General features: G+C 52.2%; 2 protein-coding genes across 6 annotated transcripts; one reads left to right on the top strand and one right to left on the bottom strand.

The window, feature by feature from the left end:
• The first annotated feature begins 18,496 nt into the window (after positions 1–18,496).
• ggt6 (gamma-glutamyltransferase 6) lies at positions 18,497–54,732 on the top strand. Its single transcript, XM_072517545.1, is given in 5 exon segments — positions 18,497–18,791; positions 52,427–52,582; positions 52,740–53,384; positions 54,096–54,222; positions 54,402–54,732. Coding segments are annotated over 5 exon segments (1,554 nt in total).
• Positions 54,733–245,864: 191,132 nt separating this feature from the next.
• tmem8b (transmembrane protein 8B) lies at positions 245,865–539,998 on the bottom strand. 5 transcript variants are annotated; one of them, XM_072515646.1, is made up of 13 exons: positions 539,755–539,998; positions 395,945–396,134; positions 393,195–393,402; positions 384,469–384,602; positions 376,113–376,381; positions 310,808–311,205; positions 276,179–276,275; positions 275,602–275,725; positions 258,132–258,274; positions 256,759–256,937; positions 253,775–253,921; positions 247,656–247,772; positions 245,865–246,522 (listed from the first exon to the last, which is right to left on the bottom strand). In XM_072515646.1, exons 1-13 carry the CDS (start codon positions 539,837–539,839, stop codon positions 246,169–246,171), a joined length of 2,445 nt encoding a protein of 814 aa, XP_072371747.1. In that variant the 5' UTR covers positions 539,840–539,998; the 3' UTR covers positions 245,865–246,168. The 5 variants fall into 5 exon arrangements, with proteins under 5 accessions (XP_072371747.1, XP_072371748.1, XP_072371749.1 ...); XM_072515647.1 differs by lacking the exon at positions 393,195–393,402; XM_072515648.1 differs by lacking the exons at positions 376,113–376,381; positions 393,195–393,402.
• Between the last annotated feature and the right edge of the window lie 36,718 nt (positions 539,999–576,716).

The raw sequence follows: 576,716 nt of genomic DNA, 5'->3' as shown, positions 1-576,716 counted from the left end.
TTCAAGATGATATGCTGTTTGAAATGGACCTTGCACCCCCCCCCCTCCAGGTGTGAAATTCCATGCAACAATTCACACAGACACACTCCGGCGAAGTGGCCAACTTACAGTATCAGATATCAAGTGACTTGTGGCAGCCATTTCTTGATCAGAGTTTTTTTAACAGGCCATCTTTAAACAGTTGAATATGTCTGAGGATGGCTGGTGATGTTATAGGTAGATCTCACTCAGTCACAGTTTCCTGTCGTCATGACATAGAAGGCAGTGAATTGAGTTCTACCCAACTTCCTTTGCACTGTTTAAAAATTTCCTGACTTTTAACTTTGTTTCCCTGGTGCCTGAGCAGTTCACGGGAAGAGCTCAATGATAGCCCGGGTTGCCACATGGGCCTTGTTGTACCGGGTCTCCGCATTGGTCACCAGATTCCGTATTGGCGTCATCAGCGAGGTCCTCAGCCTGGTGAGCGCAAGGCGACATGCGTGCCATCCACTACCCCTTGGACCTGGGGTATCTCGGTGATGGCGGAGAATTCTGCTCCCAGGCATCTTGTTGGGCTTCATCCATGCCAAAATTTATATAGTACTCGGCAACCAGAGCATCTGTGACTTTGGGATGCACTTGTGGGCTGTAGCTTGTGAGATGCCACACAAGTTCCCGCTCCACCCTGGAATGACCCTGAGGTGCAGAAGTTCAGGGCTGTGGTGACCTTGGCGATCACTGGGAGCTGGTGTCCTCCTCTTCCACGTGGTGCCAAGTCCGTGAGGACATGGCACAGGTGACGGGCCATGCCCTTGTTGAGGCAGTGCCTCCTGCGGCACATGCCGTCCGTCATACCAGCGATACCTGCACACCTTGGGCCGTCACGGGCTTCCCCCTCTGGGTCCCTCCCTGGCCTGATGGGTGACCGGGGCCTCAAGGTGTGGGGCGGGGCTCTGCACGTGGGCCGCTGCCTCGAGCCTCTTTTGATGCTGCTGCCTCTGCCTTCTCGGGCGTCTGGCCTGCCAGCAGCACCACGAGGGCACTTTCCGCGCGGTCCAAGATATCGTCCACTCCGTGTAATATCTGTAAGGAATTGGGAGAGGGTTTGAGACTGACAACCAGCGGTATCTTCCACCTGGGACCGTCCAGTCGCCCCATTGCTCCCACTTACTACGTGGCACACCTACCCGCAGTAATCTACTTGGGATGTGTGACTGCTCAGTTAATTACCATTGCCAATTCCCAATTAGCAATAGCCTTCAGCCGCACAGCCAGAGGCCTGCGCAGTCAACGGGAGGTATGGGTGGTTGGTCGGGCAGGGGCAGGGGTTGCCCCCGGAAGGGCATAACAAAGAACAAAGAACAAAGAAATGTACAGCACAGGAACAGGCCCTTCGGCCCTCCAAGCCCGTGCCGACCATGCTGCCCGACTAAACTACAATCTTCTACACTTCCTGGGTCCGTATCCTTCTATTCCCATCCTATTCATATATTTGTCAAGATGCCCCTTAAATGTCCCTATCGTCCCTGCTTCCACCACCTCCTCTGGTAGCGAGTTCCAGGCACCCACTACCCTCTGCGTAAAAAACTTGCCTCGTACATCTACTCTAAACCTTGCCCCTCTCACCTTAAACCTATGCCCCCTAGTAATTGACCCCTCTACCCTGGAGAAAAGCCTCTGACTATCCACTCTGTCTATGCCCCTCATAATTTTATATACCTCTATCAGGTCTCCCCTCAACCTCCTTCGTTCCAGTGAGAACAAACCGAGTTTATTCAATCGCTCCTCATAGCTAATGCCCTCCATACCAGGCAACATTCTGGTAAATCTCTTCTGCACCCTCTCGAAAGCCTCCACATCCTTCTGGTAGTGTGGCGACCAGAATTGAACACTATACTCCAAGTGTGGCCTAACTAAGGTTCTATACAGCTGCAACATGACTTGCCAATTTTTATACTCAATGCCGCGGCCAATGAAGGCAAGCATGCCGTATGCCTTCTTGACTACCTTCTCCACCTGTGTTGCCCCTTTCAATGACCTGTGGACCTGTACTCCTAGATCTCTTTGACTTTCAATACTCTTGAGGGTTCTACCATTCACTGTATATTCCCTACCTGCATTAGACCTTCCAAAATGCATTACCTCACATTTGTCCGGATTAAACTCCATCTGCCATCTCTCCGCCCAAGTCTCCAGACAATCTAAATCCTGCTGTATCCTCAGACAGTCCTCATCGCTATCCGCAATTCCACCAACCTTTGTGTCGTCTGCAAACTTACTAATCAGACCAGTTACATTTTCCTCCAAATCATTTATATATACTACAAAGAGCAAAGGTCCCAGCACTGATCCCTGTGGAACACCACTGGTCACAGCCCTCCAATTAGAAAAGCATCCCTCCATTGCTACTCTCTGCCTTCTATGGCCTAGCCAGTTCTGTATCCACCTTGCCAGCTCACCCCTGATCCCGTGTGACTTCACCTTTTGTACTAGTCTACCATGAGGGACCTTGTCAAAGGCCTTACTGAAGTCCAGATAGACAACATCTACTGCCCTACCTGCATCAATCATCTTAGTGACCTCCTCGAAAAACTCTATCAAGTTAGTGAGACACGACCTCCCCTTCACAAAACCGTGCTGCCTCTCACTAATACGTCCATTTGCTTCCAAATGGGAGTAGATCCTGTCTCGAAGAATTCTCTCCAGTAATTTCCCTACCACTGAAGTAAGGCTCACCGGCCTGTAGTTCCTGGGATTATCCTTGCTACCCTTCTTAAACAGAGGAACAACATTGGCTATTCTCCAGTCCTCCGGGACATCCCCTGAAGACAGCGAGGATCCAAAGATTTCTGTCAAGGCCTCAGCAATTTCCTCTCCAGCCTCCTTCAGTATTCTGGGGTGGATCCCATCAGGCCCTGGGGACTTATCTACCTTAATATTTTTTAAGACACCCAACACCTCGTCTTTTTGGATCACAATGTGACCCAGGCTATCTACACCCCCTTCTCCAGACTCAACATCTACCAATTCCTTCTCTTTGGTGAATACTGATGCAAAGTATTCATTTAGTACCTTGCCCATTTCCTCTGGCTCCACACATAGATTCCCTTGCCTATCCTTCAGTAGGCCAACCCTTTCCCTGGCTACCCTCTTGCTTTTTATGTACGTGTAAAAAGCCTTGGGATTTTCCTTAACCCTATTTGCCAATGACTTTTCGTGACCCCTTCTAGCCCTCCTGACTCCTTGCTTAAGTTCCTTCCTACTTTCCTTATATTCCACGCGGGCTTCGTCTGTTCCCAACCTTTTAGCCCTGACAAATGCCTCCTTTTTCTTTTTGACGAGGCCTACAATATCACTCGTCATCCAAGGTTCCCGAAAATTGCCGTATTTATCTTTCTTCCTCACAGGAACATGCCGGTCCTGTATTCCTTTCAACTGCCACTTGAAAGCCTCCCACATGTCAGATGTTGATTTGCCCTCAAACATCCGCCCCCAATCTATGTTCTTCAGTTCCCGCCTGATATTGTTATAATTAGCCTTCCCCCAATTTAGCACATTCATCCTCGGACCACTCTTATCCTTGTCCACCAGTACTTTAAAACTTACTGAATTGTGCTCACTGTTACTGAAATGCTCCCCTACTGAAACATCTACCACCTGGCCGGGCTCATTCCCCAATACCAGGTCCAGTACCGCCCCTTCCCTAGTTGGACTGTCTACATATTGTTTTAAGAAGCCCTCCTGGATGCTCCTTACAAACTCCGCCCCGTCTAAGCCCCTGGCACTAAGTGAGTCCCAGTCAATATTGGGCAAGTTGAAGTCTCCCATCACCACAACCCTGTTGTTTTTACTCTTTTCCAAAATCTGTCTACCTATCTGCTCCTCTATCTCCCGCTGGCTGTTGGGAGGCCTGTAGTATACCCCCAACATTGTGACTGCACCCTTCTTATTCCTGATCTCTACCCATATAGCCTCACTGCCCTCTGAGGTGTCCTCTCGCAGTACAGCTGTGATATTCTCCCGAACAAGTAGCGCAACTCCACCTCCCCTTTTACATCCCCCTCTATCCCGCCTGAAACATCTAAATCCTGGAACGTTTAGCTGCCAATCCTGCCCTTCCCTCAACCAGGTCTCTGTAATGGCAACAACATCATAGCTCCAAGTACTAATCCAAGCTCTAAGTTCATCTGCCTTACCCGTAATGCTCCTTGCATTAAAACATATGCACTTCAGGCCACCAGACCCGCTGTGTTTAGCAACTTCTCCCCGTCTGCTCTGAATCAGAGCCACACTGTCCCTATTCCCTAGTTCTCCCTCAATGCTCTCACCTTCTGACCTATTGCTCCCGTGCCCACCCCCCTGCCATACTAGTTTAAATTGGCATGGCGGACCCTCGCTCCCGTCTCCTCCTTAAACCCAGTGCAGGCCATGGGCGGCCACCCCCCCTACCATGCAACCACCCCCGACCCACCCCCAATGGCAGCCCACCCCAATCAAGGCTAACCCCTCCGAGCACAGAGCCAGCAACCCCAGCGCCCCCCCCGGGCTCTTTGCCTGTGAGCGAAGATGTCAACTCACCTCTTCAGGTCCATGCAGCAACCCTTCCGCCAGCAAAAAGGAGTACTAATCGGCACCCGCGTGACCACTTGCTGGGGAGGCCGTTAGATCACGGGGGGGGGGGGGGCATTAGATAGGGTGTGGCTCCCGTTAATTGTATGGAGATTGGGCTGAAGTGGTGATTATTGGTATCTTGTCACACTCAGGCTGGATCCCGATTTCGGGAAGAGGAACGGGCCAGTTCCATCCCAAACGGATCAGCGCCTGGCACTGTTCTCAGTTTTGGCCTTTCCCATGATTTAACAGCCTCGTCACGCTCTCCATTTTAGCGCTACGCAGCCGTTAAATCACGTCCATTCCCTCCGCCTCCACCCCTCAGAATCTTAAAGGTTTTGGTCAAGTGACCTCTTTGCCTTCTAAACTCCAGTGGATACAAACCTACCCTCTCCAACCATTCCTCATCAGACAGCCTGCCTACCCCTGGTATTAGTCCAGTGAACCTTTTCTGAATTACTTCTTTTTTATTTCATAAACATTTTATTGAGGTATTTCTGGTTTTACAACAACAACAAAATAAACAATGTACATGAATCTAAAAACATAGTGCAAAAGCCGTCTCCCTACCTTACAGGTCCCACCTTTATTAACCCCCTACTCTAAGCTAAACTAACCCTCCCCCCCCCCCCCACCCCTTCTGCTGACGACTAATTTTCCGCAAAGAAATGGACGAACGGCTGCCGCCTCCGGGCGAACCCTAACATTGACCCTCTCAAGGCGAACTTACTTTTCTCCAGACAGAGAAATCTAGCCATGTCCGATAGCCAGGTCTCCGACTTTGGGGGCTTTGAGTCCCTCCAAGCTAATAGTATCCGTCTCCGGGCTACCAGGGAAGCAAAGACCAGAACGTCTGCCTCTTTCTCCTCCTGGATTCCCGGGTCTTCCGACACCTCGAAAATCGCCACCTCTGGACTCAGTGCCACCCTTGTTTTTAACACCGTGGACATGACATCTGCTAACCCCTGCCAAAATCCCCGAAGTTTCGGACATGCCCAGAACAAGTGGACATGGTTCGCTGGTCCTCCCGCACACTTTGCACACCTGTCTTCCACCCCAAAGAATCTGCTCATCCGGGTCACTGTCATGTGAGCCCGATGCACAACCTTAAATTGTATCAGGCTGAGCCTGGCACATGTTGCGGACGCGTTGACTCTACTCAACGTGTCCGCCCATAGACCATCCTCTGTCTCTCCTCCCAGCTCCACCTCCCACTTGCGCTTCAGCTCCTCGGTCTGCGTCTCCTCTGACCCCATAAGTTCCTTGTAAATGTCCGAGACGCTCCCTTCTCCTACCCACCCTCTGGAAACTACCCTGTCCTGAATCCCCCTTAGCGGTAGGAGCGGGAAGGTTGACACCTGTTTATATAGGAAGTCCCGCACCTGCAGATACCTGAATTTGTTTCCCCTCGCCAACTCAAACTACTCCTCCAGCGCCCTCATACTCGGAAAGCTCCCCTCTACAAACATATCCCCCATCCTCTCAATCCCTGCCATATCCGGAATCCCCCATCCATACCTCCCGGGGCAAACCGGTGATTATTACAGATTGGGGAGCAGACCGATGCTCCCTCTGCTCCCACATGTCTCCTCCATTGCCCCCAGACTGTCAGGGCCGCCACCACCACGGGGCTGGTGGAGTACCGTGCCGGTGGGAACGGCAGAGGCACAGTTACCAACGCCCCCAAACTGGTGCATCAAGCCGCCTCCATACGCTCCCATGCCGACCCTCCCCCCACCACCCACTTCCTGATCATGGCTATATTCGCCGCCCAGTAATAGTTACTAAAATTTGGCAGCGACAGCCCGCCCTCTCCCCGACTCCGCTCAAGCTTTACCTTCCTTACCCGCGGGGTCTTGCCCGCCCAAACAAAGCCAGAGATCACTTTGTTGACCTGTTTAAAAAAGGACCGCGGAATAAAGATGGGGAGACATTGAAACACGAACAGGAATCTCGGGAGGACCGTCACCTTCACCGTCTGCACCCTCCCAGCTAATGACAACGGAAGCGTGTCCCATCTCCGAAAATTGTCCTTCATTTGGTCTACTAGTCGGGCCAGATTTAATTTATGCAGCCGGTCCCATTCCCGCGCCACTTGAATGCCTAGATACCTAAAACTTCCCCCTATTAATCTAAACGGCAGCTCCCCCAATCGCCTCTCGTGTCCCCTCGCCTGGACCGCAAACATTTCACTTTCCCCCATATTTAGCTTATACCCCGAAAACCGGCCAAATTTCTTGGGTTCTCCCGGAGTGGTTTTCCACTTCTAGATCGGGTCCCACCAGAGTCACCAAAATGTTGCCCTTATTAGCCTTAGTTTTATTAGCTCTAATTCTGTCACCTTTGCTCACGAGTCGCCAGGTATCTTTCTGATACCGCCACGTGGTTCAAGCCCAAGTAATGATTAATAATGCAGCACACCGCTTAGTAAAGGTTAAATCAATGATCATTTATTATATACAGCAATAAATACTTATACAATAATCCTACTTCTCGACTACTACATACCACTAAAGGCTAATACTTAACTTTGGAGATGGCCCTCCAGGTCAGGGAAACAAATGGTCTATCGAATTGGGCCTGAGCCTGCGGGATTCAAAGCTGGTACAAGTCGATAGTCAGGAGCGCCTATCTGGTAGCGATCGCTGGAGTAAGACTTACTGTTTTCTTTGTCGAAGGGTCTTGAAGGTTGCGAGCAGGAAGAGAAGGGTCGATCTGAACTTGGCCCCTATTCTTATAGTCCCCAGGGGCTTCCCACCTCTCGAGGCGGACCTTGACCCTGGTTCCAAGTGATTGGACTTGGTCCCAATCACTTGGTTCAATATGCTCCAATAATGGGGCGATTCCTTGATCGGGGGGTGGTCGTTTACCTTCCCTTGCGTCAGCCCCTGCTGGCACCGAGAGGTCTGGATCGGCTTTATGTTGCTAATGTGTAGCAATTGTTCCCGGGGATGGCTGCTTACTATGCAGATGGCTGGGTTGTTATGATGTTGATGGCTGCAGGTATCGGTCTGGGCCGACTTCCCCAGAGGCAAATACACTGTTTTACCTGCAGCTATCCGTTTGAGTCCTGTTGGCTGATTTTCCCATCAGCCTCTTTCGTTTGCCATTTTAGATCGGGGTTTGACCATTCTAATCGGGAATCAGCCACTTTAGGTGGCTACAGTTCCCATCTCCATCATTTACTTTCCCTATCCCCTGGCTGCTTCCCTCTTTTTAAGCTGCTGTGCAAGCGTTCTGCTGGCCTTCTCTCCATGCTCCTCGATCGCCCCCCTTGCCTTTCTCAGGTGCTTCACCGCCCTCCCTGTGATTAACAAGCCGAACTCCGCCTGTAGCCTCCGCCGTTACCTTAAAAGCCCTGCCTCTGGCGTCTCCGCATACCTCCTATCAATCTGTAGTATCTCCTTTACCAGCCGGTCAGTCTCTGTCCTGTCTACCTTCTCCCTGTGGGCCCGTATCGAGATCAGCTCCCCTCTAACCACCGCCATCAGTGCTTCCCACACCATCGCTGCTGAAATTTCCCCCGTGTCGTTGACCTGCAGGTAGTTCTGAATACATTTCCTCAGCCGCTCGCACACCCCTTCGTCAGCCAAATGTCCCACGTCTAACCTCCAGTGCGGGCGCTGGTTACTGTCTTTACTAACCTGCAGGTCCACCCAGTGTGGAGCATGGTCTGAGATTGTAATCGGCAAGTACCCGTGTCCACCACCCCAGCCAGCAAGGCCCTGCTCAAAGTAAAGAAATTAATCCGGGAGTACACTTTATGCACGTGTGAGTAGAAGGAGAACTCCTTCATCCTCGGCTGCCCAAATCTCCATACCCCCCCCCCATCTGCTCCATAAACCCTCTTAGTTCCTTTGCCATTGCTGGCACCCTGCCCGTTTTTGAGCTTGACCGGTCCAAGCCAGGGTCAATAACTGTGTTGAAGTCCCCTCCCATGACCAACCTGTGCGAGTCCAGGTCCGGTATCTTCCCCAGCATCCTCTTTATAAACTCCACATCGTCCCAATTTGGGGCATACACATTTACTAATACCACCTGCACCCCCTCTAGCTTCGCACTGACCATAATGTACCGACCTCCCACGTCCGAGACTATTCTACCCGCCTCAAACACCACCCGCTTATTGATCAGGATCGCAACCCCTCTAGTCTTTGAATCCAGTTCCGAGTGAAACACCTGATTGACCCAGCCTTTCCTCAACCTAATCTGGTCAGTTACTCTAAGGTGCGTCTTCTGCAACATTACCACACCCGCCTTCAGTCCCATCAGATGCGCGTACACACGTGCCCTCTAGACCGGCCCATTTAGCCCTCGTACATTCCAGGCGATCAGCCTAGTTGGGGGGCTCATTGCCCTCCCCCTTCCGCCGATCAGCCATCACATTTTTTGGGCTAGTCTCCAGCCCGTGCTCCGCGCCTCCACCGTCCCGCCCCCAGACAGCCTCCGCCCACGACCTCCTCTCTGTCCCTTAGCACGAGTCAGTCCCTCGTCAGCAGAGCATTTCCCCCCCTCCCCCCTAGTAACAACACAATATGACTCAACCCCTTTAATAAACCTAACATATGCACCCCCCCCACTGCGCTTCCGTGAGCTAGCCCGCCCAGCTAGCTTGGTGGCCCCCATCCCTGGCGCCGGATAGTCTCCCACCTATTGTTCCCTCCCCACCCTCTCCCCCCCCCGCTCATACATACATATTCCAATGACAAATGATCCCAAAACAATTACCCTACAGAAAAAACAGGAAGAAAAAAAAAACCCGCTAACAAAGATCAAGTAAGAGATCCAAGATCTAAACAAGCACACCTCCATCCCCCAACAGTGCAAATGTAAACCTAACTCACTCAGCTCTGCCACTGGTCCTAAATCAATACAGAAGGCATTACAGACAGCTTCCACAAAACGAAAAACGAGAAACTTTTTTTTAAAAACATGGAACGTTGCAGCAAAGTTCAAAAGCTCTCAGTCCACCACCAGTCCTTTCCTTTTCGCGAAGTCCAGCGCGTCCTCAGGCGACTCGAAATAAAAGTGCTGTTCCTCGTATGTGATCCAGAGACAGGCCGGATACAACAGTCCGAACTTCACCTTTTTCTTAAAAAGGGTCGGCCTGATCTGGTTGAAGCAGCTCTTCTCCTGGCCACCTCCGCACTCAGGTCCTGATAGATCCGCAGGATACTGTTGTCCCATTTACAGCTCCGTGTCTGCTTGGCCCACTGTAGAATGCGCTCCTTATCCAAATACCTGTGGAATCTCACCACCATTGCCCTCGGGGGGTCTCCCATTCGCGGCTCTGTGAGCTCTGTCCACCTCCAAGGGTCGGGAGAATGCCCCATCCCCCAGCTTCTCGAACATGCCCGCAATGTATGCCCCAGCGACCGCTCCTTCGGACCCCTCCGGGAGCCCAACGATTCTCAGGTTCTGCCGGCGGGACCTATTCTCTAGGTCCTCCACCTTCTCCAGGAGCTTCTTCTGCTGGTCTCTCAGCATCCCCACCTCCAACTCCGCCGCAGTTTGATGTTCCTCCTGCTCAGCCAGCGCCTTCTTCACCTTCTGGATCGCCCGATCTTGGGCGTCCAATCTGAGCTCCAGCCGCTCAATTGACTCTTTTATCGGGTCCAAGCAGTCCCGTTTCTGCTTAGCAAAGCCTTCCTGAATAACTTGCGTCAGCTGGTCCGTTGACCACTGGGTCGACAAACCAGAGGTCCGGTCCTCCGCCATGCTGTCTCCCGCTGCAGCTTCAGCCCAAGCCTTCTCTGTCCTTTTGTTTCTGCTTTTACGAGCACTTCTAGTCCTCCTCTCCATGCACCGATGTGGGAATTCAGTACACAATTGCCTCTGTCTTCAGTTTTACGGTAGAAACTCGGGGAAAAGGTTCAAAAGTCCGACCCGAGCGGGAGCCACCAAATGTGCGACTTACTCCTTCATAGCCGGCACCGGAAGTCCTGAATTACTTCCACTGCATTTACCTCCTGAAATGTGGAGATCAATACTCCAGAAGTGGCATCACCAATGCCCTGTACAACTGAAGCATAATCTCCCTATTTTTGTAATCAATTCCCCTCATGGTAAACAATAGCATTCTATTTACTTTCCTAAATACTCGCTGCACCGACATACTAACCTTTTGTGAATCCTGTACTAGGACACCCAGATCCCTCTGCACCCCGTGGTCTGCAATCTCTCACCTAATAGATAAAATGCTTTTTTATTCTTCCTGCCAAAATGGACAATTTCATATGTGTCCACATTATACTCTTTGCCTCACTTCTCACTTAATCTATTTATGTCCCATTGTGGACTCCATACGTCCTCTTCACAATTTACTTTCCTACCTATCTTTCTATTATCAGCACTATTTGGCAACCATACCTTCAGTCCCTTCATTCAAGTCACTAATGTGAAAAGGTGATGCCCCAGCACTGATCTCTGTAACATACCACTCATCACATCTGGCCAACTAGAAAAAGACCCAGATATGGCAACTTTCGGTTTCCTGTTAGCTAATCAATCTTCTAACCATGCCAATATGTTACCCCCAAACCATGAGCTTTTACTTTCTGCAATAACCTTTGATGTGGCACCTTATCAAATGTCTCCTGGAAATCTAAGCATTGTACATCCAACGGTTCCCATAGAATCCCTGCAGTGCAGAAGGTGGTCATTCAACCCATTGCGTCTGCACCGACCCTCTGAAAGAGCACCCTACCGAGGTCCATTCCCCACCCTACCCCCATAACCCTGTAACCACGCCTAACCTGCACATCTTCGGACTGTGGGAGGAAACTGGAGCACCCGGAGGAAACCCACGCTGACACTGGGAGAATGTGCAGACTCCGCACGGTGTGGAGCACATGTGATTCTTTCACAGAACTCCAATAAAGTGAGGAAACATGATTTCCCTTTCACAAAACCATGGTGACTCTGCCTGATTGCCCTGAATTTTTCCAAGTGCTCTGCCATAACATCTTTAATAATGGCTTCTAACAACAAGGCGGCACGGTTGCCCAATGGTTAGCACTGTTGCTTCACCGCGCCAGGGTCCCGGGTACGATTCCGTCACTGTCTGTGCAGAGTCTGCACGTTCTCCCCGTGTCTGCGTGGGTTTCCTCCGGGCGCTCCGGTTTCCTCCCACAAGTCCCGAAAGACGTGCTGTTAGATGAATTGGACATTCTGAATTCTCCCTCGGTGTACCCGAACGGGCACCGGAATGTGGCGACGAGGGGATTTTCACAGTAACGTTATTGCAGTGTTAATGTAAGCCTGCTTGTGACAATAATAAAGATTATTATTATTTTCCCGATGACAGATGCTGGGCTAACCGGCCTGTAGTTTCCTGTATTCTGTTCCCTTCTCTTTTTGAATAAACGAGCTATATTCGCTGTCGTCCAACCCAATGGAACCTTTCCCTAATCTGGGGAACTTTGGAAAATTAAAACCAATACATCAACTATCTCACTAGCCCTTTCTTTCAAGACCCTAAGGCGAAGTCTCCCTAGACCAGGGGATTTATCATCCCATTTGCTCAGTGCCACTTCCCTGGTGATTGTAATTTTCCTGAGTTCCTCCCTTCTAATTTCTGATTTACTACTATTCCTGGGATGTACTTGGGCCCTTGATGCACCATCAATTACGACGAGACGATGAGTCGAGAGTAATCAAAGTTTTATTACACAGAGATGTGTGGGCCTCCTACAGCTGCTGCTGAAATGGCTGCAGCTCGGAGAGCACACACAGTTATACTCCGCCTACTGGGCGGAGCCAGCAGGCAGGGATCTACCCCCGTACCTGTAGTATAGGGGCCTTACCGTAATACCCTCGTATGCAGTGCAGTATATACAATATAATACAACAGTGGTGATTACCACAGCCCTCTGTCGTGAAGACCGATGCAATGTGCCACTTTATCGCCTGACCTTTAGAAATTCCCCAGAAGCACTTTCTATCAGACCAACGCTCGCTTTGTAGCATTTGCAGCAATGTTTTCCCGCCCCTTCCAACTTGGTTTGGCCAAACGAAGAGGAATGCCGATATTTTGGCAAGGGAATTGAGTGATTTTAATTCCAAGACTGAAGGCGATTTAGAGTAGGTGGTCAAAGTTAAATAGCAACTGAACCACCTGATATCAAACCCTTGCCAACACAGTTGGACGTGATTAGAGTTTATTTGGTGAAGGTGAAAAGTTTGAAAGTGCAGATGAACAGGGTTTGTACAATTGGAGTGTTTGCTTTTGTACTGTTGGCCCAGAACGAAAGGCGAAAAATTAAACTGATAGGTAAAGAATAGATGTTGGTCTGTCCCAGGAATACAGCTTTCGTTTAAGTGCATTAGAGGCAACTGATTCCTGAGGTGCAGGGGTTACCTTAGGAGGAGGCCCCTGAGGGGAGGTGATTGGGTGGTTGCTCAGAGGATGGTTCCCCACGTGGAGGAGTCTAGAATTAGGGGTCGTGGTTTAAAAATTAGGGGCTGCCCATTTAAGGCAGAGTTGAGGAGAAATTTCATCTGAAGGTCATTAGATTCTTGATAAGGGGGTGAAAGGTTACCGGGGATTGGCGGGAGGTTACAATGGCATCAGCCATGTTCTGATTGAATGGTGGAGGAGGTTCGAGGGGCCTACTCCCAATTCTTGCGTTCTTCATGTAATAACAGCACTGTCCACAGCACAGTAAAGGCTGCTAATCACGATAGTCTTTAAGAAAAGGAGGAAATTATTCTGGCGAGTCTTTGAATTTTGGCCTGTTATCCACACTTTCATCTGGGACCAGCAAGGAATGAAGAGGAACCTTCGCTTGGTTTCCCTATTAAACTTGAATTTTGCTTTCATTTTGTCTGAACTTCATTTCTTTGTCCCGCGGGGCACAGTCCGGAAGAACATTTTCTTCAACTCCAATTTCCTTGCACTGTCTCCCACCCGTAACTCTTTCTGGAGCTCAGAGCTGTGTGACTCCTTGACGTGCAGGTGAGGTGGCTTGGCCGTGCTAAACTGCCTCATAGTGTGCAGGTTAATTGGGGTTACAGGGATAATGTGGGGGAGTGGGCCTAGGTACGGCGCGCTTTCAGAGGGTCGGTGCAGACTTGATGGGCCGAATGGCCTCCTTCTGCCCTGTAAGGATTCCATGGACACTGTACCTCTTTGTCCTTGTACAACCTGTAGCCATTTAAACCCCGAGCTTAGTGTTGCCTGATGTTTCTGGATTTCCCTTTACCGCGTTCAGACTTGGCGGCTTGAACACCCAGGCCCTGATCGAACAGAAAGAAACGGTAAGATGTAAATGCAAATCCTATCAAGTTTTGTGAACAAATGTCTCCAAACCCCTTGGCTCTTGCACCGGCCTCAAGATAGCATCATTGAGATTATACTGTCTCTCCGCGTGCATTATCATTTCTTTGTACAGATTTTATCCATGGAATATGATAGCAGGATTGTTATATTCCAAGACCAACAATCCAGAGGCCTGGACGAATGATCTTTGAGTTCAAATTCCATCACGGTAGCTGTGGAATTTAAATTCAGTTCAGTCGATAGATCTGGAATAAATAGTTAGCATCAGTAATCGTGACCATCTGACTATTTGATTGTCCTGAAATTCCATCTGGGTTCACTCCTCATCTCCTTCAGGATGTGATTGTACAACGAGGCCTGGGGCGTGAATCCCGCCCCCGCCGGTTGCCGAATTCTCCGGCACCGGATATTCGGCGGGGGCGGGAATCGCGCCGCGCCGGTTGGCGGCCTCCCCCCCCAGCGATTCTCCGGCCCGGATGGGCCGAAGTCCCGCTGCTGGAATGCCTGTCCTGCCAGCGTGGATTAAACCACCTCTCTTACCGGCGGGACAAGGTGGCGCGGGCGGGCTCCGGGGTCCTGGGGGGGTGCGGGGAGATCTGGCCCCGGGGGGTTCCCCCACGGTGGCCTGGCCCGCGATCGGGGCCCACCGATCCGCGGGCGGGCCTGTGTCGTGGGGGGCACTCTTTTCCTTCCGCCTTTGCCACGGTCTCCACCATGGCGGAGGCGGAAGAGACCCCCTCCACTGCGCATGCGCGGGGATGCCGTGAGCGACCGCTGACACTCCCGTGCATGCGCTGCCCGGCAAAGTCATTTCCGCTCCAGCTGGTTGGGGCACCAAAGGCCTTTCCCTCCAGCTGGCGGGGCGGAAATCAGTCCGGCGCGGGCCTAGCCCCTCAAGGTTAGGGCTCGGCCGCTCAAGATGCAGAGGATTCCGCACCTTTGGGGCGGCGCGATGTCAGACTGATTCGCGCCGTTTTTGGCGCCGGTTGGCGGACTTCAAGCCGATTGCGGAGAATTCCACCCCTGATCTTTCACCTAGGCTGATTTCACAACCGTGGGCAATAAATGCGAGCCTAGGACGGGTCAAATATTTACCTTCTGCGAAATATCATCAAGCTGGCGGAAGGTTCAGTCAACCGCCAGTCTCTGGGTTCAAGTTAATTTTATGTCAATGACTTGGCCTCTGTCTGTCCTGTTATTTAGTTATCTCATTGGCTATATTTGCGGGGGATTACTGCCCCACAGTTCGGCAACATGTTTGTCAAAGGTGCTCATATTTTCCAAAAGACAAGATCACAGGTGAACCCTCGATTAAACTTGTGGCTACTGCATTGTAGTTGATAAACCTGGTTTCCTGATACTTGGTGTTTTGTTATGCTCTTGTCGTAGCATAAGCTGCTTCCTTTATGTGCACTCTGACAAAGGAAGGTTCAGACTTGGAGATAGCTTTAACATGTTTATTAAACTATTAACAATTCTCCTACTTGGATTCGACGCTACTGTTAATCCTCTATAGCTACTCAGACTGACGAACCAGTCTGCTACAATCCACGTGGTGGGTGTGATGTTCAATCAACCCTGTGTCTGTACTCACTGAGTGTCTCCACTGGAAAGAGGCTGAACATGTGTGATGTGTCCTTTTATATGGGTTGGTGTGATGCCCTCCTGTGGTGGTGTCACCTCTGTGTGTATCGTGACTGCCCATTGGTCGTGTCCTATCTTACTGACCTATTGGGTGACTGTGTGTCATGTCTCTGGTGTTCCCTCTAGTGTCTAGCGAGGTGTAGTGTATGTACATTAACCCTTTGTGTACTTACACCACACTTGGGGCTCGATTTACACCGGGAGCTGAGCTATTATTGACCATTCCTGCTCAGCTTGGAAACCACATACTGGATGAAAGGCCCCATGTCAAACAATGAATCTATTGAGGTTCAGTGCAGCGGAAGGGTTTCAAGGCTTCAATTAAATTTTATTTTGCATAATGGCTGTAAGCAATTTGAACTTGGGCTCTCCTGATTTAAGACATTATCTTGATTAGATTGCTGCCATGTCCATGAAATAAACACCTCTATTAGATTCCAGCCTGTGTGTGCTCCCAGGTATCGACTATACTGTATAAAAAAAGCACCGAAACCATTCAATTAGATTTCAGCCTCGAAGAGCAAAACACCCAACCTCCTTAACGTCAGATCTTTGCTGTTCAGTGTAAGGCCATTGATACCCTTGCCTGAGTTAGAAGCATCTGGGTTCACCTTTCACCACAAAGATTTGAGTTTATAATCTCAGCTGTCACTCCCACCTCAGTGGAGTGCGGAGGGAGCATTACTCTGTCAGAGGTGCTTTCTTTCAGCTAAGTCGATAAACTGAGCCCCCCCCTACACTCTCAGGTGGACATACGAGACCCCATGGCACCATCGCGAAGAAGATCAGGGACGTTTTCCCAGCTTTCTGGCCACTATTTATCCCTCACCCGAAATATATCTTGTTTCTAAACATGTGCTCATTCATCTCAGTGGGATCTTGCTGTGCACAAATTGGCAACAGTGAGGACATTTAGAAAATATTTCATTGGCCAGGGAATGTTCTAACACCATGAAAGACACTGGCCGCGATTCACCGTCCGTGTCCTGCCGGAATCGGAATGGGGCATGACCGGTGTATGTTTAGAATCATAGAATTTATAGTGCAGAAAGAGGCCATTCGGCCCATCGAGTCTGCACTGGCCCTTGGAAAGAGCACCCCACTCAAGCACACGCTTCCTCCACCCCATCCCCTCAACCCAGTAACCCCAATTAACCTTTTTTAGACATTAAGGGCAATTTAGCATGGCCAATCCACCTAACCTGCACATCTTTGGACTGTGGGAGGAAACCGGAGCACCCGGAGGAAACCCACGCAGACATGGGGAGGATGTGCAGACTCCGCACAGACAGTGACCCAAGCTGGAATCGAACCTGGGACCCTGGCGCTGTGAAGCAACTGTGCTAACCACCATGCTACCGTGCTGCCCACGGTAGCATTGATACACTTCCGGGCCCCTGTCGGGCGTTACGCCTCTCGCAATCCGGACCCTGCCCACAATAGGAGGGATCCAGTCTGGTGCAGAATTTAAAAACTCACTTGGCCGTGCTTGTCATAATATACACCAGTGTATCATGGTGCAGACACACACTGATGGACACACAGTGGGACCAATCAACACACACAACACCGCAGCCAATCACCAGTTAGAGCACACGCACTATAAAGACAGGGGGCATCAGAGTTCCCGCTCATTCGGGATGCAGCCTCCTACAAGGACAGAGCTTACAGCTTACAGCACAGATCTTCACCATGTGCTGAGTGCATAGACTGGTTAGGACAGGCATAGGTCTTTAGTTTAATCTGACATCGTGTTAACCCACAGTGAAAGTATGTTCAACAGTTTCTGACTTAATAAAATAGTGTTGCACTATTTTAAATGTTGGTGGCCTGGATGTGTTCCATGGATCCCGAGCACCCAACACATCAGTGCTGATGCCGGATCAAACGGCCACCCGGCAACTATCGGCCTTGCCGAGGATGACACAGCCGGGTGCCGTTTGACACTGGTCCCCACAATCGGGGACCAGGCGTAACGGCAGCTCGAGGGGGGGGTCTCCCAGCTGATCGGAGGCCCCTGGGTGGCCGGCCTCCAGGCACGGTGGCACTCTGGCATTTCTGGTGCCATCTGGGCACTCTGGCAGTGTCACCCAGATGCCACCCTAGAACTGCCAGGGTGGCACTGCCAAGATGCCAAGCTGACATGCCCGCGCCAAGGATCGTGCCCGGGCTGCCTTGGCCGTATGAGGTGGGGGAAGGTGGGGGTGTGAAAGGGTGATAGGGGTGTTAGGTAGTGGGGTAAGCGTTGGGATCGACCCACCCAGAACGGACTTTTTTTTTAGTTAAATCATACCCACTATATGAATTAAGTTTCTTTTTCTCTTCTTTTCTTTTCTTTTTCGACCTCTTCCGTACAGCGGGATTATTGTTGTCTTTGTCCCAGGAACCATTGATGTTGTACTGGCAACATAGAGACTTAGCATACAATGCAGTGTGACGGTGGCGCCTCTGAGGGACGTCTGGAACCTTTTACCAAGAGCGATGCGATAGTCATGGATGGTGCCAGGAAGTGGGAATGTCAATCCCGGCCATGAAACCCAACAGCAAGGTTAAAGCACCGATGGGTGAAAATTGCAGCCTGAAATTAGAACAGATAAAAACACGTAAACCGGTTCCAGGCTCGTTTCACACTTTCCTGTTTGACAAAAATAGCTTTTAGTGCAGTGAGCTGTGGCGACCTGGAACGCGCTGTCTGAGAGGGCGGCGGGAAGCAGATTCAATCATCTGTGAAAGGGGGATTCAAGCCGCGATCCAGTTCAGGAGGGAATTAAATGGGAAACATTTGAAAAATGAAAATCGCTCCTTGTCACGAGTCGGCTTTAAATGAAGTTACTGTGAAAAGCCCCTAGTCGCCACATTCCGGCGCCTGTTCGGGGAGGCTGGCACGGGAGCAGCACTATGGGGAAGGAATGTGAAAGGAGGCAGTGGGACTACTCTTTCAGAGGACTGGCGCAGGCTCAGTGGGCATAATGATCATCCCCTATGACATCTGATTCGATATTTATTTCTAGGACCTCTGCACGCTCGATGCTTTCCTGTCAGAAGCGGGAGTCTTGCATTCGTATCACCGCATCCGTGATGCTGCGTGGCATTGGCCGTTATTTTGGCTTCCATGTTTTGACGTATGGCAACCTCGAGGCTCCTGGGAAAGGCCACAGGGCCAAAGATGGAAGGACCCACCAGGGAGAAGGACACCATCACCATGGCAACAACGTACCTCCTGCCCACCACCACGAACCCGGAGTTTACCATCACGTGGCTGTCATTACTGATTCAGGTCAGTGGGGAGAGTCCGCACCTTCCACTCTAAAGCAGGGTCTCCACAACTTTCGTTCTTGTCCATGCTCGGTGACGCTGGCTCCCAAGGCCCCTACAGTCAACGTGTCAGAAAGACCAAAGCCCAGGTACCTGAAAAAGGCCAGCCTCTCTGCCAGCTGAAATTAGTCAGCGGACAAGCTTACTTTGGGGTGGTGAGCTCTTGTTGCAATCCCCACTTTGCCGGCTTCACATCCTCCTTTACAGATCATCTCTGGTTAATAGATCGCTGGCAGGGAGTTACAAAGTCAGTAATTCCATCAAGTGCTCTTGATTAAAGTAATTGAGCAGGCGGAAACTTGAGTAATTAATCCGCAGAACCGTGAAATTGAATTGCTTCCAGTCTTAAATGCTCTGGCAGTTCACTTTAAAGTCTCTCCTTCAGCGTTAGTTTTGCTGAGAGTGTACATTGATTTGACTTGAGGTGACATGAGAAGCTAAAATGTGACGAGATTTGTTTCATGTGCTTGAAAATATTTAATATGTAGATCAATAATGTGCAGAACAGCATCTGTATGGCTGCATAATGTATATTTGTATGAATGAGGTTAAAAGGGTTAAATCCTGAGTACAGATTGCATCGGCTAGTGTGGAGCTCTCCTTGAGAATAGCTGATTACTGGGTGATGTGATTGAGACCGTTTCAAAGATTAAGGGAATTAATAAGATTATCAAGATGGGGTTGGAAAGCTGGGCCTAGAAATGCGTAGACTTGGGAAAGATGTTAGCAACGAGGAGAGGTTGGATAAATTTGGTTCGTTCTTACTGGAATGGTGGAGGTTGAGGGGCGACTTGATAGAAGTCTACAAGATTATGAGGGGCATGGACAGACTGGATAGTCAGAGGCTTTTTCCCAGGGTGGAAGAGTCAATTACGAGGGGACATAGGTTTAAGGTGCGATGGGTGTAATTGATAATATGGAAAGATGTGTCATTTGAAACATGGAAGTCTGGCAATATCTGGTCTGAGAGAAACATGAGAGGATACAGGGAAAAATCCCACAAAGGGTTAACAGCAGCTGCAAAGAGCAGGATTGTAAAATGCAGATATCCTTGGTCAAGCAGGCTTAGCAAACACACAGGATTTTGAATGAAGCCAAAAACAATGGCTCACACCTTCATTGAAAGTAACTATCTTAGTAAGCATCTGGAAAAGCATGGATGAGGTTCAGTTGAGCTAGATGATAAACATAAACCTTTAACGTTATAATCAAGTGGATTTTTAGCATACAGCTAAAAGCAACGTTTCACACCTTCGTTTAAATTAACTATCTTAGTAAGCAGCTGAAGTAAGCAAATGAATACTTAGTTGTTTTAGAATGTTTAGGTCAAAGATACTTTTTACAATCAAAGTGAAAAAAGTTACTTTACAATAAAGTCATAAAAACTTATTAACTGTTAGAAAGAGAATATAAACCCAGAGACCAGAGCAGGAACTACCAGAACCAGAACTCAAGAGAAACAGAGAGGTGGAGAAGCAGAGAAGGAACAAGCAGCTCAGAGTCAGATTACAGTCAGCTCGGACATGGGAAAGGGCAAAGCAGCTGAGCTAAAATAGAAAGACTAGAATTTAAAGAGTAGGGAGAGTCAGCTCAGAGTCAGCTCAGAAACAAACAGCAGAGCCAGCTCTCACAGCTCGGTACAGGGGAAAGATAGGACACAGCAACCGAGCTAACTAGTGAATACATCTAAAGAAGACCAGACTTTAAAGAAGATTGATTATCAAGATGGGCCTGAAGGTCCCTTCAACCAACCAGAAGGATCCAGAAGCAAGATCTTTTCCCTTTCTGTAAAGAAAGTATTTGCAGCTTTTAAAAGAAAAAATATAATAATAAAATAAACTTAATTTAACCTGAAATAGTGGTTATTCCAAAGTCTACTTTACTTACTTAGCAATGCGGGACCCAGGATCGATGCTACTAAGTGGTAAGTAGATGAAATCTTCGGTGATGGTATGGGTTATACCGGGGGATAACTTGAAAACATAGTTTGACCTGAATAGCACCCACCAAAGCCTGCATCGGAGTCAGGGAGTGAGAATCCCTGTTCACCATTTAGAATATCAGCCCTTTTTGGTACAGGGGGACTTCTTCGAATAATTTTCTACATGGCACCCGTCGTGTTAACACAGTGTTAATTACGCCCAGCCGGTTGTTTTGCTTTCTCCATGGCATCCAGTGTGGAGCCTAGAATATTAGAAGTTTCTGGGTAAAGCGAGGCTAGAATATTGGAAGTTTCTAGCTGAGCAGAATGGGGGCTAGCGTGGGGGCTAGAATATTAGAAGTTTCTAGTTCCCAAGAAACGGTTGGAATATGAGAAGTTTCTAACCAGCACAAAGGCTAGAATATTAGAAGTTTCTAGTCAATGTGTGAGTCAGACTTTACCTGCCGAGTTTAGTCTGGAAAGTCATGTGTGATTGACTTTTGTAAGGATATTCTGTGGATCGAGGGGACTGAAGCTCAGGTTGGGTGTAAAACCAGCAGACTAGAAGATGCTGACCCTGAGATAAAGTCTGCAAGACATCTTGGTGACAGCACTAAAAATCTTGCATCCATTACTGGTAAAAAGAGGCCAAAAAATAAATCATCCTTAGAGTAAGGCAGATTGTGAGGTTACATCCTAGAGAAATGGGGGACGCCTAGAATCTTTGGAGACCAATAACCACTCGACCCTTAACTAAAACGGGAAGATAGTACCTTAGTCAGCCTTGGATAGGGCCCAGAAAGGGTACTTATCCTTAATTTCAGATTGCAACTGAAAGGGACAACCAGGAACAGAAATTAGAATTCCGAAAAATGGCAATTAGAATAATCCTCTTGCTCTGAAACACGGTCAAGAGAGTTGAAGCAATGAAACAGAGTGGAAAAGATTAGCAGAGGAAAAAAACTCCTGCATGAGTGCGACTTATCAGCACGGAGGGGTCTCGATTTTTGTAAAGAGTAACTAAAACCCTACTGAATAGAGGTCCAAGATCTCAGTGGATAAATGAGTGTGTGTTTAATAAGCATTTGTGAAACCCTACAAAGTAGAGATCCAAAATCTGAGTGGATGAATGCATGTCTAATAAGGATTTGTGAATTTCCTTTGGTGTTTGTATTTTTAAAAATATTGTATTTTGCAAAACCGAGTTTCACATTAATTAGAAGTTATAAATGGCAGGTAGAAATGTGATTAGTATTATGAGGTAAATCAGTATGTTCAGAACTGAATTGGTCTCAGAATAAACGTATACAGAGTTTGTACTGGACAGCAGTCAGCTGCTAGCAGGCTTTGAAACTGATGCGTTGAAATTGACACTGCATAGCTCCGCAGGGTCCTAGTGCCCGATGATCTCAAGAATGTCACTAGCAAAAAGCATAATGATGTTTAGAATGTTAAATACATTCTAAAGCTTTGGAGAATAAAGATATTGGACCAGAAATTAGATTAGGAGAATTACTTGCAGTATAAGGAAATGAGAATCTGATGGCAGGAAAAGATTTGATAAAAATAGATGCAGGTAGTAAAATTAAGATATTAAAACCAATTGATAACACAGAGGGAAGTGTGGGTGAAGCTACCAACTAAAACTGCAGGGAAAGTAATCAGTGAAGCTGTAAAATGTAAAGATAAGGTTGTTCAGAATTTGGGTAAACATATAGTTGACTGAGAGAAGCAAATGGTGTCTGGAGCAAAATAAATTGTATCACAATTAAAACACATGACCCGATTGGTGGGAAGACAGTGAATTAAAACCCATTAGCAGCATTGATTGGACAGATGATGAAGTTACAATGTCATGTTTGGAACTTACCTTCATAAAAATCCGGTAGTAATCAAAATAAAGTAATTAGTAAATGCAGTGGCAATATCAGGAATGTATCAGGGTAAGGTTTCGACCAGATTGGATCACTGAGTGAGCAAAAGAGGAGGAGTTTGAGTTTCTTCGAATCTCACTCAGGGGTGCAAAGACAGAAGGAGGAGGCTTAACAAGCTTTAATTGTTTGAAGAACATAAAGGATAAGGAAAATAAACCAGTTCAAAAAAAAAGGAAAGAAATGGTAGCAAACTAAATCCGGAAATCCTGGAGAGAGCACTTCTGGAGTGTTCAAACGAAGATAGAAAGTACAAATTAAAGAATAGGGCCCTCTCCCCCCTTGACCTGTTCATTTGATTTTTCAGATGGAAAAAATAAATAACAGACAAACCAGTTCACAAGAAGGAAGAGAACTGCACTCCAGAGAAGAATGTTTTAGACAGGATTGGGGGGAAACTAATGATACAATTGGCTACATATTTGAGGGAATTAAATGACAAGAGCCCGGAGGAAAACTTTACGGGTTAGAAACAAATCAAAATATCAAATTATTACTGAACAGTGAAACCTCCGGTCAGACATCTCTAACTGGACATCAGCTGATGGATGATCTGCGGTCTCCACGGGGTATATACTACGCGTGGAGTTATTAAGGGTCTCGGCAGACAGCAGCGACTGACGAGGAACCCCAACATCATAAATGACAATAGTTTAAGAATTTTTGTAGCTTGATGCTACAAATTATGTAGCATCAAGGTGGAGGTGTTGAGTTTGGGTAGGGTGCTCTTTCCAAGAGCCGGTGCAGACTCAAAGGGCCGAATGGCCTCCTTCTGCACTGTAAATTCAATGATAATCTATGATTAATCTAGGACAAAGGTTCGGCACAACATCGTGGGCCGAAGGGCCTGTTCTGTGCTGTATTTTCTATGTTCTATGTTCTATGATGCCATGGCGGGAACATTATTACCAATGCAGCAAACAATATTGCATTGACGAGCTGTAAACATTATTAAGGAAGAAATGTCATGTAAATTGGCAGAGACTGTTATGTTATGATAATGGGGGTATGTGTGCCGTTCAAGAACTTGATCAGCATTTCTAAGCTGTGTGAATGTTTTAATAGAGGGGGAATAGTGGTAGTTTAGTGTGTTTTCTTGATTTAACTGCATAGAACATCACGAATAATATTGATGTTGTTTACACGCCATATTTAGTACGTAATGACTATGGTCCCAAAGCTACAAAGGGATGTGTCGATATTGTACTTTATTTTTAATATTGAAATTGTGATAACAGTTGCAAATATGTAAAGTTGTAACACATAGTCTATTTGTGTGGTTAGGTAATGAGTAATGTATTAAGATAAGACTTAATTTTTTTTTTACTGTGTATTTAACAATAGGGAGAATTTATTTAGAAAAAGAAAAAGTGACAGTTCGATGTGATTTTGCGAATACTGTTGGCATATTATGTTGCAAATGTTGTAATGGAAAATATACACTTTCATGTTGTAAGGGAAATGATAGCAGATGAAAGGGATTTGAAGGAGGTTCGTCAGAAAGATAGTCTCTCATGTACACCAGGGGCTTGCAGACATACATGTTTCAGGACAATGTTAGACATTAATGTGGAGAAGTCAGGGATAGAAGCAGGATCAATTGAGCCTTTTAAATTAATGAAGCAAGGGAATCAAAGGGTGGTACATGATATCATAATTTACCATTCCAATGAGAAACGGAAAGCAATTTGGATGACGGAAAAATGGGACACTTAACAGCCAGTGATGGGCAAAAGATCTTTTTGGTTATTGCTGGACTGAGTTGTGTGCTGTTTCTAAGGGACGTGAGGAAGTTTCTACTGTGCTGCTACCCCAAGGAAGTAAAATACTTTGGAGGTAGTGGAACACACGGATATAGCTATTGTGTTACCTTCCTGAGCGGCTGCGGCTATGGTTCACGGTAATTGGACTTGAGGAAAGAACGAAAACAGACACTGGCCTGTGATATGGATACATTTACGAATTGATTTTGGTGCACAATTTAAAATCACAAAATATGTACATACAAATGAGAAAGCTCGGGGATATATGTTAGTTAGTACAATTAGATGGGGGAATAATTGACGAAATGATATAGTTATGTTTCGAATGTCAAGACGGGGTGTAATTGATAATATGGAAAGATGTGTAATTTGAAACATGGATGTCTGGCAATATCTGGTCTGAGAGAAACATGAGAGTATACAGGGAAAGATCCCACAAGGAGTTAACAGCAGCCGCAAAGAGCAGGATTGTAAAATCCAGATAACCTTGGTCAAGCAGGCTTAGCAAACACACAGGATTTTGAATGAAGCCAAAAACAATGACTCACACCTTCATTGAAAGTAACTATCTTGGTAAGCATCTGGAAATGCATGGATGAGAGTTTCAGTTGAGCTAGATGATAAACATAAACCTTTGAAGTTATAACCAAGTGGATTTTTAGCATACAGCTAAAAGCAATGTTTCACACCTTTGTTGAAATTAATTATCTTAGCAAGCAGCTGGAAAGGAAAGGATGAGGTTCAGTTGAATTTGGTGACAATTCTAGGTGTGAAATTTTGCTAATACCAGGTAAATTAAAGAAAACTGGAGACTATCAGTCTGCGAGAAACATAATTCAAAGCCAGAATCAAAGTTACAATTATGAGCTGAGGACACAATTGGAAAATAAAACTATAGAAATGACAGGAACCAAACCAAAATTCACACCTCTTGAAACCAAAGCATTTTTGAACATCACAAAGGAACTTTGAACATCACAAAGGAAACAATGTAATCAGAGACCTGAGAGGTGAGGTCATGTCAAAATGAATACCCAGTTGTATTAGAATGTTTCGATCAAAGATACTTTTTACAATCAAAGTGAAAAAAGTTACTTTACAATAAAGTCAGAAAAACTCAATAACGGTGAGAAAGAGAATATAAACCCAGAGACCAGAGCAGGAACTACCAGAACCAGAACTCAAAGAGAAGCAGAGAGGCGGAGGAGCAGAGACGGAACAAGCAGCTCAGAGTCAGATTACAGTCAGCTCGGACATGGGAAAGGGACAGGGCAAAGCAGCCGAGCTAAAATAGCTAATACATCTAAGGAAGACTAGAATTTAAAAAGTAGGCAGAGTCAGCTCAGAGTCAGCTCAGAAACAGCCAGCAGAGTCAGCTCTCACAGCTCGGTACATGGGAAAGATAGGACACAGCAACCGAGCTAACCAGCGAATACATCTAAAGAAGACCAGACTTTAAAGAAGATTGATTGTCAAGGTTGGCCTGAAGGTTCCTTCAACCAACCAGAAGGACCAGAAGCAAGATCTTTTTCCTTTCTGTAAAGAAAGTATTTGCAGCTTTTAAATGAAAAAATAATAATAAAATAAATCGATGCTACCATCGAAATCTTCGGTGAAGGTATGGGTTATACCGGGGGATAACCTGAAAACATAGTTTGACCTGAATAGCACCCACTGAAGCCTGCATCGGAGTCAGGGAATGAGAATCCCTGTTCACCATTTAGAATATCAGTCCTTTTTGGTATGGGGACTTCTTAGAATAGTGGTGAGTTTTCAACAACAGGGGCAAGGTTTAGAGGAGATGTGTGAGGGCAGTTATTTTGCACAGAGGGTAGTGGGTGCCTGGAACTCGCTGCCGGAGGAGGTGGTGGAAGCAGGTATGATAGCGATGTTTAAAGAGGCATCTTGACAAATACGCGAATAGGATGGGGATATAGGGATACCGACCCCGGAAGTGTAGAAAATTTTAGTTTTGATGGGCAGCATGGTCGTCACAGGCTTGGAGGGCCAAAGGGCCTGTTCCTGTGCTGTACTTTTCTTTGTTCTTTGTTCTTATTTGCTTGAGGTGTTTAGAATGTAGTATGCCTATCCACATGATAAGATTCCCTTTCCTGTTGAGTTCACCGGGTTTAAGGAAGACCAAAAGATACGAGTGTATCTTGCATTGCACCTGCATGAAGCAAGGGTTTGGCCCAACTGGGGCATTGTGTCCAGTTCTGGTCATCAAACTTTCGGAAGAATGTGAAGGCTTTCCTGAGGGTGCAGAAAAGATTTACAAGAATGGTTTCAGAGATGAGGAACTTCAGTGACATGGACAGATTAGAGAAACTGAAATGAATGAAAATTGCTTATTGTCACAAGTAGGCTTCAAATGAAGTTACCGTGAAAAGCCCCTAGTTGCCACATTCCGGCGCTTGTTCGGGGAGGCTGGTACGGGAATTGAACCGTGCTGCTGGCCTGCCTTGGTCTGCTTTAAAAGCCAGCTATTTAGCCCAGTGAGCTAAACCAGAAACTGAGGCTGTTCCCCTGGGAGGAGAGGTCTGTGGAAAGATTTGATAGAGGTGCTAAAGATCCTGAAGGACCTGGACAAGAGTAGAAATGATTCCCATTGGTGGAAGGATCGCCAACTCGAGGACAGTGATTGGCAAAAGAAGCAGGGGTGACATGAGGCAGCGAGTGGTTAGAATCTGAAACAAAGACAGGAGATACTGGACAATCCCAGCAGGTTTGACGGCATCTGTGCAGAGAAAAGGGAACTAAGGTTTCGCGCCTGGGAGACTCAAAGCTGGAGAGACTTGGAAATAGGGTCAGATTTATACTGTTGTTTGGGGGGGGTGGGGGGCATGCAACAGTGAGGCTGAATAGAGGGCCAGCGATGGGCAGCACGGTAGCACACGTGGTTAGCACTGTGGCTTCACAGCGCCAGGGCCCCAGGTTCGATTCCCCGCTGGGTCACTGTCTGTGCGGAGTCTGCACGTTCTCCCCGTGTGTGCGTGGGTTTCCTCCGGGTGGTTAGGAGAGGTTATTGGGTTACAGGCTAGGGTGGAAGTGAGGGCTTAAGTGGGTCAGTGCAGACTCGATGGGCCGAATGGCCTCCTTCTGCACTGTATGTTCTATGATAGGTGGAGATTGACAAAGATGTTGAGGACAGAAAGACAAAAGGAATGTAAATGTGGGTGATCAAAGTAAGAAGTCTTACAACACCAGGTTAAAATCCAACAGGTTTGTTTCAAATAACTAGCTTTCGCAGCAGTTGCTAGCGACAGGAAGGTCTGGGTCCTGCTTGCGGATGGACCGAGGCTGTCACCCAGTCTGTGTTTAGTCTCCCCAATGTAGAGTAGACCGCACTGGGATCAGCAAATGCAATGGACCAGAGTGAAGGAGGTGCACGTGAAATGCTGCCTCACTTGAAAAGAGTGTTCAGGCCCTGGGATGGTGCAGAGGTAGTGGGCCAGGTCTTACACCCTCCATTGCATGGGAACGTGCCGTGGGAAGAGGGTGAGGTGTTGGGGGTGATGGAGGAGTGGACAAGGGGACCCCAGGGGGAATGGTCCCTGCAAAATGCTGACAAGGGGAGCGAGGGGAAGATGTGTTTGGTGATAACATCATGCTCGAGTTGGTGGAACTGCGGAGGTCGATCCTTTGAATGTGGAGCATGGTGGATTTAAAAGTGGGGACAAGTCTTCTGGGAGGAACGGAGGGTAAGGGGTAAGAGCAGAGGCTTGGGAGATGCGTCGGACACGATTGAGAGCCCTGTCAACCACAGTAGGTGGGAAACCACGATTTAGGAAGAATGAAGACATGTCCGCAGCATCTTTTTCGGAAGTGGCGTCATCCGGACAGATGCGCTGGCGGCGAAGGAACTGGGAGAATGAGATGGAGTCCTTCCGGGATGTGGGGTGTGAAGTAATCGAGGTAGCTCTGGGAGTTGGTGGGTTTGTAATGGTAGTACTACAATGGTTGTAATACTAGTGGTTGTAATACAAGTGGACATTCTATCCGCAGAAATTAAGATAGCAAGGTCAAGGAACGGAAGTCTCAAAAATGTACCATGGGAAGGTTTTTTAAAATTCGTTCATGAGATGTTGGCGTCTCTTTATGAGGGGCATAGACAGAGTGGATAGTCAGATGCTTTTCCCCGGGGTAGAGGGGTCAATTACTAGGGGGCATAGGTTTAAGGTGAGAGGGGCAAGGTTTAGAGTAGATGTACGAGGCAAGTTTTTTACGCAGAGGGTAGTGGGTGCCTGGAACTCGCTACCGGAGGAGGTGGTGGAAGCAGGGACGATAGTGACATTTAAGGGGCAGCTTGACAAATACATGAATAGGATGGGAATAGAGGGATACGGACCCAGGAAGTGTAGAAGATTGTAGTTTAGTCGGGCAGCATGGTCGGCACGGGCTTGGAGGGCCGAAAGGCCTGTTCCTGTGCTGTACATTTCTTTGTTCTTTGTTCTTTGTTGAGACCCCTTGGGGATGAGCGACCATAACATGATAGAATTTTTTATCAAGATGGAGAGTGAAGTAGTTGATTCGGAGACTAGGGTGCTGAATCATGATAAAGGGAACTATGAGGATATGAGGCATGAGTTGGCCTTGATAGATTAGGGATAGTTACTTAAAGGGATGACAGTGGATAGACAATGTCAAACATTCAAGGAACGCATGGAGGAACTACAGCAACTGTTCATTCCTGTCTAGCACAAAAGAAAAAGGGGTACGAGGGCCAATCCATGGCTTACAAAGGAAATTAGAAATAGTATCCGGTACAAGGAAGAAGCATACAGATTGGCCAAAAAAAATAATGGGTCTGAGGATTGGGAGCAGTTTAGAATTCAGCAAAGAAGGACGAAGGGATTGATTAAGAAGGGGAAAGTACAGTACAAAAGGAAGCTTGCAGGGAACATAAAGATTGACAGTAAGAGTTTCTACAGATATGTGAAGAGAAAGAGATTGGTAAAGAGAAATGTAGGCCCACTGCAGTCAGAAACGGGGGAATGAATAATAAGGGACAAAGAAATGGCTGAGCAATTGAATATATATTTTGGTAAACATAAAAGGGGCTTTTCACAATAACTTCATTTGAAGCCTACTTGTGACAATAAACGATTTTCATTTTCATTTCATTTCATTTTCATTCATTTCTGTCTTCACAAATGAGGACACAAATCAGATCCCAGAAATGTTGAAGAATGAAAGGTTTAGTGAGAGGGGAGAACTGAGGGAGATCAACATTAGTAGAGAAATGGTGCTGGGAAAACTGATGGGATTGAAGGCGGATAAATCCCCAGGGCCTGAGAATCTGCATCCCAGAGTGCTTAAGGAGGTGGCTCTGGAAATAGTGGATGCATTGGTGGTCATCTTCCGGGATTCTATAGACTCTGGAACTGTCCCTGCAGATTGGAGGGTATCTCACGTCACTCCGATATTCAAAAAGGGAGGTAGAGAGAAAGCAGGGAATTATAGACCAGTAAGCCTAACATCGGTAGTGGGGAAAATTCTTGAATCAATTATCAAGGACTTTATAGCGGAACATTTAGAAAGCAGTGGCAGGATCAGTCAGAGTCAGCATGGATTTATGAAGGGAAAATCATGCTTGATAAATCTGTTGGAATTCTTTGAAGAGGGAACCAGTACAGTCGACAAGGGGGAGCCAGTCGATGTGCTATATTTGGACTTTCAGAAGGCGTTTGACAAAGTCCCACATAAGAGATTATTGTGCAAAATTAAAGCGCATGGGATTGGGGAAATGTATTGAGGTGGATAGAAAACTGGTTGGCAGAGAGGAAACAAAGAGTAGAGATTAATGGGTCCTTTTCAAATTGGCAGGCAGTAACTCGTGGGTTGCCACAGGGATCGGTGCTGGGACCCAGCTATTCACAATATATATTAATGATTTGGATGAGGGAACAAAATGTAACATCTCAAAGTTTGCAGATGATACCAAATTAGGTGGGAGGGTGAATTATCACGAGGATGCAGGGATCCTACAGCAAGATCTGGACAGGTTGGGCGAGTGGGCAAACCAATGGCAGATGCAGTATAATTTGAATAAGTGTGAGGTTATTCATTTTGGAATGAAAAACAGGAAGGCAGATTACTACCTGAATGTAAATTGGGAGAGAGGAGTGTGCAGCGGGATCTGGGTGTCCTTGTGCACCATTCGCTGAAGGTAAGCATGCAGGTGCAGCAGGCGGTAAAGAAGACTAATGGTATGTTGGCCTTCATTGCGAGAGGTTTCGAGTATAGAAGCAGGGATGTGTTGCTGCAATTGTACAGGGCCTTGGTGAGGCCACACTTGGAGTATTGTGTGCAGTTTTGGTCTCCTTCTCCAAGGAAGGATGTTCTTGCTCTCGAGGCAGTGCAGCAAAGATTTACCAGACTGATTCCAGGGATGGCGGGACTGTCATATGAGGAGAGATTGACTAGGTTGGGATTGTTCTCGCTGGTGTTCAGAAGAATGAGGGGGGATCTCATAGAGATTATAAAATTCTAACAGGACTAGACAGGGCAGATGCAGGGAAGATGTTACCAAGATGGGTGTGTCCAGAACCAGGGGTCACAGCCTGAGGATTCAGGGTAAACCATTTCGGACAGAGATAAGGAGACATTTCTTCACACAAAGAGTGGTGAGCCTGTGGAATTCATTACCACAGGAAGTAGTTGATGCTAAAACATTGAATATATTCAGGAGGCGGCTGGATATAGCACTTGGGGAGAATGGGATCAAAGGCTATGGGGAGAAAGCAGGATTAGGCTATTGAGTTGGATGATCAGCCATGATCGTGATGAATGGCGGAGCAGGCTCGAAGGGCCAAAAGGCCTCCTCCTGCTCCTATCTTCTATGTATCGATGTATCTATGTATTCACATTCGGTCGTGCCCTTACCCTTTTTGGAAATCAGTGAGATTGAAGCCTAAGCCAGCGTGGCCGGCAGGGCTCCCTTCAACAGCGAATCATTGAACATCTGCGGGGCCAATGTTGCCGCAAACCTTTTGGGAAAATTCACCGAGAACCCACCCAGTCCGGGTGCACACCTAACTGCATGAAATGAATGCATTCCACCATCTCATCCAGCCTTAGAGGTGCTTCCCGTGTCTTCTCCCACAACTGGTATATCCAGTCCTTCGAGGAACTGTTTCATCTCAGAGTCCCCCTTCGGGGGCTTAAGGTGTGCCGTCCCCGGTAGAAATCGCGAAGGCCTCGTTGACCTCGTTCGGGGCCATGGCTATCGTTCCGTTCCCATCCTTTACCTGTGTTATTTCCCTTGATGCAACCTGTTTCCTTATTTGGTGTGCCATCAGGCGGCTGGCCTTGTCTCCATACTTGGAGAAGCCCCCCCCCCCCACTCCCCCTCCCCCCCCCCACCCCCCGCCCCCGTGACTGGCGGAGCTGATAGGCTGCTTTCCCGGTGGAGAGCAGGTCGAATTCCATTTGTAGTTTTTTTTTTCTCTGCCAGTAACGCCATGATCAAGCCCGTGGAGTCCCGCCGATCCATCTCCACTATGGAGTCGATCAGCTGCTGCTTGCCCCCCCTCCCCCCCCCCATTCTTTCCTGTCCTTAAGCACCCTTGATGCGACCATCAGTTCACTCGAGACAGAGAGTTGAAGTGAACAGAGCCTTTAATCAACTAGAACAGTGCTTGCCTGCGACTGCTCTGCACTGAGAGCCGCCTACAGGGCAACTGCTCTATATACCTCCCCTCAAGGGGGCGGAGTCTGGGCCGGAGCACACAAGGGTACCAACATGACTTAAGCGGTGTAATACAGTACAATGGTCCAGAGGTGGAGCCCACATGGGCAACAGCATAGTACAATGTAATATAGTGGTGAATGGTTACCATAATGCGTTCACCACATTCACCCCCTGTTAAAAAATTGAAGTCCAGCGGGGGTGAAGGGCTCACAGGTTCAGTCTGTCCTGCGGCCTGATCGTGAGCTGCGATCGGCGGAGCTCTGGTTTCACAGCGGGCACGGATGTCAAACTCGTCGATGCGGGCACAGGTGTGGACTCCGGGAGCGTGTCTTCAGGAGCTTCATTCCTGTAGGTCGGCAATGGGGGGCGGGGGCATAGGAGGGGGTATGGAGGCCATGTAGGGGCGGGGGCGCTGTTCGGTGTAGGTTGGGGGGGGGTAGGTGATGGTAGGGGATCCTGCGGGTGCCAGGTCCCGGAGGGAGACTGTATCTTGTCAGCCATCGGGGTGCGCTACATATGCATACTGGGGGTTGGTGTGAAGGAGCTGGACCCTCTCGACCAGGGGGTCGGACTTATGGCTCGTCACGTGTTCCTGAGTAGCACGGGCCCTGGTGTCTTCAGCCAGGACGGAAGCGAGACCCCGGAGGTGGATTTCCGTGTCTGGGTGAACGAAGATCTCCATGCTGCCGGAGTCAAACAGGCAAGGCGTTTCGTGCCCATTGATCCGGACGGTCATCATGGAGTTCCTGAGGTGCTTTGGGTGTGACTGGTCGAGGGTGACCGCGCCGAGTTGCGGGTAGCCGGCGTGGTCGGAGGTGGTGGAGTGGTCCCAAGGTGGCTGCCCCCGTCAATCGCATGTGTCGGGCGGTGATGAAGATGGCGGCCAAGATGGCGGCCCCCGTGAGTCGCACGTGTCGGCGGCGGTCAAGATGGCGGCCAAGATGGCGGCCCCCGTCAATCGCACGTGTCGGGCGGCGGTGAAGATGGCGGCCCCCGTGAGTCGCACGTGTTGTGTAGAGTCGAAGATGGCTCCCCCACGGACAACACGAGGCGGGTGATGCGCCCGGAGGGGGCGGAGCCGGCAGGCACGCAGCCACACTGTGGGGTCTGCAGGCCTGTGAGTCTGAGGGTCGGGCCTGTGATTTGGAGGACTTGGACCTGGCCAGGCAAGCTTTGGCGAAGTATCCTTTCTTGCCACAGTCGCTGCAGTTCGCGTTCCGAGCCGGGCAACGCTGCCTGGGGTGCTGGCTCTGGCCGCAAAAGTAGCAGGGCAGCCCCCCGGGTTGGGCGGGCAGCCGCGCGGCACAGGCCTGGGGTACTCTCTGGTTGGGGGTCCACGAGGGGATCGCGTGGTCGGAGGGGAAAGCGTGAGGCTTTGGAACGCTACTTCTAGGGAGGTGGCTAGTTTTACCGTCTCTTCTAGGTCGAGGGCGTCCTTCTCGAGCAGGGGCTGTCTGACGTAGTTGGACCGGACCCCAGCCACGTAGGCGTCCCGGACGGCGAGTGCCAAGTGCTGTGAGGCCGTGACGTCCTTGTAGTTGCAGCTTCGCGCGAGGACTTTGAGGTCGCGTAGGTACTCCTCCAGCGATTCCCCGGGGCATTGGCGGCGAGTGGTGAGGAGATGCCGCGCGTACACTTCGTTAACCGGCCTCACGTAGAGGCGCTTCAGCATCGCGAGGGCGTCTGCGTATGTGGTCGCTTCCTCGAGTTGCACGGAGATTCGATGGCTCACCCGGGTATGGAGGAGGCTCAGCTTCTGTTTGTCGGTGACGGAGGGCGAGGAGGAGGCGGCGAGGAAGGCCTCGAAACATTGGAGCCACTGTGAAAAAATCCCTTTGGCTTCCGCGGCCTGTGAGTCAAGTTCCAGTCGGTCAGGTTTGAGGGCTGCTTCCATCGCGATGTTGTAGTTGATTAAATTCACACGAGACAGAGAGTTGAAGTGAACAGTGGCTTTAATCAACTAGAACAGTGCCTGCCTGCGACTGCTCTGCACTGAGAGCTGCCTGCAGGACAGCTGCTCTATATACCTCCCCTCAAGGGGGCGGAGCCAGGGACGGAGCCCACAAGGGCACCAACATGATACAAGCGGTGTAATACAGTACAATGGTCCATAGGTGGAGCCCACATAGGTAACAGCATAGTCCAATGTAATACAGTGGTGAATGGTTACCATAATACGTTCACCACAACCATATAGGCTATTATTTCCCCCCTGATCACCGCCTTTAGTTCCTCCTCTACTCAGTTTTAAATCAAGCACCTCTCAACCTCTATCCGTGACCTCTCGTTCTGGATTGCCCCACAAGGGGGAACATTTGGTCTACGTTTACTTTATCAATCCCTTTTAGTATTTTATACACCTTGATCAGATCCCCTCTCATCCTTCTAAACTCCAGCGAGTATGAACCCAAACTGTTTAATCTCTCCTCATACGTCAGCCCTTTCATCCCTGGAATCAATCTGGTGAACCTCCTCTGAACTGCCTCCAGTGCCACCACATCCTTCCTCAAATAAGGAGACCAAAACTGGGCACAATTCTCCAGATGTGGTCTCACCTACACCCTATACAATTGCAACAAAACTTCTCTACTTTTATGCTCCAGTCCATTTGCAATAAACACAAACATTCCATTTGCTTTTATTACGTGCTTACCTGCATACCGACTTTCTGCGATTCATGATTGGATTAGATTGGATTGGATTTGGATTGGTTTATTGTCATGTGTATCGAGGTACAGTGAAAAGTATTTTCCTGCGAGGAACTCAAACAGATCAATCCATACATGAAATGAAACATAATAGGGCACCACATGGGACACACCATAATACATAGGCATCGGCATGGGGTGAAGCATTCAGGAGTGTAATATTAATCAGATCAGTCTGTAAGAGGGTCATTTAGGAGTCTGGTGACAGTGGGGAAGAAGCTGTTTTAGAGTCTGTACGTGTGTGTTCCCAGACTTTTGTATCTCCTGCCCAATGGAAGAAGGTGGAAGAGTGAGTAAGCTGGGTGGGAGGGGTCTTTGATTATGGGCAGCACGGTAGCACAAGTGGCCAGCAATGTGGCTTCACAGCACCAGGGTCCCAGGTTCGATTCCCCACTGGGTCACAGTCTTTGCGGAGTCTGCACATCCTCCCCGTGTCTGCGTGGGTTTCCTCCGGGTGCCCCAGTTTCCTTCCACAGTCCAGACGTGGAGGTTAGGTGGATTGGCCATAATAAATTGCCCTTAATGACCAAAACAGTTAGATGGGGTTACTGGGTTACAGGCTAGGGTGGAAGTGAGGGCTTAAGTGGGTCGGTGCAGACTCAATGGACAAATGGCCTCCTTCTGCACTGTATGTTCTATGTAAGGTGGCAGGGGCATGGGAACCGATGCAGGAAGTTGGAAGGTAGTAAAACAGGGACAGAAACAAAAGGCAGTAAGGGGGAAAGTGTAAGGCAGAGAAGCCATAGTCAAAAATCAAAAAGAGCGACAGTACAAGGTACAGTGACTGAGGGGAGCTCAGTGAATAGGTCCAGGAATACTAAAAGAAATAAAACGGGAAGTGAAAACATTAATGGTAAGCGACGCGGCAGGTTGTTACAGGAAGATATGGGTTCGACGACAAGGAAAATTAGGAGAAAGTTTAAGAGGAAATATAACTTAGGAGAGGTTACTGATCGAGGTGTTAAGATTCAGAACAGAGGTAAAAAAGCCAACATAAGTGTACTTTACCTGAATGCTCGTAGTATTCAGAATAAGGTAAATGAGTTGATGGCGCAAATCATCATGAATGACTATGATTTAGTGGCCATGACTGAAACATTGTTAAAGGATGGTCACGACTGGGAGTTAAATATCCGAGGGTATCAAACTTTTCGGAAGGACAGAGTGGATGGTAAGGGAGGTGGTGTAGCTCTGTTATTTAAGGATGACATCCGGGCAACAGTAAGGGATGACATCGGTGCTGTGGAGGATAAGGTTGAATCCATTTGGGTGGAAATCAGGAATAGTAAGGCGAAAAAGTCACTGATAGGAGTAATCTATAGGCCACCAAATAGTAACATTATGGTGGGGCAGGCAATAAACAAAGAAATAACAGATGCATGTAGTAATGGTACAGCAGTTATCATGGAGGATTTTAATCTACATGTTGATTGGTTTAACCAGGTCGGTCAAGGCAGCCTTGAGGAGGAGTTTATAGAATGTATCCGCGATAGTTTCATAGAACAGTATGTAATGGAACCTACGAGGGAACAAGTGGACCTAGAACTGGTCCTGTGTAATGAGACAGGATTGATGCAGGATCTCATAGTTAGGGATCCTCTCGGAAGGAGCGATCACAATATGGTGGAATTTAAAATACAGATGGAGGGTGAGAAGGTAAAATCAAGCACTAGTGTTTTGTGCTTAAACAAAGGAGATTACAATGGGATGAGAGAAGAACTAGCTAAGGTAGACTGGGAGCAAAGACTTTATAGTGAAACAGTTGAGGAACAGTGGAGAACCTTCCAAGTGATTTTTCACAGTGCTCAGCAAAGGTTTATACCAACAAAATGGAAGGACGGTAAAAAGAGGGAAAATCGACCGTGGATATCTAAGGAAATAAGGGAGAGTATCAAATTGAAGGAAAAAAATACAAAGTAGCAAAGATCAGTGGGAGACTAGAGGACTGGGAAATCTTTAGGGGGCAACAGAAAGCTACTAAAAAAGCTACAAAGAAGAGTAAGATAGATTATGAGAGTAAACTTGCTCAGAATATAAAAACAGATCGTAAAAGTTTCTACAAATACATAAAACAAAAAAGAGTGACTAAGGTAAATATTGGTCCTTTAGAGGATGAGAAGGGAGATTTAATAATGGGAGATGAGGAAATGGCTGAGGAACTGAACAGGTTTTTGGGTCGGTCTTCACAGTGGAAGACACAAATAACATGCCAGTGACTGACTCCAAACTTTGGTGTTGGTTCAATACGCTTTATTGAACTTGTTAAGCAGTGCACACAGTTCGCTGTGGGTTTGACACTCTACTAATCTAAGCATGATTACTGTAACTAACTAGACCAGACTAGCTCTCAGCCACATGTAGAAGGTGCTAACTGATATATACACCCTGACTGTCACTACAGTTGTCACCAGTGGAAAGAGGCCGAGTGTTGATGCCTCATGTGTTTTATAGTGGGAGACCACCTTCTAGTGTTCTGCCTGGTGATTGGTTGTGTTCTGTCCTGTGTGTTGATTGGCTGTACTGGGTGTCTGTCACTGCCTGTCCGTATCTCATTAAGTGCATGAGTGCATCATGGCAAACCTCAGTAGCAATTAAGAAAAGAAAAGTTTGCATTGAAACAACTCCTTTCAGTAAGTCCCAAAGCATTTTATAGACCGCAAAGTGTAGGCACCTTCGCAATGTAGGCAACTAGTTTGTGCACAGCAAGCTCCCACAAACAACGGAAAGACAGTGAGCAGAGAGTCTGCTCTTTCGTGATGCTCGTTGAGAGCTGAATGGTGTCCAGCGCATCAATATTGGAACTTCCCTGATCATCTTCGAAATAGTGCCCGAGTGATGCACGATCAATTGGACAAAGACGAGTGTTGAATACAACTGAGGCTTTATTGCTCTAAGATGTGTGGCCTACCACAGCAGCTGGCGAAATGGCTGTTGCACGGAGTGAAGAATGTGAAAATAATTAGTTTAAATATATTAGTTACAGTAGTGTAGATGTAGGCCGGTCTAATTCTAGTGATTTCACAGACAAAGGATTTCAGAAAGCATGGCAAGGAAGGGGGAGGGGTGTCTGGTAGAGGAGGGGAAAAGGATGCTGGGTAACAAGAGGCCAGGGTTAAGGAATGAGAAGTAAGCCAATTAGGATGTATGGCCAGGTCAGGAGGGGTATAGGATGACCTATGGGAATCGTCTATGTGAAACTTGATGCCATTTGAATGTATTTGCAGAGATCCCTTCGTCTCGGACCTCATTCGTTTCCAAGGGGTCCAGGAGACTGGTTCTGTGTTCTGTGTCCCTTTGAAGCGAGTCAGACTTGCAAGTTGGTTAAAAATAAATAATACTATGCCTACAAATCCATCTCGAATTTTATTGAGGCCAGACTGACAGGTAAAGAATTCAACATTTGTCATTTGGTGCCGGAACCCGGGATTTCACCAGACGGTTACCGACCAACCGCGAAATCAGAATTAGACTGATTTTGGATAAGGAAAGTGGAAAAGGGCCCACAATGTGTAACTGGGAAATGACTGTGCATTGATTTTCCCCTCTTCTTATGGTCTGATTTGTCTGGTCACTCACGGTTGGTACGGAAAGATCATCTCGACGAAATCAAAGGTCAGTCTGGGGATTTGAAAATTTAACTGATAGGATTTCATAATTGATGGTTCATTTTTGGGTTAGTTTTGGAATTGATGGGACATTGAAATTGTTGGTTTAATTCCATATGTGTGTCGTTTTGGGATTGATGAGACATTGGAATTGATGGTTTAATTCCATATGTGTGTAGTTTTGGAATTGATGGGACATCGGATGATGGTTTAATTCCAGGTGTGTGTGTTTAGGAATTGATTTAATTCCACGTGTGAGTGTTTTGGAAACTAAAGTTGATTAAGCTAAAATTGTATCCTTGGACTGTAGTGGCGAAAAAATGCAGTCTTGAGGACTAGTTTGAGATTATGGGGAATTGCTTGGATAACACGAATGATCCAGGCACGCCATTGCAAATATTATGTGATATTTATCCAGATAAACCGAGAGATTTTAGGAAAATGTCAACAACCTTAAGGAACAAATTGGGTGACGAATGGCCACTAGGGGACACTAAAGACCTGGACATCATTAAGAAAATTCAGGGAAAAATCTGGAAAAAGAGCCAAAGTATGAAAGCAAATGAATTAATTGGAGGAGACAATATTGTCAAGAGGAAAGGGATAAGATCATGTTATCAAGTTGGCAAGAAAATGTCCTTAAATGGGAATTCCAATTAGTGAAGGGGGGAACCAGAAAACTCTGGAGATCTTGAAAAAGGAGTGTGCATTCAAAAAACGTGCAAGTAAAGAGAGGGTGGACTCGAGTTTTAAAAATGAGCTACGTAGTTCAATGGCTGGCCTTGCATTGACAGAAGCAGATGAGGACCTAGAAAATTGGACCATGTCAGCTAGAGCCCCGACTGCACCAGTAGCATTGTCTGCACTAATTCCGGAACCACCAGGGTATCATAATTTATATCCAGTCACTGCTCCCCAGATTCAAATCATGCCAGCCTCTCCAGCCCCTTCGGTTGATAGCTTGGGTCCTATTTCAGCATCTTCACTGTCTGTTAGAGAAGGGGAGCTCTGTTCAACAAGCCCAGTTAGCTCTAGGACCCAATCTCGGACAATGAGAGAGGGGCCTGATCCTATCCAGAATCAATCACGCGTACCACCTGCATCCCTTCAGACCGATATGGTAGGACAGAAAAGTACGAGAACAAAGAAAGAGGATGGGAATGGTTCTGAGGAGCTGGAGCTCCCCCTAGTGGCAGGGAAGGACGTTGAAGTCTTTGAAGAGCCAGAGGAATCCGCTAGAGCGCCCCCTAGTGAGACTCTGAGACAGTTGCCGATTAGGAAAATACCAAACCCTGATGCTGTAACGGCCGCCGCCCAGCCCACGGTAGACATTTATTTCCCGTGGAGACCCAGTGAGATGATGGCTATTCTGGCTGCAATCCCAGACAGGAAGAAATCTCCTGTTGTTTTCGTGGATTATCTGAGAACTACCATCTCAGTTTATCAAGCTGATTCTAGGGACCTCTGGGCCCTAGTCCAGCAGATTTTAACCCCAGCAGAGTACCGCAATCATCTCAATCACTTGAATTATGCTAGCCACGCCGCACTCCAGCAAGCCCATGCTTTGGACGATGATAGACGGGCACAAATTCTGAATGCGTCGAATGTCACATTTCAAAAGCCCATAAACATTTCTGCTATCTTAGACCTCAAACCTAAAAAGACTGAAGGGCCAGAGGAATTTCTGGAACATTTTAATGAAATCTACCGTGGGCAGTCAGGCGACTTGCCATACCAAAATGGTCAGAATTGCCCTCAATATTGTGCTATGTTAATGCATTGCCTACCACCTTCCATGGCTGCTGCCGTGAAATGTAATAACATGAATTGGACAGAGAACGACCCTTCCCAGATGGCCAGGGCAGTCAGATTGTATTGGAAGGAGGGTGTAGGCCAGGAAGGAGGCTCAGTTACAAAGATTAAGACTGAGTATGTAATGAAAAAGGATGACCTGAGACCCCAACCAGCGGCAGATACGGTGGCTTACCAGCTGGAGCCCCAATATTGTGACCTTGGGTGGGTGGATCAACATGGGGTAGGATATCAAACCCACCCAAAGGGACCCTCAGCTCCTCTTTATGGCCCACCGTATGTACCAACAGCTTTACAGCCACCGCCCCCTCTGAGGGGCCATTGGTCTTCTGGGAAAAGAGGACGGGGCAGATATAGAGGGAACAATGCATGTTTTAATTGCGGCCGTGCAGATCACTGGCAACAGGAATGCCCCTTTAAAAGACGGGCAGCAGAAGGAGACAACCCGACCCAAAGGAGGGGGTACCCACCAAGGGGAGGGCAGACGAGATACACTGACTTCTCCCAGGCAAACCCTTTCCCAACACAGGAAAGACTAGCTAATTTAGTCATAAGGACTCTCCAATCGGACAGGGAACCTATTATTTCTCTGCAGATAGGAGATCAACACTGCCCATTTGTAATCGACACTGGAGCAGCCATGTCTTCGGTACAATCAGAACTTCGACTACCACTATCCGACCACACGCAACATTTGTCGGGGTTCTAAGGACAGGTGTGTGAGTATTCTATTTCTGAACCTGTGACAGTCACTCACGAGAATAAGTCTGCGGATCATCAGTTTGTAGTGACTACTGGATTGGACTGTAACTTGTTGGCTCGAGATTTACTGTGTATCTTCCAGCTACAGCTAGAGTGCGGAGACGAAGGGGTAACGGTTCAGTCATGGAGGATGAGACAACAGTGCTATATTTCTATCACACCCCTGTGGTGGACGTTGGACACTGAACATTCACTGCATCACGTTACCCTGGCCTATGACAGAACCGGACAAAACAGGGAGTTGGAGGACAAATACCGGCCGTTAATTGGGACCGAATGGCCAGTCAAGGTTACAGCCACAGTCACGGGAAAAGAAGGTACAGCCGATTTTGTTACAATACCACCACATTTATGGCCACAGTCAGCTTCTGTAGGCCCTCATATTACACGTCAGGTCCACGACCAGTACCATGCCAGGGATCTGGGGCCTATGGTAAGGAGGGCAGTGGATCATTCAGATCCACCAGAGTACGCACTTCAAGTCACGCCAGACGGCACTTCCATAAAATATTTTGAGGTCCCTGAAACGATTAACACTCGACTTCAGCATCACCGGGGACTTGACGCTTTGGAATATGTCAATCCACAGGTCTGGGCGGAATACCCATCACAAGTGGGAAAGACAAATGTTACACCCATTAAGGTAACGATGAAAATGTTTGAAAATCACTTATTGTCACAAGTAGCCTTCAAATGAAGTTACTGTGAAAAGCCCCTAGTCGCCACATTCCGGTGCCTGTTCGGGGAGGCTGTTACGGGAATTGAACCATGCTGCCTTGGTCTGCTTTCAAAGCCAGCGATTTAGCCCTGTGCTAAACAGCCCCATGATTACGGACCATGTAAAGCTGTCTTCCATTCGGCAATACCCCCTGAAACCCCAAGCTGCCCCGTCTATAGACAAATTAATCCGAGAGCTGTTGCAGCAGGGTATTTTGGTCCCTTGCCAATCAGAATGTAACACCCCCATACTTGCTGTGCCTAAACCAGCCAAACCAGACCAGTACCGATTAGTATAGGATTTACGTTCAATCAATGCCATCGCACAGCCGTTACATGCTCTCGTCCCTAATCCTGCCCACATACTGGCTCAAATTCCATCTCAAGCCTGGGTCTTCGCCATAATTGACCTTCAGCACGCCTTCTTTGCCCTTCCACTCGCATCTGAAAGCCAATATTTGTTTGCCTTCACTTACAATGGTCATCAGTATACCTGGACCCGACTGCCACAGGGGTTCGTCAACTCACCTACACTCTTCTCCAGATGTCTGCAGACCCAACTCCAGGCCTTGACATTGGAGCATGGTTCTACTCTAGTGCAGTATGTAGATGACATATTGGTTGCGAGTCCTGACGAGCCCAGTAACAGGGATGATGTGATCCAGTTATTAAACAACCTATCCTCGTTGGTTTTGTGAGGGCCACGAAGAATCCAGCATGAGTTTTAAGGATACAAAGTAGTAACATTTATTTACAATAACATATATATATAACAGCAGCAGCAACTTCCCTTGCTGCACACTCCTTCCTGCTGGTTCCTGAACTGGCCAGCTTTATTTATACTAGGGGTTTGCTAATGGTTTCTCCGCCCCCCCCTCATTGGGGAAGCTCATACTCCTACAGGATTGTGGGATTGTCATTAGTCCCCAGCCAATGGTAAGTAGGCAGGTTATAACATCCCTCCCCCCCAAAGTCAAAGGAATCCACCAAAGACCCTGGCGAAGGAGGGCGTCGGACTCGTTTGGCCGCAGGCCGGACACCATTTACACGCGGCGCTGGATCAGGCGGCGTGTAACGAGACGGAGACCGGCGCTTCCGTGATGAACGGCGCAACGGTTGTACATCCACGGCCCATGGACCCGAGGATTCCCCCAATGATGCATCCTGTGTCTCCATCTCGGTATGCCGTTCTTCTTCGTGAACCTCGCAAACTCCTCACTCGTGAATGGAGTGCCGTTATCCGTGACCAGCACCTCGGGGAGGCCATGCGTACTAAAAGACAAACGCATCTTTTCCATTGTTGCGCAGGACGTTGTCCCCTGCATCTTATGCACCTCTAGCCATTTAGACTGGGCGTCAATTAATAGAAGGAACATGGATCCTTGAAAAGGGCCTGCGAAATCTGCATGCAAGTGTGCCCAACACCACCCTGGCCATTCCCAGTGATGTTGGGGCGCGGCCGGCGGAAGCTTCTGATGCTCCTGGCAAATGGAGCAGTTTTGGGCCACCTTCTCAATGTCGGTGTCGAGGCCTGGCCACCAGACATAACTCCGGGCCAACATTTTCATTTTGGTCACACCTGGATGCCCATTGTGCAAGTCTGTTAGTATCAGCTCCTGGCCTTTTTCCGGGACAATCACACGCGTCCCCCACAAGAGGATGCCGTCTTCCACGCTGAATTCTGACAGCTTGGAGGAAAATGCCCGCAACTCGCCTGGGAGCTGTCTATGCTGCCCACCATACAGGACTATGTGCCGAACCTTTGACAGGACTGGCTCCGTCTGGGTCCACTCACGGATCTGTGATGCCGTGACAGGCAAGGTGTCCATAAAATTTAGGGTTGCAACCACCTCACCGGCCGTGGGGGTCGACATGGGGCCAGTCGATAAAGGCAATTGGCTCAGTGCGTCGGCATTTGCTATCTGCGTACCTGGTTTGTGCTCCAGAGAATACTCGTATGCAGCAAGCAACAAAGCTCAGCGCTGGATCCGTGCAGAAGCAATGGCCGGTATTGGCTTATCCTCTCTGAAAAGTCCCAGCAGAGGCTTACGATCAGCCCCGAACAGGCACCGGAATGTGGCGACTAGGGGCTTTTCACAGTAACTTCATTTGAAGCCTACTTGTGACAATAAGCGATTTTCATTTTTCATTTCAAATGGCGGCCATACACGTACTGGTGGAAGCGTTTCACCGCAAAAACCACTGCCAGGCCCTCCTTCTCGATCTGCGCGTACTTTTTCTCCGCTGCAGTCAATGTGCGGGAGGCGAAAGCTATCGGTCGCTCGGCCCCGTTCTCCATCTTGTGGGACAGGACGGCCCCAATACCATACGGGGATGCATCACATGTGTCGAGCAAAGGCTTTCCAGGTTCATAGTGGGTTAGTAACCCAGACAACGACAATTGTTGTTTTACCCGCCGGAAAGCGGTTTCTTGCGGCTGACCCCAAACCCAGGTGTGATTTTTCTTTAGCAGAAGGTGTAAGGGGGCCAGTGTAGTTGCCAGATTGGGGAGGAACTTCCCGTAATAGTTTACGAGACCGAGAAAAGAACGAAGATGCGAAGTGTCAGTCGGGGCGGGGGCCTGTTGAATCGCACGCACCTTCTCTGCGACGGGGTGCAAACCTTCGGGGTCCACCCGATAACCTAGGTAGACTACTTCCTTTGCCTGAAATACGCACTTTGTGCGACGTAAACGGACTCCAGCCTCCGAAAGGCGTCTAAGGACAGCCTCCAGATTTTCCAAATGTTCCTACTCCAACGTCCCTGTCATGAAAACGTCATCTAAGTAGACAGCGACACGTGGTAAACCTCTCAAAATGCCCTCCATAACACGTTGAAAAATTGCACAGGCAGAGGATACTCCAAAGGGCAACCGTACATATTCATACAGGCCCCGGTGTGTATTAATCGTTACATATGGTCGGGAGGCAGGGTCCAGCTCCAACTGCAGGTAGGCGTGACTCATATCTAATTTTGTGAACGAGAGTCCACCTGCAAGCTTCGCATAGAGATCCTCTATGCGAGGCATTGGATATCAGTCGAGACGGGAAGCCGTATTCACTGTAAGTTTATAGTTGCCACACAAGCGAACTGTGGCATCTGGCTTCATTACAGGTACAATTGGTGCTGCCCAGTCAGCAAAACGGACGGGCCTGATAATATCCAAACTCTCCAACGAGTGAGCTCCCCTTCTACCTTCTCGAGCAAGGCGTAAGGCACCGGGCGCGCCCGGAAATAGCACGGCGTGGCTCCTGGTTCGACTTGGATACAGGCTACGGCCCCTTTTATTTTCCCCAAACCAGGCTGGAATACATCTGGCTATCATCCTAGCACCTCAGTCAACCCTTCAGAAACTGTTTGGAGGATGTGCTGCCATTGCAACTGCAAATGGCGCAACCAGTCCCGACCCAACAGGCTGGGCCCATGGCCGCGCACCACGATAAGTGGGAAACGCCCCTCCTGGCATCCATAAACAACAGGGGTCATTGTAGTTCCTGCAATGTCCAGTAGTTCCCCCGTGTAGGTGGCCAACCTGGCCTGTGAGTCGGTTAATGTAAGGGTCTGTATACCCTGCTTGATGCGGTTGAATGTCCTCTGGGCGATCACGGAGACCGCTGCGCCAGTGTCCAACTCCATCTCAAGCGGGTGACCACTGACCCGTACTGTCACCTTAATGGGGGCCACACGGGGAGCTGCCACACAATGCAACTGCAGGCAGTCGTCCTCCGTCTCCACGTCCTCAGGAATAGTCACCGCAGGTTCATCCACATGGAAGGTACAGCCTCTGGGCTGGCCCCAGTTATGGCCCCTGGGCTGGTCCCAGTTTTGGTCGGAACGAAGGCGCCTCTGGCACCCCCAGGACCGCCGTCCGCGACGGGGTCGGCACCTACAAGTCTGACACGGACATGGCTCCTCATCCAGTGGTTCTGGAGAAGGCTCCCTTCGGGGAGGAATGTCCGATGGCCACTGGCGTCAGTCCGGACGTTGCCTCGCCCAACGTACCGCAGGAGTGTGGGGAGACGTTTTCGGATGGAAGGGGTTGCGCCCCAAGGCATGCACTTCCATTCCCTGTAGCTCCTGCACTCCTCGTTCTGCGCTCTCTCGGGACAATACTATTTGAATGGCCTGTTGAAAAGTCAATGTTGGCTCAGCTAACAACTTTCTCTGGGTGGCCGCATTGTTAATACCGCAAACCAAACGGTCGCGTAACATTTCTGACAAGGTCTCACCATAGTCACAATATTCCGCAGTCCTGCGTAGCCTGGATAGAAAGTCGGCAAGGGATTCTCCAGGGGTCCTCTCAGCGGTATTAAACCGGTAACGCTGGACTATCGTGGACGGGGTTGGGTTAAAATGTTGCCCCACTATATTCACAAGTTCATCAAACGTTTTGGTGTCTGGCGCAGCTGGGTACGTAAGGCTCCTAATCACCCCAAACGTATGCGGGCCGCAGGCGGTGAGCAATATGACCACCTGGCGCTCGTTTTCGGTGATATTGTTTGCCCGTAAATAGTAACGCATCCGTTGAGAGTACTGGTTCCAGCTTTCCAGCGCAGCATCAAAAACATCCAAACGTCCGTACAGAGGCATGGTATAATAGAAAACAACTTCCAACCTGTATCCAACAAAAATCCAGGGAGGTGGCTTCAGCAGTGTAGACAGCTATTCACTTTAACCTTCGTCGCCAGTTTTGTGAGGGCCACGAAGAATCCAGCACGAGTTTTAAGGATACAAAGTAATAACATTTATTTACAATAACATATATATATATTTTTTTAAAAAAATATATATATTTTATTCAAATTTTTTCGGCCAAACAAAACAGTACAAAACTTTTTTCCCTTTTACAACAATAAAACAATATAAATAATAGTGACCGTTTTTAACAAATAAATAAATAATATATAAACTAAATGGCAACTGCCATAACAAAATATTAAGGATGTTTCCCGGGATGGAACATTTAAGTGAAGGTTGGATAGGCTTAAGTTGTTTTCTCTGGAGCAGAGAAGACTGAGGGGTGACCTGATTGAGGTGGACAAGGTTATGAGGGGCGTTGACAGGATAGGGAGCATCTGTCCCTAAAACTAGGCGCCGTAAATGTAATACACTCCCTAATAAATTAAATTGGGGTTTCGAAAGAAACTTCTTTCCTCGGGGTCTTTAAAAATTTAGTTACGGGATGTGGGCATCGTTGATTGGGCCACCATTTATTGCCCATCCCTAGTTGCCCTCCAGAAGGTGGGGGTGAGTTACCTTCTTGAACCGCTGCAGTTCTTGAGGTGTAGGTACGCCCACTGTGCTGTTAGGGAGGGAGTTCCAGGATGTTGCCCCAGCGACAGTGAAGGAACAGCCGATATATTTCCAAGTCAGGGTGGCGAGTGACTTGGAGGGGATCCTCCAGGGGGTGGGGTTCCCAGGTATCTGCTGCACTTGTCCTTCTAGATGGGAGTGGTTGCGGGTTTGGAGGTGCTGCCGAAGGAGCCTTGGTGAGTTCCTGCAGTGCATCTTGTAGATGGTGCACACGGCTGCCACTGTGCGTTGGTGGTGGAGGGTTTGAATGTTTCTGGAAGGGGGAGCAATCAAATGAGCTGCTTTGTCCTAGATGGACTCGAGCTTCTTGAGTGTTGTTGGAGCTGCACTCATCCAGGCAAGTGGAGAGTATTCCATCACACTCCTGACTTTTGCCTTGTAGATGGTGGACAGGCTTTGGGGGGTCAGGAGGTGAGTTACTCGCCGTAAGATTCCGAGTCTTTGACCTGCCCTGGTACCCACAGTATTAATATGGCGAGTCCAGTTCAGTTTCTGATCAATGGTAACCCCCGGGATGTTGTTTGTGGGGGATTCAGCGATGGTAATGCCATTGAATGTCAAGGGGCGATGGTTAGATCCTCTCTTGTAGGAGATGATCATTGGCTGGGATATTGAACTTGCTGCCGCATGCAGTAGTTGAGGTAAGTAACATTGATGCATTTTAATGGTTCGAAAACACGAGGGAGATAGGATAGGGGGGATATGTTGAAAGGGTGTGCTGGAGAGGAGTTGGAGGAAATTTGTGTTGGATCAAATGACTTCTGTCAGGAACGTGAAACGGTCCTTCTTCAAGACAAGAAACAGAAAAGCTACCGTGTCTCCTGTCAGCAGCTGGATTCTGACGTGTGGACAGGGACAACTCAGCTTTGCACCCACAGGCGGCCCTGTCTCAAGTGAGCGAGTGACAGTGTTTCAATGGCCACGAGGAGCCGCTCCCCTCCACACCAGGGCCCTGCCCACCCCTTTTCCCGAGCTCCCTGAACCAGTCCCTCCCCCTGCTAGCCCCTCCTTGTGCCGAGGGTGACACAGCCCCCTGGCTGGCAACCCGTGGGCCCCGGCCACAGGGAGACCGAGCGGGCCGTCCTGCAGGAGCTGGTGTGGACCAGCCGCGGGGTTCACAGCTTTGCATCTTGATCAGGAACTGCGCCGACTCCCTGTATAGCCTAAAGTGACTGCCGTTGTCGCGGGGGGGGGGGGGGGGGGGGGGGGCTGAGGGATGGGAGTGGTCTCTGTTAGTGGTTCCGCCTCCATCACAGAGGCCCCGCCCTGAATCCGGTTGTGCAGTTCCACACCAGTTCTGCATGTGGGAAAATAGACACTGCACTTAGGCCAACTCTCGAGGTGCCCTGGAACCTCTGGAAATTAAAGATTAATTTAATGGACAACGCTACGAGCAAAATTGGCAGAGAAATCATAATTTAAAAAAAAATCATTTTCTTCTAATACCTTAATTTATGAATTGCAAAAGTATTGGAGATGTGTATAAAGGCTGTTTCACTCGGGGCAGAGCAGTGGGGAGGCAGGAGGTTGTGTAATGAAACCTGTAGGAATACGTCCAACCCTTGGTATTGTCCACAGCCTTACGAGAGCCAAGAAATCAGCAAAAATCATAGGATTTGCAGTGCAGAAGGAGGCCATTCAGCCCATCGAGGCCGCACCGGCCCTTGGAAAAAGCACCCCACTTAAGCCCACACCTCCAACCTATCCCCGTAACCCAGTAACCCCACCTAACCTAACGTTTTTGGACACCTAAGGGCAATGTTAGCACAGCCAATCCACCTCCCTATCCGTGCCCCCGAGAGATATATGTGCCCTGCTGGACCTCGTTGTTCAGTGTTTGTGACATGCAGTTGCACACTTGTATCTTGGGTCAGCAGGCTGTGGGTTCAAGGCCCACTCCAGCTCATAATCTAGGCTGACACTCGCTAAGGGATTGCTGCTTTGTTGAGGATTAAACCAAAGGTCCTTGTGTGTGTTCAGTTAAATGCTGTAGCTCTCGCAGCACTATTTGAGGAAGAGAATGGAGTTCTCCAGGTTTGCTCATCAATACTTAATGCCGACCCTTAAGAGTTGAAGGGAAAGCAACGCTTGTATTTTTAAAGAACTTTATCATTCAGATCAAAATGCCTCTGCGCTTTGCAGAGTGAATAGCTTGAGGGAAGCGGCAGTTGTCTTGTAGGCTGCTATGGCATTTATTCTCCATCAGCAGTGCCTCACAAACAAAATGTGAATGGTTGAGTAGTTTAAGCAGGGTCATACTCCACTGTGGAGAGTGATGAAGCATAGCTCAAAATCTCTGGTGGTTTAATGAAAAATGAAATGAAAGTTGCTTACTGTCACAAGTAGGCTTCAAATGAAGGTACTGTGAAAAGCCCCTAGTCGCCACATTCCGGCGCCTGTTCGGGGAGGCTGGTACGGGAATTGAACCGTACTGCTGCTGGCCTGCCTTGGTCTGCTTTCAAAGCCAGCTCTTTAGCCCTGTGCTAAACCAGCCCCTTAACGCAGTGTTTTTCAACCTTTTTTCCCCGGGACCCACTTTTACCAACCATCCGATCTTCGAGACCCACCATTTTCACTTACCCTAAAACAAAGGAGCAAAATGAGGCCATTCAGCCCATCGAGCTTGCTGTGCCATTCAATCATGGCTGGTCAGCCAACCTCATCCTGCTCCCCCCCCCCCCCCCATATCCTTTGATCCCCTTTGCCCAAAGTGCGATATCTAACTGTTTCTTGAAAACATGCAATGTTTTCGATTCAACTGCTTCCTGTGGTGACGAATTCCACAGGCCGACCACTCTCTGGGTGAAGAAATTTCCCCTCACTTCTGTCCTCAATGATCTACCCTGTATCCTCAGACTGTGACCCCTGGTTCTGGACACCCCCCCACCATCAGGAACATCCTTCCTGCACCTATCCTGTCCAGTCCGGTTAGAAGTTTATCGGTTTCTATGAGATCCCCCCTCATTCTTCTGAAATTCAGCGAATGCAATCCAAACCGATTCAATCTCTCCTCGTACGTCAGTCCCGCCATCCCTGGAATCAGTCTGGTAAACCTTCGCTGCACTCCCTCTAGAGCAAAAACATCCTTCCTCAGATATGGAGAACAAAACTGCACACAATTAATGTGACAGGTGAGCCTGCTTGGTCCTCACGATCTCATTTGGCTTTTCATTCAATGCTACATTTCTGCTAAGGATTTAAGCTGATGATTTACGTTCTTGCTGCATCCTTTGCAAAAATCAAGAGGTTTGTCCTCGGAACTCGCCATGCTTAGTCTTCAAATGCCTTTGAAGCTTTGAGGGTTTACACTTTCATTTGCCAGAACTCCCCTCCACATAACACACAAGGGCTTTGCATCCTGATTTGCATTGGTACAATTAACAAAACCATACCTCAAGAACAGCTCACACTGGCCCTGTCCAAGGCCAGGTGGACTGAAGCCTTGTAAACGTAGTTAACCGCTAAATGCCCCATTGGCAATCTAGGCTCCAGTTGCTCCCCAACAGGGCATATTAAATATGGCGGAGGGGGTTAGATGGTCACAGCAGGAAATTCACATGGACTTGGAGGATGTGGCGAAGTCCACACCAGCTCCTGCAGGACGGCCCGCTCGGTCTCCCTGAGGCCGGGGCCCACGGGTTGCCGGGCAGGGGGCTGTGCACCCTCGGCATAAGGAGGGGCTAGCTGGGGGGGGGGGGGGGGGGACTGGTTCAGGGAGCCCGGGAAAAGGGGTGGGCGGGGCCCCGGTGTGGAGGGGAGCGGCTCCTCGTGGCCATTAAAACACTGTCACTCGCTCACTTGAGACAGAGCCGCCTGTGGGTGCAAAGCTGAGTTGTCCTTGTCCACGTCAGAATCCAGTTGCTGACAGGCGACACAGTGATGGGGCCGGTTTAGCACAGTGGGCTAAACATGTGACTTGTAATGCAGAATAATGCCAGCAGCATGGTTCAATTCCCGCACCGGCCTCCCCGAACAGGCGCCGGAATGTGGCGACTAGGGGCTTTTCATAGTAACTTCATTGAAGCCTACTTGTGACAATGAGCGATTATTATTATTAGCTTTTCTGTTTCTTGTCTTGAAGAAGTACTGTCCAACATTCCTGACAGCAGTCTGCCTGCAGCCTGTTTCTTTTCAGCAGGTAATCCCTCATCACTTTGTTCATCTTGTCCTGGCCGTGACCATCTTCATCTCTGCCTCCCGACAGGGAGGTCGCTGGAAACTCCTCATTCCCACTATTCAGAGCCATGATGCTGCTGCCGCCGGGACTTTTAAGAACGCTGGCCGCGGCCGTTGGGCGCTTCTCCCGCGATTGGTAACGCCGCGACCGATCGCTCCGCGACCTTCCCGGCACCTGCCCACAAACTATGACCCGCGGTTTGAGAAACGCTGGCTTAAAGCACGAGAAAAATGTGCACAAAAAGCTGTCAAACTGTCCTTCAAACACTTCAAACACAAGTGTTTCACCGATCCCACCCTTAGCCGGCCTGTCCTAATTGTGGCTCTCAATACCGCTAAAGTCACCACTTGGGACAACTAGGAATGGGCAACAAATACATCGCTGCCATCATAAGAAGGGCATTCAGACCTGAAAAGCTGGATTGAGGTTCTCCAGGAAAGGAAGACCTCCATAGAACATTGTCCTCGGATTGTGTTATGAAATCAATGTACAGTCTATATTTCCCTTTATCCTTGGCTCGTAGCAGATCATTTGCTTCAGTTCAGATGAAATTGAAGGTCAAGGAAAGCCCAGCTGATCCACCAAGTCTTCCTCACATCATGATGATTGGAGCACCGTGCCTGAACACTGAACTCCAGATGATCCTCACCCTCTGGGTGAAAAACAGTTTCCTCCTACACCCCCTCTAATCATTCTACCAATCACCCCTGGCAATTGATCTTTCGGCTAGGGGAACCTGGGGAACGTACTGAAGCAACGGATCTGCGGGCCAAAGGTAAGGGAAGTGTGGACTGCACGAGGAATGGGTCATGAACTCTTATCTTCTGTCTTGGAGGTGGGACCTTGCCCACTGCGATTGTCAGTACCACGGATGACTTTGTTGTATGTATGTGCAGCACGGTGGTCAGCACTGTTGTTTCACAGCGCCAGGGTCCCAAGTTCGATTCCCGGTTCCGTGTCTGTGTGGGTTTCCTCCGGGTGCTCCGGTTTCCTCCCACAAGTCCCGAAAGACGTGCTTGTTAGGTGAATTGGACGTTCTGAATTCTCCCTCCGTGTACCTGAACAGGCGCCGGAATGTGGCGACTAGGGGCTTTTCACAGTAACTTTGTTGCAGTGTTAATGTAAGCCTACTTGTGACAATAAAGATTATTATTATTATGTGGTCAGTTTGTGCCTTTTTGTATTTTTGATTCAGGTGGCGTCCTGTCAGCTGTGTTTTACAAGACCTTGGGAATGACAAAGGCACTTAGTACTTTCCCTCTGGAGTCTCTGAATCTGAGCTACGGTGTCCCATCAACACTTCAGGGCCTTCAGCTGTTGCACCATGAGGATGGCAGCCTGGGCTGGGCTAGTTTAGCACAGGGCTAAATCGCTGGCTTTGAAAGCAGACCAAGGCAGGCCAGCAGCACGGTTCAATTCCCGTACCGGCCTCCCCGAACAGGCGCCGGAATGTGGCGACTAGGGGCTTTCCCCAGTAACTTCATTTGAAGCCTACTTGTGACAACAAGTGATTTTCATTTCTTCATTTCAACGACCGATGAAGCTGGCCCGAGAAGGCTTCTCCATCGATCACATCCTGGCAGGAGCTGTGAGAGAGGCGGCAGCACACAGGGTCGGCTTGTGCCCACTCCTCTGCGACTAGGCCCAGGGGCCAAAAGGAGAGGGTGCCAACACCACCAACAGGAAGCTGGCTGATGTTCACGAGAAAGCCAGCCTGGATATGGAGGGAGCTTCCTTTCCGGAATCTCTTGCTTGGAAATTAGCTGGAGACCTGCCAGAGAAAGGCCGGCAGGCATTCATGGAGGCTGTCACAAGGTTGCGGGCCACCCTGGTTGAGCCTTTGGTGACTGAACTTGACCATTTCTCCCTGTACATCGCACCACCTCCTGCCTCTGGTGACGTTCTGACTCAGATCATTAAACGGGCCAAACAACCCGGCCTCTCCCTGGCCAGTGTTTCCAGCGTCGAAAATGCGTCCACCGCTTACCGGGATATTCTGAATGCGGCCCAGCAGGTCTACCGGAGCCTGTCCAGTTTCCTGGGACAGAAACAAAGCAGGGACAGACACTCCATGAAGGTTGCTCTGGCCGGCAGTCAGCTCACAATAGTTGACGATTCTGGCAATGTTTTCGTGACGGTCGGGTCTCTGAACACCAGGGGCGTCATTCTCCGACCCTCCCAGCGGGTCGGAGAATGGCCGTTGGCCGCCGTGAATCCCGCCCCCGCCGGTTGCCGAAGTCTCCGGTACCGGAGATTGGGCGGGGGCGGGAATCGGGCCGTGTCGGTTGGCGGGCACCCCGCTCAATTCTCCTGCCCGGATGGGCCGAAGTCCCGCCGGGAAATTGCCTGCCCCGCCGGCGTAAATTAAAGTAGCTATTTACCGGCGGGACAAGGCAGCGTGGGCGGGCTCCGGGGTCCTGGGGGGGGGGGCGCGGGGCGATCTGACCCCGGGGGGTGCCCCCACGGTGGCCTGGCCCGCGATCGGGGCCCACCGATCCGCGGGCGGGCCTGTGCCGTGGGGGCACTCTTTCCCTTCCGCCTCCGCTACGGTCTCCACCATGGCGGAGGCGGAAGAGACTCTCCCCACTGCGCATGCGCGGGAAACTGCCGGCGGCCGCTGACGCTCCCGCGCATGCGCCGCCCGGGGATGTCATTTCCGCGCCAGCTGGCGGGGCAACAAACGCCGTTTCCGCCAGCTGGCGGGGCGGAAATCCCTCCGGAGCCGGCCTAGCCCCTCAATGTTGGGGCTCGGCCCCCAAAGATGCGGAGCATTCCGCACCTTTGGGGCGGCGCGATGCCCGACTGATTGGCGCCGTTTTGGGCGCCAGTCGGCGGACATCACGCCGTTGGGGGAGAATTTCGCCCCTCATTCTGGGCAAAGGTTCCTCCTTCCACAGGCATTCTCCTGAGTGATTTCACCAAGAGGGAAACCTCCAGGATTCGTTATTGGGCCTGCTCAGCAGTGCTGAGAGCGGCAGCTGGGGCTGACCTTGAAATGAAAATCGCTTATTGTCACAAGTAGGCTTCAAACAAAGTTACTGTGAAAAGCCCCTAGTCGCCACATTCCGGCGCCTGTTCGGGGAGGCTGGTACGGGAATTGAACCGTGCTGCTGGCCTGCCTTGGTCTGCTTTCAAAGCCAGCGATTTAGCCCTGTGCTAAACCAGCCTCGGGTGGCCATCGCGAGTACAGGGGAAACCACCGCCCCCTTTACTGCCGCTCAAGTAGTTTTGAACAAACTTTATTTTGAGAGGTCGGTCAGGGAGGCAGTCTCTGGTCCCCACTTATACCTGAAACTTGGAGAGGGAGGAAGCCTGCACAAGCTCGTTTCTGGCCTGCCGAGAGATTCCAAAATGTATAACCTCCTGTTACGGGAAGAGCCGGAGTTGGAGCTGGTCAGTGGAGCAGCAGGAGGCGTGACCACCACAGTGGTCGAATCCCACCTGGGCCACATACGTGGTTTTGGACAGCCGCAAACATACTCTTATGCCGATGGTTATTAATACTGTGGAAGGCTACCTGTGCTATTCAGAATGAGCAGCCAGTGTCTGCTTCCCTGTTCCCCCTCCCATCCAATGTTTCCAAAATGATTTGCGGAGTTTTTATTTCCACTGCTTTCCCTGAAATCTATTACTGGGTGTCATCCATTCCTCAGTGGGCAACCCCTCTGACTTCGGAGCTGTGGTTTCATGTCTGATCGACATCAATTCAGACGAGATGCTGAGAAGCAGCGAACCGATGCTTCAGTAAGCTAAATATGTGCCGACCTGTAGCTCCTCCCACACTGCAGGGCTGACCCAGGTCAACAGGCTTTATACCCCCACCGCTGGGCGCAGCCACAGGCGGAGCCAACAGCAGCACCAATAATAACATTCCAACAGTACAACAGCAACAACCAATAACAGAACAGCAATAACAATAAGTATATACAACAGTGGAGATAACAATACTAATAGAACAGTAGAACATATATACAACAGCCTTACGTAGCCATACGTGGCTCACCACAATGTCACTCTCCAGAGAGTTGAGCGCACGCTCTCGACTCTCATCCCAATACTGGGAGTGGGGGTGGCCACGATTCGATGAGCAGGAGAGGAGGAAATCTCCCCTGCGTCTGACCAACACTTGCCCCTTATTACAGATTATCTGGTAGTTATCCCTGATGCCAGTGGTGTCTTGCTGTGCACAACGTGGCTGCCACAATTCCTACACGACAGCAGTAACTCCGCTCCAAAAGCGTTTTGTTGATTGTAATGCACTTTGGAATGTCGTAAGGTTATGAAATGCGCGATAGAAATGTAAATCTGCCTATTAATTTATGCATCATTCCCTCTGTAGAAGGAAACTGGGATAAAAGCTACTGATGTTGCTAATCGCAAGATCTCATGCAATGATTCTGCGTTAACTAAATATGTATCTTGTTAATAAAAAAGATAAACAAATGCTGGAAGTATGAAACAACAACGAACGGGCACTGCGCGGCTATCATTAATTTGGGCCCAGGATATCCGGCCCCAACATCAAACTGCCTCTTCGCTGGAATGCTGGCCGGCCTCCCATCTCTGACTGCTTCTCTATTATTCTGGGCAGGTTGTGATGATTTGATTGCATTACATTAAGCTGGGAGTCACTCCTCTTGACGATGCATTCATTGAGCCTTGCTCTGCCGAACTTGGAAGATCAGATTCTCTGGGACCATGCTGGACTTGTAATTATGTCCTGATTGGGGGCTGGTTGGGACTGGTTTAGCACAATAGGCTAAACAGCTGGCTTGTAATGCAGAACAATACCAGCAGCGTGGGTTCAATTCCCGTACCAGCCTCCCCGAACAGGTGCCGGAATGTGGCGATTAAGAGCTTTTCACAGTAACTTCATTGAAGCCGATTTGTGACAGTAAACGATTATTATTGTTGGATTTCGATCAGCTCCATTGATCAGGGCTGCTTTCCCATCCCCTCTGGAAGGCTGCATTGATGGGATTGCATTAAAGGCTGTGTAGAGGCGCCTCTGGTCAAAGTTTCCCCTGGAAACTTTTTGGCAGACGATGTTGCACTAATGTCTCTGTTGTCCTCGAGTTTCGAATGTGGTGACCTGGAATACGAATTGATTTGTGTTGGGTGCACTGCAGCGTTATTGAACAGGAGCCCAGATAGCTGCTTTTCGCCTTTACCAGGAACACACCCATATAACATCCGCAAATTAATCACTTTAGCAAACTGCCGAAGCTCCTTGTCGAAACAATTATAATCACACTTGTCCTTTTACATTTTAAAAGGATTGAATTTTGAAGATCAGCGGGCAGTGTCTCCTCGGAGATGTGTGTGTGGAGCCAGATTCCCATTGCATTCACAGCATTATTGACAGTGTCTCAGCTGTGGCTCAGTTCCTACCACTCTCTCACCTCTGAGTCAGAAACACTGCAGAGACTTGAGCACAAGGATCAGGCTGACGCTCCCAATGCAGTCCTCTTTGAATGAGATTTTAAACCAAGACCATTCTGCCCCCGTAGTTGATGAGAAAGATCCCACACCATTTTGAATGATTGTTGGGGAGTTGTCCCTGGTGTCGCAACGAACGTTTATTTAACCAATGTCAGTTTCAAAAAACAGGTGATCAGTCATTTATCTCATTGCTCTTTGTAGAAGCTTGCAAAATGGTTGTTGACGATCTAACATTACAACAGTGACTGCACTTCAAGAAGTACTTTGTTCCCCTATGCCGTCTTCATCTCTGTGAAAACAGAATATCCAACCTCGCACATGTTAACCATCGTGAACGGCAGCAGCAACAAAATGCGTGTTGTACCCAGCACTGGATATCTCTGAGAGGTGCCACACCAGAATTCTGACAGCCTAATGGACTTTGGACATGTTTGTAATGTGGTATCACAGGTCAGGTACAGCACCACCGTCTTTTCGTTTGGAGTCAGCTATAAATTAATAACTGACTCAAAAGGAATTTTCACCCTCCACTTCTCTTTCAAAATCTGAAATTTCTCCTCATTTGCCAGTACTTCCCTGCACATAACGCACATGGGCTTTGCACCCTTATTTGCATTGGCACAATTGACTAAACCATAACTCAAGAACTCACCTTTGTTTCTGAGTTAAGTTTCTTCTTTGTAGGCTGTTAACCAGAGGTCTTGGTGCTCTGTACAGAGCTAACACTCACACTGCTCTGTCCTGCCCTGGACTCTCCTGTACAACTCTCTCCAGTTACTTGTAAGAAAACAATTCATCTTCAGTCCTCTTGCTTTACTTAGAACATAGAACATAGAAAAATACAGCACAGAACAGGCCCTTCGGCCCACGATGTTGTGCCGAACCTTTGTCCTAGATTAATCATAGATTATCATCGAATTTACAGTGCAGGAGGAGGCCATTCGGCCCATTGAGTCTGCACCGGCTCTTGGAAAGAGCACCCTACCCAAGGTCAGCACCTCCACCCAACACTAAGGGCAATTTTGGACACTAAGGGCAATTTATCATGGCCAATCCACCTAACCTGCACATCTTTGGACTGTGTGAGGAAACCAGAGCACTCGGAGGAAACCCACGCACACACGGGGAGGATGTGCAGACTCCGCACAGACAGTGACCCAAGCCGGAATTGAACCTGGGACCCTGGAGCTGTGAAGCAATTGTGCTATCCGCAATGCTACCGTGCTGCCCTTAAGAACAAATTAATCTACTCTATATCATTTTACTGTAATCCATGTACCTATCCAATAGCTGCTTGAAGGTCCCTAATGTTTCCGACTCAACTACTTCCACAGGCAGTGCATTCCATGCCCCTACTACTCTCTGGGTAAAGAACCTACCTCTGACATCCCCCCTATATCTTCCACCATTCACCTTAAATTTGTGTCCCCTTGTAATGGTTTGTTCCAACTGGAGAAAAAGTCTCTGACTGTCTACTCTATCTATTCCCCTGATCATCTTATAAACCTCTATCAAGTCGCCCCTCATCCTTCTCCGTTCTAATGAGAAAAGGCCTAGCACCCTCAACCTTTCCTCATAAGACCTACTCTCCATTCCAGGCAACATCCTGGTAAATCTCCTTTGCTCCTTTTCCAAAGCTTCCACATCCTTCCTAAAATGAGGCGACCAGAACTGTACACAGTACTCCAAATGTGGCCTTACCAAAGTTTTGTACAGCTGCATCATCACCTCACGGCTCTTAAATTCAATCCCTCTGTTAATGAACGCGAGCACACCATAGGCCTTCTTCACAGCTCTATCCACTTGAGTGGCAACTTTCAAAGATGTATGAACATAGACCCCAAGATCTCTCTGCTTCTCCACATTGCCAAGAACTCTACCGTTAACCCTGTATTCCGCATTCATATTTGTCCTTCCAAAATGGACACCCTCACACTTTTCAGGGTTAAACTCCGTCTGCCACTTCTCAGCCCAGCTCTGCATCCTATCTATGTCTCTTTGCAGCTGACAGCAGCCCTCCTCACTATCCACAACTCCACCAATCTTCGTATCGTCTGCAAATTTACTAACCCACCCTTCAACTCCCTCATCCAAGTCATTAATGAAAATCACAAACAGCAGAGGACCCAGAACTGATCCCTGCGGTACGCCACTGGTAACTGGGATCCAGGCTTAATATTTGCCATCCGCCACCACTCTCTGACTTCTATCGGTTAGCCAGTTCGTTATCCAACTGGCCAAATTTCCCACTATCCCATGCCTCCTTACTTTCTGAAGAAGCCTACCATGGGGAACCTTATCAAATGCCTTACTAAAATCCATGTACACTACATCCACTGCTTTACCTTCATCCACATGCTTGGTCACCTCCTCAAAGAATTCAATAAGACTTGTAAGGCAAGACCTACCCCTCACAAATCTGTGCTGACTATCCCTAATCAAGCAGTGTCTTTCCAGATGCTCAGAAATCCTATCCTTCAGTACCCTTTCCATTACTTTGCCTACCACCGAAGTAAGACTAACTGGCCTGTAATTCCCAGGGTTATCCCTAGTCCCTTTTTTGAACAGGGGCACGACATTCGCCACTCTCCAATCCCCTGGTACCACCCCTGTTGACAGTGAGGACGAAAAGATCTTTGCCAACGGCTCTGCAATTTCATCTCTTGCTTCCCATAGAATCCTTGGATATATCCCGTCAGGCCCAGGGGATTTGTCTATCCTCAAGTTTTTTCAAAATTCCCAACACATCTTCCTTCCTAACAAGTATTTCCTCGAGCTTACCAGTCTGTTTCACACTGTCCTCTCCAACAATATCGCCCCTCTCATTTGTAAATAGAGAAGAAAAGTACTCGTTCAAGACCTCTCCTATCTCTTCAGACTCAATACACAATCTCCCGCTACTGTCCTTGATCGGACCTACCCTCGCTCTAGTCATTCTCATATTTCTCACATATGTGTAAAAGGCCTTGGGGTTTTCCTTGATCCTACCCGCCAAAGATTGTTCATGCCCTCTCTTAGCTCTCCTAATCCCTTTCTTCAGTTCCCTCCTGGCTATCTTGTATCCCTCCAATGCCCTGTTTGAACCTTGTTTCCTCAGCCTTACATAAGTCTCCTTTTTCCTCTTAACAAGACATTCAACCTCTTTTGTCAACCATGGTTCCCTCACTTGACCATCTCTTCCCTGCCTGACAGGGTCATACATATCAAGGACACGTAGTACCTGTTCCTTGAACAAGTTCCACATTTCACTTGTGTCCTTCCCTGCCAGCCTATGTTCCCAACTTATGCACTTCAATTCTTGTCTGACAACATCGTATTTACCCTTCCCCCAATTGTAAACCTTGCCCTGTTGCACGCACCTATCCATTACTAAAGTGAAAGTCACAGAATTGTGGTCACTATCTCCAAAATGCTCCCCCACTAACAAATCTATCACTTGCCCTGGTTCATTACCAAGTACCAAATCCAATATTGCCCCTCCTCTGGTCGGACAATCTGCTGATTTAGCACACTGGGCTACATCGCTGGCTTTTAAAGCAGACCAAGGCAGGCCAGCAGCACGGTTCAATTCCCGTACCAGCCTCCCCAAACAGGCGCTGGAATGTGGCGACTAGGGGCATTTCACAGTAACTTCATTTGAAGCCTACTAGTGACAACAAGTGATTTTCATTCATTTCATTTCACACTGTGTTAGAAAAGCTTCCTCGACACACTGCACAAACACCACCCCATCCAAACTATTTGTTCTAAAGAGTTTGCACTCAATGTTTGGGAAGTTAAAGTCACCCATGACTACTACCCTGTGACTTCTGCACCTTTCCAAAATCTTTTTCCCAATCTGTTCCTCCACATCTCTGCTACTATAAGGGGGCCTATAGAAAACTCCTAACAAGGTGACTGCTCATTTCCTATTTCTGACTTCAACCCATACTACCTCAGTCGGCAGATACTCCTCGAACTGCCTTTCTGCAGCTGTTATACTATCTCTAATTAACAATGCCAACCCCCCCCCCCCCCCACCTCTTTTACCACCCTCCCTAATCTAACTTGCTAGCAGTTAGAAATGGAAGTCGCTCTCCTCTGTGATTTGGCGTCAAAAGCACATACACCGAGTGCAGTTGACATTAAGTGTACGTGCAGGGCGTTTAACCTGCTCACTATTGCCGCTTTTAGCCGGAACACTGCACACAGCCTCACTTCATCTCATTTAAAGAGTGGCAGTGGCCGCCATTCTTAATAAAAATACAAGTAGAGGCCGTTGGGCGTGTCTCCCGCCATCGAGAATAATTGGAACGCCATGACCGATCGCACCGTAACCCTCCTGACACCCACCTGTGGGTTGCGGCCCTGCTCTATTCCATAAACAATGAATGCCAAAATTCTATTTGCCTTCCTTATTACTGCTCACTAACCTTTTGTGATTCGTGCAAGAGGACACCCAGATCCCTCTGCACCAAAGCATTTTGAAGTTTCCCACTTTCTATCTCCCTTTTTAACAAAAGCGTTACATTAGCCTTTTTCCAATCCACTAGAACCTTTCCAGAATCCAGGGAATTTGGGAATATTATTGGGAATATTATTGGGAATATTAGAGGCTGTTTAGCACAGGGCTAAATCGCTGGCTTTGAAAGCAGACCAAGGCAGGCCAGCAGCATGGTTCAATTCCTGTAACAGCCTCCCCGAACAGGCGCCGGAATGTGGCGACTAGGGGCTTTTCACAGTAACTTCATTTGAAGCCTACTTGTGACAATAAGCGATTTTCATTCCATTTTCATTTCATTATAACCAATGCCTCCATTATCTCTACTGCCACTTCCTTTAAGATGCCAGGGTACAGGTCATCAGGACCTGGGGACTTGTCTGCCTTTTATGCCAATAGTTTGCTCAGTACTTTTCCCGAGCGATGGGCTTGATTTAAGTTCCTCCTTTTTAACAACCTCTGCATTACCTGTTACTATTGGGATAGTTCTAGTGTCCTCCACCATGATTTAGTTTCTCTGCTATTTCTGTGTTCCCCATTATTAACTCCCCAGTCTTATTCTCCAAGGGACCAACGTTGACTTTAGCTACCCTCTTCCTTTTTATCTTTTGTTATCCATTTTAGAATCTTTTGTCATCCATTTTTATAATTTGCACTAGACTTATTTCATAATTTACCTTTCCTCATGTTATTACTTTTGTAGTAACCCTCTGTTGGTCTTTAAAAGTTTCCCAATCCTCTAACCTGCTACTGACCGTTGCAATATGGCGTGCCTTAGTTATTCTTAACCTCTTAGTGACAGATGCATTCCCCCTCTTACAATCTTTCTTCCTCCCTGGAATAAATCTTATTTTGAAGGAATTGAATATCTCCTTGAGTATCTACCACTGTTCACCAACTATTGTACCTTTCAGTTTTCCTGTCCAATCCACGAAGGCCAAATCTGTCCTCATGACTATGTAATTACCTTGGTTTAACACCAGAACACTAATGTGGGACTCAAGCTTATTGTTCTCAAACTGAATTTAAAATTCAAGCATGCAATGATCACTCTTCCCGAGAGGATCCTTTTCTACAAGATCATTAATTAATTCAATCTGATTACACAATACTAAATCCAAAACAGCCTGCTCCCTTGTTGGTTCGACAGCATAATATATTACCCACGATTGTTGTCATATCTTTCTCATATGCCCCCAGTATTTCCTGGTTTATAATGCATCTTACTGTGGAACTAATATTCAGGGGACCTATAGATTACTACCACCAGGGACCTCGTCCCCTTCCTATTTATTTTCTTTTCTACCCAGACTGATTCTACATCTTGATCTCCAGTGCCTGTATCATTTCTCTCTACAGCATTGATCCCTTCCTTCACCAGCAAAGCTACATTACCCCTTTTTCTTTTCTGTCGATCCTGAACAAATCACTGAGTACCCAAGAACAAAGAACAAAGAACAAAGAACTGTACAGCACAGGAACAGGCCCTTCGGCCCTCCAAGCCCGTGCCGACCATACTGCCCGACTAAACTACAATCTTCTACCCTTCCTGGGTCCGTATCTCTCTATTCCCATCCTATTCATGTATTTGTCAAGATGCCCCTTAAATGTCCCTATCGTCCCTGCTTCCACTACCTCCTCCGGTAGCGAGTTCCAGGTACCCACTACCCTCTGCGTAAAAAATTTGCCTCGTACATCTACTCTAAACCTTGCCCCTCTCACCTTAAACCTATGCCCCCTAGTAATTGACCCCTCTACCCTGGGGAAAAGCCTCTGACTATCCACTCTGTCTATGCCCCTCATAATTTTGTATACCTCTATCAGGTCGCCCCTCAACCTCCTTCGTTCCAGTGAGAACAAACCGAGTTTATTCAACCGCTCCTCATAGCTTATGCCCTCCATACCAGGCAACATTCTGGTAAATCTCTTCTGCACCCTCTCTAAAGCCTCCACATCCTTCTGGTAGTGTGGCGACCAGAATTGAACACTATACTCCAAGTGTGGCCTAACTAAGGTTCTATACAGCTGCAACATGACTTGCCAATTCTTATACTCAATGCCCCGGCCAATGAAGGCCAGCATGCCGTATGCCTTCTTGACTACCTTCTCCACCTGTGTTGCCCCTTTCAATGACCTGTGGACCTGTACTCCTAGATCTCTTTGACTTTCAATACTCTTGAGGGTTCTACCATTCACTGTATATTCCCTACCTGCATTAGACCTTCCAAAATGCATTACCTCACATTTGTCCGGATTAAACTCCATCTGCCATCTCTCCGCCCAAGTCTCCAGACAATCTAAATCCTGCTGTATCCTCAGACAGTCCTCATCGCTATCCGCAATTCCACCAACCTTTGTGTCGTCTGCAAACTTACTAATCAGACCAGTTACATTTTCCTCCAAATCATTTATATATACTACAAAGAGCAAAGGTCCCAGCACTGATCCCTGTGGAACACCACTGGTCACAGCCCTCCAATTAGAAAAGCATCCCTCCATTGCTACCCTCTGCCTTCTATGGCCTAGCCAGTTCTGTATCCACCTTGCCAGTTCACCCCTGATCCCGTGTGACTTCACCTTTTGTACTAGTCTACCATGAGGGGCCTTGTCAAAGGCCTTACTGAAGTCCATATAGACAACATCTACTGCCCTACCTGCATCAATCATCTTAGTGACCTCCTCGAAAAACTCTATCAAGTTAGTGAGACACGACCTCCCCTTCACAAAACCGTGCTGCCTCTCACTAATACGTCCATTTGCTTCCAAATGGGAGTAGATCCTGTCTCTAAGAATTCTCTCCAGTAATTTCCCTACCACTGACGTAAGGCTCACCGGCCTGTAGTTCCCGGGATTATCCTTGCTACCCTTCTTAAACAGAGGAACAACATTGGCTATTCTCCAGTCCTCCGGGACATCCCCTGAAGACAGCGAGGATCCAAAGATTTCTGTCAAGACCTCAGCAATTTCCTCTCCAGCCTCCTTCAGTATTCTGGGGTAGATCCCATCAGGCCCTGGGGACTTATCTACCTTAATATTTTTTAAGACACCCAACACCTCGTCTTTTTGGATCACAATGTGACCCAGGCTATCTACACCCCCTTCTCCAGACTCAACATCTACCAATTCCTTCTCTTTGGTGAATACTGATGCAAAGTATTCATTTAGTACCTCGCCCATTTCCTCTGACTCCACACATAGATTCCCTTGCCTATCCTTCAGTGGGCCAACCCTTTCCCTGGCTACCCTCTTGCTTTTTATGTACGTGTAAAAAGCCTTGGGATTTTCCTTAACCCTATTTGCTAATGACTTTTCGTGACCCCTTCTAGCCCTCCTGACTCCTTGCTTAAGTTCCTTCCTACTTTCCTTATATGCCACACAGGCTTCGTCTGTTCCCAGCCTTTTAGCCCTGACAAATGCCTCCTTTTTCTTTTTGACGAGGCCTACAATATCACTCGTCATCCAAGGTTCCCGAAAATTGCCATATTTATCTTTCTTCCTCACAGGAACATGCCGGTCCTGTATTCCTTTCAACTGACACTTGAAAGCCTCCCACATGTCAGATGTTGATTTGCCCTCAAACATCCGCCCCCAATCTATGTTCTTCAGTTCCCGCCTAATATTGTTATAATTAGCCTTCCCCCAATTTAGCACATTCATCCTCGGACCACTCTTATCCTTGTCCACCAGTACTTTAAAACTTACTGAATTGTGGTCACTGTTACCGAAATGCTCCCCTACTGAAACATCTACCACCTGGCCGGGCTCATTCCCCAATACCAGGTCCAGTACCGCTTCTTCCCTAGTTGGACTGTTTACATATTGTTTTAAGAAGCCCTCCTGGATGCTCCTTACAAACTCCGCCCCGTCTAAGCCCCTGGCACTAAGTGAGTCCCAGTCAATATTGGGGAAGTTGAAGTCTCCCATCACCACAACCCTGTTGTTTTTACTCTTTTCCAAAATCTGTCTACCTATCTGCTCCTCTATCTCCCGCTGGCTGTTGGGAGGCCTGTAGTATACCCCCAACATTGTGACTGCACCCTTCTTATTCCTGATCTCTACCCATACAGCCTCACTGCCCTCTGAGGTGTCCTCTCGCAGTATAGCTGTGATATTCTCCCGAACAAGTAGCGCAACTCCACCTCCCCTTTTACATCCCCCTCTATCCCGCCTGAAACATCTAAATCCTGGAACGTTTAGCTGCCAATCCTGCCCTTCCCTCAACCAGGTCTCTATACCCTTTGGATATTCACCTCCCAGACCTGGTCTCCTTGCAACCATGTCTCAGTAATCACTACCAAATCATTCCCCATTGTCTCTATTTTCGCTGTTAACTCGCTAATTTTATTCTAAATGCTGTATGCATTCAGAAACAAAGCCTTTAAGTTTGACCTATTATTAATTTCCCCTACTCTTGTATGATTCCCTGATGTAATATCATGTTTACACACTGTCCCTTCCTCTCATTATCTGGTAACAATTGGCCTCATCATTAACCTGCACTCCTACCTTCTCCTTACATTTTAAGTTTCTAAATTTCTATGTAACTGAACCCCCCCCCCCCGCTCCCCCCCCCCCCCCCCACTATTTTCACATCTTATACCGTCAGGGCTTCTTATATCAGCAGGGCTTCCACCTTCTTTTCTATTCTTCCTGCCTCTTTGAAATGCTATGTACCCTAGAATATTTATTTCACAGTCTTCGTTACCTGGCAACCATGTTGTGAATGCTTTGTTCATTTGGGTAAAGACTTTTAAAACGGCATTCTATGCGTGAACTTTATTTGCCGATCAGTGATAGTTACTTATTACCCTCTGTATCTGGCCCCTCATAATTTTGTAAACCACAACTGAATCTCGCTTTAGCCTCCACTGTTCTGAAGTAAATAACCCCAGCTATCCAATCTTTCCTCACAGTTAAAATTCTCTGTTATTGGCAATATCCTCGTAAATCTCTCTATCCTCACTTGTGTAATCATGCCCTTTCAGTCCCAATACAATGTCCAGCTGTGGTCGAACTCGTGTTTTATACTGTTCTGGCATAACTTGGAGTACTGTGATCAGTTTTGGGCCCTGTATCTGAGGAAGGATGTGTTGGCCTTGGAAAGGGTCCAGAGGAGGTTCACAAGAATGATCCCTGGAATGAAGAGCTTGTCGTATGAGGAACGGTTGAGGGCTCTGGGTCTGTACTCGTTGGAGTTTAGAAGGATGAGGGGGGATCTTATTGAAACTTACAGGATACTGCGAGGCCTGGATAGAGTGGACGTGGAGAGGATGTTTCTATTTGTAGGAAGAACTAGAAGCAGAGGACACCATCTCAGGCTAAAGGGACGATCCTTTAAAACAGAGATGAGGAGGAATTTCTTCAGCCAGAGGGGGGTGAATCTGTGGAACTCTTTGCCGCAGAAGGCTGTGGAGGCCAAATCACTGAGTGTCTTTAAGACAGAGATAGATAGGTTCTTGATTAATAAGGGGACCAGGGGTTATGGGGAGAAGGCAGGAGAATGGTGATGAGAAAAATATCAGCCATGATTGAATGGTGGAGCAGACTCTTATGGTCTAACTCCTGCTCTTATACTCTGTTCTTCGGCCAATAAAGGATATTATCCCATAAGCCTCCTTGAGCACCTTATCTACCTATCCTGTTATTTCCTGGAATTGATGGACACGCACTCTCTTCCTTTACATTTCTCTGTATCCTACAATTTTTAGTGTTAATCCTTGCCTTCTAGGTTGAATTTAATTTGACACTTTTCTGTCCACCTTGTGCGGTCGTGCGTTCGACAGCCTCCTTTCTGATTGTCAACCACACGTCCAGTTTATGTATCATCTTATAAACTTCTTAAAACCTGTCCCCTAACTGCATGTATATGTCAATGGGTTAGACTATGAATAGCAAGGATCGTAGTACTGAGGTCTATGAAATCACACTGGAATTAGCCATCCAGTCACAGAAGTACTTGCCGACTATTAGCCTTTGCTTCCTGCCGCTGAAGCAATTTTGGATGAAACTTGTCTGCGGATCCCAAGGGCTGCTAACTTGCTGACCGGTCTTGTCTGTGGAACCTTGTCAAAAGGCTGGCTTGAAGTCCAGGTGGACTACATCAACTGAAAATGAAGTATGTGCAGGGCGAAGAGCACTTGGTGAATTGTTCATTCAGAGCAAACTGATTGGTCTCCTGCTGTGTAACTGTTCGAGACTCTGAACATCAACTCCCCTTGTCGTATCCTCGGCCTTTCCTTGACAAATCCATAAGCAGCTGAAGGACCAGAGTGAGTGAATTGAAAAGCTAAATCATGTACAGAATCAGGCGGAAAGAAAGACTGCATTAAAAGCGAAAGAGGCAAAGGAATCTTTTAACATCAATTTTTAATTCTGCATTTTTAAAACCTCCACGTGTCTGTTAGTTAATATTCGGTGCTGCAGAGGTTGCAATTAACAGTTATCACGTGTTAAAGCCCCACTTAGCTTGGAATGGACTCAAAACCATTTCCACATGAATAACACTGAACACTTCACCATTATTTTGGTGGGCTACTATAGGCCATGGTGTTGGACATACAGCATTTATAAAACCTGGTATTGAAACAACGCTAAATAATTTAATGCTTCTATTATCTCCAACCTTCACTCATGACTGAAGCTGAGCAGAATATGTACTTCAACCCTCACTCACTCACTGTAGTAAGTTATAAATTAGTTAGGAGGAACATTTTCTGAAAGTGTGACTGCTGGAAGTGCACAGTCTATCGGCATGTCGAAAGGGAAAAGAATGGTTAGCACTGTTGCCTCCAGCCGACCTGAGTTTACTCAGTTTCACCCTTATTAAAATTAAATTCTTGTGTTCTAATTTAAGGGGCAGCTAGAAATGTGAACGAGGGGTGAAAGGTACAGAAGGGAATGGTGTTGAGATTAAGTAAGGTTGGAGGAGGCTCTGGCATGCTCTGCTTTTATAGAATCAGAATTTACAGTGCAGTAGGAGGCCATTCGGCCCATCGAGTCTGCACCGGCTCTTGGAAAGAGCACACCTCCACCCTACCTCCGTAACCCCGCAACCACATCTAACCTAAGGGCAATTTAGCACGGCCCATCCACTTGATCTGCACATCTTTGGACTGTGGGAGGAAACCGGAGCACCCAGAGGAAACCCACGCAGACACGGGGAGAACCTTCAGGGTCCGCACAGACTGTGACCCAAGCCGGGAATCGAACCTGGGACCCTGGAGCTGTGAAGCCATAGTGCTAACCACTGTGCTACCGTGCAGTAGTTTATGACTAACAATATTTACAATGGTAAACTGGTTGAAAATGAAATGAAAATCGCTTATTGTCACAAGTGTGAAAAGCCCCTTGTCGCCACATTCCAGCACCTGTTCAGGGAGGCTGGTACGGGAATTGAACCGTGCTGCTGCCTGCCTTGGTCTGCTTTAAAAGCCAGCGATTTAGCCCAGTGAGCTAAACCAGCCCCTAACTGGGGTTACTGTGTTTCGTTCATTACCCTTTTTTTAATCATAGAATTTACAGTGCAGAAAGAGGCCATTCGGCCCATCGAGTCCATGGAAAGAGCACCCTACCCAAGGTCAACACCTCCACCCTATCCCCATAACCCAGCAACCCCACCCAACACTAAGGGCAATTTTGGACACTAAGGGCAATTTATCATAGCCAATCCACCTAACCTGCACATCTTTGGACTGTGGGAGGAAACCGGAGCACCCGGAGGAAACCCACGCACACACGGGGAGGATGTGCAGATTCCGCACAGACAGTGACCCAAGCCGGAATCGAACCTGGGACCCTGGAGCTGTGAAGCAATTGTGCTATCCACAATGCTACCGTGCTGCCCTCTTGAATCTGCTCTAATCACAATGTAGTTAGGAGTCAGTTTAGCTCAGTGGGCTGGACAGCTGGTTTGTGATGCAGGGCGAGACCAATAGCGTGGGTTCAATTCCCATACCGGCAGAGGTTATTCATGAAGGCCCTGCCATCTTAACCTCGCCTGAGCTGGGGTGACCCTCAGGTTAAATCGCCACCAGTCAGCTCTCCCCCTTGTAGGGAAAAAAATCAAAGGGAAAAAGCAGATTATGGTCCTCTGAGGCCATGCTGTCTTTTTTACTTCCAATTCTGTTTTGGGGAGTGACCTTGATCAGACGCTGAAACTGATGGTAGATAGAGTGGGGACAGAGGGGATAGTTACCCTGAGGCACTATGTAGGTTGAATGTAGTAACAGGTTCAGTTCCCATCGCAACAACTGGGGAAATTAATATTAAAAATCAGTAAGAGTAACACTATAATAAATTGTAAAAACCCACCTGGCCTGGGCTGAGAAGTAGCAAGTAACATTTGTCCCAGGCAAGGACCATCTCCATTATGTCCACAGATCCCTGAAGGTAGTAGGGCAGGTTGACAAGGTGTTTCAGAAGGCGTAAGGAATCTTTTCAGTTATTAGCTGATGTCTAGAATCTAAGAGAGGTTATGCTGGAAGTAGGTAAAATATTAGTTAGACTGCAGCTAGAGTACAGTGTGCTGCTCTGGTCACCTCATCACACAAAGGATGTAATTGCGTTAGAGAAGGCCGCAGAGGAGATCTACCAGGATGTTGTCAGGACTGGGGAATTGTGGCAATGAGGAGAGATTGGATAGGCTGGGGCTGTTCTACTTGGAACAGAGGAGGCTCAGGGCAGATTTGGGGCTAGTTTAGCACACTGGGCTAAATCGTTGGCTTTGAAAGCAGACTAAGGCAGGACAGCAGCACGGTTCAATTCCCGTACCAGCCTCCCCGAACAGGTGCCGGAACGTGGCGACTAGGAGCTTTTCACAATAACTTCATTTGAAGCCTCCTTGTGACAATAAGCGATTTTCATTTCATTTCGTTGTTTTTTTTTATTTGATTGAGATGTAGAATATTGTGATGGGCCGAGATCGAGAGGATGGGAAGGGTCTATTTACTACAGCAGAGAGGTAAGTGACTAGGGGGCAGAGATTTAAAGTTATTGGCAGATAGAGGGGGGGGGGGGGATGAGCGAAAGGGTACTGCTGTGTCTCCAGCCGACACTCAACCTCAGAAACCCAGAGCTCAACTTGGTCGAACTGGTGGCACTGCCCGCACATGGTCATCCAGACTGCCCTGAGCGTCCCTGAATTCCCACATGCTGCAGGCGATGCAACGCACAGTGCTGCGCTCCCCCACCATAACTTTAGTTAAAAGACTCTTATCTTACATGTGTGGCCAGTAGAAATTTATGTCAGATTGTTTTTAAAAGCTTGAACATTTACCTTACCTAGATGCCATTTTAAAGTGGAGAAAATAACTTAATAAGGTTTAGATAAAGGATCTGGATCGGCGAAGGCTGGGAGGGCCGAAGGGCCTGTTCCTGTGCTGTAATTTTCTTTCTTCTTTGTTGTTCTTTGTTACCCACAACCCATCAGTCAGAAAACAACTTACCCACGACCTACCAGTCAGCTCGCTGCCTTCAGATGTGGGGAGGAGAGGTGGGTAGGACTCTCTCCAGACTCTCCATTACTCCTCCCCGCTACTCCTCCCCGTCCCACTACTCCGCCCTGCTAATCCTCCCACTACTCCGCCCCGCTACTCCACCACCCAACTCCGCCCCGCTACTCCGCCCCGCTACTCCTCCCACTACTCCGCCTCGCTACACGGCCCCGCTACTCCGCCCTGCTAATCCGCCCCGCTACTCCTCGCGCTACTCCGCCCCGCTACTCCGCCCTGCTACTCCTCCCACTACTCCGCCCCGCTACTCGGCCCTGCTAGTCCGCCCCGCTACTCCTCCCACTACTCCGCCCTGCTGATCCGCCCCGCTACTCCGCCCCGCTACTCGGCCCCGCTACCCGGCCCCGCTACTCCTCCCTGCTACTCCGCCCCACTACTCCGCCCCGCTACTCCTCCCGCTACTCCTGCCGCTACTCCTCCCGCTACTCCACCCGCTACTCCTCCCGCTACTCCCTCCCGCTACTCCTCCCGCTACTCCTCCCACTACTCCGCCCCGCTACTCCTCCCGCTACTCGGCCCCGCTACTCGGCCCCGCTACTCCTCCTGCTACTCCTCCCGCTACTCCGCCCCGCTACTCCGCCCCGCTACTCCTCCCGCTACTCCTCCAGCTACTCCGCCCCGCTACTCCTCCCGCTACTCGGCCCCGCTACTCAGCCCCGCTACTCCTCCCGCTACTCCTCCCGCTACTCCGCCCCGCTACTCCTCCCGCTACTCCTCCCACTACTACTCCCACTACTCCGCCCCGCTACTCCTCCCGCTACTCCTCCCGCTACTCCGCCCCGCTTCTCCTCCCACTACTCCTCCCGCTTCTCCTCCCGCTACTCCGCCCTGCTACTCCTCCCGCTACTCCTCCCGCTACTCCTCCCGCTACTCCTCCCGCTACTCCTCCCACTACTCCTCCCGCTTCTCCTCCCGCTACTCCGCCCCGCTACTCCTCCCGCTACTCCGCCCCGCTACTCCTCCCGCTACTCCTCCCGCTACTCCTCCCGCTACTCCTCCCACTACTCCTCCCCGCTACTCCTCCCGCTACTCCTCCCACTACTCCGCCCCGCTTCTCCTCCCACTACTCCTCCCGCTTCTCCTCCCGCTACTCCGCCACGCTACTCCTCCCTGCTACTCCGCCCCGCTACTCCGCCCCGCTACTCCTCCCGCTACTCCTCCCGCTACTCCTCCCGCTACTCCTCCCGCTTCTCCTCCCGCTACTCCGCCCCGCTACTCCTCCCACTACTCCTCCCGCTACTCCTCCCGCTACTCCTCCCGCTACTCCTCCCGCTACTCCCTGCCGCTACTCCTCCCGCTCCCTCCTCCCGCTGCTCCTCCCACTACACCTCCCTCTACTCCTCCCACTACTCCTCCCCACTACTCCGCCCCGCTACTCCACCCGCTACTCCTCCCGCTACTCCGCCCTGCTACTCCTCCCGCTACTCCTCCCGCTACTCCTCCCGCTACTCCTCCCGCTACTCCTCCCGCTACTCCTCCCGCTACTCCTCCCACTACTCCTCCCGCTTCTCCTCCCGCTACTCCGCCCCGCTACTCCTCCCGCTACTCCGCCCCGCTACTCCTCCCGCTACTCCTCCCGCTACTCCTCCCGCTACTCCTCCCACTACTCCTCCCCGCTACTCCTCCCGCTACTCCTCCCACTACTCCGCCCCGCTTCTCCTCCCACTACTCCTCCCGCTTCTCCTCCCGCTACTCCGCCACGCTACTCCTCCCTGCTACTCCGCCCCGCTACTCCGCCCCGCTACTCCTCCCGCTACTCCTCCCGCTACTCCTCCCGCTACTCCTCCCGCTTCTCCTCCCGCTACTCCGCCCCGCTACTCCTCCCACTACTCCTCCCGCTACTCCTCCCGCTACTCCTCCCGCTACTCCTCCCGCTACTCCCTGCCGCTACTCCTCCCGCTCCCTCCTCCCGCTGCTCCTCCCACTACACCTCCCTCTACTCCTCCCACTACTCCTCCCCACTACTCCGCCCCGCTACTCCTCCCGCTACTCCTCCCGCTACTCCGCCCCGCTACTCCTCCCGCTACTCCTCCCGCTACTTCGCCCCGCTACTCCTCCCGCTACTTCTCCCGCTACTCCGCCCCGCTCCTCCTCCCGCTACTCGGCCCTGCTACTCCGCCCCGCTACTGCTCCTGCTACTCCTCCCGCTACTCCGCCCCGCTACTCCTCCCGCTACTCCGCCCCGCTACTCCTCCCGCTACTCCTCCCGCTACTCCGTCCCGCTACTCCTCCCGCTATTCCTCCCGCTACTCCGCCCCGCTACTCCTCCCGCTACTCCGCCCCGCTACTCCGCCCCGCTACTCCTCCCGCTACTCTGCACCGCTACTCCTCCCGCTACTCCTCCCGCTACTCCGCCCCGCTACTCCTCCCGCTACTCCTCCCGCTACTCCGCCCCGCTACTCCTCCCGCTACTCGCCCCCGCTACTCCTCCCTCCTCCCGCTACTCCGCCCCGCTACTCCTCCCGCTACTCCGCCCCGCTACTCCTCCCGCTACTCATCCCGCTACTCCTCCCGCTACTCCGCCCCGCTACTCCTCCCGCTACTCCTCCCGCTACTCCGCCCCGCTACTCCTCCCGCTACTCGGCCCCGCTACTCAGCCCCGCTACTCCTCCCGCTACTCCTCCCGCTACTCCGCCCCGCTACTCCTCCCGCTACTCCTCCCACTACTACTCCCACTACTCCGCCCCGCTACTCCTCCCGCTACTCCTCCCACTACTCCGCCCCGCTTCTCCTCCCACTACTCCTCCCGCTTCTCCTCCCGCTACTCCGCCCTGCTACTCCTCCCGCTACTCTTCCCGCTACTCCTCCCGCTTCTCCTCCCCGCTACTCCTCCTGCTACTCCTCCCACTACTCCTCCCGCTTCTCCTCCCGCTACTCCGCCCCGCTACTCCTCCCACTACTCCGCCCCGCTTCTCCTCCCACTACTCCTCCCGCTTCTCCTCCCGCTACTCCGCCCCGCTACTCCTCCCTGCTACTCCGCCCCGCTACTCCGCCCCGCTACTCCTCCCGCTACTCCTCCCGCTACTCCGCCCCGCTTCTCCTCCTGCTTCTCCTCCCGCTACTCTTCCCGCTACTCCTCCCGCTTCTCCTCCCCGCTACTCCTCCCGCTACTCCTCCCACTACTCCTCCCGCTTCTCCTCCCGCTACTCCGCCCCGCTACTCCTCCCACTACTCCTCCCGCTACTCCTCCCGCTACTCCTCCCGCTACTCCTCCCGCTACTCCACCCGCTACTCCTCCCGCTACTCCCTCCCGCTACTCCTCCCGCTACTCCTCCCGCTACTCCTCCCGCTCCCTCCTCCCGCTGCTCCTCCCACTACTCCTCCCTCTACTCCTCCCACTACTCCTCCCCACTACTCCGCCCCGCTACTCCTCCCGCTACTCCTCCCGCTGCTCCGCCCCGCTACTCCTCCCGCTACTCCTCCCGCTACTCCGCCCCGCTACTCCTCCCGCTACTCCTCCCGCTACTCCGCCCCGCTACTCCTCCCGCTACTCGGCCCCGCTACTCCGCCCCGCTACTGCTCCTGCTACTCCTCCCGCTACTCCGCCCCGCTACTCGTCCCGCTACTCCGCCCCGCTACTCCTCCCGCTACTCCTCCCGCTACTCCGTCCCGTTACTCCTCCCGTTATTCCTCCCGCTACTCCGCCCCGCTACTCCTCCCGCTACTCCGCCCCGCTACTCCGCCCCGCTACTCCTCCTGCTACTCCGCACCGCTACTCCTCCCGCTACTCCTCCCGCTACTCCGCCCCGCTACTCCTCCCGCTACTCCTCCCACTACTACTCCCACTACTCCGCCCCGCTACTCCTCCCGCTACTCCTCCCACTACTCCGCCCCGCTTCTCCTCCCACTACTCCTCCCGCTTCTCCTCCCGCTACTCCGCCCTGCTACTCCTCCCACTACTCCTCCCACTACTCCTCCCCGCTACTCCTCCCGCTACTCCTCCCACTACTCCGCCCCGCTTCTCCTCCCACTACTCCTCCCGCTTCTCCTCCCGCTACTCTGCGCCGCTACTCCTCCCTGCTACTCCGCCCCGCTACTCCGCCCCGCTACTCCTCCCGCTACTCCTCCCGCTACTCCGCCCCGCTACTCCTCCCGCTTCTCCTCCCACTACTCCACCCGATTCTCCTCCCCGCTACTCCTCCCGCTACTCCTCCCACTACTCCTCCCGCTTCTCCTCCCGCTACTCCGCCCCGCTACTCCACCCCGCTACTCCTCCCGCTACTCCTCCCGCTACTCCTCCCGCTACTCCCTGCCGCTACTCCCTGCCGCTACTCCTCCCGCTACTCCACCCGCTACTCCTCCCGCTACTCCCTCCCGCTACTCCTCCCGCTACTCCTCCCGCTACTCCTCCCGCTCCCTCCTCCCGCTACTCCTCCCACTACTCCTCCCTCTACTCCTCCCACTACTCCTCCCCACTACTCCTCCCCACTACTCCTCCCCACTACTCCTCCCTCTACTCCTCCCGCTACTCCTCCCGCTACTCCGCCCCGCTACAGCTCCCGCTACTCGTCCCGCTACTCCTCCCCACTACTCCTCCCTCTACTCCCCCCACTACTCCCCCCACTACTCCTCCCTCTACTCCTCCCACTACTCCTCCCCACTACTCCTCCCTCTACTCCTCCCACTACTCCTCCCCACCACTCCTCCCTCTACTCCCCCCACTACTCCCCCCACTACTCCTCCCACTACTCCTCCCTCTACTCCTCCCTCTACTCCTCCCGCTACTCCTCCCGCTACTCCTCCCTCTACTCCTCCCCAATACTCCTCCCCACTACTCCCCCCACTACTCCTCCCACTGCTCCTCCCTCTACTCCTCCCGCTACTCCTCCCGCTACTCCTCCCACTACTCCTCCCCACTACTCTTCCCTCTACTCCTCCCACTACTCCTCCCGCTACTCCTCCCGCTACTCCTCCCGCTACTCCCCCCGCTACTCCCCTCGCTACTCCGCCCGCTACTCCTCCCGCTACTCCCCCCACTACTCCCCCCACTACTCCTCCCACTACTCCTCCCCACTACTCCCCCCACTACTCCCCCCACTACTCCTCCCAACTACTCCTCCCACTACTCCTCCCACTACTCCTCCCACTACTCCTCCCCACTCCTCCTCCCGCTACTCCTCCCACTACTCCTCCCCACTCCTCCTCCCGCTACTCCTCCCGCTATTCCTCCCGCTACTCCTCCCGCTACTCCTCCCCACTACTCCTCCCTCTACTCCTACCTCTATTCCTCCCTCTACTCCTACCACTACTCCTCCCACTACTCCTCCCTCTACTCCTCCCTCTACTCCTCCCTCTACTCCTCCCGCTACTCCTCCCGCTACTCCTCCCGCTACTCCTCCCGCTACTCCTCCCGCCAGTCCCCCCGCTACTCCCCCCGCTACTCCCCCCGCTACTCCCCCGCTACTCCTCCCGCTACTCCTCCCGCTACTCCTCCCGCTGCTCCTCCCGCTACTACTCCCGCTACTCCTCCCGCTACTCCTCCCGCTACTCCTCCCGCTACTCCTCCCGCTACTCCTCCCCACTACTCCTCCCGCTACTCCTCCCGCTACTCCTCCCCGCTACTCCTCCCCGCTACTCCTCCCCGCTACTCCTCCCCGCTACTCCTCCCCGCTACTCCTCCCACTACTCCTCCCACTACTCCTCCCACTACTCCTCCCTCTACTCCTCCCCACTACTCCTCCCGCTACACCTCCCGCTACTCCTCCCGCTACACCTCCCGCTACTCCTCCCGCTACTCCTCCCGCTACTCCTCCCGCTACTCCTCCCACTACTCCTCCCTCTACTCCTCCCGCTACTCCTCCCGCTACTCCTCCCTCTACTCCCCCCGCTACTCCCCCCGCTACTCCCCCCGCTACTCCCCCCGCTACTCCTCCCGCTACTCCTCCCGCTACTCCTCCCGCTACTCCTCCCCGCTACTCCCCCCGCTACTCCCCCCGCGACTCCCCCCCCGCTACTCCCCCCCGCTACTCCGCCCCGCTACTCCTCCCACTACTCCTCCCACTACTCCTCCCACTACTCCTCCCTCTACTCCTCCCGCTACTCCTCCCGCTACTCCTCCCGCTACTCCCCCCACTACTCCCCCCACTACTCCCCCCTCTACTCCCCCGGCTACTCCCCCCGCTACTCCCCCGCTACTCCCCCCGCTACTCCCCCCGCTACTCCCCCCACTACTCCCCCCACTACTCCCCCCTCTACTCCTCCCACTACTCCACCCACTACTCCTCCCTCTACTCCTCCCGCTACTCCTCCCGCTACTCCTCCCACTACTCCCCCCACTACTCCCCCCACTACTCCTCCCTCTACTCCTCCCACCACTCCTCCCTCTACTCCTCCCGCTACTCCTCCCGCTACTCCCCCCACTACTCCCCCCACTACTCCTCCCTCTACTCCTCCCACTACTCCTCCCCATACTCCTCCCCGCTACTCCCCCCGCTACTCCTCCCCGCTACTCCGCCCCGCTACTCCTCCCACTACTTCTCGCCACTACTCCTCCCACTACTCCTCCCACTACTCCTCCCCGCTACTCCTCCCCGCTACTCCTCCCACTACTCCTCCCTCTACTCCTCCCCACTACTCCTCCCACTACTCCTCCCACTACTCCTCCCTCTACTCCTCCCACTACTCCTCCCACTACTCCTCCCACTACACCTCCCTCTACTCCTCCCGCTACTCCTCCCACTACTCCCCCCACTACTCCTCCCACTACTCCTCCCACTACTCCTCCCTCTACTCCTCCCGCTACTCCTCCCGCTACTCCTCCCACTACTCCTCCCTCTACTCCTCCCACTACTCCTCCCTCTACTCCTCCCTCTACTCCTCCCGCTACTCCTCCCGCTACTCCTCCCGCTACTCCTCCCACTACTCCTCCCACTACTCCTCCCTCTACTCCTCCCGCTACTCCTCCCACTACTCCTCCCACTACTCCTCCCTCTACTCCTCCCGCTACTCCTCCCTCTACTCCTCCCACTACTCCTCCCTATACTCCTCCCGCTACTCCTCCCGCTACTCCTCCCACTACTCCTCCCACTACTCCTCCCACTACTCCTCCCTCTACTCCTCCCACGACTCCTCCCGCTACTCCTTCCGCTACTCCTCCCGCTACTCCCCCCGCTACTCCTCCCGCTACTCCTCCCGCTACTCCTCCCACTACTCCTCCCACTACACCCCCCACTACTCCTCTCACTACTCCTCCCACTACTCCTCCCACTACTCCTCCCACTACTCCTCCCACTACTCCTCCCACTACTCCACTACTCCCCCCACTACTCCTCCCACTACTCCTCCCACTACTCCTCTCACTACTCCTCCCACTACTCCTCCCACTACACCCCCCACTACTCCTCCCACTACTCCTGCCACTACTCCTCCCACTACTCCTCCACTACTCCCCCCACTACTCCTCTCACTATTCCTCCCACTACTCCTCCCACTACACCCCCCACTACTCCTCCCACTACTCCTCTCACTACTCCTCCCACTACTCCTCCCACTACACCCCCCACTACTCCTCTCACTACTCCTCCCACTGTTCCTCCCACTACTCCTCCACTACTCCCCCCACTACTCCTCCCACTACTCCTCCCACTACTCCTCCCACTACACCCCCCACTACTCCTCTCACTACTCCTCTCACTACTCCTCCCACTACTCCTCCCACTACTCCTCTCACTACTCCTCCCACTACTCCTCCCACTACTCCTCTCACTACTCCTCCCACTACACCTCCCACTACTCCTCCCACTACACCCCCCACTACTCCTCTCACTACTCCTCCCACTACTCCTCCCTCTACTCCTCTCCCTACTCCTTCCGCTTCTCCTCCCGCTACTCCTCCCACTACTCCTCCCGCTACTCCTCCCACTTCTCCTCCCACTACTCCTCCCACTACTCCTCCCACTATTCCTCCCTCTACTCCTCCCACTACTCCTCCCACTACTCCTCCCGCTACTCCTCTCGCTACTCCTCCCACTTCTCCTCCCACTACTCCTCCCACTACTCCTCCCTCTACTCCTCCCACTACTCCTCCCTCTACTCCTCCCACTACTCCTCCCACTACTCCTCTCACTACTCCTCCCACTACTCCTCCCACTACTCCTCTCACTACTCCTCCCACTACTCCTCCCACTTCTCCTCTCACTACTCCTCCCACTACTCCTCCCTCTACTCCTCCCACTACTCCTCCCACTGCTCCTCCCGCTACTCCTCTCACTACTCCTCCCTCTACTCCTCCCACTACTCCTCCCACTACTCCTCACCACTACTCCTCCAAATACTCCTCCCGCTACTACTCACGCTACTCCTCCCGCTACTCCTCCCGCTACTCCTCCCACTACTCCTCCCACTACTCCTCCCTCTACTCCTCCCGCTACTCCTCCCGCTACTCATCCCGCTACTCCTCCCACTACTCCTCCTTCTACTCCTCCCGCTACTCCTCCCACTACTCCTCCCACTACTCCTCCCTCTACTCCTCCCGCTACTCCTCCCGCTACTCCTCTCGCTACTCCTCCCGCTACTCCTCCCGCTACTCCTCCCGCTACTCCTCCCACTACTCCTCCCACTACTCCTCCCTCTACTCCTCCCGCTACTCCGCCCGCTACTCCTCTCGCTACTCCTCCCGCTACTCCTCCCGCTACTCCTCCCACTACTCCTCCCGCTACTCCTCCCGCTACTCCTCCCACTACTCCTCCCACTACTCCTCCCTCTACTCCTCTCACTACTCCTCCCACTACTCCTCCCGCTACTCCTCCCGCTACTCCGCCCCGCTACTCCTCCCGCTACTCCTCCCACTACTACTCCCACTACTCCGCCCCGCTACTCCTCCCGCTACTCCTCCCACTACTCCGCCCCGCTTCTCCTCCCACTACTCCTCCCGCTTCTCCTCCCGCTACTCCGCCCTGCTACTCCTCCCGCTACTCTTCCCGCTACTCCTCCCGTTTCTCCTCCCCGCTACTCCTCCTGCTACTCCTCCCACTACTCCTCCCGCTTCTCCTCCCGCTACTCCGCCCCGCTTCTCCTCCCACTACTCCTCCCGCTTCTCCTCCCGCTACTCCGCCCCGCTACTCCTCCCTGCTACTCCGCCCCGCTACTCCGCCCCGCTACTCCTCCCGCTACTCCTCCCGCTACTCCGCCCCGCTACTCATCCTGCTTCTCCTCCCGCTACTCTTCCCGCTACTCCTCCCGCTTCTCCTCCCCGCTACTCCTCCCGCTACTCCTCCCACTACTCCTCCCGCTTCTCCTCCCGCTACTCCTCCCACTACTCCTCCCGCTACTCCTCCCGCTACTCCTCCCGCTACTCCTCCCGCTACTCCTCCCGCTACTCCCTGCCGCTACTCCTCCCGCTACTCCACCCGCTACTCCTCCCGCTACTCCCTCCCGCTACTCCTCCCGTTACTCCTCCCGCTACTCCTCCCGCTCCCTCCTCCCGCTGCTCCTCCCACTACTCCTCCCTCTACTCCTCCCACTACTCCTCCCCACTACTCCGCCCCGCTACTCCTCCCGCTACTCCTCCCGCTACTCCGCCCCGCTACTACTCCCGCTACTCCTCCCGCTACTCCGCCCCGCTACTCCTCCCGCTACTCCTCCCGCTACTCCGCCCCGCTACTCCTCCCGCTACTCGGCCCCGCTACTCCGCCCCGCTACTGCTCCTGCTACTCCTCCCGCTACTCCGCCCCGCTACTCCTCCCGCTACTCCGCCCCGCTACTCCTCCCGCTACTCCTCCCGCTACTCCGTCCCGCTACTCCTCCCGCTATTCCTCCCGCTACTCCGCCCCGCTACTCCTCCCGCTACTCCGCCCCGCTACTCCGCCCCGCTACTCCTCCCGCTACTCCGCACCGCTACTCCTCCCGCTACTCCTCCCGCTACTCCGCCCCGCTACTCCTCCCGCTACTCCTCCCACTACTACTCCCACTACTCCGCCCCGCTACTCCTCCCGCTACTCCTCCCACTACTCCGCCCCGCTTCTCCTCCCACTACTCCTCCCGCTTCTCCTCCCGCTACTCCGCCCTGCTACTCCTCCCACTACTCCTCCCGCTACTCCTCCCGCTACTCCTCCCACTACTCCTCCCGCTTCTACTCCCGCTACTCCGCCCCGCTACTCCTCCCTGCTACTCCGCCCAGCTACTCCGCCCCGCTACTCCTCCCGCTACTCCTCCCGCTACTCCGCCCCGCTACTCCTTCCGCTACTCCTCCCACTACTCCTCCCGCTACTCCTCCCACTACTCCTCCCCGCTACTCCTCCCGCTACTCCTCCCACTACTCCGCCCCGCTTCTCCTCCCACTACTCCTCCCGCTTCTCCTCCCGCTTCTCTGCGCCGCTACTCCTCCCTGCTACTCCGCCCCGCTACTCCGCCCCGCTACTCCTCCCGCTACTCCTCCCGCTACTCCGCCCCGCTACTCCTCCCGCTTCTCCTCCCGCTACTCTACCCGCTACTCCTCCCGATTCTCCTCCCCGCTACTCCTCCCGCTACTCCTCCCACTACTCCTCCCGCCTCTCCTCCCGCTACTCCGCCCCGCTACTCCACCCCGCTACTCCTCCCGCTACTCCTCCCGCTACTCCTCCCGCTACTCCCTGCCGCTACTCCCTGCCGCTACTCCTCCCGCTACTCCACCCGCTACTCCTCCCGCTACTCCCTCCCGCTACTCCTCCCGCTACTCCTCCCGCTACTCCTCCCGCTCCCTCCTCCCGCTACTCCTCCGACTACTCCTCCCTCTACTCCTCCCCACTACTCCTCCCCACTACTCCTCCCCACTACTCCTCCCTCTACTCCTCCCGCTACTCCTCCCGCTACTCCGCCCCGCTACACCTCCCGCTACTCGTCCCACTACTCCTCCCCACTACTCCTCCCTCTACTCCCCCCACTACTCCCCCCACTACTCCTCCCTCTACTCCTCCCACTACTCCTCCCCACTACTCCTCCCACTACTCCTCCCCACTACTCCTCCCTCTACTCCTCCCACTACTCCTCCCCACCACTCCTCCCTCTACTCCCCCCACTACTCCCCCAACTACTCCTCCCACTACTGCTCCCGCTACTCCTCCCGCTACTCCTCCCGCTACTCCTCCCGCTACTCCTCCCTCTACTCCTCCCCAATACTCCTCCCCACTACTCCCCCCACTACTCCTCCCACTGCTCCTCCCTCTACTCCTCCCGCTACTCCTCCCGCTACTCCTCCCACTACTCCTCCCCACTACTCTTCCCTCTACTCCTCCCGCTACTCCTCCCGCTACTCCTCCCGCTACTCCTCCCGCTACTCCCCCCGCGACTCCCCTCTCTACTCCGCCCGCTACTCCTCCCGCTACTCCCCCCACTACTCCCCCCACTACTCCTCCCACTACTCCTCCCCACTACTCCCCCCACTACTCCCCCCACTACTCCTCCCCACTACTCCTCCCACTACTCCTCCCACTACTCCTCCCCACTCCTCCTCCCGCTACGCCTCCCGCTACTCCTCCCGCTACTCCTCCCGCTACTCCTCCCCACTACTCCTCCCTCTACTCCTCCCTCTACTCCTCCCTCTACTCCTACCACTACTCCTCCCACTACTCCTCCCTCTACTCCTCCCTCTACTCCTCCCTCTACTCCTCCCGCTACTCCTCCCGCTACTCCTCCCGCTACTCCTCCCGCTACTCCTCCCGCCAGTCCCCCCGCTACTCCCCCCGCTACTCCCCCGCTACTCCTCCCGCTACTCCTCCCGCTACTCCTCCCCACTGCTCCTCCCGCTACTCCTCCCGCTACTCCTCCCGCTACTCCTCCCGCTACTCCTCCCGCTACTCCTCCCGCTACTCCTCCCCGCTACTTCTCCCCGCTACTCCTCCCCGCTACTCCTCCCCGCTACTCCTCCCCGCTACTCCTCCCACTACTCCTCCCACTACTCCTCCCACTACTCCTCCCACTACTCCTCCCTCTACTCCTCCCCACTACTCCTCCCGCTACTCCTCCCGCTACTCCTCCCGCTACACCTCCCGCTACTCCTCCCGCTACTCCTCCCGCTACTGCTCCCGCTTCTCCTCCCACTACTCCTCCCTCTACTCCTCCCGCTACTCCTCCCGCTACTCCTCCCGCTACTCCCCCCGCTACTCCCCCCGCTACTCCCCCCGCTACTCCTCCCGCTACTCCTCCCCGCTACTCCCCCCGCTACTCCCCCCCGCGACTCCCCCCCCGCTACTCCCCCCCGCTACTCCGCCCCGCTACTCCTCCCGCTACTCCTCCCACTACTCCTCCCACTACTCCTCCCACTACTCCTCCCTCTACTCCTCCCGCTACTCCTCCCGCTACTCCTCCCGCTACTCCTCCCGCTACTCCCCCCACTACTCCCCCCACTACTCCCCCCTCTACTCCCCCCGCTACTCCCCCCGCTACTCCCCCCGCTACTCCCCCCGCTACTCCCCCCGCTACTCCCCCGCTACTCCCCCCGCTACTCCCCCCGCTACTCCCCCCACTACTCCCCCCACTACTCCCCCCTCTACTCCTCCCACTACTCCACCCACTACTCCTCCCACTACTCCTCCCTCTACTCCTCCCACTACTCCTCCCACTACTCCACCCACTACTCCTCCCTCTACTCCTCCCACTACTCCTCCCACTACTCCCCCCACTACTCCCCCCACTACTCCTCCCACTACTCCTCCCACTACTCCTCCCTCTACTCCTCCCGCTACTCCTCCCCGCTACTCCTCCCGCTACTCCCCCCGCTACTCCCCCCGCTACTCCTCCCGCTACTCCTCCCGCTACTCCTCCCGCTACTCCTCCCACTACTCCTCCCTCTACTCCTCCCCACTACTCCTCCCACTACTCCTCCCACTACTCCTCCCTCTACTCCTCCCACTACTCCTCCCACTACTCCTCCCTCTACTCCTCCCGCTACTCCTCCCGCTACTCCCCCCACTACTCCTCCCACTACTCCTCCCACTACTCCTCCCTCTACTCCTCCCGCTACTCCTCCCGCTACTCCTCCCGCTACTCCTCCCACTACTCCTCCCTCTACTCCTCCCACTACTCCTCCCACTACTCCTCCCTCTACTCCTCCCTGTACTCCTCCCACTACTCCTCCCACTACTCCTCCCTCTACTCCTCCCGCTACTCCTCCCACTACTCCTCCCACTACTCCTCCCACTACTCCTCCCTCTACTCCTCCCACTACTCCTCCCTCTACTCCTCTCACTACTCCTCCCACTACTCCTCCCACTACTCCTCTCACTACTCCTCCCACTACACCTCCCACTACTCCTCCCACTACACCCCCCACTACTCCTCTCACTACTCCTCCCACTACTCCTCCCACTACTCCTCCCACTACTCCTCCCACTACTCCACTACTCCCCCCACTACTCCTCCCACTACTCCTCCCACTACTCCTCTCACTACTCCTCCCACTACTCCTCCCACTACACCCCCCACTACTCCTCCCACTACTCCTGCCACTACTCCTCCCACTACTCCTCCACTACTCCTCCCACTACTCCTCTCACTACTCCTCCCACTACTCCTCCCACTACACCCCCCACTACTCCTCTCACTACTCCTCCCACTACTCCTCCCACTACTCCTCCACTACTCCCCCCACTACTCCTCCCACTACTCCTCCCACTACTCCTCCCACTACACCCCCCACTACTCCTCTCTCTACTCCTCTCACTACTCCTCCCACTACTCCTCCCACTACTCCTCTCACTACTCCTCCCACTACTCCTCCCACTACTCCTCTCACTACTCCTCCCACTACACCTCCCACTACTCCTCCCACTACACCCCCCACTACTCCTCTCACTACTCCTCCCACTACTCCTCCCTCTACTCCTCCCACTACTCCTCCCGCTACTCCTCCCTCTACTCCTCCCTCTACTCCTCCCGCTACTCCTCCCGCTACTCCTCCCGCTACTCCTCCCGCTACTCCTCCCGCTACTCCTCCCGCTACTCCTCCCACTACTCCTCCCACTACTCCTCCCCACTACTCCCCCCACTACTCCTCCCACTACTCCTCCCGCTACTCCTCCCACTACTCCTCCCACTACTCCTCCCACTACACCTCCCGCTACTTCTCCCGCTACTCCTACCCACTACTCCTCCCACTACTCCTCCGACTACTCCTCCCACTACTCCCCCCACTACTCCCCCCACTACTCCTCCCTCTACTCCTCCCGCTACTCCTCCCGCTACTCCTCCCACTACTCCTCCCACTACTCCTCCCACTACTCCTCCCACTACTCCTCCCGCTACTCCTCCCACTACTCCTCCCGCTACTCCTCCCGCTACTCCTCCCGCTACTCCTCCCGCTACTCCTCCCGCTACTCCCCCCACTACTCCTCCCACTACTCCTCCCACTACTCCTCCCGCTACTCCTCCCGCTACTCCTCCCACTACTCCTCCCACTACTCCTCCCTCTACTCCTCCCACTACTCCTTCCACTACTCCTCCCTCTACTCCTCCCTCTATTCCTCCCACTTCTCCTCCCACTACTCCTCCCTCTACTCCTCCCACTACTCCCCCCACTACTCCTCCCACTACTCCTCCCACTACTCCTCCTACTACTCCTCCCCGCTACTCCTCCCACTACTCCTCCCGCTACTCCTCCCGCTACTCCTCCCGCTACTCCTCCCCGCTACTCCTCCCGCTACTCCTCCCGCTACTCCTCCCGCTACTCCTCCCACTACTCCTCCCGCTACTCCTCCCACTACTCCTCCCACTACTCCTCCCACTACTCCTCCCCGCTACTCCTCCCACTACTCCTCCCCGCTACTCCTCCCACTACTCCTCCCACTACTCCTCCCACTACTCCTCCCCGCTACTCCTCCCACTACTCCTCCCGCTACTCCTCCCACTGCTCCTCCCACTACTCCCCCCACTACTCCTCCCACTACTCCTCCCACTACTCCTCCCCGCTACTCCTCCCTCTACTCCTCCCACTACTCCTCCACGCTACTCCTCCCGCTACTCCTCCCGCTACTCCTCTCACTACTCCTCCCTCTACTCCTCCCACTACTCCTCCCGCTACTCCTCCCGCTATTCCTCTCACTACTCCTCCGTCTACTCCTCCCACTACTCCTCCCCGCTACTCCCCCCACTACTCCTCCCTCTACTCCTCCCACTACTCCTCCCTCTCCTCCTCCCACTACTCCTCCCACTCCTCCTCCCACTACTCCTCCCTCTACTCCTCCCACTACTCCTCCCTCTACTCCTCCCGCTACTCCTCCCACTACTCCTCCCACTACTCCTCCCGCTACTCCTCCCGCTACTCCTCCCGCTACTCCTCCCGCTACTCCTCCCGCTACTCCCCCCACTACTCCTCCCACTACTCCTCCCACTACTCCTCCCGCTACTCCTCCCACTACTCCTCCCACTACTCCTCCCACTACTCCTCCCTCTACTCCTCCCACTACTCCTCCCACTACTCCTCCCTCTACTCCTCCCTCTACTCCTCCCACTACTCCTCCCACTACTCCTCCCTCTACTCCTCCCACTACTCCCCCCACTACTCCTCCCACTACTCCTCCCACTACTCCTCCCACTACTCCTCCCCGCTACTCCTCCCACTACTCCTCCCCGCTACTCCTCCCGCTACTCCTCTCGCTACTCCTCTCACTACTCCTCCCTCTACTCCTCCCACTACTCCTCCCCGCTACTCCTCCCACTACTCCTCCCACTACTCCTCCCTCTACTCCTCCCACTACTCCTCCCGCTACTCCTCCCGCTATTCCTCCCGCTATTCCTCTCACTACTCCTCCCTCTACTCCTCCCACTACTCCTCCCCGCTACTCCTCCCACTACTCCTCCCACTACTCCTCCCTCTACTCCTCCCGCTACTCCTCCCGCTACTCCTCCCACTACTCCTCCCACTACTCCTCCCTCTACTCCTCCCACTACTCCTCCCACTACTCCTCCCACTACTCCTCCCTCTACTCCTCCCACTACTCCTCCCACTACTCCTCCCACTACTCCTCCCTCTACTCCTCCCACTACTCCTCCCTCTACTCCTCCCACTACTCCTCCCCACTACTCCTCCCTCTACTCCTCCCTCTACTCCTCCCACTACTCCTCCCTCTACTCCTCCCACTACTCCTCCCACTACTCCTCCCTCTACTCCTCCCTCTACTCCTCCCACTACTCCTCCCTCTACTCCTCCCGCTACACCCTCCCGCTACTCCCCCCACTACTCCCCCCACTACTCCTCCCCACTACTCCTCCCTCTACTCCTCCCTCTACTCCTCCCTCTACTCCTCCCTCTACTCCTCCCACTACTCCCCCCACTACTCCCCCCACTACTCCTCCCTCTACTCCTCCCTCTACTCCTCCCACTACTCCCCCCACTACTCCTCCCCACTACTCCTCCCTCTACTCCTCCCTCTACTCCTCCCTCTACTCCTCCCACTACTCCTCCCTCTACTCCTCCCTCTACTCCTCCCACTACTCCTCCCTCTACTCTTCCCACTACTCCTCCCTCTACTCCTCCCACTACTCCTCCCTCTACTCCTCCCTCTACTCCTCCCGCTACTCCTCCCGCTACTCCTCCCACTACTCCTCCCTCTACTCTTCCCACTACTCCTCCCTCTACTCCTCCCTCTCCTCCTCCCACTACTCCTCCCGCTACTCCTCCCACTACTCCTCCCTCTACTCCTCCCGCTACTCCTCCCGCTACTCCTCCCGCTACTCCTCCCGCTACTCCTCCCACTACTCCTCCCTCTACTCCTCCCACTACTCCTCCCACTACTCCTCCCACTACTCCTCCCGCTACTCCTCCCACTACTCCTCCCGCTACTCCCCCCACTACTCTCCCCACTACTCCTCCCGCTACTCCTCCCACTACTCCTCCCTCTACTCCTCCCACTACTCCTCCCACTACTCCTCCCACTACTCGTCCCGCTACTCCTCCCACTACACCCCCCACTACTCCTCCCACTACTCCGCCACTTCTCCTCCCTCTACTCCTCCCCACTACTCCTCGCACTACTCCTCCCGCTACTCCTCCCGCTACTCCTCCCGCTATTCCCCCCACTACTCTCCCCACTACTCCTCCCTCTACTCCTCCCTCTACTCCTCCCACTACTCCTCCCACTACTCCTCCCACTACTCCTCCCGCTACTCCTCCCACTACTCCTCCCGCTACTCCCCCCACTACTCTCCCCACTACTCCTCCCGCTACTCCTCCCACTACTCCTCCCTCTACTCCTCCCACTACTCCTCCCACTACTCCTCCCACTACTCGTCCCGCTACTCCTCCCACTACACCCCCCGCTACTCCTCCCGCTACTCCTCCCACTACTCCTCCCACTACTCTTCCCACTACTCCTCCCTCTACTCCTCCCTCTACTCCTCCCACTACTCCTCCCACTACTCCTCCCACTACTCCTCCCTCTACTCCTCCCTCTACTCCTCCCGCTACTCCTCCCACTACTCCTCCCTCTACTCCTCCCTCTACTCCTCCCACTACTCCTCCCACTACTCCTCCCACTACTCCTCCCACTACTCCTCCCACTACTCTTCCCACTACTCCTCCCTCTACTCCTCCCACTACTCCTCCCACTACTCCTCCCACTACTCGTCCCTCTACTCCTCCCACTACACCCCCCACTACTCCTCCCGCTACTCCTCCCACTACTCCTCCCACTCCTCTTCCCACTACTCCTCCCTCTACTCCTCCCTCTACTCCTCCCATACTCCTCCCACTACTCCTCCCTCTACTCCTCCCACTACTCCTCCCGCTACTCCTCCCACTACTCCTCCCACTACTCCTCCCTCTACTCCTCCCACTACTCCTCCCTCTACTCCTCCCTCTACTCCTCCCACTACTCCTCCCACTACTCCTCCCACTACTCCTCCCACTACTCCTCCCGCTACTCCTCCCACTACTCCTCCCTCTACTCCTCCCACTACTCCTCCCTCTACTCCTCCCTCTACTCCTCCCACTACTCCTCCCACCACTCCTCCCACTACTCCTCCCACTACTCCTCCCGCTACTCCCCCCACTACTCCTCCCACTACTCCTCCCCACTACTCCTCCCACTACTCCCCCCACTACTCCTCCCACTACTCCTCCCGCTACTCCTCCCACTACTCCTCCCTCTACTCCTCCCACTACTCCTCCCTCTACTCCTCCCTCTACTCCTCCCACTACTCCTCCCACCACTCCTCCCACTACTCCTCCCACTACTCCCCCCACTACTCCCCCCACTACTCCTCCCACTACTCCTCCCCACTACTCCTCCCCGCTACTCCTCAGCGGGATTCTCTGTCCCGCGGTGCCCGCCACAACAGTGGGATTCTTCGTCCCGCGGTGCCCGCCGCAGCGAGATTCTCCGTCCCGCGGTGCCCACCACAACAGTGGGATTCTCCGTCCCGCGGTGCCCGCCGCAGCGGGATTCGCCGTCCCGCGGTCCCCGCCGCAGCCAGATTCTCCGTCCCGCGGTGCGCGCCCGCCGCAGCCAGATTCTCCGTCCCGCGGTCCCCGCCGCAGCCAGATTCTCCGTCCCGCGGTGCGCGCCCGCCGCAGCCAGATTCTCCGTCCCGCGGTCCCCGCCGCAGCGGGATTCTCCGTCCCGCAGTGTCCGTCGCAGCGGGATTCTCTGTCCCGCGGTGCCCGCCGCAGCGGGATTCTCCGTCCCGCAGTGTCCGTCGCAGCGGGATTCTCCGTCCCGCAGTGTCCGTCGCAGCGGGATTCTCCGTCCCGCAGTGTCCGTCGCAGCGGGATTCTCCGTCCCGCGGTGCGGAGCGCACCCGCCACAGCGAGATTCTCCGTCCCGCTGCGGCGGGCACCGCGGGACGGATAACCCCGCTGCGGGGGCGCACCGCACCGTGGGACGGAGAATCCCGCTGTGGCAGGTGCGCACCGCACCGTGGGACGGAGAATCCCGCTGCGGCGGGCACCATGGGACGGAGAACCCCGCTGCGGTATCTCTGTAAAACAGCAAGAACAACATTGAAAAGCAACAGCTGAAAATCAGCACATGTTCACTCGAGAGAATGCCCCACTTCTTGCAGATTGTGATACCCACAGGCCAATTCTGTCGTGAATTTAATAATCAACTTTATTGTCACAAGTCGGCTTACATTAACACTGCAATGAAGTTACTGTGAAAAGCCCCTAGTCGCCACATTCCGGCGCCTGTTCGGGTACACAGAGAGAGAATTCGGAATGTCCAATTCACCTAACAACCGCGTCTTTCGGGACTTGTGGGAGGAAACCGGAGCACCCGGAGGAAACCCACGCAGACACGGGGAGAACGTGCACACTCCGCGCAGACAGTGACCCAAGCCGGGAATCGAACCTGGGACCCTGGCTCTGTGAAGCTACAGTGCTAACCACTGTGCTGCTGTGCTGCCCTATTGCAGCGTCTTCTTCTGAGTGAGACATTAAACCAAGCTCCCGACTGCCTGGTCCAAGGCGGATGCTAAAGATCCCGTGGCACTTTCCAAAGGAATTCCGTTAGTGTCCTGCCAAGGTTCCCGCTAAGTCACCTGAGTGTGTGGCCACGCGGCAATCAGAAAGTTACAGGTGCCATTCGGCCCATCGAGTCTGCACCGACCCACTTAAACCCTCACTCCCATCCTATCTCCGTAACCCCAATAACCCATCCTAACCGTTTTGATCACTAAGGGCAATTTATCATGGCCAATCCACCCAACCTGCACAGCTTTGGACTGTGGGAGGAAACCGGAGCACCCGGAGGAAACCCACGCAGGCACGGGGAGAACGTGCAGACTCCGCACAGACAGTGACCCAAGCCGGGAATCGAACCCGGGTCCCTGGCGCTATGAAGCCACAGTGCTAACCACTGTGCTGCCGTGCTGCCCTGTATTTACCCAGAAATAGTTACCCAGAAAAAGATGGAAACATAGAAAACGGGAGCAGGAGGAGGCCATTCGGCCCTTCGAGCCTGCTTCGCCATTCAGCATGAACATGGCCGATTATCCAACTGGGTAACCTGTTCCCACGTTCCCCCCATCCTTTGATCGCTTTAGCCACAAGTGCGATATCTAAATCCCTGGAACATCAGGGACGCAATTCAGCGATCCCGTTGCGTCCGGAGCAGGTCCGGGCAAAACGGGAAATCACACAAGAGCCCCAAACTGAGCTCCACGCTGGGTGTCACCCGACCCGTTCCACCCGCTGCAATCTGTGTCTCGCCCTCACTGGGCGAGATCAGGATCTGCATATTTAAATTAGCTTAATTCACCCGAGCTCACCCATTCAACAATCGCCCCTGTGAGATCTCACTGGGGCGCCTTTAACTACTGATCCCCACAAACGTGGACCAGGCGTAACGGCGTCTCGGGGAGTCCCGCAGATCATTGGAGACGCCGGGTGGTTGGGGGCAGGGCAGTGTGGTGCCCCGGCACTCCCCCTGGCACCTGGACACCTTGGCACTGCTGGCCTGGCAACCTGTCAATGCCACTCTGGCACTACCAGGGTGCGGGCTGGCAATGCCAGGTTGCTTGGGTGCTAGGTTCTGGCAATGCCAGGTTGCTTGGGTGCTAGGTTGGCACTGCCATGCTTTGCTCCACGGTGGGCCTTGCCAATTAGAGGAGGAAGTGAAGGGGGGTTCACAGGGGCCTCAGGATGAGGGGGTGGGGGGGTTGATAAAGAGGGGGGGGAGATCGGGGCTGCCGATCAAAATGACGCCCCCTATCTGCGAACAGCCATTCCTGCTGGCGAGATCAACAAAACGGACCAACAGCAGCTTCAACTGCTTCCTGTGGTAGCGAATTCCACAGGCCGACCACTCTCTGGGTGAAGAAATTTCTCCTCATCTCTGTCCTAAATGGTCCACCCCGTATCCGCAGACTGTGACCCCTGGTTCTGGACACACCCACCATCGGGAACATCCTTCCTGCATCTACCCTGTCTAGTCCTGTTAGAAGTTTATAGGTTTCTTTGATGGTGAACTGCAGCAAATACAATCCTAACCGACTCAATCTCTCCCCAGCCGTCAGTCCCACCATCCCAGGAATCAGTCTGGTGAACCTTCGCTGCGCTCCCTCTAGAGCAAGAACATCCTTCCTCAGATGAAGAGACCAAAGCTGCACACAGCTGTGGCCTTACCAAGGCCCTGTATCTTTGCAGCAAGACAGCCATGCCCCTGAACTCGAATCCTCTCGCTATGAAGGCCAACTTACCATTAGCCTTCTTTACCGCCTGATGCATCTGCAGCTTACCTCCAGCGACTGGTGCACGAGGGCACCCAGGCTCACATTTATCCACATTAGGTGCATTTGCCAAACATTTTCCCACTCACTCAACTTGGCCAAGTCACAGAGAAGCATCTCTACGTGCTCCTCGCAGCTCGGCCTCCCACCCAGCTATGCGCCATTTGCAAATTTGGCAATATTACATTTAGTCCCCCCATCGAATTCATTAATATATATTGTGGATAGCTAGGGTCCTAGCACTGGTCCCTGCAGAACCTGGTTAACACTGTTACTTCACAGCGCCAGGATCCCAGGTTCGATTCCCGGCTTGGGTCACTGTCTGTGCGGAGTCTGCACGTTCTCCCCGTGTCTGCGTGGGTTTCCTCCAGGTGCTCCGGTTTCCACCCACAAGTCCCGAAAGACGTGCTGTTAGGTAATTTGGACATTCTGATTTCTCCCTCTGTGTACCCGAACAGGCGCCGGAGTTAGGGTTAGGGTTAGTGCCGGAGTGTGGCGACTAGGGGATTTTCACAGTAACTTCATTGCAAGGGTGAGAAGGTAAAATCAAACGCTAGTGTTTTGTGCTTAAACAAAGGAGATTACAATGGGATGAGAGTAGAGCTAGCTAAGGTAGACTGGGAGCAAGGACTTTATGGTGAAACAGTTGAGGAACAGTGGAGAACCTTCCAAGCGATTTTTCACAGAGCTCAGCAAAGGTTTATACCAACAAAAAGGAAGGACAGTAAAAAGAGGGAAAATTGACGGTGGATATCTAAGGAAATAAGGGAGAGTATCAAATTGAAGGAAAAAGCATACAAATTGGCAAAGATTAGTGGGAGACTAGAGGACTGGGAAATCTTTAGGGGGCAACAGAAAGCTACTAAAAAAGCTATAAAGAAGAGTAAGTTAGATTATGAGAGTAAACATGCTCAGAATATAAAAACAGATAGTAAAAGTTTCTACAAATATATAAAACAAAAAAAGAGTGGCTAAGGTAAATATTGGCCCTTTAGTGGATGAGAAGGGAGATTTAATAATGGGAGATGAGGAAATGGCTGAGGAACTGAACAGGTTTTTTGGGTCAGTCTTCACAGTAGAAGACACAAATAACATGCCAGTGACTGATGGAAATGAGGCTATGACAGGTGAGGACCTTGAGATGATTGTTATCACTAAGGAGGTAGCGATGAGCAAGCTAATGGGACAAAAGGTAGACAAGTCTCCAGGCCCTGATGGAATGCATCCCAGAGTGCTAAAAGAGCTGGCTAGGGAAATTGCAAATGCATTAGTGATGATTTACCAAAATTCACTGGACTCTGGGGTGGTCCCGGCAGATTGGAAAGTAGCAAACGTGACTCCACAAAAGGAGGTAGGCAGAAAGCAGGTAATTATAGGCCAGTTAGCTTAACTTCGGTAGTAGGGAAGATGCTGGAATCTATCATCAAGGAAGAAATAGCGAGAAATCTGGATGGAAATTGTCCCATTGGGCAGACACAGCATGGGTTCATAAGGGGCAGGTCGTGCCAATCTAATTTAGTGGAATTTTTTGAGGACATTACCAGTGCGGTAGATAACAGGGAGCCAATGGATGTGGTATATCTGGATTTCCAGAAAGCTTTTGACAAGGTGTCGCACAAAAGGTTGCTGCATAAGATAAAGATGCATGGCATTAAGGGTAAAGTAGTAGCATGGATAGAGGATTGGTTAATTAATAGAAAGTAAAGAGTGGGGATTAATGGGTGTTTCTCTGGTTGGCAATCAGTAGCTAGTGGCGTCCCTCAGGGATCAGTGTTGGGTCCACAATTGTTCATAATTTACTTAGATGATTTGGAGTTGGAGACCAAGGGCAATGTGTCCAAGTCTGCAGACGACACTAAGATGAGTGGTAAAGCAAAAAGTGCAGAGGATACCAGAAGTCTGCAGATGGATTTGGATAGGCTAAGTGAATGAGCTAGGGTCTGGCAGATGGAACACAATGTTGACAAATGTGAGGTTATCCATTTTGGTAGGAATAACGGCAAAAGGGATTATTATTTAAATGATAAAATATTAAAACATGCTGCTGTGCAGAGAGACTTGGGTGTGCTAGTGCATGAGTCGCAAAACGTTGGTTTACAGGTGCGACAGGTGATTAAGAAGGCGAATGGAGTTTTGTCCTTCATTGCTAGAGGGATGGAGTTTAAGACTAGGGAGGTTCTGCTGCAATTGTATAAGGTGTTAGTGAGGCCACACCTGGAGTATTGTGTTCAGTTTTGGTCTCCTTACTTGAGAAAGGACGCACTGGCACTGGAGGGTGTGCAGAGGAGATTCACTAGGTTAATCCCAGAGCTGAAGGGGTTGGATTACGAGGAGAGGTTGAGTAGACTGGGACTGTACTCGTTGGAATTTAGAAGGATGAGGGGGGATTTTACAGAAACATATAAGATTATGAAGGGAATAGATAGGATAGATGCGGGCAGGTTGTTTCCACTGGCGGGTGAAAGCAGAACTTGGGGGCATAGCCTCAAAATAAGGGGAAGTAGATTTTGGACTGAGTTTAGGAGGAACTTCTTCACCCAAAGGGTTGTGAATCTATGGAATTCCTTGCCCAGTGAAGCAGTAGAGGCTCCTGCATTAAATGTTTTTAAGATAAAGATAGATAGTTTTTTGAAGAATAAAGGGATTAAGGGTTATGGTGTTCGGGCCGGAAAGCGGAGCTGAGTCCACAAAAGATCAGCCATGATCTCATTGAATGGCGGAGCAGGCTCGAGGGGCCAGATGGCCTACTCCTGTTCCTAGTTCTTATGTTCTTATTTATTTAGATTCCAGAAGACCTTTGGCAAGGTGCCGCATAGGAGACTGTTAAATAAGTTGTTAAGGGTAAGATCCTGACATGGATAGAGGATTGGCTGACTGGCAGAAGGCAGAGAGGGGGGATAAAGGGGTCTTTTTCAGGATGGCAGCCGGTGACTAGTGGTGTGCCTCAGGGGTCTGTGCTGGGACCACAACTTTTCACAATATACATTAATGATCTGGAAGAAGGAACTGAAGGCACTGTTGCTAAGTTTGCAGATGATACAAAGATCTGTAGAGGGGACATGTAGTATTGAGGAAGCAGGCGGGCTGCAGAAGGATTTGGACAGGCTAGGAGAGTGGGTAAAGAAGTGGCAGATGGAATACAATGTGGAAAAGTGTGAGGTTGTGCACTTTGGAAGGAGAAATGGAGGCATAGACTATTTTCTAAATGGGGAAATACTTAGGAAATCAGAAGCACAAAGGGACTTGGGAGTCCTTGTTCACGATTCTCGTAAGGTTAACGTGCAGGTTCAGTTGGCAGTTTGGAAGGCAAATGCAATGTTAGCATTCAAGCACAACAGCACTTGTACTTCCTCAGGAAACTGAGGAAATTCGGCATGTCCGCATTAACCCTTACCAACTTTTACAGATGCACCGCAGAAAGCATCCTATCGGGCTGCATCACAGCCTGGTATGGCAACTGCTCGGCCCAGGACCGCAAGAAACTACAGAGAGTCGTGAACACCGCCCAGTCCATCACACAAACCTGCCTCCCATCCATTGACTCCATCTACACCTCCCGCTGCCTGGGGAAAGCGGGCAGCATAATCAAACCCGGCTGCCTCCCTCTTCCAACTTCTTCCATCGGGCAGGAGATACAAAAGTCTGAGAACATGCACAAACAGACTCAAAAACAGCTTCCTCACTGTTACCAGACTGTTAAACGATCCTCTTATGAACTGACCTGATTAATACTACACTCCTGTATGCTTCACCCGATGCCGGTGTTTATGTATTTATATTGTGGACCTTTTATGTATTTTCTTTTTCTTTTCTTTTCTTCCCGTGTACTTAATGATCTGTTTGAGCTGCTCGCAGAAAAATACTTTTCACTGTACCTCGGTACACGTGACAATAAACAAATTCAAATTCATTTCGAGAGGGCTAGAATACAAGACTGGGGATGTACGTCTGATGCTGTATAAAGCTCTGGTCAGACCCCATTTGGAGTATTGTGAGCAGTTTTGGGCCCCATATCTAGGGAAGGATGTGCTGGCCTTGGAAAGAGTCCAGAGGAGGTTCACAAGAATGATCCCTGGAATTAAGAGCTTGTCGTATGAGGAACGGTTGAGGACTCTGGGTCTGTACTCGTTGGAGTTTAGAAGGATGAGGGGGGATCTTATTGAAACTTACAGGATACTGCGAGGCCTGGATAGAGTGGACGTGGAGAGGATATTTCTACGAGTAGGAAAAATTAGAACCAGAGGGCACAATCTTAAACTAAAGGGGCAGCACGGTTGCATAGTGGTTAGCATTGTGGCTTCATAGCGCCAGGGTCCCAGGTTCGATTCCCGGCTGGGTCACTGTCTGTGCAGAGTCTGCACATTCTCCCCGTGTCTGCGTGGGTTTCCACCGGGTGCTCCGTTTTCCTCCCACAAGTCCCGAAAAATGTGCTGTTGGTAATTTGGACATTCTGAATTCTCCCTCTGTGTACCCGAATAGGTGCCGGAATGTGGCGACTAGGGGATTTTCACAGTAATTTCATTGAAGTGAAAGCCTACTTGTGACAATAAAGATTATATTTAAAAATAAAGGGATGATCCTTTAAAACAGAGATGAGGAGGAAAAGGGGCTGGTTTAGCACAGGGCTAAATCGCTGGCTTTTAAAGCAGACCAAGGCAGGCCAGCAGCGCGGGTTCAATTCCCGTACCAGCCTCCCCGAACAGGCGGCGGAATGTGGCGACTAGGGGCTTTTCACAGTAACTTCATTTGAAACCTACTTCACAAAAGTGATTTTCATTTCATCTCGTCAGTCAGAGGGTGGTAAATCTGTGGAACTCTTTGCCGCAGAAGGCTGTGGAGGCCAAATCACTGAGTGTCTTTAAGACAGAGATAGATAGGTTCTTGATCAATAAGGGGATCAGGGGTTATGGGGAGAAGGCAGGAGAATGGGGATGAGAAAATATCGGCCATGATTGAATGGCAGAGCGGACTCGATGGGCCGAGTGGCCTAATTCTGCTGCTATGTCTTATGGTCTTATGTCCTGAAGCACCCTGATGTTATCTGTGAGGGTATCTCAACTTGGAACACCGGTCCGTGGGGGTGTATAGTTTATTTGGTTTTGGTGTGTGGAAACGAGTGAAACCTCAGTGAGAATAAGCAGCTCGATCATCGTGGAGCAATTATTAAAGACTATTTATTGAAGAAAAGACAAATACACAAGGAGATCTATTCTACTCTCACACAATTAAGATGTATGAATTACTAAACACACGGTTTACATTGAACGTACCCCTTGTTACACAATATAACTGTGATACCAGAACTGTGTCAGACTTCCCCTGTTCCCCAAACAACCTCCAAATGGATTAACCATCGATAGTTACTGGGGAGGCAGTGGGATAGTGGTATTGTCATTGGACAGTAAACCAGAGACCCAGCTTCATGCTCTGGGGTTCCACGTTCGAATCCCACCTCTGCAGATGGTGAAATTTGAATACAATAAAAATGACCATTGTCTTTGTGTAAAAACCCATCTGGTTCACTGATGTCCTTACTAAGTCTGGACTTCTGACCTGCAGCAATGTGCTTGACTCTTAAGTGCCCCCTCAAGGGCAATTAGGGGTGGGTAATTAATGCTGCGACATCCACGTCCCATGCATGAACTTTTAAAAAAGTAATTTAAAACTCCAATCTAGGAACCATATTTTCCCTGGTCCAGCAAAGATTTTTTTAAACTGCTCTCTGATGGTTTTCTGCACTGCCTTGGCTCCAATATAAACATTTTTGCTGTAAGCTGGGCTTTGTGGCTGGAAACCGGTCACTCCACTTTCTGAGACTGCTAAATGGTAATTGCCTCTCCTGGTTTCTCAGGGTCTGGGTAATTATACCTTTGATGTTCTTTGATTATGCCTTCCGTGTATTCAGTTGTCTGCCCCCATCAACGTCCTTGAATATACAGTAAGGAGCAGCACGGTGGCACAGTGACTAGTACTGCTGACACACTCAGGATCTGAGTTCAATTCCAACCTTGCACAACTGTGTGGTGTCTGCACGTTCTCCCCGTGTCTGCATTGGTTATGTCCAGGTGCTCTGGTTTCCTCCCACAGTCCAAAGGTGTGCAGGTTAGATGTATTGGCCATGCTAAATTGCCCTTTAGTGTCGAACGATTCGGTGGGGTTACTGGTTTACAGACATGAGGCAGATGAGTGGGCCTAGGTAAGGTGCTCTTTCGTGCTCTTAAGTGCCGACTCGATGGGTTGAATGGCCTCCTTCTGCACTGTATGAATTCTATGATTAACAGATGTGTAGGTGCGTGGCACAGTGGCGCAGTGGATAGCACTGCTGCCTCACGGCACCGAGGTCTCAGGTTCAATCCCGGCACCGGGTCACTGTCTGTGTGGAGTTTATACATTCCCCCCGTGTCTGCATGGGTGTAATGACCTCCAATTGGCATTATTGGTTGGCCAATTGGAGTATGAGCTCCCTCAATGATAGCTCATTGAGGGGCCCATATCAGCACCTGTGTAAGCTTTGTGAACCAGTCTTAAGTTGACTGGAATGCGAGCAGCACTGTTTGGAGCTGCTCTTGGGTATAGTTATTGCAAATAAATACTGGTGTAGTGACAGTACCCCTGCCTCCTGTGGATTATTACAGTGGCGACGAGGTAAACAAAGAACCTTGCGGAGACCAGCTGCCACACTCGGAGGGTAAGCCTTGCTCTTTCAAAAATGCCTCTTTTTGGGAAGTTAGATGCATTCGACCCGACTATTGAGGACTGGTCCCAGTATGTGGAGAGAATGTGTTACTTCTTCCAGGCCAATGAGATAATGAAAGACGAAAGAAAACTGGTTATCCTGCTGTCAGCGTGCGGACCCTCAGCCTTCGCCATTATACGTAGTCTAACTTATCCCGATACGCCGGACACGTTACCTTTCCAAGAATTAACGAAATTGGTGGAAGAGCACTATGACCCAAAACCACCCCTCATTTTGCGTAGGTACAGATTCTACACAACAAAGTGAGTAGTCAGTCTGACAGAGAGTCAGTCACAAATTTCTTGACCCGCCTGAGAAGGCTGGCGGAAAAATGTGAGTTCGGCCCGACGCTAAATGAAATGCTTCGGGACCGGTTAGTGTGTGGCATAAATGACCTCACAATACAGAAGGGCCTGTTGGCGGAAACGCAACTAGACTGCAGGCGGGCGTTCCAGCTCGCACTGTCCCTAGAAAAGGCAGCAAGTGGGGCGCAGGAACTACAGGGCACGTCAATGGAGGTAGATACCTGGGACAGGGATTACCACAATGGGTCCAGCTACCAGATAGCCGCCCTCAGGAAAAGCCTGAGGAACAGAGGGCCAAAGGAAAACCCCAGAACTGCCCCCAAGTCTGCTAGGACTAACTGGAGACAGAGGGAACTACCGGCTGAGGCTCCCCCAACAGAGAAGGACCGTTTCTGGTATAGACGGAGTGGGGTAACAGCGACAGAAACCCTAAAAGGAGGTGACAAAAGAGGAATAGCAGGTGGGGACACAGGGAAGTACACAACCTAGATACCCCATCCTCCTCCGAAGGGGAACAGTTATATAATATTGCGACGAAAAAAGCAGAACCTATTAAGATTACCCCACGGTGAACGGTCGGCCGACAATAATGGAAATAGACACGGGTGCGGCCGTATCAGTAATGGGAGTGGCAGCATTTAAAAAAATCAAAGATGGACTCCAGCCACTAACCCTAACAAAAACATCGACAAAACTTAAAACCTACACTGGGGAACCCCTGGAAATTCTAGGCACGACTCAGGTACCCGTGGAATATGACAAACAATTTCTCAGATTACCATTGACGATAGTAGAGGGCTCCGGACCGAACTTAATAGGACGGAACTGGCTGAAAGACCTAAAATTAGATTGGATGAAAATTTTCCAAAGTGGAAGCGGGAGTACTCCAAAAATACCCGGAGGTCTTCCAAGAAGGTTTGGGGGAAATTATAGGCACCAAAGCAACTTTGCACACGGACCCAGAAGCCCTTCTGAAATGTTGTAAGGCCAGGTCGGTCCCTTTTGCATTAAGGAAGGAAGTAGATGTCGAAATAGAAAGGTTACGGCGCGACGGCATTATCAGACCAGTACAGTTCTCGGAATGGGCAGCGCCGGTGGTACCAATTTTGAAGCCAGACGGCTCGATACGTCTCTGTGGAGATTTCAAACAGACGGTAAACAAATACGCACTGCTGGACAAATACCCGATCCCGAAAATAGACGACCAAATTGGCAGGTGGGCTTTTGTTCACGAAACTGGATATGAGTCACGCCTACCTGCAGTTAAAACTGGACAAGGACACCCAGAAGTTCGCTACGATCAACACCCTGAAGGGACTTTTTCGTTATACTAGGCTACCCTTCGGAGTGCCATCAGCCTGCGCTATATTCCAGCGTACGATGGAAAATATTCTGCAGGGACTACCACAGGTGGCGATTTATTTGGACGATGTCTTAATCACGGGTAGGACAAAGAGGGACCACTTAAGGAACCTGGAGGAAGTGCTCAGGCGTTTCGCAAAGGCAGGCGTACGGCTGAAAAGAGAAAAATGTGTTTTTCTGGCCCCACAAGTGACGTACCTGGGATATAAAGTAGACGAGTCGGGCTTACACCCATTGGAAGACCGAGTAAGGGCAATAAAATAAGCCCCAGCTCCCACCACGGACCAGGAGCTACGATCATTTCTAGGGTTGGTAACCTATTATGGCAAATTTATTGAAAATAGGGCGTCCATCCTAGAACGCCTCCACCAGCTACTAAAAAAGGGACAAGAACAAAGAAATGTACAGCTCAGGAACAGGCCCTTCGGCCCTCCAAGCCCGTGCCAACCATGCTGCCCGACTAAACTAAAATCTTCGACACTTCCTGGGTCCGTATCCCTCTATTCCCATCCTATTCATGTATTTGTCAAGATGCCCCTTAAATGTCACCATCGTCCCTGCTTCCACCACCTCCTCTGGCAGCGAGTTCCAGGCACCCACTACCCTCTGCGTAAAAAACTTGCCTCGTACATCTACTCTAAACCTTGCCCCTCGCACCTTAAACCTATGCCCCCTAGTAATTGACCCCTCTACCCTGGGGAAAAGCCTCTGACTATCCACTCTGTCTATGCCCCTCATAATTTTGGAGACCTCTATCAGGTCGCCCCTCAACCTCCTTCGTTCCAGTGAGAACAAACCGAGTTTATTCAACCGCTCCTCATAGCTAATGCCCTCCATACCAGGCAACATTCTGGTCAATCTCTTCTGCACCCTCTCTAAAGCCACCTCATCCTTCTGGTAGTGTGGCGACCAGAATTGAACACTATACTCCAAGTGTGGCCTAACTAAGGTTCTATACAGCTGCAACATAACTTGCCAATTCTTCTACTCAATGCCCCGGCCAATGAAGGCAAGCATGCTGTATGCCTTCTTGACTACCTTCTCCACCTGTGTTGCCCCTTTCAGTGACCTGTGGACCTGTACTTCTAGATCTCTCTGACTTTCAATACTCTTGAGGGTTCTACCATTCACTGTATATTCCCTACCTGCTTTAGACCTTCCAAAATGCGTTACCTCACATTTGTCCAGATTAAACTCCATCTGCCATCTCTCCGCCCAAGTCTCCAAACAATCTAAATCCTGCTGTATCCTCTGACAGTCCTCATCACTCATCGCTATGGAAATGGTCCGCCCGCCAAAACCGAGCATTTAGGGACATTAAGGAACAGCTGTCATCCGAAAATGTCCTCGAGCATTATGACCCAAGGAAGGAGTTGGTGGTCACGTGTGACGCATCACCTTACGGGGTAGGAGCCGTCTTAGCCCATAGAGGAAGGAATGGGGAAGAACGGCCAATAGCCTATGCTTCCAGGACCTTAGTGATGGCTGAGAGAAAGTTTGCCCAAATCGAGAAGGAAGGACTGGCGGTGATATTTGCAGTAAAAAAATTTCACCAGTATCTGTACGGGCGGAAAATCACCATAATGACGGACCATAAGCCGTTATTAGGGTTATTAAAAGAAGACAAGTCAATACCCCCGATTGCATCAGCTAGAATCCAACGCTGGGCGTTGCTACTGGCACCGTATAGATACGTTCTGGAGCACAGACCGGGAACGCGAGTAGCAAATGCAGATGCTTTGAGCAGACTTCCCCTCCCAGACACCCCGCCGCTAATACCGAAAGTAGAGGAGACAGTAATGACTCTAAATTTTTTGGACACCCTACCAGTGGACGCACAACACATTCGGTTGTGGACGCAAAAAGACCCAGTTTTAGCCAAGATGAAGCATTTACTGCTAACAGGGGAACTGGAGAGACCAGTGGAGCCCCAGATGCACCCATACTGGAGCAGAAGGGACCAAATAACCGTAGAAGACGGTATCCTATTATGGGGAACCCGGGTAATAGTCCCAGCTCAGGGCCGTCGGGCAATCTTAACCGAGTTACATCACGGACACCCAGGTGTCTAAAATGAAGATGCCAGCTCGAGGCTATGTTTGGTGGCCAGGATTGGACACAGACATAGCAGCCTTGGTACGTCGGTGCCAGGAGTGCCAACAGGGGCAAAGAGTGCCACCAGCTGCGCCATTGCACCTGTGGGAATGGCCAGGCAGACCGTGGACCCGCCTGCATATTGACCACGCCGGCCCTTTCATGGGCTCAATGTTTTTGGTGATCGTGGACGCCCACTCCAAATGGTTGGACGTCCACCGGGTAAACGCAGCAAGCACAGCATCGACAATTGAAAATCTCAGGGCCTCGTTTGCAACACATGGACTTCCGGAGGTATTGGTGTCGGACAACGGAACGGCATTCACAAGTGGGGAATTTAGAAAATTCCTAAAGGGAAACGGAGTCCGCCACATCAAAATGGCCCCTTACCATCCAGCGTCCAACGGCCCGGCAGAGAGAGCGGTCCAGACACTAAAAGCGGGACTCAAGAAGCAGCCGGCAGCGTCAATGGACACAAAGCTCTCCCGCTGGCTGTTTGATTACAGGACCACACCGCATTCCACAACGGGCATACCGCCAGCTGAACTCTTAATGGGAAGGCGGCTGCGAACGAGGCTGAGTCTCCTTTTCCCAAATTCAACGGGGAAAGTGGAGAAACAGCAGGAGGTCCAACGCAGGGGGCATGATAATAGTGGTAGCAGAGACATTTCCAGGTGGGGGTACCGGTTTGGGTCAAGAATTATGGGAATGGACCAACGTGGGTCAAAGGCACGGTAGAGTCCCAAACAGGGCCCATATCATATAAAGTTTCGATAGGAGGATAGGTGCTGAAGAAACACCGAGACCAAATAAGGGCAACGGAACCACACCTGGAGGCAGTCGAAGTAGGACCGCCTCAAGCTGGGATAGCTCAGATGGGAAAGATACCCACACCCCAGCCCCGAGCAATTTCTCCAGACCCCGTCATCCAGTCGTCAGAGTCGGAGATGGACACGTTCGACGAGGCCGCCGCGACACCTCTCCCCAAGGAGGAGGAAGAACAACTTCCAAGGAGGTCGTCAAGGAAAAGATGGGCACCTATAAGGTACACCCCACCCACGTCGGAGAACGACCCGGCGGACGACACAGAGGTGACAGACCCGGACAGGAGGAGCAGGAAGAAGCCCAGAGGAATGCCAGCTGGCAGGAATTCCTCGGACCTTGGGGGGGGGGGGTGTAATGACCTCCAATTGGCATTATTGGTTGGCCAATTGGAGTATGAGCTCCCTCAATGATAGCTCATTGAGGGGCCCATATCAGCACCTGTGTAGGCTTTGTGAACCAGTCTTAAGTTGACTGGAATGCGAGCAGCACTGTTTGGAGCTGCTCTTGGATATAGTTATTGCAAATAAATACTGGTGTAGTGACAGTACCCCTGCCTCCTGTGGATTATTACAATGGGTCAGCCCCAAACCGAACGTTGTGTAGGGTCGGTGGATTGGCCACGCTAAATTGCCCCTTAATTGAAAAAATGTAATAAAAAGGATTTGTATATCTCAGGGCTCTTCCCAATTGTCTATAATCTGTTCCTCCTCCATAACTATTCACACTTGATTATCTAAACACGTTACAGGAAGAGACTCAGACCCATTGAGGCACTTTGAATCCTGTCCATTGCTGTCTCCAGACAGAATCATGACATGATCCCCTTTTTAAAAATGAAATGTCTTAATTTGAGAGACGTTTGATTTCTCAACCCTTTTCCTTATAGTTCCAGCTGACTAAATATTCCAACATTCAAAAGCATTAACAGAGAAAAATGCTCCAGATAGTTTCCCATTGTTACCAAAAGTTTATTTTATACTTGGCATGTACTCCGCAATGACGTTTTCTCTCCCAACCTCAGGAAACATTATGAAATTACACGGTTCCAAGCAAACTTCATCGGAATAACCAAATGATCGGATCTTGACATTTCTCCAGAAATTTCGAAGCGGTTCTGGTCTGTATTTGTGATTGTCTATGCTGGGTTCCTGGCAACATAAACCTCGGAATGTTGCAACACCAGTACCAGATTTAAAGTCTCTATTCTGGTGCTGGGTTGCAGGAAGTCCCACATGGCCTCTCGTTTGGCATCTCGTGGTGCCATTTGTCAAACTGTGTGCTCCAGATGTGAAAGTCTGGACCTGAGCAAATACGCTTTTCACTCCGTTCATCACAAGATTGGTTTTGTCGAAATGGTCAAACATTTCCTTCATGTAACGTGGGTGCTCTTCCCACTTCCCACTGACTCATCACTGTATCTGGCAGTGATTCCGGCCTTGAATCAAAGAACAAAGAACAAACAGAACAGGAACAGGCCCTTCGGCCCTCCAAGCCTGCGCCGACCATGGTACTTGCTTAACTAAAACCGTCTGCACTTACGGAGTCCGTATCCTTCCATTCTCACCCTATTCATATATTTGTCTAGATGTCCCTTAAATGCCGCTATTGTACCTGCTCCCACCACCTCCCCAGGCAGCGTGTTCCATATATTTACTACCGTCTTGTGTAAAAAAACTTGCCTCGCACATCTGTTCTAAACTTTTCCCCACGCACATTAAACCCATGTCCCCTAGTACTTGACTCTCCTACCCGAGGAAAGAGCATCTTGTAGACCCACTATCAGGTCGTCTCTCAACCTCCATCGTTCCAGTGAGAACAGACTGAGTTTATCTAACCCCTCCTCATAGCTAATGACTTCCATACCAGGCAACATCCTAGTAAACTGCTTCTGCACCCTCTCCAAAGCATCCACATCCTTCTGGTGGTGTGGCGACCAGAATTGGACACAATATTCGGCTTGTGAGCCTTTGAACAGTTGCAGGGGATGCTCTTCCTCCTGAACACCTTAAGTTTGGATTGGCAAGTCCTCGGTGAGGGTCACACAAACGGTGATCACCTTTACCTTCTCTGTCACAGCTACTTGCACATAGCCCTTCATTCAGCTAGCCTGTTTTCTTAACAGCTCAAAGGTTCTCTTTTTACGCCTCTGGTACCAGCTCCTCTGCCCCTAATGTAGCTTTCTTCACTATCTGTTAGTCTCCAGACCTTTCCTCTGATAAGGAAGCATAGACTTCACTAGCTTTACCCACAAGTTTAGCCTATAAGAGTCGGGTCCAACAATCTTGTGACAATCTCAATTGTTCAGCCATTTTCTCAAAAGCACAAAAATATGTCCCGGCATCTCTTGCGTCAAATTTCGGGAGAGCTTGTAGACACAAAGTGCGAAGTTGGATGTCTCTCGCTCTCTTTCCTTCCGTGCAGCTTTCTCCATTTCCCTTTCGAACTCCCTCTCTCCCCTTTCTCGTTGAAACACTCTCTCCCTCTCCTTTTCCTGCATCTCTAACTTCTTCATTTCTCCGTCTCTTTGTCATTGAAGCTTCGCTAATTCAAAATCCCCACTTCTGCAATTCTTTGGGCCTGCTGGCCTGTCCCGTATCTTTAACTCTGTGGCTACTCCTGCGATGATCTCAGCTTTCTTAGCCCCCGTAGATAAGGCTACTTCCAATTTATCTGCCAGTTACGTCAATTTGGTCTTTGCCACACTTCTCAAACTTGCTGCGGTTACGTTGTCTACGTCCAGATAAGGCGGAGCTCGATCAAGAGTCATTTTCTGCAACTTTCCTACTTTAATATAACACGTTCTTTTTTTTAAAATTTAGAGTACCCAATTCATTTTTTCCAATTAAGGGGCAAATTAGCGTGGCCAATCCACCTACCCTGCACATCTTTGGGTTGTGGGGGCGAAACTCACGCAAACACTGGGAGAATGTGCAAACTCCACACTGACAGTGACCCAGAGCCAGGATCGAACCTGGGACCTCCGGGCCGTGAGGCAGCAGTGCTAGCCACTGCGCCACCGTGCGGCCCTCAATGTAACACGTTCTTACTCGGCTCCACTTTATCACACACTCATTACGTTCAAAAGTCACAAATTCACTACGCCCAAGGAATTAAGACTGTTTAAGACCCCGGGCATGAGCTGATGTTATTTGCGAGGGTATCCCAACTTGGAACACCAGTTCGTCAGGGGGCATAGTTTTGCTTTGGTGTGCGAAGACAAATGGAATCCCAGTGAGAATCAACAGCCCAGTCGTCGAGTTACAATTACTAAAGACTATTTATTAAAATGAAGAAAAGACAAACACACAAACTGGACGGCTCTAGCCTCACTCAATTTAAGATATACGAATTACTAAACACACACATTCACGTCGAGAGGGCTAGAATACAAGACCAGGGATGTATTTCTGAGGCTGTATAAGGCTCTGGTCGGACCCCATTTGGAGTATTGAGAGCAGTTTTGGGCCCTGTATCTAAGGAAGGATGTGCTGGCCTTGGAAAGGGTCCAGAGGAGGTTCATAAGAATGATCCCTGGAATGAAGAGCTTGTCGTATGAGGAACGATTGAGGACTCTGGGTCTGTACTCGTTGGAGTTTAGAAAGATGAGAGGTGATCTTATTGAAACTTACAGGATACTATGAGGCCTGGATAGAGTGGACGTGGAGAGGGTGTTTCCATTTGTAGGAAAAACTAGAACCAGAGTGCACCATCTTAGATTCCCGTACCAGCCTCCCCGAACGGGCGCCGGAATATGGCGACTAGGGGCTTTTCACAGTAACTTCATTTGAAGACTACTTGTGACAATAAGCGATTTTCATTTCATTTCATAAAGGGACAATCCTTTAAAACAGAGATGAGGAGGAATTTCTTCAGCCAGAGGGTGGTGAATCTGTGGAACTCTTTGCCGCAGATGGTTGTGGAGGCCAAATCACTGAGTGTCATAGAATCATAGAATCATAGAAGTTTACAGCATGGAAACAGGCCCTTCGGCCCAACCAGTCCATGCCGCCCAGTTTTTAACCATTAAGCTAGTCCCAGTTGCCCGCACTTGGCCCATAACCCTCTATACCCATCTTACCCATGTAACTATCTAAATGCTTTTTGAAAGACACAATTGTACCCGCCTCTACTACTACCTCTGGCAGCCCATTCCAGACACTCACTACCCTCTGAGTGAAGAAATTGCCCCTCTGGGCCCTTCTGAATCTCTCCCCTCTCACCTTAAACCTATGCCCTCTAGTTTTAGACTCCCCTACCTTTGGGAAAAGATGTTGACTATCTACCTTATCTATGCCCCTCATTATTTTATAGACCTCTATAAGATCACCGCTAAGCCTCCTACGCTCCAGGGAAAAAAGTCCCAGTCTATCCAGCCTCTCCTTATAACTCAAACCATCAAGTCCCGGCAACATCCTAGTAAATCTTTTCTGCGCTCTTTCTAGTTTAATAATATCCTTTCTATAATAGGGTGACCAGAACTGCACACAGTATTCCAAGTGTGGCCGTACCAATGTCTTGTACAACTTCAACAAGACGTCCCAACTCCTATATTCAATGTTCTGACCAATGAAACCAAGCATGCCGAATGCCTTCTTCACCACCCTGTCCACCTGCGACTCCACCTTCAAGGAGCTATGAACCTGTACTCCTAGATCTCTTTGTTCTATAACTCTCCCCAACGCCATACCATTAACTGAGTAGGTCCTGGCCTGATTCGATCTGCCAAAATGCATCACCTCACATTTATCTAAATTAAACTCCATCTGCCATTCGTCGGCCCACTGGCCTAATTGATCAAGATCCCGTTGCAATCCTAGATAACCTTCTTCACTATCCACTGTGCCACCAATCTTGGTGTCATCTACAAACTTACTAACCATGCCTCCTAAATTCTCATCCAAATCATTAATATAAATCACAAATAACAGTGGACCCAGCACCGATCCCTGAGGCACACCACTGGTCACAGGCCTCCAGTTTGAAAAACAACCCTCTACAACCACCCTCTGCCTTCTGTCGTCCAGCCAATTTTGAATCCAATTGGCAACCTCACCCTGGATCCCGTGAGCTTTAACCTTCTGCAACAACCTACCATGCGGTACCTTGTCAAAGGCTTTGCTAAAGTCCATGTAGACAACGTCTACTGCACTGCCCTCATCTACCTTCTTGGTCACCCCCTAAAAAAACTCAATCAAATTTGTGAGACATGATTTTCCACGCACAAAGCCATGCTGACTGCCCCGAATCAGTCCTTGCCTCTCTAAATGCTTGTAGATCCTGTCTCTCAGAATACCTTCTAGCAACTTACCTACTACAGACGTTAGGCTCACCGGTCTGTAGTTCCCAGGCTTTTCCCTGCTGCCCTTCTTAAACAAGGGCACAACATTCGCCACTCTCCAATCTTCAGGCACCTCACCTGTGGCTGCCGATGATTCAAATATCTCGGTTAGGGGACCCGCAATTTCCTCCCTAGCCTCCCACAACATCCTGGGATACATTTCATCAGGTCCCGGGGATTTATCTACCTTGATGCGCTTTAAGACTTCCAGCACCTCCTCCTCTGTAATATGCACACTTCTCAAGACATCACTATTTATTTCCCTTAGTTTCTTAACATCCATGCCTTTCTCCACCGTGAATACCGATGAGAAATATTCATTCAGGATCTCACCCAACTCTTGTGGCTCTGCACATAGATGTCCTTGTTGATCCTTAAGAGGCCCGACTCTGTCCCGAGTTACTCTTTTCCCCTTTATGTATCTGTAGAATCTCTTTGGATTCTCCCTTGCATTATTTGCCAAAGCAATTTCATGTCCCCTTTTTGCCCTCCTGATTTCCCTCTTAACTCTATTACGACAATCTCTATACTCTTCAAGGGATCTACTTGATCCCAGTTGCTTATGTACGTCATATGCCTCCTTCTTCTTTTTGACCAGAGTCTCAATATCTCGAGTCATCCAGGGTTCCCTACTTCTACCAGCCTTGCCCTTCACTCTAAAGGGAATGTGCTTACCCTGCACCCTGGTTAACACATTTTTAAAAGCCTCCCATTTACCAGCCGTCCCTTTGTCTGCCAATAGTCTCCCCCAATCTACCTCTGCAAGTTCCTGTCTGATACCATCAAAATTGGCCTTGCCCCAATTAAGAATTTTAACTCTTGGGCCAGACCTATCATTCTCCATAGCTATCTTAAATCTAATGGAATTATGGTCACTTGTCCCAAAGTGATCCCTCACTAGCACTTCTGTCACTTGCCCTTCCTTATTTCCCAAGACGAGGTCAGGTTTTGCCCCCTCTCTAGTCGGTCCATCCACATACTGAATGAGAAATTCCTCCTGAATACACTCAACAAATTTCCCTCCATCCAAGCCCCTAATGCTATGGCTGTCCCAGTCAATGTTGGGAAAGTTAAAGTCCCCTACTACTACCACCCTATTATTCTTGCAGCTATCTGTAATCTCCTTACATATTTGCTCCTCAATTTCCCGCTGACTATTTGGGGGCCTGTAGTACAGTCCTACCAAGGTGATCTCTCCCTTCTTATTTTTCAGTTCCACCCATATAGACTCAGTGGGCGAACCCTCGGATATATCCCCTCTAAGTACTGCCGTGATGTTCTCCCTAATCAAAAACGTCACTCCCCCTCCTCTCTTACCTCCTGTTCTATCCTTTCTATAGCATCTGTACCCCGGAACATTGAGCTGCCAGTCCTGCCCCTCCCTTAGCCATGTTTCAGTCATAGCTATAATATCCCAGCCCCATGTGCCCGTCCATGCCCTGAGTTCATCCGCTTTGCCCGTCAGGCCCCTTGCATTGAAATAAATGCAGTTTAATGTAGACCTTCCTTGCTCTCTGCCCTGCTTTCTCTGGTCATGCTTTACACACTCTCCCTTCCTGCCTTTTATTTCTGTCCCCACTGACTTCCTACATCGGTTCCCATCCCCCTGGCACATTAGTTTAAACCCTCCCCAACTGCACTAGCAAACACCCCCCCGAGAACATTGGTTCCAGTCCCACCCAGATGCAGACCGTCCGATTTGTACAGGTCCCACCTCCCCCAGAATCTGTCCCAATGTCCCAGGAATTTGAAACCCTCCCTCTTGCACCATCTATCAAGCCACGTATTCATCCTAGCTATCCTGTCATTCCTACTCTGACTATCACGTGGCACTGGTAGCAATCCTGAGATTACTACCTTTGAGGTCCTACTTTTTAGTTTAACTCCTAACTCCCTAAATTCAGCTTGTAGGACCTCATCCTGTTTTTTACCTATATCGTTGGTGCCTATATGCACCACGACAGCTGGCTGTTCACCCTCCCCCTCCAGAATGCCCTGCAGCCGCTCCGAGACATCCTTGACCTTTGCACCAGGGAGGCAACATACCAACCTGGATTCTCGTTTGCGTCCGCAGAAACGCCTGTCTATTCCCCTTACAATTGAATCCCCTATCACTATAGCTCTGCCACTCTTTTTCCCGCCCTTCTGTGCAGCAGAGCCAGCCACGGTGCCATGAACCTGGCTGCTGCCACCTTCCCCTGGTGAGCCATCTCCCCCAACAGTTTCCAAAACGGTAAATCTGTTTTGGAGGGAGATGACCGCAGGGGATCCCTGCACTGCCTTCCTACTCTTCCTCTGTCTGTTGGTCACCCTTTCCCTATCTGCCTCAGTAATTTTAATCTGCGGTGTGACCAACTCACTGAATGTGCTTTCCACAACTTCCTCAGCATCGCGGATGCTCCAAAGTGAGTCCATCCGCAGCTCCAGAGCCGTCAAGCGGTCTAACAGGAGCTGCAGTTGGACACACTTCTTGCAGATGAAGGAGTCAGGGACACCAGAAGGGTCCCTGACTTGCCACATCTCACAAGAGGAGCATGACACGGGTCTGAGCTCTCCTGCCATGACTTAAACCTGAAGTTAAATTTCAACTACACTACACAGCTAAGAGAAAGTCAAAGAGAGAGAAATCACTTACCAGTTACAAGCCAATCACTTACCTGCTGGCTGTGATGTAATTGCTCCAGAGACTCCCTCACAGCTCTGCTTCTCTGCACCTCCTTCAGGTGAGCACCAAATTCCCTTAACTAGTTAATTAATTTACTTAATTAATTTGATTTTTTTTTTTTTTTTGTCACTCCCCTCTTACCCGAACTCAGACTTACCCAAACTCAGATACACTCTGTTTGCCTTCAGCACTCTGTTTCTATAGGCACTTCAGCCACACCCTTTGTATCCTTCCTGATTTACAGTCAGCCAATAGGCCTGCTCCCAAAACTGATCTCTCTCCCGAACAGCTGACCTGCAAGGTAAGGAAGTGGTTAAGCAGTACTTACCTCACCCACGGCGCGCCCTTTTAAACTGTCCCCTCTGCCTCGCAGCTCCCGCGCTTTTTGAAACTCCCGCGCTGATTCCAAGGTCCTGGCTCCCTCTCTCTCCCGAACAGCTGACCTCACCCACGGCGCGCCCTTTTAAACTGTCCCCTCTGCCTCGCAGCTCCCGCACTTTTTGAAACTCCCGCGCTGTTTCCAAGGTCCCGGCTCCCTCTCTCTCCCGAACAGCTGACCTGCAAGGTAAGGAAGTGGTTAAGCAGTACTTACCTCACCCACGGCGCGCCCTTTTAAACTGTCCCCTCTGCCTCGCAGCTCCCGCGCTTTTTGAAACTCCCGCGCTGTTTCCAAGGTCCCGGCTCCCTCTCTCTCCCGAACAGCTGACCTGCAAGGTAAGGAAGTGGTTAAGCAGTCTCTTTAAGACAGAGATGGGTTCTTGATTAATAAGAGGATATGGGGTTTTGGGGAGAAGGCAGGAGAATGGGGATGAGAAAATATCAGCCTTGATTGAATGGCGGAGCAGACTCGATGGGCTGAGTGGCCTAATTCTGCTTCTATGTCTTATGGTCTTATATCTATGACAACAAAACTCTGTAAGACTGTGCCTGATCCCGAAACAACTTCCAAATGGAATAACCATCTGTAGTTACCACACAACACAGGGATGGTACTCAAATCTGGGAACTGTCTTTTTCCTGGTCCAGCGAAGATATTTAAAAACTGCTGTTACGAAGGTTTTCTGCACTGCCTTGGCTCAAAGACTTAGAAGCTTGTTTTCTGTAAACATGGCCTCAGGCTTGGTGGCTGGAATCTGGCCTGTCCACTTTCTGAGACTGCTGGATGGTGACTGCCTCTCCTGCCTTCTCCGGGTTGGACAATATACCTTTGTTTTTCTTTGATTATGCCTTCCGTGTATTCGGCTGTCTGCCCCTATCAGCCTCCTTGACTCTATACAATAACATATGTACATCATATGAACCTTCCCAATCGTCTATAAGCTGTTTCTCTTCCATGAGCCATTCGTACTTGATCATCAAAATTGCCGCATAGCAATTGAGGCCTTTGGAATACTGCCTACTGCGGTCTCCTGGCAGATTCATGACACAAGGTAGGGGCCATACACAACCAGCCCATACTTGCAAAATTCAAAACACACTGTCCTCTCTGAGGTGTGATTCTGCGATCAGACAACATTTGCTAAATAAGCCTCAGTGTGCTTTGAATTACGCTGACAACTGCTTTAAGATTGTCAGTTGGGCTGGCTGTGTGCTGCATGTGTGTGTATTGGAAGCTACACGTATTAATACACAGGGTCCTGTCCTGTGCAGACAGAAAGAACATGTCCACACATTGCGCCTGTTTCAGCTGAACAAAATGAGTGACAGCCATTCTCTGGTTCATACCTCAGGGTAATGCCTTGACCAATCAGGGTCAAGCAGTCTGGTTTAAATTTCAAACAAAGCTTGGCAGTTAACTGTCGATCACCATCAGCTTGTGCATTCTCCATGACAACACCTCCACCAATCAGAGTCCACTTGCCAACCGATTAGCATTCTCTTCTCATCCAGTATGAATTGCATTGCTCTGATATTGCAAAGTGTACTGATGAGTGCACGACAAAAAGCTTCTACCTGTCTTTTCTTTTTTCAGAAATTCTCTAGTTCTGCACTACCGAACGACTATCCCTTAATTCCCTCAGAGACCAAAAACCTTTTGGTTCAAACATGGACAAAAGAGCTGAATGCCAAAGGTGAGGTGAGGGTGACTGCCCTTGACATCAAGACAGCATTTGACCGAGTGTGGCATCAAGGAGGCCGAGCTAAACTGGAGTCAATGGGGATCAGGGGGAAAACTCTCCACTGGTTGGAGTCATACCCGGCACAAGGAAAATGGTTGTGGTGGTTGGAGGTCAATCATCTCAGCTCTAGGACATCAACGCAGGAGTTCCTCAGGGTGGTGTCCTAGGCCCATCCATCTTCAGCTGCTCCATCAATGACCTGCTTCCATCACAAGGTCAGAAATGGGGATGTTTGCGGGCGACTGCACAATGTTCAGCACCATTCGCGACTCCTCAGATAATGAAGCAGTCCCTGTCCAAATGCAGCAAGACCTGGACAATATCCAGGCTTGGGCTGACAAGCAGCAAATAACATTTGTGCCACACAAGTGCCAGGCAATGACCTGTAAGACCAATAAGAGAGGATCTAACCATCGCCCCTTGACATTCAATGTCATCACCATCACTGAATCCCCCACAATCAACATCCTGGGGGTTACCATTGATCAGAAACAGAACTGGACCCAGCCACACTAATACTGTGGCTGCCAGAGCAGGTCAAAGGCTAGGAATCCTACGGTGAGTAACTCACCTCCTGACCCCCCAAAGCCTGTCCACCATCTACAAGGCACAAGTCAGGAGTGGAATGGAATACTCTCCACTTGCCTGGATGAGTGCAGCGCCACCTCAGCAGTGCCTCATATCATAATTGCACAATGTATTATTTCTGTACATTCACCAGCCATCTCGCTGGCCTGAGCATTCCGATTTCGGGCAGTCGTGCCATTGTCCCTTACCCAGGAAATGCTAAATCTGATTTCGTACAAGCCAATAGCTAATGCACCTTGACTGAGTCCAGTGAATCTCAGGGCTTCACTCTGGAAATTTGGTGAGTGAAGGAGTTCGGTGCCGTCAGGGAGGAGGTATAGGATCGGATGAAGGCCTTTAAAAGTCTGAAGGCGTTTGGTAGGGTAGAGGAACCAGGAACCAGGAATATAATCTAGTCACCGGTAAATCGCGATGAAATATAGGGAAGGCTCGTTTCCTTGGTGAGCGGCTGGAATGTGGAGGCCACTATCGCACGGAGAGGTTGAGGCAGTGGGCAGAGAGGCTCTGCGGAAGCTGGATAAACATGAGGAAGGGAGGAATACATTCACCTGCAGATGGGGGTTGGGGGAGGAGGCGCATGAAACACACAAAACCATCACAAAACAGTTGGCGTAATGAGAGAAAGGAGCTAACGTTTCGAGTCTGGATGACTCTTTGTCAAAGCTGGAGGACCGGAAATGGGGTCAGATTTATACTGTTGTTGGGGGGGGGGGGGGGGGGGGGGGGCTGGGTAGGGGGCCAGCGATAGGTGGAGATTGACAGGACAGAAAGACAAAAAGGAATGTAAATGGGGGTGATTAAGGCTAAGAAGGGGCTGATAGTGGCACAGAAAGAGATTAGAATGTGCGAATGGCAGAACAAAGGTGAGCAGCGTGTCAAAGGGCAACAGGGGACAGGGAACAGACGGGGTGGGGAGGGGGGCAACGGTGATTTGAAGCAGCAGGACACTTAACATTGTCTGCTGCTCGTTAGAATTTTCTTTACGAACTTATATCTATTGCGGCAGATTTACATCTTATGGAAACATCCTGATCATGTCGAAGGGAAACCAGACATCTGGGACCTGACCGAAAGCAGATAAATTGCCCGTGAGAAGGTTGTGGTGAGCGACCTTCTTGAACGCCTGTGGTGTAGGTACACCCACTGTGCTGTTAGGGAGGGAGTTCCAGGATTTTGACCCAGCCACAGTGACAAATAAACCAATCAGATAAAGTATGGTCAAAATAAATAACAGTGTAGTAAATAAAAATAATAATCTTTGCTAGTGTCACAAGCAGGCTTACATTAACACTGCAATGAAGGTACCTTGAAAATCCCCTCGTCGCCACATTCCGCCGCCTGTTCGGGTACACAGAGGGAGAATTCAGAATGTCCAATTCACCTAACAAGCAAGTCTTTCGGGGACTGTGGGAGGAAACCGGAGCACCCGGAGGAAACCCCACGTAGACACGGGTTGGACGCATCACCAACGCTTCAGATTTCCTCGCTCGTTGCTCGTCTTTGAACACCAAAATACAGAAGTTGCTCAAAGTGCTTCCTCATTTTCCGGTGAAACCCACGTGAGGTACAATCAAACTTATGCCAAAGAACAACAAATGAGAAGTCCATATATATATGAGGCAGCAGAGGTATTTATATAATGGCTGAGAAAACCAAGGGGAAAACCACAGCATTGGTTGAGAATAGATGTTGCATCAGCCTCCAATACAGTGCTCCGGAAGTTCAGCAGACTGTGTAACTCTTGAGGCAACAGTTTCTATTCCAGTGCCCCCATCAAACACTCCCAGAGCTGGTGCAGCATAGCTTTGGATACAGAATAAAACTTTCTCCTCATGATCCCTGTTCTTATGTTCTTTCTGGGCGGCACGGTAGCACAGAGGGTAGCACTTTTGCTTCACAGCTCCAGGGTCCCAGGTTCGATTCCCGGCTTGAGTCACTGTCTGTGCGGAGGATGCACGTTCTCCCTGTGTCTGCGTGGGTTTCCTCCGGGTGCTCCAGTTTCCTCCCGCAAGCCCCCGAAAGGTGTGCTGTTGGGTGAATTGGACATTCTGAATCTTCACTCTGGTACCCGAACAGGCGCCGGAATGTGGCGACTAGGGGCTTTTCACAGTAACTTCATTGCAGTGTTAATGTAAGCCCACTTGTGACAATAAAGATTATTATTATTATTATTATAGAATGGGCAGGAAAGTGGTGTTGAGACCAAGAGGAGATCAGTTATAATCGTATTGAATGGCGGAGCGGGATCGAGGGGCTGAATGGCCCAGTCCTGTCTCCCGTTGTGGTGTTAGGCACTTATGTCCCATCAAACACTCGTGGAGTTGGAGCAGCACAACTTGGATACAGAAGAAAACTTCCTCATCACTGTCCCAACAAACACTCCCACATCAGCTGCGGTACAGCACGGATTAGAAGCCGGGAAAGGCATCTTCAGTTCTGCCCAACAATGTCCCTCAGCAGGACCCCATACCAGGAGTGCACAATGTATTATTTCTGTACATTCACCAGCCATCTCGCTGGCCTGAGCATTCCGATTTTGGGCAGTCGTGCCATTGTCCCTTACCCAGGAAATGCTAAATCTGATTTCGTACAAGCCAATAGCTAATGCACCTTGACTGAGTCCAGTGAATCTCAGGGCTTCACTCTGGAAATTTGGTAAGTGAAGGAGTCCCCCCCCCCCACCCAAAGCCTGTCCGCCATCTACAAGGCACAAGTCAGGAGTGTGATGGAATACTCCCCACTTGCCAGCTCCAACAACACTCAAGACGCTCAACACCATCCAGGACCAAGCAGCCCCGCTTGATTGCTCCTCCTTCCACAAACATTCAAACCCTCCATTACCGACGCACAGTGGCAGCCGTGTACACCATCGACAAGGTGCACTGCAGGAACTCACCAGGGTTCCTTAGAAATCACCTTTGAAAACCACGGCCACTCCCATCTAGAAGGACAAGAGCAGCAGATACCTGGGAACCCCACCCCCTGGAGGTTCCCCTCCAAGTCACTCACTACCCTGACTGGGAAATATATCGGCCCTTCTTTCACTGTCACAGGGGCAAAATGTTGGAACTCCCTCTCTAACAGCATAATGGGTGTACCTACACCTCAAGGGCTGCAGCGGTTCAAGAAGGCAGCTCACCCCCACCTTCTGAAGGGCAACTAGGGATGGGCAATAAATGCTGGGCCTAACCAGCGCCGCCCACATCCCGCAAATGAATTAAAAGAAAACGAGGTGACTGGTTGGTGAGCGTTAAGTTCTTTCTCTCTAAACTGGGGAAGTATTTTAAGCTAGTACTGGGGAGATATAAGTATTGCATTAAATCATAGATTAACTAGTTAAACCTCTTAAATATAACTACAATCACTGAATGATATTCCAAACCTTGAAACCTAATTAGTTAAGTAAGGTGATGTGTTGCAGCTGTAGTGTGTGGGAGCTGCTGGACAATGGTGTGATCCATGGCAACCACATCTGAAATAGCATCTTGAGAAACTGCAGCTCAGAATTGACGAGCTTTATTCACTGCGATGCATCAGGGAGGGGGGTTCATAGTCAGGGATAAAAGGGAGTGACTCCAACTGAGGCGGAACTGGGGATCCAGACACCGTCAATGGAGGAGTCTCAGCCCTCATACGTGCCTAACAGGATTGATGTTCCAGCAGCTTTTGTGGACAAGAGCAGGGACAGCAGAGAGTATCGAATACTCCCGAGGATGTGATTCTCAAAGGCTGAGTTACCTGCCCAGTGCCAGGGTTAAGGACATTTCCTCAGGGCTCGAGGGGAACTTATAAGTGGGTGGAGAAGCGTACAGTTGCCATGGTCCACATCGGTGCCAATAACGTCCGTGGGACGAGGAAAGAGATTCTGCTGAGGAGGTATGACCACCTGTGGCCCAGGCAGCAGAAGCACAGAGATTGGATAGATACCTGAGCCACCAGCAAATTGGCACAGGGCAAATCAGATCAGAGAGTTGAATGTGTGGCTCAAAGGCTGATGTGGGAGAAATGAGTTTTGATTGATGCGGCATTGGCACCAGCACTGGGAAAGCAGAGAGCTGTATCATTGGGTCAGCCTTCCCCTAAACCACACGAGCAGCAGTGTCCTGATCAATCAGATAACTGGGGCTGTAGAAAGGCTTTAAATGATTCAGCGGGCGCGATCTATTGGCCACGCCATGCCCGACCGGCAGGGTAACGCGGCCGGTTGATGCCGGGTGAGGCCTCCCGCGGGTTTCCTGGCCACCACGGCGCCTCACGGGATCTACCCAAGTCCCGCAAGGCAGTAGGTCCCGAATCCTGCCCACAATGGGCAGGACCAGGCCGCGCACGCTGAAGTCGGAAGTAAGCGTACTTATCCATGATCTACTGGGATCTACCGCCGGCCTACCCAGGGAGGCCTCAGCCGGGGACCGTTCAGTACTGATCCACGTGGACCCGGCGGAACGTCGCCCGGGGGGGGTGGGGGGTGGGGGGGTTCTACCATCGGAGGCCTGTGGGTGGCCAGAGATAGTGCAGGATGCCCCCCCCCCGGTCGTCCCCCTGGAACAAGGGCATCTTGGCACTGCCCAGTTGGCACTGCCATCCTGGCATTGCCAAGGTGCCTGGGTGGCACCGCAAAGCCAGAAGGAGCATTGCCAGGGTGGCAATGCCAGGAGTCAGGGCCTGAGAGGAGGCCATGCCCATGAAGGGAGGATGGTGGGGGTTATGAAGGGTGAGGGGCTTCAGGGCAGGAACTTGGGAATTAGGAGCGGCAGTCGGCAATTCAGCCCTTCGCGTCTGCTCCACCATTCAATCCGATCATGGCTGATCTCTTCCTGGTCTCAAATCCACCTCCCCACCTGTTGCCAATATCCCTTTAACCCATTTTTAATCAGAAATGTATCTATCTCCTTCTTGAAACCATTCAATGACACAGACTCCACCGCACTGTGGGACAGCGAGTTCCACAAATTCACCATCCTCTGCGAGAAGTAGTTTCTCCTCATCTCGGTTCTAAATCTACCGCCTCTCAACCTCTATCCGTGACCTCTCGTTCTAGATTGCCCCACAAGGGGGAACATTTGGTCTACGTTTACTTTATCAATCCCGCTTAGTATTTTATACACCTCGATCAGATCCCTTCTCACCCTTTCCCCCCTCCCCCCTTCTGTTCCAGCCTCTCAGGGTCTGTGTAACTCTCAGGGTGACTGTGAGGCACTGTCACCGGGTCACAGTCGAAGGCTGAGAGCGGAACGCTGGTGCTTCTCACTCTATGCCATAGTCTGACTCCTGCCTGTCCGCTGAGTGCTCGCTCACCGCATCACCTGCGCGTGGTGTGCCTGGGCAGTGGAGGGTTCTGGGAGGTGGGAGGAAAGAGGCATCCGGGACCTCCCCGTCCGGGGAGCTGGGACAGGGGATTGGTCCATGGCTCACATTGTGGATGAAAGTGCCAGAGGCGTCATTTACCTCGAGTGAAACATGTTTCAATGCGAACTATGTGTGTCCCCAACTGCCCCAAACCCCAGATGCTGCTGCCCCACTCTCCCTGCCCTCCCCTGTCCCCCCCTGCCCCCCTGCCACCACCACCACCGCCGACCCCCCCACCATCGCACCTTTTCAAACACCATTGACCAGAATCTGAACTGGGCTAGCGGTATAAATACTGTGGTTACCAGAGCAGGTCAGAGGCTGGGAATCCTGTGGCGAATAACTCACCTCCTGACCCCCCATATCTGCCCCTGATGTAGCATAAGCTGCATCCTTGATGTGCACTCTGACAAAGGAAGGTTCAGACTTGGAGATAGCTTTAACACGTTTATTAAACTATCAACAATTCCCCTATTTGGATTTGACGCTACTGTTAATCCTCTATAGCTACTCAGACTGACGAACCAGTCTGCTACAATCCATGTGGTGGGACTGTTATTCAATCAACCCTGTCTCTGTACTCACTGAGAGTCTCCACTGGAAAGAGGCAGAGCATGTGTGATGTGTCCTTTTATATGGGTTGGTGTAATGCCCTCCTGTGGTAGTGTCACCTCTGTGTGTATCGTGACTGCTCATTGGTTGTGTCCTATCTTACTGACCTATTGGTTGACTGCCTGTGTGTCATGTCTCTGGTGTTCCCTCTAGTGTCTAGCTAGGTGTAGTGTATGTACATTAACCCTTTGTGTACTTACAGTGATGTATATCACCACATCCCCCCTTTTTTCATGTTACATATTTTCTGTACAGTGTTGAAGAAAATTGAACAAACTAGGTAGATGAGTGATACTCTGTACAAGTTATGATAACAATGATCATTAAACAATAAGTCCAAACCATATGCATGAGTCCAAAGTTTATTAATTATTATGGTCGAGTGGCTTTCTTGTTTGGTTGGTGAGTTGGTGATGTTGATGGTGGCATCGCATTGTAAACACCATCAGTGTCCCTGTGCTGAAGGAACCAAGAAGTGGTCAAATCACTTCGTTGTCACTTGATTGGACTCTTTTTTTTTTTTCTTTCGATGCTTGTGGTGGTAATTCTTGGGGGCATCTGGCCTGAAAGCCAGGTTGCCTGTTGGTAGTGCAGCAAACGTGAATTGGTAAGATGCATCATCCTGCCACGGCATGTCATTGTACTGAGCTGAGCAGTAACAGTGTCCCTCATTTGCAGAGTTGTACCATGTCGTACCAGTCGTAGTTCCATCGGTGTTGTTTTTGTCGTGCTTGTTGTCGACGTTGTTGCCTTTGGTACGCTTCTTGCTGCTGTCTTTAATGTTGTTGTGGTTGGTTTAGTTGCCGTGTTTGCTGCGCTCAAGAACCTCACTGTGGATAATACGAGTCCTTCACACAGTTACTCGTGTCAGCGTGCTTTGTGGCATCTGCTGTTTCCTTGAGCGTGCCGTCACTGAGTTTGCGGCGCTCCCCGTCTGGAGTCATGTCCGGCTTACTTGAATCAGCTTTGGCTTGTCGATGCTCCCCGTCTGGAGTCTGGTCTGTTTTACCTGAGTCAGTTTTGGCTTGTCGATGCTCCCAGTCTGGAGTCCGGTCTGTTTCACCTGAATCAGCTTTGGTTTCTTGATGCTCCCCGTCCGGAGTCATTTTAAGTTCACTTGAATCGTCTGAAGTTTTGTGATGCTCCCCGTCCGGGGTCAAAACAGTTAGGAATGCATTTGCTTGCGGAGAGGCTCGAGCGAGTGAGGTTTGAAGTAACGTGGTGTCACCGGAGTCACCAGTAGTCTCACTGTGATTGTCGAGTGCCTCTGTACATTCTAGCTGAGGTCTGTCACGTTGCACATCTGGTATGGGAAGTGGGATGCTGTCGTCACTTGTCTCACATCCAGTGGGTGGAGCCTCAGTGTCTTCTTGTCGTTCACTTGAGCTGGGTAGACTGTCAGAGTCTTCTTCTGGTGGCTCAAATAATCTGGGTGGACTGTCATAGTCTGCTTGCTGTACACTTGGAGCCTGGCAGACTGTCACAGTCTTTCTGTTGTTCACTTGAGCGTGGCAGACTTGCATTGTCTGCTGCTGGTTGCTCAGAAGAGGTTGCGACACCCTCATGGTCTTGTTCATGCAAGGACTGCGCTTTGGAGTCTTGCATTGCTTCTATCGTGGAGTCTGTCCACGAGCTCGCTGCGGAGGCTTGTGTCACTCGAGTCACTTCTTGTTCATGCAAGGGCTGCGCTGTGGAGTCTTGTGTTGCTTCTATCGTGGAGTCTGTCCACGAGCTCGCTGTGGAGGCTTGTGTCACTCGAGTCACTTCTTGTGTGGAGATGTGCAGTTGTCTCGCTGTGGAGTCTTTCATCGCTTTCTGTGTAGAGGCTGGGACCCTTTGTGGTGCGTGGACCACTCTCTGTGTGGAGTCGGGGACTCTTCGCGGTGTGTGGACCACTCTCTGTGTGGCAGCAGGCCCCTCTCTGTGGGCTTGTACCACTCCCTGTCTCTTGGTGTCAGGCCGCAGCATCATCCTGCATTCACGAGTTGGGATGTCGTATATGCTGGGCTGAAGATCCTCAAATCTGAAGAATTTGTCGTCGGGGTCGGCAGTGTGCAACACATCTAGTTGCGGTTTGGATTTGGAACTGGGGTAGCCTCCTAAGGTGAAAAGTTCGTCTGAGTCGTTGTCTTCCAAGACCATACCATCACGTTTTGTGTCGGAGCTGGCATTGGGCTCGCGATGTCCAAAGAAGAATTCAAGGTCTGAGTCAGTCTTCAAGGACTGTACCATCTCTTTGGGCGGTGCTAACTGCTTGTTGCAGGGTTCTGCGGAGGTTACTTTCAGCTACTGGTCGAATTTCAGGCATTGTGCTGTCGTTCCTGGTGAAAGAATCTGGTTTTGAGGCTTTAAATTTTTTTTCCGTGTCTTGGGACATTTCCCCTTTAAGTGGGCGTGGTCCGGGGCCTCTGACATCATGATGCTTGTGGCGCTTCTCGCGCATACGCCAACGGACCTTCCCGTTCTGTGCGCTCTTCGCGCAACTGCACATGTGCAGCACCTTTTCCAAGATGCCTGCAATTCAAAACTGCCGTTCGTTGCTGCAAGCCTGCCTCGAGGTGAGTTTTGGCGCCTCTTTTACCTTTTCTTCTTGTATGTTTCTCGCAGAATTCTTGGAATTTGTCCAGGACTGCCTGGAAATCACTCTTGCTTTGCCCCTTTGAGTATTCGAAGGTCTGGAAGATTTCAGCTGCTTCTGGGCCCGCGATGGTAAGTAGAAGCTTTATTTTCTCTGCATCCGCCACGCCATCTAGGTCGGACGCTACCAGGTAGATCTCGAATCTCTGCCTGAGCCAACGCCAGTTTTCATTGAGATTGCCTTGGTACCTGAGGTGCTGTGGGACCGGAATCTCGAACATCATCTTGCCTGGCTGTTGTTGCTGGTTGTCACTGTTTTGTTGAGTTGAGCTATATGGATTTAAACAGTTGCTCACTGGTACCATGTTTTGTTATGCCCTTGTCGTAGCTTAAGCTGCTTCCTTGATGTGCACTCTGACAAAGGAAGGTTCAGACTTGGAGCTAGCTTTAACACATTTATTACTGTTAACAATTCTCCTACTTGGATTCGACGCTGCTGTTAATCCTTCTATAGCTACAGTAAGAAGTCTTACAACATCAGGTTAAAGTCCAACAGGTTTGTTTCGATGTCACTAGCTTTCGGAGCGCTGCTCCTTCCTCAGGTGAGCAGCGCTCCGAAAGCTAGTGACATCGAAACAAACCTGTTGGACTGTAACCTGGTGTTGTAAGACTTCTTACTGTGCTCACCCCAGTCCAACGCCAGCATCTCCACAGATGAGAAATGAGCATTTTATGTTGTTTTTACATTTATAACTCTGGTTCACAATTAAGGGGCGAAATTCTCCGTTATCGGCGGAAAGTCCGCCGATCGGCGCAAAAACCGGCGCAAATCCCACTTGCGTCACGTCAGAAAAATGGGTCGATAGTCTCCGGCCCGAAATGGGCTAGCAGCGACGTAACGGGATCCGCGCTTGCGCAGTGGTTCACGCCGTGCAGCGTCATACGCGCTGCACGGCGTGACGGCTCATAAGGCCGCGCTGCTCCCCCCCACCCGACCGGAACACCCGACCGCAACACCCGACTGGATGGCTGGCCGTCGCTCAGCCCCGAGGTTCGAGTCACGCGATGTGGAGGCGCTCCTGGACGCGGTGGAGCAGAGGAGGGACGCCCTGTATCCCGGGCACGGCCGCAGAGTTGCCCCACGCCACAGCCGGCGTCTGTGGAGGGAAGTGGCAGAGGCCGTCACCGCTGTGGCCCTGACACCACGGACAGGCACCCAGTGCCACAAGAAGGTGAACGACCTCGTCAGAGCAGGCAGGGTGAGCCTCCCCCATATCCCCCCTCCCCCATATCCCCCCTCCCCCATATCCCCCATATCCCCCTCCCCATATCCCCCATATCCCCCCTCCCCCATATCCCCCATATCCCCCCTCCCCCATAACCCCCCTCCCCCATATCCCCCCTCACCCATATCCCCCATATCCCCCCTCCCCATATCCCCCCTCCCCCATATCCCCCCTCCCCCATATCCTCCCCTCCCCCATATCCCCCATATCCCCCCCCATATCCCACCTCCCCCATATCCCCCATATCCCCCCTCCCCCATATCCCCCATATCCCCTCTCCCCCATATCCCCCCTCCCCCATATCCCCCTCCCCCATATCCCCCTCCCCATATTCCGCATATCCCCCCTCCCCCATATCCCCCCTCCCCATATCCCCCATATCCCCCCTCCCCCATATCCCCCCTCCCCCATATCCCCCCTCCCCCATATCCCCCCTCCCCCATATCCCCCCTCCCCCATATCCCCCCTCCCCATATCCCCATATCCCCCTCCACCATATCCCCCATATCCCCCATATCCTCCCTCCCCCATATCCCCCATATCCCCCCCATATCCCCCCTCCCCCATATCCCCTATATCCCCCATACCCCCGTCCCCCATATCCCCCATATCCCCCCTCCCCCATATCCCCCTCCCCATATCCCCCCTCCCCTATCCCCCCTCCCCCATATCACCCATATCCCCCTCCCCCATATCCACCCTCCCCCATATCCCCCATATCCCCCCTCCCCCATATCCCCCCTCCCCCATATCCCCTCTCCCCATATCCTCCTCCCCATATCCCCCCTCCCCATATCCCCCCTCCCCATATCCCCCCTCCCCCATATCCCCCCTCCCCATATCCCCCCTCCCCCATATCCCCCCTCCCCCATATCCCCCTCCCCCATATCCCCCCATATCCCCCCTCCCCATATCCCCTATATCCCCCACATTCCCCCTCCCCCATATCCCCCTCCCCCATATCCCCCATATCCCCCTCCCACATATCCCCCCTCCCCCATATCCCCCCTCCCCATATCCCCCCTCCCCATATCCCCCTCCCCATATCCCCCCTCCCCCATATCCCCCCTTCCCCCATATCCCCCTCTACCATATCCCCCCTCCCCATATCCCCCCTCCCCCATATCCCCCATATCCCCCTCCCCCATATCCCCCATATCCCCCCACCATATACCCCTCCCCATATCCCCCATATCCCCCTCCCCATATCCCCCATATCCCCCCTCCCCCATATCCCCCTCCCCCATATCCCCCCTCCCCATATCCCCCATATCCCCCCTCCCCCATATCCCCCATATCCCCCCTCCCCCATATCCCCCCTCCCCCATATCCCCCATATCCCCCCTCCCCCATATCCCTCCTCCCCCATATCCCCCATATCCCCCCTCCCCCATATCCCCCCTCCCCATATCTCCCATATCCCCCCTCCCCCATATCCCCCATATCCCCCCTCCCCCATATCCCCATATCCCCCTCCCCCATATCCCCCTCCCCCATATCCCCCCTCCCCCATATCCCCCCCATATCCCCCCTCCCCCATATCCCCCTCCCCCATATCCCCCCTCCCCATATCCCCCATATCCCCCCTCCCCCATATCCCCCATATCCCCCCTCCCCCATATCCCCCCTCCCCCATATCCCCCATATCCCCCCTCCCCCATATCCCTCCTCCCCCATATCCCCCATATCCCCCCTCCCCCATATCCCCCCTCCCCCATATCCCCCATATCCCCCCTCCCCCATATCCCCCATATCCCCCCTCCCCCATATCCCCATATCCCCCTCCCCCATATCCCCCTCCCCCATATCCCCCCTCCCCCATATCCCCCCCATATCCCCCTCCCCCATATCCCCCATATCCCCAAGTGTATCCAGCCCTAACCTTAACCTCTGCAATGCACGTGCAACCGATGGCGTGCATTCATATACCTGCCTAACAGTGTTGCCTTTTACCCCTGCCACCACCCCCCCCCCCCACAGGAGAAGCGCGCACACAACAATAGGGAGCATGTGAGGACTGGAGGAGGGCCCGCTGATGAGAGGCCACTGGCCGTACACGAGGAAAGGGCCCTGGAACTGGCTGGCGGACCTGAGGACCGGGAGGTTGCTGATGCAGAGGTCGGGGGCGTACTAGCGAGTGAGCCACCGACAGCCCATCCCCATATCCCCCCTCCCCTATATCCCCCTCCCCCGTATCATCTGATCACTGCCTGATGTCTAACCATGCATGCTTCATTGTGTATCGCAGGACCAAACGTCCAGGCACCCATCCCCGCAGATGCACACCGCCCGCAGGATGCCCCTCGGAGACCACAGGAGACGGAGAGACCCGCACCCTCCAGCATGCGACGCCCGCAGGATGCCCCTCGGAGACCACAGGAGACGGAGAGACCCGCACCCTCCAGCATGCGACGCCCGCAGGATGCCCCTCGGAGACCACAGGAGACGGAGAGACCCGCACCCTCCAGCATGCGATGCCCGCAGGATGCCCCTCGGAGACCACAGGAGACGGAGAGACCCGCACCCTCCAGCATGCGACGCCCGCAGGATGCCCCTCGGAGACCACGGGAGACGGAGAGACCCGGACCCTCCAGCATGCGACGCCCGCAGGATGCCCCTCGGAGACCACGGGAGACGGAGAGACCCGGACCCTCCAGCATGCGACGCCCGCAGGATGCCCCTCGCACACCACGGGAGACGGAGAGACCTGGAGCAACAGGGAGATGACACCCCCCGTCACGTGCGGGAGCGACCACCCAGCGATGAGGGGGGCAGCCACAGGCCCCCGTCACATCCGAGCCAGGACACCACTACCCAGGACACCCCTACCCGGGACAGCACTACCCAGGAAGACGAAATACCGGACAGTGACTCAGAGTGGATGGGTGGAGACGAACCCCCACCCCAAAGTGCCATCGACTCAGAGTGGGACGAAGAGCACGACACAACGCCACTGCTGTCACCAACACCCTCCACCATCGCAGAAACACTCACCACGGTTGGGCACTTTAGTGATGAGGCGTCTGATACACTCACTGGTGCGCACAACACAGCCGTCCCGGTACAGCAGGTGGAGGTAGGAGCAGCAGAGGGACCGGGCGGTCGGAGGGCAGCCCAGGCCAAGCGAACATCTGCCGCCCAGATGGATCCCGGGTTCCTGCAGTTACCACACCCACACATAGATCCGATGCAACCACCGACCCGGAGACGAGCGAAGAGGGTGACGGGCGGCTTGCGGCGGCTGCGGTCGCAGGTGGAGGAGTCCACTCGCGTCCAGGAGCTGGGAGTGGTCCCGGTCATGCGTGCCACCCAGGCTGACACCGCACGGGTGGCGTCCGCGGTGGAGGCAATGGTTGCGACGGTGTCAGACATGGGGAAAGGTTTGCGAGGCCTGGGGCCTTCCGTGCAGGCGGCGTCTGTGGCCCAGGAAATGGCTGCCCTCTCACAGGAGGCCATGAGCCAGTGCCAGCGCCAGATGGCAGAGGCGCTCAACGCTATAGCCCAGTCTCAGCAGGCCATGGCCCAGTCTCAGCAGCCCATGGCCCAGTCTCTGCAGGCCATGGCCCAGTCTCAGCAGGCCATCGCTGAGGGCATCGGCGCCAGTGGCCATGTGCGAGCCGGCGTCGCGTACACTGCCTGGGTGACGGGCGCAGACATGCAGGATCATCATGCGGTGGTCGCAGACCACCTGTACGTTCATCGAATAGGTCCCCTTCCGATTAGTGAACACGGCCCTGTTATCTGCAGGTGGCCGCACGGCGACGTGCATCCCATCGATCGCGCCCTGGACCATGGGGAACCCGGCCACGGCAGAGAAGCCCACGGCCCGGGCATCTTGGCTGGCCCGGTCCACGGGGAAGCGGATGTAGCGGTGCGCCATGGCATAAAGGGCATCTGTCACTGCCCGGATGCACCGATGCACCGATGTCTGCGATATGCCGGACAGGTCCCCACTCGGTGCCTGGAATGACCCCGTTGCATAAAAGTTCAGGGCCACCGTAACCTTGACGGACACGGGGAGAGGGTGTCCCCTGCCAGTGCCACGCGGTGACAGGTGTGCCAGCAGGTGGCAGATGTGTTCCACGGTTTCCCGGCTCATCCGGAGTCTCCTCCTGCATTCCCGGTCTGTGAGGTCCTGGTATGAGTGCCGGGGCCGGTACACACGGGGCGCCCTCGGGTGCCTCCGTTGCCGTGGGGCCGCGACGTCCTCCTCCCCCTCCTCGTCCTGTCGGTCAGGTGTCCCTCCAGCCTGTGCGGCTGCCGCCTGCCCCCCTGCGGCAGCCTGCGCCGCCTCTCTGGCACGCTCCTCCTCCTCCTCATCCAGGGCAACATAGACATGAGCGGCTGCCACCACGGCGGCCTACATCGCTGGATGATCTGAAAACATGACGGCCTGGTGGGGGGGAGGGTAACGACGACATGTCATCATTGCCCATATCCCCTCCTCCCCCCAGCCAGGTGGCATGGACCGCATGGGTCCAACTGTTGGAGGCTGGCACCTGGCCAGGTGGACCAACTCACTTGCCCTCCCATCACCCTCCTCGGCACAGACCCCCCCAACCTCCACCCCGGCACGGACCCAACCCCAACCTCCACCCCGGCATGGACCCCCCCCCCCAATCTCCACCCCAGCACAGACCCCCCCCAACCCCCAACCTCCACCCCGGCACGGACCCCCCCATCCAACCTCCACCCCAGCACGGACCCCCCCCAACCCCCAACCTCCACCCCAGCACGGACCCCCCCAACCCCCAACCTTCACCCCAGCACGGACCCCCCCCAACCCCCAACCTCCACCCCGGCACGGACCCCCCCCCCCAACCTCCACCCCAGCACGGACCCCCCCAACCCCCAACCTCCACCCCGGCACGGACCCCCCCCCCAACCTCCACCCCAGCACGGACCCCCCCCCAACCCCCAACCTCCACCCCGGCACGGACCCCCCCCCCCCAACCTCCACCCCAGCACGGACCCCCCCCAACCCCCAACCTCCACCCCAGCACGGACCCCCCCAACCCCCAACCTCCACCCCGGCACGGACCCCCCCCCAACCTCCACCCCGGCACGGACCCCCCCCCCCCAACCTCCACCCCGGCACGGACCCCCCCCCAACCTCCACCCCAGCACGGACCCCCCCCAACCCCCAACCTCCACCCCGGCACGGACCCCCCCCATCCTCCACCCCAGCACGGACCCCCCCCCAACCCCCAACCTCCACCCCAGCACGGACCCCCCCCCCCCAACCTCCACCCCAGCACGGACCCCCCCCAACCCCCAACCTCCACCCCGGCACGGACCCCCCCCCAACCTCCACCCCAGCACGGACCCACCCCCAACCTCCACCCCGGCACGGGCCCCCCCCAACCTCCACCCCAGCACGGACCCCCCCAACCCCCAACCTCCACCCCAGCACGGACCCCCCCCAACCCCCAACCTCCACCCCGGCACGGACCCCCCCCCCAACCTCCACCCCGGCACGGACCCCCTCCCGGCACTCCCCCGGAGCCCAGCCTACTGTAACCACCCCCCCCCCCGCCGCGCACACACACACACAAGCCGAGACACACCTCTCCTCACGCAATCTGCGGCCACGCCATTTCCTGCCCAGAGCCACCCCCCAGGCCGTCACTCACCTCCACGCTGGTCGGCGTGAGCCTGGAGCACCGGGTCACGCCGATGAAAAGGAGGTTTGATTCACGTCGACGTGAACGGTCATCACGTCGACGGGACTTCGGCCCATCCGGAAGGGAGAATATCGGCAGGCAGAAAATCGGCTGCCTTGCGCAGACCCGTGACATTCTCCGCGGCAGCGGCGCCATTAATGCCCCGCCGACTTTTCTCCCTTCGAAGACTTCGGCGGGGGCGGGATTCACGGCGGCCAATGGGCATTCTCCGACCCTCTGGGGGGTCGGAGAATGACGCCCATGATGTCAACAATAGGGCCTGATGGGAAAATAAGATGTCAAGCTACAGTGAGCAAGTTGCTGTAACTATGTACAGGACTGACCTTCGGGGAGGAACGGGATGTACAATAACAGGATGCAGGTGCAAGCAGGGGGCCTCATTCTGATCTTTTAATTGACGGTCCAAGGATATACCAGGAGCTAACAGAAACCACTAAGCAAGGGGGAAGACAAAATGAACATAACAAGTCCAAGAAGTAAGGAATCACTGATAAGGAAACTGCTCTTTTCGTATATAACAAGTGATGCTGTATGAATTCTTTGCCAATGTTGATGGGCTGCACCCCCTCTTGCAAGATCGATTGAAATAAACACTTCTTCAGAATTTGGCGAAGTGTAAATTATTATTAAGTGAGCGGTGTTTCTCACACACATCACTTCTATAGCTACTCAGATGATCTAACCAGTCTGCTACAATCCATGTAGTGGGAGTGATGTTCAATCAACCCTGTGTCTGTACACACTGAGAGTGTCCACTGGAAAGAGGCTGAGCATGTGTGATGTGTCCTTTTATATGGGTTGGTGTAATGCCCTCCTGTGGTAGCGTCACCTCTGTGTGTATCGTGACTGCCCATTGGTCGTGTCCTATCTTACTGACCCATTGGTTGACTGCCTGTGTGTCATGTCTCTGGTGTTCCCTCTAGTGTCTAGCTAGGTGTAGTGTATGTACATTAACCTTTTGTGTACTTACAGTGAGGTGTATCACCACAAGGAGTGCAATGGAATACTCTCCCCTTGCCTGGATGAGCGCAGCTCCAACAACACTGAAGAAGCTCGACACCATCCAGGACAAAGCAGTCCATTTTATTTGCACCCCTTCCGCAAACATTCAATCCCCCCATCACCGACGCACAATATCAGCCGTGTGCATCATCTACAAGATGCCCTGCAGTAACTCACCAAGGTTCCTTAGACAGCACCTTCCAAACCCACAACCACTACCATCTAGAAGGCCAAGAGCAGCAGATACCTGGGAACACCACCACTTTCAAGTTCCCTTCCAAGCCATTGACCACCCTGGTTTGGAAATATATCGGCCGTACCGTCACTGGGGCAAAATCCTGGAACTCCCTCCCTCACAGCACTGAGGGTGTACCTACACCACACGGACTGCAGCGGTTCCTGAAGGCAGCTCAGCACCAGCTTCTCAAGGAGAATTAGAAACATACAATAAATGCCTCGTCGCCACACTCCGGCGCCAGTTCGGGGACACGGAGGGAGAATTCAGAATGTCCAAATCACCTAACAGCACGTCTTTCGGCACTTGTGGGAGGAAACCGGAGCACCCGGAGGAAACCCACGCAGGCACAGGGGAGAACGTGCAGACTCCGCACAGACAGTGACCCAAAGAGAAAATGCTGGAAAATCTCAGCAGGTCTGGCAGCATCTGTAGGGAGAGAAAAGAGCGAACGTTTCGAGTCCAGGTGACCCTTTGTCAAAGGGCAGAGAAAGTGGGAAATATTTATACTGGGGAGTGCGAATGAAAGAAGAGCCATAGCCACAGAAACTCAGGGAAACGGGGTGCTAATGGCCACAGAAAGCAAGGGAACAGAGTGCTAATGGCCACAGAAACCAAGGGGACAGAGTGCTAATGACCACAGAAACCAAGGGAACAGAGTGCTAATGGCAGTCCCCAGAGAGGACAAAAGGTGAGAAAGGCCAAATTGCAGAGAAACTAACATCAGAGGGTAAACTGTGACAGATGTAGATGTGGGAGGCGTCTGTGGGAGGGATGTGGGATGTGGGAGGGAACCAAATCCAACGTGACCTCGCCTCTTGTTGGCCTGTCAACATATTGTGTCAGGAAACCCTCCTGCACACACTGTACAAAAAACGACCCATCTAATGTACTCGAACTATATCTTTTCCAGTCAATATTTGGAAAGTTAAAGTCTCCCATAATAACTACCCTGTTACTTTCGCTCTTATCCAGGATCATCCTCGCCATCCTTTCCTCTACATCCCTAGAACTATTTGGAGGCCTATAGAAGACTCCCAACAGTGTGACCTCTCCTTTCCTGTTTCTAACCTCAGCCCACACTACCTCAGAAGAAGAGTCCCCATCTAGCATCCTCTCCACCACCGTAATACTGTTCTTGACTAGCAGCACCACACCTCCCCCTCTTTTGCCTCCTTCTCTGAGTTTACTAAAACACCTAAACCCTGGAACCTGCAACAACCATTCCTGTCCCTGCTCTATCCATGTCTCCAAAATGGCCACAACATCGAAGTCCCAGGTACCAACCCATGCTGCCAGTTCCCCTACCTTATTTCGTATACTCCTGGCATTGAAGTAGACACACTTCACACCACCTACCTGAACACTGGCCCCCTCCTGCGAAGTCAAATCTGTGCCCCTGACCTCTATACTCTCAATCTCCCGTACCCTAAAACTACAATCCAGGTTCCCATGCCCCTGTGGGCAGGGGAGCAGGGTCTTGTGTTAAAATGGCAAGCAACAGGAAGGTCAGGGTCCTGAGTGAGCACAGACCGAAGGTGCTCAGCAAAGCGATCACCCAGTCTGCGTTTGGTCTCTCCGATATAGAGGAGACCACAATGAGAGCAGCGAATGCAGTAGACCAAATTGGAAGAGATGCAAGTGAACACGGGAGGGTTTAAACTAGTATGGCAGGGGGGTGGGCACGGGAGCAATAGGTCAGAAGGTGAGAGCATTGAGGGAGAACTAGGGAATAGGGACAGTGTGGCTCTGAGGCAGAGCAGACGGGGAGAAATTGCTGAACACAGCGGGTCTGGTGGCCTGAAGTGCATATGTTTTAATGCAAGGAGCATTACGGGTAAGGCAGATGAACTTAGAGCTTGGATTACTACTTGGAACTATGATGTTGTTGCCATTACAGAGACCTGGTTGAGGGAAGGGCAGGATTGGCAGCTAAACGTTCCAGGATTTAGATGTTTCAGGCGGGATAGAGGGGGATGTAAAAGGGGAGGCGGAGTTGCGCTACTTGTTCGGGAGAATATCACAGCTATACTGCGAGAGGACACCTCAGAGGGCAGTGAGGCTATATGGGTAGAGATCAGGAATAAGAAGGGTGCAGTCACAATGTTGGGGGTATACTACAGGCCACCCAACAGCCAGCGGGAGATAGAGGAGCAGATAGGTAGACAGATTTTGGAAAAGAGTAAAAACAACAGGGTTGTGGTGATGGGAGACTTCAACTTCCCCAATATTGACTGGGACTCACTTAGTGCCAGGGGCTTAGACGGGGCGGAGTTTGTAAGGAGCATCCAGGAGGGCTTCTTAAAACAATATGTAAACAGTCCAACTAGGGAAGGGGCGGTACTGGACCTGGTATTGGGGAATGAGCCCGGCCAGGTGGTGGATGTTTCAGTAGGGGAGCATTTCGGTAACAGTGACCACAATTCAGTAAGTTTTAAAGTACTGGTGGACAAGGATAAGAGTGGTCCAAGGATGAATGTGCTAAATTGGGGGAAGGCTAATTATAACAATATTAGGCGGGAACTGAAGAACATAGATTGGGGGCGGATGTTTGAGGGCAAATCAACATCTGACATGTGGGAGGCTTTCAAGTGTCAGTTGAAAGGAATACAGGACCGGCATGTTCCTGTGAGGAAGAAAGATAAATACGGCAATTTTCGGGAACCTTGGATGACGAGTGATATTGTAGGCCTCGTCAAAAAGAAAAAGGAGGCATTTGTCAGGGCTAAAAGGCTGGGAACAGACGAAGCCTGTGTGGCATATAAGGAAAGTAGGAAGGAACTTAAGCAAGGAGTCAGGAGGGCTAGAAGGGGTCCCGAAAAGTCATTGGCAAATAGGGTTAAGGAAAATCCCAAGGCTTTTTACACGTACATAAAAAGAAAGAGGGTAGCCAGGGAAAGGGTTGGCCCACTGAAGGATAGGCAAGGGAATCTATGTGTGGCGCCAGAGGAAATGGGTGAGGTACTAAATGAATACTTTGCATCAGTATTCACCAAAGAGAAGGAATTGGTAGATGTTGAGTCTGGAGAAGGGGGTGTAGATAGCCTGGGTCACATTGTGATCCAAAAAGACGAGGTGTTGGGTGTCTTAAAAAATATTAAGGTAGATAAGTCCCCAGGGCCTGATGGGATCTACCCCAGAATACTGAAGGAGGCTGGAGAGGAAATTGCTGAGGCCTTGACAGAAATCTTTGGATCCTCGCTGTCTTCAGGGGATGTCCCGGAGGACTGGAGAATAGCCAATGTTGTTCCTCTGTTTAAGAAGGGTAGCAAGGATAATCCCGGGAACTACAGGCCGGTGAGCCTTACTTCAGTGGTAGGGAAATTACTGGAGAGAATTCTTAGAGACAGGATCTACTCCCATTTGGAAGCAAATGGATGTATTAGTGAGAGGCAGCACGGTTTTGTGAAGGGGAGGTCGTGTCTCACTAACTTGATAGAGTTTTTCGAGGAGGTCACTAAGATGATTGATGCAGGTAGGGCAGTAGATGTTGTCTATATGGACTTCAGTAAGGCCTTTGACAAGGTCCCTCATGGTAGACTAGTACAAAAGGTGAAGTCACACGGGATCAGGGGTGAACTGGCAAGGTGGATACAGAACTGGCTAGGCCATAGAAGGCAGAGGGTAACAATGGAGGGATGCTTTTCTAATTGGAGGGCTGTGACCAGTGGTGTTCCACAGGGATCAGTGCTGGGACCTTTGCTCTTTGTAGTATATATAAATGATTTGGAGGAAAATGTAACTGGTCTGATTAGTAAGTTTGCAGACGACACAAAGGTTGGTGGAATTGCGGATAGCGATGAGGACTGTCTGAGGATACAGAAGGATTTAGATTGTCTGGAGACTTGGGCAAGGATGGCAGATGGAGTTTAATCCGGACAAATGTGAGGTAATGCATTTTGGAAGGTCTAATGCAGGTAGGGAATATACAGTGAATGGTAGAACCCTCAAGTGTATTGAAAGTCAAAGAGATCTAGGAGTACAGGTCCACAGGTCATTGAAAGGGGCAACACAGGTGGAGAAGGTAGTCAAGAAGGCATACGGCATGCTTGCCTTCATTGGCCGGGGCATTGAGTATAAGAATTGGCAAGTCATGTTGCAGCTGTATAGAACCTTAGTTAGGCCACACTTGGAGTATAGTGTTCAATTCTGGTCTCCACACTACCAGAAGGATGTGGAGGCTTTAGAGAGGGTGCAGAAGAGATTTACCAGAATGTTGCCTGGTATGGAGGGCATAAGCTATGAGGAGCGATTGAATAAACTCGGTTTGTTCTCACTGGAACGAAGGAGGTTGAGGGGAGACCTGATAGAGGTCTACAAAATTATGAGGGGCATAGACAGAGTGGATAGTCAGAGGCTTTTCCCCAGGGTAGAGGGGTCAATTACTAGGGGGCATAGGTTTAAGGTGAGAGGGGCAAGGTTTAGAGTAGATGTACGAGGCAGGTTTTTTACGCAGAGGGTAGTGGGTACCTGGAACTCGCTACCGGAGGATGTGGTGGAAGCAGGGACGATAGGGACATTTAAGGGGCATCTTGACAAATATATGAATAGGATGGGAATAGAAGGATACGGACCCAGGAAGTGTAGAAGATTGTAGTTTAGACGGCAGTATGGTCGGCGCGGGCTTGGAGGGCCGAAGGGCCTGTTCCTGTGCTGTACTTTTCTTTGTTCTTTGTTTGTTCTTTGAAACGCTGCTTAACCTGGAATGAGTGTTTTGGGCCTGGGATGTTAAGCATGGAAGAGGTAAAGGGGCAGGTGTTACAGCTTCTGCGATTGCATGGGAAGGTGCCGTGGGTGATGGGAGAGGTGTTGGGTGTGGTGGAGGAGTGTCTAGATTGTCTCAGAGGGAACGGTCTCTGCGGAATGCTGACAGAGGGAGTGAAGGGAAGATGTGTTTGGTGGTGGCATCACGCTGGAGTTGCGGAGAGAAGAGCAATACTTCTTCAGGGTAGGCATTCCTGGAATAGAAGCGGCAGTGAGTTAAACACTGGATAAAAGGACACTTTTATCCAGTGACCCAAGCCAGGAATCGAATCCGGGACCCTGGCGCTGTGAAGCAACAGTGCTAACCACTGTGCTACCATCTACCCATTTTAGATTTGGGTGGGTGAGCCTGAACAGTGGCCTCCCTCCCCTCTTGCTGCTGGAGTCCTTCCACCTTCACATCCCTCTTCCCCGCGACAGGCCAATTCCCAGGGCCCAAAAAGCGTTCAATCAGGCACCGCTCAGAAGGCTACTGAATAAGATAAGAGCCCATGGTGTTGAGGGTAGTATATTAGCATGGATAGAGGATTGACTAACTATGGCCAACTTCCAGAAGATAGAGTTGGGATGAGAAACGACAACCTGTAACTAGTGGAGTGTCACAAGGGTTAATGCTGGGACCACAGCTATTCACGATATATATCAATGACTTGGATGAGGGAAGTGAATGTACACTTGCCAAGTTTGCAGATGACACTGGAAGGCAAATGGTGCAGACGACACAGAGTCTACAGAGAGATATAGACAGGTTAGGTGAGCGGGCAAAAACCTGGCAAATGGAAATTTGAAGTTCTGCAATTTTACAAAGAATAAATCTTAGAATCATAGACCAGAGAATCCCGACAGTGCAGAAGGAGGCCATTCGGCCCAACAAGTCTGCACCGACCCTCCAAAAGAGCACCCCACCTAGGCCCATTCCCCCAGAACGTTTTGGACACCAAGGAGCAATTTATCACGGCTAATCGACCTAACCTGCACATCTTTTGGACGGTGGGAGGAAACCGGAGCACCCGGAGGAAACCCACGCAGACACGGGGAGAAAAAGTGAAAACTCCACACAGACAGTGACCCAAGGTTGGAATTGAACCCGGATCCCTGGAGCTCTGAGGTAGCAGTGCTAACCACTGTGCCACCGTGCCAGCTGAATATTATTTAAATGGAGAGAGACTGCAGAAAGCTGCAGCACGGAGGGATTTGGGGAGTCCTCATGCATAAATCACAGAAAGCCAGCAAGCAAGTTCAGCGGGAAATTGGGAAGGCAAATGGAATATTGGCTTTTATTTCAAAGGGAATGGATTATAAAAATAGGGAAGTGCTGCTAAAACTATACAAGGCACTAGTTAGACCACACCAAGAATACCAGGAACAGTTTTGGCCTCCTTGGGTGGGATTCTCCGACCCCCCACTGGGTCGGAGAATCGCGGGGGAGCGGCGTGAATCCCGCCCCTGCCGTCCTCCGAATTCTCCGACCCCCCAAAGTCACCGCGGCGTGAATCGCGCCGCCTGCCTCGGAGAATGGCGGGGACTGGCGCAACGCAATGGGGCCCGGGGCCACCCGAATTCCCCGGGCTGCGATGTACCAAAGTCCCACCCGTTTAACGAGGGTCCCGCCGGCGTAAATCAAGGTAGGTCCCTACCGGCGGGGCCCAGCTCCGTGGGCGGCCTCCGGAGTCCTCGGGGGGGGCGGGGGGGGGCGGGGCGATCTGGCCTCGGGGGGTGCCCCCACGGTGACCTGGCCCGTGGTCGGGGCCCACCGATCCGCGGGCGGGCCTGTGCCGTGGCGGCACTCTATTCCCACGGGCTGGCCGTGTAGCCCTCCGCAATGGCCGGTGCGAAGGGGGACCCCCCTGCGCATGCGCGGGGATGACGTCAGCAGACGCTGACGCTCCCGCGCATGCGCGGACCCACGCCGGCCGGCAGAGTCCCTTTGGCCCCGGCTGGCGCGGTGCAAACCATTCCGGCGCCGTCCCAGCCCCTGAAGGTGCGGAGGATTCCGACGCCGGAGTGGTTCCCGCCACTCCACTGCGCCGTTTCTGCCCGCCCCGCCAATTCCCGGAAAATCCCGCCCCTTATCTATGGAAAGATATCCCGGCATTGGGGGCAGCCCAGAGAAGGTTCACTCGGTCGATCCCGGGTATGGAGGGATTTTCTATTGAGAAGAGGTTGAGTAGGTTGGGTCTGTACTCATTGGAGTTTAGAAGAGTGAGAGGCGACCTTATTGAGACATATCGGATTCTCAGGGGGTTTGACAGGGTCGATGCTGAGAGGTTGTTTCCCTTGTGGGAGAGTCGAGGCCCAGAGGGCACAATCTCAGAGTAAGGGGGTCGCCCATTTCAGACAGAGATGAGGAGGAATTTCTTCTCTCAGAGGGGAGTGAATCTGTGGGATTCTTTACCGCAGAGAGCTGTCGAGGCCGGGTCGTTAAGTGTGTTCAAGGCTGAGACAGACAGATTTTTAATCAGTGAGGGGATCGAGGGTTATGGGGATAAGGCGGGAAAGTGGAGTTGAGGATTATATCAGATCAGTCATGATCTCATTGAATGGAGGAGCAGACCCGATGGGCCGAGTGGCCGACTTCTGCTCCTATGTCTCACGGTCTTAGTGAATCACAGAATCGTATAGAATTTACAGTGCAGAAGGAGGCGATTTGGCCCATCGAGTCTGAGCCTACCTAAGCCCACGTCTCCACCCCATCCCCGTAACACAGTAACCCCACCTAACCTTTTTAGACACTAAGGGCAATTTACCATGGCCAATCCACCTAACCTGCACATCTTTGGACTGTGGGAGGAAACCGGAGCACCCGGAGGAAACCCACGCACACACGGGGAGGATGTGCAGACTCCGCACAGACAGTGACCCAAGCCGGGAATTGAACCTGGGACCCTGGAGCTGTGAAGCAACAGTGCTAACCACTGTGTTACCGTGCCGCCCTTAAATGGGAAGGACCTATTTGCTTTAGCAGAGAGGTTAGTGAATGGGGCATCGATTTCAAGTGATTGGGAGAAAGTTTAGCGGGGAGATGAGGAAGCATTTTTCACCCAGAGGGTTGTGTGGGTCTGGAACTCACTGTCTGAAAGGGTGGTGGGGGATGAGACCCTCGATTCATTTAAAGGTGCCCGAACCTGCAGAGCCTCGGACCAATACTGGGCAGTGGGGTGAGGCTGGGTGGCTCGTTTGTCGGCCAACGCAGACCCGATGGGCCGAGTGGCCTCCTGTGCCATGGATACCATGTTATCTTCAATCTCTTCAGTGAAGCCACCCACCCAGTCTCTCTGATACCATCCCAGTCAATTTCCGCTACTCCTTCTCCAAGTACTTGTCTTTCTCAAAGTGCGACGGACACAACCCACCAGCTGAGGGCTGACCAGCAATTTTCTTGGTGAAACAAGGGCCTCGGCATTTGGAGAGACAATGAACACGTGCCCAAGGCTGTGCATTTTCAAGCTGATACGTAGAATGTACAGCCCAGAACCAGATCCCACCTTCTCCTGATGTCCATACCTGTAAGCTTTGTGGTGGGAGGAATGAGAGCATAACGAGAGGGTAGCTCCTCCTCATCCCCCACCCCTCCCCCACCCCCATCCCTCCCCCACTCACCCCCATTCCTCTCACCCCGGCATATTCCCAACCCCCTCCCCACCCACCCACCCCCATTCCCCCCACCCTGCCCATCCCCAATCGGCCCCACCCACCCAGCCCCATTCATTCCCTTCCCCACCACCCACCCCATTCCCCTCCCGCCCACCACCCACCCCCATTCCCCTCCCCACCCACCCACCCCCATTCCCCCCACCCTGCCCATCCCCAATCGGCCCCACCCACCCAGCCCCATTCATTCCCTTCCCCACCACCCACCCCCATTCCCCTCCCCACCACCCACCCCCATTCCCCTCCCCCACCACCCACCCCCATTCCCCTCCCCCCACCCACCTCCATTCCCCTCCCCCCACCCCCATTCCCCTCCCCCACCACCCACCCCCATTCCCCTCCCCCCACCACCCACCCCCATTCCCCTCCCCACCCACCCACCCCCATTCCCCCCACTCTGCCCATCCCCAATCGGCCCCACCCACCCAGCCCCATTCATTCCCTTCCCCACCACCCACCCCCATTCCCCTCCCCCACCACCCACCCCCATTCCCTTCCCCCACCACCCACCCCATTCCCCTCCCCCCAGCACCTACCCCCGTTCCCCTCCCCCACCACCCATTCCCCTCCCCCCACCACCCACCCCCATTCCCCTCCCCCACCACCCACCCCCATTCCCCTCCCCCACCACCCACCCCCATTCTCCTCCCCCCACCACCCACCCCCATTCCCCTCCCCCCACCACCCACCCCCATTCCCCTCCCCCCACCACCCACCTCCATTCCCCTCACACCCACCCATCCATCCCACCTCCAGCTCAGTAAAATGTATTGCAGAAAGACGATAATTTTTTGCGCCCGCCCGGGACCATTGCAACAACGGTGAGCGAAGGCCAGGATTTAGGGTTGCGTTTGTCTGCTGTCGCTCATTTGTTGCTCATTATGCATTTCTGAAGAGAATGCTGGATTATAAAGTGCTGAGTTCTTTCTTCATCCACATCCAGTTAGCATCTTTTCACCAGGACTTCCTCATTCACAATGTGTCAATGAATACTCAGAAAAACCAAACAGCCAAGAAGAAGCAGAAAAGTAGATCAGACTTCTATTTTTAATGCAGCAAGGATTTTCAGCTGCATTAACTCTCCGAGTACCGGTGCACCTCTGGATCCTTCTGTCCGGTGACCGATTTCCCAGCCAATCCCTCTTCCAATCTCACTTAATGTCACGCTTTCACTCCCACCCTTTGTCCCTATTCTCCCCAAATTTTGTTTTTATTTGGCCATTATGATAAAACCAGTGTTTATCGCCCTGATGGCAATTGGATAAGATGGAAACCCCAAATGGTCATTTCCTTATAATCCCCTTCATTTAGTTTTGAGCTCTGGACGATGATGGAATCTCCACCTACGTGTCCATCTTTGGCCGGGAGTTCGCCACCCCTCCCCCTCCCCCGCTCGATCAGACCCTTTCAAAGTCTTCAGAATTTTATTCCACCTGGACCCCTGGCTCCTTATCATCTCTAGAAGGCGGCACGGTAGCACAGTGGTTAGCACTGTTGCTTCACAGCTCCAGGGTCCCAGGTTCGATACCCGGGTCAGCTCACTATCTGTGCGGAGTCTGCACGTTCTCCCCGTGTCTGCGTGGGTTTCCTCCAGGTGCTCCGGTTTCCACCCACGAATCCCGAAAGACGTGCTATTAGGTAATTTGGACATTCTGAATTCTCCCTCCGTGTACCCGAACAGGCGCCGGAGTGTGGCGACTAGGGGCTTTTCACAGTAACTTAATTGCAGTGTTAATGTAAACCTACCTGTGACAATAAAGATTATTATTAAAAATTAAAAAGATCTTTCCATTGGCACGTCAGCATCCCAATATCTCTACTCAGCGGACTCATTCTAAGTTTGTCGCACAATGTTCTCCGATATTGTCATTATACCTGCTGTCGCTGTCTTTATTTGACAAACAAACCACTACCTTGCAAAGGATGAACGCCAACTGTCCAACACCACCTTCTGTCTCCACCTGAACCATGGAACATTTGGAAAGAAGGTGAACAGTTGTCCAAGGCAATGCATTTCCAAGCTGTTACAGAGAAGGTACAGTCCGGAACGGGATCCCACTTTTCTGTGATGTCCGTATCCACACATATTGCAGCTTGAGGAATGAGACTGGGGAACAGCTGTGAAATCTCACACTTCATTGTACAAACCCCTTGTAATCACAAAACCAGGAGACTCATGTGTCAAAAATTGTTCTGCTTGCAAACTAGCTAACAGACTCATCGCACCTGGGAATGTCCAGGTCCAGTCCAAAAGAGAACCATTTGCAATTGATAAGCTCACCTTTCACAATATACAGAAGTGATCTGGAAGAAGGAACTGAAGGCACTGTTGCTAAGTTTGCAGATGATACAAAGGTCTGTAGCGGGACAGGTAGTATTGAGGAAGCAGGCGGGCTGCAGAAGGATTTGGACAGGCTAGGAGAGTGGGTAAAGAAGTGGCAGATGGAATGCAATGTGGAAAAGTGTGAGGTTGTGCACTTTGGAAGGAGGAATTTAGGCATAGACTATTTTCTAAATGGGGAAATGCTTAGGAAATCTGAAGCACAAAGGGACTTGGGAATCCTTGTTCACGATTCTCTTAAGGTTAACGTGCAGGTTCAGTCGGCAGTTAAGAAAGCAAATGCAATGTTAGCATTCATGTCAAGAGGGCTAGAATACAAGACCAGGGATGTACTTCTGAGGCTGTATAAGGCTCTGGTCAGACTCCATTTGGAGTATTGTGAGCAGTTTTGGGCTCCGTATCTAAGGAAGGATGTGCTGGCCTTGGAAAGGGTCCAGAGGAGGTTCACAAGAATGATCCCTGGAATGAAGAGCTTGTCGTATGAGGAACGGTTGAGGACTCTGAGTCTGTACTCGTTGGGAGTTTAGAAGGATGAGGGGGGATCTTATTGAAACTTACAGGATACTGCGAGGCCTGGATAGAGTGGACGTGGAGAGGATGTTTCCACTTGAAGGAAAAACTAGAACCAGAGGACACCATCTCAGACTAAAGGGACGATCCTTTAAAACAGAGATGAGGAGGAAGATCTTCAGCCAGAGGGTGGTGAATCTGTGGAACTCTTTGTCGCAGAAGGCTGTGGAGGCCAAATCATTGAGTGTCTTGAAGATACAGATAGATAGGTTCTTGATTAATAAGGGGATCAGGGGTTTATGGGGAGAAGGCAGGAGAATGGGGATGAGAAAATATCAGCCATGGTTGAATGGCGGAGCAGACTCGATGGGCCGAGTGGTCTTATGGTCTTATGGAGTCAGTGGGTCTGCCCAGACAATGGCTTCCCAGCATCAGACCCTCAGCGAGGATGGTGACTCTCGACAATACATGACTGGGACATCAACAGTCCTGAAATCAAAGGCAGATCCAGACACTGGATGAATATCCCTCTTGAGGTCACTGTGGGAATAAAGGGAGCACGTGACTCTGACTATTCTGAAATCGCTGCATGCCTTTGATCTGGGAAATCCTCAAACTGCTGTTTGAGCCACAACTGGAAAGGACACCATCCACCTGCTGGAATAAGCAGTCGGTTAACGCCTCTCAACTCTATGAAGCCACATTCAATCCATAGAGTCCCTACAGCGCAGAGGAAGCCATTCAGCCCATCGGTCTGCACCAACCCTCCGAGAGAGCACTCTACTGAGTCCACTTCCCCACCCTATCATCGTAATCCCGCACATTGATCACAGCCAATCCACCTAACCTAGAACATAGAACATTACAGCGCAGTACAGGCCCTTCGGCCCTCGATGTGGCGCCGACCTGTGAAACCACTCTAAAGCCCATCTACACTATTCCCTTATCGTCCATATGTCTATCCAATGACCATTTGAATGCCCTTAGTGTTGGCGAGTCCACTACTGTTGCAGGCAGGGCATTCCACGCCCTTACTACTCTCTGAGTAAAGAATCTACCTCTGACATCCGTCCTATATCTATCTCCCCTCAATTTAAAGCTATGTCCCCTCGTGCTAGACATCACCATCCGAGGAAGAAGACTCTCACTGTCCACCCTATCTAATCCTCTGATCATCTTGTATGCCTCAATTAAGTCACCTCTTAACCTTCTTCTCTCCAACGAAAACAGCTTCAAGTCCCTCAGCCTTTCCTCATAAGATCTTCCCTCCATACCAGGCAACATTCTGGTAAGTCTCCTCTGCACCCTTTCCAATGCTTCCACATCCTTCCTATAATGCGGCGACCAGAATTGCACGCAATACTCCAAATGCGGCCGCACCAGAGTTTTGTACAGCTGCAACATGACCTCATGGCTCCGAAACTCAATCCCTCTACCAATAAAAGCTAACACACTGTACGCCTTCTTAACAACCCTCTCAACCTGGGTGGCAACTTTCAGGGATCTATGTACATGGACACCGAGATCTCTCTGCTCATCCACACTGCCAAGAATCTTACCATTAGCCCAGTACTCTGTCTTCCTGTTATTCCTTCCAAAATGAATCACCTCACACTTTTCTGCATTAAACTCCATTTGCCACCTCTCAGCCCAGCGCTGCAGCTTATCTATGTCCCTCTGTAACTTGTAACATCCGTCCGCACTGTCCACAACTCCACCGACTTTAGTGTCATCTGCAAATTTACTCACCCATCTTTCTACGCCCTCCTCCAGGTCATTTATAAAAATGACAAACAGCAGTGGCCCCAAAACAGATCCTTGTGGTACACCGCTAGTAACTGGACTCCAGTCTGAACATTTCCCATCAAACACCATCCTTTGTCTTCTTCCAGCTAGCCAATTTCTGATCCAAACTGCTAAATCACCCTGAATCCCATGCCTCCGTATTTTCTGTAGTAGCCTACCGTGGGGAACCTGCACATCTTTGGACTGTGGGAAGAAACGGAGCACCCGGAAGAAACCCACGCAGACACGGGGAGAATGTGCAAACTCCACACAGCCACCCAAGGGCAAATTGAACCCAGGTCCCTGGCCCTATGAGGCAGCAGTGCTAACCACTGTGCCACCCATTGATTTTTAAAATCTCTGACCAAGGCCTGCCAGGTGACCCAAGAACAGAAAGCCCATCCTGTGCAATATTGCTCATTTCAATGATTTCTGTATTGTCTCCAACCAGAAACTCATTGGAGCTGAACATCACCATAAAAGAAGCACTGCGAATTAGGACTCTGCAAATCTACTGAGCTAATATTCATTTCTGTGGTTCTTGTCCTGTAAACCCACTTTCTACCCCCACCTCCCAACCCTTACTCCATGTGTGCACACATATGCATGTGTGTGGCTGAGTGGGATGCTGGGGACGTTTCTTCTTCAGGTTTTTTGCATGCGAGATAAACTAACCCTTTGAGTTCATCATAATGTGAGTTTTATTTCAATTTGATCATGGGATCGGGGCGTCACTGGCCAGGCCAGTATTTACTGCCCATCCCTAATTGCCCTTGAGGGGGGCAGTTCAGAGTCAACGACATTGCTGTGGGTCTGGAGTCACATGTAGGCCAGACCAGGTAAGGACAGCAGATTCCCTTCCCTAAAAGGCATTGCTGTCCTTGTGGGTTGCTATTGTTGCTCTCTTTGGTCTTGTCTCTTAATTTGGCTCTGTTTAATTACGTTTGCTCAAAGAGTCGGCAGGTATCTTTCGACACCGCCACAAGGTTCAGAACCGAATACTGATCAAAGACGCGATCCACCATTTAGTAAGTTCAAAAGCAATGCTCATTTATTTACACACCGTCAAATCTACTCATGTATAAAACTCTACAAACTAAACTAACACTACTGCTAAAAGCCTATACTTAGCTTCGGGTGCCCACTCAGTCAGAGGAACAATGGCCGTTGCTCGGTTCTGAGGCTGCTGGGTTGAGCTGTTTACAGGATAGCAACTAGGAGCGTCGATCTCATAGCGTTCGTTGACTTGGAACTTACTTGGTCTGGCGTAGCTGCTAGGCTGGTCTCTCTTCGCTGAGAGCCAAGGCCAAAGAAGAAAGATTCTCTCTTGGGGAATACTTTTTATACCTGAAAGGGCTTCGCGCGCTTTGGGGCGGGCCTTGAACTTGGCCTCAATGAATTGGGCCTTTCCCAATCATTCTTATCGATCTTCCTCCAGTAGACGGGTGGGTTCCCTAGTTGCTGGGCGTGTCCTGGGTGGCCGTTGGTTTGCTTTGTTTGAGTCTCCTCTAGCGCCGGGGTGTCTGCCTTAACATTGTTTATCTAAATGTTTCCCTTTTGTCCCCGGAGATGGCTCATTAGTATGTAGATGGCTTAGCAGTTTCTGCCCTGCCTGAGAGCCAAGGGTCTAATCAACAGACAGACCTTGCACCTGCTTGTTTTTCAGTATTGTCCAATTTTCCCTGCGTTCTTTGCAAGTGTCTATTTTGTAATCGGGACGAGGCCATGCCAGACGGCTACACTGTGGATAATTGCTAAATCGACTCACATAAACCGAGGGATTGGGAAACCATGTTGCCACATTCCTCAAAAAAAAAATTCAGAACACCTTTTCCTTACGTACATGTAGTAAGAGGGAATGGGTATGCTTTTCCTGTCTCTCTCCTCTGTCCCTAACAATTATGTTCTCTGAGCAGAGTCCACTTGCCAACCATTCAGTGCTCTCTTCCCATGCAGTATAAATTGTTGTTCCCTTTACTGTTGGTTTATCTTGCTTGGCTGTCCTGATGAAGGCAGGACCGAAAACTTCAACCACACTGTTCAACAATATTCAAGTTCCCGACTACTAAACAACTATTGGAGTTAACTTTATGTGAGTCATGGCTTCCCATAAGGAACCAATATTAAGTTAAAGTTGGAGTTAGGTTCCGTCAGACTTCTCTCTCTCGCTTGCAAAAGAGCAACGTATAAGTTGAAATACTGCACCGTACATATGCAGCGCTGCGCATTCCCAGCTGAAATAGCTTGCAAAATAAATCCTGCAAAACTTCACGTTGGATAACACTCACCAGTCTCTCTCTCTCTCTCGATCTTCTGATGCAGTCCCTCGTGTTTGGGGATGATTTGCTTCCACTCCAGCTTGATGGCTTGGGGAGATGTTTTATCTCTTCAGGGTTGCTGTGAGGACCTCCCTGGAGCATCCCAGTGAAGTGGCTTTGAGCGATTTAAAGCCCCAACGTTGGGCATGTTATCCTCGGGAAAAACCTGGCTGTTGCAACGCTGGAGGGGGGAGGGGGGCGCAGTCCTGGAACTCTAGCAATATCGACTACTCATTTTCGAGCTTCAATATAGAACCATAGAACTCACCCGTGCAGAAGGAGGCCATTCAGCCCATTTGTTTCACTGCTAAGCAGATGGTTTTTCTTGCCGACTCTGCAGCAGCAGCAGGCGCATGACCACTGCTCACTGGGTGCTTCTCGCTCATGTTTGAAAGTGCTTTGAAAGTCTCACCACAGCAAAGCTCCAAAATTCAATCAAAAAGAGTGAGACTGAGATAAGCATAGCGCAGAGGAAGAGCAGGCTGAGGGAAGTCTCAGGGCTCAGCGGGACCGGAGGTCGGGACTGCGTTTGCTTCAATGCAAGAAGAAAAACAGGTTAAACAGATGAACCCTGGATTACTGTATGGAACCACAATGCAATGGCAAATACGGAGACATGGTTTAGGGAGGGACAGGACTGGCAGCTTAACATTCCGGGATATCGTTGTTTTAGACGGGACAGGAGTTGAAACCAAAGAGGTGGGGGAGTGGCATTGCTGATTCGGGAGCAGATCACAGCTGTGTTGAGGGAGGACACTTGGAGGGATCTTATACTGAGGCATTATGGGTGGAGCTCAGGAATAAGAAGGGTGAAATCACAATGTTGGGAGTGTATTAAAGACCTCCCAACAGCCCGCAGGAGGCAGAGGGTCCGTTCTGTAGTCAGATACTGAAAGGGTGTGAAAAAAGCAGGGTGCTTGTGATGGGCGACTTTAACTGCCGCCATATTGACTGGGAATCCCTTACAGCCAGGGGCTCGGATGGAGAACAATTTGTTTGATGTGTCCAGGAGGGCTTTTTGATACAGTAGTTGAAAATCCAACCAGGGAGGGAGCCATGTTAGACTTGGTATTGGGGAATGAGCCAGCCATGTTTCAGTGGGGGAGCATTTTGGGCTCAGTGACCATAATTCCATAAGATTTTGAGTAGAATGAATAAGGACAAGAGTGGCCCGTGGGTGAGGGAGCTTAATTGGGTATGGGCTAATTACATCCAAATTAGACAGGAACTGGGGAATGTGGATTGGGAGCGGCTATTTAAGGGCAAATCCACATCTAACATATGGGAGGCTTTTAAAGGCCAGTTGATTGAAGTGCAGGACAGGCAATTCCCCGCAAAAATGAAGAATAGAAATGGCAGGATTTGGGAACCATGGATGACAAGGGAAATTGTAAGAATCAGTAAGAATCAGACCACAATCAGTAAGAATAAACAACAACACCTCCTCCACAATAGTCCTCAACACCGGCGCCCCGCAAGGCTGCGTACTTAGCCCCCTACTCTACTCTCTGTACACACACGACTGCGTGGCAAAACTTGGTTCCAACTCCATCGACAAGTTTGCTGACAGTACGACCATAGTGGGCCGGATCTCGAATAACGATGAGTCCGAATACAGGAGGGAGATAGAGAACCTAGTGGAGTGGTGTAGCGACAACAATCTCTCCCTCAATGCCAGCAAAACTAAAGAGCTGGTCATTGACTCCAGGAAGCAAAGTACTGTACACACCCCTGTCAGCATCAATGGGGCCGAGGTGGAGATGGTCAGCAGTTTCAAATTCCTGGGGGTGCACATCTCCAACAATCTGTCCTGGTCCACTCACGTTGACGCTACCACCAAGAAAGCACAACAGCGCCTATACTTCCTCAGGAAACTAAGGAAATTCGGCATGTCCACATTAACCCTTACCAACTTTTACAGATGCACCATAGAAAGCATCCTATCTGGCTGCATCACAGCCTGGTATGGCAACTGCCTGGCCCAGGACTGCAAGAAACTTCAGAGAGTCGTGAACACCACCCAGTCCATCACAGGAACCTGCCTCCCATCTAGCTAAGATTAGCAAACACAGAAATCATGTATATTGGAACCTGTAAGAAACCAGACAGCTCAAAAACCAGCAGCCTGTCCTGAGAGTGTTTGATGGGGACAGTGGAGAGTGGAGAGGGAGCTTTACTCTGTATCTAACCCCGTGCTGTCCCTATCCTGGGAGTGTTTGATGGGGACACTGTAGAGGGAGCTTTACTCTGTATCTAAGCCCGTGCTGTACCTGTGCTGGGAGTGTTTGATGGGGGACAGTGCAGAGGGAGCTTTACTCTATATCTAACCCTGTGCTGTCCCTGTCCTGGGAGTGTTTGATGGGGACAGTGTAGAGGGAGCTTTACTCTGTATCTCACCCCATGCTGTACCTGTCCTGGAAGTGTTTGATGGGGACAGTGTAGAGGGAGCTTTACTCTGTATGTAACCCCATGCTGTACCTGTCCTGGGAGTGTTTGATGGGGACAGTGTAGAGGGAGCTTTACTCTGTATCTAACCCCGTGCTGTACCTGTCCTGGGAGTGTTTGATGGGGACAGTGTGGAGGGAGCTATACTCTGTATCTATCCCCATGCTGCACCTGTCCTGGGAGTGTTTGATGGGGACAGTGTGGAGGGAGCTTTACTCTGTATCTATCCCCATGCTGTACCTGTCCTGGGAGTGTTTGATGGGAACAGTGTAAAGGGAGCTTTACTCTGTATCTAACCACGTGCTGTACCTGTCCTGGGAGTGTTTGTTGGGGACAGTGTGGAGGGAGCTTTACTCTGAATCTATCCCCATGCTGTACCTGTCCTGGGAGTGTTTGATGGGGACAGTGTAGAGGGAGCTTTACTCTGTATCTAACCCCGTGCTGTACCTGTCCTGGGAGTGTTTGATGGGGATAGTGTCGAGGGAGCTTTACTCTGTATCTAAGCCCGTGCTGTACCTGTGCTGGGAGTGTTTGATGGGGGACAGTGCAGAGGGAGCTTTACTCTATATCTAACCCTGTGCTGTCCCTGTCCTGGGAGTGTTTGATGGGGACAGTGTAGAGGGAGCTTTACTCTGTATCTCACCCCATGCTGTACCTGTCCTGGAAGTGTTTGATGGGGACAGTGTAGAGGGAGCTTTACTCTGTATGTAACCCCATGCTGTACCTGTCCTGGGAGTGTTTGATGGGGACAGTGTAGAGGGAGCTTTACTCTGTATCTAACCCCGTGCTGTACCTGTCCTGGGAGTGTTTGATGGGGACAGTGTGGAGGGAGCTATACTCTGTATCTATCCCCATGCTGTACCTGTCCTGGGAGTGTTTGATGGGGACAGTGTGGAGGGATCTTTACTCTGTATCTATCCCCATGCTGTACCTGTCCTGGGAGTGTTTGATGGGGACAGTGTAGAGGGAGCTTTACTCTGTATCTAACCACGTGCTGTACCTGTCCTGGGAGTGTTTGTTGGGGACAGTGTGGAGGGAGCTTTACTCTGTATCTATCCCCATGCTGTACCTGTCCTGGGAGTGTTTGATGGGGACAGTGTAGAGGGAGCTTTACTCTGTATCTAACCCCGTGCTGTACCTGTCCTGGGAGTGTTTGATGGGGATAGTGTCGAGGGAGCTTTACTCTGTATCTAAGCCCGTGCTGTACCTGTGCTGGGAGTGTTTGATGGGGGACAGTGCAGAGGGAGCTTTACTCTATATCTAACCCTGTGCTGTCCCTGTCCTGGGAGTGTTTGATGGGGACAGTGTAGAGGGAGCTTTACTCTGTATCTCACCCCATGCTGTACCTGTCCTGGAAGTGTTTGATGGGGACAGTGTAGAGGGAGCTTTACTCTGTATGTAACCCCATGCTGTACCTGTCCTGGGAGTGTTTGATGGGGACAGTGTAGAGGGAGCTTTACTCTGTATCTAACCCCGTGCTGTACCTGTCCTGGGAGTGTTTGATGGGGACAGTGTGGAGGGAGCTATACTCTGTATCTATCCCCATGCTGTACCTGTCCTGGGAGTGTTTGATGGGGACAGTGTGGAGGGAGCTTTACTCTGTATCTATCCCCATGCTGTACCTGTCCTGGGAGTGTTTGATGGGGACAGTGTAGAGGGAGCTTTACTCTGTATCTAACCACGTGCTGTACCTGTCCTGGGAGTGTTTGTTGGGGACAGTGTGGAGGGAGCTTTACTCTGTATCTATCCCCATGCTGTACCTGTCCTGGGAGTGTTTGATGGGGACAGTGTAGAGGGAGCTTTACTCTGTATCTAACCCCGTGCTGTACCTGTCCTGGGAGTGTTTGATGGGGACAGTGTAGAGGGAGCTTTACTCTGTATCTAACTCCGTGCTGTACCTGCCCTGGGAGTGTTTGATGGGGACAGTGTAGAAACATAGGAGCAGGAGTGGGCCATTCAATCCATCGAGCCGTCTGTCATTCAAAGAGGACATGGCTGATCATTTATCTCTGCACCATTTTCTTCACTGTCCACATATCCCTGAATGACATTAGCGTGCAGAATTGTATTGATTGCTGTCTTGGACCTGTTCAATGACGGAGCTTCCACAGCCGCTGGGGGAGAGAAATCCAAGGTTTTGGCACTTTCTGAGTGAAGAAATTCCTCATCTCAGTCTTAAATGACCTGCCCCTTATTCTGAGACTGTCCCTGTTTCTAGACCAGTGATGGCAGTGAGTGGGCCGTTTGAGTGGCCGTCCATCATGTCCATTAGACCATAAGACATAGGAGCAGAGATTAGGCCATTCATTTAGTCTGCTCCGCCATTCGATCATGGCTGATGTTTCTCATCCTCATTCTCCTGCCTTCTCGCCATAACCCCTGATCCCCTTATTAATCATGAACCTATCTATCTCTCTCTTAAAGACACTCAATGATTTGGCCTCCACAGCCTTCTGCGGCAAAGAGTTCCACAGATTCACCTCCCTCTGGCTGAAGAAATTCCTCCTCATCTCTGTTTTAAACGATCGTCCCTTTAGTCTGAGATTGTGTCCTCTGCTTCTAGTTTTTCCTACAAGTGGAAACATTCTCTCCACGTCCACTCTATCCAGGCCTCGCAGTATCCTGTAAGTCTCAGTAAGATCCCCCCTCATCCTTCTAAACTCCAACGAGTACAGACCCAGAGTCCTCAACCGTTCCTCACACAACAAGCTCTTAATTCCAGGCATCATTCTGTGAACCTCCTCTGGACCCTTTCCAAGGCCAACACATCCTTCCTTCGATACAGGGCCCAAAACTGCTCACAATACTCCAAATGGAGTCTGACCAGCCTCTTGTATTCTAGCCCTCTCGACATGAATGCTAACAATGCCTTCCCAACTGCTGACTGAACCTGCTCATTAACCTTAAGAGAATCGTGAACAAGGACTCCCAAGTCCCTTTGTGCTTCTGATTTCCTCAGCCTTGCCCCATTTATAAAATAGTCTATGCCTCTATTCCTCCTTCCAAAGTGCATAACCTCCCACTTTTCCACATTGTATTCCATCTGCCACTTCTTTACCCACTCTCCTAGCCTGTCCAAATCCTTCTGCAGCCCGTCTGCTTCCTCAATACTACCTGTCCCTCTACAGACCTTTGTATCATCTGCAAACTTAGCAACAGTGCCTTCAGTACCTTCTTCCAGATCATTAATGTATATTGTGAAAAGTTGTGGTCCCAGCACAGACCCCTAGGCACACCACTAGTCACCGGCTGCCATCCTGAAAAATACCCCTTATCCCCACTCTCTGCCTTCTGCCAGTCAGCCAATCCTCTATCCATGCCAGCATCTTACCCTAAACACATGGGCTCTTATTTAACAGTCTCCTATGTGGCACCTTGTCAAAGGCCGCCTGGAAATCTAAATAAATCACGTCGACTGGTTCTCCTTTGTCTAACTTCCTTGTTACCTCCTCAAAGAACTCTAACAGATTTGTCAGACATGACCTCCCTTTGACGAAGCCGTGCTGACTCAGTCCTATTTTACCATGCACTTCCAAGTACTCTGCGATCTCATCTTTAATAATCGACTCTAAAACCTTACCAATGACCGAAGTCAGGCTAACCGGCCTATAATTTCCCATCTTCTGCCTCCCTCCCTTCTTAAACAGAGGTGTTACATTAGCCACCTTCCAGTCCTCTGCGACCCTTCCTGCCTCCAGTGATTCCTGAAAGATCACCACCTCCACAACTTCCTCAGCTATCTCTTTTAGAACCCTGGGGTGTAGTCCATCCAGTCCAGGTGATTTATCCACCTTCAAATATTTCACTTTACCCAGAACGTTCTCCTTCGTAATGGTCACTGCACTCACCTCTGCCCTCTGATTCTCCTGGAGCTCTGGCATCCCACTGGTGTCTTCCACCGTGAAGACTGATGGTCCAATGTCTATTTTTGCCTCTCTCTTACCTTTTATATAATTGAACAAAAACTTCTTTTATATTACTAGCTAGCTTGCACTCATACTTCATCTTCTCCCCCCTTATTGCTTTTTTCATTGTCCTCTGCTCGCTTTTGAAGGCTTCCCAATCCAAGCGGGTGGTGCAGATCAAGGAGAAATGGGAAGGGGAGTTGGGAGGGGAGATCAATTGGGGAGTATGGAGTGAGGCCCTGTGTAGGGTAAACGGGACCTACTTCTGTGCAAGGATGAGCCTGATACAGTTTAAGGTGGTGCACAGATGAGTGTGAGAGGTGTGGGCAGGGGCCAGCGAATCACGCGCACATGTTTTGGGGTTGCGAAAAAATGGGAAGATTCTGGGCGGGAGTGTTCGCGGTCTTAGCCAGGATAGTGGGGGAGGAGGTGGACCTGATCCTTTTGTGGTGATATTTGGGGTCTCAGAGAAGCCGGACCTCATGGAGGGGAGGAAGTCCGATGTTCTGGCCTTCACCTCTCTGATTTTACGGCGGCAAACCTTGCTGGAGTGGCGGTCGGCATCGCCACTGGGGAGACCGGCTTGGTTTGGTGACCAGCACGACTTCCTGCGATTAGAGAAGATAATATGTGAGTTAAGTGGCTCTGCAGAGGGGTTTGGGAAAAGGTGGGAGATGTTTGTGACCGTGTTCGAGGAGCAGTTCGTCGCAGGGGGTGGCGGAGGGTGAAAAGTGGAGAAATCTGTGCAGACTGTGCAGCTGATTGCTGGGAAGTATGTTCCCGGGGTGTTAATATGTTGTAACCTTTTTTGATACATGTTTGTAATAAAATACATTTTTTAAAAAAGGGCCAATAAAGCACCCCAGACCCTGCGTGCCCACCGAACACAGAAGGTCTCGGTGGTGTCCATGCTGCCGCCCTCTCCAGGAACTCCCGGACTTTTTTATTTGCCCTCCAAGATATCTGTGCTCCTCTCATCCTGGCCTCTTAAAGATCCCTGATTTAAATGCCTTCAGCTGGCAAGGACCGAAGCTTCCCCCTTAAGCCTCTCCACCTCTCTCATTTAAGGAACTTCTTAAAACCTAAACCGTTAACCAAGATTTTGGCCGTCTTCCCTAACATTGCTTTCTGCAGCTCTTGTGTCAAATTGTTTGTTCCTGTTGTCATGTGAGAGTATCTTTAAGAAATGGGGGTTTATAAAATAGCTGTAGTGGATGTACCTTTAAGGAATGGGTGTTTATCAGTGATGTCAGAGTGTGGGTGGAGCTGGGCTGTCTGTCTGCTTTTACTTTCGCTTTGGGCTCGCAGCTACAGGGTGTGTTTAGTTTAGTTTTAGATTTGGAGAAGCTACAGTCACAGCGAGATGTGTACGAATCTCTGCAAGCTAAAGAATGTTCATTTGGTGATTTCAAAGTGGTAACTGTTCTCAGCAGTGAGGTTAAACCTGATGTCTTTCTGTACAAAGGGTTCTTTTTGTCTTATGGATGTTGCAAGGAAAGATTAGGACTTACTTATAGAGTACTATATTTGGGGGATTTATTGGTGTTGATAGTTGTTAAGATGTTTACTGTGGGTTTATAAAGTGTTAACTGGTTTCATAAATAAAGTGTCTTAATTTAAAAGTCCTGGTGGATCTCTGTTGCATCACACCTGCAGAGTAGGGTGTGCTCCCCATAATAATAATAATAATAATAATATAATAATAATAATAATAATAACCACAATCTATTCAAAGTTGTGGGTCAGGTGAACTCCATGATACACTTTGGGGTTCTCTAAACCCTGGTCCATGACACTGTGAAGTGCTTCGAGATGTTACTATGTGGATGGCGCTACACAAGTGTCAGCTATTGTTGTTTTTCTAGCCCAGGGAGGGGAGCAGAGACCAATTACGGCGCTCTTTCCCTCAGCCCGTGGCTGAGAGCAGCACAGAGCTAGGACTTTGCTGCTCTCGTTAGTCACCGGTTAAGCAGTCGCGTGAGAGGTGGGGATGGGAAGCGACTCAATATCACATTAATGAAAAACGACATGCATGCTGTCTTCTGAATCAGCCACTGTCTTTATTAACAGGCCTATAAATTGATTTAACTGTTGTGCGTTCTTTGTGAACGTTTACAGAAGCCAGGTAAAGCTGGATGACTGGAATAACTCCAGCACATGTCGGGTCCGCTCTGCTTTGCGCCAATATTCCCCTAAAAAAGGTCCAGCGGATCGGCGTTTCCTGGCAGACCAGCACAGACTATCAAAGTTAACATTGACAAAACCTTCCCATACACAGGTAACTTGCAGCAGGGGCGTATCCAGCAGTAGTGTGAAGTGTGCAATCTCCGGTGCGTCCATTGCTGTTTTGTCCACAAGTCGGAAAATGGAGAGCCAGAAGTGTCACCCAGTGGCACAAAAGGCGTCACTGTCTCTTCTGGTTGCTGATAACCCCGGGCCAGCACATCAGCAGACCCAAGTGATGGCAGCCTGCCGCACCCTCAGCAGCACTGTGGCAGTCCTGGTGCACTCAGATAAGACAACCCCATTTGAACGGTCTTGGGAGTGCAATTCAGTTCAAGTCAGGAGGCAAAAGCAATTTGGATGCCTTTGTAAAAACATAAAAACGTGGAAGTCTAACACAGGTGGAAATGCAGCTGCTGAACGGCCTCTGTGCTGGCATGGGCACTGCCAGCTGCCATCACAACTGATGTCTGTGCTCCTGTCTTGCCATGCTGACCCCACCACAGGTCGGCAGGTTCTTCTCGCACTCGCTTGCATTCAGCCAGTCGGTCGGTCGGGCATGGAAGAATTTGATCTGCCCACCCCCAACTCTCGCGGCAATCTCCTTACACCGTCACCTGCTCAATGATAGTCTCCCCTTCCATCGTCTCGGTGTCAATCACCTCCACGGGCACCACGATCTCGGTCACCTCACCCACCTCCTGCTCGGCAGCGCCGTGGACATCCTTGACGTGCTGCCTCAGTTCACCAGCCCGCATGAACCACATGTCACAAATGGTGCAGTGGTTGGGTTTCTCACCCGTGTGAACTGCCAGGTGATTCTTGAACTGGTCCCAGCTGGGGAAGACACTGGAGCAAACCTGGGAATGGAAACAACAACTGGAGTCAGCAGTGTGACCTCCACCCCGGAAAGGATACTCACCCATCAGGCTTCACCTCATCAACACTGGGAGCCTGGCCCGGACACCCATTGGAATGTCAAGGGGGAACGCGATCAGGGCGCTTTGCGTTGCAAAAGTAGCCCTAATCTAATCTCCGGCACAATACTGTCTTTCCTCCTGCTGCAACCTCACGCAATGATGAAAGGCCCAATTTTGCCACACATGCTACTGGCAGAGCTGATCTATATGGATGTTGCAGGTGAGAATGTGTTGGCTGTGATTTTCTAATCCCCTCTCAACATGCAATTATAACACTCACTCAGCACACTTCATCCTGCATGACAAATCCTTCCACGTCCTCGGATTCGCCATATCCTGCATCCATAGCCCTTCCGAGACCACTACGTTTCTCTGGTTCCCCGTCATCCTGATCTCTGATTTCAATTGCTCCAGCATTGCAGCCAGGCCTTCAGTTGCCTGGGCCCTAAGCTCCATAATGCCCGACCCTCAACCTCTCCTATCTCACTCTTCCCGGAAGATGCTCCTCAAAAACCTCTGACCAAGCTTTTGGTCCTCTTTCCGACATCTCCTTACTTGCAAAACATTTTATAGTTTCCTAGAATTTACAGTGCAGAAGGAGGCCATTCGGCCCATTGGGTCTGCACCGGCCCTTGGCAAGAGCACCCAACCCAAGCCCACACCTCCACCCTATCCCCGTAACCCAGTAACCCCAACCAACAGCTGGGACTGTTGGCCTTCGAGGAGATTTAATATTGGGGTTCAACATTTTGAAGGGTTGGATCGAGGAAATAAGGGGAAATTGTTTCCGCTGGCAACAGGCTCAGCAAGATCTTTTTACTTTTCTGGAAAGACAGTGATTGCATCTTTTAAAAAGAAGAAAATATATATAATAATAAAATAACTTAAAAGTTTTAACCTGAAACAGTTGTTATTACAAAAGTGTACTTTACTTACTTAACAATGCGGGACCCAGGATCGGTGGTAAGTAGATGAAATCTTCGGTGAAGGTATGGATTATACTGGGGGATAACTTGAAAACATAGTTTGACCTGAATAGCACCCACTGAAGCCTGTATCGGAGTCAGGGAGTGAGAATCCCTGATCACCATTAAGAATGTCGGCCCTTTTTGGTATAGGAGGACTTCTAAGAATAGTGGTGAGTTTTCAAAAACAGTGCCCCGCACCGTGGGACGGAGAATCTCGCTGTGGGCGCACCGCACCGCGGGACGGAGAATCCCGCTGCGGGCCCCGCACCGTGGGACGGAGAATCCCGGTGTGGGCCCCGCACCGTGGGACGGAGAACCCCCTGCGGGCCCCGCACCGTGGGACAGAGAATCCCGCTGCGGGCCCCGCACCGTGGGATGGAGAATCCCGCTATGGGCCCCGCACCGCACCGTGGGACGGAGAAACCCGCTATGGGCCCCGCACCGTGGGACGGAGAATCCCGCTGCGGGCCCCGCACCGCGGGACGGAGAATCCTGCTGTGGGCCCCGCACCGCGGGACGGAGAATCCCGCTGTGGGCCCCGCACCGCGGGACGGAGAATCCCGCTGTGGGCCCCGCACCGTGGGACGGAGAATCCCGCTATGGGCCCCGTACCGTGGGACGGAGAATCCCGCTGCGGGCCCCGTACCGTGGGACGGAGAATCCCGCTGCGGGCCCCGCACCGTGGGACGGAGAATCCCGCTGTGGGCCCCGCACCGTGGGACAGAGAATCCCGCTGTGGGCCCCGCACCGTGGGACGGAGAATCCCGCTGCGGCGGGGGCGTTCCGCACCGAGGGACGGAGAATCCCGCTGTGGGCCCCGCACCGTGGGACGGAGAATCCCGCTGCGACGGGGGCGCACCGCATCGCGGGACGGAGAATCCTGCTGCGGGCCCCGCACCGTGGGACGGAGAATCCCGCTGCGGGCCCCGCACCGTGGGACGGAGAATCCCGCTGCGGGCCCCGCACCGTGGGACGGAGAATCCCGCTGCGGGCCCCGCACCGCGGGACGGAGAATCCCGCTGTGGGCCCCGCACCGCACCGTGGGACGGAGAATCCCGCTGTGGGCCCCGCACCGTGGGACGGAGAAGCCCGCTGTGGGCCCCGCACCGCACCGTGGGACGGAGAATCCCGCTGTTGGCACCGCACCGCGGGACGGAGAATCCCGCTGCGGGCCCCGCACCGCGGGACGGAGAATCCCGCTGCGGGCCCCGCACCGTGGGACGGAGAATCCCGCTGTGGGCCCTGCACCGCACCGTGGGACTGAGAATCCCGCTGCGGGCACCGCACCGTGGGACGGAGAATCCCGCTGCGGGCCCCGCACCGTGGGACGGAGAATCCCGCTCTGGGCCCCGCACCGCGGGACGGAGAATCCCGCTGTGGGCACCGCACCGTGGGACGGAGAATCCCGCTGCGGGCGCCGCACCATGGGACGGAGAATCCCGCTGTGGGCCCCGCACCGTGCGACGGAGAATCCCGCTGTGGGTCCTGCACCGCGGGACGGAGAATCCCGCTGTGGGTCCTGCACCGTGGGACGGAGAATCCCGCTGTGGGCCCTGCACCGCGGGACGGAGAATCCCGCTGTGGGTCCTGCACCGCGGGACGGAGAATCCTGGTGTTGGCCCTGCACCGCGGGACGGAGAATCTCGCTGTGGGCCCCGCACCGTGGGACGGAGAATCCCGCTGCGGCGGGGGCGTTCCGCACCGAGGGACGGAGAATCCCGCTGTGGGCCCCGCACCGTGGGACGGAGAATCCCGCTGCGACGGGGGCGCACCGCACCGCGGGACGGAGAATCCTGCTGCGGGCCCCGCACCGTGGGACGGAGAATCCCGCTGCGGGCCCCGCACCGTGGGACGGAGAATCCCGCTGCGGGCCCCGCACCGCGGGACGGAGAATCCCGCTGTGGGCCCCGCACCGCACCGTGGGACGGAGAATCCCGCTGTGGGCCCCGCACCGTGGGACGGAGAATCCCGCTGTGGGCCCCGCACCGCACCGTGGGACGGAGAATCCCGCTGTTGGCACCGCACCGCGGGACGAAGAATCCCGCTGCGGGCCCCGCACCGCGGGACGGAGAATCCCGCTGCGGGCCCCGCACCGTGGGACAGAGAATCCCGCTGTGGGCCCCGCACCGCACCGTGGGACTGAGAATCCCGCTGCGGGCACCGCACCGTGGGACGGAGAATCCCGCTGCGGGCCCCGCACCGTGGGATGGAGAATCCCGCTCTGGGCCCCGCACCGCGGGACGGAGAATCCCGCTGTGGGCACCGCACCATGGGACGGAGAATCCCGCTGTGGGCCCCGCACCGTGGGACGGAGAATCCCGCTGTGGGTCCTGCACCGCGGGACGGAGAATCCCGCTGTGGGTCCTGCACCGTGGGACGGAGAATCCCGCTGTGGGTCCTGCACCGCGGGACGGAGAATCCCGCTGTAGGTCCTGCACCGTGGGACGGAGAATCCCGCTGTGGGCCCCACACCGCGGGTCGGAGAATCCCGCTGTGGGTCCTGCACCGTGGGACGGAGAATCCCGCTGTGGGTCCTGCACCGTGGGACGGAGAATCCCGCTGTGGGTCCTGCACCGCGGGACGGAGAATCCCGCTGTGGGTCCTGCACCGCGGGACGGAGAATCCCGCTGTGGGTCCTGCACCGAGGGACGGAGAATCCCGCTGTGGGTCCTGCACCGCGGGACGGAGAATCCCGCTGTGGGTCCTGCACCGTGGGACGGAGAATCCTGGGGCGAAATTCTCCGTTATCGGCGGAAACTCCGCCGATCGGCGCAAAAAACGGCGCAAATCCCACTTGCGTCACGTCATAAAAATGGGCCGATAGTCTGCGGCCCGAAATGGGCTAGCAGCGACGTAACGGGATCCGCGCTTGCGCAGTGGTTCACGCCGTGCAGCGTCATACGCGCTGCACGGCGTGACGGCTCATAAGGCCGCGCAGCTCCCCCCCACCCGACCGGAACAGCCGACCGCAACACCCGACTTGATGGCTGGCCGTCGCTCAGCCCCGAGGTTCGAGTCACGCGATGTGGAGGCGCTCCTGGATGCGGTGGAGCAGAGGAAGGACGCCCTGTATCCCGGGCACGGCCGCAGAGTTGCCCCACGCCACAGCCGGCGTCTGTGGAGGGAGGTGGCAGAGGCCGTCACCGCTGTGGCCCTGACACCACGGACAGGCACCCAGTGCCACAAGAAGGTGAACGACCTCGTCAGAGCAGGCAGGGTGAGCGTCCCCCATATCCCCCATATCCCCTCTCCCCCAAATCCCCCCCTCCCCCATATCCCCCATATCCCCCCTCCCCCATATCCCCCATATTCCCCCCTCCCCCATATCCCCCATATCCCCCATATCCCCCCTCCCCCATATCCCCACCTCCCCCATATCCCCCCTCCCACATATCCCCCCTCCCCCATATCCCCCATATCCCCCCTCCCCCATATTCCCCATATCCCCCCCTCCCCCATATCCCCCCTCCCCATATCCCCCATATCCCCCCTCCCCCATATCCCCCATATCCCCCCTCCCCCATATCCCCCCTCCCACATATCCCCCATATTCCCCCCTCCCCCATATCCCCCATATCCCCCCTCCCCCATATCCCCCATATCCCCCCTCCCCCATATCCCCCCTCCCCCATATCCCCCCTCCCACATATCCCCCCTCCCCCATATCCCCCCTCCCCCATATTCCCCATATCCCCCCCTCCCCCATATCCCCCCTCCCCCATATCCCCCATATCCCCCCTCCCCCATATCCCCCATATCCCCCCTCCCCCATATCCCCCCTCCCACATATCCCCCATATTCCCCCCTCCCCATATCCCCCCTCCCCCATATCCCCCATATCCCCCCTCCCCCATATCCCCCATATCCCCCTCCCCCATATCCCCCATATCCCCCCTCCCCCATATCCCCCCTCCCCCATATCCCCCATATCCCCAAGTGAACCCAGCCCTAACCTTAACCTCTGCAATGCACGCGCAACCGATGGCGTGCATTCATATACCTGCCTAACACTGTTGCCTTTTACCCCTGCCACCACCCCCCCCCCCCCAGGAGAAGCGCGCACACAACAATAGGGAGCATGTGAGGACTGGAGGAGGGCCCGCTGATGAGAGGCCACTGACCATACACGAGGAAAGGGCCCTGGAACTGGCTGGCGGACCTGACGACCGGGAGGTTGCTGATGCAGAGGTCGGGGCCCCACGAGCAAGTGAGCCACCAACAGCCCGTCCCCATATCCCCCCTCCCCTATATCCCCCTCTCCCGTATCACCTGATCACTGCCTGATGTCTAACCATGCATGCTTCATTGTGTATCGCAGGACCAAACGTCCAGGCACCCATCCCCACAGATGCAGACCGCCCGCAGGATGCCCCTCGGAGACCACGGGAGACGGAGAGACCCGAACCCTCCAGCATGCGACGCCCGCAAGATGCCCCTCGGAGACCACGGGAGACGGAGAGACCCGAACCCTCCAGCATGCGACGCCCGCAGGATGCCCCTCGGAGACCACGGGAGACGGAGAGACCCGAACCCTCCAGCATGCGACGCCCGCAGGATGCCCCTCGGAGACCACGGGAGACGGAGAGACCCGAACCCTCCAGCATGCGACGCCCGCAGGATGCCCCTCGGAGACCACGGGAGACGGAGAGACCTGGAGCAACAGGGAGACGACACCCCCGTCACGTGCGGGAGCGACCACCCAGCGATGAGGGGGGCAGCCACAGGCCCCCGTCACATCCGAGCCAGGACACCACTACCCAGGACACCACTATCCAGGACACCCCTACCCGGGACACCACTATCCAGGACACCCCTACCCGGGACACCACTACCCAGGACACCCCTACCCGGGACAGCACTACCCGGGACACCCCTACCCGGGAAGACGAAATACCGGACAGTGACTCAGAGTGGATGGGTGGAGACGAACCCCCACCCCAAAGTGCCATGGACTCAGAGTGGGACGAAGAGCACGACACAACGCCACTGCTGTCACCAACACCCTCCACCATCGCAGAAACACTCACCACGGTTGGGCACTTTAGTGATGAGGCGTCTGGTACACTCACTGGTGCGCACAACACAGCCGTCCCGGTACTGCAGGTGGAGGTAGGAGCAGCAGAGGGACCGGGCGGTCGGAGGGCAGCCCAGGCCAAGCGAACATCTGCCGCCCAGATGGATCCCGGGTTCCTGCAGTTACCACACCCACACATAGATCCGATGCAACCACCGACACGGAGACGAGCGAATAGGGTGACGGGTGGCTTGCGGCGGCTGCGGTCGCAGGTGGAGGAGTCCACCCGCGTCCAGGAGCTGGGAGTGGTCCCGGTCATGCGTGCCACCCAGGCTGACACCGCACGGGTGGCGTCCGCGGTGGAGGCAATGGGTGCGACGGTGTCAGACATGGGGAACGGTTTGCGAGGCCTGGGGCCTTCCGTGCAGGCGGCGTCTGTGGCCCAGGAAATGGCTGCCCTCTCACAGGAGGCCATGAGCCAGTGCCAGCGCCAGATGGCAGAGGCGCTCAACGCCATAGCCCAGTCTCAGCAGGCCATGGCCCAGTCTCAGCAGGCCATAGCCCAGTCTCTGCAGGCCATGGCCCAGTCTCTGCAGGCCATGGCCCAGTCTCAGCAGGCCATCGCTGAGGGCATCGGCGCCAGTGGCCATGTGCGAGCTGGCGTCGCACTGTCGCAGACAGGGTTCGACAACCCCCTGGGCTCCATGGCTGCAAACCTGCAGACCCCTGTCGATACCAGCACGGGCCTCCAGGACTGGCAGCGCCAGATGTCGGGGGCGCGTCGGATGGCCAGTCCGTTCGCATCCCCCACCCATGTAGAGGCCTGGGGGCCATCGGGCACCCCGAGGGAGGAGGAGGTGGTGTGGTCCGTCCCGGCTCCCTCTGTAGGGGAGGTCCCGGTACACCGCGACACCTCGGACTCCCCCCCTTCCGTCCCAGGTGCATCGGGTGGGCAACGGGCAGGACAGGCTGGCAGCTCGCCATCCCAGTCGCCCGGGCCGCAGCCTGGCCCATCTAGGCCAGGACGCCCCAGGAAACGGCCGCCAAAGGGATCCAGTGTCAGAGGGCAGGAATCACAGGAGTCCACCTCCAGTTCTGCTGTACCGTCTGGGGAACCACGTAGACGTAGTCAAAGGGCCCGTAAGGCCAAACAATTAGACACTGAGTAAGTTGGCACGGGTGCAGGGCACAGATGAGTTTTAGGCGCTAGGGCACGTGCATGAACTCCTTTGGTTATTAAAGTCAATGTTACACCTACCGAAGCTGCCTTTGTGCTCTGTCCAAAGTGTGCGGGGGTGTCATGTACGTTGAGCGCAAGTGTGTGTGTGAGGGGTGGTCTTACCTCAGCCCCAGGTGAGTCTGCCCCCTTCCCCCTGGGCCGCCATCAACATCCCCCGGGCAGAGGACGGGACCGTGCGCTGCAGTGTCACAGCCGCATGCAGGGATGGTCCGGGTGGATGGTGGTACTGTGGCCATGGGTCAGACATAGTCCAACGATGTAGAGCCAGGAGCTCATCGGAGGCGGGCTGTCATCATTCTCCATGGCCTGCGATAGACACGCGTCCACCCGCAACTGGGTGAGCCCGGCCCGTTGTGCCGCCGGTGGATCGGCAATTGGGAGTGGGGGGGTGGTGTGCATGCGGGTGGGGTGTGTGGGGTTGGGGAGGGGGGTGATGGTGCTGGGTGGATGGATGGGTGGGGGGTGTGGGTGGTCGGCTGTTGTCATGGTGTGCGGTCTGTGGCCATACTACCCGATTCCCACGCCCATCTAGTCAGTGAAGCGGGCGTCTATTAGTCTGTCCCGTGCCCGCTGGGCCAGCCGGTAACGGTGGACAGCCACCCGTCTGTGTCTACCCCGTCTGCCCTGACCATTGCCCCCATCCCCCTCATCTGGGGAGGACTGGGCCTCTTCCTGCTGCTCCTCCACTCCGCCCTCCTCTGCCTGCGGCACATCGCCCCTCTGCTGGGCTATGTTGTTCAGAACGCAGCACACCACAATGATGCGGCCGACCCTATCTGACCGATACTGGAGGGCGCCCCCAGAGAGGTCCAGGCACCTGAAACGCATCTTCAGCACACCAAAGCACCTCTCGATCACTCCCCTTGTCGCTACATGGGCATCATTGTAGCGGTTCTCCGCCTCATTGCGTGGCCTCCGTATAGGCGTCATCAGCCACGATCGCAATGGGTAGCCCCTGTCGCCCAGCAACCAGCCCCTCAGCCGGGGATGGCGTCCCTCGTACATGCCGGGGATGGATGACCGCGACAACACGAATGAGTCGTGTACACTGCCTGGGTAACGGGCGCAGACGTGCAGGATCATCATGCGGTGGTCGCAGACCACCTGTACGTTCATCGAATAGGTCCCCTTCCTATTAGTGAACACGGCCCTGTTATCTGCAGGTGGCCGCACGGCGACGTGCATCCCATCGATCGCGCCCTGGACCATGGGGAACCCGGCAATGGCAGAGAAGCCCACGGCCCGGGCATCTTGGCTGGCCCGGTCCACGGGGAAGCGGATGTAGCGGTGCGCCATGGCATAAAGGGCATCTGTCACTGCCCGGATGCACCGATGCACCGATGTCTGCGATATGCCGGACAGGTCCCCACTCGGTGCCTGGAATGACCCCGTTGCATAAAAGTTCAGGGCCACCGTAACCTTGACGGACACGGGGAGAGGGTGTCCCCCGCCAGTGCCACGCGGTGACAGGTGTGCCAGCAGGTGGCAGATGTGCGCCATGGTTTCCCGGCTCATCCGGAGTCTCCTTCTGCATTCCCGGTCCGTGAGGTCCTGGTATGACTGCCGGGGCCGGTACACACGGGGCGCCCTCGGGTGCCTCCGTTGCCGTGGGGCCGCGACGTCCTCCTCCCCCTCCTCGTCCTGTCGGTCAGGTGTCCCTCCAGCCTGGGCGGCTGCCGCCTGCCCCTCTGCGGCAGCCTGCGCCGCCTCTCTGGCACGCTCCTCCTCCTCCTCCTCCTCCTCCTCCTCCTCATCCAGGGCAACATAGACATGAGCGGCTGCCACCACGGCGGCCAACATCGCTGGATGATCTGAAAACATGACGACCTGGTGGGGGGGAGGGGAACGACGACATGTCATCATTGCCCATATCCCCTCCTCCCCCCAGCCAGGTGGCATGGACCGCATGGGTCCAACTGTTGGAGGCTGGCACCTGGCCAGGTGGACCAACTCATTTGCCCTCCCATCACCCACCCCGGCACGGACCCCCCCCCGCCCCAACCTCCACCCCAGCACGGACCCCCCCCCAACCTCCACCCCGGCACGGACCCCCTCCACAACCCCCAACCTCCACCCCGGCACGGACCCCCTCCCCAACCCCCAACCTCCACCCCAGCACGGACCCCCCCCAACCTCCACCCCGGCACGGAACCCCTCCCCAACCCCCAACCTCCACCCCGGCACGGACCCCCCCCCCAACCTCCACCCCGGCACGGACCCCCTCCCCATCCTCCACCCCGGCACGGACCCCCTCCCCAACCCCCAACCTCCACCCCGGCACGGACCCCCTCCACAACCCCCAACCTCCACCCCGGCACGGACCCCCTCCCCAACCCCCAACCTCCACCCCAGCACGGACCCCCCCCAACCTCCACCCCGGCACGGAACCCCTCCCCAACCCCCAACCTCCACCCCAGCACGGACCCCCCCCCCCCTCCAACCTCCACCCCGGCACGGACCCCCTCCCCAACCCCCAACCTCCACCCCGGCACGGACCCCCTCCACAACCCCCAACCTCCACCCCGGCACGGACCCCCTCCCCAACCCCCAACCTCCACCCCGCACGGACCCCCTCCCCAACCCCCAACCTCCACCCCGGCACGGACCCCCTCCACAACCCCCAACCTCCACCCCGGCACGGACCCCCTCCACAACCCCCAACCTCCACCCCGGCACAGACCCCCTCCCCAACCCCCAACCTCCACCCCGGCACGGACCCCCTCCACAACCCCCAACCTCCACCCCGGCACGGACCCCCTCCCCAACCCCCAACCTCCACCCTGGCACGGACCCCCTCCCCAACCCCCAACCTCCACCCCGGCACGGACCCCCTCCACAACCCCCAACCTCCACCCCGGCACGGACCCCCTCCACAACCCCCAACCTCCACCCCGGCACGGACCCCCTCCCCAACCCCCAACCTCCACCCCGGCACGGACCCCCTCCACAACCCCCAACCTCCACCCCGGCACGGACCCCCTCCCCAACCCCCAACCTCCACCCCGGCACGGACCCCCTCCCCAACCCCCAACCTCTACCCCGGCACGGACCCCCTCCACAACCCCCAACCTCCACCCCGGCACGGACCCCCTCCCGGCACTCCCCCGGAGCCCAGCCTACTCTAACCACCCCCCCCCCCCCCGCCGCACACACACACAAGCCGAGACACACCTCTCCTCAGGCAATCAGTCTGCGGCCACGCCATTTCCTGCCCAGAGCCAACCCCCCAGGCCGTCACTCACCTCCTCGCTGGTCGGCGTGAGCCTGGAGCACCGGGTCACGCCGATGAAAAGGAGGTTTGATTGACGTCGACGTGAACGGTCATCACGTCGACGGGACTTCGGCCCATCCGGAAGGGAGAATATCGGCAGGCCGAAAATCGGCTGCCTTGCGCAGACCCGTGACATTCTCCGCGGCAGCGGCGCCATTAACGCCCCGCCGACTTTTCTACCTTCGGAGACTTCGGCGGGGGCGGGGGCGGGATTCACGGCGGCCAACGGCCATTCTCCGACCCTGGGGTCGGAGAATGACGCCCCTGGTGTGGGCCCTGCACCGCGGGACGGAGAATCCCGCTGTGGGCCCCGCACCGCGGGACGGAGAATCCCGCTGCGGGTCCTGCACCGTGGGACGGAGAATCCTGGTGTGGGCCCTGCACTGTGGGACGGAGAATCCCGCTGCGGGTCCCGCACCGCGGGACGGAGAATCCCGCTGCGGGTCCCGCACTGCGGGACGGAGAATACCGCTGCGGGCCCCGCACCGCGGGACGGAGAATCCCGCTGCGGGCCCTGCACCGCGGGACGGAGAATCCCTCTGCGGGCCCCGCACCGCGGGACGGAGAATCCTGCTGTGGGCCCTGCACCGCGGGACGGAGAATCCCGCTGCGGGCCCCGCACCGCGGGACGGAGAATCCCGCTGTGGGCCCCGCACCGCACCGTGGGACGGAGAATCCCGCTGCGGGCCCTGCACCGCACCGTGGGACGGAGAATCCCGCTGTGGGCCCTGCACCGCACCGCGGGATGGAGAATCCCGCTGTGGGCCCTGCACCGCACCGCGGGACGGAGAATCCCGCTGTGGGCCCCGCACCGCACCATGGGACGGAGAATCCCGCTGTGGGCCCCGCACCGTGGGACGGAGAATCCCGCTGTGGGCCCCGCACCGCGGGACGGAGAATCCCGCTGTGGGCCCCGCACGGCACCGTGGGACGGAGAATCCCGCTGCGGGCCCTGCACCGCACCGTGGGACGGAGAATCCCGCTGTGGGCACCGCACCGCGGGATGGAGAATCCCGCTGTGGGCCCTGCACCGCACCGTGGGACGGAGAATCCCGCTGTGGGCCCCGCACCGTGGGATGGAGAATCCCGCTGTGGGCCCTGCACCGCACCGTGGGACGGAGAATCCCGCTGTGGGCCCTGCACCGCGGGACGGAGAATCCCGCTGTGGGCCCCGCACCGCACCGCGGGACGGAGAATCCCGCTGTGGGCCCCGCACTGCACCGTGGGACGGAGAATCCCGCTGTGGGCCCCGCACCGTGGGACGGAGAATCCCGCTGTGGGCCCTGCACCGCACCGTGGGACGGAGAATCCCGCTGTGGGCCCTGCACCGCACCGTGGGACGGAGAATCCCGCTGTGGGCCCTGCACCGCACCGTGGGACGGAGAATCCCGCTGTGGGCCCCGCACCGCACCGTGGGATGGAGAATCACGCTGTGGGCCCTGCACCGCGGGACGGAGAATCCCGCTGTGGGCCCCGCACCGCACCGCGGGACGGAGAATCCCGCTGTGGGCCCCGCACTGCACCGTTGGACGGAGAATCCCGCTGTGGGCCCCGCACCGTGGGACGGAGAATCCCGCTGTGGGCCCTGCACCGCACCGTGGGACGGAGAATCCCGCTGTGGGCCCCGCACCGCACCATGGGACGGAGAATCCCGCTGCGGGCCCCGCACCGCGGGACGGAGAATCCCGCTGTGGGCCCCGCACCGCACCGTGGGACGGAGAATCCCGCTGTGGGCCCCGCACCGCACCGCGGGACGGAGAATCCCGCTGTGGGTCCTGCACCGTGGGACGGAGAATCCCGCTGTGGGTCCCGCACCGTGGGACGGAGAATCCCGCTGCGGGCCCCGCACCGCGGGACGGAGAATCCCGCTGTGGGCACCGCACCGCACCGTGGGACGGAGAATCCCGCTGTGGGCCCCGCACCGCACCGTGGGATGGAGAATCCCGCTGTGGGCCCTGCACCGCGGGACGGAGAATCCCGCTGTGGGCCCCGCACCGCACCGCGGGACGGAGAATCTCGCTGTGGGTCCCGCACCGTGGGACGGAGAATCCCGCTGCGGGCCCCGCACCGCGGGACGGAGAATCCCGCTGTGAGCACCGCACCGCACCGTGGGATGGAGAATCCCGCTGTGGGCCCTGCACCGTGGGATGGAGAATCCCGCTGTGGGCCCCGCACCGCACCGTGGGACGGAGAATCCCGCTGCGGGCCCCGCACCGTGGGACGGAGAATCCCGCTGTGGGCCCCGCACCGCACCGTGGGATGGAGAATCCCGCTGTGGGCCCTGCACCGCGGGACGGAGAATCCCGCTGTGGGCCCCGCACCGCACCGCGGGACGGAGAATCCCGCTGTGGGCCCCGCACCGTGGGACGGAGAATCCCGCTGTGGGCCCTGCACCGCACCGTGGGACGGAGAATCCCGCTGTGGGCCCCGCACCGCACCGTGGGACGGAGAATCCCGCTGCGGGCCCCGCACCGCGGGACGGAGAATCCCGCTGTGGGCCCCGCACCGCACCGTGGGACGGAGAATCCCGCTGTGGGCCCCGCACCGCACCGCGGGACGGAGAATCCCGCTGTGGGTCCTGCACCGTGGGACGGAGAATCCCGCTGTGGGTCCCGCACCGTGGGACGGAGAATCCCGCTGCGGGCCCCGCACCGCGGGACGGAGAATCCCGCTGTGGGCACCGCACCGCACCGTGGGACGGAGAATCCCGCTGTGGGCACCGCACCGTGGGACGGAGAATCCCGCTGTGGGCACCGCACCATGGGACGGAGAATCCCGCTGTGGGCACCGCACCATGGGACGGAGAATCCCGCTGTGGGTCCTGCACCGTGGGACGGAGAATCCCGCTTTGGGCCCCGCACCGTGGGACGGAGAATCCCGCTTTGGGCCCCGCACCGTGGGACGGAGAATCCCGCTGTGGGCCCCGCACCGCGGGACGGATTATCCCGCTGTGGGCCCCGCACCGCGGGACGGAGAATCCCGCTGCGGGCCCCGCACCGCGGGGCGGAGAATCCCGCACCGCGGGACGGAGAATCCCGCCATGGGCCCTGCACCGCGGGACGGAGATTCCCGCTATGGGCCCCGCACCGCGGGACGGAGAATCCCGCCATGGGCCCTGCACCACGGGACGGAGATTTCCGCTATGGGCCCTGCACCGCGGGATGGAGAATCCCGCTGCGGCGTCCCCGCACCGCAGGACGGAGAATCCCGCTGTGGGCCCCGCACCGCGGGACGGAGAATCCCGCTGCGGGCACCGCACCATGGGACGGAGAATCCCGCTGCGGGCCCCGCACCGTGGGACAGAGAATCCCGCTTTGGGCCCCGCACCGCGGGACGGAGAATCCCGCTGTGGGTCCTGCACCGTGGGACGGAGAATCCCGCTTTGGGCCCCGCACCGTGGGACGGAGAATCCCGCTTTGGGCCCCGCACCGTGGGACGGAGAATCCCGCTGTGGGCCCCGCACCGCGGGACGGAGAATCCCGCTGCGGGCCCCGCACCGTGGGACGGAGAATCCCGCTTTGGGCCCCGCACCGTGGGACGGAGAATCCCGCTTTGGGCCCCGCACCGTGGGACGGAGAATCCCGCTGTGGGCCCCGCACCGCGGGACGGAGAATCCCGCTGCGGGCCCCGCACCGTGGGACGGAGAATCCCGCTGTGGGCCCCGCACAGCGGGATGGAGAATCCCGCTATGGGCCCCGCACCGCAGGATGGAGAATCCTGCTGCGGGCCCCGCACCGTGGGACGGAGAATCCCGCTGCGGCGGCCCCGCACCGCGGGACGGATTATCCCGCTGTGGGCCCCGCACCGCGGGACGGAGAATCCCGCTGCGGGCCCCGCACCGCGGGACGGAGAATCCCGCTGCGGGCCCCGCACCGCGGGACGGAGAATCCCGCCATGGGCCCTGCACCGCGGGACGGAGATTCGCGCTGTGGGCCCTGCACCTCGGGACGGAGAATCCCGCTGCGGCGTCCCCGCACCGCAGGACGGAGAATCCCGCTGCGGGCCCCGCACCGCGGGACGGAGAATCCCGCTGTGGGCCCCGCACCACGGGGCGGAGAATTCCGCTATGGGCCCTGCACCGCGGGATGGAGAATCCCGCTGCGGCGTCCCCGCACCGCAGGACGGAGAATCCCGCTGTGGGCCCCGCACCGCGGGACGGAGAATCCCGCTGCGGGCACCGCACCATGGGACGGAGAATCCCGCTGTGGGCACCGCACCGTGGGACGGAGAATCCCGCTGCGGGCCCCGCACCGTGGGACAGAGAATCCCGCTTTGGGCCCCGCACCGCGGGACGGAGAATCCCGCTGTGGGTCCTGCACCGTGGGACGGAGAATCCCGCTTTGGGCCCCGCACCGTGGGACGGAGAATCCCGCTTTGGGCCCCGCACCGTGGGACGGAGAATCCCGCTGTGGGCCCCGCACCGCGGGACGGAGAATCCCGCTGCGGGCCCCGCACCGTGGGACGGAGAATCCCGCTGTGGGCCCCGCACAGCGGGATGGAGAATCCCGCTATGGGCCCCGCACCGCAGGACGGAGAATCCTGCTGCGGGCCCCGCACCGTGGGACGGAGAATCCCGCTGCGGCGGCCCCGCACCGCGGGACGGATTATCCCGCTGTGGGCCCCGCACCGCGGGACGGAGAATCCCGCTGCGGGCCCCGCACCGCGGGACGGAGAATCCCGCTGCGGGTCGCGCACCGCGGGACGGAGAATCCCGCCATGGGCCCTGCACCGCGGGACGGAGATTCGCGCTGTGGGCCCTGCACCTCGGGACGGAGAATCCCGCTGCGGCGTCCCCGCACCGCAGGACGGAGAATCCCGCTGTGGGCCCCGCACCGTGGGACGGAGAATCCCGCCATGGGCCCCGCACCACGGGGCGGAGAATCCCGCTGTGGGCACCGCACCGCGGGACGGAGAATCCCGCTGTGGGCCCCGCACCGCGGGACGGAGAATCCCGCTGTTGGCCCTGCACCGCGGGACGGAGAATCCCGCTGTGGGCACCGCACCGTGGGACAGAGAATCCCGCTGCGGGCCCCGCACCGCGGGACGGAGAATCCCGCTGTGGGCCCCGCACCACGGGGCGGAGAATCCCGCTGTGGGCCCCGCACCGTGGGACGGAGAATCCCGCTGTGGGCCCTGCACCGCGGGACGGAGAATCCCGCTGCGGGCCCCGCACCGCGGGATGGAGAATCCCGCTGTGCGCCCCGCACCACGGGGCGGAGAATCCCGCTGTGGGCACCGCACCGCGGGACGGAGAATCCCGCTGCGGGCCCCGCACCGCGGGACGGAGAATCCCGCTGCGGGTCCCGCACAGCGGGACGGAGAATCCCGCTGTGGGCCCCGCACCGTGGGACGGAGAATCCCGCTGCGGGCCCCGCACCGTGGGACAGAGAATCCCGCTTTGGGCCCCGCACCGCGGGACGGAGAATCCCGCTGTGGGTCCTGCACCGTGGGACGGAGAATCCCGCTTTGGGCCCCGCACCGTGGGACGGAGAATCCCGCTTTGGGCCCCGCACCGTGGGACGGAGAATCCCGCTGTGGGCCCCGCACCGCGGGACGGAGAATCCCGCTGCGGGCCCCGCACCGTGGGACGGAGAATCCCGCTGTGGGCCCCGCACAGCGGGATGGAGAATCCCGCTATGGGCCCCGCACCGCAGGACGGAGAATCCTGCTGCGGGCCCCGCACCGTGGGACGGAGAATCCCGCTGCGGCGGCCCCGCACCGCGGGACGGATTATCCCGCTGTGGGCCCCGCACCGCGGGACGGAGAATCCCGCTGCGGGCCCCGCACCGCGGGACGGAGAATCCCGCTGCGGGTCGCGCACCGCGGGACGGAGAATCCCGCCATGGGCCCTGCACCGCGGGACGAAGATTCGCGCTGTGGGCCCTGCACCTCGGGACGGAGAATCCCGCTGCGGCGTCCCCGCACCGCAGGACGGAGAATCCCGCTGTGGGCCCCGCACCGTGGGACGGAGAATCCCGCCATGGGCCCCGCACCACGGGGCGGAGAATCCCGCTGTGGGCACCGCACCGCGGGACGGAGAATCCCGCTGTGGGCCCCGCACCGCGGGACGGAGAATCCCGCTGTGGGCCCTGCACCGCGGGACGGAGAATCCCGCTGTGGGCACCGCACCGTGGGACAGAGAATCCCGCTGCGGGCCCCGCACCGCGGGACGGAGAATCCCGCTGTGGGCCCCGCACCACGGGGCGGAGAATCCCGCTGTGGGCCCCGCACCGTGGGACGGAGAATCCCGCTGTGGGCCCTGCACCGCGGGACGGAGAATCCCGCTGCGGGCCCCGCACCGCGGGATGGAGAATCCCGCTGTGGGCCCCGCACCGCGGGACGGAGAATCCCGCTGTGGGCCCCGCACCGTGGGACGGAGAATCCCGCTGTGGGCCCTGCACCGCGGGACGGAGAATCCCGCTGCGGGCCCCGCACCGCGGGATGGAGAATCCCGCTGTGCGCCCCGCACCACGGGGCGGAGAATCCCGCTGTGGGCACCGCACCGCGGGACGGAGAATCCCGCTGCGGGCCCCGCACCGCGGGACGGAGAATCCCGCTGCGGGTCCCGCACAGCGGGACGGAGAATCCCGCTGTGGGCCCCGCACCGTGGGACGGAGAATCCCGCTGCGGGCCCCGCACCGCGGGACGGAGAATCCCGCTATGGGCCCCGCACCGTGGGACGGAGAATCCCGCTGCTTGGGATCCCGCACCCAGGCCCCCAAACTCCTTAAAGGGGACTCGCATCACTTCCACGTCCCTCCCACCCCCCGTTTCGGATACCTCCCATTCCTCCCGGTCCTAGCAGTCCTCCCGGACCTCCCGGTCCTCCTAGTCCTCCTGGACCTCCCAGTCCTCCCTGTCCTCCCAGTCCTCCCGGACCTCCCAGTCCTCCCGCTCCTCCCAGTCCCCCTGGACTTCCCAGTTCTTCCCGTCCCCCACCCGACCTCCCGGTCCTCTCATCCCGCCCCCCCCCCCCCCCCCCCCTGCGGGCCTCCCGGACCTCCAGGTCCTCCCAGTCCTCCAGGTCCACCCAGTCCTCCCGGACCTCCCAGTCCTCCCGGACCTCCCAGTCATCCCAGTGGAGATTTAGCAGTTTGGATCAGAAATTGGCTAGCTGGAAGAAGACAAAGGGTGGTGGTTGATGGGAAGTGTTCAGACTAGAGTCCAGTTACTAGTGGTGTACCACAAGGATCTGTTTTGGGGCCACTGCTGTTTGTCATTTTTATAAATGACCTGGAGGAGGGCGTAGAAGGATGTGTGAATAAATTTGCAGATGACACTAAAGTCGGTGGAGTTGTGGACAGTGCGGAAGGATGTTACAAGTTACAGAGGGACATAGATAAGCTGCAGCGCTGGGCTGAGAGGTGGCAAATAGAGTTTAATGCAGAAAAGTGTGAGGTGATTCATTTTGGAAGGAATAACAGGAAGACAGAGTACTGGGCTCATGGTAAGATTCTTGGTAGTGTGGATGAGCAGAGAGATCTCGATGTCCATGTACATAGATCCCTGAAAGTTGCCACCCAGGTTGAGAGGGTTGTTAAGAAGGCGTACAGTGTGTTAGCTTTTATTGGTAGAGGGATTGAGTTTCGGAGCCATGAGGTCATGTTGCAGCTGTACAAAACTCTGGTGCGGCCGCATTTGGAGTATTGCGTACAGTTCTGGTCGCCGCATTATAGGAAGGATGTGGAAGCATTGGAAAGGGCGCAGAGGAGATTTACCAGAATGTTGCCTGGTATGGAGGGAAGATCTTATGAGGAAAGGCTGAGGGACTTGAGGCTGTTTTCGTTAGAGAGAAGAAGGTTAAGAGGTGACTTAATTAAGGCATACAAGATGATCAGAGGATTAGATAGGGTGGACAGTGAGAGCCTTTTTCCTCGGATGGTGATGTCTAGCACGAGGGGACATAGCTTTAAATTGAGGGGAGATAGATATGACAGCTGTCAGAGGTAGGTTCTTTACTCAGAGAGTAGTAAGGGCGTGGAATGCCCCGCCTGCAACAGTAGCGGACTCGCCAACACAAAGGGCATTCAAATGGTCATTGGATAGACATATGGACGATAAGGGAATAGTGTAGATGGGCTTTCGAGTGGTTTCACAGGTCGGCGCAACATCGAGGGCCTAAGGGCCTGTACTGCGCTGTAATGTTCTATGTTCTATCTAGTCCTCCCGGACCTCCCAGTCCTCCCGGACCTCCCAGTCCTCCCGGACCTCCCAGTCCTCCCGGACCTCCCAGTCCTTCAGGTCCTCCCCGTCCTCCCGGACCTCCCAGTCCTCCCGGACGTCCCAGTCCTCCAGGTCCTCCCAGTCCTCCAGGTCCTCCCCGTCCTCCCGGACCTCCCAGTCCTCCCAGACCTCCCAGTCCTCCCGGACCTCCCAGTCCTCCAGGTCCTCCCCGTCCTCCCGGACCTCCCAGTCCTCCCGGACCTCCCAGTCCTCCAGGTCCTCCCAGTCCTCCAGGTCCTCCCAGCCCTCCAGGACCTCCCAGTCCTCCAGGTCCTCCCAGTCCTCCAGGTCCTCCCAGTCCTCCCAGTCCTCCCGGACCTCCGTTGCCCTGCCATAGGCTCGGCCGTCTTTTGGCCGATCGAGTGGTCCGCAGTCGATGCCACCGCAGGGGGCCTCGTTTCGACGGCAGACGAATCAGCCTGGCGGTGGCCCTCGACCTCCGCAGCAGGTTGAACAGAAACAGGAGTACAGGGCGGCACAGTGGTTAGCACCGCTGCTTCACAGCGCCAGGGACCCAGGTTCAATTCAATGCTTGTCCAGGTCCGGAATCTTTCCCAACACCCGCCTCATAAAGGCCACTTTGTCCCAATTCGGGGCATAAACATTTACCGGGACCACTGGCATTCCCTCCAACTTCCCCCTGACCATCACATACCTACACCTGGATCGGCCGCAATGCTCCCCAGCTCAAACGCCACCCTCTTATTGACCAACACCGCCACCTCCTCGTCTTCATATCCAGCCGTGAGTGGATTACCTGACCCACCCATCCCCTTCCTCAACCTCGCCTGATGCCCTCGGTTCAGGTGCATCTCCGGAAAATCCACAACGTCCACCTTCAGACTCCCCAAATGTGTGAACAGGCGTGACTGTCTCACCTGCCCATTCAACCATGTTCCAAGTGACCAGCCTGGTGGGCGGGCCCCCTACTCCCCTCCCCTGCCGATCAAACAGCCGCCAGCCTGCGTCCTGCACCCCTCCAGGCCCCCCCTCGGATATCGGCTGCCATCTCTCCCTTCCCAACTGCGCTATACCACCCACACCCATGTCAGCAACTCTCCCCCCCCCCCCCCCACTCTCATACAAAAAAACAGCCCCATCTCCCCTCCAACGCCTTTCTCCAGACAATCCCCCACTTTTGTCCCATTAACTAGAGAACCCAGCTAGCATGGTGACCTCCGCCCAAGCCCTCTGACTTTCCTTCACCCCACCAGTCCCCCCCCCCTCCCCCCAGAGCTCCCAACCACCCACAAGCAAAGAGAAACAAAAGGCTCACTTCCCACTGCTGCTCCCCCATCGAACCCACCCCACATTGTCCAGCCCGTACACTTTACAATGAACATAAAGTTCCTCTCCAACGTTCAATGTCCTCACATTCGTCCCAGTCCAGGGGCGGGATTCTCCGACTCCCCCGCCCCCCCCGGCCGGGTTGGAGAGTCGCCGGGGGGGGCGGCACGAATCCCGCTGCCGACTTCTCCGGCGGCGGGGTTTTGGCGGGGACGGGAATTGCGCCACGCCGGTCGGGGGCCGCTGCCTATGGCGATTCTCCGGCCCGCGATGGGCCGAGTGGCCGCCCGTTTGCGGCCGACGTAAATCGCAACAGGTCCTTGCCGGCGGGACCTGGCTCCGCGGGCGGCCTGCTGAGTCCTCCGGGGGGCGGGGGGGGGGGGGGGATCTGGCCCTGGGGGGGGCGCCCCACAGTGGCCTGGCCCACGATCGGGGCTCACCGATCCGCAGGCGGGCCTGTGCTGTGGGGGGCACTCTTTCCCTGCGCTATGCCCGTTGTCAACCTCAGCCGTGGCTGCTGCGGAGAAGAACCCCCTGCGCACCCACTGGGATGACGCCAGCACACGCTGGCTCTCCCACGCATGCGCCAACTCGTGCCGGCAGGCGGAGGCCCTTCGGAGGATTCTGCGTCTTCGGGGTGGCCCAACGCCGGTGGGGTTCACGCCACTCCTCGGCGCTGGAGTGGCCCGCACTGCCGGCTCGCGGAGAATCCCGCCCCAGTCTCTCATAAAGTCCATCACCTCCTCCGGCCGGTCAAAATAAAACTCCTGCTTCTGGCATGTCACCCACAAGCGGGCAGGGTACAAAACCTCGAACTTCACCCCCTTCTTAAAGAGGGCAGCCTTTATCCTCTTCACCAACTCCTCACCCAGCTCCTCGTGGACCTGCAGCTCACTCTCGTCTCAGGTGCACCTCCAGGACTGCCTCGCCCATTTCAGAATTTGTCCAAAAATCGATGCAGTCACGACCCCATTGCCCTCGGTAGCTGCCCCACCTGCAGCCTCCTCCTCAGTGCCCTGTGCATCCTATCCACCTCGAGGGGCCTCCCCCATCAGCCTCTCCAGCATACCCGCCATTTACTTGCTGGCCTCTGCTCCCTCGATGCCCTCGGGCATCCCGACCATCCTCAGGTTCTGTCTCCTGGAGCGATTCTGAAGGTCATCCATTTCTCTCGCAACCTCTTCTGGCTGTCCAACACGATCCCCAACTCTGTCTCCAACAAGCATACAAAGTGGCGGGGATTAGTGGGAAGCCAGAGGATTGGGAATCATTTAAAAGCGAGCGGAGGGCAACTAAAAAAGCAATAAGGGGGAGAAGATGAAATATGAGTGTAAGTTAGCTCGCAATATAAAGGAAGATAGGAAGAGTTTTTTCAAAGTATAAAAAGTAAGAGAGAGGCAAAAATAGACATTGGACCACTGGAAAATGATGCTGGAGAAGTAATAATAGGAAACAAAGAAATGGCCGAGGAACTGAATATTTACTTTGCATCGGTCTTCATGGTGGAAGACACCAGTGGGATGCCAGAGCTCCAGGAGAACCAGGGGGCAGAGGTGAGTGCAGTGACCATCACTAAGGAGAAGGTTCTGGGGAAACTGAAAGGTCTGAAGGTGGATAAATCACCTGGACCGGATGGACTACACCCCAGGGTTCTAAAAGAGATAGCTGAGGAAATTGTGGAGGCATTAGTGATCTTTCAGGAATCACTGGAAGCAGGAAGGGTCCCAGAGGACTGGAAAGTGGTTAATGTAACACCGCTGTTGAAGAAGGGAGGGAGGCAGAAGACGGAAATTATAGACAGGTTAGCCTGACTCTGGTCATTGGTAAGATTTTAGAGTCCGTTATTAAAGATGAGATTGTGGATTACTTGGAAGTGCATGGTAAAATAGGACGGAGTCAGCACTGCTTTGTCAAAGGGAGGTCATGTCTGACAAATCTGTTAGAGTTCTTTGAGGAGGTAACAAGGAAGTTAAACAAAGGAGAGCCACTGGAAGTGATTTACTTAGAATTCCAGAAGGCTTTTGACAAGGTGCCACATAGGAGACTGTTAAATAAGTTAAGAGCCCATGGCATTAAGGGTAAGATCCTGGCATGGATAGAGGATTGGCTGACTGGCAGAAGGCAGAGAGTGGGGATAAGGGGTCTTTTTAAGGATGTGACTAGTGGTGTGCCTCAGGGGTCTGTGCTGGGACCACAACTTTTCACAATATACATTAATATACATTAACGATCTAGAAGAAGGAACTGAAGGCGCTGTTGCTAAGTTTGCAGATGACACAAAGATCTGTAGAGGGACAGGTAGTATTGAGGAAGCAAGGGGGCTGCAGAAGGATTTGGACAGGCTAGGAGAGTGGGCAATGAAGTGGCAGATGGAATACAATGTGGAAAAGTGTGAGGTTATCACTTTGGAAGGAGAAATGGAGGCACAGACTATTTTCTAAATGGGGAAAGCACAAAGGGACTTGGGAGTCCTTGTTCATGATTCTCGTAAGGTTAACGTGCAGGTTCAGTCGGCAGTTAGGAAGGTAAATGCAATGTTAGCATTCATGTCGAGAGGGCTAGAGTACAAGACCAGGGATGTACTTCTGAGGCTGTATAAGGCTCTGGTCAGACCCCATTTGGAGTATTGTGAACAGTTGTGGGCCCCCGTATCTAAGGAAGGATGTGCTGGCCTTGGAAAGGGTCCAGAGGAGGTTCACAAGAATGATCCCTGGAATGAAGAACTTGTCGTATGAGGAACGGTTGAGGACTCTGGGTCTGTACTCGGAGTTTAGAAGGATGAGGGGGGATCTTATTGAAACTTACAGGATACTGAGAGGCCTGGATAGAGTGGACGTGGAGAGGATGTTTCCACTTGTTGGAAAAACTAGAACCAGAGGACACAATCTCGGACTAAAGGGACGATCCTTCAAAACAGAGATGAGGAGGAATTTCTTCAGCCAGAGGGTGGTGAATCTGTGGAACTCTTTGCCGCAGAAGGCTGTGGAGGCCAATTCACTGAGTGTCTTTAAGGCAGAGATAGATAGGTTCTTGATTAATAAGGAGATCAGGGGTTATGGGGAGAAGGCAGGAGAATGGGGATGAGAAAAATATCAGCCATGATTGAATGGCGGAGCAGACTCGATGGGCCGAGTGGCCTAATTCTGCTCCTCTGTCTTGTGGTCTTATGGACGAAGGCCATCCATTCCTCTTGCTCCCCCACCATCTCCTCCACGTTCTGAATGTAGTCCCTGAGCCTCCAATCCCTGCCCCACTTTCTCAATCGCAGCTCTGAGCGGCTCCACCATCTTAACCTGTGGCACACCACGAAAACTGTCCTGCTCCAGCCGCTCGCTCTTTCTGGTGGCACTTCTCGTCCTCTGATCCATACACCAGCCTCACCAGAGGAATATTGCACTCACACACCTTTTGCCCTCAAAAGGCCACCCTTACGGGTGGGGAAGGACCAAAAAATTCCACCTTGAGCGGGAGGCGCCAAATGTGCGACCGCTCACTCCATGGTCACCACCGGAAGTCGCCTTTGTGGGTATTGATTGTTGAAAACCTCTGAGACTCATTATCCAACTCTAGATGCAGGTAGGTGTGACTGAGGTCCAATTTTGAATAGGTGAGACCCCCCCCCCCCCCCACCCCAACCACAGCTTGACGGACTGGTTTTCAATTTGGAGAATTGAATACCAAATGACCTGGGAAGCCTGATTTATTGTCAGCTTATCGTCCCCACAAATCCTTATTGTCAGGTCCCCTGGGCTAGTGCGCGGTGAATTCCAGTCTCACCTGACCTGGAGTCACAATACAAGTGGTTTTAGATCTTATTTGAACATGCCTGAGGACCTTGGCTGAACCCAAATGAACTGTAGCCACCAGGTTTGTAAGTGTGACGAACAAATAACCTTTTATTATTTGACAGCAATAGAACTAAACGTAACTGACTACCTAATACCCCTTATCCAAACCCCTCCTTTCTAAATCGCCCCACTCTACACACACGCAGACACACTCACAGACAACATAGAAGGACAGGGTGGTGAAAAGGGAAGAAAAAATGATAATAAAGTAAAAAGGATAAAAGATCTCTGATGCACTGTGATGGTTTTCAGTGAAAGTCTTTCGGGAGTTCAAGATTTCCCTTTGATGCTTCTTCCTTCTAAGCTTGAGAGGGTTTCCTCTGGCAAGGCTGTCTGCTTTCTTTGTAGATTCAAGATCATTCCAACTATATAGTGAAGATGTGCCAGGCACTCACTAGTTTTAGAACAATGAAGAAATCCTTTACTTCAGCAGAGTGAGACAGAGAATCTTCTTCATTGGCGGTCTAATCACTCTCAGAAGCATCCCGCAGGAACCAATCACTGACTGTTGTCAGCCAGAACACGGTCCCTGGCCAGCCTACAGGTTACCGGCCAATCAAATTGGCTTCCTCCAAAACTGGTTCCGTAGATTCTCACGGTGTCGACGAGTCTCTTTTCTCTTCTCCAAAAACAAATCATGGGACACACTGTCCTGACTAGCAGGCTGCCTCAGCTTACACCCACTGCTCCCCTCTGAAGGAGTACAGAGATTCAGCACCCACCAGACAACCTCTCTCTTACTTTGTGGGTTAGAGGATAGTGCAATATAAACAAGAACTCTACATCTAACATGCACCCTCTTCATTTTGCTTCTATTGCCCTTTGGGCATGATTTGAGCAGCAGGTTTTGGTGAAATCGATTTTAAGTATAAGCTGTATTGATGGGATTTTGTATGTTTGTAATCTCCTGTCTTTCTTTGCAAGGTTCAGCGCAGTAAAGATCTGTAGCGCTTTAATTTGAATAAGCATTTGACAATAACAGCTGGCAGGAACAATTAAAGCGGACATTGGGTGAAATTGTCTGCAGTAAGGCAGTGATATTAACGATAATGTTTCCATCGAGATTTAATTTCCTCCAACCTGCTCAACTCATCAGTCTGGATCTCAGTCGTAAAAAGGTTTCGGACAACTTGTTTAGTCGACGGCGGAAAGGTCAGCACTTACCTGGCGATGGCATGAGCTTTGTGCACTTAAGACCATGGAGACCATTCTGCTCCTCGAGCCCATTCTGATCTGTACCTGAACTCTACCCACCTGCCTTTGCTCCATGATCCCTTGATCTCCCTAACCAACAACTATCCAGTGCTCTAAATCTTGAAAGTGTTACCTGACCCTTCAGGATCCTCCCTTTTGGGGGCGAGGGTTCCAAATTTTGACTACCTTTTTGTGAAAATGTGCTTCCTAATTTTAACCCTAAATGTCTGAGCTGGAATTATAATGTTCTGGGTTGTTCCAATAGCAGAAATATTCCTCTCTATCATACATCGTAGAAATGACAGTGGAGAAGGAGGCTATTCGCCCCATCGAGCACCCTAGTTAAGCTCACACACCCTGTCCCCGTAACCCAGTAACCCCACCTAACCTTGCTGGGCACTCAGAGGCAATTGATCATGGCCAATCCACCTAACCCGCACATCTTTGGACTGTGGGAGGAAACCGGAGCACCCGGAGGAAACCCACGCACACACGGGGAGAACGTGCAGACTCCGGACAGACAGTGACCCAGCGGGGAATCGAACCTGGGACCCTGTCTGCCCTTTCAACCATCTTCACTATTTTAAACTCCTCAATTAGAACTCCCCTCAACCTGAACTCAAGCCAAGGTTATGCAATCTGTCATAATTCAACCCTGTAAATGCTGGTATTATGGTGAATATGTACTACACCCCTCCAATACCAGCGTACCAGGAGAGACTAAATCGGATAGAATTATATTCATTAGATTTCGAAGAGTGAGAGGGGATCTCATAGACACTTGCAAAATTCTAACAGGACACATACAGACACACACAGACATACAGGCACATAGTGACACACAGACACACACACATAGTCACACAGACACACGCACACTACACACAGACACAGTCACACAGACACACAGACACACACACACAGACGCACACAGATACATAGACACGGCTACACAGACACACACACAGACGCACAGGCGCACACACACAGACACGCACACACTCAGACACACACACACAGATGCACACACACAGACAGACACACACAGACACACACACAGATACACAGACACAGTTACACAGCCACACACGCACACACAGACACACACACACACTGAGACACACAGACACACACAGGCTCACACACAGACTCTAACACACACAGATACACAGACACAGTTACACAGACACACACAGACACGCACACACAGACACACACACAGGCGCACACACAGACACACACACAGATACACACACAGTTACACAGACACACACACACAGATACACAGACACAGTTACACAGACACGCACACACAGACACACACACACAGGCACACACACAGACATACACACACTCAGACACACACACACACAGATACACAGACACAGTTACACACACACACACAGGCGCACACACAGACACACACACAGACACACACACAGATACACACACAGTTACACAGACACACACACACAGACACACACAGATACACAGACACAGTTACACAGACACACACACACACAGACACATGCACACTCAGACACGCACACACAGACACACACACACAGACGCACACACAGACACACACACAGACACACACACAGATACACACACAGTTACACAGACACACACAGATACACAGACACAGTTACACAGACACACACACACAGACACACACAGACACATGCACACTCAGACACGCACACACAGACACACACACACAGACGCACACACAGACACACACACAGATACACACACAGTTACACAGACGCACATACACTCAGACATACACAGACAGACAGACAGACACACACACACAGACACACACAGATACACAGACACAATTACACAGACACACACACACAGATACACAGACACAGTGACACAGACACACACACACAGACACACACACACTCAGACACGCACACACAGACACACACACACAAACATACACAGACACACACACAGAGGGCAAAGGGTGGTGAAAAAGGATAGAAAGTATGAATAAAAATACAAGGATAAAGGACCGTTGATGCACTGGGATGACTTCTGGTCAATGTCTTTCTGAAGTCCAGCTTTTGTTTTGATACTTCTTCCTTCTGGACTCGAGATGGTTTTCTCTGCAGACTCAGCATCATTCCACCTTCACAGTAAAGGATGTGCCAGGCACTCACTGCTTTCTGAACAATAGAGCAGTCCTTTCACTTGCAAGCAGAAGAGAGAGAGCGCGTTCCGTTCACTTTTGTTCACTTCCGAGGCCTAGGCTCTCCTGCCCAATGTTCTCAGAAATCATCACGCAGGAACCAATCTCTGACCCTTGTCAGGCAGAACACTGTGCCTGGCAAACCCACTATTTGCCAGCCAACCAATTGACCCGATTCCCTCCAAACCTGATTCCTAAGATCAACTCAGTGCCAAGGAATGTGAAACCTAGGGACACAGTGTCCTGACTAGCAGGCTGCTTCAACCTTGAGTCTTCTGCTTAAAGGCAGATTCTGACTATGGGTCCACGGACCAAATCAACAAAATAACATAAAAGAAATGGGAAAAAAGGAAATTAACAGGAAGGTCTCTTACAATTGACACATATCTTGGCTTTTTCACCCTTAGTCTGGCCCAAGTCTTTGTGGAAGACCTCTTCATATGGGACGGTGGCACAGTGGTTAGCACTGCTGCCTCACAGCTCCAGGGACCCGGGTTCAATTCCGGTCTCAGGCGACTGTGCGGAGTCTGCACGTTCTCCCCGTGTCTGCGTGGGTTTCCTCCGGGTGCTCCGGTTTCCTCCCGCAGTCCAAAGATGTGTAGGTTAGGGTGGATTGATCAGGATAAATTGTCCCTTAGTGCCCAAAAGGTTAAGCAGTGTTAGTGGGTTGCAGGATAGGGTTGTGGTGTGGGCTTATGTGGGATGCCAACGGATGTTTTGAAGATTTCCAGCCAATTAAACCTAATATTCTGTAACCAGTCTCTTCCCAGCAGGCTGGGTCGATGTCGTTCTATGACAAGCAAAGGCAGATTGGCCTCCTGCTCTCTGTAGGCCACTGGGGTCTTGGCTGTTCCGAGGATCTTCAAAATTTCCCCGGTGCATGTTAAAGTCTGGCTGTAGTACTCTTTGAATTTAAAGGCTGCATTCCTGTCCGAAGATATTGGAAACTCTGTTCCCTCACTGCAATCACCGAAGCCCCAGTGTTTTCTTCCATTTTAAGGGGGTTTACCATTTGCCCGAAAGGCAATTTCAATCGCCGCCGTCTTATTCAGTTGGACTGCATTCAGCTGATGCATGGCATGCTCTTCTGCCAAGCTCTTCTCCACTATGGCGCTGTGAATTGCTGCTGTTGTTTTATTTGCATTGGCGAACTTTGTCTCACGTGACAATGTACCTGAATGTGCCCCCTTTGGCTACAACCAAAGCACAAGAACTCACTGACATGGCAGGTCTCCCGTAGGTGGTCCCCCGCGCAACATTTGAAGCCCTGATTCCTTCCCAGTCCTTGGGTTTCCGTCTTGCCCTGAGCACTGTGTTTGACTCTGAGCTGAGTCTGTTGATCCCGCTGCAGAACTCGCGGCCGTACTGCCCCATACCTGGTTAACCTCCCCTTCAGCCACGCTCTGCAGCTCAATGGCTCCTTTTCCAGCACACTCCATCGCCTGAGCTATCTCAATCCCTTTTTCCAATCAACGGCGCCGGGGAGTTGGCGGGGGCAGGATTCGTGCCGCGCCGGTCGGCGGCCGCTGGCGATTCTCCGGCCCACGATGGGCCGAGTGGCCGCCTGTTTTCGGCCGGTCCCGCTGGCGCAAATTACAACAGGTACTTACGGGCAGGACCTGGCTCCGCGGGCGGCCTCCGGGGTCCTCGGGGGGGCGCGGGGGGATCTGGCCCCGGGAGGTGCCCCCACGGTGGCCACAGACCGAGATGAACCCCCTTGTGCATGCGCTAGCTGGCGGAGGCCCTTCGGCGCCGGCCTAGCCCCTGAAGGTGCGGAGGATCCCGCACCTTCGGGGCGGCCCGACGCCGGAGTGGTTCACGCCACTCCTTCGCGCTGGAGTTGCCCGCTCCGCCCCGCCGATTCCCGCCCCACATCTTTCGGGACTCGTGGAAGGAAACTGGAGCACCCGGGGGAAACCCGCGCAGACACAGGGAGAACGTGCAGACTCCACACAGACAGTGACCCAAGCCGGGAATCGAACCAGGGTCCCTGGCACTGTGAGTGCTAACCACTGTGCTACCGTGCCGCCCTTACTTTCTCAACTGTTTCTTTCTTCCCCCCTCGATTCACGTTGACTGTTGGCTGCAATCAAAAACTTTGTCCTCATCGCCAATGTGGTGGCCCGAGACACACTGGAGGCTTCCAGGAGTAAATAAAGGGGGTTATTGGTGAAAGACAAAAGCAGTTAGATAACAGGCACAGACCATTGTACAACCGGTATTTACACTTCACGCTCCCTGGTCCACACTGCCCGAGATCCTGATCCCAAGGCCCCGCACAAACTCCCTATTGACCGGTCACTCCCGCGCAATTGGCCCCAAGCCAGTCACATGGTTAGTGGAGCCCGGCCCCCTTAAAGGGGCCAGGCTCCCACAGTCCCACTAGCTCACTCTGCGTTCCTTGGAGAGCCTGGGTAACGATAGTGAACATTTTGCACTGTTACTGATGAGTTGACTGGAGGCTCATTAGCCAGAGCAGAGCAGAAGCAGAAAGTATACCTCAGACTGGATTCAGTTTCGAGGGAACAGAAGGGGCGAAATTCTCCGTTCTCGGCGCAAAGTCCGCCGATCGGTGCAAAAAACGGCGCAAATCTGACTTGCGTCACGCCGGAAAAATGGTTCAAAAGTCTCCGGCCCGAAATGGACTAGCAGCGACGTGACGGGATCCGCGCTTGCGCAGTGGTTCACGCCATGCAGCGTCATACGCGCCGCACGGCGTGTTGGCTCATAAGGCCGCGCTGCTCCCCCCACCCGACCGGAACACCCGACTGGATGACTGGCCGCCGCTCAGCCCCGAGGTTCGAGTCACGGGATGTGGAGGCGCTCCTGGACGCAGTGGAGCAGAGGAGCGACGTCCTGTATCCCGGGCACGGCCGCAGTGTTGCCCCACGCCACAGCCGGCGTCTGTGGAGGGAGGTGGCAGAGGCCGTCACCGCTGTGGCCCTGACACCACGGACAGGCACCCAGTGCCACAAGAAGGTGAACGACCTCGTCAGAGCAGGCAGGGTGAGCCTCCCCCATATCCCCCATATCACCCCTCCCCATATCCCCCCTCCCCATATCCCCCCTCCCCCATATCACCTCTCCCCCATACCCCCCATATCCCCCTCCCCCATATCCCCCTCCCCATATCTCTCCTCCCCATATCCCCCTCCTCCATATCCCCCCTCTCCCATATCCCCCTTCCCCCATATCCCCCCTCCCACATATCTCCCTCCCCCATATCTACCATATCCCCCCTCACCCATACCCCACTCCCCCATATCCCCCCTCCCCCGTATCCCCCCTCCCCCATAACCCCCCTCCCCCATATCCCCTATATCTCCCCTTCCCCCATATCCCCCTCCCCCATATCCCCCCTCCCCCATATCCCCCCTCCCCCATATCCCCCCTCCCCATATCCCTATATCTCCCCTTCCCCCATATCACCCCACCCCCATATCCCCCTCCCCCATATCCCCCCTCCCCCATATCCCCCCTCCCCCATATCCCCCCTCCCCCATATCCCCCTCCCCCATATACCCCCTCCCCCATATCCCCCTCCCCATATCCCCCCTCCCCCATACCCCACATATCCTCCCTCCCCCATATCCCCCCTCCCCATATCCCCCTCCCCCATATCCCCCCTCCCCCATATCCCCCTCCCCCATATTCCCCTCCCCATATCCCCCCTCCCCCATATCCCTCCCTCCCCCATATCCCCCCTCCCCCATATCCCCCCTCCCCCATATCCCCCCTCCCGATATCCCCCCTCCCCATATCCCCCTCCCCATATCCCCCTCCCCCATATCCCCCCTCCCCCATATCCCCCCTCCCCCATATCCCCCCTCCCCATATCCCCTCCCCTATATCCCCCTCCCCCATATGCCCCCTCCCCCATATCCCCCCTCCCCCATATCCCCCTCCCCATATCCCCCCTCCCCCATATCCGCCTCCCCCATATCCCCCTCCCCCATATCCCCCCTCCCCCATATCCCCCCTCCCCATATCCCCCCTCCCCCATATCCCCCCTCCCCATATCCCCCCTCCCCATATCCCCCCTCCCCCATATCCCCCCTCCCCATATCCCCCCTCCCCATATCCCCCTCCCCATATCCCCCCTCCCCCATATCCCCCATATCCACCTGCCCATATTCTCCCTCCCCATATCTCCCCTCCCCCATATCCCCCTCCCCCATATCCCCCTCCTCCATATCCCCCCTCCCCATATCCCCCATATCGCCCCTCCTCCATATCCCCCATCCCCCATATCCCCCCTCCCCCATATCCCCCTCCCCCATATCCCCCTCCTCCATATCCCCCCTCTCCCATATCCCCCCTCCCCCATATCCCCCAATATCCCTATATGCCCTATATGACATGGCGCACCGCTACATCCGCTTCCCTGTGGACCGGGCCAGCCAAGCTGCCCGGGCCATGGGCTTCTCTGCCGTGGCCGGGTTCCCCATGGTCCAGGGCGCGATCGATGGGATGCACGTCGCCGTGCGGCCACCTGCAGATAACAGGGCCGTGTTCACCAATAGGAAGGGGACCTATTCGATGAACATACAGAGACAGAGACAGAGAGACCGGGACCCTCCAGCATGCGACGCCCGCAGGATGCCCCTCGGAGGCGACGGGAGACAGAGAGACCCGGACCCTCCAGCATGCGACGCCCGCAGGATGCCCCTCGGAGGCCACGGGAGACAGAGACACCCGGACCCTCCAGCATGCCACGCCCGCAGAATGCCCCTCGCACACCACGGGAGACATAGAGACCTGGAGCAACAGGGAGACGACAGCCCCATCACGTGCGGGAGCGACGACGCAGTCGTGTGCCACCCAGCGACGAGGGGGGCAGCCACAGGCCCCCGTCACATCCGAGCCAGGACACCACTACCCAGGACACCACTACCCAGGACACCACTACCCAGCACACCACTACCCAGGACACCCCTACCCGGGACAGCACTACCCAGGACACCCCTACCCGGGATAGCACTACCCAGGACACCCCTACCCGGGACAGCACTACCCAGGAAGACAAAATACCGGACAGTGACTCAGAGTGGATGGGTGGAGACGAACCCCCACCCCAAAGTGCCATGGACTCAGAGTGGGACGAAGAGCACGACACAACGCCACTGCTGTCACCAACACCCTCCACCATCGCAGAAACACTCACCTCGGTTGGGCACTTTAGTGATGAGGCGTCTGGTACAATCACTGGTGCGCACAACACAGCCGTCCCGGTACAGCAGGTGGAGGTAGGAGCAGCAGAGGGACCGGGCGGTCGGAGGGCAGCCCAGGCCAAGCGAACATCTGCCGCCCAGATGGATCCCGGGTTCCTGCAGTTACCACACCCACACATAGATCCGATGCAACCACCGACCCGGAGACGAGCGAAGAGGGTGACGGGTGGCTTGCGGTGGCTGCAGTCGCAGGTGGAGGAGTCCACCCGCGTCCAGGGGCTGGAAGTGGTGCTGGTCATGCGTGCCACCCAGGCTGACACCGCACGAGTGGCGTCCGCGGTGGAGGCAATGGGTGCGACGGTGTCAGGCATAGGGAACGGTTTGCGAGGCCTGGGGCTTTCCGTGCAGGCGGCGTCTGTAGCCCAGGACATGGCTGCCCTCTCACAGGAGGCCATGAGCCAGTGCCAGCGCCAGATGGCAGAGGCGCTCAACACCATGGCCCAGTCTCAGCAGGCCATAGCCCAGTCTCAGCAGGCCATGGCCCAGTCTCAGCAGGCCATCGCTGAGGGCATCGGTGCCAGTGGCCATGTGCGAGCCGGCGTTGCACAGTCACAGACAGGGTTTGCCAACCCCCTGGGCTCCATGGCTGCAAGCCTGCAGACCCCTGTCGATACCAGCACGGGCCTCCAGGACTGGCAGCGCCAGATGCTGGGGGGGCGTCGGATGGCCAGTCCGTTCGCATCCCCCACCCATGTAGAGGCCTGGGGGCCATCGGGCACCCCGAGGGAGGAGGAGGTGGTGTGGTCCGTCCCGGGTCCCCCTGTAGGGGAGGTCCGGGAACACCGCGACACCTCGGACTCCCCCCCTTCCGTCCCAGGTGCATCGGGTGGGCAACGGGCAGGACAGGCTGGCAGCTCGCCATCCCAGTCGCCCGGGCCGCAGCCTGGCCCATCTAGGCCAGGACGCCACAGGAAACGGCCGCCAAAGGGATCCAGTGTCAGAGGGCAGGAATCACAGGAGTCCACCTCCAGTTCTGCTGTACCGTCTGGGGAACCACGTAGACGTAGTCAAAGGGCCCGTAAAGGCCAAACAATTAGACACTGAGTAAGTTGGCACAGGTGCAGGGCACAGATGAGTTTTTGGGGCTAGGGCACGTGCATGAACTCGTTTGGTTATTAAAGTCAATGTTACACCTACAGAAGCTGCCTTTGTGCTCTGTCCAAAGCGTGCGGGGGTGTCATGTACGTTGAGCGCAAGTGTGTGTGTGAGGGGTGGTCTTACCTCAGCCCCAGGTGAGTCTGCCCCCTACCCCGTGGGCCGCCATCAACATCCCCCCGGGCAGAGGACGGGACCGTGCGCTGCAGTGTCACAGCCGCATGCAGGGATGGTCCGGGTGGATGGTGGTACTGTGGCCATGGGTCAGACATAGTCCAATGATGTGGAGCCAGGAGCTCACCGCAGGGCGGGTTGTCATCATCCTCCATGGCCTGCAATAGACACGCGTCCACCCGCAACTGTGTGAGCCCGGCCCGTTGTGCCGCAGGTGGATCGGCAATGGGAGGGGGTGGTGTGCATGCGGGTGGGGTGGGTGGGGTTGGGGAGGGGGGGGAGGGTGCTGGGTGGGTGGATGGGTGGGGGGTGTGGGTGGTCGGTTGTTGCCATGGTGTGCGGTCTGTGGCCATACTACCCGATTCCCACGCCCATCTAGTCAGTGAAGCGGGCGGCTATCAGTCGGTCCCATGCCCGCTGGGCCAGCCGGTAACGGTGGACAGCCACCCGCCTGTGTCTAGCCCGTCTGCCCTGACCATTGCCCCCATCCCCCTCATCTGGGGAGGACTGCGCCTCTTCCTGCTGCTCCTCCACTCCGCCCTCCTCTGCCTGCGGCACATCGCCCCTCTGCTGGGCTATGTTGTGCAGGACGCAGCACACCACAATGATGCGGCCGACCCTATCTGACCGATACTGGAATGCGCCCCCAGAGGGGTCCAGGCACCTGAAATGCATCTTCAGCACGCCAAAGCACCTCTCTATCACTCCCCTTGTCGCTACATGGGCATCATTGTAGCGGTTCTCCGCCTCATTGCGTGGCCTCCGTACAGGCGTCATCAGCTACAATCGCAATGGGTAGCCCCTGTCGCCCAGCAACCAGCCCCTCAGCCGGGGATGGCGTCCCTCGTACATGCCGTGGATGGATGACCGCGACAACACGTATGAGTCGTGTACACTGCCTGGGTAACGGGCGCAGACTTGCAGGATCATCATGCGGTGGTCGCAGACCACCTGTACGTTCATCGAATAGGTCCCCTTCCTATTAGTGAACACGGCCCTGTTATCTGCAGGTGGCCGCACGGCGACGTGCATCCCATCGATCGCGCCCTGGACCATGGGGAACCCGGCCACGGCAGAGAAGCCCATGGCCCGGGCAGCTTGGCTGGCCCGGTCCACAGGGAAGCGGATGTAGCGGTGCGCCATGTCATATAGGGCATCTGTCACTGCCCGGATGCACCGATGCACCGATGTCTGCGATATGCCGGACAGGTCCCCACTCGGTGCCTGGAATGACCCCGTTGCATAAAAGTTCAGGGCAACCGTAACCTTGACGGACACGGGGAGAGGGTGTCCCCCGCCAGTGCCAGGCGGTGACAGGTGTGCCAGCAGGTGGCAGATGTGTGCCACGGTTTCCCGCCTCATCCGGAGTCTCCTCCTGCATTCCCGGTCCGTGAGGTCCTGGTATGACTGCCGGGGCCGGTACACACGGGGCGCCCTCGGGTGCCTCCGTTGCCGTGGGGCCGCAACGTCCTCCTCCCCCTCCTCGTCCTGTCGGGCGGGTGTCCCTCCAGCCTGGGCGGCTGCCGCTTTCCCTCTGCGGCAGGCTGCGCCGCCTCTCTGGCACGCTCCTCCTCCTCCTCCTCATCCAGGGCAACATGGACATTAGCGGCTGCCGCCACGGCGGCCAACATCGCTGGATGATCGGAAAACATGATGGCCTGGTGGGGGGGGTGGGGGGGGGGGGGTGGGGGGGGGGGGGGGGGGGAACGACGACATGTCATCATTGCCCATATCCCCTCCTTCCCCCCAGCCAGGTGGCATGGACCGCATGGGTCCAACTGTTGGAGGCTGGCACCTGGCCAGGTGGACCAACTCACTTGCCCCCCCATCCTCCTCCCCGGCACGGACCCCCCCCATCCCCCTCCCCGGCACGGCCCCCCCCCATCCCCCTCCCCGGCATGGACCCCAATCTCCTCCTCGGCACGGACCCCCCCCCCCATCCCCCTCCCCGGCACGGACCCCCCCATCCTCCTCCCTGGCACGGACCCCAACCTCCTCCCCGGCACGGACCCCCCCCATCCCCCGGCACGGACCCCCCATCCCTCTCCCCGGCACGGACCCCCATCCCCCTCCACGGCACGGACCCCCCACCCACCCCCCCCCCGGCACGGACCCCCCATCCCCCTCCCCGGCACGGACTTCCCCCACATCCCCCTCCCCGGCACGGACCCCAACCTCCTCCCCGGCACGGATCCCCCCATCCTCCTCCCTGGCACGGACCCCAACCTCCTCCCCGGCACAGACCCCCCCCCCCATCCCCCTCCCCGGCACGGACCCCCCATCCCCCTCCCAGGCACGGACCCCCCCCATCCCCCTCCCCGGCACGGACCCCAACCTCCTCCCCGGCACGGACCCCCCATCCTCCTCCCCGGCACGGACCCCCCTCCCGGCACTCCCCCGGAGCCCAGCCCACTCTAACCATCCCCCCCCCCCGCCGCACACACACACACACAACCCGAGACACACCTCTCCCCACACATTCAGACTGCGGCCACGCCATCGCCTGCCCAGCAGCCATCCCCCCAGGCCGTCACTCACCTCCACGCTGGTCGGCGTGAACCTGGAGCACAGGGTCACGCCGATGAAAAGGAGGTTTGATTTACGTCGACGTGAACGGTCATCACGTCGACGGGACTTCGGCCCATCCGGAAGGGAGAATATCGGCAGGCCCAAAATCGGCTGCCTTGCGCAGGCCCGTGACATTCTCCACAGCAGCGGCGCCATTAACGCCCCGCCGACTTTTCTCCCTTCGGAGACTTCGGCAATCGGCGGGGGCGGGATTCACGGCGGCCAACGGCCATTCTCCGACCCGCTGGGGGGTCGGAGAATGACGCCCACCATGTGCCGCACAACGAAAGACGTATCTCAGTCCCGTGGCTCAAGACGCCTCCAAGATAAAAGGGAACCCGATATCTTTCTTTGGACAGACAGCGGTGTTGCAGGACGAGGCTCAAAGCGTAACTGAACTAATTGGCACTGCTTGTGCCAATGTAAGGCTGAGCTGAGAATAATGAACGGTGCCCCAAACCCAATTGTTAAATAATTTAATACATTGCATTCGCTTCTTGTGCTGCAAGAATGATAAAAAATATAACGGTGCATAAAACATTTCCTGCTCGCATCCCTCCACCCGTTGGCTAGTTTATCAAATAAATAAATATTTTTGTGTGCAGCCATGTAACCAGGAGGCAACTGTTAAATAATTAATCAATTCCAAAAGTCTCATATGCTACAGAAAACTATCAAACACGTTGCACGGCGCTGTCTGAAATATTTCATTCCAGAGATTAGTCCCCACGCCTATTTCAATGTATAAATAAATAATGAACAGGGGTACGATTATAGGAAACGATCAGGAAATAATTAACACCTGCATTAATGAAATTCACACTACACTCACTCCTTAGTTACAACCGTGACCACACTTCGAAAGTACCTCATTGGCTGTAAAGTGCTTTGGGGAACCTGAGGGCAGAAAAGGTGCTACAGAAATGAAATTCTTCCTTTTGCCTGTTCCAAAGTAACAAGTGGAATTGCATACTCAATGTCAATGGCTGTTTTAACATCAATATAAAAAACGATAATTAATAAATCAATTGTGCTTGATGTAAAGATTTTTCCAACTTTAATAATATCATTGATATAAATAATGAATTGATGCATTGTCCATTCTCCATCTCAAGATAATTGATGATTTCTCTCAATGTTTTCTACAAATTCAGTCTCCATGTGATTAATGGATTCAACAAATCGAGCCTCCAAAGTATTAAGAAATGCTCCCAGCGCCCCATCCAGATAAGTGAATTCCCCCAATCCAATCATTAAATGATTAGTGAATTCTGCCAATCCGATCCCTGAATTAGTGAATTTTCCCATCCAATCACTAAATTAGTGAATTCCCCCAATCCAATCATTAAATGGGGCGAAATTCTCCCCAAACGGCGCGATGTCCGCCGACTGGCGCCGAAAACGCATCTTTGGGGGCCGAGCCCCAACATTGAGGGGCTAGGCCGACGCCGGAGGGATTTCCGCCCCGCCAGTTGGCGGAAACGGCCTTTGTTGCCCCGCCAGCTGGCGCAGAAATGACATGTCGGGGCGGCGCATGCGCGGGAGCGTCAGCGGCCGCTGACAGTATCCCGCGCATGCGCAGTGGGGAGAGTCTCTTCCGCTTCCGCCATGGTGGAGACCGTTGGGCAGGCGGAAGGGAAAGAGTGCCCCCACGGCACAGGCCCGCCTGCGGATCGGTGGGCCCCGATCGCGGGCCAGGCCACCGTGGGGGCACCCCCTGGGGTCAGATCGCCCCGAGCCCCCCCCCAGGACCCCGGAGCCCACCCAAGTCGCCTTGTCCCGCCGGTAAATAGGTACTCTATTAGTAAATAGGTACTTTATGCCGGCGGGACAGGCAATTTATCGGCGGGACTTTGGCCCATCCGGGCCGGAGAATCCAGCGGGGGGGCCCGCCAACCGGCGCGGCCCGATTCCCACCCCCGCCGAATATCCGGTCCCGGAGACTTCGGCAACCGGCGGGGGCGGGATTCACGGCGGCCACCGGCCATTCTCCGACCCGCTGGGGGGTCGGAGAATGACGCCCATGATTAGTGAATTCTCCCAATCCAATCATTAAATTAGTGAATTCTCCCAATCCAATCATCAAATTATTAATGAATTCTCTCAATCCATTCACTAAATTAGGAACTTCTCTCAATCCAATCATTAAATGAGTAGGGAATTTTCTCAATCCAATCATTAAACGATTGAAGTAATTGAAACAACAGCTTCTCCGCCACAATAGCCCCCAATACCGGGTCCCCGCAAGGCTGCGTACTTAGCCCCTTCTATACTCCCTATACACATACGACTGTGTAGCAAACTTTGGCTCCAATTACAAGTTTGCTGACCTCACGACCTTGGTGGGCGGTTCTCGAATCACAATGAGTCAGGAGGGAGATAGAGAACCTAATGGAGTAGTGTAACAACAACAATCTCTCCCCCCCATGTCAGCAAAACTAAAGAGCTGGGGCGGGATTCTCCCCTACCTGGTGGGGCGGGGGGGTCCCGGCGGGATGGAGTGGCGTGAACCACTCCGGCGTCGGGCCGCCCCAAAGGTGTGGATTCCTCCGCACCTTTAGGGGGGCAAGCTCTCACCTTTAGGGGCATCGCGGAGGCTGATGGACGACGCGGAGGGGAAAGAGTGCCCCCACGGCACAGGCCCGCCCGCGGATCGGTGGGCCCCAATCGTGGGCCAGGCCAGCATGGGGGAACCCCCTGGGGCCAGATCGCCCCAGCCCCCCCCCCCATTTCTCCGCACCTTTAGAGGCCAAGCCTCACCTTGGGCGAAATTCTCCGACCCCCCGACCTTTTGGCGGCCCGACACCGGAGTGGTTCCCGCCACTCCATCCCGCCGGTCCCCTCCCACCCCCGCCGGGTATGCGAGAATCCCGCCCCATTAATGAATCCTGCCAATCCAATCATTAAACAGATAGTGAATTCTCCCAATCCAATTATTAAATGGGGCGGGATTCTCCGTGTATCGGCGCGATGGCCCGAACCTGGCTCCAAAAACGGCGTGAATCACTCCGGCGTCGGGCCCTCTGAAATGTCGTGAATTCTCCGGCCGGGAATGGGCTACTAGCGGCGTGACGCCATTCGCGACGGCATTACCCGTCACGGACACGCGCGCGTCAGTGACGTCACGCGCCATCACTGCACAAAAGTCATCTCCCCCAGAGACCCGCCAAGCTGGCCAGCCGCCGCGCAGCGCCAAGTGAGATGCCCCAATGCCTGCCCCCCTTTCCCCCCTTCCCCCATCCTCCCCACCCCATAGCCCCCCTTCTCCCATATGCCCCCTTCATCCATATCCCCCCTTCCCCCATATACCCCCTTCCCCCATATACCCCCTTCCCCCATATCCCCTTACCCATATCCCCCACATCCCCCCTTCCACCATATCCCCCCTTCCCCCATATCCCCCCTTCACCCACACCCCCCTTCCCCCATAACCACCATGTCCCTGTTCCCCCATATCCCCACTTCCCTCATATCCCCCTTCCCCATAACCCCTTCCCCCACAACCCCTTCCTTCCTCATATGCCCCCTTCCCCCAAATCCCCCTTCCCCATATCCCCCTTCCCCCATAACCCCCTTCCCCCATATCCCCCCTCCCCATATGCCCCCTTCCCCCGTATCCCCCTTCCCCACATCCCCCCTTCCCCATATCCCCCCTTCCTCCGTATCCCCCTTCACCCACATCCCCCTTCCTCCATATCCCCCATATCCCCCTTCCCTCATATCCCCCTTCCCCCATAACCCCTTCCCCCATATCCCCCTTCCCCCATATCCCCCATACTCCCTTCCCCATATCCCCCATACCCCCTTCCCCATATCCCCCTTCCCCATATGCCCCCTTCCCCATATGCCCCCTTCCCCCATATCCCCCCTTCCCCATATCCCCCTTCCCCCATAACCCCCTTCCCCCATATCCCCCTCCCCATATGCCCCCTTCCCCCATATCCCCTTCCCCATATCTCCCTTCCCCATATCCCCCTTCCCCCATATCCCCCATACCCCTTCCCCCATATCCCCCTTCCCCCATATCCCCCATACCCCCTTCCACATATCTCCCATACCCCCTTCCCCCATATCCCCCTTCCCCCATATCCCCCCCAGACCCCCCTTCCCCCATATTCCCCTTCCCCCATATCCACCCTTCCCCCTTCCCCCATATCCCCCCATACCACCCTTCCCCCATATCCACCCTTTTCCCATATCCCCCCTTCCCCATATCCCCCTTACCCCATATCCCCTTCCCCATATCCCCCCATACCCTCATAACCCCTTCCCCCATATCCCCCTTCCCCCATATCCCCCCTTCCCCATATCCCCCCATACCACCCTTCACCCATATCCACCCTTCCTCCATATCTCCCCTTCCCCATATCCCCTCTTCCCCATACCCCACTTCCCCCATATCCCCATACCCCCTTCCCTCATATCCCCCTTCCCCAATATCCACCCTTCCCCCATATCCCTCTTCCACCATATCCACCCTTCCCCCATATCCCCCGTCCCCATATCCCCCCTTACCCCATACGCCCCATATCCCCATTCCCCCATATCCCCCCTTCCCCCATATGCCCCTTCCCCCATATCCCCCCTTCCCCCATATCCTCCCATACCCTCCCTTCCCCCATATCCCCTTCCCCCACATCTCTCTTCCCCTATGCCCCCTTCTCCCATATCCCCCAATACCCCCTTCCCCCATATCCCTTTCCCCCATATCACCCATATCCCCTTCCCCCATATCCCCCCTTCCCCAATACCCCTCCTTTCCCCATATCCCACCATGGGGGATGGGGGATATGGGGGAAGGGGGGATATGGGAAGGGGGGATATGTGGGAAGCTGGATATGGGTGGTGGGGGGATTTGGGGAGAGGCGGGATATGGGGGAAGGGGGGCAAACCCGGCCCATCAGGCATACGATGCCCCCAGGACGTTCCAGGGCGGCCACGAGCCAGGGACAGACCCGGAGCACCAGGCGGACGCTGCCCTCAGGACGTTCCAGGGCGGCCAAGAGCCGGAGCACCAGGCGGACACCGCGCCCATCGAATGCGAGTGCGGCAACGCCGGCGGGCAACACCCAGCGACGGGGAGGGCAGCCACAGGAACAGGCCCCCGTCGCAGCCGACCCAGGACACTGACGCACAGGACACTGACACACAGGACACTGACACACAGGACACTGACACACAGGACACTGACACACAGGACACTGACGCACAGGACACTGACACACAGGACACTGACACACAGGACACTGACGCACAGGACACTGACACACAGGACACTGACGCACAGGACGCTGACACACAGGACACTGACACACAGGACACTGACGCACAGGACACTGACACACAGGACACTGACGTACTGGACACTAACACACAGGACACTGACACACAGGACACTGACACACAGGACACTGACGCACAGGACACTGACGCACAGGACACTGACGCACAGGACACTAACGCACAGGACACTGACACACAGGACACTGACGCACAGGACACTGACGCACTGGACACTGACGCACAGGACACTAACGCACAGGACACTGACGCACAGGACACTAACGCACAGGACACTGACACACAGGACACTGACACACAGGACACTGACGCACTGGACACTGACGCACAGGACACTGACGCACAGGACACTGACACACAGGACACTGACACACAGGACACTGACGCACAGGACACTGACACACAGGACACTGACGTACTGGACACTGACGCACAGGACACTGACACACAGGACACTGACGCCCAGGACACTGACGCACAGGACACTGACGCACTGGACACTGACGCACAGGACACTGACACACAGGACACTAACGCACAGGATACCGACACACAGGACACTGACGCACTGGACACTGACGCACTGGACACTGACACACAGGACACTGACGCACTGGACACTGACACACAGGACACTGACGCACAGGATACCGACACACAGGACACTGACGCACAGGACACTAACGCACAGGACACTGACGCACAGGACACTAACGCACAGGACACTGGCGCACTGGACACTGACGCACTGGACACTGATGCACAGGACACTGACGCACAGGACACTGACACACAGGACACTGACGCACAGGACACTGACACACAGGACACTGACGCACAGGACACTGACACACAGGACACTGACACACAGGACACAGGTAGGGGAGAATCCCGTCCATGGTCCTTAACTGTGCGACCTGTCAACGCTTCCAGCCAGCGCAGAGTAAGGAGACGCTTCAGCAGCATGAAATCGAAACCTCTCCGTGGTCCAAGGTTGGCATCGACCTCTTTCATACAAATAGTCGTGACTACGTGTTAATCATTGATTACTTTTCCAACTACCCTGAAGTCGTGAAGCTCTCAGACCTCACATCTCGGACCGTCAGCAAGGCCTGTAAGGAGACGTTCTCCAGGCATGGTATCCCACTCACTGTCACGAGTGACAATGGCCCGTGCTTCAGCAGCCATGAATGGTCTCTGTTTGCCCAGTCGTATCAGTTCAAACATGTCACTTCCAGCCCACACTGTCCGCAGTCAAACGGAAAAGTTGAAAAAGGGGTGCACATAGTGAAGCAGCTGATCTGCAAGGCCGCCGATTCTGTGTCGGACATTCACCTTGCGCTGCTTGCGTACAGGGCGATCACACTGTCCACTGGCATGTCGCCGGTTCAACTCCTGCGAACGACACTTCCAGCCATACACTTGCCCAACCTGGATCACCTCCCGGTGCTGCAGAAGGTGCAGCAACTCCGAGACCGGCAAGAACAGGGCTACGATGCTCATGCCACCGATTTGCCCGCGTTATCCCCGTCCGACACTGTTCGGGTCCAGATCCCTGATGGAGGCTGGTCAGCTCCAGCTGTCGATGCTCGACAGGCTGCCCCCCCCGCTCGTATGTTGTGCGTCTGGCTGATGGTTCTGTTGTGCGACGAAACAGACGGGCACTGCGCAAAGTTGCCTGATCGCAACCACATTCTTCTCCGTTTCCTTCTGTTGTTTTGCCACCTCCTGATACCTCGACTCACGAGGCCACCAGTCAGGCTTCAATCCCGCCCATAAAGGCGCTGTCGTCCCCACCACCACCTCTCCAGCGGTCGACCAGGATCAGACGCAAGCCCCAGAGACTGGACTTATGAACATTTGTTCTGTTTGCTATCTTCTGTGTTCTCGCATGAGACAGCTGTTTTCACATGTACATATGTTCACATCCACTGCATGTATATATGTTAATATTGGCCTATTCTTGTAAATACATCCACATATGTCATCCAAACATAAAAAAGGGGAGATGTCATGATATGCAGACACACACATAATGATATACAGACAAGCAGCTAATGGACACAGAGAACAGGACATGACCAATAAGCAGGCAGGACACTCAGGGGTGGTATCAATGACACGAGGCACTCACACCCACCTCTTGCCACTGATGAACATCCAGAGAGTCAGTCAAGGGTGTTGTTACCATCTCACACCCCCACCACGTGGCTAAGAGCTAGTCTGGTTCAGTCAGACAGAGTAACCCCACTTAAGTTAGCAGAGAGTCAAACTCACAGAGAACTGTGCTAACTGTGCTATTAGTTCAATAACCTGATTGAACTAACTTCAAGGTCTGGAGTATCTTTCTGATCTAAGCTGCATCCTGTTGCAGCCAGTGTTAGGCCAGTGCACCTAACACGAGAGAGGGTGGTACTGTGGCCATGTGTCAGATATTGTCCAACGATGCAGAGCCCAGAGCTCATCACAGAGCGGGTTGTCATCATCCTCCATGGCCTGCAATAGACACGCTTCCACCGGCCCCCGTGAGAGCCCGGCCGTTGTGCCGCAGGTGGATCTGCAATGGAGGGGTGGTGTGCAAGCGGGTGGGGTGCGGGTGGTTGGTGTTGGGTGGGTGGGGCGAGGGTGGTTGGTGTTGGGTGGGTGGAGTGAGGGTGGTAGGCTGGTGCCGTGGTGTGCAGTCTGTGCCCATACCCGGCGATTCCCACGCCCCCCCTAGTCTGTGAAGCGGGCGGCTATCAGCCTGTCCCGTGCCCGCTGGCCCAGCTGGTAACGGTGGGCAGCCTCCCATCCATGTCCAGCCCGTCTGTCCTGACCATTGCCCCCATCCTCCTCATCTGGGGAGGTCTGCGCCTCGTCTTGCTGCCTCCTCTGCCTGCAGCACATCGCCCCTCTGCTGGGCTATACTGTGCAGGACGCAGCACATCACAACGATGCGGCCGACCCTATCTGCCTGGTACTGGAGGCCCCTCCAGAGCGGTCCAGGCACCAGAAGCGCTTCTTCAGCAGCCCAAAGCACCTCTCTATCACACCCCTGGTCGCTGCATGGGCATCGTTGTAGCGGTTCTCCACGTCAGTCAGTGGCCTACGTATAGGCGTCGTCAGCCACAACCGCAACGGGTAACACTTGTCGCCCAGCAACCAGCCCCTCAGCCAGTGGGGGGATGGGTGGGGGGGGTGGATGAAAGATTGCGCCAATACGAATGAGTCGTGTACACTGCCTGGGTGACGGGCACAGACGTGCAGGATCCTCATGCGGTGGTCACAGACCACCTGTACGTTCATCGAATAGGTCCCCTTCCTATTGGTGAACACGGCCCTGTTATCCGCAGGTGGCCGCACGGCGACGTGCATCCCATCGATCGCGCCCTGGACCAGGGACATACTGGCCACGGCAGCGAAGCCCACGGCCCGGGCATCTTGGCTGGCCCGGTCCACGGGGAAGCGGATGTAGCGGTGCGCCATGGCATATAGGGCATCTGTCACTGCCCGGATGCACCGGTGCACCGATGTCTGCGATATGCCGGACAGGTCCCCACTCGGTGCCTGGAATGACCCCGTTGCATAAAAGTTCAGGGCCACCGTAACCTTGACAGCCACGGGGAGAGGGTGTCCTCCCCCAGTGCCACGTGGTGCCAGGTGTGCCAGCAGGTGGCAGATGTGTGCCACGGTTTCCCGGCTCATCCGGCGTCCCCTCCTGCATGCCCGGTCCGTGAGGCCCTGGTGTGCCGAGCTGGGCCGGTACACACGGGGCCTCATCGGGCGTCTGTGTTGCCGTGGCACCACCACCTCCTCCTCATCATCCTGTCGTGCGGGCAGCCCTCCAGCCTGGGCACCTGCCACCTGCCTCTGCGGCAGCCTCCGCTGCCTCCCTGGCACGCTCCTGTTCCAGCTCCCCCAGGCAACATGCAGAAGTGCGGCTCCCGCCACGGCGGCCAACGTCGCTGGGTGATGCCCAAATATAACGGCCTGCAGGGGGTGGGGGGTGAGGGTTGGGGGATAGATGACATGTCAACATTGCCCATTACCCCCCCCTCCTCCCCGCTGCCAGGTGCCATGGGCTGCATGGTGGCGACAGTTGCAAGCTGGCACCTGGCCAGGCGGACCCCCCCCCACCCCCCCCGGCATGCACCCCCCCGACCCCCCCCCCCCTCCCCGGCACGCAGCCTCCACCAACCCACCCCCCCCCCCTCCCCGGCACACACTCTCCCCACACCCCCCCCGTCCCCGTCCCCGGCACGCACCCTCCCCAAACCCCAGCCCCCCCCCCTCCCCGGCACACACTCTCCCCACACACCCCCGTCCCCGGCCCCGGCACGCACCCTCCCCAAACCCCAGCCCCTCCTCCCCGGCACACACTCTCCCCACACACCCCCGTCCCCGTCCCCGGCACGCACACTCCCCAAACTCCAGCCCCTCCCCGGCACGCACACTCCCCAAACTCCAGCCCCTCCCCGGCACGCACACTCCCCAAACTCCAGCCCCTCCCTGGCACGCACCCTCCCCAACGCCCCCCTCTCCTCCCCGACACGCACCCTCCCCTACCCCCCCCCCCCCCCCCCCGTCCCCGGCACGCACCCTCCCCAAACCCCAGCCCCTCCCTGGCACGCACCCTCCCCAACGCCCCCCCTCTCCTCCCCGACACGCACCCTCCCCTACCCTCCCTCAACTCCCTGTCATGCACCCTCCCCTACCCCCCCTCTACTCCCCGACACGCACCCTCCCCAACGCCCCCCTCTCCTCCCCGACACGCACCCTCCCCTACCCCCCCCCCTCTATTCCCCGACAGGCACCCTCCCAAACCGCCCCCCCCCTGTCCCCGGCAGGCATCCTCCCCACCCCCCACCCCCCCGGCACGCACCCCCCCAACCCCCCCCTCTTCCCCAGCCCCTCCCCCCTCAGCCCCCCCCCCTCAGGCCCCCTCCCTCTGAGCGCCCCCTCCCCCCCCGGCACACGCACTCCAACGGCTCCTGCGACACCCCCCACCACCTGCAGCCGTGCCGTCACTTCTCCGGCAGCCTCCCCAGTCCGACCCCGACCTCCGCGCTGGCCAGCATCAACCATCACGACTGGTTGACGCCGTTAAATAGGTGGTTTGATTTACGCCAGTGTGACCCGTGGTCACGTCGGTGGGACTTCGGCCCATCCGGCCCAGAGAATTGGGGCGGCCCCGGGGCCCGTTGAGTCGCGCCGGTCCTCGACGTTCTCCGAGGCGGGCGGCACGATTCACGGCAATGGGATTTGTGGGGGGCTGGAGAATATCGTGGGGCGGCCGGGCGGGTTTAACGCCGGGCCCCGGTGATTCTCCGACATGCCGCCAGGTCGTAGAATCGCCAGTGGGTGGCATGAATCCCGCCCCCCCTGGCTGCCGAATTCTCCGGCGCCGGGGTTTTGGCGGGGGCAGGAATCGCGGCGCACCGGTCGGCTGCTGGCAGCGGCCCGCCTGCCGATTCTCCGGCCCGCGATGGACCGAAGTCCCGCTGCTGTCATGCCAGTCCCGCCGGCGTGAATTAAACCACCTCCCTTACCGGCGGGACCAGGCGGCGCGGGCGGGTTCCGGTGTCCTGGGGGGGGGGGGTGCGGGGCGATGTGGCCCCGGGGGGCGCCCCCACGGTGGCCTGGCCCGCAATCGGGGCCCACCGATCCGCGGACGGGCCTGTGCCGTGGGGGCGCTCTTTCCCCTCCGCGGAGGTGACCCCCACCCCCCGCTGTGCATGCGTAGGTGACCCCCCCCCGCGCATGCGCAGACGTCCGCCGGCCGGCGGAATCCCTTCGGCCCTGGCTGGCGTAGCGCCAAAGGCCTTCCACGCCAGCCGCGGGACGGCAACCACTCCGGCGCGGGCATAGCCCCTAAAGGTGTGGGTTCCTCCGCACCTTTAGGGGCCAAGCTCTCACCTTTAGTGGCTTGGCCCGCGCTGGAGTGGTTTCCGCTCCACCGGCTGGCATGGAAGACCTTTGGCGCCATGCCAGCCAGGGCCGAAGGGATTCCGCCGGCCGGCAGGAGTCCGAGCATGCGCGGGAGCATCAGTGGTTGCTGACGTCATCCCCGCGCATGCGCGGGGGGTTCACCTACGCATTGGCCATCGTGGAGACCTACACGGCCGACGCGTAGTAAAAGAGTGCCCCCACGGCACAGGCCCGCCCGCGGATCGGTGGGCCCCGATTGCGGGCCAGGCCACCGTGGGGGCACCCCCCGGGGCCAGATCGCCCCGCGCCCCCCCCAGGAACCCGGAGCCCGCTCGCGCCGGCTGGTCACGCCGGTAAGGGAGGTGTTTAATTCACGCCTGCGGGACAGGGATTCCAGCAGCGGGGCTTCTGCCCATCGCTGGCTGGAGAATTGCCGGGAGGGGGCCGCCGACCGGCGCGGCGTGATTCCCGCCCCAGCCGAATCTCCCTTGCCGGAGAATTCGGCGGCCGGCGGGGGCGGGATTCACGAGAATCCCGCTCCAGGTTCTTACCGGCGGGACCTGGCTGCGCGGGCGGCCTGCAGGGGGGCGCGGGGGCATCTGGCCCCGGCGGGTGCCCCCACAGTGGCCTGGTCCGCGATCGGGGCCCACCAATCCACGGGCAGGCCTGTGCTGTGGGGGCATTCTTTCCCTCCGCACTGGCCGCTGTCAAGCTCCGCCATGGCCGGTGCGGGGAACAAGCCCCCTGCACATACGCTGGGATAACGGCATCACACGCTGGCGCTCCCGCGCATGCACAAACTTGTGCCGGCTGGCGGAGGCCCTTCGGCGCTGGTTGGCGTGCCGCCATGCCGGTTGCCGAATTCTCTGGCACTGGATATTCGGCGGGGGAATCGCGCCGCGCCGGTTGGCGAGCATCCCCCTGGCGATTCTCCGGCCCACGATGGGCCGAAGCCCCGCTGCTGGAATCCCTGTCCCGCCGGCAAGACTCATACCACCTCTCTTCCTGGCGGGACTAGGCGGCGCGGGCGGGCTCCGGGGTCCTGGGGGGGCGCGCGCGGGGTGATCTGGCCCCGGGGGGTGCCCTCACGGTGGCCTGGCCAGCGATCGGGGCCCACCGATCTGCAGGCCTGGCCTGTGCCGTGGGGGCACTCTATTCCTCCGCGTCGGCTGCTGTGGAACTCCGCGATGGCCGACACGGCAATTAGCCTCCCTGCGCATGCGCTGGGATGACGCCAGTACACGCTGGCGCTCCCGCGCATGCGGCAACTCGCGCCGGCCGGCGGAGGCCCTTCGGCGCCAGTTGCCGTGGCGCCAAGCCCTTTCCGCGCCAGCTGGCATGGCGCAAACCACTCCAGCGCCGGCCTACCCCCTGAAGGTGCAGAGGAAGGCTGGCCCGATGCCGGAGTGGTTCACGCCACTCCGTCCCGCCGGAATTGCCTGCCCCGCCGGTTTTCGCAGAATCCCGCCCATGATTAGAGAATTCGCCCTATCAATCACTACAATTGTTGAATTCTCCCAATCCAATCACTAAATTTGTGGGGCGAAATTCTCCGGAAACGGCGCAACGTCCGCCGACCGGCGCCCAAAACGCCGGGAATGCTCCGCATCTTTGGGGGCCGGGCCCCAACATTGAGGAGCTAGGCCGACGCCGGAGGGATTTCCGCCCCGCCAGCTGGCGGAAACGGCCTTTGGTGCCCCGCCAGCTGGCGCGGAAATGACATCTCCGGGCGGCGCATGCGCGGGAGCGTCAGCGGCTGCTGTCGGCATTCCCGCGCATGCGCAGTGGAGGGAGTCTCTTCCGCCTCCGCCATGGTGGAGACCGTGGCGGAGGCGGAAGGGAAAGAGTGCCCCCACGGCACAGGCCCGCCCGCGGATCGGTGGGCCCCGATCGCGGGCCAGGCCACCGTGGGGGCACCCCCCTCGGGGCCAGATCGCCCCGCGCCCCCCCCAGGACCCCGGAGCCCGCCCGCGCCGCCTTGTCCCGCCGGTAAGGTAGGTGGTTTAATTTACGCCGACGGGACAGGCATTTTAGCGGCGGGACTTCGGCCCATTCGGGCCGGAGAATCGAGCGGGGGGGCCCGCCAACCGGCGCGATGCGATTCCCGCCCCCGCTGAATATCCGGTGCCGGCGACTTCGGCAACTGGCGGGGGCGGGATTCACGCCAGCCCCCGGCGATTCTCCGACCCGGCGGGGGGTCGGAGAATCTCGCCCCAGTGAACTTTCCCAATCCAATCATAAACAATTAGTGCATTCTCCCAATCAAATCATTAAATTATTAGTGAATTCTCTCAATCCAATCACAAAATGTTTAACGAATTCTCCCAACCCAGCTGTGAATAATTAACAAATTCATCAACTCCAGCCTCTGAATAATTAATAAAGTTTCCAAATCCAGTCTACGAATGATTATTTTGCCCAAAATGTCCTCCATGACCCAATGACAAATGAATTCTTAAAATTTGATCTCTCAGGAATTAATGAATTAATCAAACCCACAGTTTCTAAATGATTAATGAATTCTCCCAATCTAGTCTGTAAATTATTAATTTCCTCCTCATTCCTATTTATAGCCTGCAATTGAAATTCTTTACCCCCCCACCCCCCAGTCTGTGAATAAAGAATATTTTTTGCCAATCCATATATTGTCCTGACTCAGCTGTGAACAATAATCTTTCTCTACGCACTCGGTGAGTGTTATCAAAGACTCAGTTGGCAGTGTTCTTACACCTACGATCCTTCAGTCTTTGTGCTCCAGCACTGAAGGGGTGCTGCGTTGTTGGAGGGGCTGTCATACAGACATCTTCCTCAGGTGGGCCTGAAAGCTCCCATGGGACTATGTTGAGGAAGAGTAAGTGAGCTTGCCCTGGTGTCCTGGCCAATCGGCATTACAGAAACAGATTATCTGGTCATTATCTCACTACTGTTTGTGGAATCTTGCTGTGCAAACATGTATCTGCCGCATTTCCTACATCAAAACAGTGATTACACTCTGAAGAAAAACATTTCACTTATTGTAAAGTTGGTGTGTCCTGTGGCTATGGGAGACACTGGGCGAAATTCTCCGGTATCGGCGCGATGTCTGCCGACTGGCGCCCAAAGTGGCGCAAATCAGTCGGGCATCGCGCCGCCCCAAAGGTGTGGAATACTCCGCATCTTTGGGGGCCGAGCCCCAACCTTGAGGGGCTAGGCCGGCGCCGGACGAATTTCCGCCCCGCCAGCTGGCGGAAAAGGCCTTTGGTGCCCTGCCAGCTGGCGCGGAAATGACATCTCCGGGCGGCGTATGCGCGGGAGCGTTAGCGGCCGCTGACGGCATTCCCGCGCATGCGCAATGGAGGGAGTCTCTTCCGCCTCAGCCATGGTGGAGAACGTGGCGAAGGCGGAAGGGAAAGAGTGCCCCCACGGCACAGGCCCGCCCGCGGATCAGTGGGCCCTGATCGCGGGCCAGGCCACCGTGGGGGCACCCCCCGGGGCCAGATCGCCCCGCGCCCCCCCCAGGACCCCGGAGCCCGCCCGCGCCACCTTGTCCCGCCGGTAAGAGAAGTGGTTTAATCTACGCCGGCGGGACAGGTATTTTAGCAGCGGGACTTCTGCCCATCCGGGCCGGAGAATCGCGGGGGGGGGCCCGCCAACCGGCACGGCGCGATTCCTGCCCCCGCCGAATATCCGGTGCCGGAGAATTCGGCAATGGGCGGGGGTCGGAGAATCTCGCCCACTATTTAAATGCCAGTCTTTTTTTGATCAAATTCCTGCATCAGTATATTTTTTATAAACCTCTATTGAATCTCCTCTGTTGGAGTGCAAATAGCCCCCGTAACCGTGAAACATATAGAAGATAGGGGCAGGAGGAGGCCATTCGGCCCTTCGAGCCTGCTCCACCATTCGTCACGATTCTGGATGACCATCCAACTCAATAGCCTAATCCTGCTTTCTCCCCATAGCCTTTGATCCCCTTCGACCCAAGTGCTATATGCAGCCGTCTCTTGAATATATTCAATGTTTTAGCCTAAACTACTTCCTGTGGTAATGAATTCCACAGGCTCACCACTCTTTGGGTGAAGAAATGTCTTCTCAACTCTGTCCGAAATGGTCTACTCCTCAAAGCAGCCTATGGCCACCTGATGCTCTGGTAATTTCACATGATTGAGATTGATGAATTTTTAGACACTAAGGGAATTTGGAGACAGGGAAAGAAACTGGAGGCAAGATAAATTATCAGCAATGATATTATTTAATGGTGGAGTAGAATTAAGGGGTTTTATGACCAATTCCTGCTTCTATGTCTTATAACCTTGGGCGGGATTCTCCGACCCCCTGCCGGGTCGGAGAATCGCCGGGGGGTTGGCATGAATCCCGCCCCTGCCGGCTGTCGAATTCTCCGGCCCCCCAAAACTCCCGCTGACGTGAATCGCGCCGCCCGCCTCGGAGAATGGCGAGGACCGGCGCGACGCTATGGGCCCCGGGCCGCCCGACTTCCCCGGCCCACGAAGGGCCGAGTGGCCGCCTAGTTTAAGCTGGTCCCGCCGCCGTAAATTAGAGCTGGTTACTTACCAGCGGGACCTGGCTTTGCGGGCAGCCTCCGGGGTACTCGGGGGGGGGGGGGGGGGGGGGTGGCGGCGATGGGGATCTGGCCCCGGGGAGCGCACCCACGGTGGCTTGGCCTGCGATCGGGGCCCACCGATCCGCGGGCGGGCCTGTGCCATGGGGGCACTCTATTCCTCCGCGCCAGCCGCTGTAACAGTCCGTGATGGCCGGCGCGGAGATGAACCCCCCCCTGCGCATGCGCTGGGATGATGCCAGCACATGCTGGTGCTCCCGCGCATGTGCCAACTTACGCCGGCTGGCGGAGGCCCTTCGACACCGGTTGGCGTGGCGCCCCCTTCCGCGCCGACCTATATAGTTTTAATAATAATAGCAGAAAATGCTGGGGAATCTCAGCAGCTCTGACCGTTTCTCTCTCCGCAGATGCTGCTAGACCTTCTGCATTTCTCCAGCATTCCCTGGGCGGGATTCCCTGTCCCGCCAGCCTCGTTTTCCGGCGCTCCCCCCCCCCCGCCCCGCCGGCAGCGGGATTCTCTGTTTCCGCAGCCGGCCAATGGAGTTCCCCATCGTGGCCACCCCGCGTGCCGTCGGGAAACCCGCAGGCGAGTGTGCGCTGCTGGCGAAGCGGAGGTTCCCCCGACGGAGAATCCTGCAGTCTGCTTTACGGGCTGTGGACATCACTGGCATTTATTGCCCATCCCTAATTACCCCTTGAGAAGGTGAAAGGAGCTTTGACATTACTCCTGTAATGATGTTATAGGAATATGAAGATACTCAAAACTACATCCAGCAATCTGCCACCTAACCATGTTTTGCCCAATTTTATTCCATAAAAGTTACAGCACTGAAACTCCAATTGATCAACTCCAACATTCATAATCTGGACAACCCACCCCCACTCTCCCTTTATGTAAACCCAGCAGGTTGTCCTTCTCTTCCTGGCTGCCTCCTGTTTTAATCTAGCTTTCCCTGAAGTGCATCTTTTCTAATCACTGCAGCTACTCCACAGGGTGGAACATGTTCCACCCTCTAACCATTGCCTTTACCAAGAGCCTCCTCCTGAATTCCCTATTGGCTCTCGGAGGCTCTCGTACATTTAGGGCCCTTACGTTTGGACACTCCATAAAGAGGGAGTGTCTCTTCCACCCCATCGGAGAAATGGAAGTAACGTTACAGGTTAATGAGTAAAAATTCAATGTATTCCTTTTATAGATTTCATAGAATTTTTTAAAAAATAGATTTCATAGAATTTACAGTGCAGAAGGAGGCCATTCAGCCCATCGAGTCTGCACCGGCTCTTGGAAAGAGCAACCTATCCAAGGTCCACACCTCCACCCTATCCCCATTACCCAGCAACCCCACCCAACACTATGGGCAATTTTGGACACTAAGGGCAATTTAGCACGGCCAATCCACCTAACCTGCGCAACTTTGGACTGTGGGAGGAGAACGGAGCACCCGGAGGAAACCCACGCACACACGGGGAGGATGTGCAGGCTCCGCACAGACAGCGACCCAAGCCGGGAATCGAACCTGGGACCCTGGAGCAGTGAAGCAATTGTGCTGCCCACAAGGCTACCGTGCTGCCCAAAGTATCAATGTGGGCTGACCTGACTGTGCTGGAGAGAGACCCAGGAATGCTGTGTGATGATTTGGGTGCGTCTCTATGCAGGTGTTCTGCATCGCTAAACAACACTGAGGCATCACATCATCAGCTCTCGCGCACCTGTAAAATGTTGTTTCATTGTAGGGGATTGAAGTGGTCCAACACCGCAGCCCAACACCCCCTTCACCAGGGATTAAGGATTCACAATAAATGCCGACCTTGACAGCAACGCCCACATCCCATCAATGAATAAATTCAATTTGGTTAAATTAATTGCTATGCTGGATTGGGTGAAGATGTTCTGAGAACTCTTCTGCCAACGCACAGTATTCAGCACTCTCCCTTTCCCCCAGCCTCCACAGTAAGACAGTCCCTGCATTATCTCGCCACCGCAGTGGAAAGACAAACTCTGCCAAATGAGATTCCAAGAGCTTTCACCAATTTCCTTATCAAAAAAACTCATGTGGTTTTTTTCAGATTCAAGTAGGCCACTTGATTCAGCGAATACTCCCTTATCGACCAATAAACATTTCACTTTGCATCCATAAATATTCAACGTTTAAATCCAAGCACTTAAAGGAATAAAATGTGTTACCTCTTCACCTCTAAAATGTAAATTCTCATGGATTTCTGAATTTTGAAAGTCTTCATTTATTGGAGGAGCAGGGAATCTGAAGGCCCCAGTTCCTTTTCAGAATCCACAATTCCATTGATGCAGCGCCAGTCTTGACCACAGGACACCTTAAAGTGCCCGACAGCCAAGAACATAAGAACGAGGAGCAGGAGTGGGCCATCGGGCCCTTCGAGCCTGCTCCGCCATTCAATGAGATCATGGCTGATCTTTTGTGGGAGGGGCTATAAATAGCACACATTTAAGTCAATTTCCAATGATTGATTTTATCGGCATTAGCTACTCTGAGAGACGTACATTTTTCTTTGTCAATTCAGAAAAGGTCAACGGTCTGCTGAAATGGTTAATGTTTCCTGCAGGGGGGCAGAGAACTTGGAATGATGCCATTTACGTTTTTTCACGTAATCTAAATACTTATTCGTATTCAATTACTTTTATTCGTAAAGGCACTTTCTTTCTTTTAAACTGATCGTAATTTTCACATGTTTCAGTTCATTAGAGAAATCTAAACAAAAATCACTGAAGTTATATTCTCTGATTCACAATGGCAGACAATAAAAAATACAACCCACTTAGCACTTCATGCTTTGACTAAAATTAATTGGTTAAACAAAACACACAGATTCTCACAGCTCACAAATATCACAGTTAACCGGTAGCCTTATCTCACGGCTACAGACAAATCTGAATTCCCTTTTTCTATAGGAACCCATCTGCTACGCTCTTAATCTTCTATTTACTTTTACTCCCCTGTTTTTTGTTTCGAGAGAGAGTCAGCTTCATTAGATTCCTATGCCGGACATATAGGTTTTCCTATCTCAATTCCATTGCTTTATGATTGTTTCTCTGCATTTTCTTACTCATTTTGACTCCCTTATCTGTCCTCTTTAAGGAGTTCACCTTCTTTCTCGCTCCGGATATCTTTACCGAGGCTTCAGGATGACCTGTGAGGGGGCGTTGAGTTTATTGCTCCTCGTTCCTTCTGCAAAATACTTTAGAACATACATAAAACAATAACAACGACCGCGGAAATCATTTACAAATACTACAGGGAGCGCACACCGGTGTTTGTCCTTTTGCGAATCTCAAAGTCTTTTTCTTTTAAATTTTAAAGGCACCTTTTTTCTTCCCATGCAGCTATCATTAATTTATTAATTAAGGTAACTCATCCTAGCATGAGTCACTGGCCAGTAATTAAGGCTGCCAAGCAGCAGACCCCCCTTTCAGCTGGGGTCGCGCTATGGCTCTCCCTTTCAGCTGTGAGAGTCCTGTTTAGAGAATCTAATGAAACCCGTTAAATTAGGGAAACTGCAACGGCTACGCCAATTTGTCGTGGAAAACATAATAAAGACAAATTCCTTGAGGTTCGATTTAAGGAAATTTATTTACACAAATATATTTGCGGAGAGAGAGTGTTCCAGCTGCAAAGCAAGGGCACTCTGAGATTCGATTGAAGACAGCATATTTTTATAGTCTCAAATAACAGCTTGAAATAAACAGGCATGTTTATATTAAATAGACCTTGTAAGATGAAATATGTAGTACGTATGTTCTTGCCCTTGGCTAAAAACAACTCGAGTACACATTTTGGTATCTTTCAGAGGACAATGTGTTTTCATAATAAGGCTGAGACCAGAATATTAAGCAGTATTTCATTTATGTTACCTGACCTACTTATTTTCATTCAAAAGCAGTGTTGAACTATAGTCAAGCATTTCCCCGCATGCTTCTAAGTTGGCAACTCATTAATTTCCCTTCCACAGCGGTGGTCGTGGGTTTGGAAGGTACTATTTAAGGAGCTTTGGTGAGTTATTGCAGTGCATCTTGTAGATGGCACACACGGCTCTACTGTTCATTGGTGGCGGAGGGAGTGAATCAAGCGGGCAGCACGGTAGCATGCTGGTTAGCACAATTGCTCCACAGCTCCAGGGTCCCAGGTTCGATTCCCGGCTTGGGTCACTGTCTGTGCGGAGTCTGCACGTTCTCCCCGTGTGTTCGTGGGTTTCCTCCGGGTGCTCCGGTTTCCTCCCACAGTCCAAAGATGTGCAGGTTAGGTGGATTGGCCATGATAAATTGCCCTTAGTGTCCAAAATTGCCCTTAGTGTTGGGTGGGGATGCTGGGTTATGGGGATAGGGTGGAGGTCTTGGGTAGGGTGCTCTTTCAAAGAGCCGGTGCAGACTCGATGGGCCGAATGGCCTCCTTCTGCACTGTAAATTCTATGATTCTATGATTCATCAAGCTTCTTGAGTGTTGTTGGAGCCACACTCATTCAGGCAAATGGGGAATATTCCATCACATTCCTGACTTGTGCACTGCAGATGCTGGACAATCTTTCAGTACTCAGGAGGTGAGTTATTCACCGCAGGATTCCGAGCCTCTGACCTGTTCTTGTAGTCACAGTACTTATATGGCTAGTCCAGTTCAGTTTCTGGTTAATGGTAACCGCCAGGATATTGCTTGTGGGGGATTCAGCGAAGGCAATTTAATTGAATGTCAAGGGGCAATGGTCCCGCTCTTGTTGGAGATGGTCATTGCCTGGCACTTGTCAGCCCCAAGCCTGGATGTTGTCCAGGTCCTACTGCATTTGGACATGGACTGCTTCATTATCTGAGGAGTTGCGAATGGTGCTGAGCATTGTGCAGTCGTCCGCAAAGATCCCCACTTCTGACCTAATGATGGAAAGAAGGTGATTGATGAAGCAGCTGAAGATGGTTGGGTCTAGGACACTACCCTGAGGAACTCCTGCAGTGATGCCTTGGAACTTCCACACCCGTCTTCCGCTGTGCCAGGTATGACTCCAACCAGTGAAGATTTTCTGTGTTCCTGCATTTATCAGTGCAGGGAGATCGATTCATTCCAGAAGTAATAATATAAGAAATAGGGCTTGGTTATTATATAAACAAACTTTATTAAAACAAAAGAAAAGAAAACAACATTTAAACTTTGGAACTTCAACCCGAACAACAACAAATTACATGTAGTTTCTTAACCTTAACAACTAGCTCCCATTAAACAGGACTTTAACAGAACATGCAGCTCTCATGCCACTTACACAGGGAGACAAAAGCAATAGTTGCATTTACGAAGCAATTTCTCTCCTGTCAGGTACATTGGTTCGGAACCCTTTTCCAAAGCCTGCCTCAGTGGCAACTTGGTCGATTTCCAAAGCCTTCTCTTCCACCTATTCAAATTCTCTCAGCCCACGCCGGTTCAGAGAATCGCCGGACCAGGCGTGATTCGCGCGACGCTGCCCCGACGCCGGTCCACCGATTCTCCGGCGACTGGAGAATCGGCGGGCTATTGGTGCCCGCGCGGTACTGGTTGGGAGGCGCTCTACGCAGCCCCCCCCTCCCCGGCTATTCTCCGCCCGGAATGGGCCGAGTGGCCGCCAAGAAAGTCCGAGTCTTGCCGGCGCCATTCACATGTGGTCTTACGTGGCAGGACCTCCTGTATGGGGTGGCCTGGTTGGGGGGGGGGGGCGGGGGGTCCGACCCCGGGGGAGGCCTCCATTGTGGCCTGGCCCGCGATCGGGCCTACCAATCGTTGGGCCGGCCTCTACTGGTGGGGGCCTCTTTTACTTCACGCCGGCCCCTGTAGCCCTACGCCATGTTGCGTTGGGGCCGGCGTGGAGAAGTAAGCCACCGCGCATGCGCGCATTGGCGCCGGTCGCAGCGCAGACCTGCGGCGCCCGTTTGATGCCGGTATCGACAGCTGGAGCGGCGTGGGTCACTCCAGTGCCGTGCCGGCCCCCTGTAGGGCAGAGGATCGCTGCACTCAGCAGTCTGATGACGCCGTCGTTAAACTCTCCAGGTTGTACGATGGCGTCAACACTCTGCCGTCAGAAGGGAGAATTCCTCCCAGGATTCTCTCTCTCTCTCTCCTCTCTCTCTCTCTCTCTCTCCCCTCTCTCTCTCTCTCTGTCGCTCTCTCTCTCTCAGCCCCGCCCAGCCCCTCAAACAAAGGTTCTCTGGGGTTTCCAGACTTGAACCTATCATCATTATCTTGGCTGTTTGATGGCCCACTCCTGTGTATACAAAAGAACAGAGCCATGCTATTGTTAGGCAACTAACCTCCCATTGATGGACAAAGAGGCCATCAGACCCTGTACTGGGCTAATGGCTGGTCAGACAGGAGTGTCCCGAAGAACAATGGATCTGGGCGTTTCCTGTGTATTCCTACTAACAAAATTAAGTCTGACTGGGACAATGTAACTCGGCCAGAAGTGGGCGTATCCCTCTGACTCCGTGCGAGCAGCTTTTCTTCCCCCTCAGTCTGTTTAACCTCTAAATTGACTGCGACATCTGGATGCAAGTTCCTAATATCCCCCTCATGTAACACCAGTGTCTTTAGTCGTTTCTTGATATCACGTGGAGTGTATTGAATTGGCTGAAGACTGGTATCTATGACGATGTGGAGGCCAAGATGAATCATCCACTTGGCACCTCCGGTTGAATATTGTCGCAAATGGTTCACGTTTATCTTTTGCACAGATGTGCTGGATTCTTCCATCATTGAGGAGGGATATTTATAGAGCCTCCTCCTCCAGTGAGTTATTTAGTTGCCCACCACCGTTCAAGGCTAAATGTGACTAGACTGTAGAGCTCCGACTTGATTGGTTGGCTCTGGAATCACTCAGCTTTGCCGATTGCTTGCAGCTTCTGCTCTCGCAGCCCTGTGTTGTATCTTCAACATCTTCACCCCTCACTTTTCGATGAGCCTGGTGCAGCTCTGGACATCCCCTCCTGCACTCTTCAATACAAGACGGAATACTTCGGCAACACCTCTCTTTTCAGCAATAGCCTTGAGATCTTTGGAATTCAACTAAGTGGACAGATTGGGCCTCAGTTGCTCCTCTCAGTAGAAGGGCAGCACCTCCATCAGGACAGCGCTCCCTCAACACTGCAAAGAGTGCCAGCCTAGATTTATTGCGCTCAATAAATTTAAGGCCTGTTCCTGTGCTGTAGTTTTCTTTGCCCTTCCCGGAAGGGTAGGCGGTTGTTGTTCGGCACGGTAGCACACTGGTTAGCACTGTTGCTTCACAGCTCCAGGCTCCCAGGTTCGATTCCCGGCTTGGGTCACTGTCTGTGCGGAGTCTGCACGTTCTCCCTGTGTCTGCGTGGTGATGCACTATCAGTTATGACGAGCCGAGAGTGGAGGGTAATCGAGGCTTTATTAAGCAGAGATGTGGAGCCTCCCGCAGCTGCTGCCGAAATGGCTGCCGCTCGGTGAGCACACACATTTATACTCCGCCTACTGGGCGGAGCCAGCAGGCAGGGATCTACCCCCGCACCTGTAGTACAGGAGCCTTGCTGTATTACCTCTTGTATGTGATATATACAACAGTGGTGACTACCGCACATGGGTTTCCTCCGGGTGCTCCGGTTTCCTCCCACAGTCCACAGATGTGCAGGTTTGGTGGATTGGCCATTATTACCTGCCCCTTAGTGTCCAAAAAAGGTTAGGTGGGGTTATTGGGTTATGGGGGTAGGGTCCGTGTCTGGGCTTAAGTAGGGTGCTCTTTCCAAGGGCCGGTGCCGACTCGCTGGGCCCAATGACGTCCCGCTGCACTCTAAATTCTATGATTCACAAGGGCAGCATGGTCGGTGCAGGCTTGGCCGGCCGTAGGGCCTGTTCCTGTGCTGACCTGCACAGGAACAGGCCCTTCGGCCCGCCCAGACCTGCAGTGGGGCAGGAATTCAGCAGCTGGTGATACAGTTAAAATTGCATATTTCTTTTAGACATCATCTACTTATGATAATCTATCTTTTGATCTCTAGCAGCTATACATTAGAAATTCTGAACAATGCATCTGAAATTACTGTGTCGAGCTTTAAAATAGAGCATTACAAAGAATGCTAGAACCTTACAGCATAGAAGGATTCTATTTGACCCATTGTTTCACGCTGGCTCTTTGAAACATCGTCAAATTACTCCTACTCCTTTTCTCATCCTCATTTCCCTGCAGCCTCTTCCATCGCGATTATTTCCCTCGCAGACACGGGGGGGGAATGTGCAAACTCCTCACGGACAGTGACCCGGGGCCGGGATCAAACCGGGTCCTCGGCAGTTGCTCCCGATACCTTCTAAGAAAACCCTGTATAATTTTGTCCATCAAATCTTCCCTTGACCTTCTGAATTGAAAAGAACAGTCCCAACATCGCCAAAAAAACTGAATTAAAACTAATGTGCGCAAATTAGCTCTCAATTTCCACACAAAAAACTATAAAAACTAGGAGGAGGAGGCCATTCAGCCCATCCGAGGCTGCTCCACCATCCAATAAAATTCTGCCTGATGTCATTGTGGCCGTTGAGCAGGTGGACAATATTGTGTCTGGTTGATGGTGCGACCTCCAACCAGCAGGTAGCGGCACAGATCCACCATGCGGTCTCGAGACATCGGTCATGTGACAAGGCACTCTCATCAGAAGGTTGTAAGGCGTACATGAGGACAGTCGCACATAAGGGTAGTTCCAGGAGAATCTAAAGAAATCCTGTAATAACTTTATCTGTATAAGATTTGTATAGTACCTAGCCACGTTTACATTAATAAATCAACCAGGTTGATAGGGTTGTGAAGAAGGCCTATGGAGTGTTGGCCTTTATTGGTAGAGGGATTGAGTTCCGGAGTCAGGAGGTCATGTTGCAGCTGTACAAAACTCTGGTACGGCCGCATTTGGAGTATTGCGTACAGTTCTGGTCACCGCATTATAGGAAGGACGTGGAGGCTTTGGAGGGGGTGCAGAGGAGATTTACCAGGATGTTGCCTGGTATGGAGGGAAAATCTTATGAGGAAAGGCTGATGGACTTGAGGTTGTTTTCGTTGGAGAGCAGAAGATTAAGAGGAGACTTAATAGAGGCATACAAAATGATCAGGGGGTTAGATAGGGTGGACAGTGAGAGCCTTCTCCCGCGGATGGAAATGGCTAGCACGAGGGGACATAGCTTTAAACTGAGGGGTAATAGATATAGGACAGAGGTCAGAGGTAGGTTCTTTACGCAAAGTGTAGTGAGGCCGTGGAATGCCCTACCTGCAACAGTAGTGAACTCGCCAACATTGAGGGCATTTAAAAGTTTATTGGATAAACATATGGATGATAATGGCATAGTGTAGGTTAGATGGCTTTTGTTTTGATGCAACATCGTGGGCCGAAGGGCCTGTACTGCGCTGTATCGTTCTATGTTCTATGTTCTATGTTCTGGCTAAGTCACCACCAGTTCTGTAGAATCATTGCTAGACAAGGTCACAGAACACAACATGGTACCAGGAGTGCTGAAGATTTGAAGGTAATATCTGAACTGAAAGACAAAGTTAATTCGGCTGAAGAACCGACCTGGTGAACTATGACCATTGGTGACTCAAACCAATAGACGACACTGAGGTTCGAGATGGAAGGTTTTAAGGGACCCCACCAGCTTCAATTCTCGGGTAACGTAGAAAGAAATTGGCATGCTGTTAAGCTGCAATTTGGATTCGATATTGTAGCCCTAGGACTGCAGGCACAGCCTGACGAGAGGCTGTTTGCTTTGCCACTCACGGTAGCAGGTCCTCAAGCAATAGAACTATACCATACCTTCGCCTGTGTCAGCTAAGAGGAGAACAAGAGCTATGAGGAGGTGATCAAGCGCTTTGATCAGTACTGCTCTCTGAAAAAAGACAAAGCATGTCAATGTGACACATTTAGTACGCGTACCCAGAAAGAAAGGCTTCAATCAGAAATCCATATTAATATGTGTCATGTGAGTGAGGTGGCTGCACAGCAAATCAGTACACTCACTCTGAAACATTTTGGGGCCAACATGGAAGAGGACGCCAGCACCATCAGCACTGTGACGCAGGTCAAACAGAAAAGTGGTCTCAGAGCGGGCGGCCATTTTAAGCAGTTGTCCGGAGCCTCCATCTTGAGCCAGAAATGTGACAACTGATATGTCCCAAGGATATTGATGATGAGTACGAGGATATTGATGATGAGCACGAGGATATTAATGATGAGTACGAGGATATTTATGGTGAGTACGAGGATATTCATGGTGAGTACGAGGATATTGATGGTGAGTACAAGGATATTGATGATGAGTAGGAGGCTATTGATGGTGAGTACAAGGATATAGGGGCTGGTGTAGCACAGTGGGCTAAACAACTGGCTGGTAATGCAGAACAAGGCAGAAGCGCGGGTTCAATTCCCGTACCGGCCTCCCCGAACAGGCGCCGGAATGTGGTGACTAGGGGCTTTTCACAGTAATTTCACTGAAGCCTACTTGTGACAATAAGTGATCATTATTATTATTGATGATGAGTACGAGGATATATTCATGATGAGTACGAGGATATTCATGATGCGTACGAAGATATTGATGATGAGTACGAGGATATTAACTCCGATGATGAAGACTACGAGGACACATACGATGAAGTGGAGATGCCGGCGTTGGACTGGGGTGAGCACAGTACGAAGTCTTACAACACCAGGTTAAAGTCCAACAGGTTTGTTTCGATGTCACTAGCTTTCGGAGCGCTGCTCCTTCCTCAGGTGAATGAAGAGGTCTGTTCCAGAAACACATATATAGACAAATTCAAAGATGCCAAACAATGCTTGGAATGCGAGCATTAGCAGGTGATTAAATCTTTACAGATCCAGAGATGGGGTAACCCCAGGTTAAAGAGGTGTGAATTGTACCAAGCCAGGACAGTTAGTAGGATTTCGCAGGCCAGATGGTGGGGGATGAATGTAATGCGACATGAATCCCAGGTCCCGGTTGAGGCCGCACTCATGTGTGCGGAACTTGGCTATAGGTTTCTGCTCGGCGATTCTGCGTTGTCGCGGGTCCTGAAGGCCGCCTTGGAGAACGCTTACCCGGAGATCAGAGGCTGAATGCCCTTGACTGCTGAAGTGTTCCCCGACTGGAAGGGAACATTCCTGCCTGGTGATTGTTGCGCGATGTCCGTTCATTCGTTGTCGCAGCGCCTGCATGGTCTCGCCAATGTACCACGCTTCGGGACATCCTTCGGGACATACGATGAAGACGTTGAAGAAAAAGACAACTCTGAGAGTGAATCAGCGGAGGGCGATGATAAAGTGCTCATAAGATGGCTTCGAGGGCATGATGAGGTAAAAGCACTGGACATTGTTCCAATTTCGAAGAATCTTGCTCCAGAGGCACTTGGTGAATTGTTTCAGGCCTCTGAAGTGGTTCCGTTAATCGGCTCGCTGATCCTCGAGGCTACTCTACCGGAAGATGAGAAGGAGCTCCTGAAACTCCACAGATCACATATATATATACTAAAGCAAGACTAGGGTGACCCACCGACTGGATCGTCAGGGCCACAGAGTGTTTGCATCATCAATTTCAGTGATGAGGGGCTATTGATCTTTGCTCCAACAAGTCAAGAAGGGACAGCACCGGATGTTATAGAAGTGACTTCCACCCAGGCATCAGAGAGCGAGGAGCTCCAACCTCCAGATAAGGGCGCAGAATTGGGCGTGGCCACACAATCCCTTGCAGACATGCCGGCGCCACGGGTCTCAACTGAGGATCCGCACACTTCTATCCACAGGGTGCAGACCAGCGCCGAAGCAGGGGTTGCCAAACCCAAACGTTTGCCAGATGATGGTTAAAACAAAAACGAGGGAGAGGAGAGGAGTGGGGGAGCTAGCTCACCCCACTGACAAAAACAAAAGAAAAGATGTTGATGTTGGGATTGACAATTCAGAGACAGAGGAGACTGAAAACATACAACGAAGCAGCAAACAGTGCCGTGGAAGGAAACAGAAAAAGGATAAGCTGGTGACGCACGTGTGCCCATCACGCACACATACCTTCAAGAGGCCGGCACGCAAACCAGTCTTCAAAAAGGCTGGCACCAGCCCACGTGACCACAGGGCCGACCTTGTGAGGGAGACACAAGGAGTTGTGCACAAGGAACAGACATCGTACACATGTCATGTCCATGGACACCCAAGTTAAGTCTGTTTACATTATTTATGCATACAAAATGTATAAAGTAAAAATAGTAATCATGTTTGTACACAATCATCAATATCTCCGAAGGAAGGGGGATGTGGCGTTATGCCTGGAGACAATATTGTACATAGTTGATGGAGCGACCTCCAACCAGCAGGTGGCAGTATAGATTTACCATGTGGTCTCGCGACATCGGTCATGTGACATCGGACTCTCAGGAGAAGGTTGTAAAGCGTACATGAGGACAGTCACACATAGGGGTAAGGAAACTGTAAAAACTTGGTCTGTATAAGATTCGTATCATACCTAACCACGTGCACATTAATAAACCATCATTCTAGCTAAGTCACCAGCAGTTCTGTAGAATCATTGCTGGACAAGATAACAGAGCACAAGCCGTAACTCCACTTTCCTGTGTTTTTCCTCTAAGATTAGCTAAGAAATTTTACATTGGACTTTAGTGAGACGACATCTGTTTTTCATTCTTTCATTGGATGTGGGCGTTCGTTACCCATCGCTTGAACTGAGTACTTTGCTCGACTCTTCATCAGGAATCAACCACGTTGCTGTGGGCCTGGAGTCACGTGTAGGCCAGATCGGCAAGGGCAGCAGATTTCCTTCCCTAAAGGATGTTAGTGAACCTTCGGGCTTTTATGACAATCGGTGATCACCATGACTGAGACTAGTTTTCAACTGGAGATTTATTAATTGAATTTGAATTCCACCAGTTGCCATGGTGGGTGGAATAGCTTATATGGGACGCAGCCAGCTGCGGGTGATTCTTTCCCTTTGCTTTTTGGTGCTCCGAACGCCCCCAATAGGGGCAGGCTAGCTTATTAACGCTGACATAAAGGTTCAGCCAGTGTGGGGCTGAGCAGAAAGGAGAGAGGACCCGGTGAGGTGTAGGTAATATTGTTGTTGAATAAAATGACTTTTGAGAAACTCGTAGGACTCCCCTCACTGGCGACGAGGGTGAAAGTTTAGTAAAGTTTCTTAAAAGTCTTTTTATTCAGCAAACGACATTATCTCCACGAAGCCTGATACACCTCATCGGGTCAGTGCCACACTGGCTGAACTTTTACATCAGTGCTAATAAGCTACCCCGCCAATAGTGCAGCATCATTGAGCACAGGGAAGCAATCATCCTCAGCTAGATGTATCCCATGCAAGTTATTACAGTGGGGATTTGAACCCATGTCCCCAGAGCATTAGACTGGACCTCTGGATTGGTAGTCCAGTGACGTTACCACAAGACCATCCATAACCCAGATTGCCTCGTCAATCAAAGGTCTGCCGAACTCAATCTTGAATATATTCAATGACCAGCCTACACTGCTCCCCGAGGAAGAGGATTCCGAAGACTAATGGCGCTCTGAGAAAACAAATTCTTCCTGGTCTCCATCTTAAATGGGAGGCGACTTATTTTGAAACTGTTCTGGATTCTTCCACGAGGGGGAACCGTCCTCTCAACATCAATGCTGTCAAGCTCCCTGAGAATCCGAAGCTGTGGCGAGATTTTATGTCGATCTGGTGAGGATATTTATACTCCTTTATAACTGTAGGTAAAGCAGCTCTCTGGGAATACTTGAGGCTGCTTGAGATTATTGACATTAAGAGAAACTGTGTTAAGTGGAAATATATTCTATTGAGTAATCCCTTGATCTTTGAAGCAGAGATTGTATTACTGCGATTTTTCAGTTGCTCTTTATTGCTGCACTTCATACTTTGCTCATTCGCGGAAACCAGTGAGCAGACGTTTTATGCTGAAGTCTCTGTCATGGGGAATTCTCCCCGACGATCTCAGGTTTGGTCAAGATGGTTGAATAGAGCTTAACTTGGTGTGCGATAGTGTTCAATGGGGAGACGTGTGAGGTGATTCATTTTGCTATTAGGGGAGTCAATGGACCATCAGTTTAAAATTGCTCTTAGACATCCTCAGTTTTACAAAGACAGCAGAAAGTAAGGGGTACAAATCTTTTTTTTTAAATTTAGAGTACCCAATTCATTTTTTCCAATTAAAGGGCAATTTAGCGTGGCTAATCCACCTAGCCTGCACATCTTTGGGTTGTGGGGGCGAAACTCACACAAACACGGGGAGCATGTGCAAACCCCACACAGACAGTGACCCAGAGCCGGGATCGAACCTGGGCCCTCGGCGCCCTGGGGCAGCAGGGCTATCCCACTGTGCCACCGTGCTGCCCAGGAGTACAATTCTTAACGGGCGCAGGAGTAGAGAGACCTGCGTGTTGATATGCATAGATTATTGAAGATGGCAGGGCAGGTGCAGAGAGCAGTTAATAAAGCAGATATTATTCTGGGCTTTCATAGAATTTACAGTGCAGAAGGAGGCCATTCGGCCCATCGAGTCTGCACCGGCTCTTGGAAAGAGCACCCGACCCAAGGTCCACACCTCCACCCTATCCCCATAACCCAGTAACCCCACCCACCACTAAGGGCAATTTTGGACACTAAGGGCAATTTATCATGGCCAATCCACCTAACCTGCACATCTTTGGACTGTGGGAGGAAACCGGAGCACCCGGAGGAAACCCACGCACACACGGGGAGGATGTGCAGACTCCGCACAGACAGTGACCCAAGCCGGAATCGAACCTGGGACCCTGGAGCTGTAAAGCAATTGTGCTATCCACAATGCTACCGTGCTGTCCCCTGTTAATTTATTCATAGGGACACAGTACAAGAGCAAGGAGGTTATTCTGAACTTATACAAGACACTAGTTAGACCTCAGCTGGAATATTGCGCACAGTTCTGGGTGCCACGCTATAGGAGGGATGTGAACACATTGGAGAGAGAGCAGGAGAGGTTCACAAGACTGGTTCCAGGGATGAGAAATTTCAGTGATGAGGATGGATTGGAGAGGTTGGGACTGTTCCCATTGGAGAGAAGAGGGCTCAAAGGAGATTTCTTTTATAAGTTTTTCCAATTAAGGGGCAATTTAGCGTGGCCAATCCACCTACCCGGCATATCTTTGGGTTGTGGGGGTGAGACCCACGCAAACACGGGAAGAATGTGCAAACTCCACACGGGCAGTGACCCGGGGCCGGAATCGTACCCGGGACCTCGGCGCCGTGGGGCAGCAGTGCCAACCACTGCGCCACCGTGCTGCCCTGGGCTCAGAAAAGATTTGACGGAGATGCTCATAATCATGAGGGGGCTGGACAGAGTAGACGGGGAGAAACTGCTCCCGCTCGTAAAAGGAACGCGAACGAGAGGGCGCAGAGATTGAAAGTGATTTGTGAAAGAAGCAATTGTGATGTGAGGAATAACTTCATCACCAGGCGAGTGGTCGGGGTCTGGAATGCACGGCCTGGAACGCCGTGGTACGCAGAGGGTAGTGGGTGCCTGGAACTCACTACCGGAGGAGGTAGTGGAAGCAGGGACGATAGGGACATTTAAGGGGCATCTTGACAAATATATGAATAGGATGGGAATAGAAGGATACGGACCCAGGAAGTGTAGAAGATTGTAGTTTAGTCGGGCAGTATGGTCGGCACGGGCTTGGAGGGCCGAAGGGCCTGTTCCTGTGTTGTACATTTCTTTGTTCTTTGTTCTTTGTTTGGAAGTGTGGTGGAGGCAGGTTCAATCGGGGTGGTCAAGATGGCGTTAGACGATTATTTGAATAGAAACATTGTGCAGGGGGGTAAGGGGAAACGGTAAGGGAAAGGCACTAAGTCAGGATGCTCGTTTGGAGAGCCGGTGCTGACACGATGGGCCGAATGGCCGCCTTCCGCACCCTAACAATTCCGTAATTCAGTGTAAAATGGATATTACTGAATCAACAGCCTGTTCCACATCTCTCTCTGTTGAATTCAATAGAAATAGACATTGAGAGTGATGCAAAAAGGGGTTGCCGACTCCTCCAATCAAACAAAGCGAAAATCTATCCTTGTTTCTGACAGCTGGGGAGTCAATGGGCCATCAGATTCAGATGTCTCTTGGCCTGCTCCAAGTTTAGTCATTCCACCATTGGTGGCTCTCTGCTCAGCTACCTGGGCCTGTAGCTCTGGCACCCCCTCGTGAAAACACTTGGCCTCCTTCTCCTCATTTAAAAGTGTTCCTTAAAACCGACACCCTCGGCCCCCGACATATAGCGCGGTTCCAGATTTTATTTTATAAAGCTCCCTTTCCGTGAAGTGCTTTATTCTGTTATTATAATGGCGCTGCATGATTGCACATTGCTGTTCGTGAAGGGTGTGAAGAAGAGAAATCTCTATAGGCAGACGGTCTTTGGAGTATCCAGTCGGAGAGTTTGGAATATCCGATGGCTAAGGTTGGAATATCGATGAGAGAGTTTGGAGCAGAGACCTATTCTTCTGTCACGGAAAGATTGGCTTGGCCCCCTTCGAAAAACCACATTATTCCTCTCCTCTCCAAGCTGTATTCAAACCTGTTCGCTCCCACCTTGATAAAGCTTCTCAAGCACTTAAATTTGATCCTCTCACAATTACGTATTTTGTTGGGATGCTTTTAACAGCCTTTTCATTCCCTTGTTACCTCAACTGTGATCATGTTATGATCACTGATACTTAAAGCCTCACTGGCCAATAGGTTGTAGAGTTACCCTGGAGTTAAATCGGGGACACAAGCGGGGGACGTTAAGGCTTCTGAGGTGAGGTGCAAAAACATGCCGTAAGAGTTCTGGATGAGCAGATATATTCTTCTGGATCCCACATGGGATTCTGGACTTGTCTCGATATTGGTTCCTCCCCATTTGCGAGACCAGCTGTTCCGTCCCATCATGGACTTACCTTGCATCCATGGTCTTGTCCTGCCTTTGGAGCACGATCTTCATTCTCCTCTTGTCCTACTAGATGGGAGTGACTATGGGTTAGGGAGGTGCTGTCAAAGGAGCCTTGGTGAGTTACTGCAGTGCATCTTGTAGATGGTACACACGGCTGCCACTGTTCATTGGTGGTGGAGGGTTTGAATGTTTGTGGAAGGGGGAGCAATCAAGCGGGGCTGCTTTGTCCTGGATGGTGTCGAGCTTCTTGAGTGTTGTTGGAGCTGCACTCATCCAGGCAAGTGGAGAGTATTCCATCACACTCCTGACTTGTGCCTTGTCGATGGTGGACAGGCTTTGGGGGTCAGGAGGTGAGTTAGTCGCCATAGGATTCCTAGCCTCTGACCTGCTCTTGTAGTGACAGTATTTATACGGCTAGTCCAGTTCAGTTTCTGATCCATGGTAACCCCTAGGATGTTGATAGTGGAGATACTTGTGACTTGTCAGCCCAAGCCTGGATATTGTCCAGGCCTTGCTGCATTTGGACAGGGACTGCTTCATTATCTGAAGAGCCGTGAATGGTGCTGAACATTGTGCAGTCATCAGCGACAACCCCACTTCTGACCTTATGATGGATAGACGGTCATTGATGAAGCAGCTGAAGATGGTTGGGCCTCGGACACCACCCTGAGGAACCCCTGCAGCGATGTCTTGGAACTGAGATGATTGACCTCCAACAACATACAAACATAGAAAATAAGAGCAGGAGGAGACCATTCGGCCCTTCGAGCCTGCTCCGCCGTTCATTATGATCATGGCTGATCAACTCAGTAACCTTTTTCCATTTTCCTCCTACATTCTTTGATCCCTTGAGCCCCAAGTGCGATATCTAACTCCTTCTTGAACACATACAATGTTTTGGCCTCAACTGCTTTCTGTGGTAACAATTCCACAGGCTGTGGATGAAGAAATTTCTCATCATCTGTGTCCTAAATGGTTTAAAGCAATTCGCATACCGCTGGAACCGGTCCACATCAGACACCATTTCCCTGGCCCTACACTCATCCCTAGAGCATCTCGAAAACAAGGACTCCTACATTAGACTCTTATTTATTGACTACAGCTCCGCCTTCAACACCATAATCCCAGCCAAGCTCATATCAAAGCTCCAAAACCTAGGACTTGTCTCCCCACTCTGCAACTGGATCCTCGATTTTCTGACCAACAGACCACAATCAGTAAGAATGAACAACAACACCTCCTCCACAATAGTCCTCAACACCGGCGCCCCGCAAGGCTGCGTACTTAGCCCCCTACTCTACTCCCTGTACACACACGGCTGCGTGGCAAAACTTGGTCCCAACTCCATCTACAAGTTTGCTGACGATACGACCATAGTGGGCCGGATCTCGAATAACGATGAGTCTGAATACAGGAGGGAGATTGAGAACCTAGTGGAGTGGTGTAGCGACAACAATCTCTCCCTCATGGCCAGCAAAACTAAAAAGCTGGTAATTGACTCAGGAAGCAAAGTACTGTACACACCCCTGTCAGCATCAACGGGGCCGAGGTGGAGATGGTTAGCAGTTTCAAATTCCATGGGGTGCAAATCTCCAAAAATCTGTCCTGGTCCACCCACGTCGACGCTACCACCAAGAAAGCACAACAGCGCCTATACTTCCTCAGGAAACGAAGGAAATTCGGCATGTCTACATTGACTCTTACCAACTTTTACAGATGCACCATCGAAAGCATCCTATCAGGCTGCATCACAGCCTGGTATGGCGACTGCTCGGCCCAAGACCGCAAGAAACTTCAGAGAGTCGTGAACACCGCCCAGTCCATCACACAAACCTGCCTCCCATCCATTGACTCCACCTACACTTCCCACTGCCTGGGGAAAGCGGGCAGTATAATCAAAGATCCCTCCCACCCGGCTTACCCACTCTTCCAACTTCTTCCATCAGGCAGGAGATACAGAAGTCTGAGAACACGCACGAACAAACTCAAAAACAGCTTCTTCCCCACTGTCACCAGACTCCTAAATGACCCTCTTGTGGACAGATTTCATTAACACTACACCCTGTATGCTTCATCCGATGCCAGTGCTTTTGTAGTTACATTGTATATGTTGTGTTGCCCTATTATGTATTTTCTTCATTCCCTTTTCTTCTCATGTACTTAATGATCTGTTGAGCTGCTCGCAGAAAAATACTTTTCACTGTACCTCGGTACACGTGACAATAAACAAATCCAATCCAATCCAAACCCCCGTTTCCTTCGTCTGTCACCCCTGGTTCTGGACACCCCCACCATTGGGAGCATCACCGTTGCATCTAACACAACTAGCCCTGTTAGAACTTTATAGGTTTCTATGAGATCACCCCTTATTCATAGGTCCCAGGTTCGATTCCCGGCTTGGGTCACTGTCTGTGCAGAGTCTGCACCTTCTCCCCGTCTCTGCGTGGGTTTCCTCCGGGTGCTCCGGTTTCCTCCCACAAGTCCCGGAAGATGTGCTTGTCGGGTGAATTGGACATTCTGAATTCTGCCTCTGTGCACCCGAACAGGTGCCGGAACGTGGGGACTAGGGGCCTTTCACAGTAACTTCACTGCAGTGTTAATGTAAGCCTACTTGTGACAATAATAAAGATTATTATTATTCAAATACCACCATTGCACCTGGTGCAACTTACATTTTCCATTTTGACACTTTTTCAAAATTGTCTATAAGATTCATCAGCGATGATCTGTCCTCAACAAATCCTCTGTTCACACTCTCTAATCAGGGGTGTAAATTCCTGGCCAATCTGTTTTGGCGGTGTAAACTGTAATTATAATAATCTTTTTTGACACAAGTAGGCTTACATTCACACTGCAATGACGTTACTGTGAAAAGCCCCTAGTCGCCACATTCCGGCGCCTGTTCGGGTACACAGAGGGAGAATTCAGAATGTCCAATTCACCTAACAAGCACGTCTTTTGGGACTTGTGGGAGGAAACCGGAGCACCCGGAGGAAACCCACGCAGACACGGGGAGAACGTGCAGACTCCGCAGAGACAGTGACCCAAGCTTGGAATGAAACCTGGGACCCTGGCGCTGTGAAGCAACAGTGCTAACCACTGTGCTACCATGCTGCCCATATGGGATTAATGCCCATGTGGGATAAATATTGTCCAGAGACATAGAACTTTCAGTTCTTCTTCAAACAGAGCCACATGCTCTTTAACAATTCAGACCAACATCTTATCTGAAAGACTGCACAACAGCAAAACACCAAAGATGTACAGTGTACATCACAAGTGTGTCTTTTCTATTAATTCACGGGATGTGGGCTTCACTGGCTAGGCCAGCATTTATTGTCTATCCCTAATTACCCTTCAGAAGGTGATAGTGAGTTGCCAACTTGAACCGCTGCAGTCCCTGAGGTGTAGGTACATCCACTGTGCTGTTAGGGAGGGAGTTCCAGGATTTTGCCCCTGTGACAGTGAAGGAACGGCGATATATTTCCAAGTCAGGGTGGTGAGTGACTTGGAGGGGAACCTCCAGGTGGTGGGGTTCCCAGGTATCTGCTGCTCTTGTCCTTCTAGATGGCAGTGGCCGTGGGTTTGGAAGGTGCTGTCTGAGGAACCTTGGTGAGTTACTGCAGTGCATCTTGTAGATGGTGCACACGGCTGTCGGTGGGGAGGGAGGAATGTTTAAGGCAATATATGGCACAACCCCACATAATAACAATGCACAGCATCAGTATACACCAGTGCACTAGATCACAGTGTCCTACACCACACACTCCGAGCAGCATTCTTCCCCTGTTGAGCTGGTGAGATGACATTGATCACATCAGACACACAGCTCCATTTAAGAAAGAAATATTCAGAAACAAGTCAAGTGAGATTCGGAACAACAAGGAGATTTCAGGAGATGATAAGGCTTGATCGCCCTGTCAAAATCGGGAAAAGGTTTTTTAATCCAATTCCTTTGTTGTTTCAATCTACAGAATCACGGCAGTTTTGTCCCTGGCAATTACTGTCTGCGTGTCGCACTTTACCTCTTCACTCCAACACTGATGGTGGATCTTCAATGAAGCAAAGAAGATCCCATCCCACCCACAGCGATCCCATCCCACCCACAGCGATCCCATCCCACCCACAGCGATCCCATCCCACCCACAGCGATCCCATCCCACCCACAGCGATCCCACCCCACCCACAGCGATCCCATCCCACCCACCGCGATTACATCCCACCCACAGCGATCCCATCCCACCCACAGCGATCCCATCCCACCCACAGCGATTACATCCCACCCACAGCGATCCCATCCCACCCACAGCGATCCCATCCCACCCACAGCGATCCCATCCCACCCACAGTGATCCCATCCCACCCATAGCGATCCCATCCCACCCACAGCGATCCCATCCCACCCACAGCAATCCCATCCCACCCACAGCGATCCCATCCCACCCACAGTGATCCCATCCCACCCACAGCGATCCCATCCCACCCACAGCGATCCCATCCCACCCACAGCGATCCCATCCCACCCACAGCGATCCCATCCCACCCACAGCGATCCCATCCCACCCACAGCGATCCCACCCCACCCACAGCGATCCCATCCCACCCACCGCGATTACATCCCACCCACAGCGATCCCATCCCACCCACAGCGATCCCATCCCACCCACAGCGATTACATCCCACCCACAGCGATCCCATCCCACCCACAGCGATCCCATCCCACCCACAGCGATCCCATCCCACCCACAGTGATCCCATCCCACCCATAGCGATCCCATCCCACCCACAGCGATCCCATCCCACCCACAGCAATCCCATCCCACCCACAGCGATCCCATCCCACCCACAGTGATCCCATCCCACCCACAGCGATCCCATCCCACCCACAGCGATCCCATCCCACCCACAGTGATCCCATCCCACCCACAGTGATACAATCACACCCACAGTGATCCCATCCCACCCACAGCGATCCCATCCCACCCATAGCGATCCCATCCCACCCACAGTGATCCCATCCCACCCACAGTGATCCCATCCCACCCACAGCGATCCCATCTGTAGACCCTTAAAATGGCTAACTCCCGATTTAGAATGGCGAATGGCAAAGGCTGATGGGAAAGTCAGCCAACAGGACAAAAACGAGCAGCTGCAGGTTGGCTGTGTATTTACCTCTGGAAAGGCCAGACAAGATCGATACCAGCAACCATCAGCATAACAAAACACCAGCCATCTGCATATTAATGAGCAATCCCGGGGAACAATGAGCAACATTTAGACACACAAAGCCAACCCAGACTCTTTGGCGCCAACAGGAGCCAACACAAAGGGAGGTGAACGACCACCTCAGGACCGCCCATCGATCAGGGAACCGCTCCAGCATTGGAGAAAATCGAACCTAGTGATTGGGACAAAGTCCAATCACTTGGGACCAGGTACAGGGTCCGCCCCGAAAGACGGGAAGCCCCTGGGGACTATAAGAATTAAGCCCAAGTTCAAATCGTTCTTCTTGACCGGGTCACTCAGCAACGCGAACCAACCCTTGACAGTGACCGGTTCAGCCGCCGCCGATATCCAGTAAGTCTTACTTCAACGCTGCTACGAGATAGGCGCTCCCAGCTACCAATCTGTACCAACTTCGAATCCCGCAGGCTCAGAACGCGAACGAAAGGCCATTCGTTTCCCTGACCTGGTGGGCCAGTTCCAAGTTAAGTATAGGCCTGTTAGCTGCAGAAGTAGCTTAGACGTAGAATTTGTACATGAGTAGCGATTACTGTGTGTAATAAATGTGCTTTGATTTAAATCTTACTAAGCGGTGTATTGGATTATTGATCATTACTCGGACTTGAACCACGTGGCGGTATCATAAGGATATCTGGCGACTCAAGGGCAAAGGTGATAAAACAGAGAAATTAAACTAAGGCAAAGTTAGCAACATTATTTGGCGATATCCTGACGGGACCCGATCTAGAAGTGGAAAACCACTCCGGGAGAACCCAGAATTTGAATTAGAGATCCAATTGGAAACAGAGAACCACAAGTGTTCAAGCAGTTCTGATCAATACTCACAATTCGGAAGTGTGTGTATGCATGCGTAACTAACAGGGCGATAAGGTAAAACTGATAGATTTTTTGTTGCGTCAAAACTGTCAGAAGTTTGTATATCTGAAAGTAGCGAAAGCCGTACCCGTATTTACAGCACCGCCTTAATACCCCCGTCCCAAATTTTAAAGAAGCATTTGGATAGTAAAGATGGCAATGCAGCGCCGAATGAACCCTGAGGAATTTGCGGTCGCAGCGACCAGCAGCAGTAGAGTGGGACAATGTCCCATTTGGGAGGAAGAGATCAGGAAATATCTCAAAGGGAAAGGATGGCCCCTTTGGAATGAATTCTGTGACAACGAGGAATCAGGTCCCGGGAGTATAGGACATACTTGGTGGGAGAACCTGAGCGAGATCCACAAAAAGAGCTTAAGGAAAGCTCGCAAGCCGATGGCAATCGTGTCCCGCTTGGCACAATTGCGAGGCACAGAGGAGGTCGTTAGGACGCTCCGGAAAGAAGTAGAAGGCATACATCGAATGAGTAAGGTCGATGTAAGCGAGGTAGAAAAGGAGAATGTAGACTTGAGAAGGAAATTGGCAGCAAAAGATGGAGAGGTGGATGATGCCAAAAGGGCACACCAGTCTTGTCTGGCGCACCTAAGCAGCTTCCAGTCTCAATACGAAAAGGCCCATCAGGACACGCAACGTGCAGTCCTGGTACGTGAGGAAACGGAAAAACAGGTAGAGGCATTACAGAAACAGTGTAGTGACCTCAAGGCAGCATTAAGAGCACTCCATGCTGCCACCACAGAACAAAGACAAAGCACGCTAGATCACGCAAAGTGCCGGAAGCAGATTGCAGAGCTGCAACCGCTGCTTTCTGTTCAAAAAGGTTTCCAGGAAACTTTTGGAGAAAAATTAGATCAGGAAGACGGCCCTGATTGGGAAGAATTGAATGAAACAGCGCAGTGATATGTTCAGGGAACATGTGCTCAGGGAAAGCCACAAAAGAGAAAAGCGCCCCAACCCCCCACACAGCAGATAGTTCAAGCTCCAATGAACCCTGTCACCACCCACCGCACAGCCACATCGGACGATGCAGAATTTCTATATTCCACCCCCTTAACAGTGACCCAATTACGGGACGCGTGCGATAAGATCACACCGTTCCTCCCCACCTCAGACCCCCACCATTTCTTTGCCACAGATAAGCATCAGGCGACCATGTACGGCCTGGATGAGCGAGAGCATGTAAAGCTCACCATTTTAAGTTTAGACCCGTTGGTAGCAGCCCTTCCCGACCCACAGAATGTAGGAGGAGGCACCCTTGCAGAAATGCATACCGCGATCCTGGATGCGATCGGGTATAACTGGGTAACCCCGTAGATGGCCTCAACACATGCAGGCAAAGGAAATCCGAGCACCCCACAGCGTTTGCTGGACGCCTGTGGATTCACTTTGCAGCAGTCTTTGGAGACTTAGACCGTGCCCATTTGTCCCCAGACAACATGGCCAAATGGACCCGCACCCTTATCTCCCATGCCACAGAAACAGGACAGAAAGCCTGCGCGAGTTATGATCCCTCAGAGGAGGCCCATAACGAGAAGTGGGTAGTGAAAAGATTGTCCCGAGCTTGGGAGCAATCTATACAAAGTAAACCCGCAGTCAAGAATCCCGAGGAAAAGCAGGCCGGAGCAGATATGCAGGCAGTAAAAACACACCAGAACCCCGCATGGGTGAATGAGGGAAAGAACAGCCCCCCACCCAAGTCACAGGAGTATTACAACTGCGGACAGTTGGGACACTTCGCTAGGGAATGCAATGCCCCTAAAAAGCCACAGAGAGCCCAGCAGACGGGCACTCTGATTAAGAAAAAGACAGAGCCTATTCATAGCGTTAGCGCCCGTTCAGATCAGACAGACTTGACCGGAACGGACTGACGGTGTACGGGCTCCCCCAGTTGGGTCTGCGACACCCTTTGGGATAGGTCAGGACGACCCGTAGTCGCAGCGAAAATTCGGGGACAGCACATCGAATTTCTCTGGGACACGGGAGGGTCACGCACCACAATAAATTCCTCCACCCTGTTTCAAAAAGACACGTGGCCCACTACAACCACCATCACCCTCAGCGGCTTTACAGGCCACTCACAGCAGGGACACATCACAGCCCCTGTACCCATTCAAATCGATACCATCACCACCAAGCACCCCGTAGTTTTAGTGGACCTGCCCCACACAGCAGAACACATTCTGGGAATCGATTTCATGAATTCCCATAATCTTTCATTCGATCCAGTCAACCAGTGTGTCTTGAAGATGGCACAATCCGCAAGAGCCCCCGCAACGCTCAACATAGGAGAGTACCCGAACATAATTAGCGCCGTAGGCGAATTTTGGTTCAACCCGACCACGCTTAGTACGGACAAGCAGGTTAGGGCAGTTCTGCAAAAGAACAGGGCAGCATTCGCGACCCACAAGCACGACTGTGGACGGATGACTGGCTCCGTACAAGTAACAGGACCTGACCCTAGACCCCAAAAACAGTATGGATTTCCCCAAGAGGCAGAGGGAGAAATCTCCAAGGTAATAGAAAGCTTATTAGAGCAGGGCGTACTTAGATCAGTAGCCTCCACTAATAATGCCCCGATTTGGCCAGTGAGAAAGCCCGATGGATCATGGCGACTGACCATCGATTACCGGGAACTCAACAAAATCACCCCCGCAGCAGCCCCCACAGTAGCAAGAAGTCCCGGGACCATGCTCAAGCAGGGACTCAATTCCCGATTCTTTACGGTTTTGGACGTCAGTAATGGATTCTGGTCCATTCCATTGGCAAAGGCGTGCCAGTACAAATTTGCCTTCACCTTTAAAGCACAGCAGTACACGTGGACATGCCTGCCACAAGGATTCGACAACTCCCCCTCCATTTTCCACCGACAGCTGGCAAATGGTTTAGCCAAATTCTCTCGCCCCGAATGTCTGGTTCAGTACATAGACGACCTACTACTGCAGACAGACACCAAGGAAGAGCACATCGAGCTTCTGTCCGAACTACTGGAACTCTTACACTCAATCGGTTGTAAAGTCAACCCCAAAAAGGCCCAGATTTTGGAAGAAAAGGTGATATATTTGGGAACAATTATCACGCATGGTAAACGCGAGATTGAGCATAAAAGAATTGACTCGGTCGCTAAATTGCCCCTTCCCCAGAATGTTTCAGCCCTCCGGTCGTTTTTAGGACTGGTTGGCGACTGCCGAAACCACATTGACGGTTTTGCCAGCAAGGCAGCGCCCCTCTCAGACCTCATAAAGAAAGGAGCCCCCTGAGAATGGCTTCCGCAGCATACGGATGCTGTGGACTCTTTAAAACAGGCACTCATAGCAGCCCCCGCACTACAAGTTCCAGACCCGCTTTCCCCTTATGCTATAGAGGTAGCAACCACAGACCGCACCCTTTCAGCCGTGCTCCTCCAGGAACGGCACGACCAGTTAAGGCCCGTAGCTTACGCCTCCAGACTTTTAGATGCTGTGGAGCAGGGATTTTCAGCCTGTGAGAGGCACCTGCTCGCAGTATTCTGGGCAGTCCAGTACTTTTCATATATTACCGGACTGAACCCCATCACAATTCTCACCGAACACACCCCCACCCAACTTTTACTGGACGGTACAGTCAGTCAAATAAGAGCAGCCAGATGGACCCTTCTCTTGCAGGGACGGGACATCACTGTTAAAAGGACAAAGACACACACCTATTTAGCCGACTATTTACAGTACCCTGGAACCCCCCATGAATGTGAGATTATCTCTCCACACCACAACACAGGCCCCTTTATTGCGAAAACACCCCCCAGACAGATAGGTAGTTCAACCCAGAGCCCCCAGCACACGGACATGTGTGAACCCATTAGGATTTATGTGGATGGATCTTCCACAGTCTTGGATGGGAAGCGCATAAAAGGTTGTGGTATCTATGTCGAGGACGCGCAGGGACGCGCCCTCGAGGAAATATTGTCAAAACTTCCAGGCCACTTAGGCGCGCAGGCAGCAGAGCTCATGGCCATTGCGTATATAGTGGACCACCCAGATTCCTTCCCCAGCCCAGCAGACATATACTCGGACAGCCTCTATGTCTGCAACAGCCTCACGGAATTCCTGCCCCTGTGGAAAGCAAGAGGATTTGTTTCCGCAGACGGAAAACTCCTCCCCTCAGCCCCATTGCTCCATCATATTTTACAGAGAGCCCAGAACAGGACTTTTGGGATAATCAAAGTTCGCAGTCACCATCGCTCCTCCCCCCCTGGAAATGTAAAAGCCGACGCACTGGCTAAGGCAGGTTCCAGGCATGGATACCTTTGGACACCCCCCGAAAGCGCACCAGTGAGTGCAGTTCAGGTCTCACAGACAAAAATCGAGGATCTAGTGGAGGCCCAGAAGCAGGACAGCAATCTCACGGAGATTGTAAAAGGAAAATATCCAGCACCCTATGAGAGGTTTAGAAATGCACTGACCACGCATGACGGTGTGGTGTTAAAAGACACCCTTTATGTGGTTCCTGAACAGGACAGGAATCAACTGATTTGTTTGTTCCATGACAGTCATGGGCATCAGGGAATCGATCCCACTACAGCCCATCTCAAGCAGCTTTGTTGGTGGCCGAATTCAAAGGATGATGTAAACCATTACACCGAGAATGGTCTTATCTGTGCCCAGAATAACCCGGACAGATATGCCAAAAATGCTCAACTCAGCCACACCCGACCCGTTAATGGCCCCTGGACTAACCTCCAGATCGATTTTATAGGACCATTGCCCCCTTGCAGGAATGGCTATAAATATGTACTTGTGGTAAGTGACACATTTACAAAATGGGTGGAAGCATTCCCAGCCCGCACCAACACCGCGAAAACCACAGCCAGGATTTTGACCCACCACATCTTTACAAGATGGGGACTCCCCCGCAGCATTGAATCCGACCAAGGTTCCCATTTTACGGGACGTGTCATGCAGAACGTCCTCACGATATTTGGCATCACCCAAAAATTCCACATAGCATACCACTCACAGTCGAGTGGTATCGTGGAGCGCATGAATCGGACCCTAAAATCCACCCTCAGAAAAATGGTCCAACAGAACAACACCACTTGGGACTCAGTCCTCCTTTTTGCGCTGAAATTGGGCACCAGGAAGAAACAGAGCAAGGCTTGTTTCGACAAGACAGTGCATGCGACTGAGTACAGTATAGGACAGCAAGTGATGCTCTCTGTATATAACCCCAGCACATTCCTGTCACCAAAATACTCGGGTCCGTACTCCATTGCGGATAAAGTAAGCCCTTCCGTGTATAAACTAAAGTACCCCAACGGTAAGACTGCGTGGTTCCATATCAACCAGCTGAAGACATACGGAACACAGTCTAACCACTCACACCACGTCATGCTCGACGCAGCACACCACGCCCCGCCCACTGCCAACGTAACCCTACCATCCCCCAACACGTCCAGCCCAGCCACGGACTCGACCTCGACTCCACCCCCGAAATATACACTCCGCCCCGGAACGCCCACAGACTGCAGCAGCAGAGACAGCGACTGTGACTCGGATAGCCACAGCACGCCTCCCTACTATCCCCATGCAACCGGACCCACACCCAGCGATTCCGACTACGATCCAAGTGATCCCTTCATGATCACTTTCCTAAACAAACCCCACCACCGACCACCGAACTACACTGACGACCCCGATTCTGTCCCCACACAACTAGACACCAACTATTGGCACCGAGATAACTCTTTCCGACTCGTCCGCAACGACGCGAGCGACCCCACCTCACACCACGCAGCCCTTTCAGCCCTGATACACTCAAGAGTGCGGCACCCGGGAGAAGAGGACGACCTTGGGTCTGACTCCCAAACCGAGATCCCCTTTGCGACCCTGTTCGCAACCGAGAACTGAGGTGTCCAGATGATGTTTTAAAGGAACCGCTTGGGAGAAGTGGTGTCCTTCCTGATGGAACCTGCCGAATGTTTTATGTTGTTTGTAAGTTTGTTAAATGTTGTTTGTCAAACCGAAATTTTTTTACGGCCCCACGCCTTTTCGGCCGAAACCTCTGAGGACTTGCCCACAAAGACTCACTATTGCCAGACGCTAGTTCAGCGGAACTAACTTGTCTGCAGACCTTTTAAGGTACCAGACGCCCGTTCGTAACTGCCCTTCTGGTTCGAAGGTAGAACCACTACGGCAGCCCCACCACGATGACTACATTTTTTGCCCGTTCTTGTCGGTTGCTCAGGCAGTGGAGAAACGGCTTGGGACCCGCCCTGCCTGGGAACCCCCCCCCTCTGGTCAACTACGCTTGGGTAGGAGAGACATGGCATTGGAAACCGTCCTACCCGGGGACCCCATCCAACTCTTACCCGTCGCGGCCCATACGCACCTCATTTTGTAAATTTTAGTTCAAAACGTTTTGTTTTGTTTCAGGTAACCCTTAGGTTGCCAACCACATGCTATTTACATCCTGAAACATTTGGATGGTAAATTGCGCAGTCTGCGAGACGGCTCGCACTGGTTCATTATTTGAAAGTGTGTCGTGTCCTAAAATTCGGTTTTTGGAGAAAAGAAAATGAGGGAGTCACACATAGTGACCAATTATAAAGGGAGTAATTGGCACTAAAGGACAGACAGACTATCGTACGAGATGTTAAACAAAGATAGTTACAGACACTATGCTTGTTTCCACAGAACTCCAGAAGCTCCAGGACCGGAGAAGAGAAGAAAGGAAAGAGACGAGCCATGAGGACTTCCTCCACGTGGATCAGCATCATACTAATGGACATTTGGTTGCGCGTGAACGCGAAACCCATGACTTCAAGCCCCCCCAGCCGTTAATGTTTCACTTCCCCGCAGTACCCAGAGCCCAGTCACCAGCGACACCGCACCATCTTGGTGTGCCAGGTTTATAACCTGGTTCTGTCCTATGTAATAGGAACCTTACTGGTATTGGCGATACTCTGCTGCATCGTGCAGACTATGCGTCTACGGAAATGGAGAAGGAGAGCCTACCGCGCTCGAACCCCGGTATATAGGATCAGATCCCCTATTTTCGGATACGACCAGACCCCCGACCCCCGACCCCCGCGATCTATAATAAAGTGCATTCACTTGCGTTTTATTGTAAATAAAGAAATGTAAAGAACTGTTCATGAGCAGATTGTACAATCCTGAGCTTGGCTGCCAAACCAGGAAAGACTGTGTATGAAATGCTATGATTTTGTTTGTATGGTTGAGGAAGTTAGGATAATGAAATGTTTAAGTGAGTGTAGTGTATTAAGAATAGTTAGAGGTTCCCAGTTTATTGTTTTGTAATGCATGTCCCTGTTTGACATAGCGCCCTTAGAATTGTTAGTTAAAAATCTTTTGCATAGCTATGGTCAGTGCAGAGGCCATGAAGGAAGTGCCCCCCCCAGGCCAGGGAATGGAAAGCAACATAGTTATGTAATCCTTCACGCTTCGCGTTAGGATCACAAGGAGGGATGGTAGCCACTTAAAATGGCTAACCCCCGATTTAAAATGGCGAATGGCAAAGGCTGATGGGAAAGTCAGCCAACAGGACAAAAATGAGCAGCTGCAGGTTGACTGTGTATTTACCTCTGGAAAGGCCAGACAAGATCGATACCAGCAACCATCAGCATAACAAAACACCAGCCATCTGCATATTAATGAGCAATCCCCGGGAACAATAAGCAACATTTAGACACATAAAGCCAAACCAGACTCTTCGGCGCCAGCAGAAGCCAACACAAAAGGAGGTGAACGACCACCTCAGGACCGCCCATCGATTAGGGAATCGCTCCAGCATTGGAGAAAATCGAACCAAGTGATGGGGACAAAGTCCAATCACTTGGAACCAGGTGCAGGGTCCGCCCCGAAAGGCGGGAATCCCCTGGAGACCATAAGAATTAAGCCCAAGTTTGCCTCGTTCTTCTTGACCGGGTCACTCAGCAACACGAGCCAACCCTTGACAGTGACCGGTTCAGCCGCCGCCGATATCCAGTAAGTCTTACTTCAACGCTCGCTACGAGATAGGCGCCCCTCGCTACCAATCTGTACCAACTTCGAATCCCGCAGGCTCAGAACCCGAACGAAAGGCCATTTGTTTCCCTGACCTGGTGGGCCAGTTCCAAGTTAAGTATAGGCCTGTTAGTTGTAGAAGTAGCTTAGACGTAGAATTTGTACATGAGTAGCGATTACTGTGTGTAATAAATGTGCTTTGATTTAACTCTTACTAAGCGGTGTGTTGGATTATTGATCATTACTCGGACTTGAACCACGTGGTGGTATCAGAAAGATACCTGGCGACTCAAGAGCAAAGGTGACCGAGCAAAGGTAGACAGAGTGGATAGTCAGAGGCTTTTCCCCAGGGTAGAGGGGTAAATTACTAGGGGGCATAGGTTTAAGGTGAGAGGGGCAAGGTTTAGAGTAGATGTACGAGGCAAATTTTTTACGCAGAGGGTAGTGGGTGCCTGGAACTCGCTACCGGAGGAGGTGGTGGAAGCAGGGACGATAGGGACATTTAAGGGGCACCTTGACAAATATATGAATAGGATGGGAATAGAGGGATATGGACCCAGGAAGTGTAGAAGATTGTAGTTTAGTCGGGCAGCATGGTCGGCACGGGCTTGGAGGGCCGAAGGGCCTGTTCCTGTGCTGTACATTTCTTTGTTCTTTGTTGTTTGTTGTGATAAAACAGAGCAATTAAACTCTGGCAAAGTTAGCAACACATCCCACCCACAGCGATCCCATCCAACCCACAGCGATCCCATCCCAACCACAGCGATCCCATCCCACCCACAGCCCCAAAGTGATCGCATCCCACCCAAAGCGATCCCATCCCATCCACAGCGATCCCATCCCATCCACAGCGATCCCATCCCACCAACAGCGATCCCATCCCACCCACAGCCCCCAAAGCGATCCCATCCCACCCACAGCGATCCCATCCCAACCACAGCGATTCCATCCCACCCACAGCGATCCCATCCCAACCACAGCGATCCCATCCCACCCACAGTGATCCCATCCCACCCACAGCGATCCCATCCCACCCACAGCACCCAAAGCGATCCCATCCCACCCACAGCGATCCCATCACACCCACAGCGATCCCATCCCACCCACAGCCCCCAAAGCGATCCCATCCCACCCACAGCGATCCCATCCCACCCACAGCCCCCAAAGCGATCCCATCCCACCCACAGCGATCCCATCCCACCTACAGCGATCCCATCCCACCCACAGAGATCCCATCCCACCCACCGCGATCCCATCCCACCCACAGTGATCCCATCCCACCCACAGCGATCCCATCCCACCCACAGTGATCCCATCCCACCCACAGAAATCCCATCCCACCCACAGCCCCCATAGCGATCCCACCCCACCCACAGTAATCCCATCCCACTCACAATGATCCCATCCCACCCACAGTGATCCCACCCCACCCACAGCGATCCCATCCCACCCACAGTGATCCCATCCCACCCACAGCCCCCATAGCGATCCCACCCCACCCACAGTAATCCCATCCCACTCACAATGATCCCATCCCACCCACAGCGATCCCATCCCACTCACAGTGATCCCTTTCCACCCACAGCAATCCCATCCCACCCACAGTGATCCCATCCCACCCACAGTGATCCCATCCCACCCACAGCGATCCCATCCCACCCACAGCAATCCCATCCCACCCACAGTGATCCCATCCCACCCACAGTGATCCCATCCCACCCACAGCGATCCCATCCCACCCACAGTGATCCCATTCCACCCACAGCAATCCCATCCCACCCACAGTGATCCCATCCCACCCACAGTGATCCCATCCCACCCACAGCGATCCCATCCCACCCACAGCCCCCACAGCAATCCCACCCCACCCATTGCCCCCAGAACGACCGCCGATATAAATTTGTGACAAGTAAGCTCCTCACTTGGAACACGGCCTTGTGACTTGTTGCCCTGTCAAACTGTACTGACCACCCAAACTCTGTAGCCCACCATTCGACCTGGTTGGCCACATCGTCACTTAGTCAAAGTCTTGCCTTTATACAGGAAGTCGTCCCAGTCTCATTCCGTAGCATAAATTGTCCTGATTATTTGAAATTTGGTCGTCTTGACTTCCGGTGACGGCGGGCGGGAGGCGGCCGCACAATGGAGGGCTCCCGTTCGGGAAGTCATTTTCGGGGCTTTAAGCCCGGTCCCAGGGTCCGCGGAGGCGGCAGAAGCAGGGAGAAGGCACGGAGGAGGCACAGTGAAGACACAGGAGGGGAAAAAAAACTAAAGAAAAATGTCGAGGGTGAGCAAAAAAACGGCCGAAAAAACCCCAGCTGGAGGTCCGTCGGGGAGTGGAAAGGTCACCGCGGGGTCACCAGGAAAAATGGAGGCTGGAGCACCAGGGAAGGCCGCACTGCTTACGGCTGAAGAAATAACCAAGGTGATGGCTGCGGAATTTGAAAAGCAGTTGGCGCAGATTGAGAAATGTATGGAGACGGTGAGGAAGGAGATGAGGGAGGTTTCGAGTGTGCTGGTGGAGGAGGCGGTTTCCCCGGTGAGGACGGAGGTGGCGAGCGCAGTGGCGGAGGTGCGAGAGCAAGGGGAGGCGCTGAAGGAAGTGGAGGAGACGTTATTGCAGCACGGTGATCAACTTGCCTCGATGGGGAAGGAGATGCGGAAGGTGATGGATACTAACAAGGATCTGCGAGGAAAAATGGAAGACCTGGAAAACAGATCCAGGCGACAGAATTTGAGGATTGTGGGGCTGCCCGAAGGAGTTGAAGGACCGAAGCCGACTGAGTATTTTGCCGCGATTCTGGCAAAACTATTGGGGGAGGGGGAGGACCCCTCCCGATATGAACTGGATCGGGCTCTTCGGTCGTGGAGGCCTGTACCAAAGGCGAGTGAGTCGCCAAGGGCAGTGACTCTGTGCTTCCGTAGGTACAGTGTGAAGGAGAAGGTCCTGAACGGGAGTGAGGTGGGGGGAGGGGCTGCGGCCATCGGAGCCCGGCAGAACAGGGTCCAAGTGGTCTAGACGGGGTGGAAAGTTGGGGGGGAAGGAACCGAGGGTGGGGGAGGAGTTTTACAAGAGGCAGTGGACGGGAGGAGCTGGAGACCTGGGGGGGGGTGGGGGGGGGGGGGGGAGCTGTGTAAGATTAAGGGTGACTACAAGTAATCCCTGATTCCTTTTTGTCATCTGTTTAGGTAAACATGCGGGTTGAGGTTTGGGGGTTGGTGGGCGGATGGGATCGTTGTTATTATGGGGACTGACATATCTTGCTGATTATTGTTTATTGTTGATGGATGTAAATGTGGGAGAAAATGTGAAAATGGAGGAGAATTTAAAAAATAATAATAATAAATTTGGTCGTCTTGTATTTGTCCCGTTTTGTGCAAGGTGAAAAACGTCAGCATCATGTTTCTCTTTTCAAAAATAAGCTTTTCTTTCCTCTCCTGGTCAACATGGATTCTCGACCGTCCCCCCAATTTACTTGGAGAGTCAACAAGCCCACCTCAATTCACGCCCCCCCCCCCCCCCCCCCCTCCCTCGCCCCCGCAGCTCTGTCTCTGGCTGGGCAATGGTTTCACCAGTCCTGTGTAGGGCTGTATAGTCCAGCTGGCCAAATTCCTGGAGGTTTCATAATATGGCCTCGCAACAGTCTGGTTGCGGAGTCTGCGCGTTCTCCCCGTGTCTGCGTGGGTTTCCTCCGGGTGCTCCGGTTTCCTCCCACAAGTCCCGAAAGGTGCGCTGTTAGGAAATTTGGACATTCTGGATTCTCCCTCCCTGTACCCAAACAGGCGCCAGAATGTGGCGACCAGGGGCTTTTCACAGTAACTTCACTGCAGCGTTAATGTAAGCCGACTTGTGACAATTAGGATTATTTTTTTAAAAATTAAAACAAGTTAGAACAATATCGAACATAGAACATTCAGTGCAGAAGGAGGCCATTCGGCCCATTGAGTCTGCACCGACCCACTTAAGCCCTCACTTCCACCCTATCCCCGTAACCCAATTACCCATCCTGACCGTTTTTGGGCACTAAGGGCAATTTATCACGGCCAATCCACCTAACCGGCACATCTTTGGACTGTGGGAGGAAACCGGAGCACCCGGAGGAAACCCACGCAGACACGGGGAGGACGTGCAGACTCCGCACAGACAGTGACCCAGCCGGGAATCGAACCTGCGACCCTGGAGCTGTGAAGCCACAGTGCTAACCACTTGTGCTACCATGCTGCCCAAAGTTTATTTGCATAATATGATAAAAGCAGAACATAAGGTCTCGAAGCTGGAGTCGGACATTCAGCCCCTCCAGCCTGCTCCGCCATTCAATACAATCATGGCTGATCTCAACTCTTATATCTTACATATCTCAATTAGATCCCCTCTCATTCTTCGAAACTCCAGCGAGCACAGGCCTCAACTGCTCAATCTCTCTTCATAAGACAAGTCCTTCATCGTTGAAATCAATCTCGTGAACCTCCTCTGAAATTAAATGAAAATGAAATGAAATGAAAATCGCTTATTGTCACGAGTCGGCTTCAATGAAGTTACTGTGAAAAGCCCCTAGTCGCCACATTCCGGCGCCTGTTCGGGGAGGCTGGTACGGGAATCAAACCGTGCTGCTGGCCTGCCTTGGTCTGCTTTAAAAGCCAGCGATTTAGCCCGGTGTGCTAAACCAACCCCTGGATCGTCTCTTTAATGCATTTAGATCCTTCTTCAAGTCAGGGGACCCAAACTGTTCGCAGTACTCCGGATGCGCTCTCACCAATACCCTATACAATACAACAGCACTTCCCCACTTTAATACTCTAATCCATTAGCAATGAATGTCAAAATTCCATTTGCCTTCCTTATTACCTGCTGCATCTGCATACTAACTTTCTGTGATTCATGCACAAGGACACCCAGATCCCTCTGCACCAAAGCATTTTGAATTTTCTCTCCATTAAGATGATAAGTTGCTTTTTTATTCTTCTAACCAAAACTTATCCACATTAAATTCCATCTGCCAAATTTTGATCCACTCACCCAACCTACCCATATTGACTGGCCTGATTAATAAGTTTGCAGATAACACAAACGTTGGTGGAATTGCGGATAGTGATGAGGACAGAGGATACAGCAGGATATGGTCGGTTGGAGACTTGGGCGGCGAGATGGCAGGTGGAGTTTAATCTGGACTATTGTGAGGTAATGCATTTTGGAAGGTCTAATACAGGTAGGGAATATACAGTGAATGGCAGAACCCTTCAGAGTATTGACAAGCAGCGGGATCTGGGTGTACAGGTCCACAGGCCACTGAAAGAGGCAAGGTAGATGGAGAAGATAGTCAAGAAGGCATGCCTTCATCAGCCAGGGCGTTGAGTATAAAAATTGTCAAGTCATGCTGCAGTTGTATAGAATCTTAGTTAGGCCACACTTGGAATATGAGGCGGGATTCTCCGCCCCGCCACATTTCTGCCCCAACCGGCCGGCGGGAGTCTCCGTAACACCGGCCGGCCAATGGGGTTTCCCATTGTGGGGCAGCCCCACGCCGTCGGGAAAACCCCCGGGCTGCCGGCATAACGGAGAATCCCGCCGGCAGAGAATCCAGGCCATCGTGTTCAATTCTGGCCACCACACCACCAGCAGGAGGTGGACATTTTGGAGCCGGTGCAAAAGAGGTTTACCAGGATGTTGCCTGGTCTCGAGGGTGTTAGCTATGAGGAGAGGTTGGATAAACTTGGTGTGTTCTCTCTGGAACGACGGAGGTTGATGGGCGACCTGATAAATGTCTACAAGATTATGAGGGGCATAGACAGAGTGGACAGGGCAGCACGGTAGCATTGTGGATAGCACAATTGCTTCACAGCTCCAGGGTCCCAGGTTCGATTCCCGGCTTGAGTCACTGTCTGTGCGGAGTCTGCACATCCTCCCCGTGTGTGCGTGGGTTTCCTCTGGGTGCTCCGGTTTCCTCCCAGTCTAAAGATGTGCAGGTTAGGTGGTCTGGCCATGATAAATTGCCCTTAGTGTCCATAAATTGCCCTTAGTGTTGGGTGGGGTTACTGGGATATGGGGATAGGGTGGGTGGTGTTGACCTTGGGTAGGGTGCTCTTTCCAAGAGCCGGTGCAGACTCGATGGGTCGAATGGCCTCCTTCTGCACTGTAAATTCTATGAGTGGATAGTCAGAAGCTTTTCCCCAGGGTAGAGGGGTCAATTAGTAGGGGACATAGGTTTAAGGTGCGAGGGGCAAGGTTTAGAGATGTGCGAGGGATGTTTTTTACACAGAGGGTACTGGGTGCCTGGAACTCGCTGCCGGAGTTGGTCAGCATGGTCGGGGCAGGTTTGGAGGGCCGAAGGGCCTGTTCCTGGGCTGTACTGCTCTTTGTTCTTTGCTCATATCCATTTGTAAATGCCTTACTTTCCCATTGCAACTTGGTTTCCCGCCTATTTTATACGTGTCTCCTCCAATCTTGCTCCAATTTGACTAGTCGTCTATCCCTGTATCCAAGTCATCAATATAAATTGTAAATAGTTGTGGGCCGAGGACTGAACCCTGTGCCACCCAGAAAAAGACCCATTGATCAGCACTCCCTTCTTTCTGTTGATTAGCCAATCCTTTCTCCAAGCTAATAAATCGCTCCCAACCCGGTGAAGGCTTACCCGGGTGAACAGTGGATCTCCCCCCTAGTCCCCATCCAACGGGAACATCTTCTCCTTAGATACCTTAACTAAACATAGAATATAGAACATACAGTGCAGAAGGAGGCCAATCGGCCCATCGAGTCTGCACGGACCCACTTAAGCCCTCACTTTCACCCTATCCCTGTAACCCAATTACCCCTCCTAACCTTTTTGGACACTAAGGGCAATTTAGCACGGCCAACCCACCGAACCTGCACTTTGGACTGTGGGAGGAAACCGGAACACTTCTCTGGCCGAGCTTTGTGAAGCTCAAAGCCCCTCATCCCTGGAACCGTCCTGGAAAATCCCCTCTCGAGGATCCTCGAGTCCTTCCTAAAGTGTGGCGAGGAGAACAGGGCACCGTGCTGGAAGTGGAAACCTTCACTGTGTCCACCCTGTCAAACTGAGATCCTAAAGGCCTCCCTCAGGCTGTCCCCTCAGCCTTCTCGTTTCGAGAATAACGAGCTCCAGCTTGTAGAATCCTTCCTGGTCATCACGCCCTCTCCGTCCTGCGATCGTTGATAGTGGTATATTCCCCTCGGCCATGTGTTACACTGCCAGCAGGTTGTTAAACGGGAGCCTCACACTTTTACAAAAAAATTGTGAATTCAAAAAGCTTTGTCTTTTCTTATGCAATTTTATTGAGACAATTTCATTGAGACAATTTGGGGTGGGGGGGCTCCCCCCCTCCAGCCTTGCATTCCTGAACAAATAGTTCTCGAGGGGCTCAGGGCAGGAAGTGAAAAGACAACAGGTGTTTCCTTTGGCGGAATGGAAAGTTCTGGTACGGCCCAGTCTGGTGTGCTCTCCCCTGATTTGCTTCATTTACAGAGCACCTGTACACGTTTTCCTCTCCCTTTTCCCTGCGACGTTCCTCCCGTTTGTCCGTCAGGAGAGAGAATGTTTATCGTTGAACCGCGGGGGTCCCGGTTGAGAAACATCAGCTGCTGCAAATGCTGTTGACAGACACCAGCCCCGGATCGACCAGTCCCATTTCCTCGTGCTCATTGACACACAGCCGGTATCCGCACCCCCTCTTCCTCGGTAGAGGGGCTGCTCCGCCTCCCCCCCCCGGCCCTCCCTCCGGCCTGGAGGTGGGGGGCAGGAGGAAGCCCACGCTGCCAGCGATCAGCATGTGCCAGATGCTGTGGATGTAGAAGTAGTTCTCCTCGGTCTCCACGAAGGCGTAAAGGGCCACGGCCGATGTGGCAATGACAGTACCAGGGAAGAGGTAGAAAACCCACCGCTTCCATGTGGGAGGGTAGCAGTGACGTCTTCGAATCGTGCGTACAGTCTGCAAGGGAAAGGAGAACGGAACGTTAAACCTGTTTTGCAGGTAGAGAGAGTGTTATTGTGAGCCCAATAGAGCTCGAGACATTCAGAGGGACAAATGGCTGGGTTCTCTGTCTTATGGCCAAAAAGTCGGCGCCACCCCCACACCGATGCTCCGCCCGGAAGGGGGCTCGCAGCCGAGCCACGACCTGCCAATACGGACAGCAGAATGGCCGGGTCCGAGGCCGCGCAGTACAACGTGGCGTCGGCCGCGAGCGGACCCGGCCGACAAAAACTGCTCCTCCTGTAAGCCCCCCACGCCACGCCCGGACTCCCCTCCACCAGTCCTCGGCCCCCTCGGCCCAGGAAGGCTGCCAAAAGCAGGGAGATGGCGCAGAGAGGGTTGACTGGATCGGAATCAGCGATTCACGATCACCGTCACGTGGAGGGGCTGGGGAGGCCGCCTCACAGCTGGGAAGATTGAGGTTGGATAGAACCTGAATCCTCTAATTTCACAACCTCGGTGTCCGAAAACCCTTCACACCCAAAGACTGCCTCCTGAATCCTAGTCGCTATTGTAACGTAGCGAAGACAGCAGCCAATTTGCACGGGGCAAGCTCCCACCAGCAGCAATGCGATGATGATCAGCTCATCCGTATTTGAGTGAAGTTGGCTGCGTGAGGAATATTGACCGACACCTTGGGGACTCTCCGAGTCATCTTTAAATAGTTCCACCGCATCTTTGATGTCTATCTGAGAGGCTATTTCTTCAGTCAGAGGGTGGTGAACCTTGGGAATTCTCAACCCAGGAGAGGTGTGGAGGCTCCGTCAATGAGATGGTCACGTATGAGGTCCTCAAATCTTCAAATATTAAAGTTATCCAGGGAAATGGGGACAGTGCGGGAAAACAGTGCTGCGGTAGAAGATCAGCCATAATTTGGTTGAATGGCAGAGCAGGCTCGATGGGCCGAATGGCCTATTTTTGTTCTTACATTTCTATATAACGAACTGAGGAGTACATTGTCAGCCAATGCACCCGCACTGTCCAGTCTTATGTTACCGACCTTCCCCACAAACACAGATTTGTCTTTCATTGACTGAAACGGTTGTGGCCAAAGCGGCGGTCACAACAAGGGACAACGTTACCCTCCTCACCCAAGCAATACCCATGATGCCAAGTGCAAAGAGACTGGGCCCCAGGAGATTCCACAGTCCGTGTCGGTCCAGCTGTAAGGCCATCGACAGCAACATGGCTCCCAGCAGGTACAAGATCTGTCAAAGTGCAAAGATCAAGGGTTAGCAATTATTAACATCACTGCGTGCATCATAACCCCCCGTCAGTGAGGGTCAGCCATGTTACCTCAGAGCCTTGCTCTCATGTCCACATGTCCATCCTCGGCCTGCTCCAATGCTCCAGTGAAGCCCAACGCAAGCCGGAGACGCAGCACATCAACTTCTGCCTCCAGCCCGCGGGGCCCAACACTACGCCAGGCCGTCTCTCTTTTGTTCCCAAGGTTGCTACACCTCGTTGCAAAATCTGACGTGTTCGCCCTCCCGTTAGTTCTGTCGATGAGCCAATCGGACTTGAAACGTTAACTCTGTTTCTCTCCCCTTACAGATGCTGCCAGACCTGCTGAGCGTCCCCCGCTTCCTCTGTTCATCTTCCAGGTTCCAGCAACCCCCAGCACTTTCATTATTTTAATTATCTACATTTTTCTTTCCCTTTGACTTTACTATCGATGCTTTTTAATCAGAAGGAATCTCCTCATATTTTATCGGTTAGATCAAGTAACCAATTGTGATGATGGATAGACTATCATCTGCATAGAATATGAGTAGATCATCATCTGTACGTGTATTATAAGTTGTATGTTTTAGTGTATTAATTCTAGCATCCGACCAGCAGGTGGTGTGAGTGTGCAGGCACGTTGTCGGATGCACCATGTGTTCCAGGAGAAGGTGTTAGTAAGGAGTTGATAGCAGTCACATATTAGAGTAGCTCTGTAGTATTAAGATAGTGTTAAGGCCATTATTTCCGACTGTATTACTCTTAGTAATCCTTTATAGTAGTGTTAGTAACAAATAGCTTTGTTGTGCAACAAAGTCTAATGTTCTTTGTTAACACTACCAAATCAGGATTCAACATCAGCATAGTCAAAGAACATTGCACCAATCACTTTGAAGCGTAGTGGATGCAAAGGGCTTCGGAACCAAAGATGGCAGAACACGGAATTCGGGTCAAGAAAAACATAACAACACAGAAGGGGGTCATCCAGCCATGAGAGTCCTGACAGGTTCTTTGCTAAAGCAGTTCACCATGTCCCACTCTCCTGCCCTTTGCCTGGAACCCTGTAAATTCTCTCCAGATAACGATGCAGTTGCCTTTTGAAACCTGAAACAGAACCTTCCTGCACCATTCCTTGTGGCACACAGACAGAATCAAGTACGATTTAATGGTATGTCGGGACAGGTTCGAGGGGCTGAATGGCCTCCTCCTGTTCCTATGTTCTAATGGAAAGCCATTTCTATGAATCATTGTGAACTGGGGATAACTTTCGCTCACAACCCATTCCAGCCTGCCGCATTCCGCGCAGGACATGTCCAACATGTCCGCAAGAGCTCCCACTCCACCCACTCTTCTCCAGATACCCGGCAAGCTAATGCCCCTGAGAGGCGGCTGCTCCTTGTTGGGCGGTAGGTTGGCACAGTGGTTAGCACGGCTGCCTCACAGCTCCTGGGACCCGGGTTCAATTCAGGCCTTGGGGGACTGTGTGTGCGGAGTCTGCACGTTCTCCCCGTGTCTGCGTGGGTTTCCCCCGGGTGCTCCGGTTTCCTCCCACAGCCCAAAGACGTGCAGGTTGGGTGGGGCTATGGGGTTACAGGGACAGAGTGGGGAGGTGAGCCGAGGTAGGGTGCTCTTTCAGAGGGTCAGTGGTGACTCGATGGGCTGAATAGCCTTCTTTTCTGCACTGTAGGGCTGCTATGAAACAGTTGGCCGTGAACCAGTGCTCTGGGCTGATAGGGTGCAGAGTTAGAACCAGTTAATCTCCACAATTCCCCAGTGTACCATCAGAAAACTCAAACACCTTGGCTCTGGCCTAGGGAAATCTCCAGGATGAGGTGAAAAGAAAGCAACAGCTGCATTTATATAGCACCTTTCACGAGTTCGGCACATCCTGAGGTGTTTTACGACCCAATGAAATGTAACTTGAACACAGAGAGATCCCATAAATGGGAAGGCGACGAAAGACCGTCTGTTTTTACTAATGCTATTTGAGGGATGGCCAGGAGCCCAGGGAGGGCTCCCCCCACCCTGTCCTTCTTCCAATCGCGGTGGTGGGATCTTGACTCTAACTGAAAGGACAAACATGGCTTGCTTTATTGGATTTGTGTGTGGGTTGTCCTCCACAAAGAGGGCACTGAGACACCACGCCAGGCAAAGGTGCTTTGAAGTCTGTAAAGCCTTTGAATGAATGTCACAAGCCCATCTCACCTACATCCTGAGCTGGACAGGCTCCACCCCAACTACAGCCATGAAATAATTAGAGTGTCCACTAGATGGTGCCTGGGAGCAGCAATGAATTGATCCATTTAATTCTTCCAAAAATACTTTTGAACAGATTATTAATTATTGATGAGATCATGAAAGGAATAGAATTCATATATTCATATTCAGAGCGTTTGGAAAATTATTTTTAAGACAGATCTAGAGTATAGTGGATTACAAGGAAGTCAAGTTAAGTATTTATGTCTAAATAAACTCAATTTTTAAATGTTATTCTTTCACAGAATGTGAGCGTCGCTGGTTCGGCCCAGCATTTATTGCCCATCCCTAGTTGCCCTTCAGAAGGTGGGGGTGAGCTGCCTTCTTGATCCGTTGCAGATCACGTGGTGTAGGTACACCCACGGTGCTGTTAGGGAGGGAGTTCCAGGATTTTGCCCCAGCGACAGTGAAGGAACGGCGATATATTTGCAAGTCAGGGTGGTGAGTGACTTGGAGGGGAACCTCCAGGGGTGGGATTCTCTGGTATCTGCTGCTCTTGTCCTTCTAGGTAGTGGGCGTCAAATGTTTGGAAGGTGCTGCCGAAGGAGCATTGGTTAATTCCTGCAGTGCATCTTGTAGATGGCACACACGGCTGCCACTGTGCATTTCACAGAATTTCATAGAATGTACAGTGCAGAAGGAGGCCATTCGGCCCATCGAGTCTGCACTGGCTCTTGGAAAGAGCACCCTACCCAAGGTTAACACCTCCACCCTATCCCCATAACCCAGTAACCCCACCCAACACTAAGGGCAATTTTGGACACTAAGGGGCAATTTATCATGGCCAATCCACCTAACCCGCACATCTTTGGCCTGTGGGAGGAAACCGGAGCACCCGGAGGAAACCCATGCACACACGGGGAGGATGTGCAGGCTCCGCACAGGCAGCGACCCAAGCCGGAATCGAAGCTGGGACCCGGGAGCTGTGAAGCAATTGTGCTATCCACAATGCTACCGTGCATTGTGAGTGAGTGGATGTGGAAGGTGGAGGAAGGGGTGCCAATCAAGAGGGGCTGCTTTGTCCTGGTGGTAATAAATAGCTGGTGTCACGTCCAGCCCCTTTACAATGCTCCCTCAAAGAAATATGAAACAGCATAGGAGAAGACAAAGTGGTATAGTACCTCCAATGTGAGCACTCCCCTGTCAGCTACAGCACGGGGTTAGATACAGAGTCAGATCTCCCTCTACACTGTCCCCCTCAAACACTCCCAGGACAAGTACAGCACGGGGTTAGATACAGAGTAAAGCTCCCTCTACACTGTCCACATCAAACACTCCCAGGACAGGTACAGCATGGGGTTAGATACAGAGTAAAGCTCCCTCTACACTGTCCACATCAAACACTGCCAGGACAGGTACAGCATGGGGTTAGATACAGAGTAAAGCTCCCTCTACACTGTTCCCCTCAAACACTCCCAGGACAGGTACAGCACGGGGTTAGATACAGAGTAAAGCTCCCTCTGCACTGTCCACATCAAACACTCCCAGGACAGGTACAGCACGGGGTTAGATACAGAGTAAAGCTCCCTCTACACTGTCCCCATCAAACACTCCCAGGACAGGTACAGCATGGGGTTAGATACAGAGTAAAGCTCCCTCTACACTGTCCCCTCAAACACTCCCAGGACAGGTACAGCACGGGGTTAGATACAGAGTAAAGCTCCCTCTACACTGTCCCCTCAAACATTCCCAGGACAGGTACAGCACGGGGTTAGATACAGCGTAAAGCTCCCTCTACACTGTCCCCCCTCAAACACTCCCAGGACAGGTACAACATTGGCGGTGGGTGGGGGGGGAGGCCTCGATTGGTCACGCATTCTCCCACACACACACTCTCGCAGTGAGCGAGGGAGTGAGCATGCAGCCAGTCAGTCAGACTGAGTCATACTGGGAATACATTCCTGCTGGTTCTGTGTCACCTGATGTGCAGTGATGTCAGCAGAGTGTTTGTGTGGGCTTTGGCCACCTCAATTGTATTGAGCAACACCCTAATAAGCCTCTCATCGTGTTTTACAAGAATCCAGAGTGCGGGCAGCTCCACACATTATGGAAATAAGGCTCCCCAAAGCGAAACGGTTGAACAATCCTGGCCTCCACCGTCCCATCAAACACTCCCAATGTGAATTATGTAGATTTAAGATGCTTACAGGCTCGAAGCAGATCATTCGGCCCATCAGTTCTGTGCTAGTTTTTTGCTGGACAGTTTCATGGTGAGTATGATAGTTTCATGGTTACCGTTACTAATTGTAGCATTATTTCAACATTCCTAATTAATTAATGGAATGTAATTTCCCTCAAATACCATGATGGTATTCAAACTCATATCTCCAGGTCTTGACCTGTGGATTACTCCCCCAGGAACAGAACCACGCTGCCACCATATCCAATTATTCTGCCGACTGATCTGTCTGGGCTATCAGTTTCGTGTTCACTCAGGGAATGCCCTAACTCGGTTCATATAGAAACATGGAGCCAGGAAGCTGAGGAAGCTGAGGATTTGCCCGCAGCGGTGCAGATGGATAAGGCTTGGTGACCAAACCATCCAATCTATTCACCGTTAGAAGCTGCTTTAAGTGTCACATCCTTGACATACAATGACGGAAGAATGGACACTCCAACATCATTCAACCCCAAGTCTAGTTTGCAGGGGTGCCTTGTGTAGAGGTTATCTTATTGGGCTAGTAATCTAAAATCGCTGGACCAAAACCACAGAGAATAGTCCTTTGGTAGCACAGAACCTGAGAATTACTGTAATGAAGAGACAGACAGCAATGTGGCCGATTCCTAATTGCCCCTGAGGTGTCCAAGTGAGTCAGTCAGCTGTGGCAACTAGTGATGAACAGTAAATGGCGCCCGTGCCTGCCACACTCACACCTTGAGAATGAGTTTTTAAAAGCCACATAGTTCTGACGCAATCATTGTGTCAAACCCTGGGCCACGAGGGGTGGGCAATGCACAGGGTGATTGGCAACAGAGCCAGCGGTGACTATGTGAGAACGCGCCACACAGTGAAGCGGTTAGGGTCTGGAATGCACAGTCCGGGAGTGTGGAGGAGGCAGAGTCAATCGGGGTTTCCAGAACAGAATTGTTTTTGGAATGGGTGTCCTAGTGTTCACAAAGACCACAGAAGCTAAGTTCATTAACAAATCTAACCTTTAAAAACACTACTTAAATTAAGCTTGATCACTTACTCCTACAGTAAACAATAATTATAGTAATCTACATTCTACGAACACTAGTCTCTGCACTCTAACTGTACTCTAGGTCTCTCCTTTCCACTCTCACGAAAGTTTGAGAGTCAGTGCTTTATATAGTACTGCATCTAGCTCCATCTAGTGGTTAACTGTAACATGGCATTAACCTCTTTGTATACTGAACATGTCTATAATGTCACACGGGCTACCTTGTACCATCCTGGTAATGCGTCAACTAGTCCCAAACCAGACTCTTAACTGCCCCGTGGAGTAGCTCAGGAAGCCCCTGAGACCCCCATCGAGAAGATGGCCCACAACCACATTGCCTGGGAAAGTAAGGATCAGGGATCAATTCTGGCTCTGGCCCGGCTCCCACATTCCGAGAATGAACTTTTGTTCAGAAAGGTAGTCCTCCGTTTCGTTCTGTTTGGAGTGAGGGAGTGTGGCCTCTGGAGGGTTATAGGGCAGCAATGAATGGTCCCCCATCTGCCGCCGTTACAAACTTCAATTCGTCAGAGCCCAGAGCAAAGACTAACCTGCTTGATGATTGGCTGCAATCTCGCCATGGCAATGACCGTGACCCAGACGGACATGAGTGACCCCAGAAAGTCGCAGAACTGCAGCACATCATATTCCATGATGCAGAACACCACCATTCCAGGCTGATCACAAGCGTGGTAAAACTGCAGGGTTTACAACAAGCAACTGTTAGTCCACACAAAGAGGATGGAAGATGTTTCCCCTGGTTGGGGAATCCAGAACTAGTGGAGCACAGTTTCAAAATAAGGGGTCTGCCATTTTTTATTACATTTTTATTTTTAATTTTTTAGAGTGTCCAATTCAGTTTTTTCAATGAAGGGGCCAATTTAGCGCGGCCAATCCACCTGAACTGCACATTTTGGGTTGTGGGGGCGAAACCCACGCAAACTCGGGGAGAATGTGCAAACCCCACACGGACAGTGACCCGGGGCCGGGATCGAACCTGGGACCTCGGCGCCGTGAGGCGGCAGTGCCAACCCACTGCGCCACCGTGCTGCCCCCAGGGGTCTGCCCATTTAATACTGAGATGAGTGGCATTTGTTTCTCTCAGACCAAAGAAAAATAAAGAGGGAGAAGGTAAACTGTGAGGGTAAACAATCAAAGAGTTCTTTAAATATATAAAGAGGAAGAGAGAGGCCTAAGTGAACATAGGCCTCCTCAGAGAATGAGACGAGGGAAATAATAATGGGGAACCAGGAAATGGCAGAGGAGTTCAATGAATACTTTGCATCAGTCTTCACGGTGGAAGACATTCCAAAAATACTAAATAATCGAGGGATAGAAGCAGGGGAAGGAAATTAATACAATAATAATCACTGGGGGAAATTTCTGGGGGAAATAAGTCCCATTTTTAGGATGGCAACTAGTGGAGTGCCACGGAGATCAGTGCTGGGGCCATAATTCTTTACAATATATATCAATGACGTGGACGAGGGAAGTGAATGCACTATTGCCAAGTTTGTGGATGGCACCAAAATAGGTGGGGAGGCAATTGGTTAGGATAACACAGTCGACAGAGGGGTATAAACAGGTTGGGTGAGTGGGCAAAAAATTGGCATTTGGAATATAATGTAGGAAAATGTGAAGTTCTGCACTTTGGTAGGAAGAATAAAGGAGCTGAATATTATTTAAATGGAGAGAGACTGCAGAAAGCTGCAGCACGGAGAGGTTTGGGGGTCCTCGTCCATCAACCACAAAATGTTAGCATGGGGAGCCGGGGGCATAGTGGTATTGTCAGTAGACTTGTAATCCAACAACCCAGGGCCATGCCCTGGCGCACGCGTTTGAATCCCAGGTGGAAAAATTTGAATTCGATAAAAATCCGGAATTAGAAGTCTAATGACGACCATGAAACCATCGTGGATTGTTGTAAAAACCCATCTGGTTCACTCATGCCCTTTAGGGAGGGAAATCTGCCGTCCTTACCCGGTCTGGCCTACATGTGACTCCAGACCCTCAGCAATGTGGTTGGCTCTTAAATGCCTCTGAAATGGCCGAGCGAGACACTCAGTTCAAGGGCAATTAGGGATGGGAAATAAATGCTGACCTTTGACGCCCACATGCCGTGACAGAATAATTTTTTTAAATTCAGCGGGTAATTAGGAAGGCAAATGGAATGTTGGCCTTTATTTCAAAGGGAATGGATTATAAAAATAGGGAGGTCCTGCTAAAACTATACAAGGCACTAGTTAGACCACACCAAGAATACTGGGAACAGATTTGGTCCCCTTATCTATGGAAAGATATCCCGGCATTGGAGGAAGTCCCGAGAAGGTTCACTCGGTCGATCCCGGGTATGGAGGGATTTTCTATTGAGGAGAGGTTGAGTAGGTTGGGTCTGTACTCATTGGAGTTTAGAAGAATGAGAGGCGACCTTATTGAGACATATCGGATTCTCAGGGGGTTTGACAGGGTCGATGCTGAGAGGTTGTTTCCCCTTGTGGGAGAGTCTAGGCCCAGCGGGCACAATCTCAGAGTAAGGGGGTCGCCCATTTCAGACAGAGATGAGGAGGAATTTCTTCTCTCAGAGGGGAGTGAATCTGTGGGATTCTTTCCCGCAGAGAGCTGTCGAGGCCGGGTCGTTAAGTGTGTTCAAGGCTGAGAGAGACAGATTTTTAATCAGTGAGGGAATCGAGGGTTATGGGGATAAGGCGGGAAAGTGGAGCTGAGGATTATATCGGATCAGCCATGATCTCATTGAATGGAGGAGCAGCGCTCATGGGTCGAATGGCCTCATTCTGCTCCTATGTCTGACAGTCTTATGTTTAGCCTTTGGACAACGTGTGAGTTGGGTCACTGGATATGTTCAAGGCTGCGTTAGACAGATTTTTGATGAACAAGGAAATGAAGGGTTGTGCAACAGGAAGGGGGGCGTTGAGGCCACAGTCGGGTCTGCCATGATGGGCCTATTGAATGGCACAGCAGGTTGATGGGCCGAATGGCCTACTCCTGCTCCTGTTCCTTATGACTTCCTGATGAAAGGGGGGGAAGGAGAGACAGAGAGAGAGATAGAAGATACGTGTAGACTGATAGAGAATTTTACAAGGTGTGCGCAGAGAAAGAAAGAAAAGCAAAGAAAAAAGAGGAAGGCCAGGAGTCAGAGGGAGGAGCTGAGGGTCAGAGGGAGAGGTCAAAGTGTCCTGCAGGTCAGGGGTCTGGGATTCCAGGTATGGAGCAGGTTGTGGCAAGTTAGTTGGAGATTAGGGTTGGTTTCTGAGCGCGTTAGTTCGTTGGGTAGTGTCGCAAAGGGTACCTAAGGCAGGGGTGAGGTCTCTCCTCTGTATCGTGTGGGGAATTTGCTCTGTTTCCCCCCCCCCCCCTCCCCCAACGTCAGTGACCCAGGGGCAAACAGTCACCTTCCCATACAGCCCCTCTCGGCCAAGCGAGCAGAGGCCAAAGGTCAGACAGTCACGGTTACCGTTCAGCTCTGCGCACAAAGGCCCACGCGGTGGACCGTGGATGGACAAAGGGAGGCACTGACCGTGGAGAAAAACATGGTGAAGATGTAGACGGAGGCCTCCAGGAGGTATTCGCTGCGTATTGCTATGGCAACGGGCGGAACGAACATGAGGTTGCTGAGGCAGAGCAAGAGGATGGAGAGGAGTTGAAAGCCATATGAGTAAGCCTCCAGGTTGTCAGTGCAGCCCCATCCATTCCAACCTATAACAGGAGAAACCAGTCAGAATCACAGGAGATCAACCTTCCCATTGTACCCATGTTGGCCCTTTGACAGAGCGATCCAATCAGAGACACTCCGCCACTCTACCCCCAAAGCCCCCGACCATTGATGTTCATTTGAAATGAAATGAAAATCGCTTATTGTCACAAGTAGGCTTCAAATGAAGTTACTGTGAAAAGCCCCTAGTCGCCCCATTCCGGCGCCTGTTCGGGGAGGCTGGTACGGGAATTGAACCCGCGCTGCTGGCCTTGGTCTGCTTTACAAGCCAGCTGTTCAGCCCATTGAGCTAAACCAGCCCCTATTTGTAAGTATTTTGTTCCTGAAGCTCAGAACTCAACACCCAGCGGGTTTCCCAAAGGATTGGGGTGGCTTCAATTGGGAATTCTCATTGACAATCGGGGCGCGGCCGTGGAACACGCGGCCGGGGGGGGGGGCCGTAGAATCTTGCCCAAGATTTCCTCCTCACTGATCTTCACTCTGTTCTCCCACCAGCAACCCCCCCCCCCCCCCCCCCCCCACCGACCCCTCCACCCCTCTTTCACCTGTTGCACCTTGGTCCAGCCCTAACTTATCATAGATCATAGAATTTACAGTGCAGAAGGAGGCCATTCGGCCCATCGAGTCTGCACTGGCTCTTGGAAAGAGCACCCTACCCAAGATCAACATCTCCACCCTATCCCCATAACCCAGTAACCCCACCCAACACTAAGGGCAATTTTGGACACGAAGGGCAATTTATCATGGCCAATCCACCTAACCTGCACATCTTTGGACTGTGGGGGGAAACCGGAGCACCCGGAGGAAACCCACGCAGACACGGGGAGAACGTGCAGACTCCGCACAGACAGTGACCCAAGCCGGGAATCGAACCTGGGACCCTGGAGCTGCGAAGCAATTGTGCTATCCACAATGCTACCGTGCTGACCATTCTGGGCAGAACGTGTCCCAGTTCTGATGAAAGGTCATCGACCTCAAACGTTGACTCTTGTTTCTCTCCCCGCAGATTGTGCCAGGCAGGCCAGCCGGGTTTAATCCGGAGTTTTCCCGTTTTTAATCCCAGGTTTGCCGCGCCCGCCGTGTTTTGTTTTTGGACCAGGACCCCGCCTGCCCCGGCCCTGGTCAAAGACCGGAGCCAACCCGAGAGTGTGGTATCCCCTGAGCTGTCATTGGCCTACCTGCTTTGCATTCGCAGGCGGCGTATAAGTAGTTGTTGGTGCGCAGGAGTTTGCACTGCCCGTAAGTTCCACACTCGTTTATACACGGTGTTAGGTAGGTCCTCAGGTACACCTCTGCTGTCACATTTCTGCACACTTCGTACCTGTGAACGTCAGAGAACATTCCCATCACAAAAGCCATGAACAGGCCACTGGGTCACACAAACTGCGGGGCATCCATACCTCCACCTCAAGCAAGGCACAAATGTGAGGTTATCCATTTTGGTAGGAATAACAGCAAAAGGGATTATTATTTAAATGATTAAATATTAAAACATGCTGCTGTGCAGAGAGACCTGGGTGTGCTAGTGCATGAGTCGCAAAAAGTTGGTTTATAGGTGCAACAGGTGATTAAGAAGGCAAATGGAATTTTGTCCTTCATTGCTGGAGGGATGGAGTTTAGGACTAGGGAGGTTATGCTGCAATTGTATAAGGTGTTAGTGAGGCCACACCTGGAGTATTGTGTTCAGTTTTGGTCTCCTTACCTGAGAAAAGACATACTGGCACTGGAGGGTGTGCAGAGGAGATTCACTAGGTTAATCCCAGAGCTGAGGGAGTTGGATTACGATGGGGGTTGAGTAGACTGGGACTGTACTCGTTCGAATTTAGAAGGATGCGGGGGGGACCTTATAGAAACATATAAAATGATGAAGGGAATAGATAGGATAGATGCGGGCAGGTTCTGGCGGGTGAAAGCAGAACTAGGGGGCATAGCCTCAAAATAAGAGGAAGTAGATTTAGGACTGAGTTTAGGAGGAACTTCTTCACCCAAAGGGTTGTGAATCTATGGAATTCCTTGCCCAGTGAAGCAGTAGAGGCTCCTTCATTAAATGTTTTTAAGATAAAGATAGATAGTTTTTTGAAGAATAAAGGGATTATGGGTTATGGTGTTCGGGCCGGAAAGCGGAGCTGAGTCCACAAAAGATCAGCCATGATCTCATTGAATGGTGGAGCAGGCTCGAGGGGCCAGATGGCCTACTCCTGCTCCTAGTTCTTACTCTCTCTCAAAGCTGTCCCTGTCCCCAGTTTCATTTCATCCTTCGCATCATTCGACATCTCAACAAGAATCTTTTCCTGTTTCTTACAGATGGTAAGGGACGCAAGCTTCAACAACTCATCAACACCACTGCCCATCCCAGGCCCTCCACCTGTCCCAATCCCTCGTACCCCATTTCTCCCAATATCAACACCACTGCCCATCCCAGGCCCTCCACCTGTCCCAATCTCTCGTACCCCTTTTCTCCCAATATCAACACCACTGCCCATCCCAGGCTCTCCACCAGTCCCAATCCCTCGTACCCCATTTCTCCCAACCCCAGCCCTTGCCGCGTGTTCACCATACCCTCTGACCTTCCCCTCTCTGAGGCTGAGGGTGCTGTTCTCAGCAAAGGACTCAGCTTTGTACCCTTACGTCCCACCTCAATGAATTCCGGGCTCGACATGATGTTGCCTTCGTCTCCGTGCCCACTTCTTTGGGCAAGAGTCCTCCCCCCGTTCCACTGATCCTTTCACGTGCCTCCAACATTCTGCCTCCAAGTGGACCCGCCCCCCCCCCCGCCGGCACGATTACCTGCCCTTGATCTTTTCATTGAGAACTGTCGACGGGATATTGGCCGTCTTAATATTTCGGCTCCCCCCTCACCCATTCCAACCTCTCTCCTTCCGAACTTTCTGCTCTTCACTCCGTCAGGTCTTACCCTGACTTTGTCATCAAACCTGCCGACAAAGGGGGTGCTGTTGTCATCTGGCGCACTGGCCTCTACCTCGCAGAGGCTGAGCACCAACTCTCAGATACTTCCTCCTACCTCCCCCTGGACCATGACCAGAACACTGAACATCAAGCCATTATCTCCAACACCGTTAGCGACCTTATTTCCTCCGGATGCCTTCCCTCTACAGCTTCCAACCTCATAGTCTCCCAACCCCGGACAGCCCGCTTTTACCTACTTCCCAAAATCCACAAAAAGGACTGTCCCAGCAGGCCCATTGTGTCAGCATGCTCTTGGCCCCACCGAACTGATTTCCTCGAATCTTGACTCCATCCTCACTCCTCTGCTCCATTCCCTCCCCACATCCGGGATTCCTCTGATGCCCTGCGTCATATTGACAACTTCCAGTTCGCGGGCCCTAACCGCATTCTATTTACCATGGATGTGCAATCCCTCTACACCTCCATCCCACACTCGGATGGCCTGAGAGCTCTTCGCTTCTTTCTCGAAAAGAGGCCTGGACAATTCCCATCTCCTCCGCCTGGCTGAACTCGTTCTATCTCTCAGCAACTTCTCCGTTAACTCATCTCACTTTCTCCAAATCAAAGGTGTAGCAATGGTTACCTGTATGGGTCCTAGCCATGCTTGCGTTTTTATGGGGTATGTGGGACATTCCTTGATCCAGGCCTATCCGGGCCCCCTCCCACAACTCCTTTACCGATACACTGATGACTATTTTGGTGCCGTGTCATGCTCCCGTCCGGACCTGGAAAAATTCATCAACTTCACTTCCGGTTTCCACCCCTCCATCACTTTCACCTGGTCCATCTCAGACACTTCCCTTCCCTTCCTTGATCTTTCTGTCTCCATTTCCAGCAATAAACTATCCACTAATATCCACTACAAGCCCACTGACTCCCACAGCTATCTGGACTACAGCTCTTCGCACCCTACACCCTGTAAGGACTCCATCCCTTTCTCTCAGCTCCTTCGCCGCCGTCGCATTTGTTCCGATGATGCCACTTTCCAAAATGGTGCTTTGAAAATGTGTTCCTTCTTCCTCAACCGTGATTTCCCACCTACAGTTGTGGACAGGGCCCTCAACAGTGTGCGGTCCATCTCCCGCGCCACTACCCTCGCCCCCTCCACTCCCTCCCAGAACAGGGATAGAGTCCCCCTGGTTCTCACATTTCATCCCACCAGCCTCCGTATGCAAATCCTCCGCCATTTTCGCCAACTCCAGCGTGATGCCACCACCAACACATCTTCCCTTCACTCCCTCTGTCAGCATTCCGCAGAGTGTTCCCTCCGAGATAATCTAGTCCACTCCTCCACCATACCCAGTACCTCTCCCAGCACCCACGGCACCTTCCCATGCAATCGCAGAAGCTGTAACACCTGCCCCTTTACCTCTTCCATGCTTAACATCCCAGGCCCAAAACACTCATTCCAGGTTAAGCAGCGTTTCACTTGCACCTCTTCCAATTTGGTCTACAGCATTCGCTGCTCCCAATGTGGTCTCCCCTATATCGGAGAGACCAAACGCAGACTGGGTGATCGCTTTGCTGAGCATCTTCAGTCTGTGCTCATTCAGGACCCTGACCTTCCCGTTGCTTGCGTGTTTAACACAAGACCCTGCTCCCAGGCCCACATGTCTGTCCTTGGCCTGCTGCAATGTTCCAGTGAAGCTCAACGCAAACTGGAGGAACAACATCTCACCTTCCGGTTAGGCTGCTACAGCCTTCCGGCCTGAACATCGAATTCAACAACATCAGATGATCAGCTCTACCCCATCTCAACCCATTTGTTTTCATCTCATTTTAACTGTCTTTTACCATTTCTTTCTTTCTTAATATACATTTAATTCCCCCCCCCCCCCCGATCTTATCCACCTTTCCTTCACCTTTCTCCTCTTTGCTTCCCCCTTCCCCTCTCCCCACATCTACAGTTTACCCTCTGATGTTAGTTTCCCTGCTGTTTGACCTTTCACATCTTTTATTCTCTCTGGGGACTGCCATTAGCACTCTGTTCCCTTGGTTTCTGTGGCCATTAGCACTCTTTCCCTTGGTTTCTGTGGCCATTAGCACCCGGTTTCCCTGGGTTTCTGTGGCTATGACTCATCTTTCATTCTCACTCCACAGTGTAAATATTTCCCACTTTCTCTGTCTGTTAGCTTTGACAAAGGGTCACCTGGACTCGAAACGTTCGCTCTTTTCTCTCCCGACAGATGCTGCCAGACTTGCTGAGATTTTCCAGCATTTTCTCTTTCGTTTCAGATTCCAGCATCCGCAGTAATTTGCTTTTATCCAAAAGATCAGCCATGATCTCAGTGAATGGCGGAGCAGGCTCGAGGGGCCAGATGGCCCACTCCTGCTCCTAGTTCTTATGTTCTTAAGGTGGGCCGAATGGTCTCCTTCTGTGCTGTGGCCATTCTATCATTCTACTAGGACAGCTGGCAGTGAGTTATGAAGTCGACGGACTTTGACACAGTCAGTGACGACCGTGACCTCTGGAGGCTGGCTGTTTGTGAGGGAATTGGGAGCAGAAACAGGGAGTTCAGCTGGCTGAGAGGAGGCCCAGAGAAAACAGAGGCCAGCGAACCCTCCCCGTCCCATCCCCCTGCCTTCCTCTGCAGCGAGTGTGGCAGAGACCAGGCCCCACCAGACCAGGGCTGTGGAGCCACACCAGGCCCCACCAGACCAGGGCTGCGGAGCCACACCAGGCCCCACCAGGCCAGGGCAAAGGAGCCGCACCAGGCCTCACCAGACCAGGGCAAAGGAGCCACACCAGGCCCCACCAGACCAGGGCTGCGGAGCCACACCAGGCCCCACCAGACCGGGGCTGCGGAGCCACACCAGGCCCCACCAGACCAGGGCTGTGGAGCCACACCAGGCCCCACCAGACCGGGGCTGCAGAGCCACACCAGGCCCCACCAGACCAGGGCTGTGGAGCCACACCAGGCCCCACCAGACCAGGGCTGTGGAGCCACACCAGGCCCCACCAGACCGGGGCTGCTGGGCCACACCAGGCCCCACCAGACCGGGGCTGTGGAGCCGCACCAGGCCCCACCAGACCAGGGCTGCGGAGCCACACCAGGCCCCACCAGACCAGGGCTGTGGAGCCACACCAGGCCCCACCAGACCAGGGCAAAGGAGCCGCACCAGGCCCCACCAGACCGGGGCTGCGGAGCCGCACCAGGCCCCACCAGACCGGGGCTGCGGAGCCGCACCAGGCCCCACCAGACCAGGGCAAAGGAGCCGCACCAGGCCCCACCAGACCTGGGCTGTGGAGCCGCACCAGGCCCCACCAGACCGGGGCTGCGGAGCCACACCAGGCCCCACCAGACCAGGGCTGTGGAGCCGCACCAGGCCCCACCAGGCCGGGGCTGCGGAGCCGCACCAGGCGTTATTTAAGACAGAGTTGACCAACACGGCGCAAGCCCGACACCTGACGTGACTCATTGCTGTCAAAGAAACTGCTAAAACTCCAGAGAACGCTGCCCTAACACCCCTGCCACGCGACTGCCATTTTCTGTTAGTCCTGGGCACAGTTTCTGTTACACTAAAGACCGTGGCTTCCTGTGACGTCTCCATCACATGACCACAGCCTCCTTTACATCCTGTCACATGACCGTGGCTTCCTGTTCCACCTGTCACATGACCACAGCTGCCCATTACAACCCATCACCTAATCTAGGATGGTCTGTGAGTCTGAACTGAATCAGTCTCCAGAGAGTTGAGCACATACGCCTGGATTTTTGCCAAGTCGCAATGGCTCAGGAACCTTTTCAAAACCATAGAATCCCTACCGGGCAGAAGTCCATTCGGCCCATCAAGTCTGTGCCGGCCCTTGGAAGGAGCACCCCATCTCCACCCTATCCCTGCATCCCAGTCACCCCACCTAATGTTTTTGAACACCAAGGGGCAATTTAGCATGGCCAATCCACCTAACCTGCACATCTTTGGACCGTGGGAGGAAGCCGGAGCACCCGGAGGAAACCCACGCACACACGGGGAGGATGTGCAGACTCCGCACAGACAGTGACCCAGCGGGGAATCGAACCCGGGTCCCTGACACTGTGAGGCAGCAGTGCTAACCACTGTGCCGCCATGCCGTCCATAAAAATGGGTGGATCCTGATTCTGGGATTCCAGAGCCTGTCTGATTTTCCGGAATGCCTTTCAAAGGAGCGGGCTACTTCCCGCCATAAGCCCACATCTGGCATGTCCGGTATGGCTGGGCTCCATTGCAGAGACAGATGTATGAATATACAAACATAATCCATGGGCATGTCCTACTACCCCCCCCCCCCTTTAAAGTATCCATAGCAAAAACAATTAACCCTTGAATCCACTTAACCTAGTGTAACTAAACATGGCCAAATTGACAGTAGAGATCAGTGAGCTGAGCTGTCAATCAATGTTTACCCTGGGGTGTATATGCTTCATCAATTGTAATCGCTGTCGGAGCTCTCGGGGAGGCGAGGGCATGGGGTGGCATGGGTGGGGCCTCTGGAGTGTGGGAAAGGGGAGGGCTGGAGGGCCTTTCTGTTTTCATCCCAACTGGGACGAAGTCCCACAGCACTGAGGTGGGCCTTTTCAACATCCTGCCGCCTCTACCTGCTGCTCCTGTGGTTTCCTCCAAACCTGTCCCCGGGTCAGCAGGCCCAAATGCAGCCTGTACCCATCTGCCCCCCCCCCCCCCCCCCCCGGCAATGAAGATCCCTTCTGGGTACTTTCTCCCGCGGTAAGTGGGCTGAGCCAAGGATTTTCCTGACTCCCACTACGCGCCTCGTCGATGAAAATTCAGGGTATAATCGCGGCTGGAACTTGCCACTACTGTCCTCAGTTTCTCCCTCAAACTCTCTCCCCCGCTCCAAAATTCTCTTGGTGGTTTAATCGAAATTCTCAAAGTTCAGACTGGTGGATTTTGGTGGGACGAGGATCTCGAGGGATGTGGCGCAATGGCGGGGGAACGGGTTTGAAGTAAGGATCAACCGTTCTCACTCATCTGCTTCAGTCCCGATGACCCCCAGAAAAGTCTGTTCCCTCAACTGGATTCGAAAGATCCCATCGCACCCCTTTGAGAATTTGATGGTTCTATCTGGGTGTCCCTCCCAGTATTTATCCTTCACAACGAAACATGATCTGACCATCATCTTGTTTGTGGGAGCTTGCTGTGCACAAATCGATGGCTCCGGCACCCGCCGTGACCACACTTCAAGACGTACGCCATTGGCTGCATTGCTCTTTGGGACCTCTTGGCTCCAGCTGATTGCTTTGGCCAGCGAGCGAGGGGTTACGGACAAAAACCCCGCACCTTATTGAGCGACATCACCGCTGCTAATTTTGCTTTGAGTCTTTCAGGGAGGCAGCAGGAGCTCAGATTCTGCAAACATCCTTTTTATTCCGTGTTCCTTGTAAATCAGTGCCGTATCCAGATTAAACTGCTTGGGTTTAACCATAATCCCTCTGATAAACAGGCGTCCAATTACTTTCAAATCAAATTGTCTTTAATAATAATCCCCAAAGTGCAGCTGCAGTTTAGCCTGCCCGGTACGCCGACATCAGCGAGATATGGGAATGTACAAATCAAATTCTCCAGAACTGGGAGATAAACATCTCCACAGCAGATAAACCAGAGCGGGACGCAGAGAAGATTCTGGAACATGCCAGCGGACTGAATGTTTGAAGATAATCATCTACATTCTACAAGATTGGGACGGGGGTGGAGAGGAGCAACAGGAGAGGTTATTTGTGGCGGCACACTGACCCCGGTGATACAGGGGAGGTTTGGTGAGGTGGAACACTCACCCCGATGATACAGGGGAGGTTTGGTGAGGCGGTACACTGACCCCGGTGATACAGGGGAGGTTTGGTGAGGTGGAACACTCACCCCGATGATACAGGGGAGGTTTGGTGCGGTGGTACACTGACCCCGGTGATACAGGAGAGGTTTGGTGTGGTGGTACACTGACCCCGGTGATACAGGAGAGGTTTAGTGAGGTGGTACACTGACCCCGGTGATACAGGAGAGTTTTAGTGAGATGGTACACTGACCCCGGTGATACAGGGGAGGTTTGGTGAGGTGGTACACTCACCCCGGTGATACAGGGGAGGTTTGGTGCGGTGGTACACTGACACCGATGATACAGGAGAGGTTTGGTGAGGCGGTACACTCACCCCGATGATACAGGAGAGGTTTGGTGAGGCGGTACACTCACCCCGGTGATACAGGGGAGGTTTGGTGAGGCGGTACACTCACCCCGATGATACAGGGGAGGTTTGGTGAGGTGGTACACTCATCCCGGTGATACAGGGGAGGTTTGGTGAGGCGGTACACTGACCCCGATGATACAGGAGAGGTTTGGTGAGGCGGTACACTGACCCCGATGATACAGGAGAGGTTTGGTGAGGCGGTACACTCACCCCGGTGATACAGGGGAGGTTTGGTAAGGTGGTACACTCACCCCGGTGATACAGGCGGGTTTGGTGAGGTGGTACACTGACCCCGATGATACATGAGAGGTTTGGTGAGGCGGTACACTCACCCCGATGATACAGGGGAGGTTTGGTGAGGTGGTACACTCACCCCGATGATACAGGAGAGGTTTGGTGTGGTGGTACACTGACCCCGATGATACAGGAGAGGTTTGGTGAGGTGGTACACTCACCCCGGTGATTCAGGGGAGGTTTGGTGAGGTGGTACACTGACCCCGGTGATACAGGAGAGGTTTGGTGAGGCGGTACACTGACCCCGATGATACAGGGGAGGTTTGGTGAGGTGGTACACTCACCCCGATGATACAGGAGAGGTTTGGTGTGGTGGTACACTGACCCCGGTGATACAGGAGAGGTTTAGTGAGGTGGTACACTGACCCCGGTGATACAGGAGAGTTTTAGTGAGATGGTACACTGACCCCGGTGATACAGGGGAGGTTTGGTGAGGTGGTACACTCACCCCGGTGATACAGGGGAGGTTTGGTGCGGTGGTACACTGACCCCGATGATACAGGAGAGGTTTGGTGAGGCGGTACACTCACCCCGATGATACAGGAGAGGTTTGGTGAGGCGGTACACTCACCCCGGTGATACAGGGGAGGTTTGGTGAGGCGGTACACTCACCCCGATGATACAGGGGAGGTTTGGTGAGGTGGTACACTCATCCCGGTGATACAGGGGAGGTTTGGTGAGGTGGTACACTGACCCCGATGATACAGGAGAGGTTTGGTGAGGCGGTACACTGACCCCGATGATACAGGAGAGGTTTGGTGAGGCGGTACACTCACCCCGGTGATACAGGGGAGGTTTGGTAAGGTGGTACACTCACCCCGGTGATACAGGGGAGGTTTGGTGAGGTGGTACACTGACCCTGATGATACAGGACAGGTTTGGTGAGGCGGTACACTGACCCTGATGATACAGGAGAGGATGGCAGAAAATGCCCTGTGCACATGTGGGACGAGCAGACCACGGAACAGGCAGTCCGTGACAAACTTAGTAGACGTCGTAGCAATAAACAGTAATAGTCTCAATTTTATAACCCACCTAACAGAAGAACATTAAACAAGGAACTGCTGTGTGTGCATTGAAAGCGAAACGAGAGAAGCATATGAGGGAGAAGGGAGTGGGTTACGATGATAGACTGAATCGAGGAAAGGCGGGACGGGGTTCGGGTGGGGCATAAACACCAGCATGGACTGGTTGGAGCGAGTGGCTTCTTTCTGTGTCGCATGTCCTGCGTAATCCAAATGTGGGCCGGGTTGGTTTCAGGCGGGAAGCTTTTAAAATCTCCCACTAGAACCCAAGCCACTTGAGACTGGGATGAAGAGGAATGTCTTCATCCAGAGGGCGGTGAATCTTTGGGATCCTCTCCCTCAGAGTGCTGTGGAGTCTCAGTCAGCGATCATGTCCAAGATGGGAATCAATAGATTTCTAGATGTTAAAGACATCAAGGGATAGGCGGATAGCATGGGAAAAATGCCATTGAGATAGGAGATCAGCTGTGAGCTAGTTGATTGGAGGAATGGGTCGAGGGGCCGAATGGCCTACCCCTGCTCCTATCTCCTTTGTTCCTAACCCACAGACCACCAAGGTGGAATCAAAGAAAGGCAGCCAATCAGCTTGCAGGAGGCAGGGTGGCCATTTAACATAAAATGATTCAGAAATAAGGGCAGCAGTGGGCCATTTGATCCATCTATCCTGATCCTCCTTTCAATAAAATTCGTAGCTGATCTGATTGTGGCCTTAACTCCACCTCCCTGCCTGACCCCTATAACCCTGACCCAGCCCCCACTGCTCTCTGCGGAAGGGAGTCCCAGGCTAACGACACTCTGAGAGAAGAACTCCCTCCCCATCTCCGCCTGAAATGCAAAGCCCCCTCAATTTGAAACCACACTGCTGAGATCTAGATTCCTCCATGAGGGGATACATCGTCTCCGCATTGTCCTTTCACAATCTCCGATGTTTCAATAAAAACGCCTCTCATCCTTCTGAACTCTAATGAGTATTGACCCAGCCTGTCCCCATTCGACAAACCGCTCCACCCCTGGGATTAGCCGAGTGAACCTTCTCTGAGTTGCTTCCTGCGCACGTTTGTCCCTCCGTCGGTGAGGTGTCCCAAACTGTCCACAGTGCTCTTGGCGTGGTCGCAGGGCATCCCTACTTTCACACTGCACCCCCTTACAATAAAGGACAAGTTCCATTTGCCTTCCTGGTCACTTGCTGTATCTGTGTGTTAATCTTTTGTGACTTATTTACAAGGACACCCAGATTCACCTGCAGCACAGCATTCTGCAGTCCCTCTTCATTGGAACAATATTCTGCTTTTCTATTCTCCCTCCCAAAGTGGACACTTCTTGTCCACTCATTTGACTCGTCGACATCTGTTCGCAGACTCTTTGCATCCTCCCCACAACTTACTTTCCTCCCCATCGTCGTAACATCGGCAAACGTTGCTGCAGTTCAGTCGGCCCGTGCATCCGGGCGATCAGGTTAAACTATTGCCGGCCTGATTTTCTGGGTGTCAGGGAACCTGGCCTCTCACGGGAAGAAACAGCTAAATGCCCCTACGGCCCCTCTCATACAGCCCCCCCCCCCCCCCCCCCCCTGCCTCCCCCTCAATCCCTCCTCCCCCACGCCTGGTGTCAGGAATTTGACGCTGCTCTGCTCCTATGATCCAAGGATATCAATCAATTGGACCGGCGCCCTGAGCTCGTGAAGGATCCGGGCTCCCGAAGCCTCCCGACCAAACTTCCGCACCACTCCCGCCCGCAGCTTGGAAAATCTGCCCTGTCAATTGATCAGAGTGAGTCTCTGCGCTGGGAAACGCACAGTCCCCGGGGCATGATGAAGTGTTTCTGGAGCATCTCAAACTGTATCAGCCTTTATCGAGGATGAAGGGACAATTAAGCGAAGGCAGAAAGGCTGAAAAGAGCGGAGTTTTCTCCCATAGCGACGTACGGGCGGACACGGCCTCGGTTAAACATCACATCAAAAGATGTTTAGAATCCCAGCTTTGCTCACAATCAAAGGTTAAAGCAGATTGGCAAAAAAAGCACCGAGAATATCCATGACGTAATTTGACTTTTCTTTAATATTATGAAGGGGGTTGAAAGGGTTGATGTAACGTCTGCAGGGGACCGGAATTCTGGGTGATCAATAATCACTAATTAATCTGTGGTGTTGGGTGTTCTAACACACAGAAGAGCCAACACAGTTGCATATGGTACAACACTTGTTTATTTAAACTCACTATTTACAACTTGGTCTTTGCACTCTGCACGTGGGGGGCTCCCTGCTTGTGGTGTTTCAACAGCTCTTTCATGCTTCCTTCTCCCCAGACCTACTGACCTCCAGGTGTCGTGCTCGTGCTTTTTATGTGGTTGGTGTTCTTGTCTGTGATTGGTTGTGGTGTTGTGTACTCTGATTTGCCTGTTAGTGTGTCCATCATGATGTGTGTGTTTGAATATCATGACATCCCCCCTTTTTACAAAGATATGTGCCTACGTGGTAATAAATATGATCGTGACGTGAGTGCATCTAAGAGTGTGTGTGTGTCGTGTGCAGCATGTGTCTATGACGGAACTATGTACATGGGGCGATGTCGAGTGCGTCACATGAATCCAGTTGTACCATAACATAACAGAAATGCGAACGAGAGAAGAAGAAAAAAAAATTTTGAACAGTTGTCCAGTCAGACGACATCTGGAACGATAAACAACAACAGGTTATCATGTAAAATTGTCCAACTTATTAAACATATGAACTGTATTATAAGTCCATTCTAATGGGTTTGCGACGAATTCGGGTTGACCGCCTTAAGGGTGGATCAAGAACCACCGGCTGCTGTGCAGGCATGGCCATGGGTGGCGATGGAAAGGGCGTGATGTGCGGCAGCTCCACAAAGTCATCCTCGGAAGCCTGTTGAGGATCTGGCGTGTTGTGTGGCTGTGAACGTGGAAGTCGGCGAAGGGCGCGCCGATTGCGGCGACGCACGGAACCATCCGGCATGCGAACCAGGAACGAGCGGGGAGCCACTTGTCGGAGGACTTCGGCCGGTGCTGACCAGCCACCATACGGTTGATGGACGCGTACTTTGTCTCCGGAGGACAGGGGGGGCAGGTCCGTCGCTCGTGTGTCGTACCGACCTTTCTGGCGATCACGCTGCAGTTGCATGTCCCGAAGAACCGCCTCATGGTCTGTTGTCGGTGCCAGGACGGAAGGTACCGTCGTCCTGAGGGAGCGACCCATTAGTAGCTGCGCTGGCGAGAGGCCCGTGGATAACGGGGCCGATCGATAGGCCAGCAAGGCAAGGTTAAAGTCCGATCCGGCATCAGCCGCCTTGCACAGGAGCCGCTTTGCGATGTGGACACCCTTTTCAGCCTTCCCGTTCGATTGTGGATGCAGAGGGCTGGATGTCACATGAGTGAAACCATATGCTGCGGCAAAGGACGACCATTCACGGCTGGCAAAACAAGGTCCATTGTCTGACATGACAGTCCTTGGAATGCCATGGCGAGCAAACGTTTCCTTGCAGGCCCCAATGACTGCGGACGACGTCAGATCATGGAGAGGCATGACTTCCGGGTAGTTTGAGAAGTAGTCTATAATAACAATGTAATCTCTGCCGAGCGCGTGAAATAGGTCAACACCCACCTTCGCCCAGGGGGACGTCACCATCTCGTGTGGTAGAAGTGTTTCCGGAGGTTGCGCCGGCTGAAACCTCTGACAGGTTGTGCAGTTGAGCACCATGTTGGCTATGTCTTCATTAATACCCGGCCAATATACCGCCGCCCGGGCCCTTCGTCTGCATTTTTCGACACCCAAGTGGCCTTCGTGTAGTTGACGAAGAATCATCTGGCGCACACTGTGTGGAATGACGATCCTATGCGATTTCATAAGGACCCCGTCTATATTGGTGAGATCATCTCGCACATTGTAAAACTGGGGGCACTGCCCTTTTAGCCACCCTTCCGTCATGTGGCGCATCACTCGCTGCAGCAGAGGGTCAGTCGCCGTCTCTGCGCGTATGTGGGCCAGACAAGGATCATCAGCTGGCATATTTGCTGCTGTCAGAGTCACGTGTGCCTCAATTTGACGCACGAACCCCTCCGCATCTGGTGGTGTGCTCACTGCTCGGGAAAGAGTGTCCGCCACTATGAGTTCCTTCCCCGGAGTGTAGATCAGTTCAAAATCGTACCTCCTGAGTTTGAGTAAGATGCGCTGGAGGCGAGGAGTCATGTCGTTCAGGTCTTTGTTAATGATGTTGACCAGGGGGCGGTGGTCAGTTTCGACCGTGAATCGTGGCAGGCCATACACATAGTCGTGGAACTTGTCCAGTCCAGTTAACAAGCCCAGGCATTCTTTTTCGATTTGCGCGTAGCGCTGTTCGGTAGGGGTCATGGCTCGTGAGGCATACGCAACCGGGGCCCATGATGACGTGCTGTCTTTTTGCAGGAGTACCGCTCCAATACCAGATTGGCTGGCGTCTGTTGAGATCTTTGTAGGGCGAGTCGCGTCAAAGAAGGCCAGCACTGGTGCCGTGACCAGTTTGTGCTTGAGCTCCTCCCATTCCTGCTGATGCGACTGGTGCCAGTTGAATTCCGTCGATTTTTTTACGAGATGGCGCATGTTTGTTGTATGAGAAGCCAGGTTGGGAATGAACTTCCCAAGGAAGTTGACCATGCCCAGGAATCTTAAGACAGCCTTCTTGTCAGCCGGTCGTGGCATGGCTGTGATGGCGCTAACCTTGTCTGCATCGGGACGGACCCCGGACCTTGAGATGTGGTCCCCGAGGAATTTCAGCTCCGTCTGGCCGAAAGCACACTTCGCACGGTTGAGACGCAGGCCATTTTGCCGTATGCGGGTGAAGACACGTCGAAGACGATGCATGTGTTCCTGCGGAGTGGTGGACCAAATGATGATATCGTCCACATATACACGTACCCCTTCGATGCCTTCCATCATCTGCTCCATAATGCGGTGGAATACTTCAGATGCCGAAATGATGCCGAATGGCATCCGGTTGTAGCAGAATCTGCCAAAAGGGGTGTTGAATGTGCATAGTCTTCGGCTGGCCGGGTCCAGTTGGATCTGCCAGAATCCTTTGGACGCATCCAATTTAGTGAATATGTTGGCTCGCGCCATCTCGCTGGTGAGGTCTTCTCGTTTTGGGATGGGATAGTGTTCCCGCATGATGTTGTTGTTCAGATCTTTTGGATCTATACATATACGGAGCTCGCCAGAGGGCTTCTTTACACAGACCATGGAGCTGACCCATGGCGTGGGCTCCGTGACCTTGGATAGGACCCCTTGGTCCTGAAGAATCTGCAGTTGTGCCTTGAGGCGGTCTTTGAGAGGCGCAGGAACCCTGCGAGGTGCGTGAACGACAGGGATGGCGTCCGGTCTGAGTCGAATCTTGTACGTGTGTGGCAATGTCCCCATGCCTTCAAAAACCTCCTGGTTGTGAGCGAGGAGGGAATGGAGATTCGCGTGGAACTCAGCATCCGGGAAGTCGGATATCTCATCTGGAGAGAGAGACATGATGCGCTGTACCAGGTGAAGGACCTTACACGCTTGTGCGCCCAGTAACGAGTCCTTTGATGAGCCCACAACTTCGAAGGGGAGTGTGGCCGTGTACCCCTTGTGAGTCACCTGTAGCTGGCAAGATCCTACGGACGGGATAACGTTCCCGTTATAGTCAACCATCTTAAGCCGGGATGGTGTGATGAGTGGTTTGACCTTCATGGCCTGGACTGCAGAGTAAGCAATCAGGTTGGCGGATGCGCCGGTGTCCAGACGGAAGGCGACGCGCGATCGGTTGACCGTCAGGGTGGCACACCACTCATCGTCTGGATTGATGGCATTGACCTTGTTGACATCAATGACGGCAACTCTGAAGTCATCCTGGTCATCTGCATCACTTAACTGGAAGTCTTGATGCGTGGGCTGGACGGTCCTGACTCGTGTGCGAGGTTGTCGAGGATGCGCCGGATCCATGGGTTGAGCCGCACGACAGCGGGCTGCGTAGTGGCCTATCATGGCACATCTGTTGCACTGTTGGTATTTTGCAGGACATTGCCCTTTTAAGTGTAGACCTCCACACTTGCTGCACGTCATGACGTCACGGCGTTCGTTGCGCCACTGCGCATGCGCAGTGCGATCTTGCGGTGGGCGCGCCTGCGCAGTGCGTCCCTCGTTGTGGCCGTTATTCTTGGCGCGCACCTGCGCGGGAGACCGCGAAAAGCGCGGGAAGCGGCCGCTGTCGTCCGGGCCGTGGGGCGGGAAGAAATCGACGGCCTGGATGCGTTCAACGTCGTGGGCGGCCTGGCTTGCCGATTCGACGGCTGGGGACCCCCTCCGTGCCAACTCGGACGCCTGAAATCGGGCAAAACGGCAGGTCGCATTTTCATGGAGGACACAGGCTTCCACAGCAGACGCTAAGGTGAGGCTCTTTATTTTAAGAAGCTGCTGGCGTAGGCCACTGGAGGCAACGCCAAAAACAATCTGGTCCCTGATCATGGACTCTGTGGTGGTGCCGTAACCGCAGGACTGCGCTAGAATCCGGAGGTGCGTCAAAAAGGGTTGAAAAAGCTCCTCCTTACCTTGCAGGCGTTGCTGAAAGATGTATCTTTCGAAAGTTTCGTTTACTTCAGTTTGAAAGTGCTGGTCCATTTTGAGGATGACCGTGTCATATTTGGCCTGGTTTTCGCCTTCCTCGAACACCAGTGAATTAAAGACATCATTTGGGTGGGGGCCTGCGTAGAAGAGGAGCATTGCAATCTTCGAATCATCCGAGACATTCTGTTTTTCGGTGGCACGGATGTACAGGTCAAATCGCTGCCTGTAGAGCTTCCAGTTGGTGCCTAGGTTCCCCGTGACTTGCATCGGCTGCGGTTTGCCGGTGTGGTCCATGTCCAGAATGGCAGGTTGGTAGGCAGGTATCGATCCACTCCTGTACCATGTGGTGTTGGGTGTTCTAACACACAGAAGAGCCAACACAGTTGCATATGGTACAACACTTGTTTATTTAAACTCACTATTTACAACTTGGTCTTTGCACTCTGCACGTGGGGGGCTCCCTGCTTGTGGTGTTTCAACAGCTCTTTCATGCTTCCTTCTCCCCAGACCTACTGACCTCCAGGTGTCGTGCTCGTGCTTTTTATGTGGTTGGTGTTCTTGTCTGTGATTGGTTGTGGTGTTGTGTACTCTGATTTGCCTGTTAGTGTGTCCATCATGATGTGTGTGTTTGAATATCATGACATAATCCACTTGGGAATCCAGGAGAAACCTCAGGCGGGATTCTCCGATCCCGCGCCGGGTCGGAGGATCGGGGGGGGGGGGGGGCGGGGGGGGGGGGGGGCGTGAATCCCACGGCACCACTCCGCCAATTCTCCAGCATGTCCGGCGCGGCGCCAGTCGGAGACGTGGCCCCCCCCCCCCCCGGCGATTCTCCGCGCTCAACGGGCTGAATGCCCGCCGTGTCCCGCCGGCGTCTTCCGCGTGTGGTCCTCCCCGGCGGGACCTCGCCGTTCTGGCTGCGGGGACCGTCCTGGTGGGGGGGGGGGGCAGGTGGATCCGACTCCGGGGGGGGGGGCGTCTCCACGGTGGCCAGGCCCGTGATCGGGGCCAACTTGTCGGCGGGCGGGCTAATTGCGGGGGGAGGGGGGCCTACGTTCCTCCGTGTGAGGCCCCTGCAGGGCTCCGCCATATTGCCCGAGGCCTGGGGCGGAGACGGCAGCCCACGCGGGCTGTGCTGGCGCCCGGATCGGCAGCTGCCTCTGCGTGAGGCGCTCCAGTGCCGTGCGCAGGACCGCTGCCCCTAGGGGCCAGATGACGCCGTCGTAAAATGCTCCGGCGTTTACGACGGCGTCAACACTTAGCCCCATTATCGGCGACTCCCGCTCCGCTTTACTCAGGGGTTGGGGGGAACGTGGTGGAATGGTTGAGGTGAATAGAATAGATACATTTTCGGGGAAGCTTGATAAAGACATGATGGAGGAAGAGACCAAAGTCAAACGTGAGAGAGGAAGATGGGGTGGCAAGAGGCTCATGTTGATTCTAAACACCAGTACAGATCAGCTGGGTCCAATGGAATGTTTCTGTGCTGTAACATAGGGAACAAACAGCCTCTATCTTCCCCCACCACATAATTCACAATCTTTGTTTCGAATTATTCGCTCGTGTGAACTGAAAACTCTCCCGTTTGAACACGGAACCTTACCCATTGTCGGCGGAGCAGAGGGAACGTAGGGTGATGTACCAGTTTCCTGTCTGAGGGTAAGGCAGGCGCAATCTGGTAACATTCGAAGTGGAATTGACCAACAAGAGGAACCCCGCAGAGGTTTCTGGAACAGAAGATAAGATGGAATTGTGTCAGTGAGTTGAGTGCTCTTACTTCATCCCCTGTATGACTGAGCTACCTGCACTCCAAGGAGGGTAGAGAGATAGGGAGAGGTGCAGAGAGGGAATCCCTGGACGTGGGGCCCACGACAGCTGGAGTCGCACTTCTGGTGGGGCCACGGGTTTAGAACCTTTCCCTCTGCCTGGAATCTCTCCTGGGTGTGAATGGATTGGAAATCTCGGAGAGGAAGGCATGTGGACTGTAACACGGGCTGCCGGTTGGCCAGCTCACTGGCGATGAGGATTCTTCATTCAGAGGCCCCTTGTTCCTCTGGGCTCCCGGGTCATTGCGATCGGAGGCCACATTCAAACCCTGAGCATTAAATGGAACAAAGCAAGCGCCAGAATGTGAGATTTGTCAGCCGGGATAGCAATGAGTGTCGGGATTTCTCCTTTACCTGATTCACAACTGATTGAAGTGTTGTCCGATGGTGTCAGAGGCATCCCGTGATTCAGGCAGCCAACCACCGTCACGTTCTCGCCTTTCACTGAGGACTGTAAATCAGAGAAAAGGTTGGCAGGTTGATGATTAAAATGAAGATTCTCTGGGCCGAGACTTCCGAGGAGATTGACGGATTGCCACTCCATTCCTATTTACTGGAGCTACACATTTCCCGCCTGGACTTCTGAAGAGAGCCTCTTCAGAAATGTGGAGCAGCCCTTCCTTCGGAGTGCAGCAGTGTCAGGGGAAGCCCAGTCACACCCTCTTGTTACAGCACTATCTCCTGTAGACCAGTCAGCTTAAATGTAACAAAACTAGTTTGAGAAGCTGCAGAGAGAGGGTAAGCGTGTGAAGTAAGTGTGTAAGGTAAGTGTTCTGAGGTAAGTGTGTAAGGTAAGTGTGTAAGGTAAGTGTGTACGGTCAGCGTTCTCAGGTAAGTGAGTAAGGTAAGCGTGTTAGGTAAGTGTGTAAGGTAAGTGTGCAAGGTAAGTGTGTACGGTAAGTGGGTAAGGTAAGTGGGTAAGGTAAGTGTGCAAGGTAAGTGTGTAAGGTACGTGTGTATGGTAAGTGGGTAAGGTAAGTGGGTACGGTAAGTGTGTAAGATAAGTGTGTAATGTAAATCTGTACCTAAGTGTGTAAGGTAAGTGTGTAAAGGAAGTGTGTAAGGCAAGTGTGTATGGTAAGTGTGCAAGGTAAGTGCGCAATGTAAGTGTGTACAGTAAGTGTGTAAGGTAAGTGGGTACGGTAAGTGTGTAAGATAAGTGTGTAATGCAAATCTGTACCTAAGTGTGTACGGTAAGTGTGTAAGGTAAGTGTGTAAGGTAAGTGGGTAAGGGGGTAGAGTGGGTCAGGTGGGGGCTGGAGGAATCGGTTTGATGGGGTGTATGGAGGATCAAGTGGTTTGGTTGGCCAGTTGGGGACTGGGGTCTAGTCGAGGGGTGGTCATTGGTGTGATGCGCTGTTCAGGGTTGGGGGGTATTTGGGAGGTACTTGGGGTGTGGGGGGGTTTCGGCGGGCGGAGCGGGCGAGTATCGTCATGGGGTCGGAGGGTAGTTGGGTGGTCGAGGGGAGTTAGTCGGGGGGGTGTTCAATTTGGGGTTTAGTAGGGAGTCTGGGGTGTCAGTATTGTCCTCACCCAGGAGTTAGAAGTGGTTTAATTTTTGTAACGTTTCCAGAGTGACCATTCTGAACAGTCCAAAGGCTCCGACGTTAACGCAGAGTTCCAGAAGGTTCCAGAAGGTTCCAGACTCAGGGTAATTAGTTCAATGGAAGCTGAAACTTCACAGATTCTCAGCATTGTTACAGAAGGAGGCCATTCAGCCCATCATATCTGCACTGGCTCTCCAAATCAGCATCATGACTTAGTGCCACTCCTCTGTCTTTGCCCCATGGGGAGAAAGCAGGATTAGGCTATTGAGTTGGATGATCAGCCATGATCGTGATGAATGGCGGAGCAGGCTCGAAGGGTCAAAAGGCCTCCTCCTGCTCCTATCTTCTATGTGTCTATGTATCTATGTGTCTATGTATCTATGTATCTATGTGTCTATGTGTCTATGTATCTATGTGTCTATGTATCTATGTGTCTATGTATCTATGTATCTATGTATCTATGTGTCTATGTGTCTATATATCTATGTGTCTATGTGTCTATGTATCTATGTGTCTATGTGTCTATGTATCTATGTGTCTATGTGTCTATGTATCTATGTGTCTATGTATCTATGTATCTATGTGTCTATGTGTCTATGTATCTATGTGTCTATGTATCTATGTGTCTATGTGTCTATGTATCTATGTGTCTATGTGTCTATGTGTCTATGTATCTATGTATCTATGTGTCTATGTATCTATGTGTCTATGTGTCTATGTGTCTATGTATCTATGTATCTATGTGTCTATGTATCTATGTGTCTATGTATCTATGTATCTATGACTCCTGCTCATTGTTTCAATTCAAATAATTATCTAATGCCCTCTTGAATTCCTGGATTAAACTTGCCTCCACCTCACTTCCAGGCAGAGAATACCAGACCCCAACATCCACTTGCTTCTTTTGTAAATCACTTTCAATCTGTGCCCTCTCATTCTCGATCCTTTAATGATCAGGAACAGTGGGCGAAATTCTCCGGAAACGGCGCGATGTCCGCTGACTGGCGCCCAAAACGGCGAAATCAGACGGGCATTGCGCTGCCCCAAAGGTGAGGAATGCTCCGCATCTTTGGGGGCCGGGCCCCAACCTTGAGGGGCTAGGTCGGCGCCGGACGAATTTCCGCCCCACCAACTGGCGGAAAAGGCCTTTGGTGCCCCGCCAGCTGGCGCGGAAATGACATCTCCGGGCGGCGCATGCGCGGGAGCGTCAGCGGCCGCTCACGGCATCTCCGCGCATGTGCAGTGGAGAGTGTCTCTTCCGCCTCCGCCATGGTGGAGACCGTGGCGGAGGCGGAAGGGAAAGAGTGCCCCCACGGCACAGGCCCGCCCGCGGATCGGTGGGCCCCGATCGCGGGCCAGGCCACCGTGGGGGCACCCCCCGGGGCCAGATCGCCCCGCGCCCCCCTCCCAGGACCCCGGAGCCCGCCCGCGCCGCCTTGTCCCGCCGGTAAGGTAGGTGGTTTAATTTACGCCGGTGGGACAGGTATTTTTGCGGCGGGACCTCGGCCCATCCGGGCCGGAGAATCGCGCGGGGGGGCCCGCCAACCGGCGCGGCGCGATTCCCGCCCCCGCCGAATCTCAGGTGCCGGAGACTTCGGCAACCGGCGGGGGCGGGATTCATGCCAGCCCCCAGCGATTCTCCGACCTGGCGGGGGGGTCGGAGAATTTCGCCCAGTTTCTCCCGGACCTGACACCAATAGTTGCTGGGATACCGCACAGGAACCCCAATATTTAATTTAATTTGTAGGACTGTGAGGAAAGGATACTTCACTCAAGGCGTGATTCCACGCACCAATAGGGATGTGGTATATTTAAAAAAACTTTATTACTAACATAGTATTACTAACTTCAATATCATAAAGACAATAGCTTACAATTGCCAGTTAAATAATTCTTAACAATACAATGAAACAACAACTGTTAACTGTTTTCTTTATTTCCACTCAAACAACATCTATCTCAGGTCAAAGTCCACTTTTATATATTGTTAGCAGACGCAGGAACATAGAACATAGAACATAGAACATAGAAAATACAGCACAGAACAGGCCCTTCGGCCCACGATGTTGTGCCGAACTTTTGTCCTAGATTAAGAACAAATCAATCTACACCCCAGCATTCTACCGTAATCCATGTACCTATCCAATAGCCGCTTGAAAACCCTAATGTTTCCGACTCAACTACTTCCACAGGCAGTGCATTCCATGCCCCCACTACTCTCTGGGTAAAGAACCTACCTCTGACATCCCCCCCTATATCTTCCACCATTCACCTTAAATTTATGTCCCCTTGTAATGGTTTGTTCTACCCGGGGAAAAAGTCTCTGACTGTCTACTCTATCTATTCCCCTGATCATCTTATAAACCTCTATCAACTCTCCCCTCAAGCATCTCCGTTCTAATGAGAAAAGGCCTAGCACCCTCAACCTTTCCTCGTAAGTCCTACTCTCCATTCCAGGCAACATCCTGGTAAATCTCCTTTGCACCTTTTCCAAAGCTTCCACATCCTTCCTAAAATGAGGCGACCAGAACTGTACACAGTACTCCAAATGTGGCCTTGCCAAGATTTTGCACAGCTGCATCATCACCTCACGGCTCTTAAATTCAAACCCTCTGCTAATGAACGCTAGCACACCATAGGTCTTCTTCACAGCTCTATCCACTTGAGTGGCAACTTTCAAAGATCTATGAAAATAGTCCCCAAGATCTCTCTGCTCCTCCACACTGCCAAGAACCCTACCGTTAACCCTGTATTCCATATTCATATTTGTCCTTCCAAAATGTACAACCTCACACTTTTCAGGGTTAAACTCTATCTGCCACTTCTCAGCCCAGCTCTGCATCCTATCTATGTCTCTTTGCAGCCGACAACAGCCCTCCTCACCATCCACAACTCCACCAATCTAAAAATCGTCTTGCTTAATAAAGATGACTTGGATATCCTGCTTTGATAAAGAGATATCCTTCAGGATCTACCTTGCAGACCCTTGCCTGTCTCAAATTACTGTATAACCTGCCAGCCTTTGAGAAACCGCTCTGTCCCATTCACGGGCAAATCTTTAACTCCCTGTTTTCAGAGAAGCTGTTTGTCTGTCCCCATCCCAATCTTACACTGAATTTCAAAACTGAAAACTCGACACCTGACTGCTTCGGCTGCAGGCTCCTCCCATTAACTACATCATTGATTAGTAAGTTCGCAGGCGTCACAAAAATTGGTGGAGTTGCGGATAGTGAAGAGGATTGTCAGAGGTTACAGCAGGATATAAACTGGTTGGAGTCTAGGGCAGAGAAATGACAGATGCAGTTTAATCCGGACAAGTGTGAAGTAATGCACTTTGGCAGGTCCAAAGCATGTAGGAATTACACAGTAAATGGTAGAACTCTTGCGAGTATTGACAGGCAGAGAGATCTGGGCATGCATGTCCACCGATCACAGAAAGTGGCAATGCATGTGGATAAGGTGGTCAAGAAGGCATACGGCATGCTGGCCTTCATCGGTCGGGGCATTGGATATAAAAATTGGCAAGTCATGTTGCAGCTGTACAGGACCTTAGTTAGGCCTCATTTGGAGTATTATGTACAATTCTGGTCGCCACACTACCAGAAGGATGTGGATGCTTTGGAGAGGGTGCAGAAGCGGTTTACTAGGATGTTGCCTGGTAGGGAGGGCATTAGCTATGAACAGAGATTAGATAAACTCGGTCTGTTCTCACTGGAACGACGGAGGTTGAGAGGCGACCTGATAGAGGTCTACAAGATTATGAGTGGCATGGACAGAGTGGATAGTCAGATGCTCTTTCCTAGGGTAGGAGAGTCAAGTACTCGGGGGCATAAGTTTAAAATGCGTGGGGAAAAGTTTAGAACTGATGTGCGAGGCAAGTTTTTTACACAGACGGTGGTAAATATATGGACCGTGCTGCCTGGGGAGGTGGTGGGAGCAGGTACAATAGTGGCATTCAAGGGACATCAAGACAAATTTAAGAATAGGGTGGGAATGGAAGGAAATGAAAAATGAAAATCGCTTATTGTCACAAGTAGGCTTCAAATGAAGTTACTGTGAAAAGCCCCTAGTCGCCACATTCCGGCACCTGTTCGGGGAGGCTGGTACGGGAATTGAACCATGCTGCTGGCTTGCCTTGGTCTGCTTTCAAACCAGCGATTTAGCACTGTGCTAAACCAGCCCCTGGATACAGACTCCGTAAGTGCAGATGGTTTTAGTTTAGGCAGGTACCATGGTCAGCGTGGGCTAGGAGGGCCGAAGGGCCTGTTCCTGTGCTGTATTGTTCTTCGTTCTTTTTGTTTATCACCTTACTAAACTAAACCCAATGTCTCTAATTATCTACTCCCATGGAACCCTCTTTACATGAACAAAACTCCATTAGTCCAACTTTTACGATGCATTAATTGCACCTCTGTCTCCAAAGTGCCTTTCAAAGTGGGATTTTTAAAAACATTACTGGAGCTGTCACACACTAACCCAGGCATTTAACCCTTACTGCATCAGTTACATATATTACAATATATCTAAAATTCCTATATTCATCACAGATCTTCCCACCAAAATGCATCATCTCACACTTCTCCGCATTGAACTTTCATCAGCCACCTCTCTACCCACTCCACCAACTTGTCTAAGTCCCTTTGTTGTATCTGGACTTTGAGAAGGCTTTTGATAAAGTCCACCGTAAGGGGTTAGTGAGCAAAATTGAAGCACACGGGAGAGGGAATAATGTACTGGCATGGATCGGGAATTAGTTGACAGACTGGAAACGGAGAGTGGGAATAAATCAGTCATTTTCCGAGTGGCAGTCAGTGACTAGTGGGGTAGTGATTGGGCCACAGTTGTTCACAATTTATATAAATGACCTGGTTGAGGGAACCAAATGTAACATTTCCACGGTGGCTCAGTGCTTAGCACTGCTGCCTCACAGCGCCAGAGACCGGAGCACCCGGAGGAAACCCACGCAGACATGGGGAGGACGTGCAGACTCCGCACAGACAGCGACCCAAGCCGGAATCGAACCTGGGACCCTGGAGCTGTGAAGCAATTGTGCTATCCACAATGCTACTGTGCTGGATTGACCATGCTTAATTGCCCCTTAGTGTCCAAAAGATGTGTAGATTAGATGGGGTTATGGAGATAGGGTGGGAGATGGACCTCGGTGGGATGCTTTATTGGGGGGTAGGTGCAGGTTTGATGGGCCAAATGGCCTTCCTCTGCACTGTAGGGATTCTATAGATTCCATGGATGTTTGCTGACGAAACAAAACTGGGCAGAATTGTGAGTTGTGAGGAGGACACAGGGAAACTTCAAGGTGATTTAGTCAAGCTGAGTGAAGGGACAAACACCTGGCAGTTCAGTAAAACACGGATAAAGGTGAAGTTATCCACTTTGGTGTGTAAAAGAGAAAGGAAGAGTGTTATTTAAATGGTGATATATTGGAAAGTGTGGATGTACAAAAGGGATCTGGGTGTCAATGAAAGTGGCGAGGCAGTTGCAACAAGCCAATAGGAAGGCAAAAGGTAGCTTGGTCTTCATTGCAAAAGGATTTGAGTTCAGAAGTAGGGATGTCTGATTGCAGTTACACTGGGCCTTGGTGAGACCTGGAGTATTGCGTGCAGTTTGGGAAGCCCTACCCAACAAAGCATATACTTGCCATCGAGGGAGTGCAGCGGAGGTTCACTAGGCTGATACCGGGGTTGGCGGGACTGTCGTAATAGGAGAGATTGGTTCACCTGGGTCTGTCTTCATTAGAGTTTAGAAGGATGAGGAGAAGATCTGATTGAAACATATAGGGCAGGATTCTCCTGCAACTGGCCAGATGGCCCGTGCCGGCGCCAAGAGCAGTGTGAACCACTCCAGCGTCGGGCCAACCAGAAGGTGTGGAATCCTCTGCACTTCCAGGGGCTAGGCCACTGCCGGAGGGGTTGGCGCCGCACAAACCGATGGCGAAGGGCCGGCGCGAGTTGGCACATGCGCAGAACCGCCGGCGTGTTTCCTGCGCATGCGCAGGGGGGTTCTTCTCCGCGCCGGCCATGGCGGAGCCCGACAGAGGCCGGCGCAGAAGGAAAGAGTGCCCCCACGGCACAGGCCCACCCGCAGATCGGTGGGCCCCGATTGCGGGCCAGGCCACCGTGGGAGCCCCCCAGGGCCTCTTCCCCCCGGGCCCCCCCGAGGACTCACCTAGCCGGCCTACAAGCCAGGTCCCGCCGTGATGTACCATGTCTATTTCACGCTGGCGGGACTGGCCAGGAAACGACGGCCGCTCGGCCCATTGGTGCCCGGAGAATTGCTGGGGGGGGGGGGGGGGGGGGCGCTGCCGACCGCCCCCGACTGGCGCAGCGTAAACCCCGCCCCCGCCCGAAAACTGGCGCCAGAGAATACGGCAGCCGGCGTCGGAGCAGCGGGGCGGGATTCGCGCCGCCCCCGGGGGATTCTCCGACCCGTGGGGGGAGAGAGAGAGGGTCGGGTCGGAGAATCCCGCCCATAAAGTTGTAACAGGGCTGGACAGACTGGATGCTGGGAGGATATTTTTCCCTGGGTGGGGGGTCCAGAACCAGGGGCCACAGTCTCAGGATATGTGTTAAACCATTTAGGACTGAGGGAAAATGTCTCCACTCAGAGTATAGTGAACCGATGGCATTCTCTACCACAGGTGGTTCTGATGGACAAGTCACTGAATGCATTCAAGAAAGAGGTGGATAATTCTTTAGGGTATGGGGAGAAAGTGGGAATATGGCATTGAGATCGAGGATCAGCCATGATCATAATGAATGACAGAGCAGGTTCGAAGGGCCGAATGGCCTCCTCCTGCTGCTATTTACTATGTTTCTATTTTTTAAAGTTCTACACTATCCTATTCTTCCAAGTTTTGTGTCATCCGCAAACTTTGAAATTGTGCCCTACACGACAAGATCTGTTTATTAATATATATCAGGAAAAGCAAGGGTCCCAATAACGACCCCTGGGGAACCCCACTACAAACCTTCCTCCATCCTGACCATTGCTCTGCTTCCTATTATTCAGCTAATTTTGTATCCATGTTGCTACTGACCTTTTTATTCTATGAGCCATAACTTTTCTCACAAGTCTGTTGTGTGGCACTGTATCGAATGCCTTATGAAAGTCCATATACACCACATCAACAACATTGCCCTCATCAACCCGTTCTGTTACTTCCTCAAAAACCTCCACCAAATTAGGTAAACACAATTTCCCCTTTAGAAATCCATGCTAACTCTTCCGAATCAACTCATACTTTTCCATATGACTACTAATTCTAACCCCGGAAGGCTGCGTACTTAGCCCCCTATTATACTCCCTATACACACACGACTGTGTGGCAAAATTTGGCTCCAACTGATGACTCGTCCGTAGTGGATCGGATCTCGAACAACTATGAGTCAGAATACAGGCGGGAGATTGAGAACCTAGTGGAGCGGTGTAATGACAACAATCTCTCCTTCAGTGTCAGCAAAGCTAAAGAGCTGGTCATTGACTTCAGGGAGCAAAGTATCGTACCCACCCCTGTCTGCATCAATGGTGCCGAAGTGGAGATGGTTGACAGCTTCAAATTCCTAGGTGTGCACATCTCCAACAATCTGTCCTGGTCCACCCACATCAACACTACGACCGAGAAAGCACAACAGAGCCTATACTTCCTCAGGAAACTAAGGAAATTTGGCATGTCCACATTAACCCTTACCAACTTTTACAGATGCACCATAGAAAGCATCCTATCAGGCTGCATCACAGCCTGGTATGGCAACTGCTCGGCCCAGGCCCGCAAGAAACTTCAGAGAGTCGTGAACACCGCCCAGTCCATCACACAAATCTGCCTCCCATCCATTGACTCCATCTACACCTCCCGCTGCCTGGGGAAAGTGGGCAGCATAATCAAAGACCCCTCCCACCCGGGTTATTCTCTCTTCTAACCTCTTCCATCGGGTAGGAGATACAAAAGCCTGAGAACACGCAAGAACAGACTCAAAAACAGCTTCTTCCCTGCTGTTACCAGACTCCTGAATGACCCTCTTATGGACTGAGCTGACTTCTTCACTCATCTTCTCTACTGAGTAGTTCTCCGGATGCTTCACCCAATGTCTATGTCTATGTATTTACATTGTGTATTTATCGTATATTCTATGTTTTTTCATCTATGGAACGATCTATCTGGACTGTACACAGAACAATACTGTTCACTGTACCTCAGTACACGTGACAATAAATCTAATCTAATCAAAAGCCGCTCCAGAGAAATGCAAGTAACAGCTAAGGGACCACTGTAAGCACTCGGAAGGGCACAACGATGGCAATGCTGTGTGTATTACCAAGGCAAGAAGCCAAGGCCAGCACAGGCTCATACCATGCAAGTATGTCCACTTCCATTCGACGCGCCAATGCAATTAAACTGCATCATTACAACTAAGGTTGCCCCAACGATGTTGAACATAGAACATACAGTGCAGAAAGAGGCCATTCGGCCCATCGAGTCTGCACTGACCCACTTTAAGCCCTCACTTCCCCCCTATCCCCATAACCCAGTAACCCCTCCTAACCACAGCATTGTGGATAGCAGAATTGCTTCACAGCTCCAGAGTCCTAGGTTCGATTCCTGCTTGGGTCACTGTCTGTGCGGAGTCTGCACATCCTTCCCGTGTGTGCGTGGGTTTCCTCCAGGTGCTCCGGTTTCCTCCCACGGTCCAAAGATGTGCAGGTTAGGTGGATTGGCCATGTTAAATTGCCCTTAGTGTCCAAAATTGCCCTTAGTGTTGGGTGGGGTTACTGGGTTATGGGGATAGGGTGGAGGTGTTGACCTTGGGTAGGGTGCTCTAAAAAAAAAACAGGGCAGCACGGTAGCATAGTGGATAGCACAATTGCTTCACAGCTCCAGGGTCCCAGGTTCGATTCCCGGCTTGGGTCACTGTCTGTGCGGAGTCTGCATGTCCTCCCCGTGTGTGCGTGGGTTTCCTCCGGGTGCTCCGGTTTCCTCCCACAGTCCAAAGATGTGCAGGTTAGGTGGATTGGCCATGTTAAATTGTCCTTAGTGTCCAAAATTGCCCTTAGTGTTGGGTGGGGTTACTGGGTTATGGGGATAGGGTGGCGGTGTGGGCTTGGGTAGGGTGCTCTTTCCAAGAGCCGGTGCAGACTCGATGGGCCGAATGGCCTCCTTCTGCAACCTTTTTTGGACACTAAGGACAATTTATCATGACCAATCCACCTAACCTGCACATCTTTGGACTGTGGGAGGAAACCGGAGCACCCGGAGCAAACCCACGCAGACACGTGGAGAACGTGAAGACTCCGCACAGACAGTGACCCAGCGGGGAATCGAACCCGGGACCCTGGCACTGTGAAGCCACAGTGCTATCCACTGTGCTACCGTGCTGTTCATGGGCATCCATTAGAAATGGAGGCAGACACAGGGGCTGCTGTTTCCATCAGTGGAGAACAAGCAATCAAAACATTTATTCTCTCCAGATTGGCATCCTACTTTGATTTAGAAGACACCAGAGCTAGATTAGCCATCTACGTGGGGGAACCTTTACGGATTATGGGAACCATGATGACCCAGTGACATCAGCCACGCTAAAATATTTCAGGGCACGACCAGTTCCATATGCGTTGCTCGAGAAAGGAGAGACTGATCTTGGACGTATGGAAGGTTTTGGAATAATAAAACCTGTGCAATTCGCGGAGTGGGCCACACCCGCCGTTCCCGTCCTCAAACCCGATAAATCAGTCTGCCTCTGTGGGGATTATAAACTCACAGTCAACCAGGTCTCAAAATTGGACAGATACCCCATGCTACGTATAGAGGACATATACGCCAAACTAGCAGGTGGCCAGACTTTCAAAAAACTAGACCGGAGCCACGCCCACCGCCAGCTTGAACTAGACGAAACTTTCCATAAATACGTTTGGATTAACACCCATAAGGATCTCTGCCCGGATACAATGATGGGTCTTGTTATTGGATACGAATATTCCTTATGGCATCGCCCTGAACTACGAATAATCAATGCTGGGGCCTTGAGTTGTCTCTCGCTGCCATCAACTCCAGCTTCTTTTCCTGCATTAGAAGAGGTCACAATGACCTTGAAGTTCTTTGAAACTCTGCTGGTATCGGCGAAACAAATAAAAGTTTGGACACAAAAGGACCCGTTGTTGTCAAAACTAAAACACGTGAATCTGAGTGGTGGGATACGAGGACAGCGCTCTGATGACTTGAAGCCACATCTCACAAAGCGAGAGGAATTTGGTGTCGAGAAGGTATAATCCTGTGGGCATCCCAGGTGATTGTTCCCCACCCAGGCCGGCGAACAATTTTAATGCAGCTATTTAACAGCCATTCTGGGGTTTCTCAAAGGAAGCTGCTCACCAGGAGATACATTTGGTGGCTCAAGCTCGACATAGACACCGCAAACTTGGCAAAACAATGTAACTTATTCCAGGAAAGCCCTACACCCATGGGAGTGCCGGGGCAGATCACAGGGGCGGGTGTTGTAGACTTTGCCGGGGTACATGGAGTTACATCACATGGCCTCTACCACCTCCTCTGTCACGATTGAGAAATTCCAGCAGAGTTTTTGTGTCCAAGGCATCGTGGAAGTTAGCCTCCGACAACGGCACTGCTTTCACTGGTCCGGAGTTCGAGGCCTTCATGAAATCAAATGGCATCAAGCGCATTTCATCCATCGTCCAACGATTTGTCAGAGCGGGCAGTGCGGGCCTTCGAGAATAGCGTGAAGGAGCAACCGATCACATCTATAGAAACTGGGTTGGCACGATTCATATTTAATTACAGAACCACTCCCCAAATCACGACAGGAGTCGTTCTGATGGAATTGCTGACATGACGACGGCTTCGCACCAGGTTAAACTTGCCGTTTCCCAATTTGGCAGAAAATGTGGAGTCCCAACAGCAAAAAACACCGTAAGATCTGAGAGAGTGTTTTAAGTGGGCAGCACGGTAGCATTGTGGATAGCACAATTTCTTCACAGCTCCAGGGTTCCAGGTTCGATTCCGGCTTGGGTCACTGTCTGTGCGGAGTCTGCACATCCTCCCCGTGTGTGCGTGGGTTTCCTCCGGGTGCTCCGGTTTCCTCCCACAGCCCAAAGATGTGCAGGTTAGGTGGATTGGCCATGATAAATTGCCCTTAGTGTCCAAAATTGCCCTTAGTGTTGGGTAGGGTTACTGGGTTATGGGGATAGGGTGGAAGTGTTGACCTTGGGTAGGGTGCTCTTTCCAAGAGCCGGTGCAGACTCAATGGGCCGAATGGCCTCCTTCTGCACTGTAAATTCTATGAAGACCGGTGACGCAGTCCAGAATTTCGGTGGTGGCTCCCGTTGGGCCCCAGGAGTCATATTTGAAAAAAATGGGGCCTGAACCCTACAAGGTTAAGATCCAATGAAAATCTCGCAGGAAGCACTTGGACCACTTCAGAAGTAGAGAGCCTGCCCCCATTGAGGCCTCACCTCTGACCCCAGTGGTGGCCATACCTGGCTCAGGGTTACCGTCCGTCGAAGATCGATGCCCATCTCCCCCGATTGTGAGGGCTCAGTTCAGATCTGGAGGCCGAGGGATTGGGGGTTCGATCAAAAGCTAATAACGAAGAAGAACGTCGGTGATCCTTATAGTTTCCCTGCGGAAGCAAAGATGGCCTATCCACTTCACACATCCCGATCTGACTCCGCCTGCCACAGGCACAAGGCCGAGCACGGAGAAGCAGAGGAGACCTCCTCGTCATGGAAGCATTGAGGGTGAAACAAACTTGAGGGGGAGGGAAGGTGGCGGATGATCATCGATAGTCGTGGAATATGATTGGATTTGATTTATTGTCACATGTACCGAGGTACAGTGAAACGTATTGTTCTGTGTACAGTCCAGACAGATCATTCCGTACATGAAAAAAATACATAATAGGGCAAACATAAAATACACAATGTAAATACACAGAGACAGGCATCGGGTGAAGCACACAGCAGTGTAGTACTACTCAGCAGAGAAGATATGTGAAGAGATCAGTTCAGTCCATAAGAGGGTCGTTTAGGAGTCTGGTAACAGCGGGGAAGAAACTATTTTTGAGTCTGTTCGTGCGTGTTCTCAGACTTTTGTATCTCCTGCCCGATGGAAGAAGTTGGAAGAGTGAATAAGCCGGGTGGGAAGGGGCTTTGATTATGCTGCCCGCTTTCCATAAGACCATAAGACATAGGAGATGGTGGAGGCAGGCAAGAAAGCAACATTTAAGATGTAGCTTGCTGGACACATAAACGGGCGGGTAATGGAGGGATACAGATGGTTTGGGCAATATGTAAGACCATAAGACCATAAGACATAGGAGCGGAAGTAAGGCCATTCGGCCCATCGAGTCCACTCCACCATTCAATCATGGCTGATTTCAACTCCATTTACCCGCTCTCTCTCCATAGCCCTTGATTCCTCGAGAAATCAAGAATTTATCAACTTCTGTCTTAAAGACACCCAACGTCCCGGCCTCCACTGCCCTCTGTGGCAATGAATTCCACAGACCCACCACTCTCTGGCTGAAGAAATTTCTCCTCATCTCTGTTCTAAAGTGACTCCCTTTTATTCTAAGGCTGTGCCCCCGGGTCCTAGTCTCCCCTGCTAATGGAAACAACTTCCCTACATCCACCCTATCTAAGCCATTCATTATCTTGAAAGTTTCTATGAGATCTCCCCTCAACCTCTTAAACTCCAATGAATATAATCCCAGGATCCTCAGACGTTCATCGTATGTTAGGCCTATCATTCCTGGGATCATCTGTGTGAATCTCCGCTGGACCCGCTCCAGTGCCAGTATGTCTTTCCTGAGGTGTGGGGCCCAAAATTGCTCACAGTATTCTAAATGGGGCCTAACTAATGCTTGAAAAAGCTTCAGAAGTACATCCCTGCTTTTATATTCCAAGCCTCTTGAGATAAATGACAACATTGCATTTGCTTTCTTAATTACAGACTCAACCTGCAAGTTTACCTTTAGAGAATTCTTGACTAGGACTCCCAAGTCCCTTTGCACTTCAGCATTATGAATTTTGTCACCGTTTAGAAAATAGTCCATGCCTCTATTCTTTTTTCCAAAGTGCACTTGCCCACGTTGAATTTCATCAGCCATTTCTTGGACCACTCTCCTAAACTGTCTAAATCTTTCTGCAGCCTCCCCACCTCCTCCATACTACCTGCCCCTCCACCTATCTTTGTATCATCGGCAAACTTAGCCAGAATGCCCCCAGTCCCGTCATCTAGATTGTTAATATATAAAGAGAACAGCTGTGGCTCCAACACTGAACCCTGCGGGACACCACTCGTCACCGGTTGCCATTCCAAAAAAGAACCTTTTATCCCAACTCTCTGCTTTCTGCCTGATGTCAATCGTCAATCCATGTTAGTACTTTGCCTCGAATACCATGGGCCCTTATTTTACTCAGCAGTCTCCCATGAGGCACCTTATCAAAGGCCTTTTGGAAGTCAAGATAGATAACATCCATTGGCTCTCCTTGGTCTCACCTATTTGTTATTTCTTCAAAGAACTCTAACAGGTTTGTCAGGCACGATCTCCCCTTACTAAATCCATGCTGACCTGTCCTAATCCGACCCTGCACTTCCAAGAATTTAGAAATCTCATTCTTAACAATGGATTCTAGAATCTTGCCAACAACCGAGGTTAGGCTAATTGGCCTATCATTTTCCATCTTTTTCCTTGTTCCCTTCTTGAACAGGGGGGTTACCCAGCGATTTTCCAATCCTCTGGGACTTTCCCTGACTCCAGTGACTTTTGAAAGATCATAACTAACGCCTCCACTATTTCTTCAGCTATCTCCTTTAGAACTCTAGGATGTAGCCCATCTGGGCCCGGAGATTTATCAATTTTTAGACCTCTTAGTTTCTCTAGCACTTTCTCCTTTGTGATGGCTACCATATTCAACTCTGCCCCCTGACTCTCCTGAATTGTTGGGATATTACTTATGTCTTCTACTGTGAAGACTGATGCAAAGTGCTTATTTAGTTCCTCAGCTATTTCCTTGTCTCCCATCACTAGATTACCAGTGTCATTTTGGAGCGGCCCAATGTCTACTTTTGCCTCCCGTTTGTTTTTAATGTATTTAAATAAACTTTTACTATCATTCCTAATGTTACTGGCTAGCCTACCTTCATAATTGATCCTCCCTTTCCTTATTTCTCTCTTTGTTATCCTCTGTTTGTTTTTGTAGCCTTCCCAATCTTCTGACTTCCCACTACTCTTTGCCACATTATAGGCTTTCTCTTTTGCTTTGATGCATTCCCTAACTTCCTTTGTCAGCCATGGCTGCCTAATCCCCCCTCTGATAACCTTTCTTTTCTTTGGGATGAACCTCTGTACTGTGTCCTCAATTACTCCCAGAAACTCCTGCCATTGCTGTTCTACTGTCTTTCCCACTATGCTCTGCTCCCAGTCGATTTTCGTCAGTTCCTCCCTCATGCCCCTGTAGTTACCTTTATTTAACTGTAACACCTTTACATCTGATTCTACCTTCTTTCTTTCAAATTGGAGATTGAATTCTACCATATTATGATCACTGCCTCCTACTTTAAGATCTTTAATCAAGTCTGGCTCATTTCCCCAGGTAGCGGGAGGTGTAGATGGAGTCAATGGATGGGAGGCAGGTTCATGTGATGGACTGGGCGGTGTTCACGACTCTCTGAAGTTTCTTGCGGTCCTGGGCCGAGCAGTTGCCATACCAGGCTGTGATGCAGCCAGATAGGATGCTTTCTATGGTGCATCTGTAAAAGTTGGTAAGAGTCAATGTGGACATGCCGAATTTCCTTAGTTTCCAGAAGTATAGGCGATGTTGTGCTTTCTTGGTCATCGCGTGGACGAGGGTGGACCAGGACCGATTGTTGGTGATGTGCACACGTAGGAATTTGAAGCTGTCAACCACCTCCACTATAGCACCATTGATGCAGACAGGGGTGTGTGAATATGAGTTCCCCTATTGAGTGGGCGGAGACTCTCCCAATAGGAACTATTCAGCAGGAGTTTAAAAGTTGCAGCCCAGACCTGGACCGGCATTCCCGATAGTCCGTGGGCTGAGATACAAACATTGTACACCTCGGCTGCAGCACTTTTCTTTAACCAGAAAAACTGGAGTCTATATGAAGTCTGGCCTTGAAGGAGTTATTACAGCGATGGAATACTCTCCACTTGAAATGAAATGAAAATCACTTATTGTCACAAGTAGGCTTCAAATGAAGTTACTGTGAAAAGCCCCTCGTCGCCACATTCCAGCGCCTGTTCGGGGAGGCTGGTGCGGGAATTGGACCGTGCTGCTGGCCTGCCTTCAAAGCCAGCGATTTAGCCCTGTGCTAAACAGCCCCTAACTTGCCTGGATGAGTGCAGCTCCAACAACACTCAAGAAGCTCAACACCATCCAGGTCAGCTGACGTGTTTGGCACCCCATCCATAAACATTTACTCCCTCCACCACCGACGAACAGCCGTGTGTACCATCTACAAGATGCACTGCATTAACTCCAAGGTTCCTGAGGCAGCACCTTCCAAACCCACGCCCACTACCCAGAAGGACAAGAGCAGCAGACACCTGGGAACCCCACCCCCTGGAGGCTCCCCTCCAAGTCACTCACCACCCTGACGTGGAAATATATCGGCCGTTCCCTCACTGTCGCTGGGGCAACACCCTGAAACTCCCTCCCTAACAGCACTCAAGGCGTACCTACACCACATGGGTTGCTTCAGTTCAAGAAGGCAGCTCACCACCACCTTCTCGCGGGTAATTAAGGATGGGAAATAAATGTCCACATTCCAAGAACATTTCTTTAAAAATCAGTCTGGGCACCTGGACTACAAAGTCAATGATGTCACCCCTCTGCCACTCTCTCCCTCCTTCGGTTCTGCGTTGTTCCTTATTTTTCTCCCATTTAAAAATACTTGGTTGGGTTCAAATGGATGACAAAACATTCAGCTGCCTTAAAACCCATCTGCCACAATTCCACCTCCTCACTGAATCTGCCAGCGTCTCTCATGCTTCCGAAACCACAACCGATGTGTTAGCAGCAAGATTAGATATTTGGCTTTTTATTCTGTTAATCCAAGTCAATAATAAATATTATGAATAGTTGAGACCCCAGCTCAGATCCTCGCAGGACAAGACTGGCCAATTCCTTCCAAATCGAGTTTTTCATAAATAAAGGGTGTATTTCTATAGGGCGAAGGTAAGAATTATATATACATATTTATGTATAGTGCTACATGTAGCTGTACAGTTATGGTTAAAAGTCTGGGATAGGGTGTATATCTGACTGCTGCAGTCATGTTTTTTAAAATCCTGGGCGAAGTTCTCCGGTATCGGCGCGATGTCTGCCGACCGGCGCCAAAAATGGCGCAAATCAGTCGGGCATCGCGCCGCCCCAAAGGTGCGGAATCCTCCGCACCTTGGGGGGCCCAGCCCTAACCTTGAGGGGCTAGGCCCGCGCCGGACTGATTTCCGCCCCGCCAGCTGGCGGAAGTGCCCCGCCAGCTGGCGCAGAAATGACATTGCCGGGCAGCGCATGCGCGGGAGCGTTAGCGGCCGCTCACGGCATCCCCGCGCATGCGCAGTGGAGGGAGTCTCTTCCGCCACCGCCATGGTGGAGACCATGGCGGAGGCGGAAGGGAAAGAGTGCCCACACGGCTCAGGCCCGCTGCGGATCGGTGGGCCCCGATCGCGGGCCAGGCCAACGTGGGGCCCCCCACCCCGGGGCCATATCGCCCCGCGCCCCACCCCAGGACCCAGGAGCCCACCCGCGCCGCCTTGTCCCGCCGGTAAGAGAGGTGGTTTAATCCACGCCGGCGAGACAGGTATCCTAGCAGCGGGACTTCGGCCCATTCGGGCCGGAGAATCGCGGGGGGGGGGGGCCCGCCAACCGGCGCGGCGCGATTCCCGCCCCCGCCGAATCTCCGGTGCCGGAGAATTCGGAAACCGGCGGGGGCCGGATTCACGCCAACCCCCGGCGATTCTCCGACCCGGCAGTTAGACTTTGGGGCTACTTGGGCGGGATTCTCCGATCCCCCACCGGGTCGGAGAATTGCCGGGTGTTGGCGTGAATCCCGCCGAACACTCCGGCCCCCCAAAAATCGCCCCCGTATGAATCGCGCCGCCCGCCTCGGAGAATGGCGCGACGCAATGGGCCCCGGGGACGCCCGAGTTCTCCGGGCCCCGATGGGCCGAAGTTCCGCCCCTATAACGAGAGTCCCGCCGGCGTAAATCAAGGTTGGTCCCTACCGGCAGGACCCAGCTCCGTGGGTGGCCTCGGGGGTCCTCGGGGGGGGGGGCGGGCGTGGGGCGATCTTCAGGGCTCGGAGTCACGTTGGGGGTTTTAATTATTTTGTTTATCTTTAAACACAATGCCGTGAAAGTCAAGTGTCTCAATTAATTAAAGTAAACAATCTCCTCTGGGGAATCGAGAACAATGGGACACCATTTTACGATGGAAGACAGGCCATTCTGCGGTGGCGTCGGGAAGCACGCGCATATCTGAAAACCTCTCTCCTCCCAAGAAACGGCTGAGTCTGGGATTCAATTTAAAACATCAAACATGAGATTGGTAGATTTTTAGTGGATAGAGGTTTGAAAGGTCAGGGAGCTAAGGTGGGTAGGGGGGATTAGGATACAGACAAGCCCATGGTCTCACTGAGCAGGCCAAGGGTTTGAATGGCCTCCTCGTTAATATTCTAGCCATTGGCCATTGAAAGCACAATGTAGGGGGAATGCCAGAAGGTGTGCGATATGTACGAAAGTGTTTTGTCAATTGGTGCAGTCAGAATGTTCACTGTCGACCTCTCAATCCACATTAAGGGAACCGGTTCGATTAACACCCTTGTCGCTTGGCATTGCCTGTTTGGAGTGAGGCTGAATGGTTGGCGTCCTTTGTTTACAACCCCGTGCAGCCTGGATCTCAGAGGATGAGGCAATGTTCTGGCAGCGATCCACTTACTCAAATAGGCACCGCCATCCCTCGGGCTATTTCAGTCCAACATTAATGCACACAACATGTTAGGAGAAAGCGACACGCAGACTTCAGGCTAAACTTATCATGGCAGGCCCGAAGTTATAAATTAATTAGAGCCATCCCAGATCAGTCTGTAATGGACTCGCTGAACGTTTAGTCTGCATTCTGATTATTTTACATGAATTGAGCAAGAAATGAGCTGGAGCGGTTTGAAACATACATTCCGCCCAGAATACTTCAGCTCAGCGAGCTCAGCCCCATCACTGGAAATAACACAGGAACAGGACGAGGCCCTTCAGCCCTTCCAGCCTACCCCACTGTTCAACTCAGCCAAAGCTGATCAGCACCATTTACCCATTTAGAGCTTTTACCCTAAACCACGTTCGCAGCTGAAGATGAAACCCAATCCTTAACTACCCAGAAACTATACGATAAAAGCAAATTATTGCGGATTCTCGGTGGGAAGAACAGTGGTTAGCACTGTTGCTTCACAGCGCCAGGGTCCCGGGTTCGATTCCCGGCTTGGATCACTGTCTGTGCGGAGTCTGCACGTTCTCCCCGTGGGTTTCCTCCGGGTGCTCCGGTTTCCTCCCACAAGTCCCGAAAGACGTGCTGTTAGGTGAATTGGACATTCTGAGTTCTCCCTCTGTCCCCGAACAGGCGCTGGAATGTGGCGACTAGGGGCTTTTCACAGGAACGTCATTGCAGTGTTAATGTAAGACTACTGGTGACACCAATGAAGATAATTATTATCCGAAACAGAAGCAGAAAATTCTGGACAACCTCAGCAGGTCTGTCAGCACCTGTGGAGAGAGAAGGGGGCGAACGTTTTGAGTCTGGCAGGGTCATCCAGATCGAAATGTTAACAGAGGCTGTCAGACCTGCTGAGATTGTCCAGCATTTTCTGTTTTTGTACCTAGGGACTAACAGGCCGGGATTCTCCGCGCCCGCGCTGAGACGGAGAATCGTCGGGGGGGGGCACAAACCCCGGCACGCCGCTCCGACGCCAGGCCGCCAATTCTCCGGCAACTGGAGAATTGGCGGCAATCATGCCGCTGTGGTCGCCGCGGCGCCAGTCGGGGGCCGTTGAAAGCAGCCCGCGCGGCGATTCTCCGCGCTCGACGGGCCGAGTCCCGCCACATCGTTCGCGTATGGTCCTACCCGGCGGTACCTCGGAATCCTGGTTGCGGGGGCCGTCCTGGTGGGGGTGGGGGGCCTCCACGGTGGCAAGGCCCGCGATCGGGGGCAACCGATCGGCGGGCGCGCTCATTCCGGGGCGGGGGGGGGGGGCCTATGTTCCTCCGCGCCGGGCCCCTGTCGTGCTCCGCCATATTGCCCGGGGGGGCGGCGCGGAGATGGCCGTAGCGCGCATGCATGGACCCCCGCCGGCCGTGTAGGGTCAGTTTTCGGTGCCGGAGTAGTGCACCGCTCTCCGGCGCCATACTAGCCCCCGAGGAAGCGGAGAATGACTGGGCCTGGAGGCCCGTTGACGCCGGCGTCGCTCGCGCCGGGATTTCAGAGAATCCCGGCCATGATATCTGTGATTCGCAAGTATCAATATCATTATTTGTCAGTGTCAGTCAGTCTCTTGTTGTCACACTTGAAACTGTCTTCCGGTTGCGGCTATGCGGGGCTAAGTCGCACGTTCGGCAGCTCCTGCTAAAAACGGACTTTTGGGCTCTCTTTAGGGCCCGTAAAGGCGCTTGTTCAACGTTTCCCGGTGTGGGAAGGGGACAGCAACATTTCCCCGATCGTGTATGGAGTGGACCAGGAGCGGGGCGATTAAAAAAAGTGCCACTGAAGCAAAGGAAGGTGCGAGGGAGGAGGTCCAAGCTGGCGGCGGGCGGAGACCAGGCAGGGTGGAGGCAGTGGGCGCAAGAGCAGCAGGAGCTTCTCCAGCGCGGTTTTAAGGAACCGAAAGCAGAGCTGCTGGAGCCGATGAAGGCTTCAATCGATGAGCTGCTGGAGACCCAGACGGCCCAAGGGGCAGCGATCCGGGAGGTCCGGCAGAAGGTCTCGGAGAATGAGGACGAGATCCTGGGCCTGGCGGTGAAGGTGGAGGCGCACGAGGCGCTCCACAAGAAATGGCAGGCGAGGTTCGAGGAGATGGAGAACCGGTCGAGGCGGAAAAACCTGCGGATCCTGGGTCTCCCGGAGGGCTCTGACGTGGGGGCCTACGTGGTCACCGCGCTGAATTCGCTGATGGGAGCGGGGGCCTTTCAGGGGCCCTTGGAGCTGGAGGGGGCCCACCGAGTGCAGGCGAGGAGGCCCAGGCCCAGCGAGCCGCCGTGTGCGGTGCTGATGCGGTCCCACCGGTTTGCTGATCGGGAGTGTGTGTTAAGGTGGGCCAAGAAGGAGCGGAGCAGCAGGTGGGAGAACGCGGAAGTCCAGATCTACCAGGATTGGAGCGCGGAGGTGGCGAAGAAGAGGGTCGGTTACAACCGGGAGAAGGCAGTGCTGCACAGGAAGGGGGTGAAGTTCGGTATGCTGCAACCGGCGTGTCTGTGGGTCACCTATAAAGATCGACACACTATTACGAGTCCCCGGAGGAGGCGTGGGCCTTTGTTCAGGTCTAAATACTGGACTCAGACAAAGGGTCGGGGATGAGGGGTCGCGGTGGAGGGATGGTTGGGGATTGTTGGGGTGGGTTTCGAGGGGGGGTTCTTTGTTTTTTGGGGGTTGATTGGGCATTATTTTAATTAGGTCCGCCGGGCGGGCTCGTGGGGAGGGGGGTAGGTCAACTGCTTGGGGGGTTGATCTCGGTAGGGGAGATGGGGCCCCGCGGGGGACGGGGGCCTGAGTTGGGGGCAGTAGGACCGGGCCAGGAAAGGGAGCTCCGCCAGAGGAGGCGGGGCCGGGTGAGTGGAAAGCGCGGGCTTTTTCCCGCGTTTAGGGCTGAAGGGGCGGGGCCGGAGCTGGGAAGCGCGGGCTTTTTCTCCCGCGCTGGGAGTGGAATGGATGAGATCCCACTGGTGGACGGGGGGGGGGGTGGAGGCAAGTTCCACACTGTGTGGGGGGGGTCGATGGAGCGGCGGGAGTGGCCGGGGTCAGCAGGTGTCAGCTGACTTACGGGAGCGCAATGGGGGGAGCAATGCAGCTAGAGGGGGACCTAGCTGGGGCGGGTTGCTGCTGGAATGGCCAAGGGGGAGCTGGAGTTGGTAGAGGAGGTCGGAGCGGGGGCCTGTCGCTGTGGGAACGGGTTGTGCGGGGGGCACGGGCACGTGGCTGGCCTAGGAAGGGATATGGCTAGTCGGCGGGGGAGAGGGGTGAGTAGCCCCATGACCCGGCTGATAACCTGGAATGTAAGGGGACTGAATGGGCCAGTCAAGCGGGCCCGGGTGTTCGTGCACCTGAAGGGGCTGAAGGCGGATGTGGCCATGCTTCAGGAGACGCACCTGAGGGTGGTGGATCAGGTAAGATTGAGAAAGGGGTGGGTAGGGCAGGTGTTTCATTCGGGTTTGGATGCAAAAATCTTGGTAGGGAAGAGAGTGTCGTTCGAGGCGTCGAGCATTGTGGCAGACAGTGGCGGTAGGTATGTGATGGTAAGTGGCAAGCTGCAGGGGGAGCGGGTGGTGCTGGTCAATGTATATGCCCCGAATTGGGACGATGCGGGGTTCATGCGATGTATGCTGGGCCGGATTCCGGACCTGGAGACAGGGGGCCTGATAATGGGGGGGGGGGGGGATTTCAACACGGTGCTGTACACGGCACTAAATCGCTCTTGGTCTAGGACGGGCAGGAGGCCGGCGGCGGCCAAGGTGCTGAGGGGGTTCATGGACCAGATGGAGGGGTGGACCCATGGAGGTTTGCGAGGTCGGGGGCCAGGGAATTTTCATTCTTCTCCCATGTTCACGAGGCTTACTCCCGGATTGACTTTTTTGTCATGAGCAGGGCGCTTATTCCGAGGGTGGAGGATACGGAGTACTTGGCGATAGCCATTTCTGATCACGCTCCGCACTGGGTGGACCTCGAGTTGGGGGAGGAGAGGGACCAGCGCCCGCTGTGGCGCCTAGAGGTGGGGTTGCAAGCGGACGAGGAGGTGAGCGGGCGGGACCGGAAGTGTATAGAGAGGTACCTGGAGGCTAATGACAATGGGGAGGTGCAAGTAGGGGTGGTCTGGGAGGCGCTGAAGGTGATCGTCAGAGGAGAGCTGATCTCCATTAGGGCACATAAGGAGAGGGGGGAGAGGAGAGAGAGGGAGAGGTTGGTGGAGGAGATGGTGAGGGTGGATAGGAGGGACGCGGAGGTCCTGGAGGAGGGATTGCTTAGGGAGCGGCGTAGCCTCCAGGCTGAGTTCGATTTGTTGACCACCAGGAAGGCAGAGGCACAATGGAGGAAGACGCAGGGGGCGGTATATGAATATGGAGAAAAGGCGAGCAGTATGCTGGCGCACCAGCTTCGGAAGCGAGAGGCAGCTAGGGAGATCGGGGGAGTTAGGGATGGAGGAGGGAAGTGCGGTGGGTATCAATGGGGTCTTCAGGGACTTCTACGAGGAACTGTACCGGTCTGAGCCCCCACTGGAAGAGGGAGGGATGGGTTGCTTCCTGGACCGGCTGAGGTTTCCGAGGGTGGAGGAGGGGCAGGTGGCGGGGTTGGGGGCGCCGGTTGGGTTGGAGGAGTCGGTCAAAGGGATAGGGAACATGCAGGCGGGGAAGGCACCGGGGCCGGTTGGGTTCCCGGTTGAATTTTATAAGAAGTATGCGGACCTGCTGGGCCCGCTGTTGGTAAGGACCTTCAACGAGGCAAGGGAACGGGGGGCTCTGCCCCCGACAATGTCTAGAGCGCTGATTTCCCTGATCCTGAAGCGGGACAAGGATCCCCTACAGTGTGGGTCATACAGGCCAATCTCACTCTTAAATGTAGACAAAATGCTGGCAAAGATTTTGGCCATGAGGATAGAGGACTGTGTGCCGCAGGTCATACATGAGGATCAAACGGGGTTCGTGAAAGGGAGGCAGTTGAATACCAATGTACGGAGGCTCTTACATAGAACATAGAACGATACAGCGCAGTACAGCCCCTTCGACCCACGATGTTGCACCGAAACAAAAGCCATCTAACCTACACTATGCCATTATCATCCATATGCTTATCCATTAAACTTTTAAATGCCCTCAATGTTGGCGAGTTCACTACTGTTGCAGGTAGGGCATTCCACGGCCTCACCACTCTTTGCGTAAAGAACCTACCTCTGACCTCTGTCCTATATCTATTACCCCTCAGTTTAAAGTTATGTCCCCTCGTGCCAGCCATTTCCATCCGCGGGAGAAGGCTCTCACTGTCCACCCTATCTAACCCCCTGATCATTTTGTATGCTGTAATGTTATAATGATGCCGGCGATGGAAGGGGAGGCGGAGATAGTGGCGGCGATGGATGCGGAGAAGGCCTTTGATAGGGTGGAGTGGGGGAACCTGTGGGAGGTGTTGGAAAGGTTCGGGTTCGGGGAGGGGTTTGTCAGGTGGGTGAGGCTGCTGTATGAGGCCCCGGTGGCGAGTGTGGCCACGAACAGAAGGAGGTCAGAGTATTTCCGGCTACACCGGGGGACGAGGCAGGGGTGTCCCCTGTCCCCCCTGCTCTTTGCACTGGCGATTGAACGCCTGGCCATGGCGTTGAGGGAGTCAAGGAACTGGAGGGGGCTGGTGCGGGGTGGGGAGGAGCTTTGGGTGTCACTCTATGCGGATGATTTGCTGCTATATGTGGCGGACCCGGTGGGGGGAATGCCGGAGGTGATGAGGATCCTTAGGGAGTTTGGAGATTTCTCCGGGTACAAGCTTAATATGGGGAAGAGCGAGTTGTTCGTAGTGCACCTGGGGGTCCAGGAGAGGGGGATTGGTGAGCTCCCACTAAAAAGGGCGGAGAGGAGTTTCAGGTATATGTGAGAAAATATGAGAATGACTAGAGCGAGGGTAGGTCCGATCAAGGACAGTAGCGGGAGATTGTGTATTGAGTCTGAAGAGATAGGAGAGGTCTTGAATGAGTATTTTTCTTCTGTATTTACAAATGAGAGGGGCGATATTGTTGGAGAGGACAGTGTGAAACAGATTGGTAAGCTCGAGGAAATACTTGTCAGGAAGGAAGATGTGTTGGGCATTTTGAAAAACTTGAGGATAGACAAGTCCCCCGGGCCTGACGGGATATATCCAAGGATTCTATGGGAAGCAAGAGATGAAATTGCAGAGCCGTTGGCAATGATCTTTTTGTCCTCACTGTCAACAGGGGTGGTACCAGAGGATTGGAGAGTGGCGAATGTCGTGCCCCTGTTCAAAAAAGGAACTAGGGATAACCCTGGGAATTACAGGCCAGTTAGTCTTACTTCGGTGGTCGGCAAAGTAATGGAAAGGGTACTGAAGGATAGGATTTCTGAGCATCTGGAAAGACACTGCATGATTAGGGGGTGTCAGCACGGATTTGTGAGGGGTAGGTCTTGCCTTACAAATCTTATTGAATTCTTTGAGGAGGTGACCAAGCATGTGGATGAAGGTAAAGCAGTGGATGTAGTGTACATGGATTTTAGTAAGGCATTTGATAAAGTTCCCCATGGTAGGCTTATGCAGAAAGTAAGGAGGCATGGGATAGTGGGAAATTTGGCCAGTTGGATAACGAACTGGCTAACCGATAGAAGTCAGAGAGTGGTGGTGGATGGCAAATATTCAGCCTGGATCCCAGTTACCAGTGGCGTACCGCAGGGATCAGTTCTGGGTCCTCTGCTGTTTGTGATTTTCATTAATGACTTGGATGAGGGAGTTGAAGGGTGGGTCAGTAAATTTGCAGACGATACGAAGATTGGTGGAGTTGTGGATAGTAAGGAGGGCTGTTGTCGGCTGCAAAGAGACATAGATAGGATGCAGAGATGGGCTGAGAAGTGGCAGATGGAGTTTAACCCTGAAAAGTGTGAGGTTGTCCATTTTGGAAGGACAAATATGAATGCGGAATACAGGGTTAACGGTAGAGTTCTTGGCAATGTGGAGGAGCAGAGAGATCTTGGGGTCTATGTTCATACATCTTTGAAAGTTGCCACTCAAGTGGATAGAGCTGTGAAGAAGGCCTATGGTGTGCTCGCGTTCATTAACAGAGGGATTGAATTTAAGAGCCGTGAGGTGATGATGCAGCTGTACAAAACTTTGGTAAGGCCACATTTGGAGTACTGTGTACAGTTCTGGTCGCCTCATTTTAGGAAGGATGTGGAAGCTCTGGAAAAGGTGCAAAGAAGATTTACCAGGATGTTGCCTGGAATGGAGAGTAGGTCTTACGAGGAAAGGTTGAGGGTGCTAGGCCTTTTCTCATTAGAACGGAGAAGGATGAGGGGCGACTTGATAGAGGTTTATAAGATGATCAGGGGAATAGATAGAGTAGACAGTCAGAGACTTTTTCCCCGGGTGGAACACACCATTACAAGGGGACATAAATTTAAGGTGAAAGGTGGAAGATATAGGAGGGATATCAGAGGTAGGTTCTTTACCCAGAGAGTAGTGGGGGCATGGAATGCACTGCCTGTGGAAGTAGTTGAGTCGGAAACATTAGGGACCTACAAGCAGCTATTGGATAGGTACATGGATGACGGTAAAATGATATAGTGTAGATTTATTTGTTCTTAAGGGCAGCACGGTAGCATTGTGGATAGCGCAATTGCTTCACAGCTCCATGGTCCCAGGTTCGATTCCGGCTTGGGTCATTGTCTGTGCGGAGTCTGCACGTCCTCCCCGTGTCTGCGTGGGTTTCCTCCGGGTGCTCCGGTTTCCTCCCACAGTCCAAAGATGTGCGGGTTAGGTGAATTGGCCAATGATAAATTGCCCTTAATGTCCAAATTGCCCTTGGTGTTGGGTGGAGGTGTTGAGTTTGGGTATGGTGCTCTTTCCAAGAGCCGGTGCAGACTCAAAGGGCCGAATGGCCTCCTTCTGCACTGTAAATTCAATGATAATCTATGATTAATCTCGGACAAAGGTTCGGCACAACATCGTGGGCCGAAGGGCCTGTTCTGTGCTGTATTTTCTATGTTCTATGTTCTATGTACCTGGGGGTCCAGGTGGCTAGGAGCTGGGGGTCCGTACATAAGCTTAACTTCACGAGGCTGGTGGAGCAGATGGAGGAGGAGTTTAAGAGGTGGGATGTGCTGCCACTCTCCCTGGCGGGTAGAGTGCAGTCAGTTAAAATGGCGGTGCTCACGAGGTTTTGTTCCTGTTCCAATGCCTCCCCATCCTGATCCCGAAGGCCTTCTTCAGGCGGGTTAACAGGAGCGTTATGGGGTTTGTGTGGGCGCAGAAGACCCCGAGGATGAGAAGGGTGTTCCTGGAGCGGTGCAGGGATTGGGGGGGTTGGCGCTGCCTAACCTCTGTAGGTATTATTGGGCCGCCAACGTGGCGATGGTGCGTAAGTGGGTGATGCAGGGGGATGAGGCAGCATGGAAGAGGCTGGAGATGGCGTCCTGTGTGGGCACGAGCCTGGAGGCGCTGGTGATGGCGCCGCTGCCGCTTCCTCCAATGAGGTATACCACGAGCCCGGTGGTGGCAGCTACCCTCAAAATTTGGGGGCAATGGAGACGTCACAGGGGGAGGTGGGGCCTCGGTGTGGTCCCCGATTCGGGGGAACCACCGGTTTGTCCCGGGGAGGATGGACGGAGGGTTTCTGAGCTGGCACAGGGTAGGTATTAGAAGGATGGGGGACCTGTTTGTGGGCGGGAAGTTTGCGAGCCTGGGTGAGCTGGAGGAGAGGTTTGGGCTCCCCCCGGGGAACACCTTCAGATATATGCAGGTAAGGGCGTTTGTTCGGCGGCAGGTGGTGGAGTTCCCACTGTTGCCGCCAGGACAGGGTCCTGTCGGGGGGGTGGGTTGGAGAGGGGAGGATCTCGGCAACATATCAGGTGATGCAGGAGGAGGAGGAGGCCTCGGTGGAGGAGCTGAAGGGTAAGTGGGAGGAGGAGTTGGGTGAGGAGATTGACGAGGGGATGTGGGCGGATGCCCTGGGGAGGGTGAACTCTTCCTCTTCGTGCGCGAGGCTCAGCCTCATACAATTTAAGGTGCTGCACAGGGCACACATGACCGGGGCAAGGATGAGACGGTTCTTTGGGGGTGAGGACAGGTGTGTTAGGTGCTCAGGGTGCCCAGCAAACCACACCCACATATTCTGAGCGTGCCCAGCGCTGGAGGAATTTTGGAAGGGTGTAGCGAGGACAGTGTCGAGGGTGGTAGGTTCTAGGGTCAAGCTGGGCTGGGGGCTCCCAATATTTGGGGTGGCAGAGGAGCCGGGAGTGCAGGAGGCAAACGAGGCCGGAATTCTGGCCTCGCTTTTCTTGAGTGAGTGTGTATATTTGCCTCTGTGTTGATGAAGGCTGTTAATTTATTATTTATGTATATGGGGGGGGGGGGGGGGTCTTTTCTTTGTGTATTTTGTTGTTGATATTTTGTGAAAATTTGAATAAAAATTATTTTTTTTAAAAACACTTGAAACTGTAACAAGCAGTAAACGTGAGAAAGGTTTTATTGTTCTCTGACCCTGCTGCAAACCTGCAGCAAACAGTAATTAAATTCTGATTGACCAATCTCCACCTTTCACCCGCAAACAATGCCTGACACAGTTTGACTGGAGGACGGGGCCAGGCTATGAGTTAAACTTCACAACAGTGACCAGAATGTCAGAGTAGATCAGCTGATGTCTATACAAACACGAGAGAGATAGAGAGAACGAGCATGGGAGAAAGAGACACAGAACAATGAGAGACAAGGCCAGATAGAGAGCGAGCTAAAGAAACAGAGACAATGAAAGGAAGAAGGGGCAGATAAGTGTGAGAGATAAGAGAAACAGGGAGTGTGAAAGAGGGCGTTAGATAGAGAGAGACAGAGAGGCACGCAGCAACACAGCAAGTTACACTTGGTTAAAGAGAAGGACACAGAGATAGGCACAAAGAGAGGGAGAAGCAGAGACAAATAGAGAGACAGAGCAAGAGAGAGACAGAGTGAGAGAGGCAGAGAGAGATAGTGAAAAGAGACAGCGAAGATGCAGAGAGGGAGAGAGTGAGAAAGACAGAGGTGGAAAGAGGCAGAGTGTAGGAAGGAATGAGAGAGACAGAGTGAGGGTGGGGTTACTGGGTTACGGGGATAGTATGGAGATGTGGGCTTAAGTAGGGTGCTCTTTCCAAGAGCCGGTACAGAGTCAATGGACCAAATGGCCTCCTTCTGTACTGTAAATTCTATGAATTTATGAGAGAGTAACACAGGGAGACAGAAGGTGGAAGTAAAAGTAAGCCACGTGTGAGTGATGTGGATCTCATCATGATTCAATTAATAATTCATCAGCTAATTCTCTGTTCGAGAAGGCACGCCTTATTTACTGGGTAGTGGCGGGCCTTCACAGACGTCCTGCCCCCTTGCTCCCACCCCCCGACCAAGAGGTGCCGCCCAATCAGAGGCCGTCAGCTCTTCATTGCTCAGCAGTGCCACTGTGGAGGAGGTGGCTGATACTGGTAATGCACCCACCCATTGCTGTGGATCCCATCTGTTGCTAACTTTTGGTTGGTTCAATTGCTCTGTTTTATAACCTGTGCTCTCGAGTCGCCAGGTATCTTTAGGATACCGCCACGAGGTTCAAGTCCAAGTAATGATCAATAACTCAATGCACCGATTAGTAAGATTCAAATCAAAGCACATTTATTATACACAGTAATCGCTACTCATGCACAAATTCTATGTCTAAGCTACTTCTACAACCAACAGGCCTTTACTTAACTTCGGACTGGCCACCAGGTCAGGGGAACAAATGGCCTTTCGTTTGGGTTCTGAGTCTGCGGGATTCGAAGTTGGTACGGATTGGTAGCTAGGAGCGCCTATCTCGTAGCGAGCGTTGACTTAAGACTTATGGTCTCTCGGCGGCAGTTGAACCGGTCACGGTCAAGGGTTGGTTCGCGTTGCTGGGTGACCCGGTCAAGAAGAGCGATTTGAACTTGGGGGCTTAACTTTTATGGTCCCCAGGGGCTTCCCGCCTTTCGGGGCGGACCCTGTACCTGGTTCGAGGTGATTGGACTTTGTTCCAATCGCTTGGTTCGATTTCTCCATTACTGGAGCGGTTCCCTGATCGATGGGCGGTCTTGAGGTGCCCGTTAACCTCTTTTGTGTTGGCTCCTGCTGGCGCCGGGGAGTCTGGCTTAGCTTTGTTTGTCCCAAATGTTGCGATTGTTCCCGGGGATCGGGCATTAGTATGTAGATGGCTGCTATATTATTATGCCGATGGCTGCTGGTATCGATGCTGTCTGGGCTTTTGCAGAGTTTAATACACAGTAAACTTGCACCTGCTGGTTTCTGCCCGTGTTGGCTGAATTTCCCTTCAGCCTTTGCTGTTCTCCATTTTAAATCGGGACTTGGCCAACCCAGGTGGCTACACTTCTGCCACCCTCCCGTCTGGTTAAATGCACCCCACTCCCCATCAAAACCCTCACAGGGGAGAGCATAAATTACACCCAGAGAGAGAGAGAGAGAAAGAGTGAGAAAAAGAGAGAGGCAGAGAGAGAGAGAGAGTGAAAGAGAGAAAGAATGTGCCATGACTCTCCACTTGCCTGGATGAGTGCAGCTCCAACAACACTCAAGAAGCTCGACACCATCCAGGACAAAGCAGCCCCGCCTGATTGCTCCTCCTTCCACAAACATTCACTCCCTCCACCACCGACAAATAGTAGCAGCCGTGTGTGTGCCATCTACAGGATGCACTGCAGGAACTCACCAAGGTTCCTTAGGCAGCACCTTCCAAACCCACGGCCACTACCATCTAGAAGGACAAGAGCAGCAGATACCTGGGAACCCCACCACCTGGAGGTTCCCCTCCAAGTCACTCGCCACCCGGACTGGGAAATATATCGCCGTTCCTTCACTGTCGCTGGGTCAACATCCTGGTACCCCCTCCCTAACAGCACAGTGGGTGTACCTGCACCTCATGGACTGCAGCGGTTCAAGAAGGCAGCTCACCATCACCTTCTGAAGGGCAATTAGGGATGGGCAACTCACGCTGGCCTCATTAATTAATAAAATTCTAGAGAGTAGTAGATTCAGGTACAGCATTAAGAGAATAAAATCAAGACATACCCAGCATGGGCAGGAGTAAACCATTCAGCCTCACGCGCCTGCTCCGTCATGAAATACAATTATTGCCGATCCTCTACCTCAACACCATTTTCCCACCCATTCCCCTGAGAGACCAAATATTTGTTTATCTCAACCTTAACTGTATTACTTTTCTCCATTACCAAGCCGGGGCTCAGAGTGTGGACAGGGGCGAACCCCTAATCCAGCTCCTTGCCTGCTCCAAAAACCAATTCAAATGCAAACTGAATCCAATTCATGGTCCCCACAAGAGAGACATACCAGATCTGAGCCAAAAGGTGCTGGTTTGGCACAGGGCTCAATCGCTGACTTTGAAAGCAGTCCAAGGCAGGCCAGCAGCACGGTTCAATTCCCGCACCAGCCTCCCCGAACAGGCGCCGGAATGTGGCGACTAGGTTTTTTTTAAAAGTAACTTCAGTTGACGCCTACTTGTGACAATAAGCGATTTTCATTTTCAAAAGGCAGAGCAGATACCAAGCTTCAATGGTGGAGAATGTGGGGTCGAGAATTCATTTCATAGAATTTACAGTGCAGAAGTAGGCCATTCGGCCCATCGAGTCTGCACCGGCTCTTGGAAAGAGCACCCTACCCAACCCCACACCCCCACCCTATCCCCATAACCCAGTAACCCCACCCAACACTAAGGGCAATTTTGGACACTAAAGGGAATTTATCATGGCCAATCCACCTAACCTGCACATCTTTGGACTGTGGGAGGAAACCGGAGCACCCGGAGGAAACCCACGCAGACACGGGGAGGATGTGCAGACTCCGCACAGACAGTGACCCAAGCCGGAATCGAACCTGGGACCCTTGAGCTGTGAAGCAATTGTGCTATCCACAATGCTACCGTGCTGCCCACAAAATGAAAATCACTTATTGTCAGAAGTAGGCTTCAAATGAAGTTACTGTGAAAAGCCCCTAGTCACCACATTTCAGCGCCTGTTCGGGGAGGCTGGTCCGGGAATTGAACCGTGCTGCTGGCCTGCCTTGGTTTGCTTTCAAAGCCAGCGAGTTAGCCCTGTGTAATAGACTGTTTTTTTTTCCCGAAAGGTTCACAACTCTGTGAACGAAGAAACTTCTCCCTGTCTCAGTCCTTAATCCTTCATTATAAGACTCTGCCCCTGATCTAGATTCTAGATTCCCTGGCCAGGCGATGCGGTCTCCCAGTGTCCACTTTACCAAGCCCCTTCAGAACCTTAAATGTTTCAATGAGGTTGCGTCTCATTCTCCTGAACTCCCGAGAATATAAAACCCAATTCTCTTTGCCTCTCATCTTGGGAAAACGCGTTCGTCTCGTGTTGTGTTGTGTAATTTGGAATAACACAAGCTGCCGCTTGATGCAGTTTTGAGTAAAAGATGCTCCAGACTTTGAAGTGAGTTCAATGTGTTTTATTGAACTATTAGCACAGTTCTCAATGAGTTCGACTCTCTGCTAATCTAAATGTAGTAACTCAGTCTAACTGAGCCAGCCTTGCTCTAAGCCACGTGCTGGGGGGTGATGCGGAGGATACACCCTGTCTCACTCTGTAGATGTTGGTCTGTGGAAAGAGGCAGGGTGTGAGTGCCTCATCCCTTTTATAGTGAATACCACCCCTGAGTGTCCTGACTGCTCATTGGTCGTGTCCTATTCTATATGTTCATCAGCTGCATGTTTGCATATCATGACGCCTCGGGGACCTGTCTCATAAACCTTTGCCGTAACACCTCCAATTCAAGTATTCCAATTCTATTCCCGTGGTCACTAAGGCAGACTCTTGTCTGTTTCCATAGCTGGTACTTCCCAAGACCTCCAATGCAGGAATGCCCTTCCTAAAATATGAGCATTAAAACTGCCCAGTGTCCCTGATGCGGTCACATCAAAACCCTACACAACTGTAACAAGATTTTCTTATTCTTGAACTCCAATCCACTTGCAATAAAGTGCAACATGCCATTTGCCTTCCTAATTGCTTGCTGCATGGGGCTGGAGTCTACCACTCTCAAACTGAATATGGCTTTATGGTCACCAGTTCCAAGAGGATCTTTTGCTCTGAAATTATTAATTAAACTTGACTCATTGTGTAATAGTATATCTAAAATGTCTTTATCCCTGGTTGGTTTCACCAAATATTGTTTCAGGAAACTATCACAAAAGTATTCTCCAACCTTATCTTCCAGGCCACTGTTGCCAATTTGATTGGTCCAATTTTTATGAAGATTGATGACCAGCATGGTTATTTCATAGAATTTACAGTGCAGAAGGAGGCCATTCGGCCCATCGAGTCTGCACCGGCTCTTGGAAAGAGCACCCTACCCAAGGCCCACACCTCCACCCTATCCCCATAACCCAGGAACCTCACCCAACACTAAGGGCAATTTTGGACACTAAGGGCAATTTAGCATGGCCAATCCACCTAACCTGCACATCTTTGGACTGTGGGAGGAAACCGGAGCACCCGGAGGAAACCCACGCACACACGGGGAGGATGTGCAGACTCCGCACAGACAGTGACCCAAGCCGGGAATCGAACCTGGGACCCTGGAGCTGTGAAGCAATTGTCCTAACCACAATGCTGCCGTGCTGCCCAGGTTATTACATTGCCTCTGCTACACGCTTAAATTTCTTACTGATTAATGCCTTATCCCAAGGTATAGCTATTGCCTTTAGAATGGACACTGAGAGGGCAGCACAGTGGCGCAATGGGTTAGCACTGCTGCCTCACAGCGCCGAGGTCCCAGGTTCGATCCCGGCTCTGGGTCACTGTCCGTGTGGAGTTTGCACATTCTCCCTGAATTTGCGTGGGTTGCCCCAAAACCCGAAGACGTGCAGGCGAGGTGGATTGGCCGCGCGAAATTGCCCCTTCATTGGATAAAATGAATTGGGCACTCTAAATTTTTTTAAAAACGAATGGACACCGAGAGGGAATACTTTGTCAACACTGAAGGCCCCTTTTTTCACCCCTCTCATTTTGGGATGCCCCTCGATTTCTCTCACTTCTCCGGGAGCTGAGTTCAAACCCCATCTCGGGGGCTGGGGAATTTACATTCTGCCAATGAGCCAATTTGGACTTGGAAAAAGAAAGTGTCAGTCATAGTCACCCAGGGATTTACAAACCCATCTGGTTCACCAATGTCCCTTCAGGGAAGGAAATCTGCCGTCCTTACCCTGTCTGGCCTACAGGTGACTCCAGACCCACAGCAATGGGGTTGACTCTAAACTACCCTCTGAAACGACACTCAGTTGTATTCAACGTTGCTTAAGGACAAATAGGGATGGGCAATAACTGCTCATCCTGCCAACAACATCCCTACACCCGGTCCTTTTGTGTGCTTCTGAAGGCCATGAATGAATTGAAAGAGAACTTACCGTGTTGAATTTTAGCTCCATGTTGAGGACCCCTCCACTGTCCAGCACTGGAACCAGGTTGATGACAAACACGGCCGGCCTATCGGGGGGCACGGAAATGTTGGGTCCAAAGAACACATAGAAATGGACGGAGAAAGTGTCCAGCTCATTTCTGAGGGTGGGGCGGACGGGCCAGCATCGGTCTCCCATGGTAACCCCGTCCCGCTGGCCCGGGCCCTCCTGGGATGGCCGTTCCGCCGCGTCTCCCTCCGACCCATTCAGCCCCGGAGGGCTGAGTCCGGCGACGAGGAAGGTGTCGAGGATGGACGGACGTCCGGGAGAGCCGAACGACTGCGGCATGTTCAGTGTTGGCGTGACCAACTCGGAGATGCTCTGGGAAGCACTGGGCCTGGAGCAATCTGGAAGGAAAAGAGAGATTTCTTTACATCATTGCGAAGCGTACGGGGTGAGTCAGAGTTCACTGCCCAGAGTTAACGGGGGGCCAGTGGCCTGAATCCACTGCTCCGTTCGACATTGACGCTCAAGCCACTGCCATATTGGGTCGGGTCCTGAAGTCAGCGGTCAGATGCTGCCCGCAATTACAGAGATTCTGGGACCCTACCTTCCAGTGCAATTTTGGTGGGAATGCAAATGGGTAGCACAGTAGCACAGTGGTTAGCACTGTGGCTTCACAGCGCCAGGATCCCAGGTTCAAATCCTGGCTGGGTCACTGTCTGTGCGGAGTCTGCACGTTCTCCCCGTGTCTGTGTGGCTTTCCTCTGCTTTGGATACTGTTGGGGGGGGGGGGGTACTTACCAGGGGTAAGCCATGGGGTGCAGGTCTCTGGCACAGAGTCTGTCACTGTTGCTCAGAAGGAAAGGGGGGAGAGGAGTAGAGCATTAGTCATTGGAGACTCCATAGTTAAGGGGATAGATAGGAGATTCTGTGGGAACGAGCGAGAATCGCGGTTGGTGTGTTGCCTCCCAGGTGCCAGGGTGCGTCTTGTCTCGGATCGTGTTTTCGGGATCCTTAAGGGGGAGGGGGAGCAGCCTCAAGCCGTGGTCCACAAAGGTACCAACGACATAGGTAGGAAAAGGGATAGGGATGTAAGGCAAGAATTCAGGGAGCTAAGGTGGAAGCTTAGATCTAGGACAAACAGAGTTATTATCTCTGGGTTGTTACCCGTGCCACGTGATAGCGAGACGAGGAATAGGGAGAGATGGGAGTTGAACACGTGGCTACAGGGATGGTGCAGGAGGGAGGGTTTCAGATTTCTGGATAATTGGGGCTCATTCTGGGGTCAGTGGGACGTCTACAAATGGGATGGTCTACACCTGGTCCAGAGGGGTACCAATATCCTGGGGGGGGGAAATTTGCTAATGCTCTTCGGGAGTGTTTAAACTAGTTCAGCAGGGGCTTGGGAACCTGAATTGTAGCTCCAGTATACAGGAGGTTGAGAGTAGTGAGGTCATGAGTAAGGTTTCAAAGTTGCAGGAGTGCACCTGCAGGCCGGAAGTTGGTTTAAAGTGTGTCTACTTCAATGCCAGGAGCATCCGGAATAAGGTGGGTGAACTTACGACATGGGTTGGTACCTGGGACTTCGATGTTGTAGCTGTTTCGGAGACATGGAGAGAGCAGGGACAGGAATGGTTGTTGCAGGTGCCGGGGTTTAGATATTTCAGTAAGCTCAGGGAAGGTGGTAAAAGAGGGGGAGGGGTGGCATTGTTAGTCAAGGACAGTATTACGGTGGCAGAAAGGACGTTTGATGAGGACTCGTCTATTGAGGTAGTATGGGCTGAGGTTAGAAACAGGAAAGGAGAGGTCATCCTGTTTGGGGTTTTCTATAGGCCTCCGAAAAGTTCCAGAGATGTAGAGGAAAGGATTGCAAAGATGATTCTGAATAGGAGCGAAAGCAACAGAGTAGTTGTTATGGAGGACTTTAACTTTCCAAATATTGACTGGAAACGCTGCAGTTCGAGTACTTTAGATGGGTCCGTTTTTGTCCAATGTGTGCAGGAGGGTTTCCTGACACAGTATGTAGATAGGCCAACGAGAGGCGAGGCCATATTGGATTTGTTACTGGGTAATGAACCAGGACAGGTGTTAGATTTGGAGGTAGGTGAGCACTTTGGTGATAGTAATCACAATTCAATTACGTTTACTTTAGTGATGGAAAGGGATAGGTATATACCGCAGGGCAAGAGTTATATCTGGGGAAAAGACAATTATGATGCGATGAGGCAAGACTTAGGATGCATCGGATGGAGAGGAAAACTGCAGGGGCTGGGCACAATGGAAATGTGGAGCTTGTTCAAGGAACAGCTACTGCGTGTCCTTGATAAGTATGTACCTGTCAGGCAGGGAGGAAGTGGTCGAGCAAGGGAACCATAGTTTACTAAAGCAGTCAAAACGCTTGTCAAGAGGAAGAAGGAGGCTTATGTAAAGATGAGACATGAAGGTTCAGTTAGGGCGTTCAAGAGTTACAAGTTAGCTAGGAAGGACCTAAAGAGAGAGCTAAGAAGAGCCAGGAGGGGACATGAGAAGTCTTTGGCAGGTAGGATCAAGAATAACCCTAAAGCTTTCTAGAGATATGTCAGGAATAAACGAATGACTAGGGTAAGAGTAGGGCCAGTCAAGGACAGTAGTGGGAAGTTGTGCTTGGAGTCCGAGGAGATAGGAGAGTGGCTAAATGAATATTTTTTGTCAGTATTCACACAGGAAAAAAACAATGTTGTCGAGGAGAATACTGAGATTCAGGCTCCTAGACTAGAAGGGCTTGAGGTTCATAAGGAGGAGGTGTTAGCAGTTCTGGAAAGTGTGAAAATAGATAAGTCCCCTGGACCGGATGGGATTTATCCTAGGATTCTCTGGGGAGCTAGGGAGGAGATTGCTGAGCCTTTGGCTTTGATCTTCAAGTCATCTTTGTCTACAGACAAGACTGGAGGATAGCAAATGTTGTCCCCTTGTTCAAGAAGGGGAGTAGAGACAATCCAGGTAACTATAGGCCAGTGAGCCTTACTTCTGTTGTGGGCAAAATCTTGGAAAGGCTTATAAGAGATTGGATGTATAATCATCTGGAAAGGAATAATTTGATAGTCAACACGGTTTTGTGAAGGGTAGGTCGTGCCTCACAAACCTTATTGAGTTCTTTGAGAAGGTGACCAAACAGGTGGATGAGGGTAAAGCAGTTGATGTGATATATATGGATTTCAGTAAAGCGTTTGATAAGGTTCCCCACGGTAGGCTACTACAGAAAATACGGAGGCATGGGATTCAGGGTGATTTAGCAGTTTGGATCAGAAATTGGCTAGCTGGAAGAAGACAAAGGGCGGTGGTTGATGGGAAATGTTCAGACTGGAGTCCAGTTACTAGTGGTGTACCACAAGGATCTGTTTTGGGGCCACTGCTGTTTGCCATTTTTATAAATGACCTGGAGGAGGGCTGAAGGATGGGTGAGTAAATTTGCAGATGACACTAAAGTCGGTGGAGTTGTGGACAGTGCGGAAGGATGTTGCAGGTTACAGAGAGACATAGATAAGCTGCAGCGCTGGGCTGAGAGATGGCAAATGGAGTTTAATGCAGAAAAGTGTGAGGTGATTCATTTTGGAAGGAATAACAGGAAGACAGAGTACTGGGCTCATGGTAAGATTCTTGGCAGTGTGGATGAGCAGAGAGATCTCGGTGTCCATGTACATAGATCCCTGAAAGTTGCCACCCAGGTTGAGAGGGTTGTTAAGAAGGCGTACGGTGTGTTAGCTTTTATTGGTAGAGGGATTGAGTTTCGGAGCCATGAGGTCATGTTGCAGCTGTACAAAACTCTGGTGCAGCCGCATTTGGAGTATTGCGTGCAATTCTGGTCGCCGCATTATAGGAAGGATGTGGAAGCATTGGAAAGGGTGCAGAGGAGATTTACCAGAATGTTGCCTGGTATGGAGGGAAGATCTTATGAGAGAAGGCTGAGGGACTTGAGGCTGTTTTCGTCAGAGAGAAGAAGGTTAAGAGGTGACTTAATTGAGGCATACAAGATGATCAGAGGATTGGAATGGGTGGACAGTGAGAGCCTTTTTCCTCGGATGGTGATGTCTAGCACGAGGGGACATAGCTTTAAATTGAGGGGAGATAGATATAGGACAGATGTCAGAGGTAGGTTCTTTACTCAGAGAGTAGTAAGGGCGTGGAATGCCCTGCCTGCAACAGTAGTGGACTCGCCAACACTAAGGGCATTCAAATGGTCATTGGATAGACATATGGACGATAAGGGAATAGTGTAGATGGGCTTTAGAGTGGTTTCACAGGTCGGCGCAACATCGAGGGCCGAAGGGCCTGTACTGCGCTGTTATGTTCTATGTTCTACTAGTCCCGAAAGACGTGCTGTTAGGTGAATTGGACTTTCTGAATTCTCCCTCAGTGTAGCGACTAGGGGCATTTCACAGTAGCTTCATTGCAGTGTTAATGTGAGCCTACTTGTGACACTAATAAAGATCATTATTTTAAAAAATGGAGGGGAAGAAGGAATATCTTGACTTTGAGCATGTTCCCGAAGCGACGCCTTGTGATTTCGAGCCCCTTGATTAAATTTCTTCATAACCTTCTCCGCTCCGTGGAATTAAATCCCAGCCTCTCAATTAGAGTTGCCAACAATGATGAAATGTACGGCACGCCCCCAGGCCCCAGCTATTAGTCGGCCAGCGCACCCTCCCTTGTGACTTACTGCCTTCCTACACCCATTGGAAAAGAAAAAGGCTCGTTGCCCAATTGGATGATGTTTGACTATCAGCCAATCGGCCTTTGTTGTTGCCATTTTCAATATTTATATTTTGATGAATATAGGATTTTAGATATATTGTATTCAGGGTTAAAGGTTGGGGTTATAGTGTGTTTGGCCGCTGCTGTCATGGTTTACAACAAATCCTAGTTTGAAAGGCACGTGCATTTTGGGAGCCAGAGGTGCAATTAACCGTCGTAAAAAGCTTTGGTTCATGCAATTTTTGTTTTTATTAAGGGGGTTCCCTGGGGAGTTCATTAGTTTTCAGCTTGGTGAGGTGATGTGATTGCTGGGTGGAGCTTGAGAAAGCATTTTTCAGTTTCTGGCTGAAGCTGTGTGCAGAGTGAAACCGTTCTGCTCCCACTGTAAGAGGTAAACACTATTTAAAGCAGCGCAGACTTGTCTGAGGACAAGGGAGGGGTTGAAACAAGGCAGGTGAAAACAGCTTTTGAAGACATCCAGCCCGAGGTTCTGGGTTGGGGGAGTAATTGTCAGTTATTTTCTGCTGTGATGTTAAAGATATTTTAATACTGTGTTAGTAATAAAGTTTGTTTTCATAAACCATATCCCTATTTCTTTGTTCAATCACTTCTGGAGCAAGAAATCCTTTCCTTTCCTTACAAAATTAAAATAAAATATTGGGATTTCTGCCCAGTATCCCAGCCACTGTTGGGATCTGGTCTGGATTCGTAGTATTATATCTGGCAACGCGAAATGTTCAAAATAAATCACAATGATTTTTCTCCAAGGCCGCACAAAGCAGTATCCTGGAGGTTAATGTTCAATTCCTGGATATTCCAGGCCAATCCTGGAGGGGTTGGAAACTCCACCCTCCATATAACCGAAGTCCGTTATTCCAGACACCATTCTCGTAAATCTCCTCTGCCACCCTCTCTGAGGCCATGACATCCTTCCTGGAATGTGGTTAAACACTCCGGCTGAGGCCAGTTTTAGGGGAAAAAAGCCCAAGATCGAGGCCAAAGAAAGGGAAAGATTTGGGGCTTTAACTCCATGGGCGTAAGACGCAGGAGCAGAATGAGGCCATTCGGCCCATCAACTCTGCTCCGCTATCATGGCTGATCCGATATAACCCTCAACTCCACTTTCCCGCCTTATCCCCATAACCCTCGATTCCCTCGCGGATTAAAAATCTGTCTCTCTGGAAGTGTTTTGGGCGGCTCAAAGACAATTTGAGTAAGATGGTGTGGGAGACTGCGTACTAAACTACTGTCATTGCATGACATCTCGTCATCGCACCGGGATTTAATTTGTAAGGATTGTCTGTTTTACTGTCTTTAGCAGTTACTGTCGCAGCTTTGGAAAGCCTCTATTCAGTAAACGGTGTAACCGAAACACAGAGCCCAATGTCTGGTGTGGAACAGATCAAGGGACAGATCCATGGTGTACCACAGATCCAGATTGATATGTAAAGTGACATTCAGATAGAATGACACAAAGATATTAATTTATACAGACAGGTTATATATTGAAATATATAAAGCGACAGATAATTTCAGATACCGTGATGAAATGGTAGATAAATGCGGGCAGAATTTAATTCCCTTCGACACCCACAGCTGACTCCGAGATCGGCTGGGCGGTAGGGATGCTGTATAATGAGCCTAGGGGCGGGGTGTAGAGTCCGTCACCCTAACAACGCCCCCTGATTAAGTCGGGACGGCGAAGATTGCAGATGGCCTTCCTACCCAGAGGCTAATTAAAGCCCTTAAGCGGACAATGAAGGCCTTCATCCCTCTACTAGCAACAGGTGAGGGGTGGGGGTAGGGGTGATTTGCTTCGTGGATCGACAGTCAGTTAGACGCTGGCAGCCTCCTTGCGGACTCACGGCGGGGAACATCTGTCACCCCAGCTGGACGACGCCCTCCACCGCCCCCCCCAACCCTCCACAATGACACTTTCCTGTCACAGTAATGCCTGTCTGCTTGACCTTGGCAAGGCTGCCCACTCAACCTCTCTCCCGCAGCCGCCATCCATGCTAATGCTCTGGGCCCCCTGCACTTCCAGCAGTGGCCACCTGACCTGAAGGTGCTGCAGGACTGAAGGTCCCCTTGGCCCTCTAATTGGCTGGCAGTTCTTGCAAGTGGGATCTTTGCCTCACTGGCAGGCGTTTATCTGCCCGGGCTCCCAGAAATGGCCATGACAGAATTACCACTGGGGTTCCGGCTGGTGTACGGAGTCACTACTGTCGTTATTAAATGTATTCCTCCACAGTTAGAAATGGATCGAGAGAGCATGATGAATGGAAGAAATTGTTTTATATTTGTGGCAGTAATGTTATTAAACATCCTGGTTTAAAATACCTACAGGCAGTGTGATTAAGGAGTTGTAAAAAGTGAGGTAGCGTTGTTTCCAACCATTTACTTGTTTATATCTAGATGGCTAATGAGATATTGATTTGATTGCTTGCGATTCCCTGGGGTGTACCTAATTTGAGGGTTTGTGATTAGTCCTAGATAGTAAAGGTATGGGCGACACAATTGGTAGCACTGCTGCCTCACAGCTCCAGGGACCCGGGTTCAATTCCGGCCGTGGGTCACTGGCTGTGTGGAGTTTGCACTTTCTCCCCGTGTCTGCGTGGGTTTACTCCGGGCGCTCCGGTTTCCTCCCACAGTCCAAAGATGTGCAGGCTAGGTGGATTGGCCATAATCAATTGCCCATAAGTGTTCAAAAGCTTAGGTTGGGTTACTGGCCCTAGGTGGGCTACCCTTTCAGATATTTTGATGGGCCAAATGGCCTCCTTCTGCACTGTAGTGATTGTATGATTCTAAGTAAAGTTACCATGGTCCCAGATCACCATAGGCTGCTTTCCCCTTTGAAAGGGAGGTGTCATGTGAGAGTACCTTTAAGAAATGGAGCTGATCATATTACTGAAGTGATGTCAGAGGGTGGGGGGAGCTGAGCTCGCTTTTGGTTTCCGTTTGAGGAGAAAGCTGGGAGTGTCTGTGTGTTTTTGCTGAGAGCTGCAGGAAGATACAGAGCTGGTATTTGCTGGTCTGCAAATCCAAAGACTATAAATACATTGAATGTAACCTCATGTCTGTTGTTGAAGGTTGGATGTTTAAAGGATTATTTAGTGTTGTAGTCTTTTGGGGTTATCTTTGAAGTAATGGGTGCTAAGATTAACTTAAGTTCATAGAATAAACATTGTTTTGTTTTAAAAACCATTTGTCCATAATTGCTGTATCACACCTGGAGAGTACGCCGTGTGCTTCCCACACCACAATCTATTAACAGTTGTGGGTCGGTTGAACTCCATGAAACACTTTCAATGGGTTCTGTCAACCTAGACCCATAACAGAGGGCTGACTGATGGTGATTTAACCTGAGGATCATCACACCTCGGGTGAGGGGCAAGGCTGAGAAGGCAGGGTCTCCACAAATAACATCAGCCGGCTCAGGATTTGAACCCATGCTGCTGCCTGCCTCTCTATCACAAACCAGCTGACCAGCCAACTGAGCTAAACCAGCCCCCTTAATCCTAGATAAGTCTTAGTCCTAGATAAGCAGGTCATGAGACATCTTAGTGGGACGCAGAAGATGGAATTAATGGAAGGAGCCAGAGCTGTTTGTCGTTTTGCCAAATGTTGTTAGGTTGACATAACAGAAGTGACTGGATCTGCTCTCTTAACAATAATAATCACTTATTGTCACAAGTAGGCTTCAATGAAGTTACTGTGAAAAGCCCCTAGTCGCCACATTCTGGCCCCTGTTCGGGGAGGCTGGTTCGGGGAGGCCAGTATGGGAATTGAACCTGCACTGCTGGCATTGCTCTGTATTACAAGCCAGCTGCTCAGCTCACTGTGCCGAACCAGCCCCTCTTCACAGTTCTTCACAAGGAACTCTTCACAAGGTCTGCAGAGATAAGCAGGTAAACCTGTTTTGTTAACTTTATTTATAAGTGGCATTTGAACCATATTGAGTTGCCTGGTTGGAATATTTATAGTGAAGGCGTGGGGCATAAGTTTAAGTTTTTCCTTGTGTTTAAAAACGTTTTAATTGTTCATTGGAAAACTATTTTCTTCGATGTTAATCTGATTAATTCTGTATTTAAATTAAAGTTTGTTTTAACATAAAAGATACCTATTGGTCAGGGACATCACCCCTGGGGTGAAGTATCCTTTCTTCACAGTTTTCCAAATTGCAAATTGTTTGGGGTTTCTCATCCGGTTTCCTAATAAAAATTGGGGTTTAGGTGGTATCCTAACAAGAGATATAGATATATTGTAATGATGTGGAGATGCCGGCGTTGGACTGGGGTGGACATAGGAAGAAGTCTTACAATACCAGGTTAAAGTCCAACACGTTTATTTGGAATCACTAGCTTTCGGAGGGTAGCTCCTTCACCAGGTGAGTGATATATTGTTAGATAGAGAGAGAGGGAGGGGTAAAGACAGAGAGAGGGACAGATAAAGAGATAGACAGAGTCAGAGGGAGAAGGGCTAATAAATTGATGTTATTAATCGATGCTCAGCAAGGATCGATTGCTGGGGCAACCCTGGCTACAGCAGGCAAGCCGTGGTGATTGGCAGCTATTCAGCCCACTGTGCCAAACCAGCCCCTCTTCACAACTCTTCACAAGCAACTCTTCACAAGGTCTGCAGAGATAAGCAGGTAAACCTGTTTTGTCAACTTTATTTATAAGTGGCATTTGAACAGTATTGGGTCAAGGTGGGGAGTGCTGGAAGAGGGTCAGGTGGTTCCGGATTGAGCTAGAGAATGAGACAGCTTGGAGAATCTGTGCAGGGATAGATACACCTGTGTAGGGAGTGAGGTAGTGCCAACCAGGATCTGAGGGGGCAGCACGGTAGCATTGTGGACAGCACAATTGCTTCACAGCTCCAGGGTCCCAGGTTCGATTCCGGCTTGGGTCACTGTCTGTGCGGAGTCTGCACATCCTCCCCGTGCGTGCGTGGGTTTCCTCCGGGTGCTCCGGTTTCCTCCCACAGTCCAAAGATATGCAGGTTAGGTGGATTGGCCATGACAAATTGCCCTTAGTGTCCAAAATTGCCCTTAGTGTTGGGTGAGGTTACTGGGTTATGCGGATAGGGTGGAGGTGTGGACCTTGGGTAGGGTGCTCTTTCCAAGAGCCGGTGCAGACTCTATGGGCCGAATGGCCTCCTTCTGCACTGTAAATTCTATGATAATCTATGATAATCTATGAAAACATCTGGTCTGGAGAGTTACATATAGCTGTGCTCACGAAGAAGCTCTTTCGAGGTTGTCAGCAGCGTTACGAAATCAGTCAGAATTCATTGTCATCTTCATCCTTACTGTTCACCAAGTGTAAAATTTGACATTGTCTCACCAGACAAATGAGGATTTTAAAATCAAGGCTGCCACAGGTGTCACCTCCTGCTGAAACCCTCTTCCTTGCCTTTCTCACGTTTAGACTCAACGATTCGAATGCATTATTGTCCAGCCCCCATCTTCCAGCCTCCATAAACTTCAACTCATCCAAAGCTCTACTGCCGGTATCCTAACTGGCATGGATTCCTGTTCCCCCAACACCTCACCATCAGTTCCCAGTTCACCAACACCTCAACTTAAAAATTCTCATCCTCATTTAGATCCTCGGATGGCCTCGCCACTGGGGCTGGCTTGTAAAGCAGAACAAGACCAGCAGCGCGGGTTCAATTCCCGTACCGGCCTCCCCGAACAGGCGTCGGAATGTGGCGACTAGGGGCTTTTCACAGTAACTTCATTGAAGCCTACTTGTGACAATAAGCGATTATTATTATTATTATTACCACTCCCTCTGTAACGTCTACATTCTGAGACCATTGTAATCCTCCACTCCTGATCTCTTGTTCACCTCCCACTCCCACCATCTCACCTTTCATCCTGAACGTCTTTCAGAATGTTAGACGCTATTACAATGTCCAATCTTTAAGGGTTTGTATTTTGCTATGAGCCCTGGTAGTGTTACCACAGAAACATACAATGAATATTACTGAAAAGAAAGACATGCTGCTGAAGTTTTTCATCTTGCACTCATCAGATGCAAATGCAAGCATGCCAAATGTCAAACAGTCACAACAATTTACACTACAGGCGGAAAGGATGCCGATTTGTTAATGAGTAGAATCTGATTGGTCAAAGCATTGCCATGGACAAAGCAACAGGAACAATAAGCTCCCCAAGAGCCCAGCTAATTGAAAAAATGCTCAAGGCTTGAAACATATCCCTTTTGTTTGCGTATGAATTTGTGTTGCTTCTAGCAAGTGCAAATGAGTCAAGTTACAAGCCCGACTGATTCTCTTAAATTGGTTGGTCTGCCTGAAATTACTACTCGGAAAGGCAAAGTATCCTCAGAAATCTGAACACCAGGTTAAGCACCAGAATACTAAAAGCAAAATACCGCGAAGCAGGAGATTTGAAATAAAAACAGAAAACGCTGGAAAACTCTGCAGGTCTGGTAGCATCGGAAGAGAGAGAAACAGGGTTAACAGGTGGAATTTTCCCATGCCTCTGCTGGTGGGTTCAATAGTGATGGTGGGGGGTGGGGGCAGAATTCCATGGGAGTCAAAAAATCGGTTTGGCATCAGCGTGAATTTCCCATGGGATCCTCCACTGGCCATGGTGGATTGGGAAAGTCACAGGAGACTGTTATATTACAGAGATGTAATATATATATTACTCATTTGTCTTCCGAGTTGTATTTAACTTGATAATAAACAGTCAAATTCTTCCATTGATGACAAATTATTTATTGAGTAACAAAATAATATACTTGTGAGTTCCTTTACTTTAATACTTTGACTAGTAATATAATTAACTAAGATTAGATTAAATTAACAATTAATATAATACACTACACTCTGAGCTGGTCACTTCTATCCTCTAGCTGCGACACACACACTAACCTACAGAAAGAGCGGGAAATTCCTTATATAGATCCTGTTAGTGTTGCCATCTCATGATCACCTGGCTGCACTAACTGCACATTAACTAATCATGTGTTAACATATACAGAGATCACTATAGAGACCAGTGAAATTAATTTGCTTCCCACGAATGGGATGCAGATGAAGGCCCAACAGGGATCTCCCGCCCCCCCACCCCATCACAATTCTCTATTACACCAAACAGAAGTTACGCCACTCCAGAACACATCTGGAGCAAGGGTGGCACAGTAGTTTTCACTGCCACCTCACAGCGCCAGGGACCCAGGTTCAATACCGACCCCGGGTAATTGCCCGTGTGGAGTTTCACACTTTCCCCGTGTCTCCGTGGGCTTCTTCCGGGTGTTCCAGTTTCCTCCCATAGTCCAAAGATGTGCAGGTTAGGTGGATTGGCCGCGCTAAATTGACCACCACATGGCCCTTGCAATGGGACTTAGTTCTAGATGGGAGAATTTCGCCCAAAGTTTCGAGTCAATGTGACTCTTCTTTGGAGCGCTTACTCTCTTTCTCTCTCCACAGATGCTGCCAGTCCGAACTAAACAACAGGCCCAACTTGTGCAGGTCCCACTTTCCCCAGAGTTGGCCGCAATGGCCAGGATTCTGGCTTCATCTCTGCAGCCACGTATTCAGCTACTCAACGCCCCCCCGAGTTCTGTACTCACTGGTGCTGAATATTGTCCGGTAAAGGTGGACTCTTCATTACAGGGCCTCGTATTCCACCGACAGGATAAACCTGTGACCCTGTGAGGATATTCGGGGCGGGTCAGGAGTTTGTATCACTAAACCATTCTGCCCATCTTAGCCCCCCCCCCCCCCCCCCCCCCCCCACCACCTGAAAATGTTCCAAAAAAGTTCCCTCATCACAGTCAACTACACTGGATATGGATGTGATGGTATTGTCATTGGGCTAGTAATCCAGATGCCAGGCTAATGCTCTGGAAACATGGTTTCAAATTCCAGCATGGCAGCTGGTGAGTTCAAATCCGCGATATAAAAGTTAGTCTGTGTGTGAGGAGCATAGACAGAGTGGATAGTCAGAGACTTTTTCCCAGGGTAAAGGGGTCAATTACTAGGGGGCTGTTGTAACCTGCCTGCTTACCACTGGCTGGGGACTAATGGCAATCCCACAATCCTTTGGGAGAATGAGCTTCCCCAATGAGGGGGGCGGAGAAATCATTAGCAGAGTCCCTGCATAAACAGAGCTGGCCAGTTTGGAACCGGCTAGAGGAGAGTGAGCAGCAAGGGAGTTGCTGCTGCTGTTGTATATATATGTTATTGTAAATAAATGTTATTTCTTTCTATCCTTCAACTCGTGCTGGATTCTTCGTGGCCCTCACAAAACTGGCGACGAGGGTTAAAGTGGATAGCTGTCTACATTGCTGAAGCCACCTCCCTGGATTTTGTTGGATACAGGTTGGAAGTTGTTTTCTGTTACACCATGCCCCTGTACGGACGTTTGGATGTTTTTGATGCTGCGCTGGAAAGTTGGGACCAGTACGCACAACGGATGCGTTACTATTTCCGGGCAAACAACATCACCGAAAACTAGCGCCAGGTGGTCATTTTGCTCACCGTCTGTGGCCCGCATACTTTTGGGGTGATTAGGAGCCTTACGTACCCAGCTGCGCGGACACCAAGGCGTTTGATGAACTTGTGAATATAGTGGGGCAACATTTTAACCCAACCCCGTCCACGATAGTCCAGCGTTACCGGTTTAATACCGCTGAGAGGACCCCTGGAGAATCCCTTGCCGATTTTCTATCCAGGCTACGCAGGATTGCGGAGTACTGTGACTATGGTGAGACCTTGTCAGAAATGTTACGCGACCGTTTGGGTTTGCGGTATAACAATGCGGCCACCCAGAGAAAGTTGTTAGCTGAGCCAACATTGACTTTTTAACAGGCCATTCAAATAGTACTGTCCGGCGCGTCTTGGAGGGCTGAAGGGCTTGTTCCTGTGCTGGAGTTTTCTTTGTTCTTTGTTTGTTTAATGGTGACCATGGAACTACCATTGATAGGAAGGAAAAATCCATCTGGTTCACTCATGTCCTTCAGGGAAGGAAATCTGCCATTCTTACCTGGTCTGGCCTACATGTGACTCCAGACCCACAACGATGTGGTTGACCCTTAACTGCCCCTCTGAAATGGCCCGAGCGAGACACTCAGTTCAAGGCTAATAGGGATGGGCAACAAATGCCCACATCCCACGGAAGCGTGAACTTTTAAGACGACAGAGGAGCCGAGAGACGTTCCGAGGTTTGCGGACATAAATGACGAAAAGCTAATTAACGGGCAGAATTCTCCGGCCTCCCAGCTGCGTGCTTCTCGGCTGCGGGAGGCGGGGCGCCGTTCGCTGGCGGCAGAAACCCACGGTGGGGGTGGGGGGTGGGGGGGGGGGGGGGGTGGGTGGGGGGGGGGGGTTCCCGCCGGACCAGAGAATTCCACCGCCAGCAGCCGGCTGGAAAACTCCAGCCAAAGCTTCAGGTCAACGACCTTCCACATGAGCCGAAGGGAGGGAGACGTGAGAAGGTTTTTAAACCAGTGGAACAGTGGAGGGCTCAGAAAGACCAAAAGGAAAGGCCCGTGACAGAGTGGAGGGCAGGAGGGATTATGAAAGGATTTCCTGATGCAACAGCTGAAGAGAGTGGCGACGGATACAGTGAAAAAACAAAGGCTGGTCTCGAAGTGGCTGGAATACAAGAATGGGGATGTTATGTCACAGTTCTAGAAAAACACTGCTTCGACCACATCTGGAATCCTGGGGGGGATTCTCTGATCCTGAGGGTAAGTGTTGACACCGTTGTAAACGCCGTCGCGTTTCTCGACCGCATCAACATGGCCTCAGGATCAGCAATTCTGGCCCCTACAGGGGTCCAGCACGGCGCTGGAGCGATCCACGCCACTCCAGCTGCTGATCCTGGCGTGAACTGGGTGCCGCGGGGCACCGGCGCCAACGCGCGCATGCGCAGTGGCTCCCTTCTGCGTGGCGGCCGCAATGCAACATGGCGCAGGACTATAGGGGCCGGCGCGGAAGAAAGGAGGCCCCCAGCCAGAGAGGCCGGCCCGCCGATCGGTGGTCCCCGATCGCAGGCCAGGTCACATCGGCCCCCAAACCTCTCCGCACCGGGATCGGACCCCCCCCCCCGCCCCCACACACACACACACAGCCCGCCCCCGGACCCTTCGACGCCGAGGTCCCACCTGCTGAGAGCGGGTGTGAATGGCGCCACGGGACTCGGGTTTTTTACGACGGCCGCTCGGCCCATCCTGGGGGAATCTGCGGAGAATCGCGTCCCGGCGTCAGAGTGGCGTGGCGCGATTCGCGCCGGTCGCGGGGATTCACCGGCCCGGCCCCGGGCTGAGAGAATCCACTGCATTGTACTCCGTCTGCTGAACCTCAGGAAGGCTATGTTTGGGAAGGTGCAGTGTATTTTCACCAGAATTGCACTGGTTAAATGACGAGTACAGTTTGCACAGATCAGGGGCGTCATTCTCCGACCCCCTGCCAGGTCGGAGAATGGCCGTAGGCCGCCGTGAATCCTGCCCCCGTCCCCGCCGAAGTCTCCGGTACCGGAGATTGGGCGGGGGCGGGAACCGGGCCGCGCCGGTTGGCGGGACCCAATTCTCCGGCCCGGATGGGCCGAAGTCCCGCCCAGAAATTGCCTGTCCCGCCGGCGTAAATCAAACCTGGTATTTACCGGCGGGACCAGGCGGCGTGGGCAGGCTCCGGGGTCCTGGGGGGGACGCGGGGCGATCTGACCCCGGGGGGTGCCCCCACGGTGGCCTGGCCCGCGATCGGGGCCCACCGATCCGCGGGCGGGCCTGTGCCGTGGGGGCACTCTTTCCCTTCCGCCTCCACCATGGCGGAGGCGGAAGAGACTCTCCCCACTGCGCATGCGCGGGAAACTGTCAGCGGCCGCTGACGCTCCCGCGCATGCGCCGCATTTCCGCGCCAGCTGGCGGGGCAACAAACGCCATTTCCGCCAACTGGCGGGGCGGAAATCCCTCCGGCGTCGGCCTAGCCCCTCAATGTTGGGGCTAGGCCGCCAAAGATGCGGAGCATTCCGCACCTTTGGGCCGGCGCGATGCCCGTCTGATTGGCGCCGTGTTTGGCGCCAGTCGGTGGACATCGCGCCGTTGGGGGAGAATTTTGCCCCAGGTTCAGCAGGAGAGCCACACGGACTCGAAACTAACTCTGTTTCTCCCTCCACAGAGGCTGCCAGCGTCGCTCAGCATTTCCAGCATATTCAGATTTTGTTTTATTGCCTTCTCTTGAGTTTTCATAGAATCATAGAATTACAGTGCGGAAGGAGGCCATGCGGCCCATCGAGTCAACACCAGCCCTCAGAAAGAGCGCCCTACTTAAGCCCATACCTGCACCCCATCCCCGTAACCCAGCAACCCCACCTAAACTTTTTGGATGCTAAGGGCAATTGATCATAATAATAATCTTTACTGTCACAAGTAGGCTTACATTGATGCTGCAACAAAGTTACTGTGAAAAGCCCCTAGTCGCCACATTCCGGCGCCTGTTCAGGTACACGGAGGGAGAATTCAGAATGTCCAATTCACCCGACAAGCACGTCTTTCGGGATTTGTGGGAGGAAACCGGAGCACCCGGAGGAAACCCACGCAGACACGGGGAGAAGGTGCAGACTCCGCACAGACAGTGACCCAAGCCGGGAATCGAACCTGGGACCCTGGAGCTGTGAAGCAACAGTGCTAACCACTGTGCGACCGTGCAGGTGGGCTAATTGCGATGTTTAACATGATGAAGAAGCTGATGGTAGTCGGAGGGACTGTATTTCCTCAGGCAAGGGGAGGGGATTCCGGAACAAGGTGATTTAACCTCAAAATGAGAACCAGGCAGTTCAGGGGCGGTACCCGGAAGCACTTCCACACAGGGTAGCGGAAATCTGGGTCTCTCTCCCCCCGCCAAAAAAAAACCAGGAGAAGCTGAAGGCCATCAATTAGGAATAGATTTTTGTCGGGCAGGGATATTATGGGTGACTGACACCAAGTCAAATAAATGAAGCTGAGAAAAGAGACACACTCTCACTGAATGTTGGTTCAGGATGGAGGGGCTGAATGGCCTTTTCCTGTTCCAATGGTCCCAACAGGAGACAGAAGGTTACCATGGCACTGATAACAAGACAGATGGATCTCGCAGTGACACAGGCAGAGACTCACAGTATTGGCAAAAGTAGCTGGAGTGCAAATTAGGTTTCACATTGAATTTAAGTAGCATGGATCACGGGAATGTAATTGTCTTCCCTGACTTTAACAAAGCAATCCTTATTCCTCTGCACCCTTGGGCCTGATACAAATGCTTCTACAAATAAAGGTCTCATTATAATTTGCAGGCAAGAATTCATGAATGAAACATCAAGCAACGAGGCAGCCGCAGCGATCCAGGATAAGCTGAGCCCCCAAACTGAGGACGGAGCAGAACAGAATCACAGAATTTGCAGTGCAGAAGGAGGCCATTCGGGCCAGCGAGTCTGCACCGGCCCTTGGGAAGAGTAGCCCACGCCTCCACCCCATCCCCATAACTCAGTGACCCCACCCGACCCTTTTTCGACACTAAATGCAATTTAGCACAGCTAATTCACCTAACTTGCACGTCTTTGGGCTGTGGGAGGAAACCGGAGCACCCGGAGGAAACCCACGCACACACGGGGAGAACGTGCAGACTCCGCACAGACAGTGACCCAAGCCGGGAACGAAACTGGGACCCTAGAGCTGTGAAGCAACTGTGCTAACCACTGTGCTACCGTGCTGCCCACATAAGACAGTTAACCCTGCAATACTCACCCACAAACATTGATTCCTACAGGCAATAACACTCAGTTAAAGCAGTTCGACTAGCAGTGTGAATAAAGTGCAGCACCTTCCTCTTCTAAACACAGAAATAAAAATGACGAAATCACACGTTTAAGGAATCTCCTCCGATGTGGTTCGGGCTCAGCTGGTGTGACAGAGTGTGTGTGTGTGTCCCCTCCCCCCCACTGTGGCCCCCCCCTCCCCCCCTCCCCACCCGCCCCTTGTCACCCCCTCCCTCCACCCCACCCCCCTTGTGCCCCCCCGCACACCCCCTCCCCACTTGCGGCCATGTTGTGGTGATCTACTGGAGCCAGCATCCGGCAGATCCAGCCATCTGACGACATCTGAGGCCAGGAGTAGGCAGTTCGGCCCCTCGAGCCTGATCCGCCATTCTGGAGGATCATGGGTGGGACTTTACAGCCACTCCCGCCGCCGGGATCTTCCTGCCCCGTCAAAGACGATGGGCGTTTGAATGGCGGGCAGCATTTTCAGCCTTGCCCCCTGCCACATTGGGGGCTGTAACATCCACCCCCCCCCCCTCACCCTCCCCCCCCCCCCCCCCCCCCCCAAACCCCCCCATTGCTGACCTCAACTCCATTTTACGTCCAATAACCACAGAACCGTAGAATTCCTACTGTCCGGAAGAAGGCAATTTGGCCCATCGGGTCTGTGCCGACCCTCTGAAAGAGCACCTCACCACCTAGGCCCACTCCCCTGCCACATCCCCATGACCCCAGCTACCCTGCACATCTTTAGGCACTAAGGGGCAATTGATCATGGCCAATCCACCTAACCTGCACACCTTTGGACTGTGGGAGGAAACCGGAGCTCCCGGAGGAAACCCACGCACACACGGGGAGAACGTGCAGACTCCACACAGACAGTGACCCAAGGCCGGAATTGAACCCGGGTCCCTGGCGCTGTGCGGTAGCTGTGCTAACCATTGTGCAACCAAGCCGCCCAATTCGCTTGTTAGTTTAGAATCTATCTACCTCTATTTGTACACGTACCTCTGCTAACAGAATTTAAACACAAAGGTTCTTATTGACAAAAAGATAATAATAGCTTATTGTCACAAGCAGGCTTCAATGAAGTTACTGTGAAAAGCCCCTAGTTGCCACATTCCGGCACCTGTTCGGGGAGGCCGTTACGGGAATTGAACCCGCGCTGCTGGCATTGTTCTGCATTACAAGCCAGCTGTTTAGCCTACTGTGCTAAACCACAAGGGCTGGAAATGCAGGAGGAAGTGTTTGTTGAAAAAAGGCTGGTCAAACGATGTACATCTGATAACGAGCATGGGTGGTACCACGAGAAAACTTCATTGGTTTCATTCGGAAACTGGACTGGTATTTGTCAACAGACGTGACTCCGGGTTATTGTTAATCATTAGAAGGTCAGTTGGCGAGGAATAGTGCTGGAGCCAACCTTCACAAACTTTCACATATATTTACAGAGCTAAACATTACAAGCGTCCACCTCCTCAGTCAATCACATTGCAGCTTCAGTCTGATCTCACTTATATAATGCTCAAGTGAATTCCAAATGAATGCCCACTGCCTGTACATAATTAAACACAATTAATTTACAATTAGTAGTTATTACTGAGGATGGATCGAAGGGAACACTTTGGATAGGTGGGTGCGATGAATGTAGGAATTTCTGATGTATTGTATGATAGGCATTTGGTGCAGTAAACTCTGGGTTAGTGTGTTTGACCGCGGCTGTCATGTTTTTAAAGAAATCCTAGTTTGAAAGGCAAGTATATTTTGGGATCCAGGGGTGCAATGAAACCTTCGTAACAGGCTTGGGCTCATCGAATTTTGTTTGGATTAAGAGGTTCCCCCGTGGAGTTACGTAGGGTTCAGCTTGGTCAGATGATGTCGTTGCTGGGTAGAGCTAAGGCATTTTTTTGCAGAAAGCAGTTCAGTTGTGAGCGGAGTGAAGCTGTATCCACAAGTCAAGCAGTTCAGCTCTCTGCAGTTCAGTTAAAAGATATGTCTGCAGAGAGGAGAGCAGTGTGCTTGGAAAGGTGAACAAACCAGCTGAAACTGCTTCTGAAGAGATACGGTTTCTGCATGGGACTGGCAGGATTCAAGGGCAGGATTCTCCGATCCTGAGGCTAAGTGTTGACGGCATCATAAATGCCGCCGCGTTTCTCGACGGCGGCAACGTGCCCTCAGGAGCAGCGATTCTGACCCCTACAGGGGTCCAGCACGGCACTAGAGCGACCCGCGCCGCTCCAGCTGCCGACCCCGGCGTCAGATGGGCGCTGCAGGTCTGCCCATGCGCAGTGGGACCGGTGCGATTGCGCGCATGCGCGGTGGCTCACTTCTCCGCGCCGGCCCCGACGAACATGGCGTAGGGCTACCGGGGCCGGCGCGGAACAAAAGAGGCCCCCAGCCCGAGAGGCCGGCCCGCCAATCGGTAGGCCCCGATCGTGGGCCCGGCCAAAGCGGAGGCCCTCCCCGGGGTCGGACCCCCTCCCACCCCCACCACCAGGCCGCCCCTAGATGCATGCACGCCGAGCTCCCGCTGGGTAAGACCACACGTGGACGCCGCCGGCGGGACTCGGATTTTTTGCGCGGCTGCTTGGTCCATCCCAGCAATTCTCCGGCCCGGTCTGGGTTTCTTTAAAGCAGTGTCAATAGCTCTCTCTTTCTCAAAGGACACGTCTGTAAAGCAAATATTCCTGAGTGCTAATGGTATTTAATAGTGGATTGAGGACTGATTTTCTTTCTTATTCTTTGAGTGGGAATAAAGATAGCAATTAAGGGTATTGTATTCACTGTATTGAGTTTTATTGTTTAAGGGATCATTGTAAGCTACTTTCTGGTATGATGTTAAAGATATTTTAATACTGTGTCAGTAATACAGTTTGTTTTAATCTACCGTATCCCTATTTCTTCATGAAATCACTCCTGGAGCGAGGTATCCTTTCCTCACTGTTTTACAAAATTAAAATATAAATATTGGGGTTTCTTTACAGTATCCAGCCACTGTTGGGGTCCTGTCTGGGATTGTAATAGTGGGATGGATGGGCTGGAGGGTATACTATTGATAGGTTTGTTAGATGCAGAGGGTTTGTTAGGGCAGCACGGTAGCACAGTGGTTAGCACAGTTGCTTCACAGCACCATGGTACCAGGGTCGATTCCCGGCTTGGGTCACTGTCTCTGCGGAGTCTGCATGTTCTCCCCGTGTCTGCGTGGGTTTCCTCCGGGCGCTCCCGTTTCCTCCCACAGTCCAAAGATGTGCGGGTTAGGTGGATTGGCCATGATAAATTGCGCCATAGTGTCCAAAAAGGCTAAGTGGGGGTTACGGGGAGAGGGTAGAGACGTGGGCTTGAGGGTGCTCTTCGTAAGGGCTGGTGCAGACTCGATGAGCCGAATAGCCTCCTTCTGCACTGTACATTCTATGATTCTATGGGCTGAAGGTCTTGCACCTGAAACTTTTACCCTGTTGACTTGGCAAAATAATAATAATAATCTTTATTAGTGTCACAAGTAGGTTTACATTAACACTGCGATGAAGTTACTGTGAAAAGCCCCTAGTTGCCACATTCCGGCGCCTGTTCGGGTACACGGAGGGAGAATTCAGAATGTCCAATTCACCTAACAGCACGTCTTTCGGGACTTGTGGGAGGAAACCGGAGCACCCGGAGGTAACCCCCGCAGGCACGGGGAGAACGCGCAGACTGCGCACAGACAGTGACCCAAGCCGGGAATCAAACCCGGGACCATGGCGCTTTGAGGCCACAGTGCTAACCATTGTGCTACCGTGCCGCCCAACGCTTGGCCAGACAGCCTGAAGAATGCAGGTGCTGTTCAACAAATGACGCCTGAGATTTGCAATCAGCTAAATATGAAAGGGCAGTTGTGAAAAGGAGACTTTCAAATAAATGTCACATCCACTTTCCCACCCCATCCCGTTTGGAACCACAAAAAAGGTGCTAATCCAATAGACACACAGTTCCCGAGGAACCAGCTAAATAGTGACAAGGGCAGAGACAGAGGTATAGCAGTGCAATGAGGACAGTAATCTAGAAACCTGGGCTAACGGTCAGTCGAACGTGAATTTGAATCACACAAACATTGGGCAGCACGGTGGCCTAGTGGTTAGCACAGCTGCCTCACGGCGCTGAGGTCCCAGGTTCGATCCCGGCTCTGGGCACCGGCCGTGTGGAGTTGGCACGTTCTCCCCGTGTCTGCGTGGGTTTCGCCCCCACAACCCAAAAAGAAAATGTGCGGAGTAAGTGGATTGGCCGCGCTAAATTGCCCCTTAATTGGAAAATATAATTGGGTCATCTAAATTTATTTTAAAAATAAAAACATCACACAAACATACAAATTAGGAGCAGGAATAGGCCATTTGGTCCCTCGAGCCTGGAACATGGCTGTGTCATCAACCTCATATATTGTCCCCCAAAGCTGTACACAGTGCTCCAGATGTGGTCTCACCAACACCCTCTACGACTGGAACAAAACATCCCTACTTTTATATTCCATTCCCCTTGCAATAAATCCCAACAATCCATTCGCTTGTTCTACCCACATGCTAACTTTATTGTGAGTCCTGTACCAGGACACCCAGACCTCTCTGTACACTGCTTTATTATCTTCCTGCCAAAGTGGACAAGGTAACGTTTTCCCACATTGTATTCCAGCTGCCACTTCTTTACCCAATCACTGAACCCATTCACATCGGTTTTGCCAACTCCTTTGATGGGATGTATTGCACAGCCCGCCGCTCGTTTCGAGGTGGCAGGGGAAGGCTAGCCATTGGCCGGCAGTTGGATCTTCCGGTCCGGCCATTGTCAACGGAGTTTCCCGTTGAACGCATCCCTCACCGCCGTGAAATCTGCGGCAGGGGTGGGCCATCGGCGGGGCTGGAAGATCTATCGGTGTGACTGCCGGAAAGTTCCTGTCATAATATACACCAGTATATTATGGTGCAGACACACACACACTGATGGACATGGTTGGGACCAATCAGCATACACAACACCACAGCCAATCACCAGTGAGAGCACACGCACTATAAAGACAGGAGACAGGAGAGTTCCCGCTCATTCTAGTAGCAGCCAGCTCGGAGCACAGAGCTCACAGCCTGCAACACAGACATTCACCATGTGCTGAGTGCATCACCTGGTTAGGACTAGGCAAGGGTCAACAGTTAAAGCTGGTATTGCATTTACCCACAGTTCAAGTATGTTAATATAGTTAACCTTGTAATAAAATAGAGTTGCATCAACTTCCAGTGTTGGTGACCTGTTTGTGATCCAGAACACCCAACTACTCAGTTCCAGCCCTAATTATGTCCACTTCACAATGTACTTTGTGAACATGAAACTGTCATTGATGTTGTAAAACCATTCTGGTTCACTAATGACCTTTAGGGAAGGAAATCTGCCGTCCTTACCTTATTTAAGTGCCGAGACGCGACTTTCACCTGGGGCCTGGGAGTCAGCGAGACCTCGACCGGGATCCGTATAGCACTGGTTTCCACTAACGTGGACCAAGCGTAGCGGCACCTCGGGGGTCTTGCAGGCTATTAGAGACCCCCTAAGTGGTCGGGGTCAGTGCAGGCTAGTTACCTGCCATTCCACCTGGCACCCGAGCACCTTAGCAGTGCCACTCTTTCACTGCCAAGGTGCCCGGGTGGCACTGCCAGGACTCAGAACATGGAGGATGGCATTGCCCATTAAAGGGAAGTGAGGGGGATTTTCCAGGGGTCAATAGAAGGTTGGGGGGGAGGGGGTGAAGGGGGGGGGGGGCGTGTGCAGAAAGCTGGGGTAGGGGCCTGAAAGAGAAGGGGTGAAGTGATCGGGGCAGCCATTCACAAAGTCATCCCAATCTGCCAGGAGACAGTCCGGCTGGCGAGCTGAGCTCCCTCTGCAGGAATTCCACTGAAGTACATGGAGCATAGAACAGTACAGCACAGACCAGGCCCTTCGGCCCTCGATGTTGTGCCGAGCCTTGGCCGAAACCAAGATCAAGCTATCCCACTCCCTGTCATTCTGGTGTGCTCCATGTGCCTATCCAATAACCGCTTGAAAGCTCCTAAAGTGTCCGACTCCACTATCACAGCAGGCAGTCCATTCCACACCCTAACCACTCTCTGAGTAAAGAACCTACCTCGGACATCCCTCCTATATCTCCCACCCTGAACCTTATAGTTATGCCCCCTTGTAACAGCTACATCCACCCGAGGAAATAGTCTCTGAACGTCCACTCTATCTATCCTCCTCATCATCTTATAAACCTCTATTAAGTCACCTCTCATCCTCCTTCGCTCCAAAGAGAAAAGCCCTACCTCCCTCAACCTTTCCTCATAAGACCTACCCTTCAATCCAGGCAGCATCCTGGTAAATCTCCTTTGCACCCTTTCCAATGCTTCCACATTCTTCCTATAATGAGGTGACCAGAACTGCACACAGTACTCCAAATGTGGTCTCGCCAGGGTCCTGTACAGTTGCAGCATAACCCCTCGGTTCTTAAACTCAAGCCCCCTGTTAATAAACGCTAACACACGATAGGCCTTCTTCACGGCTCTATCCACTTGAGTGGCAACCTTCAGAGATCTGTGGACATGAACCCCAAGATCTCTCTGCTCCTCCACATTCCTCAGAACCCTGCCGTTGACCCTGTAATCCGCATTCAAATTTTTTCTACCAAAATGAATCACCTCGCACTTATCAGGGTTAAACTCCATCTGCCATTTTTCGGCACAGCTCTGCATCCTATCAATGTCTCTGTCAACCACCCTCTGTCTTCTATGTGATAGCCAGTTACTTATCCAATTGGCCAAATTTCCCTCTATCCCACACCTCCTTACTTTCTTCCTGAGCAGACCATGGGGATCCTTATCAAACGCCTTACTGGAATCCATGTATACGACATCAACTGCTCTACCTTCAAGAATTCACTCAAATTTGTGAGGCAAGACTTACCCTTCACGAATCCGTATTGACTATCCCGGATTAAGCTGCATCTTTCCAAATGGTCATTAATCCGATCCTTAAGGACATTTTCCATTAACTTACCAACCACCGAAGTAAGACTAACTGGCTTATAATTACTAGGGTCATTCCTATTCCCTTTCGTGAACAGAGGAACAACATTCGCCACTCTCCAGTCCTCTGGCACTATCCCCGTGGACAGCGAGGACCCAAAGATCAAAGCCAAAGGCTCTGCAATCTCATTCATTGCCTCCCAAAGAATCCAAAGATATATCCCATCTGGCCCAGGGGACTTGTCGACCCTCAGGTTTTTCAAAATTGCTAATACATCTACAATTGCTAGAACATCTACCTCCTCCAGCCTACTCGCCTGTATCACACTCTCATCCTCAAAAACATAGCCCCTCTCCTTGGTGAACACTGAAGAAAAGGATTCATTCAACGCCTCTCCTGTCTCTTCTGACTCCATGCACAAGTTCCCACTACTGTCCTTGACTGGCCCTAACCTCACCCGGTCATTCTTTTACTTCTCACATAAGAGTAAAAAAAGCCTTGGGGTTTTCCTTGATCCGACCCGCGAACAACTTCTCATGCCTTCTCCTAGCTCTCCTAAGCCCTTTTTTTTAGCTCATTCCTTGCTACCTTGTAACCCTCAAGCGACCCAACTGAACCTTGTTTTCTCATCCTTACATACTCTTCCTTTTTCCTCTTGACAAGACATTCAACCTCTTTTGTGAATCATGGTTCCCTCACACGGCCATTTCCTCCCTGCCTGACAGGGACATACCTATCAAGGACACAAAGTATTTGTTCCTTGAACAAGCTCCACTTTTCATTTGTGCCTTTCCCTGACAGTTTCTGTTCCCATCTTATGCTCCCTAATTCATGCCTAATCACATCATAATTACCCCTCCCCCAATTATGAACCTTGCCCTGCCGTTTGGCCCTATCCCTCCCCACTGCAATAGTGAAAGACACTGAATTGTGGTCACTATCTCCAATGTGCTCTCCCACAAACAAATCTAACACTTGGTCCGGTTCATTACCCAGTACCAAATCCAATGTGGCCCCACCTCTTGTCGGCCTATCCACATATTGTGTCAGGAAACCCTCCTGCACACACTGTACAAAAACTGCCCCATCGGAACTGTTCGACCTATAGAGGTTCCAATCAATATTTGGAAAGTTAAAGTCACCCATGACAACTACCCTGAGACCTCCACACCTATCCATAATCTGGTTTGCAATTTCGTCCTCCACATCTCTATTACAATTTGAGGGCCTATAGAAAACTCCTAACAATGTGACCACTTTCCTATTTCTAATTTCAGCCCATATTACCTCAGTAGGCAGATCCCCCTCGAACTGCCTTTCTGCAGCCGTTAAACTAACCTTGATTAACAATGCTACTCCTCCACCTCTTTTACCACCTTCCCATCTCTTACTGAAACATCTATACCCCGGAACTTCCAACAACCATTCCTGTCCCTGTTCTAAGCATGTCTTCGTAATGCCCACAACATCGTAGTCCCAAGTACCAATCCACGCTCCAAGTTCACCTACCTTATTCCGGATGCTCCTTGCATTGAAGTAGACACACTTCACCCCACCTTTCTGTCTGCCGGTACACTCCTGCGACTTTGATACCCTCCTCAGTACCTCACTACTCTCAACACTGGCTTCTGGACTACAGCTCGTTTTCCCCTCCCCCTGACAAATTAGTTTAAACCCCCCCCCCCCCCCCCCGAAGATTTTCCTCCCAGGATATTGGTGCCCCTCTGGTTCTGCTGTTGCCTTAACGGGGAGAAACTCCCTAAGGTCCAAAGAAACCAGCAATGTGCCGATGAATAGCGGGGTGACACGCGGCGCTGCCACCGTCGAGATGCACCTCGCCAAACGGACCCAAAACTGGACTTGGTGTCATGTCCGCTGAATCACGTCGGCTGGGGCAGCACGGTAGCACAGAGGTTAGCACTGTCGCTTCACAGCGCCAGGTTCCCGGGTTTGATTCCTGTGCGGAGTCTGCGCGTTCTCCCCGTGTCTGCGGGGGTTTCCTCCGGGTGCTCCGGTTTCCTCACACAAGTCCCGAAAGACGTGCTTTTAGGTAATTAGGACATTCTGAATTCTCCCTCTGTGTACCCGAACAGGCGCCGGAGTGTGGCGACTAGGAGCTTTTCACAGTAACTTCATCGCAGTGTTAATGTGAGCCAACTTGTGACAATAATAAAGATTATTATATCAGTGAACATTGCTGTTGTATCACTTACAGCCTTAGCAATCGTCTTTGAAGTGTGTCAGTCTGAAGGTTATAAAGAGCCTGGTGGTTAAATTACATCAATGTTGGCCAAATCCTAATTCACAGGTGATTCATAGATAATTGAGCACAGAAGGAGGCCATTCGGCCCATCGTATCCACGCCAGTCAACAAAGATCTAACTGCATCAATCCCATTTCTGGCACTTGGCCCATATTTCTGGAGGTTTTGGCAGCGAATACCTAAATACTTCTTCAATGTCACGAGAGTTTCTGATTCAACCACCACCTCAGGCAGTGAGTTCCAGACCCCCACCACCCTCTGGGTGAAAACGTTTCTCCTCAACTCCCCTCTTAGCTTTCTACCTTTTACCTTAAATCTGTACCCCCTGGATAGTGACCCCTCTACTAATGGAAAAAGTGCCTTCATGTCCACCCTATCTATACCCTTCATAACGTTATGTAACTTTCTCAGGTTCCCTCTCAACCTTTGCTGCTCCAAGGAAAGCAGTCCCAGCCTATCCAATCTTTCCTCATCGCTCGGACCCTCCAGTCCAGGCATCATCCTGGTAAATCTGCCGGGGTTGTGGGGGTTGGAGAGGGGTACAGTTGGGCAATGGGCAGTGATACCAATGTTCCTGGAACTTGAGAGGACTTAGACAGTCAGAGCGATCTGGGCGTGCGGGTCACAAGTAGCAATGCAAGTGGACAAGGTGATCAAGAAGGCATACGGAATGCTTGTCTCCATTGGACGGGGCATTGAGTATAAAAACTGGCAATCATGCTACGGTTGTATCAAACCCTGCTAAGGCCACATTTGGAATATTGCGCACAATTCTGGTCCCCACACTACAAGAAGGATGTGGAGGCTTTGGAGAGGGTGCAGGGGAGGTTTACCAGGATGTTGCCTGGTCTGGAGGGTGTTTGCTATGCGGAGAGGCTGAATAGACTCGGACTGTTTTCATTAGAACGACGGAGGTTGAGGGGTGACCTGACAGAAGTCTACAAGGTTATGAGGGGCATGGATAGAGTGGGTGGGCAGACAGTCTTTCCCAGGGTGGAGGGGTCAGTCACCAGGGGGCACAGGTTTAAGGTCAGTGGGGCAAAGTTTAGAGGAAATGTGCGAGGCAGGTTTTTTTTACACAGAGGATGGTGACTGCCTGGAACGCGTTGCCAGGGGAGGTTTTGGAAGCAGATACATTAACAGGGTTCAAAAGGCATCTTGACAAAAACATGGATAGGATGGGTATAGAGAGATACGGCACAAGGAAGTGCTGAGGGTTTTGGCCAAGGCTGGTATCATGACCGGTACAGGCTTGGAGGGCCGAAGGGCCTGTTCCTGTGCTGTATTGTTCTTTTTTCTTTGTTCTTAAGTACTGGGGGGTGGCAGTGGCAAGGGATGAGAGGGATTGGGGGGCTGGGGCATGGAGGGGAGTTGGTGAAGTGGTGGTTTTGGCCATGGGTAAGACTTAAGTCCTCATCAACCCCAACACAAAAACCCACCTCACCCCTCGTAACAAACTTGAGCTGCGACATAATTCAAAGTCTACAAAAGCTCTAATGATCGAAGTTTAGCTGTTGCATTATTCATTCCCAGTGATTGCATTTTTCATAATAACATTTGCATATTCTGTTCACTGTAGAAACATCCAGTATGTATGATTGAATATGACCTGTGCATATTTACTCATAAGATGGATCATCCATTATTTAATGCTCCCGAGATTGGTGCAATGACAGTTCCTGTTACTAAAGGAGAATATATTCCATTCTCCATTAACTCAACTCCGCCCACAACCACATTGCCACAGCAGCGGACAAATCAATCGCAGAGATTTTCTCAAGACAAAAAATATGGAAACACATTCGCCGCTCTCAGCATGGAGCAGAGTCTGAGACGTGAGAATGAGACGGGCGCAAACGAGGAGCTGGACTGCTGAACACTTTGTATCTTTGAAGGTCTCTGATTGAAATCGATTCAGTTGGTTGATTTGGCTTTACGTCTGTCACAGAATGTTTTTGTCCAGCATTAAGTTACTGGCTGAGATGTTCTGAGGGGTAATGCCATTGAATGTCTAGATTCTCGCTTGTTTGAGATGGTGATTGCCTGGCACTTGTGTGGCATGAATGTAACTTGCCACATGTCTGCACAATCCTGGATATTGCTGCATTTGGACAGGACTACTTCAGTGTCAGAAGAATCGCGAATGGTGCTGAGCATTGTACAATCATTGTCAAACATTCGCCCTTCTGACACCCTGACCTTATGACCTGGGCATTCTCCTGGGGCTCTGGATGACTACACCAGTGTCCCCTCTCAAAGGGAATAAACTTGATTCCCAGTAGACTTGTAATAATAATCTTTATCAGTGTCACAAGTAGGCTTACATTAACACTGCAGTGAAGTTACTGTGAAAAGCCCCTAGTCGCCACACTCCGGCGCCTGTTCGGGTACACAGAGGGAGAATTCAGAATGTCCAAATTACAAAAGAAGAACATCTTCCGGGACTTGTGGGAGGAAACCGGAGCACCCGGAGGAAACCCCCGCACACACGGGGAGAACGTGCAGACTCCGCACAGACAGTGACCCAAGCCGGGAATCGAACCCGGGACCCTGATGTTGTGAAGCCACAGTGCTAACCACTGTGCTACCGTGCTAACCACTGTGCTACCGTGCCACAGCTTTGGAGAAATGTTACAAAAACGGAAGGTCTCCATATTTTGAACAGTGGCAATTGGAACTTATGGGAAAATGCAAGAAATTCATTGATGTAGAAAAAGCATTCTCGTGAATTCAAGTAAATTGGCACTGCCTTCAATTTGGTCTGTTGTATTCGCTGTTCCCAATGCGGTCTCCTTTATATCGGGGAGACTAAACGCAGACTGCGCGACCGCTTTGCGGAACACCTTCGCTCAGTCCATAAGCTTGACCCAAACCTTCCTGTTGCCCGCCATTTTAACTCAGCAGGTCCGCCCTTGTCTGCTCCAGTGAAGGCCAACGCAAGCTGGAGGAGCAGCTTCTCATCTCCCGGTGGGGCACATTACAGCCCTCAGGATTCAACATCGCGTTCGGCAACATTTAGATTTTGACTTTTCTGCTCCATCGTTTTAAAAACATTCCACCCCATTGCCTCAATGCAAATCCCAGCTCTCCCTCCCACACCAGACCATCTGTCTTTTGTTCAAAGAACGAAGAACAAAGAAAAGTACAGCCCAGGAACAGGCCCTTCGGCCCTCCAAGCCTGCGCTGACCATGCTGCCCGTCTAAACTTCAAAAAAAAAATTTAGAGTAGCCAATTATTTTTTCCAATTACGGGGCAATTTAGCGTGGCCAATCCACCTATCCTGCACATCTTTTGGGTTGTGGGGGCGAAACGCACGCAGACACGGGGAGGATGTGCCAACTCCATACAGACAGTGACCCAGGGCCGGGATTCGAACCCGGGTCCTCAGCACCGTAGGCAACAATGCTAACCACTGTGCCACCGTGCTGCCCTCTGCCCGTCTAAACTAAAATCTTCTACACTTCCTGGGTCCGTATCCCTCTATTCCCATCCTTTTCATGTATTTGTCAAGATGCCCCTTAAATGTCACTATCGTCCCTGCTTCCACCACCTCTTCCGTCAGCGGGTTCCAGGCACCCACTACCCTCTGTGTAAAAAACTTGCCTCGTACATCTACTCTAAACCTTGCTCCTCTCACCTTAAACCTATGCCCCCTAGTAATTGACCCCTCTACCCTGGGGAAAAGCCTCTGACTATCCACTCTGTCTATGCCCCTCATAATTTTGTAGACCTCTATCAGGTCGCCCCTCAACCTCCGTCGTTCCAGTGAGAACAAACTGAGATTATTCAACCTCTCCTCATAGCTAATGCCCTCCATTAGCCTAAAGTTCCTAAAGTTGCGATACCTCGTTGCAATGTCTCACAGCTCCACTTTGAAATCTGACACATTCTCCTTCCCGTTAGTTCTGACAAAGAGCCAAACAGACTCGAAACATTAACATTGTTTTCTCTCCCCTTGCCGATGCTGCCGGGCCTGCTGACTTTTCCAGCAACCTCTGTTCTTCCAGAATCCAGCACCCGCAGTATTTTGCTTATTTTAGGGAAAGGCTTAAAAAGAACAAAGAACAAAGAAATGTACAGCACAGGAACAGGCCCTTCGGCCCTCCAAGCCCGTGCCGACCATGCTGCCCGACTAAACTACAATCTTCTACACTTCCTGGGTCCGTATCCCTCTATTCCCATCCCATTCATGTATTTCTCAAGATGCCCTTTAAATGTCACCATCGTCTCTGCTTCCACCACCTCCTCCGGTAGCGAGTTCCAGGCACCCACTACCCTCTGCGTAAAAGACTTGCCTCGTACATCAACTCTAAACCTTGGCCCTCTCAACTTAAACCTATGCCCCCTAGTAATTGACCCCTCTACCCCGGGGAAAAGCCTCTGACTATCCACTCTGTCTATGCCCCTCATAATTTTGTAGACCTCTATCAGGTCTCCCCTCAACCTCCTTCGTTCCAGTGAGAACAAACCGAGTTTATTCAACCGCTCCTCATAGCTAATGCCCTCCATACCAGGCAACATTCTGGTAAATCTCTTCTGCACCCTCTCTAAAGCCTCCACATCCTTCTGGTAGTGTGGCGACCAGAATTGAACACTATACTCCAAGTGTGGCCTAACTAAGGTTCTATACAGCTGCAACATGACTTGCCAATTCATATACTCAATGCCCCGGCCAATGAAGGCAAGCATGCCGTATGCCTTCTTGACTACCTTCTCCACCTGTGTTGCCCCTTTCAGTGACCTGTGGACCTGTACTCCTAGATCTCTTTGACTTTCAATACTCTTGAGGGTTCTACCATTCACTGTATATTCCCTGCCTGCATTAGACCTTCCAAAATGCATTACCTCACATTTGTCCGGATTAAACTCCATCTGCCATCTCTCTGCCCAAGTCTCCAAACAATCTAAATCCTGCTGTATCCTCTGACAATCGTTATCCGCAATTCCACCAACCTTTGTGTCGTCTGCAAACTTACTAATCAGACCAGTTACATTTTCCTCCAAATCATTTATATATACTACAAACAGCAAAGGTCCCAGCCCTGATCCCTGTGGAACACCACTGGTCACAGCCCTCCAATTAGAAAAGCATCCTTCCATTGCTACTCTCTGCCTTCTATGACCTAGCCAGTTCTGTATCCACCTTGCCAGCTCACAGCTGATCCCGTGTGACTTCACCTTTTGTACTAGTCTACCATGAGGGACCTTGTCAAAGGCCTTACTAAAGTCCATATAGACAACATCCACTGCCCTACCTGCATCAATCATCTTAGTGACCTCCTCGAAAAACTCTATCAAGTTAGTGAGACACGACCTCCCCTTCACAAAACCATGCTGCCTCTCACTAATACGTCCATTTGCTTCCAAATGGGAGTAGATCCTGTCTCGAAGAATTCTCTCCAGTAATTTCCCTACCACTGAAGTAAGGCTCACCGGCCTGTAGTTCCCGGGATTATCCTTGCTACCCTTCTTAAACAGAGGAACAACATTGGCTATTCTCCAGTCCTCCGGGACATCAACTGAAGACAGTGAGGATCCAAAGATTTCAGTCAAGGCCTCAGCAATTTCCTCTCCAGCCTCCTTCAGTATTCTGGGGTAGATCACATCAGGCCCTGGGGACTTATCTACCATAATATTTTTTAAGACACCCAACACCTCGTCTTTTTGGATCTCAATGTGACCCAGGCTATCTACACACCCTTCTCCAGACTCAACATCTACCAATTTCTTCTCTTTGGTGAATACTGATGCAAAGTATTCATTTAGTACCTCGCCCATTTCCTCTGGCTCCACACATAGATTCCCTTGCCTATCCTTCAGTGGGCCAACCCTTTCCCTGGCTACCCTCTTGCTTTTTATGTATGTGTAAAAAGCCTTGGGATTTTCCTTAACCCTATTTGCCAATGACTTTTCATGACCCCTTCTAGCCCTCCTGACTCCTTGCTTAAGTTCCTTCCTACTTTCCTTATATTCCACACAGGCTTTGTCTGTTCCCAGCCTTTTAGCCCTGACAAATGCCTCCTTTTTCTTTTTGACGAGGCCTACAATATCTCTCGTTATCCAAGGTTCCCGAAAATTGCCGTATTTATCCTTCTTCCTCACAGGAACATGCCGGTCCTGAATTCCTTTCAACTGCCACTTGAAAGCCTCCCACATGTCAGATGTTGATTTGCCCTCAAACATCCGCCCCCAATCTATGTTCTTCAGTTCCCGCCTAATATTGTTATAATTAGCCTTCCCCCAATTTAGCACATTCATCCTAGGACCACTCTTATTCTTGTCCACCAGCACTTTAAAACTTACTGAATTGTGGTCACTGTTCCCGAAATGCTCCCCTACTGAAACATCTACCACCTGGCCGGGCTCATTCCCCAATACTAGGTCCAGTACCGCCCCTTCCCTAGTTGGACTGTCTACATATTGTTTTAAGAAGCCCTCCTGGATGCTCCTTACAAACTCCGCCCCACCTAAGCCCCTGGCACTAAGTGAGTCCCAGTCAATATTAGGGAAGTTGAAGTCTCCCATCACCACAACCCTGTTGTTTTTACTCTTTTCCAAAATCTGTCTACCTATCTGCTCCTCTATCTCCTGCTGGCTGTTGGGAGGCCTGTAGTAAACCCCCAACATTGTGACTGCACCCTTCTTATTCCTGATCTCTACCCATATAGCCTCACTGCCCTCTGAGGTGTCCTCCCGTAGTACAGCTGTGATATTCTCCCTAACCAGTAGTGCAACTCCGCCACCCGTTTTACATCCCCCTCTATCCCGCCTGAAACATCTAAATCCTGGAACGTTTAGCTGCCAATCCTGCCCTTCCCTCAACCAGGTCTCTGTAATGGCAACAACATCATAGTTCCAAGTACTAATCCAAGCTCTAAGTTCATCTGCCTTACCCATAATACTTCTTGCATTAAAACATATGCACTTCAGGCCACCAGACCCGCTGTGTTCAGCAACTTCTCCCTGTCTGCTCTGCCTCAGAGCCCCACTGTCCCTATTCCCTAGTTCTCCCTGAATGCTCTCACCTTCTGACCTATTGCTCCCGTGCCCACCCCCCTGCCATACTAGTTTAAACCCTCCCGTGTGACACTAGAAAACCTCACGGCCAGGATATTTATGCCTCTCCAGTTTAGATGCAACCCGTCCTTCTTATATAGGTCACACCTGCCCCGGAAGAGCTCCCAGTGGTCCAGATAACGGAAACCCTCCCTCCTACACCAGCTGTTTAGCCACGCGTTTAGCTGCTCTATCTTCCTATTTCTAGCCTCACTGGCACGTGGCACAGGGAGTAATCCCGAGATTACAACCCTAGAGGTCCTGTCTTTTAACTTTCTGCCTAGCTCCCTGAACTCCTGCTGCAGGACCTCATGCCCCTTCCTGCCTATGTCGTTAGTACCAATATGTACAACGACCTCTGCCTGTTTGCCCTCCCCCTTCAGGGTGCCCTCTACCCATTCGGAGACATCCTGGACCCCTGGCACCAGGGAGGCAACATACCATCCTGGAGTCTCTTTCACGTCCACAGAAGCGCCTATCTGTGCCCCTGACTATAGAGTCCCCTATTACTATTGCTCTTTTGCGCTTTGACCCTCCCTTCTGAACATCAGAGCCAGCCGTAGTGCTACTGCTCTGGCTGCTGCTGTTTTCCCCTGATAGGCTATCCCCCCGACAGTATCCAAAGGGGTATACCTGTTCTAGAAGGGGACAACCACAGGGGATTCCTGCACTGACTGCCTGCCCTTTCTGGTGGTCACCCATTTGTCTGCCTGCACCTTGGGTATGACCACATTTATATAACTACGATCTATGACGCTTTCCACCACCTGCATGTTCCTAAGTGCATCCAATTGCTGCTCCAACCGAACCATGCGGTCTGTGAGGAGCTCCAGTTGGGTGCACTTTCTGCAGATGAAGCCATCCGGGACGCTGGAAGCCTCCCGGACCTGCCACATCTCACAGTCAGAGCACTGCACCCCTCTAACTGACATTGCATCAATTAATTAAAATTAAAAGTTTTTTTAAAAATTATATATTTTTAAATTTTTTTTAAAGTTACTGTTAACTATCTGTTTCCTAGCACTAGATTTCTAATATAAATGCAAAAGCTAAATATAGTACTCTCCGATCTCTGGCTTAGATACCCCTCTAAATTATAATTAAGTAATTATGTTTAATTAGTTACCAATGCTTAATCTTTTTAATTTAGTGTAGATTCCCAACCAGCCACTCAGGTCACAGCTTTTCTGTGATGTCACTTCAGTTTCCCCCCGACACACACAATTTGAAAAAGGTATAAAAGTAAAAATGAGTAAAAATCACTTACTTACCTTCTTACCTTCTGAGTGTCTTAGATGTTCTCAGGTTCTCTCCCTGACAGAGACTGCTCCTCCTCCTCCGAACGGCTCCCGAAACTAGGCCGCGATCTTTTAAAATCTCCGCTCTGACTCGTAGCTCCTGCGCTTTTTAAATCTCCCGCGCTTTTTAAATCTCCCACTTGCCCGAATCAAAGCTGTGGTTCAATGGACAACAGTGAGCCTCCCTATTAGGAGGTCGTGGGTTCAGATCCCACTCCAGGATGAACACAGAAATAAATTCTGGCTGACCCTCGAGTGTGGTACAGGGGGAGTGCTACACTGCTGGATGTGTTACCTGCCAGGCGTGCTATTTGATCGAGGCTCAGGTTGATGTGAAATATCCCACAGCGTGGTATTGAAGTAGACATCCTGGTCAATTTTATCCCTCAATCACCAGAACTATAACAGGTAATCTGGTTAGTATCACACTGCTGTGGGTGCTTGCTGTGTACAAATTGCCTGCTGTATTTCTACATTACAAGAGTGACTACATTTTATTAAAAAGTACTTAATTGTCTATAACACACTTTAACATGTACTGAAACGTGCTATTTACTGCAAGTCTTTCTTTATTGTCCTGTCAAACCCCCCTTCGCATTCAAACACACTTCCAGTGGATGTAATTAGCAGGGTAGATAAAGGACAACCAGTAGATGAAGTATACCTGGATTTTCAAAAGGCATTTAATAAGGTGCCACACAAACGTTTAATAGACAAGATAAGGGCACAAATTAAGGGCTCATGGAGTTGATATTTTCGCATGGATAGAGGATTTGTCAACTGACCGAAAAGAGAAAGTGGGCATGAATGGGGCTTTTTCAAGTTGGCAGACAATGAATAGTGGAGTGTCACAAAGATCAGTCATGGCCTCAGCCATTTATAATCAATATTGATGATTCAGATGAAGAAACGGAGAGTGACGTATCTAAGTTTGATTATGACACCAAGCTAGGTGGAAAGGTAAGCTGCGGGGAGGATACAGAGACTGCAAAGAGTTATAAACAGGTTAGGTGAGTGGGTACCAAGGTGGCAGATGGATTATAATGGGGGGAAATGGGAGATCATTCACGTTCATCACAAAAATAAAAGAACAGAATATTTTTTTTAAGGTGAAAGTCTTGTAAGTGTTGATGCTCAAAGAGACTTGGATGCGCTCGTACAAGGAACACAAAGTTAGCGTGCAGGTGGAGCAAGCAATTAGGAAGGGGAATGTCACGTTGGCCTTTATTGTGAGGGGATTGGAGTACAGGGAGAAAGAAATCTTGCTGCAATGGTACAGGGATTTGGTGAGGCCACATCTGGAGCCTTGGTGCAGTTTTGGTCTCCACATTAAGAGAGGATATACCTGCATTGGAGGTGATACAGCGAAGGTTCACTCGATTGGTCCCTGGGATGAGGGTTGTCCTGTGAGAGGCTGAGTAAATTGGGCCGATATTCTCTGCAGTTTAGAAGAACGAGAGGTGATGGGGTGGATGCTGAGAGATTGTTTCCGCTGTTCGGGGAGGCTAAAACACGGGGGCACAGCCTCATAATTAGAGGCCGATCATCTCAGAGCACTGAGATGAGGAGAAATTACTTCACTCGAAGTAATTGTTTGGAATTCTCTATCGCAGAGACTGGGGTTGGCCAGATTGTTGGTCTCTCCGGAAATTAAAGGACATGGGAAGCGAGCAGGAAAATGGAGTTGACATCGAAAATCAGCCACGATCGCACTGAATGGAGGAGTTGGCTCGATGAACCGACTGATCTACTCCAGCCCCTATTTCGTACGTTAGAGTTCTCTGTATCCAAGTGGCACCAGCAATGCCAGGGCACCACCCTGTCCAAAGGGCATGAAGTGGGGGGCCTGCGCCAATCCCTCGGGACCCCCAAGAGTGCTGTTCTGTCTGGTTCCCACTGGTGGGGACCAGCACTAAACGGTGCTCACCTGAGGTCTCCGAGGTGAAGGGGATGAATCCCGAAGCCTCAGGTACCTCGGGAACCTGCACATTAGAGTGAAGCTTGCTGCCTTGCACTAATATGCCTATTTGTCAAAAGGTGATCCCACCCACTGTGGGCGGGATTTACATCGCAACATCTCCCGCGATTGCGTTGGATTTTGCGAGGCTTAGCGAGCCAGGTAGATCCCGGGAGCGGGGTTTCCCGGCTTTCACCGGCCAGGGTGCGGCATGGCGAGCTGCTTTCTGGACGCAGCGTGGCCGTTGGATCGGGCCCTCTGTCTGCTCTCTCCGATGAAAGATGCCATCAACCTGATCAGGCAGAACAGGGAGCTTTTCAAATGCCCTGGCCAGCAATTCTTCCTCAAGCAACACAGCACAGGCCAACAGCTTTTTCATCTCGCGCGCTGTTTGCGGGATCTTCCTGTGTGAATGTTGGCTGTCAGTCTTTGCTGAAAGAACAACGATGCCACAAATACACGTGTGAGTATAAACTGCGAAACTGTTTCTCACACCAGCACTCAGTGATGGACAGCAGAATGCTACACTTGCTGATTTAGAGTACATCCCACTCTTTACAACACTGAATTATATTACACATTCATCTCTCAGTGAAAATAGCACGGAAAACATGAATCTTTCATTACTATAAGGACACCAGCCTTTGCTCCTTGAATTCAAAGTAATTGGAATCGCTTCCTACTTGTGTATTTTAATTAGATTAGATTTTATATTCATTATTTTCTTCATGTTTTATCAGGTCTGTCAGACAATTAGACAGGCCCTCCTAACCACATGTTTCTCCACATGAACATCCCTCCTGAATTCTGCCGTGTTCTGTTCCACTGAACAATGCAAGGTTATGAGGGGGGACTCAACAAAAGATCGCTATCACTGAATCCCCCACATCCTGGGGGTTACCATTGATCAGAAACTGAACTGGGCTAGCCATATTAATACAGTGGCTACCAGGGCAGGCCAGGAGTTGGGAATCCTGCGGTGAGTAACTCACCTCCTGACCCCCCCCCCAAAGCCTGTTCACCATCGACAAGGCACAAGTCAGGAGTGTGATGGAATACTCTCCACTTGCCTGGATGAGCGCAGCTCCGACAACACTCAAGAACATAGAACATAGAACATAGAACGATACAGCGCAGTACAGGCCCTTCGGCCCACGATGTTGCACCGACATGGGAAGTCAAAAAACAAAAGCCATCTAACCTACACTATGCCATTATCATCCATATGCTTATCCAATAAACTTTTAAATGCCCTCAATGTTGGCGAGTTCACGACTGTTGCAGGTAGGGCATTCCACGGCCTCATCACTCTTTGCGTAAAGAACCTACCTCTGACCTCTGTCCTATATCTATTACCCCTCAGTTTAAGGCTATGTCCCCTCGTGCTAGCCATTTCCATCCGCGGGAGAAGGCTCTCACTGTCCTTCTCCCCCTGATCATTTTGTATGCCTCTATTAAGTCTCCTCTTAACCTTCTTCTCCCTAACGAAGACAACCTCAAGTCCATCAGCCTTTCCTCATAAGATTCTCCCTCCATACCACGCAACATCCTGGTAAATCTCCTCTGCACCCGCTCAAAAGCTTCCACGTCTTTCCTATAATGCGGTGACCAGAACTATACGCAATACTCCAAATGCGGCCGTACCAGAGTTTTGTACAGCTGCAACATGACCTCATGACTCCGGAACTCAATCCCTCTACCAATAAAGGCCAACACTCCATAGGCCTTCTTCACAACCCTATCAACCTGGGTGGCAACTTTCAGGGATCTATGTACATGGACACCTAGATCCCTCTGCTCATCCACACTTCCAAGAAATTTACCATGAGCCAAATATTCCGCATTCCTGTTATTCCTTCCAAAGTGAATCACCTCACACTTCTCTACATTAAACTCCATTTGCCACCTCTCAGCCCAGCTCTGCAGCTTATCTATGTCCCTCTGTAACCTGCTACATCCTTCCGCACTGTTGACAACACCACCGACTTTAGTGTCGTCTGCAAATTTACTCACCCACCCTTCTGCGCCCTCCTCTAGGTCATTGATAAAAATTACAAACAGCAACGGCCCCAGAACAGATCCTTGTGGTACGCCACTTGTAACTGAACTCCATTCTGAACATTTCCCATCAACCACCACCCTCTGTCTTCTTTCAGCTAGCCAATTTCTGATCCACATCTCTAAATCACCCTCAATCCCCAGCCTCCGTATTTTCTGCAATAGCCTACCATGGGGAACCTTATCAAACGCTTTAATGAAATCCATATACACCACATCAACTGCTCTACCCTCGTCTACCTGTTCAGTCGCCTTCTCAAAGAACTCGATAAGGTTTGTGAGGCATGACCTACTCTTCACAAAGCCATGCTGACTATCCATAATCATATTATTCCTATCTAGATGATTATAAATCTTGTCTCTTATAATCCCCTCCAAGACTTTACCCACAACAGACGTGAGGCTCACCGGTCTATAGTTGCCGGGGTTGTCTTTACTCCCCTTCTTAAACAAAGGGACCACATTTGCTATCCTTCAGTCCTCTGGCACTATTCCTGTAGCCAATGATGACATAAAAATCAAAGCCAAAGGCCCAGCAATCTCTTCCCTGGCTTCCCAGAGAATCCTAGGATAAGTCCCATCAGGCCCCGGGGACTTATCTATTTTCAGCCTGTCCAGAATTGCCAACACCTCTTCCCTACGTACCTCAATGCCATCTATTCTAATTGCCTGGGTCTCAGCATTCTCCTCCACAACATTAGGGCAGCACGGTAGCCTTGTGGATAGCACAATTGCTTCACAGCTCCAGGGTCCCAGGTTCGATTCTGGCTTGGGTCACTGTCTGTGCGGAGTCTGCACATCCTCCCCGTGTGTGCGTGGGTTTCCTCCGGGTGCTCCGGTTTCCTCCCACAGTCCAAAGATGTGCGGGTTAGGTGGATTGGCCATGATAAATTGCCCTTACTGTCCAAAATTGCCCTTAGTGTTGGGTGGGGTTACTGGGTTATGGGGATAGGGTGGCGGTGTTGACCTTGGGTAGGGTGCTCTTTCCAAGAGCCGGTGCAGACTCGATGGGCCGAATGGCCTCCTTCTGCTCTGTAAATTCTATGAAAGTCTATTATCTTTTTCCTGAGTGAATACTGACGAAAAATATTCATTTAGTATCTCGCCTATCTCTTCAGACTCCACACACAACTTCCCATCCCTGTCCTTGACTGGCCCTACTCTTACCCTCGCCATTCTTTTATTCCTGACATACCTATAGAAAGCTTTTGGGTTTTCCTTGATCCTACCTGCCAAATACTTCTCATGTCCCCTCCTTGCTCGTCTTAGCTCTCTCTTTAGATCCTTCCTCGCTACCTTGTAACTATCAAGCGCCCCATCTGAAACTTCACTCCTCATCTTCACATAGGCCTCCTCCTTCCTCTTAACAAGAGATTCCACTTCTTTGGTAAACCACGGTTCCCTCGCTCGACGCCTTCCTCCCTGCCTGACCGGTACGTACTTATCAAGAACACGCAGTAGCTGTTCCTTGAACAAGCTCCACATAGCCAGTGTGCCCAACACTTGCAGCCTACTTCTCCAACCTATCCCCCCCCCAAGTCATGTCTAACAGCATCATAATTGCCCTTCCCCCAGCTATAACTCTTGCCCTGCGGGGTATACTTATCCCTTTCCATCACTAACGTAAACGTCACCGAATTGTGGTCACTGTCCCCAAAGTGCTCACCTACCTCCAAATCTAACACCTGGCCTGGTTCATTACCCAAAACCAAATCCAATGTGGCCTCTCCTCTTGTTGGCCTGACAACATATTGTGTCAGGAAACCCTCCTGCACACATTGTATAAAAAACGACCCATCTAATGTACTCGAACTATATCTTTTCTAGTCAATATTTGGAAAGTTAAAGTCTCCCATAATAACTACCCTGTTACTTTCGCTCTTATCCAGAATCATCTTCGCCATCCTTTCCTCTAAGCTCGACACCATCCAGGACAAAGTAGCCCCGCTTGATTGGCATCTCAGCCGCCAGCCTAAACACTCACTCTCTCCGCCACTGACGCACAGTGGCAGCTGTGTGTACACGGTAGCACAGTGGTTAGCTTTATTGCTTCACAGTGCCAGGTACGATTCCCGGCTGGGTCACTGTCCGTGCGGAGTCTGCACGTTCTCCCCGCGTCTGTGTGGGTTTCCTCTGGGTGCTCCGGTGCGGGACTTGGGCTGAGGGAAACAGGGGTGGAGTGTGTGTGACAGAGGGAATGAGTGCATGTGAGAGAGGGGTGGATGTGTCAGAAAGGGAGCAAGCTGTGTGTGAGTGAGGGGGTGAATGCATGTGAGAGAGGGAGTGAGTGTGTGAGAGAAGGGTAAGAGTGTGTGAGAGAGGGAGTGAGTGTGTGAGAGAAGGGTAAGAGTGTGTGAGAGAGGGAGTGAGTGTGTGAGAGAAGGGTAAGAGTGTGTGAGAGAGGGAGTTAGTGTGTGAGAGAAGGGTAAGAGTGTGTGAGAGAGGGAGTGAGTGTGTGAGAGAAGGGTAAGAGTGTGTGAGAGAGGGAGTGAGTGTGTGAGAGAAGGGTAAGAGTGTGTGAGAGAGGGAGTGAGTGTGTGAGAGAAGGGTAAGAGTGTGTGAGAGAGGGAGTGAGTGTGTGAGAGAAGGGTAAGAGTGTGTGAGAGAGGGAGTGAGGGTGCACGCGAGAGGACAGTGACTGCCTGTGAGGGGGATTGTGTGTGTGAATGGGGAGTGTGTGAGAGAGGGAGTGAGTGTGTGTGTGAGAGAGAGGTGCGTGTGTCCGCTCTGAGTATCAGCTTTCCAGCATCACTCCTGCCTTTGAAAAGACAAGAGGTATTTTTTTAATATAACTTTTTAATTATTCCCAGTTTAGTCACCCCTAAAGTGGGTACTAAGAACATAAGAACTCGAAACAGGACTGAGCCATTCAGCCCCTCCATCCCGCTCCACCATTCAATACCAGCATGGCTGTTCTCCTCTCGGTCTCAACTCCACATAAATCTGAAATATAAAAGCTAGTCTCAGGAATTATATAAATAGAATTTACAGTGCAGAAGGAGGCCATTCGACCCATCGAGTCTGCACTGGCCCTGGAAAGAGCACCCTACTTAAGCCCACACCTCCCATAACCCAGTAACCCCACCTAACCTTTTGGACACTAAGGGACAATTTTATCATGGCCAATCCACCCAACCTGCACATCTTTGGGCTGTGGGAGGAAACCGGAGCACCTGGAGGAAACCCACGCACACACGGGGAGGAAATGTAAACTCCACACAGACAGTCACTCGAGGTCGGAATTAAACCCGGATCCCTGGAGCTGTGAGGCAGCAGTGCTAACCACTGTGGCACCGTGCCAGCCTAATAGCATCCATGAAACGATTGCCGTAAAAAACAGCTGGTTCACTCATGTCCTTGGGGGAAGGAAATCTGCCGCCCTTACCCGGTCTGGCCTACACGTGATTCCAGACCCACAGCAACGTGGTTGACTGTTAACTGCCCCTCTGAAATGGCCGAGCGAGACACTCAGCTCAAGAGTAATTAGGGATGGGCAGAGCAGCACGGTGGCGCAGTGGTTAGCATTGCTGCCTCACAGCGCCGAGGTCACAGGTTCGATCCCGGCTCTGGGTCACTGTCCGTGTGGGGTTTGCACGTTCTCCCCGTGTTTGCGTAGGTTTCGCCCCCACAACCCAAAGATGGATAGCACGGTAGCATTGTGGCTAGCACAATTGCTTCACAGCTCCAGGGTCCCAGCTGTTCTGTGCTGTATTTTCTATGTTCTATGTTCGATTCCGGCTTGGGTCGCTGTCTGTGCGGAGTCTGCACATCCTCCCCGTGTGTGCGTGGGTTTCCTCCGGGTGCTCCGGTTTCCTCCCACAGTCCAAAGATGTGCAGGTTAGGTGGATTGGCCATGATAAATTGCCCTTAGTGTCCAAAATTGCCCTCAGTTAGTGTTGGGTGGGGTTACTGGGTTATGGGGATAGGGTGGAGGTGTTGACCTTGTGTAGGGTGCTCTTTCCAAGAGCTGGTGCAGACTCGATGGGCCGAATGTCCTCCTTTTGCACTGTAAATTCTATGTTAATCTTTGGACTGTGGGAGGAACCCGGAGCATCCGGAGGAAACCCATGCAGACCCGGGAGAAATTGCAAACTCCGCATAGACAGCGACCCAAGGCCGGAATTGAACCCGGATCCTTCGCGCTGTGAGGCAGCAGTGCTAAGCACTGTGCCACCCCAAAGCAATGGCGCCCAATGTAGAGGCACGAAGCCACGACCCTGGGATTAAGAGTCCTGTGCTCTTACTGTTGACCCACAGTGATCTGGACCTAGTGCAGACTTGATGGGCCGAATGGCCTCCTTCTGCACTGTAAATTCTATGATGTGCAGGGTAGGTGGATTGGCCACGCTAAATTGCCCCTTAATAGGAAAAAAAAATGACTTGGGTACTCTAAATTTATTTTAAAAAAGGGATGGGAAACAAATGCTGACCCAGCCGGCGACGCACAAATTCCCACATAAGAATAAAAATAGATTTGCAGCGGGATTCTCCGTTGGCGGGATTCTGCGCCCCGCCGGCAGCGTGCCCACACCCCCGCGCGCCTCCCGGGGTGGCCCACAAAGGGAAGCCCCATTGGCTGGCTGCAAGTTCGGGGGATCCCGCTACTGGTGGCGGGAGTGCGCTGTGCCAGAAAACGGGGCTGGCGGTACCGAGATTCCCGCCCTTGCGCTCTGGGGCCACTCAGTAAGAACACGGCTAATCCGATTGTGGCCTTGACTCCACTCTCCTGCCTGTGCCCCGGCGCCCTCGACTCCCGCTTCCATCACAAACCTGTCCGAATCCGAGAGGAGCGATGGGTGGGAATTGTCAGCCCTGCCCACCGCTGCGACCCTTCTGTCCCGCCGAAGGTGGGCCTTGGAGGCGGGTTCCCTGACTGCGGATGGGGGCGAGGAATGTCAATCGGCAGGCGGGACTGGAAGATTGCAGCAGCCGTGACGAGGGTTTTCGCCACGGGAAAGCCTGGGGGGCAGGGGGAGGTGGGGCGATGGCGATATTTCTCATCTCAGTTTCAAGGCCAGACCATTTGGACATTATGACACTGATGTGCATCTGTAAAAGTTGGTAAGAGTCAATGTGGACATGCCGAATTTCCTTAGATTCCTGAGGAAGTATAGGCGCTGCTGTGCTTTCTTGGTGGTAGCGTCGGCGTGGGTGGACCAGGACAGATTTCTGGAGAGGTGTACCCCTAGGAATTTTAAACTGCTAACCACGTCCACCTCGGCCTCGTTGATGCTTGTGGGAGCTTGCCGTGCCCAGATTATCTGCTACAATTCCCTGTATTGTGACAGCAACTAATCATCAAAAGGTGGTTAATTGGCTGGAAAGAGCATGAAGGCTGTGTTGGGAGCGGTGTGATATCAACGCCAGCTCTATCTTTCTTCCTTTGAGATGATAAGGCCGGCCTCTCAGCGAGACGCAAATTGGATATTTAAGGTCAAAGATTGCCGTCAGCCTCCCTGACAGACGTCCGGTCACAATCTCCACCTGGGGCAGCCACTCGACAATTATGCCGCACTCCATGGAGAAAGCCTAGTAGGTGCTCATTACATCAGGCCCATGGCTACGCACAGTGTTTGGTTTTGTTTTGTTTCGCTGTTTCTGCCCATGTGAAGTGTGGGCGGTTGTCAAGGTTGACATATCCACTTTGTATTTTCGAAAACATGCAGCACGGAATGACCTGAGGTGCCACTGCGATTGCATTGGAAGAGTTTTCCAATTACAAATTTCAGTGCATTGCAGTGACCGTATCTTGAAGGTGGTTTGTGGAGGAGCTGTTGTCAAGTGACAGTTAACCCGAAGCATTCCTTCAGTGTTTCCCCCCCTACCTCCTCCTCTAACCAAAAAAAAACCAATCACTGTAAGGATCCCAGCCGAGTAAAGATCAAGAGGGAGACTCGAGGGCAGGTAGAAGTAGAAAGAAGTTGAACCGTGATGTCACAGCCTGCAGGTCAGTGATCGGCTGGTGACTGGTAAGTAGTTTTCTTTTCCCTGAGGTGTTATCGTGCGGGGCGCAGTGGTTGCTGAGAGAGTGCTTACTGAGAAGGGGAGTAAATTTTTTTTTTAAACTTACTGTTGGGAGTTTCCAGCTGAATCCAGTTGGAGTGAGGACAGAGTGACTGCTGGGTAAGTAGTAAAGATTTAAATTGTTTGTGCAGGCCCATAACAGCTGATTGCTGTTCTCGTGTGGGGCACAGCGGTTGCTGGTTAAGTGTTTTATTTTTACCTGTATTTAAGTTGGGTTGTTTCTAAACCCTAGACACTACACTTGTAGTGTCGCCCACCTTTCCACCTCCTTTAACCTAAGGGGTAGAGTGAATAACAGGTAAGCTCTTTCTTTCTTTTTCTTTTTTTATCTAGAGGGGATAGCAGGGAAGGCAGTGCAATGTTCCTCCTGCAGGATGTTTGAAGTGAGGGACGCCGTCAGTGTCCCTGTTGATTTCATCTGTGGGAAGTGCACCCATCTCCAGCTCCTCAGAAACCGCGTTAGGGAACTGGAGCTGGAGCTGGATGAACTTCGGATCATTCGGGAGGCAGAGGTGGTCATAGATAGTAGCTTCAGGGATGTAGTTACTCCGGAGAATCAAGGTAGATGGGCAATGGTGAGAGGGGCTGGGAGGAAGCAGTCAGTGCAGGGATCTTCTGTGGTCATTCCCCTCAGTAACAAGTATACCATTTTGGATACTGTTGAGGGGGACGACCTACCAGGGGTAAGCCACGGTGAATGGATCTCCAGCACTGAGTCTGTCCCTGTGGCTCAGAAGGGAAGGAGGGAGAGCAGGAGAGCATTAGTTATTGGGGACTCGATAGTTAGAGGGACAGATAGACGGTTCTGTGGCAGCGAAAGAGACTCGCGGATGGTATGTTGCCTCCCGGGTGCCAGGGTCCATGACGTCTCGGACCGTGTTTTCAGAATCCTTAAAGGGGAGGGGGAGCAGTCACAAGTCGTGGTACACATCGGTACCAATGACATAGGTAAGAGAAGGAACGGGGATTTAAAACAGAAATTTAGGGAGCTAGGGTGGAAGCTGAGAGCCAGGATAAACCATGTTGTCACCTCAGGTTTGTTGCCGGTGCAATGTGCTAGCGAGGTGAGGAACAGGGAGAGAGTGCAGATAAACATGTGGCTGCAGGGATGGTGTAGGAGGGAGGGTTTCAGTTACTTGGATAATTGGAGCACATTCTGGGGAAGGTGGGACCTGTACAGACAGGACGGTTTGCATCTGAACCAGAGGGGCACCAATACCCTGGGAGGGAAATTTGCTACGGCTCTTCGGGGGGGTTTTAAACTAATTTGTCAGGGGGATGGGAAAATGAGCTGTTGTCCTGAAGCCAGCGTTGAGAGTAGTGAGGCACTGAGGAGGGCATCAAGGTCGCAGGAGTGTACCGGCAGACAGGAAGGTGGGTTGAAGTGTGTCTACTTCAATGCAAGGAGCATCCGGAATAAGGTAGGTGAACTTGGAGTGTGGATTGGTACTTGGGACTACGATGTTGTGGCCATTACGGAGAAATGGTTAGAACAGGGACAGCAATGGTTGTTGGAGGTTTCGGGGTATAGATGTTTCAGTAAGAGTAGGGAAGGTGGTAAAAGAGGTGGAGGAGTAGTATTGTTAATCAAGGATAGTTTAACGGCTGCAGAAAGGCAGTTCGAGGGGGATCTGCCTACTGAGGTAATATGGGCTGAAATTAGAAATAGGAAAGGAGTGGTCACGTTGTTAGGAGTTTTCTATAGGCCCTCAAATTGTAATAGAGATGTGGAGGAAGAAATTGCAAAACAGATTATGGATGGGTGTGGAGGTCTCAGGGTAGTTGTCATGGGTGACTTTAACTTTCCAAATATTGATTGGAACCTCTTTAGGTCAAACAGTTCGGATGGGGCAGTTTTTGTACAGTGTGTGCAGGAGGGTTTCCTGACACAATATGAGGATAGGCCGACAAGAGGCGAGGCCACATTGGATTTGGTACTGGGTAATGAACCGGGCCAAGTGTTGGATTTGTTCGTGGGAGAGCACTTTGGAGATAGTGACCACAATTCGGTGTCTTTCATACATAAAATTTACAGTGCAGAAGGAGGCCATTCGGCCCATCGAGTCTGCACCGGCTCTTGGAAAGAGCACCCCACCTAAGGTCAACACCGCCACCCTATCCCCATAACCCAGTAACCCCACCCAACACCAAAGGCAATTTTGGACACTAAGGGCAATTTATAATGGCCAATCCACCTAACCTGCACATCTTTGGACTGTGGGAGGAAACCGGAGCACCCGGAGGAAACCCACGCACACACGGGGAGGATGTGCCGACTCCGCACAGACAGTGACCCAAGCTGGGATCGAACCTGGGACCCTGGAGCTGTGAAGCAATTGTGCTATCCACAAGGCTACCATGCTGCCCCTTTCACTACTGCAATGCAGAGGGATAGGGCCATATGGCAGGGCAAGGCTTATAATTGGGGGAGGGGTAATTATGATGCGACTAGGCAAGAATTAGGGAGCATAAGATGGGAACAGAAACTGTCAGGGAAAGGCACAAATGAAAAGTGGAGCTTGCTCAAGGAACAAATACTGCGTGTCTTTGATAGGTATGTCCCTGTCAGGCAGGGAGGAAATGGCCGTGTGAGGGAACCATGGTTCACAAAAGAGGTTGAATGTCTTGTCAAGAGGAAAAAGGAAGAGTATGTAAGGATGAGAAAACAAGGTTCAGTTGGGTCGCTTGAGGGTTACAAGGTAGCGAGGAATGAGCTGAAAAAAGGGCTTAGGAGAGCTAGGAGGGGGCATGAGAAGTCCTTGGTGGATCGGGTCTAGGAAAACCCCAAGGCTTTTTACTCTTATGTGAGAAATAAAAGAATGACCAGGGTGACGGTAGGGCCGGTCAAGGACAGTAGTGGGAACTTGTGCATGGAGTCAGAAGAAAGAGGAGAGGTGTTGAATGAATACTTTTCTTCAGTGTTCACCAAGGAGAGGGGCCATGTTTTTGAGGATGAGAGTGTGATACAGGCAGGTAGGCTGAAGGAGGTAGATGTTCTGAGGAAGGATGTATTAGCAATTTTGAAAAACCTGAGGGTCGACAAGTCCCCTGGGCCAGATGGGATATACCCAAGGATTCTTTGGGAGGCAAGGGATGAGATTGCAGAGCCTTTGGCTTTGATCTTTGGGTCCTTGCTGTCCACAGGGATAGTGCCAGAGGACTGGAGAGTGGCGAATGTTGTTCCTCTGTTCAAGAAAGGGAATAGGAATGACCCTGGTAATTATAGGCCAGTTAGTCTTACTTCGGTGGTCGGGAAGATAATGGAAATGGTCCTGAAGGATAGGATTTATGACGACTTAGAAAGATGCAGCTTAATCCGGGATAGTCAACATGGATTCGTGAAGGGTAAGTCTTGCCTCACAAATTTGATTGAATTCTTTGAGGAGGTAACTAAATGTGTAGATAAAGATGGAGCAGTTGATGTCGTATACATGGATTTTAGTAAGGTGTTTGATAAGGTTCCCCATGGTCGGCTCATGAAGAAAGCAAGGAGGTGTGGGATAGAGGGAAGTTTGGCCAATTGGATAAGTAACTGGCTATCACATAGAAGACAGAGGGTGGTGGTAGATGGAAAATGTTCAGACTGGAGACCAGTTACCAGCGGTGTACCACAGGAATCAGTGCTGGGTCCTCTGCTATTTGTGATTTTTATCAATGACTTGGAGGAGGGGGCTGAAAGGTGGGTCAGTAAATTTGCTGATGACACCAAGATTGGTGGAGTAGTGGATGAGGTGGAGGGCTGTTGTAGGCTGCAAAGAGACATTGATAGGATGCAGAGTTGGGCCGAAAAATGGCAGATGGAGTTTACCATGATAAGTGCGAGGTAGAAAATTCATTTTGGTTGCAAAAATTTGAATGCAGATTACAGGGTCAACAGCAGGGTTCTGAGGAATGTGGATGAACAGAGAGATCTTTGGGTTCATGTCCACAGATCTCTGAAGGTTGCCACTCAAGTGGATAGACCTGTGAAGAAGGCCTATAGTGTGTTAGCGTTTATTAACAGGGGACTTGAGTTTAACAGCTGCGGGGTTATGCTGCAACTGTACAGGACCCTGGTGAGACCACATTTGGAGTATTGTGTGCAGTTCTGGTCACCTCATTATAGGAAGGACGTGGAAGCATTGGAAAGGGTGCAAAGGAGATTTACCAGGATGCTGCCTGGTATGCAGGATAGGTCTTATGAGGAAAGGTTGAGGGAGCTAGGGCTTTTCTCTTTGGAGCGGAGGAGGATGAGAGGTGACTTGCTGGAGGTTTATTGGATGATGAGGGGGATAGATAGAGTGGACGTTCCGAGACTATTTCCTCGGGTGGATGTAGCTGTTACAAGGGGGCATAGCTATAAGATTCAGGGTGGGAGATATAGGAGGGATGTCCGAGGTAGGTTCTTTACTCAGAGAGTGGTTAGGGTGTGGACTGGACTGCCTGCTGTGATAGTGGAGTCGGACACTTTAGGAACTTTCAAGCGGTTATTGGATAGGCACATGGAGCACACCAGAATGACAGGGAGTGGGATAGCTTGATCTTGGTTTTGGACAATGCTAGGCACAACATCGAGGGCCGAAGGGCCTGTTCTGTGCTGTACTGTTATATGTTCTATGTTCTATGTACTCCCACCCTCCCAGCACTTTCCCTCAAAGACTTGCAAACTTCCCCTCTTCGAGTATTTATCCATTTCCCGCTTTTCCAGATCGCAACCAGCCGCCGAGCTGACTAAATTCTCCAGGCGGGATTCTCCCATCCCGCGGCAGAGTCCAGGCCATCGTAAATGCCGTCGCGTTTAACGACTGCGCGAACAGGTCGCTCCCAGCACTAATTCTGGCCCCTCCACGGGGCCAGCATGGTGCTGGAGTGGTTCACGGCGCTCCAGCTGCCGATCCCGATGCGAACTGTGCGCCGCGGGGTCCGAGCATGCGCAGTGGCGCCAGCGCCAACGTGCACATGCGCGTTGGCATCCTTCAGCATGCCTGCCCCGACGCAACATGGTGCAGGGGTACAGGGGCCGGCGCGTAGGAAATGAGCCCCCAGCCAGAGAGGCCGGTCCGCCAATCACTGGGCCCCGATCGCGGGCCAGGCCGCATCGGAGCCCCCCCGCGCGACACCCCCCCCCGGGTCGGATACCCCCTCCAATCCCACAGGCCACCCCACGACCCTACCATGCCGAGTTCCCACCGGCTGAGAGCAGGTGTGGACGGCGCTGGCGGGACGAAGCGTTTCCACAATGGCCGCTCGGCACATCCGCGGGCCTGCCGCATAGAGTGGCCCGCGGCCGGTGTCGAACCAACCACGCCGGCGCCAATGGTGCCGATTCGCTGCTCTGCGGAGAATCGCGTTCCGGTATCGGGGCGGCGTGGCCCGGTCACGTGGGATCAGCGTGGGATAGTGGTGCGGGTGGCAAGATCGATCACAGCATCCCTGACCGGGTCGACGCTGGTCTGAGGCCAGGCAACAATGAGGACAGGTGGACAACTGTCTCAGTAGAACCAGATAGCCAGACATCTGGGTTCTCCATCTGTCCTCATTAGAAATGCTTGGCTGAGAGCCAAGATCACGAAAGCACTAACTGAGCACAGGTTATGTTTTGACAAGAATAGTGGATTGCTCACTTCGTTTGATTGACATCTTTAAGTGGCTGTAATAAGTTGTTCTTTTTGCGACCTCTTTTGTCAAAGCCTCAGCTTTTATTTGCACAAGACAATGAGGGTAAAAGATATTAAAAGACTGAGGGGTAAGTTATCTGGTCTAACCTGCCGCGGGGATCATCGTGCGTTGGGTGTGAGCGTCGGGCCGGAACTCAAATAACGATGAGTCCGAATACAGGAGGGAGATGGAGAACCTAGTGGAGTGGTGCAGCGGCAACAATCTCGCCCTCAATACCAGCAAAACTAAAGAGCTGGTCATTAACTTCAGGAAGCAAAGTACTGTACACACCCCTGTCAGTATCAATGGGGCCGAGGTGGAGATGGTTAGCAGTTTCAAATTCCTAGGGCTGCACATCTCCAAAAATCTGTCCTGGTCCACCCACGTCAATGCTACCACCAAGAAAGTACAACAGCTCCTATACTTCCTCAGGAAACTAAGGAAATTCGGCATGTCCACATTGACTCTGACCAACTTTTACAGATGCACCATAGAAAGCATCCTATCTGGCTGCATCACAGCCTGGTATGGCAACTGCTCGGCCCAGGACCGCAAGAAACTTCAGAGAGTCGTGAACACCGCCCAGTCCATCACACTGACCCGCCTCCCATCCATTGACTCCATCTACACCTCCCGCTGCCTGGGGAAAGCGGGCAGCATAATCAAAGACCCCTCCCACCCGGCTTACTCACTCTTCCAACTTCTTCCATCGGGCAGGAGATACAGAAGTCTGAGAACACGCATGAACAGACTCAAAAACAGCTTCCCCGCTGTTACCAGACTCCTAAATGACCCTCTTATGGACTGACCTCATTAACGCTACACCCTGTATGCTTCACCCGATGCCGGTGTTTATATAGTTACATTGTGTACCTTGTGTTGCCCTATTATGTATTTTGTTTAATTTCCTTTTCTTTTCATGAACTTAATGATCTGTTGAGCTGCTCGCAGAAAAATACTTTTCACTGTACCTCGCTTTTTCCTCAGCATTTCCATTCTTGCCATTGTTATTAGTCGGCACAGTGGCGCAGTGATCAACACTACTGCCACACAGCGCCAGGGACCCGGCTTGGTCACTGTCTGTGCGGAGTCTGCACGTTCTCCCCGTGTCTGCGTGGGTTTCCTCCGGGTGCTCCGGTTTCCTCCCACAGTCCAAAGATGTGCAGGTTAGGTGGATTGGCCATGCTAAATTGCCCTTAGTGTCCAAAAGGTTGGGTGGGGTTACGGGGATAGGGTGGAGGTGTGGGTTTAAGTAGGGTGCTCTTTCCAAGGACCGGTGCAGACTCGATGGGTCGAATGGCCTCTGATGCACGATCAGTCACTACTGAAGCGAGATTGAAGACTTTAATGAACAAGTAGTTACCCCAGCAGCTCCGGTACAGAATGACTGCTGTGGGTGAAACACAGACTCTTATGCTCCGCCTGCTGGGCGGAACCAGCAGGCAGGTTCTACCACTCGTACTACAGTATAAGGTACATCCCACCTAGGTACCGCGATACCCCTGTTTAAAAGAGAGTCCGGCGGGGGAGGTGGCCTTGCTTTTACAATGGTAGAGGTTACAGCGGTACCCTTCGGTGCCTTTACATGCAATACATATATTTACAGACAATTATTCACAAGTTCATTTTACAATGAAACTATCCTCTGCGATCGTCGCAGTCCCGGCGGTGATGCTGGCGTTGTCTCACGCATCCGTGGCTCGAGGAGCGTGTCGTCTACAGCTTCATCGCATCCGGATGGGGCCAGTGGGAGGACGGATCCTCCTGGGAAGGGGGGGCCAGTGTGCGCCAGTGAAAAAATGGTTGGGGTTGGTCGTGGTGGGGGGGGGGGGGGGGGGATCCAGCGGGGGCCAGATCCCGGAGGGAGACCGTGTCCTGTCGGCCGTCGGGGTGCGCCACATAGGCGTACTGGGGGTTAGCATGGAGGAGATGTACCCTCTCGACCAGTGGGTCCGACTTGTGGGCCCGTACGTGTTTGCGGAACAGGACGGGTCCGGGGGCTGCCAGCCATGTTGGGAGCGAGGTCCCTGAGGAAGACTTCCTAGGGAAGGCAAGGAGACGTTCATGAGGTGTTTCGTTGGTAGTAGTGCACAGTAGTGATCGGATGGAGTGAAGTGCATCGGGGAGGACCTCCTGCCATCGGGTCACTGGGCGATTCCTGGACCATAGGGCCAGGAGGACGGCCTTCCAGACCGTCCCATTCCCCTCTCTACCTGCCCGTTTCCCCGTGGGTTGTAAGTGGTCATCCTGCTGGAGGCAATGCCCTTGCTGAGCAGGAATTGTCGCAGCTCGTCACTCATGAAGGAGGACCCCCTATCGCTATGGATGTAGGTGGGGAAACCGAACAGGGTAAAGATGCTGTGGAGGGCTTTAATGACGGTGGCAGCCGTCATGTCGGGACAGGGGATGGCGAAAGGGAACCGGGAGTACTCATCAATCACGTATCAGAAATACGTGTTGCAGTCAGTGGACGGAAGGGGCCCTTTGAAATCCACGCTGAGGCGTTCAAAGGGGCAGGAAGCCTTCACCAGGTGCGCTTTCTCTGGCCTGTAGAAGTGCGGCTTGCACTCCGTGCAGATTTGGCAGTTTCTGGTTACGGGCCTGACCTCCTCGATGGAGTAGGGCAGATTGCGGGTTTTAGCAAAGTGGAAGAACCGGGTGACCCCCGGGTGGCAGAGGTTGTCGTGGAGGGTCCGGAGTCGGTCTACTTGTACAGTGGCACAAGTGCCGCGTGACAGGACATCAGGAGGCTCGTTGAGCTTCCCGGGACGATACAAGATCTCGTAATTATAGGTGGAGAGCTCGATCCTCCACCGCAAGATCTTATCATTCTTAATTTTGCCCCGCTGTGCATTGTCAAACATGAAGGCTACCGACCGTTGGTCAGTGAGGAGAGTGAATCTCCTGCCGGCCAGGTAATGCCTCCAGTGCCGCACAGCTTCGACGATGGCTTGGGCCTCCTTCTCAACGGAGGAATGGCGGATTTCTGAGGCGTGGAGGGTGCGCGAAAAGAAGGCCACGGGTCTGCCCGCCTGATTGAGGGTGGCAGCCAGAGCTACGTCTGATGCGTCGCTCTCGACCTGAAAGGGGAGGGACTCATCGATTGCGTGCATCGTCGCCCTGGCGATGTCTCGCCGATAGGGGAAAAAACATGGACTGGATTAGTGGGCGGGCCTTGTCCGCATAATTGGGGACCCACTGGGCGTAATAAGAAAAGAAGCCCAGGCAACGTTTCAGGGCCTTGGGGCAGTGGGGGAGGGGAAACTCCATGAGGGGGCGCATGCGTTCGGGATCTGGGTCTATGACTCCATCATGCACTACGTAGCTGAGGATGGCTAGGCGATTGGTGCTAAACACGCATTTGTCCTTGTTGTAGGTTAAGTTAAGGATTTTTGCGGTATGGAGGAATTTGCGGAGGTTGGTTGGTGTCGTGGTCCTGCTGGTCGTGGCCGCAGATGGTGACATTGTCGAGGTATGGGAACGTGGCCCGCAGACCGTACCGGTCAACCATTCGGTCCATCTCCTGTTGGAAGACCGGCCTCGATAATGCCTTCCTTCAGTAACCGTTGGACCTCCGACCTAATGAAGGTCCGGTCCTGGGCACTGTACCGTCTGCTCCTGGTGGCGACGGGTTTGCAATCGGGAGTAAGGTTTGGAAACAGGGAAGGCGGGTCGACCTTGAGGGTCGCGAGGCCGCAGACAGTGAGGAGGGGTATGGGGCCGCCGAATTTGAACGTTAAACTTTGCAGGTTACACTGGAAGTCCAGTCCCAGGAGTGTGGCAGCGCAGAGATGGGGGAGGATGTAGAGTCGGAAGTTATTGAACTCCACGCCCTGGACCGTGAGGTTGGCTATGCAGTACCCCCGGATCTCCACAGAGTGGGACCCAGAGGCCAGGGAGATCTTTTGTTTAATCGGGTGTACAGCGAGGGAGCAGGGTCTTACCGTATTGGGATGGATGAAGCTCTCCGTGCTCCCAGAGTCGATCAAGCAGGATGTCTTGTGCCCGTTGATGAGTACCGACGTCGTAGCGGTTGAAAGCGTCCGGGGCCGAAACTGGTCCAGTGTCACTGAGGCAAGTTGTGGCAGAAGCTGAGAGATCTCGTCGGGCGATACATGGCCACCTGAGTCGGGGTCCTGAGACATCATCCAAGATGGCTGTCCCCATGAATAGCACATGGCTGGCTGGGAGATCTCATCAGGCGATACATGGCCAGCCGAGTCGGGGTCCTGAGACGTCATCCAAGATGGCTGCCCCCATGAATCGCACATGGCCTGTGAGGAGAGGAATGGCAGCGGGCCCGGTTCGCCTGTGGAGACGGCGGCGGCCGACCGGGCCTGGCATACTGCCACGAGGTGCCCCTTCTTCCCGCAGCCCTTGCAGATTGTGGATCGGACTGGGCAGCGTTGCCGGGGGTGTTTGTTTTACCCGCAAAAATAGCATCGGGCCCCCCCCCGGGTTTCCTGGCTGCCGCACTGCACAAGCTTGTGGGGAATTTAGGGGTGCTTTGGAATCGGCCGCGGGTGGGGTCCACCCTGTCCATGCGGGTACCGCGCAGTCGGGAACGTAGGCCTGGGCGTTGCGGGAGGCTACATCTAGGGAGTGTGCAAGTTTCCGTGCCTCTTTAAGCCCGAGCGTGTCGTTTTCCAGCAGTCGCTGGCGGATTTTAGAGGACAGCATGCCGGCAACAAAAGCATCCCGTATTAAGAGTTCGGTGTGGTCATTGGCTGAGACTTGTGGACAGTTACACTAACAATGCGCGGTAAAAATCGTCCAGTGATTCCCCTGGGATCTGCCGTCTGGTAGCTAAAAGATGCCGAGCGTATACCTGATTCACAGGGCGGATGTAGTGCTCTTTTGGCAAAGTCATTGCGTCCTCGAAACCGTCCGCGTCTTCGATAAGCGTGTAGATTTCTGGGCTCACCCTTGAGTGGAGGACTTACATTTTCTGTTCCTCCGTGGGGGTAGTCGGGGCCGTCCTGATGTACCCGTTGAAACATGCCAGCCAATGTTTAAAAGTTGCTGCTGCATTTGCCGCGTGGGGGTTGGTTTGTAGACACTCTGGCTTGATGCGGAGAGCAGCCATTCTTCAATTTTGTTCATTAAATTGATGCTCGATCAGTCACTGCTGAAGCGAGATTGTAGTCCAATTCAAGGCTTTAATGAACAAGTAGTTACCCCAGCAGCTCCGGTACAGAATGACTGCTGTGGGTGAAACACAGACTCTTATGCTACGCCTGCTGGGCGGAACCAGCAGGCAGGTTCTACCACTCGTACTACAGTATAAGATACATCCCACCTAGGTACCGCGATACCCCTAATATATATTAGGGCAGCACGGTAGCACAAGTGATTAGCACTGTGGCTTCACAGCGCCAGGGCCCCAGGTTCGATTCCCCGCTGGGTCACTGTCTGTGCGGAGTTTGCACGTTCTCCCCGTGTGTGCGTGGGTTTTCTCCGGGTGCTCCGGTTTCCTCCCACAGTCCAAAGACGTGCAGGTTAGGTGGATTGGCCATGCTAAATTACCCGTAGTGTCCATAAGGGTTGGGAGGGGTTATTGGGTTGCGGGGAAAAGGTGGAAGTGAGGGATTAATGTGGGTCGGTGCAGACTCGATGGGCCGAATGGCCTCCTTCTGCACTGTATGTTCTATGTAATCTATGTATAACCTACCACAGCCTCCTTCTGCACTGTAAATTCGATGATTGTATTGGAAGACTCATTGGTTCTGTCAATAGTGCATACAGGGTGAATGGGCATTTGGAGATACGAAAGTCCCATGTGGGGCATTGAGGGAATGGTGGGGCATTGAGGGCGTGGGGGCATGGAAGGGATGTGGAGAATGGTTGGGAGGGGTGGGGGGGATGAGATGGTGAGAGGGATGAGGCCTGACTGCCCAGCTACTTCAAAAACAACTAGGATGATGGTGCAGAGAAGCGAGGCAGACATTCTAACCAGTCCACCTCAGGACTCGTCGACACCAGTGACCATTTCTGATCTGCCTCCTGGGTCATCAGGTTTCGATTCCACCCCACAGCCATCACCCTGGAGCGAAAACTGATGGATTTGGGGCACCTTAACTGCGACAGATCTGGCGAGTTGGAAAATTTCCCAACTCAAGCTACTCATTTTGGGTCATGGAGTGGAGTTACAGAAATCAATAAAATACATCGATACATAGAAGATGGGAGCAGGAGGAGGCCTTTTGGCCCTTCGAGCCTGCTCCGCCATTCATCACGATCATGGCTGATCATCCAACTCGATGGCCTAATCCTGCTTTCTCCCTCGGTCCCAGTCCCATCCCGTCGGTCCCTGTCCCAGTCCCTCGGTCCCAGTCCCATCCCCTCGGTCCCTGTCCCAGTCCCTCGGTCCCAGTCCCATCCCCTCGGTCCCTGTCCCATCTCCTCGGTCCCAGTCCCATCCCCTCGGTCCCTGTCCCAGTCCCTCGGTCCCAGTCCCATCCCCTCGGTCCCAGTCCCATCCCCTCAGACCCAGTCCCATCCCGTCGGTCCCTGTCCCACCCCCTCGGTCCCAGTCCCACCCCCTCGGTCCCAGTCCCATCCCCTCGGTCCCAGTCCCATCCCCTCAGACCCAGTCCCATCCCCTTGGTCCCAATCCCATCCCCTCGGTCCCTGTCCCAGTCCCTCGGTCCCAGTCCCAGTCCCTCGGTCCCAGTCCCATCCCCTCGGTCCCAGTCCCAGTCCCTCGGTCCCAGTCCCACCCCCTCGGTCCCAGTCCCATCCCCTCGGTCCCTGTCCCAGTCCCTCGGTCCCAGTCCCATCCCCTCGGTCCCTGTCCCAGTCCCTCGGTCCCAGTCCCAGTCCCTCGGTCCCTTTCCCAGTCCCTCGGTCCCAGTCCCAGCTGCTCGGTCCCTGTCCCACTCCCTCGGTCCCAGTCCCATCCCCTCGGTCCCTGTCCCAGTCCCTCGGTCCCAGCCCCAGTCCCACCCCCTCGGTCCCAGTCCCATCCCCTCGGTCCCTGTCCCAGCTGCTCGGTCCCTGTCCCACTCCCTCGGTCCCAGTCCCATCCCCTCGGTCCCTGTCCCACCCCCTCGGTCCCAGTCCCAGTCCCACCCCCTCGGTCCCAGTCCCAGTCCCATCCCCTCGGTCCCTGTCCCAGTCCCTCGGTCCCAGTCCCATCCCCTCGGTCCCTGTCCCAGTCCCTCGGTCCCAGTCCCAGTCCCTCGGTCCCAGTCCCAGTCCCTCGGTCCCAGTCCCATCCCCTCGGTCCCAGTCCCATCCCCTCGGTCCCTGTCCCAGTCCCTCGGTCCCAGTCCCATCCCCTCGGTCCCTGTCCCAGTCCCTCGGTCCCAGTCCCATCCCCTTGGTCCCTGTCCCAGTCCCTCGGTCCCAGTCCCATCCCCTCGGTCCCAGTCCCACCCCCTCGGTCCCAGTCCCATCCCCTCGGTCCCTGTCCCACCCCCTCGGTCCCAGTCCCAGTCCCTCGGTCCCTGTCCCACCCCCTCGGTCCCAGTCCCATCCCGTCGGTCCCAGTCCCACCCCCTCGGTCCCAGTCCCATCCCCTCGGTCCCAGTCCCATCCCCTCGGTCCCTGTCCCAGTCCCTCGGTCCCTGTCCCAGTCCCACCCCCTCGGTCCCTGTCCCAGTCCCTCGGTCCCTGTCCCAGTCCCATCCCCTCGGTCCCTGTCCCAGTCCCTCGGTCCCAGTCCCAGTCCCTCGGTCCCAGTCCCACCCCCTCGGTCCCAGTCCCAGTCCCTCGGTCCCTGTCCCACCCCCTCGGTCCCAGTCCCATCCCCTCGGTCCCAGTCCCATCCCCTCGGTCCCTGTCCCCGTCCCTCGGTCCCTGTCCCAGTCCCACACCCTCGGTCCCAGTCCCACCCCCGCGGTCCCGGGTCCCACCCCCTCGGTCCCAGTCCCACCCCCTCAGTCCCAGTCCCAACCCTCGGTCCCAGTCCCATCCCCTCGGTCCCTGTCCCACCCCCTCGGTCCCAGTCCCACCCCCTCGGTCCCAGTCCCACCCCCTCAGTCCCAGTCCCAACCCTCGGTCCCAGTCCCATCCCCTCAGTCCCTGTCCCAGTCCCCTCAGTCCCAGTCCCATCCCCTCGGTCCCAGTCCCATCCCCTCGGTCCCAGTCTAACCCCCTCGGTCCCAGTCCCATCCCCTCGGTCCCAGTCCCATCCCCTCAGTCCCTGTCCCAGTCCCCTCAGTCCCAGTCCCATCCCCTCGGTCCCAGTCCCAGTCTAACCCCCTCGGTCCCAGTCCCACCCCCTCAGTCTCAGTCCCAGTCCCACCCCCTCGGTCCCAGTCCCATCCCCTCAGTCCCAGTCCCATCCCCTCAGTCCCAGTCCCATCCCCTCAGTCCCTGTCCCAGTCCCACCCCCTTCGGTCCCCGTCCCACCCCCTCAGTCCCAGTCCCCGTCCCACCCCCTCGGTCCCTGTCCCACCCCCTCAGTCCCAGTCCCAGTCTAACCCCCTCGGTCCCAGTCCCATCCCCTCAGTCCCTGTCCCAGTCCCACCCCCTCGGTCCCAGTCCCATCCCCTCAGTCCCTGTCCCAGTCCCACCCCCTCGGTCCCAGTCCCACCCCCTCGGTCCCTGTCCCATCCCCTCGGTCCCAGTCCCACCCCCTCAGTCCCTGTCCCAGTCTAACCCCCTCGGTCCCAGTCCCATCCCCTCAGTCCCTGTCCCAGTCCCATCCCGTCGGTCCCTGTCCCAGTCCCTCGGTCCCTGTCCCATCCCCTCGGTCCCTGTCCCATCCCCTCGGTCCCAGTCCCATCCCCTCGGTCCCAGTCCCATCCCCTCGGTCCCAGTCCCATCCCCTCGGTCCCAGCCCCATCCCCTCGGTCCCAGTCCCATCCCCTCGGTCCCTGTCCCAGTCCCTCGGTCCCTGTCCCAGTCCCTCGGTCCCAGTCCCATCCCCTCGGTCCCAGTCCCATCCCCTCGGTCCCAGTCCCAGTCCCTCGGTCCCAGTCCCATCCCCTTGGTCCCAGTCCCAGTCCCACCCCCTCGGTCCCAGTCCCATCCCCTCAGTCCCAGTCCCATCCCCTCAGTCCCTGTCCCAGTCCCACCCCCTCGGTCCCCGTCCCATCCCCTCGTTCCCTGTCCCAGTCCCTCGGTCCCTGTCCCAGTCCCTCAGTCCCAGTCCCAGTCCCTCGGTCCCTGTCCCAGTCCCTCAGTCCCAGTCCCATCCCCTCGGTCCCTGTCCCAGTCCCTCGGTCCCAGTCCCATCCCCTCAGTCCCAGTCCCAGTCCCACCCCCTCGGTCCCTGTCCCAGTCCCTCGGTCCCAGTCCCATCCCCTCGGTCCCAGTCCCAGTCCCTCGGTCCCAGTCCCATCCCCTCAGTCCCAGTCCCACCCCCTCGGTCCCAATCCCATCCCCTCGGTCCCAGTCCCACCCACTCAGTCCCAGTCCCATCCCCTCAGTCCCTGTCCCACTCCCTCGGTCCCAGTCCCATCCCCTCGGTCCCTGTCCCACTCCCTCGGTCCCAGTCCCATCTCCTCGGTCCCTGTCCCACTCCCTCGGTCCCAGTCCCATCCCCTCGGTCCCTTTCCCAGTCTCTCGGTCCCTGTCCCACTCCCTCGGTCCCTGTCCCTGTCCCATCCCCTCGGTCCCTGTACCGGTCCCATCCCCTCGGTCCCAGTCCCATCCCCTCGGTCCCAGTCCCAGTCCCATCCCCTCGGTCCCTGTCCCAGTCCCTCGGTCCCAGTCCCATCCCCTCGGTCCCAGTCCCATCCCCTCGGTCCCAGTCCCATCCCCTCGGTCCCTGTCCCAGTCCCTCGGTCCCAGTCCCATCCCCTCGGTCCCAGTCCCATCCCCTCGGTCCCAGTCCCAGTCCCACCCCCTCGGTCCCAGTCCCATCCCCTCAGTCCCTGTCCCAGTCCCACCCCCTCGGTCCCCGTCCCATCCCCTCGGTCCCTGTCCCAGTCCCTCGGTCCCTGTCCCAGTCCCTCAGTCCCAGTCCCAGTCCCTCGGTTCCTGTCCCACTCCCTCGGTCCCAGTCCCATCCCCTCGGTCCCTTTCCCAGTCCCTCGGTCCCAGTCCCATCCCCTCGGTCCCTTTCCCAGTCCCTCGGTCCCTGTCCCATCCCCTCGGTCCCTTTCCCAGTCCCTCGGTCCCTGTCCCACTCCCTCGGTCCCTGTCCCTGTCCCATCCCCTCGGTCCCTGTACCGGTCCCATCCCCTCGGTCCCAGTCCCATCCCCTCGGTCCCAGTCCCAGTCCCATCCCCTCGTTCCCTGTCCAAGTCCCTCGGTCCCAGTCCCAGTCCCTCGGTCCCAGGCCCAGTCCCTCGGTCCCAGGCCCAGTCCCTCGGTCCCAGTCCCATCCCCTCGGTCCCTGTCCCATCCCCTCGGTCCCTGTCCCAGTCCCATCCCCTCGGTCCCTGTCCCAGTCCCTCGGTCCCAGTCCCATCCCCTCGGTCCCTGTCCCAGTCCCTCGGTCCCAGTCCCATCCCCTCGGTCCCTGTCCCAGTCCCATCCCCTCGTTCCTGTCCCAGTCCCTCGGTCCCAGTCCCATCCCCACGGTCCCTGTCCCAGTCCCATCCCCTCGTTCCCTGTCCCAGTCCCTCGGTCCCCAGTCCCATCCCCTCGGTCCCAGTCCCATCCCCTCGGTCCCAGACCCATCCCCTCGGCCTCTGTCCAGTCCCATCCCCTCGATCCCAGTCCCAGCCCCATCCCCTCGGTCCTGTCCCAGTCCCTCGGTCCCAGTCCCATCCCCTCGGTCCCTGTCCCAGTCCCGCGGTTCCATTCCCATCCCCTCGGGTCCCAGTCCCTCGACCCGTGTCCCAGTCCCATCCCTCATTTCAGTCCCGGCCCTTCCACCTGATCGAACACCTCCACCACCTGAAATAGAAATGCCACGAGTTGTGCGTCACTCTCAACTTCGCAGAGTTGACAACTCCGAACCTCACGCTGTTGCTCTACAGTGCCGCCTTCACCCATCCGAAGGCCAACCTTCTCGCCAACTCCACCGTCAATCCTTGACATGTTCGTATACCAACACCTTCCCACTTCACCTCTGCTTCACCCAAGCTCAAGACTTTCTCTTTCATGTGGAACTTCTAGAAGCAGATTTTGACTGCCCTTGGTGGAGCCGTAGATTTTGCCGCCTTGCCCTGTTCTCCAGGTCCTCCACCTTAGCTCTGAGGGTGCCTCCGCCCTCCGCATCCCTCGCCCATCGAGGTGAACTGGTCGCTGTGTTACGACAGTGCCTACCTCCACCCCCTTCAGTTTCTCTCCTTGCTCCCGCACCTCGACCGGCGTCTTCATCACTGCCGCATTTACCGGGGCAATCGCCTCCTCCGCCCACTCTTTCATCACAGCCGTCCATCATCTCCCTCCACAGCACCTTCACGCGCTTGCCGAACTGCCTCTCAAAACTCCACCGACATCACCTCAGTCAGAATGTCCACCGTGAGGGGAGCAGCCCCATCGACGACCCAGCCCCGCCAACTTTCCTCCCGCAGGACTCACCAACTCACTCGCTCGCCCCTTCTTTCCAGCGCCCTTCTTCTGTGCCTTCGACGTCTCCCACCTTCCTTACACCTTCCTACACCCGCTCATTCACTAACTACCCCTGAAACCGGGCAGTAAAGTCCAAGAACCAGAGCCTCGAGCAGGAGCCACTCACATGCGGGTTCCAGACGTCCGCTGAGGGCGAAATCAAGGCTGTTTAAATTAAACCCCCTCCTGTGCGTAACAGTGGTGAGCGCGGGAGTCTGCAGGGACGCAGCAATGGTAAAGCCATGGACCGTCACGGGGAGTCCCACTGTTCCTTTTTGTCTTCCTGTTTGCCAACCTCTCTGCTGTTTGAAACAAAGAACATTTTTGAAGCAATCGAATTCTCTGTCCTGATTATTGCTGTTGCGCTCAGGAAGGCATCGCTCGGCCCAGTTTCACTTTTCACAATGCGTACGGCTGAGCGAAGGTCACACAAACAACAGGGCTTCTAAATGGCCAACAAGGGAGCAGGAACCTATTCAATAGTCAGCGGTTTTGTTGCGTAACAGTGACTCATTTGTATGAAACAGCATCGCACGGGATATACAGCTGAGAAACGGACCCTTTCGGCCCGACCACCATTCGGCCCGACCACTCCATGTTGGTGGTTTAAGCTCCACTCGAACCTCCTCCCATCTTTCCTCCTCTAAATTTACCATCATAACCCCCATTTCCTTCTCTCTCATTTGCTTGTCCAACTGCCCCTTGACTACATCGACACTATTCACTTCAACCATCTCCGTGGTAGTGAGTCCCACATCTTCCCCACTCTCTGGGTAAAGAAGCTTCTTCTGAATTCACCATCAGATGCCTTGATGGCTGTCTTATATTGATGGCCTCCAGATATATTTATTCGTTCTTGAGATGTGGGCGTCGCCAGCATTTGTTGCCCATCCCTAATTGCCTTTGAGCTGAGAAGCTCGCCGTCGGCCATTTCAGAGAACAGCTAAGAGTCAACCCCATTGCTGTGTGTCTGGAGTCACATGGAGGCCAGACCGGGTAAGGACGGGCAGATTTCCTTCTCTGAAGGACATTAGTGAGACCAGATGGGTTTTACGGCAATCGACAATGGTTTCATTGGTCATCATTAGACTTTGATTCCAGATTTTAATGAATTCAAATTTCACCCTCTGCTCTGGTGAGATTCGAACCCAGGACCCCAGAGCGTGACTCTGGGTCTCTGGATTACTAGTCAGTAACAATACCCACTACGCCATTGCCTCTGGCCCACTCTGCTCCTGAGACAGCTCCTTCCAACCCTGCAACCTCTACCATCTAAAAATACAAGGGCAGCAGATACCTGGGAACCCCACCACCTGGAGGTTCCCCTCCAAGACACTCATCACCCTGACTTGGAAATATATCGGCCGTTCCTTCACTGTCGCTGGGGCAACATCCTGGAATTCCCTCACTAACAGCACAGTGGGTGTACCTACACCACGCAGACTGCAGCGGTTCAAGAAGACAGCTCACCCCCACCTTCTCAAGGGCAATTAGAGACAGATAATGAATGTTGGCCCAGCCAACAGTGCTCTCATCCCGTGAAAGAATTAAAAAGAGGGAACATTTCTCTGCATCCATTCTATCCAAACCTTTCTGAATTTTGAACGCCTCGATTATGTCACCCCCTCAGCCTCCTTCTCCCCAGGAAAAGAGATCCAGTTGTCCATCCTTTCCAGGTGTACACGCACGCCACACATTTCTGCTGTCAACCTTGTAAATCTCCTTTGCAACGTCTCCAGTGCCTCTGTATCTTTTTTAGAACAAGAACGGAACGCAATACTCTTTAAGTACGGTCTAACCAAGGTTCGATACAGATTGAGTGTAGCTTCCCCACTTTTCAATTCAATCCCATCAAGGCATCCAATTGTGAATTCAGAAGAAGCTTCTTTACCCAGAGAGTGGGGAAGATGTGGGACTCACTACCACGGAGAATTGTTGAAGTGAATAGTGTCGATGTATTCAAGGGGCAAGTCGGACAAGCAAATGAAAGAAATAAGGCCCCGGTGTTGGGTTTGCTTTGTTTATATCCTTGCGAACCTGCAGTTCCTGTGATGATGTTGACTAGTTCACAGCCTTTGCCCAATGCAGCGGTTTTAATCAGCTTTCAAAATGGCCGGGAGGTCTCCACTGAGGGTGTGGGGAAGGTAGTGCACCCCTGGGGAGGCCTCACCGTTGCACAGTTCTGGCCTCCACACTATGAAAAGGACAGGGGAATGTCGGAGGAAGTACCAAAAGAGGTGTTCTAAGGGCAGCCCCAGAATTGAGAGGCCAGCTTCTCCCAAACAGCAGAAATGGTGGCGAGGTTGAGCAGCTGGGAGACAAAGCGAGAGAGATTGAGAGACGAAGATGCAGATTAAATAATATTGCTTGGAATGGAAGGCAAAGAGAGAAAAGATTTTTGTTCATAGAGCCCCCTTTACACAAACACAGGACACCTTAAAAATCCTTTTGAAGTGTAGTTATTGTTGTGATGTCGGGAACTATCACACCGGTTTGTGCCCAGCGAACATTCACGAGCAGCACAGAGTTACTGGCCCGGCCACCTGTTTCCAGGTGTTGGATGAAGGGCAGATATTGGCCAGAACTCTGGAACGTCCTCCCTAATTCTTCTCCCGAAAGTGATTTGGAACTTTTTTGCTCTTCTCCAGCTGGAAGGTGGGGCTTTGCTTGACTTATTATCTGAAAGACATTTGACACTGCAGCACTCCTTCCGGACTGTACAGGACTGTCAGCCTGGATTATGCACTAATGCCTTTCGAGCTGGGCTTTAACCTCGTCCTTCTGTCTGTCCCTGAGAGTGCTGGCTACTGTGCCACACGCTGGCACCAGCGCTGAGTTTCGGAGCAATGGGATTCAAAGAGACTGGAAGGGATGGGAGACAGATATCGCTGCTAAATGTCTCCTCGAACTGTAATCAGGTTCTTGCGGATCTACATTTCAGAGTTATGGTGCACTTCCTAACCAGTACTGGTGACGGCACCTTGCCACCCCCCCCCCCCCCCCAATTCCACCAGGGCTCAAGACTCCATGCGTCAGGCCAAGGAGCTTGACCTCTTACCTGTGGTGTGAACCCCGACCCGGAAGTTCACGTCAACGTTGCGAACGGTCTTCTCCACCAGGATGTAGTACCACTGCTGCCAGAAGGGGGCCTTGTCCTGCAGCTCGCAGACCCGTCGATCCCGGCAGTCAACGCGGGTGGAGTTGTGGAGTGGGGGGGCCTTTGCCCTGATTGTGAGCAGCACCGGGCAGCCCCTCACCGTCCTGTTACTGTTGCGGCAGCCCGAGAGACGCACCAACACCCGGGAGGTGTAGCTTGGGATGAAAACCCTAAGGGGGAGGAAAAAGGTCAAATCTGAGAAAGCGGGGGGGGGGGGGGGGGGGGTCAAAACCAGAGCAGGCAGATCCAAATGTGAGTTTAAAAGCACTTTGATTACCCAGATAGGATTGTTTGAACAGCGGAACAGGAGGAGGGTATTCAGCCCCTTCAACCTGCTCCTCAGTTAGATCAGGGTTCACCTGCACCTTAATCCTCTCTTGGTTCCATCTGCCCTGAAAGCCTCCGACGGTAAACATCTATTCACCTCAGTCTTGTGCACAGTAAGATCCCACAAAAGAGAATATAGAACGTAGGGTGCAGAAGGAGACCATTCGGCCCATCGAGTCTGCACTGACCCACTTAAGCCCTCACTTCCACCCCAATCTCCGTAACCCAATAACCCCTCCTAATCTCTTTGGACACTAAGGGCAATTTAGAATGGCCAATCCACCTAACCTGCACATCTTTGGACTGTGGGAGGAAACCGGAGCACCCGGAGGAAACCCACGCAGACACGGGGAGGATGTGCAGACTCCGCACAGACAGTGACCCAAGCCGGAATCGAACCTGGGACCCTGGCGCTGTGAAGCCACAGTGCTATCCACTTGTGCTACCGTGCTGCCCTGTGTCAGGCCAGCAGCGAGGTAATGTCTATATAACATGTTTTTAGATGTGGGACAAACAAGAACACCAGAGATTACTGTCCTTCTCTTCACCCAAAAGTGACTTTCGACTTCTGGGTCACGATTTATCGGCCTCATTAGGCCCGGCTTGGCGTCACGGAGAGGCCGTTGAATATCACTTGCGAGATCCGCGAAGCTCAAGACATCTCACAAGATTCGACCAAAGCTCGCGAGACGTCGCGACCTGGATCTGCTTTGACTGTGTGCTGTTTAGTGTTGGTCCATAGAAACGTGAACCAGGCATGACGGGGGGTCTCCAGGCCATTGGAGACCACTGGGTAGTCGGGGCAGAGCAGGGTGGCACCCTGGCTCTCCCTCTGGCACCCGGGCACCTTGGTACTGCCGCCCTGGCACTGCCAGGCTGCCCAGGTAGCACCGCCAAGGGTTGGGGCCTGAGGGGGGTATGTTGGGTGGGGGGAGTAAACAGCAGCTATGAAGGGGCCTCATAAAGGTTGGGGGGGGGGTGAAGGGTGGGGATCCTGAAAGGTGGGGGGACCAAAAGGGCGGTGGGTAGGCTTGAAAAAGGCCCCATAGCGCAATGTCCTCACTTGGGGATGTGGGGTAATGTCCATCTGTGCTGGGGGTGGTCGGTGTGAGGACTCTCAAGCTCACCCCGAGCAGCCCGCTCTCTGAGGAGCCAGTCTTGCCGGTGAGTTCAGTTGCCCATTACTGAAAACATTTCGAAGTCAGGGCTAGACCAGGGAGAAACTACCCAAGGCCCAAAGAAATGAAATAGAGCGCGATCTACCGGCCATGTTTCGCCCGTAAAGGAGGGTGCCGTGGCAGGTAGATCCTGGGAGAGGCCTTCCTCAGGCTTCCGACAGCTTGTACGTGAGCAGTATCCCTCCCACAATGGGCGGGATCAAGCCTTACACACCTAAGTAGGTTTAAAACCCTCTTAGTCACGCTGACCCCAAATCTATCAGGATCCCGGCACCAACTGGCCTCCCAGGACACTCCAGCCGGGCACCGTACAGTACTGGCCCCACAAACGTGGATGAGACGGAGGGACCCGGGAGTTCCCCAAGGCCAATGAGACTCCTGGCTGATCAGGGATAGGACAGGGTGGCTCGCTGGCTCTCCCCTGGGAATGCTGGAACCTGCACTGCCAGGCTGGCACCTTGGCCCCACCACCCTGGCACTGCCAAGGTGCCCGTGTGGCGCTGTCAAGTTGGCAAGAGCACTGTCAGTGTGGCAGTGCAAGGGTTCCTGGATGCCAGGGGTGCATGGCCATGGGACTGGGCCTGAGGGGGGGGGGGGGGGCGGGGGGGGGGGGGGGGGGCATGTTCATGAAAGGAGGGTGGAGGGCATCTGAAGGGTTGGAGGGAGCGCAGGGCGGGTATGTAGAGGCCTCTGGAAGGTTGGGGGAGTGAAGGGTGGGTGTCCTGGAAGAGCTGGGGCCCCCGGAAGGGGACATGAGAAGGCCTGAAAAGGGGCGGTCCTTAGCGACCCCAGAGCGGGGTGTCAGCACTTGGCAGGGTGTGGGGTAATGCCCAGTGTGTGGGAGGGACATTGCCCATGGATGGGGGGGGTGTGGGGGGACCCTGAAGCACACTTCGAGATCGGGACACCCTTTCAAAAGGGTGGCCTGATCTCTGAGGAGCCGGCTTGGCCAATCAGTTCAGCTCCCCAGTGATGAAAATAATTCTAAGGGCGAGGTTTACCGATCCCACCGTCGTCAATCGGATTTCCCGGTTACTGCACCCCTCACTGCTGGAAAAACATGGGCCGGCGTGATTCCGGAATATCCCACTGCTGTTAACAGCCAGGAGATCGCGGCCTAGGTGTTGGCTGGTGCAGTGGGAAACCCCCCCAGGTCCCAAAACAGTGACTAAGGGCGCGATTTAATGGCCGTGTTGCACTTAAGCGAGAGAGCCACGAGGCCGTAATTCGCGGGAGAGGCCAGAATTTAGAACCGGGCCGGGTGTTAATCTGTTTGCGATCTAACCGGCCCGCTCCCGTTGGTGAAATCAGGATAGTCCCAACTCCAGCTCCAGCTCCCTCTGGAATATATCCAACGAACCGGCCCCAACAGCTTCCTGTTGGAGAGAATTCCACAAGGTCGCAACTCCCTGAGAGAAGAAGTTCTTCCTCACCTCAGTCCTGACTGACTTACCCCTTATTCTTGGGCTGTGACCCCTAGTTCTGGACATCCCCAACATCGGGAACATTATTCCCGCATCCGGCCTGTCCAGTCCCATCAGGATTTTATGGGCGGGATTCTCCTGCAATTGGCGGGATGGCCTGACGCCGGTGCCAAGAATGACGTGAACCACTCAGGCCAACGGAAGTTGCGGAATTCTCCACACTTCCGGCGGGGAATGGCCGGCGCGGGTTGGCACATGCGCAGACCGGCCAGCGTGTTCCTGCGCATGCGCAGGGGGGCTCTTCTCCGCATCGGCCATGGCGGAGCGCTGCAGAGGCCGGCGCGGAGGGAAGGGGTGCCCACACGGCACAGTCCCGCCCGCAGATCGGTGGGCCCCGATCGCGGACCAGGCCACCGTGGGGGCCCCCCACAGGGCTGGATCCCCCCCGCGCCCCCCCCCCCCCCCGAGGTCTCCACTAGACGGCCTCCAAGCCAGGTCCCGCTGGGATGGACCATGTCCATTTCACGTCGGCAGGACTGGCCAGGAACTGACGGCCGCTCGGCCCATCGGGGCCCAGAGAATTGCCGGGGGGGGGCAGCTGCCAATGGCCCTCGACCGATGTGGCATAAACACCGGCACCGGGGAATATGGCAGCCGGCGTCGGAGCAGCGAGGCAGGATTCACGCCCCCCCCCACCCCGTGATTCTCCGACCAGGCGGGGGGTCGGAGAATCACGCCCTATATGTTTCTATGAGATCCCCTCTCGTTCTTCTAAACTCCAGTGAGTACAAGCCCAGTCAATCCAGTCTTTCTTCATTTGTCAGTCCTGCCATCCCGGGGATTGGTCTGGTGAACCTTCGCTGGACACCCTCAATAGCAAGAATGTCCTTCCTCAAACTCGGAGACCAAAACTGCGCACAACACTCAAGATGTGGCCTCACTAAGGCCCTGTATAACTGCAGCAAGACATCCCTACTCCTGTCAAATGAACAGTGGAATACTCTCCACTTGCCTGGATGAGCACGGTGCCAGCAATACTCAGGAAGCTCAACACCATCCAGGACAAAGCAGCCCGCTCATTGGCACCCCACCCACAAACATTCACTCCCTCCACCACCGATGACCATGTGTACCATCGACAAGATGCTCTGTAGGAACTCACCAAGGTTCCTTCGGCAGCATCTTCCAAACCCATGGCCACTATCATCTGATGTGTTGGGTGTTCTGGATCACATACAGGTCACCAACACTTGAAATAGTGCAACACTATTTTATTGAATCATTAACTGTTTAAACATACTCAGACTGTGGGTTAACACGATACTAGCTTTAACTAAAGACCTTTGCCTTGTCCTAACCAGTCGATGCACTCAGCACATGGTGAATGTCTGTGTTGCAGGCTGTGAGCTCTGTCCTCCTAGCTAGCTGCAACTCGAATGAACGGGAACTCCGATGCCCCCTGTCTTTATAGTGCATGTGCTCTCACTGGTGATTGGCTGCGGTGTTGTGTGTGTTGATTGGTCCCACTGTGTGTCCATCAGTGTGTGTCTGCACCATGATATACTGGTGTATATTATGACACCATCTAGAAGGACAAGAGCAGCAGATACCTGGGAACCCCACCACCTGGAGGTTCCCCTTCAAGTCACTCACCGCCCTGACTTGGAAATATATCGCCGTTCCCTCACTGTCGCAAAATCCTGGGACTCCCTCCCTAACAGCACAGTGGGTGTACCTACTGCAGCAGTTTAAGAAGGCAGCTCCTTCGCAAGGGGCAATTAGGGATGGGAGACAAGACAAATGCTGGCCTTGCCAACGACATCCACATCCCGGAATGAATAAAAAAAACAAAGGCATGAATGAAGGTTTCAACAGCAGTCAAGCTGAGACAGGAGGAGGGGGGGGGGGGGGGGGGGGGCATTGTTATCGGTGACACAAGAACATCCTGAAGGAGTACGATTCATCGCTGGAAGGCATGGACCCAGTAATGTGTGAGGAAAGAGTTAATTAACCAGCCTCTTCATACTGAGAGTTTCACTGAGAGGAGAATGAACATGTAACCAAAACAAAGCTTGCCTTTCTTTTGAAAGAATGCGTGTATTAATATGCAGAGCAATATTTCAGTTTAAACCATGGTCTTAATGAAAAGTACCAGGCAGCGACAGTCTTTAGCTGATCAAAGATTCAACAACGGGCAACTGACATTCAACCAATGAGGTTAAAGTGTATTAGAGGGTGATTAACTCCTCCGAGGACACATCTGCATCAGGAAACGTGGTTAAGTGACAAGGCGGCCATTGTTCATCCGTCGCCATGGAGCCGTCTCCAGGCGAGTGACTTGATTGACACTTCAGTCGAGGTGGAGTTTGACGACTTTTACGCACTTAAACTGGTTATTGCTAAAGGGATGAGGGGAAATAGCTGATGAGGTTCTGCCGCTGAATATGTGGACCCTCAAGCAGTTGGATTGAGCAAAAGGTGCGACAGGGTCAAGATTTTCAACGGGACCTCATTTGCTAAACTGTTTGAAATCTCTGCTTAAGTGTCCATGTATCACCATAAATGTTGCTGTCAAATGCACATTTAATTATTGTCACTAATAGTTCCTACTGCCTGCGTAATTCCTATCAATGTTAATAAATCCTTTCAACCCCATTACTTTCAGGAGTAACTTACAAAGTAAGAAGCAAGGACACCCATTCTCGAACAGAAAAATGTGTCATTGATCAATGGAATCTGCTGCTGGTCCGACAGTGTTGCTCTGTGTAACTGCACTGGCTCCATGCCCAGTTTCTGCTACATTAGACTATTAGCAACCAGTCTGTGTGTATGTGCGTGTGTGCATGAGTGTGTGTGTGTATATACGTGTATGGGTGCATGAGTGTGTGTATTTATGTGTGTGTGTGCATGAGTGTGTGTGTGTGTGCATGATTGTGTGTGTGTCCATGAATATGTGTGGGTGTGTGTACATGAGTGTGTGTGGCATGAGTATGTGTATGAGAGTGTGTGCATATACGTGTGTGGGTGCATGAGTGTGTGTGTGACTGTATATATACATGTATGTGTGCATGAGTGTGTGTGCATGAGTGTGTATGCATGAGTGTGTGTGTATGTACATGTATGTGTGCATGAGTGTGTATGTATGTGTGTGCATGAGTGTGTGTATATACATGTGTGTGCATAAGTGTGTGTGCGCATGAGTGTGTGTGTGTGCGCATGAGTGCATCTATGTGCAGGAGTGTATGTGTGTGCAAGAGTGCATGAATGTGTGTGTGCCTGAATGTGTGTGTGCGTGAGTGTGTGTGCATGTGTGCATGAGTGTGAGTGTGTGTGTGCATGTGTGCATGAGTGTATGAGTGTGAGTGTGTATATGCATGAGTGAATGTGTGTACATGAATATGTGATTCTGTGTGAGTGTGTGCGTGCATGAATGCATGAGTGTGTGTGTGTGCGTGAGTGTGTGCACGTGAGTGTGTGCATGAGTATGTGTGCGGTATGGAGGTGGAGGGGATATTTCCTTGTGTGGAAGAATATAGGACTAGGGGATCACTGTTTAAGGTAAGGGGGTCACTCATTTAAGACAGGAGGTGCTCGGGACGCCTCGTGAGATCTGAAGAGGACTTGCGAGATGCCGTGTTAGGGATCTATCCCTCACTGGGTGGGATCCAGATTTGCATATCTAGGTGAGCAGTTAGGTTTTCTTAAATATGTCCACACCGGATCAAACACCCGCACCTGGGATACAAACGTGGACCAGGCCTCACGGCACCTGGGGGGGAGGGGGGGGTGTCTTGGGTCTCCCAGGCCTTCAGAGGCCCCCCGGGCTCCAGGGAGGGTGCTACCTTGGCACTCCCGCTGGCAGCCGGGCACCTTGGCAGTGCCGGGTCCGGCAGTCCCCCTCCAGTCTTTTCCCGCTCCCTGCGGTTAATGATTGGCCTTCACTGGCAGGTGCACAGTGATCGACAGTCCGACGCGTGCAGCCCAGGCGGTGGGTGGCTTCAGTGGCCCGGGCGCCCGGCCATGGTGGCTGGTATGGGTGTCGGCATGCGGTGCAGGGTGGGGGTCTGCCACCCTCCGGGTTGTGTGTGTGTGGGGGGGGGGGGGGGGGGGCGGGGAGTGATGGGGCAACGGGTGTGTGTGGGGCACAGTGTTGCCGAATCACCCAGGCCGCCCTGAGGATGCCGTGCAGTGCCGTGCACTGTCCGGTCCGGACAGTGTTGCTGGTGGCACTGAGCGCCTCTGCCACCCGCGCCCAGGCACGGCGAACAGCGCATCCGGCGCTGGGCTGAGTCCGCAGCCGCCATGCCGAGTTCCCCACGGGTGAAACCACACGCGACCCACGCCGTCAGGAACTTGGCCGGTCGGGGGCAGAGCATCGGGGGGCGTGCCTCAGGCAATGCCCGGAGGCCGTCGATACGTGGCGCGGGCGTACTCCTAGAGTACGCCGCATTATCATAGAATTTACAGTGTAGAAGGAGGCCATTTGGCCCATCGAGCCTGCACCGGCCCTTGGAAAGAGCACCCTACCCGAGCCCACACCTCCACCTTATCCCCGTATCCCAATAACCCCATCTCATCATTTTGGACACTAAGGGCAATTTATCATGGCCAATCCACCTAACCTGCACATCTTTGGACTGTGGGAGGAAACCGGAGCACCCGGAGGAAACCCACGCACACACGGGGAGAACGTGCAGACTCCGCACAGACAGTGACCCAAGCCGGAATCGAACCGGGGACCCTGGAGCTGTGAAGCAACTGTGCTAACCACTGTGCTGCCACGCTGCACTGGAGGGGGCGGAGCACCGCGAAAGCGGCGCCGCCCCCGATTTGGTCGGGAACTTGGATTCCCCGGCCGTTCGCCGAACGCGGCTTTGGCCTCGGCCACCGGAGAACCCAGTCCTCAGCCTCGGGAACGGAGAGGAAATTGCAGCTGAGACCGCAAATCAGATCGGCCGTGATCTTATTGGCTCAACGGGCCGGGAGGCCTGCACCCTGCTGCTGAGCCCTAAGTTCCACCTGCCCCAGGAAACGGTTCGCCGGGGCCGATCCCCTTTCACAATCTTGAATTAGGTCACCTCGAATCCTCCTCTCTGCCAGGCAGAGCAAGCCCACCATTACGGGCCGGTTGCTATCGCACCAGCGTGCTCTCACTGACCACGAGATTGACAGGCTGTTGGAAGAATGAATCGGGAATTTTATCCATTTCCCATAAATGACTGTCAACAGTAACAGGAAGAGCCAATTTCACACAGTTAGCCTGCTCGCGTACTCCATTATGTCATTGACTTGGTAATATTAGACGAAGAGGGCGTCCGCCTGACTTACTTGTAGAGTACTGATCTGTTGCGGCCTGGGATCATCTGATCTATCACGTAACCAGGATACACGACAGGAATGCCAATCAATCTCTGCACAATCAATTGGGGTTGGAAGAGGTATTGACATTCCTCATAGAGGCCCTGGAGACACAAGGCAGAACAAATTAAATCAGACAGCAAGCCTGCTGATTTCCCCGTTTCTGACCTGCCCTCAGTACAGTTACGCGCTATGACAGAATACTAAATAATCAGCAGGCCGGCTTAACAATGGCCGCAACTTAGTTTTAAACATCTGAGGGGTGAGGTGGGGCATGTCGATCGACTGTCAGTGTAAGGGAACATGTAGCCAGCAGTGACCTTGGTGTCACAAGGCTTAGATTGACTATGGGACAGGACAAGGAGCGAACCCGAGTTCATTATTGGGGCAGCGCCAATTTCAGAGGGCAGCGGACAGGTCTATCCCAGGAACATTGGAGACAAAGACAGGCAGGCAGAATTAAATCACAACTATGAGGTGCCTTTGGCAGCACGGCAGCACCGTGGTCAGCAAAGTTGCTTCCCAGCTCCAGGGTCCCAGGTTCGATTCCTGGCTCGGGTCACTGTCTGTGCGGAGTCTGCACGTTCTCCCCGTGTGTGCGTGGGTTTCCTCCGGGTGCTCCGGTTTCCTCCCACAGCCCAAAGATGTGCAGGTTAGGTGGATTGGCCATGCTAAATTGCCCTTAGTGTCTAAAAAGATTAAGTGGTGCTACGTGGATAGGGTGGAGGTGTGGGCTTGAGTAGGGTGTTCTTTCCAAGGGCCGGTGCAGACTCTATGGGCCGAATGGCCTCCTTCTGCACTGTAAATTCTATGAAATTGATGGGGGAACTGGTTCAGGTACAGCCAAAGTATTCCTGGACAAGGGAGGAAGATGGGACAAGCAAAACCAGAGCCCCCTGGATGACAAAAGACACAGGCCAGAATTCTCAAGCCGGTGAGATTTTCCAGTCCCACGGAGTTTGGACTGAGCCCCAGATTCTCCGTTGCCGCCGGCAGGGGTGGCCGGGGCGAACCCGGATCGGAACATCCCAGCCGGAGAGCAAGATGCAGTACAGGCAGGTTGAACGGCGGTGCACTCTCGGTGGGGCAAATGGCCGACTTCTTCTCCTGTGTCCGATGTCTTACGTCAAGTTGATAACACCGGGCTGAAGAGGGAAAACTCAGATGGGAAACGAAAAGGGCAATGAGAGCGGCAAAGAGTGAGGAGTGACATAAAAAGTGAGGCCGAGGAGGGGACCAAAATGGGATTTACTCGTGGAGGCAGAGAGCACGGCTGAGGTATTCAATAAATATTTTGCCTCTGTCTTTCTCAGATAAGAAGATGTTGCCAAAACCATAGTGAGAGCGGTTGTAGACACTGGGTGGGCTAAACATTGGCAAAAGGAGGTATTTGAAAAGCCCAGAGTTGATAAGTTGACAAGTCACCAGGACTGGATGGAATGCCTCTGAGGATATGGAGGGCAGTGAGGTAGAAAATCGTGGAGGAACTGGCCAGAATTTTCCAATCGTCCTCAGGCACGGGGGGTGCTGCCAGAGGGCTGGAGAATTACAAATATTCTCTCCCCCCCCCTCATCGAACAGGCTTCAAGAGTGAACCCAGTGACCACAGGCAAGCCAGTTTAACCTTGGTTGTGGAAAATCCGATCGAAATGATTGTCCAGACTAAATGAACAGTTGGACAAATGTAGATTCATTAAGAAAAACCAACGTGGATTTGTTGAAGACAAATCACGTTTACTTTATGCAATTGAGAGAGGCAGAAAGGGTTGATGCGGGTAATGTGGTTGATGTGGTTTACATGGACTTCCAAAAGGAATTTGATCAAGTACCACATGAAAGGCTTGTCAACAAAGTTGAAACCCATGGAATAAAAGGGGCTGTGGCAGCATGGGAGGCAAAATTGGCAGAGTGGCAGGAAACAGAGAATGGACATTTGCTTTTCAGATTGGAAAAAGGCATCCAGTGATGTTCCCAAGCATCAGAACTCGGACCACCGCTCTTCGTGATGCCATTCAATGACTTAGATTTGGGCCCAATTTCAATCTTTGCAGATGACACAAAACTAGGAAGTATTGTGAACCGTGAGGAGGATAGGGATAGACTTCAAGTGGATGTAGGCATGTTGATGGAATAGGCAGACGGTGGCAGATAAAACGCCATGCCGGGAAATGTGAATTGATTTGTTTTGGAGGAATAAGGAGTGACCATTTAAACTAAAGGATACAATTCTAAAGGGGGGGGCAGGAGCAGAGGGACCTGGGGGTACGTGTTCGCAAATCATTGAAGGCGACAGGCTGGTGGAGAAAGTGGTTAACAATGTTTATGGATCCCGAGCTTGAGAAATAGATTACAAAAGTAAGGAACGTTTATAAAACACCAGTTTGACCTCCTTAACAGGTGACTTAATTGAGGCATACAAGATGATCAGAGGATTGGATAGGGTGGACAGTGAGAGCCTTCTTCCTCGGATGGTGATGTCTAGCACGAGGGGACATAGCTTTAAATTGAAAGGAGATAGATATAAGACAGATGTCAGAGGTAGGTTCTTTACTCAGAGAGTACTAAGGGCATGGAATGCCCTGCCTGCAACAGTAGTGGACTCGCCAACATTAAGGGCATTCAAATGGTCATTGGATAGACATATGGACGATAAGGGAATAGTGTAGATGGGCTTTAGAGTGGTTTCACAGGGCGGCGCAACATCGAGGGCCGAAGGGCCTGTACTGCGCTGTGATGTTCTATGTTCTATGTTCAACTAGAGTACTGTGTCCAATACTGGACACCGCACTTTTGAAAAGATGTGGAAGCTTTAGAAAAGGCTCAGAAAAGATTAACAAGAATGGTTCTGGGGAGGAGGGGCTTCAGTTATGTGGACAATTGGAGGAACTGGGGTTGTCCCCCTTATCGAAGAGAAGGTTGAGAGGGGATTAGATAGATACATTCAAAATAATGAGAGGTTCAGACAAAGTAGATAGAGATGAATTGTTCCCTTGGTAGATGGTTTGTGAACCAGGGTGGAGCAATTTAAGGTGATAAAGACGTGAGGAAAATCATTTTGGAATCTGGAATGGGCAGCCTGAGGGTTGCAGGAGAGGCAAATTTATTCCCACCTTTCAAAAGAGAATGGGATAAGCTCTTGAAGAGAAACTATTTACAGGGTTATGGGGGGAGGGCGGGGGAGTGGGATTGGCTGAGTTGCTCTTGCAGAGAGCCAGCACAAACATGATGGGCCAAATAGCCTCTTTCTGAGCTGTAACTGGTCTACGACACCAAATTGCCTTTAACAGAGTGAAATGTCCCAAGGCACTTGGCATCATCAGACAAAACCTGACAGCCACATCAGGAGATATTAGGACAATAGGGCAAAGAGGGGGATTCGTTTTGAGGATCACCTTAAAGAAAGGTAGGGAGGGGGAGAGGCAGGGGGGGGTGAGGGAGAGGATTCCAGAGTTCAGCGTCTGCGGCTAAAAACAAAACCACCAATCAAAGGAGCACAAAACGGATTTTGGAAGATGCTCGAGAGGTTAGAATGAAGGAAGCGCCGAGAGTGGTTAGAAATAGCCAGGACTAATTGAAGAAAGGACAGCTAGAATTTGACAAATCTCATCCAATTCTTCAAGGAGGCAATGGATTTGGTTAATCGTGAAATAGGTATTGGCTCCCACTGTGGTGATATACACAAAGGGTTAATGTACATACACTACACCTAGCTAGACACTAGAGGGAGCACCAGAGACATGACACACAGACAGTTAAACAATAGGTCAGTAAGATAGGACACAACCAATGGGCATCCACGATACACATAGAGGTGACACTACCACAGGAGGGCATTACACCAACCCATATAAAAGGACACATCACACATGCTCAGTCTCTTTCCAGTGGAGACACTCAGTGAGTACAGACACAGAGTTGATTGAACATCACACCCACCACGTGGATTGTAGCAGACTGGTTCGTCAGTCTGAGTAGCTATAGCAGGATTAACAGTAGCGTTGAATCCAAGTAGGAGAATTGTTAATAGCTTAATAAACGTGTTAAAGCTATCTCCAAGTCTGAACCTTCCTTTGTCAGAGTGCACATCAAGGAAGCAGCTTGTGCTACGTCAAGAGCATAACAAAACACCCACCAACCTCCTTAATTTACAGGATAGTTCAGAACTACCTAAACTCCGGGATTATATTCCAGCCAGTAACTCGCTCTCATGGATCAATTGCTCTATATCTAAACCCCTAAGTCCTTTGATTAAATTCAACCCTGTATCTATTATTCGACTTTTCGACAAACCAAACTCCTCCATTGGATTCCAGCCTGGGCTGAATGATACGTGCCCCCGGCAGGCATGTTCCCGGTTGGGGGCAGGGGCACATAAAATGGTGTGGCCACCTATTCTGTCACTTTCCCGCCCACCCCCAAGTTCACCCCTGAAATCGGCAACCCGTCCGCCATCCTTCAAAGAATAATCAAGGGTCAATTCGGCTTGTTGTCCGGCCAGTTTGTCCTGGTCATGCACTGGCTCCAACGCAATAGCCAGAGTTGTCCCACCTTTCCCACTTCGGGGATCCATGGGCCTTGATCTCCCTGTCCTTCTGTAATCCCAGCACCTTCCTGGCACCTGCCGGGACTGAGGGGGCGGCTGGTCAGTCTGTTTGACCGACATCTCCAGAAGCCAGGACATGGGGCGGAAGTCCCAGTCAGCCCTCATTGATCAGCCCCTCAGTGCCCTCTGGCTGCGAGGTGGGTCGGCCTGGAGCACTCTGTGCCCATGCCAATGAGGTTTCTGGGGTGAGGGGGGCGGGCGGCTGCCTGTCCACCCCCGTTATTCCACCCTACATCTTTGCGGCAAAATATTTCTAAACGTCAATACAAAAAAATGGAGGGTACTTTGAAAAATATACGCAAATGATGTCCATCAGCCTTGCCTCAGCGGTAACCTCTGCAACGTAAATCAGACATTTGCTGGTTCAAGTCCCACACCAGGGTCTTGAACACTTTATCCAGGCTGACATTCCCGGGAATGCTGTATTGTCAGAGCTGCCACCTTTTCAATAAAGCATTAAGTCAAGGCCCCATCAGGTCGCCCCAGTGATGTAGAAGATTCTCCGGTGCGAATCATGGGAGATCTCCCATCGTCCTGACTAATATTTATTCCTTAAATAATATTCCTAAATACGGGTTATGGGATCTTGTTCTGCACAAAATTGTCTGGGGCACTCGAGTGACTTGAGGACGCAACCTAGATAGACGCCAGTTTATGTGTCTTGCCTCTCTCCTGTGCTCAGGAGCAGGAGGTGGTACATTTTGGATGACAATTAAACTGAAGGCCCTGTTAGATGGATCCCGTTTTACTATTTGAAGAAGAGCTGGGGAACTGCCTTGGCCAACATTCATCCCTCAACTAACGTCACTAAAAATAGATGAGCTGCTCACTCACTCGTGGCTGTTAGTTGTCTGTTAGTGGCTGTCTACAGGGATGGTGCAGGCGGGAGGGATTCAGATTTCTGGATAACTGGGGCTCTTTCTGGGGAAGGTGGGACCTCTACAGACAGGATGGTCTACATCTGAACCTGAGGGGCACAAATATCCTGGGGGGGGAGATTTGTTAGTACTCTTTGGGGGGGTTTAAACTACTGCAGCAGGGGCATGGGAACCTGGATTGTAGTTTTAGGGTAAGGGAGAATGAGAGTATAGAGGTCAGGAGCACAGATTTGACGTCGCAGGAGGGGGCCAGTGTTCAGGTAGGTGGTTTGAAGTGTGTCTACTTCAATGCCAGGAGTATACGAAATAAGGTAGGGGAACTGGCAGCATGGGTTGGTACCTGGGACTTCGATGTTGTGGCCATTTCAGAGACATGGATAGAGCAGGGACAGGAATGGATGTTGCAGGTTCCGGGGTTTAGGTGTTTTTGTAAGCTCAGAGAAGGAGGCAAAAGAGGGGGAGGGGTGGCGCTGCTAGTCAAGAGCAGTATTACGGTGGCGGAGAGGATGCTAGATGGGGACTCATCTTCCGAGGTAGTATGGGCTGAGGTTAGAAACAGGAAAGGAGAGGTCACCCTGTTGGGAGTTTTCTATAGGCCTCCAAATAGTTCTAGGGATGTAGAGGAAAGGATGGCGAGGATGATCCTGGATAAGAGCGAAAGTAACAGGGTAGTTATTATGGGAGACTTTAACTTTCCAAATATTGACTGGAAAAGATATAGTTTGAGTACATTAGATGGGTCGTTTTTTGTACAGTGTGTGCAGGAGGGTTTCCTGACACAGTATGTTGACAGGCCAACAAGAGGCGAGGTCACGTTGGATTTGGTTTTGGGTAATGAACCTGGCCAGGTGTTGGATTTGGAGGTAGGAGAGCACTTTGGGGACAGTGACCACAATTCGGTGACGTTTACGTTAGTGATGGAAAGCGATAAGTATACACCGCAGGGCAAGAGTTATAGCTGGGGGAAGGGCAATTATGATGCCATTAGACGTGACTTGGGGGGGATAGGTTGGAGAAGTAGGCTGCAAGTGTTGGGCACACTGGATAAGTGGAGCTTGTTCAAGGATCAGCTACTGCGTGTTCTTGATAAGTACGTACCGGTCAGGCAGGGGGGAAGGCGTAGAGCGAGGGAACCGTGGTTTACCAAAGAATTGGAATCTCTTGTTAAGAGGAAGAAGGAGGCCTATGTGAAGATGAGGTATGAAGTTTCAGTTGGGGCGATGGATAGTTACAAGGTAGCGAGGAAGGATCTAAAGAGAGAGCTAAGACGAGCAAGGAGGGGACATGAGAAGTATTTGGCAGGTAGGATCAAGGAAAACCCAAAAGCTTTCTATAGGTATGTCAGGAATAAGCGAATGACTAGGGAAAGAGTAGGACCAGTCAAGGACAGGGATGGGAAGTTGTGTGTGGAGTCTGAAGAGATAGGCGAGATACTAAATGAATATTTTTCGTCAGTATTCACTCAGGAAAAAGAGAATGTTGTGGAGGAGAATGCTGAGACCAAGGCTATTAGAATAGATGGCATTGAGGTACGTAGGGAAGAGGTGTTGGCAATTCTGGACAGGCTGAAAATAGATAAGTCCCCGGGGCCTGATGGGATTTATCCTAGGATTCTCTGGGAGGCTAGGGAAGAGATTGCTGGACCTTTGGCTTTGATTTTTATGTCATCATTGGCTACAGGAATAGTGCCAGAGGATTGGAGGATAGCAAATGTGGTCCCTTTGTTCAAAAAGGGGAGCAGAGACAACCCCAGAAACTATAGACCGGTGAGCCTCACGTCTGTAGTGGGTAAAGTCTTGGAGGGGATTATAAGAGACAAGATTTATAATCATCTCGATAGGAATAATGTGATCAGGGATAGTCAGCATGGCTTTGTGAAGGGTAGGTCATGCCTCACAAACCTTATCGAGTTCTTTGAGAAGGTGACTGAACAGGTAGACGAGGGTAGAGCAGTTGATGTGGTGTATATGGATTTCAGTAAAGCATTTGATAAGGTTCCCCACGGTAGGCTATTGCAGAAAATATGGAGGCTGGGGATTGAGGGTGATTTAGATATGTGGATCAGAAATTGGCTAGCTGAAAGAAGACAGAGGGTGGTGGTTGATGGGAAATGTTCAGAATGGAGTTCAGTTACAAGTGGCGTACCACAAGGATCTGTTCTGGGGCCGTTGCTGTTTGTCATTTTTATCAATGACCTAGAGGAAGGCGCAGAAGGGTGGGTGAGTAAATTTGCAGACGACACTAAAGTCGGTGGTGTTGTCAACAGTGCGGAAGGATGTAGCAGGTTACAGAGGGACATAGATAAGCTGCAGAGCTGGGCTGAGAGGTGGCAAATGGAGTTTAATGTAGAGAAGTGTGAGGTGATTCACTTTGGAAGGAATAACAGGAATGCGGAATATGTGGCAAATGATAAAGTTATTGGAAGTGTGGATGAGCAGAGGGATCTAGGTGTCCATGTACATAGATCCCTGAAAGTTGCCACCCAGGTTGATAGGGTTGTGAAGAAGGCCTATGGAGTGTTGGCCTTTATTGGTAGAGGGATTGAGTTCCGGAGTCAGGAGGTCATGTTGCAGCTGTACAAAACTCTGATACGGCCAAAACTTTGGAGTATTGCGTACAGTTCTGGTCACCGCATTATAGGAAGGACGTGGAAGCTTTGGAGCGGGTGCAGAGGAGATTTACCAGGATGTTGCCTGGTATGGAGGGAAAATCTTATGAGGAAAGGCTGATGGACTTGAGGTTGTTTTCGTTGGAGAGAAGAAGGTTAAGAGGAGACTTAATAGAGGCATACAAAATGATCAGGGGGTTAGATAGGGTGGACAGTGAGAGCCTTCTCCAGCGGATGGAAATGGCTGGCACGAGGGGACATAGCTTTAAACTGAGGGGTAATAGATATAGGACAGAGGTCAGAGGTAGGTTCTTTACGCAAAGAGTGGTGAGGCCGTGGAATGCCCTACCTGCAACAGTAGTGAACTCGCCAACATTGAGGGCATTTAAAAGTTTATTGGATAAGCATATGGATGATAATGGCATAGTGTAGGTTAGATGGCTTTTGTTTCGGTGCAACATCGTGGGCCGAAGGGCCTGTACTGCGCTGTATTGTTCTATGTTCTATGTAGTTGGACCTTTCTGGGAGCGGGTGACTACATTTCAGAAGGTATGTCAGTGGCCATGAAAGGATTTTTCTTAAGATGTTCTGTGACTGTGGGATTTACCTTGACGGAGATTTTCCCTTTGTCCTTCGGTAAGTGAGCAGCAAGGAACCAGTCTCCCAGAAGCGGGTTGGTAATGTTAAACACCCCCGTCGTGCGGTTTGGGAGAGTCCATGTCAGAGTCACGGCGAATGATCCCGGGACAATGGTGTCGGTAGGAAACCGGGTGTGGAGGGGGTTAATAACTGGTGGAGCCCCGGATCTGAAATACCTGGTAGAGATCAGGAGAGAAGGAAGAGTTAGGTGGAGAAATAACAATGTCTATTTATTTAGCGCCTTTAAAGTAGTTAACCATATTAATGTAAGAAATCGCTGTATTAATCTGATGAAATCTTAAAGAATAGACTGGGTATCATAGAAACGTTATGAAGAATGCTTCCTTGGACATGCCTCTCTCACAGTCATTAAGGGTAAGGTTGGACCCCTTGACCCATACGGAAACCAACTGTCCGAGAGAAAGGTTAATAACCGGTCCTGCGGAGGGAATGAATCACCGCAAACCGGGGAGAGTTTTTCGATGTGATGCTCATCTGGTGGAGGAAGGCTGGAGTTAGGGGCTTCGGCAAACTTCAACTTCGCCAGCCGAGTGCTGCCACAACCGGCACGGTTGCCTCACAGCTCCAGGGTCCCAGGTTCGATTCCCGGCTTGGGTCAGTGTCTGTGTGGAGTCCGCACGCTCTCCCCGTGTCTGCGTGGGTTTCCCCCGGGCCAGCATCCCCAATTTCCCCTGAGAAGGGCAATTGTTCCTTCAGAGAGCTGGCAGAGAGACAATGGGCTGAATGGCCTTCGATGCTGCAACCATTCTATGATTCGACGGGAAGAAACAAGACAAAACAAGAGGGAGAAGGGCAAAGGACAGGGGAAGAGAGATGGGTTCAAGGGGAGAGGTAAATTGAGGGGAGACAATGAAGCTGAGCACAGGAGAGAGGCAAGGCACCCTTGAAGGCCACAGGCTTCAGGTCAGTCTGCGCGCTGTGAGCTCCTACCGGACAAATCCAAATTCCAGCTCCCGAACCTTCTCCCCATCACCCCTATATCTTTCTCTGCTTCAAATGCTTCCACAATTTTCTCCTAAAAGGTCATCTCCACATTGCCCAAATTCTTGAGTTACTCTCTCAAATAAGCACCTACCCAGCAAACTTACATCTAACCTTGCTCATCACTCAAGCGATGCTCCCTCCTCACTCAGTGCAAATAGGCTTTCCCAATTCACTCTCTCTAACCCCTTCTTAATTGGATAAACTTTGCGGTTGTGTTGAACTTGTGTGGAACCACAGTCAGACCACAAGCGGTACCACGGGAGAAAGGAGATCGAGACCCTGGAATAGGTGCAAAAAAAAAAAAGATCTACTTATAAGATGCTGTAGGGCGCAAGTGGTTAGCACCGCTGCCTCACAGCGCCAGGGACCCGGGTTCGATTCCGGCCTCAGGTCACTGCCTGTGCGGAGTCTGCACTGCCTCCCCGTGCCTGCGTGGGTTTCCTCCGGGTGCTCCGGTTTCCTCCCACAGTCCAAAGATGTGCAGGTTGGGTGGCTTGGTCATGATCAGTTGTCCCTTAGTGTTAAAAGGTGTGCAGGTTAGGTGGGGTTACAGGGCTAGGGAGTGGGGCTAGGTAGGGTGCTCTTTCAGAGGGTCGCTGCAGACCCAATGGGCCGAATGGCCTCCTTCAGCACTGTCGGGATTCTATGGATTCATGGGAGTTGACAGGGTGGATAAGGAGAGGTTGTTTCCTCTTGTGGGAGAATCTAGGACTGTTTAAAAATAAGGGTCACCCATTTAAAATGGAGATGAGGAGAATGTTTTCTCTCAGAGACTGTGTCTCGGGAACTCTTCCTCAAAAGGCAGTGGAAGCAGAACTGTTGAACATTTTTAAGGCGGAGCCAGATAGATTCCTGATCAGCAAGGCGGGGTGAAAGGTTATCGGGGTTTAGGCAGGAATGTGGGGTTGAGGTTACAATCAGATCAGCCCAAGATCTTATTCAATGGCAGAACAGGCTCGAGGGGCCGAGTGGCCTACTCCTGATCCTAACTCGTATGTGTGGTAATACCAGGTATTGCAGTACCCGAGAGGTGGATGCCCATTGGCTAGACCTAGGAGTCTACCATTGGCTAACGCACATAGCTCCGCCCTGAGAGGCGGGGTATAAGAACCAATGCCGTCCCAGCAGCCTTCACTTTCTGTATCGAAGCTGCTGGGTACAGTTCTAGCTGATTAAAGCCTATTAGTTATGACTCACCTTGTCTCGAGAGTAATTGATTGCGCATCAGTATGTTCATATGAGATCAGAATTTAAAGGTTACAACTATCAGGGAAGGCTGAATGAGCTGAAGCCGTTTTCTCTAGAAAGGAGAATGTTGAGGAGCTACCTGATAGAAGCTCTTAAACGTACAAAGAGTTTGCCAGGGTGGACGTAGAGGTGATGTTTCCATTTCTGGGGGATAGGGCCCATCAATATAAAGACAGTCACTACTAAACCCAGTGTGGAATCCAGGACAATATGGACCACACAGCCGTAAGCTGAGGTCAATGCTGACACTGTCGGGAAATCTATGAGGCTCGCGTGGGGCATAAATAGCTGCAAGGACCATGTGGGCCGAATGGACTGTTTCTGTGCTGTAAAATTCGATGTAAAGTGCTGCGTCCAAAATTAAAACAAATTTATTCTGCGCGGACCAGCCCCCCCCTCCCCGGCCATCATCCCGGTTCCACCCCACCAGTCCCACTGGGGTAACTCTGCCCCGGGAGTACTCACACGGTGATGTCCCGGTCTGGGCAGCTATCTCCGAAGCTGCCTCCTTGCTCCTTGAAGGTGATGAGGTTCCAAACAGCCACCACCGTGTCTTCAGGCACGTGGAAATGGAAGAGCTCGGCGCTCGCGAACGACGTGAAGGCGTTGAGCTTGCGAGGCGTCCTGGTGAAGTAGTCGGTGATAAAGAGGCACTCTGAGGGAAGAAAGGAGAGACGAGGGAGTGGTCAGCGATGGCCTGCGTGAGGCTTCGAGGCTCCAGAGCTTTGCCAGCTCGCTGCCAGAGTTTCTAAAGCATTGATTCCCCGGCCTCTGCTCTCCAGGTTCCCGGCCCCTGGCGTGGTGTTAATGCTTTGAAATGAACGTTTGCTGGAATTGACAATGGAAGGTGTTGCGTGAGCACCGAGTGGAGATGGAACATGGGGTGAGAGACAGGCCTGGATGTCCCAGCAACGTTACTCTAGCTGACCTCTATCGTACAGCGACGGCACAGGAGACCGTTCAGCGTCACTTTGTGTCTTAGAAAGAACTTTCAATTTATACAGGGCTGCGCTCGTAAAGCAGCTTGCGATGGCGCGACCTCGCGACACATTGCGATGTAAATCCTGCACATTGGGCAGGATTACCTTTTGGTGAATCTGTATATCAGAGTCAGGCACTTTGCACCGCCACTTCCCCCCCCCCCCCCCCCCCCGCCCCATGGCCACCCCCTCCCCCCCACCCCCACCCCCCCATGGCCACCTCGCCACTCCCATGGCCACCTCGCCTTCCCCCCCCCCCCATGGCCACCTCGCCTCCCCATTGCCACCTCGCCCCCCCATGGCCACCCCCCCCCCATGGCCACCTCGCCTCCCCATGGCCACCTTGCACCCCCCCCCCATGGCCACCTCGCCCCCCCATGGCCACCTTGCCCCCCCATGGCCACCTCGCCTCCCCATTGCCACTTCGCCCCCCCATGGCCACCTCGCCTCCCCATTGCCACCTCGCCCCCCCATGGCCACCTCGCCCCCCCCATGGCCACCTTGCCACCCCCATGGCCACCTCACGCCCCCATGGCCACCTCACACCCCCATGGGCACCTCGCGCCCCCCATGGCCACCTCGCCACCCCCATGGCCACCTCGCCCCCCCCCATGGCCACCTCGCCCCCCACCATGGCCACCACGCCTCCCCCATGGCCACCTTCCCACCCACATGGCCACCTCGCCCCCCCATGGCCACCATGCCCCCCCATGGCCACCTCGCACCCCCATGGCCACCTCGCCCCCCCCCGCGGCCACCTCCACCCCCACCATGGCCAACTCGTCTCCCCCCATGGCCACCTTGCCACCCGCATGGCCACCTCGCCTCCCACCATGGCCACCTCGCCCCCCCATGGCCACCTCACACCCCCATGGCCACCTCGCCCCACCCCCCCATGGTCACCTCCCCCCCCACCATGGCCACCTCGCCTCCCCCCATGGCCACCTTGCCCCCCCCCATGGCCACCTCCCCTCCCCCCATAGCCACCTCGCACCCCCATGGCCGTCTCGCCCCCCCCTCCCATGGCCACCTCGCCACCCCCATGGCCACCTCGCCTCCCCCCATGGCGACCTCGCCCCCCCCATGGCCACCTCGCTTCCCCCCATGGCCACCTCGCCCCTCCCATGGCCACCTCGCCACACCCCCCATGGCCACCTCGCACCCCCCCCCCCCATGGCCAGCTCGACCCCCACCGTCCACTCCGTATCTAACCCCGTGCTGTACCTGTCCTGGGAGTGTTTGATGGGGACAGTGTAGAGGGAGCTTTACTCTGTATCTAACCCCGTGCTGTACCTGTCCTGGGAGTGTTTGATGGGGACAGTGCAGAGGGAGCTTTACTCTGTATCTAACCCTGTGCTGTACCTGTCCTGGGAATGTTTGATGGGGACAGTGTAGAGGGAGCTTTACTCTGTATCTAACCCCGTGCTGTACCTGTCCTGGGAGTGTTTGATGGGGACAGTGTGGAGGGAGCTTTACTCTGTATCTAACCTGTGCTGTAGCTGTCCTGGGAGTGTTTGATGGGGACAGTGTGGAGGGAGCTTTCCTCTGTATCTACCCCCGTGCTGTACCTGTCCTGGGAGTGTTTGATGGGGGCAGTTTGGAGGGAGTTTTACTCTGTATCTAACCCGTGCTGTACCTGTCCTGGGAGTGTTTGATGGGGACAGTGTAGAGGGAGCTTTACTCTGTATCTAACGCCGTGCTGTACCTGTGCTGGGAGTGTTTGTTGGGGACAGTGTAGAGGGAGGTTTACTCTGTATCTAACCCCGTGCTGTCCCTGTCCTGGGAGTGTTTGATGGGGACAGTGTAGAGGGAGCTTTACTCTGTACCTAACCCCGTGCTGTCCCTGTCCTGGGAGTGTTTGATGGGGACAGTGTAGAGGGAGCTTTACTCTGTACCTAACCCCGTGCTGTACCTGTCCTGGGAGTGTTTGATGGGGACAGTGTAGAGGGAGCTTTACTCTGTATCTAACCCCATGCTGTACCTGTCCTGGGAGTGTTTGATGGGGACAGTGTAGAGGGAGCTTTTCTCTGTATCTAACCCCATGCTGTACCTGTCCTGGGAGTGTTTGATGGGGACAGTGTGGAGGGAGCTTTACTCTGTATCTACCCCCGTGCTGTACCTGTCCTGGGAGTGTTTGATGGGGACAGTGTAGAGGGAGCTTTACTCTGTATCTAACCCCGTGCTGTACCTGTCCTGGGAGTGTTTGATGGGGACAGTGTAGAGGAAGCTTTACTCTGTATCTACCCCCGTGCTGTACCTGTCCTGGGAGTGTTTGATGGGGACAGTGTAGAGGGAGCTTTACTCTGTATCTACCCCCGTGCTGTACCTGTCCTGGGAGTGTTTGATGGGGACAGTGTAGAGGGAGCTTTACTCTGTATCTACCCCCGTGCTGTACCTGTCCTGGGAGTGTTTGATGGGGACAGTGTAGAGGGAGCTTTACTCTGTATACAACCCTGTGCTGTACCTGTCCTGGGAGTGTTTGATGGGGACAGTGTAGAGGGAGCTTTACTCTGTATACAACCCTGTGCTGTACCTGTCCTGGGAGTGTTTGATGGGGACAGTGTAGAGGGAGCTTTACTCTGTATCTAACCCCGTGCTGTACCTGTCCTGGGAGTGTTTGATGGGGACAGTGTAGAGGGAGCTTTACTCTGTATCTAACCCCATGCTGTACCTGTCCTGGGAGTGTTTGATGGGGACAGTGTAGAGGGAGCTTTACTCTGTATCTAACCCCATGCTGTACCTGTCCTGGGAGTGTTTGATGGGGACAGTGTAGATGGAGCTTTACTCTGTATACAACCCTGTGCTGTACCTGTCCTGGGAGTGTTTGATGGGGACAGTGTAGAGGGAGCTTTACTCTGTATCTAACCCCGTGCTGTACCTGTCCTGGGAGTGTTTGATGGGGACAGTGTAGAGGGAGCTTTACTCTGTATCTAACCCCATGCTGTACCTGTCCTGGGAGTGTTTGATGGGGACAGTGTAGAGGGAGCTTTACTCTGTATCTAACCCCGTGCTGTACCTGTCCTGGGAGTGTTTGATGGGGACAGTGTAGAGGGAGCTTTACTCTGTATCTAACCCCATGCTGTACCTGTCCTGGGAGTGTTTGATGGGGACAGTGTAGAGGGAGCTTTACTCTGTATCTAACCCCATGCTGTACCTGTCCTGGGAGTGTTTGATGGGGACAGTGTAGAGGGAGCTTTACTCTGTATCTAACCCCGTGCTGTACCTGTCCTGGGAGTGTTTGATGGGAACAGTGTGGAGGGAGCTTTACTCTGTATCTAACCCTGTGCTGTACCTGTCCTGGGAGTGTTTGATGGGGACAGTGCAGAGGGAGCTTTACTCTGTATCTAACCCTGTGCTGTACCTGTCCTGGGAGTGGTGTTTGATGGGGACAGTGTAGAGGGAGCTTTACTCTGTATCTAACCCCGTGCTGTACCTGTCCTGGGAGTGTTTGATGGGGACAGTGTAGAGGGAGCTTTACTCTGTATCTAACCCCGTGCTGTACCTGTCCTGGGAGTGTTTGATGGGGACAGTGCAGAGGGAGCTTTACTCTGTATCTAACCCCGTGCTGTACCTGTCCTGGGAGTGTTTGATGGGGACAGTGTAGAGGGAGCTTTACTCTGTATCTAACCCCCGCGCTGTACCTGTCCTGGGAGTGTTTGATGGGGACAGTGTAGAGGGAGCTTTACTCTGTATCTAACCCCCGTGCTGTGCCTGTCCTGGGAGTGTTTGATGGGGACAGTGTAGAGGGAGCTTTACTCTGTATCTAACCCCCGTGCTGTGCCTGTCCTGGGAGTGTTTGATGGGGACAGTGAAGAGGGAGCTTTACTCTGTATCTAACCCCGTGCTGTACCTGTCCTGGGAGTGTTTGATGGGGACAGTGTAGAGGGAGCTTTACTCTGTATCTAACCCCGTGCTGTACGGGTCCTGGGAGTGTTTGATGGGAACAGTGTAGAGGGAGCTTTACTCTGTATCTAACCCCGTGCTGTACCTGTCCTGGGAGTGTTTGATGGGGACAGTGTAGAGGGAGCTTTACTCTGTATCTAACCCCGTGCTGTACCTGTCCTGGGAGTGTTTGATGGGGACAGTGTAGAGGAAGCTTTACTCTGTATCTACCCCCGTGCTGTACCTGTCCTGGGAGTGTTTGATGGGGACAGTGTAGAGGGAGCTTTACTCTGTATCTACCCCCGTGCTGTACCTGTCCTGGGAGTGTTTGATGGGGACAGTGTAGAGGGAGCTTTACTCTGTATCTACCCCCGTGCTGTACCTGTCCTGGGAGTGTTTGATGGGGACAGTGTAGAGGGAGCTTTACTCTGTATACAACCCTGTGCTGTACCTGTCCTGGGAGTGTTTGATGGGGACAGTGTAGAGGGAGCTTTACTCTGTATACAACCCTGTGCTGTACCTGTCCTGGGAGTGTTTGATGGGGACAGTGTAGAGGGAGCTTTACTCTGTATCTAACCCCGTGCTGTACCTGTCCTGGGAGTGTTTGATGGGGACAGTGTAGAGGGAGCTTTACTCTGTATCTAACCCCATGCTGTACCTGTCCTGGGAGTGTTTGATGGGGACAGTGTAGAGGGAGCTTTACTCTGTATCTAACCCCATGCTGTACCTGTCCTGGGAGTGTTTGATGGGGACAGTGTAGATGGAGCTTTACTCTGTATACAACCCTGTGCTGTACCTGTCCTGGGAGTGTTTGATGGGGACAGTGTAGAGGGAGCTTTACTCTGTATCTAACCCCGTGCTGTACCTGTCCTGGGAGTGTTTGATGGGGACAGTGTAGAGGGAGCTTTACTCTGTATCTAACCCCATGCTGTACCTGTCCTGGGAGTGTTTGATGGGGACAGTGTAGAGGGAGCTTTACTCTGTATCTAACCCCGTGCTGTACCTGTCCTGGGAGTGTTTGATGGGGACAGTGTAGAGGGAGCTTTACTCTGTATCTAACCCCATGCTGTACCTGTCCTGGGAGTGTTTGATGGGGACAGTGTAGAGGGAGCTTTACTCTGTATCTAACCCCATGCTGTACCTGTCCTGGGAGTGTTTGATGGGGACAGTGTAGAGGGAGCTTTACTCTGTATCTAACCCCGTGCTGTACCTGTCCTGGGAGTGTTTGATGGGAACAGTGTGGAGGGAGCTTTACTCTGTATCTAACCCTGTGCTGTACCTGTCCTGGGAGTGTTTGATGGGGACAGTGCAGAGGGAGCTTTACTCTGTATCTAACCCTGTGCTGTACCTGTCCTGGGAGTGGTGTTTGATGGGGACAGTGTAGAGGGAGCTTTACTCTGTATCTAACCCCGTGCTGTACCTGTCCTGGGAGTGTTTGATGGGGACAGTGTAGAGGGAGCTTTACTCTGTATCTAACCCCGTGCTGTACCTGTCCTGGGAGTGTTTGATGGGGACAGTGCAGAGGGAGCTTTACTCTGTATCTAACCCCGTGCTGTACCTGTCCTGGGAGTGTTTGATGGGGACAGTGTAGAGGGAGCTTTACTCTGTATCTAACCCCGTGCTGTACCTGTCCTGGGAGTGTTTGATGGGGACAGTGTGGAGGGAGCTTTACTCTGTATCTAACCCTGTGCTGTACCTGTCCTGGGAGTGTTTGATGGGGACAGTGTAGAGGGAGCTTTACTCTGTATCTAACCCTGTGCTGTACCTGTCCTGGGAGTGTTTGTTGGGGACAGTGTGGAGGGAGCTTTACTCTGTATCTAACCCCGTGCTGTACCTGTCCTGGGAGTGTTTGATGGGGACAGTGTGGAGGGAGCTTTACTCTGTATCTAACCCTGTGCTGTACCTGTCCTGGGAGTGTTTGATGGGGACAGTGTAGAGGGAGCTTTACTCTGTATCTAACCCTGTGCTGTACCTGTCCTGGGAGTGTTTGTTGGGGACAGTGTGGAGGGAGCTTTACTCTGTATCTAACCCCGTGCTGTACCTGTCCTGGGAGTGTTTGTTGGGGACAGTGTAGAGGGAGCTTTACTCTGTATCTAACCCCGTGCTGTACCTGTCCTGGGAGTGTTTGATGGGGACAGTGTGGAGGGAGCTTTACTCTGTATCTAACCCTGTGCTGTACCTGTCCTGGGAGTGTTTGATGGGGACAGTGTAGAGGGAGCTTTACTCTGTATCTAACCCTGTGCTGTACCTGTCCTGGGAGTGTTTGTTGGGGACAGTGTGGAGGGAGCTTTACTCTGTATCTAACCCCGTGCTGTACCTGTCCTGGGAGTATTTGATGGGGACAGTGTGGAGGGAGCTTTACTCTGTATCTAACCCTGTGCTGTACCTGTCCTGGGAGTGTTTGATGGGAACAGTGTAGAGGGAGCTTTACTCTGTATCTAACCCTGTGCTGTACCTGTCCTGGGAGTGTTTGATGGGGACAGTGTCGAGGGAACTTTACTCTGTATCTAACCCTGTGCTGTACCTGTCCTGGGAGTGTTTGATGGGGACAGTGGAGAGTGTGCTTTACTCTGTATCTAACCCCGTGCTGTACCTGTCCTGGGAGTGTTTGTTGGGGACAGTGTAGAGGGAGCTTTACTCTGTATCTAACCCCGTGCTGTACCTGTCCTGGGAGTGTTTGTTGAGGACAGTGTAGAGGGAGCTTTACTCTGTATCTAACCCTGTGCTGTACCTGTCCTGGGAGTGTTTGATGGGGACAGTGTCGAGGGAACTTTACTCTGTATCTAACCCCGTGCTGTACCTGTCCTGGGAGTGTTTGATGGGGACAGTGTAGAGGGAGCTTTACTCTGTATCTAACCCCGTGCTGTACCTGTCCTGGGAGTGTTTGTTGAGGACAGTGTAGAGGGAGCTTTACTCTGTATCTAACCCTGTGCTGTACCTGTCCTGGGAGTGTTTGATGGGGACAGTGTCGAGGGAACTTTACTCTGTATCTAACCCCGTGCTGTACCTGTCCTGGGAGTGTTTGATGGGGACAGTGTAGAGGGAGCTTTACTCTGTATCTAACCCCGTGCTGTACCTGTCCTGGGAGTGTTTGATGGGGACAGTGTAGAGGGAGCTTTACTCTATATCTAACCCCGTGCTGTACCTGTCCTGGGAGTGTTTGATGGGGACAGTGTAGAGGGAGCTTTACTCTGTATCTAACCCCATGCTGTACCTGTCCTGGGAGTGTTTGATGTGGACAGTGTAGAGGGAGCTTTACTCTGTATCTAACCCCGTGCTGTACCTGTCCTGGGAGTGTTTGATGGGGACAGTGTAGAGGGAGATTTACTCTGTATCTAACCCCGTGCTGTACCTGTCCTGGGAGTGTTTGATGGGGACAGTGTAGAGGGAGATTTACTCTGTATCTAACCCCGTGCTGTACCTGTCCTGGGAGTGTTTGATGGGGACAGTGTAGAGGGAGATTTACTCTGTATCTAACCCCGTGCTGTACGGGTCCTGGGAGTGTTTGATGGGGACAGTGTAGAGGGAGCTTTACTCTGTATCTAACCCCGTGCTGTACCTGTCCTGGGAGTGTTTGATGGGGACAGTGTAGAGGGAGCTTTACTCTGTATCTAACCCCCGCGCTGTACCTGTCCTGGGAGTGTTTGATGGGCACAGTGTAGAGGGAGATTTACTCTGTATCTAACCCCGTGCTGTACCTGTCCTGGGAGTGTTTGATGGGGACAGTGTAGAGGGAGATTTACTCTGTATCTAACCCCGTGCTGTACGGGTCCTGGGAGTGTTTGATGGGGACAGTGTAGAGGGAGCTTTACTCTGTATCTAACCCCGTGCTGTACCTGTCCTGGGAGTGTTTGATGGGGACAGTGTAGAGGGAGCTTTACTCTGTATCTAACCCCATGCTGTACCTGTCCTGGGAGTGTTTGATGGGGACAGTGTAGAGGGAGCTTTACTCTGTATCTAACCCCATGCTGTACCTGTCCTGGGAGTGTTTGATGGGGACAGTGTAGAGGGAGCTTTACTCTGTATCTAACCCCATGCTGTACCTGTCCTGGGAGTGTTTGATGGGGACAGTGTAGAGGGAGCTTTACTCTGTATCTAACCCCGTGCTGTACCTGTCCTGGGAGTGTTTGATGGGGACAGTGTAGAGGGAGCTTTACTCTGTGTCTAACCCCGTGCTGTACCTGTCCTGGGAGTGTTTGATGGGAACAGTGTAGAGGGAGCTTTACTCTGTATCTAACCCCGTGCTGTACCTGTCCTGGGAGTGTTTGATGGGGACAGTGTAGAGGGAGCTTTACTCTGTATCTAACCCCGTGCTGTACCTGTCCTGGGAGTGTTTGATGGGGACAGTGTAGAGGGAGCTTTACTCTGTGTCTAACCCCGTGCTGTACCTGTCCTGGGAGTGTTTGATGGGGACAGTGTAGAGGGAGCTTTACTCTGTGTCTAACCCCGTGCTGTACCTGTCCTGGGAGTGTTTGATGGGAACAGTGTAGAGGGAGCTTTACTCTGTATCTAACCCCGTGCTGTACCTGTCCTGGGAGTGTTTGATGGGGACAGTGTAGAGGGAGCTTTACTCTGTATCTAACCCCGTGCTGTACCTGTCCTGGGAGTGTTTGATGGGGACAGTGTAGAGGGAGCTTTACTCTGTATCTAACCCCGTGCTGTACCTGTCCTGGGAGTGTTTGATGGGGACAGTGTAGAGGGAGCTTTACTCTGTATCTAACCCCGTGCTGTACCTGTCCTGGGAGTGTTTGATGGGGACAGTGTAGAGGGAGCTTTACTCTGTATCTAACCCCGTGCTGTACCTGTCCTGGGAGTGTTTGATGGGGACAGTGTAGAGGGAGCTTTACTCTGTATCTAACCCCGTGCTGTACCTGTCCTGGGAGTGTTTGATGGGGACAGTGTAGAGGGAGCTTTACTCTGTATCTAACCCTGTGCTGTACCTGTCCTGGGAGTGTTTGATGGGGACAGTGTAGAGGGAGCTTTACTCTGTATCTAACCCCGTGCTGTACCTGTCCTGGGAGTGTTTGATGGGGACAGTGTAGAGGGAGCTTTACTCTGTATCTAACCCCGTGCTGTACCTGTCCTGGGAGTGTTTGATGGGGACAGTGTAGAGGGAGCTTTACTCTGTATGTAACCCCATGCTGTACCTGTCCTGGGAGTGTTTGATGGGGACAGTGTAGAGGGAGCTTTACTCTGTATCTAACCCCGTGCTGTACCTGTCCTGGGAGTGTTTGATGGGGACAGTGTAGAGGGAGCTTTACTCTGTATCTAACGCCGTGCTGTACCTGTCCTGGGAGTGTTTGATGGGGACAGTGCAGAGGGAGCTTTACTCTGCATCTAACTCCGTGCTGTACCTGTCCTGGGAGTGTTTGATGGGCACAGTGTAGGGGGAGCTTTACTCTGTATCTAACCCCGTGCTGTACCTGTCCTGGGAGTGTTTTATGGGGACAGTGCAGAGGGAGCTTTACTCTGCATCTAACTCCGTGCTGTACCTGTCCTGGGAGTGTTTGATGGGCACAGTGTAGGGGGAGCTTTACTCTGTATCTAACCCCGTGCTGTACCTGTCCTGGGAGTGTTTGATGGGGACAGTGTAGAGGGAGCTTTACTCTGTATCTAACCCTGTGCTGTACCTGTCCTGGGAGTGTTTGATGGGGACAGTGTAGAGGGAGCTTTACTCTGTATCTAACCCCGTGCTGTACCTGTCCTGGGAGTGTTTGATGGGCACAGTGTAGAGGGAGCTTTACTCTGTATCTAACCCCGTGCTGTACCTGTCCTGGGAGTGTTTGATGGGGACAGTGTAGAGGGAGCTTTACTCTGTATCTAACCCCGTGTTGTACCTGTCCTGGGAGTGTTTGATGGGGACAGTGTAGAGGGAGCTTTACTCTGTATCTAACCCCGTGCTGTACCTGTCCTGGGAGTGTTTGATGGGGACAGTGTAGAGGGAGCTTTACTCTGTATCTAACCCCGTGCTGTACCTGTCCTGGGAGTGTTTGATGGGGACAGTGTAGAGGGAGCTTTACTCTGTATCTAACCCTGTGCTGTACCTGTCCTGGGAGTGTTTGATGGGGACAGTGTAGAGGGAGCTTTACTCTGTATCTAACCCTGTGCTGTACCTGTCCTGGGAGTGTTTAATCTCCTTGAAATAGAAAGTAAACTGTTTCACGGCGCTCAGGTCCTTAATGTTGATACGCGAGCAATGTTGAGTTTACATAGAACATCCAGTGCAGAAGGAGGCCACTCAGCCCATTGATTCTGCACCGACCCACTGAAGCCCTCACTTCCACCCTATCCCCATAACCCAATAACCCCTCCAACCTTTTGGACCCTAAGGACAATTTATCATGGCCAATTCACGTAACCTGCATGTCTTTGGGCTGTGGGAGGAAACCGGAGCTCCCGGAGGAAACCCACGCAGACACGGGGAGAACGTCCAGGCTCCGCACAGACAGTGACCCAAGCCGGAATCGAACCCTGGCGCTGTGAAGCCACAGTGCTAGCCATGTGTGCTACCATGCTGCCCTTTAAACTCCATCAGCCCTTCCCCTGTTTTTCTGGGCACGGCGCTGTTATGAGCAGCTTGTCCTGAACATTCACACAGTGTTTGGTTTTTAAGTACAGTTTCTTCTCACTGTAACTGCCTGGCTGTCTCTCTCGCCTGGGAGCTGTAACCTGTAATTGAAAATATGGAAAGATATGTCATTTGAAACATGGAAGTCTGGCAATACCTGATCTGAGAGAAACATGGAGAATATAGGGGGAAATCCCATGAAGGTTTAACAGCAGCTGCCAGGAGAGGATTGTAAAATGCAGATAGCCTTGGTCAAACAGGCTTAGCAAACAAAACAGCAGATCTTTCAAGTCACAATCGAGTGAATCTTTAGTATAAAGCTAAAAGCAATATTTCACACCTTCATTGAAATTAACTAAGCAGATGGAAAAGAATGGATGAGGTTCAGTTGAATTAGTTGACAATTCTAGGTGTGAAGCTCTGCTGAAATCAGGTAAATTGAAGAAAACTGGAGACAACCTGTCTACAAGAACACAAATTAGACCCAAATCAAAGCATTTTGAACATCACAAAGGAAACAATGTAATCAGATCTATGGCTGAGGCCATGCCCAAAATGAATACTTAGTCGTGTTGGAAAAATTCAGATTAAAGGTACCTTTTACAATCCAAGTGAAATAAAAGTTACTTTACAATAAAGTCATAAAAACTTAATAACTGTTAGAAAAATATATAAACCCTGAGAAAGGGGCAGAGAAGCAGAGAAGGAACAAGAGAAGCAAGCAGAGTCAGCTTACAGTCAGCTCGGCCATGGGAAAGGGACAGGGCAAACTAGCCGAGCTAAAACAGCTAATACATCTAAGGAAGACCAGAATTTAAAGAGGAGGCAGAGTCAGCTCAGAGTCAGCTCAGAGACAGCCAGCAGAACCAGCTCTCACAGCTCGGTACATGGGAAAGATAGGACACAGCAACCGAGCTAACCAGCGAATGCATCTAAAGACGACCAGACTTTAAAGAAGATTGATTATCAAGGTGGGCCTGAAGGTCCCTTCAACCAACCAGGAGGGTCCAGAAGCAAGATCTTTTCACTTTTCTGTAAGACAGTGATTGCATCTTTTAAAAAGAAAAAAATATATAATAATAAAATAACTTAAAAGTTTAGCCTGGTTCAGTGTTTATTACAAAAGTCTACTTTATTTACTTAGCAATGCGGGACCCAGGATCGATGCTACTAAATGGTAAGTAGATTAAATCTTCTGTGAAGGTATGAATTATACTGGGGGATAACTTGAAAACATAGTTTGACCTGAATAGCACCCACTGAAGCTTGCATCGGAGTCGGGGAGTGAGAATCCCTGTTCACCATTTAGAATGTCGGCCCTTTTTGGTACAGGGGGACTTCTAAGAATAGTGGTGAGTTTTCAATAACAAACCCCATTGTGCACCATGATCTAGCTCAGAACACAATGTCCCTGTGTGATTCCCCCAGGTAGAGAGCAGTACAGGGACCCAGGGTCAGACCGTACAATCTATCTCCTGCAGAGGTGTGTCAGAGAAAGAGGGAGGGTCTGAGCATGCATCGTTCTCAGCACTGCTCCCATTCAACTCTTTGTGAACCTAAGAACAGGAGAAGGCCATTCAGCCCTTCTAGCCTGTTCCATCGTTAAATTAGATTGTGGCTGGTCTGTGACTGACTGCAGCTCCTCGCACCTTGGTTCCATAACCCTCACCTCGTACAGACCTGCCTATCTCAGTTTCTCTGCAGCAACTCTATCAACTGCTTTAAACATCTGAAACACGTCAATATGATCACCTCCTACTCTTCAGTACTCAGGCCCAGAATATGCTACCGGCCCTCCAATTATTCTGCTATTTCAAAGCCTCTACTGCGGACATACTGGGTGCACCAAATCACAGAATCTTATCCATTGCAGAAGAATAATGGCCACTGATGAAGGAACGTGATAATATTGCTGGACCCATCTAATCCTCTGAAGCAATTTGGTTTAAAATCCCCGCATGACAAATGTGGGGCTGAAATTCAATTAATACGATCTGGAATGTGGAGTTAGTCTCAGTAACCATGCCAACCATCCTTGATTGCGAAAGAACCCTATTTGGTTCACAAATGCCCTCACCCAGCCTGGTCCACGTGTGACCCAGAGAAATGTGGTTGACTCGTAACCAGCCTCTGAAATGGCCGAGGACAAGGAAGTGCTGAAGGTTTTAGCAAAGGTTGGTATCATGGCTAGTACTGGCCTGTTCCTGCGCTGTCTTGTTCTTTGTTCTTTGTCCAAATGTGACGAATGTGATATAAAATAGTTACTTTAGAGTTACTAGTTAATGTAATGTAGAAATAAGCCACTTTGATTCTTGCAGTTAGGGACAAAGGAATTTGAGACCGCATGGAAAAAGCAGGAAGAGGTGTGTCTATGAGGGTGATGCTTCATTGATAGGGGCCAGAGAAAGGGATTGGAAGTGAGCCAATCAGAATAGATCGAACAGGTCAGGAGGGACATAGGCTGACCTATGTCCGTCGAGTATGTGAAACTTGATACCATTTGAACTGATTTTGCAGAGATCCCTTTGTCTTTTAGTTCAGTCGTTTTCTGGAGTGTAAGAGGCTGGATGTCCTGTTACATTTCTGTAAGATGATTCAAGCTTGCAAGCTAAATAAATAACTTCTGTTTACGTGCGAATCCGTCTCAACTTTTATTGAGGCCAGACTGACAGAGAAAGAAATTTGGAGATCAACATTTGGTGCCGAAAACCGGGATTTCTCTGGGCGATCCTGATCCAACTGCGAAATCAGAATTAGACTGATTATGAACAGGAGGACGGGAACAAAGGGCCCTCAATGTAGAAATGGAAAACGACCAGCATTGATTGTTCCCCTCTTCTTATCGTCTGATTAGTCTGGTCACTCGCGGTTGGCACAGAAAGACCGCCTCGACGAAATCACAGGTCAGTCTGGGGATTAGCACTTTAATTGATGGGATTTCATATTGTTGTTTCGGCTTGGGTTAGGGTTTTGGGCTGATGGGACTTTAAATAATGAAGGTTCAGTCTATTATCGGGGTTCAGAGGCTGATGGGACTTTAAATAATAAAGGTTCAGTCTATTATTAGGGTTCAGAGGCTGATGTGACTTAAATAATAAAGGTTCAGTCTATTATTAGGGTTCAGAGGCTGATGTGACTTAAATAATAAAGGTTCAGTCTATTATCAGGGTTCAGAGGCTGATGGGACTTTAAATAATAAAGGTTCAGTCTATTATATGGGTTCAGGGGCTGATGGGACTTCAATAGATGGGGGTTCAGTCCAGTATAACTGTTTTTAAATCTGAAGATGGTTCAAATCTATGTGTGAGTGTTTTAAATATATAGTTGATTAAGCTAAAATTGTCTCCTTGGACTGTAAAGTTCCGAGGTCTAGTTGAGATTGTGAGGTTGAAGCAGAAGTCTCTCAAAGGGTTAACAGTAGCAGGCGGAGTTGAAAACAGACAGTGCTTCTCACTCAGGCCTTGAGATAACAGCACCAGTCTGCAGTGTAATCGGATACCTTTCCTTTGAGTCAGTGAACACCAGCAAAGTTACGTTTTGAATTAATTAAAGGAAACCAGTGGGTTTCTCCACCTCTTTGATAAAAGTTATTATTTTCGAAAGCAATTGATTGAAATTGCCAGAATCTTAAATTTTACTTACTTGAAATAAGGTTTATCTCATTTTATCTGGAGATTAATAGAAACTTAAAGAAGATCATGGACACCATTTTAAAAAGTGTCAATCTGGAGATGATAATTGATTTTGCTAATACTTATGATAGTTGATTTTGCTAATACTTATGTGTATGTAACAGAAAAAAAACTTGTTAAAAGAAAAATTGTTAAGATAAAGAAATAATTAAGTTGTAAATGTTATACAAGTTTGTGTTAAGCAAATTGTAAATTTAGTTCTGAGTTGAGATCAGAGCTAAGCTTGCAAGTTGCAGTAATTCAATTTGAATTTTCAAACATTTTTAAGTTTAAAAAAAAAGAGAGCAAATAGAGAAAAGAAGGACACAGATCTTGAATGCGTTGAATAGCACATTTCAAAGGCCCATAAATCTTTCTGTTATCTTAGACCTAAAACCTAGGAAGATTGACGAGCCATAGGAATGTCTGGGGCGTTTTAATGAAATCTACCGGGGGCAGTCAGGCGATTTGCTGTATCAAACTGGTCAGAATTCCCCTCAATACTGTGCTATGTTAATGCATTGCCTACCACCTTCTGTGGTTACTGCTGTGAAATGTAATAACATGAATTGGACAAAGAACGACCCTTCCCAGATGGCAAGGGCAGTCAGATTTTACTGGAAGGAGGGTGTAGGCCAAGAAGGAGGCTCAGTTACAAAGGTTAAGACTGAGTATGTAATGAAAAAGGATGATCTGCGATCCCAACAAGCGGCAGAAATGGTAGTTTACCAGCAGGAGCTCCAATATAGTGACTTTGGGTGGGTGGATCAGCGAAGAGGAGGATGAGACAACAGTGCTATATTTCTATCACCCCCCAGTGGTGGACGTTAGACATTGAACAGCCACTATCACTGCATCACGTTACCCTGGCCTATGACAGAACTGGACGAAACAGGGAGTTGGAGGACAAATACCGGCCATTACTTGAGACCGAATGGCCAGTCAAGGTTACAGCCACAGTCACGGGAAAAGAAGGTACAGCCGATTTTGTTACAATATCACCACATTTATGGCCACAGTCAGCTTCGGTAAGCCCTCATATTACACGTCAGGTCCATGACCAGTACCATGCCAGGGATATGGGGCGAATGGTCAGCATCTTACCGCAGCTCGTCAGAATAGGTATGAGATATACCTTTTGAACAATCCACGTCTGACATTTAAATACTGTACCACTATCAATCCAGCCTGTTTTCTTAGTGGTCCCCCTGTCCATGAAGACGCACCTGGCCACGACTGTTTAGCCTTGATTCAGGAAACTACCACAATAAGGGGCGATTTGAGTGACATTTCGTCAGAACAACCTGACATGATTATGTGTGGTCAAATATCCCACCGGGGTTTAGTTAATGACCTACTGCAGGCCCTCCTTCTGCCAGCGCAGATTTCCGTTATTAAATGCGCTGCCCACACGAATGGTATAACCCCAGTTGACGTTGGTAATGAACGAGCAGATTGTGCAGCGCGCACAGCCGCACAAATTCAGCAAGTGATGGTGCCTAAAATGTTAAGTCAGACTAAACGATCTACTATGAATGTGTCTGCTTCTGACAAGCCAATGCCAGACGTCATAAGGTTACAGGAGGACGCTCCTGAGAGTGATAAACAAATGTGGAAACGGTTAGGTTGTACATATGATTCTGTTTCCTCTTTATGGACCACGCCTGCACATCAGACTTGTATGTCTGATGTACTGGCTTTATGGGTCATCGAATGTGTACACTTTGCAACTCATTGTGGGGCTCGAGGGACTAGTGATTTGTTGCTGGACACTTGGTGGCACCCTAAAATGCAGGGGTTGGCCCAAAGTATCAGTAATCGGTGTTTGATTTGTCAGCAATATAACACCGGAAAAGGTATCCCTTGTGGGAAGGGGCAAACCCCGTTGCCCAGTGGTCCCTTTGAGACGCTCCAAATGGATTACATTGAGTTGGAAAGGTGTCAATGTTACAAATATGTTTTGGTCATTGTGGATGTGTTCAGCAGATGGGTCGAGGCGTATCCGACTATCTATAGTAAAGCTGCTACTGTGGTTAAAGTCTTGATGAGGGAAATCATTCCCCGGTACGGTATACCAGCTCAGTTAAGTTCTGATAATGGGCCTCATTTTATTGGACAAATTAACAAGGAGTTTTGCTCCCAGTTGGGCATACGCCAGCAGTTACACTGTGCTTACAGACCACAGGCAGCCGGGGTGGTTGAGAGACACAATCAGACCCTCAAAACTAAAAAAATTGAGTCCATCTCCACTACTGTAAAAGGTCGGATACTAACCTGCCTCCCTTCTCCAGTGCTATTTTACAGGTGTGGAGCATGATGGAGTGGCTACGCATCGTCTGTCTGATATTTGGCCTCACTTCGCTTGGCGTATTATTGGCGATGGACATGGAAAAGGGGAATATTATGTATCTGTGTAGCCCCAACCAATCTACAAGGATACATCACCTATGCAAAGGTGATGTTCTTCACTGCCCCCATATACGAGGACATGGTATCGACTCATGGAAGGTCATCAAAGTTAAGGAGAATGCGGGAGTCATGAAGCAATTGCACCGGCCCCGGCGATGGGAAGGGAACATTATATGGACATTGCCTTGTTTTTGGAATACATGTAAATTTGATTTTGGATGTGTTAAAAGTGGTACAATAAAGGTAACATCAGGCTGTCAGAAGAGTGTAGGAAGAGACCATGAGAAAGAGAAAGGGACTAGAGAGAGGACGGGGCGTGTGAGAAGGGAAGTACAGTTAGAACGTAGGTTACCGGGAGATGCACTTAAGTTAATTAAAGGCCAAACTGAGGAAAACCCGGGTAGTATGAATCTCTTCTACCAGATTTACCACCGTCTGTATGGCCAGGGACGGGTTGTCTGCTACCCAAACCCCGCAGCGGTGTCTAGGTTATTTTCTGTTTCACCGCTTTGGGGCACTCCCCAAACGGTGGTTCATTGTCAGCGTTCCGAGCCATTGCCCGAGCAAGTCACTCTTCCTTACGATCCGGATTCAGCACCACCGGCTATTTGCCTTCCCCTTCCTCGGGGTAATCCCCATTCACAGTATAATAGGCTGCAACGGTGGAGGGCGTACATACCTAGCCACTTCACTCCCAATAGGGATTCCCGGTCGTACGAGAATTGCTTCAGCAGTGAAGGGTACGGCTGTTTGCTGGTAGAGGTGGACACAAATATAACATGTCTGTTTCCCACCTGTACGGACAGGAGGTGCCATATCACCCAGGCGTCTGGCCAATGCGTTTGTTACAACATCACTTGCGTTCCATTGAACGCTGGCCTCCAGCTCCTTTGTGGCTGGGCGAATGTCTCTCATATCACTGTTGGGAATAGGGCTTTCTGCATTGCTGGGCGGCCCGAATGGGCATTTCAAAATTGGATAAACTGGGCTACTGGGAGGTCCTTACGCAACCGATATGCTGATTGTGATGCTAGTCTCCACACGGAACAAGGATACTACTTTTTATTTAATGGTACGGCGACCAACGTTTTGTCACCCCATTTCCCCGCCGAATTGCTATAGGGACTCTAGTCCCTACCACAGTCCCCTGCCCTTCGGCGTGGAACCTGCATAATCAGTTAGCACGCCGGGCAGTCTCTGCTGAATTTTGCGAGAACTGGAAAAAACCTCAGGTTCTTGCACCCAACCGGGTCCACTCGGCCGGGTGGGGCATTCTGAGCGTATTGACACTGGGAGGTGTGGGGGGTTCCTTGGCTGTTAGTGATCGGAATTATTTTATTTGCGGCCTTACCATCTTGGGAAATGAAACCTTGGGAGCCCTCGGGGCAATAACCAAGGAGTTGTCTCAGCTACGGTTGTTTGCAATGCAGAACCGGTATGCTCTTGACTATCTTCTGGCCCGTGAGGGTGGGGTATGCGCCATAGTACAGGGCAAGTGGATCATGGGTGTTCAGGACTTGACCGCTAACATTACTAAATTTATGGATCGCATACGGGATCACTTGGACGGGATGCAGGATCCTGACTCTTGGGGTAGCTGGGGATCTGGAGGATGGAAGGACTGGTTGATAAATATGGCCATGTATCTAGTGGTAGCTATCGGCTGCATCTTTGTGGGCCTGGCCATCCTTAAATGTGTGATGGGTAGAATGCGGGGTGCACTAGATCAGATCACCGCCCCAATCACCGAGAAAAAAAATTTAACTGTTAAAATCCATGAGGGTGAGGCAGATGAAGGGGGGCTAAGACAGGAATTGGAAATGCAGCGACGGATCTTTTTAGATGAGGAACCGTAGCTATAGATTGGATAGTTCGGTTATCATGGAATGATAAAAGGAGGGAATGACGAATGTGATATAAAATAGTTACTTTAGAGTTACTAGTTAATGTAATGTAGAAATAAGCCACTTTGATTCTTGCAGTTAGGGACAAAGGAATTTGAGACCGCATGGAAAAAGCAGGAAGAGGTGTGTCTATGAGGGTGATGCTTCATTGATAGGGGCCAGAGAAAGGGATTGGAAGTGAGCCAATCAGAATAGATCGAACAGGTCAGGAGGGACATAGGCTGACCTATGTCCGTCGAGTATGTGAAACTTGATACCATTTGAACTGATTTTGCAGAGATCCCTTTGTCTTTTAGTTCAGTCGTTTTCTGGAGTGTAAGAGGCTGGATGTCCTGTTACATTTCTGTAAGATGATTCAAGCTTGCAAGCTAAATAAATAACTTCTGTTTACGTGAGAATCCGTCTCAACTTTTATTGAGGCCAGACTGACAGAGAAAGAAATTTGGAGATCAACAAATGTGGTTGATTCTTAAATGGCCCAGATGAGGGAATCAGGGGTGGACAATGAACCCATGTATGAGGAATGGTTGAGGACTCTGGGTCTGTACTCGTTGGGAGTTTAGAAGGATAAGGGGAGGATCTAATTGAAACTTACAAGATACTGCGAGGCCTGGATAGAGTGGACGTGGAGAGGATGTTTCCACTTGTAGGAAAAGCTAGAACCAGAGGGGACACCATCTCAGACTAAAGGGACGATCCTTCAAAACAGAGATGAGGAGGAATTTCTTCAGCCAGAGGGTGGTGGATCTGTGGAACTCTTTGCCGCAGAAGGCTGTCGAGGCCAAATCACTGAGTGTCTTTAAGACAGAGATATATAGGTTCTTGATTAATAAGGGGATCAGGGGTTATGGGGAGAAGGCAGGAGAATGGGGATGAGAAAATATCGGCCATGATTGAATGGCGGAGCAGACTCGATGGGCCGAGTGGCCTAATTCTGCTCCTATGTCTTATGTCAGAGATTTCAATAAAGGCAACCCAGTATAAACCTTTCCCATGTTACTAAAGCAGTAATGGTGCCTTTGTTGAGTTTAAACTAAAATTCGGTTGCGAATCCAACAAAGATATGTTTTAATTAAAAGCTGAAAAGCAGACAGCTCGGTGAGTGAGTATTGGGGCTCAGATTGACATCACAGAGACTCTCGTGCCCAAATCTCGGATGGCCCCGAGATAGCAGATCACAGTCCGGGCACTCATTCTACAAAGAGCCTCGGCCTATTCAGCGAAGGTGGGGGACTATCACTGCTGTTCCTGCTCCTCACCACAGCCCAGAGACCCCCACAGCCAAGAGACCCTCGCCGCAGCCCAGAGACCCTCACCACAGCCCGGAGACCCTGACCACAGCCCAGAGTCCCTCCCCACAGCCCAGAGACCCCCACAGCCCAGCGACCCCCACCACAGCCCAGAGACCCCCACAGCCCAGCGACCCTCACCCCAACCCAGAGACCCTCCCCACAGCCCAGAGACCCCCACAGCCCAGTGACCCTCACCTCAGCCCAGAGACCCTCACCTCAGCCCAGAGACCCCCACCACAGCCCAGAGACCCTCACCTCAGCCCAGAGACCCCCAGCACAGCACAGCAACCCTCCCCACAGCCCAGAGACCCTCACCCCAGCCCAGAGACCCTCACCACAGCCCAGCGACCCTCACCACAGCCCAGAGATGCCCACCGCAGCCCAGAGACCCTCACCTCAGCCCAGAGACCCCCAGCACAGCCCAGCGACCCTCCCCACAGCCTAGAGACCCTCACCCCAGCCCAGAGATGCCCACCACAGCCCAGAGACCCTCACCACAGTCCAGAGACCCCTGTGTAAGACAGGGTCAGTCGCAGTTCCAGTAAGTTCCAGTCCTTGAAGTGAGACCTTGTAAATCTCTGTGTGTGAATCATCCCCATGACCCAGTGGACCTCTTCCCAGAATGATGGAATGTGCTGACTGCTGACACAGATTACCGAGAGAAAACATGATCTGTGTCCATGAAGAATTGGTTTACTGGGCCCATGACATCAGGAATAATAACACGGAGATATCAACATAAGCAATCTGCCTATTAATATCTCAGACATCTCTTCATTTCACAATCAATGTTTTAACGCATCTTTTGATCAAAACATCGATAGAGGCTTCTCTTAAAGGATTACTCAGCCATCAGCTGCTGGTTTGGAGCTACGCGTCATTCTGTCGTTCCACACAGGTGCCAGGAGGGATAAGGAAGCAGTCCCGGGATAGTCAGGTTGAACCACCCAATGGGATAGTTGTAGAGGATGAGTTACCCAATGGGGTGGATTGTAGGGAATGAGTTACCCAATGGGACGGATTGTTGGGGGTAGGTTACCCAATGGGATGGGTTGTAGGGAATGAGTTACCCAATGGGACGGATTGTTGGGGGTAGGTTACCCAATGGGATGGGTTGTAGGGAATGAGTTACCCAATGGGACGGATTGTTGGGGGTAAGCTATCCAATGGGGTGGATTGTAGGGAATAAGTTATCCAATTGGACGGACTGTTGGGGGTAGGTTATCCAATGGGATGGGTTGTAGGGAATGAGTTACCCAATGGGACGGACTGTTGGGGGTAGGTTATCCAATGGGATGGGTTGTAGGGAATGAGTTACCCAATGTGACGGACTGTTGGGGGTAAGTTGTCCAATGGGATGGGTTGTAGGGAATGTGTTACCCAATGGGACGGACTGTTGGGGGTAAGTTATCCAATGGGATGGGTTGTAGGGAATGTGTTACCCCATGGGACGGACTGTTGGTTATCCAATGGGATGGACTGTTGGGAATGAGTTAACCAATGAGGTGGATTGTAAGGATGGAATGCTCTTTGCAGCCCATTGTACATTTGTGGGGGGGGGGGGGGGGGGATTCTCCGTCCCCCCATACCAGGGACGGGATTCTCCAATAATGGGGCTATGTCCCCACTCCAGCGTGAAAACGTGGGCGGATTGCTCTGGACTTTCCTGGAGAAAGTCCAGAGTGATCCTCCTGCCTGGAGGGGGAGGGCAGGGCCCCGGAGGGCTCCTCGCAGCTCCGGCTGCCAATACGGGGCCCTGCACCTCCGGTCGGGAGTCAGCGCATGCACATAGCAGCGGCCTGCGGCGTCCGCCCCGCGCGACATGGCGGCCCGGAGCAGCACCAAAAGATAGCCCACCCCCCCTGTGAGCGCGCGCGCACGCGGATCGGTGGCCACCGATTGACAGCCTGCCCGTCCTGGAGGCCCCCGGTGAAGGATCACCCCTCCCCCCCACCAGGGTGGCCGTGGACTGAGTCCGCAGCTACGACACCAAATTCCTGACGGGTGGGACCATGAGAGACCCACGGCGATTGGAACTTGGCCAGTTACACTCGGCGAATCCCCGTGGGGGCCACTGTAGACCAGAGAATCACGGGAGCTGCGTCGCGCCGGAGTTCGCCGTCTTCGCCCCCGCGCCAATTGCGATTTCGGCACGGCGGCTCGGAAATCCCGCCCCAGATTTCTGATGCGGCCCGCCCCCGCGATTCTCCGTCTCGCCAGCCGGCCAATGGGGTTTCCCATTGTGGGCAGCCCCACGCCGTCGGGAAACCCCCGGGCTGCCGGCGCGACGGAGAATCTCGGCAGCGGAGAATCCAGCCCGGGGTCTCTGTAATAACTCCAGGAGACGCAGGGTAAAGGGCAAAGCAGGTTTATTCTCTAACACAAATAAGGCCGCAGCCACGGAGTACAAAACAAATGTCCCAGCCTGGGGCTATCGGGAGCTGGTGGTCTGGGTCTGGGGGGCGATACTTGAGGCCCCGCTAGTGAGCCCCTATTGGACTGGGCTCTGTCCGTTCAACATGGGAACTCACATTCTACAAACCCCCCAGGGAGACCAATTAGCGAATTCCCCCGTGGTCCTCGTGAGGGTTATAACACTCTCCAAATTTATTTATTTTCTTTGTCATCCCCGAACAGGCGCCGGAATGTGGTGACTAGGGGCTTTTCACAGTAACTTCACTTGGAGCCTACTTGTGACTCTAAGCGATTTTCATTTTTTCACTCTTCCCCCATTGAACAGCAGCAACTGATTTACAGTGAAGCTGCTTGGCACCATTGGCCAAGATCATTTTCACCCCGTATCACCCTTCTCGGAATGACAAACTCAATCCCAGGGCAGTATTTGAAGGAGAGCGGGAGAGTTCTCCCTCATGTCATAGAATTTACAGTGCAGAAGGAGGCCATTCGGCCCATCGAGTCTGCACCGGCCCTTGGAAAGAGCGCCTTACCCAAGCCCACACCTCCACCCTATCCATGTAACCCAACCCAACCTTTTTTCGGGACACTAAGGGCAGTTTATCATGGCCAATCCACCTAACCTACACATCTTTGGACTGTGGGAGGAAACCGGGGCACCCGGAGGAAACCCACGCAGACACGGGGAGAACGTGCAGACTCCGCACAGACAGTGACCCAAGCCGGGAATCGAACCTGGGACCCTGGAGCTGTGAAGCGACAATGCTAACCGCGCGGTTGGGTCTGTGGCTGCGCACGTGCACGGTGGGGACCTGCAGCGGCCGCGTTGTCCTACATGGCAGGCGCAGCCCACAGATCCAGGCCGCGAAATAGTGCACCCCCCCTTCAGCCGGCTCACCCGCCCCGGACCGCCCCCTAACAGTGCCCCCAAACCCGAATAATGTTCCCCCCTGCCCGCGGATCAGTCCTCTCCCGACTGTGGAGCCGCTGGACTGAGTCCGCAGCCGCCACGCTGAGTTCCCGACGGCAGCCGCCAGGCTGTCGGGAACTCGGATGGTCGAGGGCGGAACATCGGGGGGCCAGCCTCACGCATCGTCCTGAGGCCGTCAATATGTGGCGTGACGTACTCCTAGGGTACGCTGCTTTGGTGGGGCCGCAGCATCCCAAAAGCGGTGCTGCCCTGATTCGGTCGGGAACTGTGATTTTCCGGCCATTCGCCGAACGCGATTTCGGCGTCGCCGATCAGAGAGTCCAGATTCTCCCATCCTAATGTCTAAATGCTTCTTGAACGATTCCTGGGCTGTTGAGTTTTACCTGCAGTCCCATACATTGCGCCCATTCCTGATATTAGCTGCATTCTCTACATAAAGAAGTACTTCCTGTTCATAGAATCCTTTCAGTGCAGAATCAGGCCATTTGGCCCATCGAGTCTGCCCCAGCCCACTTAAGGAGCACTCTATTTAGGCCCTATCCGTGTGACCCCGTGCATTGGTCATGGCCAATCCGCCTAACCTGCGCATCTTTGGACTGTGGGATGAAACCGGAGCACCCGGAGGAAACCCACGCAGACACGGGGAGAACGTGCAGACTCCGCACAGACAGTGACCCAAGCCGGGAATCGAACCTGGGTCCCTGGCGCTGTGAGGCAGCAGTGCTAGCCACGTGTGCCGCCATGCCGTGCCGAAATGCACTTTGATTCATCGTTTGAATAAAGACAGATGTTTTTCTCTCTATGTAATGTCTCACTAATGAGATCACAGTCTCGGAAATTGCACATTCCGAAGGTGTGACTCACATAGTTTCACCATTGGGGTAATTAATAATGCAGGCAGCGGCCATCCTTCCATTACTCACAGGGGGAAAATTCAGCCTTGACGTGGAGTTAGAAGGCATGGGTTCATGCGGAGAATTGAGCTCAGAACCTTAGAATGACACCCTGGAGCAGCCCTCCCCTAAATTTCAGTGATGCTTGGCAGTTATCTGTCAACCACCAGCAACTGGTGCATTCGCCACAACAATGCCTCAACTGGTTACAATCCATAGGAGTTGCCTGGGATGGACCATTTAAGTAATGAAGAGAGGCTGGATAGGTTTGAGTTATTTTCTCTGGAGCAGAGAAGACTGAGGGGCGACCTGATCGAGGTGGACAAGATTATGAGGGGCATGGGCAGGGTGGATAGGGAGCGGCTGTTCCCCTTAGGTGAAGGATCGGTTACGAGGGGGACACAAGTTCAACGGGAGGGGTGGGAGGTTTAGGGGGGGTTTGAGGAAACACTTTTTTACCCAGAGGGTGGTGAGGGTCTGGAACGCGCTGCCTGGGAGGGGGGTAGGGGTGGGTCTGGAACGCGCTGCCTGGGAGGGGGGTAGAGGCGGGTCTGGAACACGCTGCCTGGGAGGGGGGTAGAGGCGGGTCTGGAACACGCTGCCTGGGAGGGGGGTAGAGGCGGGTCTGGAACGCGCTGCCTGGGAGGGGGGTAGGGGCGGGTCTGGAACGCGCTGCCTGGGAGGGGGGTAGAGGCGGGTCTGGAACGCGCTGCCTGGGAGGGGGGTAGGGGCGGGTCTGGAACGCGCTGCCTGGGAGGGTGGTAGAGGCGGGTCTGGAACGCGCTGCCTGGGAGGGGGGTAGAGGCGGGTCTGGAACGCGCTGCCTGGGAGGGGGGTAGGGGCGGGTCTGGAACGCGCTGCCTGGGAGGGGGGTAGAGGCGGGTCTGGAACGCGCTGCCTGGGAGGGGGGTAGGGGCGGGTCTGGAACGCGCTGCCTGGGAGGGTGGTAGAGGCGGGTCTGGAACGCGCTGCCTGGGAGGGGGGTAGAGGCGGGTCTGGAACGCGCTGCCTGGGAGGGGGGTAGAGGCCGGTTGCCTCACATCCTTTAAAAAGTAGCTGGATGAGCACTTGGCACATCTTTACATTCAAGGCTGTGGGACATGTGCTGGCAAGTGGGATTAGGTGGGCAGGTCAGGGCCTTTCATGCGTCAGTGCAGACACGATGGGGCGAATGGCCTCTTCTGCATTGTAGCATTTTGTGATCCTACGATTCTGAAGATCGATGGGTGACCACTAGGTGGGTAGGCAGTCGGTGCAGGAATCTCCTGTGGCTGTGCCCCTCTCTAACAAGTATGCCCATCTGGATACTGATGAGGAGGATGGCTCAGCAGGTGACAGCAGCAGCAGTGGCCAGTGCGGTGGCACCACAGTTGGCACTGCTGTACAGAGGAGGGGAGGGGGCAAGGCATAATAGAGCAAAACTAATTGGGGATTCAATAGTCAGGGGCAAGCCGGCGGGAAACTTCCCGGGTTCCCGAGTGCCAGGGTGGCACTGCCAAGGGTCAGGGTGCGAGTGGGCCATGCCCATGAAATGAGGGTGGGGGGGTTGAAGGGTGGGGGTCCTGGAAGGGATGGGGTGCTGTAAGGGGGCCTGATGAGAGAGGACCTCCAGAGACCCTGTAGCGGGGTGCCCTCACTTGGGGGTGTAGGGTAGTGTCCATGTGTGTGTGTGTGGGGGGGCGGGTGAGATTGCCCATGGGTGGGAGGGACCCACAAACTCACTTAGAGATCGGGGCAACCTTTCAAAATGGCGGCACGATCTCTGAGTTCAGCTCCCCAGTGCTAAAGAAAATTCCAAGTGTGGGCTAAACCGATGGAAAACTGCCCAGATACTATCATTGGATAGCGGTGGGGAACTCGCCGGTAGAGCCGACGGGAAACTCCCTGAAAAACCCGCCACAGATTAACTTAGAAACATTTTAGGAGAATCGCGCCCTTAATGAGTTCTTTGCGTCGGTATTCATCAAGGAGAGGGACATGACGGATGCGAAGGTTAGGGATGGGTGTGTGAATACTCTAGGACATGTCAGCATAATGAAGGAGGAAGTGTTGAATATCTGAAAATGCATTAAGGCAGACAAGTCCCCTGGGCCAGATGGGATATATCCCTAGGTTTCTGTGGGAGGCAAGAGAGGAAGTAGCTGGGGCCTTAACAGATACATTTGCATAATCTTTGACCACAGGTGAGGATCCAGAGGACTGGAGAATAGCCAATGGTGTCCATTTGTTTCAGAAGAGAATCAGAGATAATCCAGGTAATTATAGGCCAGTGAGCCTGATATCAGTGGTGGGGAAGCTGATGGAGAAGATACTGAAGAACAGGATTTATTCATATTTGGAAGCGAATGGCCTTGTTGGTGATGGTTTTGTGCGGGGAAGGTCATGTCTTACCAACTTGACAGAGTTTTCTGAGGAGGTGACAAAATTAATTGTTATGGGAAAGGCTGTGATGTTGGCTACATGGACTTTAGTAAGGCATTTGAAAAGGTCCCTCATGGCAAGACTGTACAAAAGGTAAGTTGCATGGGATTCGGGGTGTGCTAGCTAGATGGTTAAAGAACATGCTTGGCAACATGGGACAGAGAGTAGCAGTGGAAGGGGGTTTTTCAGAATGGAGATCTAACTATCGGTGTTTCACAGGGATCAGTGCTGGGACTACTGTTGTTTGTAATATATAGAAATGATCTGGAGGAAAATGTAGTTGGTCTGATTAGCAAGTTTGCAAATGACACTATGGCAGATGGAGTTCAATCTGGACAAATGCACGGTGATGCATTTTGGAAGATCAAATTCCGGTGTGAATTATACAGATAATGGCAGAACCTTTATCTCGGATTGTTTTCGTTGGAAAGCCGGAGCTGAGGGGAGGCCTGATCGAGGTCTACAAAATTCCGAGAGGTATAGGCAGGGTGAATAGTCAGAAGCTTTTTCCCAGGGTGGAAGACGCAATTACAAGGGGGCACAGGTTCAAGGTGAGAGGGGGAACGTTTAGGGGAGATGTACGGGGTAAGTTTTTCACGCACAGGGTGGTGGATGCCTGGAATGTGTTTCCAGTGGAGATGGTGGAGGCAGGCAAGAAAGCAACATTTAAGATGTAGCTTGCTGGACACATAAACGGGCGGGGAATGGAGGGATACAGATGGTTTGGGCAACATGTAAGACCATAAGACCTTAAGACATAGGAGCGGAAGTAAGGCCATTCGGCCCATCGAGTCCACTCCACCATTCAATCATGGCTGATTTCAACTCCATTTACCCGCTCTCTCTCCATAGCCCTTAATTCCTCGAGAAATCAAGAATTTATCAACTTCTGTCTTAACGACACTCAACGTCCCGGCCTCCACCGCCCTCTGTGGCAATGAATTCCACAGACCCACCACTCTCTGGCTGAAGAAATTTCTCCTCATCTCTGTTCTAAAGTGACTCCCTTTTATTCTAAGGCCGTGCCCCAGGGTCCTAGTCTCCCCTGCTAATGGAAACAACTTCCCTACGTCCACCCGATCTAAGCCATTCATGTAGTAGGTCTAAATAAGGAAGTGTCCAGGAATGAGAAGGTTAGATGAAGGGGTTATTGGGAAGTGGATTTGAGTGGGGTGCTCTTTCAGAGAGTTGGTGCAGATTCGATGGGCCGAATGGACTCCTTCTGCACCGGGATTGTATGAATCGGAGGTAGATGCTCGGAGGGTGTTTCCTCTTACGGAGGCTCAGTGAGCACGGTTTAAAAATAAAGGGTCTCGCATTTAAGATGGTGAAGAGTAGAAAGGTCTTTTCTCAGAGGGTCATCAGTTTGAGGAATTCCCAGATAGCGGTGGAGGCTGGGTCGTCGAATATATTCCAGACTGAGTGAGACAGACCTTTCGATCGACAAGAGAGTCACGGGCTATGGGGGTGGGGGTGGGGTGGGGGTGGGGTGGGGGAGGGAGACGGAAAGTGGGGTTAAGGCCACAGTCTCCCCTCAGCCCTGATCTCAGTGAATGGCGGAGTAGGCTCGATGGGCCGAATGGCCTACTCCTATTTCTAATCGTCCTCACTGAGAAAACGCTGCACTGTTGGAAGTTCCAGCTTTTGGATGAGATGTCAAGCCCACAGTCACGTGTGCCCCCTGGGCCGGATGTAAAAGATACCCCCGGTCACTATCTCGAAGTAGAGCAGGGGATCTCACCGCCCCCCCCCTTCCACCCTTCCCCCCGTCCGTCCCCCCCCAACCCCCCCCCCAATGGCCTGGCAAATATTCAGCGCTCCAGCAACACCGCCATATCGGATTACTTGCCCATGGTCACATTGTTCTTCTGGGATCTTGCTGTGCACAAATTGACCACTGCAATTCCTACATCGTAACGGCGACTGCCCTTTGAGATGTATGTCACCGGCTGTAAAGAGCTTTGGGACGGTGAAAGGCGCTATAGCAATGCAAAACCTCTGTCTCTTTATCACGGAGAGGCCTGAACAAGTGAGGTAGTGCTCGGTAATCTCTGCCTGGCTGTTTTAGGTCTCGATCCTGTTCCTGTTCCTTGGGGGATCTTGTGAAGGATTGTGTGAGGCCTGAGCTGTGATTACAGTAAACTGGCCTCAGCTCTGAGTCAGTCAGTTAACGAATGTTACACCATCCTTGAGGAAGCGTCAAGCTGGCATGACCGTTTGACCCTCTCCTTCCCACAGAGACATCAATATTGAATCAGGAATTACACACCCGCCGTTCGAATCTCCCCAGCCAGAGGGTGTTATCAACAGCAACAACAACTTGCATTTAATCAGCACCTGCACATCTCACGATGCCCCACGGGAGTGGGAGCCAATCAGAATCTTGCACCCAGTCATGTTAGAACCTATCAGGACAGCGGGTGACCCCCCAATCCTTGGTTAAGGAGGGAGCTTTCCGATGAGAGTCTTGACAGAGGAGGGTGAGGTGGAGGGCGGAGAAGCTCAGAGGCGGAATATTCCAGAACGTTGGCTCGAGGCAGCGAAGGCACGGCCGCCCGCGGAGGAGTGAGGGATAGGGAAGAGGGCGAGTTCGATGAGCGCAGAGATCTTGGAGGGTTCTGGGGCTGGAAGAGATTAAAGCAAAAGGGAGTGTCGAGGCCATGGAGGGATTTGTAAACAAGGATTGTTTGTGCTGCCTGGCTGGGCGCCAATGGTTGGGCAACTGCGGTGATGGGGAACTGGGAAGATGGGAGGCCAACCAGGATTGGAATAGACAACTGATCCCCACAGAGGTGGGTGAACAAAGAACAAAGAACAATACAGCACAGGAACAGGCCCTTCGGCCCTCCAAGCCTGTACCGGTCGTGATACAAACCTTGGCCAAAACCCTCAGCACTTCCTTGTGCCGTATCTCTCTATACCCATCCTATCCATGTGTTTGGCGAGATGCCTTTTGAACGCTGTTAATGTATCTCCTTCCACAACCTCCCTTGGCAACGCGTTCCAGGCACTCACCACCCTCTGCGTAAAAAACCTGCCTCGCACATCTCCTCTAAACTTTGCCCCATGGACCTTAAACCTCTGCCCCCTGGTAACTGACCCCTCCACCCTGGGAAAGAATGCCTGCCCATCCACTCTATCCATGCCCCTCATAATCTTGTAGACCTCTGTCAGGTCGCCCCTCGACCTCCGACTTTCTAATGAAAACAGTCGGAGTCTATTCAGCCTCTCCACAGAGCTAACACCCTCCAGACCTGGCAACGTCCTGGTAAACCCCCTCTGCACCCTCTCCAAAGCCTCCACATCCTTCTGGTAATGTTTATCCCTGAACTGAAAATGGCAATTGATCCATTTCATTTTTTGCAATATTTTCAGAGGAAATGATCATCGTTGATCGTACGAACATATGAACAAGGAGCGGGAGTGGGCCATTCAGCCCCTCTAGCCTGTTCCACCATTCACTAAGATCATGGCTGATCTGTTCGTAACCTGAAATCTGTATCCTGCCGACCCCCTGGGCAACCTTTCTCCACCCCCTCCCCCAGCTTCCCAAGAATCCATCCAGCTCTGCCTTAAACATATTCAAAGATTCAGCTTCCCGTGCCTTGTCGGGAAGAGAATGCCAAAGGTTCACGGCCTCCTGAGAGAGAAAGATTTCACCTCATCTCCGTTTAAAATGAGCTACGCCTTGGGCGGGATTCTCCCGCAACTGGCGGGATGGCCGGACGCCGGCGCCAAGAGCGCCGCAAACCACTCCGGTGTCGGGCCGACCGGAAGATGCGGAATCCTCCGCACTTCCAGGGGCTAGGCCGGCGCCAGAGGGGTTGGCGCTGTGCCGACCGGCGGCGAAGGGCCGGCGCGAGTTGGCACATTCACCGGCGTGGTTCCGCGTATGCGCAGGGGGGCTCTTTTCCGCGCCGGCCTGTGTAGGGCTTCGCCATGGCCGGCGCGGAGGGAAAGGGTGCCCCCACGGCACAGGCCCGCCCGCAGATCGGTGGTCCCCGATCGCGGGCCAGGTCACCGTTGGGGGCCCCCCCTGGGGCCGGAACCCCCCGCGCCCACCCCAGAGGACTCACCTAGCCGGCCTACAAGGCCAGCCCAGCCGTGATGGACCATGTCCATTTCACGCCGGCGGGACTGGCCAGGAAACGACGGCCGCTCGGTCCATCGGGGCCCGGAGAATTGCCAGGAGGGCCGCTGCCAACGGCCCCCGACCGGCGCGGCGTAAACCCCGCCCCTGCCCGAAAACCGGCGCCGCAGAATACGGCAGCCGGCGTCGGAACGACGGTGTGGGATTCGCGCCGCCCCCGGGGATTCTCCGACCCGGCGGGGGGGAGGGGATCGGAGAACACCGCCCCTTATTCTTAAACAGTGACCCCACATTCTGGATTCTCCCACAAGACGAAACGTCCTCTCCACATCCACCCTGACAAGCCCCCTCAGGATCTTGTATGTTTCAATCACGTCACCTCTTCCTCTTCAAAACTCCAGTGGATACAAACCGACCCTCTGCAACCTTTCCTCATAAGACAGCCTATCCTTCCCAGGTATTAATCTAGCAAACCTTCTCTGAACTGTTTCCAGCACATTTCTATCTTTCCTGTAATAAGGAGGCCAACACATTGCTCCGGGTGGGGTCTCCCCACTGCCCTGTACAACTGAAGCATAACCTCTCTATCTTGAATTCAATTCCCCTCAGAATAGAAGACAATATTCTATTCGCTTTCCTAATCACTTGCTGTACCTGTAAACTAACCTTTTGTGATTCCTGCACTAGGACACCCAGATCCCTCTGCATCTCAGAGCTCTGCAATCTCTCACCATTCAGGTAATAAACCCCTTTTTTATTCTTCCTGCTAAAGTGAAAAACTTCACCGTCTCCCACGTTATACTCCATTTGCCCAATCACTTGACCTATCTTCTTGTGCTCTCCGTACGTCCTCTTCACAATTTACTGTCCTATCTATCTTTGTATCATCAGCAAATTTAACAACCATACCCTCAGTCCCTTCAGACAAATCATTGATAAAAATTGTAAAATGTTGAGGCCCCAGCACTGATCCCTGCGGCACACCACTCGTCACACCTTGCCAACCTTAAAAAGACCCAATTATGTCTACCCTCTGTTTCCTGTTCGCTAGCCAATCTTCAATCCATGCCAATAAGTCACCCCTACGCCCATGAGCTTTTATTTTCCACAACAACCTTTGGTCTATCAACTATAGCGCTGAGGGTTGATGTTATAACCTGCCTGCTTACCATTGGCTGGGGACTAATGACAATCCCACAATCCTGTGGGAGTATGAGCTTCCCTAATGAGGGGGGGGTGGAGAAACCATTAGTAAACTCCATGTATAAATAAAGCTGGCCAGTTTGGAACCAGCAGGAAGGAGTGTGCAGCAAGGGAAGTTGCTGCATATATATATGTTATTGTAAATACATGTTATTACTTTGTATCCTTAAAACTCGTGCTGGATTCTTCGTGGCCCTCACAAAACTGGCGACGAGGGTTAAAGTGAATAGCTGTCTACACTGCTGAAGCCACCTCCCTGGATTTTTGTTGGATACAGGTTGGAAGTTGTTTTCTATTATACCATGCCTCTGTATGGACGTTTGGATGTTTTTGATGCTGCGCTGGAAAGCTGGAACCAGTACGCGCAACGGATGCGTTAGTATTTCCGGGCAAACAATATCACCGAAAACGAGCGCCAGGTGGTCATATTGCTCACCGTCTGCGGCCCGCATACGTTTGGGGTGATTAGGAGCCTTACGTACCCAGCTGCGCCGGACACCAAAACGTTTGATGAACTTGTGAATTTAGTGGGGCAACATTTTAACCCAACCCCGTCCACGATAGTCCAGCGTTACCGGTTTAATACCGCTGAGAGGACCCCTGGAGAATCCCTTGCCGACTTTCTATCCAGGCTACGCAGGATTGCGGAGTACTGTGACTATGGTGAGACCTTGTCAGAAATGTTACGCGACCATTTGGTTTGCGGTATTAACAATGCGGCCACCCAGAGAAAGTTGTTAGCTGAGCCAACATTGACTTTTCAACAGGCCATTCAAATAGTATTGTCCCGAGAGAGCGCAGAACGAGGAGTGCAGGAGCTACAGGGAATGGAAGTGCATGCCTTGGGGCGCAACCCTTTCTGTCCGAAAAAGTCCCCCCGCACTCCTGCGGTACCCTGGGCGAGGCGACGACCGGATCGACGCCAGTGGCCGTCGGACATTCCTCCCCGAAGGGAGCCTTCTCCAGAACCAATGGATGAGGAGCCATGTCCGTGTCAGACTTATAGGCACCGACCCCATCGAGGACGCTGGTCCTGGGGGCACCAGAGGCGCCGTCGTTCCGACCGAAACTGGGACCAGCCCAGGGGCCGTAACTGGGGCCAGCCCAGAGGCCGTACCTTCCATGTGGATGAACCTGCGGCGACTACTCCTGAGGACGTGGAGACGGAGGACGACTGCCTGCAGCTGCATTGTGTGGCAGCTCCCCGTGTGGCCCCCATTAAGGTGACAGTACGGATCAATGGTCACCCGCTTGAGATGGAGTTTGACACTGGCACAGCGGTCTCCGTGATCGCCCAGAGGACATTCGACCGCATCAAGCAGGGTATACAGACCCTTACATTAACCGACTCACAGGCCAGGTTGGCCACCTACACGGGGGAACCACTGGACATTGCAGGAACTACAATGACCCCTGTTGTTTATGGATGCCAGGAGGGGCGTTTCCCACTTATCGTGCTGCGCGGCCATGGGCCCAGCCTGTTGGGTCGGGACTGGTTGCGCCATTTGCAGTTGCAATGGCAGCACATCCTCTAAACAGTTTCTGGAGGGTTGACTGAGGTGCTAAGACGATACCCAGATGTATTCCAGCCCAGTTTGGGGAAAATAAAAGGGGCCGTAGCCCGTATCCAAGTTGAACCAGGCGCCACGCCGCGCTATTTCCGGGTGCGCTCGGTGCCTTACACCTTGCTCAAGAAGGTAGAAGGGGAGCTCACTCGTTTGGAGAGTTTGGGTATTATCAGGCCCATCCGTTTCGCTGACTGGGCAGCACCAATTGTACCTGTAATGAAGCCAGATGCCACAGTTCGCTTGTGTGGCGACTATAAACGTACAGTGAATGCGGCTTCCTGACTCGACCGATATCCAATGCCTCGAACAGAAGATCTCTACGCGAAGCTTGCAGGCGGACTCTCGTTCAGATAATTAGATATGAGTCACGCCTACCTACAGTTGGAGCTGGACCCTGCCTCCCGACCATATGTAACGATTAATACACACCGGGGCCTGTATGAATATACACGGTTGCCCTTTGGAGTATCCTCTGCCTGCGCTATTTTTCAATGTGTTATGGAGGGCATTTTGAGAGGTTTACCGCGTGTCGCTGTCTATTTAGATGACGTTTTGATTACAGGGACGTTGGAGCAGGAACATTTGGAAAATCTGGAGGCTGTCCTTAGACGCTTTTCGGAGGCTGGAGTCAGTTTACGTCGCACAAAGTGCGTATTTCAGGCAAAGGACGTAGTCTACCTAGGTTATCGGGTGGACCGCGAAGGTTTGCACCCCGTCGCAGAGAAGGTGCGCGCAATTCAACAGGCCCCCACCCCGACTGACACTTCGCATCTTCGTTCTTTTCTCGGTCTCGTAAACTATTACGGGAAGTTCCTCCCCAATCTGGCAACTACGCTGGCCCCTTTGCACCTTCTGCTAAAGAAAAATCACACCTGGGTTTGGGGTCAGCCGCAAGAAACCGCTTTCCGGCGGGTAAAGCAACAATTGTCGTCGTCTGGGTTACTAACCCACGATGATCCTGGAAAGCCTTTGCTCGTCACATGTGATGCATCCCCGTATGGTATTGGGGCCGTCCTGTCCCACAAGATGGAGAACGGGGCCGAGCGACCGATAGCTTTCGCCTCCCGCACATTGACTGCAGCGGAGAAAATGTACACGCAGATCGAGAAGGAGGGCCTGGCAGTGGTCTTTGCGGTGAAACGCTTCCACCAGTACATGTATGGCCACCACTTCACTATCGTGACTGATCATAAGCCTCTGCTGGGACTTTTCAGAGAGGATAAGCCAATACCGCCCATTGCTTCCGCACGGATCCAGCGCTGGGCTTTGTTGCTTGCTGCATACGAGTATTCTCTGGAGCACAAACCACGAACGCAGATAGCAAATGCCGACGCACTGAGCCGATTGCCTTTATCGACCGGCCCCATGTCGACCCCCACGACCAGTGAGGTGGTTGCAACCCTAAATTCTATGGACACCTTGCCTGTCACGGCATCACAGATCCGTGAGTGGACCCAGACGGAGCCAGTCCTGTCAAAGGTTCGGCACATAGTCCTGTATGGTGGGCAGCATAGACAGCTCCCAGGCAAGTTGCGGGCATTTTCCTCCAAGCTTTCAGAATTCAGCGTGGAAGACGGCATCCTCTTGTGGGGGACGCGTGTGATTGTCCCGGAAAAAGGACAGGAGCTGATACTAACAGACTTGCACAATGGACATCCAGGTGTGACCAAAATGAAAATGTTGGCCCGGAGTTACGTCTGGTGGCCAGGCCTCGACACCGACACTGAGAAGGTGGCCCAAAACTGCTCCATTTGCCAGGAGCATCAGAAGCTTCCGCCGGCCGCGCCCCAACATCACTGGGAATGGCCAGGGCGGCCTTGGGCACGCTTGCATGCAGATTTCGCAGGCCCTTTTCAAGGATCCATGTTCCTTCTATTAATCGACACCCAGTCTAAATGGCTAGAGGTGCATAAGATGCAGGGGGCAACGTCCTGCGCAACAATTGAAAAGATACGTTTGTCTTTTAGTACGCATGGCCTCCCCGAGGTGCTGGTCACGGATAACGGGAACTGGAGATACTTGAGGAGTCGGTGAGTTGATGGCACCAACTTTAGGTTTGACAGTAGCTAAGTCAGATTGGAATTTGTGAAGCATATCGGGACATTTCACTGTGTTAAAGGTGCTATATGAATTCAGTTTGTTCCTGTTGTTGTTAACGCAGAACACTGCACCAGGGAACAACCTGGAACAAATGCACTGACCGGGAAAGTCCAGTCCCGCCAATGGCAGGCATTTCACGGGAAATCTCGGGACAGTTTGGAGAGCGTTGAAAAGTTCATTGTTTCTCGGCCGCCCACCAAACTTTGCCTTTCCGCCCGCGGCAATGACGGCACCAGAAAGTTCCACCCACTTCACCAAAGCTGTTCTCGGTGAACTCCAGCAAAACTGAGCTCTCCGACCATCATTCCATTGAAGAGCAACTTCCATTGCATGACCTCCGACCTCCCGATTAACAGCCACGGATACATCGGAGTGTTACAGTGAGGGGTGTGGGGTGTATCAGTGTTACAGTGAGGGGTGTGGGGTATATCAGAGTGTTACAGTGAGGGGTGTGGGGTATATCAGTGTGTTACAGTGAGGGGTGTGGGGCATATCAGAGTGTTACAGTGAGGGGTGTGGGGTATATCAGAGTGTTACAGTGAGGGGTGTGGGGTATATCAGTGTGTTACAGTGAGGGGTGTGGGGCATATCAGAGTGTTACAGTGAGGGGTGTGGGGTATATCAGAGTGTTACAGTGAGGGGTGTGGGGTGTATCAGAGTGTTACAGTGAGGGGTGTGGGGCATATCAGAGTGTTACAGTGAGGGGTGTGGGGTATATCAGTGTGTTACAGTGAGGGGTGTGGGGCATATCAGAGTGTTACAGTGAGGGGTGTGGGGTATATCAGAGTGTTACAGTGAGGGGTGTGGGGTGTATCAGAGTGTTACAGTGAGGGGTGTGGGGCATATCAGAGTGTTACAGTGAGGGGTGTGGGGTATATCAGTGTGTTACAGTGAGGGGTGTGGGGCATATCAGAGTGTTACAGTGAGGGGTGTGGAGTATATCAGAGTGTTACAGTGAGGGGGTGTGGGGTATATCAGAGTGTTACAGTGAGGGGAGTGGGGTGTATCAGAGTGTTACAGTGAGGGGTGTGGGGTATATCAGAGTGTTACAGTGAGGGGTGTGGGGCATATCAGAGTGTTACAGTGAGGGGTGTGGGGTGTATCAGAGTGTTACAGTGAGGGGTGTGGGGCATATCAGAGTGTTACAGTGAGGGGTGTGGGGTATATCAGTGTGTTACAGTGAGGGGTGTGGGGTATATCAGTGTTACAGTGAGGGGAGTGGGGTATATCAGAGTGTTACAGTGAGGGGAGTGGGGTATATCAGAGTGTTACAGTGAGGGGTGTGGGGCATATCAGAGTGTTACAGTGAGGGGTGTGGGGTATATCAGTGTGTTACAGTGAGGGGTGTGGGGTATATCAGAGAGTGTTACAGTGAGGGGTGTGGGGTATATCAGAGTGTTACAGTGAGGGGTGTGGGGCATATCAGAGTGTTACAGTGAGGGGTGTGGGGTATATCAGTGTGTTACAGTGAGGGGTGTGGGGTATATCAGTGTTACAGTGAGGGGTGTGGAGTATATCAGAGTGTTACAGTGAGGGGTGTGGGGTATATCAGAGTGTTACAGTGTGGGGTGTATCAGAGTGTTACAGTGAGGGGTGTGGGGTATATCAGAGTGTTACAGTGAGGGGTGTGGGGCATATCAGAGAGTGTTACAGTGAGGGGTGTGGGGTATATCAGTGTGTTACAGTGAGGGGTGTGGGGTATATCAGTGTTACAGTGAGGGGTGTGGGATATATCAGAGTGTTACAGTGAGGGGTGTGGGGTATATCAGTGTGTTACAGTGAGGGGTGTGGGGTATATCAGAGTGTTACAGTGAGGGGTGTGGGGTATATCACAGTGTTACAGTGAGGGGTGTGGGGTATATCACAGTGTTACAGTGAGGGGTGTGGGATATATCAGTGTTACAGTGAGGGATGTGGGGTATATCAGAGTGTTACAGTGAGGGGTGTGGGGTATATCAGTGTGTTACAGTGAGGGGTGTGGGGTATATCAGAGTGTTACAGTGAAGGGTGTGGGGTATATCAGAGAGTTACAGTGAGGGGTGTGGGGTATATCAGAGTGTTACAGTGAGGGGTGTGGGGTATATCAGAGTGTTACAGTGAGGGGTGTAGGGTATATCAGTGTGTTACAGTGAGGGGTGTGGGGTATATCAGAGTGTTACAGTGAGGGGTGTGGGGTATATCAGAGTGTTACAGTGAGGGGTGTGGGGTATATCAGTGTTACAGTGAGGGGTGTGGGGTATATCAGTGTTACAGTGAGGGGTGTGGGCTACATCAGAGTGTTACAGTGAGGGGTGTGGGGTTTATCAGAGTGTTACAGTGAGGGGTGTGGGGTATATCAGTGTCACAGTGAGGGGTGAGGGGTATATCAGTGTGTTACAGTGAGGGGTGTGGGGTATATCAGAGTGTTACAGTGAGGGGTGTGGGGTATATCAGTGTTACAGTGAGGGGTGAGGGGTATATCAGTGTGTTACAGTGAGGGGTGAGGGGTATATCAGAGTGTTACAGTGAGGAGTGTGGGGTATATCAGAGTGTTACAGTGAGGGGTGTGGGGTGTATCAGAGTGTTACAGTGAGGGGTGTGGGGTATATCAGAGTGTTACAGTGAGGGGTGTGGGGTGTATCAGAGTGTTACAGTGAGGGGTGTGGGGTGTATCAGAGTGTTACAGTGAGGGGTGTGGGGTATATCAGTGTTACAGTGAGGGGGGGGCATATCAGTGTTACAGTGAGGGGTGTGGAGTATATCAGAGTGTTGCAGTGAGGGGTGTAGGGTATATCAGAGTGTTACAGTGAGGGGTGTGGGGTATATCAGAGTGTTACAGTGAGGGGTGTGGGGTATATCAGAGTGTTACAGTGAGGGGTGTGGGGTATATCAGAGTGTTACAGTGAGGGGTGTGGGGCATATCAGAGTGTTACAGTGAGGGGTGTAGGGTATATCAGAGTGTTACAGTGAGGGGTTTGGGGTATATCAGAGTGTTACAGTGAGGGGTGTGGGGTATATCAGAGTGTTACAGTGAGGGGTGTGGGGTATATCAGAGTGTTACAGTGAGGGGTGTGGGGTGTATCAGAGTGTTACAGTGAGGGTGTGGGGTATATCACTGTTACAGTGAGGGGTGTGGGATATATCAGAGTGTTACAGTGAGGGGTGTGGGGCATATCAGAGTGTTACAGTGAGGGGTGTAGGGTATATCAGAGTGTTACAGTGAGGGGAGTGGGGTATATCAGAGTGTTACAGTGAGGGGTGTGGGGTATATCAGAGTGTTACAGTGAGGGGTGTGGGGTATATCAGAGTGTTACAGTGAGGGATGTGGGGTATATCAGAGAGTGTTACAGTGAGGGGTGTGGGGTATATCAGAGTGTTACAGTGAGGGGTGTGGGGTATATCAGAGAGTGTTACAGTGAGGGGTGTGGGGTATATCAGTGTTACAGTGAGGGGTGTGGGGTATATCACAGGGTTACAGTGAGGGGTGTGGGGTATATCAGAGTGTTACAGTGAGGGGTGTGGGGTGCATCAGAGTGTTACAGTGAGGGGTGTGGGGTGCATCAGAGTATTAGTGAGGGGTGTGGGGTATATCTGAGTGTTACAGTGAGGGGTGTGGGGCATATCAGAGTGTTACAGTGAGGGGTGTGGGATATATCAGAATGTTACAGTGAGGGTTGTGGGGTGTATCTGAGTGTTACAGTGAGGGGTGTGGGGTATATCAGAGTGGAACAGTGAGGGGTGTGGGATATATCAGAATGTTACAGTGAGGGGTGTGGGATATATCAGAGTGTTACAGTGAGGGGTGTGGGGTATATCGGAGTGTTACAGTGAGGAGGTGTGGGGTATATCTGGGTGTTACAGTGAGGGGTGTGGGGTATATCAGAGGGTTACAGTGAGGGGTGTGGGGTATATCAGAGTGTTACAGTGAGGGGTGTGGGGCATATCAGAGTGTTACAGTGAGGGTGTGTGGGGTATATCTGAGTGTTACAGTGAGGGTGTGTGGGGTATATCTGAGTGTTACAGTGAGGGGTGTGGGGTATATCAGAGTGTTGCAGTGAGGGGTGTGGGGTGTATCAGAGTGTTACAGTGAGGTGTGTGGGATAGATCAGTGTTACAGTGAGGGGTGTGGGGTATATCAGTGTTACAGTGAGGGGTGTGGGGTATATCAGAGTGTTGCAGTGAGGGGTGTGGGGTGTATCAGAGTGTTACAGTGAGGGGCGTGGGGTGTATCAGAGTGTTACAGTGAGGTGTGTGGGATATATCAGTGTTACAGAGAGGGGTGTGGGGTATATCAGTGTTACAGTGAGGGGTGTGGGGTGTATCAGAGTGTTACAGTGAGGTGTGTGGGATATATCAGTGTTACAGTGAGGGGTGTGGGGTATATCAGTGTTACAGTGAGGGGTGTGGGGTGTATCAGAGTGTTACAGTGAGGGGTGTGGGGTATATCAGTGTTACAGTGAGGGATGTGGGGTGTATCAGAGTGTTACAGTGAGGGGTATAACAGACTGTTACAGTGAGGGGTGTGGGGCATATCAGAGTGTTATAGTGAGGGGTGTGGATATATCAGAGTGTTACAGTGAGGGGTGTGGGGCATATCAGAGTGTTATAGTGAGGGGTGTGGTGCATATCAGAGTGTTACAGTGAGGGGGTGTGGGGTATATCTGAGTGTTACAGTGAGGGGTGTGGGGTATATCAGCGTTACAGTGAGGGGTGTGGGGTATATCAGAGTGTTGCAGTGATGGGTGTGGGGTGTATCAGAGTGTTACAGTGAGGGGTGTGGGGTGTATCAGAGTGTTACAGTGAGGTGTGTGGGTATACAAAGGGTTACTGTGAGGGGTGTGGGATATATCAGAGTGTTACAGTGAGGGGTGTGGGGTATATCAGAGTGTTACAGTGAGGGGTGTGGGGTATATAAGTGTTACAGTGAGGGGTGTGGGGTGTATCAGAGTGTTACAGTGAGGGGTGTGGGGTATATCAGTGTTACAGTGAGGTGTGTGGGGTGTATCAGAGTGTTACAGTGAGGGGTGTGGGGTATATCAGTGTTACAGTGAGGGGTGTGGGGTATATCAGAGAGTGTTACAGTGAGGGGTGTGGGGTGTATCAGAGTGTTACAGTGAGGGGTGTGGGGTGTATCAGAGTGTTACAGTGAGGGGTGTGGGGTGTATCAGAGTGTTACAGTGAGGTATGTGGGATATATCAGTGTTACAGTGAGAGGTGTGGGGTGTATCAGAGTGTTACAGTGAGGTGTGTGGGTTATATCAGTGTTACAGTGAGGGGTGTGGGGTGTATCAGAGTGTTACCGTGAGGGGTGTGGGGTGTATCAGAGTGTTACAGTGAGGTGTGTGGGATATATCAGTGTAACAGTGAGGGGTGTGGGGTGTATCAGAGTGTTACAGTGAGGGGTGTGGGGTATATCAGAGAGTGTTACAGTGAGGTGTGTGGGGTATATCAGAGTGTTACAGTGAGGGGTGTGGGGTATATCAGAGAGTGTTACAGTGAGGGGTGTGGGGTATATCAGTGTTACAGTGAGGGGTGTGGGGTATATCACAGGGTTACAGTGAGGGGTGTGGGGTATATCAGAGTGTTACACTGAGGGGTGTGGGGTGTATCAGAGTGTTACAGTGAGGGGTGTGGGGTGCATCAGAGTATTAGTGAGGGGTGTGGGGTATATCTGAGTGTTACAGTGAGGGGTGTGGGGTATATCAGAGTGTTACAGTGAGGGGTGTGGGGCATATCAGAGTGTTACAGTGAGGGGTGTGGGATATATCAGAATGTTACAGTGAGGGTTGTGGGGTGTATCTGAGTGTTACAGTGAGGGGTGTGGGGTATATCAGAGTGGAACAGTGAGGGGTCTGGGATATATCAGAATGTTACAGTGAGGGGTGTGGGATATATCAGAGTGTTACAGTGAGGGGTGTGGGGTATATCAGAGTGTTACAGTGAGGAGGTGTGGGGTATATCTGGGTGTTACAGTGAGGGGTGTGGGGTATATCAGAGGGTTACAGTGAGGGGAGTGGGGTATATCAGAGTGTTACAGTGAGGGGTGTGGGGCATATCAGAGTGTTACAGTGAGGGTGTGTGGGGTATATCTGAGTGTTACAGTGAGGGGTGTGGGGTATATCAGAGTGTTGCAGTGAGGGGTGTGGAGTGTATCAGAGTGTTACAGTGAGGTTTGTGGGATAGATCAGTGTTACAGTGAGGGGTGTGGGGTATATCAGTGTTACAGTGAGGGGTGTGGGGTATATCAGAGTGTTGCAGTGAGCGGTGTGGGGTGTATCAGAGTGTTACAGTGAGGAGCGTGGGGTATATCAGAGCGTTACAGTGAGGGGTGTGGGGTGTATCAGAGTGTTACAGTGAGGTGTGTGGGATATATCAGTGTTACAGTGAGGGTTGTGGGGTATATCAGTGTTACAGTGAGGGGTGTGGGGTGTATCAGAGTGTTACAGTGAGGGGTGTGGGGTATATCAGTGTTACAGTGAGGGATGTGGGGTGTATCAGAGTGTTACAGTGAGGGGTATAACAGACTGTTACAGTGAGGGGTGTGGGGCATATCAGAGTGTTATAGTGAGGGGTGTGGATATATCAGAGTGTTACAGTGAGGGGTGTGGGGCATATCAGAGTGTTATAGTGAGGGGTGTGGTGCATATCAGAGTGTTACAGTGAGGGGGTGTGGGGTATATCTGAGTGTTACAGTGAGGGGTGTGAGGTATATCAGAGGGTTACAGTGAGGGGTGTGGGGTATATCAGAGTGTTACAGTGAGGGGTGTGGTGCATGTCAGAGTGTTACAGTGAGGGGGTGTGGGGTATATCTGAGTGTTACAGTGAGGGGTGTGCGGTATATCAGCGTTACAGTGAGGGGTGTGGGGTATATCAGAGTGTTGCAGTGATGGGTGTGGGGTGTATCAGAGTGTTACAGTGAGGGGTGTGGGGTATATCAGAGTGTTACAGTGAGGGGTGTGGGGTGTATCAGAGTGTTACAGTGAGGTGTGTGGGTATACAAAGGGTTACTGTGAGGGGTGTGGGATATATCAGAGTGTTACAGTGAGGGGTTTGGGGTATATCAGAGTGTTACAGTGAGGGGTGTGGGATATATCTGTGTTACAGTGAGGGGTGTGGGGTGTATCAGAGTGTTGCAGTGAGGGGTGTGGGGTGTATCAGAGTGTTACAGTGAGGGGTGTGGGGTATATCAGTGTTACAGTGAGGGGTGTGGTGTGTATCAGAGTGTTACAGTGAGGTGTGTGGGATATATCAGTGTTACAGTGAGGGGTGTGGGGTGTATCAGAGTGTTACAGTGAGGGGTGTGGGGTATATCAGTGTTACAGTGAGGGGTGTGGGGTATATCAGAGAGTGTTACAGTGAGGGGTGTGGGGTGTATCAGAGTGTTACAGTGAGGGGTGTGGGGTGTATCAGAGTGTTACAGTGAGGGGTGTGTGGTGTGTCAGATTGGTACAGTGAGGTATGTGGGATATATCAGTGTTACAGTGAGGGGTGTGGGATATATCAGTGTTACAGTGAGGGGTGTGGGGTGTATCAGAGTGTTACAGTGAGGTGTGTGGGGTATATCAGTGTTACAGTGAGGGGTGTGGGGTGTATCAGAGTGTTACACTGAGGAGTGTGGGGTGTATCAGTGTGTTACAGTGAGGGGTGTGGGGTATATCAGTGTTACAGTGAGGGGTGTGGGGTATATCAGAGAGTGTTACAGTGAGGGGTGTGGGGTGTATCAGAGTGTTACAGTGAGGGGTGTGGGGTGTATCAGAGTGTTACAGTGAGGGGTGTGGGGTGTATCAGAGTGTTACAGTGAGGTATGTGGGATATATCAGTGTTACAGTGAGAGGTGTGGGGTGTATCAGAGTGTTACAGTGAGGTGTGTGGGTTATATCAGTGTTACAGTGAGGGGTGTGGGGTGTATCAGAGTGTTACCGTGAGGGGTGTGGGGTGTATCAGAGTGTTACAGTGAGGTGTGTGGGATATATCAGTGTAACAGTGAGGGGTGTGGGGTGTATCAGAGTGTTACAGTGAGGGGTGTGGGGTATATCAGAGAGTGTTACAGTGAGGTGTGTGGGGTATATCAGAGTGTTACAGTGAGGGGTGTGGGGTATATCAGAGAGTGTTACAGTGAGGGGTGTGGGGTATATCAGTGTTACAGTGAGGGGTGTGGGGTATATCACAGGGTTACAGTGAGGGGTGTGGGGTATATCAGAGTGTTACACTGAGGGGTGTGGGGTGTATCAGAGTGTTACAGTGAGGGGTGTGGGGTGCATCAGAGTATTAGTGAGGGGTGTGGGGTATATCTGAGTGTTACAGTGAGGGGTGTGGGGTATATCAGAGTGTTACAGTGAGGGGTGTGGGGCATATCAGAGTGTTACAGTGAGGGGTGTGGGATATATCAGAATGTTACAGTGAGGGTTGTGGGGTGTATCTGAGTGTTACAGTGAGGGGTGTGGGGTATATCAGAGTGGAACAGTGAGGGGTGTGGGATATATCAGAATGTTACAGTGAGGGGTGTGGGATATATCAGAGTGTTACAGTGAGGGGTGTGGGGTATATCAGAGTGTTACAGTGAGGAGGTGTGGGGTATATCTGGGTGTTACAGTGAGGGGTGTGGGGTATATCAGAGGGTTACAGTGAGGGGAGTGGGGTATATCAGAGTGTTACAGTGAGGGGTGTGGGGCATATCAGAGTGTTACAGTGAGGGTGTGTGGGGTATATCTGAGTGTTACAGTGAGGGGTGTGGGGTATATCAGAGTGTTGCAGTGAGGGGTGTGGAGTGTATCAGAGTGTTACAGTGAGGTTTGTGGGATAGATCAGTGTTACAGTGAGGGGTGTGGGGTATATCAGTGTTACAGTGAGGGGTGTGGGGTATATCAGAGTGTTGCAGTGAGCGGTGTGGGGTGTATCAGAGTGTTACAGTGAGGAGCGTGGGGTATATCAGAGCGTTACAGTGAGGGGTGTGGGGTGTATCAGAGTGTTACAGTGAGGTGTGTGGGATATATCAGTGTTACAGTGAGGGTTGTGGGGTATATCAGTGTTACAGTGAGGGGTGTGGGGTGTATCAGAGTGTTACAGTGAGGGGTGTGGGGTATATCAGTGTTACAGTGAGGGATGTGGGGTGTATCAGAGTGTTACAGTGAGGGGTATAACAGACTGTTACAGTGAGGGGTGTGGGGCATATCAGAGTGTTATAGTGAGGGGTGTGGATATATCAGAGTGTTACAGTGAGGGGTGTGGGGCATATCAGAGTGTTATAGTGAGGGGTGTGGTGCATATCAGAGTGTTACAGTGAGGGGGTGTGGGGTATATCTGAGTGTTACAGTGAGGGGTGTGAGGTATATCAGAGGGTTACAGTGAGGGGTGTGGGGTATATCAGAGTGTTACAGTGAGGGGTGTGGTGCATATCAGAGTGTTACAGTGAGGGGGTGTGGGGTATATCTGAGTGTTACAGTGAGGGGTGTGCGGTATATCAGCGTTACAGTGAGGGGTGTGGGGTATATCAGAGTGTTGCAGTGATGGGTGTGGGGTGTATCAGAGTGTTACAGTGAGGGGTGTGGGGTATATCAGAGTGTTACAGTGAGGGGTGTGGGGTGTATCAGAGTGTTACAGTGAGGTGTGTGGGTATACAAAGGGTTACTGTGAGGGGTGTGGGATATATCAGAGTGTTACAGTGAGGGGTTTGGGGTATATCAGAGTGTTACAGTGAGGGGTGTGGGATATATCTGTGTTACAGTGAGGGGTGTGGGGTGTATCAGAGTGTTGCAGTGAGGGGTGTGGGGTGTATCAGAGTGTTACAGTGAGGGGTGTGGGGTATATCAGTGTTACAGTGAGGGGTGTGGTGTGTATCAGAGTGTTACAGTGAGGTGTGTGGGATATATCAGTGTTACAGTGAGGGGTGTGGGGTGTATCACAGTGTTACAGTGAGGGGTGTGGGGTATATCAGTGTTACAGTGAGGGGTGTGGGGTATATCAGAGAGTGTTACAGTGAGGGGTGTGGGGTGTATCAGAGTGTTACAGTGAGGGGTGTGGGGTGTATCAGAGTGTTACAGTGAGGGGTGTGTGGTGTGTCAGATTGGTACAGTGAGGTATGTGGGATATATCAGTGTTACAGTGAGGGGTGTGGGATATATCAGTGTTACAGTGAGGGGTGTGGGGTGTATCAGAGTGTTACAGTGAGGTGTGTGGGGTATATCAGTGTTACAGTGAGGGGTGTGGGGTGTATCAGAGTGTTACAGTGAGGTGTGTGGGATATATCAGTGTTACAGTGAGGTGTGTGGGGTGTATCAGAGTGTTGCAGTGAGGGGTGTATCAGAGTGTTACAGTGAGGGGTGTGGGGTGTATCAGAGTGTTACAGTGAGGTGTGTGGGTATACCAAGGGTTACTGTGAGGGGTGTGGGATATATCAGAGTGTTACAGTGAGGAATGTGGGGTATATCAGAGTGTTACAGTGAGGGGTGTGGGGTATATCAGTGTTACAGTGAGGGGTGTGGGGTGTATCAGACTGTTACAGTGAGGTGTGTGGGATATATCAGTGTTACAGTGAGGGATGTGGGGTATATCAGTATTACAGTGAGGGGTTTGGGGTATATCAGAGTGTTGCAGTGAGGGGTGTGGGGTGTATCAGAGTGTTACAGTGAGGGGTCTGGGGTATATCAGTGTTATAGTGAGGGATGTGGGGTGTATCAGAGTGTTACAGTGAGGGGTATAACAGACTGTTACGGTGAGGGGTGTCGGGCATATCAGAGTGTTATAGTGAGGGGTGTGGATATATCAGAGTGTTACAGTGAGGGGTGTGGGGTATATCAGAGTGTTACAGTGAGGGGTGTGGGGCATATCAGAGTGTTACAGTGAGGGGTGTGGATATATCAGAGTGTTACAGTGAGGGGTGTGGGGCATATCAGTGTTACATTGAGGGGTGTGGGGTGTATCAGTGTTACAGTGAGGGGTGTGGGGTATATCAGTGTTACAGTGAGGGGTGTGGGGTATATCAGAGAGTGTTACAGTGAGGGGTGTGGGGTGTATCAGAGTGTTACAGTGAGGGGTGTGGGGTGTATCAGAGTGTTACAGTGAGGGGTTTGTGTATACCAAGCGTTACTGTGAGGGGTGTGGGGTGTATCAGAGTGTTACAGTGAGGGGTGTGTGGTGTATCAGATTGGTACAGTGAGGGGTGTGGGGTGTATCAGAGTGTTACAGTGAGGTGTGTGGGATATATCAGTGTTACAGTGAGGGGTGTGGGATATATCAGTGTTACAGTGAGAGGTGTGGGGTGTATCAGAGTGTTACAGTGAGGTGTGTGGGTTATATCAGTGTTACAGTGAGGGGTGTGGGGTATACCACACTGTTACAGTGAGGGGTGTGGGATATATCAGTGTTACAGTGAGAGGTGTGGGGTGTATCAGAGTGTTACAGTGAGGTGTGTGGGTTATATCAGTGTTACAGTGAGGGGTGTGGGGTATATCAATGTGTTACAGTGAGGGGTGTGGGGTATATCAGAGTGTTACAGTGAGGTGTGTGGGATATATCAGTGTAACAGTGAGGGGTGTGGGGTGTATCAGAGTGTTACAGTGAGGTGTGTGGGATATATCAGTGTTACAGTGAGGTGTGTGGGATATATCAGTGTAACAGTGAGGGGTGTGGGGTATATCAGAGTGTTACAGTGAGGTGTGTGGGATATATCAGTGTAACAGTGAGGGGTGTGGGGTGTATCAGAGTGTTACAGTGAGGTGTGTGGGATATATCAGAGTGTTACAGTGAGGTGTGTGGGGTGTATCAGAGTGTTGCAGTGAGGGGTGTGGGGTGTATCAGAGTGTTACAGTGAGGGGTGTGGGGTGTATCAGAGTGTTACAGTGAGGTGTGTGGGTATACCAAGGGTTACTGTGAGGGGTGTGGGATATATCAGAGTGTTACAGTGAGGAGTGTGGGGTATATCAGAGTGTTACAGTGAGGGGTGTGGGGTATATCAGTGTTACAGTGAGGGGTGTGGGGTGTATCAGAGTGTTACAGTGAGGTGTGTGGGATATATCAGTGTTACAGTGAGGGGTGTGGGGTATATCAGTATTACAGTGAGGGGTTTGGGGTATATCAGAGTGTTGCAGTGAGGGGTGTGGGGTGTATCAGAGTGTTACAGTGAGGGGTGTGGGGTATATCAGTGTTATAGTGAGGGATGTGGGGTGTATCAGAGTGTTACAGTGAGGGGTATAACAGACTGTTACAGTGAGGGGTGTCGGGCATATCAGAGTGTTATAGTGAGGGGTGTGGATATATCAGAGTGTTACAGTGAGGGGTGTGGGGAATATCAGAGTGTTATAGTGAGGGGTGTGGGATATATCAGAGTTTTACAGTGAGGGGTTTGGGGTATATCAGAGTGTTACAGTGAGGGGGTGTGGGGTATATCTGAGTGTTACAGTGAGGGGTGTGGGGTATATCAGAGGGTTACAGTGAGGGGTGTGGGGTATATCAGAGTGTTACAGTGAGGGGTGTGGGGCATATCAGAGTGTTACAGTGAGGGGGTGTGGGGTATATCTGAGTGTTACAGTGAGGGTTGTGGGGTATATCAGAGTGTTGCAGTGAGGAGTGTGGGGTGTATCAGAGTGTTACAGTGAGGTGTGTGGGATATATCAGTGTTACAGTGAGGTGTGTGGGGTATATCAGCATTACAGTGAGGGGTGTGGGGTATATCAGAGTGTTGCTGTGAGGGGTGTGGGGTGTATCAGAGTGTTACAGTGAGGGGTGTGGGGTATATCAGAGTGTTACAGTGAGGGGTGTGGGGTGTATCAGAGTGTTACAGTGAGGTGTGTGGGTATACCAAGGGTTACTGTGAGGGGTGTGGGATATATCAGAGTGTTACAGTGAGGGGTGTGGGGTATATCAGAGTGTTACAGTGAGGGGTGTGGGATATATCAGTGTTACAGTGAGGGGTGTGGAGTGTATCAGAGTGTTACAGTGAGGTGTGTGGTATATATCAGTGTTACAGTGAGGGGTGTGGGGTATATCACTGTTACAGTGAGAAGTGTGGGGTATATCAGAGTGTTGCAGTGAGGGGTGTGGGGTGTATCAGAGTGTTACAGTGAGGGGTGTGGGGTATATCAGTGTTACAGTGAGGGGTGTGGGGTGTATCAGAGTGTTACAGTGAGGTGTGTGGGATATATCGGTGTTACAGTGAGGGGTGTGGGGTGTATCAGAGTGTTACAGTGAGGTGTGTGGGATATATCAGTGTTACAGTGAGGGGTGTGGGGTATATCAGTGTTACAGTGAGGGGTGTGGGGTATTTCAGAGTGTTACAGTGAGGGGCGTGGGGTGTATCAGAGTGTTACAGTGAGGGGTGTGGGATATATCAGTGTTACAGTGAGGGGTGTGGAGTGTATCAGAGTGTTACAGTGAGGTGTGTGGTATATATCAGTGTTACAGTGAGGGGTGTGGGGTATATCACTGTTACAGTGAGAAGTGTGGGGTATATCAGAGTGTTGCAGTGAGGGGTGTGGGGTGTATCAGAGTGTTACAGTGAGGGGTGTGGGGTATATCAGTGTTACAGTGAGGGGTGTGGGGTGTATCAGAGTGTTACAGTGAGGTGTGTGGGATATATCGGTGTTACAGTGAGGGGTGTGGGGTGTATCAGAGTGTTACAGTGAGGTGTGTGGGATATATCAGTGTTACAGTGAGGGGTGTGGGGTATATCAGTGTTACAGTGAGGGGTGTGGGGTATATCAGAGTGTTACAGTGAGGGGCGTGGGGTGTATCAGAGTGTTACAGTGAGGGGAGTGGGGTATATCAGAGTGTTACAGTGAGGGGCGTGGGGTGTATCAGAGTGTTACAGTGAGGTGTGTGGGATATATCAGTGTTACAGTGAGGGGTGTGGGGTGTATCAGAGTGTTACAGTGAGGTGTGTGGGATGTATCAGTGTTACAGTGAGGGGTGTGGGGTGTATCAGAGTGTTACAGTGAGGTGTGTGGGATATATCAGTGTTACAGTGAGTGGTGTGGGGTATATCAGAGTGTTACAATGAGGGGTGTGGGATATATCAGTGTTACAGTGAGGGGTGTGGGGTATATCAGAGTGTTACAGTGAGGGGTGTGGGATATATCAGTGTAACAGTGAGGGGTGTGGGGTGTATCAGAGTGTTACAGTGAGGTGTGTGGGATATATCAGTGTTACAGTGAGGGGTGTGGGGTGTATCAGAGTGTTACAGTGAGGTGTGTGGGATATATCAGTGTTACAGTGAGTGGTGTGGGGTATATCAGATTGGTACAGTGAGGTATGTGGGATATATCAGTGTTACAGTGAGGGGTGTGGGATATATCAGTGTTACAGTGAGGGGTGTGGGGTGTATCAGAGTGTTACAGTGAGGTGTGTGGGGTATATCAGTGTTACAGTGAGGGGTGTGGGGTGTATCAGAGTGTTACACTGAGGAGTGTGGGGTGTATCAGTGTGTTACAGTGAGGGGTGTGGGGTGTATCAGAGTGTTACAGTGAGGTGTGTGGGATATATCAGTGTAACAGTGAGGGGTGTGGGGTGTATCAGAGTGTTACAGTGAGGTGTGTGGGATATATCAGTGTTACAGTGAGGTGTGTGGGGTGTATCAGAGTGTTGCAGTGAGGGGTGTATCAGAGTGTTACAGTGAGGGGTGTGGGGTGTATCAGAGTGTTACAGTGAGGTGTGTGGGTATACCAAGGGTTACTGTGAGGGGTGTGGGATATATCAGAGTGTTACAGTGAGGAATGTGGGGTATATCAGAGTGTTACAGTGAGGGGTGTGGGGTATATCAGTGTTACAGTGAGGGGTGTGGGGTGTATCAGACTGTTACAGTGAGGTGTGTGGGATATATCAGTGTTACAGTGAGGGATGTGGGGTATATCAGTATTACAGTGAGGGGTTTGGGGTATATCAGAGTGTTGCAGTGAGGGGTGTGGGGTGTATCAGAGTGTTACAGTGAGGGGTCTGGGGTATATCAGTGTTATAGTGAGGGATGTGGGGTGTATCAGAGTGTTACAGTGAGGGGTATAACAGACTGTTACGGTGAGGGGTGTCGGGCATATCAGAGTGTTATAGTGAGGGGTGTGGATATATCAGAGTGTTACAGTGAGGGGTGTGGGGTATATCAGAGTGTTACAGTGAGGGGTGTGGGGCATATCAGAGTGTTACAGTGAGGGGTGTGGATATATCAGAGTGTTACAGTGAGGGGTGTGGGGCATATCAGTGTTACATTGAGGGGTGTGGGGTGTATCAGTGTTACAGTGAGGGGTGTGGGGTATATCAGTGTTACAGTGAGGGGTGTGGGGTATATCAGAGAGTGTTACAGTGAGGGGTGTGGGGTGTATCAGAGTGTTACAGTGAGGGGTGTGGGGTGTATCAGAGTGTTACAGTGAGGGGTTTGTGTATACCAAGCGTTACTGTGAGGGGTGTGGGGTGTATCAGAGTGTTACAGTGAGGGGTGTGTGGTGTATCAGATTGGTACAGTGAGGGGTGTGGGGTGTATCAGAGTGTTACAGTGAGGTGTGTGGGATATATCAGTGTTACAGTGAGGGGTGTGGGATATATCAGTGTTACAGTGAGAGGTGTGGGGTGTATCAGAGTGTTACAGTGAGGTGTGTGGGTTATATCAGTGTTACAGTGAGGGGTGTGGGGTATACCACACTGTTACAGTGAGGGGTGTGGGATATATCAGTGTTACAGTGAGAGGTGTGGGGTGTATCAGAGTGTTACAGTGAGGTGTGTGGGTTATATCAGTGTTACAGTGAGGGGTGTGGGGTATATCAATGTGTTACAGTGAGGGGTGTGGGGTATATCAGAGTGTTACAGTGAGGTGTGTGGGATATATCAGTGTAACAGTGAGGGGTGTGGGGTGTATCAGAGTGTTACAGTGAGGTGTGTGGGATATATCAGTGTTACAGTGAGGTGTGTGGGATATATCAGTGTAACAGTGAGGGGTGTGGGGTATATCAGAGTGTTACAGTGAGGTGTGTGGGATATATCAGTGTAACAGTGAGGGGTGTGGGGTGTATCAGAGTGTTACAGTGAGGTGTGTGGGATATATCAGAGTGTTACAGTGAGGTGTGTGGGGTGTATCAGAGTGTTGCAGTGAGGGGTGTGGGGTGTATCAGAGTGTTACAGTGAGGGGTGTGGGGTGTATCAGAGTGTTACAGTGAGGTGTGTGGGTATACCAAGGGTTACTGTGAGGGGTGTGGGATATATCAGAGTGTTACAGTGAGGAGTGTGGGGTATATCAGAGTGTTACAGTGAGGGGTGTGGGGTATATCAGTGTTACAGTGAGGGGTGTGGGGTGTATCAGAGTGTTACAGTGAGGTGTGTGGGATATATCAGTGTTACAGTGAGGGGTGTGGGGTATATCAGTATTACAGTGAGGGGTTTGGGGTATATCAGAGTGTTGCAGTGAGGGGTGTGGGGTGTATCAGAGTGTTACAGTGAGGGGTGTGGGGTATATCAGTGTTATAGTGAGGGATGTGGGGTGTATCAGAGTGTTACAGTGAGGGGTATAACAGACTGTTACAGTGAGGGGTGTCGGGCATATCAGAGTGTTATAGTGAGGGGTGTGGATATATCAGAGTGTTACAGTGAGGGGTGTGGGGAATATCAGAGTGTTATAGTGAGGGGTGTGGGATATATCAGAGTTTTACAGTGAGGGGTTTGGGGTATATCAGAGTGTTACAGTGAGGGGGTGTGGGGTATATCTGAGTGTTACAGTGAGGGGTGTGGGGTATATCAGAGGGTTACAGTGAGGGGTGTGGGGTATATCAGAGTGTTACAGTGAGGGGTGTGGGGCATATCAGAGTGTTACAGTGAGGGGGTGTGGGGTATATCTGAGTGTTACAGTGAGGGTTGTGGGGTATATCAGAGTGTTGCAGTGAGGAGTGTGGGGTGTATCAGAGTGTTACAGTGAGGTGTGTGGGATATATCAGTGTTACAGTGAGGTGTGTGGGGTATATCAGCGTTACAGTGAGGGGTGTGGGGTATATCAGAGTGTTGCTGTGAGGGGTGTGGGGTGTATCAGAGTGTTACAGTGAGGGGTGTGGGGTATATCAGAGTGTTACAGTGAGGGGTGTGGGGTGTATCAGAGTGTTACAGTGAGGTGTGTGGGTATACCAAGGGTTACTGTGAGGGGTGTGGGATATATCAGAGTGTTACAGTGAGGGGTGTGGGGTATATCAGAGTGTTACAGTGAGGGGTGTGGGATATATCAGTGTTACAGTGAGGGGTGTGGAGTGTATCAGAGTGTTACAGTGAGGTGTGTGGTATATATCAGTGTTACAGTGAGGGGTGTGGGGTATATCACTGTTACAGTGAGAAGTGTGGGGTATATCAGAGTGTTGCAGTGAGGGGTGTGGGGTGTATCAGAGTGTTACAGTGAGGGGTGTGGGGTATATCAGTGTTACAGTGAGGGGTGTGGGGTGTATCAGAGTGTTACAGTGAGGTGTGTGGGATATATCGGTGTTACAGTGAGGGGTGTGGGGTGTATCAGAGTGTTACAGTGAGGTGTGTGGGATATATCAGTGTTACAGTGAGGGGTGTGGGGTATATCAGTGTTACAGTGAGGGGTGTGGGGTATATCAGAGTGTTACAGTGAGGGGCGTGGGGTGTATCAGAGTGTTACAGTGAGGGGTGTGGGATATATCAGTGTTACAGTGAGGGGTGTGGAGTGTATCAGAGTGTTACAGTGAGGTGTGTGGTATATATCAGTGTTACAGTGAGGGGTGTGGGGTATATCACTGTTACAGTGAGAAGTGTGGGGTATATCAGAGTGTTGCAGTGAGGGGTGTGGGGTGTATCAGAGTGTTACAGTGAGGGGTGTGGGGTATATCAGTGTTACAGTGAGGGGTGTGGGGTGTATCAGAGTGTTACAGTGAGGTGTGTGGGATATATCGGTGTTACAGTGAGGGGTGTGGGGTGTATCAGAGTGTTACAGTGAGGTGTGTGGGATATATCAGTGTTACAGTGAGGGGTGTGGGGTATATCAGTGTTACAGTGAGGGGTGTGGGGTATATCAGAGTGTTACAGTGAGGGGCGTGGGGTGTATCAGAGTGTTACAGTGAGGGGAGTGGGGTATATCAGAGTGTTACAGTGAGGGGCGTGGGGTGTATCAGAGTGTTACAGTGAGGTGTGTGGGATATATCAGTGTTACAGTGAGGGGTGTGGGGTGTATCAGAGTGTTACAGTGAGGTGTGTGGGATGTATCAGTGTTACAGTGAGGGGTGTGGGGTGTATCAGAGTGTTACAGTGAGGTGTGTGGGATATATCAGTGTTACAGTGAGTGGTGTGGGGTATATCAGAGTGTTACAGTGAGGGGTGTGGGATATATCAGTGTTACAGTGAGGGGTGTGGGGTATATCAGAGTGTTACAGTGAGGGGTGTGGGATATAGCAGTGTTACAGTGAGGGGTGTGGGGTGTATCAGAGTGTTACAGTGAGGTGTGTGGGATATATCAGTGTTACAGTGAGTGGTGTGGGGTGTATCAGAGTGTTACAGTGAGGGGTGTGGGGTGTATCAGTGTGTTACAGTGAGGGGTGTGGGGTGTATCAGAGTGTTACAGTGAGGTGTGTGGGATATATCAGTGTTACAGTGAGGGGTGTGGGGTGTATCAGTGTGTTACAGTGAGGGGTGTGGGGTGTATCAGAGTGTTACAGTGAGGTGTGTGGGATATATCAGTGTTACAGTGAGGGGTGTGGGGTATATCAGTGTGTTACAGCGATAGGTGTGGGTATACCAAGGGTTACTGTGAGGGTGTGAGGTATAAGAAAGAGTATCCCATGCACCTTTTCTCATTCTGCTTCTTGCTTCTGGTGTTGTTTGTTGGGCTTTGTTACTTTGGAGCACGAGATTGTGTAAAAGATTGTGTTGTGAAGTTGAAGCAATTAAAGGCTATGGTGTCGGATGTGGATCTGTACAACGGAATACATTCCTGGGGGCAGGATTGACACAGAACTAACAGTTGGACGCCGTGTTGAGAAAATAGATTGGGGAAGCTGGTGGAATGTTGAAATGTGTCTGTGGGAGGAGAGGGAATTTTACTCTCACTGTGGAGTGTGCTCACTATCTGTGCCTTCCTACTCTCGCCCCTCGCTGCTTCTGCACATCCCCCTTCCTACGTCACACAGCCCTACATAATTGCTCCAACTTGATTTATTGAGCTGACGCACACCACACACAGTGACCTTTCTTAATAAAGCTTCACCATCCAACAGATTGTGCTCGCGATCTACTTGCTGCAGCCAATGAATCCCACACGGAGTTACTTCCACACTGATGCACTCTTCCATTTTGCCAGGTGCTGCTATAATGAGGCTTGCCCAGAGGAGGGTAGCAAGGCAAAGCACAGTCTAGCCAGCTTAACCTCAGCCCTGGGGCAACTTTTAGGAATGATAATTCGGGACAAAATTAATAGGCACTTGGGCAGATGTGGGTTAACTCGTGAACGTCAGTTCAGATTTGGGGAAATCGTGTTTAATTTTGATGAGGTGAGAGAGGGTGTCGAGAAGGGCAATGCTGTTAATGTACATGGACTTCTGAAAGGTGTTTGATAAAGTGGCACATGATAGGCTTCTCAGCAAGTTTGAAGCCCATGGAATAAAAGGGACAGTGGTAGCAGGGTTGCGAAGTTTAAAAATATCTATTTTTAGTAAGGTGTTTGAATTTTTTTATAAAAATAACATAGACAATGACATCAACATGGTATAATAAACATTCCCCCCCCCCCAATCTCAATCTTCACACACCTCAACCATAAAACAACAATCCAGCCACCCCCCCCCCCCCGGAATACTGTTCTGCTGTATCCGAGAAAGTCGACGAACGGCTGCCACCTCCGGGTGAACCCTAACATTGACCCTCTTAAGGCAAACTTTATTTTCTCGAGACTGAGAAACCCAGCCATGTCACTAACTCAGGTCTCTGCACTCGGGGGCTTCGAGTCCCTTCACATTAATAAGATCCGTCTCCGGGCTACCAGGGAGGCAAAGGCCAGGACGTCGGCCTCTTTCACCCCCTGAACTCCCGGCTCTTCCGACACTCCAACGATCGCTACCTCCGGACTCGGCACCACCCGTGTTTTTAGTACCGTGGACATTGCCTCAGCAAAACCCTGCCAAAATCCTCCAAGCTTCGGGAATGCCCAAAACATGTGGACATGATTATCTGAGCTTCCCGCGCACCTCACACACCTGTCCTCTACCCCGAAAAACCGGCTCATCCTAACCACTGTTATGTGTGCCCGGTGGACTACCTTAAATTGAATCAGGCTAAGCCTGGCACATGATGAGGATGTATTAACCCTGCTTAGGGCATCCGCCCACAGACCCGCCTCTATCTCGCCTCCGAGCTCACCCTCCCATTTGCCCTTAAGCTCCTCCACTGGAGTTTCCTCCACCGGAGTTTCCTCCGCCCCCGAAAGCTCCTGGTAAATATCCGAACCTTCCCCTCTCCCACCCAGGTACTGGAAACTACTCTATCCTGTATCCCCCGTGGCGGCAGCAGCGGAAAGGGCAGCATCTGTTTTCTCAGGAAGTCTCGCACCTGTAAATACCTAAACTCGTTCCCTGCTGGCAATTTAAATTTATCCTCCAAAGCTCTCAAGCTGGGGAAGCTCCCGTCTATAAATAGATCCCCCATCCTTCTAATTCCTGCCCCCTGCCAACTCTGGAACCCACCATCTAGCCTAGCCGGTAAACTGATGATTATTATAAATCGGGGTCCAAATCGATGCTCCCTCCACTCTCTTATATCTCCTCCACTACCCCCAGATCCTCAGAGCCGCCACTACCACCGGACCTGTGGGGTATCGGGCCGGCGAGAACGACAGAGGTGCCGTTACCAATGCTCCCAGACTGGTGTCTTTACATGACGCCGCCTCCATCCACGCCCATGGCGACCCCTCCCCACTACCCACTTCCTAATCATGGCTATATTAGCCGCCCAGTAGTAATTGCAGAAGTTCGGCAGCGCCAACCCACCCTCCCCCCGACTGCGCTCCAGCAACACTTTCTTCACTGGCGGGGTTTTACCCGCCCACACAAAGCCCGAAATAATCTTATTCACCCGCTTGAAAAAGGCCTTGGGGATGAAGCTGGGGAGTCACTGAAAGACAAACAGAAATCTGGGGAGGACCGTCATTTTCACGGTCTGTGCCCTCCCCGCCAGTGATAACGGGAGCATGTCCCATCTCTTAAAGTCCCCTTCCATTTGTTCTACCAACCGGGATAGGTTTAACTTGTGCAGTGCCTTCCATTCCCAGGCCACCTGGATTCCCAGATATTGAAAGCTCTTCCCTACCATTCTAAGCGACAGCTCTCCCAGTCTCTTCTCCTGTCCTCTTGCCTGGATCTCAAACATGTCACTTTTCCCCATGTTCAATTTATATCCCGGAGAATTGCCAAATTCCCCCAAGATTCGCATTACTTCCCCCATCCCACAAAGGGTCCGAAATATACAAGAGCAGGTCATCTGCGTAGAGCGAGACCTGGTGCTCCACCCCCCCCCCCCCCCCCCCCGTCCCCCGACCCACCCCTTTCCAGTTCCGAGAGGCTCTTAACGCCATGGCCAATGGCTCTATGGCCAGAGCAAACAGTTACGGGGAGAAGGGGGCACCCTTGCCCCGTCCCTCGGTGTAGTTTCAAATATCCCGACCTCAGCCGGTTCGTACGCACACTCGCTACTGGTGCCTGATAGAGCAACCGCACCCAGTCAATAAAGCCCTCACCCAACCCAAACCTTCCCAGCACCTCCCACAGGTAATTTCACCCCACCCGATCAAAAGCCTTCTCCGCATCCATCGCTACCACCACCTCCGCCTCCTCTACTTCTGAGGGCATCATAATAACATTTAGAAGCCTTCGAACATTGGCCCTGAGTTGCCTGCCCTTAACAAATCCCGTCTGGTCTTCCCCTATCACCCGCGGGACACAGTCCTCTATCCTTGTGGCCAGTATCTTAGCCAGCAGTTTGGCGTCCACATTCAGGAGAGAAATCGGACTGTATGACCCCCATTGCGGATCCTTCTCCCATTTCAGGATCAATGAAATCGAGGCCTGCGACATTGTTGGGGGGAGGACTCCCTTCTCTCTTGCTTCATTAAATGTCCTCACCAGCAGCAGGTTCAATATCTCTGAAAACTTCTTATAGAATTCCACTGGGTAGCAGTCAGGCCCCGGGGCCTTGCCCGACTGCATGCCCTCCAGCCCCTTGATTATTTCCTCAATCTCAGCCCTTCCACCAGATCCTCATCTACCCTCGGTTACTATAGAAGTCCTAAAACACCTCGTTCTCCCCCGCCGGGTCCAAGACAGTATTCCCGCCTCTACTCTTTACTTTACCTATCTCCCTGGCCGCCTCCCTTTTCCTGAGCTGGTGCGCTAACATTCTGCTTGCCTTTTCCCCGTACTCATAAATCACCCCCCCCTTGCCTTCCTCAACTGTTGCACCACCTTCCCTGTGGTCAACAGCCCAAACTGCTCCTGTAACCTCCGCCGCTCCCTCAGTAGCCCCATGTCTGGGGCCTCCGAGTATCTCCTGTCCACCTGGAGTATCTCCGCAACTAACCTGTCCATCTCAGCCCATTCTGCCTTTTCTCTGTGGGCCGGTCTCGGGATTAATTCCCCTCTGACCACTGCCTTCAGAGCTTCCCAAACCGTCGCTGCGAGACCTCCCCCGTACCATTTGTTTCCAGGTAGTTCTGGATGGACTTGTTAACCCGCCCACAGATCGCTTCGTCCACTGACAACCCCACAGCCAGTCTCCACAGCGGGCGTTGCCCTCTCTCCACACTAACCCGTAGATCCACCCAATGCGGGGCATGATCCGACACTGCAATTGCCGAGTACTCAGTATCCACCACCTCCGGTATTAGCGCCCTGCTCAGAACAAAAAAGTTGATGCGAGAGTATACCTTGTGGACATGTGAGAAAATGGAAAACTCCTTCGTCCTTGGCCGTGCAAACCTCCATGGGTCTACTCCCCCCATCTGTTCCATAAACCCCTTCAATTCCTTTGCCACAGCCGGCCTCCTCCCTGTCCTGGATTTTGACCGGTCCAATTCCGGATCAATGACTGTGTTAAAGTCTCCTCCCGTGATCAGGTTATGTGACTCTAAGTCTGGGATCTTACCTAAAACCTGCCTCATAAATTCCACATCGTCCCAATTCGGAGCAAAAATGTTCACGAGAACCACCCGCACCCCCTCCAGCTTCCCACTCACCATTATGTACCTACCCCCCTTGTCTGGTACGATTCTCCCTGCCTCGAAAGCCACTTGTTAGCTATAAGGAGCGGTTGAATAAACTCGGTTTGTTCTCACTGGAACGACGGAGGTTGAGGGGCGACCTGATAGAGGTCTACAAAATTATGAGGGACATAGACAGAGTGGATAGTCAGAGGCTTTTCCCCAGGGTAGAGGGGTCAATTACTAGGGGGCATAGGTTTAAGGTGCGAGGGGCAAGGTTTAGAGTAGATGTACGAGGCAAGTTTTTTACACAGAGGGTAGTGGGTACCTGGAACCCGCTGCCGGAGGAGGTGGTGGAAGCAGGGACGATAGTGACATTTAAGGGGCATCTTAACAAATGCATGAATAGGATGGGAATAGAGGGATACGGACACCGGAAGTGCAGAAGATTGTAGTTTAGTCGGGCAGCATGGTCGGCACGGGCTTGGAGGGCTGAAGGGCCTGTTCCTGTGCTGTACTTTTCTTTGTTCTTTGTTCTTTGTTTGTTGATAAATATCGCTACCCCCCCTGGTCTTTGTGTCCAGTCCTGAGTGGAACACTTGACTGACCCACCCCTTCCTCAATCTCGTCTGGTCTGTAACCTTTAGGTGCGTCTCTTGTGGGGCTGGTTTAGCACACTGGGCTAAATCGCTGGCTTTGAAAGCAGACCAAGGCAGGCCAGCAGCACGGGTCAATTCCTGTACCAGCCTCCCCGAACAGGCGCCGGAATGTGGCGACTAGGGGCTTTTCACGGTAACTTCATTTGAAGCCTACTTGTGACAATAAGCGATTTTCATTTTCATTTTTTGTAACATTGCCACGTCCCCTCAAGTGCACAAACACACAAGCCCTCTTGACCGGCCCATTCAGCCCTCTGACGTTCCCTGTAATCAGCCTTGTCGGGGGGCTTTCAGCAGCCCCCCCTGCCGACTAGCCATCACCCTTTTTAGGCCAACCTCTAACTCGCGCCCATCACCTCCTCGAGCCCCCCCTCGGGCAGTCGCCATTCTCGACCTCCCATTTGTCCCCTAGTAACAGTTCCTCCCCTGTCAGCAAAGCAGCTCTCCCCTCCCTCTCCCCCTAGCAACAGCACTAGAAACCCAACCCCCAAGTCAAGCACCAGCTTAACACCTGTTCACCCCCCACTGCGCTTCCGAGAGTCAGCTGACCCATGCTGACTTGGTAGCTCCCGCCCCTGGCACCAAGCAGTCTGTCTCCCCATTGTTCTCTCCCCTCTCCCCCCACATGGACAAACATTTTAAAAGCATCACATTCCCCAGTAAACAAACATCAGAAAAAACAGTGAAGGAACAACTACTTTAGAAAAATAATCACCCAAAAAGCAGAACCAACCCCAAAGCCCATCCTCCCTCTAACCAGCTCCCTGAAAGACAACGTTACCTTTAGCCATCCACACAGCCCCTTATTACACATTGCACTACTTGTATTTATACAACTCAGCACACCAAATCGCCTCCACAGTGCTTCTCCAAGGCTTCAGGGTCTTTTAGTTCACCTCCAGCCTCTTTTCTTTAATAAAAGTCCATAATTCGTCTGGCGTTTCAAAGTAGAAGTCCTGTTCCTCATGTGTGACCCACAGACGGGCTGGGTACAGCATCCCGAACTTCACCCCCTTCTTAAAGAGGGCCGTTGTTACCCGATTGAACCCAGATCCGCGCCCAGGTCCTGATAAATGCGCAGCTCGCAGTTTTCCTATTTGCTGCTCCGTTCCATCTTGGCCCACCGCAGAATGTGTTCCTTGTCCAGGAAACGGTGAAAGCGTACCACCATGGCCCTTGGCGGCTCGTTCGCCTGGGGCTTAGTCGCGAGGGCTCTGTGTGCTCTATCCACTTCCAGGGGCCGAGGGAACACCTCAGCCCCCATCACCAGCAAGTCCGTCACGTAAGTCCTCACATCCGATCCCTAATGGGAGGCTGACAATTTTAAGATTCTGCCTCCTGGACCTATTCTCCAGGTCCTCCAGCTTCTCCTGCATTCTTTTCTGGCAGTCGTTCATCGTCCCCACCTTGCTTTCCAGCACGGTTATTTACTCCTCGTGCTCGGTCAACTTTTGTTCGACCTCCTGGATCGCTCTCCCGTGGATTTCCTGATTCTGAACCACTTGATCAGTCGAAGCCTTAATCGGGTCCAGCGTGTCCTTCTTCAGCTTGGCAAAGCAATCCTCGAAAAACTTCACCGGCTGCTCCGTCGACCACTGTGCCGTCTCCCCGCGGGCCTTGCCCCCCGCCATGCTGTCCCGCGTTAACAGCTCTGCTCGCGTCTCCCTTATAGGACTTTGTCATCTCACACGGCCACTTCTGGTCCAATTCTCCATACACCGGAGGGGGATTTCCCCTCACTGTCTCACGCTTCACCGATTTATCCCACAAAATCAAAAAATAACAGCGGAAAAAGGTCCAAAAGACCGTTGCAGGCGGGAGCTATCAAATGTGTGACCTACTCCTCCATGGCCGCCACCGGAAGTTCGATGGGATACAAAGTTGACCATGTAGCAGGGCACAGATAGTAGGTGGGTGAATGGTTGTTTTTCAGACTGTGAGAAGGTATATAGCGGAATAGAGGTCTAGGGCGACATTTCATAGTTTTCATAGAATTTACAGTGCAGAAGGAGGCCATTCTCCGACCCCCCGCCAGGTCGGAGAATCGCTGGGGGCTGGCGTGAATCCCGCCCCCGCCGGTTGCCGAAGTCTCCGGCACCGGATATTCGGCAGGGGCGGGAATCGCGCCGCGCCGGTTGGCGGGCCCCCCCGCTTGATTCTCCGGCCCGGATGGGCCGAAGTCCCGCCAATAAATTGCCTGTCCCGCCGGCGTAAATTAAACCACCTACCTTACCGGCGGGACAAGGCGGCGCTGGCGGGCTCCGGGGTCCTGGGGGGGGCGCGGGGCGATCTGACCCCGGGGGGTGGCCTGGCCCGCGATCGGGGCCCACCGATCCGCGGGCGGGCCTGTGCCGTGGGGGCACTCTTTCACTTCTGCCGCCGCCACGGTCTCCACCATGGCGGAGGTGGAAGAGACTCCCTCCACTGCGCATGCGCGGGAAACTGTCATCGGCCGCTGACGCTCCCGCGCATACGCGCCCGGAGATGTCATTTCCGCGCCAGCTGGCGGGGCAACAAAGGCCGCTTCCGCCAGCTGGCGGGGCAACAAAGGCCGCTTCCGCCAGCTGGCGGGGCGGAAATTCCTCCGGCGTCGGCCTAGCCCCTCAATGTTGGGGCTCGGCCCCCAAAGATGCGGAGCCAGTCAGCGGACATCGCACCGTTTCCGGAGAGTTTCGCCCCTGATGTCAGTGTTTGGACCCATGCTTTTCTTGCTCCTTATGATGACTCACAGGGCATTGTTTCAAAATTTGCGTGTGGCACAAAACATTAAATATTGTGAGGAGGATGGCGATAGACTGCCAGAGGACATTGGCAGGTTGGTGGCAATGATCTGATACGTGGCAGAGGAAATATGCTGCAGAGAAAATGTGACGTGAATTGTTGTGATAGGAAGATTGCAGAGAGCAGTACCACCGAGAGGGTACACCTCTTATGGTGGTGCAGGGGCAAAAGGGCCTGGGTGAGCAGGTGCGCAAATGGTTAGCACTGCTGCCTCACAGTGCCAGGGACCCAGGTTCGGTTCCCGGCTTGGGTCACTGTCTGTGCGGAGTCTGCACGTTCTCCCTGTGTCTGCGTGGGTTTCCTCCGGGTGCTCCGGTTTCCTCCCACAAAGACGTGCAGGTTAGGTGGGGCTACGGGGATAGGGCGGAGGTGTGAGCCTAGGCAGGGTGCTCTTTCGGTCTCAGAGGGAGCATTCAGTCTGACTCTGGGCCTCGCTTCGAGGAAGGTTTCAGAGGGGGCGCAGCGGTGATTTCCAAGCAAGGTTCCGGATGTGAGAGGCTCCAGTTGGGTGGACAGGTTGGAGAAGTTAGGCTTGTTTCCCTTGGAGAAGAGAAGATTTAGGAAGGGATTTTCTCGAGGTGGTCAAAATCACGAGGGGCCTGAAGAGAGTAGGCGGGGAGAAACTGTTCAAAACACCAAACAACTACACACCGAAAGAGAAAGGCCATGAACAGGGACCAGGTGAGCCGCTCGAGCTGTAAGCTAGCCAGAGAACGATAGGCCAATGGCCTCTTTCTGTGCTGTAACCATTCGATGATTCAGTAGGATTCTAAGTACCAGCCCTTGAAGCATTAATTGAGCTGTAGGTCAAGGGTTGTTGAATTTGACGCACAATTGCAAACTTTTCCCTTATTTGTTGGCAGTCACAGCATCAAATGTTCCCCGGGCAGGCGGAGCACAAGCTCAATGTGACAAAAGCAGCAACTGCCTGCATTTATATAGTGCCTGTGATGTGACAATACATCCCACAATGATTCGCAGCAGCGTTTTAAAAGTAACATTTCTTCCGAGCCATATGAGGTTATTTTACACCAAATTATCAATATTCCCTCAACACTGACCCCATCAAACACTCCCAGGACAGGTACAGCACGGGGTTAGATACAGAGTAAAGCTCCCTCTACACTGTCCCCATCAAACACTCCCAGGACAGGTACAGCACGGGGTTAGATACAGAGTAAAGCTCCCTCTACACTGTCCCCATCAAACACTCCCAGGACAGGTACAGCACGGGGTTAGATACAGAGTAAAGCTCCCTCTACATTGTCCCCATCAAACACACTCAGGACAGGTACAGCACGGCGTTAGATGCAGAGTAAAGCTCCCTCTACACTGTCCCCATCAAACACTCCCAGGACAGGTACAGCACGGGGTTCGATACAGAGTAAAGCTCCCTTTACATTGTCCCCAACAAACATTCCCAGGACAGGTACAGCATGTGGTTAGATACAGAGTAAAGCTCCCTCTGCACTGTCCCCATCAAACACTCCCAGGACAGGTACAGCATGGGGTTAGATTCAGAGTAAAGCTCCCTCCACACTGCCCCCATCAAACACTCCCAGGACAGGTACAGCACTGGGTTAGTTACAGAGTAAAGCTCCCTCTGCACTGTCCCCATCAAACACTCCCAGGACAGGTACAGCACAGGGTTAGATACAGAGTAAAGCTCCCTCTACACTGTCCCCATCAAACACTCCCAGGACAGGTACAGCATGGGTTAGATACAGAATTAAGCTCCCTCTACATTGTCCCCATCAAACACTCTCAGGACAGGTACAGCACGGCGTTAGATGCAGAGTAAAGCTCCCTCTACACTGTCCCCATCAAACACTCCCAGGACAGGTACAGCACGGGGTTAGACACAGAGTAAAGCTCCCTCTACACTGTCCCCATCAAACACTCCCAGGACAGGTACAGCATGGGGTTAGATTCAGAGTAAAGCTCCCTCTACACTGCCCCCATCAAACACTCCCAGGACAGGTACAGCATGGGTTAGATACAGAATTAAGCTCCCTTTACATTGTCCCCATCAAACACTCTCAGGACAGGTACAGCACGGCGTTAGATGCAGAGTAAAGCTCCCTCTACACTATCCCCATCAAACACTCCCAGGACAGGTACAGCTTGGAGTTTGACACAGAGTAAAGCTCCCTCTACACTGTCCTCATCAAACATTCCCAGGACAGGTACAGCACAGGGTTAGATACAGAGTAAAGTTCCCTCTACACTGTCCTCATCAAACACTCCCAGGACAGGTACAGCAGTGGGTTAGATACAGAGTAAGGCTCCCTCTACACTGTCCCATCAAACACTCCCAGGAAAGGTACAGCACGGGGTTAGATACAGAGTAAAGCTCCCTCTACACTGTCCCCATCAAACACTCCCAGGAAAGGTACAGCACGGGGTTAGATACAGAGTAAAGCTCCCTCTACACTGTCCCCATCAAACACTCCCAGGGCAGGTACAGCACAGGGTTAGTTAGAGTAAAGCTCCCTCTACTCTGTCCCCATTAAACACTCCCAGGACAGGTACAGCACGCAGTTAGATACAGAATATAGCTCCCTCCACACTGTCCCCATCAAACACTCCCAGGACAGGTGCAGCACGCAGTTAGATACAGAGTAAAGCTCCCTCTACACTGTCCCCATCAAACACTCCCAGGACAGGTCCAGCACAGGGTTATATACAGAGTAAAGCTCCCTCTACACTGTCCCCATCAAACACGCCCAGGACAGGTACAGCACGGGGTTAGATACAGAGTAAAGCTCCCTCTACACTGTCCCCATCAAACACTCCCAGGACAGGTGCAGCACGCAGTTAGATACAGAGTGATGCTCCCTCTACGCAGTCCCTATCAAACACCCCCAGGACAAGAAACAGGGTTAGATACAGAGTAAAGCTCCCTCTACACTGTCCCATCAATGATGATAACTGAATATTCCCCTCCCCCATTAGCCTCAGATTTCCTTATTTCCACCATTTCAGTGTTGGTAAGTTGGTTAGTTTGTTTAAGCCTGTGTTTGAGTTTGGAATCTGTTCCTGTTTCAGGTGCAGACTGACAGCCCTTCTTGTCACCACCAAATATGTTTGGATGAAGATCGCCTCACTCTCTCCTTTGAGACTCACTCTCTGAAAGCTCCTGTCCCTTCTGTCTTTTATTCATCGATAGGATGTGGATGTTGCTGGCTAGGCCAACATTATTGTCCTTCCCTAGTGGTGGTGAGCTGCCTCCTTGAACCGCTGCAGTCCCACTGTGCAGTTAGAGAGGGAGTTCCAGGGTTTTGACCCAGCGACAGTGAAGGAACGGCGATATATTTGCAAGTCAGGACAGTGAGTGACTTGGAGGGGAGCCTCCAGCTGGAGTTGTCACACCATCTCGAGATTCCTGAAATGAATCTCTTTGACGATCTATGCAGACTATTCGATAGCCAAGTGGAGGGGAGGACACCTTTGCACATCTCAGAAACACCTTGGAACACTCCACACGCAATAAATCACATTGGATGGTTGCTATGGAAATTGATGGTTGCTACGGAAACACACCCTGGGAGCCATTTTGTTCTACCAAGCCTAAAGCAACCCTCACGGTTGCAATGCTGTTCACCCCGCTTAATGCCCCGAATGCTATCATTTTAACATTCTGTTTTGCTTCAGGATGGGACACCCTTAATAGTCCTGTGGTGTTCTGTCTGTTGCTTATTTCAGGATGGTTGGCGTAGTGTTCACAAACCACAAAATAGCTTGAACTTAAACAAAGCTATCAATTTATTAACACGACTCACTTGGACTCAACACGTACTCCTGAAGAATACACAGTTGATTAATAACAGTTAACTACACTCATCTACAGCTAATCTCACTACTGGTTTAAACTATGATCTGTACTCCCGAAGGAAGTGCTGTTAGGTGAATTGGACATTCTGAATTCTCCCTCTGTGTACCCGAACAGGCGCCAGAATATGGCGACTAGGGGCTTTTCACAGTAACTTCATTAATGTAAGACTACTTGTGACAATAATAAAGATTATTATTATTATTACAGTATCTGACTCTCTCTAGCGAACTCCTGCACATATTCTCCCATAAGCATCACTGCCTTATACAGTTGTAAATGTAGCTCCCTCTAGTGGCTAGTCTCGGCACTTCATTAACCCTTGCAGTACTGACAGTTGTTATGATACCACAATTCCCTCTGTTTCCCCCTTTCCTCTTGGGGCGGTGCTGTGTCTAAAGCCAGGAATCTGTCCCTGGATCTCTCCCAATCCCAGGCCAACCCCCCCCCCCCGCCCCCCCAGTAAAATCAAATGCGAACATGCGTCTTAGAGGTTGTCCCACGGTCCTGTGACTCCATCCCCATGGGGTTAGTCATAATAATCCTTTATTGTCACAAGTATGAAGTTACAGTGAAAAGCCCCTAGTCGCCACATTCCAGCGCCTGTTCAGGGAGGCCTGTATGGGAATTGAACCCGCGCTGCTGGCCTTGTTCTGCACTGCAAACCAGCTGTCTAGCCCACTGAGCTAAACCAGCCCAGGTTAAACAGGAAAGGTGACAATGAGCCACTGATTCAGGAACTTATGGAACCATTGAACATAAACTTTAAACCTGCCACTTTATTGACAGAAGGCATAACCTGCATTTGTATAGTGCCTTTGACTTCAACCACGGTTTACGTCTCCTCGAGTCTTTGAGTGAATTGATGGTCGCATCAATTTAATCAGCTTAAATACAACTCTGGAATCAGCCATCAAACCTGACAGACTGGAACTCGATCCGCAGGCCGCGGAGGCGAAATTATTTTTTTTGCACTGGCTTCGATGCTTCAAGTGCTACCTCACCGCGTCGTCCACGCCATCCGTCACTGACGAACAGAAGCTGAGCCTTCTCCACGCACGGGTGGGCCATCGCATTTCTGTCCAGCTCGACGAGGCCGCCTCCTGTACAGATGCCCTCGTGCTGCTCGAACGCCTCTACATACGGCCTGTGAACTAGGTCTACGTGCGACACGTCTTCACCACTCGCCCCCAGCGCCCCGGGGAGTCGCGAGATGATTACCTACGCGACCTCAAAGCCCTCGCACGCAACTGTAATTACCAGGCCGTTACGGCCCTCAGCACATGGATCTCGCCGTCCGAGACGTCTACGTGGTGGGCGTCCGATCGAATTATGTGAGACAGCGCCTGCTCGGAAAAGGGGCCCAGGACCTGGACGACACGGTAAAGTTAGCCACCTCTCTGGAGGTCGCTTTTCAGAGCCTTACTGCGTTCCCGGCCGACCACGCGACCCCCTCGTGGGCCTCCGACCTGAGTCTACCCCAGGCCTGTGCCGCGCGGCTGCCCGCCCATCATGGGGGGCTACCATGCTACTTTTGCGGCCAGTCTGCACACCCCCGGCAGCACTGCCCGGCCCGCAACGCGAACTGCAGCAGCTGCGGGCGAGAAGGACACTTCGCCAAGGTCTGCCTGGCCAGGTCTAAGAACTCGAACTCACAGACCCGATCTTCAGACTCACAGGCCCGCAGACCCCGCAAGGTGGCAGCGTGTCTGCCGACTACGCCTCCTGCAGATGCCTCAGTCTCGTGCTATCAGTGGGGCCAGCCATCTTCCAGCCCTCACAGCACGTGCGACTCACGAGGGCCGCCATCTTGGCCATCCTACCCCACGCAGCCGCCCACGTGCGATCCATGGGGGCCGCCATCTTGGACGCTATCTTCCTCACCGCCCGCCACGCTCGACCAACGGGAGCAGCCATCTTGGCTGCCATCTGCTACGCTGCTCGACGTGTACGATCTACAAGACAGTCATCGCGGGGCCGCCTCAGCACCTCCGATCACGCCGCCGGCTACCCGCAACTCAGCGCGGTCACCCTGGACCAGTTGCGACCCAAGCATCTCCTGAGCTCCATGATGGCCGTCCGGGTTAACGGGCACGAGACGCCCTGCCTTTTTGACTCCGGGAGCACAGAGAGCTTCATTCACCCGGACATGGTAAGACGCTGCTCGCTCCCAATTTTCCCGACGCAACAAACCATCTTCCTCGCCTCTGGGTCGCACTCGGTGCAAATCCGAAGGTGCACTACTGCAACCCTAGCGATACAGGGCGCTGAGTACGCTAATTTGAAACTATGTGCGCTCCCAGACCTCTGCGCTCCTCTCCTATTGGGACTCAACTTCCAATGTAACCTCAGGAGCCTTACTCTTAAGTTCGGGGGGGCCCCTACCCCCACTCACCATGTGCAGCCTCGCGACCCTAAAAGTCGACCCTCCCCCTCTCTTCGCAAACCTCACCGCCGATTGCAAGCCAGTAGCCACCAGAAGCAGGCGGTATAGCATGCAGGACAGGATGTTCATTAGGTCCGAGGTCCAGCTTCTCTTGCGGGAGGGAGCCATCGAGGCCAGCAATAGCCCCTGGAGAGCTCAGGTGGTCTTCGTCAAGTCCGGGGAAAAGTTCCGGATGGTAATTGATTACAGCCAAACCATAAACCGGTTTACGCAACTCGATGCGTACCCCCTTCCCCGGATTACAGACATGGTAAACCAGATCGCGCACTACCGCGTGTTCTCCACGGTGGATCTGAAGTCTGCATACCACCAGCTCCCAATCCGCCCGGAGGACCGCCACTAAGCGGCTTTTGAGGCAGACAGCCGCCTTTTTCATTTTCCTCGGGTCCCCTTTGGCGTCACGAACGGGGTTTCGGTGTTCCAATGAGCGATGGACCGAATGGTGGACCAGTACGGGCTCCGGGCCACATTTCCGTACTTGGACAATGGCACCATCTGCGGCCATGATCAGCAGGACCACCACGCCAACCTCCACAGATTTCTCCAAACCGCCCAAACCCTCAATCTCACCTACAACAAAGAGAAAAGCGTTTTCCGCACAACCAGACTAGCCATCCTCAGCTACGTCGTGGAGAACGGGGTCCTCGGGCCCGACCCTGACCACATGCGCCCCCTCCTGCAACTCCCTCTCCCTCACTGTCCCAAGGCCCTGAAGGGGTGCCTTGGAGTTTTCTCCGATTACGCCCAGTGGGTCCCCCAGTACGCGGACAAAGCCCGCCCACTAATTAAGGCCACCATTTTCCACTGGCAACTGAGGCCCGCCAGGCCTTCAGCTGCATCAAGGCGGACATCGCCAAAGCTGCGATGCGCGCGATGGACGAGTCCGTCCCCTTCCAGGTGGAGAGCGATGCTCAGAGGTCGCTCTCGCCGCTACCCTCAACCAAGCAGACAGACCGGTAGCGTTTTTTTCACGCACCCTCGCCACCTCTGAAATTCGACACTCCTCGGTCGAAAAAGAAGCCCAAGCCATCGTGGAAGCCGTGCGGCACTGGAGGCACTACCTCGCTGGGAGGAGGTTTACCCTCGTCACCGACCAACGATCGGTAGCCTTCATGTTTGACAATACGCAGCAGGGCAAAATCAAGAATGATAAGATCTTGAGGTGGAGAATCAAACTCTCCACCTATAATTACGATATAGTATATCGTCCTGGGAAGCTCAATGAGCCCCCAGATGCCCTGTCCCGGGGCACATGCGCCAGCGCGCAAGTTGACCGACTACGGGCTATCCACGATGACCTCTGCCACCTGGGGGTTACCCGGCTCGCCCATTATATCAAGCCCGCAACCTGCCCTACTCCACCGAGGAGGTCAGAGCTGTAACCAGAGACTGCCAAATCTGTGCGGAGTGTAAACCGCACTTCTATCGATCGGATAATGCCCACCTGGTAAAGGCATCCCGGCCCTTTGAACGCCTCAGTGTCGATTTCAAAGGGCCCTCCCCTCCAATAACCGCAATACATATTTCCTCAATATCATAGATGAGTTCTCCCGCTTCCCATTCGCCATCCCCTGCCCCGATATGACCACTCGCACTGTCATTAAAGCCCTGCATAGTGTCTTCACCCTGTTTGGTTTCCCCAGTTATGTCCACAGCGACCGGGGCTCGTCGTTCATGAGCGACGAACTACGTCAGTACCTGCTCAGTAAGGGCATCGCCTCGAGCAGGACTACCAGTTATAACCCCAGGGGAAATGGGCAGGTGGAGAGGGAGAACATGACGGTCTGGAAGACCATCCTACTGACCCTGCGGTCCAGGAATCTCCCAGTTTCCCACTGGCAGGACGTCCTCCCCGATGCGCTCCACTCTATCAGGTCCCTCCTTTGCACGGCCACAAACCAGAATCCTCATGACCGCTTGTTTGTTTTCCCTCGGGGAGCTCCCTCAGGGGCCTCGCTTCCGCCCTGGCTGATGACACCGGGTCCAGTCCTCCTCTGAAAACACGTTCGGAGCCATAAGACCGACCCTGGTAGAGAGGGTCCAGCTCCAACACTCCAACCCCCAGTATGCTTATGTCGAACACCCCGATGGCCGACAAGATACCGTCTCCCTCCGGGACCTGGCACCCGCAGGCTCCACCACCACCACTACCGCAGCCCCCACACTATATCCCGTCCAAACTACCATGTCCAGCGCCCCCACCCCGATATGGCTCCCGCGCTTCCTCCCACCCGCCGCACCGGTCCACAGGAATGAAGCTCCGGAAGAGCCGCTCCCGGAGTCCATGCCTGTGCCCGCTCCGGACCCACTTCCCCAGCCACCCAGACCGGCTGCAACACCAGTGCTTCGGCGATCGCAGCACATCATCCGTGCGCCGGACCGGCTGAACCTATGAGCCTGTCGCCCCCGCCAGACTTCATTTTTTTAACAGGGGGTGAATGTGGTGAATGTATAGTGCTAATAATTCACCAGTGCATTTGTATCATGTTCTGCTGTTGTGTTATGTTGTTAACCCTGAGGGCTCCACCTATGGGCCATTGTGTGGCTTCACCCACAGGGGGATATGTTAGGGCATGTACAGGCTCCGCCCATGGCTCCTCCCCTTCAGTATAAAGAGCAGCTGACCTGTAGGCAGTTCCCAGTATTGTATCAGTCGCAGGCAGGCACTGTTCTAAGCTGATTAAAACCACGGTTTACTTCTCCTCGTGTCTTTGAGTGAATTGATGGTCGCATCAATGCCCCCAAGACTGTCGAGCGGGGACTGAAACCTAGGAATGTCAGACTCAGAGGGCGTGACGCTGCTTACTGAGCTATGGCAGACACCAGAGCTCTCTGGGAACGTTACAATCCTCTGGGTCACTGTCCCTGGGTCAGCGTTACCTAGTCTCTTCCACGAATGGAAGAATATCACCTCATCGCTCCCCCTGTGCTTCGTTTGCCGATCACTTTCATTGTGGACTCTTGAATATCCCCCATTTTAGTTGCTCCACCACTGGCAGTTGTGTCTTCAGTTACCAAGACCCTTAAGCTCTGGACCTCCACCCCTCTGTCTCTCATCTTCAAAAGTCACGGCAGTTAACGTGGACTCATCCACTTTAACCCCAGCCTCTTTAAACATGTCTTGCTCAGAGAGATTTGCTCGACTGTGAATCGCACCCACTGTGATATAGGTTTAGTGTTTCCCTACAAGCGACCCTTATGAAACAGCGTTTGATTAACCACTATCGCACTGAAGCCAGTGACAAAGTCAACAACTCACCCCGGTCGGCATCCACCGGGAGGGAGTCAGGGTTTCCGGGATTTTTTGTTTTTGAAAGACGCGCAGAGAAATCCTGAGCATTTGACAACACAAGGATAATGTGTGGGATGATAAATTATGTGGCATCGCTGAGTCAGGACGTTTGCTCCTGAGGGAGCGCTGGCGGCAGCTCCTGAGGAATGATAAATGAATTTAATATTTTCTGCTGGGCATGCTGCCAGGTGGGATTAAGGGAGGGATTGAAGGCATTGTGGCATTTCCGCCGGGGCCGTTGTATTGGTAAATCCTGAGGGGGGTCATTGGGGGGGCCTACGGCCTATAGGTGAGGTAAGGATAACAGCAGCAAGGGCATCCTTTCCCCTTGGTAACTGGCGCAGTGCCAGCTTCCATGTGGCACGTTAACTCACTGCTCTTTGAGCTGACAATGGACAGTGGCAGTAAGCATAGACTTTCGAGCAGAGATGTGAGGGATCAATGATTATCCTGAAATATTCCTCGAAGTACCTTTGGGAAATGGGCAATTAAATAAGGAGGCCACTCGGGAATTCAGGAGAAACGTCTTTACCCAGAGGGTGGGGAACGTATGGATCTCACTGTGATGATGTGCGAATTATCATCTATGTGTACAATATAATAACCAAACCATATATAAACATTAGTGCCTGGATGTGTAGATTAGTATACTAGCATCCGACCACAGGTGGCGTGACGACAGGAGAAGGCTACTGGACGACCGCCACATGGTGAGACAGGTCGCATTCTAGCATCCGACCACAGGTGGCGTGACGACAGGAGAAGGCTACTGGACGACCGCCACATGGTGAGACAGGTCGCATTCTAGCATCCGACCACAAGTGGCGTGATGGCAGGAGACGGTTACTGGGTGACCGCCACATGGTGAGACAGGACGCATTCTAGCATCCAACCACAGGTGGCGTGACGACAGGAGAAGGCTACTGGACGACCGCCACATGGTGAGACAGGGCGCATTCTAGCATCCGACCACAGGTGGAGTGATGGCAGGAGACGGTTACTGGGTGACCGCCACATGGTGAGACAGGACGCATTCTAGCATCCGACCACAGGTGGTGTGGCAACAGGAGAAGGTCACAGGAAGACACCCACATGTGAGAGACAGATCCGGGACAGCACAGAAACACAAGCACACACCGCAGTCACAGATCGAGCAGCTCCTGAGTCAACAGTAACTAATAATAGTTAATCGTAGCTGTTTGTATTTAGCTGGCACATCCAACTGTAACCTTAGTAAACATCATAGAAACCTGTAAGTGTTTTGGTTAATTAAGAAACAATTTAGTTCATTTACAAAGCCATCAGGGGCGGGATTCTCCGACCCCCCGCCGGGTCGGAGAATCGCCGGGGGGCGGCGTGAATCGCGCCCCCACAGGCCGCCGAATTCTCCAGCACTGAAAATTCGGCGGGGGCGGGAATCGCGCCGCGCCAGTCGGCGGGCCCATCCCCCCGGCGATTCTCCGGCCCGCGATGGGCCAAAGTCCCGCTGCTGTCATGCCAGTCCCGCCGACGTGAATCAAACCACCTACCTTATCGGCGGGACTGGCGGCGCGGGCGGGCTCCAGGGTCCTGGGGGGAGCGCGGGCCGATCTGGCCCTGGGGGGGTGCCCCCACGTGGCCTGGCCCGCGATCGGGGCCCACCGATCCACGGGCGGGCCTGTGCCGTGGGGGCACTCTTTTTCTTCTGCCCCGGCCACAGCCTCCGATGGCCGTGCATCAGAGACACCCCTCTGATTCCTCTGCCGCAGAAAAATACTTTTCACTGTACTTGGGTACATGTGACAATAAATCAAATCAAATCAAATCAAAGGTCTGGAATTCCCTCCCGAAACATCTTCCCTCTACCTCTCTCTTCTCCATCGTTTTTAGATCTTGTTGACCAAGGTTTTGGACACCCGTCCCAATATCTCCCGATGTTGTTTGATGTTTGGTTTGGCCCCTGTGGAATGTTTTATGATATTAAAGGTGCTATAAAAATGCACATTTTTGTTTTGTTGTTGGGGTTTGGAGCGAGTTCAACGATCGAAGGAAGAGCTCCCTCTTCCGATGTTAATGAAGCTGGGGCCTCCGTCTTCCATCTGAAGGGTCGTTGTTGGCGGGTGTTTCCGGTGGGGTCCCACAGGGCTCGGTAGTCGGTCCCCCTGCCTTTTTGTGGTATATATTGATGATTTGGATATAAATGTAGTGGCACTGATCAAGATGTTTGGAGACGTCACAAAAACCGACTGTGCAGTCGTTAATGAGGAGGATGGCTGCAGACTGCAGGAAGATATAAATTGATTGGTCAAGTGGGCAGAAAACTAGCAAATGGCATTCAGCCTGGAGAAGTGGGAGGGGCCGCATTTTGAGGATGTCAAACAAGGCGAAGGATGACACAGTAAATGAGAGGATGCCGGGAGGTGTAGAGAAAGTGAGGGGCCTTGGAGAGAATGTCCACAGGGTAGTAGGGCAGGTTGACAAGGTGGTTAAGAAGGTATATCGAATCTTTTTGTTTATTAGCCGAGGTATAGAATCTAAGAGAGGTTATGCTGGAAGTAGATAAAATATTAGTTAGACTGCAGCTAGAGTACAGTGTGCTGCTCTGGTCACCTCATCACACAAAGGATGTAATTGTGTTAGAGAAGGCCGCAGAGGAGATTTACCAGGATGTTGTCAGGACTGGGAAATTGTGGCAATGAGGAGAGATTGGATAGGCTGGGGCTGTTCTACTTGGAACAGAGGAGGCTCAGGGCAGATTTGATTGAGATGTAGAATATTGTGGTGGGCCGAGATCGAGAGGATGGGAAGGGTCTATTTACTTCAGCAGAGAGGTCAGTGACTAAGGGGCAAAGATTTAAAGTTATTGGCAGATAGAGGGGGGGATGAGGAAAAGGGTTCACACTGAAAGGATGGTAAGGGGTCTGATATTCACAGTTTGAGAGGGTGACAGGTGCAGAAACCATCAACTCATTTAAAGGCGTCTGGATTTGCACCCGAACCTGTAGAGCCACAGACCAAATACTGGGGAGTGGGATTAGCCCGGGTGGCTCGGATTTTCTATCACCAACACTCAAACCAAGCCACAACTGCAATAGGCCATTAAAACCAACTTACTTACTGCTTTACCCAGGTTCATTTAATCAGATTTAAACTTTAACAAATACCAGCAGATTGGATTGGATTGGATTTGTTCCGGGTGGGAGGGATCTCTGATTATGCTGCCCGCTTTCCCCAGGCAGCGGGAGGTGTAGATGGAGTCAATGGATGGGAGGCAGGTTCGTGTGATGGACTGGGCGGTGTTCACAACTCTGAAGTTTCTTGCTGTCCTGGGCCGAGCAGTTGCCATACCAGGCTGTGATGCAGCCCGATAGGATGCTTTCTATGGTGCATCTGTAAAAGTTGGGAAGAGTCAATGTGGACGTGCCGAATTTCCTTAGTTTCCTGAGGAAGTATAGGCGCTGTTGTGCTTTCTTGGTGGTAGCGTCGACATGGGTGGACCAGGACAGATTTTTGGAGATGTGCACCCCTAGGAATTTGAAACTGCTGACCATCTCCACCTCGGCCCCGTTGATGCTGACAGGGGTGTGTACAGTACTTTGCTTCCTGAAGTTAATTTACTTTAGTTTTGCTGGCATTGAGGGAGAGATTGTTGTCGCTACACCACTCCACTAGGTTCTCTATCTCCCTCCTGTATTCGGACTCGTCGTTATTCGAGATCCGGCCCACATAACACATAATGGAATCATTGCAGGCAAGGCTTTCATGGGACATAAACCCTATCCAAAAGGTTATACCTGCTGCGTTGAATTGAACTCAATTCGTCCCCCACCCTTTTCTAATGTAGACAATCCAGGGATTATTTTTAGTGATCAGAATGACGGCAACTGTCAGGGAACCAAGGAAGAGGTGAATGGTAATGATGCTGAACCATCTCTAGTTATGCATCATGTTTCTTAATGCATTAATTCAACAATGTAGCAAATTAGCTGAGCGTTGATGGAGGAGGAGTCTGTAATCCAGGCGGACAGTCTCCAGCGCAGTACTGAGGGAGTGCTGCACTGTCAGAGGGCCAGTGCTATCTCCGGGGAACAAATGGGACCACGGGCTCAACCCCCCCAGCGACCCACGGGCGGCCAACGGGCGCCGCCATTTTGGACCCCGGACACCACGAGGGGGGGACGGGCGCCGCCATCTTCCTACCCACAGGCCGCGTGCGATCCATGGGAGCGGCCATTTTGTCCACCCCCGGCTGCGTGCGACTCATGAGTGCGGCCATTTTGTCCACCCCCGACCGCGTGCGATCCATGGACGCCGCCATCTTGGCTGACAGGCAAAGACCCGGGCGTGGACGGCTCCACACTGCATGGAGACAACGGTCTGATACACCAACCACGTTTGGCATCGGTGACCCTCGACCAGTCGCAGCCCCGGACGCTCCAGACGACAACGACAAAGGTGCTGGTGAACGGCCACGAGACGCCGTGTTTGATCGACTCGGGGAGCACGGAGAGTTTTATTCACCCGGACACGGTAAGACGCTGTTCCCTTGTAATTCGGCCAAGCACCCAAAAAATATTCCTGGTGGCGGGGTCCCACTCCGTTGAAATCAAAGGGTTCTGCATCGCAAACCTAACGGTGCAGGGGAGAGAGTTCAAAAATTACCGGCTGTACGTCCTTCCCCACCTCTGCGCTCCCACCCTCCTGGGGTTGGACTTCCAATTCAACCTCCAGAGCTTAACATTCAAATTTGGCGGCCCTATACCCCCACTGACTATCTGCGGCCTCGCGACACTCAAGGTCGAACCGCCCTCCCTGTTTGCGAACCTCACCCCGGATTGCAAACCCGTCGCCACTAGGAGCAGACGGTACAGCCCCCAGGACCGGACGTTTATCAGGTCCGAAGTCCAGCGGCTGCTGAAGGAAGGCATAATCCAGGCTAGCAACAGTCCCTGGAGAGCCCAGGTGGTAGTAGTGAAGACAGGGGAGAAGCAAAGGATGGTCGTAGACTACAGTCAGACCATCAACAGGTACACGCAGCTAGATGCGTACCCTCTTCCCCGCATATCCGACATGGTCAATCGGATTGCACAGTACAAGGTCTTCTCCATCGTGGACCTTAAGTCCGCCTATCACCAGCTCCCTTCGAAGCAGACGGGCGGTTATACCACTTCTTAAGGGTTCCATTCGGCGTCACGAACGGAGTCTCGGTCTTCCAACGAGAGATGGACCGAATGGTCGACCAGCAAGGTTTATGGGCCACGTTCCCATACCTCGACAACGTCACCATCTGCGGCCACGATCAGCAGGACCACAACGCCAACCTCCGCAAATTCCTCCAGACCGCTGACGCCCTCAACCTCACCTACAACGAGGAAAAATGCGTGTTTAGCACCGACCGTCTAGCCATCCTGGGCTACGTAGTGCGTAATGGAGTGATAGGCCCCGACCCCGAACGCATGCGCCCCCTCATGGAGTTCCCTCTCCCCCACTGTACCAAAGCCCTGAAACGCTGCCTGGGCTTCTTTTCTTATTACGCCCAGTGGGTCCCCCAGTACGCAGACAAGGCCCGCCCACTAATCCAGTCCACTACTGTTCCCCTGTCGACAGAGGCCCGCCAGGCCTTCAGCCGCCATCAAAACGGATATCGCAAAGTCCACGATGCGCGCCATCGACGAGTCCCTCCCCTTCCAAGTCGAGAGCGACGCGTCCGACGTAGCTCTGGCAGCCATGCTCAACCAAGCGGACAGACCCGTGGCCTTTTTCTCCCGGACCCTACACGCTTCGGAGATTCGCCACTCCTCAGTGGAAAAGGAGGCACAAGCAATAGTGGAAGCTGTGCGACACTGGAGGCATTACCTGGTTTGTAGGAGACTCGCTCTCCTCACTGACCAACGGTCGGTTGCCTTCATGTTCGACAATGCACAGCGGGGCAAGATAAAAAACGACAAGATCCTGCGGTGGAGGATCGAACTCTCCACCTACAATTACGAGATCTTGTACCGTCCCGGAAAGCTGAACAAGCCGTCCGATGCCCTATCTCGCGGCACTTATGCCAACGCACAAGTGGACCGTCTCCAAGCCCTCCACGAGGACCTCTGCCACCCGGGGGTCACTCGTTTCTACCACTTCATAAAGGCTCGCAACCTCCCTTACTCCGTTGAGGACGTCCGAACAGTCACCAGGAACTGCCAAATCTGCGCAGAATGCAAACCGCATTTTTTCAGGCCAGATAGAGCGCACCTGATAAAGGCTTCCCGTCCCTTTGAACGCCTCAGTTTGGATTTCAAAGGCCCCCTCCCCTCCACCGATCGCAACACGTACTTTCTTAACGTCGTTGACGAATACTCCCGCTTCCCCTTCGCCATCCCCTGCCCCGACATGACCGCGGCCACGGTCATTAAAGCCCTCGCCACCATCTTTACTCTGTTCGGTTTCCCCGCCTACATCCATAGCGACAGGGGGTCCTCCTTCATGAGTGACGAGCTGCGTCAATTCCTGCTCAGCAAGGGCATAGCCTCGAGCAGGACGACCAGCTACAACCCCCGGGGGAACGGGTAGGTAGAGAGGGAGAACGGAACGGTCTGGAAGACCGTCCTACTGGCCCTACGGTCTAGGAGTCTCCCAACTTCCCGCTGGCAGGAAGTCCTCCCGGATGCCCTTCACTCTATCCGGTCCCTGCTGTGTACCACCACTAACCAAACGCCTCACGATCGCCTCCTTGTCTTCTCTAGGAGGTCCGCTTCTGGAACGTCACTTCCGACCTGGCTGGCGGCCCCGGGACCCATCCTGCTCCGGAAACATGTGCGGGCGCACAAATCAGACCCACTGGTGTAAAAGGTACATCTACTCCACGCAAACCCGCAGTATGCCTACGTGGCGTACCCAGACGGCCGACAGGACACGGTCTCTCTGCGGGACCTGGCGCCCGCTGGAGCTCCCCCCACCCCCAACACAAATCACCTCCCCCTCACTCCCGCCGGTGCACCCCACAGCCACCCCCTTCCCGGGGGGATCGGTTCTCCTCCCAGGCCCGTCCAAGAGTAAGGAAGCAGAAGGGGACAGCGCGATGCTCCCAGAGTCGGCCGGACCCGAGCCAGCACCGCCACCACCACCCGGGCTGAGACAATCGGAAAGGGTGACCAGAGCACCATCTCGACTCATCGAATCGACTTAAGATGTAAATAATTCAGTGGCCCAGTAAAGCGGCATTGTTGTAAATAGTTAACGCTGCAAATCGGGTAAAATGTGAATAATTCGGTGGCCCAGTAAAAGCGGCATATAGTTCAATGGTTAAGGCACCGACCCTGTAAACCCCTACCACCCACCACCCCGCTGGGTTCTTTTTTAACAAGGGGAGAATGTGGTAGTATGTATTAGGGGTCATGTGGGACTGGAAGCCCTAATGTCATTGGCTGACAGATCCCGGGTCCTGGTTGGCCGTTGACCTCTAGCTCCGCCCTGAAGGCGGAGTATAAGAAGCCGGAGTCCTCCCCCGCAGGCCATTCTACTATCGAGCTGCGGGGGAACAGACACGCTTAATAAAGCCTCATCGACTTCACTCTATTCGTCTCACGGAGTCTTTGTGCGCTACAATTTATTAAGCGTGCCTAAAAAGGACTATGGAGCTCAGGATCATCCTGGAATGCCTGAGGATCAGCCCCCACGCAGTGAACGCGGCAGCAGCCTTCAAGCACTGGCAGACTTGTTTCGAGGCCTACCTCAGAACGGCCACCGGCCGGGTCACAGAAGACCAAAAACTACAGGTCCTGCACTCGAGGTTAAGCACGGAGATTTTCTCCCTCATCGAAGACGCGGAGGATTTCCAGACGGCGTTCGTAGCACTGAAAAGTCTCTATGTCCGCCCAGTTAACCAAATCTACGCTCGCTACCAGCTCGCGACGAGACGGCAAAGTCCCGGAGAATCGATGGACGAATTCTACGCCACGCTGCTGATTTTGGGACGAGCCTGCAGCTGCCCTTCGGTGAACGCAAATGAACACACGGACATGTTAATGTGCGATGCTTTTGTGGCAGGTATGAATTCCTCCCAAATCCGCCAAAGACTTCTAGAAAAAGAGTCGCTAGGACTCGCAGAGGCACGGGCCCTAGCAGCCTCCCTAGACGTGGCCACGCGTAATACCCGTGCCTACGGCCCCGACCGCGCGGCAGCCCATTGGGCTCCGTACGTACCCGTCGCGACAAACCCAACCCCCCCCAGGCTTGCGCGGTCCAAACGCCAAGTCGCACCGGGGGCGCCCGCTGCTATTTCTCCGGCAACGCTGCCCGGCCCGCACAGCAATCTGCAAGAGCTGCGGGAAAAAGGGCCATTTCGCGGTTGTGTGCCGGTCCCGCGAGGTCGCCGCTGTCCCGGGGGAGCAGGGAGCCCTGCAAGCCACTTACACTCCCCAACCCCCCCAGCACCCCATGTACGACCCGCAGGCACAGCCGCTCTGGGTCCCGACCACCGCGGTCCCGGGAGAACAGGGAGCCCTGCACGCCGCTTACGCTCCCCAACCCCGTCCCCCCCGTCCCCACATATGACCCACTGGCGCTACCAATTTGGGTCCCGACCACCGCTGTCCCCAGAGATGAGGGAGCCCCGCGCGGTCCTAACGCTCCCCAACCCCCCCAGCGCCCCATGTGCGACCCGCAGACGCCGCCATTTTGGGTCCCGGCCACCACGAGGGGAGGAAGGGCGCCGCCATCTTGGACCACCCCAGACCTGTACGACGCGTGGGGGCGGCCATTTTGTCCACCCCCGCCGCCATCTTGTGACCCCCCAGCCATGTGCGATGTATGGGGGCAGCCATTTTGTTCATCCCCGACGCCACCTTGGACGGCAACAACGGACCCCAGTGTCGACGGCTCCACGGGGTTCGAGGAAGACGCTCCACTACTACAACCACGTCTCGCTTCAATTACGCTCAATCAAGCTCGGCCCCGGACACTCCAGACGACGACGACAACGGTGCTAATAAACGGGCACGAGACACCATGCCTAGTCGACTCCGGGAGCACGGAGAGATTTATCCACCCCGACACGGTAAGACGCTGTTCCTTGACCACCTATCCCAGCACACAAAAGATTTCCCTAGCTGCAGGATCCCACTCCGTACAGATCCAAGGTTTCTGCATAGTTACCCTAACGGTGCAGGGGAGGGAGTTCAAAAACTACAAACTACACGTCCTTCCCCAACTCTGCGCCCCCACATTACTGGGATTAGATTTCCAATGCAATCTACAGAGCCTTACGTTCAAACTCGGCGGCCCAATACCCCCACTCACTATCTGCGGCCTCGCTACCCTCAAGGTGCAACCCCCGTCCTTGTTTGCGAACCTCACCCCGGATTGCAAACCCGTCGCCACTAGAAGCAGACGGTACAGCGCCCAGGACCGGACCTTCATTCGGTCCGAAGTCCAGCGGCTACTAAAGGAAGGCATAATCCAGGCCAGCAATAGTCCCTGGAGAGCGCAGGTGGTAGTAGTGAAGACAGGGGAGAAACAAAGGATGGTCATAGACTATAGCCAGACCATCAACAGGTACACACAACTAGACGCGTACCCTCTCCCCCGCATATCCGACATGGTCAATCGGATTGCCCAATATAAAGTCTTCTCCACCGTGGACCTCAAGTCCGCCTACCATCAGCTCCCCATACGCCCAAGTGACCGCAAGTACACAGCCTTCGAGGCAGACGGGCGATTATACCATTTCCTAAGGGTCCCATTTGGCGTCACAAACGGGGTCTCGGTCTTCCAACGGAAGATGGACCGAATGGTTGATCAACATGGGTTGTGGGCCACGTTCCCGTATCTCGACAATGTAACCATCTGCGGCCACGACCAGCAGGACCACGACGCCAACCTCCAAAAATTCCTCCAGACCGCCAAAGCCTTGAACCTCACGTACAACGAGGACAAGTGCGTTTTTAGCACCAACCGGCTAGCCATTCTGGGCTACGTAGTGCGCAATGGGATAATAGGCCCCGACCCCGAACGTATGCGCGTCCTCATGGAATTTCCCCTCCCGCACTGCTCAAAAGCCCTGAAACGCTGCCTGGGTTTTTTTTCATACTACGCCCAGTGGGTCCCCCAGTACGCAGACAAGGCCCGCCCCCTAATACAGACCACGACCTTCCCTCTGTCGACAGAGGCTTGCCAGGCCTTCAGCCGCATCAAAGCGGATATCGCAAAGGCCACGATGCGCGCCATCGACGAGTCCCTCCCCTTCCAGGTCGAGAGCGACGCCTCCGACGTAGCTCTAGCAGCCACCCTTAACCAAGCGGGCAGACCCGTGGCCTTTTTCTCCCGAACCCTCCACGCTTCAGAAATCCGCCACTCCTCAGTGGAAAAGGAAGCCCAAGCCATAGTGGAAGCTGTGCAACATTGGAGGCATTACCTGGCCGGCAGGAGATTCACTCTCCTCACCGACCAACGGTCGGTAGCCTTCATGTTCGATAATGCACTGCGGGGCAAAATCAAAAACGACAAGATCTTAAGGTGGAGTATCGAGCTCTCCACCTTCAACTACGAGATCTTGTATCGTCCCGGAAAGCTGAATGAGCCGTCCGATGCCCTATCCCGCGGCACATGTGCCAATGCACAAATTAACCGCCTCCAAACCCTCCACGAGGACCTCTGCCACCCGGGGGTCACTCGGTTTTTCCACTTTATCAAGTCCCGCAACCTCCCATACTCTTTAGAGGAGGTCCGTACAGTCACAAGGGACTGCCACATCTGCGCGGAATGCAAACCGCATTTTTTCAGGCCGGATGGTGCGCACCTGATTAAGGCTTCCCGCCCCTTTGAACGCCTTAGTCTGGATTTCAAAGGGCCCCTCCCCTCCACCGACCGCAACACATACTTCCTTAATGTGGTGGACGAATACTCCCGCTTCCCATTCGCCATTCCCTGCTCTGACATGACCGCGGCCACAGTCATTAAAGCCCTGAACACCATCTTCACACTGTTCGGTTGCCTCGCATACGTCCACAGCGACAGGGGGTCCTCTTTCATGAGTGACGAGCTGCGCCAGTTCCTGCTCAGCAAGGGCATAGCCTCAAGCAGGACGACCAGCTACAACCCCCGGGGGAACGGGCAAGTAGAGAGGGAGAACGGCACGGTCTGGAAGACCGTCCGACTGGCCCTACGGTCCAGGGACCTCCCAGTTTCACGGTGGCAGGAGGTCCTCCCGGACGCTCTCCACTCCATCCGGTCGCTATTATGTACGAGCACTAATCAAACGCCTCATGAGCGTCTCCTTGTCTTCCCTAGGAGGTCCTCCTCTGGAACGTTGCTGCCGACCTGGCTGGCGGCCCCAGGACCCATCTTGCTCCGAAAGCATGTGCGGGCACACAAGGCGGACCCGTTGGTCGAAAGGGTTCACCTCCTCCACGCGAACCCGCAGTACGCTTACGTGGAGTACCCCGACGGCCGACAGGCCACGGTCTCTCTGCGAGATCTGGCGCCCGCCGGCAACACACACACCCCCCTGACACCATTCACCCAACCCCCCCCCTTCCTGCCACCGCCGCACCCCGCGACCGCCCCCTTCCCAGGAGGATCGGTTCCCCTCCCCTCAGGCCCGACCAAGAATAAAGCCCAAGCTGAAACCGTAAGGCTCCCGGAGACGACAACACCGGTACAAGCACCACCACCAGCACCGGGCCGAGGCGATCGACACGGACACCAGACCGCCCGACCGACTCGTGGCGACGATCTAAATCAATATATGGACTTTTCACAAGAACATTTTGCTTTTCTCCCAATACCTTCTGTAAATAGTTGAAACAGGACAAAATTGTACATACTGTATTGCCATATGAATGTTTTCCTCCCAGGACCAGCCCTGTAAACCCTTACCACCATGCGAAGCATCACCCCGCCAGGTTCATTTTTGACAAGGGGTGAATGTGGTAGTATGTATTAGGGGTCATGTGGGACTGGAAGCCCTAATGTCATTGGCTGACAGATCCCGGGTCCTGGTTGGCCGTTGACCTCTAGCTCCGCCCTGAAGGCGGAGTATAAGAAGCCGGAGTCCTCCCCCGCAGGCCATTCTACTATTGAGCTGCGGGGGAACAGACACGCTTAATAAAGCCTCATCGACTTCACTCTATTCGTCTCACGGAGTCTTTGTGCGCTACAGGGTAATACGGTACACCAGGAATGCCGAGGAGCTATTGGAGGACAGATGCTGGATCCCGATTGGATCCTCCACCTACTGGGCTCCACCCAGATAGGAGGGGTATAAGAACCTGGGTTTAATCCCCGCAGCTGCATTCTGTGACTGAGCTGCTGGGGGAACCTGTCTGAACAAGTCTGCTCAATAAAGCCTCGATTGAAGTTCTTTACGTCTCGCCTCGTGTGTGATCGATGGTGCTAAACCAGCTAACCTGTGGACCCAGCCCTATCACTATCTTAGTGAGGCACTCAGCACATGGTCTATGTCTGAGTGGCACGCTGTGAGCTCTGTGCTCTGAGCTATCTCCTGGTAGAATGAGCGGGAACTGTGGTGTTCCCTGTTTTATAATGCGTGTGCTCTCACTGGTGATTGGCTGCGATGTTGTGTGTGTGTTGGTTGGTCCAACTGTCTGTCTATCAGTGTGTGTGTGATTGCACCATGATATGCTGATCTGGATATCATGACATCCCCCCCTTTCACAAAGGATATGTGCCCACATAATAATAAATAGAAATGTGTACTGAGTGCATCTGAGTATGTGTGTGCAATATTTACAACATGTACATGAGGCTGAACTATATACAGAGGAAGGTGTCAGGTACAACAGAACAACGAGGTTGTACCAATAACAGAACAAATGCAATCCGCAAACAAGGAGAGAGAACTTCTGGAACAATGAACGACAAGAAAAGAAACTCGTTAACAGTACTGTAAAACAATTCAGTGAGTCCAATATGCTAACAGGCTCATAAGTCAAGTCTCTCAGGTGGGCGACGAATTCGGGTTGACCGCCTCAAGGGTGGGTCAGGATCCACCGGCTGAGGAATGGGCCTGGCCACGGGCGAGAGAGGAAGAGGCAGAGTGGCAGGAAGCTCAACGAAGTCGACATTAGGGACAACAGGAGGGCGTGGCACAGGTGCATGATCTTGTAGCGAACGTGGAACCAGACGAAGGGCTCGCCGATTACGGCGGTGAATGGAGCCATCAGGCATACGGACCAGGAATGAGCGGGGAGCCACGTGGTGGAGAACCTCGGCGGTTGCCGACCAGTCGCCCTCTGGTAGGTGTATGCGGACGTTGTCTCCAGGCGCCAGGGCAGGAAGATCAGTCGCCCGAGCGTCATGTGCCACCTTCTGCTGAGCACGCTGTTGTTGCATCCTTCGCAATACTGGAGCATGGTCGAGGTCAGGAACATGAATGGACGGCACAGAGGTCCTGAGGGTGCGACCCATCAACAGCTGGGCTGGCGAGAGGCCCGTGGACAGTGGGGCCGAGCGATAGGCCAGCAGGCCTAAACAGAAGTCAGATCCGGCATCAGCAGCCATGCAGAGGAGCTGCTTCACAATGTGGACGCCCTTTTCCGCCTTGCCATTCGACTGGGGATGCAAGGGACTGGACGTCACGTGTGTGGAGTTGTATGAAGTGGCAAAGGAAGACCATTCTTGACTCGCAAAGCAAGGCCCGTTGTCAGACATGACGGTGAGCGGAATTCCATGGCGAGCAAAGGTTTCTTTGCATGCCCGGATGACAGCTGATGACGTCGTGTCGTGCAGGCGTATGACCTCCGGATAACTTGAGAAGTAGTCAATCAGAATGATGTAGTCCCTGCCGAGCACATGAAAGAGGTCCACGCCCACCTTCGCCCAGGGGGACGTGACCAACTCATGGGGCTGACGGGTCTCAGGGGGTTGCGCCGGCTAAAATCTCTGGCAGGTGGGGCAGTTGAGCACCATGTTGGCGATGTCGTCGCTGATGCCCGGCCAGTACACAGCCTCTCGGGCCCTCCGCCTGCACTTTTCAACTCCAAGATGGCCTTCGTGCAGTTGTTCGAGGACAAGCCGGTGCATGCTGTGTGGGATCACGATCCGGTCCAATTTCAAGAGGACACCATCAATGACGGCCAAGTCGTCCCGGACGTTGTAAAATTGTGGGCACTGCCCCTTGAGCCACCCTTCCGTCATGTGGTGCATCACACGTTGTAGAAGGGGGTCAGCCGCAGTCTCACGGCGAATGTGGGCCAGACGTGCGTCAGTGGCCAGCAGACTGGCCGACGGGAAGGCTACCTGTGCGTCGACCTGACAAACGAACCCCTCCGAGTCGGGCGCCCTGGACAGAGCATCTGCGATGATGAGATCCTTCCCCGGGGTGTAGACAAGTTGGAAGTCGTACCACCGGAGCTTGAGCAGAATGCGCTGGAGGCGAGGGGTCATGTTGTTGAGGTCCTTCTGAATGATGCCGACCAGGGGGCGATGGTCGGTCTCCACAGTGAACTGCGGAAGACCATATACATAGTCGTGGAACTTGTCGATGCCAGTCAACAGGCCTAGGCACTCCTCAATCTGTGCATAGCGCTGTTTAGTGGGGGCCATGGCCCGTGACGCAGAGGCGACCGGGGCCCATGATGCGGTGCCGTCCCGTTGCAGGAATACCGCCCCAATGCCGGACTGGCTGGCGTCAGTTGAGATCTTTGTTTCCCGTGTGATTTCGAAAAACGCCAATACCGGGGCGGTGGTGAGTTTGACCTTGAGCCTCTCCCATTCACTCTGGAATTCGGGCAGCCACTGGAATTCCGTTGTCTTTTTGACCAGGTGGCGAAGAGCAGTCGTGTGGGAAGCAAGGTTAGGAATGAACTTCCCCAGGAAGTTGACCATCCCGAGAAAGCGCAGCACTGCCTTCTTGTCTGACGGCTGCTGCATGGCTGCGATGGCTGCCACTTTGTCGGCATCCGGCCGCACACCCGACCGGGAGATGTGGTCCCCAAAAACTTTAGCTCAGTCTGGCCAAAAGAGCACTTGGCTCGGTTAAGGCGCAGGCCCTGATCTCGTATCCGTGCAAAGACACGCTGGAGACGACTGATGTGCTCCTGTGGTGTGGTGGACCAGATGATAACGTTGTCCACGTAGACGTGTACCCCTTCAATGCCCTCCATCATCTGTTCCATGGTGCGATGGAACACTTCGGAGGCCGAAATGATGCCGAATGGCATCCTATTGTAGCAGTAGCTGCCAAATGGAGTGTTGAAAGTGCACAGCTTCCTGCTGGACTGATCCAGTTGAATCTGCCAAAAGCCCTTTGAGGCATCAAGCTTGGTGAATATTTTTGCCCGGGCCATTTCGCTCGTGATTTCTTCTCGTTTGGGTATGGGGTAGTGTTCCCTCATAATGTTGTAATACAAATCTTTTGGGTCGATACAGATCCGGAGCTCGCCAGAGGGCTTCTTGACGCACACCATGAAGCTGACCCATGGCGTTGGCTCCCTGACCCGGGAAAGCACTCCTTGGTCCTGCAGGTCCTGCAGCTGCTGCTTGAGGCGGTCCTTGAGTGGTTCTGGGACTCTACGAGGTGCGTGAATGACCGGGGTGGCATCCGGTGTGAGCCGTATTTTGTACGTGTTGGGCAGTGTGCTCATGCCCTCGAAAACCTCCTGGTTGGGAGCGGAGTTGCGTCCCAAAGTCTGCATCTGGGAAATGGGACGTGCCTTCTGGAGACAGAGTGTGTATCCATTGAACGAGGTGGAGGATCTTGCACGCCTGTGCGCCTAACAGAGAGTCCTTCGAGGATCCAATGATTTCAAATGATAATGTGGCTTTGTGTGAGTTGTGTGTAACTTCGAGCTGGCAGGACCCCGTGGCCGGGATGACGTTTCCATTGTAGTCAACCAGCTGACAGTGGGATGGCAAAATCGGTGGTTTAACCTTCAAGGTCTGGAAGGCTGACCATGCGAGGAGATTGGCGGAGGCACCAGTGTCCAGGTGAATTGTGATCTGGGACCTGTTGACCGTTAGGGTGGCACACCACTCATCGCCCGGATAAATGCTGTGCACTGACAGCGGCTGGTGGTTCCGACTTGGGGACATCCGGTTCTTGTGGATTACCGCAACGCGGAAGGGCTCCCTGTCTTCGGTATCGCTGGTCTGCATACTGTCTGGATATGACTCAGTGTAGGGGGGCTGAATCGCCCGCACGTCCCTGCGAGGCTGGTGGAATTGTTGGGAGTTGGCAGGTTGAGCTGCTCAACAGCAGGCAGCACAGTGGCCCATCCTGCCACAGCGGAGGCATTGTCGCGCTTTGGCCGGACATTGCCGCTTTAAATGGGCGGGGCCACAGTTGCCACACGTTGTGATGTCATGGCGTTCGTTGCGACACCGCGCATGCATGGTGCGGTCCTGCGTAGAGCGCGCCTGCGTATCACGTTCCTCTGCGTCAACGTCCCCTCTTTTGGCGTGTACAAGCGTGGGAGGCCTCGGAAAGCATGCGAAATGGCCGCCCTCGTCCAGGCCGCGGTCCGGGAGGTACTCGATCGACTGGACCCGCTCCGCCTCGTGGGGCCCGTGCCGTGCCGTTTAGGCCGCCTGGATTTGGGAGTACCGGCTGGTCGCGTTCTCATGGAGGACGCAGGTCTCGATGGTAGTCGCTAGGGTGAGTCGCTTTATTTTAAGGAGCTGCTGGCGTAGGGTGTCCGAGTTGACCCCAAAAACTATCTGATCCCGTATCCTGGAGTCGGAGGTGGCCCCATAGCCGCAGGACTACGCGAGGATTCGGAGGTGTGTTAAGTAAGATTGGAAAGGCTCATCCTTACCCTGCAGGCGCTGCTGGAATAGGTACCTCTCGAAGCTCTCATTGACTTCCACGCTGAAGTGTTCATCGAACTTCAGAAGCACCGCCTTATATTTTGTTTTGTCCTCGCCTTCTGCGAATGCCAGGGAGTTATAGATGTGGATGGCCTGTTGCCCCGCAGTGGAGAGGAGGCGGGTGATCTTCCTGGTGTCCGATGCATTCTCCCTGTCTGTGGCTTCTAGGAAGAGCTGGAAGTGCTGTTTAAACAGCTTCCAGTTTACGCCGAGATTGCCAGCGATTCGGAGCGGCTGCGGCGGGCTGATGGTGTCCATGGCGCAGGATGGCGGATTTCTGAAAGGGTGCAGGTAGGTCTCACAGTCGCTGGTTTGCGTCCACTACTGGTACCATGTCGTGTTGGGTGTTCTGATGCACAAATGATCCAACACGGCTGTAGATGGCACAACTCTGTTTTATTGTCTAATCAACGGTAACAACTAACTACTGGCTTAGGTTCGTGCTTCACCAGCTAACCTGTGGACCCAGCCCGATCACTATCTTAGTGAGGCACTCAGCACATGATCTATGTCTGAGTGGCGCGCTGTGAGCTCTGTGCTCTGAGCTATCTCCTGGTAGAATGAGCGGGGACTGTGGTGTTCCCTGTTTTATAGTGCGTGTGCTCTCGCTGGTGATTGGCAGCGATGTTGTGTGTGTGTTGGTTGGTCCAACTGCCTGTCCCTCAGTGTGTGTGTGATTGCACCATGATATGCTGATCTGGATATCATGACAATGACCATTCTGCTACAGTGTCTGTTTACAATCGCCTGTCTGAGTTTGCCTGCCTCTTTCCCACTTTAGAGCTCCAAGGTCAACCCCATGACATTAATGAGCTTTGAAGGACTATCTGAGTAGTGGTATTGTCTGCTTCAGACACCTGCTGAGCTGACTATACACACCACAAGTTGCAGATCTATCGATTCTTCAGGGTGAGCATTGAAACATTGCATTCGCTATGAGGCAAATTTCAGCTTCCTTCAGATAGGTTTTTGTCCCCTTTACTGAAAGCTCTATGAGTGAAGAATATAAATTCTTCAAGCACACTAGGAAGCCATTCATTCCATTCTTCCCCGTGCTGGCTCTTTGAACACGCTATCCAATTAGTCCCATTGCCTCTGCTCTTTACAAATATTTATCCAATCCCCATTTGGACATTATTATTCAACCCGATTCATAAAAATAATAATCTTTAGTGTCACAAGTAGGCTTACATTAACACTGCAATGAAGTTACTGTGAAAATCCCCTCATCGCCACACTCTGGTGCCTATTCGGGTACACAGAGGGAGAATTAAGAATGACCAATTCACCTAACAAGCACGTCTTTTGGGACTTGTATGGGGAAACCGGAGCACCCGGAGGAAACAGTTAAAATGGCTAACTCCCGATTTAGAATGGCTAATCCCGATTTAAAATGGCGAACGGAAAAGGCTGATGGGAAAATCAGCCAACAGGACTAAAACAAGCAGCTACAGGTAGACTGTGTATTCACCTCTGGGAAGGCCAGACAAGATCGATACCTGTAGCCATCAGCACAACAAAACACCAGCCATCTGAATACTAATGAGCAATCCCCAGGAACAATGTGCAACATTTTAGACACACAAAGCCAACCCAGACTTTTCGGCGCCAACAGGAGCCTACACAAAGGGAGGTGAACGACCACCTCAAGACCGCCCATCGATCAAGGAATCGCTCCAGCATTGGAGAATATCGAACCAAGTGATTGGGACAAAGTCCAATCACTTGGAACCAGGTACAGGGTCCGCCCCGAAAGGCGGGAAGCCCCTGGGGACTATAAGAATAGAGTCCAAGTTCAAACCGACCCTTCTGCCACCCTTCCGCACCCTTCTGCTAGCCTTCTGCACTCTTCAACAGCCGCTCAAATCGTAAGTCTTACTTCAACGCTCGCTACGAGATCGGCGCTCCTAGCTATCAATCTGTACCAGCTTCGAATCCCGCAGGTTCAGAACCCAAACGAAAGGCCATTCGTTTCCCTGACCTGGTGGGCCATTTCCAAAGTTAAGTATTGGCCTGTTAGTTGTAGGAAGTAGCTTAGACGTAGAATTTATGCATGAGTATTGATTACTGTGTATAATAAATGTGCGTTGATTTAACTCTTACTAAGCGGTGTGTTGGATTATTGATCATTACTCGGACTTGAACCACGTGGCGGTATCAGAAAGATACCTGCCGACTCAAGAGCAAAGGTGATAGAACAGAGCAATTAAACTAAGGCTAAAGTTAGCAACAAAACCCACGCAGACACGGGGAGAACGTGCAGACTCCGCACAGACAGTGACCCAAGCCGAGAATTGAACCTGGGACCCTGGTACTGTGAAGCCATGGTGCTAACCACTGTGCTACTGTGCTGCCCATTCTGCGGCGCTTCAGGCAGAACATTCCCGATCACAACCACTCACTGGCTCAAGAAAGTTCTCCTGACCTCCCATCCTGATGTTTCGTCGATTATCTTCTGTCTGCTCCCTCTGACTTACCAATCCTCCTGCCACTGTCTTATTTCTCCTGATCTGTTCACGGAAAAACCTCTGTTAAACTTCCCCTTAACCATCTCTGCTCGAAGGAGAACAATCCCAGACTCTCCAGCTGGCATCATTCCAGTAAATCCCTTCTGCAGCCAGTCCAGCGCCTCAAGGCTGGTGCCCAGAACTGGACACAGTGGAGGGTGGACCAGTGTGTTTTTTTTAAAGGTTTGGCATGTTGCTTAGAGTCCAAACAACCTGGGTTCCTCCTAACCCGCGGGTGAGCAGGTCGCTATGTTAGACGTTTAGCTGCTGTTGTGTAAAGAGTCAAAGGTTCTGCGCCTTTATTTCACTTTAACAGACTCTGCAATAAAATTCTATCTTCACATCACCTGACACAAAGGCCACCTGAAGCATTTTACATATCAGTGTCAATTACTGGATACTTAACATAAATGAGACAACTAATTGGAATGTCTCTTAACCCATTACTTAACACGCTATGGTCACACCAGGATTGAGACTGCGGTGTCTGCTCCAGATGTGTTGACATAGTCACAGATATGGAGAGCAGTGTTCCAGCTGTGTGCTGCCAGCAAGGGACCGTGGCACTGACGGTCACAATTAGCGATCCGCGGGCAGCTTGGCCCGGATTTCCTATTTATTGAATGGCAAATTGTTCAATTCCCATTCCGGCTGGGGTGGATTTGGAACCTGCCTCCTTCCCCTACCCTTGGTGCCAGTCATGGCGATGTGGGTTAGGCCCGCCTTTGGGAAGAGAACCGAAGAAGAGGATGTGGAAAATTGTGGGAGTTGTCTCGGCCGTTAGCACCAGTGCCGTTTGGCAGAGTACGTTTGGCAGAGCATGGGTTAACGTGAGCCAGGAGAACAGTACGGCCCACTATCTGATGTAGAGAGTCACATGGAGCAGAGTCTGGAAGGATCCAGCATGGAGGCAGTACCCATGCATGGCAGTCGCGGGGATAGGTACATAGATATGGCTTTCCAGTAAATCATTTATGTTTAAACACACGAGTCTCAACACCTATTGAGAGGCCAAACGAGGCCTTAACAGCAATGGGAGACATACACAGAGGGTGCAAAATACCAGCCGAGACCCGCCAGAATCAGGATACGCCGCAGCCGGTAGATCTGGGAGAGGCTTCTTCTGGGATTTATCCGGCTCACCACACCTTGTGAGATCTAATGGGATCTCGCGATACGTCGCGACTTTGGGCGGGCTCCGTATTTGGCAAACCTGCGTATTAAAGTGAGCAGCTAGCCTAGCTTTAATAGAACAACAAAGAACAAAGAAAATTACAGCACAGGAACAGGCCCTTCGGCCCCCCCAGCCTGCGCCGATCCAGACCCTTTATCTAAAGCTGTCACCTATTTTCCAAGGATCTACTTCCCTCTGTTCCCCGCCTGTTCATATATCTGTCTAGGTGCATCTTAAATGATGCTATTGTGCCCGCCTCTACCAATATGCAGCTCGCCTGATCTACCCAAAGCATTGGGACGGAATCCCATCACCTTGGAAGTCCCAGGCGAGCGTTGGGGGGTCTTGAGATTGCAATGGCGCCCCGGTCTCTTCCTGTACTGGAGAGCGGAGCTCCTCAACGCAGGAACCGAGACTCAGCGTACCCCGCTGAGGCCCCACAATAAAACAGCGTCCCATTAGATAGCGGGGTGGGTCTCGGCGCTGCCTGTACGAAACGCACTCGACACGGGATTCTGCTTCATTTTGTGTTGAATCGCACCCGGTGTTTCCTGCAGGGTATTCTGGTCTAGGCTCCTCACCAGAAGCGTGGAATTCTGAAAGAGCTAATGCTTAGAATGAATTAGCAGGCAGCCCTTTCAGCTCTCAAGCCAGAAGGTGGCGCGTTCCAGTCCCGTTCCGGAAGCTTGGGTCCACACCGTAGCTCGGTGCAGGAGTGCTGCACAGTCAGAGGTGTCGACATTTAGACATCAAACTGCATACCCAGACGACGTACGCCATGTATCGATGTATGCCACGTATCGATATATGCCACGTATCGATGTACGCCGCGCCACATATCGATGTACGCCACGTATCAATGTACGCCATGTATCGATGTACGCCTGCCATGTATCGATGTACGCCTGCCATGTATCGATGTACGCCACGCCATGTTTCGATGTACGCCACATATCGATGTACGCCATGTATCGATGTACGCCACGTATCGATGTACGCCACGCCATGTATCGATGGACGCCATGTATCGATGTACGCCACGTATCGATGTATGCCACGTATCGATGTACGCCGCACCACATATCGATGTACACCACGTATCGATGTACGCCATGCCACGTATCGATGTACGCCATGTATCGATGTACGCCACGTATCGATGTACGCCACGCCATGTATCGATGTACGCCATGTATCGATGTACGCCACGTATCGATGTATGCCACGTATCGATGTACGCCGCACCACATATCGATGTACACCACGTATCGATGTACGCCATGCCACGTATCGATGTACGCCACGTACGCCGCGCCGTGTATCGATATATGCCACATATCGACGTACACCACGTATCAATGTACGCCACGTATCGATGTATGCTGCGCCACGTATCGATGTACGCCACGCACGCTGTGCCACGTATCGATGTACACCATCTATCGATGTACGCCACGCCACATATCGATATACGCCACGTACGCCGTGCCGCGTATCGATATACGCCACGTATCGACGTACGCCACGTATCAATGTACGCCACGTATCGGTGTATGCTGCGTCACGTATCGATGTACGCCACGTACACCACGCCACGTATCGATGTACGCCACATATTGATGTACGCCGCACCACGTATCAATGTACGCTGCGCCACGTATCAATGTACACCACGCCACGTATCTATGTACACCACGTATCGATGTACGCCATGCCATGTATCGATGTATGCCACGTATCGATGTACGCCATGTACGCCGTGCCACGTATCGATGTACACTGCGCCACGTATCGATGTACGATGGACTGTTTCACTTTCGATACTATGTCAAACCATCTAATTTAGTTCCAATTGCTGCATCTACTTCTGGATCTTTGGTGCGAGCATATCAGGCAGGAAGGAAGAATAATTGCGGCTGCTGGATCAGTTTTATATTACGTGTTGCCATGCCACCGGCTGATCTGTCAGAGCATGGGTGTGAGTGGGGGATGGGGGGCAGGGAGGGAGGGGGGCAACAAATACAGACAGTCACGCAAAAAGACAGTGAACTCGGGAAGGGGGTTATAAGAATGCGCACCTTGGGATGGTTAGCGAGCTGAGCAAGGAAAAGGCTATTGAAGAGCAGAATTGTTCAATTAACCAGAAGGAACAGTGCAATGTGTGAGGGCTTCAGAGATTCAATGTAAATAATGTCAGAGATCCAGGAGGGAGCCAATATAGTGATTTTGACAGAAATGAGGCCAGGAGTGAGGCTGAGATTTTCAGAGGGAATACAAGCGGGGTAGGGTGAGGAGGGAGAGGAATGTGGTCGGGTCGGCAGGAGGGAAAGATGGGAGAGGCGAGGGAGGCAAAGGTGAGCAAGAAGGCGAGGCGATGGCCGGATTTAAGGGGGGAAGAGAGAGGAGGAGAGGGCGCGAGAGAGAGGCGAGGGCAAGTGAGAAGAGGGAGGGCGAAGGAGGGAGAGGGGGGGAAGTCAGAGAGCTGGCGAGTGTACAGGAAGGGAGGGATCGACAGGGTGAGGAGAGTCGAGAGGGGCAGTGAGAGTATAAAAGGAGAGGAATGGAAGGACATCGGAAGAGAAGAGGGGGCGTGGGGGAGTGAAGGCAACAGCAGAGGACAGGAGGGGGAGCGAAGAAGACAAGCGATGTACAAATATAACAAGAGGTGAGAAATGGAGACAACAGCAGAGAGATTAATTACCATTTCTATTGATAATATTCAAACATTGTCCATCTGAATTCACTCAAGGTATGATGACGGACCTCTGACCATTGTCAGGGTATGTTATAAAGAACCAATTAGTGGCCCAGAAACTAAGGGTGAGATCAGAAGGCAATTTTTGCAGTAGTGACAGGTAGAGTATTGAAGGTTCCCTAGAACCTTCTCCTTAGTGATGGCCACCACACAGACCTCTGACCCCTGATTCTCCAGAAGCTCTGGTATCCCACTGGTGTCTTCCACCGTGAAGACTGATGCAAAGTAACTATTGGGTTCCTCTGCCATTTCTTTGTTCCCTGTTACTACTTCCCCAGCCTCATTTTCCGATGATCCAATGTCTATTCTTGCCTCTCGTTTACCTTTTATCTATTGAATTACCTCTTGCTATCTTCTTTTATGTTACTAGCTCCTGTGTACGAGAGTGTCTGCAGTCAAAACACGTCTTATATCAATGATGACATCCTGTTATTCCTCTTCGCCTGGGGCATACTTTCATTGCTTGCAAGTCTTGGGAGGCTGGGTTTTTTACCCCCGTAGGGTTTGTGTATTTTGTGCAACTTCCTCAATGGAGGAGGGCGTGCAGCAGAGGGACATGTGCCCCTGGCGTTATCCTCTGATCCCCTACACTTTCTGGTCTCCTTTTATTTTCCATATGAAGGGAGATGCCAACTGCAGCAAAGTATAATGTTTGATCATTTGTACCAATAGTATGAAGATTGGCTCATCTTCTATGCATTTTTTGTGAAATATTGATCACTCCGGACTGTACAAGATTTGGGGAATTGGTTGCGTCTTGTCATAGAATCACAGAATCCCTGCAGTGCAGAAGGAGGCCATTCGGCCCATTGAGTCTGCACCGGCCCTTGGAAAGAGCACCCTACTCAAGCCCACGCCTCCACCCTACCCCCATAACCCCACCTAACCTTTGGACACTTAAGGGGCAATTTAGCTCGGCCAATCCACCTAACCTGCACATCGGGTGGACAGCATGGTAGCACATGTGGCTAGCACTGTGGCTTCACAGCTCCAGGGTCCCAGATTTGATTCCCGGCTTGGGTCACTGCCTGTGCGGAATCTGCATGTCCTCCCCGTGTGTGCGTGGGTTTCCTCCGAGTGCTCCGGTTTCCTCCCACAGTCCAAAGATGTGCAGGTTGGGTGGATTGGCCATGATAAATTGCCCTTAGTGTCCAAAAAGGTTAGGAGGGGTTATTGGGTTACGGGGATAGGGTGGAAGTAAGGGCCTGGATCTGCGGGCCGGACTCCGGAGTGGTTTACGCCACTCCTCGGCGTCTGTACGGCCCGCCCCGCCGATTAGGGGAAAATCCCGCCCCAGGCTTTCACAAAAAAGGTGAGGGAATCTGGAACCCTCTCTCCCCCCCACCCCCCCCAAAAAAAAAAACTGTTCACGTTGAGACTAACCCTGACCATTGACAGAGAACATTTCAAAATGGAGATTGATGGATGTTTTGACGTTCGAGGTTACGGAATTGAAGGAGGTAAATGGAGCTTGCACACAGATGTACCACAATTTAATTAAATGGTGAACCTTTCTCGAAGGGTTGAATGTTCCTCTCCTGTCCCTAGAAACCCAGCTTGCTCAATATGCGAGGCTACTTGTGAAAGATCTTTTATTGTTTATGTGACGGAGGTATCATGCAGACAGGATGAGCAGGAATGTGTAGCAATCTGATCTCGCTCCTCTTCATTTGTTTGTTCTCCATCAATGGTCATTTATCTTTCGGGAATTCCTTGGGCATTATAGAATCACAGGATAGTAGAGCACAGAAGGAGGCCATTCGGCCCTTCGAGTCTGCACTGGCTCTTTCAAAGAGCAATCTAGTTCGTCCCAATCCCCACTCTTTCCCCAACCCTTCTGGCCTTTTTTCAATTTGAGGGCTAGCATTGAATCTGTACCCACTGCCCAACCAAGCAACACATTGCAAATCCCGAACGTTCATCGAGCGAAAACATTCACGAGGATTCTTTTGTACCTTAATTCTTTCCCGGGATGTGATCACTGGCAAAGGCCACCAAGGTTGTCTGTCCCGGAGGGCTGTGGAAGCGCAGTCATTGGACACCTCCAAGACAGAGATCAATAGATTTCCAGATGTGAATGACATCAAGGTATCGAGTCATAGAGTCCTAGAGAAAGAAGCCCTTCGGCCCATCGTGTCTGTGCCGGCCATCAAGAGCCTATTTATTTGAATCCCATTTCCCACCACTTGGCTTGTATCCTTGTTTGCTCTGGTGTTTCAAGTGTTCATCTAAATGCTTCTTAAATGTTGTGAGGGTTCCCGCCTCTTCCCTCCTTTCAGGCAGCGAGTTCCAGATTCCCACCACCCTCCGGGCGAAAATGTTTTCCCGCGAATCCCCTCTCAATCTCCTGCCCCTGACTTTAAATCTATGCCCCTATCGGGATAAGATGGGAAAGTGGCAGGTGATCAGCCATGACCTAGCTGACTGGCGGAGCAGGTGAGATGGGCCAAATGGCCCACTCCAGCTCCTGTGCCCCATTGGTTGTCCATCCCTAATTGCCCCATAACTGAGGGGCTTGCTGACCCACTTCAAAGGGCAGTTCGGAATCAACCACATTTCTGTAGTTCCGGAATCAAGGGCGGGATTCTGGCGTGAATCCCGCCCCCGCCGGTTGCCGAATTCTCCGGCACCGGATATTCGGCGGATGCGGGAATCGCGCCACACCGGTTGGCAGGCCCCCCCCCCCCCCCCCCCACCCGGAGATTCTCCGGCCCGGATGGGCCGAAGTCCCGCTGCCAGAATGCCTGTCCTGCCGGCGTGGATTAAGCCACCTCTCTTACCGGCGGGACACGGCGGTGCGGGCGGTCTCCGGGGTCCTGGGGGGGGGGGGGGGGGCGCGGGGCGATCTGGCCCCGGGGGGGCGCCCCCACGGTGGCCTGGCCCGGATTGGGGCCCACCGATCCGCGGGCGGGCCTGTGCCGTGGGGGCACTTTTTTCCTTCCGCCTTCGCCATGGTCTCCACCAAGGCGGAGGCGGAAGAGACCCCCTCCACTGCGCATGCGCAGGGATGCCGTGAGCGGCCGCTGACGCTCCCGCGCATGCGCCGCCCGGCAATGTCATTTCTGCGCCAACTGGCGGGGCACCAAAGGCCTTTCCCGCCAGCTGGCGGGGCGGAAATCAGTCCGGCGCGGGCCTAGCCCCTTAAGGTGAGGGCTCGGCCGCTCAAGATGCGGAGGATTCTGCACCTTTGGGACGGTGCGATGCCGCACTGATTCGCGCCGATTTTGGTGCTGGCCGCCGGACATCGCGCCGATTATGGAGAATTTTGCGCCACATGTAGGCCAGACAGGTAAGGACGGCAGATTTCCTTCCCCTTAGTGAATCAGATGGGTTTTTACACCAACCACTGATAGTTTTCATGGTCACCATCACCGAGACTAGCTTCCAGTTCCAGATTGTATTAATTGAATTTGAATTTCACCAGCTGCCGTGATGGGATATGAACCCATGTTCCGCAGGGTATTAACCTGACCCTCTGGCTTGCTGGTACATTGGCATTACCAGTAGACCACCATTTCCCCCAAATTGTCTTAAATCCGCGCTCGCTGGATTTTGACCCTTCAGCCATTGGAAACAATTGATCTTTGTTTTACTCCATCTAAACCCTTTGCAGCTCGAAGCAGAACAACCCCAGGGTCTCCAGCTGATCCACATCGCTGTCATCCTTCATCCCTGGAACCATTCCAGTAAATTTCTTCTGCAATGTGTTGGGACAATGCGGATGCTAAGTGCCGAGCTGCCCAAATCCCAAAGGGAAATCTGAAACAGCTGCCAGAACAGTTTTGCAATTTGTGTATTATGAGGAAGTTTTCTGAAGTCAAGATAAATGACTCTCAAGCCAAATGTGGTGATTTTATATCTGAGTTAAACATTTATTTAAATAAATTTTAAAAATCACTTAAAACACGACACCTTTAAACTGTTCAAAGGACTTTAAAGCATTTGCTAAAAGATTTTGACTTAAATAAGTTCAGAGCTAAAACATCGTTTGAAGGCAACAGTCCTTATAGATTTTCTAATCTATTACATTCCAGTAACTTTACCACACAATGCCCTGCTGCTCTCGGGTGTTCTTTGAGGGCGCCAACAAACTGGTGTCCACAGGTCTGCCTTCCTCCACACTCTGTCTTGTTTGAGATCTCACACAATCTTCACTGATTCCTAAAGTCTGTTTTTCCCCTATGATCTTACACTCTATTCTTTTCCATAATCCTTTGACAGTTCTCTTTCCCAGAATTAATCAACCATTTTTTTACTTCACGGCTACCATATTTTAAAAGCAAACTTACACTATTTTGCCTCATCTATTTACAATTTTAAAGCAGACCAATTCCCGTACCGGCCTCCCCGAACAGGCGCCGGAATGTGGCGACTAGGGGCTTTTCACAGGAACTTCATTTGAAGCCGACTTGTGGCAATAAGCGATTTTCATTTCATTTTCCCTTTTGACAACATCCAACTTAAAACCACTTCTTTTATTCGCCTTGTGTACATTTCTATTCAAGCTCTCATGGCTCCCTGTTCATCACCATATCATCCCTCTTGTTTGATATTTGTCCTTTGCAGCCTACCTGTCTCCAATTCAGTCAAACCAGTCACACCCCTCACAGGCCTGAGTTCCAGTATATGACAACATGACAGTGATAGGCAAAATGAAACCGAAAATGCTTGTTTTCCTGACCAACTCCCTCCAAAACACTCACATCCTTCCTTGGAGCGCAGGATTGAACACAGTACTGCAGCAGGGGCCAAACTAGTGTTTTATAAAGATTTGATTGATTGATTGATTGATTGAATGTCACATGTACCGAAGTATAGTGAAAGGTATTTTTCTGCGGCCAAGGGAATGTAGAAGTACGTGCACAGTCGACAAAAAGAGTAATCGACAAAGTACATCGACAAATAGTGATTGGTTACAGTGAGGAACAATGGCCATTATAACTTCCTGGTTTCTGTACTCTACACCTCTATTTATAACGGCCAAGATCCCATATGTTTGATTAACTGCTTCATTAATCAGTCCCGTCACCTTCAAAGGTTTATGCACAAATAGCCCCCAGGTTTACTCTTCTTGCACCCTCTGCGTTCTCTGCTTTCCAACGGTCCGATCAAAACACATCACCTCGTAATTTTCTGTATCGAGTTTTTTCTCGTTCAGTGAAGAAAATCCATCAGTCCACCGATTCCTTTTGGAATCGCATTATCGACCTCAGAAACGTTAGATTTCTTTCTGAAAATGGTTCAGAAATTTGTCGGAAAATGAGAAAATGGTTCTTAAAAAACAGCTCAGGGAATTCTGCACCACCGTACAGTGTGTCCATTCTCCACTGATTTACTGTCTCGTTGAGTGGTTCCGATCTCTCTTATTGATCTACCTCTCCACCATTAGCCAGGCCCCCAGAGAACCATGTAGGTTTATGATACAGAAGGAGGCCATTCAGCCCATCTCTCTGTTGGGGCAATTCAAAGCATTTTGTAGATAGCTCAATCCTAGGATCTGGGCGTCACTGGCAAGGCTGGTAATTATTACCCATCCCTACATGGGCTGGTTTAGCACAGTGGGGTAAACAGCTGGATTGTAATGCAGAACAAGACAATAGCGCGGGTTCAATTCCCGTACTGGCCTCCCTGAACAGGCACCGGAATGTGGAGACTAGGGGCTTTTCACACTAACTTCGTTGAAGCCTACTTGTGACAATAAGCTATTATTGTTATGCAACTGAAAAGGTAACAGAGAGCTGCCTTCTTGAACTGCTGGTAATCTTTTGATACAAAGCCACTTTGGAGGGCAGTTAAGAGCCACACTCAGCTGGTGATGAAAGTTACACGAAGGCCAGACCAGCTAAGATCATCGGATTTCCTTCCCTAAAGGACAATGGTAAAACCGACTGGATTCTGGATACAATCCAAAGGCTTTATGGTGGCTTCAGTAAGGAAATGGCCAGTATGGATTCAGCAGAGATGTTGGTCCAGTGGTAAAGTCACTGGACTAGTAATCCAGAGGTCCGGGCGAATGGTCTGGAGACACGGGTTCAAATCCCCACTGTGGTAACCGGCGGAATTTAAATTCAATAATTAAAATCTGGAATACACAGCTCGTGTGGGGAGGAAATCCAGTCCTTAGCCGATCTGACCTACATGTGACTCCCGACCCACAGCAATGTGGTTGGCACGGTAGCACAGTGGTTAGCACTGTTGCTTCACAGCGCCAGTGTCCCAGGTTCGATTCCCGGCTTGGGTCACTGTCTGTGCGGGGTCTGCGCGTTCTCCCTGTAACGGCGTGGGTTTCCTCCGGGTGCTCCGGTTTCCTCCCACAAGTCCCGAAAGACGTGCTGTTAGGTGAATTGGACATTCTGAATGTCTCCGTCTGTGTACCCGAACAGGTGCCGGAATGTGGCGACTAGGGGCTTTTCACAGTAACTTCATTGCAGTGTTGATGTAAGCCTACTTGTGACACTAATAAAGATTATTATTATTATCTTAACTGCCTGTCTGAAATGGTTTGACAAACCACGAGGATCAAGGGCAATCAGAGAAGAATAAAGAAATTCTGAGTCCATTTCTGTAAATGGTGAACAGCCCCATTTTCCCCCTGCCAGGCTGAGGAGAGCTCCTCCGCTGTGCTTCCTATTTTTTAGCTCGCTCGCTATCCATTCTGCTACCTTCACACATGCTTTCACCTCAGGAGTGAGTTTACTAACATCTGTCCTCGAAGGCAGCACTTCCGGTAGTGCTGTGCTCCCTTAGTGCCACACTGAACTATCAGCCTCGATGCCTGTGCTGGGTCTTTGGAGTGGCACCCATGACCTTCTGATCAGGTGCCAGTGCCGCCCATGCCTGACAGCTTACCCCCGTTGCGTTTTTCACGATACCAGCAGATGTTCCACTTGGCATCTCAAATGTGCTGTAAATTCCACAGTCAACGGGTGACATGGGGCTACCTGGCTTAGATCATAGAATTTACAGTGCAGAAGGAGGCCATTCGGCCCATCGAGTCTGCACCGGCTCTTGGAAAGAGCACCCTACCCAAGGTCCACACCTCCACCCTATCCCCATAACCCAATAACCCCACCCAACACTAAGGGCAATTTTGGACACTAAGGGCAATTTATCATGGCCAATCCACCTAACCTGCACATCTTTGGACTGTGGGAGGAAACCGGAGCACCCGGAGGAAACCCACGCACACACGGGGAGGATGTGCAGACTCCGCACAGACAGTGACCCAAGCCGGAATCGAACCTGGGACCCTGGAGCTGTAAAGCAATTGTGCTATCCACAATGCTACCGTGCTGCCCGTGCTTCTGAACAGGTTGTAGCTTTTTGAGCCTTCAATATAGCGGACAGGAAGCGCACACACTTTTCCCATTGGAGCGCGCCAGGATGTCTGAAATAGCCCAGGTCCGGAAAGCCATTGGGCGCATTTCAGGAATCCTTGGGCACAACCTTGGGAAATTGGCCATTTCCATCCCCCTGGATACATTGAGCCACAAATGTCTCACCAATGTCTGTTAAGAGTCAATGTGCTTTTGATGCAGTGTGTGGTTTTGACGTCGTCCATCCCATCCTTGTGGGCTGGGATTGTGGAGTTGAGCGTTCCTGCTTCACTGCTCATGTCATGGTTCAAAGACTCTGCTGTTTGAGTGGTCGAGGTGAGTCAATTAAACTGGCAGGCGCTCTGAATGAGATACAGACTCCTCCACGGATGAAAGGTAGGCTTGTTAGTAACAAGGTGTAAGCACAATATCCTGTCACCTCTGAAATTGGTCTTTCAATCCAATTCAGAGTGTGGGGTTGAACATTTCTGCACTCCAGCAGGATTTGATTTTAATGTTATTCTTACGTGGGATGTGTGTGTCACTGGCTGAGTCAGTAATAATAATAATAGTAATCATTATTATTGTCACAAGTCGGCTTACGTGAACACTGTAATGAGGTTACTGTGAAAATCCCCTAGTCGCCACACTCCGGCATCTGTTCGGGTACATGGAGGGAGAATTCAGAATGTCCAACAGTTTCCTCCCACAGTTCAAAGATGTGAAGGTTAGGTGGCTCGGCCATGCTAAATTGCCATTAGTGTCCAAAGGGGTTGGGTGGGGTTGCAGGGTTACGGGGATGGGGTGGAGGTGTGTGCTTGAGTGGGGTGCACTTTCCAAGGGCCGGTGCAGGCTCGATGGGCCGAATGGCCTCCTTCTGCACTGCAAATTCTATGATTCTATGGTGTCACATGTAGGCCAGACCGGGTAAGGACGGCAGATTTCCTGCCCTAAAGGACATGAGTGAACCAGATGGATTCTTACGACAATCGACAATGGTTCCATGGTCACCATTGCTGAGTCTAACATTTCCACTCCAGATTTTTGAATTTTCTTTGCGGTTCAAGGGCAGTTAGGGATGGGCAACGAATGCGATCCTTGACGGCAACAATCACATCCCATGAAAGAACAAAGAAAATAGATCAGTATAAGTTAATACATTCTGGTGGAATAAAATATGACTTACTGCTTGGAAAATAGATGCTAACTAGGCTGAAGAAATAACAAGCTCTGTGGGAACAGATACGCAGAACAATAAAAACTGTGATGCAGTTTGATACGATGGTAAATAAGCGAATTAAGTACATGCTTCCGTTTCTGGAGGAATGGAATTGAAAAGCGAAGAGCGTGGCCACGGTTTATTGGGAATGGACCAGACTGCTGTGTCGAGCGGGTTTGGCACCGGGTTTCCTCGCCTGCGTGGACCAGTGAGCATGTGCAGACACGGATCGGCGTTGTCTGGAGGTACATTGATTATAAAAAGATTATTTTGCGTTGGGGGGGGGGGGGGGCTCATGCGATGTAGGCAAGAAGGGAGCGTTTTCGCGAGCTCTGTCACTACCCATCTTTTAATCCTTTTTTCTAACCTGATGCACAACCCACAATTACATAGAATCATAGAATTTACGGTGCAGACGGAGGCCATTCGGCCCATCGAGTCTGCACCAGCTCTTGGAAAGAGCACCCCACCCAAGGTCAACACCTCCACCCTATCCCCATAACCCAGTAAGCCCATCCAACACTAAGGGCAATTTTGGTCACTAAGGGCAATTTTATCATGGCCAATCCACCTAACCCGCACATCTTTGGACTGTGGGAGGAAACCGGAGCACCCGGAGGAAACCCACGCACACACGGGGAGAACGTGCAGACTCCGCACAGACAGTGACCCAAGCCGGGAATCGAACCTGGGACCCTGGAGCTGTGAAGCAATTGTGCTATCCACAATGCTACCGTGCTGCCCTAAATGCTCCCATATTGGAACTTACAGACTGTCCTCATTCATGAGGCCTGCTCTCCGCTGGGGTTACAGTATCCTGTCTATTATGAGGTTATGCTGTCTGTCCCTGGAATCCTTTTTGCAAAGGTTGACATTGCTGGACCTTGTTCGATGTTCAGTGGCTAACCCCGGTGTTACGCTCTCTCTGAGGTTTCCTTTCTTTATCTGGGTGGCAGAGGCACTGCTACAGGCTCGGAGTTGTTATATTCAACTCTAGAGGGTTTCCCTTATCGTGTCGGTACAGGAGAGGGCCGTATCCTCTCTCCAAACACCCCAGTGATGCGTGTCTTAACAACTCGTCTTCTCCTTGTTGGTGGGGTTTCCATGGTGGAGGATGCTGAACGTCTTTGAGAGTTGGCCCGGCCTGATTGTTGCCTCTGATTGGGCTGGAGAGTAGTGGGGTCTGATGTGGAGCAAGTCTTGCCTTGGTGTAAGTATCCTGGGTTTAGTGGCTCCTGTATACGAGAGTGTACACTGCCAAGCCCTGTCTTATACCGAGGTATCCAGTTGCTCCCCTCCAATCGGGGTATCCTTTCATTGCCTGGAGGCGTTGCGAGGCTGAGTTAGGTTTTGGTCGTGTAGCCTTGTCTTATGGAGAGAGGCGTGCACCATAGAGCTGATGGCGTTATCCTGATATGCACGGGCTGTTTAGCACAGGGCTAAATCGCTGGCTTTGAAAGCAGACCAAGGCCGGCCTGCAGCACGGTTCAATTCCGGTAACAGCCTCCCCGAACAGGCGGCGGAATGTGGCGACTAGGGGCTGTTCACAGTAACTTCATTTGAAGCCTACTTGTGACAATAAGCGATTTTTATTTCATTTTTCATATCCCGTTATCCTCAGATCTCCTGCTCGTTCCCGTATCTTTTTATCCTGTCCTGGTGAGAAGAGAGATGCCGACCACAGTGATTCCAATCAGAACCAATTGTATGAATGTTTGCTGGTCTCTGGGTGAATACGTGGAATAATGATTACTCTGCCCTGTATGGGGGAGTTGTTGCGTTTTGTGGTTGCATGTAAAATATCCTCTCAGAACAAACGTCTTGATTTTCTTTCTGTATTTCTTTCTTTTGTGCTTGACTGGCTCCTGCAAAGGTACAGGCGTGTCTCCGAACCGAGAAAAGGGCACTATCGTCTGTCAGTGCCTCTGGTATAACTGGAGTTGAGTTTTGGTGCACGCCCGAGGCTGGCACGGAAATCGTATCCTAGATTCTTCTTGGCCGCATGAACAATTGCTACACGTGTGGGTGTACACCACTTCTCCCTCATTCTCTCGTTGACCCGCTTACCGTCTTTATGGTATAAACGGAGGCACTAAGTTCAATGATTAAACTGAACCCACTGTGTTGGGGGTCCTCCTGTCTTTTTCTGGATGCGTGTTACGCTGAAGCATTTACACTGTACCGGTTTTGATGCATTGTTTGTAAAAATGGAAAACTCGAATAAAAATGTTTATTAAAAAGGATTATGGAGGCACTGGAGAAGCTGCGGTAAGGATTTGACCAGAAAGATCCCAGAATTGAAAGGTTAGACCATAAAACCATAAGACATAGGAGCAGAATTAGGCCACTCGGCCCATCGAGTCTGCTCCACCATTCAATCATGGCTGATATTTTTCTCATCCCCATTCTCCTGCCTTCTCCCCATAACCCCTGATCCCCTTATTGATCAAGAACCTATCTATCTCTGTTTTAAAGACACTCCGTGATTTGGCCTCCACAGCCTTCTGCGGCAAAGAGTTCCACAGATTCACCACCCTCTGGCTGAAGAAATTCGTCCTCATCTCTGTTTTAAAGGATCGTCCCTTTAGTCTGAGATTGTGTCCTCTGGTTCTAGTTTTTCCTACAAGTGGAAACATCCTCTCCACGTCCACTCTATCCAGGCCTCGCAGTATCCTATAAGTTTCATTAAGATCCCTCCTCATCCTTCTAAACTCCAACGAGTACAGACCCAGAGTCCTCAACCGTTCCTCATACGACAAGCTCTTCATTCCAGGGATTGGGCAGCACGGTAGCATTGTGGATAGCACAATTGCTTCACTGCTCCAGGGTCCCAGGTTCGATTCCGGCTTGGGTCACTGTCTGTGCGGAGTCTGCACATCCTCCCCGTGTGTGCGTGAATTTCCTCCGGGTGCTCCGGTTTCCTCCCACAGTCCAAAGATGTGCAGGTTAGGTGGATTGGCCATGATAAATTGCCCTTAGTGTCCAAAATTGCCCTTAGTGTTGGGTGAGGTTACTGGGTTATGGGGATAGGGTGGAGGTGTTGACCTTGGGTAGGGTGCTCTTTCCAAGAGCCGGTGCAGACTCTATGGGCCGAATGGCCTCCTTCTGCACTGTAAATTCTATGATAATCTATGAATCTATGATTATTCTTATGAACCTCCTCTGGACCCTCTCCAAGGCCAGCACATCCTTCCTTAGATACGGGGCCCAAAACTGCTCACACTACTCCAAATGGAGTCTGCCCAGAGCCTTATTTAGTCTCAGAAGTACATCCCTGGTCTTGTATTCTAGCCCTCTTGACATGAATGCTAACATTACATTTGCCTTCCTAACTGCCGACTGAACCTGCACGTTAACCTTAAGAGAATCGTGAACAAGGATTCCCAAGTCCCTTTGTGCTTCTGATTCACTAATCATTTCCTGAATTAGAAAATAGTGTACCTAAATTCCTCCTTCCAAAGTGCATAGCCAGTCAGGAAAGAGTGAACAGGCTGGGGCCCGTCTCTCTTTTAAAGGCAGGGCTATGGGGTGGCCTGATAGAGGCTTTCAAGATTATGAAAGGGTTTGAGGCGAAACATGAAACAAATTCCCATTAGCAGGTGAGAATGGAACCACAGTTAATAAAAATAAGAGTGCTACTTAATAAATGCAATAGAGAATTCTGGAAAATCCTCATTACCCAGGGAGTGGTTAAATATGGAAGTCACTACCACAGAGAATGGTTCAGGGAAATAGTCGATATAATTAAGGAGGAAGCTAAATAAACACAAGGGGCACGATTCTCTGTTTCTGAGGCTGGGTGGGATTTTCCGCTTGCCACCGGTGACATCGCCTTCGCCGATTGGCTGGAGAATCCCTTCAGATGCCAAAATTGGGGGCGGAGCCTGTTTTCATATGCTCCACCCCCTCCAAAACGCCATCATCAGTGAGTACGCCGCGCGCCATTGGACGTCACCTGAAGGCCCCTCCCCCGATGCTCCGGCCCCGATGGGCCGACTTCCCGACGGGGTGGGGGCACTTGTCGTCTGAGGTTTCGTCAACTTCGCGTGGCGGATGCGGACTATGTCCAGAGCCGCCACAGTCGGGGGGGGGGGGGGGGGGGGGGCGGGGGCGTTCCGCTTCAGCAGGGGCTGGGAGGACTGGTGGGGGGTGGACCGGGGGTGGCGAGGGGTGTTACAGGGGGCACCAACTGGCAGGCCAGCTCCGCGCACGGTCGGCGCCATGTTGTACGGCGTGACCGCTGCAGGTCATCGCGGTGCAAATACGTGGCCACGGACTCGCCAATTCTCCGGCCGTATCTGCAGGGAAAGCCGGGGGCTCTATGTGGCGCGGCTGCTGGTCCCCCACTGGGCGCAACATCGGTGCGGGGGTGGCAACGACTTCTTGGTCGTAATACCAGACACATGCTCCAGACATAGGCTCAACACCGGAGAACCCAGCTCGAAGTGTTGGCAACAACGGAGAACTCGTGGACTTTTACGACAGAATAACCGGCGGCACACCGGGACCGATTTAGCGACCGGGGGACGGGCACTATCACCACGTGGAACACAATCGATTCCAATGGAAAACGGTGCAGGACACTCGGGAGGCTGACAAGCTGCAGCCGCACATACACATTACACTCCCCACACACACTCATCCCAGCCAACACACTCCCCACACACACTCACCCCAGACAACACACTCCCCACACACACTCATCCCAGACAACACACTCCCCGCGCACTCTCACCCCAGCCAACACACTCCCCACACACACTCACCCCAGCCAACACACTCCCCACACACACTCATCCCAGCCAACACACTCCCCACATACACTCATCCCAGTCAACACACTCCCCGCGCACACTCATCCCAGACTACACACTCCCCACGCACACTCACCCCAGCCAACACACTCCCCACACACACTCATCCCAACCAGCACACTCCCCACACACACTCATCCCAGTCAACACACTCCCCACACACACTCATCCCAGACAACACACTCCCCGCGCACTCTCACCCCAGCCAACACACTCCCCACACACACTCACCCCAGCCAACACACTCCCCACACACACTCATCCCAGCCAACACACTCCCCACACACACTCATCCCATCCAACACACTCCCCGCGCACACTCATCCCAGACTACACACTCCCCACGCACACTCACCCCAGCCAACACACTCCCCACACACACTCATCCCAGCCAACACCCCACACACACTCACCCCAGCCAACACACTCCCCACACACACTCACCCCAGCCAACACACTCCCCACACACACTCACCCCAGCCAACACACCCCCACACACACTCATCCCAGCCAACACACTCCCCACACACACTCACCCCAGACAACACACTCCCCACACACACTCATCCCAGCGAACACACTCCCCACACACAGTCATCCCAGCCAACACACTCCCCACACACACTCATCCCAGCCAACACACTCCCCACACACACTCATCCCAACCAACACACTCCCCACACACACTCATCCCAGCCAACACACTCCCCACACACACTCATCCCAACCAGCACACTCCCCACACACACTCATCCCAGCCAACACTCTCCCCACACACACTCACCCCAGCCAACTCACTCCCCACACACTCATCCCAGCCAACACACTCCCCACACACACTCATCCCAGCCAACACACTCCCCGCGCACACTCACCCCAGCCAACACACTCCCCACACACACTCACCCCAGCCAACACACTCCCCACACACACTCACCCCAGCCAACACACTCCCCACACACACTCATCCCAGCCAACACACTCCCCGCGCACATTCACCCCAGCCAACACACTCCCCACACACACTCATCCCAGCCAACACACTCCCCGCGCACACTCACCCCAGCCAACACACTCCCCACACACACTCATCCCAGCCAACACACTCCCCACGCACACTCACCCCAGCCAACACACCCCCAAACACACTCACCCCAGCCAACACACCCCCACACACACTCACCTCAGCCAACACACTCCCCACACACACTCACCCCAGTCAACACACCCCCACACACACTCACCCCAGCCAACACACCCCCACACACACTCACCCCATCCAACACACTCCCCACACACTCTCATCCCAGCCAACACACCCCCACACACACTCACCCCAGCGAACACAACCCCACACACACTCACCCCAGCCAACACACACTCACCCCAGCCAACACACTCCCCACACACACTCACCCCAGTCAACACACTCCCCACACACACTCACCCCAGTCAACACACTCCCCACACACACTCACCCCAGACAACACACTCCCCACACACACTCATCCCAGACAACACACTCCCCACACACACTCATCCCAGCCAACACACTCCCCACACACACTCACCCCAGACAACACACTCCCCACACACACTCATCCCAGACAACACACACCCCACACACACTCACCCCAGACAACACACTCCCCACACACACTCATCCCAGCCAACACACTCCCCACACACACTCACCCCAGACAACACACTCCCCACACACTCATACCAGCCAACACTCTCCCCACACACACTCACCCCAGACAACACACTCCCCACACACACTCATCCCAGACAACACACACCCCACACACACTCACCTCAGACAACACACTCCCCACACACACTCATCCCAGCCAACACACTCCCCACACACACACACCCCAGCCAACACACTCCCCACACACATTCACCCCAATCAACACACTCCCCACACACACTCACCCCAGACAACACACTCCCCACACACACTCATCCCAGCCAACACACTCCCCACACACACTCACCCCAGCCAACACACCCCCACACACACTCACCCCAGCCAACACACCCCCACACACACTCACCCCAGCCAACATATCCCCACACACACTCATCCAGCCAACACACTCCCCACACGCACTCATCCCAGGCAACACACTCCCCACACACACTCCCCACACACACTCACCCCAGTCAACACACTCCCCACACACACTCACCCCAGTCAACACACTCGCCACACACACTCACCCCAGCCAACACACTCCCCACACACACTCATCCCAGACACTCCCCAAGCACACTCACCCCAGACAACACACTCCCCACACACACTCATCCCAACCAACACACTCCCCACACACACTCATCCCAGCCAACACACTCCCCACACACACTCATCCCAGCCAACGCACTCCCCACACACACTCATCCCAGCCAACACCCCCACACACACTCACCCCAGCCAACACACTCCCCACACACACTCACCACAACCAACACACTCCCCACACACACTCACCCCAGACAACACACTCCCCACACACACTCATCCCAACCAACACACTCCCCACACACACTCATCCCAGCCAACACACTCCCCACACACACTCATCCCAGCCAACACACTCCCCACACACACTCACCCCAGCCAACACACTCCCCACACACACTCATCCCAGCCAACACACTCCCCACACACACTCATCCCAGCCAACACACTCCCCACACACACTCATCCCAGCCAACACCCCCACACACACTCACCCCAGCCAACACACTCCCCACACACACTCATCCCAGTCAACACACTCCCCACACACACTCATCCCAGCCAGCACACTCCCCACACACACTCATCCCAGACAACACACTCCCCACACACACTCATCCCAGCCAGCACACTCCCCACACACACTCATCCCAGACAACACACTCCCCACACACACTCATCCCAGACAACACACTCCCCACACACACTCATCCCAGCCAACACACTCCCCACACACACTCATCCCAGACAACACACTCCCCACACACACTCATCCCAGTCAACACACTCCCCACACACACTCACCCCAGACAACACACTCCCCACACACACTGATCCCAGCCAACACACTCCCCACACACACTCATCCCAGTCAACACACTCCCCACACACACTCACCCCAGACAACACACTCCCCACACACACTCACCCCAGCCAACACACTCCCCACACACACTCATCGCAGACACTCCCCACGCACACTCACCCCAGACAACACACTCCCCACACACACTCATCCCAGCGAACACACTCCCCACACACACTCATCACAGTCAACACACTCGCCACACACACTCACCCCAGCCAACACACTCCCCACACACACTCACCCCAGTCAACCCACTCCCCACACACACTCATCCCAGCCAACACACTCCCCACACACACTCACCCCAGCCAACACACTCCCCACACACACTCACCCCAGCCAACACACTCCCCACACACACTCACCCCAGCGAACACACTCCCCACACACACTCATCCCAGCGAACACACTCCCCACACACACTCATCCCAGCCAGCACACTCCCCACACACACTCATCCCAGACAACACACTCCCCACACATACTCATCCCAGACAACACACTCCCCACACACACTCATCCCAGTCAACACACTCCCCACACACACTCACCCCAGACAACACACTCCCCACACACACTGATCCCAGCCAACACACTCCCCACACATACTCATCCCAGACAACACACTCCCCACACACACTCATCCCAGTCAACACACTCCCCACACACACTCACCCCAGACAACACACTCCCCACACACACTCACCCCAGCCAACACACTCCCCACACACACTCATCGCAGACACTCCCCACGCACACTCACCCCAGACAACACACTCCCCACACACACTCATCCCAGCGAACACACTCCCCACACACACTCATCACAGTCAACACACTCGCCACACACACACATCCCAGTCAACACACTCCCCACACACACTCACCCCAGTCAACACACTCCCCACACACACTCATCCCAGCCAACCCACTCCCCACACACACTCATCCCAGTCAACACACTCGCCACACACACTCACCCCAGCCAACACACTCCCCACACACACTCACCCCAGCCAACACACTCCCCACACACACTCACCCCAGCCAACACACTCCCCACACACACTCACCCCAGCCAACACACTCCCCACACACACTCACCCCAGCGAACACACTCCCCACACACACTCATCCCAGCGAACACACTCCCCACACACACTCATCACAGTCAACACACTCGCCACACACACTCATCCCAGTCAACACACTCCCCACACACACTCACCCCAGTCAACACACTCCCCACACACACTCATCCCAGCCAACCCACTCCCCACACACACTCATCCCAGTCAACACACTCGCCACACACACTCACCCCAACCAACACACTCCCCACACACACTCATCCCAGCCAACACACTCCCCACACACACTCATCCCAGCCAACACACTCCCCACACACACTCATCCCAGCCAACACACTCCCCACACACACTCATCCCAGTCAACACACTCCCCACACACACTCATCCCAGCCAACACACTCCCCACACACACTCCCCCCAGTCAACACACTCCCCACACACACTCACCCCAGCCAACACACTCCCCACACACACTCATCCCAGACACTCCCCACGCACACTCACCCCAGCCAACACACTCCCCACGCACACTCACCCCAGCCAACACACTCCCCACACACACTCATCCCAGACACTCCCCACACCCACTCACCCCAGACAACACACTCCCCACACACACTCATCCCTGCCAACACACTCCCCACACACACTCATCCCAGCCAACACACTCCCCACACACACTCACCCCAGTCAACACACTCCCCACACACACTCACCCCAGCCAACACACTCTCCACACACACTCACCCCAGACAACACACTCCCCACACACACTCATCCCAGACAACACACTCCCCACACGCACTCATCCCAGACAACACATTCCCCACACACACTCACCCCAGCCAACACACTCCCCACACACACTCACCCCAGACAACACACTCCCCACATACACTCACCCCAGCCAACACACTCCCAACAGACACTCATCCCAGCCAACACACTCCCCACACACACTCATCCCAGCGAACACACTCCCCACACACACTCACCCCAGCCAACACACCCCCACACACACTCACCCCAGACAACACACTCCCCACACACACTCATCCCAGACAACACACTCCCCACACGCACTCATCCCAGACAACACACTCCCCACACACACTCATCCCAACCAACACACTCTCCACACACACTCATCCCAGCCAACACACTCCCCACACACACTCATCCCAACCAACACACTCCCCACACACACTCATCCCAACCAACACACTCCCCACACACACTCATCCCAGCCAACACACTCCCCACACACACTCATCCCAGCCAACCCACTCCCCACACACACTCATCCCAGCCAACACACCCCCACACACACTCACCCCAACCAACACACTCCCCACACACACTCATCCCAGTCAACACACTCCCCACACACACTCATCCCAGCCAACACACTCTCCACACACACTCATCCCAGACAACACTCCCCACACTCACTCATCCCAGTCAACACACTCCCCACACACACTCATCCCAGCCAACACACTACCCACACACACTCATCCCAGCCAACACACTCCCCACACACACTCACCCCAGTCAACACACTCCCTACACACACTCATCCCAGCGAACACACTCCCCACACACAGTCATCCCAGTCAACACACTCGCCACACACACTCATCCCAGTCAACACACTCCCCACACACACTCACCCCAGTCAACACACTCCCCACACACACTCATCCCAGCCAACACACTCCCCACACACACTCACCCCAGCAAACACACCCCCCACACACACTCATCCCAGTCAACACACTCGCCACACACACTCACCCCAGCCAACACACTCCCCACACACACTCATCCCAGCCAACACACTCCCCACACACACTCATCCCAGCCAACACACTCCCCACACACACTCATCCCAGCCAACACACTCCCCACAAACACTCATCCCAGCCAACGCACTCCCCACACACACTCATCCCAGCCAACACACTCCCCACACACACTCCCCCCAGTCAACACACTCCCCACAAACACTCACCCCAGCCAACACACTCCCCACACACACTCATCCCAGACACTCCCCATGCACACTCACCCCAGCCAACACAATCCCCACGCACACTCACCCCAGCCAACACACTCCCCACACACACTCATCCCAGACACTCCCCACACACACTCACCCCAGACAACACACTCCCCACACACACTCATCCCAGCCAACACACTCCCCACACACACTCACCCCAGTCAACACACTCCCCACACACACTCACCCCAGCCAACACACTCCCCACACACACTCATCACAGCCAACACACTCCCCACACACACTCATCCCAGCCAACACACCCCCCACACACACTCACCCCAGTCAACACACTCCCCACACACACTCACCCCAGCCAACACACCCCCACACACACTCATCCCAGCCAACACCCCCCCACACACACACTCATCCCAGCGAACACACTCCCCACACACACTCATCCCAACCAACACACTCCCCACACACACTCATCCCAGCCAACACACTCCCCACACACACTCATCCCAACCAACACACTCCCCACACACACTCATCCCAGCCAACACTCTCCCCACACACACTCACCCCAGCCAACTCACTCCCCACACACTCATCCCAGCCAACACACTCCCCACACACACTCATCCCAGCCAACACACTCCCCGCGCACACTCAACCCAGCCAACACACTCCCCACACACACTCACCCCAGCCAACACACTCCCCACACACACTCACCCCAGCCAACACACTCCCCACACACACTCATCCCAGCCAACACACTCCCCGCGCACATTCACCCCAGCCAACACACTCCCCACACACACTCATCCCAGCCAACACACTCCCCGCGCACACTCACCCCAGCCAACACACTCCCCACACACACTCATCCCAGCCAACACACTCCCCACGCACACTCACCCCAGCCAACACACCCCCACACACACTCACCTCAGCCAACACACTCCCCACACACACTCACCCCAGTCAACACACCCCCGCACACACTCACCCCAGCCAACACACCCCCACACACACTCACCCCATCCAACACACTCCCCACACACTCTCATCCCAGCCAACACACCCCCACACACACTCACCCCAGCGAACACAACCCCACACACACTCACCCCAGCCAACACACACTCACCCCAGCCAACACACTCCCCACACACACTCACCCCAGTCAACACACTCCCCACACACACTCACCCCAGTCAACACACTCCCCACACACACTCACCCCAGACAACACACTCCCCACACACACTCATCCCAGACAACACACTCCCCACACACACTCATCCCAGCCAACACACTCCCCACACACACTCACCCCAGACAACACACTCCCCACACACACTCATCCCAGACAACACACACCCCACACACACTCACCCCAGACAACACACTCCCCACACACACTCATCCCAGCCAACACACTCCCCACACACACTCACCCCAGACAACACACTCCCCACACACTCATCCCAGCCAACACTCTCCCCACACACACTCACCCCAGACAACACACTCCCCACACACACTCATCCCAGACAACACACACCCCACACACACTCACCCCAGACAACACACTCCCCACACACACTCATCCCAGCCAACACACTCCCCACACACACTCACCCCAGCCAACACACTCCCCACACACATTCACCCCAGTCAACACACTCCCCACACACACTCACCCCAGACAACACACTCCCCACACACACTCATCCCAGCCAACACACTCCCCACACACACTCACCCCAGCCAACACACCCCCACACACACTCACCCCAGCCAACACACCCCCACACACACTCACCCCAGCCAACATATCCCCACACACACTCATCCAGCCAACACACTCCCCACACGCACTCATCCCAGGCAACACACTCCCCACACACACTCCCCACACACACTCACCCCAGTCAACACACTCCCCACACACACTCACCCCAGTCAACACACTCGCCACACACACTCATCCCATCCAACACACTCCCCGCGCACACTCATCCCAGACACTCCCCAAGCACACTCACCCCAGACAACACACTCCCCACACACACTCATCCCAACCAACAAACTCCCCACACACACTCATCCCAGCCAACACACTCCCCACACACACTCATCCCAGCCAACACCCCCACACACACTCACCCCAGCCAACACACTCCCCACACACACTCACCCCAACCAACACACCCCCCACACACACTCACCCCAGACAACACACTCCCCACACACACTCACCCCAACCAACACACTCCCCACACACACTCATCCCAGCCAACACACTCCCCACACACACTCATCCCAGCCAACACACTCCCCACACACACTCACCCCAGCCAACACACTCCCCACACACACTCATCCCAGCCAACACACTCCCCACACACACTCATCCCAGCCAACACACTCCCCACACACACTCATCCCAGCCAACACCCCCACACACACTCACCCCAGCCAACACACTCCCCACACACACTCATCCCAGTCAACACACTCCCCACACACACTCATCCCAGCCAGCACACTCCCCACACACACTCATCCCGGCCAACACACTCCCCACACACACTCATCCCAGCCAACATTCTCCCCACACACACTCATCCCAGCCAGCACACTCCCCACACACACTCATCCCAGACAACACACTCCCCACACACACTCATCCCAGACAACACACTCCCCACACACACTGATCCCAGCCAACACACTCCCCACACACACTCATCCCAGTCAACACACTCCCCACACACACTCACCCCAGTCAACACACTCCCCACACACACTCACCCCAGACAACACACTCCCCACACACACTGATCCCAGCCAACACACTCCCCACACACACTCATCCCAGTCAACACACTCCCCACACACACTCACCCCAGCCAACACACTCCCCACACACACTCATCGCAGACACTCCCCACGCACACTCACCCCAGACAACACACTCCCCACACACACTCATCCCAGCGAACACACTCCCCACACACACTCATCACAGTCAACACACTCGCCACACACACTCACCCCAGCCAACACACTCCCCACACACACTCACCCCAGTCAACCCACTCCCCACACACACTCATCCCAGCCAACACACTCCCCACACACACTCACCCCAGCCAACACACTCGCCACACACACTCACCCCAGCCAACACACTCCCCACACACACTCATCCCAGACACTCCCCAAGCACACTCACCCCAGACAACACACTCCCCACACACACTCATCCCAACCAACACACTCCCCACACACACTCATCCCAGCCAACACACTCCCCACACAAACTCATCCCAGCCAACACACTCCCCACACACACTCATCCCAGCCAACACCCCCACACACACTCACCCCAGCCAACACACTCCCCACACACACTCACCCCAACCAACACACTCCCCACACACACTCACCCCAGACAACACACTCCCCACACACACTCATCCCAACCAACACACTCCCCACACACACTCATCCCAGCCAACACACTCCCCACACACACTCATCCCAGCCAACACACTCCCCACACACACTCACCCCAGCCAACACACTCCCCACACACACTCATCCCAGCCAACACACTCCCCACACACACTCATCCCAGCCAACACACTCCCCACACACACTCATCCCAGCCAACACCCCCACACACACTCACCCCAGCCAACACACTCCCCACAAACACTCATCCCAGTCAACACACTCCCCACACACACTCATCCCAGCCAGCACACTCCCCACACACACTCATCCCAGACAACACACTCCCCACACACACTCATCCCGGCCAACACACTCCCCACACACACTCATCCCAGCCAACACTCTCCCCACACACACTCATCCCAGCCAGCACACTCCCCACACACACTCATCCCAGACAACACACTCCCCACACACACTCATCCCAGACAACACACTCCCCACACACACTGATCCCAGCCAACACACTCCCCACACACACTCATCCCAGTCAACACACTCCCCACACACACTCACCCCAGTCAACACACTCCCCACACACACTCACCCCAGACAACACACTCCCCACACACACTGATCCCAGCCAACACACTCCCCACACACACTCATCCCAGTCAACACACTCCCCACACACACTCACCCCAGCCAACACACTCCCCACACACACTCATCGCAGACACTCCCCACGCACACTCACCCCAGACAACACACTCCCCACACACACTCATCCCAGCGAACACACTCCCCACACACACTCATCACAGTCAACACACTCGCCACACACACTCACCCCAGCCAACACACTCCCCACACACACTCACCCCAGTCAACCCACTCCCCACACACACTCATCCCAGCCAACACACTCCCCACACACACTCACCCCAGCCATCACACTCCCCACACACACTCACCCCAGCCAACACACTCCCCACACACACTCACCCCAGCCAACACACTCCCCACACACACTCACCCCAGCGAACACACTCCCCACACACACTCATCCCAGCGAACACACTCCCCACACACACTCATCCCAGCCAGCACACTCCCCACACACACTCATCCCAGACAACACACTCCCCACACATACTCATCCCAGACAACACACTCCCCACACACACTCATCCCAGTCAACACACTCCCCACACACACTCACCCCAGACAACACACTCCCCACACACACTGATCCCAGCCAACACACTCCCCACACACACTCATCCCAGTCAACACACTCCCCACACACACTCACCCCAGACAACGCACTCCCCACACACACTCACCCCAGCCAACACACTCCCCACACACACTCATCGCAGACACTCCCCACGCACACTCACCCCAGACAACACACTCCCCACACACACTCATCCCAGCGAACACACTCCCCACACACACTCATCACAGTCAACACACTCGCCACACACACTCATCCCAGTCAACACACTCCCCACACACACTCACCCCAGTCAACACACTCCCCACACACACTCATCCCAGCCAACCCACTCCCCACACACACTCATCCCAGTCAACACACTCGCCACACACACTCACCCCAGCCAACACACTCCCCACACACACTCACCCCAGCCAACACACTCCCCACACACACTCACCCCAGCCAACACACTCCCCACACACACTCACCCCAGCCAACACACTCCCCACACACACTCACCCCAGCGAACACACTCCCCACTCACACTCATCCCAGCGAACACACTCCCCACACACACTCATCACAGTCAACACACTCGCCACACACACTCATCCCAGTCAACACACTCCCCACACACACTCACCCCAGTCAACACACTCCCCACACACACTCATCCCAGCCAACCCACTCCCCACACACACTCATCCCAGTCAACACACTCGCCACACACACTCACCCCAGCCAACACACTCCCCACACACACTCATCCCAGCCAACACACTCCCCACACACACTCATCCCAGCCAACACACTCCCCACACACAGTCATCCCAGCCAACACACTCCCCACACACACTCATCCCAGTCAACACACTCCCCACACACACTCATCCCAGCCAACACACTCCCCACACACACTCCCCCCAGTCAACACACTCCCCACACACACTCACCCCAGCCAACACACTCCCCACACACACTCATCCCACACACTCCCCACGCACACTCACCCCAGCCAACACACTCCCCACGCACACTCACCCCAGCCAACACACTCCCCACACACACTCATCCCAGACACTCCCCACACCCACTCACCCCAGACAACACACTCCCCACACACACTCATCCCTGCCAACACACTCCCCACACACACTCATCTCAGCCAACACACTCCCCACACACTCACCCCAGTCAACACACTCCCCACACACACTCACCCCAGCCAACACACTCTCCACACACACTCACCCCAGACAACACACTCCCCACACACACTCATCCCAGACAACACACTCCCCACACGCACTCATCCCAGACAACACATTCCCCACACACACTCACCCCAGCCAACATACTCCCCACACACACTCACCCCAGACAACACACTCCCCACACACACTCACCCCAGCCAACACACTCCCAACAGACACTCATCCCAGCCAACACACTCCCCACACACACTCATCCCAGCGAACACACTCCCCACACACACTCACCCCAGCCAACACACCCCCACACACAGTCACCCCAGACAACACACTCCCCACACACACTCATCCCAGACAACACACTCCCCACACGCACTCATCCCAGACAACACACTCCCCACACACAATCATCCCAACCAACACACTCTCCACACACACTCATCCCAGCCAACACACTCCCCACACACACTCATCCCAACCAACACACTCCCCACACACACTCATCCCAGCCAACACACTCCCCACACACACTCACCCCAGACAACACACTCCCCACACACACTCATCCCAACCAACACACTCCCCACACACACTCATCCCAGCCAACACACTCCCCACACACACTCATCCCAGCCAACCCACTCCCCACACACACTCATCCCAGCCAACACACCCCCACACACACTCACCCCAACCAACACACTCCCCACACACACTCATCCCAGTCAACACACTCCCCACACACACTCATCCCAGCCAACACACTCTCCACACACACTCATCCCAGACAACACTCCCCACACACACTCATCCCAGTCAACACACTCCCCACACACACTCATCCCAGCCAACACACTACCCACACACACTCATCCCAGCCAACACACTCCCCACACACACTCACCCCAGTCAACACACTCCCTACACACACTCATCCCAGCGAACACACTCCCCACACACAGTCATCCCAGTCAACACACTCGCCACACACACTCATCCCAGTCAACACACTCCCCACACACACTCACCCCAGTCAACACACTCCCCACACACACTCATCCCAGCCAACACACTCCCCACACACACTCACCCCAGCAAACACACCCCCCACACACACTCATCCCAGTCAACACACTCGCCACACACACTCACCCCAGCCAACACACTCCCCACACACACTCATCCCAGCCAACACACTCCCCACACACACTCATCCCAGCCAACACACTCCCCACACACACTCATCCCAGCCAACACACTCCCCACACACACTCATCCCAGCCAACGCACTCCCCACACACACTCATCCCAGCCAACACACTCCCCACACACACTCCCCCCAGTCAACACACTCCCCACACACACTCACCCCAGCCAACACACTCCCCACACACACTCATCCCAGACACTCCCCATGCACACTCACCCCAGCCAACACAATCCCGACGCACACTCACCCCAGCCAACACACTCCCCACACACACTCATCCCATACACTCCCCACACACACTCACCCCAGACAACACACTCCCCACACACACTCATCCCAGCCAACACACTCCCCACACACACTCACCCCAGTCAACACACTCCCCACACACACTCACCCCAGCCAACACACTCCCCACACACACTCATCACAGCCAACACACTCCCCACACACACTCATCCCAGCCAACACACCCCCCACACACACTCACCCCAGTCAACACACTCCCCACACACACTCACCCCAGCCAACACACCCCCACACACACTCATCCCAGCCAACACCCCCCCACACACACACTCATCCCAGCGAACACACTCCCCACACACACTCATCCCAGCCAACACACCCCCACAAACACTCACCCCAGACAACACACTCCCCACACACACTCACCCCAGACAACACACTCCCCACACACACACTCATCCCAGACAACACACTCCCCACACACACTCACCCCAGACAACACACTCCCCACACACACTCACCCCAGCCAACACCCCCCCACACACACTCACCCCAGACAACACACTCACCACACACACTCATCCCAGACAACACACTCCCCACACGCACTCATCCCAGACAACACACTCCCCACACACACTCATCCCAACCAACACACTCCCCACACACACTCATCCCAGCCAACACACTCCCCACACACACTCACCCCAGACAACACACTCCCCACACACACTCATCACAGCCAACACACTCCCCACACACACTCACCCCAGCCAACACACTCCCCACACACACTCACCCCAGACAACACACTCCCCACACACACTCATCCCAGCCAACACACCCCCACACACACTCACCCGAGACAACACACTCCCCACACACACTCATCCCAACCAACACACTCCCCACACACACTGATCCCAGCCAACACACTCCCCACACACACTCACCCCAGCCAACACACTCCCCACACACACTCATCCCAACCAACACACTCCCCACACACACTCATCCCAGCCAACACACTCTCCACACACACTCATCCCAACCAACACACTCCCCACACACACTGATCCCAGCCAACACACTCCCCACACACACTCATCCCAGCCAACACACTCCCCACGCACACTCACCCCAGCCAAAACACTCCCCACACACACTCATCCCAGTCAACACACTCCCCACACACACTCATCCCAGACAACACACTCCCCACACACACTCACCCCAGCCAACACACTCCCCACACACACTCATCCCAGCCAACACACTCCCCACACACACTCACCCCAGACAACACACTCCCCACACACACTCATCCCAGCCAACACACCCCCACACACACTCACCCGAGACAACACACTCCCCACACACACTCATCCCAGCCAACACACCCCCACACACACTCACCCGAGACAACACACTCCCCACACACACTCACCCCAGCCAACACACTCCCCACACACACTCACCCCAGCCAACACACTCCCCACACACACTGATCCCAGCCAACACACTCCCCACACACACTCATCCCAGCCAACACACTCCCCACACACACTCATCCCAGCCAACACACTACCCACACACACTCATCCCAGCCAACACACTCCCCACACACACTCACCCCAGTCAACACACTCCCTACACACACTCATCCCAGCGAACACACTCCCCACACACAGTCATCCCAGTCAACACACTCGCCACACACACTCATCCCAGTCAACACACTCCCCACACACACTCACCCCAGCCAACACACTCCCCACACACACTCATCGCAGACACTCCCCACGCACACTCACCCCAGACAACACACTCCCCACACACACTCATCCCAGCGAACACACTCCCCACACACACTCATCACAGTCAACACACTCGCCACACACACTCACCCCAGCCAACACACTCCCCACACACACTCACCCCAGTCAACCCACTCCCCACACACACTCATCCCAGCCAACACACTCCCCACACACACTCACCCCAGCCATCACACTCCCCACACACACTCACCCCAGCCAACACACTCCCCACACACACTCACCCCAGCCAACACACTCCCCACACACACTCACCCCAGCGAACACACTCCCCACACACACTCATCCCAGCGAACACACTCCCCACACACACTCATCCCAGCCAGCACACTCCCCACACACACTCATCCCAGACAACACACTCCCCACACATACTCATCCCAGACAACACACTCCCCACACACACTCATCCCAGTCAACACACTCCCCACACACACTCACCCCAGACAACACACTCCCCACACACACTGATCCCAGCCAACACACTCCCCACACACACTCATCCCAGTCAACACACTCCCCACACACACTCACCCCAGACAACGCACTCCCCACACACACTCACCCCAGCCAACACACTCCCCACACACACTCATCGCAGACACTCCCCACGCACACTCACCCCAGACAACACACTCCCCACACACACTCATCCCAGCGAACACACTCCCCACACACACTCATCACAGTCAACACACTCGCCACACACACTCATCCCAGTCAACACACTCCCCACACACACTCACCCCAGTCAACACACTCCCCACACACACTCATCCCAGCCAACCCACTCCCCACACACACTCATCCCAGTCAACACACTCGCCACACACACTCACCCCAGCCAACACACTCCCCACACACACTCACCCCAGCCAACACACTCCCCACACACACTCACCCCAGCCAACACACTCCCCACACACACTCACCCCAGCCAACACACTCCCCACACACACTCACCCCAGCGAACACACTCCCCACTCACACTCATCCCAGCGAACACACTCCCCACACACACTCATCACAGTCAACACACTCGCCACACACACTCATCCCAGTCAACACACTCCCCACACACACTCACCCCAGTCAACACACTCCCCACACACACTCATCCCAGCCAACCCACTCCCCACACACACTCATCCCAGTCAACACACTCGCCACACACACTCACCCCAGCCAACACACTCCCCACACACACTCATCCCAGCCAACACACTCCCCACACACACTCATCCCAGCCAACACACTCCCCACACACAGTCATCCCAGCCAACACACTCCCCACACACACTCATCCCAGTCAACACACTCCCCACACACACTCATCCCAGCCAACACACTCCCCACACACACTCCCCCCAGTCAACACACTCCCCACACACACTCACCCCAGCCAACACACTCCCCACACACACTCATCCCACACACTCCCCACGCACACTCACCCCAGCCAACACACTCCCCACGCACACTCACCCCAGCCAACACACTCCCCACACACACTCATCCCAGACACTCCCCACACCCACTCACCCCAGACAACACACTCCCCACACACACTCATCCCTGCCAACACACTCCCCACACACACTCATCTCAGCCAACACACTCCCCACACACTCACCCCAGTCAACACACTCCCCACACACACTCACCCCAGCCAACACACTCTCCACACACACTCACCCCAGACAACACACTCCCCACACACACTCATCCCAGACAACACACTCCCCACACGCACTCATCCCAGACAACACATTCCCCACACACACTCACCCCAGCCAACATACTCCCCACACACACTCACCCCAGACAACACACTCCCCACACACACTCACCCCAGCCAACACACTCCCAACAGACACTCATCCCAGCCAACACACTCCCCACACACACTCATCCCAGCGAACACACTCCCCACACACACTCACCCCAGCCAACACACCCCCACACACAGTCACCCCAGACAACACACTCCCCACACACACTCATCCCAGACAACACACTCCCCACACGCACTCATCCCAGACAACACACTCCCCACACACAATCATCCCAACCAACACACTCTCCACACACACTCATCCCAGCCAACACACTCCCCACACACACTCATCCCAACCAACACACTCCCCACACACACTCATCCCAGCCAACACACTCCCCACACACACTCACCCCAGACAACACACTCCCCACACACACTCATCCCAACCAACACACTCCCCACACACACTCATCCCAGCCAACACACTCCCCACACACACTCATCCCAGCCAACCCACTCCCCACACACACTCATCCCAGCCAACACACCCCCACACACACTCACCCCAACCAACACACTCCCCACACACACTCATCCCAGTCAACACACTCCCCACACACACTCATCCCAGCCAACACACTCTCCACACACACTCATCCCAGACAACACTCCCCACACACACTCATCCCAGTCAACACACTCCCCACACACACTCATCCCAGCCAACACACTACCCACACACACTCATCCCAGCCAACACACTCCCCACACACACTCACCCCAGTCAACACACTCCCTACACACACTCATCCCAGCGAACACACTCCCCACACACAGTCATCCCAGTCAACACACTCGCCACACACACTCATCCCAGTCAACACACTCCCCACACACACTCACCCCAGTCAACACACTCCCCACACACACTCATCCCAGCCAACACACTCCCCACACACACTCACCCCAGCAAACACACCCCCCACACACACTCATCCCAGTCAACACACTCGCCACACACACTCACCCCAGCCAACACACTCCCCACACACACTCATCCCAGCCAACACACTCCCCACACACACTCATCCCAGCCAACACACTCCCCACACACACTCATCCCAGCCAACACACTCCCCACACACACTCATCCCAGCCAACGCACTCCCCACACACACTCATCCCAGCCAACACACTCCCCACACACACTCCCCCCAGTCAACACACTCCCCACACACACTCACCCCAGCCAACACACTCCCCACACACACTCATCCCAGACACTCCCCATGCACACTCACCCCAGCCAACACAATCCCGACGCACACTCACCCCAGCCAACACACTCCCCACACACACTCATCCCATACACTCCCCACACACACTCACCCCAGACAACACACTCCCCACACACACTCATCCCAGCCAACACACTCCCCACACACACTCACCCCAGTCAACACACTCCCCACACACACTCACCCCAGCCAACACACTCCCCACACACACTCATCACAGCCAACACACTCCCCACACACACTCATCCCAGCCAACACACCCCCCACACACACTCACCCCAGTCAACACACTCCCCACACACACTCACCCCAGCCAACACACCCCCACACACACTCATCCCAGCCAACACCCCCCCACACACACACTCATCCCAGCGAACACACTCCCCACACACACTCATCCCAGCCAACACACCCCCACAAACACTCACCCCAGACAACACACTCCCCACACACACTCACCCCAGACAACACACTCCCCACACACACACTCATCCCAGACAACACACTCCCCACACACACTCACCCCAGACAACACACTCCCCACACACACTCACCCCAGCCAACACCCCCCCACACACACTCACCCCAGACAACACACTCACCACACACACTCATCCCAGACAACACACTCCCCACACGCACTCATCCCAGACAACACACTCCCCACACACACTCATCCCAACCAACACACTCCCCACACACACTCATCCCAGCCAACACACTCCCCACACACACTCACCCCAGACAACACACTCCCCACACACACTCATCACAGCCAACACACTCCCCACACACACTCACCCCAGCCAACACACTCCCCACACACACTCACCCCAGACAACACACTCCCCACACACACTCATCCCAGCCAACACACCCCCACACACACTCACCCGAGACAACACACTCCCCACACACACTCATCCCAACCAACACACTCCCCACACACACTGATCCCAGCCAACACACTCCCCACACACACTCACCCCAGCCAACACACTCCCCACACACACTCATCCCAACCAACACACTCCCCACACACACTCATCCCAGCCAACACACTCTCCACACACACTCATCCCAACCAACACACTCCCCACACACACTGATCCCAGCCAACACACTCCCCACACACACTCATCCCAGCCAACACACTCCCCACGCACACTCACCCCAGCCAAAACACTCCCCACACACACTCATCCCAGTCAACACACTCCCCACACACACTCATCCCAGACAACACACTCCCCACACACACTCACCCCAGCCAACACACTCCCCACACACACTCATCCCAGCCAACACACTCCCCACACACACTCACCCCAGACAACACACTCCCCACACACACTCATCCCAGCCAACACACCCCCACACACACTCACCCGAGACAACACACTCCCCACACACACTCATCCCAGCCAACACACCCCCACACACACTCACCCGAGACAACACACTCCCCACACACACTCACCCCAGCCAACACACTCCCCACACACACTCACCCCAGCCAACACACTCCCCACACACACTGATCCCAGCCAACACACTCCCCACACACACTCATCCCAGCCAACACACTCCCCACACACACTCATCCCAGCCAACACACTACCCACACACACTCATCCCAGCCAACACACTCCCCACACACACTCACCCCAGTCAACACACTCCCTACACACACTCATCCCAGCGAACACACTCCCCACACACAGTCATCCCAGTCAACACACTCGCCACACACACTCATCCCAGTCAACACACTCCCCACACACACTCACCCCAGTCAACACACTCCCCACACACACTCATCCCAGCCAACACACTCCCCACACACACTCACCCCAGCAAACACACCCCCCACACACACTCATCCCAGTCAACACACTCGCCACACACACTCACCCCAGCCAACACACTCCCCACACACACTCATCCCAGCCAACACACTCCCCACACACACTCATCCCAGCCAACACACTCCCCACACACACTCATCCCAGCCAACACACTCCCCACACACACTCATCCCAGCCAACGCACTCCCCACACACACTCATCCCAGCCAACACACTCCCCACACACACTCCCCCCAGTCAACACACTCCCCACACACACTCACCCCAGCCAACACACTCCCCACACACACTCATCCCAGACACTCCCCATGCACACTCACCCCAGCCAACACAATCCCCACGCACACTCACCCCAGCCAACACACTCCCCACACACACTCATCCCAGACACTCCCCACACACACTCACCCCAGACAACACACTCCCCACACACACTCATCCCAGCCAACACACTCCCCACACACACTCACCCCAGTCAACACACTCCCCACACACACTCACCCCAGCCAACACACTCCCCACACACACTCATCACAGCCAACACACTCCCCACACACACTCATCCCAGCCAACACACCCCCCACACACACTCACCCCAGTCAACACACTCCCCACACACACTCACCCCAGCCAACACACCCCCACACACACTCATCCCAGCCAACACCCCGCCACACACACACTCATCCCAGCGAACACACTCCCCACACACACTCATCCCAGCCAACACACCCCCACAAACACTCACCCCAGACAACACACTCCCCACACACACTCACCCCAGACAACACACTCCCCACACACACTCATCCCAGACAACACACTCCCCACACACACTCACCCCAGACAACACACTCCCCACACACACTCACCCCAGCCAACACCCCCCCACACACACTCACCCCAGACAACACACTCACCACACACACTCATCCCAGACAACACACTCCCCACACGCACTCATCCCAGACAACACACTCCCCACACACACTCATCCCAACCAACACACTCCCCACACACACTCATCCCAGCCAACACACTCCCCACACACACTCACCCCAGACAACACACTCCCCACACACACTCATCACAGCCAACACACTCCCCACACACACTCACCCCAGCCAACACACTCCCCACACACACTCACCCCAGACAACACACTCCCCACACACACTCATCCCAGCCAACACACCCCCACACACACTCACCCGAGACAACACACTCCCCACACACACTCATCCCAACCAACACACTCCCCACACACACTGATCCCAGCCAACACACTCCCCACACACACTCACCCCAGCCAACACACTCCCCACACACACTCATCCCAACCAACACACTCCCCACACACACTCATCCCAGCCAACACACTCTCCACACACACTCATCCCAACCAACACACTCCCCACACACACTGATCCCAGCCAACACACTCCCCACACACACTCATCCCAGCCAACACACTCCCCACGCACACTCACCCCAGCCAAAACACTCCCCACACACACTCATCCCAGTCAACACACTCCCCACACACACTCATCCCAGACAACACACTCCCCACACACACTCACCCCAGCCAACACACTCCCCACACACACTCATCCCAGCCAACACACTCCCCACACACACTCACCCCAGACAACACACTCCCCACACACACTCACCCCAGACAACACACTCCCCACACACACTCATCCCAGCCAACACACCCCCACACACACTCACCCGAGACAACACACTCCCCACACACACTCATCCCAGCCAACACACCCCCACACACACTCACCCGAGACAACACACTCCCCACACACACTCACCCCAGCCAACACACTCCCCACACACACTCATCCCAGCCAACACACTCTCCACACACACTCATCCCAGCCAACACACTCCCCACACACACTCACCCCAGCCAAAACACTCCCCACACACACTCATCCCAGCCAACAAGAAAGCACTGGTCGTGCGGGAGCGCCCATATCGCTGATGGGTCGGCTGGGGCCAGGGAGAACCCAGGGGGTTGGCCTGGGGGGGACGCCCATATGACCTCTGGCACTAGGTTGAAAGTGGGCTGTTAGCGCCGTGCGCAGCTGCGTGGCTGCCTTGCCGGCTACGGCAATGGTGCTCCGTGCCTGTCCACCCCGAACCCACAGCCCACCTCCTGGCCACCCCCCCGCTACTCCCCCCGGCCCTGACAGAAGCCCCCCCCCCCCCCCCCCCGGCCAGCGGCACAACTGTCAGCAAACTATGGCCATGTTGGACACCTTTCCCTACCCCCCCCCCTCTCCCCCTCAGCAGCCGCCTCGCCGGTTTCACCATTTTTAAAAGCAGAATTGAACCGCGGCATCGGGAACGCGGGCCATCGGAGGCGGAGAATGGCGGAGGCCCTGGAGAGTAGCGGGTCAGGCCCGCTAATGATATACAAACGGTGCCTACTGTACATGCGGAGTGAAACTCATTAACGCCGGTTTCAAGGTGACGGAGAATCACGATTTGGCGTCAAATCGGCGCCTGCCGCGATTTTGGCGTCGGTGGTTATTCTCCGCCAAATGGCATTTCCCGATTCCGGCTAACGGAGAATCCTGCCCAAGAAGGTAATAGCAGTCCACGGATTCCTCTCTCCATTTGGGAGGGATGATCGGTGATACAAAGTTTGAGGAACAGCAGTCCACAAGCTTGGGGCAGGGTAAGGAGGCTGAACTATCGCAGCCAACACAGGGATTGAACCCGTCAGCTTCGTTCTGCATCACGCTCTCGCCATCTAACTGAGATAACCAGCACCCCAAACATGTGGGGGCAAGTTTCTGTGGACAGGCTGGGATGAAGTTTTTTTTAAATAATTCTTTCAGGGGATGTTGTCGTCGCTGGCTGGGCCGCCACTTGTTGCCCATCCCCAATTGCCCTTTAACTGAGTGCTGGGCCATTTCAAGAGTCGTCCCCATTGCTGTGGGCCTGGAGTCACACGTAGGCCAGACCAGGTAAGGACGGCAGATTTCCTTCCCGAAAGGATATTAGTGAACCAGATGGGTTGTTACGACAATCGACGATGATTTCACGGTCGCCTTTAGACTTTTAATTTCAGGGGCGGGATTCTCCCCTACCCGGCAGGGCGGGGGGTCCCGGCGGGATGGAATGGCGGGAACCACTCCGGCGTCGGGCCCCCCCAAAGGTGCGGATTTCTCCACACCTTTAGGGGCCAAGCCCTCACCTTTAGGGGCTAGGCCCGTGCCGGAGTGGTTGCCGTCCCACCGGCTGGCATGGAAGGCCTTTGGCGCCATGCCAGCCGGGGCCGAAGGGACTCCGCCGGTCGGCGGAAGTCTGCACCTACGCGTCGGCCATCGCGGAGACCTACACGGCCGACGCCTAGTAAAAGAGTGCCCCCACGGCACAGGCCCGCCCGCGGATCGGTGGGCCCCGATCGCGGTCCAGGCCACCGTGGGGGCACCCCCTCCGGGGCCCGATCGTCCCGCCCCCCCCCCCCCCCCCCCAGGACCCTGGAGCCCGCCCGCGCCACCTGTCCCGCCGGTAAGAGAGGTGGTTTAATTCCCGCTGGCGGGACTGGCATGACAGCAGCGGGACTTCGACCCATCGCGGGCCGGAGAATCGCCGGGGGTGGGGGGGGCGGGGGGGGGGGGCGCCGACTGGCGCGGCGCGATTCCCGCCCCCGCCGAATCTCTGGCGCCGGAGAATTCGGTGGCCGGCCGGGGCGGGATTCACGCCGCCCCCCCCTCGGCGATTCTCCGACCCGGCGGGGGGTCGGAGAATCCCGCCCCAGATGTTTGTTGAATTTGAACCCAGGTCCCCACAGCATTATCCTGGACCCCTGGATGGCTTGTCCAAGGACAATAGTCGTCTGTCACCACCTCCCCAGGTTGTATGGTAAAGGCTTGTACAGGGTCTAAGCACCAACATACATCAGTGGAGCTACAAAACCTGTTCCTACACCATGAATACTTTGTAAGTCCAACATCCTTGATGGATGTAAAAGATCTCATGGCACCGTTTCAAAGAAGAGCAGGAGAATTCTTCTAGATATCCTGAACATTTATCCCTCAACCAACTTTATTGAAATGTGTTGCATGTTGTCTGTATGGACTTTAAGAAATCATTTAACAAGATATCAAATAAATAATCAAATAGGAGGGTTAGTGTCCAATTGGATTTAAGATCCTGGCTGAAGGCCAGTGATAATATGTTGTGGTCGATGGTTGTCCTGCACATTGGAGGTTAGTGGACTCTTCCCCAGGGATCAGGGCCAGAATCACCGCTCTTTTCGCTACACATAAACAACGTGGATATTGGAATTTGGATAACATTTCTAAATTTGCCGATGATATCAAACGTGGGGGAGTGGCAGACAGTGAGGATGATACAACCGATCTGGTTCATTAATGCCCTTTGGGGAGGGAAATCTGCCGTCCTTACCTGGTCTGGCCTACAGGTGACTCCAGACCCACAGCAATGTGGTTGACTCTTAAAATGTCCCCAGGGATGGGCAATAAATGGTGGCCCAGCTAGCGACACCCACATCCAATGAATGAATTTTGTAAAATACGAACTGCCTGTAGCAGCACAGAGATAGGCCAGCAGCACGGACACACAAGTGTGAGATGGAATTTAACACAGAGAAATGAGAGGTGATACATTTTGGCGGAGTGATGGGGAGCGACATTAGTCACACAATGGTCCAGTTGGAAAGAGTGCGCCGGGACAGAGCGACCTGGAGGCTCATCGATGTTCGAAAGGGGGCAGGTCACATTGAGAGAGTGGTCAGCAAAGCACAAGGGGTCAAGGGTTTTGTAGATAGATGGATTAAGTACAAATGGTTGGATGGGGGGTCTTTCGGTTGCAAAGTTAGGCTGGAGAGACTGGGGTTGTTCACCTTGGGACAACGAAGAATGAGGGGGAGATATGGTACAGGTGGACACGATTATGACAGTTTTAGGTGAGGTGGATGAGGAAAAATCACAGAGGAAAAAACGGGCAGGATTCGCCGTTCCCCGACTCCGATTTGGTAATTGGCAATCGGGCGGAGAATCCCTTTTTACAATGGAATCGGGGGCGCCGCCTGTAATCACAGGCTCCGCTGTTTGATGCTGCTGGCCGGGGGGGGGGGGGGGGGGTTTCGGCAAGGGCTGGGGGGACTGGTGGGGGGTGGTGAGGGGGAGTCCAGGGGGGCACTATCCGCGCGCTGCCAGCGCCATGTTGTACGGTGCGACTCTGCTGGTCGTCGCCGTGCGAATACGCGGCCAGGGACCCGGCAATTCTCCGGCCGTTTATACAATGGAGGCCGGGCGTTTTACCTGGTGTGGCTGCCAGCCCCTCCCCGGGCGGAGGGTTGGTGCTGGGGCGCCGCCAATTCTTTTGACGTAAAACGCCACGGATCCTCCAGACATAGCCTGAAAATCGGAGATTCCAGCCCCAGATTTTTGGACAAGGGATGCAGGGTCGGGGGTGAGGAGGGTTTATTCTACTCAGCAACTGTTAATAACCCAGAAATCGCTGCGCACGAAGGTGGTGGAAGCAGAGATGATGAGTGATTTCAAAGGAAGATTGAATGGACACTTGAAGGTACGAAACTTACAGGGATATTGGGATAGAACAGGGAATGGGACTGATTAAATTACTCGGCAGAGAGTAAGCATGGACTTAATGGGGAGGCAGTAGTGCAGTGGTATTGTCACTGGGCTGGGAAACCAGAGACCCAGGGTCATCTTCCATGAGCCTGGGTTCAAATTCCTCCTCAGCTGATGGTGAAATTTAAAATCAACAAAAGTCTGGATTTAAAAGCCTAGTGATGACCACAAAACCATTGTCAATTGACTTAAACCCCATCTGGTTCACTAATGTCCTTTACGGAAGGAAACCTCACCTGGTCTGGCCCAAATGTTACTACAGCAATGTGGTTGACTCCTAAAATGCCTTCTAAAATACGCTCGGTTCAAGGGCAATTAAGGATTGGCAATATATGTTGGCCCAGCCAGAGACCCACACTTCCCCTCAATGAATAAAAAAAAGAGCCAGATAGTATCCTACTGTATGACAGAGGAAGCTTTACTCTGTATCTAGCCCAGTGCTGTACCTGTCCTGGGAGTGTTTGATGGGAACAGTGTGGAGGGAGCTTTACTCTGAATCTAGCCCAGTGCTGTACCTGTCCTGGGAGTGTTTGATGGGAACAGTGTAGAGGGAGCTTTACTCAGTATCTAACCCCGTGCTGTACCTGTCCTGGGAGTGTTTGATGGGAACAGTGTAGAGGGAGCTTTACTCTGTATCTAACACCGTGCTGTACCTGTCCTGGGAGTGTTTGATGGGGACAGTGTAGAGGGAGCTTTACTCTGTATCTAACACCGTGCTGTACCTGTCCTGGGATTGTTTGATGGGGACAGTGTAGAGGGAGCTTTACACTGTATCTAGCCCCATGCTGCACCTGTTCTGGTAGTGTTTGATGGGGACAGTGTAGAGGGAGCTTTACTTTGTATCTAGCACCGTGCTGTACCTGTCCTGGGAGGGTTTGATGGGGACAGTGTAGAGGGAGCTTTACTCTGTATCTAACCCCGTGCTGTACCTGTCCTGGGAGTGTTTGATGGGAACAGTGTAGAGGGAGCTTTACTCTGTATCTAGCCCAGTGCTGTACCTGTCCTGGGAGTGTTTGATGGGGACAGTGTAGAGGGAGCTTTACTCTGTATCTAACACCGTGCTGTACCTGTCCTGGGAGTGTTTGATGGGGACAGTGTAGAGGGAGCTTTACTCTGTATCTAACACCGTGCTGTACCAGTTCTGGGATTGTTTGATGGGGACAGTGTAGAGGGAGCTTTACACTGTATCTAGCCCCATGCTGCACCTGTTCTGGTAGTGTTTGATGGGGACAGTGTAGAGGGAGCTTTACTTTGTATCTAGCACCGTGCTGTACCTGTCCTGGGAGGGTTTGATGGGGACAGTGTAGAGGGAGCTTTACTCTGTATCTAACCCCGTGCTGTACCTGTCCTGGGAGTGTTTGATGGGGACAGTTTAGAGGGAGCATTACTCTGTATCTAACCCCGCGCTATACCTGTCCTGGGAGTATTTGATGGGGACAGTGTGCAGGGAGCTTTACTCTGTATCTAACCCCGTGCTGTTCCTGACTGTAACTTTGTGATTAGATAGTGCTGGAATACACAATGCACCATCTACAAGTTACAATAATCACATCCAGAAATCTCTCTAGACCATTCATAAATCATTGAAAATTTACTTAGAACCCAGAGCGTTCGATTGGCAAATCTCAATTCTTCATTCGCGGTCAGGAAGGAACTCTGTCCCAGTTTTAATATTCTCTATTCCCAGATGTCAGAACGCAGTCATTTAATGTTAATTTCTTCACAGTTCACCTGCATGGGTGCTGTGGGAAACTAGGAAGCTGGCTCCTCTGCCAATCTATCATGCCTGTCGGGGTTTGCAAAGAAAATTACTTTTGCAGATTTTCATTTTCATAAAAGATGCTCTTTGGGAAGTAGATTGTAGGCAGTGTGAAGGAAGGCTGCTGTTCAGTGAGTGTCTATTAGCAAGCATTGTGTTTTATTTGAATTCCTAAATACCCCCGAACCATGTGGATTGTCTGGGCACAGAGGACTCCGCATCGAGACGTAGCCCCAACACAATAATGGAAGTGAATTTTGGATGCTGAGAATCGGGATTGAGTAGGTTGGATCTCCTAGATTGAGATCCACACATACTCCACTCTCATCACCACAGGGAGGGGCCGAATGGCCTTAACAGAGATGCAGCAGCTGCTGTGCAAGTGGAGCAGACTAAACGCTGCTCTGTCCAGATGGCAGTGCCCTGTATACCCGCTGGGTCACTGTCTGTGCGGAGTCTGCACGTTCTCCCCGTGTCTGCGTGGGTTTCCTCCGGGTGCTCCGGTTTCCTCCCACAGTCCAAAGATGTGCAGGTTAGGTGGATTGGTCATGCTAAATTGCCCTTAGCGTCCACAAATGTTGGATGGGGTTACTGGGTTACGGGGATAGGGTGGAGGGGTGGGCTTAGGCAGGGAGCTCTTTCCAAGGGCCAGTGCAGACTCGACTGGCTGAATGGCCTCCTTCTGCACTGTAAATTCTATGAAACTATCTATTTACAAAACCGCTTATGCCAAACTGTCAACCTGAAGTCTCCACCATCTAAAAACAATGACTTGCATTCATATAACCCCTTTCATTAGCAAAGCATTCTGAGGCACTTCACAGGAGTGGTTTTTAAACAACATTATGACAGGAACACATGGTTACGGAGGAGGGACTTCATTGATGGGGATGGATTGGAGAAGCTGGTACAAAGAACAAAGAACAAAGAAATGTACAGCACAGGAACAGGCCCTTCGGCCCTCCAAGCCCGTGCCGACCATACTGCCCGACTAAACTACAATCTTCTACACTTCCTGGGTCCGTATCCTTCTATTCCCATCCTATTCATGTATTTGTCAAGATGCCTCTTAAATGTCCCTATCGTCCCTGCTTCCACCACGTCCTCCGGTAGCGAGTTCCAGGCACCCACCACCCTCTGTGTAAAAAACTTGCCTCGTACATCTACTCTAAACCTTGCCCCTCTCACCTTAAACCTAGTAATTGACCCCTCCACCCTGGGGAAAAGCCTCTGACCATCCACTCTGTCTATGCCCCTCATAATTTTGTAGACCTCTATCAGGTCTCCCCTCAACCTCCTTCGTTCCAGTGAGAACAAACCGAGTTTATTCAACCGCTCCTCATAGCTAATGCCCTCCATACCAGGCAACATTCTGGTAAATCTCTTCTGCACCCTCGCTAAAGCCTCCACGTCCTTCTGGTAGTGTGGCAACCAGAATTGAACACTACACTCCAAGTGTGGCCTAACTAAGGTTCTATACAGCTGCAACATGACTTGCCAATCCTTATACTCAATGCCCCGGCCAATGAAGGCAAGCATGCCGTATGCCTTCTTGACTGCCTTCTCCACCTGTGTTGCCCCTTTCAGTGACCTGTGGACCTGTACTCCTAGATCTCTCTGACTTTCAATACTCTTGAGGGTTCTACCATTCACTGTATATTCCCTACCTGCATTAGACCTTCCAAAATGCATTACCTCACATTTGTCCAGATTAAACTCCATCTGCCATCTCTCCGCCCAAGTCTCCAAGCAATCTAAATCCTGCTGTATCCTCTGACAGTCCTCATCGCTATCCGCAATTCCACTAACCTTTGTGTCGTCTGCAAACTTACTAATCAGACCAGTTGCCTTTTCCTCCAAATCATTTATATATATACTACAAACAGCAAAGGTCTCAGCACTGATCCCTGCAGAGCACCACTGGTCACAGCCCTCCAATTCGAAAAGCACCCTTCCATTGCTACTCTCTGCCTTCTATGACCTAGCCAGTTCTGTATCCACCTTGCCAGCTCACCCCTGATCCTGTGTGGCTTCACCTTTTGTACTAGTCTACCCTGAGGGACCTTGTCAAGACTCCTCAGAGGAGTGAAGTTTGAGGGGAGATTTAATCAAGGTGTTCACAATGATCACAGATCCAGACAGCAAAGATAGAGTGAAACAGCTCCCATTGGCCAACAGAGGTTGAAGGTGAGCAGCAACAGAACGCAGGACAAGATGAGGTATATCTTTCTCATGCAGCGTGAGTTTGGGATATGGAATGTACTGAGAGTAGAGGGGAGGCAGCTTTTATCATGGCTTTGGAAAGCAACTTGGCTGATCATCTGAAGAAAAGGATTTACAGAGCTATGGGAAATTACAGGGCTAAGTGGAAACGAGCTACATTTCTCCTGTCGAGAGCTGGTACACCACACAATGGGCCAAATGGCCTCCTTCTGAGGCGTAACCATTTTGCGATCCTGTTCTGTAAGGTGGTGTGAGGTCAGGAGGTTTGATCAAAGGGGTAGGCTTTAAGGAGCTAAAGGAGTGGAGGGAACTGACGAGGTTGAGGGTGGGAATTTCAGAGCTCAAGGCCTAGGCACGATGTCCTGTGGTGGGGAAAAGGAAATTGAGGGCTCGTAGGCGATCTGAATTAAAGAGATGCAGGATTGTGGGGCTGAAGCAGATCACAGAGATGGGCAGGGAGAGGGGGGGGGGGGGGGTGGGGGGAATGATGCCATGGAGGGGCAATTAATTTTCACCTCTACCAGTCCCACATTTAACTATTTTGGATTCCTAAGTGTCAATAAAGAGACAAAGTAAAGGATTTTAAGAACATCAGAAAATAGAGAGGATGATATGAAACAAACTGAAAGGACATTCTCCCGGCTCACAGGTTAAGTCAGGTTCCATCACCCTGTGACCACCCCCTGGGCTAGTGAGTGGTCAATTCAAACCCCACCTGACCCAGAGTCGCAACACAGTTGAATTAATCAATAATTCTTATAAAAATACCCAAAGTCTTTGGTCCTTGGCTGCCCAATAATTATAATCACCAGGTTTGTAAACGTAAACACAATTACTTTTCATGTATAACGAGAACTCGAATGAAATATGCAGCAAACACTGGTTAACTATTACCTAATTCCTAATCCCCCACTTTAACGTACCCCCACTCTCTACACACGCACACACAAGACAGACACATACAGAGGGGTGAAAATAATAAGCAAAAGGTTGAAGAGTCTTTGGTTCAGACGGTTATTTCTCCCGCCTGTCTTCTCTTTAAACTTCGCTTTCAGTTTGACGTTTTTACTGCAGATTCATTCAGGTCTCTGTAGTTTCAGAAATACAACATTCACAGCCTTTCTGGAGAGAGAGAAAGAGAGCAGATCCTTTTCCCTGTGTGGCCAGGTCAAACTCTGCTTTCCTTAGGTATCTGGGAATGCTCCCACTCAGGCAGGACCCAATCATCACCTGTTACCGGGCAGAATATGGCCTTCCGGCCAATTCATTGTCCGACAGCCAAACGTTCGAACTGAGTCTCACCCCATCTCTCAGGTGTCGAAAAGTCTGTCTTCTCCTTTTTGAAAAACCAGCAGCAAATACTACATTGCAACGTTCTGAAATCCCCGTTCACTCTGCTGCTTGTCTTAAAGATACATGTCTATTAAGCATCCGTGGGTCAAAAATGATAACGGAAAAAATAAAGAAAGGGGAAACAAGGCAATCATCAGAAAGGAGCCTCACACCCCTCTCACCCACAATACCACAATAGAGTACAATCAGCTAGCCATTACTTTTCCTTGTCTCAGCCACCTGGCTTCACCCAGTTTACATTAGCAACCTGATTTCCAAACAGGAAACAGACCAGAGCCGGAATAATCTCACAGGAATGAAGATAGAAAGAAAAACACTCAGAAATTGGAAGATAAACCGGCTGATTAAAAAAACAGAAACAGAGAGAGGGAAAGAGAGAGCCTGGTGGAGAAAGCAGAGAAACAAAGAGACAGAGAAAGAGATAGAGGGACTGGCGGACAGCAGAGAAACGGACAACAGCTACTTATAACAATGCAACATCTTTGACATAATAAAACACCCCTTGTTGTTTGACAGGAGTGCCATCAAACCAAATTTGACCGCAAACCACATACGGTGATATTAAGGCAGAGGCCAAAACCTTGTTCAAAGATACAGGTTTTAAGGAGTGTTGTCGGAAAGAGGTCAAAAGGTGAAGCGGTTTAAGGGAGGGGGGGATTCCAGAAGTTACAGCTCAGGCTGCTGCAGGCACAGCTGCCAATTAAAATCAGGGTTGCTGAATAGACTGGCATTTGACAGAGGGAGAGAGACTGGCATAGGGACAGCACAGAGAGAGAGAGAGAACGAGACAGAGCCTCATTATCACAGCACAGAAACAGAAGCGAAAGATGAGCAAAATAAAACCAATGGGCAGGTGGGCAGAATTACCGAATCAGCAACTGCAGGAGAGGATTCTTAAATAGGACAGACTATTTTTTAGGGATTGGAGACAGATCATTAAGAACAACAAACCTGGCCATTTTTTCAAAATTAAAAAGCAAAGCCAGAGAAAGGTGGGTAAAGAAACTAAAAATAAATTGCGTATTTGCAAAGTATTATGTAAATTATCTCATTTGTATTGTTTGCGGTGCAGATCAAAGAACAAAGAACAAAGAAAAGTACAGCACAGGAACAGGCCCTTCGGCCCTCCAAGCCCGTGCTGACCATGCTGCCTGACTAAACTACAATCTTCTACACTTCCTGGGTCCGTATCCCTCTATTCCCATCCTATTCATGTATTTGTCAAGATGCCCCTTAAATGTCACTATCGTCCCTGCTTCCACCACCTCCTCCGGCAGCGAGTTCCAGGCACCCACTACCCTCTGTGTAAAAATCTTGGAGGATAAGAGAAATAGAGAAAAAGAGTGAGAAGAAAGAGGGAGAGAGGGAGTTAGAACAAGACATTGATTCAAACAATGAGACCTACTGAATTGAGAGATCAGCAGAAAAAAAACGAGGACAGAGATCAGAGGAACTGTCCATATTGTAAAAACACACACATAACACATGATGGTCAGAGGGAGAGAGAGAGAGAATATCAGGAGCAAACTGTTATCTGACAGGCAAATATTCAGACAGAGACAGAAGGAACTGGCTGGAAATGGAGAAGATGATTGGCAATGTAAAGAATGGCAGGCAGAGATCAAATGTACAAAGGCTGGCATGGAAATTCTATTCCTGCCTCAGCTACATGGCTACAGGAATGTATATACCTGCACACTTCAAGGGCAGTGTGACAAAGGCTGAGACACATCATAAGGAGAGACTATTAAATCCTTTGCTGGTTTGTTTGCTGAATATTGATATGGGGGATAAAGAAAATGAGAGAATTGCACACCTCATGAAACCAGTGGCATGTTGGGAGGTGAACAATTCTGTCTCTGGGATCTCTGATTACTCCTCACGCACAGTCCAACATGTTCCTCCTCAATAATCGTACCTTCTACACAGGCATGCAGCACACAGCAGGAAGCCAGGCTGGGAAAGATGGAGGAAACCAAACAATAGACAGTGACAGAGAACGAACACCTGGGTAGATGGAAACAGGGGTGGAGAAAGAGAACAGGCACTCATAGACAAGTGAGAAAATCACCTGATTTAAATCAGGTGGGAAGAACAAAATAGGAAAGGGCGAGGTAGAAACAGTGATAGAAATAGAGACAGAGAGGATTAGGGACAGAGATTTTGAGACAGATAAAGACATAGGTATTGGAACAGAGATAAGCAGAGCTCGAGTTAGATAGAGTGAGAGATGGAGACAAAGAGACTGAGGAACATAAAAATATCAACAGAGACATAAATAGATTCAAAAATAACCTAAACATCAATAGAATCAAGAAGAAAAGTGCAAAATACATGATAAATGAATGTAAGCAAACAGAAAGAAGATGAAGTTAGAAATAGAGGCGACGCAGGCAGAGGGAGAGAAAAAGAGACAGAAACAAAAATGTTGGCAATGAGAGAGACAGACAATTAGAGAAACAGGTTCAGAAAATGAAAGACAAGTGACTGACTGGACAGAGGTTGTTTACCCGGGTGATGGATTCAGGACCAAATTCTACTGTAATTGTAAAATGTGCCAGAGAAATCTTCAAAATGTTGAGTTTGGGGGTATTTTCATCACATTTTTACAGGATTGATGCATTGCCAGGTGGAAAGAAAGAAATCTACAGCCACACCAGTAAAAGCTCATTAATTCATGGAATTAAATAGCCTTGTAAATATAACTGGTATCATTGTGACTTGACTCACAGTGACACACAGCGACACTGGCTATTAAGGTTACATCCCATATATACAGTGCACAATAATAAGACCGAGAAAACACCAATACAACAAAGTCAAAGGCAAGAGGAAACAATAACCTTACTCACTCTTAAACTCAAGCAATTACAAAACCAAAGTGAGGAATTAACCAGGATCTTGGCATTGGAGAGGAAGAGTGTGGGAGACGAGAGGGAGAATGTGGGGGAGAGGCGAGAAAGTATGTGGGAGAGGAGAGAGAGCGGATGCGGGAGAGAGGAGAGAAGGTGTATGGCAGAGAGAGAATGTGGGAGTGTAGAAAATGTGGGGGGGAGAGAATGTGGGAGAGGAGATAAAGTGTGTGGGAGAGAGAGAATGTGGGAGGGTAGAGAGTGTGGGGGAGAGAGAATGTGGGAGAGGAGATAAAGTGTGTGGGAGAGAGAGAATGTGGGAGAGGAGATACAGTGTGTGGGGGAGGGAGAATGTGGGAGAGGAGATAAAGTGTGTGGGAGAGAGAGAATGTGGGAGAGGAGGGAAAGTGTGTGGGAGAGAGAGAATGTGGGAGGGTAGAGAGTGTGGGAAAGTGAGAGAATGTAGGAGAGGAGAGACAGTGTGTGGGAGAGAGAGAATGTGGGAGAGGGGCGAAAGTGTGTGGGGTGGAGAGAGTACAGGAGAGGATGGAAGGTGTGGGAGAGGAGAGAGGATGAGGGAGAGGAGAAAATGTGGGGGAGAGAGGATAATGAATGTGAGAAAGAATAGAGGGAGGAGAGTGTGTGGGAAGAGGAAATAAGTGTGTGGGAAAGGATAGATAGTGGACCAGAGTAAGTGAAGGAAAGGAGAAAGAGGGAGTGTGAGAGGGGATGGATGGAGTGCGAGAGAAGAGAGTGGGATAGATTGAGGGGAGGGGGAAGGGGGGAGTGGATAATGGACTAAGGGATGGAGAGAGAAATAACCATTGAGTCCTCAGACAAACGCACGGTTTGCACCTTGAATAAAGTAGTTGTCCCTGCAGGGACAGCTAAGGGAAGCAGACCTATACATTCCTGAGCAGGAGCTGTCAGGGCGAAAGCAGGGTGCTGGGGAGTTTCAGCACCAGGCATCGGGGACAGCTCCCTCGCTCTCGGAGGCGGACAGAGGGGGAGATACTCACCGCTCAGAGGGTGCAGACAGCAGGCGAGGAGCAGCAGCATTGGCGGCGGGGGGAACGGCCAAGAGGCGTGGGTCGCGGGTGACATCTCTCAGCAGCAGCCCAGCCCGAGCACCGTGAACACACAGACAAAACAACACATCAGCGGCTGCCCAGCTCCTCTGCTATTCCTCTCCCATCCTCGCTCTGCCACTCTCCACAATGATACACTCAACATGCCAGGGCTTCCCAAAGGCTGGGCGAAATAAGGGAGGACTGTCTGCCAACACACACACACACACACATTGGTGCAGACCACATGTCAGTCAGGGGAGAGGGCGGGGGCTTGACTGGGTGGACACGCCTGACACCCAGGTTAATAAATCGGCGCTGTCTTTGCATTGTGTCTGCCTCTCAGTCAGAAGATTGTAGGTTCGAATCTCGCACGGGAGACTTGAGCTTTCAACCTAGGCTACAGTCCCGGGGTAACACTGGGGAAGTGCTGCCTTGTCAAAGCCACACACAATCGTGGATACATCTCAAAAATGCTTCCTTCATGGTGAAGCACAGTGGTTAGCACTGTTGCTTCACAGCGCCAGGGTCCCAGGTTCGATTCCCGGCTTGGGTCACTGTCTGTGCGGAGTCTGCACGTTCTCCCCGTGTCTGTGTGGGTTTCCTCCGGGTGCTCCGGTTTCTTCCCACAAGTCCCGAAAGACGTGCTGTTAGGTAAATTAGACATTCTGAATTCCCGAACAGGCGCCGGAATGTGGCGACGAGGGGCTTTTCACAGTAACTTCATTGCAGTGTTTATGTAAGCCTCCTTGTGACAATAATAAAGTTTATTATTTAGTGCTTGGGGAATCCAGAGGTCCTGAATCCGTGCTTCCTGAAATCTAAATCTATCTTCCTCATTACACTAGAGAATTATTTGCCCACTTTCGAACAGTATACAAGGATTTTCTATTGAGGAGAGGTAGAGTAAGTTGGGTCTGTGCTCATTGGAGTTTAGAAGAGTGAGGGGCGACCTTATTGAGACATATCGGATTCTCAGGGGGTTTGACAGGGTCGATGCTGAGAGGTTGTTTCCCCTTGTGGGAGAGTCTAGGCCCAGAGGGCACAATCTCAGAGTGAGGGGGTCGCCCATTTCAGACAGAGATGAGGAGGAATTTCTTCTCTCAGAGGGGAGTGAATCTGTGGGATTCTTTCCCGCAGAGAGCTGTCGAGGCCGGGTCGTTAAGTGTGTTCAAGGCTGAGAGAGACAGATTTTTAATCAGTGAGGGGAATCGAGGGTTATGGGGATAAGGCGGGAAAGTGGAGTTGAGGATTGTATCAGATCAGTCATGGCATTGACTGTCGGAACAAAGAACAAAGAACAATACAGCGGAAGAACAGGCCCTTCGACCCTCCAAGCTTGTACCGATCATGATACTACCCTTGGCAAAAACCCTAAAGGACAAAATACAAAACAAGATCATTCCCTGACTGGGAATCGAACCCGGGCCGCAGCGGTGAGAGCGTTGAATCCTAACTACTAGACTACCAGGAACAGTCTTGATGGGCCAAATGTCCTCATTCTGCTCCTGTGTCTTATGGTCTTTACTCAAGCTGTTCAGGTCTCCAGTCTCTGTTTGGTGTGTGAAACTTGAGGGGTGGTAAATAGCGAAATGAATACCCTTGTTTTCAAATCCCCCCCCACTGCCCTCACCGCCATCTTGGCAACTTAGGGCAGCACGGTAGCACAAGTGGCTAGCACTGTGGCTTCACAGCACCAGGGTCCCAGGTTCGATTCCCCGCTGGGTTACTGTCTGTGCGGAGTCTGCACGTTCTCCCCGTGTCTGCGTGGATTTCCTCCGGGTGCTCCGGTTTCCTCCCACAGTCCAAAGATGTGCAGGTTAGGTGGATTGGCCATGATAAATTGCCCTTAGTGTCCAAAATGGTTAGGAGGGGTTATTGGGTTACGGGGAAAGGGTGGAAGTGAGGGCTTAAGTGGGTTGGTGCAGACTCGATGGGCCGAAAGGCCTCCTTCTGCACTGTATGTTCTACGTTCTATGTTCCTCCAGCCCCAAAACCCTGAGATATTGATAGTCATCTAATCCTGGCCTTCTGAGCATTCCCAGTTTTACCTGCTCTGTCGTTGGTCACAATGCCTACAGCTGCCTTGGTCCCATCGCTATAATTCCCTCTATAACGTTCTCTGACTCACTACTTCATTCACCTCCTTTAACACTTTCCTTAAGACCAAGCTCTTTGACCAAGCATTTAGCCATCAGCCCTAATATCACCAAATGTGACTCAGGTTCAAAGTTTTGCTTTATAAATACTTTGTGATGGTTTATAATATTGAAGGCGCTATATGAATATAGGAGTAGCTATATGATTGGCATTTTGGAACAATATTAAAGAAGAGCAATAATTTGCCCTCACACGTAATCTTTCACAACTTTAGAACATCCCATATCTCCTTGCATCAGCAAAGTACTTTGAACTGCTTTGAAATTTGGTGGTCTTGTATCTATACTGATGAGTACAAAATGAAAATCTACACCTCCCGCTGCCTGGGGAAAGCGGGCAGCATAATCAAAGACCCCCCACCTACCGGCCTATTCATTCTGCCAACTTCTTCCATCGGGCAGGAGATACAGAAGTCTGAGAACACGCACAAACAGATTCAAAAACAGCTTCTTCCCCGCTGTTACCAGACTCCTAAACGACCCTCTAATGGGCTGACCTGATTAACACTACACCCTATATGCTTCACCCGATGCCGGTGTTTATGTAGTTACATTGTGTACCTTGTGTTGCCCTATTATGTATTTTTTTTAAATTTTCTTTTCTTTTCATGTACTTATTGATCGGTTTGAGCTGCTCTCAGAAAAATACTTTTCACTGTACCTCGGTACACGTGACAATAAACCAATCCAATCCAAAAACTTTGACTGCATGTCTCTTTTTCAGAAATACTGAAGTATTATGAAGTATAGTGATTGTTGCAATGTCGAAAATGCATAAAACAAACAGCTCTAAGATAAATAAATCTGTTTTAGTGGCTTTTGTTGGGGGTTAAATATTGACCAGTAGACCCATGAGATCCTTTATGTCTCATCTAAATGGTGACATTACACAGAGTGCAGCACCTCCCTCAATATTGCACTGAAGTACTTGGCTTAAACTGTGTTCTCAAATCTCCGGAATGAAGGCCAAACTGATGGTGCTTGACTCAGAGGCTGGCACTGAGTGAAGTCTAACAGTCATTGCGACTACATGTTCTTCAGTGGGTCAAGCAGGTCCCAAGGGGAAAGGGAAGGAACAGATAGGCCAAGAAGATCCCCTGTTCATTCTCTTAGCATTGATCTGAAATTTCACACCTGATTAATGTGCAAGTTGGGTGAGAGCGGGATGGGGCTTGAATGCGATGCTTCTGTGGTCAAAGAGTTTACCAATGCACTGTCTAGACCCACACAGAACCATTAAAATAAGATTCAAGTGGGAAACCAGTATCTGTGTGTGAGTAGAGAAGATGTGGAGATGCCGGTGTTGGCCTGGGGTGAGCATAGTAGGTAGTCTTACAACACCATGTTAAGGTCCAACAGGTTTGTTTTGAATCACTAACTTTCGGAGCACAGCTCCTTCCTCAGGTGAATGAAGAGGTGGATTCCAGAAACATATATATAGACAAAGTCAAAGATGCACGACGATACTTTGAATGCGAGTCTTTGCAGGTAATTAAGTCTTTACAGGTCCAGACGGAGTGACTGGAGAGAGGGATAATCACAGGTTACAGAGGTGTGAATTGTCTCAAGCCTGGACAGTTGGTAGGATTTTGCAAGTCCAGGCCAGATGGTGGGGGGTGAATGTATTGTGACATAAATCCAAGATCTCGGTTGAGGCCGCACTCATGTGTGCGGAACTTGGCTGTAAGTTTCTGCTCGGCGATTCTGCGTTGTCGCGCGTCCTGAAGGCCGCCTTGGAGAACGCTTACCCGGAGATCAGAGGCTGAATGCCCTTGACTGCTGAAGTGTTCCCCGATTGGAAGGGAACATTCCTGCCTGGCGATTGTCACGCGATGCCCGTTCATCCGTTGTTGCAGCATCTGCATGGTCTCGAGAAACAGAAATATCTCGGAAAACTTTCTGGATATTTCTGCACAGGGATGAGGAAAATCATCTTGAAACGAGTCATTATTTCACACACAAATGGCTCTTGTTTGATCGAAATGACATATTTGTCTCTGCTACCCTTTTAAATGGCAAGGTCCTGTCAAGCATTTTGTCCCAAAGACGTCTCTTTGAAGGAAATTCTCACAACGCCAAATTTGCACTTAGTGTTTGCCCGCAGGGTTCTGTGCTCGATGACACAGCTGTTTCCATCCCGTGCTGAGACTATGACAGTCAACTTTAGACTACTCTCAGTCAGCTGTGTTATGGGCCAGGGTATAGAGAACCCCAAAGTGTATCATGGAGTTCACCTGACCCACAACTTTTAATAGATTGTGGTATGGGGAGCACACAACCCACTTTACAGGTGTGATACAGCAGAAAATGGAACAGTGGTTTTTTAAAACAAAACAATGTTTATTCAATGAACTCAAATTAACCTTTTTAAAACAAACAGTGAATATCTTAGCAACCAGTAAATCAAATACATCCCTCAAAGAATACAACACTAAATAACCTGTATGCTGTCCTTTTAACATCCAAAAGACTTAACAAACCATCAACCAGGAGCACATTAGATTTATATTCAATACTGAGACCTTTTTACAATTCTGAATTCACCAAATGATTAAGATAGTCTTTGGATGGCAGACTTCAGATGCAGCTCCCTGAAAAGCACAGACACACCAAAGCTCTTCTCAAACTGAAACTAAAAAAGCAGAAGTGGAGCTCAGCTCCACCCACACTCTGACATCACTGCACTAACATGAGCAGCTCCATTTCTTAAAGGTACATTTCTTAAACACCAATTTCTTAAAGGGTACTCTCACATAACAGCTGTATACACGAGTGGCTATGTTAGATTCCGAAAAAATGTACTCTCCTCTCCGGGGAATCTAGAACATGAGGTCGCTGTCTGCTAACAAAGGTGAGGAGAACATTTCTTCACTTAAAGGATTGTGAGTGGTTGGATTTCTCTAAGCCAGAGGGCTGGACATGCTCAGTCATTGAGTACGTTCAAGACAGATGCCGAGAGGATTATGGACCATCAGGGCATCATGGGAAATGGGTAGGGTGCAAGAAGATAGAGCTGAGGCAGAAGAACAATGATCTTGTTAGATGGTGGAGCAGGCTCGAAGGTCTACTCCAGCTCCTACATTTTTAATAAGGGTTTTCTGTAATTGTTAATCGACGAGGGTAAGAAAGGTACGTAAAGATACACAGATACCTTAAAAAACAGGTAATCACGCTTTGTGTTAAAAGAATGAGAATGAGCGGTGATCATGCAGAAAAATAAAGGGTGGGGATTCTCCAGTCCACCAGCCACGGGATCCTCCATTCCCGGCAGCTGCCAATGGGATTTCCCATTGTGGCTGCCCCACAACGCCGGGTAACCCACGGTCCTAATCATCCCCATGGCCCTAAATCTAGTTAACTCCTATAGACCCCTAATAATCCCCATGGCCCTAAATCTAGTTAACTCCTATAGACTCCTAATAATCCCCATGGCCCTAAATCTAGTCAACTCCTATAGACCCCTAATAATCCCCATGGCCCTAAATCTAGTCAACTCCTATAGTCCCCTAATAATCCCCATGGCCCTAAATCTAGTTAACTCCTATAGACCCCTAATAATCCCCATGGCCTTTAATCTAGTTAACTCCTATAGTCCCCTAATAATCCCCATGGCCCTAAATCCAGTTAACTCCTATAGTCCCCTAATAATCCCCATGGCCCTAAATCTAGTTAACTCCTATAGTCCTCTAATAATCCCCATGGCCCTAAATCTAGTTAACTCCTATAGTCCTCTAATAATCCCCATGGCCCTAAATCTAGTTAACTCCTATAGTCCCCTAATAATCCCCATGGCCCTAAATCTAGTTAACTCCTATAGACCCCTAATAATCCCCATGGCCTTTAATCTAGTTAACTCCTATAGTCCCCTAATAATCCCCATGGCCCTAAATCTAGTTAACTCCTATAGTCCCCTAATAATCCCCATGGCCCTAAATCTAGTTAACTCCTATAGTCCCCTAATAATCCCCATGGCCCTAAATCTAGTTAACTCCTATAGTCCCCTAATAATCCCCATGGCCTTAAATCTAGTTAACTCCTATAGTCCCCTAATAATCCCCATGGCCTTTAATCTAGTTAACTCCTATAGTCCCCTAATAATCCCCATGGCCCTAAATCTAGTTAACTCCTATAGACCCCTAATAATCCCCATGGCCTTTAATCTAGTTAACTCCTATAGTCCCCTAATAATCCCCATGGCCCTAAATCTAGTTAACTCCTATAGTCCTCTAATAATCCCCATGGCCCTAAATCTAGTTAACTCCTATAGACCCCTAATAATCCCCATGGCCTTTAATCTAGTTAACTCCTATAGTCCCCTAATAATCCCCATGGCCCTAAATCTAGTTAACTCCTATAGACCCCTAATAATCCCCATGGCCTTTAATCTAGTTAACTCCTATAGTCCCCTAATAATCCCCATGGCCCTAAATCTAGTTAACTCCTATAGTCCTCTAATAATCCCCATGGCCCTAAATCTAGTTAACTCCTATAGTCCTCTAATAATCCCCATGGCCCTAAATCTAGTTAACTCCTATAGTCCCCTAATAATCCCCATGGCCCTAAATCTAGTTAACTCCTATAGACCCCTAATAATCCCCATGGCCTTTAATCTAGTTAACTCCTATAGTCCCCTAATAATCCCCATGGCCCTAAATCTAGTTAACTCCTATAGTCCCCTAATAATCCCCATGGCCCTAAATCTAGTTAACTCCTATAGTCCCCTAATAATCCCCATGGCCCTAAATCTAGTTAACTCCTGTAGACTCCTAATAGTCCCCATGGCCCTAAATCTAGTTAACTCCTATAGTCCCCTAATAATCCCCATGGCCCTAAATCTAGTTAACTCCTATAGTCCCCTAATAATCCGCATGGCCCCTAAATCTAGTTTACTCCTATAGTCCCCTAATAATCCCCATCGCCCTAAATCTAGTTAACTCCTATAGTCCCCTAATAATCCCCATGGCCCTACATCTAGTTAACTCCTATACTCCCCTAATAATCCCCATGGCCTTTAATCTAGTTAACTCCTATAGTCCCCTAATAATCCCCATGGCCCTAAATCTAGTTAACTCCTATAGTCCCCTAATAATCCCCATGGCCCTAAATCTAGTTAACTCCTATAGTCCCCTAATAATCCCCATGGCCCTAAATCTAGTTAACTCCTATAGTCCCCTAATAATCCCCATGGCCCTAAATCTAGTTTACTCCTATAGTCCCCTAATAATCCCCATGGCCCTAAATCTAGTTAACTCCTATAGTCCCCTAATAATCCCCATGGCCTTTAATCTAGTTAACTCCTATAGACTCCTAATAATCCCCATGGCCCTAAATCTAGTTAACTCCTATAATCCCCTAATAATCCCCATGGCCCTAAATCTAGTTAACTCCTATAATCCCCTAATAATCCCCAAGGCCTTTAATCTAGTTAACTCCTATAGACTCCTAATAATCCCCATGGCCCTAAATCTAGTTAACTCCTATAGACCCCTAATAATCCCCATGGCCCTAAATCTAGTTAACTCCTATAATCCCCTAATAATCCCCATGGCCTTTAATCTAGTTAACTCCTATAGTCCCCTAATAATCCCCATGGCCCTAAATCTAGATAACTCCTATAGTCCCCTAATAATCCCCATGGCCCTAAATCTAGATAACTCCTACAGTCCCCTAATAATCCCCATGGCCGTAAATCTAGATAACTCCTATAGTCCCCTAATAATCCCCATGGCCCTAAATCTAGATAACTCCTACAGTCCCCTAATAATCCCCATGGCCTTAAATCAAGATAACTCCTATAGTCCCCTAATAATCCCCATGGCCTTTAATCTAGTTAACTCCTATAGACCCCTAATAATCCCCATGGCCGTAAATCTAGATAACTCCTATAGTCCCCTAATAATCCCCATGGCCTTTAATCTAGTTAACTCCTATAGACCCCTAATAATCCCCATGGCCTTTAATCTAGTTAACTCCTATAGTCCCCTAATAATCCCCATGGCCGTAAATCTAGATAACTCCTATAGTCCCCTAATAATCCCCATGGCCCTAAATCTAGATAACTCCTACAGTCCCCTAATAATCCCCATGGCCTTAAATCAAGATAACTCCTATAGTCCCCTAATAATCCCCATGGCCTTTAATCTAGTTAACTCCTATAGACCCCTAATAATCCCCATGGCCCTAAATCTAGTTAACTCCTATAGACCCCTAATAATCCCCATGGCCCTAAATCTAGTTAACTCCTATAGACCCCTAATAATCCCCATGGCCCTAAATCTAGTTAACTCCTATAGTCCCCTAATAATCCCCATGGCCCTAAATCTAGTTAACTCCTATAGACCCCTAATAATCCCCATGGCCCCTAAATCTAGTTAACTCCTATAGTCCCCTAATAATCCCCATGGCCCTAAATCTAGTTAACTCCTATAGACCCCTAATAATCCCCATGGCATTAAATCTAGTTAACTCCTATAGACTCCTAATAATCCCCATGGCCCTAAATCTAGTTAACTCCTATAGACCCCTAATAATCCCCATGGCCCTAAATCTAGTTAACTCCTATAATCCCCTAATAATCCCCATAGCCCCTAAATCTAGTTAACTCCTATAATCCCCTAATAATCCCCATGGCATTAAATCTAGTTAACTCCTATAGACTCCTAATAATCCCCATGGCCCTCAATCTAGTTAACTCCTATAGACCCCTAATAATCCCCATGGCCCTAAATCTAGTTAACTCCTATAGTCCCGTAATAATCCCCATGGCCTTTTATCTAGATAACTCCTATAGTCCCCTAATAATCCCCATGGCCTTTAATCTAGTTAACTCCTATAGACCCCTAATAATCCCCATGGCCTTTAATCTAGTTAACTCCTATAGTCCCCTAATAATCCCCATGGCCGTAAATCTAGATAACTCCTATAGTCCCCTAATAATCCCCATGGCCCTAAATCTAGTTAACTCCTATAGACCCCTAATAATCCCCATGGCCCTAAATCTAGTTAACTCCTATAGTCCCGTAATAATCCCCATGGCCTTTTATCTAGTTAACTCCTATAGTCCCCTAATAATCCCCATGGCCTTTAATCTAGTTAACTCCTATAGACTCCTAATAATCCCCATGGCCCTAAATCTAGTTAACTCCTATAGTCCCCTAATAATCCCCATGGCCTTTAATCTAGTTAACTCCTATAGACTCCTAATAATCCCCATGGCCCTAAATCTAGTTAACTCCTATAGACCCCTAATAATCCCCATGGCCTTTAATCTAGTTAACTCCTATAGACCCCTAATAATCCCCATGGCCTTTAATCTAGTTAACTCCTATAGACTCCTAATAATCCCCATGGCCGTAAATCTAGTTAACTCCTATAATCTCCTAATAATCCCCATGGCTTTAAATCTAGTTAACTCCTATAGACTCCTAATAATCCCCATGGCCCTAAATCTAGTTAACTCCTATAGTCCCCTAATAATCCCCATGGCCGTAAATCTAGTTAACTCCTATAATCTCCTAATAATCCCCATGTCTTTAAATCTAGTTAACTCCTATAGTCCCCTAATAATCCCCATGCCCCTAAATTTAGTTAACTCCTATAGTCCCCTAATAATCCCCATGGCCGTAAATCTGGATAACTCCTATAATCTCCTAATAATCCCCATGGCCCTCAATCTAGTTAATACCTACAATCCCCTAATAATCCCCATGGCCCTAAATCTAGTTAACTCCTATAATCCCCTAATAATCCCCATGGCCCTAAATCTAGTTAACTCCTATAGTCCCCTAATAATCCCCATGGCCCTAAATCTAGTTAACTCCTATAATCCCCATGGCCCTAAATCTAGTTAACTCCTATAGTCCCCTAGTAATCCCCATGGCCGTAAATCTAGATAACTCCTATAGTCCCCTAATAATCCCCATGGCCCTAAATCTAGTTAACTCCTATAGTCCCCTAATAATCCGCATGGCCCCTAAATCTAGTTAACTCCTATAGACTCCTAATAATCCCCATAGCCCCTAAATCTGGTTAACTCCTATAATCCCCTAATGACCCCCATGGCCCTAAATCCAGTTAACTCCTAAAGTCCGCTAATTATCCCCAGGGCCCTAAATCTAGTTAACTCCTATAGTCCCCTAATAATCCACATGGCCCTAAATCTAGTTAGCTCCTTTAGTCCCCTAATAATCCCCATGGCCCTAAATCTAGTTAAATCCTACAGTCCCCTAATAATCCCTTTGGCCCTAAATCTAGTTAAAACCTATAGTCCCCATGATCTTAAATCTAGTTAACTCCTATAGTCCTCTAATAATCCCCCTGGCCGCTAAATCTAGTTAACTCCTATAGTCCCCTAATAATCCCCATGGCCCTGAATCTAGTTAACTCCTATAGTCCCCTAATAATCCCCATGGCCCTAAATCTAGTTAACTCCTATAGTCCCCTAATAATCGCCATAGCCCTAAATCTAGTTAACTCCTATAGTCCCATAATAATCCCCATGGCCCTAAATCTAGTTAACTCCTATAGTCCCCTAATAATCCCCATGGCCGTAAATCTAGATAACTCCTATAGTCCACTAATAATCCCCATGGCCTTAAATCTAGTTAACTCCTATAGTCCCCTAATAATCCGCATGGCCCCTAAATCTAGTTAACTCCTATAGTCCCCTAATAATCCCCATGGCCCTAAATCTAGTTAACTCCTATAGTCCCCTAATAATCCACATGGCCCTAAATCTAGTTAACTCCAATAGTCCCCATGATCCTAAATCTAGTTAACTCCTATAATCCCCTAATAATCCCCATGGCCCTGAATCTAGTTAAATCCTATAGTCCCCTAATAATCCCCATGGCCCTAAATCTAGTTAACTCCTCTAATCCCCTAATAATCCGCATGGCCCCTAAATCTAGTTAACTCCTATAGTCCCCTAATAATCCCCATGGCCCTAAATCTAGTTAACTCCTATAGTCCCCTAATAATCCACATGGCCCTAAATCTAGTTAACTCCAATAGTCCCCATGATCCTAAATCTAGTTAACTCCTATAATCCCCTAATAATCCCCATGTCCCTAAATCTACTTAACTCCTATAGCCCACTAATAATCCCCATGGCCCCTAAATCTACTTAACTCCTACAGTCCCCATGATCCTAAATCTAGTTAAGTCCTACAGTACCGTAATAATCCCCATGGCCCTAAATCTAGTTAACTCCTATAGTCCCCTAATAATCCCCATGGCCCTATATTTAGTTAACTCCTATAGCCCCCTAATAATCCCCATGGCCCTAAATCTAGTTAACTCCTATAGTCCCCTAATAATCCCCATGGCCTTAAATCTAGTTAACTCCTATATTCCCCTAATAATCCCCATGGCCTTAAATCTAGTTAACTCCTATCGTCCCCTAATAATCCCCATGGCCTTAAATCTAGTTAACTCCTATAGTCCGGTAATAATCCCCATAGCCTCTAAATCTGGTTAACTCCTATAGTCCCCTAATAATCCCCATGGCCCTGAATCTAGTTAACTCCTATAGATTCCTAATAATCCCCATGGCCCTAAATCTAGTTAACTCCTATAGTCCCCTAATAATCCCCATGGCCGTAAATCTAGATAACTCCTATAATCTCCTAATAATCCCCATGGCCCTAAATCTAGTTAACTCCTATAGTCCCCTAATAATCCCGATGGCCCTAAATCTAGTTAACTCCTATAGACCCTTAATAATCCCCATGGCCCTAAATCTAGTTAACTCCTATAGTCCCCTAATAATCCCCATGGCCCTAAATCTAGTTAACTCCTATAGACTCCTAATAATCCCCATGGCCCTAAATCTAGTTAACTCCTATAGCCCACTAATAATCCCCATGGCCCTAAATCTAGTTAACTCCTATAGTCTCCTAATAATTCCCATGGCCTTTAATCTAGTTAACTCCTATAGACTCCTAATAATCCCCATGGACCTAAATCTAGTTAACTCCTATAATCCCCATGGCCCTAAATCTAGTTAACTCCTATAGTCCCCTAATAATCCCCATGGCCCTAAATCTAGTTAACTCCTATAGACTCCTAATAATCCCTATGGCCCTAAATCTAGTTAGCTCCTATAGTCCCCTAATAATCCCCATGGCCGTAAATCTAGATAACTCCTATAGTCCCCTAATAATCCCCATGGCCCTAAATCTAGTTAACTCCTATAGTCCCCTAATAATCCCCATGGCCGTAAATCTAGATAACTCCTATAGTCCCCTAATAATCCCCATGGCCGTAAATCTAGATAACTCCTATAGTCCCCTAATAATCCCCATGCCCCTAAATCTAGTTAACTCCTATAGTCCCCTAATAATCCCCATGGCCTTAAATCTAGTTAACTCCTATAGTCCGGTAATAATCCCCATAGCCCCTAAATCTGGTTAACTCCTATAGTCCCCTAATAATCCGCATGGCCCTAAATCTAGTTAACTCCTATAGACTCCTAATAATCCCCATAGGCCCTAAATCTGGTTAACTCCTATAATCCCCTAATGACCCCCATGGCCCTAAATCTAGTTAACTCCTATAGTCCGCTAATAATCCCCATGGCCCTAAATCTAGTTAAATCCTACAGTCCCCTAACAATCCCTTTGGCCTTAAATCTAGTTAAAACCTATAGTCCCCATGATCTTAAATCTAGTTAACTCCTATAGTCCTCTAATAATCCCCCTGGCCGCTAAATCTAGTTAACTCCTATAGTCCCCTAATAATCCCCATGGCCCTAAATCTAGTTAACTCCTATAGTCCCCTATTAATCCCCATGGCCCTCAATCTAGTTAACCCCTATAGTCCCCTAATAATCCCCATGGCCCTAAATCTAGTTAACTCCTATAGTCCCCATGATCCTAAATCTAGTTAACTCCTATAATCCCCTAATAATCCGCATGGCCCCTAAATCTAGTTAACTCCTATAGTCCCCTAATAATCCCCATGGCATTAAATCTAGTTAACTCCTATAGTCCCCTAATAATCCCCATGGCCCTAAATCTAGTTAACTCCTATAGTCCCCTAATAATCCCCATGGCCCCTAAATCTAGTTAACTCCTATAGTCCCCTAATAATCCCCATGGCCCTAAATCTGGTTACCTCCTATAGTCCCCTAATAATCCCCATGGCCTTAAATCTAGTTAACTCCTATAGTCCCCTAATAATCCCTTTGGCCCTAAACCTAGTTAAAACCTATAGTCCCCATGATCTTAAATCTAGTTAACTCCTATAGTCCTCTAATAATCCCCCTGGCCGCTAAATCTAGTTAACTCCTATAGTCCCCTAATAATCCCCATGATCCTAAATCTAGTTAACTCCTATAGTCCCCTAATAATCCCCATGGCCCTAAATCTAGTTAACTCCTATAGTCCCCTAATAATCCCCATGGCCCTAAATCTAGTTAACTCCTATAGTCCCCTAATAATCCACATGGCCCTAAATCTAGTTAACTCCTATAATCCCCTAATAATCCCCATGGCCCTAAATCTAGTTAACTCCTATAGACTCCTAATAATCCCCATGGCCCTAAATCTAGTTAACTCCTATAATCCCCTAATAATCCCCATGGCCCTAAAGCTACTTAACTCCTATAGCCCACTAATAATCCCCATGGCCCCTAAATCTACTTAACTCCTACAGTCCCCATGATCCTAAATCTAGTTAAGTCCTACAGTACCGTAATAATCCCCATGGCCCTAAATCTAGTTAACTCCTATAATCCCCTAATAATCCCCATGGCCCTATATTTAGTTAACTCCTATAGCCCCCTAATAATCCCCATGGCCCTAAATCTAGTTAACTCCTATAGTCCGCTAATAATCCCCATGGCCTTAAATCTAGTTAACTCCTATATTCCCCTAATAATCCCCATGGCCTTAAATCTAGTTAACTCCTATAGTCCCCTAATAATCCCCATGGCCTTAAATCTAGTTAACTCCTATAGTGCGGTAATAATCCCCATAGCCTCTAAATCTGGTTAACTCCTATAGTCCCCTAATAATCCCCATGGCCCTGAATCTAGTTAACTCCTATAGACTCCTAATAATCCCCATGGCCCTAAATCTAGTTAACTCCTATAGTCCCCTAATAATCCCCATGGCCGTAAATCTAGATAACTCCTATAATCTCCTAATAATCCCCATGGCCCTAAATCTAGTTAACTCCTATAGTCCCCTAATAATCCCGATGGCCCTAAATCTAGTTAACTCCTATAGACCCTTAATAATCCCCATGGCCCTATATCTAGTTAACTCCTATAGTCCCCTAATAATCCCCATGGCCCTAAATCTAGTTAACTCCTATAGTCTCCTAATAATTCCCATGGCCTTTAATCTAGTTAACTCCGATAGACTCCTAATAATCCCCATGGCCCTAAATCTAGTTAACTCCTATAATCCCCATGGCCCTAAATCTAGTTAACTCCTATAGTCCCCTAATAATCCCCATGGCCCTAAATCTAGTTAACTCCTATAGACTCCTAATAATCCCCATGGCCCTAAATCTAGTTAGCTCCTATAGTCCCCTAATAATCCCCATGGCCGTAAATCTAGATAACTCCTATAGTCCCCTAATAATCCCCATGGCCCTAAATCTAGTTAACTCCTATAGTCCCCTAATAATCCCCATGGCCGTAAATCTAGATAACTCCTATAGTCCCCTAATAATCCCCATGGCCGTAAATCTAGATAACTCCTATAGTCCCCTAATAATCCCCATGCCCCTAAATCTAGTTAACTCCTATAGTCCCCTAATAATCCCCATGGCCTTAAATCTAGTTAACTCCTATAGTCCGGTAATAATCCCCATAGCCCCTAAATCTGGTTAACTCCTATAGTCCCCTAATAATCCCCATGGCCCTAAATCTAGTTAACTCCTATAGACTCCTAATAATCCCCATAGGCCCTAAATCTGGTTAACTCCTATAATCCCCTAATGACCCCCATGGCCCTAAATCTAGTTAACTCCTATAGTCCGCTAATAATCCCCATGGCCCTAAATCTAGTTAAATCCTACAGTCCCCTAATAATCCCTTTGGCCCTAAATCTAGTTAAAACCTATAGTCCCCATGATCTTAAATCTAGTTAACTCCTATAGTCCTCTAATAATCCCCCTGGCCGCTAAATCTAGTTAACTCCTATAGTCCCCTAATAATCCCCATGGCCCTAAATCTAGTTAACTCCTATAGTCCCCTAATAATCCCCATGGCCCTAAATCTAGTTAACTCCTATAGTCCCCTAATAATCCCCATGGCCCTAAATCTAATTAACTCCTATAGTCCCCATGATCCTAAATCTAGTTAACTCCTATAATCCCCTAATAATCCGCATGGCCCCTAAATCTAGTTAACTCCTATAGTCCCCTAATAATCCCCATGGCATTAAATCTGGTTACCTCCTATAGTCCCCTAATAATCCCCATGGCCTTAAATCTAGTTAACTCCTATAGTCCCCTAATAATCCCCATGGCCCCTAAATCTAGTTAACTCCTATAGTCCCCTAATAATCCCCATGGCCCTAAATCTAGTTAACTCCTATAGACTCCTAATAATCCCCATAGGCCCTAAATCTGGTTAACTCCTATAATCCCCTAATGACCCCCATGGCCCTAAATCTAGTTAACTCCTATAGTCCGCTAATAATCCCCATGGCCCTAAATCTAGTTAAATCCTACAGTCCCCTAATAATCCCTTTGGCCCTAAATCTAGTTAAAACCTATAGTCCCCATGATCTTAAATCTAGTTAACTCCTATAGTCCCCTAATAATCCCCATGGCCCTAAATCTAGTTAACTCCTATAGTCCCCTAATAATCCCCATGGCCCTAAATCTAATTAACTCCTATAGTCCCCATGATCCTAAATCTAGTTAACTCCTATAATCCCCTAATAATCCGCATGGCCCCTAAATCTAGTTAACTCCTATAGTCCCCTAATAATCCCCATGGCATTAAATCTGGTTACCTCCTATAGTCCCCTAATAATCCCCATGGCCCTAAATCTAATTAACTCCTATAGTCCCCATGATCCTAAATCTAGTTAACTCCTATAATCCCCTAATAATCCGCATGGCCCCTAAATCTAGTTAACTCCTATAGTCCCCTAATAATCCCCATGGCATTAAATCTGGTTACCTCCTATAGTCCCCTAATAATCCCCATGGCCTTAAATCTAGTTAACTCCTATAGTCCCCTAATAATCCCTTTGGCCCTAAATCTAGTTAAAACCTATAGTCCCCATGATCTTAAATCTAGTTAACTCCTATAGTCCTCTAATAATCCCCCTGGCCGCTAAATCTAGTTAACTCCTATAGTCCCCTAATAATCCCCATGGCCCTAAATCTAGTTAACTCCTATAGTCCCCTAATAATCCCCATGGCCCTAAATCTAGTTAACTCCTATAGTCCCCATGATCCTAAATCTAGTTAACTCCTATAGTCCCCTAATAATCCCCATGGCCCTAAATCTAGTTAACTCCTATAGTCCCCTAATAATCCCCATGGCCCTAAATCTAGTTAACTCCTATAGTCCCCTAATAATCCACATGGCCCTAAATCTAGTTAACTCCTATAATCCCCTAATAATCCCCATGGCCCTAAATCTAGTTAACTCCTATAGACTCCTAATAATCCCCATGGCCCTAAATCTAGTTAACTCCTATAGCCCACTAATAATCCCCATGGCCCTAAATCTAGTTAACTCCTAGAATCCCCTAATAATCCCCATGGCCCTAAATCTAGTTAACTCCTACAGTCCCCATGATCCTAAATCTAGTTAACTCCTATTGTCCCCTAATAATCCCCATGGTCCTAAATCTAGTTAACTCCTATAATCCCCTAATAATCCCCATGGCCCTAAATCTAGTTAACTCCTTTGGTCCTTTAATAATCCCCATGCCCCTAACTTAAGTTAACTCCTATTGTCCCCTAATAATCCTCATGATCTTAAATCTAGTTAACTCCTATAGTCCCCTAATAATCCCCATGGCCCCTAAATCCAGTTAACTCCTATAGGCCCTTAATAATCCCCATGGCCCCTAAATCTAATTAACTCCCATCGCCCCCTAATAATCCCCATGGCCCCTAAATCTAGTTAACTCCTATAGCACCCGCTATCCCCATGACCCTACAGCTAATTAGCTTCTGTAGCCGCCAAATTACCCGTGTGTCTTTCAAAGCTAGTTAACTCGTACAGCCCACTTGTTATTACCATGCATCTAAAGGTATTAACTCGTATAGCCCATTAACTATTACCATGCCACTAAAGCTAGCTAACCTGTGCAGCCCACTAGTTATTACCATGCCTCTAAAGCTAGTTATCTCATATAGCCCACAAACTAATACCATACGTCTAAAGCTAGTTGACTCGTATAGCCCACAAACTATTAACATGCCTCTAAAGCTAGTTAACTCAGAAAGCCCACTAACTATTACCATGCCTCTAAAGCTAGTTGACTTGTACAGCCCACAAACTGTTACCATGCTTCTAAAGCTAGTTAACTCGTTATAACCCACAAACTATTACCATGCCTCTAAAGCTAGTTAACTCGTATAGCCCACTAACTATTACCTAACCTCTCATGCTACTTAACTTAATGCTACTTAATGCTACTTAATGCTACTAGGGGCTGGTTTCGAACAGGGCTAAAGAGCTGGCTTTTAAAGCAGACCAAGGTAGGCCAGCAGCACGGTTCAATTCCCGTACCCAGCCTCCCCGAACAGGCGCCGGAATGTGGCGACTAGGGGCTTTTCGCCGTAACTTCATTTGAAGCCTACTTGTGACAATAAGCGATTTTCATTTCATTTTTCATTTTTTCATTTCATTAACACGTGCAGTCCACTAATTAGCTGCAGTTATCATTGTTACTGCCAGCGGTTCTGTCCCTGTATTACCATGTGATTAACATTGTGCCACATCACTCACAATATTCTGCATTTTGATACAGGCAGGAATGAAACAATGCTGTTCAATTTCCAACTGCAACACCTCTCCTCCGCTCCCAGCTTAATTTCTCACACTTACCTGCTTAGCTTTCAACGACACTTTCTATCTATTAACAACACCGCCTACCTCCATCTCTATAACATTGTCTATCTCTGTTCCCAATTCACCTCCCGACTATTGAAACTCTAATTCATGTCAATCCCCGCCCCTCCTTCGGTGCTCCCCCCAGCTGCCTGAATAAGGTCACCAGCCTGTGGCATTTAAAAAATATGTCCAACTCTTTGGAGTCTTTTTAAGAAATGTCTCCCTGCTCAGCTGGAGTCTCCGACGGCACGCCCGGTTCGGCGGGTCCTCGAATGGCAGGCGCTGACGGTACACACGAGGCCTCCTTTGCACCTCCTCCTCCTCCTCGGCCGGTTGGACAGACGGCTCTCCATCCTCAGCGGCCGCCTCCTGTTCCTCTGCTGCCCGCTCCGCTCCTGCAGCTTCCTCCTCCTCCTCGAGCAGCTCCAGCTCGTACAGCCGCAGAGCATCCCCCAGGGCTGCGGCGACCAGCAGGGAGGCCGCCATTGCTGGCTGAATTCCAATATTGTCTGCAGGGGGGAAAGGCTGACATGTTAGCATGGTGCGTACCCCTGTGCCCAGCCAGGTCCACCTAGCGATAGCTCCGGTTGGCACTGCGGACCCTTCCCCTACATGTACCCCCCTCCCCCCAATCCCCGCACCCCTGGTGCCATCCATGCCAGGCACTGTGGAGGCCTCTGTCCCTGACACCAGGGTAAAGAACCATTCAGCATCCAACCTGCCAAGAGCCTCCTTGTAAGTTTTAATAAGATCATCGCTCATTCTTCCAAACTCCAGTGGGTACAGGCCCAGCCTGTTCAATCTTTCCTCACAAGGTCACCCCTTCATCCCAGGAATCTGTCAAATGAGCCTTCTCCAAACTGCGTCTAAATGTCTCATTTAAATATGCAAATCTGGATCTTGCCCAGCGACCACGGCAGGCCAGCGAAGGCACGGGGCGGCAACCTGAATCAGGCCTTCGTCACCAGGAGACAGCGGGTGAGGCAGGAGGCTGCCTTGAAGACCCCAGGCGCGTGAGGTTAGTATGGTTGTGAGAATGGGCGAGTGCGAGGTCTGGGAGGAGACTGTGAGCGAATGGGGGGGGGGGGGAAGCGTGAAGGCTGTGAGGATGTAGGAGGGAGGGGGGGGGGGTGGCCCAGGGAGGAGAGTGTGTGAGGGGTTTCAGCCAGGGTTGCAGACTTGCAGGGCGAGAGAGTGCCGGGTTGCCTTTTGGAGGGAGGTTGATGGGCTCCACGAAGTGTAAACCCACCTCTACTTCAAGTCCAATGTGACTGACCAGTCAGATTCTGCCAGATCCACTGAGCTTTTGTTTTTGTTCCATTTATCTCCACTGTCCGCTTCCTGCTAGTTAACCAATCCTCTCTCTACCCGTGCTAACCATTACACCATCAACTCTTATTTTCTATAGCAACTGTCATAATACGCACCCATGCACATCATGAGGTAAAAGCAGGAAGTGACAGACACCCAGCTGAGCCAATCAATACACAGAACAGAACACGACCAATCACAAGACAGGACACCAGAGGGGGACTTACACCTATAAAACACACGAGGCATCAGCACTCCGCCTCTTTCCACTGGTGATAGCTATAGTGACAGTCAGGGTGTACAACTCATTCAACACCTCCTACTCGTGGATCCGAGCTAGCCTGGTGTAGATAGTTAGCTTTAGTTTACTTAGGGTAGTACAGAGTCAATCCACAGGCAGCTGTGTGTTTCGTTACCAGAGTTCAATAAATCTTATATTGAACCAATGCCTTCGTTTGGTGTATACTTGATCAGTTAATTGCATCGTGTGCAATCCGTGTTACCCCAGGGTGAACAACACGACAGTAACCATTGTTGCAACACCTTATCAAGTATCCGGAGTTGAGAGGATTGGCTTATGAGGAGAGACTGAGCAGACTGGGACTATACTCGTTGGAATTTAGAAAAATGAGGGGGAGGATCATACAGAAACATACAATTATGAAGGGAATAGATAGGATAGATGCAGGCAGGTTGTTTCCACTGGCGGGTGAAAGCAGAACTAGGGGGCATAGCCTCAAAATAAGGGGGAGCAGATTTAGGACTGAGTTGAGGAGGAACTTCTTCACCCAAAGGGTTGTGAATCTATGGAATTTCTTGCCCAGTGAAGCAGTTGAGGCCTCCACAGTGGATATTTTTAAGGCAAAGATCGATAGATATTTGAACAGTAAAGGAATTCAGGATTATGGTGACCGGGCGGGTAAGTGGAGCTGAGTCCACAAAAAGATCAGCCATGATCTCATTGAATGGCGGAGCAGGCTCGAGGGGCCAGATGGCCTACTCTGCTCCTAGTTCTTATGTTCTTATGTTCTTACATCACATCTATTGGTTCCCCATTATCCACTTGCTTATTCCTTCCTCAAAGAACTCTAATAAGATTTCTCTTTCACAAAACCATGTTGACTCTGCTTGATTGCATTAATGTTTTCAAAGCGCTCACCTCACCTGGAGTGGCTGGTTTAGCTCAGTGGGCTAGCCAGCTGGTTTGTGATGCAAAACAAGACCAGCTGAGAATTCTGAATTCTCCCTCTGTGCACCTGAACAGGCGCCAGAATGTGGTGACTAGGGGCTTTGCACAGTAACTTCATTGCAGCGCTAATGTAAGCTTACTTGTGACAATAAAGATTATTTTTTTTCCCTATCAATAGATTCTAGCATTTTCTGTTCAGCTAACTGATCGGTAGATTCTTGCTTTCTGTCTCCCTCCTATCTTGAATAGTAGAATTGCATTGGCTGTTTTCCAATCTGATGGGAACTTAACAGAATCTAGAGAATTTTGGAAGATTGCAACCAATGCATCTACCATCCCTGCCTGCAGCGTCTTCTTTTAAGACCTGACCATGCAGGTCATTAGGTCCCAGGGACTTGTCAGTATTTAGTTCTCATCTTAGAGACTGCTTGTCACCTAGCCTCACCCCAGACCATTATCTGCATTGCAGTGGGGTTGATAGAAGGTCTACACCTAACAAGGCGCCGATGAAACTCTCAAGGATCGTAGAGTTGCGGTAGCAGATCGGCAGAAGCCTCAGACAGTTTCAGGACTTATTTTCACATCCCACTTCAGAAGCCCTCTCCCGGACTGGTTTAAATCATGTCATAGAATTTACAGTGCTGAAGGAGGCCATTCGGTCCATCGAGTCTGCACTGGCTCTTGGAAAGAGCACCCTACCCAAACTCACAACTCCACCCTATCCCCTTTACCCAGTAACCCCACCCAACACTAAGGGCAATTTTGGACACTATGAGCAATTTAGCATGGTCAATCCACCTAACCCGCACATCTTTGGACTGTGGGAGGAAACCGGAGCACCCGGAGGAAACCCACGCACACACGGGGAGAACGTGCAGACTCCGCACACACAGCGACCCAAGCCGGGAATCGAACCTGGAACCCTGGAACTGTGAAGCAATTGTGCTAATCACTATGCTACCGCGCTGCCGCATGGTAATTTATATATTCCTTTGATGGGAGAGAAACATTGACAATCCACGGTGGCCTGGCCCGCGATCGAGGCCCACCGATCTGCGGGCGGGCCTGTGCCATGGAGGCACTCCTTCCTCCCGCACCGGCCTCTGTAGGACTCCGCCATGGCCGGCGCGGTGAAGACACCCCCCTACGCATGCGGAAGAATACGCTGGCCTGCGCATGCGCGGAACCATGACGGCAGTTCTGCGCATGCGCTAACTCGGTCCGGCCCTTCGGCGCCGACCTAGCTCTCCGGAGTGCGGAGGATTCCACAACTTCCGGTTGGCCTGACGCCGGAGTGGTTCACGCCATTTTCTTACACTGCCGTCGGGCCATCGGGGGATTCGGGAGAATCCCGCCCCTGCTGTTAGGCGAATTGGACATTCTGAATTCTCCCTCGGTGTACCCGAACAGGCGCCGGAGTGTGGCGACTAGGGGATTTTCACAGTAACCTCATTGCAGTGTTAATGTAAGCCTACTTGTGACAATAATAAAGACTATAATCGACCAATACAAAAATACCCAGCACCAAAATAACGCAGCAATGCAGCCAATCAGAAAGCACCACAAAAAGCAACTACATTTAGAGCATTTTTCAATCATAGAACAATCATAGAATTTACGGTGCAGAAGGAGGCCATTCGGCCCATCGAGTCTGCACCGGCTCTTGGAAAGAGCACCCTACCCAAGGTCAACACCGCCACCCTATCCCCATAACCCAGTAACCCCACCCAACACTAAGGGCAATTTTGGACACTAAGGGCAATTTATCATGGCCAATCCACCTAACCTGCACATCTTTGGTCTGTGGGAGGAATCCGGAGCACCCGGAGGAAACCCACGCACACACGGGGAGGATGTGCAGACTCCGCACAGACAGCGACCCAAGCCGGAATCGAACCTGGAACCCTGGAACTGTGAAGCAATTGTGCTAACCACAAGGCTACCGCGCTGCCGCATGGTAATTTATATATTCCTTTGATGGGAGAGAAACATTGACAATAATCACAAAACCTTGACGAACTGTCCCCCATACAATCCTTTCCTTTCCCTTAGTCTGATCTTTAGTTCCATTAGGGGAACTTTGATTGACTGGATGGGGCTAAAATCCTCCTTGAAGTGAAGGAATGAAGAAATCAAAGATTCGAACTGTTTCCCGGTCTAGGACACTGTGGTAGTATGCATTAGGGGTCATGTGGGACTGTGAAGCCGTGATGTCATTGGCTGACAGATCCCGGGTCCTGGTTGGCTGTTGACCTCTAGCTCCGCCCTGAAGGCGGCGTATAAGAACCAGGAGTTCTCCCCCGCAGGCCAGTCTGTTACTGAACTGCGGGGAACAAGTCACGCTTAATAAAGCCTCATCGACTTCATCTCTATTCGTCTCTCGTAAGTCTTTGTGCGCTACAGACACCACTTCAGAAAGAAGCACAGGAAGTTTGTTTTAAACCTGATAGATTTATAGGTTTCTAATTGCTGAAGACTTTTGACTGAACCCTTTGCTCCTGTTGCCAACGGGTTCGTGCATGGCAGAGATTTGGGCGGTTGCATTCTAACCTTTAGAAGACACAGGAGCTGAGACCATGGTTCAACGACAGGTTTGAGAGGCCTCGGGGATCGAATGGAAATCACGCAAATAAGAGAGCAGATAAAAACAGAGGCAGGTCCTACAAAACCCCCCAAAATACCAACGATCTAGAGATAAAACAGACCCTGGGGAAAGTGCAAGGGAAATTCACAAGAATGACACCAGAGGTGAGTTTTTTGTTGACTTGTTCATGTGAGCGCTGTTGACAAGGCCAGTGCTAACCACTGTGCCACCACCAACATGCAGGTGGTGGTGTCCACAGGTATCTGCTGCTCTTGTGCTTCGAAGTGAAAGAGGTCATGAGGTTGGAAGTTGCTGTCTAAGGAGCCTTAGCAAGTTCCTGCAGTGCATCTTGTAGATGGTACATCTGGCTGCCACTGTGCGCGTTGGTGGAGGGAGGGAATGTTTGTGGAAGGGGGAGCAATCAAGTGGGCGGCTTTGTCCTGGACAGAGTTGAGCTTCTTGAGTGTTGTTGGAGCTGCACTCATCCGGGAAAGTAGATAGTATTCCATCACACTCCTGACTTGTAGATGGTGGACAGGAAGGGTGATAGGAAAGACTGAACAAACTGGAGACGTTTCCTGTAAAAAACAGAAAACAAAGGAGTGACCTGATAATGGTCCATAAAATTATCGATACATCTAATTAGGGTAAATTTTATGGACAATATAAAACAGTCACAATAAATCCAAAGGGAATTCAGAAGGAACTTTTCTTTCAACGGTTCCCTGACCCTTTCCAAATTCAAAGAACGAAGAAGAACAGTACAGCACAGGAACAGGCCCTTCGGCCCTCCAAGCCTGCGCCGATCATGATACCAACCTTGGCCAAAACCCTCAGCACTATCCGTCTCTCCCTATCCTATCCATGTAATTGTCGAGGTGCCTTTTGAACGCCGTTAATGTATCTCCTTCCACAACCACCCCTGGCAACGCGTTCCAGGCACTCTCTCTTCCCCTCACTTTCACACAAGTTTCCCCATCTACACATGTGACCGAACTCTAAGTTTCACCACAATGTCGAGCCACCTTCCATTACTGACCAGATAAACCCCCGCCATTTTGCACAGACCCAACCGAACCTCTACCTCTCGACGTGTGTTGCGGTGGACTTCTGCAAACTAACCACAGGAGATTGAGGGATAGGTAACAATCATTCAAGCATGGAGGGAACTGCCCTAGAGAAAGCTCCGAAGCAGCGCTCTCCTCTGACACAGCACTCTCCCAGGGAGAACACTTCACCACTCTCCTAAGTCACAGATATACAGAACACTGCTTAAAATTCCGATCTTGTCCACACAGGTTTATAATTAAACCTTCCACCCGGAAGCAAAGCTCGCTTCCCAGCGTGAGACTCTCTGCTCTGACATAAACAACCAAGGCTTTTCTGGAGCATTCTTGCTGATCGCAAACCCTTACGGGGGGTGTACAGGTTCACTGGTGTGCAAGGTATTGAACCAGCATGTGCTGTTTACTCTAATACAGGGGTGGCATCTCTTACCCACCTTTCACTAAATCTATTCAGAGATACATAGAAGATAGGAGCAGGAGGAGGCCTTTTGGCCCTTCGAGCCTGTTCCGCTATTCATCACGATCATGGCTGATCATTCAACTCAATAGCCTAATCCTGCTTTCTCCCCATAGCCTTTGATCCCATTCTCCCCAAGTGCTATATCCAGCCGCCTCCTGAATATATTCAAAGTTTTAGCATCAACTACTTCCTGTGGTAATGAATTCCACAGGCTCACCACTCTCTGTGTGAAGAAATGTCTCCTTATCTCTGTCCAAAATGGTTTACCCTGAATCTTCAGGCTGTGACTCCTGGTTCTGGACACACCCATCTTGGTAACATCTTCCCTGCATCTACCCTGTCTAGTCCTGTTAGACTTTTATAATCTCTATGAGATCCCCCCTCATTCTTCTGAACTCCAGCGAGAACAATCCCAACCTAGTCAATCTCTCCTCATATGACAGTCCCGGCATCCCTGGAATCAGTCTGGTAAACCTCGCTGCACTCCCTCGAGAGCAAGAACATCCTTCCTCAGAGAAGGAGACCAAAACTGCACACAATACTCCAGGTGTGGCCTCACCAAGGCCCTGTATAATTGCAGCAACACATCCCTGCTTCTATACTCGAATCCTCTCGCAATGAAGGCCAACATACCATTAGCCTTCTTTACCGCCTGTTGCACCTGCATGCTTACCTTCAGCAACTGGTGCACAAGGACACCCAGGTCCCGCTGCACACTCCCCTCTCCAAATTTACAACCATTCAGGTAGTAATCTGCCTTCCTATTTTTGCTTCCAAAGTGAATAACCTCACACTTATCCAAATTATACTGCGTTTGCCATTGGTTTGCCCACTCGCCCAACCCGTCCAGACCATGCTGTAGGATCCCTGCATCCTCGTCACAATTCATCCTCCTACTTAATTTGGTATTATCTGCAAACTTTGAGATGTTACATTTTGTTCCCTCATCCAAATCATTAATATATATTGTGAATAGCTGGGGTCCCAGCACCAATCCCTGTGGTACCCCACTGGTTACAGCCTGCCAATTTGAAAAGGACCCATTAATCCCTACTCTTTGTTTCCTCTCTGCCAACCAGTTTTCTATCCACCTCAATACATCTCCCCCAATCCCATGCGCTTTAATTTTGCACAATAATCTCTCATGCGGGACTTTGTCAAATGCCTTCTGAAAGTCCAAATATACCACATTGACTGGCTCCCCCTTGTCGACTGTACTGGTTACCTCTTCAAAGAATTCCAACAGATTTGTCAAGCATGATTTTCCCTTCATAAATCCATGCTGACTCTGACTGATCCTGCCACTGCTTTCTAAATGTTCCGCTATAAGGTCTGTTATGGACGAGGCGTTTTCAGAACCCCAAAATGTGTCATGGAGTTCAACCAACCTCTCCCTTTAATATATTTGTTGCTTTTCCTAGCACACGGCTTGTTCCCTATGTGTGGGATTACAATTATGAACACGTGGGTTTTTAAACACAAAACAATGTTTATTCCATAAACTCAACTTAACATCTGAAATAAACATTGGATCTCTTAACACCCCTTACTTCAAAGATAACTCAGAAACTATTGCAACAGTAAATAATTCCTTAAAATGTTCCTTCAAACTTCCAAGAGACTTAACAACTTTAAACAGAATCACATCAGGTTAAAGGCTTTACTATTATGAGTTTAAATCACCCAAATGATCCAGAGATAGTCTTTCAGGCAGAGATCCAGCTCACTGAAAACACAGACACTCCCCAAGCTCTTTTCAAACTGCAAAACTAAACTGCAAAATGGCTGACCTGACCTCAGCTCCACCCACTCTCTGACACCACTGTTTTCTTAAAGGTACATTGCTTAAACATCCATGTCTTAAAGGTACTCTCACATGACAGGTCCTTGATAATGGATTCAAGCATTTTCCCCACTATCGATGGTAGGCTTACTGGTCTATAATTCCCTGCTTTCTCCCTACCTCCCTTTTTGAATGTCGGAGTGACGTGAGCTACCCCCCAATCTGCAGGGACAGTTCCAGAGTCTATAGAATCCCGGAAGATGACCACCAATGCATCCACTATTTCCAGTGCCACCTCCTTAAGCACTCTGGGATGCAGATTCTCAGGCCCTGGGGATTTATCCGCCTTCAATCCCATCAGTTTTCCCAGCACCATTTCTCTACTAATGTTGATCTCCCTCAGTTCTTCCCTTTCACTAAACCTTTCATTCTCCAACATTTCTAGGATCTGATTTGTGTCCTCATTTGTGAAGACAGAACCTAAGTATGTATTCAATTGCTCAGCCATTTCTTTGTCCCTTATTATTCATTCCCCTGTTTCTGTCTGTAGTGGGCCTACATTTCTCTTTACCAATCTCTTTCTCTTCATATATCTGTAGAAACTCTAAGTGTCAGTCTTTATGTTCCCTGCAAGCTTCCTTTTGTACTGTACTTTCCCCTTCTTAATCAATCCCTTCATCCTTCTTTGCTGAATTCTAAACTGCTCCCAATCCTCAGACCTATTATATTTCTTGGCCAATCTGTATGCTTCTTCCTTGGATCGGATACTATTTCTAATTTCCTTTGTAAGCCATGGATTGGCCCTCTTACCCCCTTTGCTTTTGTGCCAGACAGGAATGAACAGTTGCTGTAGTTCCTCCATGCGTTCCTTGAATGTTTGCCATTGTCTATCCACTGTCATCCCTTTAAGTAGCTCTCCCCAATCTATCAAGGCCAACTCACGCCTCATATCCTCATAGTTCCCTTTATTAAGATTCAGCATCCTAGTCTCTGAATCAACTACTTCACTCTCCATCTTGATAAAAAATTCTAACATGTTATGGTCGCTCATCCCCAAGGGGTCTCGTGCGGCCAGATTGGCAATGATTCCCTTCTCATTACACAGTACCCAGTCTAAGATGGCCTGCTCTCCAGTTGGTTCCTCCACATATTGGTCAAGAAAACCATCTCGTCTGCACTCCAGGAATTCCTCCTCTACGGCATTGTGGCTAATTTGATTTGCCCAATCTATGTGAAGATTAAAATCACCCATGATCACCGATATTCCCTTATTACATGCATCTCTAATTTCTTGTTTAATGCCATTCCCAACCTCACCAGTGCAGTTTAGGGGTCGATATATGACACCCACTAATGTTTTTTGTCCCTTGGTATTTCTCAACTCTACCCATACAGGCTCCACATTGTCAGAGCTAATATCCTTTCTCACTATTGTGGTATTCATTTCCTCTAACAGATGTGAATCTATGTTTGGTCAACACTTGTAGAACAATCCTGAGTGTGCTAACAGCTACACTCATAACTAATTTAAGATAATCATTCGAGCTCCTAATGTGGCTCACTTCCACTTGTTAGAAGCGACATTCATCCACACACAAGAACCTGTTCTCTGAAAACAAAAGGAATATGTCCAAGCCCTGAAATGAAAAAAAGGAATGACAATCGCTTATTGTCACAAGTAGGCTTCAAATGAAGTTACTGTGAAAAGCCCCTAGTTGCCTCATTTTCGCGCCTGTTCGGGGAGGCTGGTACGGGAATTGAACCGTGCTGCTGGCCTGCCTTGACTGCTTTCTAAGCCAGCGATTTAGCCCTGTGCTGAACCAGCCCCTTGTGAATTATCTGGAGGTTGGAGAATCCTATAGTTCTCCTCTGCTTTTTCATTGAAACTCCTTGGCCAGTCGGAGTCTACATCATCCAATCATCACCCTTTTCTCCTGCAGTGCCAATTCTTGCGGAAGTTTGAAATTTGGTATTCTTGCATTTGTCCTGATGAGCCTAAGGTGAAAAACTTTGACAATCATAGAATCAAGCAACACAAGAGAAGGCCACTCAGTCCATTACGCCCATGCTAGCCCTTTGAGAGCTCTCTATTTAATCCATTCTTGCTGCTCTTCCAATAATAGTAATCATCATTATTAGTGTCACAAGACAGGCAGCATGGTAGCTAAATGATTAGCACTGTGGCTTCACAGCACCAGGGTCCCAGGTTCGATTCCCGGCTGAGTCACTGTCTGTGCTGAGTCTGCACGTTGTCTGCGTGGGTTTCCTCCGGGTGCTCGGATTCCTCCCGTTGGTCCCGAAAGATGTGCTGTTAGGTGAATTGGACATTCTGAATTCTCCCTCTGTGTACCCGAACAGGCGCCGGAATGTGGTGACAAAGGGATTTTCACAGTAATTTTGTTGCAATGTAAGCCTGCTTGTGACAATAGAGATTATTAATTAATTAATTAAGTAGGCTTACATTAACACTGCATTGACGTTACTGTGAAAATCCCCTAGACGCCACACTCCGGTGCCTGTTCGGGTATACGGCGGGAGAATTCAGAATGTCCAATTCACCTAACAAGCACATCTTTCGGGACTTGTGGGAGGAAACCGGAGCACCCGGAGGAAACCCACGCAGAGACGGGGAGAACGTGCAGACTCCGCGCAGACAGTGACCCAGCCGGGAATCGAACCTGGGACCCTGCCGCCATGAAGCCACAATGCTAACCACTGTGCAACCGTGCAACCCTCCCATACGTTTTGTAAAATGTTTTGCATTTCAAGTGTCTATTCAATTAATTCAATTAAAGTTATTATTGAATTTGCTGCCACAATTCTTTTAGGCAACGTATTCTAGATCACAACAACTCGTTGGATGAAAAGATTTTCATCACCCCTCGATTAACCTTCCCAACCCCACCACTCTCCCTCTCAACTACCCTCCCACCAGCGATACCTTGGATAAAAAACCAACTCATTTTCCCATGTGCTTCAGGGAGATGGTACACGTGATCCCAGTCCTTCACTATGTGGTTGGTTCTCGAGGCACCTGTGGAATGGCCAACCACAGAGCTCCGTGGTCAGGAAAACTGGAGAGGGGCAATAAATGTGGTTGTGCACATCGTGAGAACAATGTCGTCAAAAGCCACGTGCTGAGGGCCTTGTCACGTCACACTCCAATTTCCTCCCAACTCTGCCGACGGCAGAAACTTCGATTGTGCACCTAACTAATATGTTTGATTTATATCCCTGCTGGAGGATCTAAGTCGTTACATTTTCCCTCAACTGCTTGTCTTGAATTTTGCACTGGTGTCTAACGTTGCCTCGTTGCCTGTAAACCATCCACAGAGGCCATGGTGCAGTGGGTAACGTCACTGGGGTAGTAATCCAGAGGCCAGGCTAATGCTCTGGGGACACGGGTTCAAATTCAATTAATAATTCACGGAATTTACAGTGCAGAAGGAGGCCATTCGGCCCATCGAGTCTGCACCGGCTCTTGGAAAGAGCACCCTACCCAAGGTCCACACCTCCACCCTATCCCCATAACCCAGTAACCCCACCCAACACTAAGGGCAATTTTGGACACTAAGGGCAATTTATCATGGCCAATCCACCTAACCTGCACATCTTTGGACTGTGGGAGGAAACCGGAGCACCCGGAGGAAACCCACGCACACACGGGGATGTGCAGACTCCGCACAGACAGTGACCCAAGCCGGGAATCGAACCTGGGACCCTGGATCTGTGAAGCAATTGTGCTAACCACTGTGCTACCGTGCTGCCCGAGTTAATTAAGGAGTTAAAAAGTTAGTCCCTGCTAATGATAGTGACTCTATCGTTGAAAACCCATCAGGTTCACTCATGTCCTTTAGGGAAGGAAATCTGCCGTCCTGACCCAGCCTGGCCCACATGTGACTCCAGACCCACAGCAATGGGGTTGACTCTCAGCTGCTGACTGAATTGACTGAGCGAGACACTGAGCTCAAGGGAAATTCAGGAGGAATTGCAGAAAGACAGGCGGTTGCTGTTTTTTCAGGTCACTGTCATCGTTTCTGCTGTCGCCATTGCTTTTGTTGTACTTGTTGTTGTATTTGTTGTTGTATTTGTTGTTGTAGGCATTGTGACGATTGTTGTGGTTATGGGAGCTGTTAGTGTTGTTGTTGTACTTGTTGTTGTATTTACAAAGAACAAAGAAATGTACAGCACAGGAACAGGCCCTTCGGCCCTCCAAGCCCGTGCCGACCATGCTGCCCGACTAAACTACAATCTTCTACACTTCCTGGGTCCGTATCCCTCTATTCCCATCCTATTCATGTATTTGTCAAGATGCCCCTTAAATGTCACTATCGTCCCTGCTTCCACCACCTCCTCCGGTAGCGAGTTCCAGGCACCCACTACCCTCTGCGTAAAAAACTTGCCTCGTACATCTACTCTAAACCTTGCCCCTCTCACCTTAAACCTATGCCCCCTAGTAATTGACCCCTCTACCCTGGGGAAAAGCCTCTGACTATCCACTCTGTCTATGCCTCTCATAATTTTGTATACCTCTATCAGGTCTCCCCTCAACCTCCTTCGTTCCAGTGAGAACAAACCGAGTTTATTCAACCGCTCCTCATAGCTAATGCCCTCCATACCAGGCAACATCCTGGTAAATCTCTTCTGCACCCTCTCTAAAGCCTCCACATCCTTCTGGTAGTGTGGCAACCAGAATTGAACACTATACTCCAAGTGTGGCCTAACTAAGGTTCTATACAGCTGCAACATGACTTGCCAATTCTTATACTCAATGCCCCGGACAATGAAGGCAAGCATGCCGTATGCCTTCTTGACTACCTTCTCCACCTGTGTTGCCCCTTTCAATGACCTGTGGACCTGTACTCCTAGATCTCTTTGACTTTCAATACTCTTGAGGGTTCTACCATTCACTGTATATTCCATACCTGCATTGGACCTTCCAAAATGCATTACCTCACATTTGTCCGGATTAAACTCCCATCTGCCATCTCTCCGCCCAAGTCTCCAAATGATCTAAATCCTGCTGTATCCTCTGACAGTCCTCATCGCTATCTGCAAATCCACCAACCTTTGTGTCGTCTGCAAACTTACTAATCAGACCAGTTACATTTTCCTCCAAATCATTTATATATACTACAAAGAGCAAAGGTCCCAGCACTGATCCCTGTGGAACACCACTGGTCACAGCCCTCCAATTAGAAAAGCATCCCTCCATTGCTACTCTCTGCCTTCTATGGCCTAGCCAGTTCTGTATCCACCTTGGCAGCTCACCCCTGATCCCGCGTGACTTCACCTTTTGTACTAGTCTACCATGAGGGACCTTGTCAAAGGCCTGACTGAAGTCCATATAGACAACATCTACTGCCCTACCTGCATCAATCATCTTAGTGACCTCCTCGAAAAACTCTATCAAGTTAGTGAGACACGACCTCCCCTTCACAAAACCGTGCTGCCTCTCACTAATACGTCCATTTGCTTCCAAATGGGAGTAGATCCTGTCTCGAAGAATTCTCTCCAGTAATTTCCCTACCACTGAAGTAAGGCTTACCGGCCTGTAGTTCCCGGGATTATCCTTGCTACCCTTCTTAAACAGAGGAACAACATTGGCTATTCTCCAGTCCTCCGGGACATCCCCTGAAGACAGCGAGGATCCAAAGATTTCTGTCAAGGCCTCAACAATTTCCTCTCCAGCATCCTTCAGTATTCTGGGTAGATCCCATCAGGCCCTGGGGACTTATCTACCTTAATATTTTTTAAGACACCCAACACCTCGTCTTTTTGGATCTCAATGTGACCCAGGCTATCTACACACCCTTCTCCAGACTCAACATCTACTAATTCCTTCTATTTGGTGAATACTGATGCAAAGTATTCATTTAGTACCTCGCCCATTTCCTCTGGCTCCACACATAGATTCCCTTGCCTATCCTTCAGTGGGCCAACCCTTTCCCTGGATACCCTCTTGCTTTTTATCTACGTGTAAAAAGCCTTGGGATTCTCCTTAACCCTATTTGCCAATGACTTTTCGTGACCCCTTCTAGCCCTCCTGACTCCTTGCTTAAGTTCCTTCCTACTTTCCTTATATTCCACACAGGCCTCGTCTGTTCCCAACCTTTTAGCCCTGACAAATGCCTCCTTTTTCTTTTTGACGAGGCCTACACTATCTCTCGTCATCCAAGGTTCCCGATTTGTTGTTGTATTTGTTGTTGTATTTGTTGTTGTAGGCATTGTGACGATTGTTGTGGTTATGGGAGCTGTTAGTGTTGTTGTTGTACTTGTTGTTGTATTTGTTGTTGTTTCAGATTTCACTTTCCAAACCTGCACTCTTTCTATTCTCTCCTGTTCTGCGATCATTGTAATGCCCGAGAGGGGCAGCTTGTGCAGAATCAGCGCTCTCACTGTGGGAGTGGGAGTATTTCACATGTAATAAAGAGCTGTGGGAAAGTCAGTGAGGGAGAGAGAGAGAGAGAGGGAAAGAGAGAGAGAGAGGGAGAGAGACATATGTCATGATGTGCAAACAGGCAACCAATGAACACTCAGAATAGGACACAACCAATGGGCAGTCAGGACACTCAGAGGTGGCATCACCACAAGGGGGCATGACATAAACACTATAAAAGGGATGAGGCACTCACACCCTACCTCTTTCCACAGACAGACATCTAGAGAGTTAGACAGGGTTGATCAGCAGCCTCACACCCCAGCACGTGGCTTAGAGCAAGCTGGTACAGTTAGACTGAGTTACTACAGTTAGATTAACAGAGAGTCAAACTCATTTGAGAACTGTGTTAATAGTTCAATAAACACGCTGAACTCATTTCAGAGTCTGGAGTATCCTTTACTTAAGACTGCATCAAGAAGCAGCCTGTGTTATCCGAAGCAGCATAACACAACATGGTACCAGGAGTGACTGTTCTATCTATTTAGTTCAACTCAGCAAGATCCGTGACAACCAGCTACTGAATACAGGCACAATGGACTAGATTCAGGCTCCTCATCAGCTCAAGACCACCGGCAATCTTAGTGCCAACTGGCGATCATTCAAGCAGAAATTTCAACTATACGTGGAACAATCCAACCTCAATGGCGTGACCGATGCTCGGAAGATAGCTCTTCTACTCACCACTGCAGGTGACCATGCGATAGAGATCTTCAACTCCTTTCACTTTTCCGAAGGGCAGGGCGAAACGAAGTACCAAACCATCCTGGACAAATTCAACAGCCACTGCAAAGTGGAGACCATCAAAATCTTGGAGCGCTACATCTTCAAGCAGAGGATGCAAGGGAAAGACGAATCCTTCAACTTCTATCTAACTAACCTTAGACTGCTAGCGCGATCCTGCAACTTCGGTGATATCACTGACTCCATGATCAGAGACCAAATCGTTTTTGGAGTCCACTCTGATCCTGTGTGAGAGCAATTGTTGAAAATCAAGCACATGACCCAGCCAGTTGCGATTGAAACGTGTACTGTGCATGAGCACTCTAAAAATCGCTATTCACAGTACAAAACGGCAGCAAGTAAAAAAACAAGCTTCCCACGAGGTGGAGAGTGTTCAGGCCATTTCCCAGATGCAGCCCCTCCACATTGACGAAAGCGGCCATTTTGCGCGCTCTTCCCGGGGCCCGACACATGTGCAATGCGATTGGGAACACGAGGCGGCCGAAAACCGCACCGCGCATGCGCAACGACGCACTGAGCATCATGACGCCGACGTCATGACGTGTGCGAACTGTGGCACCGCCCACTTTTTAAAAAACTGCCCTGCAAGAGGCAAACTTTGTTTAAACTGTGGGAAACCAAACCACTATGCAGCCCTGTGCAGATCTGCAGCACCAGTCAGGAGCCAGCGCTCCCAATTCCGACAGCGACGCATCAGAAGTGTGCAACACCGAATGCATGACTCTGATCCAGGCAGTGCGACGGATCCAGATGATGAATATCTGGACATCACTTACCGAGTGGGCATTATTACGAAGTGCGAATAAGCCACACCGGACACATCGCGAGTCCAATCAATCCTGGCCGTGGATTCCGAGGACGAATGGCGAGCAGTGATGAAGGTCAACCACTGCCCCATCCAGTTCAAACTGGACACAGGTGCCTCCGCCAACCTGATGTCGCAGGTGGACTTCAAGAGAATCAAGAAGCCCCCCCACAATCCTTCCAGCTGCCTGCAAACTCCTGGACTACAATGGAAACGCAATCAAGGCACTGGGGTCCTGCCATCTGCAGGTGTCCAGCCGACACACACAAGCTTACGCTTCGAGATTGTTAAACCAGACAGGGCGTCCCTGCTAGGTGCGCACGCCTGCAAGCAACCGAACCTCATTCAAAGGGGCTACGCCACGACACCGTCCCATTCGGATCTTCAGGCCAGCATCGACGCCATCCTAACCCAGTACCCAGATGTATTTAGCGGGATGGGCACGCTGCTGTATGAGTACAAGATTCTACTGCGGCCTGATGCCAAGCCAGTGGTCCACGCACCACGACGTGTCCCTGCTCCACTGAGAGAGCGCCTGAAGGCACAGCTCACGAGTCTACAACAAAAAGGCATCATCTCCAAGGTCACAGAACCAACCGACTGGGTCAGCTCGATGGTGTGTGTAAAGAAGCCTTCGGGGGACCTACGCATCTGCATTGACCCCAAGGGTCTAAACAAAACATTATGCGGGAACATTATCCCATCCCGAAGAGGGAAGAAATCACGAGTGAGATGGCACACGTGCGCTTCTTCACAAAATTGGACGCATCCCAAGGATTTTGACAAATCCAACTTGAAGAATCCAACAGAAGGCTCTGCACCTTCGTGCAGGGGTTCGTGTCTGACGCTATCATAATCTGGTCCACAACCCCAGAAGAACATGTGTCATGACTCAAGAAAGTATTCCAACGCATACATGAACATGGCCTCAAGCTAAACAGGTCCAAGTGCTGTTTTGGGACATCCATGCTGACATTCCTGGGCGATCAGATTTAGCAACATGGTGTGCGCCCGGACACAGACAAAATTAAAGCCATCGAGGCAATGAAAGTTCCCGAGCACAAGAAGGCAGTACTGCACTTCCTGGTCCATTTCCTTGGCAAGTTCATCCCGAATTTGGCCACACACACCACGGCCCTACGCAACCTGGTGAAAAAAATCAACCGCCTTTGAGTGGAAGGTGGAGCACCGAAGAGAGTGGCTGGAGCTGAAAGCCAAGCTCACCACTGCACCCGTCCTTGCATTCTTTGACCCAGACCGAGAGACCAAGATATCCACAGATGCGAGTCAGGATGGCATTGGGGAGGTGTTGCTTCAAAGAGACGACACGTCATCCTGGGTACCCGTGGCATACGCATCATGGGCAATGACACCCACTGAGACCAGATATGCACAGGTTGAGAAGGAGTGTTTAGGCCTTCTCACCGGCATCCTCAAATTTCATGATTATATCTACGGCTTGCCAACATTTACTGTTGAGATGGATCATAGGCCTCTGGTCCACATCATCCAAAAGGACCTGAACGACATGATGCCTCGTTTGCAGAGAATTCTGCTCAAATCCCGGAGGTATGATTTCAATTTGGTGTACACACCTGGCGAGGAGCTCATCATTGCCGATGCATTGTTCCGCTCCGTCAACTCACCTAGTGAACAACTGGAGATCATCCAGCACATTGAATTGCAGGTACAACTGTGCGCAAGCATTCTCCCGGCAACAGATGAGAAGATCGTTCTCATAACAAAGAACAAAGAAATGTACAGCACAGGAACAGGCCCTTCGGCCCTCCAAGCCCGTGCCGACCATGCTGCCCGACTAAACTACAATCTTCTACACTTCCTGGGTCCGTATCCTTCTATTCCCATCCTATTCATATATTTGTCAAGATGCCCCTTAAATGTCCCTATCGTCCCTGCTTCCACTACCTCCTCCGGTAGCGAGTTCCAGGCACCCACTACCCTCTGCGTAAAAAACTTGCCTCGTACATCTACTCTAAACCTTGCCCCTCTCACCTTAAACCTATGCCCCCTAGTAATTGACCCCTCTACCCTGGGGAAAAGCCTCTGACTATCCACTCTGTCTATGCCCCTCATAATTTTGTATACCTCTATCAGGTCTCTCCTCAACCTCCTTCGTTCCAGTGAGAACAAACCGAGTTTATTCAATCGCTCCTCATAGCTAATGCCCTCCATACCAGGCAACATTCTGGTAAATCTCTTCTGCACCCTCTCTAAAGCCTCCACATCCTTCTGGTAGTGTGGCGACCAGAATTGAACACTATACACCAAGTGTGGCCTAACTAAGGTTCTATACGAAGTCTTACAACACCAGGTTAA

The sequence above is a fragment of the Scyliorhinus torazame genome, chromosome 9 (assembly GCF_047496885.1).
Source record: "Scyliorhinus torazame isolate Kashiwa2021f chromosome 9, sScyTor2.1, whole genome shotgun sequence".
In the NCBI taxonomy this organism is placed as follows: domain Eukaryota; kingdom Metazoa; phylum Chordata; class Chondrichthyes; order Carcharhiniformes; family Scyliorhinidae; genus Scyliorhinus; species Scyliorhinus torazame.
This window is presented reverse-complemented; position numbering and strand designations above follow the sequence as displayed.

Coding starts and splice junctions, on each gene's coding strand:
- tmem8b (XM_072515646.1), bottom strand. CDS start 539,839: ATGTCACCCGCGACCCACGCCTCTTGGCCGTTCCCCCCGCCGCCAATG. Junction 247,773..253,774: donor TGCAGCCAATCATCAAGCAG/GTTAGTCTTTGC, acceptor GCACTTTGACAG/ATCTTGTACCTGCTGGGAGC. Junction 246,523..247,655: donor GCATCATGGGTATTGCTTGG/GTGAGGAGGGTA, acceptor TTTCCCTTGCAG/ACTGTACGCACGATTCGAAG.